Source organism: Erpetoichthys calabaricus, chromosome 1, assembly GCF_900747795.2.
Source record: "Erpetoichthys calabaricus chromosome 1, fErpCal1.3, whole genome shotgun sequence".
In the NCBI taxonomy this organism is placed as follows: Eukaryota; Metazoa; Chordata; class Cladistia; order Polypteriformes; family Polypteridae; genus Erpetoichthys; species Erpetoichthys calabaricus.
In genome coordinates, this window is record NC_041394.2 from 271864010 (window position 1) to 272429811 (window position 565802).

At 37.7% G+C, this 565802-nt stretch overlaps 4 protein-coding genes, 1 long non-coding RNA gene and 1 pseudogene across 7 annotated transcripts; 4 read left to right on the forward strand and 2 right to left on the reverse strand.

Annotated features, from left to right (window-relative positions):
- The first annotated feature begins 80306 nt into the window (after positions 1–80306).
- On the forward strand, positions 80307–343207 carry grm3 (glutamate receptor, metabotropic 3). Its single transcript, XM_028815001.2, has 6 exons — positions 80307–81048; positions 202694–203291; positions 207880–208735; positions 330006–331069; positions 335526–335700; positions 342667–343207. The coding sequence occupies exons 2-6, from the start codon at positions 202830–202832 to the stop codon at positions 342741–342743; spliced, it is 2634 nt and encodes an 877-aa protein (XP_028670834.1). The 5' UTR covers positions 80307–81048; positions 202694–202829; the 3' UTR covers positions 342744–343207.
- Positions 343208–344320: 1113 nt separating this feature from the next.
- Positions 344321–439609, reverse strand: elapor2b (endosome-lysosome associated apoptosis and autophagy regulator family member 2b). The gene is made up of 22 exons (XM_028815018.2): positions 439271–439609; positions 396815–396935; positions 394022–394211; positions 391586–391733; positions 387059–387145; positions 382894–382999; positions 382373–382525; positions 382048–382136; positions 381285–381465; positions 380291–380419; positions 379253–379343; positions 374756–374858; positions 371088–371225; positions 367246–367509; positions 365014–365187; positions 359197–359386; positions 358141–358237; positions 357855–357956; positions 353649–353775; positions 352841–353019; positions 350000–350162; positions 344321–346340 (listed from the first exon to the last, which is right to left on the reverse strand). Exons 1-22 carry the CDS (start codon positions 439403–439405, stop codon positions 346281–346283), a joined length of 3027 nt encoding a protein of 1008 aa, XP_028670851.1. The 5' UTR covers positions 439406–439609; the 3' UTR covers positions 344321–346280.
- Positions 434498–435015, forward strand: LOC127529240 (40S ribosomal protein S2-like; annotated as a pseudogene).
- A 38761-nt stretch (positions 439610–478370) lies between the features above and the next one.
- dmtf1 (cyclin D binding myb-like transcription factor 1) lies at positions 478371–537976 on the forward strand. 3 transcript variants are annotated; one of them, XM_028815027.2, is made up of 17 exons: positions 478371–478473; positions 485867–485982; positions 487599–487709; positions 492364–492458; positions 494521–494629; positions 499475–499551; positions 501885–502042; positions 504932–504964; positions 506287–506396; positions 508533–508761; positions 509614–509765; positions 516895–517104; positions 521584–521669; positions 522172–522330; positions 524520–524879; positions 531878–532025; positions 532268–537976. In XM_028815027.2, the coding sequence occupies exons 2-17, from the start codon at positions 485874–485876 to the stop codon at positions 532375–532377; spliced, it is 2256 nt and encodes a 751-aa protein (XP_028670860.1). In that variant the 5' UTR covers positions 478371–478473; positions 485867–485873; the 3' UTR covers positions 532378–537976. The 3 variants fall into 3 exon arrangements, with proteins under 3 accessions (XP_028670860.1, XP_028670868.1, XP_051778445.1); XM_028815035.2 differs by lacking the exon at positions 524520–524879; XM_051922485.1 differs by lacking the exons at positions 478371–478473; positions 485867–485982; positions 487599–487709; positions 492364–492458 and adding an exon at positions 492629–493042.
- Positions 493033–494228, forward strand: LOC127526604 (uncharacterized). Its single transcript, XR_007934083.1, has 2 exons — positions 493033–493202; positions 494039–494228. It is a non-coding gene; the product is annotated as an uncharacterized LOC127526604 (long non-coding RNA).
- A 1296-nt stretch (positions 537977–539272) lies between the features above and the next one.
- On the reverse strand, positions 539273–551919 carry LOC114659802 (transmembrane protein 243-like). The gene is made up of 4 exons (XM_028812505.2): positions 551509–551919; positions 548946–548996; positions 548670–548774; positions 539273–539407 (listed from the first exon to the last, which is right to left on the reverse strand). Exons 1-4 carry the CDS (start codon positions 551572–551574, stop codon positions 539285–539287), a joined length of 345 nt encoding a protein of 114 aa, XP_028668338.1. The 5' UTR covers positions 551575–551919; the 3' UTR covers positions 539273–539284.
- Between the last annotated feature and the right edge of the window lie 13883 nt (positions 551920–565802).

Sequence of the window (565802 nt, forward strand, 5' to 3'; positions counted from 1 at the left end):
TTAAATTATAAAGCTTACTTTTCTTCCAGGTCTCCTATTTGTAGGTTAATATTTTTCCTGTAAGGATCTGAAAGGTTTGTTCAAAATCAGACCCCTAGCCTAAATAAAGCTTAAGAGGCCAAAATATATAAAGCAAAGATTTTATTATAACAGAAATATAAACATACTAAAGAGTACAGGACAATTTGGAAATTAGGGTACAAAAATACTAGAAACATCTGAAACTTATTGTACTTAATGTAACTAAACAAAGGTTAAATTCTGCCTTTTTGGTGAGGTGGCTGAGCCACTTGCCTATCATCCTGTACTTCATTTTATCAGCTCCAGCTTGATCCTTCCGTTATTCTCCCTCTGACCTCTTTTCAGTCCATTCTGGCCAGTCATACTCCTGATACTACTACACCTCTCAGCTCTAGGTATGCTAGCTTGGAAACCAGAAAGGACTTTCAAGTCTAAGCCAGGTGATACTTTTGCTGTAACCCAGTAGAGTTCTTTCAAGGTCAGGAATGGCGTAAAGAACTCCTGAAATTTGGTAGGCAAAGTTGTAAATGTTGGGACACATTTATTTGTTGGTTTGCTTGTTTTGATGTTTGGTCCACTTGTGTTCATTAATACAAACTTGCCACTAGGATACATTATTCATCGCAATGACATCATAGGGAATACACAACTGACTCCTGGATATATAATAAATGTAGTTAATCTTACTCTCTGCCTCAATGACATCAGTGATGTATGTTAACTTCCTAAAGCTGAAACTAAACTAAAATTGCTTTTCTTATCTCCAGTTCATTCATGTATTAAATGATTTTTTATTTTATACTATAACTGCATTGTTTACTTTTTAAAGTTCCTTGTTATGTTGTGCTTTGGTGACTCTGAACTAAATTAAACAAGTATATTTCAATTATACCAACTAACATTCATATTGCAATTAAATATTGAGAACACGTATAAATCCATCAAAACTCAAAAATTACATTTTTAACAGTACTAAGGCAAAATCTGTAGGAGCAAATAAAGCATAGCAAGGCTCAATGAAACTTTGAAATTCAAAGGATAATTCTTTAACCAGATAAACATTCAAATTTCCTAGTAACAGGCAAAGTCTCGCTTAAGAATGCAAATAAATAGAAATGAAGCAATAAAGAAATATAAACAAATAATGATTAAAACGTTTATAATATGTTTGAGATACAAAACTAAATATTGCAGCTCCACAAATGTCCATATGGTGAAAACCCATGCAGAGTTCACATTGACACTTACGTACAGTTAGCACAGCCAGTGGTATGTCTATACAGAAATGACTATTGGCTTATCCATCACAATTTAGAAGTGAGAAGCCAATAGTCTTTGGGTAATGTTCCAAAATGTCACAAAGAGATGATATATGGAGCCATTATTACAATTCCTCCTGTAGGTAAGTCCTTGTTGTGGAGTGCCAACTCCAACTTATCCTATTTTGTGCCTTCCTTTTCCCATGATGGTGTATTTTATTCTCTTTTGCATTGTACAGTAGCTTCATTGTCTGTTTACCACAACCTTTTCCCTTCAATCATATCTTTTAGCAGTTTGCCATGCCTATATATGTGTTCTAGTCATCTCCATCTATTCTCTAGTCTCATTTGAATTGTTCTACTTAACGCCCTTTCCTCTCCTACGTTTCTTAGTAGTCACGCCTTCTGTCTAGCTCAGTCTTACCATTCTTCTCCAAAAGCACATCTCACATGATTTCAAACATTTATATCAGCTTTCCTTATCGACTAAGTCTCTGACCCATAAAATAAAACACTTCATGTTACAATCATTTGTTTTTTGTTCAATTTTCTGTTCAGTCTGCTGGTGAGGAAGACTTTTCTTTTGCTGAATGCACCTTTGGTTATTGAAATTCTTGACTTAACTTCTTTTGCTACATTACCCTCTTTTGTGATGTTTCTCTGTCTACAGTCATGGCCAAAGGTTTTGAGAATGACACAAGTATTGGTTTTCACAAAGTTTGCTGCTTCAGTGTTTTTAGATCTTTTTGTCAGATGTTTCTATGGTATACTAAAGTATTATTACAAGCATTTCATAACTTTCAAAGGCTTTTATTGAAAATTACATTACATTTATGCAAAGAGTCAATATGTGCAGTGTTGGTCCTTGTTTTTCAAGACCTCTGCAATTCGCCCTGGCATTCTGTCAATCAACTTCTGGGCCAAATCCTGACTAATGGCAGCCCATTCTTGTATAATCAATGCTTGGAGTTTGTCAGAATTTGTGGGTTTTTGTTTGTCCACCCACCTCTTAAGGATTGACCACAAGTTCTCAATGGGATTAAGGTCTGGTGAGTTTACTGCCCATGGACCCAACATTTCGATGTTTTGTTCCCTTAGCCACTTAGTTATCACTTTTGCCTTATGGCACTGTGCTCCATCATGCTGGAAAAGGCATCGTTCATCACCAAACTGTTCTTGGATGGTTGGGAGAAGTTGCTCTTAGAGGATGTTTTGGCACCATTCTTTATTCATGGCTTGGGATCGGGGCACCACCAGTTTACCATCGATGGTAAACGACTGGTACTTTTGCAATTCATTATGAACTATAATCCAGCCATCCACGTACCTAACCTGCTTATCCAGGGCAGGGTCATGGGGCAGCAGAATCCTATCTAGGTCATTTTTAAGAACAAGTCAGGAACAACTCCTGGATAGGGTGGCAGTTCATCTCTAGGACTTGACTGTAATCTTCACATTATGCTTAACTGAAATATAGAGATTCTGAATTTCTAAATGTGGCATGAATGTCTGGTAATGTTTTCCCAGCTTGCAACTTAGGCCATGGCTGTGCTCTAGCTGTAACTGTCAGATCTAAACTGAACATTAAAGGAATATCCATTGAATGTCCAGTGTACTTGAATTTGAAACTGGTAAAAAATTCAGGTTCCATCTTGTCATTGTCTTATTCTCTTCCAAAACACAATAGAACTATTTAAGTGATCTGACTGAATTATTAACTCAGTTAAACTCACTTTCCAAAACATTCATTCTTCTTAGAGATTTTAACTTCTGCATTGATATTTCTGCATGTAAACATAAGACTGAATTTCTGTCACTGCTTGACTTTTTGGACTTGGTGCAGCATGTTAATTTTTCTGCCCAACCTTATGGTCATATATTGTACCTAGTTTGAACATTTGATATATCTGTTGGCATCACTTCTCCCTACATCACTTTTCTTAACTTTTTTCAAAACACCTTTAAAAACATATTTTTTCTAGGTTTGATGTTTCCATTTCTGATCTTGGTGTGTTACTCCCCTTTGACATCTATATTACTAGGGTGTTGTACCGATATTGTAATCTTTTTAGTTAGCCAATAAAAGCTGTCATTTTGCTTGCCTTTCCTCTACATCTATATTAGAAAATGTTGTTGACTACTGTCACTTACCCCCCCCCCCCCCACTTTTCTTTGGCTAAAATAGATTGGCTTGTTTAAACACAAAAAGTCTCCTTCAAATGTTTTTGGATTGGGCTGTGACAGAGTTGTTAACTACAGTGCCTTCCCCTCTTTTGACGTAGAATGGGAAAAAAACATGGAGGAACATCACTGATGTCATTTCCAGCCCAATGAAGGAAGTTCTGTGTCTTCTAGCACTTTTACTATTTAAGCAGGCGCCAGACAGGAAAGTGTTGGATCGGGAAGAGGTGTGTGACAGTGGAGAATAAGGCACTGGTTATCAAATGGGTGATTCTCCAGCTCTGCTACTATGTTTTGGGCAAGAACACTGACTACAGACCATGTCACTAATTGCAGCAATTATAAGTAATACAAAGAATTATACAATCTGGGTGGACTTTGCCAGTCTTCATTCAGTCCCAGATGACATTTCCTGGCTTGTCCAGCAGTTTACTTTAGGTGGAAGTTACGTATATATCCTTAATTGAAAAATGAAAACCAATATTTTTTGACAGAGACACAGCTCCTTCGAATGTGTCCAACAACTAAATAGAAAATAAGCTCCATTTAAATTTTCATATTTGCAGATGATATGAGCTCATTACAAATATGTCGGAAAGCAACTGAGAGTTCCCTTTTTGCAACAACCATCAACTGAACTAAACTGAAAACTGAGAGAATTCTTTTATAAAAAAAAAAAACTCAAATAAAACAAAGTCACTCTCTCTCCCCTTCTCATCCAAAGTGAGAACCTGGATTTCTCCAGCTAGAAAAGCAGACACTTTCTCAAAACATGTAAAATGGCCATCACCCAAGCTCAAGGAATCAAAAGCTGCAATAATCTGCAAACAGCCTGTCTATACAAAACATTTTAAGGTACTGCATAGTCTTATAGCTTTTCTCAGAATACACTGCACTCCTGCTTAACATGACATGACTTTCATGTTTAAGGCTTCTTACCTGAAATCTGTCAGCTGAAAAGGTTAAAGATCCCATCATCATTACACACATCAAATCATGCACTTCGTGCAATAGTCCTGGCTGTCACAACAATCCTCAATGCAATTGTGTCTTCAGCCTCAGTGTTAAAAAAATCAGATCCTGATGGGGATGATCAAAACAATTTTGTTTCTGTCTATGCTTACTATCTAAAGTTTTTGAGTATATGTGGTTTATTCATAACTCACCAATTATTTAACTTCGGATAACCTGAATTATTTTACTCCAGCTTCAGGGTGTAGCACAGCTACAACGACTCTGCTTTGAGCAGTTAGTAATTTAATTATTGCAGCAGACTTTGGCCAAATCAGCATATTAATTCTATTAGACCTTAGTGGAGCACTAGATAATGTCATTTACAATATTTCTCTACCCAGGTATTTCTAGCATGGCTTTCCAGTGGTTTAAGGCAGGAGTTTGTTACTCTTTGAAGCAGCAGGTCCAGCTTGGTGCCAGTCACTCAAGTTTCTACCCTTTGCCTTCTGTGTTTACATGCTTCCCTTTAGAAAAATTATTTACAGTATAGTTCACCATTGATCTCTTGGTTCACAATTTTTTCTTCAAGGAATTCAATTCTGGATGGAGCACAACTGTTTAAAATTAAACTGCACCTAAACTCAAGTAAATTGTCACTAAATCTCAGCTTTAGAAAATTAACCACACTTCATTCAGTCTGAGTGTAATATAATTATACTATCAGGAATATTGACATGGTGTTTATATCCTCCCTTTCTTCTTCAACTCACATATAAAGTCCCATCTTCTTATATAATACGTGGCTGTCTGTTTGTCTGTCCAGGATTTTAAACTATCCATCCATCCATTATCCAACCTGCTATATCCTAACTACAGGCTCACGGGGGTCTGCTGGAGCCAATCCCAGCTAACACAGGGCGCAAGGCAGGAAACAAACCCCGGGCAGGGCACCAGCCCACCGCAGGACGCACACACACACACACCCACCAAGCACACACTATGGACAATTTAGAATCACCATTGCACCCAACCTGCATGTCTTTGGACTGTGGGAGGAAACCGGAGTACCCGGAGGAAACCCATGCAGACAAAAGGAGAACATGCAAACTCCACGCAGGGAGGACCTGGGAAGCGAACCCGGGTTTCCTAACTGCGAGGCAGCAGCGCTACCCACTGCGCCACTGTGCCGCCGATTTTAAACTATTGACCTGAAATTTGGTACACATATACTACGTGACATCTACTATTCACTTTCGGGGTGATGATTGACCTCCAAGGTTAATCCTCTTTTTCTTTTTATATTATTGTAGAATCAAGTCTCGGCAGCAGGGCAGCTGTGTAGCACTTGCATACGGGTGTCGTTCTCATCCCTACCACCTTCGCCGTCACTTCCCCTACCTCTTCATATCTTAAATCATTCTTGAGGCAGATTGAAGACTCAAGTGCCACCTTAAGTGGAAAATTAAGGAAAATGTACTAAGTAATTGCAACACAAACACTGACTTAATCAGTTTTAATGTGAAAAGATGCCGACGAAAGAAGAGAAGAAGCGGGCCGCTAGGGTGGAGAAAAGAAGAGCTGCTCAGGAAACAGCAAGTGCATCAACCTCTGAGCAAATGAATGCTAAACATACAGAGAAATAGTATGAAAACTGTGAATGCTCAAGTCAAGTGTATTCACTGCACGTTATCATGCAGAACGCCGTTACTGGTTAGAAAATAATTGTAATATGCCTGTGTTACAGAGGAAGCTCACGGCAGTCCACAATGAGTTATAATAGGCAAAGATGCATTTCTGATGACTGGGCCCAACTAACCCCATGTATTCCACAATATCATAAATAATGGTAAAATACCCAATGTAAAACAATTAAAGTATAATGACACACAGATTGAATCCTATTGATCCAAAGTCTTCCAATATGTTTAATGTCAGTATTTTTGATGCCAAAGCATGATACTGAGAAGAGAACCTGAGTAGAAAAGGTTCAGTAGCAGTTTGAATTCTTGTCAAGTTTTCATTTTTTTCTAAGCAAAGTTTCAACAGGAATGGCACAAATACAGCCTTTTACTATAATTGAAACTTTTAAATGCAATAACAATCTAGCACGGGTCTAATGTTTTCTTGACTTTCTGATGTTTTTAGGGCAATACTGAACCAATTATACCTAGAAGAAGTTACTCAGTAAAAACTGTGATACATGCAAAGCAGTCTAACACATTTTCTAATTTCACAGCCAACAGTGCATTTTCTGTCACATTAACCTTAATGAGGGCTTTGTTTTTCTTAACAGCTGATTAATTCTGGCTAAAATACACACTGACTAACACTGCACTTTCAACATGAGCTAAGCAATCACATGTTCTCATGGCTGCTCTAAGGACAAGACTTGTCTTAGCCTTCTTGTAATTAGATTTATCATTTATTTCATGTTTGGAGGTCCTTTATTATTCATTCCACAAGATGCTACAAAACATTCCACTGACCTTGAGTGTTTCACTTAATGATTTTATAATCTGAGTACAATCTTTGTATATCTGACATCTCTGGTGTTTGTGAAAACACTGTGTGAAAAACAAATACCACTGAAATAAATTGAGGTCATTTTTCTAGGAATATGACAACTACTTTTGTCCTGGAATAAAGTTACAAAACTTTTGTTTGTAAAATGTCTCTGTGTCTATGTGGTTTTGTTTTGGTGACAGATGGAGTCATGTGGCTCGCTCTATTTGGTAGAGGGGTGTTTTTAAATAGCAACAGAAGGTAATTTCTGCTGTCTTAAAGCCTGTAAGCGGAGTTAATCATTGGAGTACAAATTGCCTTTTAATTGAGTCACAGGTGTACATGCTGTAGATTTAATTAGGATCAGTTACTTTGTTGACTCTGCTACAAAGGAAGAGGCTCCTGAGCAGGAAATTGCCCCAGTAGTGACTGTAACCTCTTCCCTGTTCAGTGCAGAGTTCTCAGATCTTATAAATCACTTGAAAAATGATGCAATTTTTATTAAACCTAAATTAGTTAATACAATTATCATTCATATTTGTTTGCTCTTTCTCAGTACTGAACAGATGGAGTACAGTACTCCATCAGATACCTTCATCCAGTGTGAGGTGAGCTCACACAACTGTATACACTGCAGCCCTTACCATCAAGTGCAAAGGGTGCCACATGACTTAGACGTTTGATGTGGACCGTAACACCAATTGTGTAATATTAATGGAGCAGTTACACTCTTATTATTGTAATGTAGTAACATCATTCTGTATTGTGCTCAGTCCTAGTCTGTTTTCAATACCAGACAAGCACTATCTGTGCAGAATTTGCATGTTGTCCCATCTCTGTATAGAATTATTTCTGAGTCCTTCTACTTTCCAAATACGATTGTGTTACTGCAACACCCCATTTAGTGAGAACTTCAAACTGGGCGTCTTGTAGTTTGGGACCAACCAGTATAGACACAAAAAGGTTGAGTTTCAAAAATAAAAGTGGGTTTTTATTTACAAGTGCACATGTAACCGGTCTCCACTGCACGCGCCGTACTGCCGCGTCCTGGCCTTTGGATTCGGTTAACCCTTAAAGCTTCTGCGTTGTGATTTATATGCAACGTGCCGTACAAACCGCCATGAAAGGTGACAGTTCAAGCTCTGTGATTCCTCCTCCTCTCACAGTAACACAACAAATACTGGGCATCTAAATTGCAACAACATACATAATCATGCATAGCTCAATGTACAAATAAAAAAAAATAACATACCTGAAATATTAAACAGAGAACATAAAAAGTGACAGTTCAAGCTCTGTGATTCCTCCTATTAACAAAAGAAAACCACGTGGAAAGGCTGTTGAATGCTCACGTTAACACATAACCAAAATTAATAGAAAAGCATGCAAAACATTTTACAACAAAAATCATATTACTGTCATATACAAAAAAAATGAACTCAAACAATTTTAAATAATTTAATTAATTTTACCATACAGGAAATAACAGCGTGCTTACCTCCTCTCACAGTAACACAACGAATACTGGGAGAGACGCACACTGATGACGTAACATAACACAACAAACAGAGTAGGGAAATATAACAGGACCACAAAAGAAAACATACAACACAATGAATGTTATCAGGATTTGGTGAAGCTCCAAACAACTAAACTATTTATTTTATATACCTGTTACACACATCAACAAGTGTCAGGTGGGATTTTTACACAGTCCACACTGCAACTGACATATGAAACACAAAGGACAATATTCCCCAGAAAACATTGAAACTGTACAATATTTACAGCGAGTATGGCAAGTCCTAAAAGAAAAAATAAACAAGAACAATAAATGCATATATGCAAACATTGGCAGCCTTCCTCAATGAAAGTGAAGACAGGAAGATACTCCACAATAACACATCCCACCAAATAATATGATCTACAAAAATATTTACAAAGAAAAGAAAAAAAAGGACAAAAAGTGCACCATAAACCCAAATTATAAAAATACTTCCACCAAAAACTATACAAGGAGATATTTGCATTTAAAGAAAGAAAATATATACAAAAATAAAGCACAAGTCGCTATGATTGATTTACTTTTAAAACTGAGCTACACCAAACACCTCTACGACTCGCTGGGGAAGTGACAACTTGTGTAAGCAGGAGGTGCCTTTTATAATCTGCAACGCTTTGCTGACCAATCCTGGAGTTTCACCCTCTAACAAATTGCGGGTGACGCAGGCACTTTTATACAACACATCAATTCCTGCCCCTGCAACGCCTCTATTAAAATACAAGGGACCTTGGGGGGCTGGGTGCGAATGAACAAGCACACATAGGATCCATGGCTTAAACACTCTCCTTTTCTATACTGAGGATAAGATAATACCTCACTTTCTGAAACTATGATTAGGTCAACCGTAGCAATCCTTTGTACTTTCTTCTGTAAAATAAACTAAATGCTTCACAACTCTTTCTTACTCCAGCAGCAGGTGGCCATGAGCCACTAGCATAGGAAATCAACACCATGTGAAGCTATTTAAGCCCCCATAGGGACACAGACACCAAGCCGCAAGCTCCTCACCATGTCACCTCCACTGGAGCAGCACTAAAACACTAGCGAAAGTGCCTTCTCACCTTCACTTCTGGTGAACAAAAATGGTAAGTGCCTTTCTTTGCTGTTCTCCATTCCTTGACTATAACAATATTTAAAACGGTTATTTTTCCTTCCCTGGGTAATGCCCCTTGGCTAGGCCCTTGAGCATAGTTACATTAAATAGTATCCCAAAATTGTGATACAGGAGAACATTAGGACAGTAGAAAGCTGGTCCTAACCCAGAAAATAGTAAGTGAAATGACAAGGCACCAGGTCGGTAAGGCTGAATAATACGTAGAAGTTGCTTTAGTGTGTGGCAGAGGAAGTGGAATGTAACACAATGAGTCTCTTCTGGAAACACAGAAAAATGTGATTGGAGCTCTGATCTAATAAAATATGTAGGATATGCAGAATTGGTTGTTCACCTTACTGCCTAATGCTGCCTGGATAGGCCCAAGCCCCTGAAATCCTAAAATGGATTAACTCAGTTCAATTACAGTGGGATTAATAGAAGACACTATTGTAAACTGGGACAGTTGAATTAATACTCATTATGAGCTTAAGTGGCAACATGGACTTTGACATTCACACCAGGTTGTAACAGATATCCTTAAGCCTTGAGATGTATTCCCTTCTCGTATACAGGAATAGGAAATTAAAGCTGTAGCACATTTTATTTAAACTATCTTCAGCTGTTAGTTTATAAGCACCTGCAGAAAGGGTGATTTACACTGTAAAGTTAGTCACCTATCTTTAATTTATATAGTATAGCAGTTTGACTCATATTTTAAGATTGAGGCTTATGATTACCAGCAATGTAAAGCCAACTTTGCCACTTCAGAAAAATCTGTCTTTTATTCAGCAGGGTATGTGGTTGCTTCTTGGGTTCTGTGGGAATGGAGAAGCAGATACCAGAATCTGAGTCCATGTTGTAGAGGGGCAGTGATCCGTAATGGTGAAGTGCCAGGCCTATCAGTGCTGCGATCCTAAAATAACTGATTGGTGTTTGCTGACACTTCTGGGCCATTTGCTATACGGGTCAGAATTTAGCAGAGAGATTATAAGTGAGCTGAAGAGTTATGTAAGTTAAAAAATGTACGACTGACATCATTACTCATGCCCTAATGTACGGTTAGTCATTCAGACTGAAGGAATGATCTTTTAGCTTGAATGGATCTGTGTAAAGCAGCTGCTAAGTGTAAAAGTTTGCACTGGTGGCTCTTCACAACTTTAAAGTACAGCACTGAAAAGCAACTTTCACTATGAAAACAATTGCAAGGATTTGAAATATAATGGAAAATACGAATTTAAGCTAAAGATGGTCAAAGAATTTGTACAGAGAGAAAACAGCAAATCGTCTGTGTACAGATGCACATGATGAAAGGAAGCGACATAATTTCCTGAAGGATGCATTTGCTTTTTAGTCTTTTTTCATGCCCCTGATGCAAGTAATGGTATAGGTCTAGAAGAGGTCTAGCTCAGCTTGATACCACGATTATCATCGTTTCCTTTGATCTGTTAAATTCTGTTAAAGAAAAACACACATACAATACAAACAAAGGATACATGAAATGGTTGTGGAGTCCAGTGTCTTGAAATGAAAATATCCCAGAAAGAGATTTTACAGTTTTAATGAGTTGTGACTGCCCAGTCCAGACCTAAACAACCAGGCATTACAAGAAAAATACAGAATAAATAAAAAAGGTACAAAATGTCTAAATGGTTTAGTGGCTCAAACACTATTTTTGAACTACAGAATCTCATTTTTTTTTTGAAAACTCAGAAGTAATGAGGTCAAAAGAAAAATGTAAAGGGCATATATTTTAGATTGTATAAAATGTTTCTGTCAGAACACCCTTCTGAAAATAGCAATAAAAAATTATTATTAGAAATAGAAGACTGTTTTAAATCATGCTTCATCTCAGTTCTATTACTAATACTGTATATGTCTACTATAAATCTGAAGACATTAAGGTCTGCTGCAAATTAGATGAACAGAGAGCATCAATAATTAAAAGGACTTCTTGCAAATGAAGTTCTGGAGCTCCCCTGACAGGAACATTTTATGAGACCTTTGTAACAATAGAGAGGGCACTTTAAATTAGTTGTTATCAATGGTGTAGATTTGTGAGATAGTTGTATTTAAGCTGCCTATCTAGAGCAGAGAGATTCAGCATGTTTTCCTGCCTTTTGGATGTATTAAAATGAAATGTTAAATGGGATTAAGGCTTTATTGGTGAGCTCCTTTTATGTATTTTAGAGAAAGAGAGAGAAAGATGAGGATTTTCTTTTTTATTAATTTCAAGATCAATTCCTGTACATGCTTTATTTTGGGCATATATTGTACCTGCATAGTCACAACACTTTTTTCAGGCAGAAATAAAATGAAACAAAAATGTATCTATTTAGATTTCAATTCAGATGTTGCTTAACTGGGCCCTGTATTTATGCTATATTCATCTGCATATACATTTTCTAAACTACTGACATGACAGAGAATTTGAGGCTATCATGATAGCAGTAAGTTCAAGGTAGGAACCAGCAGCAATGCCAAGCCATTGTAGGTCACATCTGAACACTGTCTCACACACTTGCATATGTTAATGAACTGTGAGAAGAAATGACACCTCAGTTCAGAACTTGCAAAATTTCATATTGAAACTGCAGGAGGCCCAAAGTGAGCCAAGGTCCAAAGTGCTTTCAGATGGCAATGCTGCCCACTGTGCCATCCTGCTAGTCTGTATAGTGTATCTATAGTTCGATGAAGTAATCCATTTTCTTCTCCAGCTTTTCTCTTTGAAATTTGTGGATAACTCAACCCTGAATGGAATGCCATTACACTCATTCAACATGCCCATACTCATGAACAGTGGCCCAAATTACAGCAACTAATTAACCAAATGTATGCATTTGTTTGGCAAAATTAGTGGATCTAAGTGATCATGGAGCGAACATGTAAACTCCATGCAGATGGCAATCAGGTGCAGAAATGAATTCAGATTCATGGAGCTGTAATGTAGCAGCATTGACCACACATTGATCCAACAAGCTGGCTATGTATCTGTTAAAATGTAAAGTTTACAGATATTCAATAATAAGGCCAATCATCTCTGTTAAGTTGGTGTAACTTCCTTTACCAGTTTTTGAGCCCCCTTTTAATGTGAAATTTAATGTAAAAGTTTGAGAAATAGAAGTCATTTTGATGCAAAAAACAATTCATACAACTGTAATAACATTATCTCAATAGTTCAGTAATAATGTCGAAATGTTATAGAGTATGCAGAACACACCACATTCGTAGCGTGCAACTCAGTTACCGAGAGAAATGTGGGTGGAGTGAGACACACTTCCTCTTCCTCCCTCAGCAGCCCTCCTAGCCGGACCTGATCAAAGGAGATGCATTATGATGAAACTAACCCTGGCCCACCAAATGATCAGCCAAATCAGACAGCGTTACAAACAGGCAATCAGATGCAGCATTTATTTTTTAACCAATTCATTTAATTTGAGGTCAAAATCACATATTACAGCCCTTATATTCCTTAGTTCATTGGCCACATCTCTTATAGCATACACTATTGCATTTTGTGACTCCAGAACAACATCTGTCAAAACACAGCCAGATGGTCGCCCAACGGTTTTCAAAGCAGAGGTGTGTGTGTACAGCCAGAGCCCAAATATATGCTGGGCATAGCAGCACCATCATCACCTGGAGTCACGTGTTTGGCATGGGGGTCAGCTTTTGTAATATTGCCTGAAAAAAGAATAAACAGACGGTAGGCTATGACTCACCTTTTCATGTCAACTTTGATATCTGACCACTTCTTTTATTTCAGGCACTGTGTGATTTTCTGAACTTGATCTTTCGAGTGTCTCTGCTACACATTTGTTGCTTATACCACTACTTAAGCCAACAAATAGTAAATTTTTCCCTGCCTCAACTTTGAATTTCCTGAAATTATTTTTTCCACGTACTTTTTGCCATTGTCTTTTAACAAAATACTGAAAGGAAGGAGCTATTCATATTGTGAGGCTGTCTTAATTTTAATTTTTTTTCTGGATATTTATTCATAGAAAATCTAAAATTTTATAAGCCTATATTCCAAGTTAGACTGTACTAGAAATAACTGCAAAGTTCTGCAGAAATAGGTGTGGTCATTTTCACGTAATGCTCTAACAGACTAACAGAAATTCAATTTATATATATATATATATATATATATATATATATATATATATATATATATATATATATATATATACAGTGATCCCTCGCTACATCGCGCTTCGCCTTTCGCGGCTTCACTCCATCGCGGATTTTATATGTAAGCATATTTAAATATATATCGCGGATTTTTCGCTGCTTCGCGGGTTTCTGCGGACAATGGGTCTTTTAATTTCTGGTACATGCTTCCTCAGTTGGTTTGCCCAGTTGATTTCATACAAGGGACGCTATTGGCAGATGGCTGAGAAGCTACCCAACTTACTTTCTCTCTCTCTCTCTCTCTTGCGCTGACGTAGGGGGGTGTGAGCAGGGGGACTGTGTGCAGCTGCTTCCTGAAGGACATGCTGCACAGTGCTTCGCATACTTAAAAGCTCAAAGGGCACGTATTGATTTTTGACTTTGTTTTTCTGTGGCTCTCTCTCTGTCTCTTCCTGCTCCTGACAGAGGGGGTGTGAGCTGCCGCCTTCAACAGCTTTGTACCGGCGGTGCTTCGCATACTTAAAAGCCAAAAAGCCCTATTGATTTTTTTTTTTGACTGCTTGCTTTGCACTCCTTTGAAAAGGAAGATATGTTTGCATTCTTTTAATTGTGAGACAGAACTGTCATCTCTGTCTTGTCATGGAGCACAGTTTAAACTTTTGAAAAAGAGACAAATGTTTGTTTGCAGTGTTTGAATAACGTTCCTGTCTCTCTACAACCTCCTGTGTTTCTGCGCAAATCTGTGACCCAAGCATGACATTCTAAAAATAACCATATAAACATATGGTTTCTACTTCGCGGATTTTCCTATTTCGCGGGTGGCTCTGGAACGCAACCCCCGCGATGGAGGAGGGATTACTGTATATATATATATTAATTGCATTCGTAGTCTGTGTCACAATCTGATTGTATGGGTGGTTACCTACCAGGTAACGCTTGTGGTTGGTCAGCAAGTCGGCTAACATCTGCCACGGTGCCCTCCTTCAGTTGCGAGAAGCAGATCATAGAATGGTTGAAATAGTTTACTGTCAAATAATGCAAAGAGTACGCGACACGTGTTTCGCCCTAATTCTGGGCTCATCAGGCGTACACACTCATTGCACTTCCTTACGGGAATCGAACCTTGGACGTCAGCGCTAGAGGCGAAGCCCCTAACATTGCGCCACGGTGTGTGGTTCGTTTATTTGACAGTATGTAGATCAGGTTAATTAATATATATATATTGTCATTAAAACGACCAAAAGACATCGAGAAGGTTTGGGGCAGCCACCCATTTAATCGATTACAGCTGCAAAAAGTATCGAAAAACATCGACATGTTCATTCAACCGAGTCCAAAACAGAACTGCTCTCCAGGTAGCAAGATGGCAGCTTTAAAGGCCAGTAGCGGAAGTGATTTCATCCCGACCAGAACCAGAAGTGACGTCAGTGGCTGCCCCAGAGCCGGGTGGGATTTCCCTAGAATGGTCTGCAAAAGATCGAGAGGGAAAATTAGTGCACTCCGCCCCCCCCGGTCTGGCATGGAACTACCTGTATTTAAGCCCTTTAGCTGTCTCCTAAACACATGTGTGTGACAATATATATATATATATATATATAAAAGATTAAAATACTCCTTGCTTGTGAACGTACTTTTAAACTGATTAAATCTGTGCGTGCATTTTGAATTTAATTTTTAGACTATAACTAGGATCAGCATTATATAGGTGGGTTGTCCCATCCAACATTGCCTGCTACAGCTCTGTGATGACCGGTTTTGCCCTACAAAGCATCATGGGACACTGGGAAGAAAATATGTCTAAACCGACCATATGGCAAATTTCTGGGAAAATATTCAACAAACAAAGATAATGACAAGCACAGCATATTCACTGTGAAAAACATTTTGGTGAATTTCACCGATCAACACTGCTAAGGAAATAACAGCAGTCATAAGATCCTTATATATAATTTGATAGTATTCGTATGTATGGTGTTCGCGTCAATACCCCATATGTATGGTGTTCGTGTCAATACCTCGACTCAATACAAGTTAGAACCATGCAATGGGACTCTGTCTCTGTAGTTAGAACATAACATGGCAAACGCGGAAAGAGCAGCAGAATTTTGAAGAAGTTGTAAGCGATAGATAAGTTCTTGTAGGATGCCAGATGGAATAGCATTACAGTAATCTAAAAGTGAGGTGACTCGGGCATAATCAATACTTCAGTACTGTGTTGGGGAAGAACAGGATGAAGTCTAGAAATGTTTCGGAGATGGAAGAAGGCAGTCCGCAAAATGTTACTTATATGGGAGGAATTATTTAATAATAATAATAATCATTATTATTATTATTAGTAGTAGTAGTAGTATTTAATAATTGCCTTTATTAGTGTATAAATGGATATAAATAATTACATTTAAACGATTCGCCAAAATCTGTTGTATGTAAACGATACTGTTTTAAACGTTATTGTTTTTTCATCAGAAAACCCAGTTTCCACGTCTCCATATATTAGTTTAAATGGCACTTTTACCACTCGCAATAGGGTGGACGCGCTGACGTTTTGTGTCGACTGGGCAACACAGTGAATGCGGCGACTATCTATATATGTCTATGATTTGTTTGCTTTCTGACGTAGTGTAAATAAAGTAAATTCATCTCACTGTGGTGCGTATTCCGTATGTAATACCATGTAACACATTATAATTCTCCTGCTTTATGTGAATATACCTGTGCCACCGAAAAAAAGACCTCAAATTCCACGGTCTACTTCAGATGCCAGAGAAAAGTCTATTTCAAGGGCGTTTCAAACGCAACAGCAGACACAATCCAAAGTGGACGAACTTAAAATAAAATGTGAATCAGAAAACTGTTTGTTCTATTTCTATCTTCTGTTTAGTTCATTTGGGAAATTCACCAGTTATAGATTCCCGGGCAACGCCGACTACTCCTACTAGTAGATAAATAAAAGTCAGTGGAGGAACCACACCAGTTTTGTATAGTCACAGCACCATAAAGGTTGAGAAACACTGCTCTATGCCACAATGCATGTATTTGTCAGCTTCTTAGAAGTTATCTTAATCTCTAATTTTAGAAGTTTTAGTCACTTTAAAACCTGCTTAATCCAAGGAAAGGCCATGAGAACCACATTCTATCCTAGAAACACTTATCACAAGGAAGGATACAATCCTGGAGAGTTGCTTATCTGGAACTTTCAGTCAACCTAACCCCTGCATATTTTGGGATGTGGGAGGGAAACCAGAGTACACTGAACAAACCCCAAGAAGGCAGATGGAGAATATGCAAACACAACACTTATAACATCCATGCAATACATTTGAACCCAGAACATTATTTCTATAAAGAGGTTGCACTAACCATTGTGCTACTGTTCCACCATATTTACCAAATATAATGTCAGCTCTGATCAGGCTGTATCCTGATCCACCCAGTTCATTGCATTTGAATTAGCTTGGTTTTGGTGTTGTTTCACAGCTATGAATGTCCCCCGGTTACTCAGAAATATACTTTTCTGACTCTCAGTTGACTTTCAAAGATGCCTTGGTTTGTGTTTTTGTCTTTTTGAACGTTCTTTGAAAGATGTTGGTGTTGCTGGTTCACTTCATCTTTCACAAATCCAGTGTAGCTACTCTCCTGGTTTACATGTAAATCCCTCTAAAAAGGCATTTCACACAATTTATTCAAGATCTAACTGTAGTTTTTTTAAACATGGTGCTTTAAAGATAAAAATAAATTCTGTAACAATGCAACTATCACATTTCCTATACATGTTATACTATGACCTTTCTTCTGGAACTGAAATAAGGACCCAGTCTTCAGATTTCTGCTTGTTTATGCTAACATGTTGCAGACAAGTGGCCTGGCTTTGTAGAACAAAAATAAAAAGAAAATGGAGTTTACCACCCAGCCTCTTAATACAAAATCATGTTTAAGTTAATGTTACATAAAATAAAGATAAAAGTAAAGTTTTCATAATTGTATGAAAGTGAATTTGGATGATATTGCATTAAAAATAATGTGTCATAGCTGTTAGTTAACTTTTTCTATTAAAATGTAGTTGTTCTTCCATAGAAATTAATTGAAAAGTAAGACAAGAGAAATTGCAGATGTTTATGGCAAGACTTTAAACATCTCTAAGCATCAACAAACTGAATCCAGCAGACATTTACTAGGGTAACAGAAAATTGCAATCAAATACACCAGTGGTTAGTGCATTTAAAGCATAATTAGGAAGCACTTAATACTTCTTTAGACAGAATAGGGAACAGAGAAACTGCACTGCTACAGTGCTAAAGTAGGCTACCCTGCGATCTTTCGTGAAACAAATAGATGGCACGCTGTTCTTGAATCAATTAGCTACTGAAAAGCAGCTTTTCATTTGTGTTCTGAAACATGCCAGTTATCTCAGGCATGCTTTCTTCTGAGACACGCACCACTGTGTCACACAGAAAAAGGTGCAGGGGTAGTTTGTCACCTTTCAATCCATTTACTTGTTTGTGCAGGGCCACTTAGAAAATGTGATGATGCCTTAGTGTAAACAAAACAAACATAAGAAAAAAAAAAAACATTCTGAATGACGAGGGCTTTCTCATCATTTTGTGAAGGGGTGCAGACTTGCTTTGAAATCATATTTATTATAATCTGGACCTGCCACTCTTATCTTATCCTAATACTTGTATACCAGGCAATCCTTTGGAAACAACACTTTAATCACTTTGTATTTTAAGCCACAGATAAGCTCTTGAGGAAATGACCACATTACCTCGCATCACTGAACAACCACCAGTCCCTTTTAAATGAGGAACTTCACAGTTGAGCACACATTAATGTAAAGTTAAAGTATTATCTTGGAAAAAAAAATTACTCTGTGAAACAGTTGCTCTTTGCCTTAGTTCAGCAAATGGTTTAATTGTCTTCTAAGCCTGCTTGTCAGGTTTAGTAACCCGTTTTAGAGCACACTTGCAATAACAGTAATGAATTTCATAAAGCTCCCAGACGCAAAAGAAATATTAATTAGAATGACAATTACTGCATGAGGGTGACGCAGTGGTTAATGCCATTGCCTCACAACTCTAGGGTCCTCAATTCAAATTACAGGCATGTCACAGTCTTTGAGAAGTGTGAACATTTCTGCTTGGGTTTTCTTAAAGTACTTCAATTTCCTCCAACATCCTAAAAATATATGATTAGTGTGACTTGTGACTCTAAAATGACCAAGTTTGAGGGGGATGTGTGCTGAAAGTAATAAGTATATAAATAAAATATCATTACCTGAAATATATCAATGAAATTCTTGGGCAAGCAGCCCCAAAGGTAAATACAATAGCTAGATGGAGCAAGCATATTCTGAAGGCTATATCTGTTCATAAAGCTATCCACCCGTCCAGTGCAGGGTCATAGGCAGTTGGAGCATTCCCCTGCAGCAATCAGCTGAGTGCCACATGCCAGCCCTGGATATGATAACATTCCATGAGAGAACACAAACATCCAGTAACACGGAGGCAATTTAGAGCTGTCAGTCATTCTCACAGCTTGTCTTTGAAATGTTTGAAGAAAACAAATTCTCTGGAGGAAACCTACAAAAATACATGAAAGAACACTCCAGATCCATACTGAAGGCAGTCTCAGGATTGTACCTAGGGCCTTGCATTGACACCTAGTAATGTTGTTTTAAAATAATATGTATATACTGTGCAAATTGTAATTATTATGAGACAAGATATTTAAAAATAATTGCTTATTATAAGGATCTGCTAAACTGAAGCAATCTGAATTGAATAATAAATCCAAAAATACTGATTGCTTATAACCTACAAGTAATGCATGCCATTTGTTGAGCAAAATGCATTAAATTGGAGAAAGAAGAAAACACATTTATATGCCAACCATCAAATGGTTGAATCAGGAGATTTTCTTTGTCATAAATTCTTCTGTTTCCCTTTAACAAGAAAATTTTTAATATGCGTAATGAATATTTCATCTGGTATTGTTAAAACATCACTGAGATATTTTATTTATCTTTCATGTCTATTTTTATTTATAATTTTCATTACAGTTGTTTCATTGCTTCTGTATAAACACTGATTTCTCTGGCTTTGCCATCTTTATTTCCGTCTTATTCATAAGTAGCATTTGCCAGCAATTTGTTCAAGGAAGCCAAGTTATTTGCATTTGCAAAAAACAATCCAAATAAATCATGAGTTAGTTAGCCATATGAAGCGACTAAAAAGTTATCATATATAGGGTAGCTAATAGTTTCTAGCACATTCGTTAGCTGAACTCACAGACGCAGTGCTATGGTCACACTCATTTGCTACAGACACTGCTATTTACAGAATGTATGGGTGCCCATAATTAGTGGGTTACTTTCCATGTGCGCAATGCATATTGGCAGCTGGAAGCTAATTAGGACCAGATCAAGTACAGCTTTGTGAGACTCCTTTTAAAGGAATTTCAAGGATGAGAAAAGCAAATGCAGACTGTAAGCCAGTTGAGAAAATTGGCTGTTAGAAGCACCACAAGTGCCAGAGCAGGCCTGGTCCCATCTGGGGCCTCTTTAACTATGGCTAAGTATTACCAAGAAACTCCCAAATATTCAGGTTTAATTTATGAAACAAAAGAGTGTTTTAGAAAAATAAGAACGACTCTTTGAGAAAGCAGCCTTATAGATTCTGGACCATCTAAATTTTACACCAAGTGTCAGGGGTCTGCTCATCATAGGACCAGAGATTTTTTTGTGTATATGGTTCCTTGCAATTATTCCAGTCTTCTACCACCAATATATGGACAACAAAAACAGTGTACACTCTTACAGATACTGCTTGGTGGAAAAGTAAAACAAGCCTTTAGAAGCAAAGAAATATGAACAAAGGTAGTGTAAGAAATTTTAACAGATTACAGTTTTGAAATGGTTGATATTCATTTGCCCACTGCACAAATGGAGTTTTTGTGCATTCTGACATGCTAACTCTCAGATCACTGAATAATATCCACGCTGTGCTTTATGATCAGATAAAGCATTTCTTTAAATAATTTGCATTTTCTCTTAACTGAAATTATGTGACACTTACAATACCTTTCTTATCTCCTAATCTTTAAAATTCAGTGTACTCTCAATCCATCCCATCCAAGATTTGGTTTCTGTCTTGTGCCCAAAGCTGCAAGTAGATTTCATTAAAACAGTAGATTGCATTTTGAATAATACAGAATGCTAAATTCCGAGATAGATTTTTCAGGGCTCCAGGATTAATTTAAAAAAAAAAAATTTCTTCCTGTTTGAAAGCTCCCCTCAGATACACGCTATAATATTATGCCTGATGTTTGTCATTACTTTTAAAACTATTTTACATATTTTGGTCAGGGCTAGATTTGTGAGTTTTACTGAGTTTGGACCCAACAAATGTGCATGGATTAAATTACCATATTCCAGCCTTCAATTTTCTGTTTGTCCATCCATCCATCCATCCATTTTCCAACCCGCTATATTCCTAACTACAGGGTCACGGGGGTCTGCTGGAGCCAAGCCCAGCCAACACAGGGCACAAGGCAGGAACCAATCCTGGGCAGGGTGCCAACCCACCACAGCTTCTGTTTGTATAAATATTTATTCTGAATTTTTCATCTTAGAATATAGGACTTGAAAAGAGAGATCCTTTATCACCAATGCAATTTACTATTGCTATTGAACCCTTCACTATTTGCCCCCTTAAACCATAACAAATTCAAGGAATTGTAAAGGCAGGACTTGTTTCTCTATGCTAGAGATATGATACTGAATATTGCTAATCTATATTCATCAGTACCACATGTAATCAATCTATTTTAAAAAATCCTATAGAACTTCAGCGTTCAAAATGAACTTGAACAAAAGCATATTGTTCCCAGTAAGTAGCCCTGCATGTCACCCTGAACTGAATCAGTTTGTTAATTGTCTCAAAACAACAATATCAACAAATAACACCAGTTTTGAGAATGTTATGAAAGGTCAAACATCATATAAATAGATGGTCATCTCTTCATTTTACATTAAATGGGATAATTAATATTATTAAAATCAATATTCTTCTTAAATTTTATTTCAATGTATTCCTATCTATTAACAAATCCTTTTTAGAAGTTCATTTGGAAAACAAAAAATAAGACATAAAATCGACAATTTTGTAAAGACACAAAGTAGAAGGAGACTTGGCATTACCTAACATCCAGCTTTATTACTGGGTTATAAGTATATGTACTCTGGAACTATGGATTGAAAATGAAGTAAAGAAACTTTCTGTTTAGTTAGCCATTGAATCTGTTAAAATTATTTCACAAATTCCTCTTTACACCTGCTGTTACTAATTATCACCAATTAAAGAGCAATCTGATGGTTATCATGTAATCAAAGTACCGAGTAATTTAAGGCTGAACTGAAACTATTTTGCCAATGCACAATAAGCATTTATTTTAGCCTGCTTTACTTAACCTATAATGTTATTTAATTCATAGAAGGCACTTGATAATTGCAAGTTGACAGATTTCTATATTAACATTATGTTTTCTATGTTTCAGCAAGTATACCTTAAACGCAATTTTCTAGTAGCATATTTTCTTTGGCTATATGCAAGTTAAAAACTTTTTAAAAGAAACCCAATAATCTTCCATTATCACCTCTGGATTAAACTATACTCTAATGATGATAAAGGATGGGTAGATTTCACAGGTGTAGGACAAGAGCATGATTTTCACACATGATGCCTATTTCGGCACTACTGGCAATTATGTCAGGCTGTTTATCTTGATTTATTTTGAGTTTCACATTTCATATTGGTTTGTAAGTAGGCAGAAATATTGTGAGGGATTCCTGGTGCCTATGCAGCCTGAGTGTAGGGGGGCTGGCTGTGAAAACAAGGCCAAACCTTATTCTGATTTTTTTTCTTATTTCTTACCTTCTGTTTTAGCTTCACACTTGCATTTTTATAGCTAATTTAATCATTACCTCCTGGAACATTCAAGGTCTTAGTTTAAATATTTAAAGATTGCATCCTTGATTGCCTCTGGTGAAAAACAGAAAACACATTGCATTCTAACAAGCATTCATGATATTAGTCAAGGATGTGCCCAGTTCAGAAGTAAGTGCTACCTTGTAGGTGCCTCTTCCTCTGCAAGCTCACTTAAGTGAGGTGTGATGATTCTAAGACAAAGTAACGAGTAATTTAAAATACTTAGCTCAGTCTGATGATACTGATGACTCTTTTGCTATTTGCTCAGACACAAACAGGTGATAAGGAGATCCAGTTGTGCTTATTGTAGAAGGCCAGAACAGTATTATTTTTGTTTTAATTCAAAACTAATTAAATTGTATACATACATGTACATATACATATATATATATATATATATATATATATATATATATATATATACTGTATATATACATACTATATAAACAGTGGTCTACACTTACAGCAATTTTCTTTATTTACTAGGGAGCTTAGTAAAATAAATTTTGATGCAGATAAATATGCACCAACCATCACTAATGCTCGTGCATAATACATTCGAGTATATACTTTGTCCCAATAACCTAAGTCACAGATAAAGAGGTAAATTAGGAACTGCCTGTATAGCTGAATCATAGAATCTGCTTCTGGTAATTTTCAGAATCCTAAGTACACCTCACAGCTGTTCCTCCACAGGGAGAGCAGCAACTGGAAATGGGAAGCAATACTCTGAGCAGTTCCAAAACAAAGCACATGTTTCATAATTGTCCATTAATGGTGAATTTTTGAGCCATCATTATGCTTTTTCAGCTTCACATGGTACGTTTTCATTATCAAAAACTACAAGATATTTATACACAAGGTTGCCAAACTGTACATACTCATTGTTTAAACTTTAGTTTAAATCATTTGTGTTTGGTGATTTAAGCAAATTTGTTCAACTGACATTTTATTAATGAGTTTGACATGTTTTCCTCTAAAAGTAAGTAATAAAACATTTCACATTTTTGATGATTTTCCAGTAACAGATATGTTTTAGTGTAAGCACACCTCTTAGACACAGTGTTTTTCCACTTATAATTGAGAAAGTGTTCTTTTTTCATTCTAAAAATCAAATCATTATGTTTCCATAATAGAAAATCATGATTCATTAAAAACTATTACACATAGGACATAAAAACGTTACATTTGCATACACAATGGGAGGTTAAAAATCTGAAAGTACAAGTAAGGACGTAGGAGTCACATTGGAGTCCTTACTTTCTACATCTTGACAGTATATAGAAGCCTTTGAGAAGGCTAACGTGATGTTAGGTTACATGGTGTGATATATATAGTATAAGTCAAGAGGAAATTATACTTAAGGTATATAATGCACTTGTAAGGCCTGATCTGGAGTACTGTGTGCAGTTTTGGCCTCTATATTGCAAAAAGGAAGTAACAGCACCATAGAAAATCCAGAGAAGAGAGAGTAGGCTGATCTCAGGATTGTGAAGTATCAGTTATGAAGAAAGACTGAAGGAACTGCAAAGTTAAGTTTAAGAAAAAGGAGATTATGAAGTGAAGAAACTGAGGTTTTTAAAATAATGAAAAGAATTAGTACAATGTATCACAGATGCTACTTTAAAAGTTCTTTACCAAGAACACAATGCCACAGATAAAAACTTGTCAAGGGTAGATTTCACACAAATGTTAAAGAGTTTTCCTCTTGCAATAAACAAAAGACATATGGAATAATTTTCAAAATAGTGTGATAGACAGCTTTATTTTAGGAACTTCTTGTTATTTTGTAAAACAAATGTGTTAATACAATTGATGAGGTGTGTTGGGCTGAGTGGTCTGTTCTAGTCAAAATATTGTGTTCCAACTAAGGCATGTATTTCAGTAATGCTAAACACATCAGAATGGAATTAAAGGAAGACCCTTACCAATGAATTACTGAATAAAACAGAAATGCCACAGCTAGATAAACTATGCATTTAGTTTCTCTGAAATGCATATACAGTAATCCCTCGCTATATCGCGCTTCGCCTTTCGAGGCTTCACTCTATCGCGGATTTTATATATAAGCATATTTAAATATATATCGCGGATTTTTTGCTGGTTCGCGGATTTCTGCGGACAATGGGTCTTTTAATTTCTGGTACATGCTTCCTCAGTTGGTTTGCCCAGTTGATTTCATACAAGGGACGCTATTGGCAGATGGCTGAGAAGCTACCCAACTTACTTTTCTCTCTCTCTCTCTCTCTCTTGCGCTGGCATTCTCTGATCCTGACGTAGGGGGATTGAGCAGGGGGGCTGTTCGCACACCTAGACGATACGGACGCTCGTCTAAAAATGCTGAAAGATTATCTTCATGTTGCTCCCTTCTGTGCAGCTGCTTCGTGAAGCGACATGCTGCACGGTGCTTCGCATACTTAAAAGCTCGAAGGGCACGTATTGATTTTTGATTGTTTGTTTTTCTCTGTCTCTCTTCTCTCTCTCTCTCTCTCTCTTTCTCTGCTCCTGACGGAGGGGGTGTGAGCTGCCGCCTTCAACAGCTTTGTGCCACGGTACTTCGCATACCTAAAAGCCAAACAGCCCTATTGTTTTTTTTGCTTTTCTCTCTCTTTCTGACATTCTGTGCTCCTGACGCACACTCCTTTGAAGAGGAAGATATGTTTGCATTCTTTTAATTGTGAGATGTATTTGTCATCTCCGTCTTATCATGGAGCACAGTTTAAACTTTTGAAAAAGAGACAAATGTTTGTTTGCAGTGTTTGAATAACGTTCCTGTCTCTCTACAACCTCCTGTGTTTCTGTGCAAATCTGTGACCCAAGCATGACAATATAAAAATAACCATATAAACATATGGTTTCTACTTCGCGGATTTTCACCTTTCGCGGGGGGTTCTGGAATGCAACCCCCGCGATGGAGGAGGGATTACTGTAATTCCATACAAAGTGGGAAACCCACAGCTAAAGATGGCCAGATTTTGTAAAAAAAAAAGAGCTATATGTTAAATTAGATTAGTTAATGTTTAAACAAGCTAGTGAAATACCATTGAAAAAACAAAATTACAGTTGTCTATCACTGTTTTTCCAATCATAATAAAATCCTGCAACCTACAGACCAATCTCTCCACTGAACAACAACATCAATGATGAAAGACTCAGCAAAATGAACGTGAAAGTGCTTCTTTCTTTTATATTATTAATTCAGATTTAAAGTTGATACTGTGTCCATTAGGGGCTGCTCTGACCAGAGTGAAGAGAATTAATGCCACAACTGTAAAACTTAAAAGGTCTATGTATACAGTATATTCAAAATAGGCATTACCAGCCTGCAAGACTCTCCTAGATACTCCTGAGGCTATTGTAGAGTAATTTAAAGTCTTCTTTTCAAACAGAAGTCTTTACTTCTCCTTATGGAAGCAAATAAAACACTCATTATAGTGGTGTTCCTCAGTTTGCCACAGCCAGATAGAAATTGCTGGCTTCTGTTCTAGTACTTCCTTTTAAAAGTCCATAATGGGTCATGAGGCTGGAAGATGTAGGCAAAGATTATCTTCGTGTGGCTGTAACAAAGTGTGTGCTCTAACCAGATATCATCAGGATGTTTCTGGGCAAGGCAGCCTTGTGCTGTGTTCAGGACTACTCCTGAGAAAAAGAGTAGGCACACTTTGAGACATCTAGAGTTCCTTGTACTAGCCTTGGTTTCTGCCTGTGCCCCTGGCTCAGATGTTACAATGTGGAAGAGCAGATGTTGAGAACATCTTATCAAACGTTCATTGATTGTTTAGTAAAATATATACTTCTTAGTATTTAAGCTGGCAGATGTTTTGTTATTTTTGGGTGCTAAGTAAATTATATTTAGACCTAACATATGTATATAGATTAAATTATTCATTTCTGTCCCAGAAGCTTGCGGTTGTATTAACAATACTGTACTCATCACTTCCACATGTATTAAATCCTTGGGAGGAATGCTAAGGAGTGCTGAGCTCAGAATTAACTTGAATATTAGTGTGCTTTCTCCAGTGAACAGTCTTGTACACCAGACTAAACTAAATTAGTTTTTGCTGATCATCACAGAACAGTTAAAAAATCTAGGTATTATAGTTATATAAAAAATATTATTTTTAATGTAATGCAATGTGTAGAAGGTAATTTTTTAATCATATTAGCTGGGAAAATTAATATAGTTAAATATGAGTATCCTTCTAAGGTTCCTAGATCTTTCTCAGAATCTTTCTCTATATTTATTAAAAATCATTTTTATACACAGGTACAAAAAATCATTTTGGAAAGACCTAAACTAGAGGGATCATATCTTTGCCTAATTTCCAATTTTATAACTGAGTTGGTAATATATTCAATTTATGTCAGTGCAAGGAAACAAATACTAACAAACTTGGTTATCCAGGGAATGAAAATCCTATTCAGACTTTTCACTGTATGCACTGCTCTGTACCTCTTTAGTAACTAAATTGTGTCAATTTACCAGCAATGCTGTGGTGCTGCAACTACTTAGTCTTTAACTCATGGAAGTGTCTTGGTAACTGGACCTTTACAGAACATTACAGTTTCAATATATTTGTGTCCTTTGACCAATTATGCTTCATATACAGTCTTCCAATAGCACACTGCTTTTACTATGTTCAAGTCAGAAACTGTATTCAGATAAACAAGCCCAACCTTAAATGATCTTCAATTAATTTTGCATGGTGGAAAGTGTACTGTGTAGTAATGTTGAGATTATGGACAACATTTACTGATTTTACCAACCAATCCCAAAAAGTGTGCTTCTAGATTATGATATTGGTAGTTGTACTAGTAGCAGTAGCAGTAGTAGTAGTAGTAGTAGTGGTATTGTCACATGTACAGAATGCAACAAAATTCTTACTTTCATGTCTTACTGAGCACTCACCAATATCCAGCATCATATACTCATTTGGAAGAATCCTATTCCAGGGATATATACAGGGATGGATAAAAGTAGGTTTACAGTTGTGAGTATGCAAAACACAGAATTTACTCTGGTATTATTATTTAATGATTGTATATTTATTAAGTAAATAAGTGTAGCAATCATAACCTGCATGTCTTTTTCCATATGAGCAGCTATAAATCTATTTTTGCTGATGCCTATATAATACATATAGTATTATCTTTATCATTATTTAAGTATTGCTGTTTTTTTAATCCAGCCTATATACACAGCACTGAAGCTGCACTTTTCACATGTTATACGTGAAGGGGTCACATGGTCTGGTTGCTTGTTACTGCTCACATATGTGTGCTATTGTGTATTAAGTCTTCTTACATGACACCAATAGGGTGCTGTAAACAAATACAGAAATGATAAGCAACATTATACTCTCCTACTGCCTTTTAGACTGACTAGTCTGGCAGATGTTTGACCCCCAACAGAGGTATGGCCCAAAGATTTTGTTTTTAAGTATTTAGATAAAATTCATTAATGTTGTGTTAAACTAAACAAGATGCTCCAGTGTAAAGCTCTGTGATGTCTGATTATGTAGAAGGAACATTAATACTGATTTGATTGGATTGTTCTGCCTGAACTTTTTACAAACAGGATTAACAACACTGCAAATAAAACTGTATAATTTTAGGAAACAGCTGTTGCCTCCATCTATTTAAATTATTAGAAACATCTAACGGCAAAGTGATGTCTAATGTGTCCCAGCTTTACAGGTTCCTGCTGGACAGGTGGTATTATGGGATGGTGGAGTGTAAACAGGCAACAGAATGACTGAATTCTCCTGGTTTGTGTTTTGGTTTTGCTTTGTTAAATTATCCTTGATTGCAAACTGTTAGTATATGTATTTATATATGTGTATAAACAATTGATCATAACAACTTGTAGATGACAACTAGAATAGCCAGTTCACAAGCAGTATCTTGATTGAAATTGTAGTATGCATATCACAAAATGATTATAATGGCATTAAAGAAAATCTCTTGAGCTACCGTTCTTTAATTTGGGAATGAATGATATTGAGTTATGAAAAACATAACAAGGTCTGAACTCTCACTGTAAATCATTCAAAACTGAGTGCAAACCACCTGGAAAGGTTTTAAATTATAAAGGGAATAAGAAATGTTAATGATATATCAAATTAAAATAAGATTAATAATAATCAAATTATTAAAACATGTTAATAGGCAATAAAACTAAACTAAAGAAATGAACAAAGCACAAAAGAGAGCAGATGAAAACTACAACAAAGACAATGCAACCACACTTGAGGCATTCGTAGTAGAACTCTTAAATGGGTCCCAGGTGCTGCAGTAATTATAATTAATCTAATTGGGGCCTATAATTTAATTAGGGGGTTTTGCCCTACCTCCATCAAATATAATAGGCCAATTAACAAGAAACAGAGGGTACACAATTAAACTAACTAAAGAAGATAGTTAACAATAATGAACCAATTAACAGAAATAAAACTAAAAACAGCAAGCCAATAAACAGGAAACAAAGTGAGAAAATAAGAAAACTCCAGGGGCCTCATGAATAAAACCTTGTGTAGATTCCTTACTTAAGTTTTGCTTGAACTCACAAGGTAAAAAAGGCACAAAAAATTGGATTTATAAAAAACTGTATGTAACCAACCAGTCACACCAAGTTCCTTTATAAATTTCAAATCAACATAATACTATGCACTCACACACAGTCCCCATCACCTCTCTCCATTAACCATGTACAGCTTAAAAACACCTTATTTTTTATCTAATCACCATGTTGCTGAGTGACGTCTTTATTACAAATCATGGGAAAACACAGAAAACAAAACTTCAGTGACCCAAATTAAGAATTTACTTGGCTGCCTGTTCAGAAAGTGCACATTGAAGGATGGTACCAGTTTCTTCCGTTATGTATTACCTTCAAGTGTTGTGGAGATATCTTTTCTTGTGTCTTCTGGCTCTAATAGGAGATCTCTCATAAAAGGTATTATATAGATGGACGTATTGCTGAGGACCTATGAGGACCATAGCCCTATTGTTGAGGAGTTTGTGAAATGGTGTGATTGTTCCTTTCTACAGCTAAACATTTCTAAGACAAAGGATATGGTTAGTGATCTCAATTGCTCTCCTCCTTCCATGGTCTCAACCTTAATTAAAGAGGAGAGAGTGAAAATGGTAGAGCTCTACAAATATCTGGGGATAAGCATTGATAATATGCTAAACTTTGATCTTTACACAACAAATCTGTAAGAAGGGGCAGACACGGCTTTTCTTTCTTAGTAAACTCAATAGTTTGAAAGTGGGCAAAACCATAATGATACTTTATGTCCTTTATTGTTGAACAGATTTTCTTTTATTTGCTAGTTTTTGAAATCTCAGCATTAAGAATATACACCATTTTAACAACGTTGTGACAACTAGCAGTAAAGGTATTGGCCTATAGCAGGCCACTGTTACTGATCTGTATTACAAAGAGGCCTAAAAGAAGGCCAAGTTACTTCTGTCGGACAGTTGCCATCCTCTTTTTTCTTAATTTCAGTTTTTTGTAATTAGGCTGCAGATTTAGGTTTTCAAGGGTAAAGAACAACAGATGTAAGAACTCTTTTATTTTCAGAGGTATAAGCATTTCGAAATTCTGTTATTTGTAATGATGCTGCTACTTAAATGCTAAATTCTGATTTTGTGTACTGTTACGGGTAATAATTGTGCTAATCTTGAGTATGCATACTTATGACAACATTTGTCATTTGTTGTTGTGTCTTTGTTTATGTTCTTGTATCTATGTAACAATGCCTTAAGTTTTTGTACTATTGTACACATTTCCTTCTGGGATAATAAAGTCTACCTGAACCAAACCTATGATTTGTGCTCTACTATGAAGATTACTCTTCTCTTAGACATTATTTATAGGTACTGTCTAAACTCTGATTAGGAATTTCGTATGCTTTGGTGACTGCTGGATTAATTAGGTTATTAGGAAAAGCTGGGAGAGTAATTCATGACCACTCTTCTGTTATCTATGTAATTGGGAAATGAATTATGCTTCAGATACAATTCTACTAATGTGTACAGTACCTTTCTTCATTATTACTTTCTGTATAAGGATATCAGTGATTAACATTTAAAAAAATTGAGCTGTTGCCTGCAGATTAGAAAAACATTTTGGACCCTAAAATTCTTAAATGCTTATTCGCAAGTATATATCGTATACCAGTTGTGCTGTACGTTCTACGATATAACTGCAGTGGCATTGTTAGCTTATTTGGAGGAAACTGCCAATGACTCTTGATGATGACTAGCTTGTAAGCTGATTTAGGATTTCCTGGAGCTTGGAGTTGTGTGCTGAATTGGAGCCTACATCAGAGAGAGCAACACGTAAAAATCATGTGATTCCTATTCATTATGGAATTTAACAACACTAGGGTATTTGGTGACAGAAACTTTTCATCATGAAATGGCTGAATGATCAGGAATCTTGCAGTCATCCTTGAGCCATGTCATCTATATGATCTGTATCATATCGAAGAGCAGGGGGTGAAAGGGGGCAGGAGGAGACTGGGGCAAGGAGTGTTCCTATTGGTAATTCAATTGTGATTAAATACTGTTCTTGCAAGGTCAGAACGGATGTCCAACCCATACGCATCCTCTATCTATTGCAAAAGCAGAGAAGTGCTGCTACAGCCTACCTGATCTATAAAAGAGAAGATTAGAGAAGAATAATGCAATGATCTACTTCATTCAAACTTGGTGCTTTGATACAAACGTATATTCCATCAGCCCACCTAGTTACATTGGGAAATCTTCCAACATGTACTCAATAGGCAGAAGCTTTTATCCACAGTGAATTATATGAGGTAAAGTATAGCTGAGTAAACATCTGTTGAGCTGAAGTGCCTAAATGAGGTACCCAAATGAATAAAAGCAAGAAAGAAAAGGGCAACTAAGCTGGTAACTATAAGTGCTATAGAAAATAATAAAATCAATCAATAAAATGAAGTACAATAAAATGCAGAAAGTATTCCTATTGCCTTATTCCATCGTTGAACCCCAATTCAGAAATGCATTAATATGCATATACAGTAAGTATAGTTATTTGCAAAAGAAGAAAGTCATTCAGAAGAGTTACTTTAAATGGTAAGGAGCTCAGTAGAAGGGATGCAGTTGTGTGGTTTGTTCCACCTTGTAATTCTGTAGCATTCTTCTTTAATGGTAGTTACTTACTTCAGTCACAAGAAGATAACTATATGTTCAGACACCTCTTCAAAGTTAGACACAATTTTTAGATCGCTCTGCATACCATCTCTTTGCTGATATGTGCTGCATAAAGTTGAATGGAGTAAATAACAATGGACAATGCACAACATTTGTATTGCTGTCACCTGAAAGCCACAATGTATAACATGGCATACATAAGATGTTAGATGGTTGTTCAAATATATTATGGTTTCCAATGTAAAACAGTAACATTCATGCAGGTACTTTCGGGTATGGTTTGATCTTTCTCTGCCCTTTCTCTAGGCAGTATTTGGTCTTTCAGTAAGGGGCATGACATTTTCAACATTTTGTTAGCTTTCTTTGCTTCTTAAATAGTGCAGCTGGGATCATCATTTCTGACAAGACATTTTCAATATTTTGTTCTATGATTAAAATTCTCTGCTTATTAATTATTGCGGCCACAAAACATTAATCCATCATGTCCTGGATAATGGACTGTTGGGCAGAACACAGTTTGTGAGACTCAAGGACTGTGTCTCTGATACAGATGTGAGCAACACTGGAGAACCACAAGGAACAGTCCTGCCTCCTTTTCTCTTCATTCTGTACATCTCTAATTAAAAATATAACACCAGGTCATGTCACTTGCAGAGATTCTTAAATTATTCTGCACTTGATGGGGTGTATCGATAAAGGGGTTGAGACAGAATATACGAGTCAAGTGCAGAATTTTGTTTCTTGTTGCAAAAAGAATTGTCCACAACTTAACATTAGCAAAATCAAGTAACTTGTTACTGACTTTCACCACACCAACAGTCTCTATGTCCGAGCATTTCTCAGGTTTAGGGAATGGATAGAGATACAGACTCACTTAAGATGGAACAATGAGCCCCCAGAAATGGGCACCTTTTACTTTTATTACAATACTTATCATTTAAGCCATTATTCTTCCTCATCTGACTTCTAGCATTCCATTGCTCTAGTCCTGCCTCTAATTGATTCCACCAATAATTCTAATATAAGGGGGTGTCAAACCCCACTTTGTCTATCTTATCTGTTTTGTAAGGACTATTCTTGCTTGCTACTATAATTTACAGCCAAAGAGTTCACATTCTCTCTCTAAGCAAGGGCCCATCTTTCTCCAGCTCTCCTACACATCTAACCTTTGGCTTAATAAACGATTGGTGGTTTCTAGCTCCTACAGAATAATAAAAAATATGTAGGCATAAGACTTTTTAATCCTAACTCTTGCATCTTAATGCTTAGTAAAATATAGTGTCTACTTTTCTCATGTGCTTATAATACTTTTCCAATACATAGAGAATACAATTTTTAAGAATACAATTTTCTATAAAAGGGCAGAGCAGACCTTAGGAAGCTGTTTTCTTTTAATGTAGAAAATGACATCCTTCACATCTTCTACTACTCTGTGAAGACCACAGTGAATTTCTACACTGTGGTGTGCTGAGTTGGTAATATCAATTCAAAAGAGAGGAAGATAATAAAAAAGAATACATATTTCAATGGTATGTGGTTTGAAATTGTCTATTCTCAAAAGATTTATTGGCATACTGTTAATTTTTAAATAAAGCAAAACATTCATTTAAACACAAAACAGTCTGATTGTATTTCCAAATGTTTTTTTAAGTACATCTGTAAGAGCCAATTATAGTAAGTTATATTTACCCAAGTGTTTGCTTAATTTAAATAAAATATACTGTAACATTCACATAGTTATTCAGATATTGGTTTAATGTTCTACCTCCTGTAAGCTAACAGGTAATATACATTTTTCAGTCAGTCAGTTACTGACATTATCTCTTTGCTATAACTGTGGACTGTTAGATTAGCTTACAAATAGAATGGTATACAGTTTTCTGACCGTTGTATGAAGGTATGCCCTGAACAATGTCCTGTAAGTACAGGATAAATTGTAGCAAGATACAAAAGCATCTTATGCAAGAACTTTCCTTTACTTTGTAATATCAGTTTTTCTCTTTATTTTTGTGTAAAATGTTTTTGCTTTACATTTTATTAAAACGCTTAAAACAAAGATACTTGGGCACTGGAATTATTTATAAATGTGTCACACTACTGCCTGAATAGTTCTGTGAAGAAATTGCACCTGCAGAATTTTGGAAACTTTGGACAAACACAGATACAACATCTGTTCTGGAACATACTGTGTAGCTAATATGTGTTAACAATAATCCTTAAGGACTTCTGACTGTAACATGAACTGCAAAATACTATGTTATTTTGGGGACTCCCAAAAGCCTACTTATTACTCTCTTCTTAGGGTCAAAATTTTCTTCAAAGGTTCAGTGTAAGCAATCATCATTTTTGTCATTTCAGAGCAGCTGGATGACCCACAATAAATAAGTAAATGAGTTGTTTATGTCCTGTCAGTGTTAACGTGTACTTATTTTCTTTCTCATTTGCAGAGTGGCTGTTTGTATCTAGTTAGCTCAGTCAAACTGGCCTGCCCAGGCACAGACTGTCTTGTTTTTGTCCATTATGCATCTATTCATGTTTGTGCTTGGCATATACAAAGCATATAGTAGATTCAGGTTTTACCTCAGTATAAATCCTTCCTCTTGTGTTAGGGTCTGCACCGACCCATTTTAAATTTTAAATGCATACAAGAATCACATAAATTTGTTTATTGCATCAAGGCTTTTTGACTTTGTCAGGAACCTCTATTTCAACAAAATAAAGCAAAAAAAAATATTTTTACTAAATTATAAAATGCTCTGGTTGAAATTATGACCTTTGTGTTGTTAGGGTCGGTTTCGACCCAGTTATGATAATACGATGATAAAGCAATAATTAGAGCCAAAACTGAAATCCTAAGTGCACTGTCAGCTGACACACTGACCACCAGCTCCTCTCCTAATCATGTGAGCTTTCTCATTTTGCGTGGCTTTCCAGTATACCTGCACAAAAACAAAACAAACAAAGACGGGCATGTCAAGACATGTGAGGTGAATTCACTCATTTGAGTGGCCATTTGACTTGCAGAGTGCACATTTATAATTTGCAGCATGCAAAAATGAGAAGATTTACAGTGAGCCAAGTTCTGGATCATATTTTTGGTGAAAATGAAGGAGAGGACACAGAGCAGCATAGCGATTCAGATAAGCAGGTTTCTGAGGAGGAAGACAATGTGGAGTATCATCCAGAAGACACAGACACATCTGATGAGTTGGATGAGGAGGTCACTTGTGCTGAAGCTGCTCCTGCTGAAAGATTCAAGTCCAAAAATGGTAAGATCTTTTGGAGCTCAGTACCTCATGATGTACATGGCAGGGCAGCTTCTGCAAATGTCATCAAAATGACCCCTGGAATCACAAGGTTTGCTCTGACCAGAGTCAGTGACATCAAAACATGTTTTGAGCTATTTATGCCATTGTCACTAAAAAGAATCATCATTACTATGATGAACCTTGAAGGAAAAAAAGTCCATGGCGACATGTGGAAAGACATTGATGAGGAATACCTGGATGCTTTCATTGGTGTTTTTCTTCTTGCTGGAGTGTACAGATCCTGCAATGAGGCCACTGATAGTCTATGGGACGCATCAACAGGCAGAAATATTTTCCGGGCAACAATGTCACTTCAGACATTTCAAATGATATCAAGAGTCCTCAGATTTGACAACAGAGAGACCAGAGTGAGATCTGACAAGCTTGGTCCCATCAGACCAAAAAAAACAAGCGGAGACTGTTTCTTGAGGAGTTGGGAAATTCCCTTGTCAAGCCACACATTAGGCGAAGGGAACGGGTGCCCCGAGACCCAGACGCTGCAGCCTTTGTCAGACAGCTGCAGAGCTCACCCAGCATTCCATCCTCACCATCAGCAACACAGAGAGAATCTGCATCAGCATCCTCCTCAGCCAGCCCTGCCTCAACACCAACCGAAACAGCCCCAACCCCAGTCAGGCCGCCTGATTCGAAAAGAAAGAGGTGTCAGGTCTGCCCAAGCAGTAAGGACAGAAAGACAAATGTATTGTGTTTCAACTGCAAGAAATATCTCTGCAAAGAACACTCAAAAAGTGTCACTTTTTGCCACACATGCCTCTAAACACACACATACACAAGCATGTTCTTGTACACAGAGGTTTTTACTCTGATTTAGCTTTGTATTTGTTTTGGAACTTGTAATTGATTTCTATTTGTTTGATTTTCTTGATTGGTTTTTGTTTATTTGACCATGCAAATATATATTTTGTGTCATGACCTCTTCTGCTTTTCATTTTTTTCAGTTTATATTAAAGTTCTATTGCTGAAAAAAATATTTTTTTGCCTTTTCTTGATGTAAATATCTATGGGTCGAAATTGACCCGTAACACCATAGATGTCACTTTAGTTATTAATATTAAAATGAAAAAATAAATAAAACAAATTTATTTAATAGATGTGTTCTATACCTCTCAGTATTAGACAGGTAACACAAGAACCTTTTATTTATTAATATGATTCTCTTGAGGTTCATTTTACCATTTTTTTAAATTGAAATCAAGGGGTATACTGACAAAAAAAGGCCCAGAGGCCCACACCAAAAGTATTAAAACCAACATTTTCATGGATAAGGAAGCCTAACAAGGTAACCAAGAGATGTGAAACAAATTGGATGATAGCTTATTGTTTTTAGTGTATTTTATAGCTGATTTAATACACGGGTCAAAACCGGCCCATCAACATAAGAGATGATAACAGAAAGCTAACACAAGAGGAAGGTTAAATAACAGACTAATTGAAGCTTGTATTGCAACATACATATTGCTCAAAACACGAGAAACAAATACAAAGAAAAAAGACTCAACAGCTGAGGACGCCATGACATGTGTTATACTGGGGAAGGATTGAGGGAGAAACACAGGTACTAACACCGTTAAAATGGAGGAGAACATCTGAAAGACATCTAACACTAGTCCTGGTTTAGCACTGCAAACCCCCCATCTTCCAACGTGACCACTATATAAACCACCACATATCCAATTTTTGGGACCTGCTTCCAAAGAGAACACAAGTCACATGCACTGAATACTAAACAGGTCTGGGCTTTGTTTTATGTTGCTAGAATTTTGTGTTCTATGTTGGATTGCATAGCACCAATTTCCTTTTTCATTTCTATTTTTCAAGTAATGAATAATAATCGTGAATAAGAATCCAAAATAAACAGTAAAATAAGCTGGATAACTAAGTTAGTTTATATCTTGTAGTTTAATTAAATAAAATATTCAGATCCACCTGTAAATATTTATCATTGGCAGTGGTTCTCAAATTATAATACTTTAATAATGTTAATTCATAAATATAATTAAAAATGTCTTTTGAGAAAAGAAAAAACAGGAGTACAATAAGGAAACACAACCAATGGCTGCCTCAGGCACCTCAGAGGTTAAAAACAAGCCTTTTTAAAGTTGTTCAATTAATAGAATATTTTTAGAAAATGACCATATTAAAAAAAAAAAAACAAAAAAAAACAATTTGGATAACTTTTGACAGTTATGCACACTTAACTCAATTTACTGGTAAACAGTTTCAACATTATAGGAGTATATCTTACTGTTATTTTTATTTTTTTTTTTCTTCATCTTCCTGAGACATACGGTTCTCACTTATTTAAGTGTTCTGTCAGATTGCTATTCTTTATTTCTATTTTATATACTGTTTTTGCATATGGTAAATGTTGCCAGATCTCATTTTTTTTCTCTCAGCGGGGTAACAGGCATTTTTAGAACTGTTATCTTCCCACTCGAGAAAACTGCATAAAACAAGAATTCTGCCACAAAGAACATACATTACAACACTCCTGCACATATCAAGAAACAGGAAGCAAAAATGTAAAAAAAGATATGCAGTAAATAATAGGGAATCCAAATTACAAGCAATATCACATGTTTCAACCACATATAGAATTTTAGCAGAACAGAAGGCAAATCCATAAATTCATCTGTTTTCTGTAGCCATTTTGTGTGAGGAGTCCACAGCCAGTGTCCTGTCTGAAGAAGATGTAAAATAAACACAGGCACATAGAAGACTTGGGGTATCAATATGGAAAACCCCCTTTTAATAGGCAAAAACTGGAAAAGAAAAAAAAAAGGCAAGGTTATAGAAAACCTGAGGTCTGAAGGGATCAGGTTTCTCAAATGATTTAGATGGCCTTTCGGGAGGCTTGATGTAGAATTGATCTCAGACAAACTGAGCCATTAGGCCTGCCGATAAAAGCAAGGAAAAGTGACAATGCCCCAACTTTATCTGGAGGAGAATTACATGTATCCTGAAAGCCTTGAAGACACCCCTTAAGCGTTAATGTCTGAAAAGGGAGTGGTGGCAGGTCCATCCTAGGACACATACAACCCACATACTCATATTCATGCATATCTGAAAAGTTGCAAATCTTTGGACTGTAGAAAGAAGACTGGATTGCCTGGGGAAATACCCACACATACAAAGAGACAACATGGGCATTCATTTTATTAAATCTTTTACAAAATAATGCAGTCCTGTGTTGAAGGTTCATCAGAGTCAGTTGCATGCTTGGAAGTTGTAAAAAAATGGCTGAAAAGCTAAACATGTGTGCTTGATCATGGTCAGTTTGGGGAGGAAATGAGTGTAAACATATTCGTATTTGACAATGCCGAGGATTATTTTAATACAGATGCCAATAACAACAAGCATATGAAAAGAATTTCATCTCATCTCATCATCTGAATCCACTTCTCCTGGTTAAAGTCATGGTGGCAGCTAGCCAAGCAGGTCAGCCCAGACTTCCCTATTCCCAACTATAGATTTCAGCTCTTCCTAAGAAATTCCCAGGATTTCCTAAGCCATCCAAGAAATATAATCCCTCCGGTGTGTCCTGGTTCTATCACAGGGTCTCTGCCCAGTGGTACATACCCAGAGCAGTTCCAGGAGGAGAAATGACTTTACTCTGAGGTTCTCCCAAATTGCTAAGCTCCTCACCCTATCACAGAATGCCAGCCCAGTGACCATGAAAATAAACCTAATTTCTGCTGTTTATACTCGCAGTCTCATTCTTTTGGTCATTACCAACAGCTCAGGACCATAGGTGAGGACAGGAATGTAGATTAACCCATAAAAATAGACGTTTATCTTTAGACTCAGCTTTTATTTCACCACCATGGACTGGTACAGCACTCATATAATAGCTGATGCCGCTCCAATCTGTTTACTGATCTCTCATTACCTTCTTCCATCCCTCATGAACAGGATCCTGAGATACTTGAACTCTTCCAGTAAAGACAATTCCCCCACAGACCCTTAGACCTGAAGGTAATGATTCCTCATTCCTGCCACTTCAGACTCAGCAGTGAATCACTTGAATGTGCTCTGAAGATCACAGTTAGATGAGGCAAACGCACAACATTATATGATTAGCTTCCCTAAATGGACACCCCGACATCCTCTTCTACACCTTGATATCCAGTCTATGAAACACCTAAGCAAGACACAACCTTGACAGAGTCAAACACTCACAATAAAAATATCTGACTTAATGTTAAGTATTCAGACACAGATCTCATTACATTCACAAAAGGAACGAAGGCATGCACGAACGGTCCTGTTACCACAGATTTCTATAGCACGTCTCACAACGCATGCCAAGGGACATACTCATATGCTTTTCCCAAATCTAGAAAACATATGTAGACTGAGTTATCAATATAGCCACCCACCCTTTAGCAATAGTGCCAGGGAGAGCTGGTCTACTGTTCCATGGCCAGAAGTTGAACTCCTCATAAAACAGAAGTCTTAGCCAGACATTCTCCAGACACCCTAAGTGCACGTCTAGGCTTCCCCTGTCTATCTGGCATATCACTTCTAATCTAACTCACAGCCAAGTCGTAAATGGTTGACAGCTCCGCCCCACACTTCACTCGAGTGTTCAAAGCTTATGGCTTCAGGTCACATGACACAATTACAACATCAATCATAGATTTTCAGTCCAAGGTGCTCTGGTACCAAGGAACACTTATGAGCCTCTTAATATTCAAACACGGTGCTTGTTATGGACACCACTGTTCCAAAAATTCGCTATTTGAAAATAATGGTTCTCAGTGTGTTGTGATGAAAGCCTGGAGCCTTAAAAATGTCTCTGAAACCCTTTCCTAATTTGCACTGCATGTTTCAGGTGCTTTTTTCTCATTGAAACTGGTATATCCTTTGAAGGTAACATTGTGTTCTTCTAACGTAAAAACCATGTAGTGACTACCTCACTCTCGTGGTAAGGATAAATATATGGTGAAGTTTAGAATGAACAAGGCAGGCTGCAGTCAAGTGTGGATATGTTTAGTAAGCTAAGTCCAATTATCAATTCATTTTTGTTAGCTGTTTGAGTGAGTAACTAAGGGGGGGGGGGAATTCATTTTTATAGGGTGATAGAGGTATTGCTTACCTGTATTGCTTAAATATATCACATAGCAATTTACAGATGATTTTATATGTTTATTCCAGTTCCCTCTATCTAATATTACACATTGTCTAACGACCTGAAGCTGTTGATTGTGACAAATATGCAATTATCAGGAAGAGAGTAAATACTTTTTCAAAGTAGTGTATATACATTCATAGTCCTACTTAATTGAATTGCGGGGTGCCGGCAGCATTAGCCATAATACATGAAGTAACCATATCACAGGTGATAAATAAGAAAAATGAGAATGTTTTAGGACAAGGACCTACATCCATCCATCCATCCATCCATCCATCCATTGTCCAACCTGCTGAATCCGAACACAGGGTCATGGGGGTCTGCTGGAGCCAATCCCAGCCAACACAGGGCACAAGGCAGGAACCAATCCTGGGCAGGGTGCCAACCCACCGCAGGGACCTACATACAACCACAGGGAAATCTGGTCCAAAGTTGGCAGCAATATGATACTAAATATCTTTAAAATATCAAATAATAAAAATGCTCCGATATGAGATAACAAAATATCAAATAACATATGCACACTCAAATACATTTTCAAAATCATTGTACTGTACGTAGTATGCATGTAAGCTACTAAAAACAATGCTACCATTTCATAGCACCTTTGACCCATTTTGAATTTTTAGTCTGTACATAAACTTTCAAATTATTACTATGCTCTTACTATTTATCCTTACTAGTTGTCAAAATCCACTGAAACGAGTATCAGATAGTGTGTTGGCAACAAAATGTTTATTACAAAATAACTAACATATACCAAATGTGATCAAATGGTTGTGGTGCAATGTATAGAATTTCTACCATGATATGACAATAATAGGACATTGCTATGATAATAATAAAACAGGAACACTGGGCTTAACTAAAGGTAAAGCGACTGTGTCAGGGGTTGACGAAGTGCACTAATATCTTTTCTCCCTCCTCTGCAGACATCCAGAAGGAAAGACCAGCTAAAACCCAACCAGCTTCCACTTCTGTCTTCAGACCACGACTTCCTGCTGACCTCACTTCTGCCTGTACCCCGTTGCACCCTCCTCTTCCTTCCCACGACCTATAAAGCCGGCTACTTGACTCCCCCAGTCAGTCCCATTCTGGACTCAGTCTTTTGAGATTACTCTTCAGAGAATCACTTGATACCATCGACAATATATGGCGTGGAACCCCAAATCTTTTTCCTATTTTTGTGTTTTCTTTACACCACTGAACATAAGTCTTGCAGTGGTATAGTGTTTCTTTCCAAGCTGGTTCCTTTCCTTAAGCTTAATCTGTCTGGGAAATGATATAACTTCCTAAAACCATGTACTGGAAATGTGGGCTCAACAAATAGATAAACAAAGTGTTAGACATGTTCTTTTATCATATTGCTTTTGTTTACATGTATTTCAAGGTCTTTTATTGTGAGATTCAAACATATGCTGATACAATAAGGATGACAGGTACTGATAGTTATTTAAAGAATTGCTATTAAAAGAAGGCACAATGGCTTTCAAATCACACTGTTAGCAGATTGCAATTTGCAGTACAACAGACTTTCTTTGATTCTACTGAATCAAAGTTAAAGAAGTCATTACACTATGTAAGGTTAAATCAAATGAACCAGTTTAAGTTAAAGAAGCAAAATGGCCTCAGTATTAGTAAACAAATTAATGTTTGGTTAAACACACACACCTCAAACACACGCTAGGGTCAATTCAGTACCGCTAATCCACTTTTTGGACTGTGGGAGGAAACCCACAAAGTCATGGGGAGAACATTTACGTTTACTTAATTGATTGGCTTACAATTATGATACAATTAGTTATCATTAGTTATACAAATATGATACATTTCTTTTGGTTTTCCACTTGGAGCACAGGCAGATGAAATGACTTGCTCATGGTCACAAAATATCAGGGTTTGAAGTCCAAAGCCTTAATTACTACAGCACACTGGCTGCTAGAACAAGCAAACTCCACACAGGGAGGACCCAGGACACCAACTCTGGTGTCCTTACTGTGAGGCAGCAGCAGTACCATTGTGCCACTCATTATACGAGTCTCTACATTAAAAAAATAATAATGGTAGCAGTAGATTATAACAATGAAAGCGACTTGCACCTGCAACTTTAGGTTTTCCATTTGAAAATCATGCTGAGCTTTCCCCGGGTATAATAATAATAAGAAATACATTTAAGATGAGAAAATGCATGTTTTAACTATAACAAGCAAAATGGTCTTGTTGTAGGAGAATTAAACTGTAAAGTGCAAGGCTATCAGTTTATTCTTCCCAAAGCAAGTCACTTAAAACGTGAGAATAATTCAACTTTGCAACCTTGATTTTGAGATAAAAAAAACACAAAGAAATATTGAAATACAGGTGACTATCAATAATCTTCATAATTTAAGAACCTTCCTATAGTGGTAAAGCAGTAATAACCTGCACTATGCCAAACAGTCATTATTTCTTTTTTTAAATCTCAGAAATGATTTTTCCCTACACATCGTCATGAATTAATATATTTCATATGTTCATGATGAAAGGTTTCTTAAATGCCAGGGTATCAACATCATTTGATGCCAAATCAGCGCTCTGAGCCATCTTTACGAATACCAATGACATTCTTTGGTTATTCTATGGATAATCTGGCTCTGTTATTATTTGGATTGGAAATGTACATATACTATAAATGAATGTGTTTTTCTTTAATAAAAAATGAGAAGCAATACATCAGTATTTTTTGTTTAATGTTGCATGTCAAGCAAGACACAGATTTCAAATTTGTCTGCTGAATAATATAACAAGTAGATCTTCACTTACTCAGAAGTGAGAGCTGCAGCCAAGAGTTTGACAGATTGTTGATATGTGTTTATCAAGCATATTTAGAGCATTTGTTATATTGTACAATTTGTTTTTTTCAATATGTTCCATTGTATTTTTTTTTGTTTTATTTGTTTTCAATTTTAAGTTATTTTATGTGGTATAACACAGCAACATAGTAAGTGAGGATTTGCAGTTTTGTAGGCACATCAATATCCTTGTGAAAGAAATGTAACACAACAGTGATGCTGTGGTCTGACAGTAGTCAACAAGTAAGAGAAATGTTAGGTATATAGGTAACAGTTGTAAGGAAATCCACAAACAACTATAAAGAGTTGGGGTACCCACAGGCAAACCCTACATAAATGAAACAAAACACAATTTCTACACACACTGAAAAGAAAAGAAAAGAAACAACTTCACAGACTCAAGTCACAAGAATGATTGCTCAAAGATGGCGACACTTCTGTTAAATACAGGCCCGGCAGGAAGAGGTGGGTCCTGGTGGATGGACACTGGAAGTGACATCAGAGGTGGTAAGGTTGTCAGTCATCTGGGGCCCTATGTATAAACGGTGCATACACACAGAAATGCTGCGTACGAACGTTTCCACGCTCAAATCGCGATGTATAAAACCTAAACTTGGCATAAAGCCACGCACTTTTCCACGGTACCTCATGCCCTGGCGTACGCAATTTCTCCGCTCGGTTTTGCAGACTGGCGGCACCCAGCATCAAAGCAGTGCTACTGTTCCTGTGTGGTCACCCTTTCTTTCTTAGATCCACATTCCTGATGTGGCTTTATAAATACACTGAAACTAACTGCATATTGTTTATTAGTGTAACGCATCTGATTGTAATTAACCTGCAGCAATATAATGGTCCAGGGAATAGCTATAGTATTCCAAATACCATAACTGCTTTAGCATTGTTACTCTCAATGCATTTTCTTCCTCTTTCAGCTGCTCCCGTTAAGGGTTGCCACAGCAGATCATCTTTTTCCATATTACTCTCACTGCACCACTTGGAGTATTTATATCACTGTATCTGAGTGGGGAATCACAGCAGCAGCTGATCGTAAAGAGAATTATCGGTATACAGCATGAAGCAGATGCTGCCTGAGCCACGGCAAAACGTTTCAGAGACTTTCCTGTACGGACTTCGTGGTTTAGAAAAAGTTTCATCCCAAGAACTATAAACGCACTAAATCAGTTCATCAAGTGCTCCTTGTAGAACTGTTTGGACTTATAAGTACAATCACCTCACTGTAAACTTGGGATACAGTTATAATATTGCACAACCTGCGCCACTTTATAAAGCGCATACTTACATATGATGATGATATCATTTTTAAGATGAAATGCAGCAAAATATGTTGATTTTATTATACAGATAAAACTTTAACTTCATTTAAATAATCTGTATTGTTAATAATTAAACATGTGAGGACACGGTGCACGCAGCGCTAGCTAGTTCATGGATTGTTCCTGCATTGCATTGTATTCTTGCCCGTGCTGACGCGACACTGGAAGGATAGACAGATAGAATAATTAAACATGTACTACGAAGATATTTCAATGTTCCTTAAAAGTTCTGAAGAATCGGCGTTCTAAGCTTACAGATGGCTTCACGTCTATTACAGAGCTGATTGTGTGGCAATTGGGTATTTGGAGAAAGAAAAGTAAGGAAAGGAATTGAAGGTTAGTACGTTTGAAAGAGACAGTACTTCTGTAATAAATTATTTCATCGAAGGTCGCGCATGGCGCAGCAAGCCTCTTGCGTGAGACATGAACAATCACTGCACCACCGTGTTCCCATGTTTAATAATATGCTTTAACTCCTATCATCATGAAAAAGATATCACGTATGCATCTCAGTATTTTAATTATTCAGAGAGCTGTAATATCACGAATGTAATGGATTCTGTGTCCTATCGGAGAAAAAGAAAGCCCGTGTAAGAAGCAGGTAGTGATTCACACACAGAGCACATAGAAGATAAAATACAGAACAAAGCATTTAATGTGCTACTTTAGTTACAATGGGATCTGAGAAACTAGTAAATTAAATGATTTTAAGATGAAGTTTATGACGTTCTACTTTAATGGCAAAATAAACTACGTGATTAAAGTGGAAATTTCGAGATTAAAGTTGACATTTCATGCTTTTTTCCCACTGTGTGCCTATTTTTTTTGTCTGTACCCTAATAAGCTTTCATATGACACTCAGATGGTGGGCTACGACTTGCCTTTTCACGGAGACTTTGATATGTGATTTCTTTTTTATTTCGGGCACTTTGCGACTTTGTGAACTTGAGCTTTCGAGTTTCTCCGACACTCTGTCACTTGATCAACTTCATTTTGTTGATTATACCACTGTTTAAACCAACGAATAATACGTTTTTCCTTTGCCTCCATTTGGTATTCGCTGAAATTCTTATATTTTCCCCTGTGCTTTTCCCATTGTCTTTTCACAGAAGGCTGAGCTTAAGGGCTATTTATATTGATTTGCATATTCAAAGAGGCGTAATTCTGGGAGGAGTTGGGGCGGGACAGAAGGTGCGTGCACGTGCGTTACTTTTCATGCTGATTGGAATTTATGTAGCGGAAGAACGTGGAAGTTTGCGTACATACAGATTCCTGCATCTGGATTTTTCTGTGCGTACGCACATTCCCGCTTTTGTGCTTACGCCATGTTATAGTGTGAGTTCTACGCATGGCGTTATGCATGAGGCCCCCGGTCTGCAGAGTTAGGAAGAGAAGTGGCATTAGTATACAGCATCACCGTGAGGATTGGCCAGGAATTAACACCACCAGAGCATTTAAGCTGTCCCTAAAGTGCATATGTGTGACACTGGGAGGAGATAATACAGACAATGATAAATAGATAAATAGTTATTATTAAATGTTTAATGGACTAATTAGTTTTATTAACCCAAACAGTCTAATGTCAGTACAAACGTAATATAACATTGCACTGTTAAGGTAAATAACTTAATTAGTAACTGGTATGACCAATAAAATAGTTATATCACATGCTCCTGTTCAGGTGCGTTAGAACAATTTAAAAGAAAGTGCAATTAAAACTTGTTCTTTTATATGGCATTTTCTCTTAAAACTGCATAACCCAAGTCAGTAACATGGGTAACAAGAGCTTACCCAAGCAGCACTTACAAAATTCTTAGTCGTACAGATCACTACACCAAACTAGCATGGTTTTAGTAATGTGACAGAAAAAACACAAGCAAACACAGGCATAAAATTCGAAATAAATACAGACAACAAGCAGGATTCAAGCCCAAGACATTGGATCCAGGAAGCAGCAGTCTAACCCACAGATGCATCGATTAATATGTGATACATATAACACATTTCAAGTAGTAAACTGATAAGCGCAGATACTAAACTTTGTAATGGATGGCACACATGGGCTGGCATCCAGGCCAGGATTGAACAGGGACCCTTACCTGGCTGGTAGCCCAGTGCTGTGGAATGAACAGGGGACATGAGGACTGGTGAATATTTTCTCCACCAATATGCTAGATGGCAGGGTCCCTGGGTTAGGACTCCTACACAGACACCCACAGGGCATGCTGGAACCTGTAGTCCCATGAGGCAGACATTTTAGGCTCTGTTAGAGTCACCAGAGAGAGGTGCCAGGATTCACAATCCCTATTTTAGGGATTTCCATTTGACCTAGCAGTGCTTCCAGCAGGCTATGCCCTAGCACCAGAAGTGCTCCTGGGTCAAAGAAGGTGCTTGATCTCATACAAGCAAGTCAGAGTTGGAAGAGGAGCTGAACAACACTTGCCTGCAAGGAGTTAAAGAGAGAGAAGAGAAAGCGTATTTTGCTGTCCTGTGTTGTGCTATAAAAGAAGAAGCCTGTTAAAGGTAATTTGTTGAATTAAAAAATACATATTTAAACTTGGGATTGTGTGTGAGGTTGTATTCATGGGTTTAGAGGGTGCCCTACTGGTCACAACTTGTTGTTAACTAAAAGATCAAATAGTGAAATACAGTTTTATATTTTTGCCTACTTCTACTTTTTTAAATATCTCTGCTTTACATATTCATAAAGCTTTCTGAGATAATTGTGAAATATATTGTTTGTTTACTGAAAAAGGCATAATAATTACAGAAGCAGGATCAACTTGCTTTGATTAGAACTGGCAAAATTATTAACATCTCAGAGAACAACTTGCTGGGATAAGCACCTTTAGCCATGTTTGAAGATTTGACATTAACCTTTGGAAGCTTCAACAAACGCAACATGAAAAATATTTATTTTAAAGTATAATCACTTTTTAAAGTCTACTACAAAATGCACACACTTGAATTACATTAATGAATTTTCAGTTAGTTACCTTTTCTTTGTCTTTGCTCATACATTTTAAGTCATCATTAAAATACAGCACCCTAATACAGTATTCCTAAAATATCACAGAAAATATGAGTAAATATTAAAGTGATTTGTTTGCCACTGCCTGGACATTTCCTTATCTCCCAGAATTGTCAAAATCAAGCTCACTGTTTCACCTAATCTGAAGCTCAGAACTTGACAAAAGTGAAACATACAGAACTGATTTAAAATTGACAACTGCTACACCAGAACCACCATGCACTGCATTAATTCCATTGGGTAAAATGTGCATCTGTAAATCCAACAGGAGTAGTATAATAATATCAAAATGAATGTACAATTGGCAAATGTGTTTTATGATTGCCTTGTAAATGAGGCGTAACATGTTTTTCCCATTACAGCATTGACCTTAATAGTGTAAAAGGATGTTAGCTACCATACTAGTAACCTACATTTGGTGAGGTGTGAAGAAACAAAGCTGGAGGTACACTACTATGATTCATTGAGTTTAAGGACTAATAAGTTTTTAAAACTAATTCATGCTCATCATGTACTACATGCCAATAATTGACTTCCTAAATCAATTTTACTCATAATAAATAGTAGTGCTTGTAGCAAGCAGTTAAATTAATCAACACATTGCTGTAACGTGATTTAAATGATTTTACAGACAAATAGGCACTCATTTTTGCTCTAAATAATATTCATATATACTGTATATGTATATATATTCACGTTTGTCTGAAGATCTCTTTAAAAACACTCCTTTTCTCAAGTGCGTTCTTGTAAAATTTGCTTTTCAGACTCTGTCTTTATGTCGAGGCTGCTTTCTCACCCCCTGTCTGGTTTTATGCTTTCCGTCTTTGAAGGGAACTCTCTCAGCATGCACCTTTACTCCTCACTGTGCATCTTACGCTTGCATTTCCTCTTTCTTCACGTCACCAAAGCTAAACTGACCTATCACACCAAAGCCAAACTAACCAATTAGATTGCTTTTAGGGCCTGGTCACACAGACCTTTGTGATTTATTATACAGATGATGTAAAGTGAGAGGGAAATGTAAAACAAGTATTTTGTAAATCTTTAATTGGACTAATTTTCTATGTGAAATCTAAAATTGTAATTGATACCTTCTAAAAGGCAAGTCAAGCTAAATTAACTGCAGTCTTTACTCTAACTGTTTTGTTTAGTAATTCTATTGTGTGCCTGGTTGTGGTGACTAACAGTTGGGCTGTTAGCTGTGGGTACAAATAAAAGAACCATCTATTAGGTAGTGTGTGCCATTGTAGAGTACCGTTTATTAAAAACAATTAATCAATAAGTTTAAGTAGTTACAAAACTTTAATCAAATCTATTTAATCATTACCAGAACAGAAATAAACTTTGTTTTATATGGAATGAATTTTAATTTATATAAAGATTCAAGACATAAAGGTTCCGACAAGTATATAAAATTAGATTTATTTGATTTTCCTGTCAAAGGACATGTAGATATCAGGGTATACAGCACTGTTTTTAAAATTTTTATTATTCTTGTATTCCTCTCTATTTTTGAGTTTTGATAATGCCCCAGTTGTCTTCCAGGTGTCAAGATGGCTTGTCCATTATGTTGTCACTATGGTGATCATCATGCTCACTAATGTGAGCACTGGTGAGAGTCTGATGTTTCTGCAGCAGGTCTTCCCATCAAAGGGATTCGCCCACTCACAGAGATTATTAGCTGTAAGCAGTGAGATCTTTATTACACATTTTGTAAATTGTTTCAATCATGTTTGGGTCTGTAGGGGACATCTTGCATCCTAAACACAGAAACAACTGACCAGGCTCTGGTCCAAAAAGATTATTTAATTAAGGCACAGTACCTTTGTTACAGCTGGAAACACTTCAAAAATGAGGCCTTTACACATACACACTGCAGTAGTCCACAGCCAGTATTTCAAGGCCCTATTTTGTCCTTTAAGGAATGGCTTTCTTACTGCCATTTATCCTATGAAACCTGCATCAGAAAGTGTCCCCTTCACAGTAGAAAATGTTAAGCGGTGTTTGAAGCTGTTGTGCTGCTGGTGACCCTCAGAAACTTGTCTTCTGATTGGATTGTGTCGGTCTGCCAGATCTCTTCTGATCAGAGTTTCTTCCAGTTTCCAATTGCCTTTGGATTGTGCAGGACACCATAGTCACTGACACTTTGAATTTTTTGCAGTTTCTCTAAATGAAAGGTCTGCACATCTACGGATAATAATATTATGTCTCATTTCATTTGTTGATTGCTGTTTTCTTGCCATTATCACTGGTATTTACAAATTTCTGCAGTGTAATATTGTCCAAGTAGTACTTCAGAGGGTGTAGTAACATAGTCTGTTCCAACTCTGCTATAAAACAGAAGGTTTTTAAGTAATCAACAAAAGTTGGGACACCTGTGTAAAGTGTTTGCTTCAACTTGCAAGACTTAATTTACTTTAATTGCTGCAGAATATCTGTAGTTGTAACCTATTAGTTGTTCTCTGAAGAAGGCCCATTTGCAAAATTCTGAAATTTCCTTTCTTTAAGTTTTTGCTAACTTTAACTTTAAAGTTAAACTTCTGCCAGTTTATTATATTTTCACCATTTTAGGCCATTCATTGCATTTCAACTGATTACGTTTGTGGAAAAACTGAGATGTTCTAAAACTTTTGAATGGTATTTTAAACAAAGAAGCACAATTCTACTTCCACTTTTCTTCTCATCCTCTCGAGACAGTCTATGTCCTCCCCTACTCCTGGCTCCTTCTGAAGCAATATCTGGGTGTACTTCTGACACATCCACATCATGGCCAGTAAGCACTTTTGCGTCAGGGGTAATCTCAGTCCCCAGGACAGCGTTCCCCCAGCAGCCTCCTCCAGATAAACCTAAGGATCCCAGCGGCACTACACTGCAGAACTACAAATCCCACACAGCCCTGTGGTTGTCTAAATGGGAGCTACACTAGAAGGATGATGCCACCCAGCATACAGGGAGAACTCATGGCTTATGAAGGCAGTTTCACTCTGTCCTTCCATGACAGTGGACTTCTGACCAGGAAGGGAAACAACAACCATCCTAGCCAGGTTGCCAGTCCATCTGCACCATCCATCCAAGATCGCCTCCAACCATCCACCACATTTAAGATGCAAGTACATCCACATTGCCTATCACAGTGTATTATTTTTCCTTCATGTGTTTTTGTTTAGTGACTCTGTTCTTTTCTTTCTTTTTTCAGTATTGTAGTGTTATTTATGTGCTCTATAGTAGCTAGTTGGTGTAGACAGACATGTACTGTATTTCTGACTATATATGGGCAGGGTAATGAAGCAAACGTATCCAGGCAATTGCTTAGAGCTCATTTCCAAATTTTCAGACATCCCGATACTGGCTTATTAAGTCTGACCAAACCACTTTCAAGTTGTATCAGTTTTTCAGCTTACTGTTGTGCTAGTGACATCACAGATCAAAACCTTCAAGATCATGCCCTTGAGTAACTGGTCATGATGCGGTTTATTTTTAAGACTATTCAAATAAACTTCAATCTACAGAATAATTAACCAAATGAATGCTTCATAAACATAATCATGGGAAAGTTAGAAAGAAAAATAAAGAAAATTAATTGAAAGTGCAAAGTAGCAAAATTACAAAAGGCATAAAAGCATAACACACATATACAATAAGGTATTTGTTTGATGTCATTGTTACTGCTTGTTTTAATATGTTCTTCTTAGATGTTTGTATAAAAATACTTTCCATGTTATCCATCAATAACACCCTCTATGTGAAATAACACATACAGTATGTATAGTATTTACATAACCACACATAAGTACATAGAATAACATATATGTGATAAGTTTACTGTATGTTTAATGGATATTTTTCTTTTTAATTATCATCAACACCATAATCTCAGTCATATTTGCATTTTTCATTAAAACAGCATTAAGTATGATGATTTTGTAGTAAGCAATACAGTAGTTAAGTGTTCCTACTGAAGTGTTTTGCAATTACAGCAATCCATTATTGTTTAAAAATGTGTGAATTTGATGTAGAGATGAGGATTTTCTGAAACATTTTAAAAGTTTTTTTTAATTTATTCAAAGTAGTAGCCCTATTTTATTTTCATCAGTGTAATTAGATTTACTTTAAACCCTTCTTCCACAAGTGTGTACAAAGCATTTTCAACATAAACATTAATTTTAACAAAAATAATTGCTTTTGTAAAGTACTATGAAAAGCTAGTCCATTCACTCCTAATTTCAACTTCTTACTCACTTCTTGTGGTCCAGTATTTTCTGTCATATAAGTTGGAAATCTTCAATGGACAATTTCTAGGCAAAGACTTTCAAATGAATTTGAATGAGGATGTTGGTAAATGCACTCAAGCACACTCACATTGCACTAATTAAGCACATACAACTGCATTGCATCTTTGTAATTGATTCTGAATGTTTGTCTTTTTAGGTTTAGGCTTTATGCCTAGTGCATTTCGTTTTCTTGCAGTTTTGCTCATACTTTATTTCATCCATTTATGTAATTTTCTCCTCAGTTTTAAAAAGCCTCACATTCCATGCGTATAAGAAACTGTTCTATAACATGCATATCAGCAGAACTATTACTGATTAAGTGAACCATTGTGTTGAGTTGCTGTAAGATAATGCAGAGTTTTTGAGCTTTGTCCTCCTTTGTGTCTATAGGTCTGACTGTGTATTTAAAGAAAAGTTAATGGAAAAAATAATGTGTTATTTTTGGTATTTTAATATATTGTAATTCAAATCAGCTGTTACATATGAAAGCCATTACCGGTTGTTTATATTGCTAGTTAATGGTTACATCTTGGTTAATTGGTTACTAAAAAGTAAACAGTTATTGTTTAAGTGTCAGTTATTATATTGAAATTTCTTTCATTAATTATATGAACACTTTGGTTACCACAAAGTAACAAGCTATTGTCTTTTTGTTAAACTTTTATTAAATAACCAGCCTTTAACTGTGTTTTTTACAGTTTTTTTTTAACCTCATACCCATGGTCTATTATATTTGGTCTGTTTAAGATTATATTATTAGTCTATTGTATTTGAACTGTATCTTCACAAGATATTTCAGTTTTAACCTTCTTCAAGCTGCTGCTGTAGAGTCCATTTTGATCTAGGCATGCTCCTTCTCTTGGCATGTCAGAGGACCAGGAATTCTAGATTGCCTCACTTGCAGAGGCACAATCGAGGTTTGTGGAGAGAAAGAAAGCAATAATATTTCTAATTAATCCCTTATACCCTAATAACCGTTAGTAAAAACATAATACAGGTAAAATTCCATTACAACAAATATCTTTACAACGAAATTTTCATTACAACGAAGTATGTTTATGGTCCCGACAGCTTCCCCATATAACACGAGTCTATAGAAATCTCGTTACTACGAAATACATTCAGCAGATACTTTCATTACAACGAAGTGCACAAAAGACCTTGAAATGCCTGAATGAATCATCCACAGAGCAGTTAGTTCTGTGGCCGCAGCTCAGTTGTGCACAATGATTCCCAAACAGAAACACTGTAATTTTTATTTCTTTCTTCGAACCTTCCTCGTACTGTTTTTTTTTTTGCTATTTTTGTTTTCAGTGGTTTTCAGTGATACCTTTTTCTTATTGCTCATCAACATTTGAAAAACATCCATTGGAATTTAACTCACTGTCACCCTCCTATAGAAATGGCAGACACGAAAAAACGATAACAGTTCATATTAGGAAAAAAAACTTTCATTTTTTGCAGCTCTTGATTGTGGCAAAAAGAAAAAAGAAGTTGTCAGTGAATTTGGAATTTCACCATCGACACTGTCAACTTTCTTGAAAGACAGAGCAAAAAAAGAAGAAAAATCTTGGGTTGCAAACGTATGTGTACTACTGCATTTGAAGATGTCGAAAAAGCAGTTTCTATGTGGTTCAGTGATGCTTGTTCAAAAAACATTCCTATTAATGCAGCACTCGATCAAGAAATTGTGAGGTATGTAAACTCTCTTGGGACCTCCCACAGCTAGACAGCAAGCTGAAGAGCCTCCTGAAGTGCGATCTCCGCGTCTGTACGGGGCAATAGCAGGTTCACAGATATGCTGGGTCTCTCCACCAAAGTAAACAGAAAAGATCTCGATGGGTGATGCAAGGTTGGGAGCACATAAATTGTAAATGCAGATAACAGGATTACTTGATCACTGACTCTGCCTGACTGCTGTGTCTGTGTATAGCAGAGTGGCAGATCCCGCTACAATAAATAACTGTGCCGTTCCTGTTTCAAGCTGAATAAAGCTGGTTTTGCTAAAGTACTGATACTCAGCCTCGTGTTTTGGGGTGCAAGATGGGGACTTATAGTGCGACCCCGATCTTTTATGATTTGCTTCTGTGGCGCTTCAATGCAGTGCTGTGAGCCTCCTATTGCCCTGCCCCAGCAATGGACAAACAATCTTCCATAGACGCTGCAATTGCGCTTCAGGACGCACTTCAGCGTGTCGTTCCCGTTAGGTGGGGGGGGTCTCAAAAGAGTTCAGAAACCTCACAATATGAAGAAAAAAAAAGGATGATTTGGCTTCTGATTGATAACTCTGCTACCCATAACATGCTTCCACATTTAGATAATGTTCGCGTTGAATTCCTCCCACCCAATTGCACGGCAGCGCTTCAGCCATTGGGTTTGGGCATCATTCGCACCCTGAAAGTGTATCATCACAAGGAAATGCTGAGAAAAATTCTCGTCAGCATAACTTATAGGCAGGAGGAGATTAAAATTAATGCGAAAGAAGCTAATGAAATGATTGCAAACGCCTGGACGCAAGTTAAAGAAAGCACTATAACAACAATCTTATTACAACAAAATTTTCGTTACAACGAAATATTTTTTAGGTCAGTGGGAGTTCGTTGTAACAGAATTTTACCTGTAATATGCTTCATAGCTATATGACTTGCCAATCATATGAAATATATGTCAAAGCTATCATATGTACAATGTACTACCTTAACCTAAAACTACAAAATGTCAACAAAAGTTCAGAAGAAATATTTCCATGACACTAATAGTGAACTTTGTGAGCTGGAATGTCAAGGGTCTCAATCATGAATTAAAGAGTACTCTCGCACTTAACAAGTTTAAATGACAAGATAGTATTTTTACAGGAGACTCACTTATTAAGCCAGGACCAGTTTTAGTTGCAAAGAGAGAAGGCTGCCCAAATTTTTCACTCTAGTTTTCTTTATTTCCTCATAGATATTAATTTTTTGCCCATTATCAAATCTTGTAAGTACGATGCTATCGTTATCTCTTATCATGCCCCTCTGATCATGGAACTTAAATTACAGCTTCCTACACACCCATCTTGTAGCTGCCATCTTAACGCCCTGAACTTGAGATAAAGAGGCTGATTTTAAATTAGAAATGTTCTTATTGTTAAAAAAAATATTGAACAAATTTAAAAGTTACTCAATAAATTGCAATACCATTGGAATTAACTGTTGTTTTCATTATTATAAAACCTTATATTTCTTTACTGTGCAAAGCCATTTTGCTGTTTTCAGATATTTTAAAAATATTTTCAAAGATTATTCTTCCTGGTATGCCTGTTCTGATTAAATGTCTGCTATTTCCAGTATGTCTTGCCTTGCCTATCTTGAGCACTAAAACTCAAGAAATTATATTTGATACAGAAGGCATTCATTCATTTAGAGATTAGTTACTTTTCTAAACAGCAACATAAGGAGATAGGAAAAATATATGTTTGACCATAATAATAAAATTAAGAAGTTTAGTACAACATATTCCTTTGAATTAACATCTGGCTTGAATATTTTTTTATCTTGTTTTAGAATTTTGTTATACGTCATCCACAATGTATTAGATATGTGACGCATACTGGGTAACTCAGCAAGTAAAGCAATATGATAGAAAACTATATTACACAATATTTCAATTTAGAGATCTATCAATTGATTTTCAAACCTGATTATTCAGTTCTGGGATATGATGACCAGAGCACATCTCTATAAGGTAAGAACCAGCTTTGCTTGATGAAGCATTTGTAAACATTTGTTTACAACATTGTTTCTCATCTATATAAGTAGTAAACTCACGTCAACAATTAGACATATATCAACGAAAGACCTGTGTGTGTATGGAGCAGTCCACTCTGCTCACGCTCAACCACAGCCACTAGATGACGCAAGCATGCATTTTTAATTTTATCGGTGCTTGCTATGAAAGACCTGTGTGCAGCAAATGCCACTGCCCAACAACAACATCATGATAACGACACAGATGGAGAGACACCACGTCGTAATGAAGCAATCACCACGGCTCAACAACGTGCAAGTGAAACACCTCAGTAATGGAGGGCAAGGCTTGTCTATTGTCTATCTGGAGGTATTTTCTCAAAACAAAGATTAATAGGACTTGTAAGCCATTGATACGGCTAAGATATGGTATGGCCAGTGGGGCAGCAAGCACAAGGTGGGTTCACGTCCTCTGTACTCAGTAATTCTTAACAATTAGCTGACACCTCTCCAAGTTCACGAATATATCGTAAAACTGCTAGGGAGTCTTTGGGTTGTTTTTTGTCCCAAAGACCACACACAGCTGGTTTAACATGTTATTACAATTTTATATCAAACACAACTTAGTTGGCATAGTCACATTTTTCCATCTTTCCATGATGTCCATTTTTATCTAGAAAACTATTTCTTTTTTGAGTTTGTGAACATTTCTTTGCGTCTGGTGCCACAAACCTATTTTGGGATGCTTGGAGAGATCCATTGATGCTGCATTGCTCCTGGCATATCTTTGCTCACAGTTCTGCCTTGTGGACAGTAGGCTAGAGCTCTTTTCAGCATTGTTTAACGTTTTGTGCTGCAGTTTAAAGATGTTGTAAAATAAAGTGTCAAACAAGGTGAGTAAAGATGTGAGGACTCCAAAATGACCATAAAGTTGTCTAGGACCTTTACTGGCCAGCCCAGAGGAGGCTCACTTCCAAGTTGCAAGTCCCCAGAATGTTTCCTATAGATTGTAGCCTGAAAGGCCTTACAATGGGAAATTCTTAAAGTTCAAATTATAAAAAAATTAGACTTAAAATTTAGAAAATTCTCCCAAGGAAGAGAGAAAAAACATTAAAATAGCTTGTAAAAAGAATCCAGATGAAGAATCTTTTTAAATGAAATATTTATTACAGAAACAAAAAAATAAAATAAAATACTCAAAGGAGCCCTTGATGGCAATCTGAAGCAAACAAGCCCCAAAATGCAAATCCCAATGCAAATCTAGTAAACAGAGCAAATAAATCACAAAAAACAGGACATCCAAAGAAATAACAATACTCGCCAAAAGACTCCCAACAACTTTCAACTTCCACTGCTAAGAATCTCTCATTGACATAATAGTCCAAGAGAAATCTCAGCAGCAGTGACATGAGGGTAGTCCTGCCTCCTTTGCTTCAACTCACAAAGTACATGGAATGATGGCATATTTAAAGTATCAGAACACATAATTAATAATAATATAATAAATTCTATATAATCATAACAGAAATGACATTAAAAACATGAAAAATAATAATTCAAAAATAGCAGAAACAACAGATAAAGATATATAAAAGCCAGGGGAAAAAATGGAGGCAACAGCACAACAAAAGTGTGTGTAAACTTGTGAATGTTTCTGTTTTAAAGTTGTCGTCATCACCATATTATTAAATACTTTTATACAAATAATTTATCACTTTTCTATTTGAACAAAAATTGGAAATGCATGATTATTCATTTGCATTTCATCTTCCAGTGTATCAATATTTGTTGTTGATATAAAGATATCTTTTTGTACTCTCCTTAAGAATTGTTCTCTATGACAATGGTTTACAAATATTTGGTAGTCTTTGTTTTTTCGTTGCTCATAGCTGCGTTCCACACAAAAATATTCAGGTAACAAAACTGTGTCAGAGCTTCTGCTTACCCAAGGCATGCAAGTACATACACTTTGTGATTGATTTTGAAGAAACCCCTCTAGAAATATGATCATTCTGTATTACTTCTTCTAAGTTTATATTTGTTAAGCACTTGTGCCGGAATCTTAAAACAGCGGAACAAAAAGAAAAAAATCACACAGTTACTAAAGTAGGGCAGTTAAATTAATTAAACTGAAAACATTTAAGAATAGCCTGTTGACTATTATAAATAATGAAACTTCATTCACTGTCATTCTGAGTGAGTCTACTGCATGATTATAGCACTGAATGTCTGTTTATTTCCTATTAAACTAATGTGAAAATCAAACTCTAGAATACTATTAACTTCATATCATTTCTGCATTTTAGTCATAAAAACCAAGCTCTTTTTATTTATAACATTCTAAAACACAACCTGCTCAATTTAAGGTTGTGAGGAGATAAACCAGTCATTGCTGGACGACAGACAGAAATCAACCGCAGCAGGGGTACCAATCCATCACAGAGCTGTATTCATTTATCGCAAAGTAAGACACAGTTTGTATTTCATAGCACCAACAAAGGCTATAGCTTTTTCTTCAAAGCTGCACTTTGTCTTTGTGTAATTCTCTGTGCTTAAAATCCAAAATATATGTATTTTTGTATTCAGTTTTGTTCATTCCAGTTTGAAACTTGGAATTATTAATATCTTTGCTGAATCTTTTTCAGTTCCCAAGTGAACTGAAAACTAGCATAACTCCTCTGATCAAACAGTTATCCTGTTCCTTTAAGTGACTTTAAGCAGAGGATTTGGTTACTGAACTGTAGACGATATGCTTCAGTTATGTTGCTTTCTGCCTTGCCATACCTCAAACCAGACAAGCAGTAATTGCTGCAGCAACGTAACATCATTTACTTTTCTAATGTAATGCTCTTCAAAAAGGGACAGCCATTTGCCAGATACTGCCAATGTTATAACTGACTGCATTTAACACGCTTCTGTAGTTGTGCTGCATAATAATGGAAGTTTTGAGCATTTAGCCTTTAAAAAATATATGTTTAGGAGAAGTAAAGTAAATGTGAAGAGGTCTCTCTTTTGGGTGGTTGGCACAATTGTGTGACTTTTTTTTGTGGTGTTCATACATATTTCATTTAGAATGGTGACAGAGTTGTTCTGTGTTGTTAATTTTTTTCATTAACAGCAATGATTCTGTCAGTTATTTACAGAGCACTTATCCCTTTCTACATAACCCTAATGAAAATAGCGTCTTTATGCTCCAACTTCATCGTGAGCCCAAAAACTTCACTACTATCTCTTTTTTCATTCTATTGAATTTTTCTGGTGCTGTAAAATACAAAAAACTAGCATTCGAAAGTTCATAATCACCCTGCAATTTTAATGTTTAAGATAATAGAAATGTATACCTTTTTTATCAAGTATCATTAAATTGATTTAAAAAATACCTAAGACATTACAATGTTGCAAATGGCTGTTACTAGAGAAAGATTTTTTATTTTTTATTCAGATATGACTGTAAAGTCCCATATTCAGTAGCCATTCCTTCAGTGTCTTAATGTCGGAGGGGAACATTTTGGTTTCAGAAGTGGAACATTTTTGTACACTGGGTGGTTTTCTTGTTTCTTTTAGGAAAAGAAACATGAAAGTATTAAAGGTAAAAGCCAGTAGATGAAGGGGCAATAGGCACACTTAGTTGGGACTGGGGTGATAAGTGAAAAGGCAAAGTAATTGTGTTACAGGTTTTTGTTGCTGGCTGTCTACAGGATGCATATATTTACCTGCTTTGATTCTGTTGTTTAAACAAAGAAAATATGTTTACACTACTGCTGATCAAAGCAAATCATTATGTACCATTGTTTTAGTCTAAGCAGGTATTGAAGCAGATATATACTTCTGGTCAGTGGGTGGTGCAGTGACGGACAGTTCTCTGAGAACACTGTCAAGACCACTCGAACAGAGCAAAGGGGCTCACAGGCAGACAAAAGTATGTGCCTGGCAAGACACAAGGAACACAGACGGCAGTGAGAAAGGGAAGACTCATGAAGGGACCAAGCGAAGCTGGTGGATGGATAGCAAAGCATGCCTAGCTTGCTGCAGCAACACAAGGAGCCCAGAAGTGAAAAAGAGAACGCTCACTCCACAAGGAATAGGCGCCAACTGGAATTTGACAGTTCAGCAAAACTTCTGTTGGGAAACATTTGGTACAGAGAGCACAGACTGGACTTCACACCATTAAAGGGTGTATTCCCCACTGTTCTGCTTTTAATGGCCTTTTATAGTGTGCACTGTGTATATTTTTTTAAAAAAAGGTTTTCATTCCTGATATTTTTAAATTCTTGTCTACCTTTTTTCTTGGTGTATTTTATATTGTCTGGTGTAATACATGTTACTATTGATTTTCCTGAAATTGCTGCCGTGTCTTTCATTGTGTGTTTACTCACCTCCCTAAAGAAACCTGTGTGCTATTATGTGTAAATCTCAAGAGTTCCCAGTCTCTTAATGAAAATGGGAGGCATAGTCAGATATTTTAACTGTGTCTAAGTTAGATTATCTATAAATATGACTAGGCATCTGTCACATTAATGGTAAGCATTATTTAGCTCATTTTTAGTTAATCATGTGTAAATGTTTCTTGGTTATTAGAGAATCTTTTATTATTTTGTTACTACAACTCAAACCTCTATTTCAGTTTCATAAAGCAACTGAATTGTCTTTCCTTAGGCTGCAAGGTACTGCAGTTCTAAGATCAAAAATGGTCAGAATGAAACCGCTTTCTAAAGAAAAATAAAAATTTATTTTTGCTTTGCCAAATGAGGGTTATTCCATGGAAAGAGGGCAATCTGGATCTTACCAGGATAGAAAAGAAGGGGAAGGCCCAGATGCACAACTGCATAAGAGGATAAGTACATCAAAGCTGTACTATGAGAAACAAATGACTTGCAAATCCTCAGTTGGCTGCTTCCTTAAATACATGACAAATATCAGTGTCATCTCCAACAGTGGTTAAAAAAAGGTTAAAAGGCATAAAAGAACAAGATATTGGAGGGTGGATTTCTGGGTGATCCCACATTTTTGCTGATTTTAATATTTTTTTTTATTTGCCAGTTTCAGATTTGGAATTTGTACTGGCAGCAAAAAAATCATATTTTTTTTCTGGGCAATATACACTCAAATCATATTTTCATATTGTAAGGTTTCTAAACTCTTTTGGGACTCCCCCAACGGGATGACACACTGAAGAGCGTCCCGAAGTGCAATCATCGCGTCTGTGAAACACAGCCTATCAGTTGCCGGGGCAACCACATGCTCCCAACACTGTATCAGCCCACCGCAAAAGCAAATCCCAGCTGATTGCGGTCGCGCTATAAGTGCCTCCCATCGATGGGTGATGCAGGAACATTATAAATGCGGGGAACAGGATTACATGGCCACTAACCTGGCCACGACCCTGCCTGATTGCTGTGTCTGTGTATAAGAGAGTAGTAGATCCCGCTACAAAAAATAACTGTGCTGTTCCTGTTTCAAGCTGAATAAAAGCTTGTTTTGCTACTGAGACTCAGCCTTGTGTTTTGGGGTACAAGAAAGGGACACACACTAACAATATGTAAAGCAGACAAAGTGGTTTGAGGGCAGATGCATACTCAGATCATTTTTTTTCCTAAACAGTGTCTTATATACAGTCAGGGTCCACTTGCATTGGTCCTTCTGACTTCATCAGGGTACGATCTCAAATGTGTGCTAGTGTCAAGTGAAGAAAACTGTAGGATGCTTACACTACATGGTATTTTCTCTTTTCTCCATGTGTGCGCTAATTACTTCAAGTTGTGTGAAAAACATTGTAACGCCATTCCTTTTGGTTTTATATGTTAGGTAAACATATTATTTGTCACATGAAGTTAATGGCAAATTGAGAAAAAGGTTTCATTGAAGTAATGTGGTCACTAAAGGAGAGGAAAGCACATTTTGCAGAGATCTTTTGTATACTTAATAAATGCATTATCCCAGTATCTTATTAGGATATTTTTTGCAAAAGTCATTAAGGTCTTTTCTTGTACCATATTAGTTAGTGAAATGTTCTAGGTCAGGGGTCTCAAACTCAAATTGACTTTGGGCCAGTGCTGGTATTGTCATGTCATACAGGGGCCACATGAATGTTCAAGTACAACAAGAGATAGTAATATTCCATCCATCCATCCATCCATTTTCCAACCCGCTGAATCCGAACACAGGGTCACGGGGGTCTGCTGGAGCCAATCCCAGCCAACACAGGGCACAAGGCAGGAAACAATCCTGGGCAGGGTGCCAACCCACCGCAGGAAAGTAAATATTCTTTAAATCTATTTTTATTTCCATTACTAACATATTATTTCAAAAAGCAAACTGTACCTTAAATGCATTACTTTTAAATGTGCAATTCTTTTTTCATTAAATTAACTTAAATAAATTAACAAAACTTTGCATTAACCTAACACATGCAATACCTGAATACATTTGAACTTATATTCTATTTCTGTCCAGAAACCTGGCAGCGTTTCTGCTCATACAGCCTTGCCACATTTGCCCTAACAGAGTTTACAGTTGAAACTCTGAGTATAGCTTCAGGATTAACGGTAGTAAACCTACACATGTACTTGCATTTATTAAAGTTCATAGTTGAGAAAAGTTTCTCACACAGATATGTGCTTCCAAAAAGGCACATTGCCTGATTGAACACTTTGGACAGCTCTGGAAAGGATGCAGGTAATTCTGTCAGAAACTGTCCAGTCAAGTCTGCTTTTCCCTGTGCCTCTCTGAACTTAGATTTTAGCTCACTGTTGCACTGCAAGTCAATAGGTTCCATTTGGATCAAACTTGGAACACTCTCCACATCAGCTGAAAAGGGTCCGTAAACAGCTGGAAGGTGTTGCGGTGTGACCTAAAGTCAGCAAAACGGTGATGAAGTTCCTGCAGTAGATTTTCAATGGCAGATGTATATGTATCACTCCTGAATGCCGTACCAGCCTCCAAGAGAGATCTACATGTTGGGAAATGAGTGAGAGTTTTGGCAGAAAGCTGTGTTTTCCATAATTTCAATTTTGTGGTGAAGGCTTTCACACTTTCATAAGCTGCTGTGATGAGCTGATCAGGGCCCTGGAGCTTCAAGTTAAGTATGTTCAGCTCCTGTGTAATTTTCACTAAGAAAGCAAGGTCCATGATCCATTGTGGATCTTTCAACTCAGGAACATCCATTCTGCCATGAAATGTTTCACCTCTGTTCTCAACACAAAAAATCTCTTCAGGATATTTCCTCTGCTGAGCCAGCGTACCTCAGTAAAGTGAAATACATCACCATAAGCTGACTCAGTTTCTTCTAAAAAGGCTCTGAACTGGCAATGCTGTAAACTCCTTGACCTGATGTAATTAATACATTTCAGAACAACAGTAAAACTACTGCTGGATCAGCTTTTTACTCTTCTAATTTTTTTTGAACCAACACTACCAGTCCATTTTGTTTGCCTGTCATGGACGGGGCTCCATCTGTGGTGATGCCTACCAGTTTGTTCCATGGCAAACCAGCATGCTCAGTTGCATCACACAGAAGCTGATATATATCATTGCCTGTGGTACGGCCATGCATCGGATATAAACTTAGCAATTCTTCACTCACATCAAAGTTGGAATTAGCACCCCTATTGAAAATTGCTAGTTGAGCAGTGTCGGGTTCGTCAGTGATTTTGTCAAGCACCATGGAGTATGGAGTAAAAACTTTAGCTTTCTCACGTAACTGATCATAAATTTCATTTGATAACTCACTTATTTGCTCTGGCATGGTGTTTGCTGATAAGGAGATATTTTTGAACAAGCCCGTCTTTTCTGGGCAATATTTCAGCGACTTTTAACATACAGTATAGTCCTTAAGAAACTGCCTTTCAGTGAATGGCTTTCCTGCCTTAGCAATTAACTCTCTTACCACATACTGTAATTTGTTTCCACCTCAACATCAGCATTTTTCTCTGCTTTGCAAAAATGACTTTGCTGTAATTTCCAGCCTTTGTGTAGCTGTGTAGCTAGTTTTTCCTTCTCTTCTCCCTGATACTTATCAACCTGTACTCCATGTTTAGTCGAGTAGAGAGTTGGACTTCCAGGGACTCCCAATAACACGAGCCAATGTCATTTTGAATATTTATATATTATATAGTTTTTTTGGGTGATGCTATGTTGTTTATAGTTGCTATGCTTTTTGCTGGTCATATGATGCAGATGTCACATGACATTAAGTGTCATCATGCTTCACCTATATAAGATGGCAACACCAAACAGTATTGGATCTCTTATTAAAACCCTCAACCTCTTTTAATTAGTGTTATTGGAAGTTATAAGGTATTTGTGTGAAAATTTTAGTTTTAGAATCTTTGCAACAATTATTTTGACCTTCTTGATGTATTGGTACAAGGTTCTGACAACTATTTTGCCTTAGAATTATGTTACAATTTTTTCCTACAAACATTAATTCAACTTGTAGCTTCTTCTGGCTAAATCACATCATTGAGCACCTGTTGTCACCTGGGTATTGTTATACTGACCTGAAGCAGGGCTAAGAGAAGAGTAAAGGATTAGGAAATGATTGAGTCAAAATTGTGAATCTACAATTTTGTTTTATTCAGATTAAGCAGAAAGTTAGCAGCAAGCTAAATTTTCTTCTGAAACACTGATTAGAAATTCCCAGGTATAGAAAGATGCGGGAAGGTGAGATATTACAAGTGGTAAAATTCTCACACCAAAGCAGAAAATTGCTGATGAGAGTGATTGCTGAATGAAAACGGGTTTATGCTGGTGCTCTGTCACCATGTACCAGAGGAAAGGCATTTTTCAATTGGTAAGTGGAAAAGGTGCACACACAATGGCTAGCAACATTTTATTGACTGAACATAAAAAGTCAAATATTTGATACGATTATACAATAATGTCCTTGCTACTAAAAAGTACACTGTACTGGACTCATTACTGTACACAGTCAGACAGCCCACAAAAATGATCAAAAGGCTAATAGATTGCTGGGTTTTTCAGCATAATGCGCTATGTGAAGTCCAAGGCCCATATTTAGGATAGAGGTCTCAAAATTACTTCTAAGAATTGCAACAAAAGTTACACTAGGATAAAAAAATGTTCTTCCTCAAAGTAGGACATGAGAAGTATTTATGAAGTGTCCTAGTCCCAGTTCCAACTAAGATAAGGGATTCATGTCTGAGAATGAATGATGTCATGATTTTATGGCACCGCTTGCTGTAAATTGCCACTCGTGATGATTTTTTGTAATTTTCTGATACCAACGCTAAGGCTTAATCACAATGATAATAATAATGATATTCAAAGTAGTAAGAGAAGAAGAAGAATTAAAACATAATAAGGTTGGATACTGCCCTAATCTGCTTGTAATTGATGCCACTTGATCGCAACAAAATCAAGAATAATACAGTAACTAGCACTGAGATGGAACATCTGAGACAAACACACTAAATGAGAGAAAAGCCCAATAACTGGTATGTATATTTAACAATGAATGCTCTGCAAATGTTCTTTTGGAAGAATCCCTTCCCACTTATGGCCTAGGGAAGTGCCTCATAAAGTAACCATCACTGAACCTAGCTGGGGTTATTAACCATGGCCACTCTTCCAGGTCCGTCTATCTTCCAGAATCTCGTGCCATGTCCATGATATCCATGGTCTCCCCTTATCGTCTGCAGGGCTCTATTTATCCATTGCCCTGAAAATCTCCGCCTTTTTCCTTGAACATTCCTGAGTTTTTAGAGTATAACATGAATATTCTAGGGGTTTGTGGAATGCAGCATTCAGCATATCTATATGAAATTTTGCTATCAATCACCCATTCAGTACTGCTTATATTCAGAGTAATATGCTGGCTACTACAGTACTGTTTGTACCCATAACCACCTGTGTGCTCATACTGCAATATCTCCTGCAATTCACATTTGCATGCTCATCCACACCTGGAGCAATAATCTTTATGAGCATACCGATTTGCATGAATGAAGCTTGCTTTAATATTAACTCATGGGCTGTCATGAGGCAATGTATAATCTGCATGTTTCCTGATGAGTTGTAAGGGCGGTCAAAGTTTGGTGCAAAATTCGAGAAATGGTTGGTTGTGACATACACAAATTATTGCTGTTGCAAAGCTGCATTTTTCCTATGGCCAAAACATTATCAACACTTTCATTTTGGCTGAAAGCACATGGTTTCTCTTTGTACATCGATCAATCACATAACGAATAAGATTTGTTATGAATATTGTTCCATCACTGTCAAATCAATATCTTTTAACAAGTTCATTGTTGTCTAGTATTTCCAAAACATTCCACATTTTCCTCACAAGCTGTCCTGAATCCTAGTGAATTTAGGAGAAGTTTCCTAAATTAGGAAAATTAATAAAATGCTTTTACTCCTACTCATAAGACTAGGACCAAATTTATGTCATTCTGAGAATTATAAGCCAGTAAGGACTGTTTTCCTACTCTGAGATGCTTGAAAAATATGGGCACGAGTCATTGGGGTGTTATGCATAAGCTGCGTACTTGTTAGACCACCCAGAGATTTCAGTACTCATTTATATATTAAGGACAAATAGAAGAAAAAAGAAAAGAAAAAATGAGATGCAGTTCATTACATAAGTATGTTGTTGAAAATACCACCTTTCAGCTTTCTGTCTAACATTATTTTGGACTTGTACTGTATGAACTCAAATAGACAAGTAGTGTTTTGTTGAACAGTTCTTTTCACATCAAAACTTATATGTCTGTGATTTAAGAATGCACTTTTGTGTTCTTCTTCTGTCACCGTGCTTCTTTTCTAGAATAGTTTTCAGGATTGCACACAGTACTCTACAAGATATCTCATCACCATATCATACATTATGCTAAAGGTTTCCTTGACTAGCATGTAACAGTTTCAACCGTATAACCAGATTTTTCTGGCCCTTTTATTTGCTGCTGGCATTGCCTGGGGCTTGAGAAGGTTATTTCAATATAAACCTCTGAATTCATGTTGTTTTGAAAAGTATTTCATAATGTTAGTTGCATACAAATGTTCTTTAATCTATCTAAATGTTATGTAGGCCATTCATGATCAATGCATTATAAGACATGATAGACGTTCATACTATTAGAAAAGCAGTTGGGTTGGTGAATTTCTAATTTAGATTCAAACTCCTTAGCCAAACTGTACTTTTATTTTTTTCATTTTCATTTTACTTAACACAAGCTTTTAATAAATACTGTATTTCACTTTTCATATTCATTAGAGTGAATAATACAGAAGTGGACTTATGTCAGTTCCTTTCAATATTGTACTGCTGACAAAATAAGTCACTTGAGTTTGATTGCTTATGACCTTTAGCAATAAAAAAATGTTTCCTGTTAAGTCACATTTTTTCTTCCTGAGAAAAATATTTTCAGAGCCATTTGATCGCAAGGATCTCTAGATCTGATTGAATATGATATAACATTACATTTACAAAACCACTAAATCCAATTCAGGATTGTAGGTGAGTCTGATTCATATTTCATTTGGCACAATTTGTAATTATTAGGGTAATACAGGAATTTGTATCAGAAGTCCTAGTTGTTTGCAACACAATATTAATATTGCAATGTAGGGGAAAAATAGAATATCAAGGTAAATAATAACAGTTTTGTGAACAATTAAGAGATGGTTAGACTGTACATTGAATAGATGCATTAGCCAAATTATCCTAACATTGTCTAGTACTTTCATTATCTCCAGTCACATTTTATCCACTCCAGCAACCTTACCTCTACGGAGTGACTTTGGCAGTAGTGACTGGATCCCCCCACTAAACATGCCCACCACCAGGGCATGTTGAAGAGTTCCTCTTAGTGTTCCTTCCATCACTTGACAATTCCCCAGAAGATGTCAGCACTTGTCCATCCCTGCTTAACAGTTTGACAGAACAATGACAAGGCCATCCAATAGTCTTTCTCCATTTCCTCTGTAAACTCTTCCCATACTTGAGAGAAATTACATACATGGAAGAAGTTCTTTTGGAGGTAGGAACTCAACTCATCATGAATGGAAGCCTTGGGCAGATGTTCCCAAGAAACACTACCTGCTACCTGATTTCCTTGCCAGGTTAAGTTAGGTTAGGTAGACTTTATTATCCAAGAGAACATTTTTTTTTGCAGGAGAAAAATATAAAAAAACAAGACATTTTTACATAGATTCAATATACAAACAAAGAAACAACATTTGACAACCAGTATTATTGCATAAACACATACAGTGCATCCGGAAAGTATTCACAGCACATCACTTTTTCCACATTTTGTTATTTTACAGTCTTATTCCAAAATGGATTAAATTCATTTTTTTCCTCAGAATTCTACACACAACACCCCATAATGACAACGTGAAAAAAGTTTACTTAAGATTTTTGCAAATTTATTAAAAATAAAAACATTGAGAAAGCACATGTACATAACTATTCACAACCTTTGCCATGAAGGTCAAAATTGAGCTCAGGTGCATCCTGTTTCCCCTGATCATCCTTGAGATGTTTCTGCAGCTTAATTGGAGTCCACCTGTGGTAAATTCAGTTGATTGGACATGATTTGGAAAGGCACACACCTGTCTATATAAGGTCCCACAGTTGACAGTTCATGTCAGAGCACAAACCAAGCATGAAGTTAAAGGAATTGTCTGTAGACCTCCAAGACAGGATTGTCTCGAGGCACAAATCTGGGGAAGGTTACAGAAAAATTTCTGCTGCTTCGAAGGTCCCAATGAGCACAGTGGCCTCCATCATCTGTAAGTGGAAGAAGTTAGAAACCACCAGGACACTTCCTAGAGATGGCCGGCCATCTAAACTGAGCGATCGGGGGAGAAGGGCCTTAGTCAGGGAGGTGACCAAGAACCCGATGGTCACTCTGTCAGAGCTCCAGAGGTCCTCTGTGGAGAGAGGAGAACCTTCCAGAAGGACAGCCATCTCTGCAGCAATCCACCAATCAGGCCTGTATGGTAGAGTGGCCAGACAGAAGCCACTCCTTAGTAAAAGGCATATGGCAGCCCGCCTGGAGTTTGCCAAAAGGCACCTGAAGGACTCTCAGACCATGAGAAAGAAAATTCTCTGGTCTGATGAGACAAAGATTGAACTCTTTGGTGTGAATGCCAGGCGTCACATTTGGAGGAAACCAGGCACCGCTCATCACCAGGCCAATACTATCCCTACAGTGAAGCATGGTGGTGGCAGCATCATTCTGTGGGGATATTTTTCAGCGGCAGGGACTGGGAGACTAGTCAGGATAAAGGGAAAGATGACTGCAGCAATGTACAGAGACATCCTGGATGAAAACCTGCTCCAGAGTGCTCTTGACTTCAGACTGGGGCGACGGTTCATCTTTCAGCAGGACAACAACCTTAAGCACACAGCCAAGATATCAAAGGAGTGGCTTCAGGACAACTCTGTGAATGTCCTTGAGTGGCCCAGCCAGAGCCCAGACTTGAATCTGATTGAACATCTCCAGAGAGATCTTAAAATGGTTGTGCACCGACGCTTCCCATCCAACCTGATGGAGCTTGAGAGGTGCTGCAAAGAGGAATGGGCGAAACTGGTCAAGGATAGGTGTGCCAAGCTTGTGGCATCATCTTCAAAAAGACTTGAGGCTGTAATTGCTGTCAAAGGTGCATTGACACCTTTGACTAACACCTCAAAACATAACAAAATGTGGAAAAAGTGATGCGCTGTGAATACTTTCTGGATGCACTGTACTTAAGATTAGTACAAGAAAGAATAATTACTTTCAACAGTACACACAACAGTAATACAGAATGTAATATTTAGTAGCATCCCTACTAGCAACAGAATTTAAAATGCTTATAGCTTTAGGAATAAAAGAGTTCTTAAACCAGTTGCTCTTTACCTTTGGATGCCTAAATCTGCAGCCTGATGGCAACAGCTGGAATTCAGAAAAAAGAGGATGGCTAATGACTGACAGAATTGAGTTGGCTTTCTTTCTAACCTGTTTGCAATACATTTCAGTGATAGAGGTCTGCTATGAACCAATAATTTTCCTGCTGATTTTTATAATGTTGTTAAGATGGTTTAAATTCTTATTGGTAATGTTGCCAAACCAACAGATAAAAGAAAATGTAACAATGGATTCAATAAAGGACAAAAGTGTCATTATGGTTTTTGTGTTCGAACATTGTGTTTGTTACAGACAATCAATGACTAGCACAGAAATCCAATAACAACTCACTATTCTGGTTCAGATTTGGCAGGCTGTTCCTTCAAATTATGCCTCTTCAGTTATCTCTGTCATTCTCAACATGACAACGTGAGGAATGAAGACACCCAGCAAGACTACTGAACCAGTGGGCCACACCCTTTCAAGCACCTCGCCCACCTACATAAAGAGGCTAAATTCTTTGAACAGCTGTTTGGTGCATACACACAAACAACAGTCAAAGTTTTCAATGTTGCATGGAAGGCGGATAAAGCACCCTTGGAGTGGCAGACTGGTATGGTGGTCCCCATATTTAAGAAAAGTGACCAGTAGTTCCAGCTACATTATTCTCCACAGCCTCCCTGGTAAGTCAATTGCAAGAGTGCTGGAGGGAAGATAATTGAGCCAAAGATACAGAGGAACAATGTGGATTCTATTATTGGCCATGGAATAGTAAACGTGTAAACCATGGTAGAAGTTACTGGACGGTACATGGGAGCATGATAACCCAGTAATATCTAAAAACCCTAAAAATCTGAAAAAAGTATATGACTGTCTCCCATGGCATGTGTTGTGGGAGGTACTGCAGGAATATGGGCTAACGGGGCAGCTCTTGTGTGCTGCTCATTCCTTATATGAATGCGGAGATAGTTGTGCCCGAATACTTGGTGTTAAGTCAAATTCTTTCACTATGTGTGTCAGACTCCATCAAGGCTGTGTCACCACTCCTGTTTGTGGTTTTCATGGTCAGTATATCCAGGTGCATTCGTGGGATGCAAAAGTGTCCAGTTTGGGAGGCTAGGTAGCATTGTTGCTTTATGCAGACAATTTTGTCCTCTTGACCTTCGGCATGCACTTAAATGATCCATTGCCAAGTATGAAGCGGCTGGGATGAGGATCAGCACTCCCATGTCTGAGGTCGTGGTTCTGTCTAGGAAAAGAGTCGATTGCTCTCTTCAGGTGAGGGAGGGAACATCATGTTCAAGAGTGATGGCAAAAGGAATGTGAGATCGACAAGCAGATTGCAGTGGCAGCAGCTATTCTGCAGGCACTGTATCGATTTATGGCGGTGAAGCGAAAACTGAGTCTAAAGTCAAAGCTCTCAGTTCGCTAGTCAAGTGACATCCCTGTCTTCATTTGTGGTCAAGAGTTGTGGGTAATAACCAAAAGATTGAGATTGCGAATACAATCATCAGAAATTAGGTTTCTTTACAGGGTGGCTGAGCTGACACTCCATGATAGGGTGAGAAGCTCAGCAATTCTGGAGAGCCTCAGAATAGAGTTGCTGCTCCACTGGACTGAGTAGAGCCAGTTGAGGTGCTTTGAGCATGTTGTAAGAATGCCCTGGGGTGGCTCCCCCTTTAGGCTGCTCTGGGCACATCCAACTATGTCAAAACCCTGCAGTAAACCTAGGACATGCTGGAGGAATTATATCACTTGGCTGGCTTGGAAATTCCTGGGAATACCCTAGGAATAGCTGGAATCTGTAACTGTGGATAGGGAAGTTTGAGTTGATCTGCTTGGCCTGCTGCCACTGTGACCCTCACCAGGAAAACAGATACGAAGAATAGATGAGATGAGATATGCTATGTGTTCTGGAAAATTAGATCAGGAGATCATTGTCAAAACATCCATTGCAAAGTTCTTAAAGCTAAATTGCCTTGCAAAGGTAATGTGAAAAGCAGAGTGACACCCATTTTGTATTCATTTTTAGTTCTTCTTACTTATTTTTGTGCTCATTTAATATTTATGTTTTCCAGTAACATATCACAAGCCATAAACACTTACAAATTAGTAACAGTAACATATGTCTTGGGTTGGTTTGTGAGTGGAGTAATCAATCTCAATAAAAGACCCTTTAGAGACAAGCAATTTAACTCATAGATGAGTGCTTCACTGAGAAGTCAAAGGTTGCAGATACTGTAGGTTTCCTACTGTGGTTGAGTGTAAATCATTCCACTATTAAATACATTCATTGATGGGATAATTATGACCTAGTAAATTAACCAGATTTAATAATGTCAACCAAAAAAATCAATCTTAACAGAAACAGTGCACTTTGCACTACAAGAGACTGTAGGAGAGTGTAGTCTGGTGCTGATTATAAATGTCCTCTAAATTAAATTAATTGCTGGACTAGAGTCTATCATTGTTGTTTATAATGAAAATTTCATACTAATGAATTTGCTCTATGATTTCTATGATTTCAATATTTAATATCACAGTATATGAAGTTTATTTTTTCTGCGCTTTTCATGCTTCAGGTAAATGATGATGGTCTACCAGAATACATACCATGAATATTTTGCAATGGGTCTATTGTTGGTTTTGACACATTGACTCCAAAGTATGCTAAATTCAATCTTTAGACTAAAATAGGAGAAGGAGGGAACACTTTGAAGCAGTCAACGAAAACAGTTGCTACAGTTGTTAAAAGGCAATTTGAACAGCTCTAACAATAGTACCCCATTCAAAAAAATGAGCTTTCAGCTTTGATGTAAATGCTGCCTCTGTAATACTGGTAGAATACTGAATAAGGTTCACATTGCCTAGCCTTATCATGAGATGAGACAGGATAATCCATGGAACAGTAGGTAGTAGATTTATTGCAACTATTCCAGATGTCAATAAATTTCAAAACAGTGCTATTATGTGAACATTTTGGCAGCGGCAGGAGTAGAAAGTTATTAAACGATGATCTTTAACAGTGTAATTAATTAAAATGATAGCTATATTTTGAATGTTAACACCATATCTGATACTGTAATAAAATATAAAGCATGATTATGAGAAAATGCAGTATATGACCTTTTATAATTTGTAGAAATCTCACATAATTAATCAGGAATGGTAAATTTTTGTTGAAGATGTACAATATTAGAATGTTAAGAAACCTTTAACAAGAACAAGCCATCCAGCCCAATAATCTTGACAATCCAATTTACCTAATTTCCCCAAAATATAAAAGAATTGACTTTGAAAGTTCATGAGGTACCACTCTCTTCCAAACAACTTTGTAACTTATTCTTTGTGTCTGTAGCATATACCAATATATAAGAAGGGAAATTCCAACAAATGTCAAAATTATCAAGCAGTCTGCCTTTCCTTTGTTATTCAAAAGTTATACTCCAGAATAATCAAAACCAAATGAAGGAGACATGTAGAATAAAATCTGAAAAAGAACAGGCAGCATTCAGAACAAAAAGACAAATGCATGGTCATATATATATTATCCGGACTATAACTGAAAGAATTCTGAATAAGATTAAGGATCTTTCTAGCATTCTTGGATCTTTATGCTACCTTTGATATGTTGAAAAAAATGTGTGTGGTGAACCTTGAATGAGATTACTGCACCCAGTAAATTACAAAGAGTCACAGAAAATGTGCATAAAATTGTAAAAGGCAAGGTTAGAATACAAACACAAATAGAAAGATTTTAGTTAATGAGAGGAAAAAACAAAGGGACTCATTAACCAAACTTATTTTTATAATCTTCATAAACAAAATTATTAAACAATGAAAACAAAGACAACCAAATATCAGACTAGGAAACTGATATCAAAACCGGTGTATAAACAAAATCTAGCACAAATAGCACATACCAGTCAAAGCTTTCTGTATGTTAAAAGCAAGTTTCAATAATAAAACATAACTGTTTGTTAAGTGATCCTCCTTAATGGAGGATAGTAGGTTCTTCACCTTAAATTAAAATTATGGTGCAATTGCTATGAGGAATCAGAGGAATCAATACATACCTCCTATGTTTCAGAACAGGTCCTCCACCTGAAGCTAAGCATGGTCTGGCCTGGCTAGTACTTGGATGGGAGACCATCTAGGAAAAGCTTGGATTGCTGCTGATGAGGTGTTAGTCCACCAGGGAGCAATTACCCTGTGGTCTGTATGTGGTTCACAATGCCCCAGTGCAGTAATGGGGACACTGTGCTGTAAATATGGTACTATCCTTAGGATGAGACGTAAAACTGAGGGTACTGATTCTTTGTGGTCACAAAAGATCCCTGGACATGTTTCATAAAGAGTAGATTGTTTCCTGGCATCCTTGTTAAAACTTGCCCATCATGGGCTCATCTGTTCTGGCCCCCTAATCATCCCCTGTCTGTATGTGGCTATCTCTCTTACCCCTTCACGGCCTAATAGCTAATATGTGGTGAGCATGCTGGTGGTACACAATGGTGGTGGTTGAAGTGGTTCCCCTCTATCTATGTAAAGTGCTTCGAGTACAGAGAAAAGCACCATATAATTGTAATTAATTATTATTATTTTAACTATCATACTTAGTTTAATATAATTTTTTTTTTTCTTCAGATAGTTTATTAGACACCAATTCTGTAGAATGTTGTACTGATGTTTAGTTATTTATTAATTCACAGTGGTGCATCTAATTTAACCACCAGAAATATTTTGAAAAGAATGTACCTAACGAAGTTACTTCATTTTGTGAAAAGCACTCATGCCTTTATTTATCACATAAAGTATTATCCTACTATTATAGCCATGAAAAATGACTTTTAACTTGGTGTTGTGGGAAGGTTTTTGAATCAATAAATAATCAATAAATAGCTGCAGCACACCCACAAGAGAAAGAACATCTATTATAAATACCCAAGCAGTGTATTGCTCTGTGTTTTCTGTCCATTTTATGACGATTTATAATTTCCCTTATAAGGATGTATAGTAAGGCTCAAGTGAAATGGGGTTGTTACAAGTGAGAGTACAAGTATTCAAAGCCAGAAGAGCCACTCATAGTTAAAAGAAATCCTTCATCTTAATTGCTGAGAAGTCGCTTTTCACACTCCAGCAGCCTTTTGTTCAAATCTCAGAAGGTAAGCAACTCAGTTCAAGGTTTCTTGCCATGCAAAATGAGCCCCAATACAAATAAATCTGCTTGTGCACTCGCCGCGAGCCAGAAAAGATTCCTTCTCTTCATTAGTTTACCGTTTAAAATCATCAGGCTCTATTTTTCACATTAAGAACTGATACTGCGTTCCATTCAATTGAATTAATATTTTGGCTGGCTCAGACTTAACAGTTTGTAACTAAGTCAGTGCTCAGACTAGTATATTTATTGCCTTTACTTGTGGAATACTGTAAAAATTGCTTTAATGTATATGCTGCTTTCTGTATCCAAGGTTAGCCCTTGCCTAGTGGCTGACACTACTAAGGTGGGCTGTGGCCCCATGTCCCTGAAATGGTTAAGCGAGTAAGAAAATGAATAGATTGATAAATGGAAGGATGGCATATGTTTGAGTTCTCTAAAAAAGTACCTAATTGAAATTGTAATATTAGCTGATATGTCCACCCCATTCCCACAATATTTAAGGATTGCTGATTAGAATCAGAATACACTGTCATATTGTTTACTCACCGTTTAAAACTTTCAGCATTGCTACAACCTCTCTCTTATGTATTATGTGAATGGACAATCTGTGTTGTAGATCGTGGAGTGCAGCTGTACAACACCCACTGGTGTATTGAGACAGAAGTCTCTCCAAACATCAGTTCTAGAAATTAAACAAAACCTTATTCAGTATTAACCTCTTCTCAAATTTTCAAATACACTTGTTCAATATGTTATATAGTATAGTATAGCTATGATGGGATGGAAGCTCAATTTGAATTATCCTCACATGTGGCGCAGTGGTAGTGCTGCTGCTTTGCAGTAAGGAGATTGTGGGTTTGCTTCCCAGGTCCTCCCTGTGTGGAGAGCGCTTTGAGTAGTGATAAAAGCGCTATATAAATGTAAAGAATTATTATTAAGGTTTGCCAGTTCAAATCTTGTAAATGTCAGAAGTGACTCTACTCCTTTGGATCCTTGAGCAAGACCCTTAACCTGCAATTGCTCCATCTTGGGTATGACATTAATCTTCATCCAACCCTGCAAGCAGGTCCTCCAACTTAAAGGGAAAACGTGGGGGTTGGTGACAGGATTGGCACTCCAGCCACCATAAGCAACCTCATATTGTTCCACACTGTGCACTTGGGTTCCAATCCAGGTGGTTCGGTGTGTGGTGGGTGCGGCAGTGAGCTATCAGCACATGCTCTATGGCACAGTTCTTTTCAAATGCTTGGAAATAACAATCAGTGATTTAACTGAGGCCTGAATATAAACATCAAAATGTAGGAAGCTTGATTCTAAATAAAAGAATATTCGGGGTACACTTTAGCATTATTTATTTTTAAATGCTGCATTTAATTGATTAAGGATGAAATAAATTAATCAGTACAATAGAGTGCGGTTTTAATTTTTTAATTTTTTTTTTGTATATGAAAAAACCTAACAAAGCAACTTAGATTTATATTTAACAGTGCTTTCATTTCAGCATGCCTGTCACACATGTCATTGTACAGTAAAATATGTTAAATAATAAATTACAAGCAGGATTCACATATGTTGTCAAACACTGTATCCCACTGTTTAAGAAGCCTTCAGGCTGTAATACTAAAGCCTTAACAAAACCCTATTTTCAGTCTTAATTCTGCTGCTTTGAGTACAGTAAAATTGAATTTAGAAATGTAAAGAAAAAAATACAATTTAAACAGATGCATGCATGGCTTTCAGCAGACTTGTGACACGTGACAACTTGAACAGTCAACTTAAGCTAGAGGCCATTTTCAAAAGTGCACAATATTTTGATTGCTGGATGAACAGATAGGTTCTCAGTGTGAAGGGGAAGATGGAAATCAGCCCACAGTTGTCTCCTAAAACGGGGTGCCAGTAGGGGATTTCAGCTTCCAAAGTGTTGCCGCTATAGGGGAGCAGCGTGTTTTTTTTTCAAATGCAGTCACAGACTGAAGTCAATGGGAAAGTTTAGATCTCTTAGCTTTCCTCGGTATGTGGTAAGCTCAGTAAAGGGTACCAGAATACAAAAGAAATTGTTCCAAGTGTCACTGTCCCTGACAGGACTGAGCTAGCCTCTTTGGCTTGCTCACTAGCTGGAAAGCACAATGGGGCCATTATCCTGCCAGCCAACATTTCAAACTCTTTTGCTTAAAAACAGACGGAACTGTAAACACAGCATATATGAACACTCAGAAAAAGGAGAGGATGTGAACTCAACCAAAAAGACGCCTGTGGAAAGCAACATAACAAGAATAAAAAAGACAAATTGTTAGAAACAAAACAGTAAGAATATTTTCCCAGAAAAAAAAACAGCCACAAGATTAACAATAATGTTTCAGTGGAAATTATTTAATGACTGTTTCTTCTTTACATTTGTGACTCAGAAACAAACAAAAGGGCCTTTTTATTTCCCTAAAAACCAGCAATGAAAGCCATTGTTAAATGGTGTTTAAAAATCACATCAAGTGGAATGTTGGGTGACGTGAAGTATTCAAATAATGTATGTGTGGAAATTTTCTCTGTTTTCCTCTATATTTATTTAGGAAGTGTGCTTTTATTCCAACCATAGCTTGAAACACAAAATGGCACAAAAATTTGAAAATGGTGTTCCATGCAGGTATAAAGGGTCTACATGGAACTGTGGTTGTCCTCCAATTTTCTCAATCTCAACATAATAATGATAAAACTGAGGTCTCTGTATTTGCAGTACATCTGCTCTCACTAGACTAGACAGTTTTTCTTTGATAATTGATGGTTGTACAGTTTCTCCTTTTCCACAGGTTAAGATCTAAGGTGCTATCTTTGATAGCACTCTGTCTTTCAAAGCACACATCAATGGTATTACCTAGTCTGCATAGTTTCACCTTCATAATATAAACTGCTTTAGTCCATTTCTTACACCTAACCTGATACAAACAGACATGGACACAACTTCAGCACTGCACACAGGTTTTTATTCAGGTGTGGGAAAGTCTTCCCAATAGTTTTCCACCTACAATGCACAGTAAACTGTATGAGCACAGTAATAAAGCTGCTTTGTCTTTGCCTTGTCTTCACTGTCTTTTCTCTTCCCCGCTCTGCCTGTGATCCTCCTCCAGCAAGCTTTGTCCTCCATCTCTTGACTCTGGCTCCTGAAACAGTGGCAACAGACTTCTTTTATCCTGCTCCCAGGAGTAGATGGTGTGGTCTGGAAGCACTTCTGAGTGAGGCGGAAGCCTAACAAAGTAGGGCTCCGCAATCCCTACAGCACCCCCCCTGGCAGCACCCCTGCTGCAACCCAAAGGCACTACCATCTAGCGATCCAGGGGAGATAATATTCTGTGTATGCTGCCCCCCGCAGTCCTTCCTTTAAGTAGGCGTCCTGGCCAGGCAAGGGCTCTGATCATCTGCCACTATATTCTGTATATACAGTATATATACAAGTATATATATGTGCTCCAGCTGCCCCAACCCCAACACAGACAGGCAGAGACACAACACAACGTTTATTTACAAGTAGGAAGCACTCTCGTCTCACTTCCCACAGCAGTACAATACAAAGCAGCACCAAATTCTCCTCAATCGCAAGCCTCATCCCTCTCCCTCCCAATTCTGGCTCCCTGAGTGAAGTGAGGCGGCTCCTTTACAGCTGGTCCTGGGATTGTTGCAAGTGATTCATTAATCAAACCTGGAATCACTCCCACATGTGGTGGAAGTAGGGCTTTGCAGCTCCCCCTGGCAGTCCCCAAGGAAACCAACAGGGCTGTACCAAACTCCAGCTCCTAGCATGCCCTGTCGGAATCCGTGATGCCACAGCCGACCAGTAGGGCTGCCCTCTAACATCCTGGGGAAGGTAGTGCCATGCAGATGCTCTCTCTTCCGGTCACATATATATAAATGCAGAATACCAAAAGGATATAAGAATTTAGACCCTTTAAAAAGTTTTGCTGTGACTCTGATGTACTGTATACTTACATGTATTATTTAAATTATTTCTGATCTTATGCATTCCAAATCAGTGTTGTGGAGGAATGGCATTCAGGCATAACCCACCTTGGAGTTGTGGCCTGTTCACTGCAGCATACACAAGTTCACACTCACTAATACAGATCTGATGAGGCCGTGCACACTACAGCTAGATAATTTCTGAGTCATGATTTGAACCCAAGACTCAGGATTATGAAATTTACTCTATTAAAAATATCACCCGAGATATAAATGGGGTGTATCCAAACCAGAAATAATTTCTGCAAATATAGGAAAATTTTCATATATAGAAAATCAGGAGGAGATGCTCATTATCACTGACAGAAACATTAATACACTTGCATTTGAAAAAGATGTAATAAAATAATCTAGCGCACATTTTTTAAAATAGGAAATAATTATTGACTTAATACGATAATTTAACTTTACCAAGCTGAAGACTTAATGGTATGGTCTGCGGTGATGGAGTGACAAATAATGATCAATGAGAAGTAAGTCGCAAAAAAAAGGGAAAGAAAAACTAATCATATATATATATATATATATATATATATATATAAAGTGTTACAGTGCAAAAAAACTACACAACATAGTATGGAAACAAAGGCAATAAAAGAAAGTTACATAAATCAGTAATGTAAACACTTCATTAAATAATGAAGTGAAAAGTCAAGCAAAATGACACCTTTTATTGGCTAACTAAAAAGATTACAATATGCAAGCTTTCGAGACAACTCAGGCCCCTTCTTCAGGCAAGATGTAATGTAAATAATTAATATATTTAAGTTCTATGTTACTACTACAATAGGCTTGTATTCATTTTACTGCTTTTATACTGACAAAGAGGTGTTTGAAAAGAGCAGGCTATCTAATGTAGTAGATGCTCAATATCTATTCACAATTTTTTTAGAACAATGTCATGTTGACATATAAAGATCCTAAGTGTGCTACTTTGAATTATGGTGGCAGAGTTGTTAACAATGCTGTCTCAAATATTTGTCTTATTCCTGAGCCTGTATGGTAGTTCTTCAAGTACTTTCTTTTTTCTTCCCACATTCTGGCAGCATGGGGATTAGGTTGACTGATGAATTTAAAGTGGTCCAGTATGAGGAGGCATGGGTGTCAGCTTAAATGAGTGGTACTGTGGGTAACATTAACATAAATTACTTATTCTATCTATCTATCTATCTATCTATCTATCTATCTATCTATCTATCTATCTATCTATCTATCTATCTATCTATCTATCTGATGCAAATTTCACAAATTTGAAAATTAATAAAATCTTAAGGTAATGTTACCAGTGTTATTGAAACTTGTTGACATGACACTGCATTGTCTTCCAGGAACATGTAAACAATTAGACATCGCGCTCCACAGGCAACGAGTGCAGATTTTTGTGATGTTTTTGATACATGTGTATTGATAAAACTAATGAAGAAAGTTTACCGCTTTGAAAGAACACATTCTGTTTTTTAAAAGTCCAGCGACGGATTCAAGATTGGATCCCGCTTTACGTCTGAATCTGTAGGAACTGGCTCCGACACCCTGTGACTCTAAATTGGAATCAAAATTAAGGGGGGATGACGGATAACTAGTTCGTTAAACATCCTTGTCTGTAACATGTGGTCACCAAAGAATATTGCTGTAAAATACGAAAAGGTATTTTTTTCCTTCTTGTCTTCAATACTTTTAATTATGGGAGGGGCGAAACCGAAGCGTCTTTCGCCAATGAGAAAGTAGATAAGCGGGTGAGACTGATCGTTGTTGCTATGGGAAACAGAAGCATCCTTTGGAAAGAGCAGTAGCCGCCGCGGCAGCAGCAGCAGTAGTAGTAGCAGCAGCAGCAGCCTTTGCCTGTCAGTATCGAGGTGGGGGGCTTTTCTACTTTCTTCTCCTTGCACATCGGAGCCCGAGAGAAGGGCTTGCGTGCGGACTCCATGGGACTTGCGGCAGGAGAACTGCTGCCAAACTAAGCAAATCCACACAATCGAAGGAGACCTGAGGGATAGAAAAACAAAAAGACAAAACTGCCCTCTGAGTAGAAAGCAAGCAGAGTCGAGTGAAGGCAGTATGTGTCTAACAACTAAACAGTTAGTTTAAATAATGAAGAAGCGGTGTAGAATGATATGAGGGGGCAAGGGCTGGAAACTGCGCTGCGCAACCAGGCGACCTGTGCACACAGTACAGAGGATTTCGAACAAGTTTCTCGACGCCGATGGCATAGCCCTTTATAATTTCATATTTTTATGTATCTGATTTTTATTTCTTATTTCGTTTTAAATTAACAGCATGTCATAAGGAGGCGTAATAAGCAACAGGAAAAAAAGTGTGGAAAGTTGAGAGACACTTGCATGTTGACTATACCGTTTTGAAGCTTGGGCGATAAAAGGACTTTACAGAGTGATAATGTACTTGCGTTTCTTCCGCAAGAAACATTAAAAAACGACAAGGTCAAAAAGTTGGCTTGACCACCTCATTTGCGGCTGTGCACCAACAAGTGTATCGGAAGAACCGGTTCTGGTAGGTTAACTGTTCTGAATATTTTTAGCGTTTTCAGAATGGTAGTTTTATAACCCAGTTTAATGTACCGTTATTGCTATCAGACTGTAGTCAGGAATCGGATGCACTTAAAATGTTGAAACGTATGCATACATTATGTAGGCTATTATATAGTGCCTTTCATAGCTATTATATAATGCATTTCCTATCTACTGTATCTGTTTATATATCTATGATGTTGTGCCCTTCATACTTCTATATTTGCTCCCTCTCTATACTTAGTAGCCTATGTTGAATAATGCAAGTGTTTTATACATGCATTACAGATTGATTTTGTTCTAAACTTTGCAGCACTTGACATTTTTAAAAACCTCTTTTTTAAAAAACCTATCAAAAAATATGAACACACATGATGAGAAAGATTTCTGGTGAAAATAGAGTTGAAATTTTAAATTGGAAAATGTCTTTTCCTGGGCGATCAAAGCTTTTACGAAAATGTCCCATGGGATTAAAGTAAAACCTTTCCAGGGCTGTGAATACAGAAAGTTTGAAGTTGGCGGATGCCTGGAGCTTGCCAGCAGGGAGAAAATCAGACAAGCAAATAGAATCGCATTGTGCCACTGTGGATCTGTAAAGGACGCTTTCAATGGCAAGGGCAGTTTGTGCTGTCTCTTTTTCTTTTGCCCAGCTGTTTCTATGCGTCGTAGTCTAACAAGTTCTTAACAAAAGAGGGCGATTATAGTGCTCTACTGGTATTACATCCTGATTGTAGGTAAACCGAAATAAATATAATATACGTTTTTATATATTTGGGTAATTTGTAGGGCGCTTGCCTGTTAGGAATTCCTTGTTGTCAGTGCTCAGACACACTTATTACATAGTGCTTGCTATTCTAAGTTTCTTTGTCTGTAATGTCACAAATAATTAGGCTAACACATGCTGATCATTAATCTAAAGGCTTCCAATGTATTTGCTTTCTAATTGGTTATAATATTGTTGCACACCATTATAAAAATAATATAATTTTCAGAGGTGTTTTGTCAGATACCATTTTTTATGTATCGAAGTGAGCACTGCAGATCTGGTGTGCACTGAATTTATTTCAAGCTGCTTTCACTGCATGAGCTGTTACGTAACACTGGGTTTTCATACGGGGAAGAACAATGCTTATTTATGTTCCCCTCTTTAACACTGAATAAAGTAGCGGAGAATTAAAATAATATTCAATCAATCATTCCAGACTTTAAGTCTGCATTTTAAGCAATGTTTCCATCGTGTACAATATAAGTTAACTGTTTTATGTTCTGATACATAGGAATGCACATTACAACTTTGTAAAGTAATGTATGCATCCAAAAGCAAATGCTATTAGGGGCTGTGTTATGCAATTTGCACCCTATTTAGTTCAGATATTTCTGAACTAATTTTATAATAAAGCAAATGTTTTGACTTACCTTAGGCTATAAAGGTAATTTAAAATGCAGACTAAATTCTTTTTGAAAATGCATGTGAAATGGTGACTTACAAAGAATAATCGAAACCTGTTGTGGATCATTGACTCTAATAATTGATCTTAAGTTATCCAGGTGAGCTGATAAAAATGAACAAAACTGAAAAATGCATTGTGGAAAATTTCCATGACAAATAAATGCAATGAAATGCAAAGTTCAACAGACTAGTTACAGTATTTACATATTTTTGAATAAATTGCCAATGAGAGTCTGCTATAGTTGGTATAGATTTCATTTTTGATATACAGTTTTTCACCACAGTCATATTCCTGAATGCCAATGTGGTCTCTACCAATAATACTAGCTTGCTCTGTGACCATGGGTCAATATTTTGAAAAGTTAGTTAGATATAGATTTTTTTATTGACCTTAAATATTTTATGCATTAAATCTTTTAGCAAATGCTAAATTTGTGCAGCTGATCAATGTTCATACACAGACCCACAAGTGTTGGGCAATCCTATTATGTACACAGTTGCTGCTTATTTTTCACCTTTTGTTTTCAGATGTTTTGTAGGACTGTTTTCCCAAATATATTGCTTACTGTATATACTTAAAAGTGTACCAAGGAGCTATCTCAAAATCGATATCAAGTAATGCAGTCCAGCATTTCAGAGGTCTGACATTCGTTGCAATATACCTCAAATATTGTATGTTTCCCAATATTTAAAGATATGTATAATACTGCCTATGCAGTTTAAGATATCTAAAGTGGATTGCAAAATATTTCAAAATCTTTTTATGAAAATGTCTGCATTTTATCAGCAGGATTTTCTGCATATTGTCAGATATCTCAGAATGTACTGTATATGAGATATCTTAATAGAAGACAGAAGTCATTTTGGAAATCTTTAGTTGTATTTTACAAATATCAAAATGACATGTTTTTTAAAAAATATATTAAAATGTGTTTCCAATATCTTGAAATCAAATTTTAAATAACTTTAAATACATGATACATTTTTAAGGTATCAGGATAAGAGTTTAAGATATTTAAAAATTTATTTCGATTTCTCAAACTTGAGGCAATGTGAAGGTATCTGAAATATATTAAAATGACAGGAAGTCTTATTGAAAATCTTAAGATATCAGACACTTCAAAATGCACACCATGTTATTTTAAAATATCTCAAAATGTATTTGAGATATCTGGAAATTAATGTAAGATATCTTAAAAAATCATTTTAAGATATTTTAAAATAGATATCAAAATATCTTCATTCATTTTCAGATATCTCAAGTTGCTAATTCAGTTTGCCATAAACGTCTAATATTGTCCCTAAATATCTTTAACATGCTCTAAGGGAAACATGCAGGAAGAAAGAACAGCCTTGAAATAATGGTTCAATTTATTGTATTCTGCTTAGGGTTCTTGGGACTACTAAAAATGCAAGGTTTCAAAAATAAATCATTTTTAAAGAGTGAACTTTAAATATCCTTGCAATGATCAATTTACCACACAGATTTTGGGTAAATATATTTAGATAAAAGACATTCAAAGGATATGAATAACCCAGGTATTCGTTAAAAGGGAATTTGTGTGTTGGAATGTAGACCTACATGCGTTTCTTTTCTGTTGTAAAAATTTCTTCTGGCTGGTGAGAATAGCTTCTTTGAAGATTTTGCACAATGAACTCCGTATTTTGGAGAGGTAGTAACAGGGTAGGAGGTAGAATTCTGGGCAATACAAACTCTTCTGTGGAAGAATTTGGCAAGATCCAATAGATTTAGCTTGAATGGTCTTAGGTTCACCATTATTTTGAACCTACTTGGAAAAAAATACACAATCTTGAGCCTCCTTTTGAAGTTTCAGGAAATATAATTCAATCATTGTATTATAAGAAATATATCAAATTGTAAAATGGCACTTGCCTATTACAGTAAGATGTGTGTTAAAGCTAGTTAAGGCAGATTTTAATGTGCTGTATGTTCAAAACCTAATAAGTGCTTGTGTTCTTTTCATATAATTCAGAAACATACACACTGATTTGCCTAAGAGGAAAAAGCAGGTATAAGGGAGTACAATGAAAGTTGGTAGTATAAAGTGAAATAAGCAGGACCTCTCTGAAGTTCATTTTAATCTGTAGTTTTTCATTTTTCAAAGTTTATGCACATACTTTGTCAGTTTAAAGGAGTTGTAAAAAAACTAAATTTTCAATAGCAGAAAATATGCTTAGCCATAAATCAGTTCAGGTCATTTGGTGAGCATGCACTGCTACAGCGCGTTGCAGCACTCACCACGTGATGAAACACCTCAGGATCCCAGTTGGCAACCCCCATGGCAAAACACCTGGTCCAGTTCCACCCTCTGGAAATGACCCTCTATCTGCCGCAGCTAGATGTTACGTGGACGTCCCTTTGGTCTGGTCCTGCCGCTCAGGGAGCTGGATCACCCTCAGGGAATCACCTTAACAATGCAGGTAACATGCCTCATTCGAGACTCCTTGAGCAACTGTTCATTCCACACAAAGTCAAACCAGAGGTACCCTAGGATTCTCTGAAGAGACACAGTACCAAAGGAGTCCAGTCTTCATCTCAGGTCACTGGATAGTGTCCATATAGCAACCATATAGCAAGACAAGAAGCACCAGGACTCTAAAGACTTGGACCTTCATCCTTTTGCAAAGATATTGGGAAAACCACACACCCCTTTCCAGGACCTGATGACCCTCCATGCTCTCCCAGTCAGTCTACTGCCTTCATAGAAATAGTCACCAGAGACATGAATGGTGCTGCCGGGGTAGGTAAACTTCTCAACACGGTCGGCATTCTCACCACAGACAGACACACTGCTGATGGCCGTACCCAAGAGGTTGTTAAAAGCATGGATCTTGGTTTTTATCTAGGACACTCACAAGCCCAGACACTCAGACTCCTCACTCAGTCTTCTGAGAGCCCCAATCAGAGCCTCCATTGACTCTGCGAAAATCACAGCATTATCAGCAAAGTCAAGATCAGTGAATCTCTCTTCACTAACAGATGCCCCATAACCGCTGGACCACATGAACCCTGCCCAAAACCAAGTCCATGGAAGCATCAAACAGAACAGGAGCAAGACCAAACCCCTGATGAACCCCAGAATCAACTGGGAAAAATTCAGAGGTTCTGCCTCCACTCTGCAAAGCACTCACAGTACCAGTGTACAGGTGGTCATGATATCCAGCGACTTCAGGGGGATCCCGCAAAGTCTCAGGATGTCCCACAGGGAAGTTCAATCAACTGAGTCGAACGCTTTATGAAAATCAACAAACTCTGCAAAGAAACTCTTCTGATATTCGTGTTTGCACTCAGAGAGAACCCTCTCTGCCAGGACGTGGTCGATGGTAGACTTCTTAGGCGTACAACCAGACTACCACAAATGATGCTTATAAATTACAGAAAATTATAATTTTACCTAATGAATGTACAGGCTTACATTATGATGTTCTTAGTATACAATAAGTTTATTTTCAAAATCTCTCTATTATAAAAAAAAAAACTTGCGATGAGACCAGACTTTTTCCCGGGAATGAGACGTGATCTTTTGAAGAGAGACAGAGAAACAGAGACACTTTCACTTCCAGCGAGATGGACGAGTCATGTCATACTTACAGCCTTCAGACGCAAGTCCCGTGATACGCATGCAGAGCAGGTTAGAGATAATGGAAGTAGGAAAATTCGAAAGTCTCAGAACGTGAGAGTCAAGGTCGCATTAGCGCAAACAAACTGAAAATATTACTCGGGGAAATAATGGAACAGTGAAAAGAGATTGAATATTCAGGTGCTGTACAGGCTTTTAAATGTTTGAAGCTCCACATGAAATGCAGATCACGCGGCACGCATCAGCAGCAAGCCAACAGATTCTTGAGCAAAGAGGAGGTGAACAAAACACCTGTTACTTATTTCCCAATGTATCACTTTTTAAGAGGGGTTTCGGAGGAGCAGCCATGTCTCCTTGGGGTATGCTCAGCCCCCCTCTTCACAATGGCAGCTACCGCTGGTGGGGATGGAAGGGATAGGCAAGCGAATTGCAGATCAAGCGTGAGGGCAGCAGCAGCATGGCAGCAGCTGCTCGAGCAAAGAGGATTTAAAAACAAAAATGTATTTGTTTCCCATTGTATCACCGTTTTAAACAAAAAAAGTATTTGTTTACCATTGTATCACCGTTTAAGAGGGCTTTCAAGGATGTGGCCGCTAGCGGGGGAAAGGGATTGGCGAGTGAAGCGAGCAGGGGGCAAAGCCCCCTAGTATAACAAAAAATTCTTAAATCTGCTCAGTGCAGCATTGTGTGCAAGGCAAGGACCAACCCTAGATCGGGAATCACAGGACCCACTCACACACATCCACACAAGACCAATTAGGATATAGTAGTGAGTCTAACACACTCATATTTGGAATGTGGATGGAAAACCATTATGGCCAAAAAGGGAAAACTTCATGCAGATAAGAGGAGAACATGCAAACTCAACACAGACAATGACTGGCTGTGAGGCTCAAACCCAGGACACTGGACCTACAAGACTGTAGCACTATCACTTTGCCACTGTGCTTGCTTACTAGATCAATGTACTGTTTCATTTAAGAGTGTATGATGATTTTAAGGTGTCTATTGTAAACTACATAGCTCACCATTTGTTGGAGAGCAAAATTAATCCTGTGTACAAATGTGCATAGATACTGCATAGGTTTAGAACTGCATGTAAAATATTTGGGATCTGAAATGACATTCTCTTCTTTTCACTGTTCTAAACTATTTATAACATACAGCTTTTTTTTTAATTTGGTGTGTCTTTCCTGTAGTTTTTGTTCTTAATTAAAATATCTCAGGGAGAAAGAATGCACCATACCGTTCCCTGACATATTAATCATACATATAATACATTAATTTACACTGTTAATTTTACAAAAAGAAACTCATAAGACACCAAAGGTGTGGATAGATCTCTTTACATCCTATATATAATATACTGTATATATACTGTAAGCCTGAAGAAGGAAATTCATCCTGGAACTCATTTTGGGTTTATGGGTTGCTATTGAATTCTAGTAATATTTTTTTCTTTTTCTTCTTTTGCACTGAGCAACTGCAAGGTTTTTAATGCTAACTGTTGTTTTTACAGGTTTGATAAACACATGGGTCTTGTGGTGGCACAATGATAACTATGCTGCCTTGCAACAAGGAGGCCAGGGGTTACATCCAGCATGGAATTTCCATGCTGTCTCCGTATCTGCGTGGGTTTCCTCCAGGTGCTCTGGTTTCCTGCTATAGTCAAAAGACATGCAGGTTACATGAACTGGTATTAAATTGGCCAGTGTGTATGTGTATGTGTGTGTGTGTTTGTGTGTTTACCCTGTGATGGACTGGTGCCCTGTCCAGGGGTTGTTCCTACCTTGTGCTCAATGTTTGCTGGGATAGGCTTCAGCTGCCCCACAACCCTGCTCAGGATAAGTGGACTTAGGAAATAGATGGATGATAAACACATGAAATGCACATATCCTTCCCATATGAGATGATATCATGAACTATCAAACCAATTGTTTATCACCAAAAATTAGGATTTGTATGCTCAAAGAATTTGAAACTGTGTACATAGCTGGAAGTTCAATTAATACATGATTCTAGTTCAAGATCAATTGTTTCATCATATGTAAACAGTACAGGGTTACTTGCCTGACTCATACAAAGTAGTGGCAGTAATACTACTAAGAACAGATGAAGAAAACCTAAAGCATTAAACAGAAGTACACATTAGGTTAACTCATGTAGTTGTCAGTACAAACATCTGTTGAGTAGCTTTAAACACTAACGTAGCTTTTAACAATATCGTTTTCCTTTATGTCTGTGTCCTGTTCCATTCATTTCTTGAGCCAACATAACCCACTCATTAGTGCTGTGTAATCCTGTGCCAAACAGTTGCCATGCTGAGGTGTGCAGCCAGTGAGGATGGACTCCAATGTGCATCTGTAGAAGTTGGTAGCATAGGAGGAAACATGCAGGGTCTTCTGTTTTGTCTAATGCAGTAATACAATTGACGAGTCTTCTTCATAAGGCTTTGATGTATTGTGCCCATTTGTGATATTGACTTCAAGATGTTAAGCCTTGTCACATTCCCACTAGTATCAATGTGAGTGTGATTTGCCTTCTAAATTCTGAAGTCTACAAGCAGCGCTTTGGTTTGATTGACATTAAGAAAGAGAAGTCTTGGATGGCACATCTGTGTCAGAAGGCAAATCTGATTTCTATAAGCTGGCTCATTATTGTTGGTAGGTAGTTCCGTGATGGTTGTGTCATCAAAAAATGTAATAATGTAGTTGAAACGTTGTCCAAGTAATTGTAGCTGAGCAAGGTGTAAAGGTGGTAGCTCAGCACACTACTCTATGGGGTGCCTGTGTTGAGGATCAATGTGGAGAAATGATGCTGGCAAACTGTACATGCTGGTGCTTCCAGTTAACACATTCAGTGTTTCGTTGCAGAAGGTGGCAGGAGTCCTCAGCTGAGGTGTTTAATGATCTGCTTTGATGATACAACAGTGTTAAATGCTAAACTGTAGTATAGTGACAGTATTGTGGCAGCACAGTTTTTATTATTTAAACAGTATACATTGTAAAAGATATGGTATTCTCTGTAGAACAATTGCGGAGATAAGCAAGCTTTCACATCAAGCATCATGATCTGACTCTTTACAAAACCTGTAATTACGCGATATACACGTTATTTGCTGATAATTATTGGGTAGGTAATATTTTCATGATAGGCTGTGTCCTTTGTGACCCTGTATAAGAATGAGTTTGTTTAGAAATAGAATAAATGAATAAATCCATTTTGAGTGCTATGGAACACAGTTACTGCACAATGGATACATTTTAGTTTTAAGCAAAATCTGTACATCCTTCAAAAACAAGATGATATATGATTCAACAATTAAATCTTTGCACTTCTAACATTTTGTTTGGCAGCTTTGAGTTAACTGTCCCTTATTGTTAAATCAGCTGTGTGATCAATAGCTGTGTAAATTATTTTGATAGTCTATTTACTGCCCTGGTTTTCAAGTAGGCTAAAATGTGTTCCTTTTCATTGTATTCACAACCAGAATGATTACTGGTAACCGTTTCACTGAAATTTTCTGAAATATACAAATTAATTTCTGGCAATTGTATTATGTACATTTTATTAGGTACAGCTATTCAACTGCTTGTTAATGGAAAAATCAAATTAGCCAATCACATGGCAGCAACTCAATACATTTAGGCATGTAGGCAATTTCAAGACAACAGGCTGAAGTTCAGACTGAGCATCAGATTGGGGAAGAAAGGTGATTTAAGTGACTTTGAATGTGGCATGGTTGTTGGTGCCAAATGTGCTGTTCTGAGTATTTCAGAAATTGCTAATCTACTGGGTTTGCAGTTAATGGTCCGAAAGTGAGAAAATAACCAGTGTAGTGTCAGTTCTCTGAGTGAAAATGCCTTGTTGATGCCAGAGGTCAGAGCAGAATGGCCAGACTGGTTTGAGCTAATAAAAAGGCAACAGTAACTGAAATAACCACTCTTTACAATTGAGGTATGCAGAAAAGCATCTCTGAACACACAACATGTTGAACCTTGAAGCAGATGGACTACAGCAGCAGGAGACCACACCGGGTGCCTCTCCTGTCAGCTAAGAACAGGCAACTCTGGCTACAATTTGCATGGGCTCTACAAAATTGGACAACAGAAGATTGGAAAAATGCTGCCTGGTCTGATGAGTCTCGACATTCAGATGGTAGGGTCAGAATTTGGTGTCTACAACAAGAAAGCATGGATCCATCCTACCTAGCATCAATGGTTCAGGCTGGTGGTGGTGGTGTAATGGTGTGGAAGATATTTTCTTGGCATACTTTGGGCCCCTTAGTAGTAACTGAGCATCTTTTAACTGCCACGGCCTACCTGAGTATTGCTGCCGACCATGTCCGTCACTTTATAGCTGCAGGGTACCCATCATCTGATGGCTACTTCCAGCAGTACACCACATCATGTCACAGAGTTCAAATCATCTCAAACTGGTTTCTTTAACATGATAATGAGTTCACTGTACTCGGCCTCCACAGTCACCAGATTTCAATCCAATAGAGCACCTTTGGGGTGTGGTGGAATGGAAGATTCACATCACAGATGTGCAGCTGACAGTTCTGCAGCTACTGCAATATGCTATCATATCAATATGGACCAATATCCCTGAGGAATTTTTCCAGCATCTTTCTGAATCTATGCCCTGAGGAATTACTGCAGTTCTGAAGGCAAAAGGAGGTCCAGCCTGGTACTAGCAAGGTGAACCTAATAAAGAGACCAGCAAGTATATATAAGGATTTGTGTGTGTGTATGAGGTTTGCCCTGGGACAGACTTAGTGATGAGCAAACCCCTTTGAATTCGTTTCACTGTGAGGCCAGCAAAATCATGGGAATGATTGAAGTCAATAGAGAAGGAGGAAGTGAACTTGGTTTCATTGGACTATAATGGTGCAATAGTGTTTTAAGTGTCCCTGAAGGCTATAACATTATCTTCCAACTCTGATGGACTGATTATTGTGGCCAGTGTGATCTGAGCTGTGTGGTGGCAGTGCTAATGATTGCCATCACCATGTCTCAGACAATACAAGACATTAAACACCCAGGCTGGTAACCACAACAAAAACAACAAATTGCCATAAACTAGTAATAAGTAAAAAAAAATTACCATTGTAACTCACAGAGTTCCAAACTTAGCGCACACAATAGCTGTGCAATGAACTGACTCTGGGTGCGGCTAGAACATCTTTTTTGTTTGCAAACTATCTTTGCAGATGCTTTGCACTTTTCTTCACTACTTATTGGTAGAAATGCCTTGTAATCAGTAAAAAATCTTTCACTATTATCATTATTTTGCAGGTTTGCATGTGTTTTCTTTCTCAAGGAAGGGGAGGGCGCCTTTATAATAAGTTTTGTGTCATAGCTCCAGCACATGGCTAAATTTGCAGCACATAAGGATCAGTGTTATGATCGGCTAACATACCCCTCAAATGAAAATACTGCTTTTTTTTATACGCAAATAGCATGGAAGGCTGGAGGATCGGGTTGTGACATCTGCTAATGCAGATTGCCAAAAAGCTAACAGTAAGCATATGTGCAAGTGTTTCGCATGGCTGCTACAGTTCTGTGATATCATGTTGGCCTTCAAAGGATCATGGGGCTCTAGGAAAAAAAATGTTTGTCTAAGCAGGCTGCTTGGTTAATTTTCTGGAAAATATTCCATGAACGAGGTCAATAGTGCATACAGCATATTTGCTATGAAAAACCCTTTGGTGAATTTCGCCAAAGAAAACTACAAGTATTAGTTCAGGTGATGAACAGATGTAATCCTAGGGTTTAATTTGTGAGAAATCCATTTGCTTCAGTGTACTATTCTACAAATAAGGCACTTAAACTAGTGCAGAAATGCCAAAAAATGCAAAGTTGTATGGGAAAGTTTTGCTCAGTGACCTTTTCAAGGTTTCATAAAATTTGATTCCATCAGAGTGACAGGTTATTACACATTTGTGCAATAATATACACCCTAATTATTGATGTCAGACATACGAGCATTAAGGCAGAGAACAATTAAATAACCAAAAATGAAAAGACATCAATAAAACAATGACAGTGAAAGACTTCTACACTTTGAAATCTCACTGATATGTAGTACCTCTTTGTCAATATATCATTGTTTAAGGCTGAATAACACATGTGAATCAAAGAAAAAAACATGAAATACTTCACTTGCACTTTTTGTCTTCTGAAGTAATTTTCTGTTTAGGAGAGATTCCTTAGAAAGAAATGCATACAAGTTATTCTTCATTCACTTACGTTTTTGACTATTTTCAGTAGTAATCCAACCATTTTCCTAATCTGCCTGTTTGATAGACTTGTATGGAGCTGAAGTATAATAATATAGCAGCACAAACTACAGGGCCAGGAACCCATGCTGGATGGAACTCCCATTCATCACGGTGCATGTTCACACAAACAGACTGGGCCATTTAAGGCTTTTCAATTACCTGGTCAATGGATATTTTCAGGTGAAGAAAGACTCCTAAACTTTGGTTTATTTTGTGCAAGCTGCACAGACAATTAAAACCAGATTTCATGAGAAAATGATACTAAGCACTGTGTCACAATGCAACTTCTTTTTCTTACTATGAAAAGTAAATAGCACATGTTTGCAGGATGCTGCTAGGCTTTCTTGATTTTTCTGTATTATTAAAGATGCAGCAATAGTGCTAGAACACTTCTAAATTATGCTGTTGTTTAAATTACAGCAATCTTTGTAAAATGTATGGAAATAAATTGAGTGAGTAAGGCATATGTTTGACCCTGGAAATGTCATTTAGAGTTTTGTGACAGCCATTGTCTCATTATGAAGAAGAAATTATGGAAGGAACATTTTGAAATTAATTGAGCGGGAAGCAGAATGACAGTGAGGAAAGCAATTAGATCAATAGAAATATACATCAGAATTTTGGAAAAGTGCATCAGAGCATTGCGCAAGCAAATAAGCTAGGCCTTTAGAGTTATACTGTATACAACAATTGTGGAAGTATTTATCTTAAATGAAATTTATTTAGACCAATTAACTATGTATTTGCATGAATAAAAAATATGCTATATTAAGTGAATAAATTACAGTTGAAGAGCAACAAATAACCATAACCATGGTAAAAAAACACAAAGGTAAATAATCATATAACGCTATATGCATGCAGTACATTACCTGTTTGATTGGCTTAGCTGGCTGCACTAACAGAGTGTCTCCTTTGCTCAGGAAGCCATGATCTTTATTATTTACTGCTAAGTGCTTTTCTTTGAGTGACATGTCTGAGCATTCCTGGAGATCCTCAACTGAGCATTGTATAGTATCTTTTGTCCAAAGCATCATGGTTGACAGCATAAATGGGCCTATTCCTTCCTTTTAGACTTTGCAGAGTCGTCAACCTGAAAGTCAAGCATATAATATTCCCCTAGGACTTCAGATTCCGGGAGACCTATCAGCTAGACTGACTGACCATTGTTATATAGATACGATAAGGCTGCTAAGGGTCATTATGAATCAGAACACCTCTAGATTGACAGAAGGTATCACATGAGGCTAAATTGAGAAAAGGAGGATAACTGGCCCTTTTAAATCTTATAACTGCTAGGGGGATTTTAGCTTCCCCCCAGCCCCTTAGGCAGAAGGACGCTGTCCCGAACTAGATAGACTTACAGAGTGTTTTGGCTACCATACTGAGAACAGTAAGCAAGTCAATGTTTTTTGATCCTGTCAAGCCTATGAAAAGCTCAGGGTTGCATTGCTTACAGGGGCTACTTGAAAGAAAGTGGTTCGTAGCCATTCTAGATCAGCTCTGACCATGCAAGTGATACTGAGCTTAGCCATAAGTTCTTTGAGCTTAGAGATTTGCTGGGCCAAAGGTTCATTGTGTGTGTATGTGTGAAAGAGAGAGAGAGAGGTGGAACATAAGAATGGGGATAATTTTGACAGTGAACAAGTTAGTGTACCACCTCACAGAAAAGAAAGACAACAGTATTGTCATTTTCCTTTGTTTATTGTATACTTCTGCACTTTACAAAAAACATGTAGCATATAAATACAGGCAAGTATGTGCATATAGCACTACCAGTCCCCCCGCAGCTCCACCCACGTAGTAGTGAAACAGGACAAAATTTAAAAATCAATTAAATTTTTTTTTTTAAAACATATTCATTTGTATTGAGATTCATTTATATTCATAGCTTTTGTATCCAAGGGCCTTTTAATATACAATATTTTTGGTTTTGCAATCAAGGGTGAGAATGTAGCTGTGATCTCTTTGCCAAAAATGTAAAAAGTTGGCAAGGTATCTCTGGCCAAATGGAAGGTAAGTACGCTCCAACGTCAAACATTGCCACTGTATTTGATTGTGTTCAGCTCTGATGGGAGAGCAATCCCCCACATGGGGAGAGGAGCACTTGGCCGTGATATCTCTGCCAATGAGCAGGTACCCTCTAAAACACACGTAGCTGTGTCTCTCTCTTAAAAATGTCAAACGTTATTCCTTAACAATCTCTAAATGATAATGTCTGCTGAACAAACAGGTATCACTAGCTAAGCGGAAACAAGGTATGCTCCAACATGTGGCAAGAAGTAGAGCGACTTGAACGAAGGCTGGCACGTGACTGAGGATGGCCCCGCCCAACTCCCTACTCCTGAGGTACCACCTCCCCCACGCCTCGGCCTGCAGCCTGTCTCTCAGATCGTGCAAAAAATCGCTGCCGCAACCAAACTATAATACTTAGCATGATGAGAGAAGTAGCAAAATCAACTGGAATGTTCAAGCAAATTATAGAAAAACAAAACAATCTAAATCCATCAAGTAGTTCTCTCGTGAAAAGCTGACAGACATACGGCCAGACAGACGTTGGATTTTTTATATATATAAAGATATTGTATATATGTGAAGTATGTGATGATAATTTATCTAAACATTTTACTGTATTGGCGATTCTAAAATTGGCCCTAGTGTGTGCTTGGTGTGTGGGTGTGTTTGTGTGTGTCCTGTGGTGGGTTGGCACCCTGCCCGGGATTGTTTCCTGCCTTGTGCCCTGTGTTGGCTGGGATTGGCTCCAGCAGACCCCCGTGACCCTGTGTTCGGATTCAGCGGGTTGGAAAATGGATGGATGGATTTTACTGTATTTAAGACATTTTGATGAGAGATTAGCTGCATTAGGATGAAGAAGAGCAAAGGAAATGTCTTTGTCGACCAGAGATGAGGTAGTTCCTCTGCAGGTTGTGTTATTTTGGCATGACGTGAAGGACTCAGTATTTACCAAACCAAGACTATGAAATGTTACATAGTTGCCAGCTGTTTTTATCCAATAGTTTTCAAGTCTCATTTTGCAAAGACGTCATCTTTCAGCAGCCCTTCACCTCTGATGAAAAATTGGTGAACGAGACTTTTATACCATTATGGTGAACACTAGTAAGCCACACAAACAGTCTTTTTCACAAAATAAATGTACTTCTACTGAAATGCCTGCACAGATAAATTTTATTGCAGCATTTCAAGTTAAAACTAAGAGGTGTTTTCCAAACACATGTTAGAAAAGGAATATTGAGGCTGCAATATCTACAAGCAGTTGTGAGCTGGTGTTGGTAAAGATAGGAATGTAGACATTAAAGGCTACTGTAGTATTTATGTGAGTCTTTAGAACAGCAGCACGTAGTACAAGCTGTGAAGTCAGTTATGTCATTAAAAATAAAGAAACATAAAAGAAGATGCAACATTAGTTCTGGTTTTGGCTCAACCCCATTGTGACCTGCAATCAATAAGTCATGACCTCAACAATGAACTGCAGTAGAAGCAGCAGGAGACACAAACTATAGAGGAGGTGTACAACTCTCAGAAGAAGATGGTTCTGAATGCTCGGTGTCATTTTTAGTGTCCGCAAAAGAATAAGGACACCAGTGCTAAAACACAAGATAGTGGGCTTGCTGATAATATGCCTGCTTTGACATTCTTTATACAATGTCTGTTCAAAAAATAAACCCTCAAACACTCAAACATCTTACTTGTTTAAGTACCTTGAGTTTCGCAGAGAAATAAAATGGAGTTTGTAATAACTACAATATATTAATGGCGTTATGTTTGTCTAGACAAATACTAGATGACACGCAACAATACAGTGTGGAGAGATTTAGCACTAGTGATATATAGTAAACACTAAGGGACCCTGTTGTAGCATTCCTAAACTCAAAGTCATGCCAACAGCAGCCAAAGTTTTAAAAGAAAGAGCTTTTATTAATACACTAGCTGACTAACCTGGAAAATTAACAAAGTGAGAAAGTGGAAAGGTGGAAAAGTAAAAACTAATGACATATCTAGTCTTTTTATGTATATAAATAGACATTGGACAAGTTATATGTATATCTATATATATAAAGGAGAGTTGGGATCCAATAGACTGTGTTTGTGTGTTTGTGGAGGGATGGAGAGTTAAGGCGGGTGTTGGAGTCACGTGATCATCTCCCCTCCCATTCACCTCATTTCATTAACTTCATTTCGCTCCGAGCTGAGCTCCGCAGCTAACGCGGTCTTGCCGTCCTTTCTCCTTTACTGATTTACTGCTTAGTAGACGCAGTATGTACTGAATAGTATTTTTTCCTTTAGTGTTTCTACTTAGTATTTCTTAGTGTTTAGTAGACACGGTGTGCCGGTGTTCCCGGCGGTGTTGCGGTTTAGTGTTACTTTCTACTTCATTTTTGTACTTTAGTGTTTAATAATAAATAATAATGATTCATTACATTTATATAGCGCTTTTCTCAAGACTCAAAGAGCTAAAATAGTGAGTGATACTTAGCTGATAGCAGTGTAGAAGCAGCACAGCACAACGGAGCCGGTAGGACAGGCAGGTGTGGTAGCGTAGGTGAGCGCCAATAGCAAGCAGCAGAAAACACGGCAGGAGGAGGAGGCAGGATTTGGATGTTCCAATACACAGCCATAAACAGTAACGCTTGGTAATTTCAGGCATGATCGCCCCGGAGCCATAAGCCATAAGCCAGGTTAGTATGAACATCAGATCAGTTCCCGGTCGTAGAGTACTGTAAGATGAAACGGGAGCAGATCAGCATAGCGAATATAATCACGGAGACAGATCATCCCGAGGTGCTAGATCGCCAGGTACAAAGAAATGTTTGTAGGTCTCGTCCCGTGATCCACAGACTCAGCTGTTCCCAGTAAAATGGACTCCATAAAATCTGTAAACATTAAGCCAAATCCATGCAATTCAAGTCAGCTGTATTCACAAACTATACGTACAATAAACAAAATAAAACAAGCGTAAGAAAGTGCAGAATTAAGGCAAATTTTGCGAAAAGTGTTGTTAACAGGGAGGAGCGGCAACAACAAGCGTGCGCCAGCATCCCCTCACCTGCTATAATAAAACAGTTATAATAAAGAAGTTTAGTAGACTTTTACTTTATCTCATTTAGTGTTCTTCCCGGCAGTGTTGACGTTTTTTAGTGTTAGTGTCTACTTAGTGTTTGTGTTTAGTGTTATGGAAGGAGTGATCTTACCACTGTCAGATTTTGCAATGAATGAGTTGGTAAATAATGATTATTTATCAACAGATCACATGAGCAAATTCAACGAAATTTTAGCTGCGCATACAATTTTCCAACCTCAAGAGGTTTTGCTAATGTGGACTCCTGACATACCTATAATGCCCATTCCACAAAATGCAAAACATATTCAAATATTACCTTCTGCTGCTACTGAATGAGTGACTCACTGGGTGTGTACCTATTATGATGGTGCTGTAATTCATGTCTATGACAGTTTAAACGCTGATAAAAAATTCAACCTCACCGAAGAGCAGCTTCGTTTCCTTCATGCTTTGTTTCCTTATAAACCTCCCATAGTTTATGAAGACGCACAGCAACAATTAAATCATACAGATTCTGGTGTATTCTCAATTGCATTTGCTGTGTGTATTTCTTTAGGTATTGACCCAAGTGATCAAGTTTTTACTATTTCTTCAATGCGAAATCACTTAGAAATAATTTTTGTTACTCGACAATTGCTTCCATTCCCTGTCGAAAGTAGCCGACGGGTGACACCAGTTACAAGTATTCAGTGCGTTCAAAGACCTGTACGAAGTGCGGCCACTAACACAGTCACTCATAAAAGGGGAGATGACTCGGTGCAGGAAATGGGTATTGAAACTACCTTGGAAGACATGCAATCAACGAGGCGATTAAACGGATCTTAAGAGAGGTCTTCTAGGTTGGTAAAAAAGCGCTTGGCTGCCAAAACCATATATATATATATATATATATATACACACACACACACACACACATATATACATACACATATACATCTATACTAATAAAAGGCAAAACCCTCACTGACTCACTCATCACTAACTCTCCAACTTCCCATGTAGGTAGAAGGCTGAAATTTGGCAGGCTCATTCCTTACAGTTTTCTTACAAAAGTTAAGCAGGTTTCATTTCAAAATGCTACATGTAATGGTCATAATGGTCGACAACGTCTGCCATGTTAAACTTTCTTATTTATGGCCCCATCTTCACGAAATTTGGTAGGCGGTTTCCCTGCGCTAACCGAAACCGATGTAAGTACTTATTTCGGTGGTATGACACCACTGTCGGCCGCCATATTGAACTTTACAACAGTCTTTGTTACTTAATGGGCCCATCTTCAAGAAATTTGGTACGCGGGTTCCCAACGCTAACTGAATCGTACTTACGTACATATATACGTCCATAGCCTGCAGCTCGGTCCACACTCTGAATCCTCCAGGCACTCCTGAGCATAATCTAATTTTGAAGGTTGGGGCACCAATAATGTTACTGAGAAACTTACAGCCACCGAAACTTTGTAATGGCACGAGACTTCAGGTCACATGCCTGCAAAAGAACCTAATTGAGGGAGCTATTTTTACTGGCGGTGGCTCAGGGGAGAGAGTTTTTATTCCTCGCATCCCCGTTATACCCTCTGATCTCCCATTTCAATTCAAACACCTCCAATTTCTAGTAAGGCTCTGCTTTACAATGACAAATAATAAGTCTCATGCAGGGACAGACCCTACAAAAGGTTGGCATTGATTTGAGGTAAGATTGCTTTTCACATGGCCAACTACATGTTGCATGCTCAAGAGTAAGCTCAGCGCACAGCTTGGTCATATTACAACTGGAGGGGTGAACTGACAACGTGGTATACAAAGAGATCCTTAACAAATAATTATTGGTACATTTTCCCTCAGTTTATTATTTAAAATTTTAAAGCAGTACTTCGCCGCTGCAAAGCGCGGGTATTTTGCTAGTTGTAAATAAAGCACAGGACAAATCAAAAAGAGTTGGGGATCCACCCCATATATTGTGCAACCAAAGTGTAATCTTGTTGACTGATGTGGAGTTCCAAAAACTGGGACTGACTGAAAGGGGAAACAGCAGGCTTTTATAGCAGAGGAAGAGGAAGGGCATGTTTGCAGGAAAGTGGTAGTGATGTCTCCAGCGGGGGCCAGAAGTGAGGTCAGATCAGGTGGAAGTGAATCAGATCAGGTGGAGGTGATTGCTTTAGATAGTCTTTTCCACAGAAGTTATGTAGGAAGACATACCAAAAAATCCTCCGAGAATGACTTCTCCCAACCATCCAAGAACAGTTTGATGACGAACAATGCCTTTTCCAGCATGATGGAGAACCGTGCCATAAGGCAAAAGTGATAACTAAGTGGCTTGTTGAACAAAACATTGAAATTTTGGGTCCATGTCCAGGAAACGCCCCAGAACTTAATCCCTTTGAGAACTTGTGGTCAATCCTCAAGAGGCAGGTGGGCAAACAAAAACCCACAAATTCTGACAAACTCCAAGCATTGATTATGCAAAAATGGGCTGCCATCAATCAGGATTTGGCCCAGAAGTTGATTGACAGCATGCCAGGGCGAACTGCAGAGGTCTTGAAAAAGAAAGGCCAATACTGCAAATATTGACTCTGTGCATAAACTTAATGTAATTGTCAATAAAAGCCTTTGAAACTTATGAAATGCTTGTAGTTATACTTCAGTACACCACAGAAACATCTGACAAAAAGATCTAAAAACACTGAAACTGCAAACTTTGTGAAAACTAATACTTGTGTTATTTTCAAAACTTTTGGTCATGACTGTACCGTGTATATATAAATATAAACTGTATATATATCTATATATAAAACAACATTTCAACGTGAAATATTTTCATATAACATTATCATGTGATGTTTTCATGTAAAACTTATTTTTTTTCAAAGCCGTACATCATACAATATACATCTATATATATATAGATAGATAGGGAGAATGCAACAATGACATTTTTATGTCAATACAACCATTTTGATGTGCATATGTGAAACAAAATACCTTATATACTTCCGCTGTGCTAAGAGCAGTAGAGGTTCAGTTGTGCGTTAGCTGTCAACAAATAAAGCCTATGCATTGGCACATGCTTACAAATTGTAAAACTGCATAAACATTCAAAAATCATAACTGGTGATCATGCAGGAGAAGTTGTATTCCTTCCCCGTATTAAGTTAGATACAGGTGATACTTCAGCAAGTAGATTACCATTTTTCTTGCATAGATGACAATTTCAAATAGTTTTAGCATTTGCTAAATCTCAGAGTTTTCACCATGTTGGATAGCGAGCTATCGAGGGTGGGTTGGGCCAGCATAGGTGGCCAGGGGGGCACACCCCCTTAATTATATATTACCAAACTTTTTTATTCTTAAGCTTGACGCATTTAATATATAACTGTTATTAAGAATTAGAGAGTGTCTTTGTATTTGATATTCTTGGCTTTTCTTTTTGGTACAAAGAACCCTAAATTTCCTCAAATAACTCTAGAAACAACATAGTCCCCCCTGGGGTCGCTTGAGACTATGACAAAAATTAGTAAGAGAAGTGCTTGATTAAAGAAAAATTTTAAAGAAAATGCTAAATATAATGGGCAGAAATTTAACCCAAGATTTTCTGTTCAAAATTTGTGATCCTATTTTTTTATGAGATTTAGTTCCTCAGTGGGGTTTTGGCAACTCAACTATTGTAGGATAATTTTTCATACTTACTCTAAACTTGACAGCCCATGAAAAGCCGTAAGAATTGGTAATGACTGTTATGTTATTTTTTTGGAAAACAGTGTAGGATTTAAAAAAAACACATAGTAAGATGAAACTGTCTACATTTTGTGCCCTGGCTTCTCTACCAACTCTGCTTGCCTGGCAATGGCCCTCTGTCGTACAGGTTATGGCTCATCAAACTTCAGGGTAAAAGTAGTTATGTACGATAGGGCTATTTATTTGACTCAAAGTTTATTTTATGTAGTTGCATATGTACTTTGTCTTTATAATTCTCAAATTTATGCTATTTTCTTAACTTTCTTGATCGATTATATTTCCCTCACAGCTGCTGGTTCTGGTGCTCTCAGACAAGAGGCCTAACCACTATGCCACCAAGGTTTTGTATTTAACAGTTTTAAAAATCATAATAATTTAGCAGTAATATATCATTGCACCTTTAAGGACATTCAAATTAGAAAGACAGAAAATGCATAAACATTCTACAATTAATGCATTAGAATAAAACTAAAACATTCCAATGAAAAAATTAAAGTAGACAGAGCTTTTTTTTAACACTTTTAACACCTTCCATACTAGTGTTGTGATGATGAGAAGAAACCATGAAAAGAACACATCAATAAGATAATAAGAATGATGACATAATGAAAAAAACACAAGCGAACAAGATGGATTTTAATCCAAAAGAACATCCATTTAATAAATAGTGACCAGAAGATTGAGTGCTTTGTAACTGAGAAGATTGTTGTAGTTAACTTAATGTCTTTGAAGCCAGCAGAGTTTATAAAGGATAGGTGTAATGTGGTCTTACGGCTTAGTAAGACTACATAAGAAACATTTGCAGCAGAGTTCCAGACACTTTATACTGTATTTAAGAGTTTAATAATAATATAAGACAAAAAAGCATTGTGATGATAAGGGCATGAAATCAGTAGAATTCAACTCTGCAGTAGCCTGAATAAGCTAGAATCAAGAAATGTTTGGTAGGTAGTAATTGAAATGTTCAGAGAACAACTTCTGTTAAAAGTAACAGCAATTGCAGGGTATTAACTTGATGGACTAAGGGAGCACAGCATCCTACAGGGAAGATATGGAGGCTGCCATTTTTTATTATCTTGGATTTTGAGGTCTTAGGAAGATTTTTAAATTTATTACAATTAAGCTTTAAGAGATGATATGTAATCCAGATCATGGAGACAGCTGACTGAAGAGGACAGAGAGGATGTTTCAAAGAGCCAAGGGATATAAACCTGTAAATCACTACAACAAAAATAGAAAAAAAATCAAATGTGTTAGTCAATTATGGCTGAAAACATAAATGAGCATTCTCATTCAGAGGTGTACCAATAATTGTGTGTGAAATATGGTGTCAAAAGACCAAGACCAAGAATTATTGAACACATTCATTTAATTTACAATTAATTTCAATTGTTAATTAAATTTTAATTAAATAAATTATCATTTTCATTTTGATTTTCCTGGTGGGGATTGCAGTAGTAAAACACTAAGCTGGGCTGACTAAGTTCCCGATCAGCAATAACAACTTCCAGCCATTCCTGGGGAATATCCAGACACTCAGTATAATCAAGAGATATAATCCTTCAGATATGTCCTGGGTCTTCTCCTAATGGGACATGCATTGTAAACATTCATAAATTAAATTAAATTTTTGACTTTCAGATGGACTGCATGGTAGCATAGTGGGTAGTACACCTGCCTTATGGCTAGAGGTTCCTGTTTTGAATCCTACATTTTGAGGTTTTCTGTATGGAGTTTGTACATTTTTCCCATTCCTACATGGATTTGTAATCTAGGTACCTAAGATTTCCTGCTATATTCTAAAAGATAAGAAGGCTTTGTTGAATGGCAATTTGAAACTGGCCTTTATATCAGTCTAAACATGGACTGGCACACTCTGCAGAACTCTCCAAACCCCTCACAACCTGAATTGGATTAAGTGTTTCTGAGAGTATTCTTTCACGTTAATTTGCTTATTTGATAAAATTATCAGCAAAAAGTGGGCCATTAGACATATTTATTTACCAAAGGTGCACGTTTGAGTGAAATACAGTAATCCCTCCTCCATCGCGGGGGTTGCGTTCCAGAGCCACCCGCGAAATAAGAAAATCCGCGAAGTAGAAACCATATGTTTATATGGTTATTTTTATATTGTCATGCTTGGGTCACAGATTTGCGCAGAAACACAGGAGGTTGTAGAGAGACAGGAACGTTATTCAAACACTGCAAACAAACATTTGTCTCTTTTTCAAAAGTTTAAACTGTGCTCCATGACAAGACAGAGATGACAGTTCCGTCTCACAATTAAAAGAATGCAAACATTTCTTCCTCTTCAAAGGAGTGCGAGTCAGGAGCAGAGCATGTCAGAGAGAGAGAGAGAGACAAAAGCAAACAAATCAATAGGGCTGTTTGGCTTTTAAGTATGCAAAGCACCGCCGGTACAAAGCTGTTGAAGGCGGCAGCTCACACCACCTCTGTCAGGAGCAGAGAGAGAGAGAGAGAGAGAGAGACAGATAAAAACAAACAGTGAAAAATCAATACGTGCCCTTCGAGCTTTTAAGTATGCGAAGCACCGTGCAGCATGTCGCTTCAGGAAGCAGCTTGCACAGAAGGTAGCAACATGAAGATAATCTTTCAGCATTTTTAGACGAGCGTCCGTATCGTCTAGGTTTGCGAACAGCCCCTCTGCTCAATCCCCCTACGTCAGGATCAGAGAAACTCAGCACAAGAGAGGGAGAAAAGTAAGTTGGGTAGCTTCTCAGCCATCTGCCAATAGCGTCCCTTGTATGAAATCAACTGGGCAAACCAACTGAGGAAGCATGTACAAGAAATTAAAAGATCCATTGTCCGCAGAAATCCGCGAACCAGCAAAAAATCTGCGATATATATTTAAATATGCTTACATATAAAATCCGCGATGGAGTGAAGCCGTGAAAGGCGAAGCACGATATAGCGAGGGATTACTGTATTTAAAGTGAAAATCAGATTGTAAAGTTTCAGAAAAATTTATTAGAATTTCAGTGACTCTGAAGTTGGGAAGCAGCAATGCTCTAAAGTTCTGGCAATGAAGGACATATTCTAAATACAGAAATATTGAGATTAATACTAAAAGTCTTCATCAGAGTGGTAACAATAGTTTTAACAAAAAACCTGAGTATACCTTTAGAAAAAGATGAATTATCATTAGTAATGAATGAAGGGAGAAGATTAACAACAGTGGGAATAGGGTCATTTGGGCAAGCTAATGAATAAGACTACATTTAATTTCAGATTCTAAAAAATGAAATTGACTGGAGGAAAAATCTCATAAACATGCTGTCCACTCATCTAAGGGGATTCAAAGATGCATCTTGGAACTCTGTATGATTGTATCAATTTTATTTTGGAAACATTTTAAGATAGAACAACAAAGTTTTGCAGAAATGATAAGAAGGAAGTTGTACGGAGATGGCAAAAGCATGTACAGGACAACACTTCTGGGTTCCCATGACCAGTACTAATGTAGATTAAGTAATGCATATATCTGGCAGAAAACAATTTTTAAAAACTTTAACGTAGTGGTCGACTAAGACATGCATAGTTATTCCAAACACATAGTGATTCCTTTCACAAGACGATGTTCTGCCATTTACCAGGATGCACTGTGATTAAACAAAACTGCTCAAGCTTAAAAATGAGCGTTGGCTGCGATCAGGCACAAACAGCTTGCTATGAGTAGAAGTAGTCACTACCTTAGAAACTAATTTTTACATAATATGAGAAGTAAAGTTAACATCAGGTAAAATATGTCTTATTAAATGTCACAAAATGATATGGCTTTACTTGCAAAATTTTTAAATATAAACATCAGAAATATGCTGTAAAACATTTATGGAAAAAAGTTGTGCCAAGAATTCATTTGCAAAGACTGCTGCAACCATGGGAAGAAGATGGGTGAGTTCATGATTAAGTAAAATCGATTTTTACTTTGAATGGGTTTCTATATACTTTTGGAAAGCATACGTTTTCCCATAACTTATTAATTCTGTCTTTTAGGACTATCAACAGACATAAAAAAAAAATAATTTGAGGTATCCACTCTGGCTATGACAAGCAGGTGATTGTGACCATTTTCGTTATGGAAATAATATCAAGGGAGTTATAAAGACTTAGGCGAGGTTTATTCTTCACACAACACGATGCGTACTCCACCGGACGCTACTGCTACGCAAGCGTTTTACTGTTCATACTTGCGCGCGCACTTTAAGTAAATCTGGAAGATTCCACGAGATGGCAGTGCAAGATATCATCATGGTGAGAAAACGTTCGGCTTTACTGTGTTGTAAATTGCCTGAAACACCCAATCCTGGGATGTGACCATTCTAGCTAGCATTGGGCACGAGGCAGACACAATCCCTGGACGGGGCATCAGCTCATTGCAAGGTGAATACAAGCACTCACATATACTAGCGTCATTTTAGCGTCACCATATCCCCAAATCTGCATATCTTTGGAAGGAAACCGGAGCACACTGTGGAAACCCAGCAGTAAAACATGTAAACTCCAGACAGGGAACACCAGCGACGTGACTCCCTGCAAGACAGCAGCACTACCCTTCCACCTCCATGTCACCCTGATTTGTTGTAATTATTAACAGTATTCATTATTTAAACGAAATTAACGATTTATCTGTAAAATGTAACATACATACTTTAATGCATTTCATCATGAAAGTGATATCAAGTATAAATCTAAAGATTCTAAATGTGAAGAGAGTTGGAATATCATATATTTAATGTGTTCTGTGTGGTGATCTATTGCTGCTTGCTACTGCTGTTAGGTCAGGAGGAAGCCCCAGAAGCACAATACGATTAACAACTGGGTCGGTTTTAAGATGACATTTACGACGGTCTACTTTAATGATAAAGTAATTTACGAGATTAAAGTGGACATTTAGAGATTAAAGCAGAAATGTTCACTTTAATCAGAAAATACACCTTTTCACTGTGTCCTTAATTTTTTTCTCTGTTGCTCAAATACAGCGTTGTACATTCTGTTGTTATTGTGAAGGTACAAAAAAAAAAAGACGGCACAGAAGATGGTATGTGAGACTTTTAAAATGTATCGTGTCATTACTTTGGGGAATATGCAACGATTGAATATCAAAGCACCACGAATGCAGTTGTATGTCGGCATTTTGCTTCACCACATCGAACCATTCATCAAACATCGAAGCAGGCACATCGATCCCATAGGATCCTCAAAGCGACTTTCACATTGCAACTTTTATCACACTGCGCCCCCCGACTTTTTGCTGGGACTGCAGCTCACGCACGTGTCTCATTAATTTCTGAGGACCTGCTCAGAGGACACATCAAATAAACACTGGGAACACAAGTATAAACGAGCCCTTACTGTATTAGTTTAGGACAAAAATTATTATTAACTGAACAGAGCATTATCAAAACTATGTTGGTGATACTAGTTACGTTAAAATGGAAAGAATCAAAAATCAGAAAAGCAAACTCAATTAAAAGTGTGTCTTTTACCATTAGTAGGGACGATAATGTATTTAGTGATGCCATTATAGTAAGACTAATTAAAAAAGACCAGTGGCATAAAGACAGTTAGGAGAGCTACCAAATATTCCATGTTAAAGTTATCAATCATAACTGTAATGGGGAGAGAGCTGTAAAACAGATAATAGAATCTGAGAGGGTCATTCTGAGAATGATACAGAAAAGAGAAATGAGCTAAATTAAAACATTTCACTTTATAATAATACCAGTAACGGCGCACTGCACGTTATCGTGCAGTGAATACACTTGAATGAGAGCGTTCTAGCTATTGTGTCTCTTTGTCGTCGCTGGATGGTGTTTTGTTCCCTCTCATTTGCCTTTGCAATTCTGGTACGTTTGACCACTGATTGCCGACGCCGATTAGCCTGATCCTCAGTGTCATTTGCTCTTGCAATTCTCTTTTGTTCAATGTCGGCCTGTCTTCATTGTATGGTCTGTTCTTTGCTCTAAGTCGAACGAGCAATTCTATTTTGCTCTGTGTCAGCATGTCGTAACCTTGCGATTAGCTGAGGCCTCGTCCAGGGATTGTTTCTTACTCGTGCCCAATGCTTGCTGGAATGGACACATCCCTGGATTTAATCAATAAATATTCTTTTCAGAGATATTGCGGTAAGGTGTAATCGGAATTTAATGGGTGTTCTAGGCAATTCACAACACAGAGAAGCCGAACATGTTCTCACCGTGATAATATCTCGCACAGTATAAACACTACAACGCTTGCGTAGCAGGAGCGTCCTCTGCAGCTTTTGTCGCGTCGCGTGAAGTATAAATCCGGCCAAAGGAGTGACATAACAAAGGAGTGAAACCTCAGATATAAATTTCAAAGGAGTGACAACCATCCAAACAACCATCCAAGTGGTAGGTGAGGCGACAACGATTTCTTTGGCGAACTAACTTTCAGTTGTGTGTGGTTTGTCACTCCATCGTTATGTCACTCCAATAAAATGTCACTCCTTTAATACGGTATTTATGTCACTCCTTTGTTATGTCACTCCTATGAAGTGTCACTCCTTCGATACAGACCCGAACAGTGTCTACGTATACAAAATGCTGACTTTCAAGGAGAAATATGTGCCAGAATGATGAACAGAGGGCTGAATAGGATTAGGTTATCTAAACACAAGGAAGGTATGCAAAAGCCTTTGAAATGCACCTGCTAATCACATTGGTTTTCTTACTCATGAGAATATTACACTTGCCCTTTCTTTACTACTTTTGATCAATATGTCTGCAACTCTACCTTCTCCTTTCCTTCCGCTTAAAGTAAGCAATAGTGGTCACAACTCTTCTTCCTTCAGCAGAGTCTCACCTCCTTGGCTGTGACATTATTAGCTATGCGACACTGACCAAACACTATCACTTACTGATTAGGAGAATATCAACACAACGATTGAACTGACCGCAAAAAGTATAAATGTGTTTTAGTTGCTTTGAGGTGTGGTCTGTGCACCAGCTTCACACGGTAAGTATAAACCAGGCTTGAATATCTGAATGTCCTGCATTTTTATAGTATGTAATTTACCAGTTTAGAGTACTTCTAAAATTACTTGTGTAATATTTGGCAAAAATTTTAGTAACAACAATGCGTGTTGTGATTGACCTTCAAGGCTTAAAATGTCAAAGTGTTGTTAAGCAAAGTATCACTACAGTTTCTTTAAAAATCCTGATGTCAAGTTGGTAATGCTTGACTGACCTATTCTGTACGCATTTATAGCCATAGTACTGTGAGAGTGGATTTTTGAATTCCATTTGACCTTAGTGAAATTTGAACTCATGACCCATCATTTGCAAGCCTAGCCCTCCGTCTAGATATAGATCTCAGTTCTCAGCAAAGCCATTAACACATGATGAACCATTGCCACCCAAAGAAAGAAAATTTAATTGACTGAAAAAGAGGAGGGTGATAAACTAGGGCAGTGTATGCCATAGCTTAGTACAGAATTACAGATTTCAGAAACCTTAGAAGCGCCAAGCTTCTCGTATACCTCTGTCCTTTGAACAGAAAAAGTATAATTTTTAAAACTGCTTTCAGTGTTTAATATTAACCAAATGTGTCATAAAATGTTAAAACTGCTGCTTTTGCTCTTAATATTTTCATTATACGTTTTGATCTTGTACTGTTGTTTTTTTGATATGTTACAATGTTGATGGTTTATCACACAGCGTATATCACACTGCCTATATCTATTTGCAATATATATTTTTATATATCATCTACTGCAATGTAATATCTGCAAAAAATTATTTACTGTATTTTCATTCATTTAGTCCCAGTATATGCTTTTTAAAGATCAGTGCAACAGTGCACAATGTGAACAATGCTATGTGAAACAAAATAATTGATCACTGAAAAACAGTGACAATGAAAATACAACATACTCATTGCAGTCAAAGCAAAATCAGAATCTGCGTACATGACTGGCAACTGGAGAAAATCCTTCAGGCCCACGTTAACCTCACTTAGATATATATCACCTGACAGTTACATTTAAATTAATTATGGCACAGAGTGCTGCACACAGAATATGAATATTTTTATATTTGAACCTGTATTGATGCTTAAAAGTTTTTTAATAAATGTTTGCATACAAAAATAGATTTTTAATATAGGATTACAAATATTCAATGAACAACATAAAATATAAAGCTAGAATCATAATATCATAATAAGTACTAAGACATCTTCATACAACGGATCGTATGAATGTGAAAATGTCAACTTTTAAAACATGTCTAAATGAGATTTTGGGAAAAATGACCTTTAACCAACCAAACTAGTTGGTGGACTTGTATGTCAGACTTCTTAGGCTGTTATAAATACAAAAAAATATTTCAGCTACAAATTCAACTAATGCAAATATCTATATAGCCAGTCAAAGAATAAATAAATAAATACATACATACATACACCCCGTGACCCTGTGTTCGGATTCAGCGGGTTGGAAAATGGATGGATGGATGGATAAATACATACATACATACATACATAAACTTAACAAGTGCTTTGCCATTTGAATTGCCGGATAGCAGAAGCCCAGAAGTGCTTCTTAGCACACCATGGTGGAATGAGTCTGTGGGTAAAAGTGCTCCAAGAGACTGCATCCAATTTTCCCATCATCCTCTTTTCCACAACAGCTTCCACTGTGTCCAGGGTTTGCCCTGTAATGGAGCAGGCTTTCCAGATAAGTTTGTTCAAGCATTGTGCTTCTATTGTGCTAAGGTTGCTTCCTCAGGACACTGCAGCATAGAACACCACACTGGCTAATATGGACTGATTAAACATTTCCAGCAGCTTGCTTCACATATCAAAATACCTGAGTCTCCTTAGCAAGTGCAGTCTGCTCTGGCCCTTCTTGTACAGAGCCACTGTGTTTTCAGACCAGTGCAGTTTGTTGTTTATGTGAACTCCCAGGTACTTGTAGGTACTTACAGGTACTTTCTTGTCTTCCCCCTGAATGGTGACTGGTCGCTGAGACTTCTTGGCATGTCAGAAGTCACCCACCAGCTCGTTTGTCTTGCTTATGCTGAGTTGCAGATTATGTTCCCTGCACCACAAGACGAAGTCCTCCACGGCTTCCCTCTGGTCTGACTCATCTCGATTATTAATGCAGTCTATGATGGACGAGTCATTTGAAAATATCTGTAGATGGCAAGCACTCGTATTGTGCTGGAAGTCTGTTGTATAGAGGGTAAACCAGAATTGAGACAGGACAGTCCCCTGAAGTGCTCCAGTATTACACACCACCATTTCTGACGCACAGTCCCTCAACCTCACAAACAGCTGTCTGTTTGTCAGGTATTCCATGATCTTTGAGGTTGTGGGAGCATCAAAATTTAAAGCTTTGAACTTTTTCCCCAGTTGATGAGACAGAATTGTGTTGAAAGCACCGGGAAAGTCAAAGAGCATTATCCTGACTGTGGTACCGGCTTTGTCCAAGTGGAAGTAGTCTCTGTGGAGCATGAAGATGACAGCATCCTCCACACCTATATGTGCCTGATAGGCAAACTGCAGAGGACCGAGATGTTCTGAAACCATTGATCATAGCTGTTTTATGACCAGCTTCTCAAAGGTCTTCATGATGTAGGAAGTAAGAGTTAAAATATCATGTTAACAAAAATTGACTAATAATCTTTGGGAAAGTTTTTTTGGAATTTCCCAATCTCCATTCACACATTAACACCTTATATGTAGTACTTTATTAAGTATCTCTGACATACCATTAATTTAAGGCTTTAGATATTAAAAGTGAAATGCACATCCAAGTTTATTTCAACAAACTGAAGTAATGAGCATATAAAAATGGTCAGTCATTTTTATGTATACCATGATAAATTAAAAATATTTGTAAATACACAATACCAGAGCAGAGAGCTAATTGCTAAACTGATTCTAAAGAGTTCACTATCTGTACATTACAAAACAGGTTACAGCCATAGGATAATGCACTAAAAATTAGAAACTCCAGTGTCAAGTCAATTGACATAAATTTTAAACACCAAATGCGTTCAGTACAATAAGCACATGCTGTGTTGTAGAGTCTGTTAGCTGTTCAGGAAAAAGAAAATATGTATGCAGAAAGAAAAGCTGTAACATTAAGTGAACATTTGAACTTGTATCCTTAAGCAATGTTTTTGATCACTCTTGGCTTCTGAAGAGATAATTGAATTTGGACAACACCAGTGTTGTGATGCCCCTCCTTTGTCACCGATTCTGTTCATAACTTTTATGGACAGAATTTCTAGGCACAGCCAGGGCGTTGAGGGGGTCCGGTTTGGTGGGCTCAGGATTGGGTCACTGCTTTTTGCAGATGATGTTGTCCTGTTTGCTTCATCAGGCCGTGATCTTCAGCTCTCTCTGGATCGGTTCGCAGCCGAGTGTGAAGCGGCTGGGATGAGAATCAGCACCTCCAAATCCGAGACCATGGTCCTCAGCCGGAAAAGGGTGGAGTGCCCTCTCAGGGTTGGTGGCGAGATCCTGCCCCAAGTGGAGGAGTTCAAGTATCTCGGGGTCTTGTTCACAAGTGAGGGAAGAATGGAGTGTGGGATCGACAGGCGGATCGGTGCGGCATCCGCAGTAATGCGGGCTCTGCATCGGTCTGTTGTGGTGAAAAAGGAGCTGAGCCGCAAGGCGAAGCTCTCAATTTACCAGTCGATCTATGTTCCTACCCTCACCTATGGTCATGAGCTATGGGTAGTGACCGAAAGAACGAGATCGCGAATACAAGCGGCTGAAATGAGTTTCCTCCGCAGGGTGTCTGGGCTTTCCCTTAAAGATAGGGTGAGAAGCTCAGTCATCCGGGAGGGGCTCAGAGTAGAGCCGCTGCTCCTCCGCATCGAGAGGAGTCAGATGAGGTGGCTCGGGCATCTGATCAGGATGCCTCCTGGACGCCTCCCTGGTGAGGTGTTCCGGGCACGTCTAACTGGGAGAAGGCCCCGGGGAAGACCCAGGACACGTTGGAGGGACTATGTCTCTCGACTGGCCTGGGAACGCCTTGGGATTCTCCCAGAAGAGCTAGAAGAAGTGGCCGGGGAGAGGGAAGTCTGGGCATCTCTGCTCAAGCTGCTGCCCCCGCGACCCGACCTCGGATAAGCGGGAGACAATGGATAGATGGATGGACAGTGTTGTGATGTGAAATTTTGCATACAACTTGATAAATATTTTGGATGTCTTTATTTGTAACTTAGGCAAAGCAATGTAATATTAGTGTTACATTAGTGAGAAGCATTCATGTTTACCCCCCCCCCCCTTTTAGGAATGGGTCTCTTTGAATTTTATGATGGGGTTGGGGGGGGAAGTGCCTCAAACCAGTTTGGCAAGTGTTTCTCTGCTAAAGTCTCTCTGTCAACCCCCACATAAAGCCTTGGCTGCCTAACTGCCAAGCTTTACCTTAACATCTGGTTTGGGGGAGCAGGTGTGAAGATGTTCTATTCCCCCATTGGTCTGAAGTATGGCTGTTTGGAACTGGCTTGTATCAGAAGCCTTTAAGTACCATGACATCCTATTGACTCTAGGGTATGGACAGAAAACCTATAAATTTACTCACTCCCTCACTCTCTCTCTCTTACCAAACTGATGAACGACCATCTCACACCATGAACTGAAAAGAACAACGCAATGAAGAGCACAGCTCGGCAGCCATATTGAGACAGGCATGCGGCCTGTTTTGAAGACAGCTGACCACAAATGATACCTTAACTAGAGCCATTTTAAGTAACTAATAAGTCTGTGTGCCGCCTGAAACTACACATCACCATTTATCACATTTTAAGGTTTCCAATATTCAAATGTACTTTGCATATTGTTATTATTTTATGAATATTATCAATAATACATTGTTTAAATTGTAACTTAACTCCTGCTTGTCTTTTACTACACCAATTTGCCTGAGGTTATAAATGTAGAAGGGAAGGTGGGGAGAAGTTATATACTACAGTACCTTATAAACAGTGGTAAGTCTGTGAGATTTGAGGCATTCTGACAAAGGCTACATATTAATAATACAATAGGGGAAAGTATAGCAATATAATACTCTACCAAGACAAAACAGCCTATAACATGCAACCCACAGTATGACGATCTTTTTAAACTAGAACATTCCACAAATAATGATGACAATCTGTCCTTATCCAAAAAGGAGAAATGTATGTGATGTACAGGTGCTGGTCATAAAATTAGAATATCATGACAAAGTTGATTTATTTCAGTAATTCCATTCAAAAAGTGAAACTTGTATATTAGATTCATTCATTACACACAGACTGATGTATTTCAAATGTTTATTTCTTTTAATGTTGATGATTATAACTGACAACTAATGAAAGTCCCAAATTCAGTATCTCGGAAAATTAGAATATCAATTAAGACCAATGCAAAAAAAAAGGATTTTTAGAAATGTTGGCCAACTGAAAGGTATGAATATGAAACGTATGAGCATGTACAGCACTCAGTATTTAGTTGGGGCTCCTTTGGCCTGGATTACTGCAGCAATGCGGCGTGGCATGGAGTCAATCAGTCTGTGGCACTGCTCAGGTGTTATGAGAGCCCATGTTGCTCTGATAGTGGCCTTCAGCTCTTCTGAATTGTTGGGTCTGGCGTATTGCATCTTCCTCTTCACAATACCCCATAGATTTTCTATGGGGTTAAGGTCAGGCGAGTTTGCTGGCCAATCAAGAACAGGGATACCATGGTCGTTAAACCAGGTACTGGTAGCTTTGGCACTGTGTGCAGGTGCCAGGTCCTGTTGGAAAATGAAATCTGCATCTCCATAAAGTTCGTCAGCAGCAGGAAGCATGAAGTGCTCTAAAAATTTCTGGTAGACAGCTGCGTTGACCTTGGACCTCAGAAAACACAATGGACCAACACCAGCAGATGACATGGCACCCCAAACCATCACTGACTGTGGAAACTTTACACTGGACCTCACGCAACGTGGATTCTTTGCCTCTCCTCTCTTCCTCCAGACTCTGGGACCTTGATTTCCAAAGGAAATGCAAAATTTACTTTCATCAGAGAACATAACTTTGGACCACTCAGGAGCAGTCCAAAGGCGAGACGCTTCTGACGCTGTCTCTTGTTCAAGAGTGGCTTGACACAAGGAATGCGACAGCTGAAACCCATGTCTTGCATACGTCTGTGCGTGGTGGTTCTTGAAGTACTGACTCCAGCTGCAGTCCACTCTGTGTGAATATCCCCCACATTTTTGAATGGGTTTTGTTTCACAATCCTCTCCAGGGTGCGGTTATCCCTATTGCTTGTACACTTTTTTCTACCACATCTTGTCCTTCCCTTCGCCTCTCTATTAATGTGCTTGGACACAGAGCTCTGTGAACAGCCAGCCTCTTTAGCAATGACCTTTTGTGTCTTGCCCTCCTTGTGCAAGGTGTCAATGGTCGTCTTTTGGACAACTGTCAAGTCAGCAGTCTTCCCAATGATTGTGTAACCTACAGAACTAGGCTTTTGCAGGTGTTTTGAGTTAATTAGCTGATTAGAGTGTGGCACCAGGTGTCTTCAATATTGAACCTTTTCACAATATTCTAATTTTCCGAGATACTGAATTTGGAACTTTCATTAGTTGTCAGTTATAATCATCAATATTAACCCTTTAACCGCCAACTCCCTAAATATTCCCCAAGCCAGGCGAAATCTGAACAATTTTCGTTTTTTTACTTTTTTACATTTTTTTTACATTTTTTACATTTATTCAAGCAGTATTGACCACTAAATGTTGTGCAAGTTGCCAGTGTATACACGAAATCTATAAATGTAACCTGAATTCTCAGCTAAGCAAAACATCTTGATACCAAACCGTGCCCTTTTCAATGGTAGATACTGTCGAAACTGTAAGCGGCCCTTCCACGACAATAAACTTTCATCAACTGCAACTGACGGTCCTGGCATGTAGGGCAACTGAAATGCTTCAAATAAATGATCAATCAAAGGACGTAGCTTGAACAAGTGGTCGCGGTTTGGATCTTTCTTATCTGGCTCGTTTCTGTTGTCATTCAAATGAAAGAATTTCAGCAGCAAAGAGAATCGGTTACGTGTCATGACAGCTGCAAAAATAGGTGTTGCATACATAGGATCTGTAGACCAGTACATCTCAATATCTGGTTTTCTGATTATTCCCATCAACATCAAAATCCCAATGAATTTTTTCATTTCGTTTTCATCAGTGTCAAACCAAGCACGAACACGGGAATGTGGAGGTAAATTGGGATTTTTCTCAATAAACTGTGCTGCATACAGATTTGTCTGATGAACAAAATGTCTGATCAAATCAGGTGACACAAACAGCTCATAAAACTGCTCAGCAGTGTAATTGTTTACATCAACAATAAAGCCACATGTTCCCTCAAACGAATGCAGAAAAGGTAGTTCACCACGGGCAGCAGCCCAGCTGAGATGCTGGGGATACACCCACTCAGCGCCGTCATCCGATGCGTCTTCATTCACAGTATCATGCAGCGCACGTTGCTGCTCATCACTGTCGCTAAAATCTTCTTCAGAACTGCTACAATCATGATCAGAACTGTCCAAAATCGCCTGCAAAGCCTCACTTGAAGTCAGTTTACGTTTCGCCATATGCACAGCTGTTACATGCGAATCACGTCACATGACCGGCCAAAACAACCACAGACTTGTCGAAATACAACGTAGTAATAATACCCACGCCAAACCGTCAGTTATACTACTTGCCAGGCATTCATATAACCACAGGCAAATGTGCCGGATAATTCCGGCAGTATGGCGTTAGCAATAAAACAACGGTGCCGGATATATCTGGCAGAGCGCGGTTAAGGGGTTAAAAGAAATAAACATTTGAAATACATCAGTCTGTGTGTAATGAATGAATCTAATATACAAGTTTCACTTTTTGAACGGAATTACTGAAATAAATCAACTTTGTCATGATATTCTAATTTTATGACCAGCACCTGTACATTGAGAGTATTAGTGTATAATAGGAAAATATATATTTGAGTTTTGCAGGACAGTTAATACAGTTGAGTTAGACATTCATGCCCATAGATATCTAAGGTGCAGTTTGAGTTGTGTAGTCTGTGTATTCCTTCCATTTTTTGGACGTTTGCTCTTTTTTCACCTAAAAGCTGTTCAAAACTTGAGGTGTTGCCATTTCAGTTTAAGCAGTTCATAACTAATCCCTGACCAACTATTGGTGTGGGGGCTTTCATTTTACTGAGATTTACTAGCCATCTGTGTGGGTAATGACTGATAAACTCAGCAGTGGACAGTGGAAATTTGTACACAAGTAAGGGCTTCAAAATTCTGACCAGAATGCCATGCTGAAGAATCAAAGCCTTAAATTTCCCCAGAAGCCTTGCCTTACCCACTGCTGTCAATCATGCCTCCAGCTTCTGGATTCTGGCCTTGATCTATGCATTGTCCTTCATCGTGCAGTTGAAGCATCTAGCCAAAACTCTTAATGTGTTTCTCTGTAATTAATGGAATCTGGGTGCCTTGCAGAGAAAGTGGAACTGATCAGTCATCTTTTTTCTCTACGGTACCAGAGACCTGGACTTTACTGGCTTAAAACCCATCTGAATCCATGTCGTTAGCCTCTCCAAGCCCAGGATAATCCATCTACATTATGATACCGATGTTTCCATTATTCTCATTTCATCCATAAAGGTTCAATTGGGGAATTGCTGAACTCTGGATTTGGTAAGAGAGTCTTTACACTCTACCTCAACTGACTTGACCAACATCTTCATGGCCAACGATTACAGGGTTGCTGAAATAGTGCATCTAGTGATGATCTCTTTCTCCATCCAGTACCACTCAGATTGAAATTGTTATAGTAATCCAAAATGAAGTCACTCATCTTACCCAGGACAATGAGCCAAGATCGTTGTCTGCACTCATTTTGTTTAACCCTACATCCATACATGAAATTAAAGTTAAGGTAAGGTATAGGTAATGCACAGACCTACATACAATGCCTATAGTGCACTGTTCTTCTGAACCATTGTCACTCTCCATTTCCAAAGTCAGAGTGCAAAAGAAAATTTGCTTCTATGAAAAATGGGGAAGGAATTGCAAATTTTTATTTTCTATTTCCTGTAATCCTCTGGTACAAAAGGGGTTTTACTACTTTATATATTCATGAATAACAGAGGAAAGAAATATTACTGGTATAATATTCTTATAATTTTTTTTCCTTTTATAGAAAAATAATGGCATCTCAGACCTGAGTTACCAGCTGGAGAAAGGCAACTGCTTGTATAACATTCTCACTCAATCAGTTTGTTATCACTTATTTGAACAGATGTTATCAGTCATAGTTTTTCTGCCATTATAAACACACAGTGAAACACTGCTCACAGAATGTATAAGTAATTTATGGTATAGTAAGAAATTATTAATATTTAATGATATACTTTGCAACATATGTATGTTTGTATTTAATTGAAGGTAATCTGGTAATCTGAAAAGAAAAATGCTCCTCTTCTGTGTTAATGTACTGTATATTTGGTATTAATGATTTTTATAGAGTATCAGTATCTTGAGAAATTAATTGATAAATGTACAATACCTGACTTGTAGGTTGAGGAGATTTTGTAGGGAGGCAGGATGCTTGCATTTAGATTTTATTTTTTAGATTACTTGTTTTTTTAGATTACTTGTTTCTATCAAATTTGATGAAAAAATTGCCTCTTTCAGATTTATACTGCAATAAATTGTAAGCAAATGTCATTTATGTAACCATGCTGTATTAAGGAATGCGCAGTAGAACAATGGTTAGCACTTTTTTCCCCAGTTCCAGGACAATGAGTCTGAATCCTCACTTGCTCTGCTTTTCTGTAGGTGTGCATGGGCTTTCACTAGGAACTGTGTGTCTTCATCCCATACCACTAGTGGTTTAAAATGAGTCTTGGGTGTACTCTGTGATAGACCAGTGCCCCATACAGGACTGGTTTCCATCTTGCCCCGATACTGTGTGTATAACTGGCTTTCAAATAACTCTAACCTGGATTAATGGGGTTCAGGAACTGAATGGGGTTCAGGAACTGAATAAACCAATCTCAAAGTGTTCAAGCAGCTTCCTCAAAAACCAAATGAAGGTAGAACCCTGCTACTAGTGGTGCTATGTCCATATGCTGTAGATAACATAAATGAAAAGTAACTGTACTAAGTGCTGGTGTCATTCTCAAAGGAATCATAACTGTTAGATGCCTGCTATATGTTGATTTTGCTTTTTCAGGCAAGTTTATGTTTTGACTACTGAATGCATTTTGAACAAATGAAAGTTTGAAATTCATGCAATATGTAATACACAAGAGGTTTGTGTATTAAGTTTACCAACCTTGAACGATGTTACTGTAAAAAATTAAAATGCATAGGTGCTATACAAATTGATGCAATCCTTTAAAAAATTTTTGTGGTGTCAACATTACTTACGCTATTATGCAGTTTCGTTACCTGTTTTTTCTCCTTCCTTTTGTTCCAAAGCATCTAAATCAGACTTTGCTTCTCATGTAACTATTTGAAAAAGAGAGTTTGGAAAGTGAACGACACCTAAACAAAGGTATTAACCATTATTTTGTTGAAAAGTTACTTAAAGCTTCCATAAATAAGTTTAGAGATATTAGTCATTGTGTAAATAATGTACACTACTGAATAGGCAGTTTTTTGCACAAAGATATATGGTAATTGTTGAATTGAAAAGAGGTAAAGGTTTGATGGTAAAGGTTAATTCTTTAAATAAATTGCAAATTTCAGATATCAACAATGAATTAACATGCTGGTTTTTTTCCTTGCTTAAACATTTTGAAGGAGATCTGTCGAACAATAACAGAAACACTGCATTTTAATGAAGAAAATAATAATTCTGTTTTTCTGCGCATACATAATCAGACACAAGTGTAGAGTAATTTTGTGAAACAATGGAAATACCAATTACCTCTTCTGTTTGCTTAGAATTGTAGTCAAAAGTCTCTGATATATTTTATATAACAAAATTTTGAATGCAGTCAAGCAGAAAAGATTTAAACAAAAAACTCTGACATCAAGCACACGATAAAATGGTCTGAAAATGCTTTTAATTCTCCTCTTGCCATCTGTTACAGCACCATTTTGAATAAAATTTGACCGACAACTAATACAGAGTAATAGACAAATTCCCAGTAGAGCCAACAAACTTGTCACTGGAGCACCCTGCTTGACGTTTTAGCTTTGCAGAGGTCATTATTTCTGTACCAACCCTATCTGGCACATGGCAGTAGATGTGGCATGCGTGTAGAGAGAAGTGTGGTCCTTGCATTATACTTTTTGATAAGGGAGGTTCCTATACATAGCATGTTCCTGTACATTTTACTGGAGTGGCCATTTTTTCTTTATATCTTTTAGTTCTTAAAGTAGAAAAGTGTCTATAAAAAGTATCAGTATGTTTTTCAACCTTTACAGTATTACATAAAATAAAAATCCCTGTAAAAAGTGATCGATCCTTTGTGGTTTATAGTAATTTTTTGTTTGAAATATGACAGCAAAAAATGTTGATACTTGCTTACAGGATGAATTTTAACAACTGCTTTGGGGTATTTTGAAGCATCACTAATCTCATTTTTTAAATCCTTTACTGTGAACTCCAAGTTCCAATTAAATAAGGTTGTGGGAGGCATTTTTAGTAAGTTAATGTTATTTTAAATTATGTAAGTATTTACCTAGATATTAAATAGTTGGCTTTATAGTACAATATAAAACACATAGTTAAATAGATACTGGAAGATTTTACTTTTACCTCTAGAAGCTAACAAGCAAATGGAATGTTCTAGCCTATTTTTTGTTATACTGAGGAAATACTTTACTCCATGCCTGGTCAACTGCAAACAGTTTCAAAATGAAACCTGTACCACATATCTGTAAGTTTATTAGAATATACCACAGGAAAGTAGCCTAATTTTAAGCACAGAACGTAGATGAAGTTTAACTTGAGAAAGCTAAGACTCTTAACAACATAGAAAAGAAAATGTTTTCCTTTTTTCTTCTTTTTTGTGCATGATTATTATTTTATGTACCGTTCTGTACGTGTGTATGCACATAATCCTACACAAGTCCAGAATTATACGTGGAATGAGGAAATCAAAGTCACCCATCCTGTTTGCTCAAATTCTGCTTCTCCCTGCACTGACTGATCAGAAATTTTTGCAGTGCTTCGCTTTGACAGTGTATCACATTGGCATTTATTGATGACTATCATATATAAATGCAAAGCAGCAAATTCATTTTCTTCCTCCTCATCAGCTTTGTGGAAGGATTCCACGTAGATGACAGTATTGGTCAGTTATCCCAGTCTCATCTGGGCAGCGCCTCTCATGCCAGCCTGCACGCATGCACACACACACACATACACACACACACACACGCACGCACACACACGCACACACACACACACACGCACGCACACACGTAAATAAATCAAAAGCAATATACTTTAAATCAAAAAAACGTAATAAGCCAGTATTAAAGCCAAAATAAAAAACAGACACTTGCAACTTGTTTACATTTTCTTGAATTTTAAATGAAGGTCCATAGGGGTTGCTATTAGAATCTGTACAATCAAGCATATTTGTTCCAGATTTGGAAATCACAGTTTTGTTATTCAGCATACACAACATTTCAAAAATGGGCAACCCACAGCATAAGTTTACTTTCTTTCAGATTATCACCTTCGACTTCTTAAGAATTTTCTTGAAGTTCTATTAATCCAAAAAAAATAAAAGCAAACAAACAAAATAAGCCTAAAATAAATCCCTTGTAATTATATGTACTAAAGCAGGGTAAAAAATGTGAACAAAATGCACAACAAGAAATAGATAGATAAAGAACTATTATTACTACAGTATTCAACTTCTTAAAAGTCCAAAATATGGCAAATAAATAGAACAAGGCAAAGACACAAATACAGTACATTTTAGCTATCAGTACAAAAGCTAGATAATCTATAAATTTGAAAAGAGAGCAGAACAAGAAATCGAAAAATTGGCAAAGGCCAAAATGGTGTCTTTCTAACTTTGCTCTGTTCCTGGTCTTAATCAAAGTCAAAGTCAAAGTGAACTTTATTGTCATCTCAACCATATACAAGTATACAGATAGACGAAATTGCGAAGCTCAGGGTCCACAGTGTAACAACATGACGTGTAATAAATAATTAAAAGTAGAATTAAAATTTAAAATTTAAAAATTTAAAAATTAAAAGTTAAAACACAAACAAGACAAGACATTGTGCAAAGATAGGACAAAGAAATAGCAGCAATATTGATGTGTAAGATATGTAATATAATAAATAATAAATAATAGATATAGATAATACAGAAATTATCAGTGTATGCTAATAGTTGTTTAAGACATGTGTAAACAATGACAGGACAGAATGTTTCACAGCAGAAGGATAAGAAGAGTGTCAAAATACTTAAAGGTCAGTATGAGATTTTCAGTTCTTTTCTACCTGCACACTAGTCTTTGCAGGAAAGTGGCTCGCATGTATAAAAGTTCTGTTTTTATTACTGGGTCTAAAGATACAGTATGTCAGAAGAATTCTATAGCTGATCATCAGTCAGGGGATCATTGGGGGATCATTGTCATCAGTAATGTTACCTTCATCGCACTGGAGAGTTTTGTTGCAGTACTTTAGATTGCTGTAACATTAGCCTCACCCTCAGATTTGGCTCAGCTAATATTCGCTTCCTCCTGCTAATGCTAAATCCTGAGAGTTGTGAAGCTTCATCTTTTATGAGAAAAATCTAGTGATTTCAGGCACAATTTGTAATAAGGCTGCTTTTCTACACTTTTGTTCTTTTTCTTTCAGTGTGTCTACTAATCCAGAGGCTCGTGACCTTTACAGAGGGCTACAAGCTCTAGATGTCAATAAGCTAATTGGGCTGCACAATAAGAAATCAAAATGTTTCCTTAAAAAGGCACTTAATGTTAGGCTTACATATAAAATATTTCCTTTGTAAGTAAATCAATATATGTTTAATATTTTTAAACCAAATCTTTATAAAAATTACCGATACCATTTCACAATTAGGATCAAAACAAAATCACAACATTTGTTTGCTTAATAAATAACCTGAATGACCCTCTAGAGTTTACTTGAATAGCTTGCTAGATTAAACAGTTACTTTTTCATGAATAACAAATTCTAATATTAATTACCTTTCCTATGCTGTCTAGAAGAGATGAATTCTTACCAATGGATAGCAGGTGAGTGACGGCATAACAGAGTTGTGATTGCAGAATATTGCCTGTGGGATGTGATTTCATTGGTCACATATCTGTTTTCTAATTAATAAACATTTGAACGAGTCAATAAAAGGTTATTGTACCTACCGAATAGACTCTAAAGACTTTAGACTGTCAAGGATTCTCTGTAAATTTGGATGGTGTTTGAAGAAAAACAGATCAAGAAGAAGAGTGCTTGCACTTTTAGTTTCTTTGGAGACATTTTCAGAGTATTTTTTAAACCAGAAACAATAGACACCCGAGCACCCAAGCAAAGAGCAAAGGGCATGAGACACCAACTTACAAACAGTTGAGTAACTGCAGTATATTCTATGTGAAGACACGTGGTCATACGCAATTTGAAATTGTTGGTACCCACAACTTGAAAACAACAACTTGAAATTTTTGTTTAATGTAAAGTACTCATGAGGCACTGTAAAATGAATAGATTTTACAGACACAAAGATTACAAGAGGATTATGGGGCTTCACATATAGTAAACTGTTAAATATCTGTGAAATATCAATTTGTGGAGAAGTAACCAAACCAAATGATTTGTGATTGCATGTCAATAACATTCTGAATCTTGTGTGGGTAACATGCTAACTGAGTCAGGCCACAGGATGAGAACCTCTGCACTAAACCAATGATTTTCAATGTGTGGTTCACAGATCACTAGTGATCTCCATTTGTGATTTAAGTGGTTCACTAGCTAAAAGTCATAAGGGCTAAGTGACTTTTTAATTGTTGAGATTTGTTAGCTCAGAAAACTTTGATAGCACATGAATGCAGTATAACTATACTGATTTAGTAGCACCAATGTTGGCTAGCAGCCTTGATTGTTAAAAATAAATGCCTAAGTACATACATACCTTTATGACTGAACAGGAAATAATAACTTTCATTTTTAAAATGTAATCTACTACCTGTTCCTTAGACTTGGTCCCAACTCGCTAAATTGTTGTTCTAGCAACACATATTCTTAGCATAAGCAATAGTTTTTGACTGGCTGGCACAAGTCCTAAAGTTAAAATTGCTGGTATACATAAGTAGAGAAAGGGTTTCACAATACAATGTTTAATTTTGAGGCTGAGCATAGAGCAAGTTTCTTCCTGGTTCCTTCTAGTTCTTTCCTAAAAATTAACAGACAAAGCATTTCAACAAAGCAGAAATAGCTACAAAATAGATTTTTGGCACATCCTATCTGGTAACTAGGTTTCTTGTAGAAGTGCAACCTATTTTTTTCAATACAGGTAACCCAAAACACTGCTTCTTCTAATATTTGAACCAAACCCCCAGTATTCCAAGTTGCTTCAGTTAAGTTAGCCATGCCACAAGTAAGAAGCGTATTTAAGAGAAATCAGGGTAGGCAACAGAAAGTAAAGAAAATCTCAGGACCAAGCAAAAATAACAAACCCAATCATGCAGGATACCCCTGCACCTCTCACAAATTCAGCATTACCATCACCACAACCAAACATAAGAAAGTAACACTAATTAACTAAAACACCATCACACCCATCCACTGTACTGTGAAAGCCTAAACAGTCACATATACACCAGCACACATTATCAATAAACCTCATAGCAGGCAAGAGCAACACATTTCTTCCCAGTATCTTTACACAGAATAAGCAAAGGACAATCAACATATCAACATCACCTAAGAATAAAACTTCCTCAACACTAACTAACATGTAAATCTGCATCAAATTCCTGAAATCTTACGTATCATCCAAAAACACAGCAGAATGACAAAAAAAATCTTAAGAGGTTAAGCATAACAATGAGTGTTAAAAGGAGAGAGAATGCTATCCCCTGAGAAAGATTTAGACTAAGCAGGACAGGAAAAACTTCTTAAACGCTATCCTCCTATCCTAATTCAATATTTTACAAGCAAAAATATGAAAAAATATAGTAATGAGATACTATAACTAAAAATTCTATTCATTTTATATATATATATATATATATATATATATATATATATATATATATATATACAGAGAGAGAGAGAGAGAGCGAGAGAGAAAGTCATTGTTTTGCACCCCAAAACACTAGGCTGAGTCTCAATACTTTAGCAAAACCAGCTTTATTCTACTTGAAACAAGAACAGCATGGTCACTTTTTGCAGCAGGATCTACCACCCTCCTATACACAAACACAGCAAACAGGCAGGGTTGGGGCCAGGTCAGTGGCCAAGTAACACTGTTACCTGCATTTATAATGTTCCTTGCATCACTCATTAGCAACAGGCACTTATAGAGCAAATGCGATTAGTTCAGATTTGTTTCCGCAGTGCTCTGCTGCGATTGCCTCTGTGATGGACAAGCAGCCCTTCACAGACGCGGCGATCGCACTTTGCTGTGTCGTCCCGTTTTATCCCAAAAGAATTTAGAAACCTCACAATATATATATATATATATATATATATATATATATATATATATAAACAGTTCATGAATATATATAGTATATATATATATATATATATATATATATATCTATTTGCAGCTGGAGATCCACAAAGGGAGAAAATTAATCACGTATCATAAAATAGTTTTTATTCCTGAGCTTTCAGCCCCTACCAGGGGCCTTCATCAGAGGATAATACTTAGACTTATAAAAATCAAAGGCAACATATAGCAAAAGTTACATGGGGGGGGGGGGGGGGGGGTGGCGAGGTGGGGGGGGCTAAGTTAGTGTTAATCGGGGGGGGGTTATTGGTTGTAAAGATTTTATTTATTATGAACATGTTCTTCTTAAGTTTGCATATGCTGGGTTTATGTCCAAATGTCTGTTAATGGCGTTCTCTGGCACTTTTGGTACTGGCCCTAAATCTTACTTGTACATTATCCCAGTTAAATGCATGTCCTGTTGATTTGGTATGCATGTAGATCGGTGATCGTGAGTCCTTTCTTCTGACAGCGTTGCGATGTTCACGTATTCGTGTTGCGATTCTTTTTGAAGTTTGTCCTATGTATACCACTGGGCAAGAACTGCATGGAATGCTATAAACTGCGTTTCGTGTTTCTGCTGTCGATTTCTTGTTTTTAGCATTAAAGAGGACCGTGCGCAGATTGTTCGTGGGTTTGTGTACTATTCTGATGCCTGACTTGGCCAGGATGTGTGCTGCACCTTCAGACACCTTGTGGTGATAAGGAAGTGAGTACCAGGTGGGGTGGGGGTTCTGGTTCAAGTTGATTGTTTGCTGAGTTTTTTGGCATCTTCTGTGTAAGCTTAGATTAATGAATGTTTTTGAGTATCCGATTGAAGTGAAAAGATGGAAGAGATAGCGTCTTTCATTCATTTTTGTCTCCTTCGTATTACAATGGGTGTGGACTCTTTTGAATAGAGTTTTAACACAGCTCTGTTTATGAGATATATGGGTGTTTGCTGGTGAAGTGCAATATCTTGTCTGCATAGCATTCCTTACGGTAAACACTTGTGGTCAGGGTGGCGTCATTATTTCTTTCAATGTAGATGTCCAGCAAGCTGATGTGTCGGTTCATTTCTTTTTCCATGGTGAATTGGATTGCAGGGAATATTGTGTTGATGTGGTTGTAGAACTCATTCAGCTGGTCATTTTTTTTTAGTATATATATCTATATATATAAAATCCCTGTGTGAGTCCAGGTGTCTGTGTGTGGGTGTCTTCTGATGAAGTGCGCATGCGCGGGGCACGGTGCGATATTACTGTCAGAGAAAGTTAGAGGCGTTTTACGGAAATACAAACCAGTATTACTGCGAGAGGAAATTAAAGGTACACAATACAGTGACGCATATTACAGCCACATACAAGCCAGTATTACTGTCAGAGGAGATTAAAGGCATATTACCGACGCGCACGCCTGTATTACCGCCAGAGAAAATTAAAGTTATATTACGGACGTACAAGCCAGCGGACGTACAAGACGGTATCCTTCAATAAGGGTGCGCACAAAAAGACGAGCCTCAAAAGGGGCGACCTCAATTGGGCGCAGTGAATAAAGGCGCGCTCAATTGAGGTCACCTTTTTGAAGCTCGCCTTTTTGTGCGCGCCCTTATTGAATACAGCCGTACAAGACAGTACCACTGTCACAGAAAATTAAAGACACGCAATACACGGCGGCAGCCCACGAAGAACGGTCAGCTCAGCAAGTAGACATCAACAAAAGAAAGGCTGAAAGAAAGAAAAATACGACCAACAAAAAGAATGAGGTCAAAGTCCCTTGCCATTTAATATAGACTGCTCCTACTAATGTGTATGCACTACTGTTCTAGCGCCCGTAGTAGCTAAATGACTAGTATATATATATATATATATATATATATATATATATATATATATATATATATATATATATATATATATAAATATTTATATATATATATATATATATATATATAGTCTGAAAGCCAACTGTAACACAGACAGACGCAAGAGGTACAAGATCAAAGCACACATGAGTTTTTATTTTCTTCTCCCTTGTGGGAAATGCCTTTCCCATTTCCCTCAGGCACAACACAGTCCAAATAGCACAAGCACACAATACACAAATTTCTTTTCCTTCTCCTTCTCCTCCACTCCTCCCGGCAAGCTTCGTCTTCCTCCTCCAGACTCTGGCTCTCAGAGTACTGGCTGTTAGCTCCTATTATAATGCACCTGGAAGTGCTCCAGGTACATGATGACCTATTTTCGGCAGCACTTCCGGGTGTGGCGGAAGAGCTGCTATGTAGGGCTCAGCAGCAGCTACAGCACCCTCTTGTGGAGCCCACGGATCCCAACAGCACCACACCAAACTCCCATGAAGCCCTGCAGGAGTCCTAGGCACTGCTGCAACCCAGAGGGGCTGCCATCTAGCACTCTGGATAGGCTGGCTCCCCCAGGTCCTCCCCGCATGGAGGCGTCCTAGCTGGGCAAGGGCCCCGGCCGTCTGCCACAATATATATATATGTGTGTGTGTGTGTAATGTGTGAGTGTGTGTGTGTATATACATGGAAGAAACTGCACCCTAGAAGAATTGCATGTTTTGACCTATCTATATATCTACTCATATATTTTCCCTTTTTGATATAAATATTTTATCTGAGGACTAATTTTTCAATATACCTTTATTTTCATCAAATAATTTCTTTAATTATAATTGTTTTTACCTCAATAATGATGAAGCATCTATGTATCTGAGTTATTGTATAGCCCAACTTTGACAGAATTTTTTACTCTTTAAATTCAAAAGATTTGCTCAATTAATCTTTATCCAGTTAGGCAGCTGACCAGCTGAAATTGGATACCCACAACAGTTACAGATTGCAATAAAATAATGCAGTTTAATATATATTACTACAATATGCAGTGTGATGAAGATAAAGAGAATAAAAGCTGGGTTAGATGAAGATAACAACGCTTACTGCATTATTTATTAGTCCTGGCTTTCAGTGTAGCTTACTCTGTCACATGCTGATTCTTATATCTCTAGCAATGAAATAAAGACTTTAGTATGATCATGATGCATAAGATTGAAGAAGAATACACAGACATTAATAATGTTAATAGAAGCCATCTGCAAATTTAGTAATGATTGTCAAGAAATACATGCATGCAATTACACAGGCAAAGACAAATAAACCATGTTTAGCATTTCATGTAAACACACAAATTTATAACATAACATTCTCAGACCTGCTTAATCTAATTTAGTGTTACTGGGGGTAGCAGGCATTCACCTTTCCCAGCATCACTGGACAAATGGGAGAATGCAGCCCTGGACCTCCAGTCCATCAGGTGGCCTACTCATGCACACATCCACCCTCACGCAGGAGCTAATTTAGAACTGTCAAGTAGTCTAACCTTTAGAATATGGGAGGGGAACTCCACACGGACGTGGGGCAAATGTGCAAGCATCACACGGACAAAATTCTGGACTATGAATTCAACTAAGAATGCTGGATATGTGAGATAGCAGCACTACCCACTGTACCACCATTCCACCAAAACATATTTGTTATCATTTAAAATGTTTAAAGAATTGCAGTATTAAAGAGCAAACTGTTAATACTACCAAAAGAGTAACTCGTGACAAATCCTTCCGATTTGCCTTTTCCTTTGTAGTTTTAATATTTAAAATATAAAAAGATATATTTAGTTAAAATTGTTTATAGTTGTTTCAAGACACAAGTCATTTATCATTATTTATTAGATTTCACTTGTGCGCTGAATCACTACAGTCAAAATGTGTTAGGTATAAAAGAGAGCATTTCTCATCTTTTATTGTGTTTTATCTCTCTCGCCTAATGACTTATTTTTCTTCTTTTTGGACAAGTTTATTGAACAGGAAAACCTGCAGTCTTAGTAAATTGACTGCAGTGGAGTGAGATTTCAGAAACGGTTATTAAGCAGGAAAGTACAAAGCAATGTTACTGTATATCATATATTTATTAACATGAATCACTCATCATGTAAAATAATCATTAAGCGAATCTGTAAATCAACTGTATTCTTCATCTTCAGGATGAGACAAGATTTCAAATCAGATATTCCTGAAAAGGCCATGGCTGCCCAAGCTGTGTAACAAAAAAAAAATTGTGCTTCCATTGCACCAACCTACAAAGCAAAACCAAAGATCTTTACCAGAATATCAATTGGCATCCCAGCCACCAGAGAGACTGTTTGAAATGAAAAAAAGCAACTGCAACACAAAGGTTGTCTGTCAAAATGCAAGGCCTATAAGTTATTGTAAATAAAAAGATGAAAGAAATACTGGGGCACTCCTGAATTTTGTTGCAGATATAGAGGGGAGCTTTAGAAGCATAATTCACAAAGGTTATTCTTTTACATTATATCTTGCTTGCCTTACAAAAGAAAGTGTTGTAATCTTATCATCTCTATAGGAATTTGTCAGCCCATTATGGTAAGAGAATGGTTCAATTATGAGTAGCTGTAATCACTGGATTATAGAAACAGAATTATTTTTTCCTTTCATCCATCCATTTTTAAATAAACTTCTGATATAAAAAGTGTGCAGGATACCTGGAGTTTATCATAGCAACATCAGACATGGGGCAAGGACACCAGTCCATTACAGTGTACTCTGAACTCTCACACAGACCCACACACAATGATACCAAGTCAGTTTACAAGTTTGGTTTAGTGGGATGTCACAGCAGCACCTGGAGAAACAAACAGGAACAACAGAATTCACGGTGGAAATAATCAATAAACATTTTTAGTCACATTACTGTGCATATACAGTATGTACTGTATACTATATACCATATACAAACATATATTTGTAGTTGGAGATCCACAAAGGTAGAGAATGAATCATGTATCATAAAGTAGTTTTTATTCCTGAGCTTTCAGCTCCTGCCAGGAGCCGTCATCAGAGGATAATGCTTAGACATACAAGAATCAAAGGCAATATATAGCAAAATTAGGTAGGGCATTGACTGGGGGAGTAGGTGAGTGTGTTTGTGGGGGGGTAATGAGGTGGGGTTAGGAGGGTGTTGGTCGCAAATTTTTATTTATTATGAGGATATTCTTTTTCTTAAGTTTGCATATGCTGGGTTCATGTCCAAATGTCTGTTAATGGCGTTTTCGTTTGATAGCCAAGATTCAGTCAGCTCTCTGGCACTTTTAGTACTGGCCTTAAATCTTACTTGTGCATTGTCCCAGTTGACTGTATGTCCGGTTGAATTTGTGTGCGTATAAATCAGTGATCGTGAGTCTTTCTGACGGCGTTTTGATGCTCCTGTATACGTGTTGCGATTCTTTTTGAAATTTGTCCTATGTATACCACTGGACAAGAACTGCATGGAATGCTATAAACTGCTTTTTCTGTCTCTGCTGCCAATTTCTTGTTTTTGGCATTAAAAAGGACAGTGTGCAGATTGTTCGTAGGTTTGTGTGCTATTCTGATGCCTGATTTGGACAGGATACATGCTGCACCTTCTGACACTCCGTGATGATAAGGAAGTGTGTGCCAGGTGGGATGGGGATCAAATTGGAGTCGACTGTTTGCTGGGTTCTCTGGCGTCTCCCATGTAGGCATTGTTTAATGAATGTCTTTGGGTAGCCGTTTGAAGTGAAAAGATGGAAAAGATAGTGTCTTTCGTTTGTTTTTGTCTCTTTCCTATTACAATGGGTGTGAATTATTCTGAATAAAGTCTTAATACAGCTCCATTTATGAGATGCTGGGTGATTACTGGAGAAGTGTAACATCTTGTCTGAATAGCATTCCTTACGGTAGACACTTGCAATCAGGGTGGAGTCGTTACTTCTTTCAATGGAGATGTTCAGGAAATTGATGTGTCAGTTTGTTTGTTTTTACATGGTGAATTGGATTGCAGGTAATATTGTGTTGATGTGGTTGTAGAAATCGTTCAGCTGGTCGTTTTTTAATATGACGAATGTGTCATCTACATAGCGTATCCAAATTTTGGGTGTGAACTGAGATAGAGCCATGTTTTGGAATCACTGCATTACCAGTTCTGCCAGAAGTTCTGATAATGGCGATCCCATTGGTATGCCTTCTTTATGAATGTAATATTTTCCATTGAAATAAAAGTGAGTTTTCTGGCAAAGTGATATTAGGTGCATTATGTTTTTAGTGGACAGCTTTGTTCCTGTCTTTATGGTGGGGTCGTTATTTATCTCATTAGTAGTGTTTCTGTGGCCAGATGGATTGGAATCATAGTGATATGGCATCAAACGAGACCATGACTTCATCCTCAGTGATTGATACATCTTTCAGGCCAACTCGGTGTTGTTCACAGAATATTCTGAGTCATAAGTTAAATGTTTGAGCACCTGAAAAAGTCTTTTTGATAAGTTGTAAGTTGGTCCTCGTATTAGGCTGACCACTGGTCTGAATTTCAGAGGTGTTTTATGTATTTTTGGGAGTCCATAAAATTCAGGGCAGTTAGCATTACTGGATTTAATTTTATAATAATTCTGTGCGTCTAAGCGGTTGTTATTCCGGAGTTTGATCAGAGTGGTGTTTATTCTGTTAAGCATGGTCTAATATATAGTTTCAGGGAACCACTGAGCCACAAACCTTGGAAACAGGTTCAAACAAAGGCTTTTATTATTAAAAGTAACTTCATGAAAGGATTCTCCCAGGTCACATAAGCACAAGTATAAACATTCTTCTTTCTTTCTACCTTCTGTCTCTTCTCTCTCCATTCACCTCCTTCCAGCGAGTGTTGTCATCTTTCCTCCTGACTCTAAATTATCAGACAGCTTCCTTTTATGTTGGACCCGGGAGTTCTTCTGGTACTAGGGCCCAAAGGAAGCACTTCGAAGTCAGGCGCAAGTCCTGAAAAGTAGGGATTGTGAAGCCTTGCAGTGCCCCCTGGTGGCTCCCATGGGACCCAGCAGGGATGACTCTGAAAACTACAATTCCCATCTAACAGATGGGGATAAAAATATACAAAATTAGAAACTTTCTCCAAATGCTCACTTTTTGTGCCCTCCCATCCAGGTAAGGGTTCTATACTCATCCCATAAACATAAGTTTAATGAACAGCACTCAACCTTTATTTAGCAATGGTGCTTTAATTTAAATTCACAGCAAAGCAGATAACTTCCTTGTTGCGTCAGTTTCAGCAACTCCAATGCTTGAGCTTAAAAGAACTTGTAGATGTCTTCCTCAACAGTACTTGTCTGGCGGACTTGAAGTAATGTATGTTGAGTGCTTTACACAACAAAGCATCTACTGAACCAAAACTTCCATCCTGAAAGTGTGTTTCTTTAGCATAGGAATACTATCTAAAAGAGTGTTTGACAGTCCGAGGGTTTGTTTCTTTAGTATAGAAGAACTGACTAATAGAATGTTTTCCCCTGTAGCATAGGTATTTGAAGCTGTGCTATGGTCACTATACAGTATATACTATATATATATATATATATATATATATATATATATATATATATATATATATGTGTGTGTGTGTGTTTGTGTGAGTGTGTAAATGTTAAGATAAAACAGAGAAGAGAAAAAAAGAGCTGGGGCAGCTTAAAGATAAACCCCATATATTTTTGACAAAACAAAATAGGCAAAAGTTAAGTGCAACATATTTTCAGACATTAGTAATCAGTTTGACTGACTCAAGATGGCATTTGAACCCCCTAAGAGGAAGCCGGACTAGTAGGGGCGGGTCCTAGGAACCATGACCAACAAGTAATGTCATTGTTGCTGCAGGTCATCTGATCTGCTAAGGAGAGAGGTAGAGAATCATTAGGCAACAGTGTCAATGCTCAACTTGCGGTGGAGTTACAATTAGATAACACCCTCAAGTTGTCTCCCAAGCACATGTGAGTGACTTTACTGTATAAACCACAGACACAATAACACAACACAAATTTGTAGGATAAAATAAAGGACCTTGCCAAATCATCTCTTCATCCAATTACACAAGCACAATGAAAACACACAATTAAAGAATGAATCTTTTACCTTTAGACCTCCATTGAGTGTTGCCTGCTGCTTCCTAATTCCCCAATGTAAGGCAGTTAACTCCTTTTAAATCGGACCTAGAAATTCTTCCGGTGCCATTCCATTTCTTCTGGGAAGCACTTCTGGGCCATAAAAAAAGTAGGGAGGTCCTTCTTACAGCACCCTCTAACAAAACCAAGGGACCCCGATAGGGCTGCACTTCCAGACTCCAACTCCCATGTACTACTACGGGTGTCTAAACTGGGATGTCTCGGAAGGACCATTGCCACAAGCTGTATGGGGAATGGAACCTGGCTTCCAGCTTCCGCTGGTCCATCCTTTAAAACCCTGTGGCTAGGCAAGAACTCATTACCCCATCCAGCAGGCACACCTGTCAATCCTTTATGACACTTATATATATAGTAATAGATAACAAGACAAAAGAGAAATAGCTGGGGTTACCCCATATATTATTAAGGCAAAAAGAATGTCCCTAACAACACGAGTCTCAAATTAGACAGGCTAAGATGGCAACGCTTCCTGTTAAGTAAAGGCAGGAAGACAGGGGTCCAGGTTCGCGGACACAAAAAGTGACATCAGAGGAGGTCAGGTTGTCAATCATCTTTAGAGGGATGAAGAGAAGAAGTATTAATATACAGTGCCATCTTGTGGATCGGCATTGAATTACCACCACCAGACCCTTTAAGCTGTCCCCAAGGTGCATGTGTGTGACTATATATATATATATATATATATATATATACTAGCAAAATACCCGCGCTTCGCAGCGAAGAAGTAGTGTGTTAAAGAGGTTATGAAAAAGAAAAGGAAACATTTTAAAAATAACGTAACATGATTGTCAATGTAATTGTGTTGTCATTGTTATGAGTGTTGCTGTCTTTTATATATATATAATATACACATACACACACACACACACATATAAACATATATATTCATATACATATATACATATATATACATATCTACATATACACATATACACATCCACATATATATACATATATATATATATACACATATCAACATATATATACACACATACATACATACATACACACACACACACATATATACACAGACACATATATATACATAAATATTTACATATCTACATATATACACATCTACATATATATACACATACAGTATATATACATATATATATATATATATATCTAGACATACATACATACATAGATTGACACATATATATATACATATCTACATATATATATATATGTAATTGTGTTGTCATTGTTATGAGTGTTGCTGTCATATAAATATATATATATATATATATATATATATATATATATATATATATATATATATATATATATATAGCAAAATACCTGCGCTTCGCAGCGGAGAAGTAGTGTGTTAAAGAGGTTATGTAACCATATATATACATAAACATATATACATATATATACATATCTACATATACACATATCTACATATACATATATATACATATACATATACACATATCTACATATACATATATATATACATATACAAATTTACATATCTACATATATATATATATATATAGATATAAATATAGACATACATATATACATACATACATTCATATATATATATATATATATATATATACTGTATATATACATATCTACTTATTGGCTCCTGTATTTAGGATATAGCGGGTTGGATAATGGATGGATGGACATCTGTATGCATAGCCCTATTTGCCCGTTTTCGTTTTTTTTTCTTTCTTCAGTAATATTTCAGTAAACCCGGAGCTTGTCAGTTCAAATCCTGGTACTGACACCACTGTGTGACCCTGAGGAAGTCACTTCTCCTGCCTGTGCTGCAAAAAACAAAAGTAACGTAAGAAATTGTACCTCAGATGTTTCAAGTTGCTGGAATAAAGGCATAAGTAAAATAGATAAATATGTATTATACACATAGGAACTATTCATTTATTTTCAGTTAAGTCATCTGCAGCAAACTTTTATAAATGAGGGTTTCTCCTTTTTAGATAGTGCAAACTGTTTCTTCTTAATTGATGTTTTCTCTTGGAGAGGTTTTTTCATTTCATTGAAAATTAAAGCAGCAGCTGCCAAAATATGTAGCTTTCTTATTAATTTTTCAACATTGTGTAAAATAAATTTATAAAGTAACATAAAAGGTTTAAATACTGGTTATCCTTTTACACTAAAATATTACTAAAGAGATACAAAAAAAGTAAAATGGATATGTTCTTTTTCTTTAAGGAGATTAAATGTTACTGAAGAAAGAAAAAAAAAAAAATAAAACAGCCAAATGGGGTTATGCATACGAACTTAAAAGGTTTAAATAAAACAGAAATATATATTTTATTTTTACTTGCTTAACTTGTGGAGGGTGTATCCTGTAGCAAAGCCCTAACTTTTTTCGTGAAAGCCCGTTTCAGTCAATAAGTCTTAAAAAAAGGTGTAAAGATATTGACAATAAGCTAAGCAAACCCAGGAAGACATGGAATCGTTTAAATCAAGTATCATTACATCTTCCTTTCTTAAAGAGAAGTAAGGCAGTACTTACAAGCTTACATATTTATATATAGACATACATACATATATATATATATATATCTATATCCGAAGCCGTGCAAGCACACTCTTGAGAATGCAACGTATAGTTGTACAGAAGAAAAGCAATCTTGCCTCAAATGAATGGCAACCTTTTGTAGGTCTATGAACTTAATTTAAACTTTAGGTTTACATGGTGCTTTCTTTCCGAAGTACCTGCACTCATGAATATGTCTGTATGTGTCAGTCGATCAAATCCACGCGCTTCGCACCGGCGAAGTACCGCTTTTAAATTTTTATTAAGAAGAAAAGAAAACCTTTTTAAATTGAGGGAAAATATACTAATAACAGTTTGTTAAGGATCTGTTTTTTTGTGAAGCTGCCTTCACTCGAGTGATCACTTCGAGCTGACTTGCTGGCCAACTATAAGCGTTACCTGGTAGGTAACCACCCATACAATCAGATTGTGAAGCAGACTACGAATGCCGTGAATGTAATTACCCCGATGTACATGTTGTCAATAAACGAACCACACGCCGTGGCGTAATTTTAGGGGCTTTGCCTGTAGCGCTGATGTCCGAGGTTCGATTCCCGTAAGGGAGTGAAGTGAGTGGCTGGTTACCTACCAGATAACACTTATGGTTGGCCAGCAAGTGAGGTAACATCAGCCACGGTGCCTTCAGTTGTGAGAAGCAGATCATAGAATGGTTGAAAATAGTTTACTGCCAAATAATGCAAAGAGTACGCGACACGTCTTTCCCCCTTATTCTTGGCTCATCAGGCGTACACACTCACTGCACTCGCTTACGGTAATCGAACCTCGGATGTCAGCGCTAGAGGGGCTTCGCAGCGGTGAAGTATTGCTTTTAAATTTTAATTAAGAAGAAAAGAAAACCTTTTTAAATTAAGTCTTAAAAAGAGGTGTAAAGATATTGACAATAAGCTACGCAAACCCACCAAGAAATGCAATCGTTTAAATCAAGGCGCGAGTCGAAAAACACCATCCCATAATATTAGTTAACGATTAACACATTTCTATATGTATTGTAAGCATACAATACAACTGATAATATGTTGCGCTTATTTATCTGGTGTACCGACATTTTTGCGCGTTTAACGTCTGAAATCTAACATGGTTTGTGCCCTTCAGAATGAAAACAGTTTGCATTTACCTTTTTAATAAAAGGCGAGCTTTTAAGCCTGAGAAATCACCCCGTAAATGCACACGTTTAATTGCACATGTGTTAATATGTATGCTTACACAGTATTAAAAGACACTCAAAAATTAACGTCATTTACCTTCGTTCCCGCGTTTGACTCGTGCTGTAAATCTCTTCCTTGTTTTTAGTTCACGTGATTACGTAGGAGGCGTGATGACGCGATACGTGACCCCGCCTCCTCCATTAGAGTATATGGACAAAAAACAGGTTCCAGTTATGACCATTACGCGTAGAATTTCGAAATGAAACCTGCCTAACTTTTGTAAGTAAGCTGTAAGGAATGAGCCTGCCAAATTTCAGCCTTCCACCTACACGGGAAGTTCGAGAATTAGTGATGAGTGAGTGAGTCAGTCAGTCAGTGAGGGCTTTGCCTTTTATTAATATGTATAGATATATAGATATATATATATATATATATATATATATATATATATATATATATATATATATATATATATATACACACACATCCTCACAGATACAACTCCCTATATAATGAAAGGTTTCACAAAATACCTTACACAAAGACTCCAAAAGTATCATAAATACTGTACATCACAACACAATTCTTTACTCTTTCTTCTCTTCTACACCATCCAGGCAAGCTTTATTCTCCTTCCACCCGACTTCAACTTGCCTGGATGAGGATGACCAGTCTCTTTTATATTGGACTTGGGAGTACTTCTGGTGCTATGGCATAGCTTGATGGAAGTACTTCCAGATCAATCAGAAGTCCCAAAAAGTAGTGATTATGAATCTCTCCAGCTTCCCCTGGTGCCCCCCAAGGAACCCAGTTACTTGCAGGCATTTGCATGTGAATCCTAATCAATGAAGGCTGCCACCTAGTGTATTCAGGGAGAAAATATTTATCAGTGCTCATTTCCCCTGGACCTTCAATTGTGTTGGCCTCCTACCTGGGCAAGGATCCTTGTTCAATCCTGGTTGGGATGCCAGTTTATGTGTGCCATCCAGTACTATATATATAAATATAATGTGGATGTGTGTGTGTTTTCAGTTAGCAAGAATGGGATGTCTTTAGAGTAACCCTTTCTAGTTACAGAATACAATCATATAGATATTCACACTCAAACGCCTGACAAGTTTAGAGCAACAGTTTACCAAGGAAGAAACCAGAATACCCAGACATAATCCAAGTAGACATGAGGACAGCATGCAGTTTCTACACAGACGGGAGCCAGGCTAAGGTTCTTGTTTCTAATGTATGGTTCACATGTTATGTACTTAGAATTTCTGGCAATTCTTGGGTTTTTTTGCCATTATGTATTGCAGACTTTTGAGCAGCTCTTCACTTGTTTGAAAATGAGCGAGGCAGTTTGAGATTTAGACCACTAGGTGTGCTTCATTGTGTGTCTCCTTTCAGTAATCATTATTTCTCTTGCTGTATTGTTCATATTAACACTGAATGCAATGCTTCAGTTTTTTTCATTATTGAACTGTAGAAACCCACCTAATGGTGTCCAAGAATACTAACCTCAGAGGCAAAAATAATAACATTGTAAAAGTCAATAGTGCATTCTGGGCCAATTAAACCATAAACCACTACAACCTAAATATGAATTTGAGTATTAGGATATGAAATGCAAAACAACACAAGCAACAGTTTTAGGCCAGTCAATGATAGATAGATAGATAGATAGATAGATAGATAGATAGATAGATAGATAGATAGATAGATAGATAGATAGATAGATAGATAGATAGATAGATAGATAGATAGATAGATAGATAGATAGATACTTTATTAATCCCCAAGGGGAAATTCACATACTCCAGCAGCAACATACTGATAAAAACAATATTAATTAAAGAACAATAAATAATAATACAGGAACTGCTGCATGTTGTCAGATATAGCTAAACTCCATGTCTTAATCTCTGCTGTGGAAATGGCTGTTAGAAAAAATAAACACCAGTACTCTTCTTTAAAAACTGAAAGTGTACATTTAAGTAATTCTCATAAATATTAATGTCATATAATGCCTCCTTTACACAAAAATAGCACTCAGCATTGTTCTCATACCCAACCACCCTAGAAAACTTGTCAGTAGGTCAGTTTTAGAACATTTAATAGCCTTTTCAAAGCATGTCATGTTAGTTGTAGTAATCAGTTTTTTAACTGACTTGCTTCACCCAAAATATATAAATGCCTTGCTCTCAACATTTACTCACCTGCTTCTTCTTTTTCTTTGAACACACTCCATTTGCCCCACTTTTTATTTTTATTATATATCCACCTTTCTGTTTGCTTTTCTCCTGAATTCCTTGTTGCAGACTTTCACGGCTATTTGTTCTTAGTAATTATGTAATATATTGATACATCTAAAACTACACATTCCTTATGAATAAACAGTAGGATCTAAAAAATGCATAAAGCCTAAGTGCTTAATTCTTCACATGGTAACACTTCAACATTGTTAGCATAATTAAGATAATGAGTTTCAGATGGAAAAATCCAGTGCTTACTCACTTAAGGTAAATTGACTAAATGAACATTGTGGTGTGTATTTACTATCTGCCATATGTTAATATGTATAGCTCACACAGATATAATACAGTTAAAAATGTATTTTTAAATGATTAACTGCTTTGCATTTACAGTCTTTGCATTTATTATAATGTAGGAAATACTTATCATTTTATTAAGGCAGATAAAAAGTATCTGTATGTCCACCCAGTTGCTATGTCTCTATCATTGCAAAAGATGGCACATCATAAACATTTTAGTAATAAAATGCAGTGCATTTGTCACAAACATTAACACTTCTTTTAACACTAGCTAATAGCTAAGCTCTCCCAATATCTCATCCAGATTCTTCTTAAAGGTTGTCAAAGTTTCTGCTTCAACTACGTATCTCATGAGTTTGTTCTGGATTCCCACAACTCTTTGCATACTGTAGTGCAGTTTTACATACACTTCCTCTTAATTTCCACTGATGTCCTGGGTTTTGATTCATACTTAAATGGAAAGAATGCTGTTCAGTCTTCTTTATCAATGACTCTGAGGATTTTAAATACCTGGATTAGGCCCCCACACAGTCTCCTCTGCTCGAGACTAAACAGGTTTCATTCTCTGAGTTTGTCAGAGTAGGACAAGCCCATAAGTCCAGGGATGCATTTGGTTGCTCCTCTCTGCACAGTTTCAAGTGCTGCTATGTCTTTTTTGCAGCATGGTGACCTGAACTGCACACACCACTCCAGATGTGGTTCTACTTGAGCATTACATAGTCTGAGCATAATGTCCCTTGATTTATATTTAACAGCTTTAATTACTGTATTTACGCGTGTACCACGCGCACATTTTTCCCGAAAATGAGCATTAGAAAATCAGGTGCGCGTCATACACGAGGAAATTTTTTTCTGTAATGTTTACTTCTTCTGCTTGGGCTCTCTCGCTCGCTCTCTCTCTTGCTTGCTCTCTCTCTCTCTCTGTCTCTCTCTCACACTCACACTCACGCACGCACACGCGCGACGGAAGAAAGAAAAACTTTCATCATGCAACAAAAACAGAAGGGCATTTCGCGGAAAATGTGCCCTAAACGCTTCCTATACAATCACAACACGGGGCAAAATGGTTTTCACGATTTTCTTTGTAAAAATTATGGTGCGCATCTTACACGAGGGCGCGTGGTACACGAGAAAAAACGGTATATAAAGGAAATACAAGGGCTCATTGTTATGGACATTGTGAGAATAATGAAAACTCAAAGACAAAGAATAGAGTAATGGACACAGAGATAACAAAATAAAAAAGAATCACCCAAAAATCTACAAATATCAAACAATCAATAATCTACAAAGATATTTTTTAACATTTGAAACCTAAAGCTTAAACTCAGGGGAAAGGGCACCACCATCAGCATCATGATATTTTGTGTTGCAAGTTTGGGGACCTGTGGCTAGCAAAGAGAGACCATTTCTAAGCAATAAATATGGTGATCCTGAGAAGAACATTTTACAATAATACAAGTGTGAGAATTACAATAAAAATAAGAAAAACAAACTGAGTAAGTATGAAAATGGAAGTGAAATTAATACTTGAGAGGAAAAACTTAGATTCCCAACAGTCACTGTAAATACACTTGAGGACACTGATTCAAGTGGAAAGCCAACATCAACTGTAAAGACAGTGCCAATGAAATCCTCTGACAACTCTCACAATAATCCTTTAGGAGTTTCACTGACCAAAGTATCCTCAAAGGCATTAACGGTCAGCTAACACTTGAATTCAAGCACATCTTTACCTTCTGGCTGTTCTTATCTGGTGTACATTCATTCTTTCAGAAAAAGATTAAAAATATTGCCCAAAAAGCATCAGGATTTAGTTATTGTCTGACTGGGAATAATTAGTAAAGGCTTATGTAAGAAACACTATTCCAAGTCTAAATTTACAGGATGACATAAATTCTTTGTACTTCCACATTGTCCCTGAAACTTTTGAAAAATAAGGAGTTTATTATTATTCTCTTTCTTGATTACAGTTTCGCCATCAACTCTGTCACGTCTGCCGGTCTTCAAAATTAACAGATCAGGGCCTTGTAAAGGTACACAGCAAAATATCATCCTACCGATTCTAAACACGGGACCTCATCCATACTGCTCTGTAAGCCCCATACTGTCAGCCCTCTTTAACTAAGAGGATACCGTGAAGTACATATATTCGCGCAAAAAAGCAAGATGAAATCTGAAAGTGAACACAGGGTCAAATTAACTAAACAGCCACGGTGTGACCATTAAGAGCTGTGTTTCTGGGAGACAAGTGCTTCTAGGGTTAGGGTTGTCTTTGCAAAACTGATGTAAAGAGACTGGTCATACAAAAAATATGACTTTTGTAATAGTTCAAGTAGGAGCACAGGAACTTTCATTCAGAATAGAAATTGCGAGCAATGTGCAGGCTGACTACCTGTGGATGAAGAATGGAATATCAGACACATGTCAGCCTGCAGAGCAACACACCAGTGCTTGACTCCAGGGGTTACTCTGTTATATACTGATTTTTCACAGGTCTTACTTCATTTTTTTTCTGTGAACCATGATAGAAATCAAACACAAGGTTCCTTTCACCTAAGTTACTACAGTATATATAGATCCTTAGTGGATAAAATGCAATTTCTAAAAAAAACTTTTTCTGCCCTGATTATTTTTCTTTTCTTTTTTGTTTACATTTTCATAATGTTAGTCTCCACTGCAACATCTAAGAAACAGAAGAGTGCCATTCCTGAACTGAAGCAGTGAGAAAGAGAAATAGAGAGAGAGAGAACACATCTGGTAAAAGTATGAATAAAGTACAAGCCTTCTTTAAAAGGTGCACAAGGGAAGGATTTTCATTTAACATCTTAGCTTACCAATGTTCTCTTCCACCTGCATCCAGAAATATGAAGACCCAGACCAGGACTGTTGAACATATTCTTCTTACTTCTGTTCCTGACTTTTCTGGTCACTAATTTTTTTAAACACCACCACCTCCCAAATAGAGTGAGTTCACACACAAACTTAGTGAGGATGGGCAGAGCATTGCTGCTCAGTACTCTTACTATCTTTTTTCTGCTTCATTTTCTTGCCACCTTGGTACTGCAACTCTTCATAATAACTCTTGCATGGTTTCTTGACAGTTAATAATGAAGCACTACACAGAGTTTGCTAGTGGTGACCAAATGGATTGATGCTCATTTTATTTCTCTTTTAGACAGTTTACTATTCTTATGGAAAGAATAGTAAACTGGAAATGGAAATGGAAAAATGCTGGTCTCTTTTGTCATTTGCATGCTATTGCTAAATAGGAGCAATTAAAAACCAAGAATACAGCTGTTTAAGACTAAAATAAGCAATAAGTGTTCAAAATCTTAACGAGCAAGATGACTCAAGTGAAACAGAAGTGTTACTTGAGCAATAAGTGCTTCTTATTAAGCAATTGGATTGGACCAAAAACTTGCAGCCACTGCGGCCCTCCAGGACCGTGATTGAGGACCCTTGTCATACAGTATGTGGATTTATTGTTGTATTCTTCATTGAGTGAGCAGTCCTAGTTTTAGTGCTGCAGATGCAAGGATTCATCCAGGGTTGTTAATTTGGATATAATAGCATCTTCACCCTAGGAACATAGCTAACCACACAATCCAGGCTCAATTATAGGTGTTTGTAACTTTACATTTAAGACAGGGCTCATGTTTATACAAAAGGGCATCAGTGCATGCTAAGGCTTAGCATCCCCAAAATAAATTGCAGCTCCTTAACCACAACATTCATTCCAAATGACCACTCCCTATGACATCTTTGGCAATAAGTATTAGGAGCCAAGCAGTGGAAATGGTCAGTAAGCATTTAGTGTGGCTGGGTATAGGAATGCTGTGTGTGTTTTGTGGTGAGCAGATGTGTCAGCAACTCAAATACATAGGGTAAGAAGTGTGTTTAGTCAGTGGGCCAACAAGGTTTAGTTATGTCATGCTTAATGAAGAGTCATGCAAGGCATCATATTGGTGCTGAAATTGATTTTTATCATTTTTGTCCTTCAAAAAGGAACTTTTTGTCAGTATTTAAGCATGATAGATAGATAGATAGAATTTTATTTGTCCTCGGGGTAAATTTGTCTTTTTACAGAAGCTCTTTAAATAAATAAATTCATAAATAGGTATCTAAGTAAAAAAAATAAATAAATAAACCACACATATTTTGGTCTAAACACACACCAGTATTATTATGAAGCAAGAAATTTAAAAAGAAACAAATGCTATGATGCACACTACATCTAGTGCATACACATTTCTGCTTCCCATCGAAAACTTCAGCTCCTTTTAAAGCAATCCATTGATATTCCTACATAAATAAACACTGAATGAGTTCCATCTGAATTTTTACAAATTGGTTTTACCAGTTTGCACATTTACACTAAAATTATTGATATTTATACTTAACAATTCCTTTCATAAGTATCCATACCAAAATAACCTACTGTGCCAAACAGTGGGAGTAGGGAACAAAATCTTACACACATAACACACTTTGAGGTATTTTTACAAAGTAATACCAGACACATAATGCAAGAAAGAATAATAATAGTAATATAAACTGAGTAACAATGAAATGATATTCTTATAAATTGTGTTATGCTGAAAGCAAAATAGTTATATGTAGCATGCCTTCAGTCCTTCTTTAGTGCATTTAATAAAAATGAATACTAGTAAGGGCACATAATTCACACTCCAATGACCTGTTAACTATCCATTTTCCTGGGGCCCATCACTATACTATAAATATGCTGAGCTTTTGGGTGCATTTGTGAGCAGTGTGTTCAAAAGCACACATCAAGACCCTATTCCAGTTTTTCCTTCCCTTCAGGCTTTACTCTTTCCTGCTCTCTGTTAATTCATTTTATTCTTTTTATTTTACATCTATATAAAAATAAAATTGTTGCCAAATGAAAAAGATACAAAGCAAATACTTAATACGAACAAGATATCTATTTGAACAATGTTTATTTTTTTTAACACCTAATCGATGCAATTGCATTTTTCCTCAAATTACAGGTTATCATGGTTCCCAAGACACCTCTGAAAAAAATGACTATCAATGCTTGGCTTCCTAACTTCTCAGTTGAACCTGCTTCTCTCTCCTCTCACTCACCTGAGTCCAGCAATGTAGTGATTAAGTAACCTGCACATGACCCTAACATACAGCAGGCTGACAACTTCCATTAGTCTTCTCTTTCTGAATCCCTGTTGCAAGTTTCACTGCAAGTTGTCACAATATTGTTAAAAAGAAACAAATTGAAAAATAATTAATTCTGTACAATTTTTCATTATTTAATACTGTAAATATTATTTCAGCAGTACTTATTTCAAAAATATCCAAATAATCTTATAGATAATATGAGGAAATACTTGGCTGACAAGATAATGCCAGAGGCGAAGACGGGGCCATAATTACACAGGGCTGAGCTATACCCAGCCAGGGGCATTAAGATCTGCATATGTGTGTCCCAGAAAAGCATTAGGCTGAAGCGACAGCATGCATGCATGAAAGTGAGAGAGAAACACAGTGTGTGTGGTGGTTGTGGAGCACTATAAAATAATGTTGTGGATTATATTTAAGGTCACCTGGCTCAAGCAGTTCATTTTGACCCTAACCTTAATATACTACTGTATTAGGAGATCCTGATAGTCATTAGACAAACTGAAAATTGGATTAACTCTGTTTGTTTAGATATTTCTGATTCAGGTTCATGTTCTCCAGGTCCAACCATAGTCAGTGGATTACCAAAATCAGCACCATCAGTATAGCCTGATGAGGACTGGGTAAACATGCGATGGGGTCTAGGAAGTCAATGTGCAGTCCAATGGCAATTAGGTCACTAATAAGATTACAAATTTATAATCATTGGTGATTGTGTGGAATGTTATCATTCTAAGCTATATAAATCCATTAGTGTGTTTTTTCTGTTAATTGTCTCTCATTAATTTATTCATTCATTTTTCACCACTTATTCAAAGCCAGGTCACAGGGGCAACGGTTTTAGCAGTGAGGTATACATGTCCTTTTCCTCAGACACACTTGCCAACTCATACTGTGGGATCCCAAGGCTTTCCCAGTCCATCTGGGAGATATAATCCTCCCAGCCTTTCCCATGGCCTCCTCCCAGCTGGTTGTGCCAGTTAAACTTAATAATAATAATAATAATTCTTAAAGGGATGTCCAGGAAGAATCCGTATCAGATGCCTGAACTCCCTCAATTGGCTCCTCTTCATGCAGATACTCCAAGCCTATCCCGGATGTCTGTGCTTCTCACCCTGTTTCTATGGGAGAGACCAGCCACCCTGCGGAAAAAGCTCATTTCGGCAGCAGCAACCTCATTCTTTCATTCATTACCCAAAGCTAATGACCATAGGTGAGGGTAGGGACATAGATCAACACGTAAATAGAGAGCTTTGCCTTCTGTATCAGCTCTTTCTTCACCAATACAGATAGGTACAATGCCTGTGTAACTGTGCTTGCTACCCCAATCCATCGGTTGATTTCACCATCCCTTTCTCCTCACTTGTGAACAAGATCCCAAGGTACTTAAACTCCTTCACTTGAGGCAGTAACTGACCACCCATTTGGAGAGGACAGCCCGAATTTTTCCTACTGAGGACCATAGACTCATATTTGGAGATGCTAATCCTCATCCCTGCCACTTCATACTCAGTCGCAAATTGTCTCAGTGCATGCTGGAGTTCAAAGCCCAATGAAGCCAACAGAACCACATCATCTGCAAAAAGCAATGACGTGATTCTAAGGCCACTGAACTGGACCCCCTCCTCTCTCCAGCTGTGCCTTGATATTCTGTCCTTGAACATCACAAACAGGACAGGAAACAAAGCACAACCCTGATGGAGTCTCACACCCACTGGAAACTGTGCTAATGTTTTTCCAAGTATGCGGACACAGCTTTCACTATTAGATGCCCCAGAACCCCATACTCTCCCAGCACCCCCTACAGAATCCCTCAAGGAACACTGTCATACACCTTCTCCAAGTCCAGAAAACACATGCAGACAGATTGGGCATAGGTATATACCCCCTGTAGAATCCACATGAGGGTAAAGAGCTCGTCCATCATTCCACAGCCTGGACAGAATCCACATTGCTCCTCCTGGATCTGAGGTTCGATGACTTGGTGGCGTCTCCTTCCTAGTACCCTGGCATAATGTTTTCCAGGGAGGCTCAGGAGTGTGATCCCCTGATAGTTGGAACACACCCTCTTGTGCCCCTTTTCAAAAACGGGACCACAACCCCAGTTCCCTCCAGAGGCACAGCATTTCAGCCATGACAGCCCAAAAATGTCCAGAGCCTTCAGCATTCATCCACCCCCGGGTCTATGCCACTGCGGGGTTACTTAACTACAGTGACCTCCCTCAGGGAAATGGGGATTGATCCCCCATTAGCTTCTGGATCTGTCTTCTCCTCAGAGGATGTGTTCAGGAGCTCCTCAAAGTGTTCCTTCCACCAACAGACAACATCCTCAGTCTGGGTCAGCATTTCTCACTTGCTGAGAACATTCTGGGTGAATTCATGCTTTCCCTTTCTGAGTCGCCTGATGGTTTACCAGAACCTATTTAAGCCTGATTGATGGTCTCTCCAAACTCCTCCCACATCTTGGTTTTTGCTTCCCTGACCACCAATATGGAAGCCCTTTTGGCCTGTCAGCTTATCAGCCACCTTATGTTCGACCATGGCAGACTAATTGTCTGTGAATTATTAATTATGTAGCTTTTTGAAAAACTTGTATTATTCTAGAGAGATGTTCACCATCCTAACTGTAGTGTGTTGTGATTAGTAGTTTTCATAAATTTTTAATGCTTTATCCTGAATAATTTCTGCCTAATTTTATGTGTCTTCTGAGTCTTTAAAACTGTTTTCTGGTTTAATGCAATTATGAGAAATGTATACATTATTTGTGTTTTGCCTCAAATCCCATTTTGTTTTTTCTTGGGTGATAACATTTTGAGGATTTTTGATTTTCCAGTTTTTACTCTCGTCTATCACTAATGTTGATCATTGAATTTCACCAAAACATTTTTTTAGTGAATATGCTATGTTTGCCGGTGATCTTGTTCGCATAAATTTTCCTTGTGGTCCTCTTACACAGACATTTTTTCCCAGTGCCCCATTATGCTTTACGAAGCCAGTGAGATATCACTGAGTTGTAGCAGCCATGCACAGAACATTCCTGTAAGATTATTGCCAAGCTGCTTTGGGCTTGTGTCATGACCCAATCTGTACTTCAGTCTAATTCTCATGGATAGCTACCATCCAAAACCATCCCTCTCCCCAATAAAGAAGATATACATGAACCTATGGAATAATAAAAACAAAGATTTATTACTGTTTACAAGGCATTTCTGTTTCTTCATGGAAGAAAAAAGTGCAAAGCATCTATACAGAGATTGAAAGGAAAAATGACTTCAAACAATGGAATAAGCCCATCTGATCTGCTTTGTTCCACAGCTAATGTGTGCCCCAAGATTAGAACTCTGTGTGTGCAAGTATATATATATATATATATATATAGTGGAATAAGCACTCTGTTGGTGCCGACCCAACACAGACTGACACCAGAGACACGTAAAATTTAACAAAAAGATTTAGTTTCTTCACCTGTGGGGCACGTCTTCCCCATGTCCCACAGGCACAACACAGTCCCCAAAACCACACAAAAGAAAAACAACACCACAAAACACTCTTCTTTCTCTTCCACTCCCCCAAGGCAGCTTTGTCTTTGTCCTTGTCCTTGTCCTCGTCCTCCTCCCAACTCTGGCACCCTGAGTAGTGGCTGCAGGCTCCTTTTGTAGTCCTCCCAGAAGTGCTCCAGGTTGTAATTGGCTTAATTAGGCTGCACTTCCGGGTGTGGCTGCATTCCAGCCCACAGAGGCTCGTTAAGCCATGCAGCGCCTATGGGTGGTGCCCACGGAGCCCAACAGGTCTGAGTCCTGAAGTCCCACGCCTGTGGCCCCGATGTAACCCAGGAGAGCTGCCACCACGCATTCCATGGGACATAGTGTGCATCCAATGGCTGCTCCCCTGGTCCCAGTGTCAAAGGGGTGTCCCGGCCGGGCATGGTTCCCGGCTGTCCGCCACAATATATATATAGGTTAAATCCTGTTACAGCGATTACCAAACAAATGTTTATTGAACATCATGTTAACAAAATTTTCTCATTTTAATGAAATGTAAATCTCAGTATGATTAATTTTTTTGACCAAAAATAGCCTCCAAAGATGCAAAATGCAATGCAAAAAGTACTTAATGCCACTCATACACTTTCCGTGCTGCCTCAGGAACCCTGCAATATAATAACAGAGTCTGAGAAGTGGGCTTTATGGCAATGTACTTGAGAAATGGAGTGTTGGTCAAGAGATGTTTAGACACAGTGGTAGAGGTTTGCTGAAGGGTAAGAGATAGTAAATATTTTTTAAATTATTTTATTACCTACTGTATATTTGACAAGAGCATGGTTAGTACTATTATAAATGTGGAAACAGACACCTTTAGAAAATGTTTTACATACCTTTTGTGCTCTCATAATCATACATGAGATATAATTATCACTCCACTATGTAAATGATTTGTAATCATTCCTTTATTACATTTCATTTATTCCTGCTCTTATCATTATAATTACAATTACAGATTAAAGTGAGAACACTGCGACATACAACTCTAATATCTACATTTATGAAATTTGTGATCATTTAAAACATTATAGAGAACACCATACTGTAGGTCAGTTGACACATGATTGTAATGTGTATCTAAAAGAAGCCTTATATATAGTAGCTATTCTAAAAACAAAACTGATCTTAGCATAAATAAGCTAACCTTGATTTAATAAAAGCAACCACACTTCTAAATTAAAATATTAAAAACCAGAGGAAGCAGGAAGTCTGTAATGCAATAACAGCAATTAACAAGTCAAATGGAGATAAAATTATTGACCAGAAAAATATAGCTGACACATTTAGAGAGTACTATAAGTCCTTAGTTTAAAGTCCTACTAAGTTTAAAGAAGATAAGACACCATTTTATTAGTTTCTTGATTTATTAAAGATACCACAGCTAAATACTCTTAGTACTATGGAACTGGATAAACCTGTGAAACTTTCAGAATTACTAGGTGCTATAAACTCACTTCAAACTGGGAAAGCAGCCGGCCCTGATTGCTACCCTGTGGAATTTTATAAAAAAAATTCTCAAATAAATTAGTTCCACTATTATTAGCAATGTATATAGAAGCGAAAGACAAAAAAATCTACCTAAAACTTTTCACCAAGCATTAATTACCGTCTTACCTAAGAAGAATAAGGATTTACTACAATGCGCATCATACAGACCAATCTCTCTTCTGAATAATGATGTAAAGATACTTTCCAAACTTCTAGCCAGAAGGATAGAGAAAGTGCTTCCTTCTGTAATATCACAAGACCAAACAGGATTTATTAAAGGCAGACACTTAACTTCTAACTTTCAATGTTTGTTTAATATAATATATTTACCCATTATATCTAACACCCCAGAGATGCTATTATCTTTAGATGCAGAAAACGCATTTGATATGGTTGAATGAGACTAACATATGTGCATGGATCAAACTAATTTATACTGTACTAGTCCAGAAACCTCAGTTCGTATTAATAGCAGTATTTTCAGTTAACTTCAAACTAGAACATGGTACTTGACGAGGATGCCCCTTATTACCTTTGCTTTTTGCAATCGCCATTGAACTGTTTGCTATACAATTTCGAAATGCATCAGAGATAAAGGGGATTTTCAGAGAAGGACTTGAACAGAAAATATCACTTGTATACACATGATATGGTACTATATACTGTATATCTGACCGACAAAATTCTGTGCTAGCAGACCTAAAAGCATTAGCAGATTTTCCAAAGATATCTGGACTTAAAATTAACTTAAATAAAAGCATTCTTTTTCCAGTGAATTCTCTAGCACGTAATATCGGACTGGACACCTTCCCATTTATCTTAGCAAATCAGCTTAAATATTTAGAGGTAAATATTACAACTGAATATAAAGCTCTTTTTCAACAAAATTTTGCTGTCTTCATGGAAAAAATTAAACTAGACGTAACTAGGTGGTCTACCCTCCACCTTATATTAGCAAATAGCATCAATATTGTTAAGATAACCATCCTTCCCAAGCTGTTCTTCCTATTTCAAAGAATCCACAAATTATAACTTAATTTATTTGGAATTCGAAAAAATTCTACACATCCAAGGGGCGACTCTACAACAACCTATAGCAGAATTACCCAACTTTCAACTTTATTACTGGATGGCAAATATAAAAGCTATAAAGACCTGGACATTGACACAAATTGATGAATATCCACAAGCCTGGTCTGCAATAGAAATAGAATTCCCTGCTCTGTGCCCCAGTTAATAGAAACTACCATCATTACACTAAAAATCCAATTACCCTTCATTCTCTCAGAATATGTACCCAATGTAGGAAGCACTTTAAGACAGAAAAGCTTTTATCTGTTGCATCTCTACATAACAACCACCTTTTTCCACCCTCTCAAACATATACACTATTCAATGTCTGGAAAATGTCTGGGATTAAAACACTTAGAGACTTGTGCAAAAATAATGTCTTTGCATCTTATGAACAATTACACTTCAAATACACCTTCTCATCAACACAATTCCTCTACTACTTTCAAACTAGAAACTTTGCTAATCAGAACCTGCCCAATTTTCTTTGCCTTTCACCTTGTTGTATTCCAGAAGAATTGTTGATCAGTCTGGAAGACTCAGATAGCATTCTCTACAATTTATAAAAATATTTTAAAGTCCCTTCCTTTCAATGTCCCCAGAGTTCATTAGAGAAAGGATTTGTCACTCAATATTTCAGAAAAGGAGTGCAAGGTAGCCATTCACAGAATACACTCGAGCTCCATATGTGCAAAGCATTCAATCATTCAACTTAAAACCTTTTATCATGTGCATTTATCTAGTTTAAAATTGTCCAAAATGCTTCCAGGGCAAGATTTAACCTTTGAACATTGCAATCAAGCTCTAGCCTCACTAGGCCACATGTTATGGGCCTGCACCAAATTAACAACATTTTGGACAAAAATCTTTGCATGCCTATCAGACAGCCTTGGTGTCACAATTACTCCTAATCCATTAATAGCTGTATTTGGTTTACTCCCAGACGGCCTTAAAGTCCAGAAGGATAAACAAACTAATTTCCTTTACTACACTACTAGCATGTAGGCTTATCTTGCTCAACTGGAAGAATCCCACAACACCACTCCTAAGTCGGTGGGTAACTGATGTTCTATACTACCTGAAATTGGAAAATATCTAATTTTCACTTAGCGGATCTGTTCAAAACTTTTTAAAAATATGGCAGGATTTAATCAATAACATCCTAGAATAAGCTTCCATTTCAGGGAAAAGGATAACTTTTTTTTCTAGCTCCTTTTATAGAGTAGTTGCAGTTTCTGGCACCTCTCCCTTTCTCTTGGGTGGGGGTTGAATTTTGCTTTGATTTGTTAATTTGTCTTGACTGTGTGGAATGTTACCTGTTTCTAATTAAAATCAATAGAAACATACTGTATATATATATATATATATATATATATATATATATATATATATATATATATATATATATATATATAAATACCAATTTTATCACAGGTCTTCTGGACTGCATGTTCTGACAGTGTTAAAATGCATGCAAAAGCACTTTTTTTGGTCTATAGTGAATACATTTCCAGATTAAAAGATAAAAACAGAAATAACCCTCATGTACTGCTTTGAATAGTTGCTAATTTGGCACATGGGAATCGTGGTCATTATTGCAGTATCAAACTATTTTCCTTTTCATTGACAGCACTGCTTTCTGGTCCTAGGTCCAGGATTCTCCTGTTTCCCCTCATATTGTAATAACTGCTAAACTAGGTTGAATGTCAACTGTGAAATAGCCAGAAGTACATAAGGGTGTACGAGTATGTATGTCCATGACCTAAGTAAGACAATACATAAAGGAACAACTCCTTACTTACTCCAGGCCATTTTACAGTTGCCTGTCAACCCAATATTCCTGTTATTACAACGTGAAAGCTTGGCCATGATTAATCATGCTGAATATTATTCTACCAGTCTGAAGATTTCTTAACGTTATTTTTTTCTCTTCTGCATTGTATTTGAAACAATAGGTACATTGACAAAAGAAATTTGGATATGGCTTATATGTTGAGATGGCAGCACAAGTCTTATACTATGCATTAATAGCAATGTGTACCAAAGTATATTAAAGTCAGAAAACAAAAATATGACTTACTTATTTTTTCCTACAACATAAATATTTAACAGAGATGAAACATTTGTATGTATTTCATCCTACTCTCTTTCAGATATTTGCTTTTTTCTTTTTATACAACTTACTTTATTTTTCTCAAGCATTTCTTTAATCTAACTCCTGTAGGAGTTCCTCAGTGTTAATTTTCATTTTGGTAAACTTGAATACACAACATTTCTAAACAAGAGCATATCACTGCTGATCTCTAACTTACCTTTGAGAGCAGTTTGTACATTTTTAACCCGATTAGCAGCTGAACTTTTCCTGCTTAGAGTTTTTCAGCAGTTGCTCTCAAGAGACACATTCATATTTGCTGAAATCACATAGCTAAAGGAAGCAAAAAATGTAAGATGTCTTTTATGCATCTTCATGTTAAAATGCAGTTACAGTAACATTATTTAGACAAAAAATTTCCTGCTTGACATAAACAGAACTAAAATAGAAAGACGCGTAAAATATAACAGGCCATTCTAATATGCATGGCACTTGCAGATATCATTCTCATGTTTTTTACATCAGGAGGGAAATATTCATCTGAGCAAGTAAATAAACTTTTCTTTTTTTTTATTTTATTATAGCACTATCCCAAGGTGCTTCAGAAATTCAGAAAGTCATACAATGAGTATTGAGGCAGTCAGAGGGGCAGAAAATACTGCTTAGTGACCTACTTCAAAGTCATCAATAAAATTAGTGAACTTAAATTTTTCCAGTAGTAATAGTAAATAGTAAATCCATAGAACTGTTGGATATTAGCAGGAGCAGCAAACAGGATCAAATCAGCACATCTTATTTATGGCCACTATATGCTTTACTTGACATTAGCCAAGGTGGTAGATCTATCTGAATCACACTTGTTTCTTTTGGCCCCAGAGAGTAGTGATGTGTTGCATATGTAAAACTTAACTGCACTCTGCACAATACTACAACTACAACTGTTTGTAGAAACCATACCCATCATTGACACTTGTATTAGATTTGTTAGAGTAAACTAGATCACTTTTTGTTGGTTGTCTTAGAACAGTTACAACAGTTATTACTACAAGAAAACTTCAAGTTTACTTTGAGCTCAATTTCAGAAGAGAAAGTAGGTGGTGGCTCTACCATCAGAGTGTTCTGGGTGTGGCAGCAAAGGTCTTTTCACCAATCAAAACTTTGAAACAATAGAACCAAAATGACATGCCAAAATGACCAAAGGGGACAACCTGCTTGATGAAATGAACAAGCATCCACATGGTGAATGCGAGAGTGGAAAGTACAACACAGCATTAAACTACTGGGTGTCTGTGCACTGCATCATTCAAAGTACGAACAACTGTTTGTTAAGGAGCTGAGTCTCCCAGTGGCCTGTGTGGGTCTTAATTTGGGCTTCAATGAAAGCATTAAGCAAGATTATTGCAGATCATCATTCCTCAGCTTTACTTTAACTAAAGAATATGATAATTTTTCTGTATAGAATCTATTTGGTTTTCAGAGCACCATTATATACACTTCTGTATATGACCAAAAGCATAGGGACACCAAATTATTAAGTTCAGGGGTTTCAATTACACCCATTATAAACAGGTGCATAAAATCAAGTGCATAACCATTCAATCTCCATTGACGAACATTGGCAGTAGAATAGGTCGTCCTGAAGAGTTTGTTGAATTTAAACATGGCACAGTCATAGAATGCCTCCTTTACCACAAATCAGTATGTGAAATTTCTGCTCAACTAGATCTACCCCAGTCAACTGTTAGTGCTATTCTTATGAAGTGTCTAGGAACAACAAGAGCTCAGCCAGGATGTTGTAAACCACACAATCTCACAGAGCTGGGCTGCCAAATGCTGAACTGTATAGTGCATAAAAATTGCCAGCTATAGTTGTGTAAAGCATGCCACCATTGCAATCTGGAGCAGTGGAAATGTGCTTTCTGGGGTGATTAATCATGCTTCATGATCTAGCAGTCTGATGGATAAATCTGGGTTTGGTGGGTGCCAGGAGAACACTATCTCCTGTACTGTAAACTTTAGTGGAGGACAGATAATGATCTGGGGCTGTTTTCAAGGATTTGGGCTAGGCCCATTGGTTCTAGTGAAAAAAATTCTTAATCCTACAGTGTAAAAAGACACTTTAAACAATTGTGTGTTTCCAATTTTATGACAACAGTTTTGGCAAGCTCTTTGTCTGTTCCAGCAAGACTGTGCCCCCGTGCCCAAGCCTGGTGAGTTTGGTGTGGAGGAACTGGATTGGCCTGAACAGAGTCCTGACCTCAACCCTATTTAACAATTCCCAGATGAACTGAAACACAGATTGCGAGCCAGGTCTTCTTGTCTAACAACAGTACCTGCCTTTACAAATGCTCTTTTGGCTGAATGGGCACAAATTCCCACAAACTTCTTCTTTCGGCTGCTCCCGTTAGGGGTTGCCACTGCGGTTCATCTTTTTCCATATCTTCGTGTCTTCTGCATCTTGCTCTGTGTCTTCTGCATCTTGCTCTGTCACAAATTCCCACAAACACAATCCAAAATCTTGTGGAAAGCACTGTCAGAAGAGTGGAGCCTGTTATAGACACAAGCTTGGTCAACTCCATATTAATGTCTATGGTTTTGAAATGAAATGTCAAACAAGCTCATATAGATGTGATGGTCTGGCATTCATAAATGTTTGGTCATATAGTGTATATTAAAGGTATGTTTTTATAAAGTTAAACAAAGTTGGACAGTACATGTCTAAGTGGAATTCAAACTGGCCTTTGTCATTAAATGAATGGCTCTATAGAGATCTAAAACAGAAGGTGACATGGCACTGCTTAATGTTCAGTGCTGTTGCTGAACTATTGAAAAGCCACTCTGTATGCTTTGCACTGTGCTTCAGTCAACATTAGTTAACATCAATTTATTAGCAACCCTGTGGTCCACAACTCACTCAAGATATAGTACCACTGTAGGCCATACTTCAAGGCAGAGATGCACATATCAGCAAAGTGCGTGTATAATAATAGCATTTCAGCCTTCTTTAATCTATACAGGTACAGCATTCATTATATTGATATTGTTTGGTAAGTGGACCTTAATTATTTCTACATAAATAATATGTATGTATACATTGTACTACTATATCTCAAATACAATCATCCAGCAACACATGATTTTTCAATATACGATCTGGAAACTATGACATAAATTTCCCTTACCTTCTTTTAGTATCTGTATCTAAACTACTACAAGATACCTGTTTTGATGATGATGGATGTATCCTGGACAGTATCCAAATGGTGGGTCATATGGTCTGTGGTGGGTTGGCACCCTGCCCGGGATTGGTTCCTGCCTTGTGCCCTGTGTTGGCTGGGATTGGCTCCAGCAGACCCCTGTGTTCGGATTCAGCGAGTTGGAAAATGGATAGCTGGATGGATGGATGGGTCATATGGTTCAGGAATTCTCTACACTTAGACTGTTTTGGGTTAGAGCAGTGCTTCCCAAACTCTGTCCTGGGGACCCACTGTGGCTGCAGGTTTTTGTTCCAACCAGCTTCTGTTCTTAATTGGACTCCTGGGCTAATTAAGTGAACTGTTATTTTCCAAGTTATGTGTTTTGGGAACAATAAAGAAATTAGCAAACGAAGTTTGGTAAAATATATATATATATTAAAATGAACCAAGCAGTTATATGGGAATAATGCATTTTTTTTCTTTTTAACAATATTTCACATCTTGATTTTCATTCTACTTTTTCAGGTGCTCTAATTGTTTAATTAATCCATTATTTACTAATTAGTGGGTCTGACTCTAAAGTAGTTGCAGCCTTTAATTATTCAGTGTTGTTTGCCTGGGTGTCTGCTCTGCTCGTTTTTAATTGTCATTAATAAGATACAGCAAAGGGGGAAAACTGCACAGAAAAAGGGCAAAATATAATGAAATCAACAAAAGAGAGTTAAGCATTTAAATCTATAGCAAAAGAAGAAATATTTCCAAATGTCTTATATAAATAAATAAATGTAAAAATCATGCTGCTGTGCTTTTCCGAATGTAGAATAAGAGAAAAAAATCCCAGCTAATTAAATGAGCGCAATGTTATTAGGTGTTGTCACTGATTATGAATCTGGTTGGAACAAAAACCTACAGCCACAGTGGGCTCCCAGGACTGAGTTTGGGAAGCACTTGGTTAATTGCAAATCATATAGATATCCTTTGGGCTATAATCAGCTATATTCAGACTAACACCAGATTATATTATGCTTTGAAAAAATCTGATTTGATTTGCAACACTAGATTGTTGGGAACACAGAGGCTCAATTTGTTTAATGAGAAGAATCATCTGCTAATAAAGAGGGTTAAGATGCCAGCTGTGAGATGTGGGGCATAATGATTTGAGCTCCATGATCAGAGGGGTGTGATCAGAGATTACAATAGCATTTAACTTGCAAGATTTAATCATAGGCAAGAAATTGTTATCTATAAAGAAATAATCAGTTTTTGAGTAACAGTGATGTACTGGTGAGTAGAAGGAATATGCTCTTGAGTTTGGGTTTAGAAACATCCAGGGATCTGATAAGTTGTGATCAGTTACAAACTGTGTAATTGTTTTTGCAATGTTAGATGTCATCGCCCCTGTGGAAGGAGACCTATCCAGCTCTGGATTTAAAACACAATTAAAGTAACCAGCCATTATAATTTTATGAGTATTCACATTAGGAATAGATGCAAATACATTTTGGATGAAGTCACTATCATCCACATTGGGTGCATGGATATTTATCAGAATTACTTTACAGTTAAATAAATTATCCATGACGATTTCATATTGCCCTTCAGAATCAGATACTACAAATTAAATTGATCTATGTATAAGAATTCCCACACCTCTAGTTTTCTTTGTATAGCTGGAATGGAATATTTGGCCAGTCCAATCTCTGTGCAACCAAAACTGATTCTTGCTTAATAAGTGGGTCTCCTGAAAAAATACTATTTTAGTGTTTAGACCTGTTTCTTTCTCTTTAATTTGTGAATTGAGACCTTTAACATTCCAGCTAACAAACTTAACTTAATTTCCAATTTTTCCGGGTGTTATTGAAATGAAGCCCATTGTTACATTGGGACTTACAATTATAAGAATTAAAAGGATAGATTACAGATAGCTTGCTGTCTTCCCAAAGCCCCCACTTTTGCCTCCCCACAAAATAAAGTGAGGCTAGACCACACTTCACAAAGTCCCAGTCCTATGACATTCCTAGAGACAGAGCATGTCCAAAACAAAACCCCAGCAGCGGTGTATAAGGATTAAAATAGAGATATCTATTGACAATACAGTCCAAGTACTATAAATATATAATCTTAAACAGTCCTGAAAGAGTAAACCCAGGGAATGATGTTAAACAGTAGCCATGGATAAGCAACAAGAAGAATCCTAACCACCTCCCTTAACTAAATGAGAAGTAATATCTTATATTGCCTTTTGACAAAAACATCTCTGCAAGGAACAGGGTAAGATTTTCTTTTATAGAATTCATTGAATTACTTTATTAATATTATTCTAAAAGGATCACATCAGGTCTCTGCTAAACCTTTTCAGCTATCTTAATGTTCTACAAATGGGGAAGTGCATTCAACTGGGGTATCATGCCAGGTAGCTCTCTAATTTTGGTAGGCTAACAACAACAACAACAGCAACATTTATTTATATAGCCCTTTTTCACAGAAAAAAGTAGCTCAAAGTGCTTTACATAATGAAGAAAAGAAAAATAAAAGACAAAATAAGAAATTATAATATGACAACATTAGTTAACATAGAAAAAGAGTAAGGTCCGATGGCCAGGGGGGACAGAAAAAACAAAAAAACCTCCAGACGGCTGGAGGAAAAAAAAAATCAGCAGGGGTTCCAGGCCACAAGACCGCCCAGTCCCCTCTGGGCTAAGGAAGCGGAGTATGCTGTCTGATGGAAAACACAGTGTTTTTATTACTGTAATGATGGTATCTTTGACAGATCTGTCTTAAATATGAAATAAGTACATTTAAAATCTGCTAATTTCCAATCCAGCATTGTAATAGGTGTAAAGCCTTTAGTACAGTAATTATTCTATTTCAATCACAGTTGTTTTATTGAATATGAGTACATAATTTCATCAGGAAGGCATGATGTTACAGTAGCACGAGCTCACAGAATCAGTCATTATTGGTTGAAATTGAACAGAAAACCTCATCTGTTCATAGTTGTTATATGAAAGGCTTAATCATTTTAACTTAATTTCTGTTTTGTTCTTTATTAACAGCAAAAGGAGTTCAAAAAACATTGTTACCTTTTTTTGTAACAAAGCAGCAAATATTTTTTATAACTTGAATGAATTTAAATTGTTATATTACTTATGTTAGTCAAACCTATATATTTCAAGACTTGCTTAACTGAACAAAAATCAGTAGAAATGCTATAGAAGCTAAAAAAGCAACTATTACCTCAAGTTTCAATCCTGGTTTAATTGTAGACAGTCTTTACATACTCTAGACATAGACCTTTGCTTTGTGTATTTTTAGAAATCTTGCTGCACTAAATGAAAATGATGGTTACTGTATAAAGCATTGAACTGGCACCTGGACCTTTCTTGAATTTAGATTGAGATGCAATCAGTTTCGGAAATGTGTTTCAACCCTTATTGTTTCAGTGGTGTCTCAAAGAGGATTGCATTTTGAATTATAACAGTTTGGTAAGCCAGCTGGGAAAATAAACCTGTCACATCGTCAATAATACAGACTTAAATTATGCTACTCCTTACTGTTTGTAACATAAGACATCACTCTTGAATCACTTTTAAATTTATAAAATTGAGTATGCAAAAAGGAAGTAAGGGGACTTTTTAAACAATTAACTCCATAACCGTAGGGTTCTGCTTTTGCCAGTGAAAGCATTAAGGACAAAGAACGGCACAATGTTTTGTATATCTTCTGTTTATATTTTAGTTTTTCCAATTTTGCAAAACATACTTCTCCATTCCTTGAACTACAGTATAGTACCATTTTTCTTCAAACCTGTTTGCACATCCACAGTTTTACATTTGCAATTGAAAATGGTTATGTATGTACTGTATGAGCATATCAGTGTAGCGATTAGTACAGCAGCATCTACTGGCGTGCTTTGAAAATGCAGCAAGTTTGTTGGTGATTTAAGCAGGTCCAGTGCCATAGGAGAAATAGTTTTACAATTACAGGTTAGAACATTTAGAGCATTAGAACAATCTAGACAAGAATAGGTCATTCAGCCCAACCTTGAGCATGGGAAAGGTGCTATATAAATAAAATGTATCATTAATTTTACTGTTATTAAGTTCACCAATCTTATCCACTTAATTCTTCTAAAATAACATTAAGTCTTAATTTGAAGGTGGTGTGTCTAGTCTAGTTTTGAAGTCCTGATGTACTACTTGGTAGCTTATTCCAAGTGTCTGTGGTTCTCTGTGTAAAGAAAAACTTCCTAATGTTTGTACAAAATTGACCCTTAACAAGTTTCCAACTGTGTCCCTGTGTTGCTCATGAACTCATTTAAAAATACACTGTACTGATTTCCTTCATAATTTTAAACACTTCAGTCATATCTTAGCTTAATCTTCTTTTGCTTCAACTGAACAGGCCTAACTCTTTTAATCTTTCGTCATAATTCATAGATATTAGGTTGTGTTATTGATGATATACATAATCATGGTGACAATAGTAACGTTTTAAAAAAAAAAAACAAACTTGCAAAAAACAAAGCAGAGACCAAAATTATATGAAACACATGCTGTAAGTTATATCTCTCTATTATATAAACAAATCCTGGGACGAGATGAGACTTTTTCAGAGAGATACTTTCAAGTCCCGCAAGACGAGACTTTGTGCAAGAAATTTAACCACACCCCAGGCCAGAATTAAATGACAAAGAGTAGATAACAAAGTAGAACATCGTAAAGAGGTTCAAAAACGTTGGTGCAATACACAGGTTAGAGATAATGAAAGTACTAAAATTCAAAAGTCTCAAAAAAATGATAGTAAAGATCGCATTGGCGCAAACAAATGGAAATTATTACTCGGTGAAATAACGGAACAGAGAAAAGAGGTTGAATATATTGTTCAGATTTAAACTTTAAGTCGGAGACTTGCAGATCGTCTAATTTGTGTTGCCATCAGGGAAAAGTAGTGTTTCTTCCCAATGAAGAGGCGTATCCACGAGAATTAAAAGATTTGTTGTTTGGTGAAAGTGAAATCCACATTCACAAGTAGCTGAGATGTGAAGTGGCTAGCGTGTAGTGCAGGATGGGGGGTTGGCAAGTGAAGCCCCCTAGTAGATTATAGAAAAATAATTCAAAATAAAATGCCTTTGGATTTTCGTGTTACATATATTAGATTCAGAAAGTATTCAGACTCCTTTGCCTTTTGTGATATTTCACTTATTTTTAAAATTTCTAAAATCCTCTTTTTGCTTTCTGTCTTTCTGTGGCATTAAGTGTTATTTGATGTAGGAAAAACCTTTTTTTATTCTTATTATTTTAGCAACAAGGCTGTAGCATAGCAAAATATAAAATATGTGAGGGGGTCTGAATACTTTTTAAATCCACTGCATGTGATTCTTTTTAAGTGTTTCAATATTATGCCCGTCTTTCAGAAATGTAGCATGACCACTAAGATAGAATTAACTGATCCTTATTGGAACTATTTTTCCCACATTAGGTGTTAGTAGGCAGTCTTTTTCACAAAAAATGTGAGAGATCCTCAGAGCTTAAAGAATCATCATGGAAGAATGTTTAAAGAGCTTAAGCTGGAATTTAAAAGGTCAGTAGTAGAATATTAGCAATTAGCTGTATAAAACGTTCTTACTGTAACTGCAAATAAGTGGATGCTAGGTGGCATTCTTGCCTAGCTTTTTCACAACAGACTGACATGCAGGACACTGGGTAAAAGCACCAAGAAGATATTTTTTAATTATTTTCTTCCTGCAAAGTGCCTCCAAAGCACCACAGCCATAATAATAAGCACAATAAACAAAATACTCTTTCTCCTCCACCTCTCAGCAAGCGTTGTCCACCTCCTCACGACTCAGGCTCCCTTACTGGGTCTCCAGCAGCCCTTTAAATAGTCCTTGACCCAGAAGTGTTTCTGTCCTTCTGCTCACGTGACTTGCTAGCACTTCCAGGTCAGATGGAGAATTGGCTTTTTCTTCAGCCTATGAATGAGGCATGGCTCCTCTGGTCCTCCCACAGCTCCTCCTGGCGGCACCCACAGTACTCAACAGGGCTGAGAAACTGCACTCCAAATTCCAGGATGCCCTGTGGAAATCCAGGGCACCGTTACACTCCAGGGGAGCTGCCATCTAGCATTTTGGGGGAGGCAGTGTCCTGGAAAAGCTGCCTTCCCCCATCCTTCCATCTCAGGGACGTCCTGGCCAGGATGAGCTGCAGGCTATCCGCCACCATCGTTTCAACTGTGTGCCATCTGCAACATCCAGTTTTAGACAAAGTTCTTATCTCTTTAATACATCTTATTTTTGATAAGTATATTTATGGTAAAGTTTTGCTTTATAAGGCAAATATAATGTATACATTGATCATTTAAAAAGGCTCCCATTATGTATATAACTATTTTTGGTCTCATGCTGTAAGTCAATAAATTAACAACAGCCAAAGAGCAGAATGAAACTACTTCGACCATAGCAAGTGAGCTATTTGCTAACATATATTTTGTAATATACAAATTATTCCAGAAAATAAATTAGCTTTTGCTGTGGTGTTTTAGAAGAGTTAAAAATTATGATTACCTAAATATTTTCTGTACATGTTTTTGATCTCTTTAACAACACAGTTGTATAGTGATGGATTGTGATCACTAAGATGTAACTAACTTAAATGCACCATATTAACATTTCAAGAGAAAAGTGTCAGACAAGAGAAAAATATGTAATGTATTAATGTAATACATGTTCATGTGGCAGAGTGTGGAACATGCTTGTTGATCCTGCTCATTGCCAATTGGCTTATTAAAACAACTGAAAAGGCACTGTTGAAAAGGTACTTTCTAAATTTTGTTATGCTGTCAATTAATGTGACAGACAGATGCAGCAAAGACAAGCCAAAACAAAAAGAGAAGACAATTAAAAAGAAAAAAATAACAGACGAGTGACACCATTTAGCACTGGCCCATGTTCCTACCTCTAAGACTGTGTTTAGATTCCAGTGTGTTCTTTATTTATGTGGAATTTGCACATTTTCCCATTACAGATAGATAGGTTTGAGCTACTGGACACCTGAATAAAGTTTCTATCAGTAAAAATTGTTTCAAATTATTAAAAAAAAAAAAGCAGAACAAAACATACATCCAATAAAACCAGTGAAAGGGTGGAAGTTAAAATCCCATAAATAAATCCATAAAAACTAGGTTAAAGACAATGGCTGGAAGCAGTCTTTTAAAACAAAGCCCAGTGCATTCTTCTGTTGACGACTCCCCTGCTTCTCCCACCCAGGCTATGCACCCTACCTGCAGCTGACCTTCTCTGCCTTCTGGCCTGATGGCTTCCCGATCCCTGGCTTTGTTCTGCTATCCCCAGACCAAGCCTTGGGTTCCCCCGTGACCAGGGTGCTCACGCTGGGGCATCCACCTCTCAAGCCTCCTGACTCCTGCTGTCATCTGTGGCGAGCCATCCTCCTTCCGGTCACTCCTGCTCCTCACTGAACGCTCAGCAGGAGCGACCACTACCGACTGCACCAGGTGCCGGTTAAACACCCCGCTAGAGCTCACTGCTCAGCTGTCTTCCGCTCTCTACAGCAAGCATGCCTTCGCTCACTCACGCACCGGCTTTCTCCTTCCTGCTGCCTTCTTCTCCCTTAACCTTTCATTTTGTTTACTTTTTCTTTTAACTTCCCCCCTCCACACTCGCGCTCCTACTATTTATAATGGGGACGTGGCGATTAGCAGCTCCAGGCATCAATTACAGATGAGGACGACTCTTCACCTGTGCACTTAAGCGAGGACCGCTCGCATCACAAAGCACCCGGGAACTGCTCTGGCCACACTACCACATCCCCTCTATATACCACAAGTATGCCGATTATCTATTTCAAACTGGGCTTTTCCAGCGAGAGCCATGGACCTGCTATAACACAGGGGGTTGTAATGGACGAATAAACTAAAAACTATTCATTATTCTTTATTGGATAATCAATCTTAAAAAAAGTACATGCATATTAGTGTTAATGCAACCTAAAGTCTACACTTTAAGGGTTCAAGACAAAGCAGCTCAGCTGATGGTAATGAATTTGGCATACTGTTTAGGTCTGGTTCAGCTTACAGTGAAGGCCTACATACCATGCCAGTGATTCAATGGAATCAACAGGGTGTGGATGGAGGTGTTGTAATCTGGGACAATCACAAAAGTGGTGCATCACTTCAAAATGGCTATATCTATTCTTTGATGTAAGTCTTAATGGGAAGATCAACACCACAAAAACCATGCATTACTTTAAAATGGCTGAGGGGATGTTCATTAAATTTTACATGTATATTATAGTTAACCCAAGTTAACATATAGAGCCTGTGGAGCATCAAACGTTTTATAAACAAGGGTTCACTAGAGGGAACAGTACAAATATAGGTAGTTTTGCCCAGGTTACATGCTAGCAATCCACCCAGTTTATTTATATAAAAATAAAAATATATTTTAGCAACCACACTAAAGATAGATAGATACTTTATTAATCCCAAGGGGAAATTCACATACTCCAGCAGCAGCATACTGATACAAAAAACAATATTAAATTAAAGATTGATAATAATGCAGGTAAAAACAGACAATAACTTTGTATAATGTTAACGTTTACCCCAGGGTGGAATTGAAGAGTCGCATAGTTTGGGGGAGGAATGATCTTCTCAGTCTGTCAGTGGAGCAGGACAGTGACAGCAGTCTGTCGCTGAAGCTGGTCTTCTGTCTGGAGATGACACTGTTTAGTGGATGCAGTGGATTCTCCATAATTGATAGGAGCCTGCTCAGCGCCCGTTGCTCTGCCACAGATGTCAAACTGTCCAGCTCCATGCCAACAATAGAGCCTGCCTTCCTCACCAGTTTGTCCAGGCGTGAGGCGTCTTTCTTCTTAATGCTGCCTAACCCTAACCCTAACCCTAAACCACAAAATACAAACAAGTAGCATTCATGGTTCCTATACAACAAAGAGTTATAGCAATTATGGAATCCAGTCATACACAAAAAGATGACAGATGAGGAATTGATGTTGATGAGTGGTAGTGTACATGACAGCTATCACAAAAGGATCAATGCATTAATGTTTGCTCTCTTACCTTAACACATTATTAAAATATACCAGGGCAATGCTGGGTACTTCAATATAATGTGTTTAAGCACACTTTCACTTAAAAGAACAATGTGCTATATAAAATTTAAAATAACGTCAAGTTATTTATAATTGTTATTATGCATTCCACAAGAAGGGGTGAAGGACATTTGTTCACATTATTGGCTGTTGATGGCAGTTTACATTATCTACACAAATATATTTTAAAAATTCATGGAGCTATCAGAGGCTTCTCACAGCAACAAGTAATGTCACCTCCTTTGATTGTTGAGTTGAGTATCTTGAGGATTATAACCTACTAAATTACATAGGCTAAAGAAATGTACATTATTCTAGTTACTGTTTATGACTTTCTGTAGTTTATGTGTCAAAATAATGAAATGGATTAGATACCACAAGTAACATTAAGAATATTAGTCTAAACATCCTGAATAGAGTGGAAATGCACTATCCCAGCTTGTACACACACTTCAAATAAGGCACGACTATACCCAGAATGTGCTAGAGCTCTATTATATATGCAGTTTACAGCATGTATGCATACAAAAATAGATTCATGCACATAAGGACTTAGAAACAAATCTTGTGCTGTAATTCAGGTCTCATAGCATTCTCACTAATGAGGTGTCACTTGAGCATATACATATTATTGAATTACTTGCTTTCTGTTCATTAGATGTGTTTATATATAAAAAGACAGTTGGAGGAGGGGTCTTTTATTCAGTGTATTAATATACTTGCCTTATATAGTCTAAACCTTTATTTCTGACTGACTTTAACCTAAGAGTCTTTTTTCTTGCAAGTGAATGTTATTAATTTGTTCACTTGACAGAACTGCAGCAAAGAGCAGGTAGCTGCTGATCAGTCTGATCATCAAGGTTCCCCAAGAAAACCACAGGGAACATACTAATGAAACAACAAGAATTCGCCTCTTGCATGCAGAGAGTAAGAGAAAGGGCTAGAGACCATTACTCACCATGCATGAAACCCTAGAGAAAATAAGTTTTAATCTTAAACCTTTTAGCTATAAGTACTAAATACAGATATCTGAGGAAAAAGGCCAGTGTGCTTTTGAAACGAAATGCAGAATTTTGCATTGGTGTGCAGTTGCAATTGTTATAAATTGATAAAACTGCTTATGGTAAAATAGCTTAATAGTATTCCATACCAAAGTCTGACACATAAAAAATTAAGTTACTACTCATTACATTAAAAATATTTCTTTATAGAATAAAATACAATAATGTCCATTATTCACTAACATTTTTATCCATCTTATTTTCTTCAGATCCTTGCATGTTATTAATCCCCTTGGGATTAATAAAGTATCCATCTATCTATCTATCTATCTATCTATCTATCTATCTATCTATCTATCTATCTATCTATCTATCTATCTATCTATCTATCTATCTATCTATCTGATGCAGGGATAGCTTCAGCTCCCGTGATTCTGAATTGGATTAAGCAGCTTTAAGAAGGTTATGTTATTTTCTGAGGCTGCCCGTATTGTGAGGTACACATAGTGAGCCTGAATCCCTGGTGAAATAGTAGGAATAAGCTACTGATAGGAGACTAGTACATGGGAGAGAATAATATTCACCATTCTCATGATGGAGATATGTTACAGTACTCATTTAATCTAAGAGAAGTTGGAGGAAACACCATGCAGACACATTTAAACTTCTTACAAACTTTGAATAATGAACTCTTTAGGGCAAATCCAACCTAGCATTGTGTAGCTGTTTCTCCAAGGATGCAGCGTTTCATGGGTGGTGAGACGGAGACTGATTAACTTAAAAGAATGTTCCACACAAATGCTATTTAAGATGGGTCCAGGAACATGACTGACCAACCAAATTAGACAATTAACAGCATGCATTGTAATGGGCTTTATGAATGGCATTCCATAATCCATATCTACGAGATGTTGGCTCATTCATGTTGCTACATTTGGAGTATGTCATTTCATCCACAATGACAAAGGTGCTCTGACATACTCTTAAACGATCTGCAACTACTCTAAAAAAGTTTTTCTTCAGCGCCTTCCAGGTGTTTCAAAACAGATTTTCATAGTTATTTTTCCCAGAATCCTCCAGCCTTCATATCAATATAACTAACATGCCACAATTTCCTGGACTGACCCTATCACTTCTTGAGCTCCACCATTGACCTATTTTAGCTCGCTGAGTTTCATATGACTGATAAAAATATACTGGAGGCATTCTTGCTATACTAGAGCACTGTTTAGATCTGGCAATAGCTGAGTTTCATGGGCATTAGTATTTAACTTCAAACATTATTTTTGTGAAACTAGTTTGTGTTTTTGTTTACAGGAGCACTTGATGTTTTACAGTGCTTTATTTATTGAGAAACCTTTATCATGGGGACTGGGTGAGAACTTCCAGATCTGGTCCAGCAGATATATTCCATGACTTCAGTTTCCACAGAATAAGAAGAATTTTCCTCATCACTGTGATTGGATGGGGCAGATTTCTGTTCTGCATGCCTCAATATGTGCTTCTCAGATGACTGGGCAGTCAGCAGTTATCTAACACAAAGCATTTTTACAAGCACACTCTTAACCAGGATAAGGTGAGTAACCCAGTGAAAACAGAAATCAGGGGTCTGTTCCAGAAATCAGGATTCATGTGAAATCTAGTTAATAAAGTAAGTTGGGATTTACGGAAATTGGGCTAATTCTGTTCCAGAAAGCATGGATTAAGCCAAATTTACATTTCTAGAACAGATTAAGCCAGAATTACATGATCCTTGAGGCCAAAGATACAGATAACTCACTAATCCTGCTTTTTGAAATAGGCTCAGGATTTACCAGTTCCAAAAAGAAAGATCTGATGATCAGTTACTGAGGCAACCAATGCTCTGAATCTAACCTGCAAAACAACAGGTTTAATACAGTGTAGCCTCCATAACTAAGAATTAGAACATTGAATCATAAGGTCAAAGTCAGTAAATGTCATGTCAGAAATGCTGATCCCAGCTGCACTATTTAGGAAGCAAAAAAAGACAAAATGTTGAAAATGTCATGCCCTTCCTGAGCGAACAGTTGGCATAAAACCACAACTCCTTCACCAGATTCTAACAAGAAAAAAGTAATTAGACTGCAATCAGACATGAATGTTACCATTTTATATCTGAGGCTTTATCTAAGCAACCTTCTAAAACATGACATGTGTCACACATCGTGGCTTTGAGCTGAGACTAGTGCAAATAATGGAAATTTCAAGGCTTTTTTTTGGTAAAGAAGAGCTATCTTCTCAGCATTGGAGAATGTGCACATAATGGCAAAGCTTTGAAGCTGTGTCTACTCACATACACACAGACTGTCTTTCTAAGACAGAAACAAATAACCACCAACAAAGAGGAATTCCACAGAAGGTAGGGCAATCAAATTTAAACAACTGTGCCATTTCTGAGCAATAATCTATAATAATAAAAGGCAAAGCCCTCACTGACTGACTGACTGACTCACTCACTCACTCACTCACTGACTGACTGACTCACTCATCACTAATTCTCCAACTTCCCGTGTAGGTGGAAGGCTGAAATTTGGCAGGCTCATTCCTTACAGCTTACTTACAAAAGTTAGGCAGGTTTCATTTCGAAATTCAAAGCGTAATGGTCATAACTGGAACATATTTTTTGTCCATACACTGTAATGGAGGAGGCGGAGTCACGTATCGCGTCATCACGCCTCCTACGTAATCACGTGAACTAAAAACAAGGAAGACATTTACAGCACGAGTCACACGCGGGAACGAAGGTAAATGACGTTAATTTTTGACTGTCTTTTAATACTGTGTAAGCATACATATTAACACATGTGCAATTAAACGTGTGCATTTACGGGGTGATTTCTCAGGCTTAAAAGCTCACCTTTTATCAAACGCGGGAAGAAAGGTAACTGACGTTGTTCACTGTCTTTTAATACTGTGTAACCATACATATTAACACATGTCCAATTAAACGTGTGCATTTACGGGGTGATTTCTCAGGCTTAAAAGCTCGCCTTTTACTAAAAAGGTAAATGCAAAACTATTTTCAATCAGTTTATTGAAACGCTCCCGTTAAGGATTGCAATAACATATTCGCAAGATAAAAGAACGAAGTAGGGGGAAATGGAGGAACAGCCGCAAAAAATTAATTAAACAATTGAGAACGGAGCGAGTTAAGCATACAAGCATGTTCATAAGGGAAACAAAGCACGGTGTAAAACGTAAGTTTAAATTAAGTTTATAGAAACGCTCCCGCTGCGGATTGCAATAACATATTCGCGAGATAAAAGTTTAATGAGAAGACACGAGGTATAAACGAACCACACGCCGTGGCGCAACGTTAGGGGCAACAGTTTCAACCATTCTATGATCTGCTTCTCGCAACTGAAAGACGGCACATGGCGGATGTTAGCCGACTTGCTGACCGCAACGTTAGGGGCTTCAACTCTGGCGCTGACGCCACATCTCAGTGCCAACACTTTGCAGACTGTACTTAAAAGACACGCCCTCCTCACTGGACAGTTAAAAACACCAATCAAACTAACGATGACATCAAGTATTACCCAATCAAAAGTACGAAAGGAGGCATCTTCATAAAATGCGTGTGGGATGATTTGCATGAGACGCTGCTTTAAAAAAAAAATGATAAAAAAAATACGGGATAAATCCCGTCCAGTATTGATTCAAAACGGGACGCGCAATTTCATTCTCAAACGCGGCACGATTCCGTATTTTAAAGGACGGGTGGCAACCCTACACTGCCAGGTAACCACCCATACAATCAGATTGTGATTCAGACTAGGAATGCAATGAATGTAATTACCCCGATCTACATACAAGGCGAAAGTCTTGCAACATTCAAAGATGATGGTTTGGGATAAGTACACCATACAACATAAAAGAGCTTATGAAGCCTTGAACCGAAAAAAGCAAGATCTCAGAGATCGTAAAAAAAAAAATAGGAGGTTATGTCGTTTTACTCGCTGTACATTTTACTCAAACATTACCAGTTATTCCACGAGGGAGACCAGCAGATGAACTCAACGCGTGTTTAAAATCCATGCTTCTCCCACGCTCGGTTATATGTCGCGTGTTCTCGGGTAGGTGCACCAAACAATGTATACATTTAAGCATGTAATGGGCAAACAAAAAATGAGGTATACCCGAAGGCACTGCAGTAGTACTTAATGTAACTTTACTTCTTAAATGTTAATGTTTTACTGTTTAATAATTTATACGCTTCTTATATGTTGTTCAAATTCTTTTATCAAAATACCACTGACAGCGCAATGCACGATAACATGGAGTGAATACACCATACGCATCCGCCCACGGCTGCCCTGCTCTGCGCAGATAGGAGTTGATTCTACAATAAAATAAAATAAACATAAAAAGAGTAAAACAATCATCACCCATAAAGCGTGTGTGTGTGTATATATGTGTATATATATATATGTTGATATGTGGATGTGTATATGTATATGTATATATATATATATATATATATATATATATATATATATATATATATATATATATATGTAGATATGTATATATATGTGTATATGTATATATATGTTTATATGTGTGTGTGTGTATTTTATATATATAAAACACAGCAACACTCATAACAATGACAACACAATTACATTGACAATCATGTTACCTTATTTTTAAAATTTTTCCTTTTTTTTTCATAACCTCTTTAACACACTACTTCTCCGCTGCGAAGCGCGGGTATTTTGCTAGTAATTAATATTAGATTTGCTGGTGGAACAAGCTGGTGTTCATGTTGCAACCATCTTCCTACCACCCTCTTGCCACCCCATGTAAAATTCTCTAGATCCGCCTCTTAATAGTAGAAGGTTAGTTTAGATAAGTCCGCTTCATATCATATGACCTAAAGCCTTACCTGTACAGCGGCATCAGGCAAGCCAGCTGTCAACCAAGAAAGTCCATACTGTAGTGACTGTCTTCCAGATGTGAAACTCTCCAAAAGTGGTAGGAGTGTTCAATAATAGCAGTTATCTTCTTCTTGCAATATGTCCAGTGCATCAGTGAATAGCTTTAACAGTGTGCAGTATTACCTCCAGAAACTGATACTCTCTTTCTAAGAAAGATTTTATCCCCTGTCAAGTGCAAATGGTGTTTAGGTCTATGATTAGGATTTCAGTGATGCGAGAAAGGGCGTCAGAGAGTGAGTTTGATCTTGTTGCTGTTGCAAATTAAGCTTTTTTTTGTCACATCCGTAACTTGCTGTAAGTGAAATGGCTGGCCTTTTTCCAAAGAGCTGAGCATTTTCCGATTACATTTCTTTAGATTGCTTTGGACTGATTTTTGGTTGTTAGTCATTTATCCTCATTACTTGATATCAAGTTACATGCATGTCATGGAGGGAATCAGTAGAGAGAGCTTGGGAAATATCTGTGAATATCAAACCTTTATTCACCTGGCTCCTCAACAGAATCTGATCCGCATCTACTGGGCAGGCTCAAATGTTTTAAAGGTTTTGAGAAAATCTGATCCATTATTTGTGACAATTGCAGTGACTTAATGTGACAGTCTGTAAGCTGAATGTACCTGCTCGATTGCATCTGTCGTGTCTTTTCTTAAATGTTGTACAAGTAATTGCAGTTTTTTTATGTCACCGACTCATTGGGTTTATCCAGTGGGCTGAAATCCCGATAAAACGTTTATTGTGACTTGTCTCACGGCTTCTCCATACACATGTTCCAAGCCCTCAAGTGTTTTGTAAGTTCAGACTCCATGTCAGCATAGCACTTAAGCTGCAGTTTGCAAATGTTTTTCAGTCAGATGGTGGTACTCATATCTTAGTCATTGGTATCAATGTTTTTTTTCCTACTGTAAATTATGGTTGCTGTATGATAAACAAATGCAATATTTCCTCGACTATGTATCTTGCAATAAGTCTCCTCATCTTTTACTGGGTTATATAGTGTGTGTTCAGACCAACATGTCTATCTATCTATCTATCTATCTATCTATCTATCTTAAAAAACTAAATCAAGTCTGACTTGCTCATTTGTGGTTGGGACAATCTCGTCACAGGGACTGGGGCCAGATTCTTTGAGACATTGCTTATCCAGTTTACAGTAGCGGAACATTGGTTCCAGCTTGGACACAGTTTATATAGTTTTATCTCTATGTGCAATTAATTAAAAATAGTAAAAACTATTAAACTTTCCTTCCTCTCAGCTATATTAAGTTTCCCTCATATTTGTTCTTGTATTGGTCTCATCTGCAGTTCTCATTGTACAAATCAGCTGTGGCAGATAACACATACGTGCCCAAGTGCAGACATGGATATTATTAATGACACAGGCTTAACAACACCATATCTGTAAGCATTTGAGTGGCTAAGTTTGGTATTATTATTGCTTTGATGATAGTAATGCTTTTATGTAGTGTAGTATTTGCTTAGGAACATGTGTAAGGCAAGTAAAGAAATTCTAGTTAAATCAGTTACTGTGATGCGATTACAAGAATTTAAACTGTAATGTGTTACACTACTTTGCTACTGTGAAATGTAATTAGACTGAAGCAACACGTTACTTTGTATTGCAATACCCCCAACTCTGGTTTTCAAATTGCAGCATGATTTCCTCCAGGCTTTCTTTGGCTTGCAAAGCAGAATCCCTTAAGATATGTAGCTCTCATGGTTAAGTTAAAGAGAGTTTGAGGATGACACATTGTTGTGCTTGTGCCAAATTTATCACTTAACGCTGGAGCTGTAAAAGTCAGGTTTAAACACACACTATAGAGAACTTTCTTCTACTTGCCATTAACTACTTTCTGGTACTCATTGACTTTCCACTTCCTGCTTTCATTCTTACAGAAGACTAGATATTTTTAAGTGCACTGTTTCATTCATATCAGCCATTGAAGGTTAAATCTTTTCACTGATCAATTCATCTAATTGTTACTCTCTTTTCCTATGACTGGGTCTTGGGCTCTGGCAGTATGGAACAGTATAGTATGTCAAAAAACCAAAACTTCAAAGTTTATGCCAGAATATTTTAATACACACAGTTAAACTCATGATATCTTCCTGAGCCAATTCAGAGTCACCTAGCAATCTAAAGTCACAGGAGATGTTCTTTATTAATCCTCTAAATCCCTCTTAATCTAAATTCAGAGTTAGTGTGATGTGGAACCTTTTCCACCACCATCACTGGTTTTCAGATTGTTAAGTAAAAGCCAAAAAGGGGAGACTACGTACTAATGTTATGTATGTGTATGAGTGCCCTCCATGTGGACTAGCATTGCATCTTATAATCAAAATAAAGTATGATTCCCTTGACTTTGAACTGAATTCCAAATGAAAAAGATGTATGTATATATTACATTTGGGGAATTATTAATTATGGATGCAAGGCACTACCAGTGCAGTGTATGTGTATGTATTATACATATGAACATGTAGCCCATATACTTTTAGGCTTCAAAAGTGGTGACTGCATAGAACTTGAGCAAAAGTGACCATTAAATAAAAGCAAACTAAAACTATACTCACGCACAATAACTAAAAACCTTTCAGAATTTTAACACCTTAAAATGCTAAGGTTTCAGATCTGAAAAACATGACAGTGCCTATTATAAAGATAACACCTAAAGGTTGAAAACAGTTCACAATAAAGTAGTACTGTAGAGAAAAAAAACTTAAAAGAATGACATTAGATCCGATTTTTACTTTTATTTGTAAATGCAGATTTATAATTTAATTCTTACTGAACACCATAATTATATTAAAATGGATAGTGGTTTGAGAACGGAGGTAGGCAGCATGAAAAGCACTGTATCTTTTAATATATTTAAGCATGGAAGTCTTATGGCTAATTCAATGCTGTCAACAGACAATTTGATCAATAGTTGACCATGTAGTTTATATCACAATTTACAATGAAGTAATGCACTTTATAGTTATTTAGTCAAAAACAGAGGAGAATTGCAATTTGCAGGTTAGAAAAAAGAGGTCAGGTCAAGGCCAAAGAAAACTGCATTATGTGACAATGAGACACTCTTGTTCACATGTTACAAATAAATGACAAAATATTAGATAATAAGAAAAACTAAGTCATACTTTCCATAGGAAGGTTATTAAAAATGTGCAGTTTATTTTCGATCTAGGTAATGCTTTGCAGTCTGCATGTGAGCTAGTCTTATCCTAATTCCTGAAGATACAAATGATCTTCTTTCACATTACTGTATTTTTATTCTGTATTGTTGGATTCCATTTTGTATCAAATTGTTAAAATAGTATTTATATTATAGAGGATAAACTGAGTCGCTAAGGTTATATATTTTACATTTTTAGTACAAAATTTGTGTATAACATTTGATCAACAAGATATCTCATCATGTTTACATTACACTTTTTTTTAGTACAACCTTTGTATGTTCAGGTCTCATCTTGTAGAACAAACTGAATGAATGAGGTTGGCGAGCATGATGGGCTGAATGGCTTGTTCTCATCACATTTGTTTGTTGCTCAACAACCATTTCATCAACCCCAAGGTACATCATCTGGTTTACGTTTCCAAAAACACAGATCAGTCCAGCAGTTAACACATAAATTATTCAGTATTCAAAAAAATATACATATTGAAATTTCTTAACTACAATCAAGGTATAATCAGAATATTTAAATTAATATTTAAATTAAATATTTAGGATACAACACACTCAATTAATTAGACATTCATTTGAGTAGGTGGGATGTCTGTCTTTTACCTTGAGAAAGTTATCAGAGCACCATTTCATGTCTTACTTAGAAAATACTCTTGGAATGAAATGTCAGATTAAAATAAAACCAATGCCGTATCATTAGCATATGAAAAAAATTGTATTAGTCGGAGATGGCACTTAATTGTCTTTAGAATAGAATATGGAGATTATGACGTGTAGGGTGCTTGTGTTAATAGTTTTAAAGAAGACACAGCACAGTCAAATCTCACTTGTAGGCTTTGATTGACAACAGTAGGTACTGTATTTTGAATTAAGCACAAAATTCAGCAACCTCTCAATCAGAATATGCAGCTGATTTGTACTGAATTCATTTTTAAATCCTGTAAATACAATCTTGAGTAGATAGATAGATAGATAGATATTTATTTGACCCCAGGGGGAATTTGTCTTTTTACAGAAGCTCTGTATAAATAAATAAATAAATAAATAAATATATACTGTATAATATACCCATACTGTGGTCTGAATACACACCAGAATGAATTAAAGGAAGAAAATATAAAAAAAAAGAAAAGAAACCTTGTGACAATCACAATGAAGCATCATGCTGGTGTATTGCTGTTGGTATAAAGGTCATGCTGGTGTATTGCTGTTGGTATAAAGGTCATGCTGGTGTATTGCTGTTCGTATAAAGGAGCCCCACCAGTGTTTCTTGACACACTTCTGTTGAGTAACTTGTTGGCTGAAAGTCTTCAGTGTTAGTGTGTGAGAAAGAAGATATTCAGCAATGTTCATAATGACATTCAGTTTTTTTTTTTAATCTCTCCTTTGCTATGATCTCCAAGGCCTCCAGAGTGCATCCCATAACTGATGTTTAGAAGTTTAGAGATGTTGTTTAGCAGCAAGACATTCTCCTTATGGATGATTAGATCCTACAGTATCTAGGGTTCATTTTTATTTAGGGTTAGTTTGGCAGAGACTGTAATTGAAATTGCAGTCTTGTGGTATGTAGTCTTTTGACTCTGCCACACCATGGTATTGTTTTCAATCACTTTTTAAAAAATGCTTTCACAACATTTTTTGTTAGATGTAAAAATTGCAGTGCACAGATCCAGAAACAAAAAAAGAAAAAACAATGCAGCAAAGACGAAACCCCCGTAAGTGTTTCGCTTCAGTACCTGTTGTTTGCACAAATCAGCCAGCACAAGCATTTCATTAAACATTGCATCAGATGCAACATCATCCCTTCACAATGCAACACCTTCACAATGTTTGTGTCTTTGCAATTTGGTGGAAATTCACCCATTGATTGTCTTGTTTCTTTTTATTTTTTGTTTGGTTTAGTGTTTTTGAAATCTCTTCATTTTTCTTCCCTTTGCAGGGTTTTCAAATGTGAGGAGTCTAATTATTTACTTTTATTGCAATTCTAAGTTTGTTTTATGGCGACGAAAAATATTTCATTTTGTGTTGCGATGACCTTTTGTTTTTCATGGATGCTGCCATTTTGACTTAGACTGGATATAGATGCCTATGGATCCTGTGATTTTAATGAAGGGTTTGTGGAGATTATTATTTTCAGTATCTTTCGTTCAGTACACTTAATTTAGCACAACAGCCTGCTCTTGATAAATTGCCACTGATCTTCATTTTCTCCATGTGTTGATTATTTGTCATGCTCAGGAATAAATATTTTTATTTCCTCAAAGTCACATGAGAATTTGCAGTTTTCTTCTGAGACCCCTGGGGACACTATTAATCTTAGCTTGATGTGTTAGTACTCACCTGTGTACTTCAGACCACACTAGAGAATGGTACACTCTTAATGGTTTGCAGTTTATTTGCACCTGCTTTTTTTTTTGTTCTTTATTTCGCCTTATAATTTCTTGTATTAGGAATTTGTTAGTTTTCGCATACCCACTGGTGTCAGAGCCCATTGTACAGCGCCCCTGGAGCAATTGAAGGTTAAGGACCTTGCTCAAGGGCCCAGCAGAGTAGGATCTCTTTTGGCAGTGACGGGGATTCGAACCGGCAACCTTCGGGATACCAGCACAGATCCTTAGCCTCAGAGCCATCACTCTGCCCCTTTGGTGTATCTGATGGAGTTGTAATCTGTGTAGATGATGGTAAATAATAAGGGTTATCCTGACTACATTCCTAAGTATTGTTTTTCTGTTTTTTTTCATTGACTGATATAATATTATAGTCTTATTTTTTAACTGAATTACCATTTGTATGGATAATATTGAAGTGAGGATCAAATGTCCTTAAGTTCACATATGTCCTTAACATTCACATGTTACAAGATACTCCAATTTTAAAGGAGTGTTTTCAATATACAGTAAAAAAAGCAAATAATAGCAGATGGTATTCAATGGTAAAAGAAGAGGTGTCATGAAATCACTATAACTACTGTAAACTAGTTAATACTGTTCTTTTAGGTGCACTAGTGCACACTCGAGTGTATCTTTGTATTTGTTTAAATCCTCCTTCAGTACGTCAATACATAAGCTTCTAGTAGTCTGAGATGAAATACGCCAAATGAACTTGCAACAAGGTGACAAAAACAGATGCTGGGAGGTTATTCTGCTGATTTTTCTTTATTTTCTTCTTCCATTGCATTCAGAACTATTCTGATTATATCTATGTTCAGTGCCTGTCAGTTTTTAACACTAGAATTACCAGAGCCTACGAAAAAACTTGTAGATCCGGCCCACCTTAAATCCATTTGCACCTCTCCCTCAGTGTCTTTTGTCCTGTAAATGTGCTGATTAAGACAAGCAGCAAGCAGACTGTGCACAAACTTCTCCCAGCTCATGCCTTGATTGATTATCTGGGAGTGAAGTGCTGAAGTTTTAGAGTGGAAATAATAGATCATTATTTGGAACACATGCATTTCATGTGTGTTCCGTTTCTATAATAATCTGTGATTCATCAAGGCATGAGCTAGGAGAAGTTTGTGTACGGTCTGCGGCGGTGGGGGATGGAATAGTAGGCTGCTTGTCTTAATCAGCACATTTACAGGACAAAAGACGCTGAGGGAGAGGTGCGAACGGATTTAAGGTGGGCCGGATATATGAGTTTTAAAAAACATACATGGGAAAATTTTCTGTAATTAATTGATGTTGCAGGAAGGCCAGCTTTTACAACATTTTGAACTGCTAGGAATTTATACTTTAGCAAAATGTGATTTAAAATCTTTAAAATACTAATAGCATTTAGAAAAACACACCAAAGTGATTCTTATAGAGGACAATGGCACTGCAAGTACAAATCAATACAAAATCTATAATAATAAAAGGCAAAGCCCTCACTGACTGATTCACTCACTCACTGACTGACTGACTCACTCATCACTAATTGTCCAACTTCCCGTGTAGGTGGAAGGCTGAAATTTGGCAGGCTCATTCCTTACAGCTTACTTACAAAAGTTAGGCAGGTTTCATTTCAAAATTATACGCGTAATGGTCATAACTGGAACCTCTTTTTTGTCCATATACTGTAATGGAAGGCAGCAAGATGGCCGTAGGAGACTGAGTTGCGTGTCGCGTCATCACGCCTCCCACGTAATCACGTGAACTGACTGTGAACTCAGTACGTAGAAAAGAAGGAGGAGCCCCAAAGAGCGCTGAAGAAAACACTCATTACACAATTGACAAGGCAGCGAAACAATAAGAAGCGAGTGAGTGACACATACAAGCATCTTCATAAGACACGAGGTATAAAAAAGCACGGTGTAAACCGTAAGTCTAAATTAACTTTATAGAAACGCTCCCGCTGCCGTTTGCAATACCATATTCGCGAGATACAAGTTTAATGAGAAGACACGAGGTATAAAAAAGCACGGTATAAACCTAACCTTAAATTAACTTTATAGAAACGCTCCCGCTGCCGTTTGCAATGCCATATTCGCGAGATACAAGTTTAATGAGAAGACACGAGGTATAAACGAGAGTTTGCATCACTTTGTAACAGAGTTAAAATTGCTGTAGCGAGAAACTTTTAACTGCCGGGTCTTAGCTAACATTAAATAAACCCGTGGACATCGCAACATCACACAAGAGAGCGGCTCACGTGAAGTGACTGAACGCAGCAGGAGTGATCACTTCCATGAATCAAACCTGTTCAAAAAACACATTACACAATTGATAAAGTAGGAAAAGAATATGAAACAAAGCACGGTATAAACCGTAACTTCAAATTAAGTTTATAGAAACGCTGCCGTTTGCAATACCATATTCGCCCCTGCGAAGCGCGGTGATTTTGCTATATATATTAAACTATTTCAACCATTGTATGATCTGCTTCTCGCAACTGAAAGAGGGCACCGTGGCAGAAGTTAGCCGACTTGCTCACCAACCACAAGCGTTACCTGGTAGGTAACCACCCATACAATCAGATTGTGAATCAGACTACGAATGCCTGCAATGTAATTACCCCGATCTACATGCTGTCAAATGAACGAACCACACGCCGTAGCACAACGTTAGGGGCTTCGCCTCTACGTCCGAGGATCGATTCCAGTAAGGGAGTGCAGTGACTGTGTACTCCTAATGAGCCCACAATTACGGCGAAACACGTGTCACATACTATGCATCTTCAAAGCACGGTGTAAACAGTAAGTTTAAATTGAGTTTATAGAAATGCTCCCGCTGCCGTTTGCAATACCATATTAGATGACTTTGTAACAGAGTTAAAATTGCTGGAGCGATAAATTTTTAACTGCCGGGTCATGTCGCGTGTTCTTGGGTAGGTACACCAAAAAATGTATACATTTATGCATTTAATGGGCAAACAAAAAATGTACTATACCCGAAAGCACTACAGTAGTACTCAATGTATCTTTACTTCTTAAATGTTAATGTTTTACTGTTTAACAATTTATACGCTTCTTATATGTTATTCAGATTCTTTTATCAAAATACCAGTAACAGCGCACTGCACGATAACGTGGAGTGAATATACTTGACATGACCATTCATAGTATTTATCCTCTTTCTCTGTACGTTTACCATTCGTTTGCTCAGAGGTTGATGCGCTTGCTGCTTAATGAGCAGCTCTTCACCCTAGCGTCCCGCTGCTTCTCTTCTTTCGTCGGCATCTTTTCCCGTTAAAACTGATTTTTTTTAAAACTTAGTATGTTTTCTTTAATTTTTCAGTTAAGCTGGCACTTAAGTCTTCAATCTGCCTCAAGAATGATTAGCGGAGGTGGTAGACAATGAAAACGTCAGCCGTACGCATCCGCCACGCACGCACTGGTGCGCGCAGCTGTGAGTTGACTCTACAATAAAATAAAATAAAGATTAAAAGAGCAATAACTTGCAGCACCGCTATTCAATTACACTTGCCTAACGCCTCTCCTAAGGGGAAATACTGTGGGATCTGGGCATCCGTCAAAGCAGCAATCACAAGCCCGATTAGAAAGCGGGAAGCTGTGATTTGTCCTCTCCCTCCCATGTAACAATCGCAGCCCGTGTTGCAACGCACTATGTATGTATATGTATATATGTGTATGTGTGTGTATATGTATTTGTATATATATATATATATATATATATATATATATTTGTTCATATGTGTGGGAAAGCGAATAGTAGACATGACGTAGTATATGTGTACCAAATTTCAAGTCAATAGGTGAAACGGTTTGCGAGCTACAGGTGATTTAAAATCCTGGACAGACAAACGAATAGCCACGGTAGCGTATTATAGAAGAACATTTTACTGTTTAATAATTTATATTTATATGCAATGTGCTTCTTATATATTACTTCATATTCTCATATGATAATGATGTTAATGTTGTTTATATTGATTTCTATGTTATTGTAAGTGCCCTTTATTTGTGGAAAAATAAATTTGGCAATTAAACTTATTTTATACATACATTTTATTTTTTTCTCTTGCACTCAGTGAGCGAATCCACTGGGTAATCAGCTATCTATATATATATATATATATATATATATATATATATATATATATATATATATAGATAGATATGTATGTATGTGTATATATATATATATAGATAGATATGTATGTATGTGTATATATATATATATATAGATAGATATGTATGTATGTGTATATATATATATAGATAGATATGTATGTATGTGTATATATATATAGATAGATATGTATGTATGTGTATATATATATATAGATAGATATGTATGTATGTGTATATATATATATATAGATAGATAGATAGATATGTATGTATGTGTATATATATATATAGATAGATAGATATGTATGTATGTGTATATATATATATGGTTGAAATAGTTTACTGTCAAATAAATGCAAAGAGTACACGACACGTGTTTCGCCCTCATTCTGGGCTCATCAGGTGTACACACTCCACTGCACTCCCTCTCGGGAATCGAACCTCGGACGTCAGCGTCAGATCTACATGCTGTCAAATAAACGAACCACACGCCATGGCGCAACGTTAGGGGCATTGCCTCTGACGCTGACGTCCGAGGTTCGATTCCCGAGAGGGAGTGCAGTGGAGTGTGTACACCTGATGAGCCCAGAATGAGGGCGAAACACGTGTCGTGTACTCTTTGCATTTATTTGACAGTAAACTATTTCAACCATTCTATGATCTGCTCCTCACAAACTGAGGGCACCGTGGCGGATGTTAGCAGATTGCTGGCCAACCACAAGTGTTACCTGGTAGGTAACCACCCATAAAATCAGATTGTGACACAGACTACGAATGCCGTGAATGTAATTACCCCGATCTACATGCTGTCAAATAAACGAACCACACGCCGTGGCGCAACGTTAGGGGCATCGCCTCTGACGCTGACGTCCGAGGTTCGATTCCCGAGAGGGAGTGCAGTGGAGTGTGTACACCTGATGAGCCCAGAATGAGGGCGAAACACGTGTCGTGTACTCTTTGCATTTATTTGACAGTAAACTATTTCAACCATTCTATGATCTGCTCCTCACAAACTGAGGGCACCGTGGCGGATGTTAGCAGATTGCTGGCCAACCACAAGTGTTACCTGGTAGGTAACCACCCATAAAATCAGATTGTGACACAGACTACGAATGCCGTGAATGTAATTACCCCGATCTACATGCTGTCAAATAAACGAACCACACGCCGTGGCGCAACGTTAGGGGCATCGCCTCTGACGCTGACGTCCGAGGTTCGATTCCCGAGAGGGAGTGCAGTGGAGTGTGTACACCTGATGAGCCCAGAATGAGGGCGAAACACGTGTCGTGTACTCTTTGCATTTATTTGACAGTAAACTATTTCAACCATTCTATGATCTGCTCCTCACAAACTGAGGGCACCGTGGCAGATGTTAGCAGATTGCTGGCCAACCACAAGTGTTACCTGGTAGGTAACCACCCATAAAATCAGATTGTGACACAGACTACGAATGCCGTGAATGTAATTACCCCGATCTACATGCTGTCAAATAAACGAACCACACGCCGTGGCGCAACGTTAAGGGGCATCGCCTCTGACGCTGACGTCGAGGTTCGATTCCCGAGAGGGAGTGCAGTGGAGTGTGTACACCTGATGAGCCCAGAATGAGGGCGAAACACGTGTCGTGTACTCTTTGCATTTATTTGACAGTAAACTATTTCAACCATTCTATGATCTGCTCCTCACAAACTGAGGGCACCGTGGCGGATGTTAGCAGATTGCTGGCCAACCACAAGTGTTACCTGGTAGGTAACCACCCATAAAATCAGATTGTGACACAGACTACGAATGCCGTGGATGTAATTACCCCGATCTACATGCTGTCAAATAAACGAACCACACGCCGTGGCGCAACGTTAGGGGCATCGCCTCTGACGCTGACGTCCGAGGTTCGATTCCCGAGAGGGAGTGCAGTGGAGTGTGTACACCTGATGAGCCCAGAATGAGGGCGAAACACGTGTCGTGTACTCTTTGCATTTATTTGACAGTAAACTATTTCAACCATTCTATGATCTGCTCCTCACAAACTGAGGGCACCGTGGCGGATGTTAGCAGATTGCTGGCCAACCACAAGTGTTACCTGGTAGGTAACCACCCATAAAATCAGATTGTGACACAGACTACGAATGCCGTGAATATATATATATAGATAGATAGATATGTATGTATGTGTATATATATATATATAGATAGATAGATATGTATGTATGTATGTGTATATATAGATAGATAGATAGATATGTATGTATGTATGTGTATATATAGATAGATAGATAGATAGATATGTATGTATGTATGTGTATATATAGATAGATAGATAGATATGTATGTATGTATGTGTATATATAGATAGATAGATAGATAGATAGATATGTATGTATGTATGTGTATATATGTGTATATATATGTAGATATACAAATATGTATATGTATATATGTGTCTGTATGTGTATATATATGTTGATATATGTATATATATATGTGGATGTGTATATGTATATATATATATGTATATATGTTTATGTATATATATGTTTACATAACCTCTTTAACACACTACTTCTCCGCTGCGAAGCGCGGGCATTTTGCTAGTTCTAAATATTTTTCTGAAGGAGAGACTGCACATGTCTCTCAGTTTGGGGGTATTCCACAAGGTGAGCTAAGAGGGAAAGTCTTAACTGACAAGTCACACTTATTCCAAGCATTTTCTCTTCTACCAAGGAGGATTTGGGTAAGTCATTCTGAATAGCCAAGTAACAGGCTAAAGATGTAACTTAATGGAGGGTTATAGCCTGAAACCCCCATTTAATGAGAAACAAAACCTCAGGAAAAGATTCTCACCATTTTCTGCATATGAAATATTGTTGCAGTCTTATTGGTACTACAATTTTAATAAATATGAAATCTCCATTACAAACTGGTAAAACATTAAACACTATAAGTGTTATATTTAAATAATGTCATTCATTGCTATTGTTTGTCAATGAAAGGGAAAAGAAAACAAATATATAAAATAGTAATAAAAGTAGTTGTATAAATTTGTGTTTCCTTGAGCTTAAATTCGTAATTATTGAGATTTCCATTCTAAGTCAGTTATCGTCTAACAATAAGTAGTACAGGAACATTCACAGTAATGTTGTGTAAACAATTCATAACCTTTTAGGATCAACCACAATGTGTTGCTTTACATGAAAATTTGTTTGAAGTCAGAGCTCATCTGATATGTAGAGCTTTTAGACCACCAGCATATTTTTAAAATACAGTATATGTCATGACAATATCTATAAGCATATTTGTGTAATTATAAAAAGTAAAATATTTGTAGAACATATTCATGTATATTAGTAGACTGCATTGCACAGCTCAATAACAATTGCAAACATCCTCATTATTATTTTTAAGAATCCATGTTCTCCTTTTCATTAGTAAGGTTGTACAGAGGCAGAATGTTTTATAATTGAGTTTCTTCCAGTAAAATAGAAACACTTATTATAAAACATGCAGTTATGGTTGGGTACCCATTCTGATGAACTGCATAGAGATTTTTTATGGTTAAATTCAGTAGATAAGAATTTGGTATGCTCTCTACAAACCAAATATGGCATAGCCATTTTTTGAAAATCCGATAGATAAAGGAGTATTTTGTATATTGGGCTTTTATACCATTAGTAAAAAAATATTTTTAAAGGACAACACAGACTACTTGCCATTTGCTGATGACTCTCTGTATGAAAATAGTTGAAGCTATACATTGGCATGTCAGGTTACAACAACAAATGCTTGTCCAGTGTGCAGTGCCAGCAATGCAGAGAATCTTGGAAAGGCATCTCTTTGATGTGAGATTCACAGAATATTCCTTGCGCTAAGGCAGTCTTGTAGCATTTGCTTGGTCTGCTAGTCATTGCCACATAGCCTCTTTTGCTTTCTTAATAACAGGCGCATGTCTTTTGTGTGTTATTACAAATTTGTACAATATTTATAACTCAAGTTCTACCACGTTTTCAACGACTAAAAAGACCACTAATCAGTGTTATGTTATTTTATAAAAAAATAATAATAATAAAAGATTTTCTCTATCTCATAATACACCATACATCCCATCAGCTTTACACTTAAAGTTATGGGAACTTAATCTGTAGCTGTTACACTGTCCTCTGTGTCTTTCTGAGCAATGATGGATATTTTCGACAATCCTTTCTCAGGGCTGTTTGAATATCACGAGTGTGCATATAATCATTGCCCTTCATGAGTTAACGAGAAACACTTTGCATTTGTGGAACTAATTGAGCTTTGATTGTAGAACAAGGATTATTCAAGCAATACGTCCTCTGCTGAGTCAACCAAGAATGATTAAAAATAACTGTACATGCTAGGTAAGATGCATAATCAAGCACTCCAAATTATCATAAATCAAATAGGCAAAGATGGCTATCTACATTATGTTTGTGTATTTGTCAATTTTACTGAAATGTGCCGATCGGCCTTAAAAATCACTACAACTATCACAACTGAGATGCACCAAAAATAAAAATTACCTTTTCTGGGATGTACACAATTCAAATGTTGACTCTTATTAGTCAAGGAATGCTGCAGTGATGGTAAGATTAAAGAAAGCAGCACATGGTGTTAGAAACACTAGCATTGGATAAGGTACGCATTACTAATGGATGAGCCTGCAAGGGCTTGCTTTGCTCACCTAATTAAGTGCCAGAAACCACTGGGCTGAAAAAAGAAGCAAAAAATAAACCACAAAACAATGTGCAAAATCAGCAAAGAGGAAATATCAATGCAATGATTTTCCTAACAAAGATAAGATAATGCCTTCTTTCAAAGGGAAAATGAAATCAAATGATACATTTGGCTACCCCCTTTGTGTGATTCCACAATGCAAAATCCAACAAATTGTTTCGAACAAAACATGATAAATAAATAAATACCAAATTCTATTAAAAACAGAGTTAAAAATACATTAAAGTGGCTGTAATGCTTTAACCAAAGTACAGTTTTATCAAGGGAGAAAATCCCCTCCTTCCATCATTTTGCAAAAAAAAGGAAACAAAGAGCTAAAGCCTCTGAAAAACTCAGAAATATGCTTCCTTCATGGTTCCACCTAAGGTGATTGTCAGTCCATATATTGCTCTTTGTAGGATGTCAAAATTAAATTATATGAAATTACATTTCATACTATTACATTACATTATAAATTATTATTTTCCTGTTTTTGTTATTTCATGAAACCCAGTTTACACTAGTATCTTAGCAAGAGAATAAATTCAGAGGCAAAAAAAATTACAAAAGTTCAATTTACAGTCATATTAACTGTAATTATTTCTGTATTATCATTAGTTGTGTAAGTAAACTTTTAATAGTGTTATGTGAAGATAATGTCTTTTTGTACAGAATTAATTTCTTGTTCTTGCATTTTATTAGCATATTAGCATGTTGGAGGGATAACACTGGAGCACACAGCGGTATCATTTTATTCTGGCTACTGGGATAACTCCTATGCTGTGGTCAGATTCAAATCCAAAAGCCTTCAGTATAGACTGGTCACAATGACAACAGCCATTTCTTACACAGTGCCTGTCAAATGCAATAAGTTTCCCCTGAAACCCTGGGTCCTGCCGTGCTTCAGGAGCTCTTCCAGCTGGTGTGCACCTAGCACTTCACTCTCTTGCATTGACAAGGATTTATACTCCCACTGCAGCAGCTTTCACAGTTTCAAAAGACAGATGAAGGAGATAGATGAGGTACATTTCATCAGCTTGACAGAACATATGGCAACAGAGTTGTGTTTAGCAAAATACTGTAAATTGTTTTCCTGTTTAGATTGACATTATATATATATATATTATATATATTATATTTTTTGCCTCAGGATGTCAGGAAAGCCTCTACATAGTCCTGTAAAGGACGGTATGTTAGATTTATATTGTTGGTCTTCCATATGCTCCTCTTATGTAGTAGGTTTTTAATATTGTGTTTAAAAAAATGGTACAATAGGATAGGAAAACAAATTCCAGAGAATTTCCTACTGTTCATTTGATTGATCAGCTATATATAAAATATAAGTTTAAGTCATTTTACTATTGGGTAGATGCATTTAAAAATGGATTTAATACATTTATAAACTGTAGAAACGTGCAAAGTAGGTGTATGTACATTTTTAAGAAAAATGAATTCTTTATGTTGAAAGAAAAAATGCAAACTATCAATTTACAATATAAAAAATAGCATTTTTTATTTTATTTATTGGGTAATTTTTATTCATAATGCCTGTTTCTCCTTTACAAGGGGACAGAAAGCCACAATCGATTATAACAGAACCTGATTTTTCCTCTTACACTGTTTACCCACTAGCACCAGAACTTATGTGCTTACTGTTTTGTTTCCATTACATTTTTTCCAAAGGTTCTTGACTCCATCTCTATGAAGTTTTGTGCTGTGGATAGTTCTTGCTTTGTATGTGGAACCCATGTTAAACTGATTGATTCTAGCTTCTGTCATACAATGCGTGACTAGACTGTACTGAAAGAATTATTGATGATCATTCCATTTTCAAATTCTTTTTTTTTTTTGCTTAGAACAGTATTATTTTAATTCCCTTCTGGCTCATTCTTAAATGCAGTTCCACTTAATTAGCACTGGTGTCCTCAAGAACAGGATTCACCATTTAGGTCGAAAGAGTTCTGCTTCATTTAGTTTATCAATGCCTTTGAGAATTTTAAATACCTGGATTAGGTGATCACCCAGTCTCCTCTGCTCGAGAAAAAAACAGTTTAATTCTCTGAGTCTGCCAGAGAAGGGCATGTCCTTAAGTCCTGGGATCTATTGAGGAATGTTTCAGACAAAATTAAATAAACAAATATATAAATATGCAAATAAAAGTACAGTGAAATGTGACGATAAATAAATAATAACAACATGAAATGTTAGGATAAATGATTAAATATGTCACATTTTTTTCTACATTTATTTATTTTAGTGATGCTCCATGTAATATAAAATAAGCCCTAAAATGGAAGCTGCCACTGTCTCTTATCACAGTTTAGTGGGTGAGCTCTAGCGAGTACTGTTTTTTGATTTCTGTAAATAAATGAAGAAATAACTAAATATATAGATAAAGAGATAAGCAAGAAAAATTGTATTTCGTGATACATTCAATTATTTATACTGATATTCATGTTGTTATTAGTTATTTATTTCACTTTTACAGTACTTTTATTTAACTGCGTGTTTGTTTATTCAATTTTGTGCAAACTGTTCCACCTTAGAGATGCCCCTTATCGTTTTCCTCTGTGCAGCTTCACATGCTGCTTTGTGTTTTTTTTAGGTGTTGACCTGGGGCCTCATGCATAAATGGTGCATACGCACAAAAATATTGCATACGCCGTTTCCATGCTCACATCGCAATGTATAAAAACTAAAGCCATGCACATTCTCACGGCAGCCCTCCCCAACCCCCTTGCATACACACTTTTCTGCTCGGTTGTGCCCACTGGTGGCACCCAACATTAAGCAGTGCTACTGTTTCTGTGTGGTCTCCCTTTTTTCAGATTTATCAAATACACCAAAATGAATTGCTTATCACTTGATTGTCATCATTCTGTAACAATACAATGGTGCACGGAATGAATGAACAGCACTGTATGTACATGTTTATTATACTTATGCTGTCATATTATATATTTTTAATTATTTTTTATTGTATTATTATTGTTGTTATTTTATCATTTTATAGGAAAATAAGTTTATGGAGAATTTCCATATTGAATCTAATTGTTCCATACAATGACAATAAAATAATTCAACAGAAGAGATTGTGTATTTACAGATGACGACGACTGGCTTATAAATCTATTTAGATTTCCAAGAGCTATCTTCTTGGAGCCCTGTGCTGTTAGAATACTAGGATTTATAGTTGATATCATTTTTAAGATGAAATGCTATTGAAGTATATATATTACATTTTACAGATAAATTGTTCACTTCATTCAACTAATTTATACTGTTAATAATTAAACATGTGAGGATGCGGTGGTGCAGTGGTAGCAATGAGCTGGCGTTCCATCCAGAGATTGCTCCTGCCTCATGCTTGATGCTTGCTGGGACTGTCGTGACATTTGTTTCTTCACTGAGTCCCTAATTTTCTTTCTTTTCTCTGTGCCCTAATATGCTTTTTTTTATTTCGGGCACTGTGTGACTTTTTGAACTTGAAATTTTGAGTGTCATTCCATCAAGTTCCTTTCGTTGTTCATACCACTGCCTAAGCCACCAAAAAGTATGCTTTCCCTGAAGTTTCTTTTTTCAGGTGTTTTTGCCATTGCTATTTATATTGATTTGCATATTCAAAGTGGACCTACAGTAAATGCTTTCCAGAGTGCGCTTCCTGTATGACAGTGTCTCCTATCTTGTATCTATAATTTATGTTCCTTTTGCCCACATGTAGCACTTTGCACTTTTCAAGTGTTTGCACAGTTCTCAAGATTGTCCAGGTCTCTAAATTATTTTTGCTGCATCCTCAGTATCTGCTGATCATCCAATTTTAGCATCTTTTGCAAATTTCACAAGTTTACTACATACACCTGAATTAATGTCATTAATACAAATTAGAAAAAGTATCAACCCATGGACAGGCACATGAAGGACTCCACTGATGAGCTTGCACCACAAGGAACATTCTCCTCTTATCTGTATTCTTTGTCTCCTGGTGGTTAACCAATGTGAGATATAGTTTTCTAGGTTAGCTGTGATGTCTACAGGGTCTAGTTTCAAAATTAATCTTCGGAGTGGGAAGTCTAAGTGAATTAAGTGTTATACTTCATTTTTGTAAACTATTCTAGAAGCCAGTTTCAAAAATCTAAAAGACTGGGTTTGCAGGATCTTCCTCTCGTTTTATTTTCATGCAAGTACTTTTGTAGTATTTTGTTAATATTGTTTCCATAATTTTAAATGTCTTAGAAGTAAGACTTAATTGATCTGTAATTACCAGGATCCATTTGGTCTCCCTTCTTGTAGACTGGAGTCATATTTGCAATTTTCCAGTCCCCTAACACTTCTTTCTAAAATTACTGCACAGAAACTGTATGCCTAATAAGGTTTAAAGATGACGTCTTTCTTTTCTTTCAATAGAACAAGTAAAATCCCATCAGGCCTGAAGGTTTTATTAGTCTTGGAGCACATCTATTTTCAAATCTGCACACCAAGGCCTTGATTTTACTTCTGCATGAGGCACTCCTTTTGGTTATTAGTTTACAAGTACGTCAGTGAAATTTTTATTTAGTTCATTTTCTATTCCCTTCTCATTTTCAGTGATTTCTTCTTTTGTGTCCCTGAGGTTTCTTAAATTTTTGCTTACTGTCTTTTTACTGGAGTAGTGTTCAAAAAAATTGCTTGCTGTTTATTTTTGCTTCACTAGCAATTTTCTTTTGTGTTTCTGTTTTGACCTTTAAATGCTGTTTTGGTCTCTGGTATTTATCTAAGTAACACTTATTTGTTTTTTAACTGTCTTCTATGGTAATCTTTTCAGTTTGTAATTTTTCACTGAACAAGGGCAGGAAAAGGTAAATAAATAGATAAAAGTAAAGCATAAAAAGCAGCAAAAAGTACTGTTAGCATCCTAATAATTTTCTCCATGTTTGTGGGCATCTGTCTAAGTTTCATTTAATCAGCATACAAGTAATGGCTTCTTTTGATGTTTTCTTTTAACCGGAAAAACATCAGATAATGAAGTGTTAATGGATAAAGCAGACTAAGCTTCTTGTTCAAAGACTTTGAGACTAACAGGAGAATTAATGGCAAGAATGACAAATGCAGCACAATGAAATAAATTGTTCCCTTCAAAAAACTTCTGCCCCTAAAATCATTGTTATATTAATTTTTGTTGTTGATACAACAGTTTCAAATTCTTTAGACTATTTTAATTTTTTCATAAAGAAAGAAGGCAAAAGTGTGATTTTAACAATACTATTTATCTACTGCATGATGAAATGCTAAGGTCTGTGTCCAGTCCCTCAGAGCAATCTGATTGGTCAGTTTGGCTCTGGTGACTGAAGAAAGGAAGTGTGAGTGTGAGACAAAGTGGAGGATTAAATGTGTATGAGGCACACCAAGAGAGTCGCCTTAAAAGACGGCAAGTATAAAACCAGATTGGAGGCGAGAAATGTGCCTTACAAATAAGGAAAGAGTATGAGACACAGGCTTTACAGGAATACGCTCAAGAGAGGGATTGCAGGTGAAGAGTCATTCATACGTGTGCAAATATGAAGAAAAGGCACTGAAGGTACATGTAGTTTAACAACTTTCTACCACTTATGCTCAGGTTGCATGCGGGCTCATCCTAACCCCTCTCAGATACCAAAGCAGCAAACCTTTCAATCTCATTAAATCCCTGTGTTATCAAAGTTTCTAGAGGCATGGCAGGACATTTCGAGGAAAGTTTTTTACCAGCAGAAAGTAAATTTGTGATATCATTACATTTTTAAATAATAGAAGACATGTCCTGCAGAAACTTAACTACAGGTAGGCATCATCAACGTTAAATATGAAGCACACAGCTCAATTTGCATTTACTTAATATAATATAATCCACTATTGTTACAGTGTTGTATGCACATTTTAGAGATTTAGTGAAAGGTGCACCTTTGCTATGAGATCGTGTAAAGATAAACACTTAAGCTTTATAAATCAGAAAATTAAATTCTTTGTTTTCTACTGAAGAATAGGTAGCCTGTAGTTAAATGAGCAACCCATCTGTCAAAACAAATGTGTAAAAGCTGCCTTACATGAGGAGGTGTTGGCTGTAAAAGCATAAAAAATATGAACTAATTCAAAACACTACAAAACCAAAAATACAGGGCAGTTCCAGCATTATTATAAAAACCACTACATATGAACAATAAATAAATAAAGCCAATGTCTTACTTGCAGTGTCTCAGCAAATCTGGTAGTGGTTATAACAGTCACAGGTGCGATTCTGTCCTGCTGTTTCTTCAGATTACATGCAGTGCTAGCGCTCAGCCCATCACTAGCTACTGTGAACACTGCAAAATGCTTTCAGTTATTTGTGTTGAGACTTCAATTTTTTGACTTTTCACTCACATTTGAAATCTACAATTATTCTGTCCCCGAACGCCGTATTAGCAAGGCTTCTCTCCCAAGACCCAATCTGTACGCAGTGTGTGTCGCCCCACTGGTTGTAGTGAACTTGGACAGATAGTTTACTCACCAAGAAGTCAAGGCTGAGAATCTATATACTTTAATGTAGATTTCTTGTCAGAAATAATACAAGTATTAGGACGTAAAACCATTGATAACTTGAAGGTAAAAGGACGATAATTTCCTTAACCTAAATACAATATGGTGGGAACTAAAGTAAAAACAAAAGCAGCGCCAATAGCAAAAAGGGAGGTAGGGACATACCAAATGTATTAATTAAATGGGGGTGGAGGTAGGAATGTACCAAACAGTTTAATAACAATATTAACACGGGCTGCTGTAGCAGCACACTCCCCGTCTGGTATCGTCAGATAGCACCATTAATCTTGAATATTAACATTACAAGAACAGCCACAATCAACAATAAACCTTAAATGAGTTCTCAGATTCAATAGTCACAAGTAAAACCTTTTGTAACTGAAGATGGCAGAGATTGGTGTGACCTCTGAAGGTTCACGGTACATCAGCCGTGGTGGGACTGAATTGGTCTTTCTGACGAAGTAACAGGACAACTTCGGTAACTGGTCTGAAGAAGGTCTTAACAGTCCCATCTATGGCAATCTTTACTTCAACCTTGCGGACCCTTCCGTCATCACTGGGCATGGTCTTTACAATAAGACCCATGGGCCAATTGATCCGATGAGCTTGGTGATCCTTCAGTAAGACCAAATCCCCTTCTTGAAGGTTAGGTATTTGTACTTGCCATCTTCTGCGGTCTTGTAAAAGGTTCAGATACTGTTTTCTCCATCTTTTCCAGAAGCAATTGGCAAGGTGTTGTACACGTCTCCACTGGCTTTTGTGAAGGTCGTGGCTGTCAAAGACTCCATGTGGAGTTGGAATAATCCCAATTTTCTGTGTCAAAAGGGCAGCTGGGGTTAGAATAACGGGAGACTCTGGATCTGAAGAAATTGGGCTTAAAGGTCTTGAATTAATTATTGCTGTCACTTCAGCAAGGAAAGTAGTTAACACTTCGTGAGTCAAGTGAGAAGGGTACACATCAATTAACATGGAATCCAGTATCCGTCTTGCCATTCCAATCATCCTTTCCCCTGCTCCACCCATATGTGAGGAATGTGGTGGATTAAACTTCCATTCACAACCCGGACTGCGCAAGTGGTTTGCGATACGCATGGAGTCAATCTGTAACTCCTTGCATGCACCAATAAAATTTGTTCCACAATCTGACCTTAAAACCTTCACTGGTCTTCGGAGAGCATTAACCAAGCTTGAGGCGTCCATTGATTCGATCACTTCAATATGTACAGCTCGTACACTTAAACAAGTGAACATCACTGCCCACCTTTTATTATTAGCTTGCCCACCACGGGTTTTTCGTGCTGCAACTGTCCATGGTCCAAAAACATCAAGCCCAACGTAGGTAAAGGGCGGTTCTGTGCTCAGCCTATCAACTGGTAGGTCAGCCATTTGTTGATGTTGTTGCCTACCCCTTAGTTTTTGACACTTGACACACCTGTTTATAATGGTGGTGATTTGTCTTTTTGCTCCAATGATCCATAATCCCGAGACTCTAATGGCACCTTCAGTGAGGTGTCTTCCTTGGTGGGAAACTTGCTCATGATGATGTTGAATAAGCAAGGTGGCTAGGTGGTGTTTATTTGGAATTATTAAGGGGTTCTGCTCTTTCCCAAGGAAGCTTGCTCTATTCAAACGACCGCCCACTCTCAGCATGCCAAGATCATCTACCATGGGATTCAGTCTAAAGAGGGGACTTCCTTTGAAGACCTGTTTTCCAGTCTTAAGACATTTCATCTCTTCTGGGAAGGTTTCCTCTTGTACGTGACGGATGATGTTTATTTCTGCTAGCTCAAGTTCTGATATACTTGGTGGCTCCTTACACATGTGCCATCCATGGCAGTTCTGTGGCTTGTTTGTTTTCTGGAAACACCGAGTGATGTGGGCTAAACAAGCCATTGTGTGAACAAGTTTTGTCCAAGAAGAGAATCGCTTGAAGCGGCATGATCCAAGGATTATGGCTGAGTGAGTCGTGGTTCGCAGAGAGATAACTTCGGGATGAATTTCAGGATCATTATCTGGATCTATGAGATGATAGGTACTGGAAGATATTGCAGGAGGCCTACATAGCAGAAACTCTGGTCCCGAGAACCAGGAAGACTTGGCAAGAAGAGCAGCTGGGACTGATCTTGTAGCAATGTCTGCAGGGTTCATGTCAGACGGAATATACTGCCATTGTTCTGGTTTGCTGGTCTTCCTTATACGCTCTACTCTGTTGGCAACATACACATAAAATCTCTTGGTGCGGTTATATATGTAACCCAGCACGACTTTACTGTCTGTATAAAATTTGATAACATCAGTTTTAGTGTCCATCTCATTCAATAGGAAGTCGGCCATTTCTACAGCTAATGTCGCACCACACAACTCAAGTCTGGGGATGGTATGTGCAGGTCTTGGAACCAGTTTGGCCCTTGCCAACAGAAACCCTACATGGGTTTGTCCTTCAGGATCAGTTGCCCTAAAGTAGGCTACTGTAGCTATGGCTTCTGTGGATGCATCTGAAAAGACATGGATTTCTCTATTTTGACATATTGTCAGTGAAGCAGAGAAATAACAACGTGGGATATGAAGCTGTTCTAAAGCCTTTAGGGATTCCTTCCACATCTCCCATTTTGGCCTTAGGTTCAATGGTAATGGTGCATCCCAGTCTCTCTCCCCATCAGTGAGCTGCCGGAGTATTGCCCTTCCTTGAATGGTCACAGGAGTCACAAAACCTAGGGGATCATACAGGCTGTTTACTACGGACAGGATTCCACGTCTGGTAAATGGCCTTTCGGTTTGTGAAACTTGGAAAGTAAAAGTGTCAGAAGTCACTTCCCAGTGTAGGCCAAGGCTTCGTTGGATAGGTGGTACATCCACTCTTAGGTCTAAGTCCTTCAAATCCTTTGCATGGTCATCAGGGTGGAAGGCCTTCATCACATTGTTGCTATTGGATGTTATCTTATGAAGCCTAAGATTGGCCTGAGATAAGAGCAGTTTGGTTCTCTTGACCAAATCGATGGCTTCTTCGGCTGTTGGCAAGGATTTAAGTCCATCATCTACATAGAAGTCTCTTTCTACAAACTCTCGGGCATCTGAGCCATATTCTTCCTCTCCTTCTCTAGCTGTTCTTCTAAGCCCATATGTTGCTATTGCCGGGGATGGGCTGTTTCCAAAAACATGGACTCTCATACGGTAGTCTATGACTTCATCACTGATGTCATTGTTACGGTGCCAGAGAAACCTGAGGTAGTTTCGATGATCTTTCTTAACGATGAAACAATGGAACATCTGTTGGATGTCAGCTGTCACCGCAATGGGTTCCTTCCTGAACCGTGTAAGCGTTCCGATAAGGTTGTTAGTTAGGTTTGGACCTGTTAAAAGTATGTTGTTGAGAGATATGCCTCTGTACTGTGCACTTGAATCAAAGACTACTCTAATTTGTCCTGACTTGTGAGGATGGTAAATGCCAAAGGATGGAAGATACCAGCATTCTTCACCTTCCTTCAATGGTGGAGCTGGTTCGGCATGATTGTTGTCCAGTATTTTCTGCATGAATGTTATGAAATGCTCTTTCATCTCTGGTCGGTTCTTCAGTGTTCTCTTAAGTGAAGCAAATCTTGACACCGCTTGCTCACGATTATTGGGAAGAATGGGCCTTGGATTGTGGAAGGGTAATGGAGCTACCCAACTGTTAGAACTATGTTTACAGAATTCCTGGTCCATAATTTTGATGAACTCCTTATCTTCAACAGAAGGAGCTACCTTATTGTCGTCGCTGGTGGTCTGGAAAACTGTATGACCAAGATCGTCTTCAGGCATCACCATACCAAGCTCTTGTATGTTATCAAATACCTGTGTGTGCAGATTAGGTCTCTCTTTCACGAAATAGTGGCATGGGCATTGTCTGAAGTAAGAGACACGCCCCCTTCCAATCACACTTGTCTTATAAGAATGGATGCTGCAAGGTCTGCGTGTTTTATTTATGCAGACATACATTTTAATGGCCTTCTCTGGTTGTTCCTTGTGGAACACCTTTACAAGACATATTTTCACACAGGATCTTCCACAAAGTCCTTCTCCACATACCTCGGTACATTTAGATGATACTGGCCTTGGCACTTCTTCAGAGCTCTCCCCGCCATGCCTGGAGAAGGGGATGGAGTACTCTTGGGAATCTGGATGGAGCGCAGTAACATGCTGGTCGCTGCCACACTCAGAGCATTGAATAGTGGCCTTACATTCTCTGGCAAAGTGCTCCATTGAAGCACAACACCTGTAGCAGATTTCATGCCTTCGAAGAAATTCCCTGCGCTCTTGCATGGGCTTCTCTCTGAAAGCACGACACTTCTTTAGAGGGTGCGGTTTTTTATGTATTGGGCAGTAATGGTTGGGATCGTCAATTTTCTCTTCTGTCACATCCTTGCTGGCAGTTGATGTGTTGTCTGAGATTCCAGTCTTACGAACGGAAATAGTGCTCCTTAGGTCCTTATGTCTAGCACTCAAGTTCTCATACCTTGCTGTTGTTGAGCTTGGCACGTGTGCTTCATTCATTGAGAAGCTTGGATCATTTTTGGCCTTGGCAATCTGTCTAACAAATTCTGAGAAAAAGGAGAAAGGTGGAAAGGAGACTTGATGCTGCTGCTTGTACTTGGAACCCACCAAAGTCCACTTCTCTTGAAGATGGTATGGCAGTTTTGCCACCAAGGGGTTAACACCATGAGCAGTATCTAAATAACTGAGACCGGGTAGATGTGGATCTGTTTTAGCAATTTCAAGTTCAAGAAGAAGGTCACTAAGTTCCAAAAGCTTGCGGTCATCCTTGTTGGACAATTTAGGAAAGTCCTGTAGTCTTTTGAATAAGGAAAGCTCAATGACTTCGGGGCTTCCATATGTTTGGTTTAGTCTCTCCCAGACAAGGGTGAGGCCTGTGGATGGATTGTTTATATGGACATTTTTAAGTCTTTTGGCATATTCTGTCGATTGCGGCCCAAGCCATCTCACCAGTAGATCTAGTTCTTCCATAGGTGAGATGTCTAAGTCGTGGATTGCTGTCTTAAATGTGGATCTCCAGCTCCTATAGTTTTCTGGGAGGTCATCGAACCTTGTGAGACCAGTATTGATGAGTTCTCGGCGGATCATGTACCTTGCAAAGTCCGACATTTCAGCTCTTTCTGATTTCATGCCCACAGGTATTCCTTGTGGATTACTGTAGCTGATGGCATCTGGATCGTGCTTAGGTACTAGTGGGGTAAATGAAGTTGCAGATGGATTCAGCTCAGGTTGTCCAAAGCCTGGGTGTCTTACGACATGACTCATTAAAGAAAACTGAGTCTCTGGAAGCATATAGCATTTCCTGGGAGGTTTAACGAAATTCTGATTATCTGCATCTGGGAAAGGTCTTGGCAGTGCATCAGTAGGTGGTATGAGTTTTGAATACTTGTGGGGATTCATGGTACTCACAATGGGGTGTGGATTAGAGTGGTCTTCCCTACTGGGTGGTGTGGCATCTTCTGGCAGGTTATGTGCTGGGGTATTGTATGTAAAGCTTTCTATTGTGGACTTAAAGGCATTGTCAGTATTCTGATCTAAGACAAACTGGTAAGTTCGTTTTACGGGATCTTCTGTGGTGGTCAGCCTGAGGGGATGGTTGACTTCGTCCTCTTCCTCTACGGCCTCTTCCAAAATACTCAATTTGGCCAAAGCTGCTGCCTCCTCTCGTTGCGTTTGGAGGACCTCTAACTGAGCCTCTGCCTCTGCTTGCATGCGGGCTGCTTCTGCCTTAAGGGCTGCTTCCTTTTTAATAAAGGCAGTCTGAATTTTAGCTGCCTCTGCTTCTGCACGGGCTAAAACCAGTTGGTTGCTTAAGTCTGATCTCTGGGAATTTGATTGTAGGGATCTAAATGATTTTCTAGAGTGCCTAGATGAGACAGAATAGCAGGATGCGGTATCATTAAACTGCCTTATCCTATTTTTTAACCTTGACTTGACTTCAAGAAATGTGATGTGCCTTTGCTGATCAAGGAGAGTAATGCTATTTAACTCCTGTAATGCTTCTTCCATGTTTATATTTAACAAAAAGGCAGAATACTTCTCAAAATGTCTTTTATAGTTCTCATAGGTATGTTTAAGTCTCGCAAACAAGTCCTTTAATTGCTCTGGACTGTCACTGGCATCATCAGCAATGGCAATGCAATGAATAGTTTTGCTCCATAAATCTAAAAGTCTGTTTGACATTTCTATCCTTTGACTTTCAAACCCTTCTCTGATTTTTAAAGATGGCTTAACTGTGCGTTTAGGTCGGGCAGACAGTTCACCTTCTATTCCAATATCATCTTCAGGTGGGAGTAATTCACCTTTTGGTTCCTGGGACTCCAATTCTAGTGAATGCGCTGATTCCTGCTGAGACATACTGCGATGAGGAGTGCTGGGCGGGGCGGGGCCGAGCCGAGTGCGAGCACGCAGGGGTCACGGAAAGTTCAGCAAAACAGCGGCGCAGCAGTGTCGGCGCGAAAGTTCCAGCTCCTTCGCTACGCAGTGAGTCAATAAACAATGATATTTATACAGAGCCCTTCAACTGCGTGAAAATTGAAAGTAAAACTACTAAGTAAACTGAACAAAGACAAAAATAGCAAGATAGTCTCCGTTTGAGCTGTCGTTGACTAGTAGCGTTTAAAGAGTTCAGCGTTTTAGGTATAACGAAGACAAGTACTTAAGGAACAGTTCTTTGCTAGTTCAATTCAATTCAATTCAATTCAATTTTATTTGTCATTTAGCAGAACATCCAAGATGTGCTGCAGAACGAAAATACGATGCACAAGACATTAATAAAAACACATAGTTAAAATCAGCCTACAATAAAATACTAAAATGCTTCATTTAAAAGACGAACGGCAGTAGGAAAAAAACTGTTTTTAAACCTGGTAGTTCTACATTTCAGGCTGCGGTACCTTCTGCTTGAGGGCATGAGGGAAAAGAGTTCAGAGGCAGGATAAGTAGGGTCTCTAGAAATCCGCACAGCTCTGGCCAGACAGCGTTGTTTTGCCAAATCTTGTACATTAGGCAACGGGGCTCCAATGATCCTCTCCGCAGCCCTCACCACTTTCCTCAGTGCTTTCCAGTTCGAAGCGCTGCAGCTCTCCTGCCACAGAGAGCTGCTGCTGGTTAGCACGCTCTCTATGGTCCCTCTGTAAAAAGTGGTGAGGACTGACTTACTGAGATGGGCCCTCTTTAGCCTCCGCAGAAAGATCAAGCGCTGGTGAGCTTTCTTGATGACGGAGGAGGTGTGCAGGGACCAGGTGAGGTTGTTCGTCACATTTACTCCCAGGAACTTAATAGACTGCACAATTTCCACAGCAGTGTTCTTAATGTAGACCGGGATGTGTATCAGCTGTTTCTTCCTGAAGTCGATCACCAGTTCTTTTGTTTTTTCGACATTCAGTATCAGATTGTTTTTATCACACCATTCCACAAATGACTTCACCTCCTCTCTGTAATCCCCTTCCCCGTCACCTCGAATGAGACCCACCACTGTTGTGTCGTCCGCATACTTAATAATTTGGTTTGTGCTGAACTTGGCACAACAATCGTGGGTCATGAGCGTGAAGAGGAGGGGACTTAGAACACACCCCTGTGGAGAACCTGTGCTCAAGGAGATGGTATCTGATTTATTCTTTCCTACCCGTACGTACTGTGGCCTATCCATTAGAAAGTCCAATATCCAGTTTTGCAGAGGTATGCCCAGTCCCAATGGGCCCAGTTTGTTGATCAAATTCTGAGGGATGATGGTATTAAAAGCCGAACTAAAATCAACAAACAACATGCGGACCATAGCGTCTCTATTCTCCAGATGTTCCAATGAAAAATGGAGTGCAATAGATATGGCATCCTCTGTGGCACGGTTGGAGCTAGTTGCCCCAAAGTAACGGAGTTAGGAATATATACAGCAGTCTTTGATTAGCCCCAGGCTTGACACGATCAGGCATTAGAAATCCGTCCTTTTACTATTCTGTCCCCGAACGCCGTATTAGCAAGGCTTCTCTCCCAAGACCCAATCTGTACGCAGTGTGCGTCGCCCCACTGGTTGTAGTGAACTTGGACAGATAGTTTACTCACCAAGAAGTCAAGGCTGAGAATCTATATACTTTAATGTAGATTTCTTGTCAGAAGTAATACAAGTATTAGGACGTAAAACCATTGATAACTTGAAGGTAAAAGGACGATAATTTCCTTAACCTAAATACAATATGGTGGGAACTAAAGTAGAGAAAATCCAAGCAAAATGACACCTTTTATTGGCTAACTAGAAAGATTACAATATGCAAGCTTTCGAGGCAACTCAGGCCCCTTCTTCAGGCAAGATGTAATGTGGGAACTAAAGTAAAAACAAAAGCAGCGCCAATAGCAAAAAGGGAGGTAGGGACATACCAAATGTATTAATTAAATGGGGGTGGAGGTAGGAATGTACCAAACAGTTTAATAACAATATTAACACGGGCTGCTGTAGCAGCACAACAATTGTTTGTATTGATTTCTACCTTGTGACCAATGCTGCCAGGGTGTGTTATAGTTTAACTTCAACTTTATTGTCATACGTACTCAGTACAATGAAAATCTTATTCTGTGAGTCCTCCAACAATAAACAAGAATACACAGCAACAGACAAGAATACACAACAATGATGAAAACTATATCACTTATGACCTTAAAGTGATTAAGTAAGCTTGATATTAGTGGATAATATTATTTATAACAGAAAATTCTGAAATGTATTTCTAGCCAATGGGCATTTTTACTGATTCTTTATATGACGAGGCAATACTGCATGCTTGCTCTGATGCCTATATAGATAGATAGATAGATAGATACTTTGTTAATCCCCAAGGGGAAATTCACATGCTTAAATAAAGAGTGATAAAAACACAGTGCAAGTTAAAAAGTGCAAGGTGGAGAGTGCGAGGCAGGTATAACAGTCAATAACATTGTATAATGTTAACATTTACCACCCCCCCACACCGGTGGAATTAAAGAGTCGCATAGTGTGGGGGAGGAACGATCGCCTCAGTCTGTCAGTGGAGCAGGATGGTGACAGCAGTCTGTCGCTGAAGCTGCTCGTCTGTGTGGAGATGATACTGTTCAGTGGATGCAGTGGATTCTCCATGATTGACAGGAGCCTGCTCAGTGCCTGACGCTCTGCCACAGATGTCAAACTGTCCAGCTCCATGCCTACAATAGAGCCTGCCTTCCTCACCAGTTTATCCAGGCATGAGGCATCCCTCTTCTTTATGCTGCCTCCCAGCACACCACCGCGTAGAAGAATTAAAAATTTCGTGGTCTAAACGCAAAATTTCTTTTAGTTTTTTAGACCCGTTTGTATGTCTGTCTGCTTTTCATGAGAGAACTACTTAATGGATTTAGATCAGCTTTTTTTCTATAATTTGCTTGAACATTCCATTGATTTTGCAACTTTCTCATCGCGCTAAGTAGTTTGCTTGAACATTCCGGTTGATTTAGCGATTTCACTCATTGCACTAAGAATCATAGTTCGCTTGCAGGAGCGATATATATTTGCGCTAATCCAATCTGAGACAGAGGCTGTGGGCCGAGGGGAGGGGGAAGAGTGACGTCAGGAGTAGAGAGCCGGGCGGGGCCGTCCTCACTGTCCTGTTTCACTAATACGCGGGCAAAGCCGTGGGAGATGAGTAGTAAGTAATAAAATTGATGATCTAAAAGGCAGAAATTTTGCTGGCCCAAGACACAATTGTACACAGGGATTTAACAGAGCAGTTTCCATTGACTGAAATAAACAGGTCACGCAGCTATAGCAGGACACAGGAATATTCAAAGTGGACAATCTGAAGTATGTGGCAGTCCTATTAATTATTGCTATAGAAGGTGTGACAGATAGGGGGCACTGTCATCCCCTTGAATCCTCAGACCAGACGCCAGACACCACATAAAAAGTCCAATAACTAAATTTATTGTAATAAATGTGCACAAAGCACCCTCCACTCCACAATACTCCAATAATAAATCAATACAATCAACAATAACAACAATCCTCCACTTCCAGTAGCTCAGTCACCTTTCCTTCCAACTCAGCTCACAGTCCTTTTATAGACCATGACCCGGAAGTGCTTCTGATCCCCCAGTCCATGTGATTCTTAGCACTTCCAGGTCAGATCAAAACTCTTTTCTTCAGCCCGGAAGTATATCATCTCTTCCATTCCCGTGATTGGGAAGTCCTTCCAGGCTATATGAAAAGTACAAGTTCCTGGGACTCCCTACAGCGTCCCCTGGCAGCCCCCACGGTATCCAGCAGAGCTGTGAAGAAAAACTCCAAGGTCCATGATGCCCTGCTGGAATTCGGGGCACCTCCATGTTGCCGGGAGGGCTCCATCTGGCGGTGTGGGGGTATTGGCTGCGATGAACTGCCGGCCATATACCACAAAGTCTAAAGGCAATTTTATTTTGTTCTAAATGAGGTATTCGCTCACCTGTACATCCATGTTAAGTGATGTGACAGTAAAATTACTTGACTTAGAATGACAACTGAAGTTCTAATGTGCTTAAGTTTTACAGTTCATTGAAATGCAGAGTATTTCACTGTGACACAGGGCAGTTGTGACACTATTTTGTACCTTTGGTGCGAACTGTTTGAATGATCAGTTATAAAACCACTAACATTTGAGCATCAGTCATTTGGAAAAAAACTTCTGGGGAACTAATTTGTTGCTGTGCAGTGTCACCAGTTTCTGTAGAAGCAGGATGACATTTTTGTAATATGCCTCTCAAAGGGCCACATATGTATTACGCAAGATTAAAAGTTTCCAGTATTCATGTATGGCATTTTAGATATTGTGTAATGTCATTTATTTGAATTGTAATCTCAATTGTTTTTTTATTTTTTAATAGGGGTTTCTTTAAAAGGATCTGCACTGACATTTCCATGCACGGAGGGAAGACCGTTTCCTTTGAATGCCAATGGATGACAAAACGTTGCCCCTCAACAACTGATGTCTTTCTTTGTCTGTAAAGAGATCCTCTGAAAATGATAACCACACTTCAAACATTAAGTTTAATTTTATTTCTAAAAGGGATTTTATTATCCTTATGCGACTTGAACTTTGTCAGAAAGGAAATCAAAATAGACGGGGACCTTGTTTTAGGTGGCCTGTTTCCTATACATGAGAAAGGAGCAGGAATGGATGAATGTGGAAGAATAAATGAAGATCGAGGGATACAACGCCTGGAAGCAATGCTTTTTGCAATTGAAGAAATCAACAAAGACACTTATTTACTCCCTGGAGTTGCTCTTGGTGTTCACATATTGGATACATGCTCTCGGGATACTTATGCTTTAGAGCAGTCGCTGGAATTTGTCAGGGCATCTCTAACTAAGGTTGATGAAACTGAGTACATCTGCCCTGATGGATCCTATGCCATCCAAGGCAACAATCCTTTAGTTATTGCTGGAGTAATTGGAGGATCATATAGTAGTGTTTCTATTCAGGTAAATATTTCTTTATAAACATTTAAAAATTGCATAATCTCAAAATATGATAATATAGAAAAATAGAACTGTAAGGAGATTTATCATTGTTCAAAGTATCTAATTCACTGAAATCATTGTCTCATTTGGTAGTTTTTCATGGACAGGTGGATATGCTCTTCAAAAGAGTAAAGAGCATTTAGATTCAGCCTTACACAGTGTTCCTCTAGGGCAACACATTTTAAATTCAGCCTTATTTCAGTGCACAAAAGCCAGTGACAATAAGGGTCATTTTTAAATTACTACATTCGCCTTTAGGTGAGGAGTGTGTGCTTCCACAGCAGTCAATGTACGTATCTGTAAAGTCCAAAGGACTGGAGTTGATTATCATGACTGCATGGCTTTTGTTTGGATTCATTGGTTATCCTCTTATGTCCCAAAGAAATTTATTTCAGAATGAGTTATCCAGTGTGAGTGAGTATTGGTGTGTAAGCAGGTATGCCCTGTTGTGGACTGGAGCCCAGACCTAGTTAGGTTTAGATTAGATTAGATTAGATTAGATTAGATTAGATTAGATAAAATAGCCTTTATTAATCCCCTAGGGAAATTCAGATTTATATGGCAGCAGAAACATGATAAACAAGGATACAGGTTCACAAGGGAAATAATACAGCCAATCAATCAATCGATAAATAAATAAATGTATATTGTGCAAATATTTCAAAATGAACTAAACAAATACACTGGGGAGGAAGCATTGAGTTGACTGATAGCAGTGGGCTGAAAAAACCCCAGAGGTGCTTCTTATTGCACCATGGTGGAATGACCCTGTGGTTAAAAGTGCTCCAAGAGAGCACCTCCTGGAGGGCATGAAGGGGACTTTTCATGATAGCATCCAAATTTTCAACCATCCTCTTTTCCTTTGTGCCTGGTGCTCCCAGAATAGACACCAGCTCTTCTAAACTAGAATAGGCAAGCATAGTAGTTGTAATTGATGGATTTTTTTTTTCATAAATGGATAAAAATTAGAACTGCTGCCATACAACTTAAGGAGCTTGGGTTAAATTCCCATGTCAGTCTTTGTCTGTGTGCAGTCATTTGTATGAACTGCTTGCGTCCACATATGCTCTTCATTTCAGAATACTGATCACTTGAGGAATCTGTTAAAGACATACCTTTTTTAAATTACAGATTCACAGTAGTAGCTTTGTATGATTAGACAGATTAAATAAATTATATATAACTGAATTGGGTAATTCATTCAGTTATTTTTATGTTAAAAAGATATGATAAGTAATAGGGTCTTCCGAGACCCTGGGATGGAAGAAGGATGGACAGATAAACATAATGGAGAGAACTGCTTCCACAATTGCCAGATTTAAGTGATGCACATCTCTTCTCATCTTGTTGCAGATAAAAGAAAGAATTGCTAAATCCTTGAGGATTTGTCCCAGGATAGACAAATTCTTAAGAGATGAACTTTTCCACTTTCTTTCTAATTTAAAACTTAGTTCTATGTTTGGAGCACCTTATCTTAAAAAAATATCATTTTTTGCATTTTGTTCAGTAACTTGTATTACCTATTAAATATATAAGATGTCCTTGTTAACACTGGCAATAGCTTTTGTGCATCTCTACCAGTACTGCACCCTACTTCAGAAGATCTGTAGATCATTACCTTTACCTGATAGGATATATTTTTGCAGTGTACACTGGAATACTAATGATTTCTGTCAGCCTTTGTAAAAGAGTTTTGATTTCTTGCATATATTAGTATAAAGCCTCTTACCTACCTCAGTGGACTTTGCAAAAAAAGCAATTTTTCTGTCTGCTTCTGTATATACATACAAGGTTTATTTTTTTTTAATCTTGAGTATGCAAGGCTTCATTTGCCAAGCTGAATCTAACCTTAAGCACCCAAGTTAGATAGCACTATTTTACATTATGACTATTTCTCTTCTGGCTTGGTACACACCGTTATTTAATTGCCCAATATTTCATAGTGCTAACTTTGATCATTTTCCAAAAGATATGCAATTTCAGTATAAATACATATAAATATGGTGTTGTCAAGTAAATTGCTATGTGTACTGTCACATCCAACACATAAAAAGTTTTGCATTTCAAAACACAATGTACATTTCAAATAACAGTTTCAAAATTCGGCAAAACCATCAGAAATTAAGCTGTAAAATAATACAATACAAAGAGCAGCCCCATGTTTTTGTAAAAATAAGGAACTTCATTTTTGGCTATAGATAAATACAGTTCGTTAATAATTGCAACTTCTGTACTGTGGAAGTGTGTTTTTCTGCCACTTGGAGCTTATTTATGATTACAATCATCTTACATAAACTTATGAATGTGTTTCAAACATCTGGATAAACTTTTTAACATGCAGTGGAGTGGCAATAGTTCTCTTAACTTTGTAGACTGCTCTGACCCCAATTACAGTTTTTCTTTTTTGCACCTTACATATATTTTCACACCACAGATGCCAACAAAAGTGTTACAACCAGGTGTACCTGTCTGGTTTTATTTTTCTAAACATATGCTTGGGCATAAACAGCAAAGAGGGAGCCACATCAGCATGCACATGCAAACAAACTTTAAAATTTAAGTTAATTCTGTACTCAGTAAGTAACAAACACAACATTTCAGATTCTTTTCATTTCAGGTACAGGCAATGAACATTTGGGTCTGAAAGAATATCTTAATTCGTTTTTCTTAGATTAACGTTTTTGAATTCTTGTAACAGAAAAAGACGAGTGGGATTTTAATGAAGAGAAAGGAATTATAATAAGATGTTTGTTTAAACTCCCAATAAATGCCTTGTCTCTCGCTCCCACTAATGATCATGTAATACAGCTTATTTAAACGTAGAGTCTGCTAGGGCAGTCAGAGCCCTTGTACTTGAGCTGCCATAAGTAGCTGGGGATCAGGTTCTGTTGTTTTGGAGTTGTCATAAGGCATGCACTTCTTGGTACACCATGTACCTCAGCAGCACCATATTTATTTTTTTTTGTGCGGGGTGGTCTGTCAGGATTTGGAGAAGCCTGAGTGTGTTTTGTTCTCATTAGATTTGGTTTTAATTGAATTCCTTTCTATGTTTTATTTCTGTATTTTGATGATATTGCAATGACTGTCATATTATATAAAGGATATGACAGACACTTTGTCAGAACTTTGCCACTGCAAGGGGAAGTCAATGTTGGAAAGAAACTAAAGAGTGAATTTAGTTTTGTGTGGTCCTTTTCAAGGACCTTTGTTTGGCAGGAAGAAAGCGAAATAAAAAGTTAATGTCCAGTCAGAAAATAACAAAACTATTACAGTAAAACCTAATTTTAGAGCTGCACTTGAGTACATGGGGAAAAATCAATACAGCAGATTATTGCAATATTGTGTTATCTCATATCTACACTGAGGGTGAGTGTCAAGATTTTTTTTTTCTAGGGTTTTGCAGTCTTATAAAGGTATAATAATTGATGCAGCAATGCTAAAATTTGGGTTTTCCTTCCTTGGGAATGCAGAAGCAATATATTTTATGGTAACTGCATAATAAAATGCATTCATTCGACTTTAAGCACATACGTTGCACCATAATCTTTAGTATTGCTGCAGAGATTTGGTTGTCAGATGCTCTTTTATGTCAAGTACTTGGCTTAATTTTAGTTTTCACAATGTAACTGCAAGGAATAAGCTTAATTTAAAACAATTTCAATTCGTGAGCAGCGTCATTTTAAAATAAAGTACTCTGGTAAACTACAAACCACAGCTGTCTCTCTAACGTAGGCTTAGCTTGAAAGCTGATTTACACTGAAACTTAGAAGTCACAAACTCCTGCAGATGCCATGGCCAATTTCACCTTGTGTGAGCTGTAAAGAAGCTAATGAAGGCTGTTGTCCTCTAAAAAAGTTAAGTAAAAGAATGATTTTTTTTCCCTTGTGGTTAATTACAATTTTTATCTGTATTTGAGGATTGAGAAGTGTTTAACCAATTATACTTCTGTATGAAAGCTTAATAATTTATTGTGAAAACAGTACATTAATCCACAGGTATCTTCATAGCCCCAGTATTTTTAATAACACATTTATATATATATTTTTTAACTTCAATCCTCAATTATTGGTTTACATTATTTAAAAAAAGTGAAGTAGATGAGCCACGGAAGCATTTGAGGGTGGCCATTGAAGTTAGAGGGCCTCTGTTAAATAATGAGGAAGCCAAAGAGTTAAACTATATTTCACAATATATTAGAATACCTCCACTACTAATGATAAAATGGCAGCTGAATAATGCCATAAGAAAATTAAAATGAGGATCAATCAACACATAATCATACAATACAACCACCAAATGACAGTATTAAAGAGTCTTACTTCATTTGTTGTATAGGTTATTAGCTGTGTGAAATTTTCTAGGTGAGTAGGCCTTAGTTGTAGTGCCGTTGGCTGATCATGGTAATTGGATGACTGAATCGTTAAATATGTTACATATAAAACAGGAATGCAATATCAAAAGGAAAGTACTGTAATTTACATTTGATAAAATAAAAAAAAAGCTAAACTAATTTTAAAAATGTAAAATGTTATCTTGTTTCTTCCTGCAGGTTGCAAATTTACTAAGGTTATTTCAGATTCCTCAAATAAGTTATGCTTCCACTAGTGCAAAGCTCAGCGATAAATCCAGATATGACTACTTTGCAAGAACAGTGCCACCTGATTTTTATCAGGCGAAAGCAATGGCCGAGATTTTAAGATTCTTTAACTGGACATATGTCTCCACAGTGGCCTCTGAAGGAGATTATGGTGAAACCGGAATTGAAGCTTTTGAGCAAGAGGCCAGACTCCGAAACATCTGTATTGCAACATCTGAAAAAGTTGGAAGTTCAAATGTTAAAAAGTCCTCAGATGCAGTCATCAGGGAACTGCTTCAAAAACCAAATGCAAAGGTGGTGGTACTCTTCATGCGCAGTGATGACACAAGGGAATTACTGGCAGCTGCCAACCGACTCAACGCCTCCTTTACCTGGATAGCTAGTGATGGATGGGGAGCTCAGGAAAGTGTTGTAAAAGGGAATGAAAATGTGGCAAATGGAGCAATAACGCTGGAACTTGCAGCACATCCTGTTAAAGAGTTTGATAGATATTTCCAGAGTCTGCACCCCAGTAGTAACAGACGTAACCCATGGTTCAAGGATTTCTGGGAGCAGAAATTCCAGTGCGTCTTGCAAAATGGACATTCTCAGGTGAAAGTTTGTGACAAACATCTGTCAATTGACAGCTCCAATTATGAACAAGAGTCTAAAATTATGTTTGTCATCAATGCTGTGTATGCGATGGCTCACGCCTTACACAAGATGCAGAGAACTTTGTGCTCTAACACTACAAAGTTGTGCGATGCTGTTAAACCACTTGATGGGAAAAGATTATACAAGGATTTTTTACTGAAAGTAAATTTTAGTGGTAAGTTACTTCTCATTTTTCACTGCTTACGTTTAATTGGTCTTAAATGTATAACTAAGAAACCTAGAAAATGACTATAAAGCAGATCCTCACAGAAGGAATCATATTTTAAAGCTACATGAGCAGAAATGCTGTAAGAAATTTCTCAAGCTAAGATGCAGATAATTGTTGGCTTGCAGGATATAATTTCATTTCTTTTGTTTAAGACCTATTATGTGGATTACCTCTTACAAAGATATTGAACAATATCATGAAGGGTACAGTTATCGAGAATTAAGGTCACGAACAAAGAAAAGCAATGAAAAACCTTTAAGGTTTTAAGAAAGATAAAATATACGAATTACGACATGATGTGTTTAGCAAAAGTCAAAAATGTTGAGTCTTGTTATTTTAAAATATGCAGTTATTAAATATATTGTTCCCACATATTTGTATTAGTGTTCAGATAGATTTATGAGAGTGCACCCTCCCAGCTTTGTCCATAAAGATCATTGCAATTTGAAATTGTTGGGATCAGACATTATTGTACTTTGTTCAGTTTATATAAACATGTGCATATTGTATGCTGCTGTTATTTTGATAACAAATTTAAGAAATTCAACTAGAAATTCAGCATTACAATGTATGTGTGGTAGGATTAAAGGTACTTCGGAGGTTGTATTAATTAAAATAAGACCTTTAGGGACTTTTATTCATTCTGTAGTATTGTTAAATCCCAGCAGTAATAGTGATGTAAAAATGAGAGAGCAGCCTATCCTCTTATTTAAAGTGCCAGAAATGGTGAACCAGCTGGAAGCAGAGATCTCTATGTGGTAACCCCCTCTGTAGTTCCTTCCTAACACATTCAATACTGTCTATCCTTAGGCTACAGAAGATTCATTATCCAAAAGAAAATTTCGTGGAATGGTTATTAATAAAAAACTTTATTTGCTTGTATCAATCTGTACAATCCAAAGGGCCGTTATAACATCTGCAGGATGGCCTAAATATACACGATTATAATTATTTCAGTTATAATAAGATGGGCCACATGGGTATCCACCTAGGACAGTTTATTTTATACCATTTGGATTTATCTCTAGAGCGATGGCTAAATAAATGATGATGTCAGCAGGTTTACAATTAAAATGTAAGCTTTTGGGAGAGAAATCTGCTGCACCTGTGAAAATGCACGTATATATGAGCAATAGCAGATGTAATTATGAATTCTAAAAAAACACATACTCTTTTTGCAAAGTGTTAAAACATATTAATAGCATAGTCATGTGATATACATTTTTTGAAAAATAGAAAATTATTTTTACTTTCATTTTTAAATGCTGTGTAGTCTGTCACAAACATACATCATGCATTGGGTGTCTCAAATGAAGGAAAACCCTACTCCCCATGAATGTTTACAACTTTGGCAGCCGGTGCCTTCTGGAGGCTAAGGATTTGACCTTGAATACACAAGTTTGCAAATTGAAATCCCCAGACTTGGTTCCCTGAGTGAGTCTGATTAATTAACATAGCACTTTTGTTGTATTCCCAGCCAATTATGGATACCTTCGTGCAGCCTCATTAAAATTCATACCCACAGTCAAACCTATGTCTGAAGGCTGAGCTGCTAATGATTTCATATTTAACTATTTTGTTTTTCTGTTTTTCATATTAGTCATTTCGGAAAGAACAGAATAAAGAATGTTCCTTTTTAACAAAATTATTAAAAACATATAGTTTGCTGCAGTAAAAGTCTAGAAAAATCTGATAAAGAACAGTTAAGTTAAATATTGAAAACATTTGCTGAAAATACTATATCCATAATTGTGTTCCCTTGAGGAACATGTTTTGCATCTAAACACCAAGCACTTTTTTACTGCAGTATTATAAGATACCTCCTGTTTGAACTAAAGATGAGGTGTTCTCCTATAACACAAGCATGATCTCTGAAATCTCCTCTGCTCTTACAATGTGACTCACAATTAAATCTGCTCGGAGTCTTGGCAATCCCTTAAAATGAATCTGACACTCATCAAGGTTACCTGTGCATCTAGATGTCTGAGAAGTGCAATCTTTACATCGTAGATCTTGGTAAAATAAGGTTATGAGGTTTGGTATGAGGGTTCATTCTATATTCTCCTTCCTCATTTTCTGCTCATGTGTATTGTTCACCTCATCAGAAAGTTCTGAAAGTGCAGTGTTGGTTTATGAATCCTGTGGCATGATAAGGGATGTTGCAAGGCTGGGGTATCCTAACTGGCGATGTTGATCTGACAATTTGTAAGGTAGGCCTTGATGGTGTATTTGAACCACATTCTCTGCCATTCATGATGACTCTGAAACCAGGTAAGCTACTGTGGGAGCAGAGCATTTTTCATTTTGATGCAGTGGCCCATCAAGTGAAGCGGGATCATGGACGAGGATACTAGAATTTGTGTGGCAGTCCTAATCATTCTTTAATTTAATATTATTTATTGTATCAGTATGCTGCTGCTGAAGAATGTGAATTTCCCATTGGGATTAATAAAGTATCTATCTATCTATCTATCTATCTATCTATCTATCTATCTATCTATCTATCTATCTATCTATCTATCTATCTATCTATCTATCTATCTATCTATCTATCTATCTATCTATCTATCTATCTATCTATCTATCTAACAGTTGATAAATTGAATCTTCTGCTTATGGTTCATTCCATGTCAAATCAAGCTTATTTTCCAGAAACACCACACACTTCACGCAGTTATGAAAAAAATACCAGGAGACACCCTGTAGAATTATTTTGATGTAAGATCAATACTTTCCAAGATAAGCCAATTTTTGACACAGCTTTATTTTTTCATCAATTTCACAAGACCATATCTCAAGAAATAAACCACCTAGCAGGCTCAGTACTTTTATATATAAAATATTTAACAAAATCAAAATGTATGGTCCAGATTACACCACAAAAATATTTTGCGTCTTTGGCTTTGTCATGTTTAGGCTTTCAGAAAGCATATTTGAACTGATACAGCCTGCTGATTTTTTTTCCATGTTTAGATACCTACAAGGCTTTTCAAAAGGTTATAAACAAACATGAAACTACATCAGGGTTTGACCAGCAGACCTCTCAAATATGAAAAAAAAAATTTTGCATCTAATTTTTAGACCAGCTTAGTGCACTCTGAGAATGTCCAGACATTTTTTAAATGATTTTTCCTGTATTCCACATTGTCCCTTCTTTCTCAAAAAACAAGTCTTACTTTTCTTAAGTGAATCTTTCATTTTTATTTTCCATTCTAAACATGGGTTAAATTTACCATTTGTCAGTAATGATAATCATCAAGTTCTTCATCGCTAATTTGAGTATAGGATTAATAGAAAAAGTAAATCACCAAAGGCACATTAAGCACAACACATGGGCAAGAAATTCTTGCTTTATCATTAAATACAACAATATTAGTTATAATGAAATGTTAACATCTTGATATTGCAGCATCAGGAATGTGACCCATTTGATTTCTGTTTTCAGTCGAAGTGCAGAGTGTAGGTGTTGTGATGCGAAATTTTGTGTATAAGCTGATAAATATTTTGCATGTCTTTATTTGTAAGCTTAGACAAAGCAATATGATATTAGTGTTACATTATTGATAATAATAGCAATGGTTTGATGGTTTAAGAACCCCTTTAGGACTGAGTCTCTTTGTAATTTTATGACAGTTGAGGGAAGTGTCTCAAACCAGTTTGGCAAGTGTTTCTCTACTAAAGTCTCTCTCTCAACCCCCGCAGGAAAGCCAGGCTGCCTAACTGCCAAGCTTTACCTTAACATATGGTTTTGGGGGCAGGTGTGATGATGTTCTATCTCCCCATTAGTTTGAAGTATGGCTGTTTGAAACTGGCTTGTATAAGAAGCCTTTAAGTACTATGATGTCCTATTGGCTCTAGGGGTTGGACAGAAAACCTATAAATTTACTCACTCTCTCTTACCAAACTGATGAATGACCATCTCACACCATGAACTGAAAAGGACAACACAATGAAGAGCGCAGCTCGGCAGCCATATTGAGACAGGCATGAGGCCTGTTCTGAAGATAGCTGACCACAAATGATGCCTTAACTAGAGACATTTTAAGTAACTAACAAGTTTGTGTGCCGCCTGAAACTACACATCACCATTTATCAGGTTGTATGGTTGCCAATATTCAAATGTACTTTGTATGTTGTTATTATTTATGAATATTATCAATAATACATTGTTTAAATGGTAACTTAACTCCTGTTTGTCTTTTACTACACCAAACTGCCAGAGGTTATAAATGTAGAAGGGAAGGTGGGGAGAAGTTATATACTACAGTTCCTTATAAACAGTGGTAAGTCTGAGTGATTTGAGGCATTCTGACAAAGGCTACATATTAATAATACAAAGGGGAAGTAGAGCAATATAATACTCTACCAAGACAAAACATTAGGGCATGTTTGTCTTTGAGATCAAGATGGTACAGCCTTCACTGATCGTTGTAGATGCAATAAGCAGTGCAAAAAACACACTGTAATGGCACACTGTATTTTTTTTCCAGTCTAGAACGTCAGACCTAAACTCTTAAGGGTGGTATGTTAAGTTAACAAACCTTTCATGAAAATAGTTTTCAGTTTTTGTACCACAATGAGAGCACTCAAAGATCACAAGGAAAATAAAATGGAAGTAAAACATGAGTAGGGTCAGTGGTAGAGCACAAACCTATTTAACCTTTGTTCAGATGATGAAGGGATCTCTTTCTGTCTTTTTGCAAAGAAGATCTGAATGGCATCTGATCATAGAGCAGCCTCCAGATAGAAATAAATTTGACAAGACATTTGGATCTAGGCAAAATCTTACAGTTGGTTTCTTGATTTATGGAGTCAAAAGCATACTTTACATTGCTGCTCTTAGGAATTTGCTTGTATCATGCCGGTAGGGCACTGACATGTACTATAGCCACACTGATATAAAGGAAAGATTTCCTTTGGCAAATGGAAGCAGATAGTTTAGGAGCACACAGGCAAGGTACCTGCATGATAGAGAGCAGAACAATACCACAGTAGGTGTCACACTCTGATTTGCCACACTTCATGAATATTTTTGCCATTTCTGACGTTCCAGATCTCATTAGTTTGCATGCACCCAGCTTCAAAATCACCTCAGCCGCAGGTGTTGTTGTCCTTCATTTATTAGTTTAATTGGCTTGATGGATCTCTTGAAAGGTAGGTGGCTTGTCCAGAGAGATTTGCTGGATCCTGAGGAATCACTATGCTATACTGTAGATTCAAAAGTTAGCCATTGTTCAAAGGGCTTCTTCTGGCATTGCAAAATGAAAGTATCAACTTTCAGGAGGGTTCTACCTTGGGACCAGCAAAGGAAAAGTTGGAACCAAGTGAGCCTTAGTCTGTACAGAGGCTTCATCATTTGGAAGAAACTGTTTATAGTATATCATGGTAGCTGGTAGAACTTTACATTTCCTTAGAATTCTCCTAATACAATTTATTCTTAGACTTCCTCTGTGTTTCAAATTTAATTTCTGTTGAGATATGCTATAATTTTCCCATGTGCTGAATTTTTGATCTGGATTTCTATTTCATTCACCTCATACCAGTCCTGGCAAAAACATGGCGTATGGACAAAAGTGGAAGAAAAAATTCAGATTTCATAAAACCGTGCATAAGCCAACTTTCACAGATTTCCGCTCCATAAATCCCAGTTAGCATGAAATGTAATGCACGTGCAGTCCAGAATTACGTCTCTTTCAATATGCTAATGTATTGATATATATAGGGGATATAAATAGCCCCTTACATTTAGTGTTTTGTGAAAAGACAATGACAAAAGCATAGAGGGAAAAAAAAACTTCAGCGAATGCAAAGTGGAGGTCCTACTCAGTGAAGTGGAGACAAGGAAGAACAAACTTTTTGGTGGCTTAGGCAGTGGTATGAGCAACAAAAGGAAATTGATGGAGTGGCACAGTGTGGCAGATGCACTCAAAAATTCAAGTTCAGAAAGTTGCACAGTGCCCAAAATAAAAAAGAAGTGGTCAAATGTCAAAGTTATGTTGAAAAGGTGAATCGTAGCCTACCATCAGAGTGTCAGTCGGAAGCATATTAGGGCACAGGGAAAAGAAAAAAAATGAGGCACACAGTGAAGAAAAAGAAATGGTCTAAATGTAGACCTTAATCTCCTAATTTTCACTTTAATCTTATAGTTTATTTTGTCATTAAAGTAGAATGTTGTAAACCTCATCTTAAAATGAATGTTTCATTTACTAGAGTTTCTTAAATCCCATTGTAACTAAAGTAGCACATTAAATGCTTTGTATTCTGTGTGTTCCCCAACCCAGTCATTAATCAGTACATGCTTCTTAAACTGTCTTTCTTTTTAGTAGACCGGAGCGCACAGGCAGAGATCACCACACAGGATACAATACATTCATGATATTACAGCTCTCTGAACATTTCAGAATAGTAAGATGTATACTTGATATCATTTTCATGATGAAATGCATTAAAGCAAGTACAGTATTTAACACGTGAGGGCATGATGGCACAGTGGTAGCAATGAGCTAGGTGCCCTGCCCACGGATTGTTCTTGCCTCCCGTAAGATAATCGCTGGGACACATGCAACCCTGAATGGAATAATTTAATGCAGCGGTACGGTCTCCGTCAAACCTACCAACCCCAAATTCCTGTCCTTTCGTTTTCTTTCTCCACGTAACTAATCACCACACAATGAGCTCTGTAATAAATGTAAAACAAACTGTAAGCTTAGAATGCAGATTCTTCAAAACTTTCACAGAACATTGAAAAATCTTCATTATACATGTTAATTTCTTCATCCACCCAGGGTTGTGTCAGTCCCAGGAAGCATCAAATGCAAGTCAGGGAAACAATCTCTGGGTGGGGTGCCAGCTCATCGCTACCACTGCGCCACCACATGTTTAATTATTAACAGTATACATTATTTAAATGAATTTAACAATTTATCTGTAATGATGTAATATGCATAGTTTAATGGATTTCATCATAAAATATCAAGTATACTCCCTAGTATTCTAACAGCACATAGTTCCAAGAGGACAGCTCTTGGAAATCTAAATCGACTTAGAAGCCAGTCATCATCACCTGTAAATACGCACTCTACTCTATTGAATAGAACTGAAATCATTTATTGTCATTGTATGGTACAATGATTCAATCTGAAAATCCTCCATAAACGTATTTTCCTCTAAAATGATAAAATAACAATAATAACAATATAATAAAAAATAATGTAAAATATGCAAGATGAAAGCATAAGTACAATAAACATGTACATACAGTGTGCTATAAATATCCTCCAGGGCTGGAAACTGTATCCCGATAACCCTCTGAGCTCTCAACACATACATACAATGGGTTTAAATGCTCTGAGTGGTGTACTGAGAGTAACAACGCTAAATCAGCTATAGAATTTGGAATAGTTTGTTCATACCATGCTCCATTATATTATTACAAAATGATTACAATCAAGTGAATTCAATTTGTAAATGATATGCAATTAATTTTGGTGCATTTGATAAATCCCTTGTCACTGGGAGACCTCACAGAAACAGTTGCACAGCTTTGACACTGGGTGTCGCCGTTTTGCAAAACTGAGCAGAAAAGTATGTATGCAAAGGGTTGGGCTGCTGTGAGAATGTGCTTGGCTTTATGCAAATTTTAGTATTTATACATCGCAATGTGAGTGTTGAAATGGGCATATGCAACATTTTTTTGCATATACACCATTTATAAGTGAGGTGGTTGAGAAACACTGACATTAGTGCAAGTGAGGATCAGGTCTTCAGGTTGAGCAGAGAGGCATTTCTGAAGATTGACCTTCTTTGTGGTGTTTTGGAGTGCTCTGATGTTGAGTTTCTTCATTCTTTGGATGTCTTTAGAGTTTGCAGACATGACAACTGTGCAAAGTAGGCAATGGTCAAGCAAAAAATTCCACACCTAGTCTGTATGATGTGAACATCCTTCAAGTGAAAGGCATAGGTGATTACATAGTACAGTGGATGGCAGTGTTTGGATTAGAGATGGATCCATGATGTCTTGCTTTTGTTCTTCTGGAGGAACAGGATGCTAACAATGACAAAGTTGTTTTCTGTGAGTTTGTTTAGAAAAAGCATAAGTTTGGAGTTGGCCTTCCACATACCTCCCCATCCAATTACACTGCACCATACTTGCACATACATTTACACTGACATCCCCAGTAAGATCTCCTTGTTTTTCTGGGGTCAGTGGTACACTCAGATCTGAGTAAAACTTCCACTGGTGGTCAAACAGGAAGCTGGTTTTGGTGGATAACTGGCGATTTCTCATCTGGGTGTGGATAGTCATGAGACCCTTGTTAATTCTGTATTAGAAGTAAAATAAGTTCTCTCATTATGTTGCAAACTGCATAGACTAGCTAGTTTTGGTTGGTAGACCCTTCCAAAAGAAATCATATCTGCCTCCACTTTAAGCAGGTTTTTGCACATGACCTGGGGTCTCATATATAAGTGGTGCAAACACACAAAAATGTTGCGTATGTCCATTTCCACACTCACATGGAGATGTATTAAAACTAAACTTAGTGTAATGCTATACATAATTTTACAGCAGACTCAGACCATGCGTACACATATTTCTGCTCAGTTTCGTAACGGATGCCACAGAGCATCAAGGCAGTGCTACTATTTCTGTGTGGTTTCCATTTCTTTTTTAGATTTGCATCTATGATGTGGGCTTTATCAAATACGGCAAAATTAATTGCATATTGTTTACAAATTTAAGGTACTTGATTGTAATCAATCTGTAACAATTTAATAGTTCACAGTATGGCCAAACTATTCCATCTACCATGGCTGCTGTAGAATTGTTAGGAGACATTGCAAATGGAAGAATTAGAAGATCATACTGATTTCTTGTTCCATGATGATGACTGGCTCTTACGTCGATTCAGTTTTCCAAAAGCTATCCTCATGGAGCTTTGTGCTGAACTGGGGCCAGCTTTACAAAGGCAGAATTTGAGGAATTGTGCTCTACCTGCTCCTTTACAAGCTCTGTCCACTCTTGGGTTTTTAGCAACAGGAGATAGTTCAATGTGAACTGGCTGACCGATCGTGTATTTATAAGTCATCACTGAGTCGCACCATGCCAGCTGTATGGTATGGTATAATCTGTTTTTCATCCAGATATATAAGGTTTCCTTACAGTATGGTTGAAACAATCAAAGTGCAATTTGCAGTAATGTCCGGTTTTCCAAATGTAATCAAAGAGATCGACTGCACACACATTGCTATAAAGGTGCCTTCAGAGAATGAATTTGCTTATGTAAATAGAAAGCATTTCCACTCTATTAATGTTCAAATTACCTGTGATGTGAAAATGTGTCTCAATAATGTTGTGGCAAGATCTCTCGGCTCAACTCATGATTCATTCATTCTGAGAAAAAGTAGTGTTGGGAACAAACTTGAAACTGATGTTGTATTTGATGACTGGCTTCTCAGAAAGATAAGTCAAAATTTTAAGTTATCTGTATGATGTAACCATATAACATGATTACTTTGGTGTCAGCGGGTACCCACTGAAAACATGGCTTCTCACCCTGCTTGCCAACCTACTGACTGAACAAGAGCAATGTTATTAATGACCTCCATTCTCAGGCTCTGGTGGTTGTAAAATGCTGGTTATAAATGTCTTGCCAATAATTGCAGCAGCTTGCATCTCAAACAGTGTGAGCCCTAGAATTCTGCTACCCCCTCCAATGGTGTTGACACTCAGATGGTGGACTGTAACTTGCCTTTTCACTTTGACTTTGATATCTGACCACTTCTTTTTTATTTCAGGCACTGTGTGACTTTCTGAACTTGAATTTTTGAGTGCATCTGCCACGCTATGGCAATGCATCATTTTCCTTTTGTTGCTTATACCACTGCTTAAGCCACCAAATAGTACCTTTTTTCTTGCCTCCATTTCACTGTGCAGGACAGCCATTGCACATTAACTGAAATTTTTCTATTTAGATGTGCTTTTGTCATTGTCTTCTTAAAACATTAGAAAAACTTTTCAGGGAACTCAATGAGAGAAGAGAATCTGATGCATATCAGAAAGTGCTTTTTATTGCTTTCAATTTTTGCTTTAACCAGACTAATTGTATTTATTATGTTACTGCCCAAATGTCCTACAGGGTTTAGTTCTTTTGAAATTTAACAAGTCTTTTTTATGTGCAAGGGTTAGTATTTTTCATAATCTTGCTTGTTAATATTTTGGTGCTAATTTTGAAACATTTAGAAACACATGGGTTCTGTTGTATCTGTTGTAACACTTGATGGCGCTATACCAGCACTTAACCCGACACACAGACACTGACAACACGTTATTAAAACACCAACAAGCTGTTTAATTTCTTTTCTTCAAGTAAATAGTGCCCAAAGCACCTCCACCACAATAAACAAATAAACACAATAATATTCAAATCTCTCCTCCACACCTCCCATCAAGCTCTGTCCTCTACCACCCAACTCCGGCTCGCTTGCTAGGTCTCCACCAGTCTTTTATATAGTCCTCGACCTGGAAGTGATTCTGGGTCAGATAGAGAATTGTATTTTTTTTTCAGCCAGGAAGTACTTCTGTGCTTCCGTCCCTGTGACTTTGAAGTACTTCCACGCTATGTAAACAGTAGGGACTCCCCAGTCTCCCTGCAGCGTCTCCTGGCGGCACCCATGGTACCCAGCAGGGCTATGTTGCAGAGCTCCAAAGCCCATAGTGCTCTGTGGGCATCCAGGGCACCGCTGCTGTCCAGGGAAGCTGCCATCTATCATCCTGGGGGAGGAAGTGTCCTTGATAAGCTGCCTTCCCCCATCCTTCCGTTACTGGGACGTCCCAGCTAAGATAAACTGCCGGCTGTCCCTTACACTGTTCATTATTAACCTTTACTGTGTGGTATAATAAAAGGCACACAACTCTACAGAAGAAGGGAGAATAAGTAGAAACTTGAAAGACATGAGAAATGCCTTTCTGCCTTTCTTAATGAAGTAAATCACATACTGTATTACTGTGTGGAGTCACAGATTAAAAATTGTACAGGAATAAAAATTTCTGACCACTATATTACCCAAGGACCATATTTAAAACTCCCATTTCCAGGCAACCTCATGTAATTCATTTTGATGTGTTTAACACTGCTGATGATAAAGTAAAGGTTCTTCAATAATAATTCTTATGACTAATACAAAGAATTTTGATAATGTAGTTTGTTTCACACTCTTACTTAGGAAACACAAATGTAAGAGCATAGGACAGAAATGAAGACTGAGTTGTAATTTGGAGGTTCCAAAAAAACCTGGTTAAAACTGAAACTAAAGCAATATAGGAAAAGACCACAATCCAACACTAAATAAAATAACAGATGCAAAAGCAAGTCATATGAGGGGGATATGAGAAGTGCATGTACAAAGATGAATAGCTTTATTATAACATGTCAGTAGTCTCATGTACACAAATATAGTTAGAAATCCAAAAGTCCAAATTATATGTCATGAGAAATACCACTTTAAAAATGGTAAAAAAATACATGGATCAGACTGACACATAAATGGAAGATGGCTTCAAATTCACAATTTATAAAATATAGTTCTGTAAATTGATGATTTAAGGCAGTTACAACCATCACAATCTTGTTAAATGTTTGTTTATACTAGCCTGAAGGGAGTGTAGGCTTAGCTGTTCATCAGCTTCCTACACATTTGACCACTAATCCTACATAGTTCATTTAAGCAGCAGTGTTTTCTAGGATGTTTGTTCAATTTACTCCATTGTTTACATTGATAATCAACACCCACATTGCCAGGTCCTTGCTTAACCATCCAGTGTGCTTTCTAAAGTAACCTAACACATAAAACACATACAAACATAACAGTGACTGTATTCAAGCTGAACATGTAAACAGCCTTTTTTTTTTTATTTTTTTACTTTTGTTAAATAATTATATAAGTGAAGGCATTGGCCAGGAGCCATTCTTCCACAGTTTTCCCCACTTCAGACACCCATCCTTGTTCTTTTAATTTGCTTTGTCTCTTTCTATTGTTTTGCTTTTTCTCAATATATTATACCTTTTAAAATAAAGCCAAATATCAGAACAGATGACTGGTTTCATTTTGTTTCACTTCTCTCTAGCCATAAATGGCTAACACGGTACAGCACTGATCTGATGAATGAACACCAGAAAATAAATAGGGTTGCATATAAAAGGAGGCAATTAGGCTTAGTGGTAGAGGTATTTACAGTAGAATATTAGATTGCTTGTTAAATGGTGGCCAGGCATGCATGTCAGCATGACTCCTAAATTTATACTCAGTCTAAGTGAAGACAAAAGCAACAAGACAATTATTTTCTAGCACCTAAATGATGTATGTTAGTTTTTGTACTCTTTAGCAATTAGAGAATCTCCATGCTAGTTGCAAAAGACTAGTGATGACTGAATAAAGCAATGTTTGTTTTGTGCAGTTTCACAAAATGTATGGGCAGGTTCACAATTGCAAAACTCACCAAGTGTTCTTTTGACTGAGTTTTAAAGTTTTTTTTCGGGAATACTGGTCCCTAAAGCCAAGTTCACATTTCTTTGCTTATCTGTGTTTTTCCAGTACCACACCAGTAAAATCAATTCTGTGTATTCCTTTTGTTCATACCACTGTAGAGGACTGCAGTATATCTTTTATATATATGACATGCTGCATATTTTCCACCAAAAGTACAGTATGACACACTACTGTGTACATTACTACATTTTCTCCACAGGAAAACTCAGTAGGCGGAAAGTCACTGAACAACCATCTTATCATAGCTGAAAATATACACGCTTCTCACTAGAGATTGTGGCAAGCGGCTGAGGGTGGCATCCAGCTGGGATGCCCAGAAGGACCGGAGGAGGGATTACGCCCCCTCCAGACCATGAGGGTGCGACCGCCCTGGTGTCTTTGGGGACCATGGGAACTGAACTTGGAAACTCGACCCTTTAGGGGCCCGTGGTCACCGCCAGGGGGTGCCCCGATGCCTGGAGAGCCCTGGTGCTCAGCACTTCCGCCACACTTTGAAGAGCTGGGGGGAAGACGACCAGGGACACCCAGAGTGCTTCCGGGTGTGCGGCCGGTACTTCCGCCACACTGGGGAGTGCCGGCGGAGGTTAATCGGGAGGCACCTGGAGCACATCCGGGTGATTATAAAAGGGGCCGCCTCCCTCCATTCGTTGGCTTGAGTCGGGAGTGGAGAAGGACAGAGCTCGGGAGGAGAGGAAAGGAAAGGAGGCGGCCTGAAGAGAGAGGCATCATTGTGCATAGAGGCCTGGACTTTAGGGAAGGTATTGGGGTTGTGTGTGCTTCACTGTAAATAGTATTTGTAAATAAAGCATGTGTGGTGACTTAAACGATGTCTACCTGTCTGTGTCCGGGCCAGTGTCCACAAGATGTTTATTTTTTTTATTAAATTACATATAGACACATACAGAATTATTGGATGAAAATGCTTCCAGACAGGAACTAAATATCTTTCTTCTTGTGTGAATGGTACACATCTACCTCAAAGTGAAACACTTTCGTTAAACAAATTTTGTAAATTTTTTTGCAAAGCGAAATATTGAGTTTCGCTATCAATTCAGACCTGTTTGTCAAATATTTTATATGAAGTTATGATGAAAGTTTAAATAATACACCTAAAACTTATTTATAGCATCAGATATTCATTGGCAATTACAAATGGATTCTGAATGTTGTTTTTCCTTTGGATTACACAGTCCATTATCAGGCAGACTTAAGTGATTTTTTTTGTCTAGAAACACTCCTTCTGTGGATGATCCAGGGATTCACTGGGATATTATATAGGGCTACAGTGGAGACTTTTCAATCTTCTTTACATCTCACATTAACCTACGTAAATTTAAAAAGATCATCTGAAGTTGAGTCTTGAAAACTTGTGCCTATTTAATGTGTTCATTCTGGAAATAGGGAATCCTTTCAGTTTCTCCACCCTGGTTTTCCACTCAGTCTTCAATTACCCTTGCCTTAAATTAAAAAGAATTGTATGCCAGTTTGAATCTGAAGACCTGTGAACATCACCTAGGAGCCATAATGGCATATGCTATACAAATTTGGTGCAAATCAAAAAGTCAGTTAAGCCCTACACCCAAATGGCAGATCTACCCATCTGTGTTTGTTATTTAGGCCTTACTGATTGTCTTTGTGCCAAGCATTCTGTCTGCCTGTATGAGGCTTGTCATCTGCACATTGGGTAGTCTCTTCTTCCTCTTCTTAATCCTTGTCTCTGCAAATGTATTCTGAACTAAGGGTCTATGGGGTCACCTCACCCAACCATTATCTTTTCTCTCTTGTAAGCTCCTTCCCCCAAGAAAGTCTCCTTCAGCTTTTTGCCCCCTAAGCCATCCTATAAACCTTTTCACCAATTATGCCCAAGATTTCGTCTTTACATCATCTCTAAGGCCCTATGATATTCATGATGCACGGAATTTTGAGACTGATGGCATTACAAAACTTCCCAATATATTAAACTTTTGAGTAATCTGTAGTTCTATCATCCAAATACTGTTTTCTAGATTGTTGTTTTTCAAGTGAACACAATTCTTTGTAGAAATCCAGTCATGCCTCTGTCTGATTGTAAATTTGTTTCTGTATATTTTCTCATTAAAGGCAAGTGAGTTAGGTAGCTGCATGAGACAGGAGGAAATGTCAAAGCAATTAGTATCAACTACGTCCAAAAAACTAAGAAACATAAACTTAACTGCAAAATTGAGAGCACAACAATATCCCGGTAACTTTTACGAATCTGCACAACTTTTCTGCAAGTTTTGCCAGGATACCATAGACTGGACTTGAAAAGAAACTTGCAATAACCATGTCAATTCTCAAGAACCCATCTCAAGAACAAGGAGAAATTAAGATCAATGGGTGTTTCCCTTTGGGTAACAGTCGAGGAAATAAAATTGTCAGATGCAAGACACTAGTTTGTAGAGGATTTTGTGGCTGTGTGCGGAGTCACACTCAATGCTCGAAAAAATGACAAAGATGCATCCTTTCTTTATTAAGCATGAGAGCAGTCAAACTCATTTTCCTTGTGTCTTTGAACAAAATATGGACAACGTTCCTCGAAAGATTTGTGGCAAGAAAATTTATGTTGTAGTTGATGAAACCACTGATAGCCAATACCACAACGTTCTCCACATAGCGATAGGTGAGTAAACATTTAGCTGTATGGTAATTCTTTTATGTATGCAGTTCTAATTGTACGGGATGTATTTTACTGTGAGTCATTGAACCGATTAAATTATATTTTGCCGGTATTAACAGTCTTCCCTGTAGAAAAATGTTATTAATGAAAGGCATTGGTTGTTAACAGATTCCCTTTTGAAAGTTAACAATGTTTCTGGATTTAATAAACATTTTGCCTTATGATGACTCTTCCGTTATATACTCAGCACCTACAAACCTGGGAGGAAGAGCAGGCTTCTCCTCAGATAGATAGATAGATAGATAGATAGATAGATAGATAGATACTTTATTAATCCCAAGGGGAAATTCACAATGAGCCCTTAAAAAGCAGGTCTCTTTTTTTCTTTTTTTTTCTGTTTAATTATCGGATTTAGCATCTTCCAAATCAGTTAGCTTTTGCTTTATAATTAATTACTTTAAAATATGCAGTAGGCGAAGCTACAGACATAAAGCTTTTTAAGCTACAGATGCAATAATATACATGTTCAATCTGGAAACATTTAAACTTTAAGAATCATTAACTAATGATAACTAATGATGAACTAATTTACATAATTACAATTACAGTTACTGAAGACTAATACTTTCTGGCAGATGTTATGTTTATGGAGAGCTGCAACATTTCCATCTTTTCAGAGGTAGTACTTCAGTCCCTTCACAACAACCAACTGAATCTTAATGGCATTTTAGCAGTGGTTACAGACAATGCATCATACTGTCTGAAATATTTCAGTTTTAAAAGGGGTAATGCCCAACAGTGAGCATTCAACCTGCTTGTGTCATGTCATCAGTTTGGTGGGAGAGACCTGGCAGCACTATAAATACTTCAGTGAGGCTGCATCACTAGTGGTGTGGGTGAAGCCTACCAGGAACAGGAGATGGACAACCTTTTTGTGTTTGAAAGAGATTCTACTAACAAAGGCCCCAGAGGCAGGAAACACCACTGGTTCGAATCAGTATGGTACCACGCTGAACATTTTCATCTCTATAAAGTGTTCTTTCCGGCTGAGAACGCATCAACTCAGGCTGTAACAAATATAACAGAGCTGATTGAAACTGAGGAAAAACTGGAGACCCTAGAAGTGAAGTTAGCCTTCATCTCAGAGGGATGCATCAAACTAGTCACAGCTCATACAGTTCTGGAGGGCACTCACTCTCCTACTGTAGTTTCAGCATACAGAATTGAGAGAAGTGCTTGACCACCTGCATGATGCATTGCACCTGTCCTTTGCCAAGATTTGAATTGGAATGTCCATCCTGCGAAAGAGATAAACAAGCTTTTCAGAGTGTTCAATCCCAGGCAGGCCCTGTCTATGGAAGAACATATTGAAGGATGCACAATACTGAAACTTCAAATGAACCCATCAGCAGAGCTACATGAAGAGTGAACAGCATGTTTACACTGTGCTTCAAATGAGGGCCTCTCTTCTTCTGTGGAGCTGGCTGATTACTGGAAGGGTGCAAGACAGTGTTTTTCAAGGGTGACAGAGACAGCATTAGCCTACATAGACTTCCCAGTCAGGTCAGTTGAGTGTGAAAAGAGCTTTGGTAAATACAGTCATCCCTCACCTATCGCGGGGGTTACGTTCCAGAGCCCCCCACGATAGGTGAAAATCCGCAAAGTAGCGACCTTATATTTATTTTATTATTTATATATATTATAAGGCTTTATAAACCCTTCCCAGCACACAGGAACTTAACTGCGTGCTCTGATTGGGTAGCTTCTCAGCCATCCGCCAATAGCGTCCCTTGTATGAAATCAACTGGGCAAACCAACTGAGGAAGCATGTACCAGAAGTAAAAAGACCCATTGTCTGCAGAAACCCGTGAAGCAGTGAAAAATCCGCGTTATACACTGTATATTTAGATATGCTTACATATAAAATCTGCGATAGAGTGAAGTCGCGAAAGTCGAAGCGCGATATAGCGAGGGATTACTGTATAAGACTCTCCTCACAGACAAGAGAGAGTCACTCAATGAGTTAAACACCAAGCACCTCACAATCATGTACTTCAATGGGAATGTATGTCAGAGATGGAAATAAACCAAATTAGCTCCAAATTAAAACAAGCTGTACTGATTAAGGGCATTAGAATACAATGACTGTTAGTTTGATGAATTTAGATGTTTAAATGTACAAATTACATTTTTAGTTTATATATGTACAGTATGTATTTATATACATATACTAAAATTTTATAAAATATAAAATCTTATATATAAACGTCTACACGTAGAAATGCGTGTGTCTGTCTGGAAGTTAGAGTTGGATTCAGGGTAAGGGCTCCACCTTCTAGGAACAGAAACTCGACATAAGCACGGCCAGCATGTTGGCAAAATGAAACCTCCAAAGAAATAGTCAATCGCTTAGCTGCTAATATAGGAGAGAGGCGAGCACATCAGCAAAATGGTATCCCTTTTATTTTTCCTCCCGCCGCTAATGCACAAGCGAGGCGAGCACATCGGCAAAATGAAACCTCCTTGGAGAGAGATGCCCAGATTAGTTCCTTTCAATTACCTGACATCTCTACATTTCAATATGTTTTCTGACGATTTCAATAATTTCTAGGACTCCAGGCTTTTTACATACATGTATATATTTTTTCAATCATGCCTTGAACTTTAACTTATTTATTACATTATGCCCTGAAGTTCTAGCCATTATGTTTATGTACAATAAGGTACAGTTGTGCTAGTTTGCAGTTTCATTAAAAGGAATGTAAAGTGCTATTTCACTATTGCTTGTTTTATTGTAGTGGTTGCTACTTTCTTACAGTAAAATCACTAAACCCAAATTGGGGAAAAATAAAATGGTGAAAACCAAAAATCAGGAAAAAAAAAAGGATTTTGTGAAAAAATAAAATGGATTTCATAGGGCCCTACATCACTTCATGGGGAAATTGTCTTCACTTTAAATATGTACATAGACATTATATCAACCTTTGTAAACTGCACCTAAACTCACCCTGATCCTCTGTGCCATCTCTGCCCCATCGGTGTCCCCAAACCAGTCTTTCATTTCTCACTCATGTTCCCTGAGATTTCTGTTATGGTCTCAGTTTAGGAATTCACTAGCTGCCTGTTGTGTACCTGGGAATTTCAGGTTAAAGAGACACCATTCCATCTCAGAGAACCATAAAAGTTCTAAGCTACAAGCACTGTACTTCTGTGTGTGTGACCTCAGGATGGCTCTCACCAAGTCCAATGCTTCTATACGTGTCTGCTACTATTGCTTCCCCCACAGAACAAATGTGGTTCACAGCACCATTTGTCTCTCTTCAGGAATTTGCTTTGTGTTGTCAGGGCAAGGTGCTGCTTGCTAGTCATGAACCTGAGGGCCTTGGTATACAAGGACACTGTTCCATCTCTGTGAGCAATAAAGATATAGAATCTCCCGTGTTGATGCAACAGCTTCTAGGCAGCAGTGGCACGCTTCTGTATATAAAATAAGACCAGTTCTCACCCAGCCACTGGCCTGGACCATTACAGTTACAACACTCCTTTTGCTAAAATGATATACCTAAACCCCTTGCCACCTCTTTGCATCAAAATGGGTTAATCATATTGGATAGTAAATTCCTCCATGTATTTGAGACAGATGTGGGTGGTTGATGGGTGCTTTTTAAGTGGTTATGAATTATAGTTACTGTATATCAAAAAGAATCACCAAAATGTATCTTAAAAATGGCAAGAAGATAACATAGCCATTGACAGTTGCCGACACCCACTAACATATTCTGAAATTAGTACTCTCTCTCATTTTTACCTTAAATTTCCATCAGTGATATCAAGTGTATAGGATGGTATGGTGGTGCAGTGGTTAGTGCTTCTGATTCATGGTTTCAGCATCCTGAGTTTAGATTTAGTGCCTGGTCATTGATCAGGAGAAGTCTCTATATCCTACACAGGCCTGTTTGAGGTTTCCTTGTGGTTTGCTTATCACCACCTCAAAATGCGTAGTGTAGGTTAATTGAAAGCTTTTGATGAATTGGCACCAAGTTCAGGGTGGGTACACGTAGTTTGCTGCAGCCTCTTATGATCCCAAAGTGGATTAAATAGATTTCAAACATGTTCTGTAATGTTGCATTATCACTAAATACAGATTGCAGTATTTACCTGAAGGAAAACTGTTGGATGCATTTCTAGATAATCTTCATCATGACCAGCCAGCAAGGAAACGGTATATGACCTTTCCAGGCCTGGTTGCAATTCTGAAAATGGGGTTCAATTACAAAGACTTTTTAGTTAAATCAACAAAGGTTTGAGTTGCTCATCTGTTGTTGTGAATTAGGAAACCTATTTTCTATATGTAAAAAATTATTGTGCCTTAAATTACTTTTTTTGGTTTTGAGAATTTTTTATTTTGAAAGCTTAATTTTGGAGCTTTAATTTCACATGAGTTTAATCTTTATTTCTTTGTTCATGAAAGTTTAATTTTTTTGTTTTGAATTTTAACTACATCACAGCACCACTTTGGAAGTCACTACAGGCACATAATGGTTGCTATGAGATCTTGGGCCTCATGTTTAACACTGTTTGTAGAATTCACACTAAAACGTGGCATACAGACAAAACTTTAAATGTGTATACGCACAAAAAAATTCAAAATACATAAAACATTGCGTAAGCAAAGTTCCATGCACTTTCCCTTTATAATTCCCAATCCCCATGCCAACTCCTCCCCGAATTTCACATATTTGAATATGTAAATCAATATAAAAAGCCCCTTCCATTCTGTGTTTTGTTAAAAGACAATGGAAAAAAGAAGAATTTCAGCAAATGCGAAGTGGAGGCAAGGAAAAAAATACTATTTCTTGGCTTAAGCAGTGGTATAAACAACAAAAGGAAGTTGATTGAGTGATACACAGTGGCGGACACACTCGAAAGTTCAGAAAGTCGCACAGTGCCCAAAATAAAAAAGAAGTGGTCAGATATCAGAGTCAACATGAAAAGACGAGTCACATCCCCCATGCCGAGGACACGACTCCAGGCAATGATGGTGCTGCTGTGCACAGCACATTTTCGGGTGCTGGCTGCACACACACCTCTATCTCGGAAACCACTGGGCAACCATCTGGCTGTGTGCTGACAAATGCTGTTCTAGAGTCACAAAATGTAGTAGTGGATGCTGTAAGAGATGAGACCAATGACTAAGCATTATAAGGGCTGTACTATGTGATATTGACCACAAATTAAATGAATTGCTTAAAAAAATAAATGTTGCATCTGATACCTGTTTTACATTCTGCTAATTACATTAAAATGAAGTTATAATGCTGTCTGATTTGGCTGATAATTTGGTGGGTCAGGGTCAGGTTCATCTTACCACATCTCTTCAGGAGCGGGCAACCCCCGATTGTGCCACATTATGCAGCACACTACATGCTTGCACAATGCAACACACTTTCTGTGGACTATAGATAGATAGATAGATAGATAGATACTTTATTAATCCCAATGGGAAATTCACATAGAGCAGCACATTAATACAATGGAAAATTTATGTTTGTATAAGCAAATTCAGCCGTCTTTGTAGTGTAGTGTCGATGTCGAGAACCACAACGGATTGATTCTCTGCTATTTACATGGCTCCTTGAGGTGACTCGCTGTTCTATAAAAGGACTGCTTGCCTTTTGCCGCACTAGTTGGAAAAAGCACCTGCAACTGTTTGGAGTTGCTATTTTTATAGGCTCTCCTGCTATAGATGATGTAATGCCAGCTCATTCTTTTGGCAATTCATCCCTAGCTGATGTAAGTTGACCAGCGCCATTGCAATAGCAATGTGTGTATAGTGGACTGCTCTGATTACATTTGGCAAACCGGGCGTTGCTGAGAATTACGTTTTGATGATTCCTAGTTCAACCGCAGCGTAAGGAAATCTAATATATCTGGTTGACAAGAGGATAATACCATCCAATACAGTTGGCATGGCGCAACTCACTGATGATTGTGAAATACTCGATTGGTCAGCAAGTTCACAATGAAAAGCTCCTGTGACTAAAAACCCAATGGTGGACAGAACTTGCAAAGGAGCAGGTAGAGCACAATTCCTCAAAGTTTGCCCTTATAAAGTTCAGCACACAATTAAAAGAGGATGGCTCTTAGAAATTGAAATTGACTTAGAAGCCAGTCGTCATCATCATCTCTAAATATGCGCTCTCTTCTAATTCTTCCATTTGCAATGTCTTCTAACAACACTAATGCAGCTATGGTAATTGGAATAGTTTAGTCATATCATGCACCATTATATTGTTGCAGAATGATTACAATCAAGTGAATTAAATTTGTAAACGATATGCATTTAATTAATTTTGGTGTATTTGATAAAGCTATCTTCATGGTTGAAAATATGATAAAGAAAGGTAAACGACATAGAAACAGTAGCGCTGCTTTGACGCTGGGTGCTGCCAGTTTGCAAAACTGAGCAGAAAAGTGCTCATGCAAGGTCTGAGGCTGCCGTGAAAATGTACGTGACTTTATGGCAAGTTTAGTTTCCATACATCTCATAGTGAGTGTGGAAACTGGTGTATACAACATTTTCGTATGTTTGCACCGTTTATACATGAGGCCTTTTGTCTTGTTGCTATGGCCCGCCATTCTGATACAAGTGCAAGCTACAATATGCTAAAATGCAAATTGATAAGTCTCAATGCTTCTCATTGAGAGCTGCAGGAATTGCTTGTTTGCAGTGATTGCCTCTAAAGATTATACAAAAAATATTAGGTTAAGGGTCCCATCATTTTTGTGCATGCCATTTTCATTTGTGTTATTATCTATATATATAATTCACTAAGCCGCTGCCAGCGCAAGCAAGACACCCATGGAAGCATGCAGGACGGAGCCACTCCCACCAACTCTTAGACCATTGGATATGACGACAACTCGCAGAGCCATGCCCACCAACTCGGATGCAGCAACTCACAAAACACGGCGTCATTGGATACGACGACAACTCACCAAGCCACGCTCACCAACTCGGATGTAGCAACTCACAACACAGGGCGTCATTCACGTTTGTCTCTGCTACACTCCACATGCACCTCTGAGCCACGTTGACTTTTCATTATTCTTTTCGGTTATGACGCACGACCGCGTCCACCATCGCAAACTGTTTTACATGCCATGGTCTTAGAGTTGGTGGGTGGGTCTCCGTGAGTTGCTCTTGCGAGCGGGCACATGACCAGGCGGTGTGTATGCTTCGAGAACGAGGGTGGACGCGGCAGGACCATCTAAGAAGAGGCATGTTTGTCGCGGATGTGAATTGCTGTATGCAACGTGTAAAACAGTTTGCGAGGGGTATCCCATGGTCTTAGAATTGGTGGGCGGGTCTCTGTCAGTTGCTCTTGCGAGTGGGCACATGACCAGACAGTGTGTATGCTTTGAGTGCAAGGGTGGACGCGACAGGACCATCTAAGAAAAATCATGTTTGTCGCGGATGTGAATCGCTGAATGAGCGTGCAACGGCGGTCCTCCAATTGTCAGTCACAGACAATTGTATGTTGCCCTCTCCAGAGTTCCATCTTTTCATTCACCTACAGTTGTATCCTCAAACCCACCCTATTTGGACAACTGTGTCTTTCAGGAAGTGTTCACTCATTAATACATAATTATGCGGCATACTCGGACGCAACAACTCACCAATCACCGCGTCAGTCGGGTTCGTCTCTGTTACGGTCCACATGGACCTCAGAGCCACGTTGACTTTTCATTATTCCTTTCAGTAACGACGCACGACCGCGTCCTCCATCGCAAACTGTTTTACACGCTGCATACAGTGATTCGATTCCGCGACAAACATGCTTCTTCTTAGGTGGTCCTGCAGGAACACGGAAGACGTTTGTCTACAAAATCTATATATATAATACACTAAGCTGACAGAACAGGCAAGACAACCATGGGATACGCACGATATAGCCACGCCCGCCAACTCACAGAGACCCATCCACCAACGCTAAGACGATGGGATATGCCGACAACTCACAGAGCCACGCCCACCAACTCTAAGACCATAGGACGCCTGCCCACCCGCCCGCCTGCCTGACTGTTACCTATGTGCAAAACCATCGCAGCTTTTAACTCACAAACTGCAACAACTCACCAAACGTGTAAAACCATTGCATCTTTTAACTAACAAACTGCAACAACTCACCAAACAAGGACACCCTGTCTCTCAAGGCATTCACACTGCCGGAAGACAACCATGGGATACGCAAAAAATAGCCATGTCAGTCAACACACAAAGCCCAGCCCACCAACTCACGCCCACCAACTCGAGCATGCGTCCATCCACGCTCTCAAGGCATTCACAGTGCCTGCTCATGTGCCCGGACGCAACAACTCACCAACTCGCTTTCATCTCTGCTAAAGTACACATGCACCACTGAGCCATGTTGACTTTTCATTATTCTTTTTGGTTTCAGCTGCATTTCTATATATAATCCACCAAGTCGTCCGACCATGGGATACAAACGACAGAGCACCGCCCAACAACTTGAACCGATACAGAGACACGCCCACCAACTCTAAGAGCATGGGACGAGAATGCCTTCCCGCCCACCCGCCTGACTGTTACCAGCATTCACCGCAATGTACTGGAGTGTAAAACCATCACAATTGCTAACTCACAAACTGCTACAATTCACCGAACATCGCATCGGATCGCTTTCTATATCTAAGAAGATATATAGATACTCATTATTCCCCGGCACACGTTCACCCACGCTCTCAAGGCATTCACAGTGCCTGCCCATGTGCCCGGATGCAACAACACACCACACACAAATTTTGCTTAATTTGACTCAACACGGGAAACCTCACCCGGCCTGGACATGGAGAGGATTTATAGATTGATAGCTCTTTCTCGATTCACTGGGTGGTGGTGCATGGCTGTTCTTAGTTGGTGGAGCGATTTGTCTGGTTAATTCCAAAAACGAATGAGACTCCCTACTGCTAAACAGTTACGCGATCGCCAACCGGTCGGCGTCCAACTTCTTAGAGGGACAAGTGGCTTTCAGCCACGTGAAATTGAGCATTAACAGGTCTGTGATGCCCTTGGATGTCCGGTACTGCACGCGCGCTACACTGAATGGATCAATGTGTGTCTACCCGGCACCGTCAGGCATGGGTAAGCCGTTGAACCCCATTCGTGATGGAGACTGGGGCTTGCAATTGTTCCCCACGAACAAGGAATTCCCAGTAAGTGCGGGTCGGGTGACTTGGTGGATTATATATAGAAAAGCAGCCGGAACCGCAAAGAATAATGAAAAGACAACGTGGCTCAAAGGTGCATGTGGACTGTAGCAGAGACAAAAGTGTTGGGGGCGGGCACATGAGCAGGCAGTGCGTACAGTTAAGCACTTTGGAGTAAAAATTATTTCTTCAACTTATGCCACATCCCATCAATTATAGATTCTGGCAATGAACAGTCAAAGTTGGCCAGGTTGAGGTGTAACTTGTTGGGAAAGAGCAGTTGGGGTGTGTTTCTATAAACAGGAACAGGCTCAGGTGTACATGAGTCCATCCTTTTGGTTGACCACTGGTGAAAAGTTCTATCCATCAATATTCCTCATCCTTGATTTATAGTGCTTTGTTTAGAATTTCAGTGTCCAGTTTGCACTCACAACAGAGATGTTCCTGGCTGTTACAATGTCTGGTATTGATCATTGTATTGGATAAGGTTGCAGAGGCAGTCTAAAGGTAGGCACTGTCAGGCAAACTGAGACTTTTAAGCCAACAATAACAGTGTCTGGCAGCATCTCGCTAAACCAGGACATCAATTCCAGCCTACAAAATCAATAATTCCAGTCTGTTCAACAACTACTCCTGCATTCCTCTCCTGGCAATGATTACTTTTAAACCCTCTGGCTGGAGGAACAGATTACAGTGCTCAAAAAAGTTTACTTTGTGTTTCCAATTTTATTAACAACTAGTAATGTTAAAGACAAGTAATAAAATACATTTTAAAATATTGGATATTTGATGTCTCTTGCCTTACAGATACCCTCAGCACTCATTCTACACCTTTCTTTGGTATCTTTGTGCATCTCAGCCTGTCTTGGCCTGTGCTTGCTCTCTCTTGATTGTGTTCCTGTAATGCCTGCTTCTAAGATTCATTGTAACCTTCTGTCCACTTTTTGACTACTACCCATATAAAAAGTAATCTAAAAAAGCTAAACAACTAATGGGGAGTATTGCTGAAAGTACAAACGTCAGTTGAAGAGGTTATTTTTGTGTTTTAATACTAAGACAGCAAGGTCAACAAGGAGGTGAAGTGTGTAAAAAAGGGAAGGGATAAATTAAATATACAGGAAACTTAATAACAGTTGTTGTCAATTCTTTTTTTAATTAAGTATAGATGTTAAAAACCTCCCAGTATCTTTGTGGAATATTAATAAAATGATGAATAATCTGAAGGTTAGAGATGGGGAGAGAGATGAGAGATGAGAGAAAGGTATTGCAAGTCATAAAATTCATGCAATCAAATAAATTGCTGGTGTAGGAAAACATTTCCTCAAGAGTGCTTTAAGGGAGTTACTCATTACATACAGTATATAGACTTGTAACATACTGTAGATATTTCAGTTGTTGCATACCTGGGAAATTCTTAATGACTTTAAGATGGCATACTGTGTTATTATATTAGAAATCAATCAGGGCAACCGTAGTAATTACAGGCCAGTTAGCTTAGCATGTTTTGTGGTAAAATTAATAGAAGCAACTGTTAAGACAAGATTTAGTACCATGTCAAGTACAGGTCTGCAAACAAAGACCAAGCATAGGTGTAGATGGGAGAGATCAAGTTTGTTTCACTAATACAGTATACAGTGAGGTAATAAAATAATTAACATCTATGGTATTTGGAATAGTTTGGCCATTCCATGGACCATTATATTGTTACAGGTTAATTGCAATCAGATGCATTAAACTAATAAACGATATGCAGTTAATTTCAGTGTATCTGTTAAAGCCATGTCAGGGTTGTTGATCTAAAAAAGAAAGGGAAACCACACAGGAACAGTAGCACTGCTTTGATGCTGGGTGCCGGCAGTTTGCAAAACCAAGTGGAGAACTTGCGTACGCCAGGGTTTGAGCTAGTGTGAAAATGTGCGTGGCTTTACGCCAAGTTTAGGTTTTATACATCGCAATTTGAGCGTGGAGACAGGAGTACCCAACATTTTTGTGCATACGCACAATTTATACATGAAGCCCCAGGTAAAATGGTAGAGAGAGTCTACTCATTATAGATGGACCTGGAAAGAATTCAGACCTTCCAAGACTTGACTTGCCCTTCCTGTGAAAAGCATGAAAAAATGATATCTCATTTTCCACAATGTATTGCAGTTGTCCACCTAAAATAGAACAACTCCATGACACTTTCACCTGCATCATGAAGCCACCCTTATCCAGGAATTATTTCATTCTTCCGCCATACAATTTGAATTGCTTCACATAGTGAAGTGTCCATTAAATAAATGAACTCCTTACGTGTTTAATTAAATGGTACTGAAAATTGTAACGGACAAGATCCGACAATCGTTAACAATTTCTTGACTAAAAGATTAAATGATTATTGAAGGCACTCTAATATTTACAAATACAACAAACAAATCAGGCTCAAAAAAAACTGCAACACTTTTCTGTTAAGAAATCATAGAAACTCTTATCCACACTGAGAAAGGTAAGCATGATCATTTCATAAGGAATCAACGGTTAAAATGGAATAAATGTTTTATAAGATAAATTTAGAATACTAGTAAATTCTCTGTCCTTTTAATAAAATGATAAATTCTCCTTGACCGATGCTAACTGCTTCAACACCATGTTGCTCAGTATTATATTGCATTATCCATCTACTGATTAGTCATACTGCTTAATACAGTTTAGGATTTTTGGAGATGAAACCCACCTTATCAGCATGCCAGTTCATCACTCACAAACACTTGCACACTTATTTACTTGGCCCCAGTTACCTAATGTGGAAGAAAAATAAGCCACAATATTAATTAACAACGGTAGGTCATTTAGTAATACTTGCAGCAAGGGAACAGAAGCATTTCCTAATGCAACAGTTCAAAGAACATCAGAAAGAAAACAGTTCTTATACTTAGACCTTTGGGAGTGCTGCATGAGCGGTTTGCATGTCTCAGAAGGACAAAACAGCTAAATACTGATGCCTTAAACAATGGAGACCCGTCAAGTGCTTATCAGCAGCACCGTAAGACAGGATGGCATTTTTCATGTTTTTCACTGGAAGAAATCCTTAACAAATAGACATAAAAAGTTCACAGTTAACACAAAACTAATTATATTATCATAAGAAATTTTTTAAAATTTCAAATGCCACATCATTAGGATGTGGAAAGAACATTCGTGCAAACACAGAGAGAAGTTATTAACTGTTGTGGGGTATGGCCGGCCATTCATCCCGGCCAATACCCCCAGGCCGCCAGGTGGAGCGTGGAAGTGCCTTGAATGCCAGCAGGGAATTATGGACAGTGGACTTTTAATTCACAGCCCTGCTGGATACCATGGGGGCCACCAGAGGACGCTGCAGGGAGGAGTAAGGAATATTTTCCCTACACCCCGGAAGTATGTCCCAGTCACATGGACTGAAGAAATGACGTGCTTGTGGGATGAAAAAGAAGAGTGTTTGATCTGACCCGAAAGTGATAGAAAGTCACATGGACTGAGGGACAGAAACACTTCCGGGTCATGGACTATAAAAGAATTATGGGAAACTCCACAAGACGAGCTGAGCTGGGTGGAAGGGTGGCAACACATCTGGGAGAGTGGAGGATTGATTGTTTATTGATTATAGTTATTGTTTATGAGTATTGTGGAGAGGAGGGTGCTTTGTGCACGTATTTGTCATAATAAAATAATTACTGGACTTTTATCTGGTGTCTGGCGTGGTGTCCGAGGGTTCAAGGGAGCGAGAGCGCCCCTATCTGTCACATTGTGCACAGATAATACTCAGGAGTTTGAACCTAGAACTCTGTTTGTTTTATTATAACACAAAATGCAAATCCACTTCAGAGCCAATGGGTTGTGAGGGCTACACTCTATCTCACCAGCCTGGCTATTATTATAACTACCACTGTGTACTTTTAGCCAGTAAGTCACTCAGCAGAAGTATGTCAAGAAACACTACCTTTATACCAACAGCAATATATCTGCATAAAGCCACACTGTGACTGTGACAGCCAAGTCAGAACATTTCTTTCTTTGTATATTTTCTTCCTTTGTAGTCATTCTAGTGTGTGTTCAGATCAATTTAATTGTAATTAATTTAATTTAATTACTTATCTACCCGTTTGTGTTTTTTTTCATTCTATCTATCTATCTATCTATCTATCTATCTATCTATCTATCTATCTATCTATCTATCTATCTATCTATCTATCTATCTATCTGACTTTACTTACTCGATGTACTGTGCTGTGTATGATATGTGTGTTCATTTAAAAATGTTGCTGTGAATATCAGCATCTAAAGACATATGTATGGATTACAGCTCCTTTCTCTTTGGGATTTAAATGCAGCTTCTTCGCCTGCACAGGAGCAATCATGTGTATGAGTAGATGTTCACTGCAAAGCCAGTAGGCAACGGACTTTTAAGTTGAAGTTTAATCTGCTGTAGAAAGACGTGATGACATTGGGTAAACTTGGAGGAGTAGAGTAGTATAAAAGTTAATCCATGTGAGCTACTGGCACATAGTGATAAATTCTCAATCAGAAGAGAAGATATGAGAGACTTACAAAATGTTAATCCACTGTAAGTATATGTATATGAGTTTAAAGATAGTAGAAAGATACTGATCAGATGACCTCAAGAGGCCTAGCAGCTGGTAAAAATATTAAAGTGTATGACAGATAATTGGTGCTAAAAATTCTGAAAGCAGAGGGCACTTGTTCAAATAGCACCATTCCAATACATTTGGAATTCAAACTTTTGTCGTCAGTGTTTAAGGTTAAGGAGCATTAATATACAGAAAGAAGATTATTTCAAAAGACAGCTGCCAGTCACTCTATTTATGCCATAGACTCTGTTACTGGTAATCATTTTTCCAATTTCTGTTTTTTACTCACAACAATTTAATATTTTGTTATATATATTCATGTTCATAACTATATGTTATTTTTGGGAATGTTGCTTTTTACGTCTGTAATTTTTTGTATATGTATTGGTCAGTTCCTAATAAGTCACAAGGCACTACTGATTTCCTTCTGTGCACAGTAATATTTGAACTAACAGCTCAAGCGTTAGAGACTTGCTAACAACTTGTTACTTGGGGGGAAAATTATACAATGCTAATTGTATTTTGCAGCTTTGAATGGATTTCTTATAAAAAGTATTCCCTAAAAACTGATTAATTAAGACTTTGCAGTGTCAGATTTGTTAGACATTTGGGTCCATAAAATGAAGCATTCCAAAAAGACTACATCCGTTTCTGCAACATTTTCAGATCAAAATCATAGAATGTTAGAAAATAAATAATTTTCTGCAATGGAGAATTTGCCCACACAGTTTCCAGGAAGATAATGCGAAAAACATCAATACCTTGACAAGAGACTCAAGTTTGAAAAAAGAGACAAGATTATCATCGATAAATGTAAACTCAGGGCAAGAGTTGCAAACTGCATCAGGGTCAGCTTCAGAATAACATAAGAGTAGCGTTTGACGAACAAGAGTATATTACGCGGTCCTTCATGTTCATCTGGTTGGGTTATAGCTAATGTTTCCCGTTGTCTCAGATTCCTCCAATATCCTCACATTTAGAATGATCTAAACTTTAAGTTCTATGCAGTTTTCTAATTCCAACAACTTGTTTTAGAGGATCTTTCTCAAATAGACACATTATGTTAGTTAGAATATTATTGTCCAAAGTGTTTCCAGGGCAAGATCCAACCTGCGAATGTTTCAATTGAGTTCCTGTCTCAATGGGCCACATGTTTTGGGCCTGCACCAAACAAACATCATTCTGGACACAAAATCTTTAAATGCCTTTCAGACAGCCTTGGTGTCACAATCAATCCTAACCTACTAACAGCTGTGTTTGGTGTTCTTCCAGATGGGCTTAAAGTGGAGAAGGACAAATAAACTGTAATTATCTTTACTTCACTATTGGCACGTAGACTTATCTTGCTCAAATGGAAGAATCCTAACTCACCTCTTTTAAGTCAGTGGGTAACTGATGTTATGTACTATCTGAAATTGGAAAAAATCTAATTCTCATTTAGTGGATCTGTTCAAAACTTTTTTAAAACCTGGCAAGATCTAATCAATAACATTTCTCCCCCCTTTTTTTCTACTCTTAAAGGTTTACTCTGGCTTTTGGCCTTGCTCTCTTTCTAATGGGTAAGGGTTGATTTGAACTTAGTTTTGTCAAGTTTGACTTGCTTATATAGAATGTTACTTGCTTCTAATAAATTCAATAAAATGTTATAAAAAATAGAATATTATTTTCAGATATGGTGGCGCAGTGGTAGCGCTGCTGCCTTGCAGTTAGGAGACCTGGGTTCACTTCCCAGGTCCTCTCTGCGTGGAGTTTGCATGTTCTCCCCGTGTCTGCGTGGGTTTCCTCCGGGCACTCCGGTTTCCTCCCACAGTCCAAAGACATGCAGGTTAGGTGGATCCTAAATTGTCCCTAGTGTGTGCTTGGTGTGTGTGTGTGTGCCCTGTGGTGGGCTGGCGCCCTGCCCTGGGTTTGTTTCCTGCCTTGTGTTGGCTGGGATTGGCTCCAGCAGACCCCTGTGACCCTGTAGTTAGGATATAGCGGGTTGGATAATGGATGGAATTATACAACCCTAAATTGGATATGAAGGAGGCTTATTGGTCTATAACAGTGTGCCCAAACCAAGGCTGAAGGGTCAAAATTGGCTAGCTAGGACATTTTGAAAAATTATGCATGTTATTTATTTAATGTATATTATGAACATAAATAATAATCCTTACTGTATCTGTAAACTCCACTAGGAGGTCAATATTTGTGGTTTTATCTCCTGTGACTGTTTGCCTGACAGCAAACGCAGGATATAATGTACAAGATTCCCAATCACAGTGTAACCCGCAAAACCACCACCCTTTCATCCTGCCCCATATCAAGTTGTGTCCCGTAACTGGGGCGACTATCAAAATGTGTGCCTCATAGTGCCAGTCACATGCCTCACGGATTCAATAAAACCTTTGCTACAGGCCACATTATTTCAATAAAAAAAAATTTGTTATTTGTTTTTTAGTTTACTTTTGTGTTTAATGTGAATTTCAATTTAGTTTGGCCTTTGATTATGGTGTTTAAGTGATGGCTTTGATTTAGGAAACCTGACTTAGGTCATATATGCACTAAAACATTTAAAACAGCAATCACAACAAGCAAATGGCAGCTTGTTTTCTTTCTTAACAGCAGTATTTTAAAATAACTGCCATTACTGCTATAGTGGTGATGATACACTGAAGCTGGGGGCTGAGTGAGAGAAAGCTCAGCTGACATCACCAGGATGGCAGTCCCTGTGCACCCGAGGATAAGAAGTCTCTTATTCCTCACGGCATAGAAAGCAGAGCTGCTTCTGACTGCCTTTGTAATCCAGAAGTCACAGGTGTAGGAAGAGGGATTTTTACTTTATTAATTATTAGTTTTGCCTTCAGCAATGCCAGTAATTAATTAAACAATCTGGTAAGGGTTCCATTTTATTTACCTTACCTTTTTCTGTAGAAGCGGGTCCCCAGCCATTAGACTTGTATGACGATATACTTGTTTTAAGAAAGAGAATAATACAATTTATTGAGAAGCACAAGGATTATAGAAATATAATAACTACATATTTATTGACATGCAAGGCAGGATGCAAGACAGACAAGAAAGTCTAACATATAACACAGAAGGGGGTGGCTGTTTATGGCTATTTAGAATGCTAATTTATCTTTATAAAGATAACCAGTTTTACAATACCAAGTCTTTAAAGAGGATGTTCTTATGTTGTATGGAGTTGTTGCTGTTGTTGCTCCAGGTTAATGTGATGAGAGCACTCTTTCTCTTTGCCACATGGCCCCCTGCCTGTGCTTTGATGCCACCTTCCTCGGTTTGCCGTAAGGCTCTTTAATGTGCCTTCTGCATCTTTCTAGCATGAGAATTTAGATGGTAGAAGTAATGGCTGCTTCTCAGTCTTCTCAGAGTGGGCTCAGTCACTGGTACAGAGCTTTGCACGGCAGAGGAGTGGATCTCAGCTTTCAGATCCTCAAAGAGAATAGGATTGTCAGCTTTCAGGTCCCCAAAGAGGGAGCGGCTCATCAGCTTTTTTGTTTTCAGAGAAACAATAAGAGAAAAGATGAATGCAGCTGTTTTTGAAGGAAGCTGTAACCTCTGGTGACTAGATCAAGGTCAGGTCAGTTACAGAACCAGTGTTTACTTATAGGTGCATTATTTTGTCCATCACATCCAGAAATGCTTAAATTTATAATTATTAGCCTAAGATGAATGTCTGTTTGGTGCCTTCATGTCTCAAAGTGCTTCTGCAAAGGTTTCAGCTCAACTCTGATTTACATCTTGGTTATAAGATGAAGTACAGGGCTGACCAAGTGTGGTACGAGCTGCTAAACCATTCATTTAGAAATTGTGGGAGGGGAAGTGCACCTGAATTTCTGCATCCCTGTTAAATCTGTTATTTTAACAGACCTTTCAGAATGGTCATGCCAACTTTATGCTACACAGGTTAGTGGCGGATCACTGAAAGTTACCACGGTGCAAATGTGCAACCTGGGATGTATCATTATGTGATTCCATGGCAAAATAAGTGCCATATGCCTAATTTTCTTTGTGTCATTTTAATAGTGTAACAGACACCATATAGGTACTGGCAAACCAGCCAGGTTAAACAGGGATCCTTATCAGATCGGGAGGCCACTGCATTAGAAGGACCGGGTTAGATGAGGATTGCTGATTATTCTTTTCCCCATTATGAGAGGTGGCAGACTTTAGGAGTCCTACATGGATACACGCAGGATATGCTGGGACCGGTAGTCCTGTCGGACAGCCCTGTTGGGTTCAGTGGAGGCCACCAGTTGAAGATGAAAGGATTTCCAAACCCCTACTTTTTGGGACTTCCGATTCACCCTGCAGTACTTCCATCAGGCTATACCCTGCAGTACTTCCATCAGGCTATGCCCTGGCACTGGAAGTACTCCGGGGTCCAAAATAAAAGGAGCCACTCGACCTCAACCAGGAATCAGACTCTGGTGGAGGAGGACAAAGCTTGCCTGAAGAAGTGGAAGGAGAGGAAATGAAAGACAAATTTTGTTATACAGTTAAAATTCTGTTACAACAAATATCTTTACAACAAAATTTTCATTACAACTAAGTATTTTTATGGTCCAGACAGTTTCCCCATATGACACGAGTCTATAGAAATCTCGTTACTACGAAGTAGATTCAGCAGATACTTTCATTACAACGAAGTGCCCAGAAGACCTTGAATTGCCTGAATGAATCATCTACAGAGCAGTTAGTTGTGCACAACGATCCCCAAACAGAAAATATGTAGATTTTTTTTTCTTTCTTTGAACTTTCCTCATACTGTTTTTTGCTGTTTTTCTTTTCGGTGGTTTTCAGTGATACCTTTTGCTTATTGCTTATCAACATTTGAAAAACATCCATTGGAATTTAACATTGTCACCCTCCTATAGAAATGGTGGACATGAAAGAAACGATAACAGTTTATATTAAAAAAAACTTAAAATTTTTACAGCTCTTGATTGCGGCAAAAAGAAAAAAGACGTTGCCAGTGAATTCGGAATCTCGCCATTGACACTGTCAGCTTTCTTGAAAGACCGAGCCAAAAAAAAATGAAGAAAAATCTTGGGATGCAAATGTATGCGAACTGCTGCATTTGAAGACGTCATAAAAGCAGATTTTATGTGGTTCAGTGATGCTCGTTCAAGAAACATTTCTATTAATGCGGCACTCATTCAAGAAAATGTGAGGTTTCTAAATTTTCTTGGGACCTCCCACAACTGGACAACACACCGAAGAGCGTCCCGAAGTGCGATCACTGCGTCTGTGGAAGACAGTTTATCCATTGCCGGGGCAACAGCAGACTCACAGCTCTGCTGCAGTTCGCCACCGAAGCAAACAGAAAAGATCTTGATGGGTGATGCAAGGAACATTGTAAATGCAGGGAACAGGATTACTTGGCCACTATCCTGGCCATGACCCTGCCTGACTGCTGTGTCTGTGTATAGGAGAGTGGTAGATCCTGCTATAATAAATAACTCTGCTGTTCCTGTTTCAAGCTGAATACAGTTGGTTTTACTAAAGTACTGAGACTAAGCCTCGTGTTTTTGGATGTAAGACAGGGACTTATAGCGTGATCCCGATCTTTTAGGGATTTGCTTCTGTGGCACTGCACTGCACCGCTGTGAGCCTGCTGTTGCCCTGCCCTAGCAACGAACAAACAATCTTCCACAGACACAGCAATTGCGCTTCGGGTCACACATCGGTGTGTTGCCCCATTAGGTGGGAATTGGGGGGGGGGGGTCCCAAAACAGTTCAGAAACCTCACAATATGAAGAAGAAGAAAAGGATGATTCGGCTTCTGATTGATAAATGTGCTGTCCACAACATGCTTTGCGTTGAATTCCTCACACCCAATTGCACAGCAGTGCTTCAGCCATTAGATTTGGGCATCATTCGTAACCTGAAAGTGTATTATCGCAAGGAAATGCTGAGAAAAATTCTCATCAGTATAACTTGTAGACAGAAGAAGATTAAAATTAATGCGAAAGAAGCTATTGAAATGATTGCAGATGCCTGGACGCAAGTTAAAGAAAGCACTATAGCAACAAATATAGAATCTCATTACAACGAAATTTTCATTACAACAAAATATTTTTTAGGTCCCTAGAAGTTTGTTGTAACGGAATTTTACCCTGCATTTGGTTTATGCCACTTTGGAAGCCTTTGTACAAGGTACTTTGTATGAATAAACAATTTTATTATACTGAGACTTGTGTCTGTGAAGTTGTATGTTGGGTTTGGTGTGCTACAGGACCCCCTGTTGATCACAATAAGTTTAAATTAGTTAAATTCATTTTAAAAGCATTTTCAACATCAGTAACTGCCAGCACACAGTTTGAAGCTGATCTGCCTACACAACAGAAGCATGTTTCACCATCTGCAACTTCATTGAAAGCCATGTTGGTACAATACTTAAAATAAAAAATGTAGCTTGAAAGCAATATTTGAAATTAATTCCAAAACTGGAAAAAACATAAAGACTGAAATTATCTTAGCCCAGCATTGTAATTCTCAATTGCCAACTCCCATGCAGAGCACTCAGATTTCATTTGGGACACTAAGTATCATTTTTAAATGAACAGACCCCCAATTTTTTGTGATGTTTGCGCTATGTTACAGCAAGCTCACTCCTCAGTGCCCTACATCCCGTATGTTAATGTTTGTGTTTTATGGTACTATAGTAGTCCAAACAACTAAACTAATAGGTTTAAACAGATCTGTCTATTGTGTACCAGTGCGGCTTGCCACACTGAAGATATATTACAGAAGATAGCAGAGCCACAAAACTTGAACTGAAAGCTGACACATTTTTTTTCTTCATACATTTCACATAAACAGGTACACTACTTAGGCATAAGGCATTTGCCCATTTATCCCCTTATAATTTCATAAAACATTAACTATCTATGCTAATAATTATGTACAACAATTGAATAGTCGGACAGACTGGACTTTTGCAATTGGCAATATCCACCCCCTCATCCTGCCATCAGACTTCCTTGAGAATGACATTTTGATCCATTGAATGAGAAACCCACCCACCTCTTTATTTTCTAATATCCTCTTTGTTTCCCTTTTTAAAAAATTGAGTTACATTATTGGTCACTAAATACTTCTGCAATTACCAAAATGTGCTTACTGAAAAATTATTAAAAATGACTGACGTGTTTTGGAGCTAACAATAAAAGTCCCTCAGACTCAGGAGATTTGCTAGTCTTCATTACACCCAGTGCTTGAAATACATTTATTGTTTCATTATGTAATATCTTTTAATTTGGATGTTGTTTTTCACTCTTGTCTAAGACATTCTATGTATACCTTCTTATTTTAATAATTATTTAATTAATTTGCTGCTTGCTGCTCATTTTTTGATGCACATCTCTGAGGATTTGTAAGGCATTTTCACACCTTGTTCATGTGGACAAGTTTTTCAAACTCTGGTGCGGTTTCCCTGAAAGTCAGGTTTACTTATGCAGATATGAACATGCCAAACGCACTCTCGTGTGCGACAAAACAAGGGTGCTGAGACCCTTTGGAAAGGGTGGTCTTGGTGCAGTACCAAGCAAACCATGGACTGGTTCGCATGAGGTTTGAATGTGATACAGTATGGGAGTGATTTAACTACATGAAATACTGTGCATTATGCGTGACTTTTTGTGTGCATTAGTAGTCATGTTGAGCATCTGCTGGCTGATCTTATTTGTAGCATAATGAGTCGAGGATTAATACGCAGCATAAAAAACATGAAAAGGTATGAAAAAAATATACACACAGGTACAAATATAACACAATTTGTATAGAACAACTTGCACAATTACTCGCTTAATAAGAGCTGTGCCTGATTTATTCTCAGTGCCTCTCATGTGCGATCAGATAGCAGTTATGATGTGTGTATCAAAAAAAAAAAAGATTGTTGTAAATTTACTTGTGTTTGAGTCAATCAGAACACATACAGAGGTGGCAAGAAATGAACAGCAGTGCCCTGTGAGACCGTCCGAATCTTACACCATGAATACTCCATGCATGCAGATGGGACGTCCTCTCAATGCACACAATAAGATCGACATGTTAGGCAGTGTTAATAATCACTCCCAAATAACATTAATAATAAATATGTACAAGAGTTAAGACAACAGACGTGATTTGAAACAAACTAAAGTGCACAAAACACCAACACTGCAATTCTTACTCCTCTTCTCTCCATCTCCACCACTCCTCTCTGGCAAGCTTCGTCCACTACCACCCGACACTGGCTTCCAGAATAGTTTCTGCTGGTCCCTTATATAGGTCACCTGGAAGTGCTCCAGGTGCTTGTTGACCTACTTCCGGCAGCACTTCCGGGTGTGGTGGAAGAAGCACCCACATGGGCTCAGGAATAGTTGCAGCACACCCTGGTGGCACCCCCGGATCCCGACAGGGCTGTAACAAACTCCAATTCCCATGAAACCCTGCGAGAGTCCGAGGTACCACTGCCATCCAGGGGGGCTGTCATCTAACGTTCTGGGTGATGCTTTGTCCACACTTGGTCCCCCGGTCCTTCCAAGGCAGAGGCATCCCAGCCGGGCAAAAGCCTCAGCCATCCATGACAACTGACATAAAACTGAAGCATATCTCTGTTTGCCATCAGCAGATTTTGTTTTCTGTTTTACACTTGGCTATTTGCCCTTCAGCACAAAAACTTAATAAAACATAATTTTCAAGTAGTCTTACTGTTAATAATTATGGAAACTGCAGTGGTGCGCAAATACCTGCCATGATTTTTTTTCCCAAGAAAAATGTTTTTCTGCCCAATGAAAGAAGTTTACAACTCACCCAATGGATGTTTATTGATATCTTTAGTTGCTTGAATGTTTACAGTGTGAAATGCAACCAAACTAACTGGAAATTGAAACAAAGGGAATGAAACATCCCATAATTTGGAACAATGCAAATGGATTGTGAGCATGAAAATGCCTAACCCTTTAAATTCTCATTTACTGTTTGTTTACTGGAGCAGAATCCGAAACATTATTTGAAGTTTGTCATAGTTTGCTTGATATTTCCTTTTTCATTTTGTCTTTTTAGATTTATGAGTGCTTTTTCTGATCTTTAGTTGTAGATTATGGAATTCCACTAAGGCCTGAATTTTTCTGTCCTTTTTTTAGGCATTTGATGAAATCATTTTACTTATCCATTAGGCCATTTCTTTAAAATGTAATTTAATTTTTAAATATATATATATATATTTACACAACTCCAAGAATTTCTCTGAATTAGCACTATCTGTTATTGTTCTGCCAGTGATGGAGAGCTAGAAGTTTAGAAAGGAGTAGAACTAATAGAGTAAATGTGTACTGGCTCTTAATAGTCAAAAGGCAAGCCAAGGTCAAAGACAGTGATCGAAAAATACTAACATCAAAACCAAATAAAAATTAAAGATTCAAAGTCATGGACAAGACCAAAGAGTTGATAACCAGAACAGAAACCAGAGCTTTTTTTAAGATTTGCAAAAGTAGATTTTCTATCAGCAAACCTGGATAACATGGAACTGCCCAGATTACCTTTATACTGTTGCTTGTTGAGTGCTATCTAAGGGAATTCTGGGAGATCATCATAGAAATGGTTGATGCAAAACTGCTTCAAAATGGCGGTGCCTATTTCAAAACAAAATGGAGTCATGGAAAGATCCAAATAAATTTACAACTTTTAAACTCTTAAGATAATTAAGAAATGAAATCTCAGGCTTTCAAACCACCCAAACATATAGACCATCAGAAACAAGCAAAAAAAATAGTAAACATAACCAATCATAACAATTAATAACAATTATTTAGTTTTGCAGTTAGAATCTTTTTGGGTTCCTGAGGACCTTAAAGGATTAAGTTGCCTTTGGTTTTTAAATGTGTATTATCTATGTTATCTGTTAAAGACAAGTAATTGAATCAATTTTAAAAGATTTGACATCTCTTGTGTTATGTGTACTGCCAGAATCCCTCCTGCACCTTTCTTCTGTATTCTCATGTGTCTTAACCTGTCATGCCTGGCGCATCCTGTCTTGATCACTTTCCTGCAAACCTTTCTTCTCAGACTCTGTCATCTCAAGTCATCTTGTTCACCTCCTGTCCGCTTTTTGACTACCACCAATTGTAGATGGGCCCTTATTACCTGCTGTGAAAACCTCATTCATATTCTAAGAATACATTCTGTGTTTGAAGTTGACTCTCATTGTTTCTCCTAAGTCTTTCCTTGGTATCTTTTTGTGTGTCAACCTCTCTTGCCCAGCACTTCCTGTCTTGATCATGTTTGACGTAGCAACCAAAGTGAAACTGACCAATCACACTAAGTCAAACTCACTAACTGTTGACGCATAGACTAAATGTCTGTACAACGGCAAGAAAATTATTAACAATGTACGCTTGGAATAAGGTGAAAATAAACACTGGATATACGCAAGGTAATATACTGATGGAGGAAAAATAACTCAACACTCTCTGAAACTTCTCGATCAGGGAACACACCGGTCTTGCAGTTACCCATTATTATAAACACACACATTTACACGCACATGCGCATCAGAATCACATGAGTATTAAACAAGGGAACATATCTTGCAATTGAGAGCATTTCACAGTCATATGTTAACACCAATCAGACCATAGTCAAACTGACTAATCAGGTTACTGACACACACACAGACAGTAGCATTTTATTATGTAGTAGTCGTGTGTGTGTGTGTCAGTTTTATACACAAGGAAGTCATGATAGTAAGGAATTTCATTATGAGGTGTTCTGAAATGTAGGCTTTCAGGAATGATAGGGAATCTCATATGATGCTCTGGCAACCTTGAGCATGTATTGTAAAAATATTGTGAAAAAATGTTGGCTAGATTCACTTTTCATTGTCCATGCGGGAGCAACTCATGACACAACAACAAAACAGATATATAGAAATAAATGAAAAGGGTAAAGACACAACTGACAAGATGGTCTTTTGAATTCTTCGTGTGCAATAGAGGAATGAAGAGGTTAGGATGTAATTAAATCTGAAATGTTGTAAAAAGAAACGTATCGGGCATTGCTGTGTGTTTTGGAACTAATTCAGCCTGGGCATTGGTTTATATAAAGTACAAATCCTAACTTGATATTCTGTAATAATAGCAAAATGTAGAATTGTACCATTACATAATAAGGAAATTGGGCCAAACCTTGGTGATCAGAGGCTAGGGGGTTTATCTCTGTTTCTATAGAAATGTGTTGAATGTTCATTTATTCTTAGTCCTTTATTTCCTGCTACTTAAACTGACATGTCTTACTTCAGTCGTTTTTTCTGTCCTGCTTGCTTAGCTTCCATGTTCATTTTAAAGTGATGTGCCAGTGCTACTGCCAAGGTCTGTTGCCTTAGATTGCATCAAACAGAAGTAAATGATATAACCCCAGCTGTGCCGCAACTGATTTGGTCTGCAAGGCAGCTGTAGCAAGAGCAGAGGTATTTCATGTACAGGTGCTCACGACATGAGCATCTGAGTGCTATGACAACCACCCAAGAACTACAGAGGGTTTGTTTTTAACTTGGTGCTTGAACATTTTTGATGTACAGTACAGTACATTTGACAGGTCCAATTTTGTCTGATGACTGAAGAGGTCTTTCTTTGAAGTGGAGGCTGCCCCCTTAGCACAAGCTCACTGACCTCATAAAACAAATTTAGATGGATTAAAACCTTGGATAATATCTTCTTCCCAAGGTTTCCTAGAGCAGTAAGCCTGTATCACACAATTATACTGTATACACTCACTGAGGATACAGAAAACATTTCCAGACATGGTAAATGGTCACTTTACTTTAACTTATAATATAACAGCTGTAGATGTGTTAATATATGGTCAGAGGGTAAGGATACAATCACCTGTGTTACAGTGTATGAGGGGGTGTCAAGCTAAAGTTAGAAAATGGGATTTACCAGAAAATGGAACGAACCTTAACAAAACTGATAATGTCATTCCTCAATGTAGTCTCCACACTTCTCAATGCATTTGTGCCACCTGCCTGGAAGTGTCTGGATTCCAGCAGAATAAAAAGGCTTTGATAGTGTGTGTAGTTGGTGGACCATTTTCTGCAAACATCAGGTGAATTCTTAAAATATGAGCTGTTTTCCTGTTCAGGGCTGCTGCCTTTTTTCCACTACTGAAGGAACAATACAGCATGAAATATAATTAATGTTGCTCATCATGCATTACAGAAGAATAGTTAGTTATATGTCATTCCCCATTTAGCATTCTGTTGGGTTTTACTTGATAGGAAAACACCTAGAACTAGTAAAAATAGAAAATTAACATGATCATTTTTGGGGAAACATTCTTATTATTATTATATTATTTAACTGGCCCTAGTGTATGTATGTGTCTGAGTGTGTTCACCCTGCAAAAGACTGCTGCAACGTCCACGGATGGTTCCTGCCTTATGCACGTTATTTGCTGAAATAGGCTCCTGCTTCCCTGCAACCCCGCTCATGATAAATGAGCTTGAAAATGGATGATGCACATTACATATAGTATATAAAAGTAATTTTCTCCAGTCCATCATGCTTACAAAATTGTTTTTAAAATTACACTTTTATTTTTTAAAAATTACTACCATATTTTTGCATATGATTTTCAGTTTATGTATAAGAGATTATCCATCCATCCATTATCCAACCCGCTATAGCCTAACTACAGGATCATGGGGGTCTGCTGGAACCAATCCCAGCCAACACAGGGCGCAAGGCAGGAAACAAACACTGGGCAGGGTGCCAGCCCACTGTAGTATAAGAGATTATTTTGATTCTAATATACATCCATCCATCCATTTTCCAACCCGCTGAATCCGAACACAGGGTCACGGGGGTCTGCTGGAGCCAATCCCAGCCAACACAGGGCACAAGGCAGGAACCAATCCTGGGCAGGGTGCCAGCCCACTGTAGTATAAGAGATTATTTTGATTCTAATATACAATTTTATTATAATAATTCTTTACATATACAGTATATAGCACATTTCTCACCACTCAGAGAGCTTCAGTGTGTGGGGAGCGGTTTCAGCCACCACCAGTGTGTAGCATCCACATGAATACTACGATGGCAGCCATTTTAGCGCCAGTACACTCAGCACACATTAGCTTTTAGGTGATGAAGAGGTGAGAGAGAAAGATAGCCAGTTAGAGACAGGGGATGATTAGGGGTCCAGAATGATTAGGCCATGGTGGGCAATTTAGCCAGGACATCGGGCTACACCCAGTTCTTTACGAAGGATGCCCAGGGATCTTTAATAAACACAGTCACAACCTCAGTTTTACGTCTCATCTGAAAGACTGCGCCATTTTTACAGCACAGTGTCCCCATCACTGCACTGCGGCATTGGGATCCACACACAGACCACATGGTTAGCTCCTCCTGCTGGCCACACCAACACCTCATCCAGCAGCAATCCAAACTTTTTCCTAGATGGTCTCCCATGAAAGTACAGGCTGGCCCCAAACATGCTTAGCTTCAGGTGGATGACCTCTTCTGAGTTGCATGTGGCATGGCTGTTAAATATATAACATTATTTATTCACTTATATTTGAAAAATTGCAACATGTAGAATTCAGGCATTATTCTTTGTTAATTGACCTAAATATGTGTCTACCAAATTCTACATATGTATATAAGAATATTTTATTGACTTTGATGCTTGAATTTCATTTTATTTAACGATAACCTAGATAAAAACTATTATTTAATGAAAGTAAGTTTATAGATTATTCATGTTGAGGATTTGGAGCTTGATATATCTTGTTATTAATATTTGAGGGCAGGTACTCTTTTTTCCTGACTTTTCCTTTTTTAATATAAGTCCAGTAGTGGGCATTGCAGCACCCCAAACACTAGACACAATTGTACCGACAAAAGTCCTGGGTTCAGATAAAAGGTTTATTAACACAAATACCTTACAAAAGGCCTTGAAAGTGACATAAAGACTTATTTTTCTCCTTTTCTCCTTTCCCTCTCCCTCCACTCCTCCAGGAGAGCTTTGCCCATCTTCCACCTGATTCCAATTCACCTCGATGAGATTGAGTGGTTTCTTCTGTCTTAGACCCAGAAGTTCTTCCAGTGCTAGGGCATAGCCCTTTGCAACTACTTCCAAGTCAAAAGGAAGTCCCAAAAAGTAGGGATGATGGATCCTTGCAGCATACCCTAGCAGCACGCATGGAACCCAACCAGGCTGCTTTATGGGACTACAGCTCCCAGTATGCTTTTTGGGTGTCCACACATGGAGGCTGCCACATAGCATTTCGCAGAGCATGTAGCCCAGTCAGGTTGTTTCTGTTTGTCCTTCTACCACACTGATCTCCCAGCCAGGTATTGTTCTTTGGTTCAACCCTGCCAGGATGCCTGTATACCCTCTGCTGCACTGGCATCTTTTGCCTGTGTGCTTGCCGAGGCAGGACAATCTTTGCCTTCTTTCTTGGGCCTTTGAAGGGCTGTCCTCCCGTCCAGGTAAGGTACCTTGAGCCATCCCAGCTGATTCACCTGCCTATCTGTGTCACCAAAGACAAAGGTCATATATGTTTCAAGCACCTTATATATTTTATTACATATAGGACAAAGATTAGACCTAAATGTGAAACTTGTTTATAACTTTTGTGTGTCAGGAACTAAACTATTCCGATGTAATTACTATGTGATAAGGATTTTTAATTTACTTATAGTGAAACAATTACAATTAAAATATTAGCACCTGAATACTTAGTTACAAAGATATTTTTATTGTCAAACTGTATAAAGACTGTTTCTTAATTTTAGATTTCTAATAAAATGTTTCTCTTTTGTTGCAGTCTTTCAAAAGCCGTACAAAGTGTAGAACTAATTTACATTTAAATATGACATTAATTTAAGCATTTTCAATTATTATTTAAGTCCCTTGAAGTATATGAAACAATATAAACTGTTTTTAAATATAAAAAACTATCTTTCGTCACTGCAGTTTTAAACAAGACTGGTCAGGTAACACTAGAAGCCTCCCATTCCCTCCAAGATGTGGACAAAATCTTTTTAATAACAGTGAAACAAGATTTGCTTTTAATGCACTGGTAAATATATAGCAGGGTTGTTGTTATCTGGCAAAGGCAGTGGAGTACAGCAGTAGATTTTCCCAAAAGTAACATGATTAATAAAGAGATCTTTCCCAAAACACTGGGAATGCCCACATTATGGAAAAGATTTAAGATTGGTACCCAGGGAAAACAATGCATAATTAGGAATGTTATTAAAATCCACAGAGAAGTGTCTCCTGAGAGACAGATAAGACTTATGAATAAAATTTAAATATATTAATTAGATGCCAATAATTTTACTGGCCAGAGTGTGTTTCTTCTTAGATGTTACAGTATAAGCTTCACTAAAGAGAACAAACTAGACCTATTGTTTAAGAACTGTATTTCCAGCCAAACAATGCTACTAAATATAATGGGGATGAGTAGTACCAGCATGGTAGTACAGAGGGTAGTGTTCTGCATACAAAACACTTTTAGCACATTACAGTATATTGACACCAGAGGTTCTCTCTCTCTTTGAAATTTTAATGTTCTCTCTCGACACAGATTCTCACAATCTAAACATATGCTGTTAGGTTGACTGGTAAATAAACTTGGCAGAGAAATAACCTTTGCTTTGCTGACATACAGATTGTGGACTTTGCGGTCTTCTCTTTGTATTATTAGGGTTTGTTTGCTGCAGTGTGCAGTGTATATGGGTTTTCTTTGTAAAAGTTATGGTCTTCTTTGCTAAATGCCAGTACAGATAAGATTAGGAAGGCAAGATGGTGTCATATTTGGTATTGGTATAGGAAAAAGGTGACACAAGCTTATGTGTCATAGGGGAGCTACTTTAGGGCAGATAAAACCTGTATCACCAGAACAAGTTACATCTCAGAAGCAGAGCAGTAATGTAGTAGCATGACATATACGCAGATTAGTTGAGATCCTTTTAAATCAAGGAATGGGCTGACCTAACAGATGCCAAGTATGGCAGATTTTGTAAAGTATTGCAATAATACGGAAAAGTTATTAAAAACACAGAAGTATGACGATATACTACAATATTGCTTTAAAATTACCAACCAGTAGGGAATAAGTAGACATAGAATCAGTAATAGACTAAAATCTATTTGCCTTGTTATAAATATCAAAAATCAAATTAATTTGAACTGTGTATCCCTACACATGAATACAATAGTATAATCTTTTTAAAGAACCTGGCTGAATCCTAGAGATGTTAATAAGTATAATGCAACTGGACAATCAAGATCAAAAATTCCAGTTACCGTATATACTCGTGGATAAGTTCTCCCGCAGATAAGTCGGGACTTGATTTTAACGTATAATTTCTGGTATTTTATAATGTTGGTCGTATAAGTCGAATGCACAAAACTCACGCTATTGGTCCAAGAGATTATGATATGCTAACACCCACCTGAGAGAGTAACCACGGAGCACATGGCCTTTTTTTCTATGTGGGTAATGCACTGTAACGCTGTAATACGCGTGCTCCTAACCTCTCTCTCGCTCTATTGTGCCTACATGACCACACAGTAATACCCAAACTATTCCAAAGCAACATTTGCACTGTTTTGTGTTTTTTGTATCTCTCACCCTTATACACCTTTATTATAAGAGCATCCCTTATCTACGATGGACCGTTCGATCAGAAGAAAATATGAAGCTGGTTTTAAATTAAATGTTGTTGAAGTAGTGAAAGAAATTGGTAACTACGCTGCTGCAACAAACTTCAATGCGCCTGAGAAACTGGTGCAAGATTGGAGGAGGCTAAAAGATGTAAAACAAAGAAAAAATGTAAGCGTTGCATTTTTGAAGGGGTCGGGGTATGATTTTTCGAGTTTCAAGATCCAACTTATACATGAGTATATACAGTATATAAAAGAAAATGTAGATATACTGTAAGACTGCTTCAAAGAGAGGTGAGCTACACCCTACCAAAGCTATTTGAGTTTGAATGGGAAGTTATTAAGATGACACTGGGAGTGTACTACAGTTTTCTCAGTGCTGGTAACAGTGTTAGAAACAATTTTTATATAAACAAGTTTAGCTGTGGATGTTATAATAATAGAAAACCTTAATTTCCCTAATATAAATTGAGAAAATTCAGTAAAGGGCTACGCAGTTGAACAAGAGTTCATAGATGTGATTAATGATTGTTACGTAACTCAAATGAGAGAAGTATCCTGTCAGGGAAATTTCAAGGAAAATCTGAGTAGATGTGTTGGTTATGCTCAGGGTTCTACGGTTTTCCTCCAAAATCACTGAAGATGTGCAGATGAGATTAACTGGCAGTTCCGCTGTGAGTGTTGGTGTATGAATGCATCCTGAGAAGGACTAGCACACTGTAAAGGGTCTCTTCATGGACTGTTGTTCTCGATAGCCCTGAATTGGTTTAAGAGGGTTTGACAGTGTTTATTATTTTTCAGCAGTGTGGTTAATTGGTTTACTAATTTATAGCCCAATGCAAGGCCCCCATGCTTTTTAAGCAGTTTTAGTATTATAACTACATCCTGTAGGTCTTATTCTGTAATTAGAAAATAATTGTTTGAATCATATACAGAGAGTGAGAGACTTAAAACTTTTGTTAGATTTTAAATATGATTTTCCTTGGCCTTAGCAGGGTTTTACTTATGGTCACAATAGCTCCAAAAACTAAAACAAAAAGAATGTTTTTTTCACAATTGTAGACGTTAGAAGCCTCCAAAGAGTTACAGGAAATATTAAGGAAACAGTAAATAATGTTGATGTGAGAGAAAGTTGTACTACTGGTGTTAAACAGGCTAAAATAAATCACCATTACTGGAAAACATTCATATACAAGTTAAAAGAGAAGTTCCTGGTTCCATATATATCTTTAACACATTTTATGGAAATAAATACATACTAGGTAATGTCATAAAGATAAAATTGAGCAAATAGTATTCTATTGCGTAAAACATGCAACCAAGCTACATTTTAATCAAAATGCTTAACCTGTGTCATGGGAAAACTAACGGAAGCACTTAGATGAAGAACCACATTCAGTACAGAGATATTAGCAATAACTCATAGTGAATATATCGTGTTTCACAAATATTGTAGAATTTTATGAGAATATTTATCTTGATTTTCTAAAGGTTTTTGAAAAACTACACTTGTAAGAGAATATTAATCATATTAAATTGGTAGACTTTAGGGCACATTATGAAGAAATAGTGAAAAAAATCTGCTTAAACACAGAAAACTGGATATGGTGTGAAGAAGCTCTCTTAAAACCTAGTGATGTTTAAAAAGGCAGCATTTAATCAGTAGTTGCTCTTTTTAATTAATTTAAATGATCTGATTAAAATGTTATTAACTAATTAAATGAACAGAAGGTACTAAACCAAGTAGATTAGCAGATACCATAGAATCATGAAAATCATTTGAGGTTGGCCTCGACTGAACTCAGACTTGGGCAAATATATTAGAAAATAACTTAATTTAACTTTCCATCTGCTAGTTTTGGTGAGGGTCACAGTGGTAACAAACCAACCGAGCATACAAGAATATTCTTAACAATAGTCCCCAACTCTTCCTAGGGAATTTCTCAAGTTCCTCCAAGGCAGCAGAGAGAGAAAACCCCTCTAGCATTCTTTGAGACTGTCCTGGATTTTGTCACTGTGGGCTGTTCCTGATAATCCCAACAGTGTTGGTTCAAACACTGAACCTCACTACTCTGGCCAATGACCCTGCTCAGGAATTACACTTCAGTTGCTTGAACCTGCAAATGTGCCTTATACTTTTGGTCACTACCTGAGTATCCAGAGGTTCTAGATTTCCCATACTGTCTGGTTTCAGTGTCCAGTTCCAGTGTTAAAATCTCCACTGAGTGTGTTCCTGTGACCAAGTCCCCAGAAAGTAGATTTGATTTTCTGAGAATGTGTTTCCTGAGATCCATTTTCTAGGGGAGTGGATTTTCCCAGGTATCCTTTGTATGTTTTACTAGATGTACACTAATTTTAACCTCCCAAAGGGAGCATACCTAAGTATTAGACCACAGGACAAGGTGTGCCAGTCCCTGTCCATTATGGAGGCCAATCCTTACTTGTTTATTTGTTTTCTTTTATATTTTAGGATATGTCTGGAAGCACAACCTTGATTGACATATTATTTCAGGATTTGCTGGGACTTTGCCCAAGTCACTCCCTTTTTTTTCATGATCAAATTTTTATTGGACTTCAATAAGAGAAAACAGAAGTCATCAAAAAGGCAGCCATGAAAGCAGGCGCCAACAAACCCCTCATAGCACTATTTTCCAACCTGTAAGAAAGGGTCCATTAAAGATTATAAGTAATTGATTCCTGTATAGACAAGGAACTGGAGAAGCACAACTGGCACAGCTGTTATGATTTTGTTATGGTTTTAGTTTTCTGTGTTTTTTAAGTGTTTTTCTATATGTTTTCTTTAGTGCTGACTTATGTTTTAGATGTCAAGGTATTTAACCATTAAATATTTTATTTGAAGTGTTTTTCGTTATGTTAAAAACAAATTACTTTTTCAGCAGTGTTATTTTGATTTTAGTATCGTATATACTCGTGGATAAGTTCTCCTGCAGATAAGTCTGAACTTGATTTTACTGTATAATTTCTGGTATTTTATAATGTCGGTCATATAAGTCGAATGCAGAAAACTCACGCTATTGGTCCAAGAGATTATGATATGCTAACGCCCACCTGAGAGAGTAACCGCGGAGCACACTGCCTTTTTTTTTATGTGGGTGCGGCAATGCACTGTATGAGTATGTGCTCCTAACCTCTGTCTCTCTCTCTCTCTATTGTGCCTACATGACCACACGGTAATACCCAAACTATTCTGAAGCAACGTTTGCACTGATTTATGTTTTTTGTATCTCACACCCTCATACACCTTTATCATAAGAGCATCCCTTATCGACGATGGAGCGTTTGATTAGAAGAAAATTTGAAACTATTTTTAAATTAAATGTCGGTGAAGTGGCAAAAGAAACTGGTAACTTTGCTGCTGCAACAAAATTTGATGTGTCTGAGAAACTGATGCAAGATTGGAAGAGGCAAGAAGATGTAAAAAAAAAATGTAAGTGTTGCAGTTTTGAATGGGCGTATAAGTCGGGGTCTGATTTTATGATCGATTTTTCGGGTTTCAAGACCCAACTTATATGTGAGTATATACGGTATGTGTGCAGGCCTTTTGTGTTTTTTTTTTGTTGTCTTTGTTGCAAGGAAGATGCTAGGCAAGGTCATCCCAGTCGATTGTGATGCATGACATCACAGGGTCGTAGGTATAAACATCAGCATTGGATACTTGCTTTTTGTCCAAGTTTGTCGCTATTGTAACTTCTCTTTGTACTTAATCTTCTTGTTTTTTTGGCGTACAGCTTTACTTACTGTTCCTTGAGTTGGATTTTTTGAATACACTCGGGCAAGACAAAAGATGGGCTTGATTATTTTAATTTTAAACCTGGTTCGTTTCATTTCTCGGACATTGTGTTTTCTTCCTGCACACTCTGGTTAGGTGTCACAGTGACAGCAAACTCAAAGCAGAGAAAGGAAACAGAAAAGGGACAAAATTAAAAATAAAACTAGGAACAAGATATAGGTCACCTACCAAACTCAACACAGCTTGCCACTTCTTTATACTGGAGCCAGATGATTTGTTGATTTGTATTACCAAACTTTCCAATAATACTAGATTAAAAAAAGACCTCGAGAAATGCACTGGGCAGAGACTAGAGAACAGTCCCAAAATATTTGAAGAAAAGCATCAGGAAAATTTTAAGGACACTGTTGAGTGATGCAATAAGCTACTAAATGCACAGAATAGTTAATAAAGGGTAAGGTACAGGCAATATACCAATTTAAACAGAACATGATAATAATTTGGGTTTTAAGAGAATTGCAGAGATATTTTTATGTATAACTTTCCTTGAGATGGTACAAAAAGAAAGCAGGTCAGACTTAAAATAAAGGTATGGGTCAAGCAGTTGCCGTACATTGACTTGCACGCAATTCTTCTATTAGCTAAAAGTTTGGAGATAACAAATAACGAAGGTTATGAGTCGGGGGCATTAGAAAGGATATTTGGATGCCAATTTCTTTCAGAACTGATCTAAGCTGAAAATAGAAAAAGAAGGAAGAAGAAGAAACAGAAAATTTAGAACTGGTTAACTGAATCATTTTAACTAGTCCCTTCTTTACTTGTAATGTATCCTTGGCACCTGCAATCAGGGTCTCCTGCTGAGCGACATTAATCAGGAGGCAATAGTGTGATGGGGTGCGCAAGTGAAATAAAAAATGGGGATCACTTAAAACTCTGCTTTTTCATTTTGTGCGTTTACATGTGCTACAATAATAACCCAGTTATTCACAGAAACCTGATTTCTAAAATGCTATGTAAACCCTTATTCCAATTAGAGAAATTGGGTTATTGGCCTCTGAGAAACCTAATTAACAGAGGTAGATTTGTGACCATGAAAATTTGTAACTGGATTATTACTGTTAAGGATTATGTAGTCTGCGCATGTCTATTGAACTCTGTCAGTTTGCACATGTGTTTGCTTCACAGATGCTTTCAGCAGCCACAGGAAGAGGTGTCTACAAAATACATTTCCACAGACAAATGTTCGGGCTGTTCTTCTCCTTGCTGAAATAAACTGTCTCAATTTTTCAGAAATCGGTAAATTTGTGTTGATGATCTGAACATACGCTGTTAAATTTAGGAACACAGTCTCAAAAGCAATAGGGTAACACATTAAAAGTAATGTTTGATTATTTGTTAAGGTAATGTGTAACCTAATGCAGTACATGTCTTGTTGAAGTAAAAATACCTGCATTATTATTTTCCTGGCATCATTGGGTGTAAGGCAAGAAGAACATGTAGTAGGTCCTTTACAGGGCTCAATTGCACAGTCAAGAAGAAAACAGTATGCTGCGTGCAGTCACGTAACAGAAATAAAGCATCAATTGACTAAACATACTTATTTAATACAAGGAAATTATCACATGCTTTATGCTTATTTTCTGATTCACATGATGACGTTTAGCTCCTTTTTTTTTTTTTTGCACAGGTTAATAACATTGGAGCATTTTGACAAAAAAGAACTGAAGAAGATTACCTGTGTGTGTAAAAAGCCAAGGTTTCTATTTTCCTTGACAAATTATGTGTGTGCATGTAAACACATTGATTCCGGTTAAGATTCTCAGCAAATGACTCTAGTCAAGTTCCTTTTGTATTTTGGTGATTTTTGAGATTTTTGATAGTTTGCCTGTTTTTTTATTTTGTTTTTTTTTTAATAATGGAAAACCTTTACCTGTTCCTTCTTGCCTGTTTGTTCATGACTGCCTGCCTGTTTTATGGATATTATTTGTATCAAACTCTTAAATAACGATTGATGTTCTATTTTCCTTATGACTCTTGTCACAAAAGCATGATAAGACATGAAAAGGTTTGGGGCAGCCACTCGTATATTATATCCTGGCTGCAAAGAGGTAAATTTTCAAGAGTTCTTTACTCATGCGAGTCCAAAACAGAACTGAATTGCTGCCTTATGATGGTGGCTTTTAAGGACAAGTGGAGGAAGTGATGTCATCAGGGCCGGGCCGGAAGTGACATCATCGGTGGCCCTGGAAGTGACGTCATCGGTGGCACCAGAATGGGGTGAGATTCCCTGAGAATGGTCTGTAAGGGATTGAGAGAGACAATTAATGGACCTTGCCGCCCCGTGGTCAGGCATGGAATTACTGTTATTCAGGCCCTTTAGTTATCTCCTAATCACACGTGTGTGACACTCTTTTGAAGTTTGTTTGTCCTGATCTACACACCAATCTAGGTGTGTGCTGCCTGCCACGAGGCTCACCATAAATTACAAGGGCTGGTGCTTTGAGGATATACTGCAGATATTCTCTTCTTTGAGAACGTGACAGGCATAATTGTGTCTAGTAAAACTAAGGAAACATAACTCTTGATGTGAACACAGGAGTGGCTCCAAAACCCTGGACTGTTCCACCTCCATCCAAGTGATACTTTGTCATAGAGTCATATATGTTTTCCAGCTCCTGTGGGATATGGCCAGCCATTCATCCCGGCCAATACCCCCAGGCCGCCGGATGGAGTCCTCCCTGTAGCATGGAGGTGCCTTGAATACAATACAATACAATACAATTTATTTTTGTATAGCCCAAAATCACACAAGAAGTGCCGTAATGGGCTTTAACAGGCCCTGCCTCTTGACAGCCCCCCAGCCTTGACTCTCTAAGAAGTCAGGGAAAAACTCCCAAAAAAACCTTGTAGAGAAAAATGGGAGAAACCTTGGGAAAGACAGTTCAAAGAGAGACCCCTTTTCCAGGTAGGTTGGGCGTGCAATGGGTGTCAAAAAGAAGGGGGTCAATATAATACAATACAATACACAGAACAGAGCAAATCCTCAATAGAGTATAAAAATAAAAATTTTAGAAGTATGGAGCAGAATTTAACAGTAAATGATATCACATAAGAAGATTTGGATATATTTAGAGTCCTGGAGACCTCATCCATCAAGCTGCCTCCCCCATTTGGCCATTCCATGGCTGAAATAGCGCTGGGCCAGCCAATCCGATGAAAGGACCCCTCCTTCCTGTGATTCCTCCATTAGGGATGACTTTACCTTGGGCAGGCAAAACAATTTGATAGGTGGGCTATGGCACCAAGTGCCACATTTGAGTACCGAGAAGAGAAACAGAATAGGTGAGGGTTAGTAACAAATTATAACTATCATGTTACTTATGTTTTAGTGCTAATGACTAACAACAGAGATGCAGTCTGTACAGTTAATCAGCAGCTCTAGTCAGGATATGCTAAACTGAAGTAGTGAGTCTTCAGCCGGGATTTAAAAGCTGAGACTGAAGGGGCATCTCTTATAGTAGCAGGCAGACCATTCCACATGCCAGCAGGGAATTATGGACAATGGAGTTTCTATTCACAACCCTGCTGGATACCGTGGGGGCCACCAGAGGATGCTACAGGGAGGCTCAAGGACTTATATATTCCCTATAACCCGGAAGTACGTCTTAGTCACAGCAACAGAGGAAATGACGTACTTCCAGGATGAAGAAGAGGAGTTTTCACCTGACCCGGAAGTGCTGAATAATCACATGGACTGAGGGATCAGAAGCACTTCCGGGTCATGAACTATAAAAAGGACTGTGGGAGATCCCAGGGTTGAGCTAAGTCGGGAGGAAGGGTGGCAATGCGTCTGGAAGTGGAGGATTGATTATTAGTATTGTATATTGTTTGATTTATGAGTATTGTGGAGTGGAGGGTGCTTGGTGCACTTGATTATTATAATAAAGTCAAGAATTGAACTTTTATCTGGTGTCTGGCATCTGATCCGAGGGTTCAAGGGAGCGATAGAGCCCCCTACCTGTCACACTCCACAAAGAGAGTATTAAAAAACTCTTGTGACTCTTTACATATAAGTACAAGGAGGACAATGAGTTGGTGTAAGTTTCCACAGCAAGCACGGAATCTGAACTGTTCTTTCTTAATCTGGGTTTCCCTGAGCTCTGGTATTGGCTTCTCCTGTGAGCCTGAAGAGTGTGATAACCCATTTATTGGAACAAACCATTTAGCTCCCTATTTAAAAATGGGGACCACCATCACCCATGTTTATCAGGGCATAGTTCTCTTATTTCAAGCAAGAGATGTCTTTTGTGGGAAGTGAAATCTAATGTAAATATATTTAAACTATTGAAGACCTTGAATAAAAATATTAGATACAATTGCATAATGATTTTCTGAAACTAGAAAGTACATCTTAGGAGAACAATGTGGGAATTGTATTGGATATACTGATTGCTAGAAAAGATACAGAAGTGACTAAGAAAGCTGATAGGACATTATACATTGTATCTGTCAGGAGACGTTGGGCCACATCAGAGTTTATGTGACGTTTTAGTATCTGTTATGAGAAGGGCACCTTAACAGTGGTGGAAGAAGTCTAGAGAAGTGGTAATTGACTGTTTCCAAAAATGAAAGAAATTAATGTATACATCTTAATCAAAGGGCAGCATGGTGGTGCAGTGGTAGCGCTGCTGCCTCGCAGTTAGGAGACCCGGGTTCGCTTCCCGGGTCCTCCCTGCGTGGAGTTTGCATGTTCTCCCCGTGTCTGCGTGGGTTTGCTCCGGTTTCCTCCCACAGTCCAAAGACATGCAGGTTAGGTGGATTGGCGATTCTAAATTGGCCCTAGTGTGTGCTTGGTGTGTGGGTGTGTTTGTGTGTGTCCTGCGGTGGGTTGGCACCCTGCCCAGGATTGGTTCCTGCCTTGTGCCCTGTTTTGGCTGGGATTGGCTCCAGCAGACGCCCGTGACCCTGTAGTTAGGATTCAGCGGGTTAGAAAATGGATGGATGGATCTTAATCAAAAACACATTAAGGGATGATGTTAATATGAAGGATGTATAGTAAGTAAAGTATATGCCAGATGATTCTTCAAAATGGAGTTGTTCAACAAGACGAAAAGAGTACAGTTGAAAGCTGGTTAAGGTTAAAAAGTATTTCTTCACTCAATATAAAGAAGAAGTTACCAGTTAGGGTTTACATAACTGAGACCTTAGAGACTTTCAAATACTGACTTTTTTAGAAACTTCAAGTTAATCAGGCCCTGCGGTGGGCTGCAGTCCTGCCTGGGGTTTGTTTCCTGCCTTGCGCTGTATGTTGGCTGGGATTGGCTCCAGCAGACCCCTGTGACCCTGTAGTTAGGATATAGTGGGTTGGATAATGGATGGATGGAAGTTAATCAGCATAAATGTTAGGCTTAGGTTCTTTGGCCTGATATCAGCTTAGGAGGTGCTTCCCACATTCGTCAACAGCCATACCACATTCACTTCAGAAGAGGTCATCCACCTGGGATGGGAGACCAACCAGGAAAAATTTGGGTTGCTGGTGGAAGAGATGTTGGTGAGGCCAGCAAGGGGCACTTACCCTGTGGTCTGTATGTAGATCCCAATGCCCCAGTTCAGTGACTGGGATACTGTGCTGGAAAAATGGTGCCATCCTTTGGATAAGACATAAAACCGAGGTCCTGACTTTCTGTGGTCATAAAAGATCCATGGGCATCTTTCATAAAGAGTAGAGTGTTTCCTGACATCCTGGCTAAATTGTACACCACAGCCTTGTCTATTCCGTCCCCCTAATCACCCCCTGCCATAATTAACTATCTCACTCTTTCACCACCTAATAGCTAATGTGTAGTGAGCCTACTGAAACAATAATGGCTGTCATTGCATCATCCAGGTGGGTGCTTCACATTGCTGGTGGTTGAAGTGGTTCATTTCTGTCTATGTAAAGAGCTTTGAGTAGTGAGAAAACCTCTTTATAAATGTAATTAATTATTATTATTTACTAGCTGTATAAGCCTGTGCTGTAAAAAGCCTGGGCTCCTAGAAACCATGGATTCTGGCACTTCAATCAATCAATCACATCGGTTGTATATTAGCAGTTAAGCAGTCAAGGTTCTCTTTTCTCTGTGGTTTCATTTTGCTGACGTGCTTGCCTCCATTGTCTAGCAACGGCTACGTGACTTTCTCTCTCCTCGGATGTTTCATTTTGCCGATGTGCTCACCTCGCTTGTGTATTAGCAATTTTCTCGGCGGTTTCACTTTGGCGACAGACTCGCTTTCTTTGAGCTTTGTGCTGCTGACTCGCACTTCAGGGCTGAACAGACAGACAGACACACACATTTCCACGCATAGACGTTTATATACAAGATTATATACTATACTATGCTGGATGAACAAAGTTCTAGAGATGGATAGATGGATAAAATAGATTTTGTGCTCCAGGTAACTCTGTAAAACATGTGTCAGGTAGATCATTTTGCTTAGTCTGCAGTATATGGACAATTGATGCCGACTGAAGTGTAGATTGACTATTGAGTATACAGTGGAACCTCGGTTTGCGAGTAACTTGGTTTACGAGTGTTTTGCAAGACGAGCTAAAATTTTTAATAAATTTTGAATTGATAAACAAGTGAGGTCTTGCAATACAAGTAGTATGTATATGCTTTGTCTGCTGAGTGTCATGTGATCACAACTGAGCTGATGTTTCTTCTCTCTCTCTCTCTCGCTGCGGGATTGTGGGCAATCGTCTCCTATTCTCTATCTGAGTCGACGTGCCTCATTCATATAGTCAACATCCGTACGAGCTTGTACTGTTTACTACAGTATTATGACTGTGTGTGTGTGCTCGCGCGCACGCGTGTGTGCTGTGACGTGCAAGTCCCCATCTGGCACCCCAAAACACGAAGCTGAGTCTCAGTACTTTAGCACTACCAGCTTTATTCAGCTTGAAACAGCAACAGCGCGGTTATTTATTGTAGCGGGATCTGCCACTCTCCTATACACAACGACACAGCAGTCAGGCAGGGCCCTGCACATTTATAATGTTCATTGTTCCTTGTATCACCCATCGACAGCAGGCACTTATAGCATGTCCGCGATCTTTTCGGATTCGCTTTTATGGCGAACTGCTACAGCGCTGGGAGACTGCGATTGCTTTGGGACGCTCTTCCGCGTGTCGTCCCGTTGGGTGGAATCCCACAAGAGTTTAGAAACTCACTCACACCAGCCATGATTCTGTTCAAAGGTAAAGTGCAGGTGAATTTGTTTTATGTATTTTTACTTTATATTTTGTATTAATCATTTTTATATGAATAGTTTTGGGTTGTGGAACGAATCATCTGAGTTTCCATTATTTCTTATGGGGAAATTCACTTTGATATACGAGTGCTTTGGACTGCGAGCATGTTTCCGGAACAAATTATGCTTGCAAACCAAGGTTCAACTGTACTGGGGAAAGAATAAAGCACAGTCTCAAAAAGGTCTTGTATTGCAAATCTTTTATCTTAACATGATTTATTCACTAATCACCATATTATAATCATATAATATATTACAGGACTAAAATGTTATGTGAGGTTGTTTCCAGAATAAATTTTCACTTCTTCCTGCCTGACTTCAGATTAAATAAAACCTTGCCTGAGGATAAAACTTTATAGCAGTCCATGTTAGCCGAGGTCCAGGGGTTTGACATTACCTTAGCAGTGACAGATCACTGCACAGTCCAGTAGCCATTCTTTAATATGACATCCTGACAACAGCATTTCATATTCAGTAGGAAATGTTTCTGCTGCAGACACCAATGTCAACACAAATGATGGCAGCACCGATTAAGAGAATGGTTCAAATCCTGCAGCTGCTTACTGAATATCTGGTTAAATTTCTTTGAGTTTTATTCTAATGAATTACATCACTTGCAATACCAGACACAATGCAAAGTGCCCAAAATAATACAGATTGATTTGATGAGAATAAAATCATTATTCATATTTTTGTCAAGTTTGCAAGAAAAGGTATCTTATGTATTATAATATGCACAATTTAAATATAGATCTTGGAATGATTCAATACTGAAGGAAAAAAATGACATCATATTATGTCTTTTGCGTGATAATATTCATGCTAAAATAATTCTTTGATACATTATTCCTGAAAGTAAACATCATACACCCCCCACCTTTCATGCACCCTTTAAATTATTAACATAGTATCTATGCTTTTATTAAAGTCAGCCGTATAATGCTGCTAATAGAAATTTAATGAGGTGCAAAGTCATGGTATGTTCCTCATCTTATGAAAATGGCAACATTCAAATACCTTTATTTAAAGTATCCAGAAATCAAATGAAATACAATAATATAGGATGGTGCATTTTAAAGGGGCCCTTACCCATGTAATACATTATCAGTTGCAGTGCTTATACTGATATAACCATCAATAAAAAAGAAAAAGGGATGAAGTGAATATTCCATTCTACTCCATTAAAAACAATGCTTCCTAGGAAATTTTTTTTTTTTTTTCTTAAATTATTCTGATGTTTGAAGTAGCTAGAATCAACCATTTAAAGGAGTTAATGAAATTGCCCTACTTTAACATTATGGCCTTACAAGGGTAAATTGTGCCATTCTCGCTGACAACACTTTCACAAAGCCTTCACTTGCTGCGACAAGTGCTTTGTAGTCTTTTTCCATGCAGTCCAAAGAGGTCATTGCTAAACATGTTTTTTACCCACCACAGAGCCAGTTTCTCTCTCTCTCTTCATTATAGTTTGGGGAGTGAATTTACTCGGCCCAATTGAGGTCAAATACCGCATTTATCTACGAATGAGATAAAAAAAGACCTAGTGTCTGTGTACAGTTCCCCAGCTTGCAACACACTCAAGATTCCAGATAAAAAAAATAAATCTGTTTCTCCAAGAAACAGTTGGTGGTTTGCTTTATTAACTTAAATGATTTACTTTATTGCTTTGTTGCCATTTAATAACATTCTGCAAAGGTACAGGTTAGATTCACATTTTTTCACTGTATACAGATTATTTCAACCTGCAAAATGCTTGTATTCACTGTATCTTACATGAATTGTTATTCTGTACATTAAATGGTTCAGGTGTTTGATCTTTGAATCATTCTGTTTTCTTCCCACATTTCTGAAGTGTGGGAGGAATCTGAGTACCCAGAGAAAACCCAGGCACATACTGTAGATAATAAATGAGCAGGAGATAAAGCCAGTCCCTGAAGCTGTAAAGAGGCAGATTAAAATACCCCACAATGGTGTCCCTGTGGTATGTTTTAATATACAATTAAAATTCTATATAGATTTAAAAAAAAATTACATTTGTAATTATTCAAATGTGATAAAAAAAAGTAACAAGAATCAATGTTGTGTTTATCTAAAATGAATAGGGACAACATAACTAAATATGTTTTTCATTTTAATCTCACATTTTTCTTTTCTTATAGTTTAGTTTTGAAAGTGTCTTTCCATTCATTAATTTAACACATTTATTCCAAATCAGAGACCATAGAGAGCAGCATCAGGCATAAAGCAGGAGTCACCTTTGGATAGGGAGCATAACAGAAGGCACATTCTCACACACTTCACAGCTTCAGGAGCCAGGGTTTGCATCCTATTGTATCCGATTCCTGTTTTATTCATCCGTTGGCACCTAACTGGCTGGGTGTGATGAGACTGTGTGCAAGTGTTTGGGTCTGTCCAGCATTGCAATGTTGGTGGGCTAGCTTGAGCCTTATTCTTTCTTGTAACATTTTAATGAAACAAAACCAGTTTGGAACATGGAAGAATGAACACTGTGGCCACCGCGGGTGCTCCATCCACCCAAATACCCGACACACTCTGGACACAAGTTGCCAGTAAATAAGAAGATTCTTTTATTTTGTTGGAAACTCTTCCAGCAAGCGTTTCCAATAACACAAACACAGTACAATAAGCACAGCAAACAGCAATCCTTTATCTTCTTCTCTCTGTTTCTCTCTCTTTTTCTGCCTCCTCTTTGACTCCTCCCAGCAAGCGTTATCTCATTCCTCCTGCCCCCGGCTCCCGGAGTTGTGTCAGGCAGCTTCTTTTAAGTAATCCCTGGAAGTATTTCTGGTGTCCCAAAGGCTTGGCCCAGGAGCATTCCCAGTTAAGGTGGGAGCCCCACAATTAGGCCTTGTTAATGCCTGCAATGCCCCTTGACCCCTTTGTGGCAGCCACAGAACCCAACATGGCTGAGCCAAAGAACTCCATTTCCCATGATGCCCTGAGGAAATCTGGGGCACTGCTGCAACGCAGGGAGGCTGTCACCTATCATTCCAGGGAGACAATGTCCTGTGCATGCTGTTTTTCTGCAGTGGGTGAGTTCTGCCAGGCCAGGGTCCCTGCTGTCCTTCACAATATAAAACTAAGATCCTAAAAACAGGACAAAAAGGAATGTGCAGATGTCAAGCTTTAAAAACCTGTAGAAAGCAACTGGCTGATGGTTTTGAATATTTCACTGAGAGAATTAACAGTTTCCACCTGCTTCAAAAAGACAGTAGCAATCCCTGTGCCAAATGTTTAGTGGTCAGTAGCAGTCATTCCTGAATTGCTGAATGCTTTATGAGACAGTTGGTTGGGGCACATTAAACAGAATATTTGATGGGAGTTAACTACTAAATGGCAGCTTGTGAGACTACAGAATTGTTTGGCAGAGAGGGCCATCAACAATGCCGGGGGGGATTGGAGGAACCCCTGTAAACTGTCCAGTGTCCCTCTTTTCACCCTGTGCGCAATTTTTATTATGTGCAATTTCAATTAATGACATTTACAGGCATACTTAGAAGACTCGTCCATTGTAGGCTACGTCAACAATGGAGATGTGAAGGAGTTGAAAAGTTGGAGGAGGATTTTGGTAGGTGGTGCTGGAGGAACTATGAACTAGCCCTGACAGTGGTTCATATTATTTGTTGGCTACCAATGAATTATTCATGAAAGCCTTCTATTTTAACTCTGTTTCAGTCTTTTTTTTTTCTTTTAAAAACAACTTCAGCTTTATTTTTGGAAAAAAAACAAAATTTAGATACCTTGCTGTTAAAACTAGCAGGTAATATATGCTGAAGACAGCACAAAACTAACAATCCCCTAATAAAAATGTATCATGGTATTTTACTAAGTTATTTACATTGTTATTGCATTGCCTTTGTGATTTAAAAAAGTTAGTTCGAATTTTTTGCAGAAAATCTTTTTAATTACCTTAAAATTAGTTCATACAGTTGTCATGTCAATGCAGTAGTTGTGTTAGTGAGTGACCCTTGAGTAGCCTTATGGCCTGAGGGTAAAATCTGTCACTGAATTTAGTGGTGTAAGCACTAATGGTCCTGAAGTATTTGGCCGAAGATAGAAGGGAGAAGGGTGATAATGCAGCATGGCTGAGATATTTAATGCTACTCTTTGCCTCTCTAAGGCAGCGTGCAAGCTGCATTCTAACAATATTATAACCTGACCTCACCACACTCTGCAGTACTTTGAGGTCTCGAACTGAGCAGATGCTGCACCAGGATGTTATGCAGCCAGTGTGGATAGACTGTACACTTAAGTTAGCATAGACCAAGCGCTCAAATGTTTGATGTTAATGTGTTGGAGAGCCTTCTTAGTAATAGTTGAGATGTGGTGTGCTGCTGTTAAGTCAGCAGTAATGGTAATTCCAAGAAATTTAAAAATGATGACACTCTGTGCTCCATAGCTGCTTACTGAAATCTGTGACCATCTCCTTGGTTTTTCTGCATTAATGGGCTGACTCTTGGCCCCATGCAACTGTGTCAGAAAGCAAATCTCTTTTCTGTCTTACCATTTTTGGTGATCAAGCCTTTGATGGTGGTGTCATCAGGTGATGAAAAGATGGCATTGGAGATGTCTCTGGCCTCAAAGTCAATGTGGAGGAAGTCATGCTTCCAGTCTGCAGATGCTGAGGTCTGCCAGTTAGAAAATCCAATTCTTGCTTCAAAGAATGGTGTTAAGTTCCGGATCTATTTTGTACATTATATTTACATGTATTAAGTATACAGACATACTTTAGGCCAACAGTTCTCAAGTTTATTCCTGGGCCCACCGTTTTTGCTCTAACCAGCTTTACAATCAGTCAGTCATTTTTAACTTTAATTGGCCTTGTTCTTTATTTAACAGATCTTTTATTTCTTCACTTTTTCTATATTCAGAAATAGTGTGAGATTTACATTTATTAAGAAAGTTGGAAATATTGGTATTTTTGCAAACGCTTTAAATGCTTAACTCTCTTTTTTCATTTTCCTATTAATTAACCATTAACAAGAAGTTTTCTTCCTTACTTTTATGCTAATAAAGGATGACAATCAACAATTACTGAGGTAGACTCCAGAGCAAATGACATCCATTTTCCAACCTGCTGAATCCGAACACAGGGTCATGGGGGTCTGCTGGAGCCAATCCCAGCCAACACAGGACACAAGGCAGGAACCAATCCCGGGCAGGGTGCCAACCCACCGCAGGACACACACAAACACACCCACACACCAAGCTCACACTAGGGCCAATTTAGAATCGCCAGTCCACCTAACCTGCATGTCTTTGGACTGTGGGAGGAAACCGGAGCGCCCGGAGGAAACCCACGCAGACACGGGGAGAACATGCAAACTCCATGCAGGGAGGACCCAGGAAGTGAACCCGGGTCTCCTAACTGCAAGGCAGCAGCGCTACCACTGCACCACCGTGCCGCCCGAGCAAATGACATAGAATCCCAAAATGCTGCAGCTACTTCGGTGTCATACCCGCTTGCATGCTCATTAGGAAATGATGGCTTCATTAACCAGAACATGTGGAAAAGTGCAATGAAAATCATGATGATAGCTGGTGAATATTTTAAAAGGATACACAGGTACAAAACACATTCCTACAAAAATTTAGCAAACCCAATTTTGTAAGTTCTGTATTGATGCCAACATGCAAAAACTGAAAAATAACATAAAGTGGAAGTCCAGTTAAGAGCAGAAGTTGGTTGGGTGGATCCCAGGATTGAACTGGAGAACCGCTAGCATTGGCTATGAAATAGCTAAACCTGCATTTCCACCGCCATCTAGTGAATAGAGGGTTAGTAACACCTGTTGTGCCATATTTCGGGCAGTAACTGAACATTTTTAGTACCAGGCCAATACATGTTCATGTTATGGTTTGGTTTTGTTCTTACTTTTGGAAGTGTTATGCTCTCAGAAATGTTCTTTTCTTTAATTGGCCTTAATTAAGCTTTGGATTATGAGGATTTTAAATATTTGTTTTGTTTTTTTTTGCATTATATATTTTATGTTATTTGGACGCTATTTTGTGAACCCATGAAGACATGACTTTCCAGTTGCTGGAGATCCATCATTAATTACTGTCAGGTTTTCTGAGATTTTTATGTATGAACAATGAAACTTATGAATGTGAAAACAAAGGAATGGTAAACTGAATGAAATGGAAGAAAGCAGTATTCACTCTCAGCACAAGTGAGCTCATTTGTTGAATTTGGATTGCTGTATTTGTGGTCTCTTCTATTTTTGTTTTCATTGTGGTTTTTCTGGGAACTCTAACTTTCTCTTAGGCTTAAAAAATGTGTTGGGTTGATTGCTGAACCCAGACTACCCTGGTGTGGGTGTGTGTACCGCTACCCCGGGAGACTAGGAAAGCCCAGTGCAGCCACAAGATCAGAACACCACTATTGCAATAGCAGTAATACTTCAAATTCTTAACAGAAATCTTTCGGGGTTCTGTGACCAACACTTGTTCTATTTAACCCACTCACCACAAATCCCAGACCAGCACTCAAGGAAAAGCAGTAAGGAAATGAAAAAGTATATATATATATATATAGACAAGACAAATATTTTGGACACTGCCCCTCAAACAACCAATACATTGCTAGCGCAAATTCAGAAGGTAATAAATTATGATGTGAGATGCCACCCAAAAATCACACAGTGTGGTTTTACTGTCCTTAAAGTTAGAAGAGGACAATGAAAAGCAAAAAGGAATACACAACCAGATGACGCCGATATTGATAACATTCTGACATACACAAGCTGGTTGCATCAGAATAAATACAAATGGTAATTTTCATCTTTTGAGACGTATCTCTCTTTTATCCCAATGTCAAAAATCCATCTTCCAGCATGTGGCTCCCATTGCCGATTTTCTGTGCTAACATGTTGTCCCCCTCTCTCCTCCTCCTTTTTCTGGTTTAAATCATCTTTAGGTAATCAGTCCTGTCTGCGTTGTATCTCCTCCTTAAAGGTGCAGACCCCCATTATGGGGCAAACCAACAGCAACCCATTTTTTCTGGAATACATTAAGGAGAGTCAAACTAACAAAAGGGCCAAAAGTACATGTGGCACCCGCTACATTGTGTATGCACACAAAAATTACATTATGACAGCTTGGCATCCCATAGCTTACAAACAGCTTTGAGAACTCTCTGCTCGGCATCAGTGATACTGTAAAAATTTCCATGTGCATAATAATCTTCCATGATAAACCAATACTAGGAGCTTAAATTCATTATAATTGTGGTATGTTCTGTGGAATGCTTTGGCACAGGGTAACTTTTAGACATCCTGTTAAATAAAAAGGACACCAGATAGAGAAAAAGAGAAAAAATAACAAAGAGCAGCCTTCATTAAAAATTTTCATGCAGTTTCTTTTTCTATGTATTTTAGAATTACAGTCCAGGCCCCTGCAAGATAATGAAAGGATTTTAGATGAAAAGATAGAGGACAGTGTGTTGTGAGTTATAAAAAATGGCTGGTGTTCATATCCTAGGTTTTTGACTTATAATTACAAAGTTAAAACTTGTCTCCACTCTGTGAGGCAGTAATGCTGCATTCAGTGATATTGATTTGTTCATAGCTTTCCATGATGTTTCATAAGCATGCTCAGTACCCTTAAACATATTTATGTACAGAAATTTATATTTACACCTAAGTTATCTGGAAATTTTATAGAGGTAACAAGGTAAGAATTAATATACAGCAGTAACCAGAAAAACTGCAGGATGTGTAGCCCATTCTTAAAAGGTAAGTAAACTCAGGGATGCCAGAGTTAGAAGACACAAAACAGCAAAATAGTAATTAAGATAACAAAACTCTATGACTCTGTTTCTGTCTACACTGATTCACCTCCCAAGTGTTCCTATTTTGTTTTCTTTCTAATCTTCTTACCAAATAAGCTCTTGACTATCCCTTTTAGACTTCATTTCACACTTCCTGGACCGGTCACCCAAAGGGGCTTTTAAGTGCCAGGCAGAAGATACTTCTGGGGAAGATCCTGAGACCATTTCAAGGTCAATGGTAATGTTGAGAACTCTCCCTACTGGTCTCAGGTAACCCTGCAATCCAGTACCCTCATGTTTCATTCTCATCATCCACCCACTGTCCAGAACTGAACCTTAAGAGGAATAACCTTCAGGGCTCTGCTCACAGAATTGAGGCTTAACTCCCCATGTTGGTGGTGGCCTATTGTAACTGGTAATTGATATGATTCTGGCACCACAAAATAGCAAAATGGGTGAGGCTTTCAAAAACAAAGAACCTTATTGGCCTGCCCCCAATTTAGGCTTTCTAGGGTAGAAAGAGCTTCAATCAAGCAGCAGGTCTCGGCCTACCAAGGCCTAAAATGAAATTCAAGACACAGCTCAAAAATAGTCTAGGAAGATCAAAAAAAAAGATAGAAACCATAAAAACCTCCGGCTCGAGAAGGACAAGGCCACCAAAAGATTTTTTATGAATAATACATTTAGTAGATGAAAAAGAAAAACAAAAATAAGGCAAAGGCAGAAAAAAAGCTAAAAATGGATTTGCCTGAAAAAGACAATGCAGAGCAAAGTAATCCAGGAGCAAAAAAGAAACAAAAAACAAAACAGAATAATAGCAAACATTCAGTAACAGAAAAGCAGTACTTATAAATTGCAATCAATAAGGAACAGACACAAACTCAATGACCACCTGAATATAAAGGCTGAGGGTTGACCCACAGCAGTGACATAAAGGTGGCCTCACTTCTTTGGTATTGAGACAACAATACAAAATATATCTAAAAAAAGAACAATATTAATAAAAGTTATATATTAATGTATGACAAGTATTTTAAAATAAATGAAAAAGACACAGAAAAAGCATGTGAACATTAGTGTTGATCTGCAAAATTTGGCAAAGCATGAATATGCCGTGTTTGTCAGTGACCTTATTCACTGAATATTTCCCTGCAAATTCACTGTGTGGCAGGCTTAGACAAACTTTTTTTCTAAGTGTGCCATGATGCTTTACAAGGCCAGCACAACATCACAAAGCCCCATGAGTATGTAACACTGATCCTAGCAGTAGGATAAGAATTATTATCAGAGAACTTGTGAATACATTTACACACAAAATGCACAAGCAGAGGAAAACTGGAAATGTGTTAGTGTATTGAATCTTAAAGGTAATAACTTTTTGTATGGACTTGTATGTGACCTGTGTGTAATGCATGAACTTGCCCCTTTAATACCCACATCATTAATGTTGTGCTTATTTTGTAGCAGTGGAAGTGAACCGGCAAAAGCATCAGGGAGAAGAAAGACAAACTATACTTTTCAGTTTTGGAGATGAATACCAGCTATGAAATTGGTGGAGGATATAAACTTAGTGAATTCATGCTTCATGTCTGCCACTGTCTGCAGGTAATCTGCAGGAGATTTAATTCTGTTAATTTGATCTCTGGGAGACGTGGTAGTACAGTGGTTAGCACTGCATCCTCATAGGTCAGGCCACATTTTTGGCCAGAATAATTAGTCCAGCATAGTTGTCAGACATTTTCCTAGCCATCAGGAACACTTAATAGACAGTTGCACCATAAAAACTAGTTCAGTTTATTCTTCCCAGTTGTCTTCCAAGAAGTTTGCTGAGTTTCTCAAATAAACTTGAGACGAAGCAGATTCAGAACGGTTCAGTCATCACTAGTAAGCATAAGCCAGGAGAAAAAAAAAAAAAAAAACCTTCTAAAACATAGCAGCAATGTTATAATTGTCACATGGCTTGACTCCTGTTCTGCATTATGGTAGCATCCTTGCATTATGCATTATGGTCCATGCTGGGTGACAATGTACAGTATTTAAGATTTGCTCAGGATATTATACGAGACAAATGCTTATTATATTTTGTTTAAATATAACTCATAAAAAGAACAATGCACCGTAATACTACAGTGTAAAATAAGCAATGGTGTCTTGCAGTTCACCCCAACAAGTTCTTGTTTTGTAAAGACACACAACATTTTAAAATTAGTCAAAATTACCATATCTTCCCTCTTTCCTCTATTCATCTTATCATGAAAGTTGAAATGTCTAACACTCCTAACTATTAAGGCAAAGGAAAAAAAGAAAACTGCTGTCATTTTGAATCTCCCTGCCACCATCATCATCACCATTCACCACAATGGGCTCCTGCACCTTTAGTTTCTTTCCTTTACTGTTCCTCAGTCTTAGAGCTTGAAGATCTGCTTCTTTAAAAGCAACACACAAAATGACATTGATGAAATGATAAGACTCCAGTTTTCATTGTGCTTCGGATTACTTTAAGATTGTGGAGCTGGCCACCTGTCCTAAGTTTTCTTTATGTCCCTTGATCATTGAATGCTACAATACTGTCCTCTATACAAAAATTAAGATTTGAAAGAAAAGTCCATTTGCAGTCATCAAACTTCCTCTAACAGGGAAACACGGTAATTGCAAATACAAGCATGAAGAAGTCACTTTGCATCACTCTAAGCACAGAGACATCACTCAGAAGCTCAGGTGAAAGTATTTGATTAGTTTTGTAAAGTGCTGATTAAGTATTTTCACAAGAAGGGGCATGGTGGTGAAAAGCTGCATTTCAGGATATGGACTTTGGCTCAATTTGGTGACTTCTTTGTGGAATTCACATTCTATCCTAAAGTCTGTGTGGGTTTCCTGGAGCATGAAATGGAACAAACATGGAAATTTCACAGACAAGTGGAGACTTTTCAGTCCATCACAATTATTTAGCTAGACAATAGGTAAGATATTTTAAATATCTCAGATATATTTACAGCTCTCAGTGTGTCCTCCTCAGCTTCTTTCTTGGTTGCTTGTTCCAGATTACCAAAACTCTTTCTGTTCCTTAATTTCCAGTGATGTTCATGCCTACATAAACTGCCATTTAATAGGAGCATAAACCTTCTTAAAAACACTGAGAAATTTCCATAACTGAATTAGGTATCTGCATGTTGTCATTCGTCCATTTATTTTATATTTTAATTTTGTTTGTTTTTGGAACATTTTTACTTTGCACCAGTTATTTTAAGTATTTTCATTTCTTCATTTATCTTTTGCAGATGTCTCCTCATTCCAACATTTTGCAGATTCAATGTCACTGATTTCTGCATTTGGGTGTTTTGAAAAACTCTTTCAAAGTAACCCATAGTGTGTTTGAAGTTGATCAAAGAATCAATCACTTCTGTTTCCCTTACTCTGTCCTTTGCTGTCAGAATTGACGTGATCTACAAAGACTTTGCCCTTCTTAGGCTTGAGACAATCTAGATGAGTAAGGAATCTATTGCATGGTCACCATTTCGATTTCCTCTTCTGTGCTTCTGGTGGAGCTTTTCCATTCAGTGTCTGGAATGCTGAAATCCAATGAATCAGATGTCTGACAATCGAAGCTCCTTCTTGCAATATTTTATATGTCAATGTGGCCGTCTGTTGTGTGAAATCATGCAGTCAGTCATGGGTGGCATTGTGTTCAGCATCACTGCTTTGTACATCCTGCATTCTCTATTTGAATCCTGTTAGTGTGGAGCTTGCATGTCTTCTCAATGCCTCTTTCATTCCAAAAGGTAGGCACCATGGGTTGGTTCCTGCTTTGTGTCTGATGCTGTCAGGATTGGTTTCAGCCCACCCCTTCATCCTAAAGCAGGTTTGAGAATGCTCTGTGATTCAGTGCCAGATGGGATGCTCTCTCTGCCTTTCTGTTCAGTCCTTTATTTTTTAAACACTCCTCTCTTCCCCATTATTGACTCTGCAGTACAGTAACATTCTCCCGGAATCTGGAAGGGTGGGGTTCAAAAGAGTATGATGCATTCCAAAATGTATTCTTTCCTTTTTTCCAAAAAAGTAGCTTCAAAAATTCAAAAATATATATTTTTTGTCTTGTTTAAGGCTGGACATTGTATTGAAAGAGTTAATCATGCTATTTAGCCTATATGCAGCAAGATTTCCCTCTCAGCATTTTTGTCCTATTAAACTGAAAATTATTGAGTATAATTCAGAGTTAAAGAGCTTAATATAATTTGGTCCCTGCATTTGAATTTCCATACACGCTTTCTCTTTCTTTAATCATTAATATTTTAGCCTTAACCACTTCATTTTTCTCTTTCATGTTCCTATGAATACACATTTGCTACATGCAGTAAGTGAGAGGCACAGCACACAAAAGAGATCTGGAACAATTAATTTGCAAAGACCTTATAAAATATCATACATTAACTTGTGAAGTACAAGGTTGTATCAATAATCTGAAACTAAATATTTTAAATTGAAAATAGAGTAATTTTTTTATTGGTAAACAGTGTTTACTATGGAAATATAGTTAGCATTGCTAGGTTCAAATCCTGCGTCTGGTCAATATTTGCATGGAGTTTGCACGTTCTCTATATATCTCGTGGGTTTTTCTCCAGTGTCTCCAAATAGATGTGCAGGTTAGCTTAACTGGTCAGTCCCCATCAGGGCCTGATTCTGGTTTTGAACCCTGTGCTGCCAATATAGACACTGCTTTCTCTAACTCTGAATTCAATTACCGTATATACTCATGTATAAGTCAGGTCTTGAAACCCGAAAAATCGATCATAAAATCAGACCCTGACTTATGCACCCACTCAAAAATATAACACTTACAATTTTTTTTTTGGCATCTTCTTGCCTCCTCCAATCTCGCATCAGTTTCTGTGGCGCATCAAAGTTTGCTGCAGCAGTGCGACTTTTAATTTAAAATCAGCTTCATGTGGTCATGTAGGCACAATAGAGAGAGGCAGAGGTTAGGAGCACAAATTGATACAGCGCATTGCCGCACCCACATAGAAAAAAAAGGCAGTGTACTCTGTGGTTACTCTCTCAGGTGGGCGTTAGCATATCATAATCTCTTGGACCAATAGCATGAGTTTTCCGCATTCAACTTACACGACCAACATTATAAAATACCAGAAATTATATGTTAAAATCAACTCCCGACTTATACACGGGAGAACTTATCCGTGAATATATATGGTAAGCGTTTTTAAGAGTGTTATATTATTTTTGCTATGGTGTGAGATTATGTTGTCAAGTGAGTTCATTCAAATAAAATATTGTGGGCAGCTTTGCAAATATGGTGCCATTAAACAATTGTCCACTTGTATGTACTGAACAACCACTACACACATGAACCTATGACCTCAGTGTCATGCAGTAGTGGGTCTGGTGGTGGGTTTGAACCAGCAGCTTTGTGACTGAAGGTCTTCTGATATAGACACTAGGTCAGGGGTGTCCAACTCCGGTCCTGGATGGCTGCAGTGGCTGCAGGTTTTCATTCTAACCATTATTCATTAATTAGTGAGCTGTTTTTGCTGCTGATTAACTTGTTTTAATTGACGTGACTCAGACCCCTTAGTTGTTTCTTTTTCTTTAATGAGCAGCCAAACAATAATGATACACAATACAAGCCGCCACATGACCAGCTAACCTGAAAATAAAGAAAGGTGAAGGTCTCAGTCATGTTTGCCTGCTCAGGTCACCAAAACATCTTGACGGTGATCTTAGAAAAAACAGAAAATCAACAGTCTGCTGTGACAGAATGAGAGTAGCAGCAAGTCATGATATTCAATGACGGCTTTAATTAACAGCAAGAATTGGCTGCTCATTAAGAAACTAGTTGGAGTGAAATTGGGTGGAGTTTGAAGTTCCAATTTAGCTGGTCATCTGTTGGCTTGTTTCACATCTTATTTCTGTTTGGCTGCCATTTAATTAAGAAATTAATCAATTTAGAGGACTAAATCCTTAAAAACAGGGCTATTATAATGAAGTGAAAAGGAGTTAATTAGCAGTGAAAACTGCTCGCTGATTAGGAAAAGGGTTAGAATGAAACCTGCAGCCACTGCGGCCCACCAGGACCAGAGATGGACACCCCTGCACTAGGTTATTTTACCGGAGTGCTCTGTGATTGACGGCAGACAGTAAAATTTGTTAAAATGGTATCAAAAATGCCTCTTTGTAAGTTGTTACTTCAGTTGTTTTGCCATGCGTGGTATATGTTACCAATAAATTCTTCAATGGGAGCTCAACGACAAAGAAACATGGAAAATGATTTAGTAAAAATAATAATAGTAATAATTATAATTAATGATTCATTACTTTACGCCCAAGAACTCTGTACAGACATTCTAAAGACACATCATTAAAATAAACGTACCAATCAACTTTTACGCCATACGTGGTTCCTTGCTCTTAAACATTTACTCAGGTAGTTTTTTTCCGAGGGTCAGGGAAATAGTTTGAACAGGTAAGGCTTTGTTGTGGAACTCAAATTGAACCTCTGTCATATGAGTGATTAAAACTGTGTGAATGAATTAGTTTAAGTTCTGTGAAAAAAAAAATCCCTTGCACCCTTTAAATTGGGGAAGGATCTCATATTTCAAAAGGGAAACAACTGCTATTGGTAATACTGCACACTTTTTTGATTTTATGCACTTTGAAATGTGCCTGAGTCAAATGAGAGAAAAATGTTTATTTTTTTATTTCAAAAAGTGGAAAAAAAGTATTGCTACTACCTCAGATTCTGTTCAGTTACAGCTTTTTGCTTTGTGTTTTTTTAATACATTTTGATGTGCCTGTGTCAGACCAAAGTTAAAAGGGAAACAATGACTAAACATTACTTGTTTTTCAATAAATTAGTTTGTGTTGATTTAAAATTTGTCATTACCTGCTGCTTTCCGGCCACTGTAAATGGCCGGCCCAGCTAAATTTCTTGGTTTGAAAAATTACAATGAAAATTAATAAAATAAATTAGAAAATCTGAAATTGTAATTGAATAGCCTTGTTGTAGTGTGTATACTGTATGTTGCTTGTTATAATAATATTTATTTACAAAAAAACAAATTCCCCCTGGGGACAAATAAAGTTCCATCTATCTATCTATCTATCTATCTATCTATCTATCTATCTATCTATCTATCTATCTATCTATCTATCTATCTATCTATCTATCTATCTATCTATCTGTCATTAACATCCATAAATTAGCTTTTCCATGAACAGTTGCACTCAAGGACTGAGATGTGTAGTCTGTAATAAAGTTTCCACCATTAAACTCTCAATCATTCCTTTCATTCATCTCTTTATCTATGGATTTAAAAAGTAATTTGGAAATTTTCACACAGAGCCTTCCAAGCTAGCCATGCAAGTTAGTACTCAGACTGCAGTCTTTCACACTCTGAATAAACCCTTGGCACTGATAGAAGCACTGGGCTCAGCAGCTCTTAATTGACTAAAATGGTTAATCATGCCTAATTTTAGATAGGCACAATTTAATAAATTGAGCAAATAATTGGATTTTTTCAAACAGCTGACACTTGTAAATGCAGAATGTGATCAGTGGCTGACAAGATGTTTAAGAAATGCATTATCTTACATGCTGTAAAACGCATATGAACAAAGAATGCTTTGCTCCATCATTTTCAACAGAGAAAAGAGTGATGACACCATATATGGTAGCAGTATATGTGATAAAATGCAATTAGATTTTCCCTGGTATACAAGCACCCTGTGTTCCCACGCTGCTGTGTACTCCAGTAAAAAGTTAAAAGGATTTTAAAGGGATGCTCTCACTGATATTTTAGTGGCTTGTACAAGGTAGTGTGATGCAGGAGAAAAGTGCCATTGTTATAGAAACAATGAGATGCTGGAAACAAAGCAAAATGTCCTATTCTTTCACAATACCATTCCTCATCCGACAAGCACGAACAGAAGCAGTGGGAGCTAGCCTGCTCTTAGCATGCATTAAACCACCTCATTTCAAAATGAGAGCAAGGAAATAAAACCAACATTTAGAAAATGTCCAGATTTTGTTGTTAAAGTGTGGTTTGAAGCATTTAAAATGTACTTTTTTTTTTTTGGAGTGAATGGTAATGGCTTCCACAAAATACAACTCAAGGTACCTATGGTGCCTTGATCAAATGAAATCTGCAGAGAGACTGTGAATAAACTTGTAGTGCACAGCAGCTGTGTTCCATCTCCTCTTCATTTTTTGACACTTTCATAATGATTTCAACCTTAACAGCATTTACAGAGAAGCCCATTTAAATGCATTTTACAGTGACAAAATACAGCAGTTTATGGATGACTAAATTGGACATTATAACAATTTTAACAATTCAGATATTCTCATTTGAACATTTTTGCAAAGATCAGTTTTCACTTTGACATTAAAGAATCTTTTTCTGTTGATGAATGACAAAAAAAGCCAAATTAGATATGCTGTGATTCAATGTTGTACAACAATAAAATGTGAAAACCTCTAAGGGAGTGAATACTTTTTATGGGCATTAAAGTCATGCCAGCTGGGCTCTAGCCTCACACTAAGCAGAATTTACAAAAATACTCCAAAATGTTTTCAGGCTTAAATTCTAAACCTGAAGTTTAATTGTAGGCTGCTTCTCTTAGTTGCATCTCACCACATGAGTAAGCACTTGCGTCCTACTTTGATTCCTTCATTGTGAAATTTGCATGTGTTCCCTTTGTTTAGCTGAGTTTATACATATTAAGAAATGCATGTCTACTAGATTTTCTTATTAATGGCTCATGCAAAGGAAAATTTTAGAACATTTATAACAATCAATATTTATGTAAGTATGTTTGCCAGATAAATGAAGTATTTTTACAAGTACTTATCAATTGCTGAGCCAGTTTAATCCAACTATGAGGACATAGGGAGCCTATCATAACAGTAATGGGTGCAAGGGAGGATGTAACCCGGAACACATCCAGATCCTGTCACATCAGGCCAGTTTAGAGTTAACACTCCTCTTGGTGTTGGGGAGGAAGACCAAAGCACCCAGAGTAAAATCCACATAAACATAGGAAGAATGTACAAACTCTCAATCATTTTTTGAACTCAGTCTGCTGGAAATATGAGGCAGCAATGCTTGCCACTCTGCAACACCATCAAGTCAAGACACTTCATTGTCATATGTACATAGTACAATTAAATTCTTACTTGTATGTCTTTTCAGAACAGTAACACAAATACAAAAAAGCTTATTATATTATATTAGCTGTGTAAGCCCATGCTGTAAAAAGTCCGGGGTCCTAGAAACTATTGAAATCATCTGAAAAAAAATTGAAATGTAGAGATGTCAGGTAATTGAAAGCAACTACTCTGGGCATCTCACTCCTAGGAGGATTCGTTTTGCCGACGTGCTTGCATCACTTGAGTATTAGCGGCGGGAGGAAAAGTAAAAAGGATACTGTTTTGCCAATGTTAGCAGCTAAGCGACTTTGTCTTTCTTCTGAGGTTTCGTTTCTGCTGACCTGCTGGCCTCGCTTGCGTTATTAGCGGCTAAGCGAGTTTTCTGTTTCCTCGAAGGAGGAGCCCTTACCCCGACTCCACTTCTCACTTCCGGGCCGGACAGACACACACACTTCCACATGTAGATGTTTATATATTATATTATATTATATTATATTATATTATATTATATTATATTATATTATATTATATTATATTATATTATATTATTAAAAGCTAATAATAATTCTGGATGCAGTGCTTGAGATTTTGAAATGTTATGTTTTGTGTTATAAAGGCTTAAAATCTGAATACATTTGAGATTTTTTAATTGTTTCCGTTAGAAGGGAACTAGTGTCCATTTTTCATTGTTCTGAATTCATTAACGTTTGCTTGTCAGATAATTAAGGAATCACCTTATAATGGACTAATGCACCTGCAAGGGATTCTGCCCGGTCTGTGCTGGGATAGATGTCAACTTCTTTGCAACTATGCTCTTGATAAGCATGTTTAGAAAATGGATGAGTGGATGGATGGAAGGATGGAAAAATAATGAATGAAAAAATAAACTATTATTTAGGTAAAAAGGTGACAAAAGTTGTGTCATCAAAAGCCACTTGCTTCAAAGTTCTACGGCTTTGACATCAGTTCATTGCCAGGTCAGAATACATGTGTAAGAGGGTATTTTTGTGATTCTAAATGCTTTGGTATGAGTGGCTGGACCTTGTGGTAGATTAACCTCATGTCCAGGACTGGCTCCTGTCTGGATCTCCATAATGCTACTTGTAATCCTGTAATGATAAAAAAACAGTATCAGAAAATAGTTAATGGATGAGAAATTAATCTAAGCTCTAATGTTTGTATGTGTACCCAGTCCCTCAAAGCAACCTGATTGGTTACTTTGGCTTTGGTCTGTTTGATCAGCTTCACAGGGGTTGCTCAGTCAGATGCAATCGGTAAAGGAATAGGAGGAATCCTGAGAGTCACCTTCAAAGATAGGAAGTATTTACAAGAAAAAAAATGTTGTTTTCACAGTGGGTAACAGTGGCAGTGAAAAAGTAGACTGCCATGAAATGGCAGAGTCTGAAAAGCAGGCTTTACATGAACACAATCAAGAAAGGAAGGGCATGAGCTTTAGACACACAAGGTTACCAAAGAAACATATAGAATGAAGGCTGAGGGTGCACGTAAGGCAAGAGATATGAAGTATTTTTTTTTTTTAATATTTTTATTTTATTAATTTTCATTGTAATCATTCCATACAAACAGATCAATTTATAACCCAACAAATTTGAAGACAAATCAAACCCCACCCCTGAGAAGGAGAGCTTAGCTAAAGGAAAATTGCTTTAAGCTTTTTAATAAGGCAACATTAGACAAAAGAAGGGGAGAAGTAAATATCTATATAAATAAGAGATGGAGAAGGGAGTTAAATGCAATAATAGTTAATTCTCTTATTCTAAAATAATATTGATTAAATCCTGCCAAGTTTTGAAAAAATTTTGTACAGATCCTCTAACTGAAAATTTGATTTTTTCCAATTTCAAATAATATAAAACATCAGTTTCCCACTGACTTATAAGAGGAGAATTAGGATTCTTCCAATTTAACAAAATAGATATGAAGTATTTTTAAATATATTCTATTACCTGTCTTTGAAAGGTAACAAAGCTATCATATTATAAAGTGAATACATGTATATGCAAGGACATTTGCATTATTACTGGGTGTCAAACAATGTTATTTAGGTAGAAGTTTGCTTATTTACATTGAGGTTATGTCCTTCAAACATAAAAATGTTCATTTGTTTGGATAAAGAACTATATGTTGTAATTCACTGGGTATATTTGTATAATTTATTGTAGAAGGATTCTCACTGAGCAGCCAGATTCTCTTATTCCTGGTCGATGTCACAATGTACAGTAATTCCCAAAGAATTTATGAATGCATGTCAATTATTGCTAGTGGCCATTGGCTGCAGACATTAGTAACGGTTTTGACATTTCACAGCACACATTGAATAAACAGTTATGCTTTGTAATGCTGAGAAGTGAACAATTGTGTATTACCTGTGAGAGCCATCCCGGACACAGACAGACAGTCACCGTTCTTAAGTCCACCACACATGGTTTATTTACAATATTTACAAATTAAAGTCCCGTACAGCACACACGGCTCCAGCATCAAACACCCTTTTCTTGGGCCTCTCGGTCCTCTTCGGGCCGCCTTCTCTTCCCACTCCAAAGTCTTGTCCTCTTCCTCCCCACTCTCGCTCTTCGACTGTTGGAAGGCAGCCCCATTTATGCTCACCCAGATATGCTCCAGGGTGACCCTGGAATTCCTTCTGCCAGCACGTCCTGTTGTGGCGGAAGTGCTGGCTTCCAGGGCTCTAGGATCGACTGGGCGCTCCCCTGGCGGTGGCCACGGGCCCCTATAGGGTTGAGCTTCCCAGCTTGGTTCCTGTGACCCCCATAGCAACCAGGGCTGCTGTTCTCTCGTGGCTCGGGAGAGGTATAATCCCTCTCCCGGTCCTTCCAGGCATCCCGGCTGGGTATGGTGCCCAGCTGCCCACCACATACCGTTAGATGTGTATGATACCATTACTGATGGCAATACACCTCTCATACAGTATGCTTTTAGCAATGTGCAAGCAGCAACAAGTTAGGCAGCATTAGTCGTTTTGTAGTCAGCAATACTGTGCAGTTCCAAATCCGCTATATGTTTTTGTAACTGTTTTCATTTTTCATCCCTGGCTTAAATGTTCCTTTTTTGTTTAAACTTTCTGTGAACTTTTATGAATTATTTTCTAAATACTATTGAGTTTGTTTTTGTTTTCTGCTGTATGTATTGTGTGCTAGTGAGTATTTCCTTTTTAAATTATTTGCATCTATGTATAAGGAAATTTTGTTGTGTCGTTTTTTGAATGTATGTTCCCTGTATTCTTTTCATAGAGCCCAGGGAGGCGGGGCCACCTGACATTGCTGCAGGGGACTGCTCCCTGGGGTGTTTAAAAAGAAGCTGCAGACGAAATGGCAGCTTTGGCACTACATTTTTTGTCCTGTTATTTTGATCTTTGATTTGTGCTTTTGTTATTGGATGCCAAGCTTTTTGACTCCAGCATTCATTGTAAGGTGCTGTCTTTTGATTTCCCACAGGAATTCATTATGATTAAACTTACCTTTTAGGCAAACCACTTCTTTCCCCTTTTCCTGCCTTTGGCTTATTTTGCCACATTGTTACAATTCTGAATAGACTATTAGATAAATATTTTAAAAACTTTGTTTGTATTTGGACCAGACATTGTGCCAGTTTTCCTTTACTCCTTTAGTGGACATTTTTAACTTTCAAAGGTTTTGCCTTATGTTGTGCCTGTGCAGGCCATAACTCTGCATTTTGAGTATGGGATAAGGCCACCTCTGGTGCAGGGTTTTAATATTTTAGACTGGCAAGATCATAACACTTTTTTGTTTCATCCTTTCTTTTATTTGTGCATATGGTGTTGTTTGCTCTCTATGAGCTAGTTTATGCTTGAGCATAACACTAAACACTCCTTCCATCCTGAGACACATTTGAAGCTGTAATTGCTGTTTGATAAAAGCAGAGTAGCTGCTTAAGGATACAATTAATTGAATGGCATTCTCTCATATCATATTTTTTTTTAAATCCCACATACTACTTTATTGTATGTTTCATTTTTTTGATTCTTTTTTTAACTATATAGTTGCATCTTAGGAGCAACTCCCAATTTAATTCTGTGAAGAATGTGCTGTACGTAAAAGAATAGTTCTATCATTAACAGATGACAACAGTTTCCAAAATGGTGACATCAGACTAAACCACACAAAATAGCCTTTAAGACTGAATGACACAATCAAATTTGTTTGGGGATTTTACAGGCCTGGGAGATGTCCTCCAGTTGAGAATGGCTGTATATCTAAAGGGTGTAGCTTGACTGCCATCCTTCTGGGGGTGGGTATTATTTTGCTGCCACTGAGAGCTCTTCCTCTATATTCTGGCTTGCCTAGAAGGAAGGAATAAGAATGGCAGTACATATTTTTAAAAATATATTCAGAGCACCTTTAGTAGAGAGTCATACAAATATGGCTGTCTGTTTACCTAGAAAGCAGCATGAGCTTCCTTAATCTGTCAATGAGCCTCCAAAGAACCCAGAAGGCAGTGTGAGAAAAGCTGTGAGACCTTGGCCAGCTTCTTCATGGCTTCACAGATGCTGTGTACAAATATTATGACAAATTATGTTGTGCAAGTATAATTAGTATTGCAAATGAGTTCCCAATCCCTCCAGTAATTAAAAGAGTGTTTTTTTTAATCAACTGGTAATTTCTACCACTTATAACTAGTTGCTATAATAAAGTACCTTAAGGAAGTATTGGTATCGCTTTTAATGAGTGCATCAAAAATAAAATACACATTCAAATGCAAAAATCACGGTTATCTGTCTTGAACAAATGCAGCATTTGGGGGGGGGGGGGGGTGTTGGGGGTTAGGGTGATTCTAAGGGTCTCGGACTGACAGGGGCCCACAATATTATTGCAACGTATAATTGGACATTTATTGAAATTATATTTAAAAGAATAATTTACTTGCAATTTTCAAACTAATGGTATTTGCTAAAAGTGGCAATCCAGGCAGTCTCTATGTTGTATTTTCTCTGCCCTTTTTACCACTTGAATCACAGAGCAGTAATCCAACACTTGCTAGCTAACATTAGATGTATTTTTATTTTGCTTATATATTGAAATGTCAAAGCCAGATTTTAATTTCCAGCAAAGAAAGACAAGAAGAGCTTGAAAAAGAGAAGAGAGGGGCAACAGTTAGTCACTTAATTTTTCTTATTATATTAGTCCATTCTCGATATGAGGTGCAAGCAAATCAATTTACAGGGTTGTTGCACCGACTGCATTTTTTAAGCCAAATGCATTCTATGCTTCTTGTAATTTTCATCCAAATTTTGCTCTCTGTTGTTTGTTAACTTAATACTTTCCTGGCAAACTCTCAGACTCATTTTACAGAAATTAATTTGCTTTGAAAACATCTTCTAAATAAAACTTATAAGGAGTACTAAACATTTGCAGGTCATTACAATGCCACATTTAATATATTCAGTTGCCTGTGTTTGTGTATCGTTTCATTCAATTCAGTCACTGTGTCTCAGTTTATGTAAAAGAAATTGTCTGCGATGCCCGGGTTGCCCTCAGCCTTGGCATCTTCTCCTTCAATGTGGACATTGATAGTCATGAATGGGATGGCTAAAGCCATTAGTACACAAAACAACAGTTGGTGCAAATTAGTGCAGTGTACGGATTTAAATTAGTGAATTGTACAGATTTATTTAAACATCTAGTGTCCATTAAATAAATAAAGTGTGTTGCAGTTCTTCGCCCCCTGCTCGTTTTGCTTGCCAACCCCTTCCCCCCTTCCCGCCAGTGTTTTTTTAACCTCCTCTTTGCTCGATCAGCTGCTGGATTGCTGCTTCTGCTGTGGTGCGTGATCTGCACTTTGCTCGCCAACCTTTCTCTCCCCCCCCCACCCCAACCACACTACGCACCATTGTGAAAAGGGGGGCTGAACGCACCCAACGGTGACATGGTCACTCCTTCAAAACCCCTCTTAAACAGTGATATAATGGGAAACAAATAACAGTGGTTCTTTTACCTCCTCTTTGCTCAATCAACTGCTGGCTTGCTGCTGCTGCTGTGCCGTGTGATCTGCATTTCGTGCGGTGCTGCGATCATTTAAAAGCCTGCACAGCACCTTCTTGTACCCCAGACATCCTCAGACAGTATGCAATCTCTTTTCACTGTTCTGTTATTTCACTGAGTAATATTTTCCGTTTGTTTGCGCTAATGCAATCTTTACTCTCATTTTTTTGAGACTTTCGAATTTTCCTACTTCCATTATCTCTAACCTGCTCTGCATGTGTATCACGGGACTTGTTTCCAAAGGTTGTAAGTATGACATGACTTGTCCGTCTCGCGAAATGTGAAAGTATCTCTCTGTCTCTATTTGTTCAAAAAATCTCTCTTCCAAAGATCATGTCTCATCACAAGATTTTTTTTATAATAGAGAGATAAGTAATCCACAATATAAACAACTTCTTTTCATTGTGGGAGTAAAATCAGTTAATACATCAGTTAAAAAATAAGTAAAAACCAGAATAAAATCAATGGAATTAATGGTGTGTTTCCCTATGTTCTTCCATCCTCAGTGGCTCCATTTTATCTGTGGTTTCATATACATATTACAGGCAGTAATGCACATACAAACATATTTTTTTTATCACATCAATTATTAAACACAGAGAAAAGCATTTTCAAGTGCCCTTTACATTTGAAGGCTGAAGTATCCACACAACATTTCATAAGCGCTAAATGCTTTGCACACACACCACAAATAAAACAGTAAAAATATTAATAATAATTTAGCAAAGTGCAGTGCCAGCACACGTGGCTTGCAAGGATTTAATGGTTGACTGTCCTAACAATTTGTTGCTCACCCAGTCATCATTTCTAGGGTGGGTATGTGATTGCACAGCTATTGCACATATTGTGTCCCTTACCCTGATGAAACTGCAATATACTGTCCTTTCATAGGGCCTAAAGTCTCTAGTGACACCCCTGATTAAGTGATGTGTAAAGAATTTCAGTAAGACCCCTTTATTCAATGATCTGAATCACTGTGTATAGTGTTTACATAGTGTGTATATATAGAAAAAGTATAGTGTACAGTATGTACAGTAAATTCTATTAACAGGATCTCTATAGATCCCCTTTTTGTGGTTTGGTTTAATTGGGCTGCATGGTTGGTCTGCTTTCTTATTAGAGAATAAAGAATAAAGTGATGGCTTTGGAATTTGGCAAAGCTATACATTTAAATTTAAACGAAATAAATATATAGTCCAAATGCTTATTAATATTTTGTGTTTATTCTTTTTCTAATTTGCTGGCAATTTGTACATCACAAGTTTGAGTAACATGGCTCCACTACAAGACTATTGCATACATTTTTGAAATTGTTCTTTCCCGTTTTAAAAACTGTTTAGACAGAGTCCATAATAAGCTGTTTTGTCATAGAAGGGTCCAATGGTGATCTTTGCTTTAGGACTTTATATGTTGAGCTACATATCTCAAACCTTTGACTTCTGCTCTACTAAATTATATTTACCAGCCTGTAATGGAGATGCAGCTGAAATCTGCTGCTATACCTGTGGTTGCCCTCTGGAAGAACTGCATCTAATGTTAAAATACTTCCTCTCTTCTCTTATCTCAGGACTTAGGACAGTTCAGAAAGACTTTAAAGCGAACAAGACAAGTGGGTTCAGAGGTTTATTCACTGAATATAGAACAACATTTTCTAAACTATAGTTCTTAATGTGCCAAAAGCAGAAGCAAAGTAAATAGATATGACAATTCATAACAGTACAACCTGGATGGATAACAGCTCTTCATTCTAGAAATCTGGGCTACTTGACTAAGTATTTTCTACATTTTGTTATTTGTTTTCCATAATTAAAAAATAGATAGATAGATAGATAGATAGATAGATAGATAGATAGATAGATAGATAGATAGATAGATAGATAGATAGATAGATAGATAGAACGAATGAACAACGGTAAAGAAATAAAAATGCCTAGTAATATAAATTCTAAGCAAACATCTAAATATAGAAGGAGTAACACATTAAAAATAGCTTGCCTTAATGCTAGAAGTATCAAAAATAAGGCAATTGAGTTAGAGCTGTATCTAGTGAGCATAATTATGATATTATAGTAATAACAAAAAACTGGCTGAATAACAAGGCTGGGGATGAGTATAACATAGAGGGATACACATTTTTAGGAATGTTAAAACAGAACAGAAAAGGAGGTGGAGTTGCTGTTTATGTCAAACAGAATTTAAATGTAAGTCCTCTTCAGTTGGATGATGAGCCCCATCTTAGTGAGGACATGTGGCTTCACTTGGAAAGCATTAGGGAAAGAGGCCTTATTTTAGGAGTGTGTTATAGACCACCCAATGCAGATAGAGTAATTTCAACACACATGTTTTTGGTAGGGCGGCACAGTGGCGCAGTGGTAGCGCTGCTGCCTTGCAGTTAGGAGACCCGGGTTCGCTTCCCGGGTCCTCCCTGCGTGGAGTTTGCATGTTCTCCCCGTGTCTGTGTGGGTTTCCTCCGGGCGCTCCGGTTTCCTCCCACAGTCCAAAGACATGCAGGTTAGGTGGATTGATGATTCTGAATTGGCCCTAGTGTGTGCTTGGTGTATGGGTGTGTTTGTGTGTGTCCTGTGGTGGGTTGGCACCCTGCCCAGGATTGGTTCCCTGCCTTGTGCCCTGTGTTGGCTGGGATTGGCTCCAGCAGACCCCCGTGACCCTGTGTTCGGATTCAGCGGGTTGGAAAATGGATAGATGTTTTTGGTAATATTAAAAAGGCAAGATTACAGGATGATATTATAGTCATGGTGGGCTTTAATTATCTGAATATTAACTGGGATGACCTCGCAAATTGAGGAGCACAAAAGGAGAAGTTTTTAAAAGTAATCAGTGACTGTTTTTTAACACAGTATGTTAAAGCACCAACATGGGGTAAAGCCTGTATGGATTTAATGTTTTGTAATAATCAAGATAGAATTGAGGGGGGTGGAGGTGATTGAACCACTAGGGTTAAGTGACTGTAATATAATACAGTTCTCAGAGGTTTGTAAGAGTGCGGATGCAAAGACTAAATTGTTAAGTTGAACTTTGGTAGGGCAAGTTTGGAGCAGATGCGGCAAAGTCTAAGGAGGATAGACTGGGAAAAGCTTTTAAATGTGGAGACAGTCAAGAAGCAGTAGAACAGTTTTAAAAATGCTTTACATGAAATGCTGGACAGGTACATACCTAGATTTGGAATTAATAGGAAATTTTAAAAAAACTCCACAGTGGGTTAATAAAGAGTTAAAAAAGAAGCTGCAAAAGAAAAAACAGCAGTATAAAGCATATAAGTCTAATATCTTTAAAGTGAGTCGTAGGGTGTATGAGAACATGAAGGCAACCATTAAGAAGGATATCAGGGAGGCTAATAGACAATTGGAGAGGAATATAGCAGGTAAGGCAAAAGATGACACAAAGAGATTCTTTCAGTATTTTAGTAGGAAAAGAACAATCAAGGAGGAGATGAAGTGCATCAGAAATAGTAAAGGGGAATTAAAAGATACAGACAATGAACTAGCAAACACTCTAAACTTGCATTTTTCTGAGGTCTTCACAAGTGAGGAAGTTGATAACCTCCCAGTGGTAAATGAGACTACTAAGGAGGTACTGAAGGATTTGGAAATTGTAGAAGGAGAAGTACTGCTCAAATTAAATAAGCTGAAATCAAATAAATCACCAGGACCAGATAATATACCTATATAGTATATATATAAACCATTGACTCATATTTTTAGAAAGTTACTGTGCACTGGGGAGATTCTGAAAGACTGGCAAATGGCAAATATTATCACGTTATATAAAACAGGTGACTGGGCAGATCCAAGAAACTATAGGCCAATAAGCGTAACTTGCGTCACAGGAAAATAAAATGGAAGGAATTATTTAGGATAAGATTGAGCAGCACATGGCAAGTACAGGAGTTTTTCTGAACAGTCAGCATGGGTTCAAAAGATGGAGGTCATGTTTTACTAATATGCTGGAATTCTATGAGGAGGCAACAAAAGGATATGACAAAAGCAGAGCATATGATATTATTTATCTTGACTTTCAGAAAGCATTTGATAAGGTACCACATGAGAGGTTGGGCATCAAACGAAAAGAAGTGGGAGTTCAGGGTGATGTTTGTAGATGGTTACAGAATTTGCTCAGACACAGAAAGCAGAGGGTATGGTGCGAGGAACCTCTTCAGAATTGGCTGATGTTAAGAGTGGTCTTCCACAGGGGTCAGTGCTAGGGCCGCTGCTATTTTTAATATATATAAATGATTTAGATAGGAATATAAGTAACAAGATGGTTAAGTTTGCAGATGATATCAAGATAGGTGGATTGGCAGATAATTTGGAAACCGTTGGACAGCATATAGGCTTGGGCAGATATGTGGCAGATGGAATTGAATGTCTGTAAATGTAAAGTATTACACATAGGAAATAAAAATGTTATATTTGAATACACAATGGGCGGTCTGAAAATTGAGAGTACACCTTATGAGAAGGATTTAGGAGTCATAGTGGACTCTAAGCTATCAACTTCCTGACAGTGTTCAGAAGCCATTAAGAAGTCAAACTGAATGTTAGGTGACATAGCACGATGTGTGGAGTACAAATCCAAGGAGGTTATGCTCAAGCTTTATAATGCACTGGTGAGGCCTCATCTGGAGTACTGTGTGCAGTTTTGGTTTCCATTCTACAAAAAGAACATAGCAGCACTAGAAAAGGTCCAGAGAAAAGCGACTAGGCTCATTTCACGGCTAAAGGGGATGTATTATGAAGAACGATTAAAAAAGCTGAGCCTTTTCAGTTTAAACAAAAGAAGATTAAGAGGTGACATGATTTTAAAATTATGAAGGGAATTAATACAGTATATTGAGACAGTTATTTTAAAATGAGTTCATCAAGAACACAGGGACACAGCTGGAAACTTGTTAAAGATAAATTTCGCACAAACATTAGGAAGTTTTTCTTTACACAGCGAAACCAGAGACACTTGGAATAAGCTACCAAGTAGTGTGGTAGACAGTAGGAATTTAGGAACATTCAAAACTTGACTTGATGTTTTTTTTAAAAGAATTAAATGGGTAGGACTGGCAAGCTTTGTTGGGCTGAATGATTAGATTGTTCTAATGTTCTAAGGTTCAAACTTTATTTGTCCTTAGGGGGAAATTTGGCTTTTTACAGAAACTCAATAGTAAAATACTAAATAATCCATCTTACTAAAAGGATTGATATCTATGTGTCTGTTTGTGTATCATCTGTTGCTATGTCTCTGTCATTCTAATAGATGGCACATCATAAACATTTGTAATAATGCATTTTTTATTACATACATTTAAAATACCTTCCACTGATGGTGCACTGCTAACGTTATCTCCGAGGTCTACGTCAGCTAGAATTATTACACCATGACAAACATCAAACCCCTTTCAAATATACACTAGAATGACTAAAAAGGAAGCAAACTAAAAACTGAAAAGAAGAAAAGCTAAAACCAAAAAAAAACTTTTCACTTGGCAGTTACAGTAACAGTGAGGTATATATATATATATATATATATATATATATATATGAGTGAGTATATATATTTTTGCATAAATCTAACAATAAAAAACAGAGAGAAAATAAGTAGGAATAATTTGGTGTCTGGATAAGTTTACATAAATATGTCTTATATTTACCCTCATGCAAATTCAAACAAGTGCTCACGTCCTATAACTTCAATGCACCACTGCCTAAGATACTTGTCTCAGGGTCTTAAATAGCAAGAGGGTGGTCTCAGATGGCACCGTCCATTGGGGTGCCACTCACAGAAAACACGAAATAGACACACAGTTAAAGTGACAGTACACAATTATAGGAGATAGGTGGATGGATGAATAGATAAAACTTTATTTGTGTGAACAAAAATAACATGAACAATAATAATTCAGATTTATCAAAAGTATGAAAACATACAACAAATACTAGCCAGGGAAAAGATCCTGGCTGTAATATAATACTGAGCTGGAAAAAAAGGCCACAGGGCTACTTTTTCTTCAAAAAGTATGACAAAAGTGTATTTTGTAACATGGATGTTTTTCTGTGATAAGTGCAATCCACATATTATATATTTCCATAAAAGAGGATTAAATCAGTACAGTACAAGTTATTACTATATTAAAATACATGACACAAATTACCATATTGTTATGCTCTTGCAGTGCTGAAAATACTATAGCCTTATTTTTTCTATTTAATTTTGTATTGTACTACCTTATGTGCCATTCTGTCATGAAAATGGACTTTTTGCTTTTTCTCCAATAACAGAGATCCCCGTTCAGAGTTATTTGCTACTTTTTAGTTTTATTATTAAGACTCTTTTGGTGAACTAAACTTAGGTCACTCAACTTTCTAAACATGCAAATCATGCACTTTTGTTCTCTAAGTGTCAGCTAAAGAATTAATAAAAATGTAAAAACAAAATTGCAGGTTAAAATTTCATGATTTACTGAGTTGATTCAAAAGAGAATAGAAGTAATTTAAGTGTTTGTAGCTGCAACACTTTTTTGGTGCAATGCAGTGATAGCATTTGAGCTATTGGAATGTTGCTTGCAATATATTTTTAGGCAGCCAGGTAGAACTGTGGAGTGTGTGTATGTGTGTGCATATGTGTGTGTGTTTGGAAATACTTCAATATGCGCATTGATATTTAAATCAGCACTCAAAATCAATTGAATGGTTGTGTGCATTCTTACCTGGGGAAAAATCATTTCCAATTACTTTTCTTTGCATAGCCAGTGATATAGTACATGGGGGCTAATTAAATTCCCACCGTTTTCTACCAAGGGAAACTTATGGCTCTATAACCTGAATCTGAATACATGGTTGATGTATGTCAGTTTCTAAAAGATCTATTACAGAAAAGGCATTTGCTTTCAGGTCTCTTACAAGAATCAATTACTTTTCTTAACCCCTTTAATGGCACAACATCAACCTACTAGCAGTGCTTCTGGTCCTCATGTGTATATTGTACAGTACTTTATCGATCTAGTGGGATTTGGGGGTGGAGGTGGCATTAATTGTTTATTTTATTTAATGTCTTGGAGTTCTCACTGAAAGTATCATATTAAAACAATATATTGCATATACAAAATAGCAAAATCAAGACGGTGAAATGTGCCGTGGGGCATATCAGAGAACTAGAGGTAAGCCACAGGGACGAAGTATGAAACATTGTAAAGGAGTACAGTAAGTAAGAGAAAAAAGTGGAAAGAAGCTGATGTTTGAAATGGGTGATCAAGGGGATTGAGTAGGTGCTACAAACAAACAAATTAGAAAATGGAAGGAGGATTACACTGAGTATGGCTTTACCAAAACAATTATTGATGGAATAGACAGACCGCAGTGCATGCTTTGCAATGCAATATTTTCCAATTCCAACTTGAAGCCATCAAAGCTCGGTGAACATTTCCCAAGGGGGTGCAAAATCAGCCTTGTCCATCACAGGGGGTGTGAGGGTAAAATAAATCGGGAAGCGCTAATCTAAATATAGAAGGAATAACACTTTAAAAATAGCTTGCCTTAATGCTAGAAGTATCAAAAATAAGGCAATTTAGTTGTAGCTGTATCTAGCGAGCATAATTATGATATTATAGTAATAACAGAAACCTGGCTAAATAACCAAATGCTAAAAAGAGCATTTTAGGATAGGAGACTTCAGAAGATCTCAGCTGTTTCTTAACACCTTATATTGTGACATTGTCATAAGAGATTGAAGTTTTGTTATTAAGTAGAAGGGTCATACGAGTAATTGATTTGTGTGATATTACAACAGCCACACTTGGCCCTTACCACAAGTCAAAGCAAATGAATGCTAGACCACCCCAGCTTTCAAATGACTAAGGGTTTTATTGTATAGTAAAAGGCAGGGGTAGCAAATGAGGGAGAAATATACAGAATTGAAACAAGAAACGCCTATCTGCTCCACAGGTGTCATCTTTCTGCACACATCTCTATATATATATAAAATGCAAAGCCTGTTTGTCTGTATGACTGTCTGCTTTTCACGAGAGAAGTACTTAATGGGTTTAGATCAGGTTTTTTTGTATAATTTGCTTGAACATTCCGGTTGATTTTGCGACTTCTCTCATCGCGCTAAGTATCATAGTTCGATTGCAAGAGCAATTTATTTGTTCTAATCCAAGACAGAGGCTGCAGTCCGAGGGAAGGGGGAAGTATGACATCAGAAGTGGGGAGTTGGGTGGGGTCCTCTTCACTCTTGCGCCAGCCTCCGTTCAAGACGGTCTACCATTGACCACGTTTTGGAGCATACCTTGCCTCCGCTTAGCTAGCAATACCTGTTTTTACTGATTTTTAAAGTTTGTCCTGTTTCACAACTACACCGGCAGTGCCGCAGTGGACAGCTATTACTGTATATATCTTCAAAGAGGTGATGGAAGGAAAAAAAACTCAGACATTGCAGGAAAAAATTAGCTCTTAGCTTGAGTTTTAATGCAGATTTAACTTCTTTAAACAAACACCTCTTAAGGCTCAACACATCACCGGAAGTATTTCTGTCTCTGGCATAACAGGATTATGGGAAAGTTTCTAGTCTATGGCTGAAATCTTATTTCTTCTGCTGTAGCTTAGTAGCTTGGTTCGGAGAAAAGGCCCAAAGGCTTGACAGCTTAATGATTTTAACAAGAAAATACTCAAAAATCTTTTCCTATAGAGTTTTATCATTAAAAGAATTATCATTTGTTGAAAGGGCTGGAGGGCGGCACGGTAGTGCAGTGATAGTGCTGCTGCCTCGCAGTTGGGAGACCCGGGTTCACCTCCTGGGTCCTCCCTGCGTGGAGTTTGCATGTTCTCCCCGTGTCTGCATGGGTTTCCTCCGGGTACTCCAGTTTCCTCCCACAGTCCAAAGACAAGCAGGTTAGGTGCATTGGCTATCCTAAATTGTCTGTAGTGTGTGCTTGGTGTGTGTGTGTGGGTGTGGGTGTGGGTGTCAGGGCCGGATTTTCCTATAGGCTAACTAGGCTCCAGCCTAGGGCCTCAAGATCAAGAGGGGCCTACATTCAAATTGTTGGCAAAATTTTATTATCTCTCATGTAATTTACAAACTTAAAAATGGAAGGTGAAAGGGCCTCATAAGTGGAATAGCCTAGGGCCTCTTTTCATATAAATCCGGCCCTGGTGGGTGTGTGTGCCCTGCGGTGGGCTGGTGCCCTGCCCGTGGTTTGTTTCCTGCCTTGCGCCCTGTGTTGGCTGGGTTTGGCTCCAGCAGACCCCCGTGACCCTGTAATTAGGATATAGCGGGTTGGATGATGGATGGAGGAAAGGGCTGGATGACGGATGCCTTTTTTGGCAAACATATACACCTAAAATTTGCACTAGGCAAGAGTGTTGTATAATTGTAAAAGAGTTTTTTACATTTTGTGGTGGTATGTGTTGTATTTAATGAATCTTAATATACATATGACTGGGAGTTGATTCCTACAGTACAATCTAATGGGACTTTTGGGCATCTTGACTTGCCAACAATGATTGCTGTGAATTCTTTAGATCCATCATCCTCTCCTTATTTATTTCTTTTCCAGGAGTTGGCATTATAGTTGGTTGTTTTCAGGATGTGAATGCCAAAACCAACCAGTCTCTTCTGAGTTGCAGAACTTTTCATCATCTATCATACTCAGAACGTTTTGTCAAAATGGCTATATTTCAGTTTTTGAAGTATTTAAATATTCTCCATCAGTTTTTTTTTTCATAATTTCATGCAAAATCACAAAAGCCACTTGTCACTTACCTTGAAGTCGATTTTATTATAATACACTAGCTTCTTTGCTGCAGATTTCGACTCTGCCCCTCATATCTTAATACTGCTGTTACATGGACCAATTCGAACAACACCTGTTAGTGAATTCTTGAGCCATTTTCATATGTTTTCCTAGCTTATTTCCTAGCTGCTTTATTTCCTTAACTTCTTGTTGACTGGCCTTCCGGATTTTATCATAGTAACTGAAGCATACTCATTTTAAGAAACAGTTATACCATGTATTGATGAAACAGCTAATAGAAATACAATAATTGCTTTTATATCAACATAAAGATGAAATGCAAAACTGACAAGACATAAATTATCACAAACTTCTTTTTACTCATTAATGGGTTCTCTGGGTTTTCTTGTTTGTATAAGCTTTTTGTTAGTTTTTCACTTTTGGAATTTTACCATGATGTCACTTCAGTTTGCACTTGCTCAGATCCACAACTGAGAGTTAAACGTTTAGATGACAGCGCAAGACTTTTGTTTCCAACTGTATCCAAAATTGATGAAAACTAGAAGTTTAACCAGATACAGTCAGCCATGGGTTCATTATGTCATAAGATGAATGTCTACCTAGAGTTGTAATTTATGTTGACAAAAATAATAATTTTTCAATACCAAACCTTTTTAGGATAATATACAATGTTATGTTGAGCTGCTCATGATTGCCCCAGGTTTCGAGTAAAGAACTTTCCTTGCAGTGGCGTGCACTTCTTGTTCTTGCTGCATGATTCTTTGTCCATATCTAAGCTGTTATCTTCATTCTTAATGTTAGGCTGTTTCCCATGTCGTGTAAAGCTGCATAGAGTTAGGCTTAGGGTTAGGGTTATTGGTGCTGAAATTATCTTCTCAGTCTTCCAAGATTGGGCTCAATCAGTGGCACTGCTTATTAACTTGGAAAAATGGATTTCAAAGGTAGTGAACCCCCCCCACCGACACACACACCCACATGCCCACACTGTGTGTTCAGGAAGATTTCAGAGTATCCAACTCAAACATTGCTGTTGAAAGAAGCTTTCTGGCTTTAGAGTCTAGCTGTCCTACCTGCTGCCAAGAGAACAGGTTAGCCTCTTTCTCAAAAAAGAAGGAAGACATGTATGCACCTAATGTTAGAGAAGTTGTAGCCTCTAGTGATTGAATCAAGGTTTCTTCTAGCTACAGATTCAGTAGCTACTTATGGGTATGTTATTTTGTCCATTAAGGTAAAAAGGGTCAGCATGAATTTACAAATCTAGGATTAATTGTTCATTTAGGTGCCACTTTGTCTGCAGTGGTTCATCCTTGAGTAACGCTTCTGGGTATCAAATGAAACTTAGAAAGTGATTGGATCAGATGATGGCTATCCATATAGTTGCAGAACAGCTCAGCCAACTACTAGGAATTCTTCTGGAAAGCAGGTGGGGATATGCAGATAACTTTCTGTATCTCCGCTATTTCTTAGCAGAGAACAGGCTTTGTATGTCACTGAAAGCCTGGAAAAACAGAGGCAATTCCAACATTTGTACTCCAGCCCTATGAAGGACTGGTATCACATCCAATATTGTCTGTTGTCTTGCACCTGAAGCTGCTGGAATAAACAATTACTGCCAAAGACCTTGTAAAGGAAAATAGGGTTTCAAAAAGGAAACACATGTGTTAAGGATGCAAGGCTCAATAGAAAGAAAACTCCTGTAGACAGATGGAAACTCTACAAAAGCAATGACTAACGTAAACTAATTTCCATAAAGAGTTAGACAGCCTTGCCCACCAGTGTGCCATCATGCTGCTTTCAATCGATTACATAAATATTCCTCTCAGCAAAATGACAATTACATGTCTTGTCCTTTAAGATTTAGTTTCCTAATATTTATCCATATCTGTTGTTTTGTATAGATGGCATGAGTTCCTGAAACCAGCTACTAAATTTGACAATAATTTAATTGTAAATTTTTTGTGCCTAAGAGCAACCAACCCCTTATAATCAAAACCTGGGAATCAGTAGGTAGAGAATGAGTGTAATAAGCTGGGTGACAAAAATGTACACCAATAGTGCTCATGGTCTTATTTTTCCATCCAGAGGCTACCTTCCCAACACACAGAGGTTCACACTCCTGTGAAACCCACCTCTGAATACTGATGAGGTCACAGATTTGTATAACGACTGTGCTGCTATGCTTTAAAAATGAGGGACCAACACCTAAGCCCTAATATATTTTCCACTCCACCACCCCAATTTTGATATACTCACACCAAGGAATGTCTAAATAAACAGACTAAATAACAAACACCAAAATGTATATAGCTATTTACAAACACACCAACAACAAACAACAGTAAATGTGCAAGACGTGCATTCACAGTCCTGAAAGCCCTATGATTCCCCAAGTGAAATAAACAGTTTATCTGGTATAAAAGATGTAATAGATAGTTTTCCCTTTGTAAACTGCTTGCTGATAAAAGGATTAACATCACAGCCCTTCCACCTGCATACAGAAGTTGTGAAATAATTTCTGAGGTGCCTCCATCCATTAAGAGCACACCAGGCAGGCATGGCACAAATGCTCACCATTGTCCTTTGAAACTGAAGTCATCTCAGCAGTATATTGCAGTTTGCAGAAAGATTCCTGTAGCATCCTGAACTTAGTACGTTGATTGAAATTCAAAAAATTCCCACCATATCCTCCACTTCCGGCTTTTATATTTACAGTGCATACAAATAAACACAAACTACAATTCTCATAAGCCTCACTACATCCTTGTAAAGTCTGTTTAAATACACAGACCTCAAATTTATAATCCAGGCATCTCTGTACATTCACTATTTTCAGTTGTATACACCTAAAATTAAACAGGACATACTAAAAAAAGGACAGCTCCATACGTGGGAACTCTACAACACCCTACTCGTGAAAAAACTTCAGACAAGAAATTGAAACCTGTAACTAGAATAGTAAAAATGACACGACACATGGGGCCTGATAGCTAAGCACAAAAAACATGAAGATAGTCCTAATTAAAAAACACTCACTCCCTGCCATCTTCATTAATTTCAGCAGGAACTACAGAAAGGTGTAGTCAAGGCCATTGGTTTGCATTTCTGTGCCACACCTATGGATGACAGTGTGTGTGATTCACGGTCAATAGTCTTTGTGTGGAGTGTGTACTTTTCCCCTATGATTTTTTTCTCTGGTTATTCTTAAACACATGCATGTTAGATTAAACAGTGACTCTACATTGAATAAGTGTGTGTCCAGTCTAGTGTTAGTTCCATGTTAGATGCTAAGGTAAAAAAAGCCCCAGTCCTTGTGAGCCTAACTTGGCTATGAAAGTGAAGACAATGAGTAAATCTTTATACTGCTTTTGCTGAATCTTCAATTGTGCCCTATAATGTGGCATCCGTGGCATTTTCACATCCTGTGTTTTAGAGGAACTGATATCTCTGTGGGTAATGGTCCACTTCCAGGTGGTTGGCCTTTCTTTGAAAAGTTTGTTTTTCTTCTCTGTGTTCACCTGACTAGAATATTTCTTTCCCATACTACTAAAGAAAATGTGCCATGTCGCCTAGCTTCACTGTGGGTGTGTGTTTTATATGTTAGTACCCTTTATTTAACAGGTATCCTGTTCAAAGGTGGTTTCCATCATTTACTCATTGATGCTTAGAATAAGCCATGCTAACAGGCAGAAAAAAATGAATTGATTAATCTGGATTATAGACTCTTATGAGAGATCATCCTTATACTGTATATCCAGGTAATCAGTGTGCCAGATGTGCCCTGCTCCCAGTCAAACAAAAAATTCTGGTTTTCATCATCATTTGTTTATACATGTCAGCTCGACTAACACTCTACACAATGGCAAGTGCACTTTTAGAGCCCCTGATCCCCTAACCACACCAACACTCTCTATGTTTCCGTCTGAGTCAGGATAATTGCCCTGTACAGCTTCACAACATTAATGGGATATCAGCTGTGTGGGCACCAATGGCCACCACATGGATTCCTTATTCCCTCATCACATTTTTAGTAGGTTTTCATCCTGGAAACTACTGCACGCCCTAGGCCATGCCTTTCATTTTCGGGTTTTCTTTATCCTTGACAAATTGAAATAGATTCTTATTTGCCAATTTGTCCTTCAAATAGAGGTTTTTCTTTTTTCTCAGTACAGATGTGCCAAAAGTTATCTGTCAGTGTTCATGTTTCCACAAGCAAAAAACACTCAGAAACGGTTCCCAGTTCTGTCCAGAATTGGCCAACAACCTCAGGGTGACTTCCATCATTCTGTGCTGTTCTATACAGTCATATGAAAAAGTCTGGGAACCCATTCTTAATTCTTTGGATTTTTGTTTCTCATTGGCTGAGCTTTCAAAGTAGCAACTTCCTTTTAATATATGACATGCCTTATGGAAACAGTAGTATTTCAGCAGTGACATTAAGTTTATTGGATTAACAGATAATCTGCAATATGCATCATAACAAAATTAGACAGGTGCATAAATTTGGGCACCCGAACAGAGATATTACATCAATACTTAGCTGAGCCTCCTTTTGCAAATATAACAGCCTCTATACGCCTCCTATAGCCTTTGATGAGTGTCTGGATTCTGGATGGAGGTATTTTTGACCATTCTTGCATACAAAATCTCTCCAGTTCAGTTAAATTTGATGGCTGCCGAGCATGGACAGCCTGCTTCAAATCATCCCATAGATTTTCGATGATATTCAAGTCAGGGGACTGTGATGGCCATTCCAGAACATTGTACTTCTCCCTCTGCATGAATGCCTTTATAGATTTCGAACTGTGTTTTGGGTCATTGTCTTGTTGGAATATCCAACCCCTGAGTAACTTCAACTTTGTGACTGATGCTTGAACATTATCCTGAAGAATTTGTTGATATTGAGTTGAATTCATTCAACCCTCGACTTTAACAAGGGCCCAGTCCCTGAACTAGCCACACAGCCAAACAAGATGATGGGACCTCCACCAAATTTGACAGTAGGTAGCAGGTGTTTTTCTTGGAATGCGGTGTTCTTCTTCTGCCATGCAAAGCGCTTTTTGTTATGACCAAATAACTCAATTTTTGTCTCATCAGTCCAAAGCATTTTGTTCCAAAATTAATCTGGCTTGTCTAAATGAGCATTTGCATACAACAAGGGACTCTGTTTGTGGCGAGTGCAGAAAGGGCTTCTTTCTCATCACCCTGCCATACAGATGTTCTTTGTGCAAATTGTGCTGAATTGTAGAACGATGTACAGATACACCATCTACAGCAAGATGTTCTTGCAGGTCTTTGGAGGTGATCTGTGGGCTGTCTGTAACCATTCTTACAATCCTGTGCATATGCCGCTCCTGTATTTTTCTTGGCCTGCCAGACCTGGTTTAACAGCAACTGTGCCTGTGGCCTTCCATTTCCTGATTACATTCCTTACAGTTGAAACTGACAGTTTAAACCTCTGAGATAGCTTTTTGTAGCCTTCCCCTAAACCATGATACTGAACAATCTTTGTTTTCAGATCTTTTGAGAGTTGCTTTGAGGATCCCATACTGTCACTCTTCATAGGAGAGTCAAAGGGAAGCACAACTTGCAATTGACCACCTTAAATACCTTTTCTCATGATTGGACACACCTGTCTATGAAGTTCAAGGCTTAATGAGCTAATCCAACCAATATGGTGTTTCAAGTAATCAGTATTGAGCAGTTACATGCATTCAAATCAGCAAAATTACAAGGGGACCCAAATTTTTGCACAGCCAGTTTTTCATATTTTATTTAATTGCATACAACTAAATACTGCTTCACTTAAAGTCTTTGTTCAGAAAACACCCCAGTACTCAGATGTTCCTAGGAAATGAAAGACATACCACTGTTATCTTTTTTGTTGAAAGTACAGTAAATTATTATGCATGCTGAGAGGGGTTCCCAAACTTTTTCATATGACTGTAATTCATTCGAAGGCACTGTTGTTCCAGAGTATCTTGGGCAATCTGTATTTCATTGATTGGTATTTCCATATTTTTAGCATAAGAAGTTGCAAATTAGATTTACAGTAATTAGCAGTTTTAAACAATAATGTTTTTAAAGGCTTTAAACACAATGTTGAACATCTTTGGGGAGAAGGAATGCCTGGCAACCATGTGTCAGGGCTAAAAAGTACTGCATATAAACTTGAAAATAGCACAGAGAGTAAAACACATAGAAGCAAAAAAATAAATAAAATGCTAGTCGCAAATGTGATCATTCATTAGTGCCAATAGGGATTATTTTCAAAGGAACAAAAAAAAACAGTGAATTATTGTCACCAATCAGACAGATAATATGTCACCATTATCACAAGTATTTCATTTCCATTTCAACTCCACCCAGTTGTTGGACATTAAAAGCCATTCATCACTGTCTGTTAGGTTTTCTGATGCTCCTGGAAGCAGAGAGATCAAACTCCTTAAAGAGACGATTGTCTTGTGTAAGTCATTATTTCAGGGATGTAATAATGCCAAAGAGCATCCCCGATGAGGCAGCAAAACTCCCTGCTATCTTTCATGAAGAGCTGAGGAGGAGGTAAATACAATGATCATTTTAAAATCAAATATTACATTTCCTTAACAATAGAACTTTTGCTGACTTTTTTTAATAGGTTCATTATGGTTCACTAAATAACTCTGATTCTGTATAAAACATGTTTGTAGTGAGCACCTTTCCAAGATGCTTTAAAAGTATAGAAGTAAACAACACTTGGAACATGGGCAGAGGAAGGGACTTGTCCAAGATGTGGATTCAATCAGCATCCTTGGAGTATAACGTCAAGTGTCTTATCTACTCGGCCACATTTACTCTGACTGTAACTTGGCCTCAAATAACAACTCCATGACAATCTATGCAAACAAACTTCAAGTAATGGCCTCTGGAAGAGTTGCTATAGCTTTCCTGAAATTGCCTGTCTTTCTCATATTCAGCAATAACTAATAAAATGAATTATCACACCATAATATTGTTTAAAAGTGAATTTGCCTTCCACATGGTGCGGTTGCAGTTTTGTTTTGTTATGAAATTTTACTGTTATTTTAATAATGTGTGACAGATAGAGGGCGCTGTCGTCCTCTTGAACCCTCTGACTAGACTCTAGACACCAGGTAAAAGTCCAAATATTATTTTTATTTGAACAATCACATGCACAAAGCACCCTCCACTCCACAATACTCATAAATCACCAATAATCACCAATAATCAATCAATACAATCCTCCACACTCCCAGACACGTTGCCTACCTTCCACCCAGCTCAGCTCGACGTCTGGGATTTCCTATAGTCCTTGACACGGAAGTGTTTCGCCCTCTCTGTCTACGTGACCTGGAACACTTCCGGGTCAGATAAAAACTCTTCTTCTTCACCCCGGAAGCACGTCATTCTTCCTGTCGCTATGACTACGACGTACTTCCGGGTTATAGGGCCCGGGGTTTGTTTCCTGCCTTGCGCCCTGTGATGGCTGGGATTGGCTCCAGCAGACCCCCGTGACCATGTAGTTAGGATATAGTGGGTTGGATAATGGATGGATGGACAACATTTTAACAAAAAGTATGACCAAAAAGTACTCAATACAGAGACTGCTTATGTGTGTGATTGATGCTTTAAATTATATTTTCCTTTTATATTATATGTGTGTGTGTGTGTATGTATGTATAGATATAGGTATACAAAGATAATTGTAACAATCCAGGCATGTATAGGAGCCAGGACTGGGACAAAGCCTGCCTGACATCTCACATTGTGCCATTGCAGGTTAACAACTGTCCTGTTCACAGAGTGTGGGTAGGAGGACATCTTCCTTTAACTCATCAAAATGCAATGGCTTCTTTGTTATCTGAAGGTCCTAGTTTCAGGATTAGTGGGCAATTGCATCACCACATAGCAAACTCTGCAGGAGAGATACTAATAACGTAACTTAATATTTTCAAATCTGCTTAATCCATTTGAGAGTCATAGGGGGGCAGAGTCTATCCCAACAGCACTAATTATAAGGCAAGGAACAGCGCTTAACAGAGTGCCAGTGTATCACATGGCTCATTCACAAAAACACCCATCTTCATTCACACAGTCCCAGTTTGGAACCACCAAATAAATTAATTAATTAATCTTCTTTGAATATGTAAAGGGACCAGAATTCCTGGAGAAAAGCCCACAGAGACATGGGGACAATATGCAATCTCCAAACACATAATGAGGAAGATGGATCCTTTAGGTGACAGGGCTACACATTGCACACTTTTGCCACTTAGTTGCATTTAATGTATAATTCCAGGTAAATCTATTATTTATTGACAATTTCACATTTATTTTGAAAATTCACTTTCCCTGTTGAAAAAATATAACATACCATTGATGGATAAATAAATACAGTATCTACCTTTACCAATGCAAAACACTGTGTTTGTAATTTCTGAAGTGATAATTACTTTTAACAAGCCATGTTAACAAAACACATGTTTTAGTTCTAATAAATGTTTTTCAATTAATTCTGAGTGCCATAATTCTGATTTCACTTTGTGCAGTGACATTGAAAGATGGCCTAAGATAATGGTGCAAAAAGCATTTTCTCTCATCTTGGTGTTACATCCCTTGACGATTTTTGTGTTAAATTGGTACGTGCATTCATAGGGCTGCTTGCCTGCGGAATTCAGGGAGAGGTGCATCAATGAATAGGGATGCTTTGATGTCAAAAGAATGAATGGAAGTAAGAGAAAAAAGCATGGATAGCAGGGCAGGGGTAGGAGAAGTGAAGAGGAACTAGTGAAACAAATCCTAAGCACTTGTTTCCTCCTAATTTGTTATTTCAATTGTTTTCTCCGTGATTTTGACAACAGAAAGTCGATAAGGCTCCAATTTGCTGCCATATGGAAGAAAATGTTTAGAAACTGTTCTGATTTAATACAATATAATAATACTATTGTTTGCCTTAAAAGTGATGGTATTTCAAGGTGGTTTGAAATGTAACACTCCCAGAAAAGTGAGGAGATGAACCGAGAATGGGGAGTTAATGAGCGAAGAGAACAGAGATTCCTTTTTCAGTAAACATACCCATTCCTTTGTGATCTTTTCTGCACGGTGTGTCTATACCATATGTTGTATGCACCTGACTTGCCAATCATCCAAGAATCTTCCCAAATAAGCACTACATCTAAATAATACGAGTACTGTAAATGTAAATGACTAGCCATTTTTAGCGATGTTGTCAATCATTATATTTTCTTGTGTCCTGTATATCTGAGTTTTTAGTGCCAGACTAAGTGATTACTGACTATCTCCAAATAAAATATCCAATACAGTAGTGATGGTAATGATAATCTATACATTTGTTTTATGAATCCAAACAAAATCTATCATAACTGTTGTGGAAAATATTTAGTTAATGAAAAAGTCTTGAGTCATCACTATAAGGGAAATTCAAGAGCGCCCTTTATTTACACCAACTGGTGGATGTTCACTTTGTGAGCAGCAAGGCTCTCCATAGCAAGTCTGGCTAGTCTGAAGTACATTTAAAGATAAAACCATGATGAAATCACGAACAAAGCGCCAGTCGTGTGCCATACTTCGTCAGACCTCATTTATTTTTGTGTTCATCAGATCATCTGAAATCTACAGTGTCTCTGGTTTCTAAGAAATACAAAGACAATATACTGTACTACAGTATATTATTAGTATTTTACAATTAAACCATTTAGGTGCGCAAATGAACAATATATAGACACTTAGAGATCTTAAGAGAACAGCTCCTGTTATCATTTAGGTTCATTTACATATAGTAGCTAATAAACACTTCATTCCCACCAATGAGCACTCAGACAAATTGAACATTCTAGCAGCACCCTTCTGCCACTAAATTACATGCAAAGGTCCCAAAATAGCTAGTCATTAAAAGTCTTGTCTAAATATTTGGTTTACAGAATTGGACGTCTTTTATGTAAACTGCTGCCATAGAAAAAGCACAAAATAAAATGTTATATATGATCTAATATCTTTATATATATGTGCTGGTACAAATGAAGTCGGGATGGCCTAGTTTAACAGGCAGGCAGTTTGAAGCACTTTTTTTCCCCCTTACAATGACCAACTGGACATGAAGTGGGGACCAATTCAAGTCCATCATAATGCACACACAAGCTAATTCATACCTGTCTAATTTAGAGTTCGGCATATGGGAGGAAAGTCGAGTAACTGCAGAGACACCCTCATGATCACCGGGGGCATGTTTAAACTCCACGCAGACTGTGGCTCAACTGGGAAACAAGCCCAAGTCCCTGGGGCTGTGAGGCAGCAGCACTAAACGCTGTGCCTGCTTGGTCATTATCGTAATCTGCCAGCTCATGTACCTATCTGAAGCTCTAATTTATACACTGTACATGTTTCAAGATCGTATTGGGTTTAACTTGCATTGGCAATGACAAAGGCGTTCTGAGATTTTTGGGGTTAGGAAGAGAGAAATGTTGAATTAAGGTAGTAATACTCACCTATCATGGTGACATGTTGCACGTTGATTGATGAATTCATAATTAAATGTATTTATTAAGTGTATACTCATCTACTACGGTGGGCCTTGCACGCACATTTTTCACTCACTGATACATTCTTGATAAGTTATTTGACAATAAAAAGGGACTTGACTTGCTTAGCACAGGCAAGTAAGAATTTCTCTGTACTCTATACACATGACACTATGGAGAATACACAATGAAAAATGAAAATTGCAGTAGTTTGTTTTTATAGTGGTCATGTAGACTCTTCCATAAGTCTAAAATTAGACACCTTAAATGAATTGATTGAAAAAATAGATGGATTCAATATATAGTCTTATGAATTAAAAAAAAATCAAAATGATGAAGACACAGAAAAAATGTATTTAAATTATGTGAGAAGTTGAGACAAGAAAATAGGGGGTGTTGGTTTTCAAAGTTTTACAGGCTGTCCACATAATTTTCTAGATGATTTTGAGAATGTGAAAAGAATCGTGTGTTCATAATGTGAGATAGGCACACAATCTCTGTAAGTCATAGTCTATTGATATTGTAGTTTATAGATAAGGCCACAGAAATACAAGGCAGACTTAGAGCAGGATTATACTTCACGTTCAGAAAGCATACAGTAGGTCCACTCATCATGGCTGCCACGCATTCCCAGTGTTCATTTGACGCATCCTCTGAGCACGTCCTCAAAAATTAATGTGACGTGTGCACGAGTTGCAGTACCAGCAAAAGTTGGGGAGCACAGTGTGATCAAATCGGAACGTGACATCAGAGTCTCTGTTTACTATCTACTTGTGACAGAAGCCGATTCAACAGGATCGATGTGTGTGTTGTTGAATGGTTTGCTGTGGTGAAGCAAAATGCCGACATATAAATGCATTCATGGTGCTTTTATATTTAAGCGTCGCATATTTCCCAACATAATTACATGATACATACCATATTCTCTGCCATCTTTTTTTTTTTTTTTTTATTTTGCACCACAGAAAAAAAAATTAAGGATACAGTGAAAAGTTCTATTTTGTGATTAAAGTGGAAATTTCGGCTTTAATCTCGAAATGTCTACTTTAATCTTGTAGTTTATTTTGTCATTAAAGTAGACAGTTGTAAACGTCATCTTAAACCGACCCAGTTGTTAATCGGTACCTGCTTCTGGGGCTTCCTCCTGCATTCACAGCAGCAGCAAGCAGCAATTGTCACACAGAACACACTAAATTTATGATATTCCAGCTCTCTGTACATTTATAATCCTTAGATTTATACTTGATATCACTTTCATGATGAAATGCATTAAAGTATGTATATTATATTTTATACATAAGTCTTTAACTTTGTTTAAATAATGAATACTCTTAATAATTACACATGTGGTGGTGACACGGTTGCAGAGTGGTAGCACTGCTGCCTCACAGAGAGTCACGTTGCTGGTGTTCCCTGCCTGGAGTTTGCATGTTTTTCCTGGTGGGTTTCCTAAGTGTGCTCCAGTTTCCTTTCCAAGGACATGCAGGTTTTGGGGATTTGGTGATGCTAAAATGACGCTAGTGTATGTGTGTGCTTGTATTCACCTTGAGATGAGCTGATGCCCCGTCCAGAGATTGTATCTCTCTCGTGCCCGATGCATGCTGGAGTTGGTGCATCCCTGGATTGAAGAATGTAATCATTAAACATCCTTTTCAGAGATTTTGTGGCTAGGTGTCCTCGGAATTTAATGGGTGTTTCAGGCAATACACAACACAGGGAAGCCAAACGTTGTTTTCTCTCCATGATGATATTTCGCACTACCACCTGGGGGAATCTTCCAGATTTACATAAAGTACATGTGCAAGTGTAAACATTGCAAACATTACAGGTATAAACCTGGCCTTATCTAGGTAAGGAGTGAAAGACTGCAGTGGTTAATGTATATTAGAAATCTTTTTTTCAATTGATTTTATTAAAAGCAAGTCAAGTCAAGCTTAACAAAAGTAAATTTAACCCCCACCCAACAGAAAGTGACGAAGGCCAACAGCCAGAGTAAAACTTGGAGAGTAGTAAAGAGGAAAGAAAATCCTTTTCCCCAGTATAAAAGCTTATTCTAAAATGTTATTGATTAGATCCTGCCAGGTTTTAAAAAGTTTTGAACAGATTCCCTAAGTGTGAATTTCATGTATATAACATCAGTTACCCACTGACTTACGTAAAAGAGGTGGGCTAAGATTCTTCCAGTTGAGCAGCATAAGTCTATGTGCCAGTAGTAAAGTAAAGGCAATCACAGTTTGTTTGTCCTTCTCCACTTTAAGCCCAACTGGAAGTACACCAAACACAGCTGTTAATGGGTTAGGAGGGATTGTGACACCAAGGCTGTCTGAAAGGCATTTAAAGATTTTGGTCCAGAATGATGTTGGTTTGGTGCAGGCTCAAAACATGTTGCTCAGTGAGGCTGGAGCTCGATTGCAAAGTTCACACGTTGGATCCTGCCTTGAAAATATTTTTGACAATTTTATAAGAGATCGATGAACTCGATAAAATATTTTAAGTTGAATAATTGTATGCTTTGCCGCATATAGAGCTACAGAGTATTCTGTGTATGACTGCCTTCTTTTTCCATATGTACTTATAAATCTAAAAAGGAATGATGCTCTTTTTGTATGGAGATATTTAGTTTAACAAATATTTAAGAATAGAGCAAATGGTGTTGACACATAATGGTTTAGCTGGTTTCTCCTTCTATTCATTCATCCATCACTAACCCAGTTAACCCAGTTTGAGGTCACCTATACCACCTATACCAGAAATAATCCAGGGTGCATTGCTACTCACATTGATGTACAAATCCACACTCACTCATCTAAGAGTGCCCAAGTAAAACTAATGCACATGATTTAGGAGTTTTGAAGAAAAACTGAAGCACCTGGAGAAAAACATCACACAGTTGTAAGAAGAACTTGTAGACCCCTGCTGAAGCTAGCAGTCAACATATGAAGCAGCTGCACTAACCATTGCACCACCATGCAGCTCTGAAACTAGTTAATATGGAAACATACCAAAGTGCAGAAGTTATCTTTGAATGCGACCAGCAGGCAGTATTGTGAGGCATAATACAGCTTTGGAAAATTTGGTGACCCAATGGATGCTTGTAGATATTTCACTAAAGTGGGCTAAGTGTGGAACTTATAGGACAGCACTGTAGATTTGTATGAACAATAATAATTAATAATTCATTACATTTACACACCAATTTCCTAACCTGTTTAAAGCATTTTACATAGACAGTGAGGATCCACTTTAACCACCATCAATGTGGAGATATGCTGGGTATATTGGGAAAAGGATGCTAAGGATAGAGCTGCCAGGCAAGAGGAAAAGAGGAAGGCCTAAGAGAAGGTTTATGGATGTGGTGAGAGACAACATGCAGGTGATGAGTGTAACAGAACAAGATGTAGAAGACCGGAAGATATGGAAAAAGATGATTTGCTGTGGGAATCCCTAACTGGAGCAGCCAAAAGAAGGTGAAGAAGAATGTGGAGCATCCACTTGCATGATGCGATGGCAGCCCTTCTTTCCCCTTGTATTCTCACCACACATTAGCTACTAGATGGCAAAGGGGTGAGAGAGATAGTCACCCAATAAGTGGCTACTATCACGACTGGATATGAAACAACATGAAGGATTAAAGCCATTACAACATACTGTAGGACTTCTGGTATTTCAAAATAATCTTGCAGGCATCCAAAAAGCACAGTTCAGTCCTGAAGAAGTATGAAGTTTTAACGGCTGTTGTGGAATCAGTATCTAAAGAAGTGGGAATCTTGTTAATAATAAGGTGAAGAAACTGAGTTGTAACAACATGGTACAGGGATTCTTGGTTGAAAATAAAAAGAAACATAAGGTCAGCAATACAGACAGGTCAAGAGGAACATAACAATAAGGATGGCATCACATTGCAAACCTCAGATTCACTTTGGGTTGGGGAGCATGTCAAAAATTGGGGGTGACTGATTACACAGTCCCCTTATGTCTTTTTGTCACAGTTTCTAATCTCATGTTTAGCCTCAAACATACCACAATGTGCCTTCATCTTGTCACCTGATCAATGGAAGCACACCATAATAAGCTGTAATCTCAGTCCATCCATCTTGATACAAGAAACATGAAACATCAAAATGGGCATCCCCTCCATTTCCAAAATGTTGTCACTGTTTATGAGCCTTGTGTGCCTTGTACAGTACTTCTGGTTAAGCATGCAATGGTTGTTACATCTGGCAGCTATAACAGCCCATATTGTGACTCTGTAGGTTGTAGTGGATCCAGTTTGAGTCTGTAGTAGTGAGTTGAAACGGCTGCCACACTAAACAACTGCTGGAAATATTATGTAAGTGATAGCTGCAAATGACCATTACTGGAAAAAGGTTGGTAGTGCCATGCCAGCTTTAGTAAATAACAGACAGAAGAGACAGACTAATCATCTTTGTTATCTACTTCCCCATCCAAAAAGCTACAATTAATAATTGCTAGCATTTGTTTTTTCTATGGAAATGTGTGGCAGGCAGCTGGCGTCCAAGCCCAGCTGGGACGCCCCTGCACACTATATTCAGGGGGAGCAGCCCTGAACAGTGCAATACCTCCCCCTGGACGCTAGATGGCCGCCCCCTAGGGTGGAGCAGTGCCTCGGTTTCCCACAGGGCTCCCTGGGAATTGGAGTCGGGTGCAGCCCTGTTGGGTCCCACAGGCACCGCCAGGGGGTGCTGTGTTTGGGACTCCTGAGCCCGTGTGGGCAGTAGATTCATCACACCCGGAAGTGCAGCCGGAACTCGGTGATGAAGCACCTGGAGCACTTCCGAGTAAACTATAAAAGGAGCCAGCGACCACCACTCAGCGACCAGAGTCAGGTGGGAGGAGGACAAAGCTTGGTGAGGAGTGGTGATGGAAGAAAAGAGTGTGGTATGCTGGTGCTATACTGTTATTGGGACTGTGTTGTGGCTAGAGGGATTACGGGGAAGATGTGCCCTCCAGCTGAAGAAAAATAAAACTTTATTTATTTTTATACGTGCCTCCGGGTGAATCTGTGTCGGGTCAGGCACAATATAGTGCCTTTACTTACAAAGGCTAGTCAAACCTTTAATGCAACACCATCTCTGTGCAAGTCACTGTTGTGGTCGCACACAGAACAAAGGGCTGGATTAAGGCTGACAAGAAATCCATCCAGGGTTTAGTAGCGGCAAGAAGGCCTCACTACGTCAGTGCCGATATCATTCATTAATTCCTTTCTCATATTTCCTTTTCTGTGATACACTACAGACATCTGAAAGTTGGATATTTTGTAACTTGTAACCACTGATAGTGAAGTCCTTCAGAAGTTTTCACATCAACCACCATACATTGATTTATGGTTTTCGCCATTTTGTACAGCGTTATTTCTGTACATCCATTGAGATACGGGGCATCTTTGACGCACTACCAGCTAAATTATTCACAACTGTGATTTTTCAGTAACCTGTCTCAACAAAGCTTCCCAGTAATGTAGTTTCATCATCAGTCTTCTGTCTCATCCGTCAGTTTATCTATTCCAAGTTAGCCATTTGCAGATCTTCCATAATCTGAGAGGATTATTTGTTTTTTACTTTTTTTAAAGATTTTTATTAACTTTATAGACTTTTTTATTCTTTCAATGTACTGAAGCCTTTACTTGTGACAAAGTGGTGAATAATATCCCAAATATTCAGTGCTCTTTATATTATTTAAAGCAATTCAGACTTTTATTACTGCAGAATATGACCATTGTCTGTCGAATCACATTAATAGGGCATTGGCTAGCTGTATTGTAGCATATACTGCTCCAGTTGATTTCTAGTGGTTGAGGTCTGAAACTCCTGCTGTGCTTAGCGAGGTGCTCTTAACTTTACAGTGGGAAAGAGCTTGTGTTAACAAAAAAAAAATGTGGTTTGTGTTTACGGCATGGGTATTCGGCATTAAGGGCTTCACTGTAAGGGTGGTAAAGCGTGCGCCAGCCGAGAATGCTGCTGCATTCTAATGAAATCTTTATGTGTGCTGGGATTACACTGAAAAATGCACATACACACATAGGCCACTTTTAAATTGAAGATCTGGACAAGTAATGTGTGAACTGAGATATTTTTATGTAGGTTAGAAAACATAGAAAAAAATGACAAAACATAATCTATCTATCTATCTATCTATCTATCTATCTATCTATCTATCTATCTATCTATCTATCTATCTATCTATCTATCTATCTATCTATCTATCTATAAATAATACACTGATTTTTATAATCATCTATCTATCTATCTATCTATCTATCTATCTATCTATCTATCTATCTATCTATCTATCTATCTATCATAAAGTTATTGCCTCTCTTGTTCTGTAATAAAAGTATTATCAATTATGTATCCTAGCAACATACTGAAAAATTCTCTAAGGCTGGCAGAAGTATGAGCTGCTCTTTCTGGAATATAAATTTAAATTACAAAAGGATTATAATTTGAATGCTAATGTTAAAAATAAGATGGAACACTCCAGCTCTATATTTTGCCTATCATGATAATTATTGAAGCATTCCTCTGCACGAAGGATACCCTTGTAGGCACCATCTATGGTAGAAAGTTATTATGAATAGTGAAATGTCCCTAAACAACACATTGCCTTTAAACTACAGCTAACTTGACTTTGCCACTCTTCAGTAACACAGTTTTACCATAGGCATTTACATCAACAGCTGTAAATAGAGTGTACTGCTATTTTGTGGACAACTCCTCATCCACATATGAGTCTACAGCAGATGCAGACATCTGACCTTGTAGAAGTTCAAAGCAGCATTACGCTATTTCATGAAAATCACAGTTAGCCAAGCAAGAGCTGCACATAAGAAGATACGTGGAGCAGATTAAGGTAGAGTGATAGTATAGGAGAGTCACCTCTACCTTTTTCTCATGCCACCATAGTGGGCAATTCATTGGAAGCGGTGTGTTTTGCTTTTTCTCATGCTACAGTATGTAAGACGGAGCAATTGTATAAGAGGAAAATGTCCTATTCTCTCTCGTGTCTAAGTGCGCCATGTTAAGTGAGATGGAGTAAGCATATAGAAGGACCGAGTCTCAGTTCTTCTCACACCACTGCATGCAGCAACGAGCATGTTACTCTTCTTGTGCCGTGCCAATTTAAGTTTTTTACACTCTTCTTTAAGTTCTGCCCCAGTCCATGTAAAGTTGAATTTGTGGAAGTTTGAGGTAGGGAAGTATGAGAATATGTGATTCAATGCTTTCTATGTTGAACTGGTACCTGTTCCATAGCTGGACCCTACTTTGTACCCCATTTTATGGCCCCCTGTGACCCTCTGCTTGGATCAAATAAAAAGTGGCTGAGTGTTTTTGTACTATAAAGGAGAGCAAAGTATCTTGAAAAACAAGATGCCGTTAATTTGGAGGTTTGCACTTAGGAGCCAGTGAATCAATGATTCAGTATTTGTATTGTTTTAATATATTCTATTAATTTTAATGAATGCATTGCAATGATATTTTAACATACTGTATTCATTTTAAGGATTGTATTGCAATGTTAATATCTGCTTGACTGGTTATGAAATTTGAGAGGAACCTGCAAAAGGTTCCTGGAGCAGAAGTTGCAGAATAACAACATAAAGGAAGTGTGGGATGGGATGAAGATCATCACTGGCTGCAGCTCGAAGTGGGGTGCCACCATCGAGAGAGACGTGAAGAGAGCAAACCAAATGAACAACTTCTTCAACAGGTTTGACCACCCTAACCCACTCTCACTCTCACCTCGGAGTACTACACCCTCCACACATCCTTCTGCTGATACAGTAATCCCTCACTTATCGCGGGAGATAGGTTCCAAGGCCGACCGCGATAACTGAATTTCCGCGAAGTAGGGACACTATATTTATTTAATTATTTAACGTGTATTTGGACGTTTTTAAACCCTCCCTGTATTGTTTACAACCCACCATTTACTCTATTAAAAACAGGGACAACTGCTAAGCAATATGAAATCGGTAGATAAGTTTACACTTACTGCATAGCGAAGTACACGTAGCAGCTTGTAGGCGGTCATGACGTCGTCCACCTTGTTGCAAAGATTCCTAAAGCAGATTCCATCCAGACTACTGCCTTATCACGTCCACTTGCAACTCGTTTTGCACCCTGGTTAAAGGACACTGCGGCCGTAGATCTTATATGCTTTTCCTCCTTTTTAAATAAAAAGAATCGATGTCCTGCAGCGGTGTAGCTGTTCCCTTCCTTCAACATATCCAAATCTTTTACCTTTTCTGCAATCATTTGCATCTTCTGTTGGTGCTTGGACACGTCCCCTGAAGCATTAGCACATTAATGATGAATGAGTGAGATGAGACTTCCTGGTTAATGCAACACTCCGTCGCTGAGCCAATCAGCAGCACACAGGAACTTAACTGCGTGCTCTGATTGGTAGCTTCTCAGCCATCCGCCAATAGCATCTCTTGTATGAAATCAACTGGGCAAACCAACTGAGGAAGCAAGTAAAAAGACCCATTGTCTGCAGAAACCCACGAAGCAGCGAAAAATCCGCGTTATGTATTTAGATATGCTTACATATAAAATCCGCGAAGTCGTGAATCCGCGAAAAGTGAACCGCGAAGTAGCGAGGGATTACTGTACCAGCATAGGAGAGACATCCCCACCCATAATTACAACAGCGCAGGTCAGCAGAGAGCTGAGGAGACTTCGTGCCAGCAAAGCAGCAGGTCCAGATGGAGTATCGCCACGACTGCTGAAGGTCTGTGCATCGGAGCTGGGGGGTCCTCTACAGCGCATCTTCAACCTGAGCCTGGAACAGGGGAGAGTCCCGAGGCTTTGGAAAACATCTTGCATCACCCCAGTCCCAAAGGTATCACATCCTAGTGAGCTGAATGACTTCTGGCCTGTTGCTCTGACATCACATGTGAAGGCGACCATGGAGAGGCTGCTGCTTCACCACCTTAGGCCACAGGTTCAACACGCCCTTGACCCTCTGCAGTTTGCATATCAGGAGAAGGTGGGAGCGGAGGATGCCATCATCTATATGCTACACTGATCCCTCTTCCACTTAGACAGAGGCAGTGGTGCTGTAAGAATTATGTTTCTAGACTTCTCCAGACTTCTAGACAATCCAACCTCTGCTCCTTAGGGACAAGCTGACAGAGATGGGAGTTGATTCATACCTGGTGGCATGGATCGTGGACTATCTTAAAGACAGACCTCAGTATGTGCATCTTGGGAACTGCACGTCTGACATTGTGGTCAGCAACACAGGAGCGCCACAGGGGACTGTACTTTCTCCGGTCCTGTTCAGCCTATATACATCGGACTTCCAATACAACTCGGAGTCCTGCCACGTGCAAAAGTTCGCTGATGACACTGCTATCGTGGGCTGCATCAGGAGTGGGCTGGAGGAGGAGTATAGGGACCTAATCAATGACTTTGTTAAATGGTGCGACTCAAACCACCTACAACTGAACACCAGCAAAACCAAGGAGCTGGTGGTGGATTTTAGGAGGCCCAGACCCCTCATGGACCCCATGATCATCAAAGGTGACTGTGTGCAGATGGTGCAGACCTATAAATACCTGGGAGTGCAGCTGGATGATAAATTAGACTGGACTGCCAATACTGATGCTCTGTGTAAGAAAGGACAGAGCCGGTTATACTTCCTTAGAAGGCTGGCGTCCTTCAACATCTGCAATAAACGTTAACATTATACAAAGTTATTGTCTGTTTTTTTTTACGTGCATTATTATCAATCTTTAATTTAATATTGTTTATTGTATCAGTATGCTGCTGCTGGAGAATGTGAATTTCCCATTGGGATTAATAAAGTATCTATCTATCTATCTATCTATCTATCTATCTATCTATCTATCTATCTATCTATCTATCTATCTATCTATCTATCTATCTATCTATCTATCTATCTATCTATCTATCTATCTATCTATCTATCTATCTATCTATCTAAAAGTGCTCAGTTTAGATGCAGTTTAGGTGGATTGGCCATGCTAAAATTGGTCGTAGTGTGTGTGAAGGCATGTGTGTGTGCGTGTGTGTGTGTGTGTTCACCCTGTGATAGACAGGTGAATTGTCCAGAAATTGTTCCTACCCTTGCACCCTGTGCTTGCTGGGATAGGCTCGAGCCCTAACCTATTGACCCTTCCCTGTGTAAGTGAACTTAGAAAATGGTATGGTTTGGTAATTGTCAGAAAAGAAAATGGCTGCCATAAATTCACAACAATGCCCATACAAATAAACTGGTGAGCATTTGATTAGTAGGTCAGTCTTATAACTGATACATTCAAATTTAACCAATTTAGTGGGAGCAGGAGATAAATGAAGGCAATTAAGAGGTATAGCTGATGTGGGCCTGAAAATCAGAGTGCTGATAATCATGTTATGCAATTTATGCCCTCGAAAAGTATGCCATGGGACATGACTTTAAGTTAAAACCCTCCACCATAAGGTGATTGAGGTAACACTTTTTATGGCATGTGATATTCAGTATTCGTCCCCAAAGTCCTTTGATATGATCTAATTAGCCATTCCTCTTCAAACACCATCAGTTGCCTGTTAGTCTCTGCTTTACTCTGGCAAGGCTTTCAAAGCACATTGACTTAATGCTCAAGATGCTTACCCGAGGTCAGCTTTGTGTGGCATGCTTGGGGTTGAGCAACAACTGGGAAATCTGTATTTACGCACATAACATAATAAAAAAATGTGTTTATCAGGAAGTGTTGTACTATAATGCCTTACCTGATCACTCTATGTGTTCTAAAAAATCTGGTTACAATACTTTACTTTGAATATCTAAATAAAAAAATGTACAAACACACACACATATTATATATGTGGGTCAGGGTCAGTCGTTCTTCTTGAGCATTTTTTCTTGGCTATGGAGGCGGAAGGAGGGCACAATGTTAGCGCCAGCGCCCCATCTCATACCGGGGTGGAACTTCTTACCATACCAGAGCCAGGAAGGTGGTCCCCAGATGCACATGCATAACTATATACAGTATATCTACTATATAATAAAACACTAAGGTCCGTGCAGCCAGCCCCAAATAGCAATCTGATCGCTCAGTTTGGCTTTGGTGATGTGACAAAAGAGGAAGTGCCAATATGAGATGCACGGGGAGCAGTAGCGGTGTACAAGCCAAACTGAGAGAGTTGCTTTCAAAGATGGCAAGTATAAAAGCGGACAGGATGTGAGAAAGATGCCTTGAAAATAATGAGAATCTGAGAAGCGGGCTTTACAGGAATGCACTTGAGAGAGGGAGCACCAGTGAAGTGATGTTCACACAGGCAAGTACAAAGGAAGGGTGCTGACACCATGTCTAGTGTAATATACTGTATGTACATACATATTGACTCTGCAAGGAGGAAGTTAAAGATTGGTCTGCCACACCTCATATAATTGTAGCAACTTGCAACAACTATACAACTGAAAATAACAGCAAAAATAAAGAAAAGCAATGCTCACTATTGCAGGGGCTCTTTACAGTGAGGCTACTGAAGGCTGCTGAGTTTGATTCCTTCAGTTGCTGGGTACAGACTGACTACCTACTTCTGGTGGGAGACACAATTTTATGTCTGCAGGGTTTCATGGTCACTCTGGAATTATTAGAAAGATTAGAATGCGTGCTACCACATAACCCATCACTGTTTCATTTAGCGATTCAAGGTTCCCGGTCCAGTCTGCTCCCCTTCTTGCACTTGTGTGACTATATGTATGAATGTATGTACGTACCTGAGGGCAAAGGTAAAACTTTGAGTTGTGTGTAGATAAGACCACCTCAGACTTTATTGCTAAATTTCAATCCCAAAATGTAAAAACAGAAGGCACTATAGAATTTCTTTAAAAAGCATTTGTAATTCAGTTATCAAATACTATTTACAAAAGGCTGTTATATATGCACCGCATAGCTACTTGAGCTGGTTTTTATGTATATATATATATAATATCAGTGCCATCTTTAGCGAGCAGAGTTATAAAGTGCTTCACACAGGAAATAGAAGGACTCGGCCAATGTACTGAATATACACAGAGGAGAAGTGAATACATTCACTTCAATAAAGCCACAAAGTGTAAAACAATAAATCAAAAACTGCATTCTTAAAGAGAGTTTACCAATGTGTGCTACAGCATAACTTTCTTCTTCAAAGAAGATTAATAACTAATAACTTTAGTGAAATTTTTAAAATATTTTTATATTTCAAGAAATTGTATCCAGTACTGTAAATATCTAAAACTATAAAAGGAATTTCTGGAGTGCCTCCCTTAATTCAGAAATACAACATTGCCACCTAGTGGTCAATTCTAAAACTGCAGTAAAAATAACCATCCATGTTTCTATATAAAGTAAAATCCATAGCTGTATAGAGGTGTATGCCATAGTTGCTGAGCTTGAACACAATCACTTCATCACACAGTGTGCATGCTGTAGTCATGGTGGTCCAGTTCGAGTCATTGATCAAACTAACACACTCATCTTTGGAAGGTAGGAAGATAATTGGAATACTCAAAGAAATGTCTTCTCGTTGCTTTAACAATACCTTGCTAATCACTGTCTTTTGGGGAAGTCAGTAGATTGAAAAATTATTGGCATGTTAAATTCATGAGTATAATAATGTGCAGTTTTAACCACCCTGTACTTTCTATTCATTTATTGTATGACATTTGGAAGACCAGAACTTTTCCCATGTATTTTACTGAAATTTATTCACATTTGAATATGTGAAAATAGTGATTCACAGCAGGCCTTCACATTAATGTCAAGAGTGTAGATTAACATTTCACCGATGCAGAACAAATCTGTATTTCATATGCTTTAAGCAGCAGCCACTGAAGTTGTGGCATTTAAACATATTTGCATTAGTTGGTTTAAAAAATATACAGTTAAACAGATAGATAGATAGATAGATAGATAGATAGATAGATAGATAGATAGATAGATAGATAGATAGATAGATAGATAGATAGATAGATAGATAGATAGATAGATAGATAGATAGATAGATACTTTATTAATCCCAAGGGGAACTACAAATACTTGTATATCTTCTTTTTTTTTGGGGGGGGGGGGGGGGACCAGAGGGGAGATTAAATAGCAGAACAAAATGTAAGACTTTGTCCTCACCACAACACCACAAACCTATTATATTGCCCTGTAACGGCTTGAGGACATGAAGATATATTCATAGGATTTCCATCCATCCATCCATTGTCAAACCCGCTGAATCCGAACACAGGGTCACGGGGGTCTGCCGGTGCCAATCCCAGCCAACACAGGGCACAAGGCAGGAACCAATCCCGGGCTGGGTGCCAACACACCGCAGGACACACACAAACACACCCACACACCACGCACACACTAGGGCCAATTTAGAATCGCCAATCCACCTAACCAGCATGTCTTTGGACTGTGGGAGGAAACCCACGCAGACACAGGGAGAACATGCAAACTCCACGCAGGGAGGACCCGGGAAGCGAACCCACTGAGAGGCAGCAGCGCTACCCACTGTGCCACCGTGCTGCCCTTCATAGGATTTCTCCTATTTAAATTAATGTCTGGTGTGATCCAACTAGTGTTGCTACCCATGAATTCTTCAAGCTATGTACTGCACAAGTGAAAGAAGGAATTTAAATTCTCAGTTTTGTCATTGATGTCATTTTCACCATGCACAGCGCATGGCAAAAACGTAGCTGAGCGCCAGCAGCACGCAGGGATGTGCCTTTGTGTTATTTTCACTGAGATGATGCATCACTTATACACCTACCTGAGCTGACCTGACATAACCAACCCTAACCTAACCTAACCTAACTTCAAGCAACCTAATCTGACATTAGCATAATACATACATCACATGAATGAATAAAATTATTGAAGTACAGTAAACATAATACATGAATAACAATGTTAATACTGTAAAATGGCCACTTGCAATTCAATTCAATTTCATTTATTGTATCTTTGTGGAAGCTCCATAGTTAAAGCACAGCGACATTAGTCGGGACATTGTTAACCGAGTCATGATCGTAGTGAGCTTTCCTATGGATAAAATACAGTAATGTGCACAGTGGTGTGTTTTGGTGTGTGTTCAGTTGGAAAATACACTGCATGTCACATTTTTAAAAAATGCACTTCACCTCCAAAGTGATGTGAACAAGAATTCTAAATAGAACTGATTTAACTGGTTTTGCAGGTGTTTACTGGCATTAAGCAGCTGCAGACAAAAAAACAACTAATTCTAATTGATATCAAGCACATGGAGGTGGAAGTTAAACCAGCTCCTATGTCAAGGAGATTGATTGGCAGAGTCCACTTGTGACACAGACTTCATCAGTTTTATTGACCTTTGAAGTCATCATCCATTACTGAACCTGTTTAATCCAGTTCAGAGAAGTAGGAAAGGCCAAGGCAGGAGCCTATTCTGGACACCTTCATTGATTTACACATGACTATCCAAGAGTTACAAGTTAATCTTAGTCTTTGGAAGGCAGAGGGAAGACATACACACACTCAAGTAGAAGGAGCAGACTTCACACGCAAGCAGTGACTGGGCTGTAACTCAACGTCAGGATTCTGGAACTGGTAGACAGCAGTGCTCATCTCTTTCTCACTTTGTCTCCACTGACCAACCTCAGTTATTTCAGTACGAGGTTGAGGGACACCAAAGGTTATCCTTGTGGAAGGGGGTAACCAGCCCTAGATGGACCTCCAGGCCAGCACAGGATTTCAAGTTATTCTAGCATATTGCAAAGAGAAATATTGAAGGTCAACTTCAACTTCACAGGTAATTCTTTAGGTGCTGATTCACAGTTTACCATACACAGCACACAGAGATTATTATGAAAACAGAAACTTTCTTGTCTAAAAGAAACCCTCTGCTGATTTTGAATGCAGTCTTAGATGTGGTCTTGAACTGACATTTCACTCTCAGAGATCCCCAGGAACTAAAACATTGCTTGCTGTGTCAGGCCATCCAAGAGCTACTGGAGGCCTTTCGTTTATCAAGTGATATTTCCAACAGACTCCTGAGAAGGATGTGCACATGTAGCTGGGAGTTGTGGGACTTTCATTGGCCTTTCAACACTGAATCCGCTAATGTTGTTTTTGTGCTGTCAGTGTAGTGTGCTTAAGTGCCGTGTATGTTAGCTAAAACTGAACCACTAGACAATCAGAGGTGATTTTCAGCAATACAGCCTTGACTGCAAGTCACATAAGGCACAGGCTCCTGGTATGCCAAGGTTAGGCAACTGAAGCAGCACAGCTTTTAGGAGCTGATGGAGCTACAGAATAGACTGCAGAATTCACACTGAGCACACCGCTGATTTAAGGTAATGTAGTTCTGGAGTGTAGGAGGCTTTTTTTTTGCACCTGAGAGTTAAATTGAATAAATCTATATGGCTTTTACTGGAAATAAGTAGGGTTGGAAAATGAATGAAAGACTGTCAAGAATTGGCTTCGTTCTGTGGTGTTACAACTTCACCTCATGTCTTTGTGGGTTTTCTCTGGGTACTTCAGATTCCTTTTGTTTTCCAACATGAAGAGGTTAAGGTTAATTGGCAACTCCAAACTGTCTTGGTGTAGGTGAGTCTTTAACAGAGTGCCATTGCTCTCATAGTCAGTATTTGCATTATAACTGGTCTCATTCAAGAAAGTAATAGCTTGATAGTTGAAATCTGTACATCAACATTCACACAATGTATTGATCTGCTTCCATTTTGTTTATTGTCCAGAAATGCTACTGCATAAGGTTACAAAAGACAATGCTTTAAATTCGTACCACTAGCTAAAAAAAACAAACAGAAAGAAAAGTCTTATATTTCTTTTGCATTTTTCTTGAAATAAAATACTGCAAATGAAGATGTTTTGTGCTCTTCACCCCCACCACAGCCCAATTCCCTCTTGAAATGAAACCTAAGACCACCCACTGCCAGGCCAACCTCAGACTGAACAAGCTATGCTAAAGAAAATCTCCCACAGTTTTTGCAGTTGGCATTCCTGTTATCTTCAGGGGTGATGTCACCATAACAGATATCGTCATCAAGCATTGTCCAAGTAGTTAATTCACTCTTTGTGGTACTGATGCAATGCCCATAATTTATTTCAGGAGACATAGCTTACCTTAAAATGAGTCCTATGGCCATGAGTGACCATCGATGAATGCATTAATGAGCCCTGGGTTTCAGAGGTGCAGAGTAAAGGTTTTATGACCACCAATGTTCCCTCTAACTTTTTGCACTGATGAGTGGATGTGAATAACAAATGAGCTGGCACTTAACTATTTACAATCGATTTCTTCAATTCTATTTGAATTTCTAGTGGTGTGAAGCACCACTACATGAGTTTGGGATTCTTTCATGAAGTAGCAAGCGCCGTGAAGCAACAACACACAACCGACAAGCACTTAGTCCCCTGTGGAGTATCGAGAGCCATTGGTGCATTACCAAAGGGTGATGCTGAGCAGGATGGGGAGTTAGCAGTGCGATAACAGCTGCATGGTGGCTCAGAAGTGCTGCACAGTATTCTGAAAACAGGCACACGGCTTAGAGATAACAGCTTAGAAGGAACATAGATAATTACATCTCAAAAAGTGAGTGCTCATGCAGAATTTATGTGGTGAAGAACACCAGGAAAGGAAAGACACAAAAAAGCAACTGCTGAAAGACGAATCAAGAGTCAGACTGGGGTCAGAACACCAAAAGATCAAACTGAAACAAATGTGAAAACAAAGAATAAAAGTCAGCGAAACCATAAGAGAAAGGTCCTCAATCTATTCATTCTTTTCAGATCACATTCACATAATTTTATTTGTTTTCTTTTTGATGGAAATATTTTGGAATAATTATTATTGTGCAGTCAAAAGATGGAATCACAAGGAAGCACAGTGAGCTCACACTAGATGGAGGAAAACACTGGCTGAAATTCTTCTCTCCTCAACTGGCATAAGCTAGCTAGCTAGCTAGCTAGCTAGCTAGCTAGCTAGATAGATAGATAGATAGATAGATAGATAGATAGATAGATAGATAGATAGATAGATAGATAGATAGATAGATAGATAGATAGATAGATAGATAGATACTTTATTAATCCCAAGGGGAAATTCGCATACTCCAGCAGCAGCATACTGATACAAAAAACAATATTAAATTAAAGATTGATAACAATGCAGGTAAAAACAGACAATACTTTGTATAATGTTATCTCAGTTATAATCTGCCAGAAAAAGATACATGGCAATTTAACAGTCAGATACAGTCAAACATGGGCTGTAGAGGAATAGGGTGGCAGTGGGAATGGTTTGTGATTGCACCACGATTCAGTCCTGGGTTATTTCAAGATCCTGTTTCTGTATCTCTAGATATGAAGGCTAATTTCTTGAATGATATAATATAATATAATAATATAACATAATATAATCCATCCATCCATTTTCCAACCCATCCATCCATCCATTTTCCAACCCGCTGAATCCAAACACAGGGTCACGGGGGTCTGCTGGAGCCAATCCCAGCCAACACAGGGCACAAGGCAGGGAACCAATCCTGGGCAGGGTGCCAACCCACCGCAGGACACACACAAACACACCCACACACCAAGCACACACTAGGGCCAATTTAGAATCACCATTCCTGTATGACAGTATGTACAGTGTATGTCTTTGGACTGTGGGAGGAAACCGGAGCGCCCGGAGGAAACCCACGCAGACACGGGGAGAACATGCAAACTCCACGCAGGGAGGACCCGGGAAGCGAACCCGGGTCTCCTAACTGCGAGGCAGCAGCGCTACCACTGCGCCACCGTGCCGCCCATATAATATAATATAATATAATATCCATCCATCCATTTTCCAACCCGCTGAATCCGAACACAGGGTCACGGGGGTCTGCAGGAGCCAATCCCAGCCAACACAGGGCACAAGGCAGGAAACAATCCTGGGCAGGGTGGCAACCCACCACAGATATAATATAATATAATATAATATAATATAATATAATATAATATAATATAATACAATACAGAATCACAGACTGCTAGAGACTACTCCAGCAGCACTGGGTACAAGGCCCTGCATGGAGGTCCAATTCATTGCAGAGCCCACTTATGCACACATCTATAGGGCCAGTTTAAACCCTCTGTGTAACAGGAGAACCTGAGTGTCCAGAAGAAAACTGCGACAAACATGGGCAGATAGATAGATAGATAGATAGATAGATAGATAGATAGATAGATAGATAGATAGATAGATAGATAGATAGATAGATAGATAGATAGATAGATAGATAGATAGATAGATAGATAGATAGATTCAAAAAGCCACTGCATTGTAGATAGACAGATAGATAGATACTTTATTCATCCCTTCTGGGAAATTCATGTGTCCAGTAACTCAAACACATCATTAAAAATTGTTAAAAAGCTGTCCAAAAAGAGAAGAAAATGAATGCAGCAAGCACAAACAGCAGAGGATATTTTACTTTAGTCTGCTTAAGAACTACTGGTGTAAACATTTTTATTTGCATAAAGTTCTATTCAAAAGTATGGTATCAAAGGAGGAGTAGACTTTCTAATCATGAAGAGAGAAAATTTACTTGAGTAGCCCAGATCATCTTTACACAGCAATCCAAAGAACATATGCTATGAAAATTCCTGTCAATCAATGATCCTCAAACAGATTTGGTGCAAGAAGAATTAAAAACCTTCATGACGATATACAAAATTGGTGAACAATTATGCAATAATGACTTCCAGCTGTAACATCATTAATTTGGAGCAGTTCACAGTTTGGTGGTGTTTTTTCTTTATTTTTTTGTTAGCCTATTGAATATTGTTTGAGGTATTGCAATAAAATTCATAAAACACTATATATAGACAACACTAAGTAGCTAAAATTCTGAGATTATTTTGTTAATTTACCCTTAACTGCATTGAACAAATTTCACAATGGATGGATAGATTTTTTTTATTATTTTCCTTCTTGCTAGTGTCCTGTCTTCCTATGACACTGAACATGTCTTACTAACCTGCAGGCTATGTGCACATCCACAACACTTGAGTAAACACCTCTGCTCAGGATTTTCTGCTAATGTGCTCATGATAAATTATCCCTGTCAGGTCCATGGCACAGCAGAGTATATCTGGCACTTATTCTGACCATTATAATGGAAGGTCAGAGAAAAGTAGCTGTGATATTCCCTTTCTGCAACAGAATGTGGACATGGAAGGATGCTACTCCAGCAATTACTCTGGACGGGCTGATAGGCTGGAAGTATAGGACAGTGGGTGACTGCCGGCTATGAGCAGAGTATCCCCCTGTACACTGAGCACCTGGCAGGCTCCAGTATGCACACCCACAGGGCAGCATTGGAGTTGTAGTCCCATGGGGATGCCGTGTTGGATTCTGTGTTAAAAGAAAGCCCTCCACTTGGTCCAGGGAGTCAGAGTTTGGAGAGGGGCTGGGTAACACTTGCCTGGGAAGAGTGAAAGAGAAAAGATTTGGACTGAATTGGCTTACAGTCTGAAAATAAAAATAACCTTTGGTTGAAGCCTAGATTGTCTTTGTGTAGTTGTGTCTGGGGTTAGTAACTCAGTGGCAACCCTACTACTGACCACCACAGTTTAACATACAAAGCTATGCCAAAAATATAAATATTTCTAAATTTCTTAGGAATCTAAATCTCTCATACTTTACTCTCCTAAATGCAGCAAAAGAGAAGAAAAAAGACAGGCTAATTAAAGAATGAGGCCAATTTGATATAAATGCAGCTCATTAATTGGGAAACAAAAAACTGCAACCATGGTCTGCCCATAGTAGTGAGGTTGAAGACCACTGCCACCAAGTTTGATTCAACTAATACTTCTTGTTTCTGAGGACTGTTGGCCATCGGACATTTGGAAGCAGAGAGACAGCGCCACTGAAAAGACGATCATTTATCAGTCCTGTTCATTTTGTTACAAACGCCTGGTACATTAAGGGGAATACTGCACATTTAATAATTTCTTGTGCTGATCATTACTACTGTCTGTGATATAAAACTATCTATCTATCTATCTATCTAAAAAGGTTAGCAACAGGTCAGGTAAAAGCTAATGGATGTGTATAAATTACGATTCCTGATAACCATTGCTTTTTTCAGTTATTAAGTATTGTGTAAGCTTCAGTCTTGAAAAGGCAAATTTTAATCTTAAATGTCATGTAATGCCTGGTTTCCATTTTTTCATTATTAAACATTAAATGACTTTGTTACCCTTACAGTATCTTCTGTGATTTGATACCATTTGTACTGTGCATAAAATTACATTTCTTCCAGGATTTTTATGGGATTTTTTTTCAGTATATTAACTTCAGGGGATCACAGCTTCTTTAATATATGCGTAGATGATTATTTATATTTTAATGTGTTTAATATCTCTCCTTTGGGTTATTAGTACACAATTGTGATTTAAAACATCAGGAATATTATAATTGTAATATTATGCTGCAAGTCTTTAGGTGACATTAACAGTAAAGATTATCCCCACACTTCTCTCATCATTAGTGTGATTTATTCATCCTTGTGCAGCTGTCAAAGGAGAAATATACTCTTGATTGGGTTTCTCGATTAAAATTTTAAATGGTGCATAAAATAATTTTCAAAAGGGTAACAGCGATGAGATCACAAAAGAGATCAAACGTGATGGATCAAGCTAAGTAAAAATGGGAGACTGAAATTGTGAGGTGGTTTGAAATAATAACATCAGGTCAGCCATATCTAGAATGGTGAGCTCTCCACAAACTTCTACCAAATTCTTGCTTAACAGATAATCAGGCTTCCAGGTTTTTTATTTTGTTCTCTACCCACTCCCGAGCTAGAGGGGTACAACTCCTAAATGGCTAGCTCCTCTCCCCAAGTTCAGAAAAAAATAACAAAAACATTATTATATGGCTGATATAAAATCACAACCCTGTTGTTTTAATATTTTTCTCTTTAGCAACATCATTTTAATGTATTTTCTATTTAGTATTTTAAAGGTGAGTCTCATCTCACTTTAGATGTATATTGCTGTATGTGGTTACAGATATATCAACATTATTCTGTTAATGGTTATGTTATGTTTGTGTTATAAAAAACAGAAACACTATTAAGAACGTCAAAATGCATTACAGTAGCTTCAAGAATTGTTGCTAATTACCATTCATTTTATTTTACAGCTCCCTACTGGCCTCCTGATGCAGACAATATCATAAAATTTGATAGTTTTGGAGACGGAATTGGCCGGTACAATGTGTTTAACTTCCAGAAAACATCTGGCAAATACTCTTATGTTAAGGTTGGCCAGTGGGCTGAAACCTTGTCCCTCAACACAGAGCTGATCCACTGGCCTCTCTACTCAGTCCCCACCTCGCAGTGCAGCGATCCCTGTGCAAGAAATGAAATGAAAAACATGCAGGCGGGAGACTACTGCTGCTGGATTTGTATCCCCTGCGAACCTTACGAATACCTGGCCGACGAATTTACCTGTATGGGCTGCAATCCAGGACAGTGGCCCACTGAAGACCTGACAGGTTGCTATGACTTGCCTGAAGATTACATTATGTGGGAAGATGCCTGGGCTATCGGTCCAATCACCATTGCTTGTGTTGGCTTCATTTGCACCTTTATGGTTACAGCAGTTTTCATTAAACATAACAACACACCGCTGGTTAAAGCTTCTGGCCGTGAACTTTGTTACATTTTATTGTTTGGTGTATTTATGTCCTACTGCATGACTTTTTTCTTCATAGCAAAGCCTTCTCCAGCTATTTGTACCTTGCGTCGCCTTGGCCTTGGGACATCTTTTGCTGTCTGCTATTCTGCTCTCCTCACCAAAACTAACCGTATTGCTAGAATTTTCAATGGTGTCAAGGAAGGGACCCAGAGGCCCAAATTTATTAGCCCAAGCTCGCAGGTGTTTATCTGCATGAGTCTGATATCTGTGCAGATAGTTATTGTGTCAATATGGCTTATACTGGAAGTACCTGGCACGAGACGGTTCACTCTGCCTGAAAAGAGAGAAACCGTGATACTGAAATGTAACGTCAGAGACTCTAGCATGTTAATCTCTTTGTCATATGATGTTGTGCTAGTAATTCTGTGTACTGTGTATGCTTTTAAAACTAGGAAGTGTCCAGAAAACTTTAACGAGGCAAAATTCATTGGCTTTACAATGTACACCACCTGCATCATTTGGCTGGCCTTCCTGCCAATATTTTATGTGACGTCTAGTGATTATAGGGTAAGTAGTGCATTTCTTTTGCTTCAATATTTGTGTTTTTTCTCTTAGGGATATAGAGAGTAATTCTATAGCTTCACAGTTCCAGAGCCATCGAATCAGATTCATGACCAGAAAAAAAAACCTTGCTAAGAGCCTTCACATTTTCCTTGTGTCTGTGCTGTGGATGCTTTGGTCTTTTGTCCGCATCCCTGTCACGTTAACTGGAAAGTCTAAAATGAACCTGTATAACTGAGCATGGATTTGTGAGTCAGTGGGCTTTGTGATAGAATGGAGACCTGTCCTGGATTGATCCCTTCCTTGAGCCCAATATTCATGAGAATCCATGACCCTGGTTTGGAAAAAGTGGAGTTAGAAAATGAATAAAGTTTGCTGGTGTGGTGCAGTGGACCAGTGATTGGCACTGCTGCCTTACAAATACAGAGACCTGGGCTCAGTTTCTGCATCATTACAGATGTCTGATTGTATCTTGAAAATTAACCTGCTAAGTATAGATTCTAAACTTTGTAGTCAAGTGCAGATGTGGGCAAGATTAATCCCTAATACATTCAAATCTGGCTCCTGCCTTGCACTGGTAGAGGGACTGGATTCCACTAACCTATAACGTTAAAAAATGCGCTTTTTTGGGCACAATGGTACAGTGGTAGAATAGGAAGGGAACTGAAATAAAAAAACAGAAGAGGGAAGGTTTATCTTATAGTGATATTAAGATTGAATAATGCCCCATTTCTATAAAAGGCAGAATTGTTTGATAGATCAGGTTTTATTCTTAATTTATTGTTGTGGATGCTGGATGACATGATTGACATTGACTGATGTAAATGTTGCATGCTGCTTCGCACGAGGACTGACTAAAGCTGGACAGTTTGCTTTGTTACACCTGGGCATAGACTGACACTGGAAGCCTCATCCAAAGAAGAAATCATTTGAGCTTTTATAAATTCCGGAGGGGATTAATTCAAAGTAACTACTTGTTCAAAGATATTATTGTGGACACTGGGCCATATGAGCAACATTGACAGATGTAAACACTGCTATGTTACACCCAGGCAAGGACAGACACCAGGCAGTTTTGTATCTTCTGCCCAGCGTCAGATGAACGGTGGACATTTTGTCATTTTATATATAGAGATATTTTATTATGCTCAGAAATAATGTGTGTCAGTTAGTTAATATGTCTGGTTTATTGTGTAAATTGTCTTCTTATACCTTTAGTGCCAGGGAGTAAACTCTCTGTTAAAGTTAAATATGTAAAGCGAATAAATAAGTTTACTACATTTTATGAGATACTTTAAACTAAGAATATTTCATGTATTTATAATGTTTATAATTATTATCCCCAAAAATGAGGAGCCATGGCCTCAGCGGCAAAGCCAGGGATAAAAGGGACCTTGTGTATAACAGCGTGCGTAGAATTCACACTAAAACATGGTGTACAGACAAAAGCGTAAATGTGCATATGCACAAAAAAATCCAGATGCATAAATCTGTGCGTACGCCAACTTCCATGTTCTTCCGTTCCAAAAATCTCGGTCAGCGTGAAAAGTAATGCTCGTGAACGCGCTTGTCGCTCCACCCCAGAATTACGCCTCTTTGAATATGCAAATCAATATAAATAGCCCCTTATGTTTTGAATTCTGTGAAAAGACAATGGCAAAAGCACAGGGAAAAAGAAGAATTTCAGCGAATACCAAGTAGAGGCAAGGAAAAAACTTACTATTTGTTGGTTTAAGCAGTGATATAAACAACAAAAGGAAGTTGATCAAGTGACAGAGAGGTGGAGAAACTCGAAAGTTCAAGTTCAGAAAGTCACACAGTGTCCAAAATAAATAAGAAGTGGTCAGATATCAAAGTCGCTTTAAAAATGCAAGTCGTAGCCCACTGTCTGAGTGTCATACGGAAGCGTATTAGGCTACAGAGAAAGGACACAGAATACATTACATTCATGATGTTACAGCTCTCTGAACAATTTACATACTAAGATGTATACTTGATATAATTTTTATGATGATAGAAATTAAAGCATGTATAAAACATTGAGGCACGTTGGCACAGTGGTAGCAATGAGCTGGTGCCCCTTCCAGAGATTGTTCCTGCCTCCCGCAAGATGCTTGCTGCCCCGTGCACAACCCTCAATAAAATGATTTAATACAACAGTACTGTCTCTTTCAAACGTACTAACCCGATTCCTGTCCTTCCTTTTCTTTGTCCAAGTAACCAATCGCCACACAATCAGCTATTTAATAAATGTCAAGCCATCTGTAAGCGTAAAAAGCCAATTCTTCAAAACTTTTAAGAAACATTGAAATATCTTTGTAGCACCATTGAGTCCTCGCATATTTAACAATACACATTATTTAAATGAAGTTTAAAATGTATCTGCATAATGTAATATATATACTTTAATGCATTTCATCTTTAATATGACATCAAGAGCTCCACGAAGATAGCACCTGGAAATCTAAATCGACTTAGAAGCCAGTCGTCATCATCATCTGTAAATATGCGCTCTCAATTGGATTGAATTCCTTTATTGTTATTGTATGGTACAATGAGATTCAATATGCAAGTCCTCCATGAACTTATTTTCCTATAAAATGGTAAAATAACAATAATAATAATAATAATAATAGGATAAAAAACAGTGAAAAATATACAATATGAAAGCATAAATAATAATAATAATAATAATTCATTACATTTATATAGCGCTTTTCTCAGTACTCAAAGCACTAAATGGCTGATGTTGTGCAATATTACAACTGTAATGCAACTTTACAGTGGGGTGATTGTACTTATAAGTACAAACAGTTCTACCGGGAGCACTTGATGGACTGATTGAGTGCATTTATAGCTCACGGTTTCTGAATCATGAGGTCCGTACAGAAAAGGCTCTGAAGTGTTTGCCAAATGGGAGAAGTTCAAATAGACTGTGCGCATGGCTGAGGCAGCATGTGCTAGAAGCTCTATCCCGATATTTCTCCCAACTCTTGACACAATCTGTGGTAGAGCTTTCCGATCAGCTGCTGTAGAGCTATGATTCCACACTCAGATACAGTGGGTTAAAACACTCTGAGTGGTGCACTGAGAGTAACAATGTTAAAGCAGCTATAGTATTTGGAACAGTATGGCCATTCTGTGCACCATTATATGGTTACAGGTTGATTACAATCAGATGCCTTAAACTAATAAACAATATACGGTTAATTTCAGTGTATCTATAAAGCCGCGTCAGGGATGTGGATCTAAAAAGAAACGGTAACCACACAGGAACAGTAGGACTGCTTTGACGCTGGGTGCTGCCAGTTTGCAAAACCGAGCGGAGAACTTGCATACGCCAGAGATTGAGCTGCCATGGAAATGTGAGTGGCTTTACACCAAGTTAAGTTTTTATACATCACGATGTGAGTGTAGAAACGGGCTTAGGGAACATTTTTGTGCATATGCACCATTTATAAATGAGGCCCCAGAACATATGCAGCACCTTTAATATTGCCAGTTTAAAAGAGGAGACATAGAGTACTTACATTCTGAATGCTGCTCAAAGGGCAATCTGAGAAACAAAGTTTAACTCGTTTCTGTCTTATTTACTCTCACACTTTAGGGTCAGTAAAGTTAATAGCAGGTTCCACCAAGTGTGTGTTCACACCACCCATAAGCCTTCGCAAATGGGTTGTATTGTGTCAGCTTGTATCCACTGCAGTTACCACGTAATTTTCAAATTACCATTACTTTTTGATTTAACCTCATATTTGCAATTATTTGAAATGCAGTAAACCCAGCTCTTCACACTTTTGCATAGCACAATTCAACACACCAAAAAAATTGAAGAAATGTAAAAGTATTAAATTACAGAATCCAATGGGTTATGAAAAAGAAGATGAAAACACAGCATGGCACACCATCACACTAAATGCCACTATGTGACCCATTTTTCTGTATACGAGTTAAAACAAAAAAAAACGTGGAACATTTGATTCCGTGTGATTGATCTAGCACTGAGAACCCCACATGTGTTGTCTAAGGCAAAGAACGATATGGTAGGACAAAGAGGAAGTTTCAAAAGAACTAATGTGAAATGTTGCAATAAAAATGGCATTAACTCTTGATCAGTGATGTGGGTTGGTGGACTCACTTGTTAGCAGAAAAGATGCTATAAAGTCATATTGGAGAGGGCCACTCTAAAAGTGAGATTAGATTTTGTGGGGTACTGGATAAAAGAACCAAGAGCTACACTGTGATTACTGGAGATGCTTTAAAAGAGTGAATGAATAATCACAATATTGTTTATAATTTAAGAATGTGTTTTCATCTTAAAACTATGTGCTGACTTTGTTAATGAAAAGCAATCATCTGCATATAGGTACTGCCTAATATTCTTGCATGTATAAAATATGCAACACTTGACTTTTAAGTACTTGTAGGTTTTAACTTGGAACACCATTTGTTATTTTCACAGGTCCAAATTACTACCATGTGTATTTCTGTCAGCCTCAGTGGGTTTGTAGTGCTGGGCTGTATGTTTGCCCCAAAGGTGCACATCATCATGTTTCAGCCTCAGAAGAATGTAGCAAGTCACAGACTGCATATGAACCGATTCAGCGTCAGTGGGACAGGGACCACATATTCACATTGTAAGTAGCATGCGTTCAAATTCTGATTTACATGACTACTCCAATGTACAGCTTTATTGATATCACAAATGTTTAATTATAGATTTGTGTGCGGATATTGTAATTTGACTGTTCTCTGTGAAACCCTTTTGTCTTTTTTAACAGCCTCTAGCACAGTTGTGTTCCGCCAAAGAATGTGGAGAGCCTCTAAGCTTTCATGGTGGTCACTTACTTAAGAGACAGTTAAATATTGATACTACAAAAACCAGAATATGTGCCCAGCTACAAGATTTGGAAGTTAAATGTTTTCTTCTAAACTTCACAAATGGGTGGTGTGGAGATGTGTTCAAAATTTGTCCTTACTTTAGGGAGTTTGAAATTGTTGCCAAAAATAAACAAAAAAAAGAGCTTTCTTATGACACATAAAAAAAAAGCGTTTAATTTTCCATTACACACTTGTGAGATGCTGGAGCATATTCCCCATAGCATCAAGTGCAAGAAAGGAACCAGACCAAGACAGGATCCAGTCCCTCTCCGGACACATGTAATTCAACTCAGGCCAACTACGCAAACTCTCATGTGTCCGAGATATGGGAGGATATTTGAATACGCAGAGAAGTGTCACACAGGGAAGGACAGAATGTGCACTCCACACACACAATGATCAAGCCAAGCATCAAGCAGAGGATCTTGGAGCTGTGTGGTAGTTAGTTCAGACCTCTGCACTACAATGCTTCACAACACCCTATAATAATAATTTTTAATTGTCTACTTTACATTATTGCTGCTATGCTAGGCAACACCTAACACATTCAAAAGTCTCACAACACAGTGCCTATAAAAATGTATTTAATATACAATGTTTAAGAACAAAATGTGAAAACTTCCAAAAGGGATGAATATATTTTTTGTATACAGTAAAATCCTGATTATCCGAGGTAATGTGGACTTAATGCTACCTTGGACAGCTGAAAAATTGGATAAAGCAAATGGCCTATGTAGTGATGTTGCTGCACAGAGGAGGTGGGGGCTGATAGAGAGAGCAATCAGCTGATTGTCACCAGGGAAGTGCAACGCTTTGGCCATTGGCCAGAGATGAGCTCTGCACAGCTGTTGGAGCACTCCATTAATCTCACACTGCAAAGCACTCGCCTCTGAGTCAGAGACTGTGGGTTCACAGCTCACCACAGTGCAAATCTTCGAACTGAGGTGGTGTGAGTCCACAGAAATTCAGTTGGCAATAAGGGTGGAATTTGCATTGTGGACGGGTGCAGTACAGTGGCAACACAATGCAGAGAAGGTGGGGGACCTGACATAAGTCAAGTAATCCAAGTGACAGAAAACCGCAATCCAATTGGCTGTCCAGTGGAGCTACTGAATCATGGAGCTGCTGAGGTCTCATCAGTTGATGTCACCATGGAAAATGCACCACTCACAGTGGTCAGTGACAGGTTCTGCGTGTGACAGCTCACGTCACAAAGTGCTTACCTCTCAGCCGGAGAATGTGTGTTTGTAGTCCCCACCTGCAGTTCATGACAGTGGCTTTAAATGTATAAACACAAAAATCCTAAGTGAATGAAACAATACAGCATGTGTACAGGTCAAGTTGGCATCACACTGACAGTAGTCGAGGGAAGGGTGAGTAGGTCACACCCACATTCCCAAAGTTACCATCTCCTTGACCGCTCGCTCTGTATAGTCGAGGTTAAAACTACAGTATTCACATGCTTGGTACAGTATACATGGTAAAGCTTTTATGAATTATAAGAAAAGCAATATATTAGACTTATAGGTTCACCTCAGATAATGCATAACCTTTATAAATCGGGGTACAGATAATCTGGGTTCTTGTGCATTAGTGTTCTACTCGTGTGAGATGGTGGTGTTGCATTGTCAGTGCAATTTTTACTACATTATATACAACATGTTATACACTTAAGGAGAGGTGTTGAACAAACAATGAACATAATAAGAAAGTAAAATAATTTTGTTTGTGTGGCTCAGAGCATAACGCTTCTACTTCACTGATCTATGGACTTGCATACACTCAGAAATGTACTTATGCCATTTCTTGCACAAAAGTCAGGATTAATAAAACATAAACTTTGAGTGAAAAATTGGCATAAGATTACAGAAAAATTTGACGAACTGTAAGTCCTACACAGAAACCTTCGGTGTTGGCATTTTAGGAATTGTAGGAGGCATGACAATGAATTGAGAAAGAATATCTCATGTCATTACACATTGCAGTGGCACGTTAGTCAAATTCTGATGTTTTTGAACTGATAATATCACAGTCATTGACAGGTTTTCTAAATACAGATGCCTTCATTATTGGTAATAACGATTAATGCATACACGTAATGTTAGTTACCTTAGTGTGCAGCCAATCTGTTTTAATACAGAAGGTGTGTGCTGTGCAACATGACTGGCAGTAGCAGCGTTACTAACAAGCCAACCATCAAACACAGCATGACCCTGGAATCTGCTTCCCACTCTACTATTTGATAAGAAAATCGTGGGTTGAGCATTGCATATTAGTTGTATATTAAGTGAATGAAAGTGATTTATGTTTAGAAAGGCAAAGTCATTCTGTGACGTGTGCATTCAATTGGGCTGATCACATTAGATAATTCAATAATCACTACAAATTACCTTTTCATTTTACCTTCTGAGTAGCTTCTTAATCATACCATCACATTATCAATGCACCCATCGCCAAATACCCTAACAGTGGTTAAACCCTAAAACAAAACAAGTGATGTTCACTGCAATGTAACCTTCAATTTAGCACAAAACCACAAGAGGACAGCTCAAGGAAGACTAAATTAGCTTATAAGACAGTTGTCATCATGATCCAAGAAATCATTGTGATCCCAGAAAGAATGAACGTTGCACTTGCCAATTATATCATACAACACACAACACGACTTTCTTTCAGGAGAGAGTGTTTGTCCTTTCAGAGCCTGGCTTCTTATACCATTCACCAACTTGTAAACACCACAAGAGAGGAGGCACTCCGGCACATAGACGGAGACAGAAAAGACCGTTGGTTCATTTAAAGGTAGATGACGGGGTTTGGATTCGTAAGGTGGCAAACTGCTGTACAGCCCCACTAAAGTTTGCCACATTGTGATGGCTTGAGTAGTGCTGAAACATGAACTGCCTCTGCCCCCTGATATAGGCACACCGATGACCCTGTCCCTCAGGACATCAATGCAATGGCAATTCTAGGATCATATATGTCAAATGTAAACAGATTTGTAAGTAAAGTATTGCACTCTGACATTCACTTTGCAAAGTGATCTCAATTTTTCAGTTCAATAAGTTTCTCAGCACTTGTGTCAATTCACACTGTGTTTCCTTTTGGGTCTGCTGCATTATGGCACAATACTATCTCTCTCTCTCTCTCTCTCTCTCTCTCTCCACTCAGTTGCTCTTATCTTCATCGTCATCAATCGGCTACATGTTTCATTTGACTGCTGGCAGATTTAATCCAGTCAACAATAAGTTTCCTCCACATCTCCTGATCCAGTGCCGCTTTTCCAATCTCATGGGGTTAGAGACATACATCTTTATTGATGGTGTCGGCAATATGCTGCCAGAAAAACGTTGTTTGTTGCCCGATTTTGGGAATTCCGAATTGTTCCAATGGTTGGTAGAGGATGAAGCTTCTGATGGGTCTCAATGTACATATGTCATTCCCATATGCGCTGCCTCTTGGCAATGGTTTTTGAGATTGGTCCTTGATTCATGTGCTTGTAAAAATCTGCGCTTATAGTATGGTTGATTCTAAATTCTGAACATGATTCTATAGCAGCTCATTATGTATTTGTCCAAGATTGTTTTGATTTAATTGTTGAGTGTCCATGTTTCACCGCCATATAGAATGATGCTCAGACACTAAGTGTGGAAAATCTGGATCTTGAATGAAGCTGAAAGGTGCTTAGCTTGCCTGATGCATTTGAGCAGCTGCTCCTACTCCTTTCATCGGTGACTCCTGCAGAGAGGCCAGAAATAAGAATATTTATGCGGGTCACCACTTCAGTCAGTAATATCTCAAGTTCACATTCATTGAACTTTCATTTTTCCCTGGTTTGTCATAAAGATGCCAACTCAGGAGCACGGCCAAATTTATGTGATGATTAATTTAAAAAGCCATTTTTTAAGCCATACATGATCACTGGGGGAAGGCAATACAGAATAGATAAAAAGCTTGTGCATGTACACATGGCTTTAAATTGATTTGAGATTTTTAAAGGAGTTTGGTGTGGCACATGCTGTACGTGTGGTTTTAAGAATACAATTTTTTTTTGTTTGTACACAATCTTTGACTTTCAAGTGTAAGCAAAATTTTAGTTGGAATCTATGCAAGGATTTATACATGATGCCCCACACACTTTCACCATGTCCTGTGGTTTCCTTGCACATATCAAAACATTCATGTTAGACTAACTGTTGATACTAACCCAACACAAGTGGCCCAACATGAAAAAAATTCAAATGTCCCATTTGGTTTCTTTTTTTGTACTTTATAGCGTTAAGCTGGAGCATATATAGCAGCATAATGCAGACGTTCCTCATCTCTGTCACTGTGGTTAATGGATTATCTTTTGGCTAATTCCTCCTGCAAATGACCATGAGTAAATGTGTTGCGTCTATATTTACTTTGTACAGGCTGCCTATACACTTTTATATGAAATTTAAAGCTCATGTTGTCCTGCTTAGACTAAGAACAAAATGCCTAGAAATTGTACAAAACTGTGTACTGCAGGAGTCTTCACGTTCAACAACCATGGTGCCTGTGGGTTTTTGCTCTAACCTAGTTGCAGAAATTAGAAGCCATTAGAAGCTGGTGTTTGTTCTCCATCCAGGTGGCTCATTGTGTAGTCACAGCAGATGCAGACACACAGCAGGCTTTTGTTATTCTCAGGTAGAAAAAAAGACCTTCTCACTGGTTTACATCTTTTATCGATTAGGCAACAATATGCTGATCCTGGGAGTGTGGATTCATTCCTCCTTGTTAACCTTATTCTAACTAAAGCTTTGAAACACCCAGTAAATTAATATATAAACATGCAAGTTATAAAAATACAGCATCTGAACGGATTTTGCATTGAACTCCTTCTTGAATGATAAATTAAAAAAAAAAATTGTTAATCCTTAACCAAGTCAACCACTTCCAATCCATACTATCCCTCATGTGGGTGCACCTCTGTTGTCAAAATGGCAATTTCAAAAATTAAAAACAAACCTAAATGCCAATGTGTCCTAAATGGAACTGTTAATTCACATTCACTCTAGCCTTTGTACTCATCAGCAAGTGGTCAACTTAATAATACTGTGGGTTAAAAAGAGAAATACTTGAAATAATATACAGAGTCAAAACCGTTTAAGAACTTGGGGATCTCAATAAGTGATGTTTTAAGGACATTTATACATACAGGAATGGGTCAAGAGTCCTTCATATTAAACACAATAATAAAAAGGTTTGTGCTGCTAATGCTGTAGCAATTTCTGCAAAGAAAATATAGCATTCCTCATTTAAAATCATGTTTGGAAACCACTATATCATTATGACAAATTTTGGATAAAATAAATCATAGCATTATTTATTTATACAAGTTTTTATTCCTGTTAATACAAGATTGCTTTTCTTCCTCCCTCTAGGTTGAATGGTGTATTTACTTATAACATTTCCAATCCTTTTTCCTATAATCTCTAACTAATTTAGCATTTCTTTCATATTTCTTTTTCCTACTGACCTCTACAGAGGTGACCACCTCAAAATATAAATTCAGTATATATGCTATTTGCTTACTTCTATATTTAAACTATTGCTCTCCTTAAAACACTTTACATCTTCTTCTGCTGTTCCTGACACTTTATCCACTAGTGGTATTCTATATTATCACCTGCTATTTGACATTTCCAGTTTCCATTTTAACAGTTTTCCTTGCATATGTCCCTAAGCCCCAGAAAACTGTCAGTTATTTTTTCTTATAAGCATCATAGTGATGTCTTTCTTCTAACACCCACCCCATCTTCATTTCCCATTAGCCTTTTATTGCTGTTAATTTTGAAGCCCGATTGACATGCATTCTGTCTCCAACCTTGTTTTTAATTATTTTTTTATATTTTACAGTACTTGTAATGTTAGATTTTACTTCAGCTATTTCTATTATCCTTCTCCTCCTCTTAATGTTACTAATACTGTAAATATGCAGTTTTGATATTTATTCATTCTTCTTTTTTCTATCTAGTTGTAATTTGTTTTTCTTCCTTTGTAACTTTTTCTTGCAAAGCACTTTGAGTGGCACCCTTTGTATGAAAATGTGCTATAGAAATAAATGTTGTTGTTGTTAAACCTGCCCTCTCCTAAGCCTTCTCCAGTACACTGATTAGTATAAGGAGCCCTCAACTAACTTGTGAATGCGTCACCTATGCGTGGTCAGCCCTTTTTTAGTGGAACAGTGCAGGCAAATACTGTAAACTATTTAACAATTGGCTGTGACTAAATTAAAAATGCAGTTATATTGTCAGATGACATTTGTACACATGCTTACAATCCACCAAAATGTATTAAAATATGCTGAATTGTTTATGATCATAAGTTAACATTGCTACCTTTTTAGAAAATATGGAAGTACCTTTTTGATGTTATTTACATTACTAAGTCTATCAAAGGGTTTACAATATGATGCTTTACATATGATGCTTTACCTGGTGGTGTTAGAACATGGCGGTGTCAAATTAAATCTGGAACAAAAAACAATTGAAAACAGGTGATTTCAAAAATATAAAAATACATCAAAAACAAAAGGTTGCTTTTAGAAGGTTTGTTCTGTTTTTGGAATAAAATTACATTTCGCCAATTTTACTGCTGTTTAAAAAAAGTCATGGTAAAGTTTAATGTAAACTTTAATAATTACACAACAGAAAGCAGGCAAAAACTTTCTAACTTCTTTTTTTTTCTATGCCTTTCAGCATCAGTGAGTGCTCACTACGTTCCAACTGTATGTAATGGAAGAGAAATAATTGACTCAACCACCTCGTCTCTGTGACCTACATTGAATAGCCTGATCCTAGTTTCAAGCTGTTAGACTGTTAGAAAAATTGCACATATTGTGCATTTGCAGTGAATTTGATTCTGTATGTAGAAAATTGTGTATTAAATTATTTCTAAGGGCTGTAAATATAAAAACTGACAGTGTTGTAGAAAACTTTCTAGAATGTTTTTAGCATTTCATGTTTTTGATAGTTTTATTAAAACTCTGTAAATAACCATGACCTGCACTGATGAATATTGTGAATTTTACTTAGCAGTAAAGGAATGACCTATTGCATTTGCAATATTAGACAAATTTCTTTGACATGAACTACTTTTGTAGGTCTCATTGTTGCATAATTATTAAAAAATGTAAATAAAATGTGTTACAACTTATATAAACTGACAGATTTAAGCAAGATTTTATAAATAAAACCTGTATAAAGACCACAATAGTTCTCCTGAACATTATTAAGCAAAATAAGTATACAGTAGGTAAAATACACCTTGCATGGAAAATTTTATTTTTTAAATTGGGAAAACTAATTATCAAGTATTCAAGAATTAAAAAAATAACTTGCATACATTAACATTATTAACAATATCCTGTGAGGTATAAAGTATGAATATTAAAAATAGTATACTACTTTTCTTGACAAAAGATTAAAAAAAAAAACAAACGACCTATACAATCTACAGAATATCATGAATAATTGTACTGTAACAAATCAAGAAAACAAAAAAATGTTGGTGAAATACATAAATACTTCCAAAATAGTTTATTAGATATATACCAACAACCAAAAACAATTCTTTGACAATGAACATATATAACCCAGCATTTAATGTACACCACAACATATACAAACAACATAAATTACATACAAAGTGATTCACAAATCATTTTTTTGATTTTACAGTAATAATTTTAAAAAACATATACACTTTGCATATATATATATATATATATATATATATATATATATATATATACACACATACAGTGTATATACGACGTTTAATGGCTGTGTGTATCTCAAAAAAATAAGAGTAAATTCCATACTGCAAAATAAAGGGTTAGAAAGACTCATCAGATACGCCATACACTTGTTGATGGCTCAAACATTCGTTTTTATTTTCTGCATGGAATTAACCTATTCATTTTATTATTTCATTTATATAACCATTATATACACACACACATACATCACATATATAATTTATGTGCATGTATGCATCTATATAATATTCACACATTCTACATATACTGCTCGTACACTGCATATATCATATGGTGCAGTGGCTTTAGTACCAAAAAATATAAACCCCCAAGACATAAACAGCACTACCAAGAAAAATTTTAAAAAGGGCAACTTTTTATTTTCATAGCTGTACTAAGTTAATTAAAAAGGGAATTGGCTTTTCATCCTTTAATAATGTTAAAGAATCTTATTCCAGTTGCATACGTATGCTACAAATAACAAAAATATTAAACTGCATGTAAACAGTGTCTAAGGTTATAAGGAATTGGGTTCTGCCAAAGAAAGGCATACATGACTTCAAAATGTGAAAATATTAAATAACGCAAATAAATGATGACCAATAAACTTTATTTACATAAATCAATTCTCCAGAAAAATGGGTGGGAGACTTATCTTAACAATTTACCAACTATTTTATACAAATAAAAACACAATTTATTGATGTATAAACACTTAAAACAAATTATTTAACAACTTGTACAAAAAATACACTTAAAAATAATAAAAAATATACATATTATATGTTTCTGAATGAGAGGTAATTTGCCTTTTATGCTTACCATCTTTTTCAAAGAAGGGAATATGCTGAATGTAACAAAAGGTTTTCCAATAAAGCACACAACACAGTTTACAAAGTAAAAATATTATGCAATACAGACAAGTAAAAGCATTAATCAAAAATAATTTTAAACATACACTTCTGAAAATTGGAATAAAATCAAGAAAAATGGAATAATATATACTCTGATACACTGCAGCATATAAACATTGATGTTTCTTTTCATTTTGGCCAATATCTATATATTGAAACAAAGTGCAAGAAATAATTTAAAGAAGTACTGTCAGCAATAATCAACTTTGAGTTCTTCAGGTACATCAGTTTTAAGTTGGGATGCACTTTTTTCAAGCTTATGCATTGTACCAGATCGTGTTCTTATTAAAAAATGGCCAGGATATTCTACTTTCCAATTCTCCTTTTAATGCATGGCCCATTCTTATGAAACACACTTCCATACATTGGCAAACTGGCAAGCTTTTGCTTTGTGTATCTTACCAAGTACATGGCACCTATTTCATATTCTTGAATTTATTTTGCATAGCAGTATTATGTTCCTTGAATAATGATTACATAATCAAATCTTCGTTGATGTGTTGCTATTTCCTTTCAGAGGTCTATGCACTTTGGTGTGGGCACTTAAGTTTTTTTTTTTTGTTTTTTTGAAAAACAAACATTTCTTTTTATTTTTAAATATTAAGGTCTTTAACAAACCTTATTAAAATTATATCATCTATAAATAAATTGACTTTTACTTTTTGAATGTATTCAAATGAAAATCCAAAAGATAGTATACATTTGTAAGGAAACACATTGCTGTATTCCCAGGACTATTCAGAAAAATTATATAAATGTGACCGTATTTAGTACAGTTTGCCAAAAAGACTAAATATTCTGATTTGTACAAGACAAAGCAAAGTCCTAAAATTCCAAGCTGCTTTAAGAAGGATATATATATATATATATATATATATATATATATATATATATATATATATATATATATATATATACACACACAGACACCCTTTCTGGAAATGTATGTTTCACTAATGATTTTAAAGAAAAAGATACGATTTACCCCAAGGTTAAGCAAAATAGACAAACAACAAATATAAATAAACTTTCTTAGGTTATAGGATTCTTATTTTACAGGTTACTGATTTAAAATGAAAAATAATCTTTTTCTGTACGTTGATTTCCAATCAAAATGATAATAATTCATGTCACCCATTTTAGTTTATGGAGTTAATGTATTATGAAATATGTCAACTGTAAATAAATTTCCATTTATTCCAATACCTTTCTATCATTTTAACATGAGCATCACAAACAGCCAATGCTAAAATTGGATCTTCCCTTTCCACTCATAACTGGTAGTTTAATCTTTATATACCCCTCATTCTTTTCAAAACTTGCATGTATAGAAACGCTGAAATCAATGTTCAAAATTGTTCAAGAACCAAAATGTAAAATATATTAAAATGTTCCTTTCTCTGGCAAATTCAAGTTCTAGGTCTCTTCCTGAGTTGAACTTATCACCAGCCTGGCAATTACATTTCCAAAAATCCCTTTGGCAAGGAATGAATTCCCGGTAATAAGGCAACCAATTGTTTGTAATCTTTTGTAACTGCATTGCTGACTTCCACATCACCCAGGATGGGGCACAAGGTGGTTTTGCACAGGTTTTCCTTTTAGAATTAGTATATGATACATGTAAAACATCTTCTATTTTTCATATATTGTGGGCTCTGGATGACTTCAGTTGAACAGATTCAAAAATGTCTCCATTTCCCTTAAAAAAAAATCCCACAGTTAACAGGGTAAATACAGTATAGTAATATTACTAACAAATATTTATTAATGTTTTAAATAATGCTGCAGTTCCAAAATGATCAAATTACATCCGTTTCTTCTTGCCTATGGTTGATTCATAATAGTGTGTACCAATAGTTATTCATTTCCAGAATCAGAATTACTTACTGTATGTGCCAGTACTTAAATTCCTAGTTGAATGCCTATGTATTAACATGCTCCCACATTCAGTATGTGATGGCAGTCCAGCGGTTATCAAACATTTGAATAAGAAAAGACAGGTGTAAAGATGCACCTCTTTCGTAATGCTCACTCCTCAACAGCCCAATAGCACACTTTATGATCTGACAAATCTCATGTCACTGCCTGTCCCACAAAGTCTGTTTAAAATTATGAATAATATGCTTGAAAAAATCTGATGTCTCCTGCTTCAATGTATACTGCACTATAGATTTGTTATTAAATAGCCACTTAATGCATATTTTAAGGTGAGTATAGGTGCCTTTAAAGTTAAAATAAAAAAATTATGAGCTTATACTGGATTGTTACTGTCAGGTTAATTCCACTCCACTATTGGGGACTCAACAACATAGCCACATAAACGCCAACTCACAGCCATTTCAGAGCAGATATTCAATAATTATCCTGACAGTGTACACTATAGGAAGAAAGCTGCTGGAAAAGAAGGAAAAAAGAATACAACACACAAAAACAATCCTACTAGGAAGTGAACAACATACCCTGATCTGAACTTTTAGTAGTTAAGATGAGGTGGTTTTAAAAGTAAATTATCATTAAATATGAACAATCAAAAGTCAACACATTTTTATTGTATATATATTATATTCTATTTCAGTTTACTATTAGAATTACCAGTGTGAGAAAAGGAATATACTGAAAAGATTATTTCTTTCTAGAAAATAATTGCATTTAATTATTTAGCAGATATGAGTAAACTATTCAAAATAAGCTCTTTTGTCAGCTATTATGTAAATCACATTGTAAAGTCTTGAATATACACCTCCTGGCCAGTATAAATGTATTACATTTTAGAAACCATTTATACTATACACATTACATAGAAGCCTCCAATATAACACTACAAGCAAGAAAGATCTTCCTACATGTCTGAGGATGTTTAGTGAACTGAGAGGGCTATTCTACTCTTAGGATGTCTTCCTGCTTCACTGATTCTTTGCAATAAGTCATTTACAACAGTGGCTCAAGCCTGCAGTTCCTCTCCTATGGTTGCATACACAGAGGTTTTGTACTTAATAGTTTTAAGCTCTTCATGCTGTCACTATAATGCTTGATTCGCCAAATGACCTCTATTTCACTGCTATGCTAAAATTCAAGTCCCTACTCTCTGTTTCAGATGCCCCTTTTTCTGTCGTACATCTTGACTTGGCTATCGTAGTTCTGTCCCTCTCGTAATTCAAACACAATATTCTTACCACATCAGCCCTCAAGCTGGCTTACCTACACAGGTTTCTTTTAAAATGTCAAAAACTTTACACTTATCTTCCCTGTCTTTCTCATAAAAAACCTGAGAGACATTTGAGAACATCTGATGCCAGCCAAAGGCCCTGCTGCTCATCTTTTGGCAGATGTTCATTTGACTTAATGGCTCCTAATCTTGACCATATCTTCTTAAATCTATTTTTGATGTTTACTGTCAACATTAAAATCACTGCTGTCTTAATATTGCAATCAACTTACCTGGATTATCAAACAATGTGCATTGTTCGATTCATTCTTTTTATTTTTGACAACTTCCTAAAACATCTGCAGGCTAGAATATTTATTGTGTACTGTATAATGTTTAAATTTTATTATTGTCATGTTTCTTTTACCTTTGTAATTTTAGAATATTGTAATTTTATTTGCTTTGCACAGAAACAAAAATGAATACTTACAATAAAAATAAAGAAAAATCAATAATACTCTGCACACAGGCAAGATGGTCAGTCTGTTCATTCAGCATGTCATCTATCAGATGAGAGAACTTTCCAAAATCGTAAAATGCATTGTAAACTGTACTGATTCATTCAGTTATTTATTTAAACAAAAAAAAAAAAATGGTAAAACTGTAAACTATCATCATTTCTGGAATGCAGCTAAGTCACTTGTAACAGACCTATAAAATATTGGTGTCTAAACTGATGCATCCTTATCCTACAAGCAATATCAGTCTGGAATTTTAAATGATAGATGTACGTCATGTTGGCTACTTTGTTACATAAAACACACAAGTGCATTTGTATAAATACTTTTTCATAAATTCAAGCACACCCCAGAACTAAAGTGCAAGGTTTATTCTGACAGATGAAGGGAAACTAATGTTTTTACTTCTCATCAGAGAAGAGTTTACAGAAACCTGATATAGGAGTTAAGATTCCTCAAAAGACCATCTCACACATTCAGTAAAATTTCCCAGCAAATTCCTTTGTCAAGAGGATTTATATCAAATTAGAATCCACACATCTCTGAATTCCTGATCCTGTAATTACCAGATCAAAACCTAGTATAATTCCTGGGGATTTCCAGCAACTGCAAAGTGTACTATATAAACAAAGACAGACAAAACCGCCTGGTTAAGCACACAAAAAGTAAGGAGACCTACAAGTATGATATGCTGACAGTGATTAAAATGAACTAATTATGACAGACACGGGAAATAAATCACGTATGTCTACAAATGTAATCATTTTGCAGAAATGAGTGCTACTCCCACATCTAATAATAGCATGAATATATAAGTGAGTGGTAAACATAATTCTAACATGCACTTGGCATCTTACACTACTTGACCGGATTGGGGTAGTTTTAGCTTTTAAAATGGTGCATTGCAAACTTAAAATATTTCTGAATCAATGGAGAATTTCCTAAAATCACTGTAATAAAGTTATGTTTTATTTGTGTACTACTACCTCTCTTGTGTTGTGCACACAAGGTTAACAATCTGTAGTGACAGCAAACAGGCACAAGGTTTACAGGGAATATAACTCAAAGGTAGGAGGTCTATGGAAATTTCTTTCAGCTAAAAAGTAAAACATACACTAAGGAAACCTAGTGTGTAAATTGCAAAAGAAGATGGTGTAATCTGCACAGTCAGGTTACGTTTCTGAAGAATATGACATATTCAGAAATGGAAATGCAGTGTGAAACTGAAAAATAAGCTATTTAATAACTACAGTAAATACTGGAAGCAACTATACAAAGAATGAATAGCATCCATCAATATGTAAACTGCATTTTATGAAAAACACCCAATACATTTGATGAAAGACATTGGTAACAGCTCACAGATGATATCCGCCATAAACATTAAAAGTTAAATTGAGTTATTTTACTGTGCTACTAAAAGCCACATGCATTGAAATTAATTTGTATGTTACATTGTTACAAGTGAATGAAGTCTCTCGGCAGTATGGGGCAAAAAAACAACAAACATCTCATGGAGGACACATTCATGAACACCTACACTCATGTCTACCAGGCCAATTAATTAACTGAAGCTGACATGCAGGATTCATTTTGAAATTAACTTAACAGAGTGTATTAAATGTATCATTAATAAGTTAAAATGGTTTCATTGACTACTCTCATGTTAAGAAAAGTTTAAAATTCAATACTTACTTTTGTTGCAATAGATTTTAGTTTTCCTAGCAAGGAGGATTTATTTGAATATACTACATCTTCATCATTGTCTTCACCCTCCATTATGGCACAGCTATCTGCTGCTGGTAATTCACATTCTTTATTAGAGGTCATAACCAGTCTTGAATATTTGTACTCAAGCCTTTAAAAATTAAAGTGATATATGGCAATTATTTTCTGGAATTTAGAGCACATATTATACAAGAAAATGAAATACTTGTAGAGTTAAAATTACTTAAAAAGTGTTTAAGTTTTACTTAGACAAAATATTTTATTTATCTATATTATAAAAATTTTAGTATGCATATATTTACAAAGGAAAAACACAGCAATTAATAATAAAATTTCTAGCAACTCCATTTGAAATCCCAAGACCAGGATTGACAAATCCTACAGTACATTCAAATCACGATTGATAAAATCACGATAGATAAAATTTTGGGTCCATGGGCCAGGAAGCTCCCCAGAATTTAATCCCATTTAGAATTTGTGGTCAATCCTCAAGAGGCGGTTGGACAAACAAAAACCCACAAATTCTGACAAACTCGAAGCATTGATTATACAAGAATGGGCTGCCATCAGTCAGGATTTGGACCAGAAGTTGATTGACAGAATGCCAGGGCAAATTGCACAGGTCTTGAAAAAGAAGGGCCAATACTGCAAGTATTGACTCTTTGCATAAACTTAATGTAATTGTCAATAAACACCTTTGAAACTTATGAAATGCTTGTAATTATACTTCAGCATACCACAGAAACATTTACAGAGATTTAAAAGTAGAGTTCACAAGACAGTTTTTATTCAATAAATCCATCTACTGTTTTACTTTACACAGTTGTAGCAAACCAGAATTTATTCCAGCAGCTTTGAATGCAAAGCAGGAGACATCTCAGGACAGGACACCAAATTTTATGTTGGTAAATAACCGAATATACACATCTTTGGAAATGTGAAGAAAAAGACTGAGTACCAAAAGAAATTCCACTCAAGTATGGGGAGAATTTGTAAACTCCAAATGGATAGAGACTGGATCGTCCATCAAATCTGGGTCCCTGAAGCAATGATGTGGCAGTGCTAGCCATCAAACACCCAGAATTTAATATTAGGTAGGAAAAAAGAAACTGTAAATAAAATTGCCATACCTTTGTGGAGGAACCTATGTGCCCTACATCTCTCTGGGTTGTTTTGGGGAGGCTTGAGCTTCTACAAAGATTTCACTTAGCGCACTGGGGTCAGGCTGATTGAAATTAAAGTGGCGTAGACTAAATTATGGGAGGTTATTCTACATTTTTGCAACCAAAAAAACGAAAAGTGAAGATGCCATGAGGATTAATGGCTGATTAAGACTGACAAAACGTATGACCAAAAAGCATTGAGAGGAAACTGAAAGACTGAAGTAGGGAACTGAACTCCCTACTTATTTCTACGCACAGCATTGACTCTTCAACCAAACATCCTGATTAGAGGTGTCTGTTCACTCCGTTACTCTGGACTTTATCGCAAAGGATATCCAAGGTAGGGAAGGTATAATTGCAAACTCCTGCCTAGTGCTGTAAATCTGTAGCTTTTTACCAGTTCACTGCAAGGCCATGTCAGTGCAACTTTAAGACATAGACAAATTTGCTTTGAGTGTGGTTTGCATCTTGAAGTTCTCACGTTATTGCACTAGGCATCATTTATACATACGCACATTAATGGTTCCAGCAGATTTTGTCTAGAGCAGTGGTTAAAATTTTACACAAATGGTGTCACAAGTCTACTGTACTGCAAAGTGCATGCACTCACGACATTGTTGAGCACATGTAGGAAACTTTGATGTTTAATGAAAAAATAAAAAGGTAAAGGTTAAAGTGCCACGCAAAGTGTGAAATAATAAACAGAAAAAAAAACAAAAGTGAATTACTTATCTTTGATATAACCAAGCCAACATTCTTGCTTGTAAAAGAAGAGATAAAAGCAAAAAACAAAATACAACACACATTTGGAACCAAATTTTCCATTTGATGCGGATTCCTGATGCTTACTGGTATTAGGGTAAAAGAAGCACTACAAATAAAGCTGTATTTGGCCTTTACTCTGAAGCTGACTGCCTACAAGAAAAGCATTCTCCACTTTCAACTGTGACTCTGAAATTAAGTTTCTATATGTAAAATAATGACTGGTCACAAAATCTGAAGGGACTAAACATAATAACTTCACACAAAATTAAAATATAATAAGTTACTAATACTGCTGAAGCTTTTTCTTCTGATGTAAATTCTTATTATGGTAAACTAAATGTGATTCTCTCAATAATTGATTATGAACAAACAGAATGATGAGAAGTTAAGAGAAGTAAGGGTTAACCCAGGCACTGTAAAACTCTGTGACAGCCAATTTAATATACTGTACAATAAAATAACAGGGTAGCCTGTTGGTATTGTATAACTAGCTGAATTAAACCTTAAAATTAATAGGGAATAATCAGCAGCATCAAATCAACTCAAAGTGAAATGCCACTTCATCACAGGTCATAGGTCCTTCATATTGTACTCTAACTTCCATAGAGAAAATCAACCAAATCTCGGCATTAGGAAGGAAGAATCGGTATCTAAAGAACACATTCAACGAGCAAAGGCAAAAAGTGCTCAGTAAGGGATCTAAATCTGGGACAATGGAGTAGTGCAGCAGTAGTGCTAGCCACTGTGGGTTTATCTTAATGAAATGTCCTTTAAAAAGTCTGAAGATGTACTTAAATGTATTTCATATTTCAATTTTCAATACTTAACAGTTCTGTTTACATTTTAATTCCCAGTGATAATATTTGTAGCAAGTACCTACTTTTTGTTTTTCTTCCAGAAATAGCATGTTAAAGATATTAGAAGAACAGCCATGAATGCAGCCAATCCAGCACCAGCTTTTAACCAGAAGTCAATAGCCTCACATTGGGATCTCTTTTTATCAGGAAGGTGTACACCATTTTTGCAAAGCTTGGGTTCACTCCACACAAATAAGGTTTCCTTAAAGGGTTAATAAAAGATGCATTGTCAATTATAGTACCAATAGAAAAATTTTTTTTAAAATCACCCTTTTTATGTGAAACTGATACAGTCAGTACATATAAATCTTTTATTGTAATGTTTCCCTTCTGAACCACTGCACTTTTTTCTGCCACAGATAACTTAATTGACTTTACTAAGTTTTAGGTAATTTGTCTACATCTGCTAGCTAATCATTCCACAACCATTTTCAAGACAGTGCTAATAACCTACAAAACTCAGAATTTCAACATCTCAGAACAGCTGTCGCAGTTGCTTCTTTGAAATATTTCTACTTTTACAGATGTGACCCGTAAATTTACACTTATTTGCTTGCCTATTGTAATTACTAGCCTGTAAAAGAATATTACACCCATTAATAATACACAAAATACAGAACCTAAAAATTATGGCAGTGAAAGGTGTTACATTAGTTTACCTTAAATTTAATGAAAAATCTGGTTTAGTGTCATGGTATCTGAAGCAACCTACTGACACAGAAGAAAAAATTGGCTAATATTTTATGCGTGAAGTGTAAAAAGAAAATTTGGAAAATAAAGAATACCTATCTTTGTTATTTTTTTGTAAAAAAAAAAAAAAAAAGTCTTTACCTGAATTCCACCTTTGCAGGCACCTTCTATTTCATGGTAGTCTGACTCTGTACAGAGAGGACAGGCTTCAGCGCTTTCCCATAAAAAATAGAAGTTGCAACCATCACAGGTTCCTGCTGGGCACAAACTGGAAAAAACAAAAACAATGTTTTGATTAAAGTCTGTGAAAATTTACGTACACAGTAGCTAGCTGGATATCAAAACGCTTTTACTTACAATTTTCTGTGTGTGTACATAAATGCATTTATCTATTTATTTAAAGAGCTTCTGTAAAATGCCAAATTTCCCACTTGGGACACATAAAATCCAATCTATCTGTCTATAATTGTTCAGTAAAAATGTCTATTCAATAATGACATCATAAATTTTTTTATTGAATATTCAGTCCGTAGGCAACAACAAAGTTAAACTAATAATTCAAGTGTCAGTGTGGTCTAAGTATTCAATAAGCTTTGTAATCTGTGTATGAAATATTATTAATGTACCATTACATATACAGTGCCACTGCCTACAAAAAGTATTCACCCTCTTGCAGTTTTCATATTTCACTGTAATACAACATGGAATCACAGATTTAAATTTGGCCTTTATGACACTGATCAACAGAAAGACTCTTTAATTTCAATGTGAAAACATATCTCTTCAAAGTGGTCTAAATTAATAACAAATACAAAACACAAAATAACTGCATTAAGTATTCACCCCTGTTGATATGACAAATGTATGAATCATCACTGGTGCAGCCAATAGGTCTAGAAGTCACGTGATTAATTAATTGGAGATCAGTTGTTTGTAGTCAAGGTGTTTTAATTGATTATAGTAGAAATGCACATGTATATGTATAACCTACACAATAAAGACAAAAGAACACTCTAAGCAACTCTGTTAAAGTGCTTAAAGCAAAAGTTAGGGGAGTAATACAAGAAAATATGTAAATCACAGAATACCCCTTGGAGTAAAATCAATCATTAAAAAATTGAAAGAGTGTGGCACAGACTGCCTAGAACAGTCCATCCACAAAAACTGAGCAATCATGGAAGAAAAAGACATGAGAGGGAAGCCACCAAGAAACCCATGATAACTCTGAAGGAGTTACAAGCTACAGTGACTCAGATGGGAGAGAATGAGCAAAACAACAGCTGTTGTCTGGGTGTGTCACCTGTCATAGGGAACACCCCTGTTTGAACAAAAGGAAGAAAAAAAAAATCCCCAGACATCTTGGCCAGAGTTTGCCAGAAGGCAGATGGGAGACTATGAAGTCACCTGGAAGAAAATTCTATGGTCTGGCAATAATTAAGCTTTTTGGTCATCAGATTCTAACTGTGAAGCACGGGAATGGCAGCATCATGCAGTGGGAATGCAGCATATCATGCAGTAGGGATGCTTCTCTGCAGCAGGGCCTTGAAGGCTTACACGGGTACAGGATAAAATGAATGCAACAAAATACTAGAGAATCCAAGAGAGAGTTAAAAGCAAAAAACCAAAGCTACATAGGAAAACAACAATGTTAATGTCCTGGAGTGGCCACATTAAACACTGAACCACAATCCAACCTGACAGAGCAGTTTTACAAAGAAAAATGGAGAAACTGCAGTGTCCAGTTGTGCAAAACAGATAAAGACCTGGCCACGCATACTCAAGACTGGAATTGCTGCCAAAGTTGCATCTGTTAAATACTAACTTACTACTTATGCAATTAATTATTTTGTGTTTTATATCTATAATTAATTTGGAGCACATTGCAAAGAACTCTTTTCATGTTGACATTAAAGAGTTCTTCTCTGATGATCAGTGTTAAAAATTAAATGTTGTACAGTATAACAATAAAAAAACGTCCAAGGGGAGGCAAATACTTTTTATAGGAACTGCATAGTCTTTTTATTTACCACAGATAGATAGAGGGATAGATATTCACACAAATTAATGTTTAAATGGATTAATATGACATTTTTGCTTATAAATCTACACTAATAACCCATAATGGCAGCAATTACAGCTTTGACTCTTCCTTGGTAAGTCTTTACAAGCTTCTCACACCTGGCTTTGACCAGGTTATTCCATTCTTCCTGAGAGATCATCTAAAGCCCCGCTAGATTGGATGGGAAATTTCTGTAAACTGCCATCTTCGGCAGATGTTCTAAGGGGTTTAAGTTTAGGTTTTGACTGGGCAATGCAAGGGCACTCAGAGACTTGTCTCAAAGCCACACAACAGTTGTCTTGCCAATATGTTTTGGGATATTGTCATGCAAAAAGGTAAACCATTGCCAAAGTCCAGCAGTCAAGTCCAGTCCGGAGCAGGTTTTTTTTCAAGGACCACTCTGTATTGGGCTTCATTCACCATTTCCTGAATTCTGGCCAGACTCCTTGTTCCTGCCACTGAAAACACCCTCCATAACACGATGCTGCCATCACAATGCTGCATATTGGGGATGGTATTAGGTTAGTGAGTTTTTGTCAGAATTATAACTTGGGAGTTCTGCCCAAATGAACTGAAAAAAATCAAATCTTTTGTCTCATCAGACAAGAGAATTATTTTACACTCTCAAGTCCTTTAAATGCCACTTGGTAAACTCCAAGCAGGCTGTCATATGCCTTTTACTTAAGAGTGGCTTCCATCTACTCACTTTACTATAAATGCCTAATTGACGGAGTGCTGCAGAGATGGTCATCCTTCTGACATATACCTTTATCCTGACCTATGCTTCACCACAATTTTAGTACAAAGGTCTATAGAAAGTTCTTTGGACTTCATGGTTTGTTTTTTGTCTTGACATACAGTGTGAAGTGTGGGACTTTATATGTACAAGTGTGTGTGCCTTTTTGAACTGTGTCCAATCAATTCAATTTACCACAGGTAACATCCCAATCAAGTTTCAGACACATCAAGGATTATTAAAGCAAACAGGATGGACACGGCCATAAGTGCCACAGCAAAATCTGTGAATATTCATATGAATGAGTTTTGGTTTTGATTTTTAATAAATTTGTAAACCTTTCTAAAAACAAATTTTCACGTTGTCATTATGGTTTATGGAGTGTAGATTAATAAGCAAAAACACCAAATGTATCCATTAAAAACCAAATCTAAAACACAAAGTGTGCAGAAAGGAAGGGGTCTGTATACACTGCACATGCCTGTGTGTGTTATTTCTATCTATCATATGGGTACGATGCTAGCTTTTCCTTTTTTAGGTATTCTTGCCATGTGTTTGCCATTATGCTTCATCAGACTGTGAGAAAGTACAGTATTTCTTGGGCTATACCAGGAGAAACATTAAGAACATTTTTTGTTTCTTGAGATTTGTAGTAGTGAGGTCATTAGGTATGGGGACAGTGGCAAAGCTTCAGGTTAGACACAAATTGGGTTTACCAAAAAAAAATTATCTTCAAGTTGCAAAAAGTATTCTCACACACTGGCATTTGAGAACCCAGAACTACTGAATCCTGGAAACACTGGAACACTGCAGGTGCTAATCTGCTTAACCCTGGTACTTGTGAATTTCAGTACACTGTACCCTTCTATCCTTCCAAATTCTTCCATCATTTGGAGAAAGCAGCTAGTAGTGTACTGAAGGCACTTTAGCAACCTGCCACGTGCACCTGTGTCAACTTTTATCAAGGAACTCCTACAATCCTGATAAATGGGTTTGTGCTGTGTACTTTTTAAAATTAGTATAAAATTATTATTTTGGCTATGATGGGTTTTTGTTGTTGTTGTAGTTATTTTGTTACCATTTTGACACTGAAACAACAATGCAAGTGGAACGACCATTCCACAGTGCATTTTCCAGCATTGAACCTAGTTCATTGGTAGAGCAGATTCTCCTGCTGTGCAGAGTGACCTAGAATTTTTACATTCAACTTTGATGAAAGCGCAGTAGCCAGATAAATCACAGTTCTTTGCACATGCATCTCAGTATCTGATCAATAAGAGATGAAAACTGCATTGAAATGGTATGTTTTATCAGGAAATAAAAAGATGATCTGATGGTTGATAAACCACTCTTAATGATCTCCGAGTAATGCACTTTATAATATAAAAAAGACTGCTGTATTATGTAGCTGTTAGTTATGTACATGTACAGTCTAGAAAATGGAAAAAAATAATGTTAATGTTAATCTGAAAGTATTTCACCCAATTATTAAAATATAAATAGTTCAACTTAATTGGAGAAGACTGAATAAGACTGAAGCGATTTTGAATACCTTGGTACAGAAAGCTGCCCTCTCCCAGTTTTCTCAGGGTTGCATCTCAGTGATATTACAGAATTGCGTCCATTTTCACAAGAAGAGGTTGGCTGGGGTGCTCTAGGGATGAAGAAATTCTTTAGAATAGAATCAGAAAAGTTTGTCTAACAGGTAACATAAATGTAGTACTGTATGCAAGTCAAAAATTCAATGCCTTAGTAAAACCTTCTATAGTAATACAAAATATTTATAACAAAATTATTTAAAAAGTAGTAGGTGTTATTTTAAATCCAAATATACTCACCTATAAAAAAAATTAATATCAGGGATTTTCTTGGAATTTTCTGGGAAGATATCTGATTTTACAGTAATGTCATTAAGAGTATTTTCAGTAGTTGCCCCTACAATAAAAAAAAAAAAAAACAAATACCTACAATTAATTATATTTAGTTAGATGCAACAGTGTCATATGAGAAGTCACACCACACAAGGATAATGTATAGAGCATCACTTACTGGAAACAATATACCACAATTTTGAAAGTAGGCTTTTAATAATGCAGAATTTTCACATATTCACAAATCTGTAGCAGTAGAAATATAGTATTGTCATGTGTACAGACATGTCAGATAAAAATGCAACATGTCACCACTCTCCCATACCATGGTAAACAAATATGATTCAGAGTGATTTATGAAAAATATCACATTACTTAACTGCTCAAACATCATTATTGTATATGGTACCTAAAGCACTAAATGTATACACTAGTGTGATCAGTGCAATCCACATAGTATGCGTACTTACAATAAACACATTTTTCCAAGTTAAGTGGCTCTTTATTCTTTTTCAGCAACAGCTTCTCTACTAATGAGGAAAATTCAAACTTTGAAAACAACAAATGCAAGGAAGTATTGGGGTATATGTTAATAAACATACAGGTAAAGTATATTTCTTCATGATTGACAAGGACTGCATATTAATCATTTGATATTCATTCTTCCATCAGTTTTATTGTAGTACAATAGTATCACCCCAGTGTTTTCCTTCAAAAGTATCTTTCTTCTGTTCTCACTTACCATTGCTCAGATTTTATCGGGGAATTCAGAAAGTGTATAAATAAGATTATTAGTACAACAATTTTGTGCTTTTACTAAAGTTATTTACAACTTCCTAATTATTAGATAATTTGTAATGCACTGTGATAATAAGTCTTCATAATATTATTATCAAACATGGGTTTGTCTATATTCTTATATGCGGCAAAATCTGTCTATTCAAAACAATGCAGGCTAGACTCCACAGTATAAAACACGAGAAGGTAAAATGTAAGATAACCCCAGATGAAATTTCTACTTACCCATAAAGGAATCAGCAAGACTGATGGACTGTGATGACAGTGCAGTCTTGAAACCTCGTCCATCTGATGGAATAATGGTTGACTGACAAATAAAAGTTTGCACAAAATTTGTATAGTCATTTGCTTCATTCTGAGAATCCTTGGATGAAATATCTGTAACATTGTCTGTGCAAATTGCCATCCTTTTCCCCTGAATCAAAATAAACAAATTTTAAAATGATATTTCTCTGAGTTGTGAACCATCATTTAAAATTATGTTTAGGTAATATCATTATTTGCCTTAAATAAAAATATAACCCAGTTAGCACAAATGGACAAATGGCTAAGTTGATTCCATTTTATGTTATTAAAAAAAAAAAAAAAAGTTTTCCATAGCTACTTCTAACAAAAGTAAACATTTTAATAGCACTACTCACTCAAACTATTTATTGCAATTAATTTTAATGAGTCCATAAAAAAAAAAAAAAAAACTGGTAGTGCTAATTTTTTTTTAACAATATCCGTCTTTCAATATAGAAATTCAGATTTTACTCATTTAACTAAATGGCTTTTCCATTTATATATATATATATATATATATATATATATATATATATATATATATATATCAGTCCCCAAAGTCCTGGCCACAACACACAATGCCTTCTCTTCAGGCTGCCTCCTTGCCTCCTCCAGAGACCTCGTCCTCCTTCATTCCCGACTCAAGTCAACGTATGAAGGGAGGCAGGCGGCCCCTTTTATACACACCCGGATGTGCTCCAGGTGCTTCCCAGCAATCTTCCACCGGCACTCCCCAGTGTGGCGGAAGTGCCGGCTGCGTACCCAGAAGCACTCCGGGTGTCCCTGCTTCTCTTCCCCCCAGCACTTCTGCCACACCCGGGCTCCCAAGGCATCGGGGCGGCCCCTGGCAGTGACCACTGGCCCCTACAGGGTCGAACTTCAAAGCTGTGTACCCGTGGTTCCCATAGCAACCAGGGTGGTCGCCCCCACGTGATCTGAGATGGGGGTAAGCCCTCTTTCGGCCCACCTGGGCGTCCCGGCTGGGTCGCCCCTCCAGTCACCTGCGACAATATATATATATATATAATATAATGTATCACAGTGGAACCTCGATTTGTGAGTAACTTGGTTTACGAGTGATTTGCAAGACGAGCTAAAATTTTAATAAATTTTGACTTGATAAACGAGCGAGGTCTTGCAATACGAATAGTATGTATACACTTTGTCTGCTGAGCGTCATGTGATCACAACTGAGCTGATGGTTCTACTCTCTCTCTCTCGCTGCGGGATTGTGGGCAATCGTCTCCTATTCTCCGGAGTCGGCGTGCCTCACTCATATAGTCAACATCCGTACGAGCATATACTGTTTACTACAGCATTGTGACTGTGTGTGTGTGTGCTGTGACATGCGAGTCCCCGTCTTGCACCCCAAAACACGAAACTGAGTCTCAGTACTTTAGCAACACCAGCTTTATAAAGCTTGAAACAGCAACAGCGCGGTTATTTATTGTAGCGGGAGCAGTCACAGCAGTCAGGCAGGGTCGTGGCCAAGTAGTACTGTGCTCTGCACATTTATAATGTTCCTTGTATCACCCATCGACAGCAGGCGTTTATAGCATGTCCGCGATCTTTTCGGATTCGCTTTTACGGCTACAGCGCTGGGAGACTGCGATTGCTTTGGGAAACTCTTCCACGTGTCGTCCCATTGGGTGGAATCCCACAAGAGTTTAGAAACTCACTCACACCAGCCATGATTCTCTTCAAAGATAAAGTGCAGGTTAATTTGTTTTATGTATTTTTACTTTACATTTTGTATTAACCACTTTTATATGAATAGTTTTGGGTTGTGGAACGAATCATCTGAGTTTCCATTATTTCTTATGGGGAAATTCACTTTGATATACGAGTGATTTGGACTGCGAGCACGTTTCCGGAACAAATTATGCTCGCAAACCGAGGTTCCACTGTGTATATATATTATATATTATATACACAGTATAATATATATATTATATACACAGCAGGTTTCCACTAAGAGAGGGCATTTCAATATATCAGTATTTAGGGGTAACCACTAACCCCCATAAAAGAAAAACAAAATACCCCAAAATATCAAAAACTGCTCGACTGATCTGACTGAACTTTATTGACGTTATAGAAAAAAGAAAATTAGCCGACGCATTTTTACTTGTTGATATTTGTCAATAATAATGCTGTAGTGAGTATGCTATTTTAAGGCATCCTGTTTTTTTTCCGCTTAACACAGACAAGTGTGACTGCCAGCTGAATGTGTCCAGCACAACAGCAAAACACGACAATGGCATGGACAGATGAGTGAATAAGCCGAGGTGTTGCGACAAGGGAAAAGAGACCAGATGCTGCATGGCATGAACTCTGAAGTGGAAGAAGGAAGGTTCACTGATAATCAAGCCATTAGGTGACCCAGTAGGGGCTAGTTGAGTCCTATGCATGAACATTCCACCAAGGGGAACCCCATTCAATTTATTATACAATGCATTGCATGTGAAGATCCCACTCCATGATCAAGACATCGCCATCAAAGCTCCCATGTATGGGCGCAATATTCACCTTCACCTAGGACACTGGTTCTCAACTTTCAGTCCTCAGAACCCCTTGTGGTTTCAGGATTTTGTTCCAATCAGTTTCTCAATCACTCTGTCATTATCATCTTTAACTGATTTCATTGTTTAATTAGTTGACCTGTGTTTTTCCTTTGATTTTGTATTTAGAAAGTTGCAGATTATTTACTAATATGCACTGAAGTGGTTAACAACGAAGCTGCTGCTCCTTTCAATGTCATTTGTGCTGATGCCTGCTCTGCTCAACATTAATTGTCTGTGTTCAGACAGAATTAAAAAAGGAAAATGAACAGAAAAAGTAAATAAATTGATAAAACAAAGTAAACATTTAAAGTTACAGAAAATATACAGATATGGTTTAATATTCTTTCAATGTAAATCAGAAACTACTGCACTTTTCTGAATGCAAAATAAAAAGAAAAAATGGGTGATCTAATTAAACAATGAGATCAATTATAATAATTATGATAAACTGATTGAGAAACTGGTTGGAACAAAAACCTGCAGCCAGGACTGAGGACTGACCATTCAAAACCATTGTGCCTTGCATACCAAAAATACTAACATGTACACTGACTGTATATACAGCTCAGAATACTATTTTTTTTCTATAAGGTGTTGTTTGGGACTTAATTTCTTAACAGTACATACACCAGATTCAGAAAAGCATACATTATATACAGTGATCCCTCGCTATATCGCGCTTCGCCTTTCGCAGCTTCACTCTATCGCGGATTTTATATGTAAGCATATTTAAATATATATCGCGGATTTTTTGCTGGTTCACGGATTTCTGCGGACAATGGGTCTTTTAATTTCTGGTACATGCTTCCTCAGTTGGTTTGCCCAGTTGATTTCATACAAGGGACGCTATTGGCAGATGGCTGAGAAGCTACCCAGCTTACTTTTCTCTCTCTTGCGCTGACTTTTTCTGATCCTGACGTAGGGGGATTGAGCAGGGGGGCTGTTCGCACACCTAGACGATACGGACGCTCGTCTAAAAATGCTGAAAGATTATCTTCACGTTGGCTACCTTCTGTGCAGCTGCTTCGTGAAGTGACATGCTGCACGGTGCTTCGCATACTTAAAAGCACGAAGGGCACGTATTGATTTTTTTATCTGTCTCTCTCTCTCTCTGCTCCTGACGGAGGGGGGTGTGAGCTGCCGCCTTCAACAGCTTTGTGCCGCGGTGCTTCGCATACTTAAAAGCCAAACAGACCTATTGATTTGTTTGCTCCTTTGAAGAGGAAGATATGTTTGCATTCTTTTAATTGTGAGACTGAACTGTCATCTCTGTCTTGTCATGGAGCACAGTTTAAACTTTTGAAAAAGAGACAAATGTTTGTTTGCAGTGTTTGAATAACGTTCCTGTCTCTCTACAACCTCCTGTGTTTCTGCGCAAATCTGTGACCCAAGCATGACAATATAAAAATAACCATATAAACATATGGTTTCTACTTCGCGGATTTTCTTATTTCGCGGGTGGCTCTGGAACGCAACCCCCGCGATGGAGGAGGGATTACTGTAATGAATATTTTGTTTCATACAGAATATACTGAAATGCTTACATTGTGTACTGAAATGTATATATTATCTGCTCTGTTAATAAATATTCAAAGAATTCAATGTTTTCTTCCTCTGGTAATCAACATATGTTGATATTTTCTCTCATACACTACATAGAAGCATTTACTGCCTTGATTATAGCAGACCTGTAACATCTAAAAAAAAAAAAATCAGGATAGTTGTGAATTTGTGCTATGCTGTAAACATCCTGCCAACCAGCTTTACTCTAACTCACCCTGTGGAGTGATGTTGTACTGAAAAATGACAAATGACACATATTATTTTCCTCATAACACAGAAAAATCTACCTATTAGAATTTTACAGATACTGTAGGTTCCATTAAACACACGTTTTTAGTCAAATGCTATTTTTACATATTAATCCAATTCCTGTGTGCCTGGCTCAAGGAGGCGTGGAGGGGTGCATTTCAGTATGCTGTGTATAACTTTTAGTTCACAAACATTTCAAACAATTAATTCATTGCATGGGCCACCTAAATTTGCAGTCTGTAAACGTTGTTGCTGTTTTAAATAGGTTAATGTAAAGCATGATTCAGTGTTGCAACTTTATTTGTCTGGCTATGGCTTTGGCAAAAAAATAATATAAAAATGAAGCTTGAGCATGCAACAGACAAAAAACACAAAAAATAATGCTTGAGTAATTGAGGTAAACAAATACAAATTGGTAACATATAATACAATAATCCATCCATCCATTATCCAACCCACTATATCCTAACTACAGGGTCACGGGGGTCTGCTGGAGCAAATCCCTGTCAGCACAGGGTGAAAGGCAGGAAACAAACCCCGGGCAGGGCGCCAGCCCACTGCAGGACACACGCACATACACCTACACACCAAGCACACACTAGGGACAATTTAGCATCGGCAATGCACCTAACCCGCATGTCTTTGGACTGTGGGAGGAAACCGGTGCACCTGGAGGAGACCCAACAAAAAAATTCTTAATAAAAGAATTTTGGATGTTAAAAACTTTGGTAATATGTCAGTTTTTGTGATTTTTCTTTTTATATTGTAATTGTTTTATATCTTGGACCAAACCCCCTTTTAAAGTGATATTTAGATTATTCTTAGTACTTGCTGTTAACGTGCGGCTTTTTTTAGTGGATTTGTATTACCTCACTTACTATGTGATTTATATGTCCTGGATTTCATTTATTTCGTGATAATAACTACATGGGTACAAACTTTTGTTTCGAGTTTATCTTGTACATAAGATTTATTATATCCTTATGTTACAGTGATGACATTTGATCAGTTCTAAACTGAATTTAAATTTAATTTCCTACACTACTGAATATGTGCCATGAATCCTTAGCTCAAGCTCAACTACACTTATCTTCGGGTTGTATGTATATCATCCATGAATGACTTTTGTATTTTTTAAAATGTATTTATATTTATTTTCTTTTGCAGATGTTTACTCATACCTTTGTTATAATAAAATTAAAAAAGAATCAATTCACAACATTACGATGAAATATTGAAGGGGAAGAAACTGCACTTTAGATTTTTGTTTCAATTGAGTGTTTTGAAGAATATATATAACCTATATTTTAATGTTCATTAATACTTAAACATACATAATATATGGTTAACTAATTAAAAAGTGCAACTCTTCGGGACTTACCTCAGGTTCACATAAGCTTAGGTTAAAGAAATGGTAGTACTTTGTTCCTCTAGATGTAAAACTTGGTCCATTCATTATAGATCCTACTTGGCTCAGAAGATTAAAATCATAAGTCAAACTATGATTGTCAGAATGATATCTGAAAGTGCAGTCATTGAAGCAAGCAGAGTGATCCTGCCAAAAAAAAAAAAAAAAAAGGGCTCGAGTAAATTTATATATATATTTTTTTTAAATACAGTTAATTATTTAGTAGCTTAATAATAAAACTATACAAAATTTAAGATAGACTATAAGTAGCAAGAGCAGTATATTTAAATTTTAAAAACTTCCGGTGAAGTAGCGTAAGAACACTAAAACACAATACAAAAATACTGTACAGAAGGTTATTTATATACGTAAATACAGCATTCATATCCATTGAAATCAGACATTTTTTTTCAAAATAGCAACCATTAATCTGAACACAGCTTATCAGCTTATATGTAATTAACTTTTTCAAAATAACATTAACCATATTCAACTTTCACACTTCTAAGTACTTTCTTCCTAGTATTTGTCTTATTCAGTGTAAAGAAATGCCTACCATTTTTATCCAAAGCCAAACTCCATCAATGTCCCTAAGATCTTGCTGAAAAATGTATTTTGAAGCCAAAAGCTGGCATCTGCCTTCATTATTCAAAGCAATTGCTATCATGTGTTAAGTGTGACTTGCTTGAACTGAAAATACTTGCATTTACCAGATGCATAATAACCTTGACTTGTATTTTACAAAGTATAGTATATATAATTTACAGTATTTATGTTTGCTTCTGAAGCACTTCTGTAGTGTCTCTAGAGAATGACTAGTTCACCAGTCCAAGTTCACCTAAAATATATTTTCTAGATCTAAACCTTCCGATTGTGCAATTCTAACCAATTAATTTACTTCCCATAAAAATAACTTAAGCTTTACATCTTTTTACACTAAATTTCACTTTCCAAACACCTACCACAAATTTATTTTTATTCATTAAAATCTTTATTAATCTTGCAGGATCTAAGGTATCTGCATATCCACTTTGTTTAAAACATTTAAATGTAAATCTAATATTTAAAAGAGTGGTTGCTTCAGGGCTTCACATCATAGTGCACTGTTTAAAACGATTCTATAACTATTTGCACATTACACCATGAAATGTATGTCTCCTGCAGCTTACTGATGAGAATGTCATTGGATAACTTGTCAAAGGTTATTTGAAATTCATATTATACTATATTCTACACTGTTATGAAATGTTGTGTGTTCCTTTATATTAGAAATATTAGTTAGACTACTAACAAAGACCTGTGCAAATATGAACTGATTTTATCTTACCACATTAGCACTATAGAGCTCTCTTTAATAAACACTTGCCTTAATAAACTTTGTCCTACATCCCTAAATAAAAGTCTAGGAACAATACAGTCTGGTTTCAGGGACTGATTTGATTTTAATTACTTCAAAAATAAACATACTCACTAGTTCCCTTATATCTGGTTCTAGGAAAAACACCAAAACAAAATTGTTTACAAGGGTGTTACAGAGGGAGTGGTAACAAATTGACAAAATAATGAAACACACATTGCTCTTACCTATTACAGGTAATGTTAGAAAGGAGATTTGCAACTGATTAACCCAAAACAACAAACAAAATATAGTTCTGTCAGTTCCAGCTCCTATTTTTCCTCTTCCCTATTAACCTATATGCACTCAAGGGTAATCTGAAAACAGATGTCTATTGTGACCTTAAAAAAAAGAGCCAGACACCTTTAAAGTAAATTTAAACAGAAACTGTATTCTCTTTAAGATGTGTAATATTTTTCCCTCATTTAATGCATAAATCTTCTCATTTTAACAGCTCTCTTTAGGCTATGATAGTATTTAATGACTACCACTTGGATATTTTTTTTTTCCCAATCAAGGATGTTCACATTTAAGGTGTATAAACCTTTTGTTACCTTTAGCATAAAAGAGTAAGCACTCATGTTTACACAGTATGTATGGGAAAAATAACTTTCATTACAGGTCTAATTTTACAACACACTATACTTACTGTACTAAGTTTGATTTTAGTAAATAGCTCAGTATTGGAATCTTGACCAGTCATGCTGTCATAATATTACTACTATATGCAATAGAACTATACATAAATCAAAATGTAAAGGCTGTTATGATGACATATCTCTACATATTATAGATCTGAAGGATTCTACCTTATTGCTTCGGCTGCCAGGTCCACAAGCGATACACGATTCCTTGCCAAAAATCTGATGGGGTGATAAGTATGTGTTTGGTGGACATTCTTTACATTGATTATTATCTTTGTCAATATAATGTCCTGGTGGACAAGGTACACATGATGACCCAGACTGCTCTGATATCAGGGCACAGGCATGGCATGAAGAAGCAACACCATCCACAGCATTTGTCACAGTGATAGAATATATTTTTGCCAGATCGTTAACAAATTTTCTGGTCTGTAACATTAAGAAAAAAGGAAAGTATTGATTCAAGAAAAAAAATCCCTAATTTAACAATAGTACTAGTGTTAATTATCTAATTTATCATAGTTCAAGATTTATATGAAAACAAAGATCACAAATAATCACAATATTAACAAGAAAAAACTGTTAGGCCCTAGTTGAAAAGAAATATATAAATAAATAAGCCCCCCCCCCCCCCCCCCCCCCCCAAACCCCACACCAAGTGAAAACAAATTAAATCCAATTAAAAACTTAGCATTATCAATGAGGTATGTCAAAGATATAAACTTAAAAGGTCTACAGTAGTAATTACGTTTTAATGGAGTTGTGGAAATTATAACACTACTAACCTTTGCAAAACAACCAAGAGTATGTATAAAACACTTAGTATAATTAATTGAATGCTATTTTGTTTTTGTTTTGCTTTTTGTAAATTCTTGCATTAAAAAAATAATTCCAAATATAAATGAAATAATGAAACAGAAAGTAGCATTTATTAATTAATTACTGGCTAAAACATTTCTGTATACATTTTCATTATTTCTACCATAACCATACAGCTTAAAAAAGCTAGTATTAAGTGCTTCTTTTATTCTATTTTATTTTTACTGAAAGAAATATATACTGTATCAAAATACCTCATGTTTTAGTTAAATAAAATAATTTCATATTAAAAATTTTAGTTCTAAAATACCATGTACTGATGTATCTGCCTGATGTATGTATCTAAGAGACACACATATAATATATAATATTATATATATATATATATATATATATATATATATAAAAACTGCTCCAAAAAATTAAAGGAACATTTTGAAAACACATCAGATCTCAATGGGAAAAAAATGTTATGGACTGGGTTATGTGTTAGGAACGAAAAGATGCCACATTGTTTGATAAAAATAAAAATTATCAAACTACAGAGGGCTGAATTCAAAGACACCCTGAAAATCAAAGTGAAAAAATGATGCGGCAGGCTAGTTCATTTTGCTGAAATTTCATTGAGGCAACTCAAAATCGTTCTCAGTAGTTTGTATGGCCCCCACATGCTTGTATGCATGCCTGACAATGTTGGGGCATGCTCCTAATGAGACGACGGATGGTGTCCTGAGGGATCTCCTCCCAGATCTGGACCAGGGCATCACTGAGATCTTGGACAGTCTGAGGTACAATCTGGCAGAGTCGAATGGACTGAAACATAATGTTCCAGAGGTGTTCTATTGGACTTAGGTCAGACGAGCATGGGGGCCAGTCAATGGTATCAATTCCTTCATCCTCCAGGACCTGCCTGCATACTCTTGCCACATGAGGCCGGGCATTGTCGTGCACCAGGAGTAACCCTGGACCCAATGCACCAGCATAGGGTCTGACAATGGGTCCAAGGATTTCATCCCAATACCTAATGACAATCAAGGTTGTCTATCCTGTAGAGGTTTGTGCGTCCCTCCATGGATATGCCTCCCCAGACCATCACTGACCCACCACCAAACCGTTCATGCTGAACGATGTTACAGGCAGCATAACATTCTCCACGGCTTCTCCAGACCCTTTCACATCTGTCACATGTGCTCAGGGTGAACCTGCTCTCACCTGTGAAAAGCACAAGGCTCCAGTGGTGGACCTGCCAATCGAGATCCATGGTGCCGTGTAGGGAGTACAGGGCCCACTAGAGGACATTGGGGCCTCAAGCCACCCTCATGAAGTCTGTTTCTGATTGTTTGTTCAGAGACATTCACACCAGTGGCCTGCTGGAGGTCTTTTTGTAGTGCTCATCCTGTTCCTCCTTGCCCAAAACAGCAGATACCGGTCTTGCTTATGGGTTAAGGACCTTCTATGGCCATGTCCAGCTCTCCAAGAGTAACTGCCTGCCTTCTGGAATCTCCTCCATACCCTTGAGACAAGTATTGATGTGCCATCCTGGAGAAGTTGGAGTACATGTGTAACCTCTGTAGGGTCCAGGTATCGCCTTGTGCTACCAATAGTGACACTAACCGTAGCCAAATGCAAAAGTAGTGAAAAAACAGTCAGAAAAGATGAGGAGGGAAAAATGTCAGTGGCTTCCACATGTTAAACCATTCCTGTTTTGGGAGTCGTCTCATCGTTACCCTTCTAGTACACCTGTTTTTAATTTCATTGATACCAAAGCAGCTGAAACTGATTAAAAAAACCCCTCTGCTACTTAAATGACCAGATCAATATCCCAGAAGTTTCATTGACTTGATGCTATACTCGGATTAAAAAGTGTTCTTTTAATTTTTTTGAGCAGTATACACAAAATACACTCACTCACCTCTATCTGGTGACTATAGATCTGTTCAACTGCTTGTTAATACAAATATCTAATCATCTAATCACATGGCAGAGACTCATTTTGATATACCTATTTTTAGAGATAAACAGCACAATAGAAAAACTAAATACCCCAAAATCTCAAAAATGCCTTGACAAATTTAACTGAAATTTGGTGAATTAGAGAAAAAAGAAAATTAGTCAACACATTATTTTTTTATTTATTGGAAATAATAATTAAGAGTAGGCTATTCTTAGGGACAGCATACTTTTTCTGCTGAGAATCCATGAAGGAAGGGAAGGAACTGCGCAGAGAACTGGGACTGCCACTTTATGGAAGTGAGGACTTCTACCGGAAGAGAAGGGAAAGGATGAAAGTTCCAAGAAGGTCAAAGCAGACATGTTTAGTAAGTTGCCTCCTTGGGTACACACACTACTCCCTATTCTGTCAACTTCTTCTTATTCCTTGTGATCTGGTATAAAATATATACAAATTAAAAGGGACATTGTTCCCCATGGATTGTTGATCGCACTTATGTATAATACATATACTGCAAACAAATGGATGAAAAACAATGGGCCCTTTGTGGAGAAACACATGCAATATTGCAAAGAACTAGGTTGTCCACTTGGAAGTCAGACCCCATTGTACAGCTACGCTCCTGTTTGCAAAGCAGAAACAGTGAAGGGCCATACAGCATACCTGTTCATTTCAAGTCCTGGGTACAACACAAGCCAGGAGAGACAGCATGCTTTGAATTGAAATCGTGGCTCTTTACCAACACATGACAAGAAGAGGTGAGTTTTCAAGTCAAAAAAGATACTGTATGTGAATTAGGCAACACGAGTAACATCTCTACAGATGGTTTTCAAAGCATTTATCAGTCCCATTCATAAGAAATCTCTCTTATGTACTTTCTCCAAGAAAATATTAAATTAAAATGTAAGTAACATATTAAAAAAATAATTTTTGGGTGGAGTGTTTCATTAAGACTCCCTGAAATAGACAGATCATTTACACTACATAGAAGTACATTTGGGTAATGACCTACACTGGGATCCTTAAGTGGTGATAAACCAAGTTTAAACTTTTGAAGCACTTTAAAAATTAAATACATAAAAATACAAGAACACTAGAAAATCCTCAAAAATATAAAAGGAGACTGAAAAAAAGATGCTCCCTAAAAATAAAATGGTTATGACTGATTTAATATGTTAGTGGGTAAAATGCTGCTTTTCTAAAGAAAATATATTACCATTAGTTATACATTACTTACATCCTGTGCCTGATTTGTTCGCTGAAATGCCCATGTATAAGAAACAGATGCATTTTTTGTCACAATGTGAGAATAAGACTGTTTTTCTTTAGATCCCTCCCAAGATTCCACAACATTGGTGCTCTTTCTGTTTACATCCTAAAACACAAAAAGAAGTCAGAACTGTGTTATCATCTTTCTATTTTCTTGACCCACTTCTTTACTTGTTATGGTCTATAAACTTTAGTTTAAAAAGTAGTCTATTACAATCCCATTGTAACAAAATAATTCTTCATGGTACCAAACTATTTATCTACCTACCGATCAAAATACTAGTGATTAATAATGGCTGAATCACATGCCTTTTGTTATAACCTATATACAGTATATACTGAAAATGAATCGAATGAGAGTAACAGAAAATCTCATTTACACTGCAGTTGCTTGTTTAATGTTGGGCCAATTCTTGCATTCACTCAATTAGTTGCCTTGTCTCCCTGTTTATTAGTTCGTAGAAGTAAACAGAAGTTATAGTATGCAAGTTACAGCAATTGGAAATGAATGTCAGCTGAAACGAATACTTCCACTGGAACACTGTTCATGGGCCTGGACTTAAGATAGTGATTGGGCATAGGACAATGACATAATGTAAGCATTAGCATATCTTTCTGGTCAAAACTAGAAGATCGAGAAGAGGAACCATTCTGGACTTATATAGCTGTACTGTTTGCAAGTCTAGCGACCAGAGAAGCAGTATGAAGGAAGTAATTTGTGTCGGGCTTATTTTCTGGTGAGTAAGAAAATGGCCATGATTGTTAGCAGCAATTTATATGAACAGCACAATTGTTGATGGTCAGGTCAAATAACACTTTCACCAAAGTCAAAACCCAAAAACACACCTGAGGTCCTGATTGCATAAATCTAGGATACTAATCTGCCACAACTTAAACAAAGACGCATGGAGTACCTGCCTTAACCTGGCTTGAAATCTACATTTCTGCTTCATTATACTGTACTTAACTGGGCTTTGACATAGTAAAAACAAAAAAAAAAGGTTGCCTGACCTCTCATATGTTACAAGGTTCCTATATATTGCAACAGAACTACATACAAACCAAAATTTACAGGCTGCTACTAGGACTTATACTGTATATACTCCCTATACAACAACATACATGTCCATGAATACAAAATAAGTATTACATTTCTGTAAGAATACAGAAAGAAGAATGCATGCCGATTAACAGCACTGTTCCCCAACCACTACCAGTTTGTAGAATATCTTTGCTGGTCCAAAAAACTCACTGAACTCCCAGTTCTTGTTTTTTAGCTAATGTGAACACTTTTTAGATAATATTTTGAATGAAAAATGTAATCATGTTATAACCATAATACTGTACATCTGGATGCTTAAAACTCTAAGGGGTATATCCCCATATCTCTCCCGCTACCTGGTTTAATGTTAGTAAATCTTGATTCAAGAATCTGGAGGAAGGACAACAGCTTTGATCTGATGTTAGCAAATCTTGACCGTCAAAACTCCCAGAAGGAACCCCAATCTGTGATCTATTGTAAGTAAATCTGGACGATATAATCTCCACTCTATTAAGAAATCAGACTTAAAATTGACAGCACAGACACTCATGTATTACCACTTTAGGCACTGGTTGGACAAATGATATAAATTAAATTATATTTTCCACCTCCTTGGTCTGCAAAGACTTTGTCAGTCTTCTGTCGATCCACAAGTCTAAAAATGTTGAAAACCGCTGATTTAGATAGCTCCAGTGCAAGAGGACAAGCATGGTGAAAAACAAAGAAGAAATACTGTCCACAGCATTTGTCACAGTGGCAGAATAAATTTTTAACAAGTCTAACTACAGCAAAGATATACACGTTTTAAGTACTACATAGGTCATGATGGACTTCTGTTTTAGCTGCACTGGTTGGAAATCTAATGTCAAGTGAAGCCAAGAGAAAGTAGTAATGTGTTTCAGCATTAGCTTCAAATGCAAAGCAAAACACCATAACTTGAGATCATAAAGATCTTTAAGAGGCTGGTCCTGGACTATACGAGTCCGCTTGTATGAGACCACCTCAACCCATTGCAATTTGAGTATCGGATAAAGATCGGAGTGCAGGATGCAATTATTCCTTTGTCCCACAAAGCTCATTCTCACATCTACAAAGCTGGCAGCAGTGTGAGGATTAGGTTTTTTGATTTCTCCAGTGCCTTCAATACCATACACCCATTTCAGTTAAGGGGTATGCTCAGAGATATGTAGATGGGTGAGCTTATAATGTCCCGGATAATGGACTATATGTTAAGCAGAGTGCAGTTTGTGAGATTCAAAGACTTTGTTTCTGATATAGATGTCAGCAACACTGTAGCATCACAAGTAACAGTCCTGTCTTCTTTCATCTTCACTGTCTACACCCATCCATCCATCCATCCATTTTCCAACCCGCTGAATCCGAACACAGGGTCACGGGGGTCTGCTGGAGCCAATCCCAGCCAACACAGGGCACAAGGCACTGTCTACACCTCAGACAATAAATGTAACATCAGGTCATGTCACTTGCAGAAACTCTTAGATGACTCCACACTTATGGGATGTATTAATAAGGAAGATGAGACATAGTATAGGTGTCAAATGGAAAACTTTGTTACTTGGTGCAGAACAAAATTGTTGGCAACTTAGCATCAGCAAAACCAAGAAACTGGTAATTGACTTTTACTGCACCAAAACTGTATGCACAGTCACTATTCAGGGAGTGGTTGTAGAAGTGATAGACTTCAACAATCTCTTAGGGGTCAATATCAATGATAGGTTAAATTGATCTCGTAACATAGTAAAGCTATATAACAAAGGGCAGAGCATGTTCCTTTTTCCTAGAAGACTATGTTCCTTTAATGTGTGTAATGACATTCTTCACATCTTCTACAACTCTGTGATGGGCAGTGCGATTTTCTATGCTGTAACATGCAGGGCTGGTAACATCACTTCAACAGAGGCAGGCACAGTCATAGGACATACTCTGAACCCCCAGGAGGTAATAATGAACTACAGAATGAAGACAAAATTTATTGCCATTATGAACAATTCTGAACATACAAATTATTTCAGCCAACATATTATTCAGCAGAAGTGTGTCAAGAAATGCTACTGGGGCTCCTTTATACTAACAGCTATATGCCTGCATAATGCCTCACTCTGACTGTGACTGCCAAGTCAGCAGTTTCTCTTTTTTAATTTTCATCCTTTTTAGTCATTCTAGAGTGTGTATATATATATATATATATGTACAGTTTATATATGTAGACTATATATGCAGTCACTGAGAACACTGTCAAAGGAGCTGAACAGGAGCAGGAAAAGCTGGCAGATCACCAAACAATGGTGATCTATTTAATAGAGTGGGTGATGACAATAAGAAAAAGAATGGGTGACATGTGGAAGTAAGAAAGAAAATAAAAAAAACAAACAAACAATGGAGGTCACTATTGAAATGTATGAAGAAACATTCTATAGTCATCGCATATACTTTTTCCATTCTGGTGTGCTTCTGTTTTACATCTGTGCATATGTGTATCATATGTGTATACATTTATATATAAGTAAATTACTAAAGTAGAATAATAATGTATAGTTTAAAGCACTTCCATAGAACTGTTCATATATACTTACCATCATAAAGTAAAGTTCACAGTCAGTGGAACATATAGTTTCAAAAACAAATGTGACTCTTCCAATTTCATTCCCTGTAGCCCCCGTTTGTGATGTAGGAGGTCTAAAACACAAGATAATGGCTATACAATTAAAAAATAACGGCTTATAAGCTTAAATTGTACATTTTCTGCACATACTTTATTGCATCCAAAAGTCAGAAAGACAGACAATCAGTTTTATTTCAAATGCCTTAACATGCAAGTCTCATATCTCACGGTAATAAAAATCTTTATACAGTAAGTGCTTGTTTCTCAAATGCAAACAGCCTTGCCCTGGCTGGGGTGCTTTTGTCTTTCAGATGGTTCTAATGTAGCATATCCACTGCTCTCCATAAAAGCAGCTCAGAAAAATTCAGTTTTGAATTTTAAGAAATCTGAGAAGATTGAATCAGAGTCAAGTTTTGATTGAAGACTTCAAAACTGTTTTTGCAATTACAAAAATAAAGTTTGCTCCAAAAGATCTGTTTATTAATTTCTTATTTGCAACTCAGATATCAGGACAGGACAATATATTCTAGCCATAACAGCAAGTCCTGCCATTTGTGAAAACAAAGCTGTAATACTGGATGAGTACACAGCACTCACAACTATAAGTGCAAATGAAAGATGAGAAAATGAATATGTATACTACATTTAACTTGATGTTGCAAGGTTTTACGTTATACACTGCTTGGAAATATAGGCAAGATATACATTTGTGAGATGTAAAGTTTCATCCAAGGATGTAAGGATGGTATATAAATGCTGTATAATACTTGCAAAAACATAATATAGAGATATATTGTTTATATATTCACAATTGACTATGTACCATAAGGATATGAATGGAACATGAGGTTATGCTGGCAATAGAAATATTTCAGTGACTCCATATGTGTTACCAACTCACAACATGGTTGTGCAGTATACTGGTATTGAAAAAGTACTGAAATTCCCAATGCTTAAAATGGTATAGGATCAGCATTTCATTAATTTCCGTATCAGAAGTAAATGGTAATTTTCAAGCAGCTTGTAGTAAAGTTATTTATTAGTGCAATAACAACTCCTGTAACCCTCTACATGCTTTTCAACAAAACATATGTATTGCATCTAGCTGGATTCAACATGGGGTAAGAACCACCCCCTCCATCATGCTACTGTGGTGCCCGGCCGGGACGCCTAGGAGGAGTGGAGGAGGGCTTGTGCCTCCTCCAGGACACGAGGGGGCGTCCTCCCTGGTAGCTTTGGGTACCACGGGTACGGAGCTTGGAAGCTCAGCCCTGTAGGGGCCCGTGGTCACCGCCAGGGGGCGCCCCAATGCCTTGGGAGTGTTGGCCCTCAGTACTTCCGCCACACCGGGAAGTGCTGGGGGGAAGAAACTTGAGAGCACCCGGTGGACTTCCGGCAACACCTTGGGAGCTTCCGCCACACAGGGGTGTGGCTACGGAGGCCCTAATGATGCACCTGGAGCCCATCCAGGGCACATAAAAGGGGCCGCCTCCCTCCAGTCGAGGCGAGAGTCGGGAGGAACAAGACAAAGCATATTGGAGAGGAGTGGAGGCGGACCAGGAAGAGAAAGGCATTGTGTTGTGGCCAGGACTTTGAAGGGGTGATTGGTGCTTTGGCACTGGATTGTGCACTATAACTGTAAATATTAATGTATAATAAACGCGTGTTGGGTGACATGAACGTGTCTGCCTGTCTGTGTCCGAGCCAATCTCCACAATGGCGCCCGAACAGGGACCCTCTGTCTGTTCCAAGACGGGGACCCCAAAATAAATATTTTGTGGATGGCTCGGCGCAGCAGGTGCGCCCACACACGCGCCGCAGGAGCGGCGCATGCACAACCCCGCGGGAGCGATTCATCTCACGGCCCGCCACCGGTCCTTTAAATGGCCATGTTCTCCTGGTGCGGGGAGAAATCCAGGGACGTTGCCGGAGTGCAGCGGGCTCCAGCAGGCACACTCTCGCCGACGACGGCCGGTTCGGCAGCGCGGTGAGGACGGCGAGACAGGAAGGCGAGTCCCAGGAGGTGAGTACCCTGCCCAATGGCGATAGGCCCCGTGGGGGCAAGTTTACCTTTTGTGCTGCAGGCAGGGACTACCTGGGACTGCGTCAGACGCAACGGGATGCCGTGCCTCAGTCTGTCGACGGCGCCGAGGCGGCAGTAGGCGATGCCACGAGAGAGGAGTCGCTGCAGCTCGATAAGCAGCAGCAGCCGCTGCTGGGATCCAGGAAGGCACGTCGCCGCATCAGGAGACAAGGAAACAGAGCCAAAATGGCCGCGGACCGGAAGCCGCTCCCAGAGACTGGTCCGGGATTGGGCGGTGTGTCTGACGTGTCCGCCAATGATTGGATAGAGGCGGGCACACAGAATGTCAATCTGACCCGACGGGGCCGGTGGGAAGGCCCCTCAGAGAGCAGCCGGCGGATATGCCTGACAGAAAGGTAAGGCAACTGCCGACTGACTCTCTGTGCTTGCCAGCGGCTCTGTGCGAGCTGGAGGAATGCCTTCAGCCCGCAGAGTCGCTTTTACAGGTGATGTGCGTCCTCCGTAGAGGATTGAAGGAGCTGGAGGTGAAAGCGGCCGCGTCCGTGATGACGCTGCGACAGTGGGCGGATCGGCGCGGCGCTGGAGGCTTCAGCCGGAGGGACGCGGCGGAGACGGTAAGTGGAACCGCCCCCGTACAAAGAAAGGGAGATCCTGCTGATGGGGACTGTGAATACAGTGATCAGGACCATGTCGGTAGGTCTCCGACAGCGGATGCCGCAGTGCAGGCTGCTCGCTTGGTGAGGGGAGTAACAGCAAGAGAGCAGGGCGGACAGGGGCTGACAAGTGCCCTGGGTCCTAGTGCCGACGCCCCGAGCCCGCGGCAGTCTCCCGTCGCTCTGCATGGACGCAGACGGGAGCGAGGCTGCACATTTGTCATGCGCAGACTCAAACCGTCAAGGCGTCCAAGAGGGAAAGGAGGGATCGAGGGCAGTGTGCCGATTCCTCCAACAGGAAAGGATGTGCTGCTGGGTGCGCACGTCCAGTTAAGGGCCACTCCCCTGAGCCAGTGGAAGGGAGAGAAAAGCAGGCGGTCCCGTCAGCCAGAGGGACACGCAACCCGCGGAAAAGGTTCCGAACAGGCAAGTTCCGGGGTCCTTGTAAAAGGGGGGAGCGCTGCCAGTGCGTGGCACAGAGGGACGCCCGGGAAGGGTGTCCAGGCAGCGGCTCTGCCCCTGTGTTTCTGTGTGTTGCAGGATTGGGCCCGGGACAAGCAGTAGGACCTGCTTCATGGGAAGCTGACCCTCATCAGATGGACCGTCTGGCCGGACGACATTTCGCTGGCGATGGGGCAGCCTTTCAAGCAGCGGAGGCTGCGAAGGAACAAGCGGCACTAAACAGTGGGGCGAGGAGATCTCGGAAGGGGTGCCGAAGAAGAGAGTTCCAGGGTGCCGGATTGGACCCTGGACAAAGAGTAGGACCCACTTCGGGGTCGAGCCGCCCTAATGGGGTGTGTCGCTTGGACCAACGGGTCTTCGCTGGCGATGGGGCAATGTGGTGCCCGGCGGGCATCCATGCCCGGCCGGGACGCCTAGGAGGAGTGGAGGAGGGCTTGTGCCTCCTCCAGGACACGAGGGGGCGTCCTCCCTGGTGGCTTTGGGTACCACGGGTACGGAGCTTGGAAGCTCAGCCCTGTTGGGGCCCGTGGTCACCGCCAGGGGGCGCCCCAATGCCTTGGGAGTGTTGGCCCTCAGTACTTCCGCCACACCGGGAAGTGCTGGGGGGAAGAAACTTGAGAGCACCCGGTGGACTTCCGGCAACACCTTGGGAGCTTCCGCCACACAGGGGTGTGGCTACGGAGGCCCTAATGATGCACCTGGAGCCCATCCGGGGCACATAAAAGGGGCCGCCTCCCTCCAGTCGAGGCGAGAGTCGGGAGGAACAAGACAAAGCATATTGGAGAGGAGTGGAGGCGGACCAGGAAGAGAAAGGCATTGTGTTGTGGCCAGGACTTTGAAGGGGTGATTGGTGCTTTGGCACTGGATTGTGCACTATAACTGTAAATATTAATGTATAATAAACGCGTGTTGGGTGACATGAACGTGTCTGCCTGTCTGTGTCCGAGCCAATCTCCACACTACAAACATATATATATGTAAATATATAAATTAGTGACTCTAGACCACCTTGAGGTGGGTGATGGTGGATGGGGTGGGAATTTATGTGTTATTTGTTTAAGTACTGAGGTCTGAAAGTCAAAATCTGAGTCCCAATGTAAACACTAATACATACAGTAATTATCTCCAAACATGAAAAAAATATAAAAAAGCAAAAAAATAAAATAATAAACACACAAATGCATTATTACATCTTCTATCAAAGGAAGACAAATACATATTGATAAAAAATATCCAAAATTTTATTGCTTATACTGCAGATGCTTCAGTCTACAAAATATAAATAAATAAGTAAATAAATAAATCTTACCTAAATCCTGGAACATGGAGATTTAAGATAAGGTAATCATTGTCTGATCCCCCAGATCCACTATGAATAAAATCTCCAGCTACTTCCCACCCTGTAACAAACAGAAGGAAAAAAAAACACTTTTAAAATTTGCATTTTAAGCCTATTTACAAACAACCAATTCAATAATTTGAATGGAGAATTGGCAACAATGGGCAACAATTAGGAGTTATATAAACCAGGGGTCACCAACTCCGGTCCTGGAGGACCACCGTGGCTGCAGGTATTCATTCTAACCCTTTTCTTAATGAGTGACCTGTTTTTGCTGCTAATTCACTTCTTTTGAACTAATTTTAATTGACTTGTTCTTGAAGACTCGGACCCCTTAATTGTTTCTTTTTCCGTAATTAGCAGCCAAACAATAATGAGATACAACTGGTGTCCATCATGCAATATCTGAAAATAAAGAAAGATGAAGGTCTCAGGAATGTCGATCTGCTCAGGTCTCCAAAACATTTTAACAGGGCTCTTAGAAAGAGAAAATCAACAATTTCAGAAATGTCTGCTAATGCACCACGAGAGCAGCAACAAGCCACAGAATTAAAGAACTGGTTTAATTAACGACAAGAATCAGCACCTCATTAAGCAGCTGGATGGAGTGAAATTGGTTGGAGTTGGAGGCCCTGACATAGTTGGTCTCCCGTTGGCTTCCTCAGTTTACATTTCATTTTTGTTTGGATGCCATTTAAGGAAAGAAATTAAGCAATTCAGAGGAATGATGAAAAAATTAAGGGGAACAAATCTTAAAAAAAGCAATTCAATTAAAATGAATACACAAGAAGTTAATTAGCAGCACAAACAGAGCACTTATTAAAAAAAAAAGGGTTAGAATGAAACCTGCAGTCATGGTGGTCCTCCAGGACTGGACTTGGCGACCCCTGATATAAACTATAGCAGTAGTATAGTAGTATAGTACTTGAAACATTTCAGTCACAGTGTAAAGTAGTTGTTTAAGCACAATAACACTAACATACAGAAAATGTAAAAAAGGATATTTACCATTCATGCCATCACATTTTGAGTTGGCAACATTGAAGCAGGAAGTTTTCATATTTCTAGGCAAAACATTCCACCATTTATATTCATATCCCAAAAGTGGTTCTGTTCCAGCAGGACATTTCTGACAGTCTTGAAAGAAAAAAATATTTAAGCACAAATAATTAGGAAATCACAATCATGTATTATTACACATTACAAGTATGTATTTTAGATATTTTTATTACTTTATTTCTGTAAAGTGCATGTTGAACTGTAATTGACAACATTCAATGACACAGATTTCTCCCTGTGGGAATAAGGAGTGCCTGTTTTTTAAAAGAGAATTCAGTCTGGTAAATTTCATGCACTTTCAACATAGTCTTTTTGAAAATCATAATTACAAAATTCAACAGTGCATTAGGAAAACTAAAGACTCCCCTTTAGAGATCACTTCATCATACCACTCTGACTTGTTAAGTTTAAATTGTAGACTATTAACTGCCATACTACTGTGCCCTCCAATCACCACTACACCAAATTCCAACAGCATTTTGAATGTCGGCTCCGATAAAAAAAAATAGGAGGCAGTGAATTTTATTTCACTTCAGTTATTAATTCAAAATCAATTACTTTACTGAAATTTGAATTTTTTTTTTTAATAATCTTTATATGGATTACATATAAACTGTTAAAGAGAAAGAACTAATATACTGTTTAATTATATATATATATATATATAATTTTTTTTTTTAATAAAGTAAGAGGCATTGTCCTTTTAGGGCAAGGACTTATGTTTTCAAAACTGTTGCAGGACCCTTGTCTAAATTGCCAGATTTACTGCATCATGAATGCATGGACAGACTTAACAATTTTTAGTGATTTAAATCAAAATATTGCCCAGCTGAAAACAAATTCAGCATTCATATTGACAAAATGTTTGTTTGACAATTGACAGAGTTATATAATTCTGAATGTTGAGTGAATAAATTAATTTGAATAGTGGAAAAACCAATACCTGTTAATCCGTTTGAAAAAGTACCAGGAGGGCACGGAAAACAGTTTGCTGTGTCATTGCTGAAGAAACCAGGATTACAGGGAGGACAGGGTAATTTCTCCCCAGAAGGAGGCAGCGTTGCTGCGTTTTCTGCTTCATGTAAGCAGATTTTAGGTTCTATCCATTTGTACATAATCTGAGTCTAAAATGAATAGTACACAAAATGAATAAATATAATAAAATTTTGATAAATAAAACCACATTCATATTCCTTTCTAAATATGCATTCCAATTAGTCAACAATGACCTGGAGACTAAAATGCCAAGAAAGGATGGCTGAAATAAAATCCATTTAAAACATTGACACAGTCTTAGTTCTTTTTTCTGAAATTATTCAATAACACATCACCATCTAACAAACTGGCATATCCTGTAATGGCTTCATTCTGCCTTTTTCAATGTGTTAGTTGTGCACCCTGAAAAATACATGGGTGGTGTAAGCATAGAATAGTACCTAAGGAATAACCAAAAACTACTTTTATTGAGGTCTACAGAGAGTATACAGCAATAAGTCAAAAAATGAGTACACAATATGCTGTTTAGAATCTCTAACAATACAAAAGAATTCTTTTTTTGCTAATGACACTCACACAAAACACTAAACATAAAACACAAAAGAAATGTACACTGCAGTATGTACTGAGAGAATTATGTAAAGTAAAATCTGCAATAAGCAAATTGTTTAAATAATTAATAACAGCTGAGTAGTGTATTTAACACTCACTTTTCCTTCTTGATCACAAGGTGTGTGAATCTGAAAATAGTCGCTTACTGAACATACTGGTCTTTTTTTGCATCCAGCTGATCCTTCCTCTAAAGGGGACAAAGCAAAAAAAAAATGGTCTCATAAAAGATGTGGGAAAAATTAATGAACAGTCCCAAAAAACAGAAATTCTTAAGAACTTTATTGCATTAAAATAATTGATTCTGATGATAACATCCTATTTTAATTTAATCTGATTGATAAAATAAATCTTTTTCAAAAGAGGTAAAAACTTAAATTTACTCAATAATAGGCCTCTCTGGCTTTAATTAAATATTATACAAACCTGAATATTCATCAGCTACATTACATTTTGTACATGAGCTTGCACCTTTTCCTGAAAATGTGTTCATAGGACACAAATTACAAGATGTAGAACCAGGTTTTTCACTGTAGGTTCCAGGTTTACATGGAAAGCACTCTGATGTGTAAGCAACTCCTAAAAATATTAACACAATAAAATAATGTAAACATTAAAACAAATCAGTTTACTAGGGTATTTTTTTTTTTTTTTTAAATAGTTTGATTCACCCAAAAACAGGATCAGCCTCTGGGCTTACTATGACTCATTCCTAATCTGAACCTGAACAATGGCCATAGTGCTTACAGAAAAAAAACCATAAAATTGTATTATTAATGTATTTAGTTGTTCACTTTTTATATTGGTAAACACCTCCCATTGCATTTGAGATATCATTCTTATGAGCTAATTCTTACAACTCCTGCAAAGAAGTAATATCTAAAATGTAAATAACCTTGTGTAACAATTTTGAAACAGAAGTAAATAAAAATTTAAAAATCTCCTACCTTGAATTTCTATATTCTTAAGGAGAACTGGCTTTACTATTTTCGTTCCAAGCAGTATTCCAGTAGTCCTCCAGTACAAAATATTAGTACCTGACTTCAAATTCACCTGCATTAAGATAGTTTTATTATATAATTGATGTAAAAATGTGCTTATGCAGACAGTATATCTGGTCTAAACAAAATTTTAAAATATATCAAACAATATGAGTGTTTATTTTGTACTACCACAACAGTTTGTAGTTCATTCATGAAACACAGAAGGACACTATAGAATTTGTGGTTTATGCTCACTTGTACAGACATACCAATAAAATGAAATTTTGATACCTTAAATATACAATGAATCTCTATCTATATAGACTTAAATCTCTGATATTATAGTGGCAACAGGAGGGCATTTTAAGCAACTTACTTAACCTGGTAGCTCAAACAATTTGGATAATTCTTCAAAGCAAGGAAGTAGAAGATCATCAAAATTCTGCAAGGGTAAAAAACCCTCAGAATTATACAGAAGGTTTTGTTAAAGTACCGTTACAAGGAACTCAAGCACCGAACATGCACTTCACTGGAATCACAGTATGTGATTGCACCTTGTAGAAGTCTCAAAGGGTGCGTGGTTCTAAAAGCATGGCTCTTGCTACATTATAATAGCTATTGCTTGATTCCATTATTTTTCAGCAATGTCATTCTGCTGGAATAGATAGATAGATAGATAGATAGATAGATAGATAGATAGATAGATAGATAGATAGATAGATAGATAGATAGATAGATAGATAGATAGATAGATAGATAGATAGATAGATAGATAGATAGATAGATAGATAGATAGATAGATAGATAGATAGATAGATAGATAGATAGATAGATAGATAGATAGATAGATAGATAGATAGATAGATAGATAGATAGATAGATAGATAGATAGATAGATAGATAGATAGATAGATAGATAGATAGATAGATAGATAGATAGATAGATAGATAGATAGATAGATAGATAGATAGATAGATAGATAGATAGATAGATAGATAGATAGATAGATAGATAGATAGATAGATAGATAGATAGATAGATAGATAGATAGATAGATAGATAGATAGATAGATAGATAGATAGATAGATAGATAGATAGATAGATAGATAGATAGATAGATAGATAGATAGATAGATAGATAGATAGATAGATAGATAGATAGATAGATACTTTATTAATCCCAATGGGAAATTCACATTCTTCAGCAGCAGCATACTGATACAATAAATAATATTAAAGAATGATAATAATGCAGGTGAAAAACAGACAATAACTATGTATAATGTTAAATGTTAACGTTTACCCCCCCGGATGGAATTAATCAGTCACATAGTTTGGGGGAGGAACGATCTCCTCAATCTGTCAGTGGAGCAGGACAGTGACAGCAGTCTGTCGCTGAAGCTGCTCTTCTGTCTGGAGATGATACTATTAAGTGGATGCAGTGGATTCTCCATAATTGATAGGAGCCTGCTGAGCGCCCTTCGCTCTGCCACAGATGTTAAACTGTCCAGCTCCATGCCAACAATAGAGCTTGCCTTCCTCACCAGTTTGTCCAGACGTGAGGCGTCTTTCCTCTTAATGCTGCCTCCCCAGCACACCACTGCGTAGAAGAGGGTGCTCGCCACAACTGTTTGATAGAACATCTGAAGCATCTTATTGCAGATGTTGAAGGACGCCAGCCTTCTAAGGTAGTATAACCGGCTCTGTCCTTTCTTGCACAGCGCATCAGTATTGGCAGTCCAGTCTAATTTATCATCCAAGTGCACTCCCAGATATTTATAGGTCTGCACCATCTGCACACAGTCACCTTTGATGATCACTGGGTCTATGAGGGGTCTGGGCCTCCTAAAATCCACCACCAGCTCTTTGGCTTTGCTGGTGTTCAGGTGTAGGTGGTTTGAGTCGCACCATTTAACAAAGTCATTGATTAGGTCCCTATACTCCTCCTCCAGCCCATTCCTGATGCAGCCTACGATAGCAGTGTCATCAGCGAACTTTTGCACATGGCAGGACTCCGAGTTGTATTGGAAGTCCGATGTATATAGGCTGAACAGGACCGGAGAAAGTACAGTCCCCTGTGGCGCTCCTGTGTTGCTGACCACAATGTCAGATGTGCAGTTCTTGATTATATCAAGTATGCTAAAGTCATTTTCATTTTATTTGTTCTATTTTGGTTATTTCATGTCTTTGCTATAGTTTGAATATAAATCTCATACTCATACTCTCAAATCATGAGCAACTTTCCTATTTTGATGGAGGGGAGAATTAAAAAAATAATGTTCTGGACCAAAATTTTTAAATGCCTATCAAAAAACTTTGGTGCTACAATCACTAATAATCCATTAACAGCTGTGTTTGGTGTACTCCAAGATGTGCTTAAACTGGAGAAGGAAAAATAAATTGTAATTGCCTTTACTTTACTATTGGAACATAGACTTATCTTGCTCAACTGGAAGAATCCTAGCCCATCTCTTTTAAACCAGTGAGTAACAGATGTTATATACTATTTGAAATTAGAAAAAAATAAAATTCTCACAAAGAAGATCTGTTCAAAACTTTTTAAAAATCTGGCAGGATCTAATCAATAACATTTTAGAATAATCATTTATATTGGGGAAAAGCATTCTCTTCCCTCTTTTATACTCTTAAAAGTTTTACTCTGGCTGTTGGCCTTCCTTGGGTGGGGGTTGATTTTGACTTGTTTGTATGGAATGTTATGTGCTTTTAATAAATTTTAAAAAAAGCAAATTGTAGCTTACTACGGTACATAAAAACATTTTTATGTTAATTTTAAGTTTTATAAATCCCACTTTTAGGATTAATTGTTAATCAAGATCAAGATCATTGTTCCGGGTACTGGTCACAAACAGTTCTTGAAAATGGAAACCCGTTATGCCATTGGGTAAAATGTCCACAGGAAGAGGATGTACAGTAAATCTGGATGGGCTATAAACCATATTAAAACCTTTGACAGTTTTTGAATCTAACATAAGAAAATTCATTTACACATTTAAAAAAAAAGGTCACACCACAGTGCTTCAAGGTAGATGTGGACATTCTAGAATATTAGGCAATGAGGAACAACACATCCAATCGTCTAACAATCTATAAAGCTTTACTTGTGTCCATGTTCATATCGTCATAATGCAAAACAATTTCCATAGCACTTGTTTTCATGGAGCACTGCCAAGTGAAATTTTGCTCTCATAAAGAACATTTATGCTCAAATTAAGTTGGTAAAGGGCTGTGTGATGATCCTGGGATATAAATAGAAAAACAGGAGGCAAGGTGATTTTTTTTTTCCAACCACAGCAAAAAAAATACCATAATAAAGGATGCAAAGGTTTAAGGCTGCTTTTCTACCCTCATTTGTTAGCACAGAGGAGATTATAAATTCAGTTATAACACAATATTCTAGAGCTAAAAGTTAAATTCTCATCCATAAATCTGCCCACCATCACAATAATGACCATAAAGATTTTAGTAAATATAGCACAGACTTGAAAAGAGAAAGATGTTGTGTGTTTTGCAATGGGCAGTTTTAATACTAGATGCGCTGCAAAGTCCAGATGTTCATGAAAGACGGCCCACAAATGTAAAGTTGCTGAATAAGTTTTGCAAGAATTAAACGGATAATTGCACTCTAAGGAGATGAGAGGGACTGAACAGCCACTACAGGAAACATATAGTTTGACTGATGAATTGTACAGTTTATTAAATTAAGCTAAATGAAATGACAGTTCAATTAATTTATTTTTTAATTAATTAATTTATTATTAAGTTTATGTTAAATATTTTTTACTTAAGTAATGAAACGGGATAATGTTTGTAATCATATCAAGAATCAGAAAATTGTATTATTCTGGTCACGTGTTTAAAGAAGTTAAACATTTCAAACTGAACAAAGAACTAAGAAAAGATCAAAGAACTAAATGCAAAGGTAGGGCAGAAAAATACCTACCCCAGCTACTTAATTTGTAATATTAGTCAAGCTCAATGATAGTGCTGAAGAGCAAGAATTTAAACTGAAGAGCTCCCTAAATATCTTAAACAATGCCGTATTTATTTGTAGATGACTGACAAACTAAATCATAGGTTTAGTACACAAGGTACAAATATAAACTTACAGTGTGAGTTCCCCATTCACCATTATCAGTTAGTTTCACAAATTTTTGATCAGATGTGTCCATTTCCTGGCATTGATCATTCTGAATCTGTGGCAAATAAAAAATTATAAATTATCAATCAGCAATTAAAATCAGCTGTTTTGCTCAAATAATATGCTTTCCTTGGGTTTCTATTGGTCCTTGCCTGTCCAATAAGTGACAACTTTGATGCAGTCAAAGGAAAACAGAAACAAAAGGAAATCATATGCTACTTTGATATAAGCTTACTTTTTGTCACATGCTTTACATAGTTGAAAGAGTATAAAAGACAACTAAGAAAATAGAAAGTAACAAAACAAATGGATTTAAACCAAAGCATTTTTGAGATCTACTGAGTAAGTGAAAGATAAAAATAAAAAAAATAAAAATACTAATAAAAACAAAATATTCATTCAAATTTGACTTTGGGAAAATAAGTATTTTTCAAAATGTTTCAGCAATTATTTGTTTCCCAGCCATTTCCATGAGTTAAACCACAATCTGTGGTTTGGAACGCTGTTCCTATTGAACATGCTACTAGCATACAAGTTATTAATAAAGTCAACAACATGAATAAACATTTATCATTTTGTACCAAAGAGGATGTTACATTATCTGAAATTCATATCCATGTAGGCTCTCATTATGGGAACTATGCTTTAACTGGCTTACAAGTATACAAATAGACAAAGATGCTCAAAAATGGTTAGACATAAGAATACATATACTGGGAAGTAAATCATTTAAGACGTCTTTTAGAAAATTAAATTGCAAAAACACCTTGAAAAATCCTCTAGAACAGGTGAAACTTTCTTCCAAGATTTAATTATTTTCAGATTGTAACCAAAATATTATTTCAAAGAGAAACATATTTTAAAAAATATTTGTTAAGCAGTGATTAAACAGTGATTCTACTATAAGACTGGCTCACTTTACCAAGTGTGAGTCTTTTCAGACACAGGCATGTCATTATCTTTTTACTAGCATCCAACAATGCCAAGATTACTGCAATATTTACTTTGAAGGCTTAAAATTGCAAATTGTTTATTCTGAGGCACTAATTTATATTCTTGTGTATTGTGTAAAATCCACTGTGTTGGTATACTGTATAAAAAGGTGCTATATGACTGGAAGACAATTACAACAAGGGAACCTGCATACCAATGATGCATTTTTAAATTGTGTGTCCTAAAAAAGGCACAATATGACTATGCTACCACCTTAGGGTTTGGGGGGTTGCATTCTGATATAAATTCTTGAGTTAATGTGTACTAACAAAACAAATATTATGTAAAATTAAGTTTTATTAGGAAAGCAAACAGGCAGCTTGAAATACTGCAAAAAAGAGGAAAGGTATTAGTAATTAGCAATGCGAGCAAGAAAATTCAATTAAAAAGCAAAGCATTGAAACAGCACTTTTGTGAAGTTTACATGTACTAAAAAGCCAATATCCTCCCAAAAGTAATTAAGACTACTAAGTAGGTACATGTTGATTTGGAAATTGTAGAGGGAGGAGTACTGCTTAGATTAAATCGACTGAAATCTAGCAAAATCATGGCCAGATAATATTTATCATCAAATGCTTAAGTAGTCAGTGAGCACATAAAAAACTTTGACACATTTTTCTCATAAATATCTGCCCAATGGGGAAAGACTGGAGGCTAGCAAATATCACATTGTATAAAACGGATGACGAGGATGATCCAAATAACAATAACCCAGTAAGCTTAAAGTGCTTCACAGACATCAAACAGCACATGTAAGAAAAGTAGTATTAGCATATACTCAGCCTGGGTTAAGATGGAGAAGATTGTCTTTCACCAATACGCTGGTATTCGAAGATGAAGCAAAAAAAGCATATGACCACAAAAGGTGCATATGATATTTATCTGCATTTTTAGAAGATTTTGGATAATGTACCATATGTGAGGTTATTCATTAAGCTAAAAGAAGGGGGAATTCAAGGCACAGTGTGTAGACAAGTACAAAATTGGCTTAAACACCTGAAAAAGACTTAAGGTGAGAGGAGCTTTTTCAGAATTAGGTAATGTTAAAACTCAGGATCAGTGCTGGTGCCGCTTATCTTTTAATATACATAAACAATCTAGATAAGAATATAAACAACAAGCTGGTGTTGTTTGCAGGTGATACCAAACTAGGCAGATGGGCATATAATGTATAATCAGTTAAACTGCTGAAGAGGGCCTTGGGCAGCATACAATACTGGGCAGATTTGTACCACATGAAATTTAATGTAAGTGAATGTAATACAATGCATAAAGAAAGTAGACATGTTACATTTGAATACACAAGTGTAGGTTTGAAACTTTAAAATATATCATATTAAAAACACCATAGAAGGAATTAGCAATCATAGTGGATTCATCTTTATCTACATCAAGACATCGTACAGAAGCAATTAAAAAGGCTACCAGAATGTTAGGTTGTATAGCATGATTTTGTAGAAACAAGTCAAGAAAGGATATGCTAAAGTTACATAACACAAAAAGGCAGGCCCCACCTGGGGTACTATGTACAGTTTTGGTCAACATATTACAAAAAGGATGTAGCCTTACCATAGAGGACAGTGAGGTATGTGCTATGAGGAGAAATTGATGGGGATTAACCTTTTCAGCATATGTATGCTGAGAAACAGGGTGACATGGTTATAGTGCTTAAAATCATGAATGGAATTAGTACAGTGGATCCCAGGGTGTTACTTTAAAATAAATCTTTCAACAAGAACACGGTTGAAAATATATTATGGGCAAATGTCACACAAATGTTTGAAAGTTTTTCTTCACACAAAGAACCCTAGGTATATGTAATAAACTACAGTTAAGTGTGATAAGACAGAAAGATTTGACACTTTTAGATCCAAACTTCGTGTTATTTTGGATAATCTATTTGAAAAAGAGCTTGTTGGGCTGAATGACCTTTTCTCCTCACTACTGTTCTAATATTTCCTGCAGGAACTTAAAGGCTAAAGCCTTAAACTCAGGAACATTGGGGAATCTCAGTACTTCTGGTATGAGCAGATAGAGTTAGTTGCTTGTATAAAATACAATAGAAGATGAAAGGTACCTTGTAAAAGACTTATTTTCCCAATATACTGAGTGCTGAACATGTTAAATTTTTAAACTATAACTAAATATTTTAGACATGTTCTACTGAATGCAATGTTGTTCAGATTAACACATAAATGAGTAACTGGCATAAATGCATCTATTTTGCCAGCTCTAAATCTCTACTTTGCTGCACTTAAATGTATGGAATCACACCACAGGGTTTTTGTACAGTACGTGGCAACAGAAACCCAAGAATATTTGTTTCTTTCTATTAGAAATCTAGCACTTGGCAAAAAACAGGTTTTTCAACTTTTTATATATTATTTATGTATCCTACAGGTGAATTTACCGGGCTGGCTAGCTATGACAGCAGAAGGTTAAGAAGTAGCTTTCCCTAGCTTTTATAACACTGCACATATAAAATTGATACACATTAAGCACACCAACAAATTGTAAAAAGAGCTCTTTGGAACACACTTATTGCTTCAAAAACCAGTGGCAGTCTAGAAATGTAATAATATGATCTAAAATACTATGAACATACAACCTTATAGGACATGCACATATAATGAATCCAAAATGAATTTGGTACTGGCAATAAAAGCAACATGAAATCTTTGGAACCAAATTAAGAATGAAAGTAGGGAGTCCACATGAATATAGTAAAAAAAAAAAAAAAAATGCAAACTTCAGAGAAAGTCAGGGATATAGTTTCATTATTTGTTTCAAATAACTCTGTAGCTTGCTGGCCCAAACCATTCCGTGGCTCATACACACCATAATTTCAACTATTCTTATATTGCACCAAGAAACTTTATTCATTCTATTCCTATTTTACATCACTTAAAAATTAAGTGATACATTACGTTTTCCATTGGACAACTATGCATATATTTCTCTGAAGTGAAGTGAAAGCAAAAAAATAAAAAATAACTTGAGTATACACCCAAAAATTCAACAACATACACAACTTTTTTACAAAAAAAGCACTACTTTTTATTTTTTGACTGATTTGAGTTCTTTATTTAATTTATTTCTTAGGTTTTGAATATTCAAGGAGAGACCCTCATAACATTAAAATTAAAAAATATATAGCTTTAAATTTTAGATATCAAACATATCACTACCTACATGCGTTTGCTTTGATTGCTGAGATACAGACTACTGAAACATTCATACATATTAAATCAATTAAAATTTCTGACTTATTTTGTATGCATTTTGTAAGTAAGTATTTTGCAATTTTTAATAAATATGATAAACTTTAAAAAAGTATTCTATTTGTAGCACAGAATACAATGGACGTTTTAGTTATCATACAGTGAACAATTTGAAAACCTTAACAAAGGAAATCTATTTTTTAGATTTTTCTACACCTCATCGGTTTTGATTAAAAATGTATATTAGATATTATACAGTAAAAAATTAAAAGAGAACTTACAAAAAATTCAAAAAAGATGTTATTGTCCACATATTGATACTCAAAAGTGACCGAACCTTGCTTTTTAAGATGCACAGCATAGATCAAGGAAACAGTGCAATCATCTCTATTGGATTCCAAGTAGTTCCCCTGGGGAACCCATGTAGAACTGTAAAGAACAAAAAAAATGAATAAATGCATATTATCTCATTTAAATATTGTTTTACATCAACATATATGCTCACCCAGCCCACTGTCACTCTCCCAAAGCAGTCTTAAGGTTAAGTAAAATGTAAAAAAATACTTTAAATGTTCATTTTTGACACATGAGGCATCTATACCCATACTTACCCCTCATCCAATTACAAAACAAAACTGTAATTGACCAGAGAAAAAAATCCTTTGAATATCAAAATAAAAACTACTTTACTGAGTTTTTTTATTCTAAAAAATACAGTAACAAGTTAATTTCTGTCAATTTATAAGAATTTCTAATAGCTCTATTCCATCTGTTGTTTGACTAATTGCCATTTGTTTGTTTGGTAAGGCTGTGCTCTGCATCCTAGGAACAGGGACTAAAAGGGTTTTTGGCTTTTGATTCCTTATGTACTATGCTATCACTGTCATTATTGTATCAGTTATTCTCTACTGTTTTTAAGTTCTGTGTATTATTTATTTGTATGCACTACTATCTTATATAAATCATAATATTTGTTACTACCGTATACTGAACAGGTTGCCTCATAGCCAAAACTTCATTTTAATGAAAAATGGTTACTAATTTTCGGTTAAAAAAAAATTAATCGATTAAAAGGTAAGGTTGATTGAACAAATAGATACTGTATATATACTGTTCAAAAAATTAAAGGAACACTTTTTAATCAGAGTATAGCATTTTAAGTCAATGAAACTTCTGGGATATTGATCTGGTCAGTTAAGTGGTGTTAATGAAATTAGCAACAGGTGCACTAGAGGGGCAACAATGAGACAACCCCCAAAAAAGGAATGACATTTTTCCTTCCTCATCTTTTCTGACCGTTTTTTCACTAGTTTTGCATTTGGCTACAGTCAGTGTCACTACTGGTAGCATGAGGCGATATATGGACCCTACAGAGGTTGCACAGGTAGTCCAATTTCTCCAGGATGGCACATCAATATGTGCCATTGGCAGAAGGTCTGCTGTGTCTCCCAGCACAGTCTCAAGGGCATGGGGAGATTCCAGGAGACAGGCAGGTACTCTAGGAGAGCTGGACATGGCCATAGAAGGTCCTTAACCCATTAGCAGGACAGTTATCTGCTCCTTTGGGCAAGGAGGAACAGGATGAACACTGCCAGACAAAATGACCTCCAGCGGGCCACTGGTGTGAATGTCTCTGACCAAACAATCAGAAACAGACTACATGAAGGTGGCCTGAGGGCCCTGTGCACATTGCATAGGCATTGGCATTTGCCATAGAATACCAGAATTGGCAGGTCCACCACTGGCGCCCTGTGCTTTTCACAGATGAGAGCATATTCACCCTGAGCACATGTGACAGATGTGAAAGGGTCTGGAGAAACCGTGGAGAATGTTATGCTCCCTGTAACATCATTCAGCGTGATCGGTTTGGTGGTGGGTCAGTGATGGTCTGGGGAGGCATACCCATGGAGGGATGCACAGATCTCTACATGCTAGACAACAGCACCTTGACTGCCAATGGGTATCAGGATGAAATCAATTGGACCCATTGTCAGACCCTATGTTAGTGCAGTGGGTCCTGGGATCCTCCTGGTGCACGACAATGCCCAGCCTCATGAGGGGAGAGTATGCAAGCAGTTCCTGGAGGATGAAGGAATTGATACCATTGACTGGCCCCCATGCTCGCCTGACCTAAATCCAATAGAACACTTCTGGGACATTATGTTTCAGTCCATTCAACGTTGCCATGTTACATCTCAGACTGTCCAGGAGCTCAGTGATGCCCTGGTCCAGATCTGGGAGGATATCCACTCCAGGACACCAATCGTCATCTCATTAGGAGCTTGCCCCGATGTTGTCAGGCATGCATACATGCACTTAGGGGCCATACAAACTACTGAGTATGATTTTGAGTTGCTGCAATGAAATTTCGGCAAAATTGACTAGCCTGACACATCTTTTTTCCACTTTGATTTCTGGGGTGTCTTTGTATTCAGCCCTCTGTAGGTTGATAATTTTCATTTTCATCAAACGATATGGCATCCTTTTGTTCCTAACACATTACCCAGTCCATATCCGTATAGATATCTAGCATGATTTTTTCCCATTGAGATCTGATGTGTTTTCAAAGTGTTCCTTTCATTTTTTTGATCAGTTTATATGGCATATTGTCTTCAGCAAGATGGTACCAAAACAATTTACTCCAAGATCAGTCTTTGATTTAGAAAGACTGCAGATGCAAAAATAAATAAATACACTTAGCCGTAAAAACCACTAACCTATTGCAACTGACAGTTTCTCCAGTTCCAGGTCCATTATCCATGTATGTAGCAACATTAGTGAATCCAGGGGGCAGATCATCCCATTCATCAAAGCGAACACCACTACCCAAAGAATATGTCCCAGCAGCACATTCTGTGCATTCCTGAGAAGACATTTCCAGAAACTGACCTGCTTCACATGAAAATGCTAAAAATAAAACAAAACCAAGAAAAATAATGTTAAAATTCTGTATAACAAATCAATTTTAATACATCTATCATTGTAAGGCATCTATAGTTTATAATATGAGAAAGGTAGCAAGAACAATGCTTCAGGTAGTCAGGTCAGTTTAAGTTGGGGAGCATACATTAGTACAGTGTGTTGCTGCACCCACCACATGACAAAACAGCTTGGGATCCTAGTTGGCGACCCCCTAGTCAGACATGTGGCCCTGTCCCACTCCACAGAAATGGCCATCTATCTGCCTCAGCCAGGTGTTACATGGGCGTCCCCTTAGCCTGTCCAACCGCTCTGGTCCTCAACAATGGAATCCTGTGAGCAGGATCACCCGTGGGGAATCGTGCCACATGGCCATAGTGCCATAACTGATGCTCCCTTGCAATGCAGGTAATGTGCCTCATTTGGGATTCCGTGAGCAACCACTTGTTCAACACAAAGTTGAACCAGGAGTATCCAAGAATTCTCCAAAGAGACACTGTACCAAGTCTTCATATCTGGTCACTGGATAGCGTCCATGTCTCGCAACCATATAGCAAAACAGGAAGCACCAGGATTCTTAAGATTTGGACATTTGTCCTTCCGTGAAGATATCAGGAGCACCACACACCCCTTACCAGTGACCTCATGACCCCCCCCCCCCCATATGCTCTCCCAATTATGAAAAGTCACCAGAGACATGAATGTCGCTGCTGATGTAAGTAAACCTCTCGAAAAACTTGACAATCTCTCTGCAAACAGACACACTGACAATGGCTGTTCCCAAGAGGTCATTAAAGACCCGGATCTTGCTTTATATTCGGTTCACTCACAAGCCCAGACACTCAGACTCCTCTCTCAGTCTCTCTAGAGCCCCGATCAGAGCCTCCATCAACTCCGCAAAGATCACAGCATCATTGGCAAAGTCAAGATCAGTGAATCTTTCTTCACCAACAGATGTCCCACAGCCGCTGGACCCAATGACCCGGCCCAACACCCAGTCAATGCAAGCACTGAACAGAGTAGTAGCAAGAACACAACCATGACAATGCCCAGAATCAACTTGAAAAAACACAGGGGTTCTACCTCCACTCTGCACAGCATTCATAGTACCAGTGTGCAGGCCGACCATGAAATGCAGCAACTTTGTAGGGATCCCACAAAGTCTCAGGATGTCCCACAAGGCAACTCGATCAACTGAGTTAAACACTTTATGAAAATCAACAATGGCTGCAAAGAAACTCTGGCAATATTCACATTTCTGCTCTATGAGAACCCTTATTGCCAGGATGTGGTCGATGGTAGACTTCTTAGATATAAAACTAGACTGCTCCAGTCACTGGTAGGTGAGCAAGAGATCATGGATCCTACTGAGGATGACCCTAGCAAGGACTGTACCCGGCACCGAGAACAGTGTTATCCTGCTGTAGTCAGTATTATACAGTATATTAGCAGATTCATAAAGGTTTAGAAAAGAACACTGATTTTAACGCAGTTGTGGTAAGAGCTGGCATTACATATTCTCTGGCATGGCTACTATTTATAGCTGAACAATATTTTTGAAAGGGATATGTTCACCATGGTAGTTTTAGTTTATACACAAAAGCATTATACAATATATGCAGATACTTCTGCAGCAGTCTTGATCAAAGTTCTGTAGTACTTTTTGATATTTTCCAATCTTTGCAAACAATAGCAATAATGTACATGTTGCCTCTGTAGCTTTATCTTCTTTAGTCACAGAAGCAATACAATCTGTAATCCTCTTATTCTATAAAAATGTATTGTATTTTTGCTAAAAAAATAAATAAAATTCAACAAGGCTAGGTTTGGAATAAAAAGCAGATTTTAAAGTTTGAAGGATTTCATTGGTTCATTGTTCCAAATTTCATAACATAGATAAATATTACTTAAAATCTTCATTTTACTGATCTATAAAAAAAATCCATGAATAAATAGGTCACATTGTATTTTCTTTTCACTTTATTACTGCAGTTTTGAACACTCTGATAATGAATAATATTGTGCATATTAGTACTTATTTTTACAACTTTGGAAACCTTCTTTCACTTTCTTCCCTGGAGTTAAAGGCACAAGGGCTCTGTTGCCAATGTGGTTCACAAATTGCCTCTCTTGCATTTTCACTAAAATTCTTCATCTTGTTCACATCCTTAACAGTTGCAAGCATTTCTGGATTTGTGCTTGAAAGTCTCGGATTTCAGGAGGTGATTCATAAAAAACAGCTGGCCTTAAAAATATATTATGTTACATAAACTTCTAAAGCTGGAGCCACAAGGATTGCACAAATGGTCAGCGACTTTGATTATCTAGCTTCAAAATACAATAACAACAGTGTGAACAATTATCTGTGGAAGTTGTGATGTGTTTACATCATATTCACAAACCACCCTTTAGATTAGAGTTATGTATAAAGAACAAAGTACACAATTCTTATATGAAATTGCTTTTCTAAATTCAGTTCAGTTTATTTAGATTAAACTGAACAGCTTACTAGGTTGAAAAACAGTAGTAGACACATTTTAGCATTCCTGAATTTGCAGGAAACTAGTACAGTAGTGTGACTTCTTACTTACTGCATTCTGTGCCCCTTACAGGATCAGGCAGCCCTGAGCAAGATCCTTCTCTATTTGGAACTGCAACTCTCCAACGAGACCCAGTACTGTCACATTCTGTATATTCAAAATAATAATCACCCTGCAAAATAATAACAGTTAAAATAAACATTGTTAAAAAGTTCATATGCACTGCAAAATAAAACAGTTAAAATAAACATTGTTAAAAAGTTCATATGCACTGCAAAAACAGTAAACTATTTCAACCATTCTATGATCTGCTCCTCACAAACTGAGGGCACCGTGGCGGATTTTAGCAGATTGCTGGCCAACCACAAGCGTTACCTGGTAGGTAACCACCCATACAATCAGATTGTGACACAGACTACGAATGCCGTGAATTATGAAAACTAGTTTGCAAAACAGACTTATTTATTCCAGTATTAAAATAAGCACACTGTAGAATAAAAAAGTTGTACAATGTCTACTGCACACTGCGGGGAACACAGGTTCATTTTAAATCACCGCATGTGTGAAAAGGGTGGCGGAATGCATACTTTGTGTTTGGTTAAATTTGAAGTACTGTACTGTGAAGGTATATAGTGGCTTAGTGCTACATCTTTTCTTTATTTGGTGAAAAAACATAACGTTTAAAATTTGAAATTGACAAATTGCCAAGAATAATAATAATTCTTTATGCTTATATATACTCATGTTTTACTGCTAACATTAATATTAATGAGGTACCCCAAATGAAATAGGGCTGTCATCTCATGAGATATTAATAGAAGTACGAGTGCAGCAGCTGGCATCTTCTGCTGCTTTATGGGATACATAAGTAACTTTTAGTAATTAAAGATGAAGGATTGCAATACTGACAAAAATGAGCAAACTAGTACATCTTTATTCCTGCAGGTAAACACTGCTCTTCCTAGCCCATCAAAAGTTAACAGCACATTCATTTGAACCTGGAGATTGGGCTGTAGTAAAGGGGTGCAAACAAAGAAATTGTCTGACTTATAGGAGAAACAAGATATACCAGATACGTCTAAATGCCAGCACAGCACTAAAACGTGTAGGGAGACCAATCTGGCATTTGTTTAAATAGCTGTGGGTGGCAATGCACAACAAATTATTAATATTTTGGCTTCTTGGGCCAAAGTAATATAGAAAATAGCCAAACAACTGGGCACATCAGAGACTGAGCGTCTTATGAAAAACACTGACTGCAAAAGTGTCGTTCATGAAATGGCAAACCCAGATATAAACCAAAGGCAGTAAGAAGCTCGGGTATAACCGTTGTAAATCAAATATATCCCTGAAAAGGGCTAGTGTCTTACATTAATGACATAAGTGATGACATGGTTGTCTGTATAAGTACTCTGTCTCTAGTCACTGCTGCACGCTTGTCAATGGCAAAATAAACTAGAAACGTTTTGTTTTTGAAGTAAATACTTGCATTGCCCATGTCAATTCCAGGCTAAGGTATGACCTTAGATGTCAAACCATTCTTCTTTAACAACATCACAAATATATTTCTAGATGGCAGCAGGACTTGCTCAAAAAGAGCAGTTGGTATTTTTATTATGATTGTCTTTACATCAAGAAAATTAAAAGTATTTCATTTAATATAGCTCAGACTAAGGCTTATGATAAACCAAGTGACTTTTGTGATGATGATGATGATGATGATGATGATGATGATAAAAACAAAAGGATGGAACTGCAAGGTAAAATGTACTTGAAACCTACTTGTACTAATTAGGATTACTGTAATGTACTTAATTGTTTTTAATAAAGTGTCCAAAGAAAGGAACAAATATGCTGCAGTATTTTCAAAATGTATCAAGTAGAGTTTAAATTAGAAAACAAGTATTTAAGCATATCATACCAGTATACAATAGAATCACTTTACTCATTTGTAACTTTGAGCTCACTTTAAAATACTTTTAATTGCGTAGAATGTGCCTACGTTTCATTCTCAGAACATCAAATGCTGGCGTACTAAATTTACCTAACTGCAGCAAAAAGAAATAACTTTTCATTATTTTGTTTCTTCTAATGTTTTTACCATTAAAGAAAAGTTCAGCATACACAATAGGATTACAATGTACAGGAAAGTCTGGGCCACTTATTTGGCATAGCTTGGAAAAAAATTACTAAGCATTGCTTTCTGATATATATATGTGTGTATATACAGTACATATATATATTATTTATATTATATATACATACATACATATATATATACATATATACATACATATATACATATCTCGCAACTGAAATGAGGGCACCGTGGCGGATGTTAGCAATACAATCAGATTGTGACACAGACTATGAATGCAATGAATGTAATTACTCCGATCTACATGCTGTCAAATGAATGAACCACACGCCGTGGCGCAACGTTAGAGGCTTCGCCTCTGGCGCTGATGTCCGAGATTCAATTCCCCGAGAGGGGGGTGCAGTGAGTGTGTACGCCTGATGAGCCCAGAATTAGGGCGAAACACGTGTCTCGTACTCTTTGCATTATTTGACAGTAAACTATTTCAACACATATACATATACACATATACATATTACATACTACATAATACATGATAAACCAAGTGACTTTTGTGATGATGATGATGATGATAAAAACAAAAGGATGGAACTGCAAGGTAAAATGTACTTGAAACCTACTTGTACTAATTAGGATTACTGTAATGTACTTAATTGTTTTTAATAAAGTGTCCAAAGAAAGGAACAAATGCATACTACATAATATATATATATATATATATATATATATATATATATATATATATATATATATATATATATATATATATATATATACATACATACATACACATACACACATATATATATACATATACATACAGATACTGGTCATAAAATTAGAATATCATGACAAGGTTGATTTATTTCAGTAATTCCATTCAAAAAGTGAAACATGTATATTAGATTCATTCATTACATACAGATTGATGTATTTCAAATGTTTATTTCTTTTAATGTTGATGATTATAACTGACAACTAATGAAAGTCCCAAATTCAGTATCTTGGAAAATTAGAATATCAATTAAGACCAATGCAAAAAAAGGATTTTTAGAAATGTTGGCCAACTAAAAGGTATGAACATGAAAAGTATGAGCTTGTTCAGCACTCAATATTTAGTTGGGGCTCCTTTGGCCTGGATTACTGCAGCAGTGTGGCATGGCATGTAGTCGATCAGTCTGTGGCACTGCTCAGGTGTTATGAGAGCCCTTGTTGCTCTGATAGTGGCCTTCAGCTCTTCTGAATTGTTGGGTCTGGCGTATTGCATCTTCCTCTTCACAATACCCCATAGATTTTCTATGGGGTTAAGGTCAGGCTAGTTTGCTGGCCAATCAAGAACAGGGATACCATGGTCCTTAAACCAGGTACTGGTAGCTTTGGCACTGTGTGCAGGTGCCAGGTCCTGTTGGAAAATGAAATCTGCATCTCCATAAAGTTCGTCAGCAGCAGGAAGCATGAAGTGCTCTAAAACTTCCTGGTAGACGGCTGCGTTGACCTTGGACCTCAGAAAACACAATGGACCAACACCAGCAGATGACATGGCACCCCAAACCATCACTGACTGTGGAAACTTTACACTGGACCTCACGCAACGTGGATTCTGTGCCTCTCCTCTCTTCCTCCAGACTCTGGGACCTTGATTTCCAAAGGAAATGCAAAATTTACTTTCATCAGAAAGCAGCAGTCCAGTCCTTTTTGTCTTTAGCCCAGGCGAGATGCTTCTGACGCTGTCTCTTGTTCAAGAGTGGCTTGTCACAAGGAATGCGACAGCTGAAACCCATGTCTTGCATACGTCTGTGCGTGGTGGTTCTTGAACCACTGACTCCAGCTGCAGTCCACTCTTTGTGAATCTCCCCCACATTTTTGAATGGGTTTTTGTTTCACAATCCTCTCCAGGATGCGGTTATCCCTATTGCTTGTACACTTTTTTCTACCACATCTTGTCCTTCCCTTCGCCTCTCTATTAATGTGCTTGGACACAGAGCTCTGTGAACAGCCAGCCTCTTTAGCAATGACCTTTTGTGTCTTGCCCTCCTTGTGCAAGGTGTCAATGGTCGTCTTTTGGACAACTGTCAAGTCAGCAGTCTTCCCCATGATTGTGTAGCCTACAGAACTAGACTTAGAGACCATTTAAAGGCTTTTGCAGGTGTTTTGAGTTAATTAGCTGATTAGAGTGTGGCACCAGGTGTCTTCAATATCGAACCTTTTCACAATATTCTAATTTTCCGAGATATTGAATTTGGAACTTTCATTAGTTGTCAGTTATAATCATCAACATTAAATGAAATAAACATTTGAAATACATCAGTCTGTGTAATGAATGAATCTAATATACAAATTTCACTTTTTGAATGGAATTACTGAAATAAATCAACTTGGTCATGATATTCTAATAAGTACTGTGAAAAAGTTTTAGGCAGGTGTGAAAAAATGCTGTAAACAAAGAATGCTTTCAAAAATGGAAGTGTTATTCATTTATTTTCATCAATCAACAAAATGCAGTGAATGAACAAAAGAGAACTCTAAATCAAATCAATATTTGGTGTGACCACCCTTTGCCTTCAAAACAGCATCAATTCTTCCAGGTACACTTGCACACAGTTTTTGAAGGAACTCGGCTGGTAGGTTGTTCCAAACATCTTGGAGAACTAACCACAGATCTTCTGTGGATGTAGGCTTCCTCACATCCTTCTGTCTCTTCATGTAATCCCAGACACACTCGATGATGTTGAGATCAGGGCTCTGTGGGGGCCATACCATCACTTTCAGGACGACTTCTTCTTCTTTACGCTGAAGATAGTTCTTAATTACTTTCACTATACGTTTGGGGACGTTGTCCTGCTGCAGAATAAATTTGGGGCCAATCATATGCCTCCCTGATGGTATTGTATGATGGATAAGTATCTGCCTGTATTTCTCAGCATTGAGAACACCATTAATCCTGACCAAATCTCCAACTCCATTTGCAGAAATGCAGCCCCAAACGTTCAAGGAACCTCCACCATGCTTCACTGTTGCCTGCACACACTCATTATTGTACCGCTCTCCAGCCCTTCGACGAACAAACTGCCTTCTGCTACAGCCAAATATTTCAAATTTTGACTCATCAGTCCAGAGCACCTGCTGCCATTTTTCTGCACCCCAGTTCCTATGTTTTCGTGCATACTTGAGTCGCTTGGTCTTGTTTCCATGTCGGAGGTATGGCTTTTTGGCTGCAACTCTTCCATGAAGACCACTTCTGGCTAGACTTCTCCGGACAGTAGATGGGTGTACCTGGGTCCCACTGGTTTCTGCCAGTTCTGAGCTGATGTTACTGCTGGACATCTTCCAGTTTCTAAGGGTAATAAGCTTGATGTGTCTTTCATCTGCTGCACTGTTTCCTTGGCTGACCACTGCGTCTACGATCCTCAACGTTGCCCGTTTCTTTGTTCTTCTTCAAAAGAGCTTGAACAGCACATCTTGAAACCCCAGTCTGCTTTGAAATCTAGTGATGGACCGCTCGATACTCAGGTTTCGACACTGTGTCGAGCTTTCGAAGCACTGGAGCTCGAAAGGCCGCTTCGAGGCTTGTTTGAAATGTGTCTGTCACGTGATTTTGAGGCGCGCTAGCGTAATGATGATATCTGCGCAGTCAGCAGTCAATTTGGTCTCTCACTAGTCTGCTGAAGTGCTTTGGCTCAAAGCATAAAAGCAGTTGTTCCTGCTACAGCGATAAGGTGCGCTAACCCGAGTTCAAATCCTAATTGGGGCTCGCATATGTTGAAATAAGGATTTTGTATAAAACAGTTAAGTAGTACTTGTCTGAAAGTTAACAAATATATTTTGGAGACATTTTGAACGATTTACATGGGGCACCTTTTTCCTTGGTGTGGAATCGTGTCCACCTAGAATCTGTAACAAATTAATGAGCATATTTTGCATAAGGTAGCACATATTATAACAATCCAGAATCTATTCTACCCCATGTCGATCATATCAGAGAGGCTAAGAAACGCTTCACTAAAGCCAACGTGGTCATTACACCAGTATATGCGCAAGACACTCTCATTAAACATTTTTATTATTCAGTGATTCCCAGATCTGTAGCTGATTTGTATTATTGATTTCCAAAAAGCAATGTGAGTAAAAGCGTGCACTACATAACTAATCACAACTGTCTTTAAAACAGAATCAGCGCCATCAACAGTGTCTTCTGCAATTTTAGGAAAGCCTCGGGATGTCTGCGTTAATGAGACAAAAAAGTTGTAAAGAAACTTTGCGAATTCATCCAGAGGTGAACATAAAGATCACTCAAGTACTGACAAGAAGGAGCAGCTGGATAAGCACATCTAGAGCCAAACTTTCGAAAAAACCACCTGACATTGTCAACAACATCTTTTCCTTCTGAATGCATCCTTTCAAAGGCTGCTCTGGGAGAGGGGGGGTGTTAAATAAGTATCTTCCAAACTGCAGCACAACAGAGTAAATCATTGATGTAAATAGAATTATTGAAAGAGTAAGCTTTTGTCGTTTCTGTATTCTTAAACCATCTTCCAGTTACACAAATCCCCCGCAGTCACGGTCACATTTAACGTTCCCTGCTCCTTACCTGTCTTGTTACCCAAAGCATCAACACTCAGTTTCATTCAAGGCTTTACCGTCCTTCCTTTCATAGACATAAAATAAGACACACATTTCCTCTACATACGTGTCAAATAATAATAGTAAACTGTCAAGAACGAGAAAAAGCACAAAATGGGAATATTTATGATAAGAGCCTCGGCATCAGGGTGAGAATGTGCCTTGTCACCCATTACGTGAGCTCGTCTGCCACCCCTCAGTTGCACTGGCACACGTTACACTCGGGGGCAAATGCAATGGAGAATACCGACAGTGTACACCTTCAGAAGTGGAATAAATGGACTGTATAAGTAGAACATTTCAGATAAACTATGAATTTTGTTAATCATAAACAATGCAACATAACTATTATACGTGTTGTTACTTTTTATCTATTCTCACCAAACATTACATATCTACATGGGAAATGAACATGGGTAATATGTTTATAATCACTCTCACTAAAATACACTGTTAAAATATATTAATGAGCAAATTGAGACACATTGGCCTTTAGGAAATATCAAAAAGCGTGTGTGCTGTCATTTAGGACAGAATGCATTGTTAACTTGACGCACTCTCGACTGACGCGATGTTGCGAAAAAAAAGAAACCGCACAGTCCATGCAAACTCATATCCTCCTTGGTTTTTGACCTTATGATTAATTGTCAATATCAAATCAATAAAGTCATTTTAAGAAGATGACAAGTCTGCTATAGTCCGTTCAATTAGCGCTCCTTTTAAAATGTTTGCTTATACAGAATATAAAACAGAATCTCAATGATACGGGACTCACGAATAGTAACGAATAATATGCGACACTGAGAAATTATAATTCCTAATAACGGGAACAAGTAAAAACTACGACTTCCTAAAACGGACACTGTAAATGTAGGCATTTCAATAAATAATTTAGGAGACTTGTGTGTGAATTTCAATACCAATTTAGGAACTACGTAGGCTACCTGTTGTACTATAAACGGTACCTCAAGCAGCACTTAACAGTAAATAGTCTAACAGAACAATGACTGACTGAAACGCTGCGCCGCTACAATAAAGGTTCACACTGTCATTCTGCATGTTTAGAAGGCGCTGATTGGCTGAAACCGTTTATAGCGTATTGTCTCAAATTGGTAGTGCCGTATAGCGATCAGAAACGAAAAGACACATTTAGGCATGCTGCACAGTAGTTTGTTTATCTACAATACAAATTCAGATTGCCAAAGATAAAAGGTACGTGCCTACGTAACATATGAATGAAAGAAAGACAGTGGGTAAAATGAATGACAATGTAACAGCATGTTCCGGAAATTATTATTGTTACGCTGTAGCCGGCAAGTGCTGCGCATCTCACAGTTGTACCGTGGCTTGCTCACATGTCAGTGAAGTGATCCCTATTTATGCTTTAAAGAGCCTGGATACCTATGTGTCCCCCTTTTATAACCATTGCTCCGTGTATATTGCCTTACTCTTTGGATTGCCACAAAGCAACCTGCGAGATTGGAGAAAGGTTGAGAAGAGATCGTGAGAGGAAACGACAGCGTCGTGGAAACGAGACGGACTGTGAACGGAGAGAAGCAGAAATGCTCCTACACCACCACATAATTACTATTCAGACAGTGATTCCGAGTAGGCCGTTCCTATCGAATCAATGTCCAAGGGTTTTCTTTTGTAATTTTGTTTCCCTTATAAAAAAATCATAATGCTGTGCGATGAAGGGCCCAGTTCACGACAGGCAGCCGCGTTTAAACAGGGAGCCCTTCACATACAACTTTAACACGCGCAACGTAGTTGGGCACACATGGCAAGTATATATATATATATATATATATATATATATATATATATATATATATATATATATATATATATATATATAAGTTGATATATGACAATATATCTTTGACACTATGTATCAGACAAAGGAAATCACAGCAATCCACAAGAACAATAATTACTTCTCAGCAACTATCTGAATTGTAGTTTAACTACAGTATAGTAACTGAAGTGTGTAATGTCAATACGAATTACAAAATATAACTAGAGAGTCAAGTGTCAGATAGACTCTCAAAATATAGAGGTCAATGCCTTTGAGTGTGCTGAGGCTTCACAAAGATTTAGTAACCAGTGACCATGTCTGTTCGAGGCTTCGAAGCCCTATCATGATCCAATCTCAGTACTATGCATGTCTGAGGCTTTGGAGCCCCGTCATGAGCTCAGTACTGCGCATGTCTGAGGCTTCGGAGCCCCGTCATGAGCTCAGTACTACGCATGTCTGAGGCTTCGGAGCCCCGTCATGAGCTCAGTACTACGCATGTCTGAGGCTTCGGAGCCCCGTTCGAAGCCCGTCATGACGCAATCTCAGTACTACGCATGTCTGAGGCTTCGGAGCCCCGTCATGAGATCAATACTACGCATGTCTGAGGCTTCGGAGCCCCGTCATGAGATCAATACTACGCATGTCTGAGGCTTCGGAGCCCCGTCATGAGCTCAGTACTACGCATGTCTGAGGCTTCGAGCCCCGTCATGATCTCAGTACTACGCATGTCTGAGGCTTCGAAGCCCCATTCGAAGCTCGTCATGATGCAATCTCAGCACTACGCATGACTGAGGCTTCGCATACCTGTCATGATCTCAGTACTACGCATGTCTGAGGCTTCAGAGCCCAGTCATGATGCAATCTCAGTACGCATGTCTGCTCAGTGCTTCTAACCAAGCTTGAAGATTCCAGTGTGCATGTCTGATTAGTGCTTCAAATCATTATTCATCGAGCTCCCGTTTGAAGTACATACGGCATCAACAGAGTTCAAAAACTCGACAGAATTCCCATTGAAATGAATGTTTGTGGATGATCCAGGGGCGGCACGGTGGCGCAGTGGGTAGCACTGCTGCCTCGCAGTTGGGAGACCTGGGGACCTGGGTTTGCTTCCCAGGTCCTCCCTGCGTGGAGTCTGCATGTTCTCCCCGTGTCTGCGTGGGTTTCCTCCGGGCGCTCCGGTTTCCTCCCACAGTCCAAAGACATGCAGGTTAGGTGGATTGGCGATTCTAAATTGGCCCTAGTGTGTGCTTGGTGTGTGGGTGTGTTTGTGTGTGTCCTGCGGTGGGTTGGCACCCTGCCCAGGATTGGTTCCTGCCTTGTGCCTTGTGTTGGCTGGGATTGGCTCCAGCAGACCCCCGTGACCCTGTGTTCAGATTCAGTGGGTTGGAAAATGGATGGATGGATGATCCATACATGTTAAATGATTGTGCCCGATAATACTTTGTGGCAAAAAATAAAATTATAAATTATACATCATACAAATGCGACAGACTGCTGTCACTGTCCTGCTCCACAGACAGATTGAGGAGATCGTTCCTCCCCCAAACTATGCGACTCTTTAATTCCACCAGGGGGGGTAAACGTTAATATTTAACTTTATACATAGTTATTGTCTGTTTTTTTCACCTGTATTATTATCATTCTTTAATTTAATATTATTTATTGTATCAGTATGCTGCTGCTGAAGAATGTGAATTTCCCATTGGGATTAATAAAGTATCTATCTATCTATCTATCTATCTATCTATCTATCTATCTATCTTGTAGAATGCATAATGCTGCAAAGAAAAGCTTTAGTAATACGAGTGACGACACATCTCTCACTATAATACTCTCATAAATATCCATTCTTCACCTCATGCAACGTTTTCATGCAACACTGAACGTATGTCATATAGTATACATCTATATATCATTGTTTTTGTCTTCATTACATACATACATACAAAACATGCATTATATACATCCACCCTGCTGAAAACATTAGTGGTGCAGCGGTAGCGTTGCTGCTCCATAATAAGGCTTGCGTGGGTTCGGGTCCCACGTCCACCCGTTGTGAATTGTGACCCAAAAGAGTCTGTTTTTCTTTTTTTTTCCATTTAACAGTAAATTCCACCGTGGACGGAGAGCGAGCAAGGCGAGAACACTAGTAAAGATATGTCAAATGGAAATGGGCATCTTGTTTTATGTCTATAACAAAAAAAAATATTTGAGTGATGATTTCAACTGTTATTGTAGTTGTTGATGGCAGGTTTAGCGGTTTAAATTTTTAAATATTAAATTAATAAGGTGGAATGTGTTCTTACTTTGAGTGTTGGGGGTGGGAGGGGGAGCTACAAGGTAAATGTGTTAGTAACTGGGATTGCGCCTCTATAACTGGAAGATTGCTTAGGAATGATACAGACTGGACAACTATATGTTTTAGGAAATGTTTTATTATTGCACTGTGCTGTGACTAAGACAACTTTTTACTGATCGACTGTCCGGACCTTGAAGATGTGTTCACGAGGGAGGGATGCTGCTGTTAAAAGCAAATGCTTTTTCAGCAGCAGGTCCAGATGTGTTTATCCCGCTGCTTTTTGTTGTTGCCTCAGCACTCAAGAGGATCTTTAATGCCGACCTTGATACATGCAATGCTCACTTGATCCATGCACTGCTCACCTTGGAGTGTCCCCTTTGTGTTTGTGTGTCGGTGACTGATCTGTGCCATGTCTCTCAGCCTCTCTGATGTGCTCCGGATTGACACCTTTGAATGTTTGGTGCAGCAGAGCAAATTCAACCAGATCTACCACAGTGGGTTTGTTATCACCTTATTCAATGGAGGGGTTCATGGACGTCAAATGGCTATGAATAGAAGATGAATTAATGTAAATACGTAAGCTGCCTTACGCAATTAGTCATCGCATTTTGATGGCGATTCTAAGTGGGGATGATTTCCGAACAGATCTCTTATGCGATCCTTCCACAGTATCTCTCAAAATTATTTAGTTCAAATTGGTTATAAAGATTTCACTCGAGATTATTTTTTAATTATTATTAATTATGATGAGTCTTTAATTCGGATCGAACATGGGCTAGCACTACGCTCAGAATTTGAAAAGCAACCACCTTAGTTAATTGAGCCACTGACGGCGTCTTTTCTTCGTAGCGAACTTGTTACTTTTGAGCTCCAAAAAATATTGTAAAGTATTAATAAATTAAATATTTTAATGCTTGATCGAATAATAACATCTGTGATTTAAGGATTTCACCTTTTCTTTCTCGAATGTGCTTACCTATATCATGGCAATGTACAGAGATAAACCTTTATTTTCTGTCTACTCCGTTTTAATTAAGTAAGACCAAAGAAAACATTTAAGGCTATTAAATGTGATCTCAAGAAAAGATGAGGGTTAATTATAATACTAATAACAGGAGCGATTATAATGATACAGTGCAAAAGTAAATACTAATTGAAGGAGCTGGGAATCCATGAGTGAGGTGTCTTATTTTAACTCTTGCTATCGTATAGTGCATTCTGCCTGTCGGCGTTAGTTATATTTATATTTTTTAGACATCAGACACTAGAACCTGCTGACGAACCCTTCTCTTCGTTGTCAGTCTGTAGCTGTGAAAAAATAAAAGCAATAAGAGTTGTAACAAACGTCATTGAAGTGGATCACACGTTTGTGTAACGTTAATGAAAATGGCCAGGAGGTGTCCCTAGAGAGGTGAGTGTCAAATGCTTCGAAGCTTCGATACGATTTCCGACACAATTGCTTAAAACGTGTTGATGCTTCATGAGGCTTCACTCCGCCCATCACTATTGAAATCTTTGTCTGGGAGAGACCTTGCTGATGCAGTATAAATACCTTGTGTCTTGTTGCGGTGCTCAATCTTGCCATGACATGAAACTGTCTTCCACAACCTCACCTTGGTAGCAGAGTTTGGCTGTTCCTCACCCAGTTTTAAGCCTCCTACACAGCTGTTTCTGTTTCAGTTAATGACTGTGTTTCAACCTACGTGTGACATTGATGATCATTAGCACCTGTTTGGTATAATTGGTTGATCATACACCTGACTATATTCCTACAAAATCCCTGACTTTGTGCAAGTGTACCTATAAGAATTGGTGCTGGTTTGAAGGCAAAAGGTAGTAACACCAAATATTGATTTGATTTAGATTTTCTTTTGTTCGCTCACTTTGCATTTTGTAAATTGATAACAATAAACAATCATCTATACTAATAAAAGGCAAAGCCCTCACTGACTCACTCACTCACTCACTGACTGACTGACTCACTCATCACTAATTCTCCAACTTCCCGTGTAGGTGGAAGGCTGAAATTTGGCAGGCTCATTCCTTACAGCTTACTTACAAAAGTTAGGCAGTTTTCATTTCAAAATTATACGCGTAATGGTCATAACTGGAACCTCTTTTTTGTCCATATACTGTAATGGTAGGCAGCAAGATGGCCGTAGGAGACTGAGTTGCGTGTCGCGTCATCACGCCTCCCACGTAATCACGTGAACTGACTGTGAACTCAGTACGTAGAAAAGAAGGAGGAGCCCCAAAGAGCGCAGAAGAAAACATTCATTACACAATTGACAAGGCAGCGAAACAATAAGAAGCGAGTGAGTGACGCATACAAGCATCTTCATAAGACACGAGGTATAAAAAAGCACGGTGTAAACCGTAACCTTAACTTTATAGAAACGCTCCCGCTGCCGTTTGCAATGCCATATTCGCGAGATACAAGTTTAATGAGAAGACACGAGGTATAAACGACAGTTTGCATCACTTTGTAACAGAGTTAAAATTGCTGTAGCGAGAAACTTTTAACTGCCGGGTCTTAGCTAACATGAAATAAACCCGTGGACATCGCAACATCACACAAGAGAGTGGCTCAAGTGAAGTGACTGAACGCAGCACGAGTGATCACTTCCATTAATCAAACCTGTTCAAAAAACACATTACACAATTGATAAGGTAGGAAAAGAATATGAAACAAGGCACGGTATAAACCGTAACTTTAAGTTTATAGAAACGCTGCCGTTTGCAATACCATATTCGCCCCTGCGAAGCGCGGTGATTTTGCTATATATATTAAACTATTTCAACCATTGTATGATCTGCTTCTCGCAACTGAAAGAGGGCACCGTGGCAGAAGTTAGCCGACTTGCTCACCAACCACAAGCGTTACCTGGTAGGTAACCACCCATACAATCACATTGTGAATCAGACTACGAATGCCTGCAATGTAATTACCCCGATCTACATGCTGTGAAATGAACGAACCTCACGCCGTGGCACAACGTTAGGGGCTTCGCCTCTACGTCCGAGGATCGATTCCCGTAAGGGAGTGCAGTGACTGTGTACTCCTGATGAGCCCACAATTACGGCGAAACACGTGTCGCATACTATGCATCTTCAAAGCACGGTGTAAACAGTAAGTTTAAATTGAGTTTATAGAAACGCTCCCGCTGCCGTTTGCAATACCATATTAGATGACTTTGTAACAGAGTTAAAATTGCTGGAGCGATAAATTTTTAACTGCCGGGTCATGTCGCGTGTTCTTGGGTAGGTACACCAAAAAATTTATACATTTATGCATGTAATGGGCAAACAAAAAATGTACTATACCCGAAAGCACTACAGTAGTACTCAATGTATCTTTAATTCTTAAATGTTAATGTTTTACTGTTTAATAATTTATACGATTCTTATATGTTATTCAGATTCTTTTATCAAAATACCAGTAACAGCGCACTGCACGATAACGTGGAGTGAATACACTTGACATGACCATTCATAGTATTTATCCTCTTTCTCTGTACGTTTACCATTCCTTTGCTCAGAGGTTGATGCGCTTGCTGCTTAATGAGCAGCTCTTGACCCTAGCGTCCCGCTGCTTCTCTTCTTTCGTCGGCATCTTATCCCGTTAAAACTGATTTATTTTAAAACTTAGTATGTTTTCTTTAATTTTTCACTTAAGCTGGCACTTAAGTCTTCAATCTGCCTCAAAAATGATTACCGAAGGTGGTAGACAATGAAAACGTCAGCCGTACGCATCCGCCACGCACGCACTGGTGCGCGCAGCTGTGAGTTGATTCTACAATTAAATAAAATAAACATAAAAAGAGTAATAACTTGCACCACCGCTATTCAATTACACTTGCCTAACGCCTCTCCTAAGGGGAAATACTGTGGGATCTGGGTATCCGTCAAAGCAGCAATCACAAGCCCGATTACAAAGTAGGAAGCTGTGATTTGTCGTCTCCCTCCCATGTAACAATCACAGCCCGTGTTGCAACGCACTATGTATGTATATGTATATATGTGTATGTGTGTGTATATGTATGTGTGTATATATATATGTGTTCATATGTGTGGGAAAGCGAATAGTAGACGTGACGTAGTATCTGTGTACCAAATTTCAAGTCAATAGGTGAAACGGTTTGCGAGCTACAGCTCATTTAAAATCCTGGACAGACAAACTAATAGCCACGGTACTGTTTTATAGAAGAACATTTTAATGTTTTATAATTTATATTTATATGCAATGTGCTTCTTATATATTACTTCATATTCTCAAATGATAATGATGTTAATGTTGTTTATATTGATTTCTATGTTATTGTAAGTGCTCTTTATTTGTGGAAAAATAAATTTGGCAATTAAACTTATTTTATACATACATTTTATTTTTTTCTCTTGCAGTCAGTGAGCGAATCCACTGGCTAATCAGCTATATATATATATATATATATATATTTGTATGTGTATATATATATGTGTGTATATATATATATATATATATTATATATATATATATATATATATATATATAGACAGATAGATAGATAGATATATGTGTATGTATGTAGATATACAAATATGTATATATATGTATATATGTTTATATATATGTAGATATACAAATATGTATATGTATATATATGTATATATGTGTATATATATATGTAGATATACAAATATGTATATGTATATATATGTATATGTGTCTGCATGTGTGTGTATATATATATATATATATATATATATATATATATATATATATATATATATGTGTATGTGTATATATATGTTGATATATGTATATATATGTGGATGTGTATATGTATATATTTATGTATATACACTATGTTTATGTATATATATGTTTACATAACCTCTTTAACACACTACTTCTCCGCTGCGAAGCGCGGGTATTTTGCTAGTTATTTATATTTCTGAAAGCATTCTTTGTTTACAGCATTTTTTCACACCTGCCTAAAACTTTTGCACAGTACTGTATATATACAGTTAGGTCCATAAATATTTGGACAGAGACAACTTTTTTGTAATTTTGGTTTTGTACATTACCACAATGAATTTTAAATGAAACAACTCAGATGCAGTTGAAGTGTAGACTTTCAGCTTTAATTCAGTGGGGTGAACAAAATGATTGCATAAAAATGTGAGGCAACTAAAGCATTTTTTAACACAATCCCTTCATTTCAGGGGCTCAAAAGTAATTGGACAAATGAAATAACTGGAAATAAAATGTTCATTTCTAATACAGTACTTGGTTGAAAACCCTTTGCTGGCAATGACAGCCTGAAGTCTTGAATTCATGGACATCACCAGATGCTGGGTTTCCTCCTTTTTAATGCTCTGCCAGGCCTTTACTGCAGCGGCTTTCAGTTGCTGTTTGTTTGTGGGCCTTTCTGTCTGAAATTTAGTCTTCAACAAGTGAAATGCATGCTCAATTGGGTTAAGATCAGGTGACTGACTTGGCCATTCAAGAATTTTTCACTTCTTTGCTTTAATAAACTCCTGGGTTGCTTTGGCTGTATGTTTTGGGTCATTGTCCATCTGTATCATGAAATGCCGCCCAATCAATTTGACTGCATTTAGCTGGATTTGAGCAGACAGTATGTCTCTGAACACCTCAGAATTCATTTGGCTGCTTCTTTCCTGTGTCACATCATCAATAAACACCAGTGTCCCAGTGCCACTGGCAGTCATGCACGCCCAAGCCATCACACTGCCTCCACCGTGTTTTACAGATGATGTGGTATGCTTTGGATAATGAGCTGTTCCACATCTTCTCCATACTTTTTTCTTGCCATCATTCTGGTAGAGGTTGATCTTGGTATCATCTGTCCAAAGAATGTTTTTCCAGAACAGTGCTGGCTTTTTTAGATGTTCTTTAGCAATGTCCAATCTAGCCTTTCTATTCTTGCTTGCACCTTGCAGTGCACCCCTCTGTATTTACTTTCATGCAGTCTTCTCTTTATGGTAGACTTGGATATCGATACGCCTACCCCCTGGAGAGTGTTGTTCACTTGGTTGGCTGTTGTGAAGGGGTTTCTCTTCACCATGGAAATGATTCTGCGATCATCCACCACTGTTGTCTTCCGTAGACGTCCAGGTCTTTTTGCGTTGCTGAGTTCACCAGTGCTTGCTTTCTTTCTCAGGATGTACCAAACTGTAGATTTTGCCACTCGTAATATTGTAGCAATTTCTCGGATGTTTTTTTTCTGTTTTCGCAGCTTAAGGATGGCTTCTTTCACCTGCATGGAGAGCTCTTTTGACCACATGTCTGTTCACAGCAAAATCTTCCAGATGCAAGCACCACACGTCAAATCAACTCCAGGCCTTTTATCTGCTTAATTGATAATGACATAATGACGGACCTGCCCACACCTGCCCATGAAATAGCCTTTGAGTCAATTGTCCAATTATTTTTGAGCCCCTGAAATGAATGGATTGTGTTAAAAATGCTTTAGTTGCCTCACATTTTCATGCAATTGTTTTGTTCACCCCACTGAATTAAAGCTGAAGGTCTGCACTTCAACTGCATCTGAGTTGCTTCATTTAAAATTCATTGTGGTGATGTACAGAACCAAAATTAGAAAAAAGTTGTCTCTGTCCAAATATTTATGGACCCAACTGTATATACATAAACACAACACTGTAAACCTGGTGAACACACTTGGATACGTTACAAATTCAAAAGAATCACATTACACTTTTTACAAGCAACCAGACAAGCTAAACAGGTACAACAAGATTTCAAGATACTGTGGGAGTGCTTGCCTGGAGGCATAAATACATGTGCGTCTCAACCGTATTCCTCTAGAAACTTTGAACCTGCTAGAATTAACAGTTCCTTCAGCACAAAGTAATGTAACTCATAAAACGTAATTACGTTTACAATACAGGTGACTGGTGGGATTATATCTCTCATGTGGTTTTGAAATGCCTGGGAATATTCCAAAAAGCACTAGAATCTGTACCTGGGAACACAGAAATCTAGGCTTGCCTGCTTGGACTGCTGCCACCCCAATCTTTACCAGGAAAAGCGGGTTGAGACTGTAACTGCAAAGTTTAAATGTAAACAATAACATGCAAGTCAACAAATAAAACCAGTAAAGAAAAAGCAGAAAATTATAAAAAAAAAAATGTTTTAGGATATTTGAGACACATAGCAAGTAAGGAAAAAAAAATCTTGTCCTGCAGCTTTACCTACCTCATTTTAAAAGGGGGTTTTCAGTCATTCATGTACAGTATATGTTAATGAAACTGGTTTATTTTACCATCGACCCACTAATTTCATAACCTTTTTTTCCTGATGTGGGTTGCAGGTTGCCAGTGGCAAAAGGCACATGTCAGATACCAGATTTAGATTTTTTTTTTTCACTTGATTTACATTGCTATATTGAAAAATTATTCACTAATTAAACTTTTTTCAAGTACACATAAAATAGCACAAAGAAACTATTTTAAATGATTATTGCATAACGAAACATACAGATTGTTTAAGTTCTCTAATTTCCTCTAATAATGTTCTTAAATTTTCCAGTTATAGGAAATATGTATAGTTTTCAAATACATATTGCCTGAGGAAGGAGCCTGAGATGCCTCGAAAGCTTGCATATTGCAATCTTTTTAGTTACCTAATAAAAGGTGTCATTTTGCTTGACTTCTCACTGCAATCCAACAAATATTAAATGTTCTAAATAGGTTTAACTTTAATAAACATCCACAGGTATAAATTACGGGATGAACAGCTATCATTTTAAGGGTCATTTGCTTAAAAAGGTTCCTAAGTTCATTATCCATTTTTATATAGTTTTGTCTCTCTTTGTTTATTCCATTACCAATTCTACACTGTACCATCTACCATCTAAGTAAAAAAATATTGATAAATGTAATTTAGGAGAAACATAAAATAGTGATCCATTATTTTTGCCATTAGAACAAAATTTAAATTACTTGTGGACAGTCAAATGAACATACAGTTTCAGAATTTGCAGTTGTAACTAAATATATTGCTCTATACAAAGAGTTCTAGCTCCTGGTGATCTCCTTACCTAGAAAAAGAATGCTTATTCATAAAATGGATTGATTTGTGTTTTGTGAAATCATAAAACTGTGTGTTTTATTTGTTCAATGTGTATAAAATAATTAGATAAGCAGCAGCATTTGCCAAGTAACACTGTTACCAGCTGTAATTCTGTCTCTGTACATTTTACTGGAAACATTTACTTTTGATTTTAAATTTCCCAAATTATTTGTATTTGCTCTAAAAATATAAAGGCATCAATTCCTAAAAACACAAGCAGTTGTTACTGCTAGTTCCTGTGTACAATTGTATTTTGTGTGATTAACAACTCTAACAATTATTGTAACAAAAAATATTACAGATTATCAGTGTAAAAATAAATGTCCGAGGGTGTCCCAAGACAGGTGCAGAACCCCATTATTATAGTTTATATTATATGTGAAACAAGTCATAAAAACAAAAGTCCTTAAATGTGTCAAATTTATTTTCAGGTGGACGTGCACTCCTGCTGTAGACCCAATTTGAAACTAAATTGTCATTTTTTGTAATTAAAAATATGACATGATTACAATACTAACAAGCACATAATGAATTAATAAAATATGAGTACAAGTTCTGCATAAACATAAAGCTGATTCATGAGAATCAATGCAGATTATTTAAAAAATTGCAATTTTCTGAAATTTCAAGATTGCTCTCTGTTTAAATGTTCATACCATATATACTCACGTATAAGTCGGGTCTTAAAACCTGAAAAATCAATCGTAAAATCACATCCCGACTTATATGCCCATTCAAAATTGTAAAAAAATAAATTAAATAATAATTTAAGTGTCACATCTTCTTGCCTCCTCCAATCTCGCATCAGTTTCTCAGATGCATCGGATTTTGTTGCAGAAGCGCTGTTACCAATTTCTTTCTCTACTTCAACGACATTTAATTAAAAACCAGCTTCACATTTTCTTCTGATCGAGTACTCCATCGTAGATAGGGGATGCTCTTACAATAAAGATGTATGAGGGTGTGAGATACAAAAACACAAATCAGTGCAAACGTTGCTTTGGAATAGTTTGGGTATTACTACGAGTATATATGGAAATTTAAATTTCTGCTAGTTCTTTTTAATGGGGATTACAGATAAACTACTCAATCTCTCTTGAGACATGGTTGTTTTTGGTTGAAAACATAAAACAACGTGATCCAAAAAATTTAGAGTGACTATTAAACATCACAGTTCATCACAAATCAGTACAATAAATGTGAGAATGTGAGAGATTTACCATTGAACTGGATAACTGTTTCTGCATGGGTCTGTGCAAAAATCAAATAAAATGAAAATGTGGAATTTAATCTTATAAGTTACAGATCAGTACAAATATAAGACAAATATCAGTGAATGTCCTTTAAAATATTATATATGTTTAGGTCTTCAAGAATGCAGAAATTACATTTACCTGCCAAAAACTTCCAAGAGATGTTCAGTTTACATGTGTGAGCATGTACTGTACGTAAAAGATACAAAGAATAACTAATTTGTTTCTGTTAAACTTTACTCTGAAATCTGATTATATATATATATATATATATATATATATATATATATATATATATATATATATTTTAACCTATTGCTTGTTAATGGCCAATAGTTCCCTCTATCTTTTTTTGCTTGAGGCATCTTGTCACAGTGATTAACACTGCTGCCTCATAGCTCAGATAACATTTTTGGTCACAATAATCTATCCAGCATAAATGGCAGAAGCATCCCTGGCCCTCTGAGATACTTGAGACCATTGCACCATTATAATCTACTCAAAACAAGTTTGGTCCCTCCTTTCCCACGGACCTCAGTACATTTTGTGGAGTTTGACAAATTTTTCAAAACATTTCTGTGATTTCCATAAAATCACAGCAAAGCAAACTCTGTAGTATTAGCTCATCACCGGTGAACACAAAGGTGGAACAAAAGTTGAAGGGGCTCCATGAATAGATGTTTCTCAGATATGTAATTAGGCTAATAATATCTGCTTTATATTGCTAATTTCAAAATTACAACTGATTAATGAAACTGCCATTTCATATCCCAAGAACATACGCATGTTTTCAAACCATGGAACGGTTTCAGATGACCATAACTCAACTGATGTGTAGTCTTAAACTGATCTCATTCAGTGTTCTTTTGATGGCATTGCTTCTTGTAGTACAAAAATCTTAAACCATACACTTTGGTCTTTTCAGTTCTCTGTATTTATTCTTGCAATGGATGTTCATAATGAACATTCCTCCAAAATATACATTTTTCTGGCAACAATGGCCAGAAACTCATGGCAGTAACCTATTTCTTTTCGTATGTTTCATATTTCTCCTTTCTGGTACTACTTAGTGCTGTGCGATAATTCGAGATTTTAAAATATACTGGGGTATAAACAGAGCAGGATATGGACTGAGGCAGTATTGTTTATATCAAGTTCAAATAAAGTTGTTTTTTTTTTTTTTTTAAATCTTGCAGAAAGCCTTTTTTCTTCTCCCTCACTGCCTTCTCCAGGTTACACTATTGTGCTGTGCTAGCTTTCCACATCTAACTATGCAAACACGGGCAACGTTACATACGCGGGTCTGAAATCCTAACCATGCCATGTATGTGCACTCCCCTCTAAGCTCTGTACCCTGCCACCCTGAGCTCCATCTCCGACCTATCCTGCAACCCACAGCGAGGCCTACTTGCTCACATGCACTCAAACAACTGTATTGCAACAAGAAGGGACATGACACACAAGTTATGACTGAAGATGACTTAAGTAAAGGAAAAATGGATCATTTATTCAAAATGATAATGGAGCCAGACCTGGAGGTGGGGCTCGATGGCGAGTGCCTGGTGGCCGGGCTTGCACCCATGGGGCTCGGCCGGGCATAGCCCGAAGAGGCAATGTGGGTCCCCCTTCCCATGGGCTCACCACATATGGGAGGGGCCAAGGAAGTCGGGTGCAGTATGAGTTGGGTGGTGGCCGAAAGCAGGGATCTTGGCGGTCCGATCCTCGACTACAGAAGCTGGCTCTTGGGACGTGGAATGTCACCTCTCTGAAAGGGAAGGAACCTGAGCTTGTGCGCGAGGTTGAGAGGTTCCGGCTAGATATAGTCGGGCTGACCTCGACGCACAGCTTGGGCTCTGGAACCAATGTCCTTGAGAAGGGCTGGACTCTGTACCACTCTGAAGCTGCCCCTGGTGAGAGGCGGCGAGCGGGTGTGGGCATACTTGCCCCCTGACTTGGAGCCTGTACATTGGGGTTTACCCAGGTGGATGAGAGGGTAGCCTCCCTCTGCCTTCTAGTGGTCCTAACTGTTGTTTGTGCGTATGCACCGAACAGCAGTTCAGAGTACCCACCCTTTTTGGAGTCCCTGGAGGGGGTGCTAGAGGGCATACCTTCTGGGGACTCCCTCGTACTGCTGGGAGACTTCAATGCTCACGTGGGCAATGACAGTGAGACCTGGAAGGGATTGATTATGAGGAATGGCCCCCCCGATCTGAACCCGAGTGGTGTTTTGTTATAGGACTTCTGTGCTCGTCACGGATTGTCCATAACAAACACCATGTTCAAGCATAGGGGTGTTCATATGTGCACTTGGCACCAGGACACCCTAGGCCTCAGTTCGATGATCGACTCCGAATGGGCCATGTTCTGTGCCTCTATTGTTGAGGCGGCTGACCAGGGACTCGGAGGTGGGCTCCCCCATCTCTGGGACTGAGGTCACCGAGGTGGTCAAAAAACTCCTTGGTGGCAGGGCCCCGGGGGGTGGATGAGATACGCCCGGAGTTCCTCAAGGCTCTGGATGTTGTAGGGCTGTCTTGGTTGACACGTCTCTGCAACATCGCATGGACATCAGGGACAGTGCCTCTGGATTGGCAGACCGGGGTGGTGGTCCCCCTCTTTAGGAAGGGGGACCGGAGGGTGTGTCCCAACTACAGAGGGATCACACTCCTCAGCCTCCCTGGAAAAGTCTATTTGAGGGTTCTGGAGAGGAGGGTCCGTCGGATAGTCAAACCTCGGATTCAGGAGGAACAGTGTGGTTTTCGTCCTGGTCGCGGAACAGTGGACCAGCTCTACACCCTTAGCAGAGTCCTGCAGGGTGTATGGGAGTTCACCCAACCAGTCTACATGTGTTTTGTGGACTTGGAAAAGGCGTTCGATCGTGTCCCTTGGGGAATCCTGTGGGGGGTGCTCCGGGAGTATGGGGTACCGGACCCTCTGGCAAGGGCTGTTCGGTCTCTGTACAACCGGTGTCAGAGCTTGGTCTGCATTGCCGGCAGTAAGTCGAACCCGTTTCCAGTAAGAGTTGGACTCCGCCAGGGCTGCCCTTTGTCACCGATTCTGTTCATAACTTTTATGGACAGAATTTCTAGGCATAGACAGGGTGTTGAGGGAGTCTGGTTTGGTGGACTCAGGATTGGGTCACTGCTTTTTGCAGATGATGTTGTCCTGTTTGCTTCATCAAGCCGTGATCTTCAGCTCTCTCTGGATCGGTTCACAGCTGAGTGTGAAGCGGCTGGGATGGGAATCAGCACCTCCAAATCCGAGACCATGGTCCTCAGCTGGAAAAGGGTGGAGTACCCTCTCAGGGTTGGGAGCGAGATCCTGCCTCAAGTGGAGGAGTTCAAGTATCTCGGGGTCTTGTTCACGAGTGAGGGAAAAATGGAGCGTGAGATCGACAGGCGGATCAGTGCGGCGCCCGCAGTGATGTGGGCTCTGCATCGGTCTGTCGTGGTGGAAAAGGAGCTGAGCCGTAAGGCAAAGTTCTTAATTTACCAGTCGATCTATGTTCCTACCCTCACCTATGGTCATGAGCTATGGGTAGTGACAGAAAGAACGAGATTGCGAATACAAGCGGCTGAAATGAGTTTCCTCCGCAGGGTGTCTGCGCTCTCCCTTAAAGATAGGGTGAGAAGCTCAGTCATCCGGGAGGGGCTCAGAGTAGAGCCACTGCTCCTCCACATCGAGAGGAGTCAGATGAGGTGGCTCGGGCATCTGATCAGGATGCCTCCTGGACGCCTCCCTGGTGAAGTGTTCCGGACATGTCCAACTGGGAGGAGGCCCCGGGGAAGATCCAGGACACGCTAGAGGGACTATGTCTCCCGGCTGGCCTGGGAACGCCTCGGGATTCTCCCGGAAGAGCTAGAAGAAGTGGCCGGGGAGAGGGAAGTCTGGGTATCTCTGCTCAAGCTGCTGCCCCCGCGACCCGACCTCAGATAAGCGGAAGAGGATGGATGGATGGATGGATTATTCAAAAGAACTGTTGGCAGCTTCTCCTAAAGCTTGGAAAAAGGCTGAATTTCAGATGCAGCCTGGTCTGCCTGCTCACCAGTTCATTACAGAGACGTCAACATGATGGGGATCAAGGCAGAAAATGATCAAGAGGGTTCCAAAGCAGGAGGGAACACTTTCAAAAAATCTGTCCTCAGAGAAAAAAAAAAACAGGCCTCTTGTCCTGACCTGGCAAGATCTGGAGGGCTTGAAGTGGTCAGGAAAGCTCTGAAACCTCTTCAGGAATTCACAGATGCATTATCTGGGGAGGACTCTGCTACCCTTTTATACGTTAAGCCAGTGCTCCAACTTTCCAACTCTACCATCCTGGCACAAGATGAAGGAGACAGTCAGCTTGGCAAATCTATGAAATCTGGTACTGTGGGTTTCTTGAATGAAAAGTATGCTGACCCATCATTTAGCGATCTGCTGCACTTGGAAACATTGGTTGATCCGCGTTATATTACAGTTGACAGGATTGAGACATTGAAGCTCAGAGCTGTATTGGAAATTGAATCACTGGCCTCTGAGAAAAGCTGCTGCAGCACAAGTGACTCAGCTGTGATCAACACTGTGTCTAAGCCTACAGACTAGCCAACAGGGGAACCACTTAAAAAGAAAAAATCCTTTGTAAGCTTTTTCATGCAGACCATAACCACCACCTACCCACAGCATCAAAGAAGCAAAAAATCTGAATGTTCTGTCATTTGTTGATTATTTCAAGCTTTACTTTGATAAATACATTCTTGTGACATCTTGTATGGCTTTAGATTACAACTGAAAATTCTACTCACTATATATACACACACACATATATATATATATATATACATATATATATTACATATATACATATTATATATATATTACATATATACATATTATATATATATTACATATATATATATATATATATATATTACATATATATATATATATATATATATATATATATATATATATTACATATATATATATATATATATATTACATATATATATATATATATATATATATATTACATATATATATATATATATATATATATTACATATATATATATATATATATATATTACATATATATATATATATATATATATATTACATATATATATATATATATATATATATATATATATATATTACATATATATATATATATATATATTACATATATATATATATATATATATTACATATATATATATATATATATATATATTACATATATATATATATATATATATTACATATATATATATATATATATATATATATATATATTACATATATATATATATATATATATTACATATATATATATATATATATATATTACATATATATATATATATATTACATATATATATATATATATTACATATATATATATATATATATTACATATTATATATATATATATATATATATATAAAATTCTACTCACTATATATACACATATATACACATACACACACACACACATATCAGTGGGGCAAAAAAGTATTTAGTCAGCCACCAATTGTGCAAGTTCTCCAACTTAAAAAGATGAGAGAGGCCTGTAATTTTCATCATAGGTATACCTCAACTATGAGAGACAAAATGAGAAAAAAAATCCAGAAAATCACATTGTCTGATTTTTAAAGAATTTATTTGCACATTATGGTGGAAAATAAGTATTTGGTCACCTACACACAAGCAAGATTTCTTGCTCTCACAGACCTGTAACTTCTTCTGTAAGAGGCTCCTCTGTCCTCCACTCGTTACCTGTATTAATGGCACCTATTTGAACTCGTTATCAATATAAAAGACACCTGTCCACAACCTCAAACAGTCACACTCCAAACTCCACTATGGCCAAGACCAAAGAGCTGTCAAAGGACACCAAAAACAAAAAATACATACTGTAAAGCATGGGGGTTGAAACCTCATGCTTTGGGGCTGTTTTTCTGCAAACAACAACAACAACAACAATATTTATTTATATAGCACATTTTCATACAAAACGTAGCTCAAAGTGCTTTACATAATGAAAAGAAAAATAAAAGACAAAATACAAAATTAAAATAAGACAACATCAGTTAACATAGAAAGGAGTAAGGTCCAAAGGGACCAGGACGACTGATCCGTGTAAAGGAAAGAATGAATGGGGCCATGTATCGTCAGATTTTGAGTGAAAACCTCCTTCCATCAGCAAGGGCATTGAAGATGAAATGTGGCTGGGTCTTTCAGCATGACAATGATCCCAAACACACCGTCTGGGTAACGAAGGAGTGGCTTCGTAAGAAGCATTTCAAGGTCCTGGAGTGGCCTAGCCAGTCTTCAGATCTCAACCCCATAGAAAATGTTTGGAGGGAGTTGAAAGTCCGTGTTGCCCAGCGACAGCCCCAAAACATCACTGCTCTACAGGAGATCTGCATGGAGGAATGGGCCAAAATACCAGCAACAGTGTGTGAAAACCTTGTGAAGACTTACAGAAAACGTTTGACCTCTGTCATTGTCAACAAAGGGTATACAGTATAACAAAGTATTGAGATGAACTTTTGTTATTGACCAAATACTTTTTTTCCACCATAATTTGCAAATAAATTCTTCAAAAATCAGACAATGTGATTTTCTGGATTTTTATTTTCTCATTTTGTCTCTCATAGTTGAGGTATACCTATGATGAAAATTACAGGCCTCTCTCATCTTTTTAAGTAGGAGAACTTGCACAATTGGTGACTGACTAAATATTTTTTTGCCCCACTGTATGTATGTATATATATATATATATATATATATATATATATATATATATATATATATATATATATATATATATATATACACACACACACACACACACACACACACACACAGTGCATCCGGAAAGTATTCACAGCGCATCACTTTTTCCACATTTTGTTATGTTACAGCCTTATTCCAAAATGGATTAAATTCATTTTTTTCCTCAGAATTCTACACACAACACCACATAATGACAACGTGAAAGAAGTTTACTTGAGGTTTTTGCAAATTTATTAAAAATAAAAAAACTGAGAAATCACATGTACATAAGTATTCACAGCCTTTGCCGTGAAGCTCGAAATTGAGCTCAGGTGCATCCTGTTTCCCCTGATCATCCTTGAGATGTTTCTGCAGCTTAATTGGAGTCCACCTGTGGTAAATTCAGTTGACTGGACATGATTTGGAAAGGCACACACCAGTCTATATATGGTCCCACAGTTGACAGCTCATGTCAGAGCACAAACCAAGCATGAAGTCAAAGGAATTGTCTGTAGACCTCAGAGACAGGATTGTCTCCAGGCACATATCTGGGGAAGGTTACAGAAAAATGTCTGCTGCTTTTGATGCTTTGTGCAATGAGCACAGTGGCCTCCATCATCCGTAAGTGGAAGAAGTTCGAAACCACCAGGACTCTTCCTAGAGCTGGCCGGCCATCTAAACTGAGCGATCGGGGGAGAAGGGCCTTAGTCAGGGAGGTGACCAAGAACCCGATGGTCACTCTATCAGAGCTCCAGAGGTCCTCTGTGGAGAGAGGAGAACCTTCCAGAAGGATAACCATCTCTGCAGCAATCCACCAATCAGACTTGTATGGTAGAGTGGCCAGATGGAAGCCACTCTTTAGTAAAAGGCACATGGCAGCCCACCTGGAGTTTGCCAAAAGGCACCTGAAGGACTCTCAGACCATGAGAAAGAAAATTCTCTGGTCTGATGAGACAAAGATTGAACTCTTTGGTGTGAATGCCAGGCGTCACGTTTGGAGGAAACCAGGCACCATCCCTACAGTGAAGCATGGTGGTGCCAGCATCATGCTGTGGGGATGTTTTTCAGCGGCAGGAACTGGGAGACTAGTCAGGATAAAGGGAAAGATGACTGCAGCAATGTACAGAGACATCCTGGATGAAAACTGGCTCCAGAGCGCTCTTGACCTCAGACTGGGGCGACAGTTCATCTTTCAGCAGGACAACAACCTTAAGCACACAGCCAAGATATCAAAGGAGTGGCTTCAGGACAACTATGTGAATGTCCTTGAGTGGCCCAGCCAGAGCCCAGACTTGAATCTGATTGAACATCTCTGGAGAGATCTTAAAATGGCTGTGCACCGACGCTTCCCATCCAACCTGATGGAGCTTGAGAGGTGCTGCAAAGAGAAATGGGCAAAACTGGCCAAGGATAGGTGTGCCAAGCATGTGGCATCATATTCAACAAGACTTTTTTTTTTTTTGTTCTTTATTTTATTTCGCCTTATACAATTTCTTGTATTAGGAATTTGGTAGTTTTCGCATACCCCTTGGGGTCAGAGCGCAGGGTCAGCCATTGTACAGCGCCCCTGGCGCAATTACAGGTTAAGGGCCTTGCTCAAGGGCCCAGCAGAGCAGTGGCCTTTTTGGCAGTGACGGGGATTCGAACCGGCAACCTTCGGGATACCAGCGCAGCTCCTTAGTAATTGCTGCCAAAGGTGCATCGACAAAGTATTGAGCAAAGGCTGTGAATATTTATGTACATGTGATTTCTCAGTTTTTATTTTTAATAAATTTGCAAAAATCTCAAGTAAACTTTTTTCATGTTGTCATTATGAGGTGTTGTGTGCAGAATTCTGAGGAAAAAAATGAATTTAATCCATTTTGGAATAAGGCTGTAACATAACAAAAGGTGGAAAAAGTGATGCGCTGTGAATACTTTCTGGATGCACTGTATGTATTGCTAGTATTCACCCTGCGATGTGCTGGCGCCCTGTTCAGGATTTGCTCCTGCCTTGCACACAATGCTTACTGGGATGGGTGCAACCCTGAATTGATAGCATAATTAAACATGTATAACAAAGTTCTGAACACTCTGTGGTCTAAGTTTATAACTAGTTTTAATTTCACAAAGATGTTTATCGTGTGGTGATTGGTTATGTGGAGAAAGAAAAAGGAAGTATTGGAACTGGGAGTTTGCTACGTCAGACGGAGACAGCACGTAAGCAATAAAGAAAGCCTGCTCAGAAGAACATCCATTGAATTCTGTGTTCGTGTCTCTGAACACCAGATCATGAACCCAATATTTACACAATATTTAAGTTAAACCTTTGCGATACCCATTCATACATCCAGTTTTCTGGAGCCTCGTCACACCTGCCATAAAGTTCTCTACACTGAACGTACACCTGGGGACCCCTTACTGCGAGGGAGCAGCACTACCGTCCATGTTTAATACCTGCTTTAATGCATTTCATCATGAAAATTTATCTTAGCATTCTACATTTTCAGAGAGCAGGAATATCAGGAAGTGAATGTATTCTGTGTGGCGATCACTGCATGCGCATCCTCTTAGTGCAAGAAGAAGTCAGTTTAAGAAGCGCATAGCAATTAACAACTGAGTCGGGGAACACTTAACACAATGCATTTAATGTGCTACATTAACTTATGATGGGGTTTGAGAAAATCTAGTAAAATAAACATTGATTTTAGGATGAAGTCTAGTTTATGACATTCTACTTTAATGACAAAGTAAACTATGAGAATGAAGTGGAAATGTCAACTTTAATCTCGACATAAGCATCAAGAATAAAGTCAACATGTCGACTTTATTCTCGCCATATAGTTTTTCTTTTCTTCACCGTGGCCCTAATACGCTTCCGTAGGGCTATACCACAAATAGCACTGTAAATGCAAGTTGCAGGTTTATTATTTACAGTATGTATATAGCTTAGATTGAAGCAAGGTCCATATTAATGCAGTTTGCCTTAATGATGGTTCAGTTGGTAAAGATGTCATCACCAAGTTGCACTTCTTGTATTTTATTTTAATCTGGAGAATACTGTGTAATGCACCTGGGCTTAAAGTCTTGGAAGTAATTATATTATTACTGGAAGTTGCACTATTATTTATTTTATTGTTATTATTTATTAGTTTAAATATCATGCAGTTTAATGATGGTAATGTTGTTTAAAAAGTCACTTTAATGTGTCAGTGGACAGAGATTGTTAACATTAACAAAGTGTAGTTGGTTTACAAAAAATATATACTATTTATTCCTTTTCTAAGACATGTTCAGTGCAATACAACTTTTGACAAGCACCTCTGGATATTTTACCAAGTCTAAATGCCTCTTTGGATGGTTGAAAATATGTTGTCAAAATTTTAGTTTAAGTTGTTTGCAAACTTTGCACAATAAAAAGGCTCTACATTTTGACTGCATCTGTCATGCAATGTGCTTCCTTCTCTTCATTAGTGCCACCCCCTTGAAAATGATCACTTTACGGGACCATGCAAACCTGTATTAATACTTGTGTGCACATTTAAATGTTTTTTTGTACAATGTACAATTCTCATGACAGTGGAATAGGTTATTCTTAGCCAGTAATTGCAGTGGAAAATTGTGGTTAACATCCACTCATGCATGGGGAAAGAATTCCGTCCAATACCGTGAAACTGGTATAATTTTGAAAAATACTGTGATATAGAATTTTGGTCATACCGCCCAACACTAGTGGAACCTATGAATGAAGACCCTTCCAGTTCCGGCCCTGAGTCTGAGCTTATGGAAGAGGACTCTTCTGCTTCCGCCCAGAATGACCTCAGTTCCCTTTCTGGCCTTTAAAGCTGCCATATTTACCGTAACTCATTAGTTATGTTTTGGACTCTGTTCTGAGCACATCAGTGTGAACAATTTATCCTTTTGCAGCCAGGAAATATTATACGGGAGGGTGCCCCAAACCTTTTTATGACTCTTGCGTCTGTTTTTTGTGACAACACATATCTATATATTAGGGCTGGGAATCGATTTAAAAAAAAAAAAAAAAAGGAACTAATTGCATCTTTGTATGTAATTAATGTAACTTAAACAAGACTTTCATTTGTAATTCACACGTACTTTAAAATACACTAATGGCACAGCACTGATTGCATTTTTTAAATCATGAACTATAATTTCTGATTGCTCAACCAAACACAACAATGGTAAGTGTAAACTTAGCAACATTGGCCTAAGTATGACTGCAGTTACAAGAGATGATGATTCAAGCATCTCTGAAACAGCTGTAATTTTCATCCACTACATTTCTGTAGTTTACAAACAATAGTGGTATAAACAACAATATCAATAAGGAGGATCAGAGGAGGCTAGACTGACTCATTCAAGCTAACTGAAAGGACTCAAATACTCAAGAGTGTTTTTTTATAACAGCGATATTAAGAAAGTCGTCTCTGGAAAAAAAACATTGCGTTGGACCTTGAAGGTGACAGGCCACATGAACTGAAAACTTCTCCATGTTCTACCGTTGTCAGCCAAGAGCAGGAAGATAAGTCTACAGAGGGAACATGGTTACTAAAATTGGATGACTGAACATTGTAAATATGTTAGATTATTAATAATTAAAAATGTTGCATTTTTTCTAAAGATCAACATTCCTGGAAATCTAAAATTAAAACTTGCTTCTAAGTTTATTACGCAGTTAAGCACACTACTTACTTCTTTGTTACTTTTATTTAACACTTTGTAATCTGTAGCAGCTGATTAATAAAAACATCTCAATGACATTAACTGTGGCGTTTTGGCTACACTGGCCTATAACAACTGAAACTATAGTTTGTTCATACAGGTCATACTTAATATGACATAAGAGTTTAAGGAGAAAAAAGAAAAAGATACAACAGTAACCATCACAGCAAAATTATGATTGGGTATGCCAGGCCAAGTTAAATATAACTATAGTATTAATTTCATTTGCTAAAATAAAACAATGCAATAATAATTCCTCATTTATATGTATATTGCAAATGGAAAGCCACTTTACACATTTCTAAATAAAATATGTCAATATTGGCTCAAGGCAGGCACACCCTTTTCCACACATTCGTATTTCATCATAATGGCATGCATTGTGTTAGTCACGGTTTAGTAATAACTGCTTAATCAAGATAATACAGCCTGTCATTTGCAGCACTGGGTGTAAGATAGGAAACAGCTCAGGACTGGGACCCTGTCTGTTCTACTGCAGGTCCCACTCATGCATATTATATTTTATATATATACACACATAAACACACACACACACATACATACACAGCACACTCAAATTTTAAATTAACAGTTTCCCTTATTATTCAAAGCTTTGCCAGAAGGAACAAAGGCAGGGTCAATATGAACACCTCAGTCTGGATGAAAAGGAAATATCTACAGGTATTATAATGAAGAAAAAACCTTTTAAGAAAAAGTTCAGTTATATAATCTTGTTTAATATTCCAGATAGTGGCTCAATTCCAACAATTTGGGTTTATATATTTGAAGTTTATACTTTTTTAAATATATATTTTAAATATATTTTCTTAATTTGTGATAAACAGGCAAACAAAGGTAGAAATACTAAACTGAATCAAAATCATTCCATAAACACTGTATATACTGTAGTTGGTGAGTTTGTAAATGTGAATTATTTGTGTACTAGCTTAAAATGTTGCATTATTTATTGAGAGTGATACCTGAAATGGCAAGTATTAACATTCTTTGCATAATCCTAATACTTCAGCATCTTATGTCTTTTACTTCTAACCGATGAAAAAAGTGAGAACAAAACTCAAAGGATTTCTTTGAATGAAGAACAGCTGACATAAAGTGTGACTCTCAAGAATCATAACTCTATTTTTCTATGAAGCTAAAACTACTCTGCACAGTGTTTTGCCTTTTACTGTGCATCAACCATTAGTTCATCCATCCATTATCCAACCCGCTATATCCTAACTACAGGGTCACAGGGGCCTGCTGGAGCCAATGCCAGCCAAAACAGGGCACAAGGCAGGAAACAAACCCCAGGCAGGACGCCAGCCCACCGCAGACTATTAGTTCAGTCTCCAGCAAAAGTAAATGCTTTGTGGAATTTTGCAATCCCTTTGTTCTCAGGGACTTGTGTGCTCTAAATTGCCAAAATGCAGAAAACCGATGCTATACTAGTTCAGTACACATACTACATATTCTTTTGTGTTGCTCGCTTCTCCAAATGGGGCTTCAGATATTACCTTTTTGTGGGATTAATTTTTTACTGCATTCAATAGACACATTTAGCTGACATAGCAAACAGCTACAACTGCATTTAAAATAAAAGACCAGAAAGAAGATACCTGGTGAGGGGGGTTGAGGGGGTGGGGAGGGGGTTGGCCAGTGCTAAAACATATGAAAAAAGAGCCAGGAGCATTTACAGGCATTAAGCTTTTGTGGTAAAAGGCATGGATGTTAAACAAAATTAAATTGGGTATATTGGGGATTAAGATTTTCAGAGGAAAAGAAGATATTTCTCAAAATAGTATTCCAGGATAAAAGATAGAAAATTAAAATTTCCAGACTGAACATAACAGCCTGTACTGCAGGCAGGTATACACAGGCTTCAGACAACTTTCTTGAGGATATTAAAAAGTAAAATATAAACCATACATTTTACATTCACAAATCAAATGTATTAACAATAATCATATATTCAGTGTACTGCATTACATGCAACAGATGTAATAATAAACAGGTTTTTTTGCTTTTTTTAAGTTCCATATATTCAAACCTTCGGAATGGTGAATGTAATTCAAAAAACACTGTTTACATAGCAAGTTTACAAGCAATGCATAGTGTTTTATTCAATAAAAGAATTAAATATTCAAGTACTACATGTCAAAACAAAACCATGTTTGAACTTTTACCAAGAGTGCAACAGAGTGCAGCATGCCCAGACTGGCAGACTCGCTAACAAACTTACAAATACAACAATCAATAAGCACTTTGTTTCTTCCTCCAAAAAACATGGTGTAAGAAAAACACATAATTACAGATATATTGTCAGTTGGCAAGTTAATTTTTTTTTATTTTTAAGCTTCATTTTCAAGGATGATTTCGGCTCTTGTATGATACACGGCAGGCTCAATTCCAAAAAAAATATATTGTAAAATATGAAATTGAGGACAAGAGATCATAAACACTGGAAGGACCATGGCTGACACCAACTTTTTTTTAAATCTTTAATTATTTCATCAGTGTGCAGTGGCCTTTACTTCCTTGACCACTCCTAATTAGCTGAACCTCAAATGTCCATGTTGTTGCAACTCTGAAATTCTGTTCAGAAAATGAGACAGGTCACATATTTTTTTTTTTTTTTTTTGAAGCTCAAAAGACCGTTTTATTACTACAACAAGCAACATTGATACTCAGATGTGAATCACTGTCTTTCTCCCCTAGCTTGCACTTAACTGCATTTGTCATTTTTACTTCAGAAAATCCACTCCATTAATGAACACAGTTTTCCAGATGTGAATTGCTGTCTGTCTTCAGTGCACAAATATAAAATAATCAACAAAAAAGTCACAATTAAAATTATTTACATTGTTTCACTACATGTGAAACAGAAAAAACAAATTTGAAAACTATTGGCACTCCAGTTTTGTCATTAGGCAAAAAATTGACTATAAACTCACTTAGCACAGCAATGTTTTCCACACACTGTGGAATTCATAGTTCACTGCCAGCATGAATTTGACAAAGTGAAAGGAGAACATGTGAAGTGGCACATAGTGGCAGAATGGTTGAGCCGCGAATAAAGAGTGCAGCAATGAACATCACCTCACTCGCAAAGTTTTCATTGATGCTTCACACCCAACAATGAATGCATGCACATAAAACTGATGTTGGCTATGCAATAAATTAGATACTTGGCACACTGATGAATTGCATAATGTGTTACAAGTAAAGGCAGACATACCTGCTCATAAGCAGCTGTTCCTGATGAAATGTACTTTCATGCAGTGAAAGTCAAATAAACCTGACAAATCTGGAATCAAATTTTGAATAGCTGCTGATGCAAGTAATACTGCATATTCTAGTTACTATTTCATATTTAGAGAAAGATCACAATCAAAAGCTAGGGAAAGACAGTGTGACCAAATCAACACGCAACTTGAGTGTTACTTTTTTACACCCGTCTTTTAAAATACAGGGGTAGTCAAAATTATGTTAACATTTGAATGGTGGAAACAATTTATTCACAAAACATACTTCATATGTGCAATTTCCCATTGGGATTAATAAAGTATCTATCTATTTATCTATCTATCTAAGATAATTTACAGGAATGTCTCAGCCTTTTCGCTATCATTTTCAACACATGTACCATATGTGGCACATAAATTGTCCACAAAAATTGTATACAAGTATATACATAGCAGTGCCATTGATAAACATAATTTTGACTTGCTCTGTATATAATGCTATCTACAACCTCTTTTTTCCAGTTAAAATTTTTTGATGAATTAAGGCAAAAATATAGAGTATACCAAGAATTTAATTCATGCATTTTATTTTTAGTAGGATTGAATATTTTGATGTGTTAGTCATTGGCTGTTCTATATCGTTTCAGGGAATTCGAAATAAGGTTGCAAGAATAATTTCAAGAACTACAAAGTATGACAACAAAACTACTGTTCTTAGGTCTGTACCTTGACTCCAGATAAACTTTGGATCCCCCTTCTTACATTTAAGGATTTAAATAGTCAAGGCCACACTAAACTATCTGAACTTATAATTTTTAATAAACTGGAGCATGCATTAAACATCTGCTTGTGTAATGATACAGGCCTATTGAAAATTTCAAGGATTAACAAAATAATAAAGAGGGCCCAAAACCTATGATCTACCCACTTATATGAGAAATGGTGTCTGCATTAAATCCAGGCTGAAGACATACTACTTTAGCCCGATTAAAGCTGCTGATTTAGCTGTGTGTATTTCATCACTCTTTGTTAGTCATTTGTATAAAAATGGAAGTATTAAAATTAACTATGAACTGTTACTAACCCTCCTCTATTCTGTTTCTCTTCTTGGCATTTTGCTGTGGCTCTTGGTGCCACTGCTATACTGCTTTTCAGGTGAAAAGACACCCGAGTCTTAGAATCAAAAGAAGGAAGGATTATGTTCTCATACTAGATGGCCCAGCACAGAGTTATATTAGTGAATGTCCAGGAGTAGGAGGCCAGCCAGCCAGTTGGTTTAGGTCTCCAAGAATGTGACTGTGTCTGACTTTGTCTTTTACATTGTAACTAATTGTGGACATCCAGAACAGTGCATCTTCTACAGGAATGCTGCTGACTGGAGCTTTCCTAGCCTCCGTTGTCAAATGCCCATAGTTCAACAATAATGTAAATGTTATTGTAAGGTTTCTTTTATGTTTATCAGTTTGGAATGGACTTGCTTTAATGCATGCTTTTATGTATATGCATTATTCAATTAGTAAAGTTTAATTGCATTTTCCTGGTGAAATTATTACTTTGTTCTGAGCCTACACTTGGTAAAAGTGCTATAAAAAATAAATTTAATACAAGAGAGACCAAGAAGCTCTATAAACTATAAAAAGCCTAGAATGTTTCAAAGCAAAGTAGACAAGCAAGTTATATTCCTCTGATTTATGACAGTATAGTGAGAACTGAATTCTACTTTTTATCCAAACATTCAATCATTTTCAAAAACACTTAATTTGATTCAGAGTCAAAGTAGGGCACAGCCTGTCCCAGCAACATTGGGCACTAGGAAAGAATTAGCCATGAACAATACATCACAGTCATTCATAAAAGGCAAATTTAAAGAAACCTGCTAATCAAACCTTCACACTTTTGGGATGTTAGAGGAGAGTTAACAATTATACAACCATATCATCCTTGCTAAACACAGTACATATTATATAAAAAAGATAGATAGATACTTTATTAATCCCAAGGGGAAATTCACATTCTCCAGCAGCAGCATACTGATACAAAAAAAACAATATAAAGAGTAATAAAAATGTAGGTAAAAACAGACAATAACTTTGAATAATGTTAACGTTTACCCCCCCGGGTGGAATTGAAGAGTCGCATAGTTTGGGGGAGGAACGATCTCCTCAGTCTGTCAGTGGAGCAGGACAGTGACAGCAGTCTGTTGCTGAAGCTGCTCCTCTGTCTGGAGATGACACTGTTTAGTGGATTCTCCATAACTGATAGGAGCCTGCTGAGCGCCCGTCGCTCTGCCACGGATGTCAAACTGTCTAGCTCCATGCCTACAACAGAGCCTGCATTCCTCACCAGTTTGTCCAGGCGTGAGGCATCCTTCTTCTTTATGCTGCCTCCCCAACACACCACTGCGTAGAACAGGGCACTCGCCACAACCATCTCATAGAACATCTGCAGCATCTTAATGCAGATGTTGAAGGACGCCAGTCTTCTAAGGAAGTATAGCCGGCTCTGTCCTTTCTTGCACAGAGAATCAGAATTGGCAGTCCAGTCCAATTTATCATCCAGGTGCACTCCCAGGTATTTATAGGTCTGTACCCTCTGCACACAGTCACCTCTGATGATCACGGGGTCCAGGAGGGACCTGGGCCTCCTAAAAATCCACCACCAGCTCCTTGGTTTTGCTGGTGTTCAGGTGTAGGTGGTTTGAGTCGCACCATTTAACAAAGTCCTTGATGAGGTTCCTATACTCCTCCTCCTGCCCACTCCTGATGCAGCCCACAATAGCAGTGTCGTCAGCGAACTTTTGCACGTGGCAGGACTCCGAGTTATATTGGAAGTCCGGATAGGCTGAACACTTCCTCCTTCTTTTCGAAAATATCAGCAAATGGCGGACAACGCCGGTGGTAGAGGAGGCTTCCGTGGAGGCTTTGGTTCTGGAGGCTGTGGTCGTGCTCGGGGTCGCGGTAGGGGACGAGGCAGAGGCCCATGGTGGCAAGTCTGATGACAAGGAGTGGGTACCAGTGACCAAGCTTGGCCGTCTTGTCAAGAACATGATGATAAAGTCCCTAGAGGAAATTTATCTCTACTCTCTCCCCATCAAGGAGTCCAAGATTATTGACTTCTTTCTTGGCTCATCGCTGAAGGATGAGGTTCTTAAGATCATGCCTGTCCAAAAGCAGACCAGAGCCGGGCAGAGAACCAGGTTTAAGGCCTTTGTTGCTATTTTTTTTTATAATTCTTATAGCCCTCTGTCTTAAAATAAAAAAAAAATAAAAAAAAAAGAAACTTATTCTCCTAAATGGAAAACATAATGTCTTGTAATTTTTCACAATGCTTACCACCCACACAAAGAATCACATTACCAGGAGCAAGATCTTGGAGACAATTTTGTGAATTTCCCCTTGGGATTAATAAAGTATCTATCTATCTATCTATCTATCTGAACAGGACCGGAGAAAGTACAGTCCCCTGCGGCGCTCCTGTGTTGCTGACCACAATGTCCGACCTGCAGTTCTTAAAAAACTTAATATAAATACTGTTCTGGTAATTTGGTGCACTGTTCCTCAGTGTTTAACAAAATTTCTCAGTGCTCTAAACAAAATGTCTTTGTTCTACAGATCAAATGAAAATATGCCAGAGCTTTAACAAATAAGCTGAAGGAGAAGTGTGTGTGCTTATGAGCAAAATGCATTTAAATTTAAAGCTCTTTCAAAAATGCAATGACTATGTTAGCTCCTTGAACTGCTACAATAATGCTTAGCAGGTAGCAAAAGCAAACTTGGTAACTGATTTCTCAACAGCTTCTGCTACACAGACCATTTTGTAAGGTTGAGTTTTTTTTTTTTTTTTTTTTTTTTCTTTTCTTGGCATGGCGTATGTTTAAAAGCAAACCCTTGAGCACATTTCGTTCATAAACGAAAAGTCCCTAACACAAAATGCTATTTTATATATAAAAAAAGCATAAGCATACCACCAATCTACTTGCACATCTGGCTAAAGGTGACTTATAGTATTAATTCTATAAAGCTCTCTCTTCCTACTGGGTATCTATGATTCTTTCAAAGAAAAATAAATAAATAAACTTAAGGAACAAGAGATGTAAATTAATTTTGGAAACTCATTCTGCTAGCTTAAATCTATAAAGAAAGGGAATAAGACATCCCCAAGGTACATTAATGAGTATGAGTTCTACTGCTGGTTATCCAATAACACAAAAAGCAATAACAAATCAAGGTCCTTTTCTCTAGCCTTTATCTGAAATATTGGCAACAGTGTAGTGCAGTAGTGTTACCTTACTGTTCCATAAATCCGAGTTAGATTTTCACACATTATATATTATTCCTATGTCCCTTTTGGTAGATCTATAGGCAAGTGTGCATACCTATATGAATGCATTTTGTAATAGAACGTTCCTCACTTAGAGTCACTTGCTACCTTCAAATGCTATCAGGAAAGGCTAATGATTTGAAGAGCAATGAACTGGAAAAGACAGGATCAGAAAATGTATAGTTGAATAGAAATTGGACAAGTGAATGAGTGTCCTACACAAGAGTTTTAGTTTGAAACGTCATTGTACCATGTACATGTGACAATAAACTTGACAATCTCGTTAACAACTGTTTCCTGTCTTAGGCTTTGGCAGCCAGGAGTTTTTTAAATATTGGCATTACTTTTCCAAAGAGAAACTACTTAAGTTAAATATATAAAGCCACAAGTCCAGATAGCCATTCAGCAGAATTCTGCTGAAAAGTAGAAATAGAATAGAAAACACAATCCAGGCACTAAATATGGTCTTTTCTGAAAGGAATGCATGCCTTTTTTGTGTGTCTACAGACCTGTTTTACTCTGAGCAACAATGCAAAGATCCTGGCAAATGCTTTAGCTAAAAGAATTGAGAAAGTGCTCCCCTCTTTGTTAAAAGTAGGTATCTATGATCAAATGTTTGGCAGCAGCTTAGTAGGATATATACCAAAGCAGTATCAGAGCTTCCTGAGACACTATAATTCTTGAATACAGAAAAGCTTTTGATAGAGATGAACGAGTATATCTCATTATTACGCAAACAAAAGGCAGACACAATACAGGTGTTTGGATCAAATTCCAACCCAAATTTTATATTCAAGATCAGAAGCATCTTTTTGTATGAAGAAAATATAAATTCTGACTATTTTATAAAGGAAGGAGAAAGATGACAAGGCTGTCCATTATCATCAACAATATTTGCAAGTTCTATTGAAATCCTGCTTTTCTCCAGAAATAATTAGCTATAAATGGGATCATAAGAGAAGCATTTGGTAATGGGTTTATAAATCTGTACCTTACAGTACCTTGTCAATTTGTTTTACATTTTTTGATATTGTGTTGAATATAAAAACATTGAAAGCAATAACATGTACTGTATATACAGCAATCACTAGTACCAAAGTTCCTAAGCTTTATAGAAATTTAGTTATGGCAGTAAAGAAACAGATAAGCCATTCAATAGTCCCTATACATTCCATGATCTCTAACTAAGCTTCTGAAAAGTTTTAGCAAGCACAGAGGTCCTTCTTGATTTTACAATTCACATTCATTCAGATAAAATTGCCATTAGGTGATTTGTGAGCTATAATTTACTGGAAGAAGGTTTTGGTGTGCTTCCAACCTCAAAGATACAATAATCAAAATATGTGTATGATATAATTCATCAAATGCTCTCTTCAAAAGTGTTCTACAGGTATTAAACTTCAAAACATTTACATATTCTGAGATTATTCTAAAAACATTTCTTTCTAACCTAGAGTTTGCTATTTCAACATTTAAACTTCTCATAATACAATATACACAATAAAACACAAACAAAAAACTTTCTTTATAGGGAACACTTTTTTTACAATCATGTATATACATTACATATTGGTGTGAGTAACTGTAGAATTGAACTCACTTCAGTTTATTTTTGTATAGTGATCTTCACTGAGTGCAGGTACAGAGCACTATGATAAGTTCTCAGGTAAAATGGAAGTATAAATTTTACAAATAACTAAATACATTATTAGTCCACATAAAGACAAAGAACACATATAATAAATTGATTTTCTCAAGATTTTATAGGGAATTCTGACAGCGACCTCAGGTTTAAATTAATACATTCATTGTACGACCCTTTTTCTAGCTCCATTTGTGAAAATCAAAAAATCTATATTATTATTTTCTCCACTGATAATGGTCTTCTGTTAAAATCTTTGTGAAAAGCTATCCGCATTAAACTAAAAGGCCCACTAATTATTTCTGTTTAATGCAACAAGTAAATGACCAAAACTGGAAAAGAAAAAAATTAAGGTGTCAAGAGATTAGTTCATTTTGCCTCTAAATTTGTGACAGATGCTTTCTTGCATGTACTGCAAAAAGATCCAAATTAGCAAAATACTACTAAAGAAGGTACATACAAAAACAAAACAAACAAAAAAACTCAAACCAAATAACTATAATTTGAAATTAGGAAAGAGCATTGAACAGTACTCATTACAATAAACAGGATTTTCACAGCTGTGAAAAAGTGTTGAATATGTAAACTGACGTCAAAAAATCTTAACCTACTGATTTTTTGTTTGTTTTCCCGTTAAAAAATATTTTTCTAATTTACTTGTTAGGTACTCTGATCTTAGCACAGGATAAACGAAACCGCAAATCAATGTATGGCCTCTCCATCCATTAGGACGTGAACACCAAGGAGTTACATTAACCATTATGCCAAGCAGTCTCTTTAAAGTATGTCAGAACAATGCAGCGCCAACATTCCTCCCCCACATTATGCTTTCCTGTTTTGAACATCAAGCGCTGAAAGTCATGCCAGGCCAGCCAAATAATACACACCAGCGTCTTGTCTACTTTCCTGTTACTTGAAATGTAGTCCGTCAGTTTGGTGAGCTATTTAGGGGGCGTAAAGCAGCAAGGAAAAAAATAGTAGGTTTCCTCTTTAAAGTTATACATCGTGTCCTTTCAGAAGTGACAGGCATAACATACAGGACATTACTGTGATGTTAAAATACCGAAAATAATCAATCAGTGGACGGTGCTGGGTAACAGGATTTTTTTTTTTTTTTGCTTCCTGGTGCGTGCAGATCCTGTTTCTAATGATAAGAGCCGGGTGGGGGTTGCCATGCCAAATCCTTTTGTGAGGTCTTAAGGCTCATGGATACAGTGTCATCTAATAATATTGACATGGACGGGCTGACTGTGTGACAGCGTACGGGATTCCCTCTGGGAAATTGAGCAGGCTTTAGGGCTTGGCCGGTCGACTCTTTGTGCTGATGAGGCACCTGCAAACAAACTCCTACAGTACGAATCTTTGGGCGTAGTAGATATGCCAGTCATACAACGGACAAACTTTAGTACTGTGACTGCTGTGGCGAACCCTTTAAAGTGGCCACACAACTAGAGTTTTTTTGTTTGAGTAAAGGGTGGACTAAAGTGTCTCTCCCGAATTGTTACCTGTAAGTATCTTAAGACCAATCTCAAACTGCTCTCATCGGTCGCGGCAAAACAGCGCCTATAGTGGTTCGAGATTTGTTGCGCATCCCAGCACTTGTACCTGTACAACTGAAGAAGACACGCGAGAAATCATAATTCAGAAAACAACATTATCTTACCTCTTGACACTGAGGAAGATCCGTGGCTACAACGACGGCTGTCCGAAGGAGTAAAAGCAAGCTGATTACCACACGGCAAAGCCGGAATGAAGGAGGCACGCAGCAGAGGGCTTGTATCACCCTATATGTCTTCATTCCTTTCGCTTTCACAGGGTACAACGCAAAGGGAATTGCGGTGACTCTCTAGGTATGTTTGGCAGGTAAACTACAGTTTAAAATGAGCAATCCCAGCGGTTCCAGGTACTGCTAGTTCACGCTCCCTTTCTCCGGCCTGAGCTCGTCTGTCTGTCCCTCGGCCGATTGACAGGCTCTGGCAATGACGTCACGGGCACGCGCACATTCGCCGCTGGAGATGGGAGCAGGTGCATGACTGTAGATGAGGAGGGATGGACATACATAAGGAAGAGAGGAATGGTCGTTACGAAATAAGTGGGTTATATAAAAGCTTAACATATATCATCAGGACAGGGCTGAACAAGTGTATGATCTTTGTCGAATCCCTCTTGAACACCCCGGTCTTTCTTTCTCAGTTCTTATAATGTAACGAACCATGTTAAAGGTAATACGATACGCGTTATTCATTTGTAACAATAGCTCAGAATATTGATGGATGCATTGTAATTTTCTTGGTCTTGCAGAAAGCACAAATCTCGGAATGTAATCTGTTCTCATTCTTTCGTCAGTTCTTATAATGTGATCAACCATATTAAAGATAATGCGATGTGCGTTATTTGTAAAAGTAGCTCAGAATATTGATAGATGCGTTGTATGTTCCCGGTCTCGGTGTTAGGTTATTAAATGAACAGTTAAATTATGAATATTAATAATTAATGAAAGTGGATTTCAGGAAAGCAAAAAAACTAAAAACCAGTGAGTTACGATGACGCTGTCCATGCAGAACCCCAAATTCCCAGCTGTCGCAAAATTAAATTAAATCTGGAAGGGGAAACAATTACCTGGCTTTATGTGTTCCTTACAAATACAAATACTCTTATTTCAGTATTGTTATAGGTACTATACTGTATGTATTGATCGATAGTTCATCATACTGATAAATGCCATTCTCTGTTCTGACAGACATAATATTATTAGCATTATTTATTTCAAGTACTGTACAATTCTGTTACAATCCAAGAGAATATGAACATTTTAGTAAGAACAGGCTTATCAATTCTTGTTTGCTAAACAGTTCCAGAACTCTTAAATACCCCGTTTGGAAACTTTTTCATGTATCTGCAGTTTTTTGCTAGAAATAGTTTGTAACATTTGTGTCTGATATTTACTTTTCATGTTCTTGTTGTAAAGTAGACATTATTTTACATAAATCCCTTCCTGATTTTAACACTTCTTTTATGTTACTTTTAATTTGTGTTTGCTTAAGATGAAAAGATTGAAAGATCAAACCACAGTGCAATCAAGGAAAAGCAAAAAAAAAGTCAAAATGCTCCAAAACACAGTTAAGCTTGGTCAAGTGACATCAGATGTTGTAAGTGAATTTGACATTACTATAAAATAAGAAGGGGTAATAAAACAATTTAAAACTGAGATGTTGAGGTAAAATGCACATTATGACAGATTATGTTTAAGCAGGGGCGGCACGGTGGCGCAGTGGGTAGCGCTGCTGCCTCGCAGTTGGGAGACCTGGGGACCCGGGTTCGCTTCCCGGGCCCTCCCTGCGTGGAGTTTGCATGTTCTCCCCGTGTCTGCGTGGGTTTCCTCTGGGCGCTCCGGTTTCCTCCCACAGTCCAAAGACATGCAGGTTAGGTGGATTGGCGATTCCAAATTGGCCCTAGTGTGTGCTTGGTGTGTGGGTGTGTTTGTGTGTGTCCTGCGGTGGGTTGGCACCCTGCCCAGGATTGGTTCCTGCCTTGTGCCCTGTGTTGGCTGGGATTGGCTCCAGCAGACCCCCGTGACCCTGTGTTCGGATTCAGCGGGTTGGAAAATGGATGGATGGATGGATGTTTAAGCAGTACAATGCAATTGAAAGTCCTGATCAGGATCTGGTCAGATCTCTGTGCAGTTTTTACATCCTTCTTAAAAGAAAAACTGATCTGGTTTAAAACTGATGTGAAAGTGTGTCTCCTTTGCCATGATTTTCACCAGCTCTAGGTAATTACAAAAGCAAACCAACTGAAAAATAACAACTATCTAATCTGCCTGGCAGTCAGTTTTTTACAAGACTTAATGTAGGCTAAATTCTTATGATCAGTGTAGATCACACTTCTTTTGAGCCAAAGTCTTTCCTGGTCTCTGACATCTTTCTTGTTCATGACCACTGCTCTTTCCTGTGTTCTGGCTTCCAATAAATGTGTAGCACTTGGGTCCATTTGGCTGTTTCTTTTACTATGTGTTTGTTTTGCAAAACAAAACAAAAAATAAAACAAAAATAACTGAAAATCTGTTTACTTGGTTCTATTTATTCTCAAGTTTTTGTACTGTAGCCTTTTTCACAGTCCTCAAGACTGCTTTTTAGTGCTTTTCCTGCAAACAATCATACCGCGATCATAACAGCAACATAATCACAAATATGATATCAATTTAATGTCTGAAGGCTCCATCATTAATATAAAGTAGGGTAATTTCTGATGCTTCTTACTTTTTAAAGGCTAAAATAATATATCATAACTTCCACTCCTTTATATTTCATTTGTTTTTTCAGCACATTTGCAAAATGGTTTTCATAGCTATTTTCTCACTTTGCTGTACAGTAACTCTGTCTTAATAATTTGCTTTAAACAAAAATGTTTCCCCACCTGTTATGTATTACCTTATTCAACATTAGTGATTTCTTAATCCTTAATTGTCTAATTTGTGTGTTCTCTTTTTTTCTAAAGAAAATGTACAATTTTGGCCTTATTAGTACTTCATAAATAATCTTTATGCTTGTCTTATTTATGTATGATACACAAGCAAATCTGGCCAAATACCATACAGTTTGAGGCTCTTATTGGCTACATGTAACATCAAAAATTTGCCTGTTAATCTTCCCTACAGATGTAGCATTTTTTTTGTATTTCCTTTTACACACTGTACATATATCTATTTTGAATTCTTTTTTACATTCCTTTTACATTTCCTAAACTGTGTATTTTACTTTAAATATTTCATGTCTGTTAACACCTATTAGGGCAATACACATCACGTGTACTTCTAAGGGCTTTCAAAATACCAACATTGATATCACTGTTGTTGCTTCAGGGTTTGTCAATTTTCTACGCAAGTAGTTTGACCTAGTGCCTAATGCATTGGACTGAAAACCCACCACTAATTCACTATGTGATACTGAGCGAGTCATTTAACATGTTAGTCACCCAGCAGTAGACAAATATAAGTACTTATAAAGAATAGCATATGGGTGAATTTATTAATTTATGAATACGAAATTTTGTCTAAATAAATAAATGCATTTGAATGTTACATTTCCTTCTTGATGCAACTTTTTTGTTTCCTCTTGTTGAAGCAAAAACATAGCAGTGCCATTCCTCCATGGCAACATCTCAGTAATTGCTATCTTGGCTCACAGCATATTTTATTATTTGTTTTTCAGCATCCTTTTGATTTTGACAGCCTCTTTTTCTGTATGGGCAAAGGGCATAATTTAATTAGCTTTTGTAAATGTAAATCATGCTAGGAAATATCGGATATTGTTTCCTGCTGTTAAATAATACCAAATTTATCATTTCATAAGTGCCTGATTTTTTTGTATTTGCTTTATTATTTATTTCTCACAGCCCTGACATAAACATAGGGATTCAGAAACTGGATTGTTAGGTTATTATTATTTATGGCAATTTTCACATATTAAAATAAGTTTTGAATCCTTTTTAAAATTTTTGGCGTAGTTATTTTTACACACACTAGATAAATTTGAAAGAAAATTAATTGAATTCAAAACTGAAGTCTTAAAATGCCTTGATACTTTAACAATTCAATCACAACCATTTTTCTGACAAAAAATAAAAAAGAACCCAAAGGATAATATAAGAAAACCAAAATTAAAAGAAAAGCTAATTTAACAAATTTAAAGTCCTTCTTTAACACATGGGAAAAAAATGAGCATCAGTTGCCCTCTTCCTTAATGTCAGTTGAGGTGGAAGCAAGCCTGAATAAAGCATTTCCTACACATTTTTTGCTCTAAATTACTATTTTCAAATTTATATTTAGAAGGCTAGAAACATGCCCTTTTATTGTCCAGAAGATAGAAAGTTGTTTTTAAATGTTTTTTATAGAAATATGTAAGGTTGGTTTGAATCATCTGTTGCCTTGACCAGGTTACAGGTAAGCAGAGAGTAAAATAATACACAGTAGTGTAGTGATGCACTCACAGGAAATTAATCTCTAAAACAAAGGTCTCTAAAACAAAGGGATTAGGCACCTAAATGCTTTCAGAACCTCCTTCTTCTTTATCTTTTTTTTTCCTACTTTTACATGGAGTCGATGTTTTTCACCAGCCTTCTCCATACAGCTGTGTCCTGCACCTCCTCCCAGTCAAACCTTTTCCTTAACTCTATATCTGCCTATATGAGCTTTTTCCACTTTCTCTTCCCCTGTACTTACATTACCATCATTCTTTTGCTCAAATATTTATTGTCTTTCCTCATCAAATGTTCATACCATTTCAATCTACTTTCCTGAACATTCTTATATCTCTCCTACTTTTGTTGTACCTCTTATTGTCTCATTTCTTATTCTGTCCTTTTTTGCAACTCCATACATCCATCTGTAATTTCTTATTTCTGCCACATTCAGCTTCTGCACTCCCTTTGCTCCCCATGTCTCAGCTGCATATGTGATTACTGGTCTTACCATTGTCTTAAAAACCTTATGTTTCACTCTTGCCTTGATTCTTTGATCACACCGAATTCCTTATGCCTTCTTTCAATTGTTCTGTCCACACTGTATAAATTTTCTCTGCATCCAGTTCTCCATCTTGGCTTACCATTGATTTTAGTTATGTAAACTTAAAATAACTCTTCCTGCAGCCTGACCTCTGAATCCTAATCATAATTAAACCTCAAATATTCTTTTTCCCATTTATTGTATTTCCTCTATCTTCCAAAGCCCTTCTGCATTTTTCTGTCTTCCTCTCCACTTCCTCCTTTCTGGTGCTACAAAACAAAACATCATCAGCAAAAAGTATGAAATGAGGTTGGATCTGTCTTTTATGCCATGTGTCAACACATCCATATCTAGACCAAAAAAGCAACATCTTAAAGAAGATCCCTGCTACAAACCTGCTCTACCTGGAATTATGTCTGTTACCTGACCCCGCTTTTTACACAGGTCCTTAGTCTTCACGTACTTCTCTGGGACAGCTTTCTCCCTTATGAACCTCCAGTCCTCTTCATGTGGCAGCCTTCTCCAAATCATTAAACAGCATTTCCACGCCTTTCTGTTTTTTTGGGTTTTTTTTGGTGTTTCTTTTTGAACTGTCTCAGTGCAAAAATTGCATCAGTTGTTCCTCTGCCTAGCATAAAAATAATAATAAATAATAATTCTTTGAATTTATATAGCGCTTTTCTCACTACTCAAAGCGCTTAGCAATTGTAGGTTAAGGGCCTTGCTCAAGGGCCCAACAGAGCAGAGTCCCTTTTTGGCATTTTACGGGATTCGAACCGGCAACCTTCCAGTTGGTTTAGGGATCTGCACTGGCAATTGGAAGGTTGCCGGTTCGAATCCGTAAAATGCCAAAAAGGGATTCTGCTCTGTTGGGCCCTTGAGCAAGGCCCTTAACCTACAATTGCTAAGCGCTTTGAGTAGTGAGAAAAGCGCTATATATACTGCTAACTAAACTGCTCCTCCTTTGTCACATTCCTATGCCTTCTTTCTTTAACCCTTTCCCAGATTTTCATTGTGTGTAACAAGTTTTATCCAACTACTAGTCATTTAGCCCGTTACAATAACTGGCGCTAGAACAGTAGTGCATAAACATTAGTAGGAACAGTCTATATTAAATGGCAAGGGACTTTGACCTCATTCTTTTTGTTGGTCGTATTTTTCTTTCTTTCAGCCTTTCTTTTATTGATGTTTACTTGCTGAGCTGACCGTTCTTCATGGGCTGCCGCCGTGTATTGTGTGTCTTTAATTTTCTGTGAAAGTAATACTGTCTTGTACGGCTCTATTCAATAAGGGCGCGTAGATAATTTAGTTCAAATGGCTCTGGAATATGTGAAGAGCAACAGGTGCAGATCTTTATTTACGCGCGCCTTTATTCGCTGCGCCCAATTGAGGTCGTCCTTTTGAGGCTCGCCTTTTTGTGCGCGCCCTTATTGAAGGATTCCGTCTTGTACGTCCGTAATATACGTCCGTACGTCCGTAATATACCTTTAATTTTCTCTGGCGGTAATACAGGTGTGTGCGTCGGTAATATGCCTTTAATCTCCTCTGACAGTAATACTGGCTTGTATGGCTGTAATATGCGTCACTGTATTGTGTACCTTTAATTTCCTCTCGCAGTAATACTGGTTTGTATTTCCGTAAAACGCCTCTACCTTTCTCTGACAATAATATTGCGCATAGCACCGTGCCCCGCGCATGCGCACTTCACCAGAAGACACCCACACACGGACACCTGGACGCACATAGGGATTTCCTGTCTAAACTCTTCCAGACTTCCACTGGTGTTTCGTCCTGTTGCCTTTCCATTAGTCATTCTTTCAGTCCCTCCATTATTCTCATTCTTGGTACTAACCCTTCATTTGAGTTTCCATCCCCAATTACTAGCCTTGGATTTTTGTCATTCAACAGACTTTCAGACTACAGCTTCCATTTATGCTTGATGCTATCATGAACATTCAAGACCACAACTTGCTCATCTTTCTCTTTATCTGAACAATCCTTCCCTGCTTTGCTCCTAGCCATTTCCAATCTAAAAATCTTTCTCCCTTATGTCACCAATTTGTCATACACCTCCTCCAAAGCTTATGCCCTGGCTTTTGACAGTGCCTTCTATGTCTCCTTGTTTGTCTGCCTATACATGTCTTTATTTTACTCCCTTCCTGATTGATACCATTTCTTCTTTTACTCTTTCTTAGCTTTTATCACATCCTGTACCTCCATGTTCAATCCACTATATCTCTTTGTACCCAAGATTGTCTACTTCCTGTTGTCCTACCCAACACCTCTTAGTACACCTTTCTATTCTTCTTCCATTGTTCCTCCACAATGTCATTTGAAACTTTCCCTCTAAACCTGTTCCTAAGCCCTTCCACTTTTAATCTCCACCACTTTATTCTTGTTGCTTCTTGCTCTGGTTTCATTCTCTTGCTGATTCTAATCTTCCAGTCTATCACCACCACTTTATGCTGTGCTGTCACACTTTCCTAATTTATGACCTTGTAATTCTTTATTTACATTGGAAAGTCTATTTGGCCTTCTCTTCTTTAACTACTGTAAGTCACTAGCTGATTTAGGTTCTTGTCAAAAGAACTTGTTAACTAATCTAGCCGTCAAGACAACCAAGAGAAAAGGTTACTGTCAGGAATTGCATCCGACTGTAAAACTTTAACTAAGACCATTAATGAATAAATCAGCATACCTTTTTTCTGGAATACAGATGCTATCTTAATTTTTTAATTAATTTGTACGTGATATTTTCTTATTTGTAGTGGCTGGATGCACCCTCACATCCTCTAAATGTTTGCATAATTTTGAGTTTCTGGAAGCCCATGTCAGTGGCACATTTTTTGCTCCATAATTATAAAACAACATTGCTGTTATTGAAAAGTTGTGTTTAATTTCATGGCTTGTTAGTGCTGTTCCTTAATTCTGTCTTAAAACATTTCAGACATTGCAGATTAGATCTTCTCTGTGCTTTACAATTTTCTCAGTTCTTTCCAAACATTCTACTTAAACTAACACTCTGTAACAAATCCACAAAGTTGTAAATGTGGTTACCTTACCTGGTTAGCTGTTTTTTGCTCTTTTTTTGCAACTTATTTTACATTTTCATTTGGTTACAATATATTTAGGTATTTGACTTGTAGCATTTAACGAAATAAGTAAATTAAACACAGCCAAAAAAAAATGTTCCAATGGATTAAAAATTGTCTGGAATGTAAACCTGCTACTAACCTGTACCCTGCTAGCAATGAGTTTGAGAATCTTCTTTAAAGGAGAAAAAAGAGAACTTCTTTTTGGAATGTCTGCATATTGAAGGCCATTTTTTCTTGTAAATGTTGGATGCCACTGGATGATAAGTACCTGTTTTACCCATAATCATGGAAGGGAGCCCATGGTTCTCTGTCTGTTAGGTGAGGGAAAATAGTGTCTCTTTCCTTTAAGGTACTGAGGAACTTAAGGGGCGAAAGGTATGGGTGTGGAGCCTTGATCTGACATGCCAACCAGCTGCCTATATCAGAATCATCACTATCAGGGTGATCTCGACTACAACCATAGAGCTTCAGAAAGAGTATTTTAAAGGTTACTTCATGAAAGTTATAGCTAAAGTGATAAGAATAATGACAAATGTAAAATATGAGGTTTGGTGGTCTGTGGAAAATGATTTAGCCATCAATACCTACTAAAAGTCAGAGGAAAATATTTGAACATACCAAGAACATTTATTCAGGTAGGACTGTACAGCAGTGACAGCAGTGTTTTGTTTCTTATTTCCTCCCCCACATATGTGTTTGTGCAGCATGCAGTAAGATAAAGAGATTAGAATGAAACTCTGCACTGGTAAATTGTGTTCAGTTGTTCCATGAATCGGTCGGTGCTTTGTGATGTTATTGTCATGTATTTTTTATGCAGGTGCATTGTATTCAATTACATCTTTTACAGGAATGAGAGTCTCATAGAGTATTGATTTAATTCATCACATGAGAACCAGATAAACATGACATTCTGGTTGAGCATGAAGTATGTGAAACAAAATACCATACAAGTACAATTCCATAGAAACTTTCCGAAAGATTTAGCAAATTAAGAACTCTTGTAAAATTGGTAGACTCAAATATATAATTTTTTAAAATGAGATTTTGCAATTTAGTGCACACTAAAATTTTAAAAACAACTTTGATAAAAGTATTGGACAGGTTAAGAGAACAAGACTTATTCCTATTAAAATGTACTTATTAATTATAACTAGACAAATAATACTTTTAAAGAAATGTTTCTTTACATTTTTTCTGCCTTTTACCCACCAGAGAATTAGTATTTAATAAATTGAATTTGTATTTGTCGTGCAAGTGCAAGTGAACAGAGATTTGCTTCGTACTCTTTTTGTTAGAACATTACAGAATTAGAACAACTATGAATAGAACAGGCAATTCAGCCCACAATCTAGTCAGTTCTGTTCAGCTAGATATCAAGTTGAGATTTGAAAGTCCTTAAAGTCCTACACTCCACCACACTACTTGGTAATTTATTTTATGCATCTATGGTTCTCTGCGTAAAGGAAATTCGAAACTGTGTAAATGTTCGTGTTGCAGAATTATTTTAAAGTAACAGCTGAGATCTACTGTAGTAATTCCTTTAATAATTTTAAATACTTCAGTCATGTCACCTCTTAATTTCTGTTTGGTTAAACTGAAAAGGTTCAACTCCTTTACTATTTCCTCATATTTCATAAAATCAACCTAGTTGCTCTTCTCTGGATCTCATATAGTGCTGCTACATTTTTTTTTGCAATATAGAGACTAAAACTATACACAGTACTCCAGGTGAGGCCTCAATAGTGCTTTATATAACTTAAGGATAACCTCCCATAACATGTACCACACACATTGTGATATATAACCCAACATTATCATCACATTTGTACACTATTAATGTAAATAGTGATGAGTCCACTGTGACTCCTAGGTCCTCATTAATAGGTGTACATTCATGTATCACACCCCCCATTGTGTACATTATTTATCAAATCTAACATTTTTACTTCCTCCATATATTATTTTACATTTACTTACATTAACCTACACCTGCCACAAATCTGCCCAAGCCTGTATTCTATCCAAGTTTCTTTGTAACAATTTAACTGATTCTTTATTTGACCTTCCACCTAGCTTGGTGCTATCTGCCAGCTTAACCAGCTTGTTATGTATATTCCCATGCAGATCATTTATAATTATTAAAAATAGCAGCAGTCCAGGCACCAAGCCCTGAGGGTCACCACTTTTAACATAATTTAATTCTAATACAGTGTAATTCTTTGTTTTCTGTGTTTGAGCCACCTACACACTATGCCCAGAATTCATGCTTCTTTTAGTTTGATACCTAACCTCTCATTTGGGTGTTTATCAAATGTCTTCTGAAAATCAAAATAAATAATACCATGTGATCTGATCATATACCTTTGTTGCTTCTTCAAACAATTCCATCATATTAGTAAAGCATGACCTCTCACATGTCAACCCAAGTTGACAGTTCACTAACACTCCAGTTACTGCCATGTGATGCTCAGTCTTTCCCTTAATAATTCATCCTATTAATTTACCTGTCATACATGTTATGCTTACTGGCCTATAGTCACTTGGAGCTATGTCATGTTGGTTTGAACAATTTCCAATCCCTCAAAAATATTCACAACCTTTAAAAGTTTGCAAATGTTAATGCATTACAAATAATACTTGCACATTCTGTATTTTTATTGCAGTTTTTCATGCCTAATATTTGGCAAAAGACATGACTTATTAACAGTCAACCTACCCTGCACATATTTAGTATTTGGAAGGAAACTGAAATATCTCACATAGACATGACGTAACATCTCCATTTGACAATGATGATGTTAGGATTCAGATCCAGGTACCTGAACCCAGGAGGGGTCTCCATGTGGTTTCTGGCTATGATTTAATGCTATCATACAGTGTGTAATTATTTTTACTCCTTGATGCAAATACGTTGATATATTTGTTGACACATCTATTGTAGCAATTTAGTAGGATACAGAGTGCCTTTAATAGCACACATCATTACAGAACCTGAGGGGAAGACACCCAAATGTGTTTACAGGTTAAATACTTCATATGTTGTATTTTAAATAAATGTAACTTCACAATTATATGATATAATTCATTATAAGAACAATATAACAGTAGCAGTCTAATTCATAAAGAATTAAAGATCAACACAGTACATTGCCAGCAACATAACATCTTAATGTACTATATTCAATGAGGCAAATAACTGCAAATCTGTAATAAGAACAAAAGTAGCACTTGGGCCACTAGTACAGTAAAACATAATAAGTCAACTATTACCTCAACTGCTTTGCAGAAATTATGATTACTGATGTTGCAGTGTTTAGCGCTATTGCCTTACAGTGCCAGAACTGAAGGTTTATACCCCAGGCCTGGTTACCATCTGTGTAGAGTTTACCTAAATTCCCCCAAGATAGTACCTTGGGACCACAACTTTCAAAGTGAATAAGCCATTGAAACCGAACTACTAACACAGTGATAAGACACTAACTCACATTCACCAGATGACAAAATCAGGATAATCACAAGATTCTTGAACCAATGTAAAGATTCTTGAATCTGACATTCAGCTTTGCCTTCTTTTGTCATTTATCTCTTTATGTTTACATTTAAAAATTGTCTTGTCTTACAGCTCAGAAATGGTTTTCTTATAGTGTCTGCAAAAAGCCCACACCTGACTGTTGTCTTTTTGGAGTTTGCATGCTATGCCTGTGTCTGAATGGGTTGTCTTCTGGGCACTCCAGTTTTCGTCCCACATTTCCATAGATCTACTGGTTAGGTTAATTGGTGATTCTAAACTGGCCTTTGTGGTCGAAATTTAACATCTTATTAAAGTAAGAAACATCCTATAACAGGACAATTCAGTAATCAGGCTGGAGAAAAGCTGTTCATTGCATCTTTTAATTACTCCGCAGCAAAATACCTTGGAGGGAGCATTCGTCAAAAGCAGTCCGTTACAGCATGATCAGAATGGTCAGAGAAACAAAGAATAGAGGTTCATTTTATAAACTTGAATTTAAATACAGTGTCAATCAATGCATACATTTTACTCTGGTTGGTTCATTGGTTTACACCCAAATGATTTATATAAAATAAAAGTCTGTTATATTATATTCTGGTTCTTCTTATACCTTTCAGTTGCGCCACCACCCTTGAAATTTCTGTGCATATAACAATTGTCCATTCTTGTTGCTTATAGTACACCTGCTGATTTCTTAGTCATCCTTCAGTACATTTTGTATATTCCGTCAGCCTTTCTTCTGGTACATTCTTTATTTACTTGACCATCTCAGTATTTTTCCTAAACCAAATCTTATATTTAAGTGTACATTTTGTTGTTCACTTGATCTTTATTTTGTTGCCGACATTTATTAACCCTTTATACTATTTCTTAAAGATGAATGCTATGTTACCCTAAAATTATTCTACCACATTCCCCCCTTTGAGACTTCATAAAGTTTCACTAAAACTGAATATGTTCACTATGTATACTGAATATGTCCCCCTTTAGAGGCTGAAAGGAAGTAAAAGATTCCTGACTAGCTACATTTGGGGAATAACAGAAATCACTGCAAATCCTTAATACCTAAAGATAGATCACATAAATCAATAATAGCTAATAAAATCAATAAGAGTGAACATAGAAAATCAAGTCAAACAATAACATGTATCAAAGTCTATTTTCCTCAAGCGTATACTGGCATTACATGTTTTCCCCTATAAATCTCAGATTTGTGTCCCATAACCTCATAACTTTCAAATACAATGATAAAACATTGTCAACAACTGTTTGATTTCATTCTTATCCAACAAACATTAGCTATCTTGGTTCACAGAAGTGTACCTAGTCCTATATTTTTCATCAATGTTATTGTTGGTGGTGATACAGACAGCCCAAGTATTTACTTTAAAAACATCCAAAGTCGTTAGTTTATGGTTCCAATGATGTGTACAACAATAACCAGAACCAGAGATAGAATCCTTATACAAACAACCATGCTCACATCCTTGTGCTGTCATTCACAAAGTTGCCCCAATTTCCATTCTGCTGTGGCCTTGAATTAGACGATCACCTTTGCTGCATAAAAACAGCTATCTTGCTAAAAGTAGGTGTCAATCCTCCCTTCAGAAGATGTTAGCACTATTCTCATTAATGCAAGTCATTGGCTCATGTCAAGATCACATCTTATTGATGTTTAAGTCTTCTATCACTAGCTGGGATCCTTAATTTGTATCTGGGCTTTCCAATTCCACAAACTGCTCACTCACCACTCCATGTATAAGTCACTCCATCTCTGTTGTGCCATATTATTATTTTGTTTTGCTATCTTTTATATTACTTAGGCCCAAGAAGCCATAATAGTATTAATTATTTGTCCTGTATTGCCACCAACTATTTCTGTCTGTATGGCCCTAAATACCCCAGTTCCAAAAATCACCGTTACCACTATCCTTCAAACTTCATTTACCTTATACTATGTTCTACAAACTTTAAAGGGTTGTACTATACCCTGCATCTAATTTAGCACATTTAAACTTTAAAACCCAATATAAAATCTGTTCTAATGTTGCAACTAATCCTAATGCAAAATTCCAAATATATTAATATTCATATTTGTTCCATCTTTCTGTATCAATTACTATTACACAATAAAATTCACATCCTTCATGAAAAAAAAATAATATAAACTTTTATCTTCACTTTATATCAATAGATTTAGACATTTTCTCCTGAGTGTCTCTATACCTAAAACACTTGACTATCCCTCAAGTTTACTGCCATTCTTTATAGTTAACAAATTTCTCTTTATGTTAAACTCTAGTGCTAGGATATTGTACCGTGTTAGCCATTTGCCTGAAGAAGGGGCCTGAGTTGCCTCGAAAGCTTGCATATTGTAATCTTTTTAGTTAGCCAATAAAAGGTGTCATTTTGCTCGACTTTTCAGTACATGTTAAACTCTATTATTCATTAAATTATTAAAACCAATAACCAAAAAAGTTTAAATTGGACTGACTTTTAACTGGTAATGCTGGTAAGTGCTAATAATCACGTGTTAACATTTGATTTACAGTCCAAAGTACAAACAAACATTGTTTCTTAAAACTTTTTTAAGTATCAATAGACTCAGATGTACTAGAAACATCTATCTAAAAATATTTACTTTCTACTCTAAGTGCTGACCATGTTATGCTAATCACATTTTGTAAACATGTTCAGTTATACTACCACAAATGCTATACAGGTTAAACAATTTAAATAATAATTGCAGCATTTCCATTAATAAAATAGTTACAAATATTCAATAAAGACATATTGCTTATGAAAAGGAGTTTACTTGCTTTGCTGTGCTTGCAGATAATTAGCCTTTCCTTCTATACTATCCATTACTCCATGGTTCATATCTTCCTTAAAAGATATTGCTGCAGAAAAAGAGAGATTAAGTTGTGGTTCCAACTCCTAGGGCAAGCAGAATTCAAGTACTTGGTCAGCAACTGTCATAAAATTGAAAATGAGTGGACAAATTTTTAGGCATATCAGACACAGTTAAAAGTGGGCTCTGACAAAGAACATAGAACCCTGCACAATAAAAGTGTGAATCAGATCTTGGGGTCCAATACCCCAAAGCAAAGGATATCAATTTCCTGGAACTCTTCATCTAATGAATGAGGCTCTGGTCTGCATGCGATGCAGGCTGCCCTCTATGATTCTGGACCCATGATTATCTTTTGATGTCAATGATCACCATCACAGTTGACTTGTTAGCAGCAGGAACTCGTGATCCTTTGGACTGGAATTTGAATACGTTGTCCAGCAGTCAATTGATCGATGGCCTGGTCCACGGCTTGATCCCCTCTCTGGTATGGCTTGCTTCTCCTTGGGAGTCGGATGATTCATTTGTCTGCAGATCTTTAGCACAGCTCAGATTCCAGGTTCAAATTCAAGTGCTGTCATAAAAAATGTGCTAGGAAAAACAGGTTTTGGCACATAACCTTTGCTGTTATACAAATAACTTTGCAAACTAAATATTAATCTTTCCCCCCTTAGAGGGAATGTGGAGCAGAAGGGTATCAGTCAGCATAAACCCTGAAACTTGGCAAGAACCGAATGTTCTAGTTCTCCTATAGAGAACATAAATATGTCCAGGAGTGGCAAACCAAACAAAAGGAAAGAAAAAGAGTGGTGTGGAGGTTATTAGTTAAAGAGTTGTGTTCTGTGGAGGTTCCTGTAGAAAATTTTAAAGTATTTCCTTTCTTATTCCAGTCTTGAACTGGAGCCTAGACAGGCATTCTCGATTCCCTTTTCATTATGAATGTAATATAATACCAGTGTCCTCCAGAGAACATCTCTCGGCCAGCATAGCAAGCAGAAGTCAAAGAAGAAATCCACAGTCTGGACTGGTAAATTCATAATTATTTCTATAAATAAGATAAAAATAAACTAAAACAGTTAAGCTCCACATTCCCTTTCCCAATTGCTCTAATTATAGAATATTGTTCAATTATGTGCAGTCTTGAGATTTCACTTCATCTAAGGCTAACAGGTTATTTTCAAAAGTTACAATTATCTTAAAAAACATCTTTTATTACCTCTCAACTTTCAATTTTAAAGCTGAACAGTTTCTATATTCATATCCCAGCTATTTTTCTTTAACCTAATATTTTACTAATTAAATTGACACATACATTTCTACCTACAGCTTCAGAGTTTAGCAAGTGTCCGGAATGTTTCATTTGAGCATCAAATTATAGAAAATAAAGCTAAACCCTATTATCAGCTATGTAGTCGATCAAACATTAATATTCTAATTCACATTTAAGATATTCAAATTATTTGTGAACAAGGAGTGATGGGAAAAGAAATCAACATCTCATACTGTATCAAATGCCTTATAATAAAATAATCTAAAGTCTTATTTTATTTAAAAATACTCTATTGATAGTTAGTGCATCACACCATTACATACAGTACTTTAAAGAAAATATTCTGATATATAAAATTTAACTATGCTTGATAATATTGATTTCTTTTACCCATAACCTCCTGTTAAGGCTAGTTCTTTATGGATACATTTTCATTGATATAATCCTGAAAATGCTTCTTACAGCTTCTCCAGAGTGTTGACCTGTAGAAAACGCACAGTCTACTCTATTTGCTAGTTAACCCCCCCTTTTGTACAGCATATCTTAGTGCAGAACACTATCTAGACTGGAAGTCACTGCTCATCACCAGCTTTCTTGCTATCCTAGAGAATGTTTTTTTTTTTATTTAAAAATTACTAAAATAACTTTCTTCCATTTGAGTAAGGCCAGTACTCAATGGAAAAAGGCATACACATTTATACTAAATCTGGAAACATTTCATTGGACCTAATCACATTCACTTTTTACATTTAAATTTAAAACATATGTATGTGCACCTTTATCAATTGCCTCGCCATTTAAAGCAACACCACATATTTTCACACATTGGCAGTATGTTTGGTTAAAGACAAACTCACTTAAATTCCTTCAAATATACTTCACTCACAGAGATCTCTTTCACATTGCACAACATACTCCAACTTACTTAAACTGTCTTTAACACATTATACTTATTTACTCAAGTTTTATCATTATTATTATTTAGTATCTAGTATTTAAAGCATTGACACACTCTTTTTCTCTTTGTTGCTTACATTTATTTAGCTCCATGCAGAGAATATGCAATTTTGAACCTTCATTTCCTGTTAGTGGGCAACAGTGCCAACCACTGCGCCACCGTATCAACCCTACTTCAATCACCTAACAGCTCATGGAAAGCATTTAAAACAATGTCCATAACAAATATGCACCTTCACATTTAGAACCTTTTCAATACATCAGCTGACACAAATGCACGCACACACACGCGCACGCATAACAGCAGCATTTTATCCTTGAAAGAAATTGTCTCCTTTATATTTTATAATTATCAAAGAACATTTTTCCCTAAGACTTGATCAGGGTCTGAAGGAAAGATGTTTCATACATATACATTTTTTATATGCAAAATGGAGACGTTTTCGTTTTATCAAACATTACACATTTTCAAAACTTGCATTTTTTTTTATTAATTTTATTGTAATCATTCTGTACAAATACAACAATTTTTACAAAAAATAGGATTGAAAACAAATCAAACCCCACCACTGAGAAGGAGAGCATGGCCAAAGGAGTAATACTTAAGGCTTGTAAACATGCCTAAATTGTTGAGTTTAATAGGGCAAAAAAGATAAATGGAGAAGGAAAAGAAATGCGGAAATAATTATTTCTTCTTATTCTAAAATATTATTGATTAGATCCTGCCAGGTTTTGAAAAAATTCTGTACAGATCCTCTAACTGAGAATTTTATTTTTTCCAATTTCAAATAATATAAAACATCGGTTTCCCACTGACTTATTAGTGGAGAGTTAGGATTCTTCCAATTGAACAAAATCAGTCTGCGTGCCAAAAGTGTAGTGAATGCAATCACAGTTTGCTTGTCCTTCTCCACTTCAAATCCATCTGGAAGAACACCAAACACAGTTATTATTGGGTTAGGAGGGATTGTGACACTAAGGCTGTCTGAAAGGCATTTAAAAATTTTGGTCCAAAATGATGTTAATTTGGTGTATGCCCAAAACATGTGACCCAGTGAGGCAGGAGCTTGGTTGCAGTGTTCGCAGGTTGGATCTTGCCCTGGACACATTTTGGACAGTTTTAAGCGAGACAGATGAGCTCGATATATAATTTTGAGTTGAATAACTATGCTTTGCACATATGGAGCTCGAGTGAATTCTCTGCATTGCTACCTTACACTCCTTTTCTGATATATTAAGTAAGAGATCTTTTTCCCATTGTCCTCTTGCATCTTTGAAAGGAAGGGACTCTAATAAAATTTTATATATTGCAGAAATGGTGTCTAAATCCTCGAAATTGAGCAGAATTTTTTCCAGCATGGTGGAGGGTACAAGATGAGGAAAATTGGGCAGGTTCTGTTTAACAAAGTTTCTAATTTGAAGATAGTGAAAGAAATGTGTAGCAGGGAGGTTAGATTTGGAATGTAATTGTTCAAAGGATGCAAAGATATTGTCTATATAAAGATCTCTGAGCAATTTAATCCCAAATCTTTTCCAGATATTAAAAACTAGATATGTTTGTGAGGGTTGAAAGAGGTGGTTCTCCTGCAGATCCAAATTAACTCAGAGCTCTGGAAATGTATTACATAGTTCTAAATTTGTGTGCACAATATATTTTTAGCAGACTCTCTGAACACACATTTTAATACCAATATATTTTAGACAAAGAAGTCCAATTCACACGTCCTCTACATTTCACTTACTTTCTAGCCGCACTCTTTGCATGCGCAACTTCACAGCGCATTCAGATCTGACTATTTTAAAAGTATTTATTAACCAATCACCCTCATTACAATATGTTAATAGGATCTTCCTTCTCACCCTACTTCATCATGAGTCCACTTGCTCTCACGTTCGAAACACTTGCTGTTGCCGTCAAAAACCCCACTCAAAGAAAGACACATTCCCCTGTACAAAATCTTCCTTCCTAAACCTTCTTTCAGCCACTGACCATTACTCTGTTTCCTAAATTTAAGACCTGTCTTCTGTTCAACGTATTTATTATCAGTCTTTGACTTTCCAGCCCTACAACCCCAATTTACACATGCAATCTCTCAGTCACAATAATTACACCATTTATTTTCTTTCAGTTCGCTGCGCACTAAGACGTCTTATTTACTTACACACTCTGCCTGGCACAAAAAAAAAAACAAAAACATGTACTCATTTATTTTCACAGACAAACTCTACATAAACCTTCCATATTCCTTGTTCTTACTACACTTTCCACATACTGTGTAGCGTAAATTGATTACACTTAATTATACCTTATTCTACCTTTAGCCCTATCTTCCTGTGGAACTCTGCCTCCCACTGGTTGAAACCTTATTACCTCAGGGAGGACTTTAACCTCCTTTCTTTTTTACTGAGGCATGGAACGCTGTCCTCCTTGTTATGTGCCTAGGACTTGAACCCTGGACTTTTCTATCAATTTAACAGTATTACTGTCTACTGAGACCTTTTGCCAAACCCAGAGAGAGATCTGGGCAACTCCCCCAGACAATAGTGGGCCTCTTTCTCCGGATGGCAACCCAAAATAATCCGCCAAGCAACAAGGAGTGATCTCAGCACTATTCTTTAATGCTCTCTCTAGTCGGCAAACGGCTCTTAACCTAACTATACTAACTATCCTAACTCTAAGAAAAAACACTCCTAATCTAACGGCATGACATCTAATCCAGCCCCTTATCCCCAAAAGAATGAATGAACATACCTTCTCCTACCACTTCAGGTCCGACAGATGCATCCTCCGGAGGGAGTCCTATGCAGATGGGAACAAGTCTGCTCCAATTTCGCATTATACGCTTCGCATCTTTTGAGATTCTGCTGGGAGTTCCCTCCAGGGTATGGAACGCCCCACGTTGAGTGCCAAAAACTGTGGTCGAATTTTAACATCTTGTTAAAGAAAGAAACATCCTCTAACAGGACAATTCAGTAATCAGGCTGGAGAAAAGCTGTTCATTGTATCTTTTAATTACTCCTCGGCAAAATACCTTGGAGGGAGCATTCTTCAAAAGCAGTCCATTAGAGCATCATCAGAATGGTCAGAGAAACAAAGAATAGAGGTTCATTTTATAAACTGTTGAATTTACACGCAGTGTCAATCAATGCATACATTTTACTCTGGTTGGTTCATTGGTTTACGCCCAAATGATTTATATAAAATAAAAATCTGTTATATTATATTCTGGTTCTTCTTATACCTTTGAGTTGCACCACCACCCTTGAAATTTCTGTGCATATAACAATTGTCCATTCTTGTTGCTTATAGTACATCTGCCAGGCCCAGCCTTAGGCATAGGTGAAGTAGGCGACCGCCTAGGGCCCCGGCGTCCGGGGGGCCCCGGATCGACGGCGGCCAGGCCCCCGGCCCTCCCCTCCCCTCGCAATGCATTCCAAAAGTTTCAAATATCCCAAAAAATAAAAAAGGACAAAAAAACTAAAAAAAGAAAAAATACAAAAAAACTAAGCTGGGCTTAGCTACATACCGCCACGTGGTGCCCAGTGGAAACAGTTCAAACTGGCTAAATTGTAGCAGCTAACTACTCCGGGTGAAAAAGGGACGCAGGGTGATGACCTCGTAACGTTACAAGAAAACGTCTCCTTGGTCTAATTTTCACGCATTTCGCAGAGCTTCCAGGGGGGCTCCGCCCCTCTCAGGGGGCCCCTGGATCCCCCTTTCGCCTAGGGCCCCATAATACCTAAGACGGGGCCTGCATCTGCTGATTTCTTGGTCATTCTTCAGTACATTTTGCATATTACATCAGCCTTTCTTCTTGTACATTCTTTATTTACTTGACCATCTCAGTATTTTTCCTAAACCAAATCTTATATTTAAGTGTACATTTTGTTGTTCACTTGATCTTTATCTCGTTTCCGACATTTATTAACCCTTTATGCTATTTCTTAAAGATGAATGCTATGTTACCCTAAAATTATTTTTCCACACCTTTTATGAGGGTGTGTGAGTGCAGGACTCACAAAATTTCAAAATCCCTGGTAGCCATTCGGGCAGGCACTCTTCAGTTTTTGGTAGCCCAAAATAAATTTAAGTAGCCCGAATAAAAAAGAGATTATTTTTAATGTATAATATTGTAAAGGAAACAAAACATCAATCAAAAAATTGTTAAAACACAAATTACAACAACTGTATAAAAATTACAATCATCAACTCAAATATTTGATTCTAATTGAACAGAAATTTCTATGAACTTGTAAGAACTGTGTAGAACATGAATCAGTCTGTGTCAGATTCTGAATCTGAAATTTCCACTGAAGTCACGGATGAGAAAATGCCACTCGACATTGAGGGCATAGCATCTCCTTCATCAGCTTTCTCTTCCTGTGCATCGGCCTCCATTTCACTGCTCTTTGTTCTTGTCGGGGTTTTATGATCCAGGTGTCTTGAACCTTTTCCAGAAAACATCCAGAAACGAATTGACTTGTCAGGGCAAAAAGATTCAACTGTTTCCCCATTAATGGAGAGTTGCATGCAGTCATTCAGTGTTTCAGGGTGTAGAGAGGTATGATGTGTTGTCTTCACTCGGTTCATGCAAGAAAATCCTCTCTCACAGATGGCTGTTGATGGACTAAGTGTCAGCATTAATTTCACCAGCAACAAGATATGAGAGAGGTGTTCTGGATTCTCAGAGAGGAGATCTCTGTACAAGCAATCATCTACCTTGCTACCCCAGAGTTCTGCAAGCCACATTTTTAGATCCATCCATTCTTGTGGAATTTTCTCTTTCTCTTCCTCATCTAGCAAACTGGCAAAATGTGTGACAAGATAATCCACCTCTTCATCCCCATAATTTGCCAGCTGTTCTCTGGGGTAGGGAAGAGTGGAAGGGTCAAAAACCTTGAAACAAGAGAGAGGCTTTTCACGCAGATTTTTAAATCTGTTGTCCATGTACTTGACTGTGTTGTCAATAATCTGAATCTCTGCACCAAAGGTGTCTTTGTCTGTGCCCTCACCTCTTCTAGCAGGTTGCTGAATTTTGTGAGCTGAGTTCCACAGTAGCAAATGCTACCATCCTCGTTCGCTGTGAACTTTGTGTCCAAGGTTTTCTGGTATTCTCCTGGTTTTGTTTTTAGGCTGAGTAAGCGTGATGTGGTGCTCTCAACTAACTGATTTGTTTGTGTGATGTTTAGGTTATCATGCTGAAAATCAGTACAGCACTTGGATAAGATGGTACTGTAGTCCAACATGAAATGCAAGAAGCGAACAAATTTCTCAGTCTTCATCTCCTGCACCACCCCCTTAGCCTTGGCTGCATCCTCGGACTTGACATCACTTCCTCCTGCCATGTTCTCCATATGAACAACAGTGGGAGTGTAATTTTTTTCCACAGCCTTCAGACATCTCAGCCGGCTTGGAAGCCACCGTGTGCTCTTCAGGCCACTGAAATGTGCCAGTTTCTCATTTAGCAGTTCACTTATTTCTGTCAGTTCTCTTCGCTTCTTTGGGGAATAGTAGTACATCTTAAAGATGGTTTTCAGTGTATCTTCAGATTTCACCAGGTACTCACAGCCTTTCACACTATCCAGCACGGCTAGCTCTAATTTGTGTGCCACACAGTGGATTGTTATGATGTGGGGTATCCTCTGTTTCAGTCTCCCAGCTACTCCTGTTTTCTCACCCATCATCACTGCAGCACCATCAAAATTTGCACACACTACTTTCTTTTTCCATGTGTCTTCTCTGATACCCATGGTGTTCACTGCTTCATCAATAGCCTCTAAAATACCTGCAGCATTTGCACTCTTGACTGGCTGACATTTGATCGTGTATGTGGATATGTCACCATTATCTCTCACATACCTGACATGAACCAACTCCTGTTCTATTATACCAGCGTCTGTACTGCCATCTGCAAGAATGGATAAGAACCTGCTTTCTTGAATTTCCTTTTCGATCTGGTCTCTTGAAGTTTGTGCTATTGCTCCAATAAACTCTCTGCAAGCATGGTCATTGAGGTAAGTGGAACCAAGATCTAGGCCATTTGCTTTTTGATGTTTGCAAAGACTGCTAAATGTTGCCAATGGTAGTTCACTCTTTGCAACATAGTACGCTGTTCTAAACAGCTTTTTCAGGACTTCTTGTTGTGCTTGGTTTATTTTTAGTATGTTTTTTGCAATTGGTGTTTGTTCTGGGAAAGATGCTGCAGACTGAGCACCAATGCATTTCTTGTGATGCAGAGATTTCTCATGGGTTTTGATGGGGTCTTTCCTAAAATTACTGGTCCCAGTAACAAAGGCGCTTGTCGAGTCAGAAATCAAGGGAAACTCACGCCACACCTTGCAGAACATTATGTTATTTAGCTTGTCATATTTCAGCCACCGAAATTCTTTTGTCCATGAAACCAAAAAGCTGCGCTTTCTTTTTGTCTCATAGTCTGATTTGTCATAATTTTTCCGCTTTGTGGTAGGCTTTTCTTTGGCTGTCCCTTCTTCACCCTGACCTGTCTTATTTGGCTCAGCAGAACTAAAATACCTGCGTAAATCCATCTATTTTTACACACGCACACAAATAACTGTCAGCGATTTTTTAAATTCTCTGCGCAATCAACCTCTATCCCGTGTTTAAGCTTGCTGTGGGAGATTTCACTTGTCACGTTTGAATAGATAGATAGATAGATACTTTATTAATCCCAAGGGGAATTTCACAATAGTATAGAATAGTAAGCTAATGAGTGATAAAACGATGTCAGAGGAATTGGTGCGCAATTAATCCGTCACTGACCAATCAGTACTGCCGATCTCTATACACAGTTCGCGCGATCGCAAAGTGAAAGTGAAAGTAAAAAACAAGCGCGAATTCAAACCCGATTTCAATATTTCACATATTGACAGTGGCTCATCGATGCCCAAAAATGACATAATTACCCAGCAACATTTGCGAAAGAATGCAAAAGCATTGACATATATTTTTCCTTCCTATGATAGCCCGACGGGCAGGGCTGAGATAGATTTTGGTAGCCCGACTGGAAGACACAATATCCCCGGGACGTCGGGCTAGCGATTTTGCGAGCCCTGGCAGTGTGCATGTATGCCCTATGACACACTGGCATTCCATCCAGGGTTGTTTCCCACTCATTGCCCAGTTCTACTGAGATAGGCTCCAGCCCCCCACAACTTGGAACTGGATTAAGTGAAAAAGGTGAATCTTTGTGTAAGTATATTAATATAGCAAAATCATGTATGCATCTGCATAACCATATAAGTCATACATTACAAAGTCGGTTTGATTATTTCTTATATTTACTGCAAATGCCTGTAATACTACCCCAAAATGCTTAAAGAAGAAGAAGACAACGCATTTATATAGCGATTTTCAAGACACTAAAAGGTGCTTTACACAGAGAGTAGTGAGCCACTTCATCCACCACCAATGTGCAGCATCCACCTGGATGATGTGATGGCAGTCATTTTGCACCAGTATGCTCACCACACATTAGTTATTAAGTGGTGAAGGGACAGGGGATGATTAATGGGCCAGAACAACCAGACCACGATGGGCAATTTAGCCAGCATGTCATGAAACATTCTTACTCTTTACAAAAGATGCCCAGGGTTCTTTTATGACCACAGAGAGTCAGGGCTTCGGTTGATTTCAGATTCCTCTTGATCCTCAGCTAACTTTGGCACAAGCATTCAGGGGTTTCACGACTCGCTTCGCTCGCCAACACCCAGGTGGGTGCTACGCACCAGCCATTTTGCGGCTCTGCTGCTCACGTAAGGGGAAGTGGATGTACAATTTAAACAGATTGTTATTTTCATGTGAATTATTACATATGCATAATAGAAGTAACTATTTTACATTTCAGCAAGTAATTAACCATAGTAAAAAATAGTAAAACGTAATAAATTTAAAGAAAACTATGTTTCATGTTGCTTTAGAGGTATTTGTTGCGTTATACGTTTTCATTCTGTTTGGCTTTGAAATTAACATGCAAATACTTTTTAAACTTAAACTTTTACTGTAAAACTTAAGTAAAAACGATATTTGGAATTAAGTTTTTGTCAATATCACATTAAATTTTGATTCCGTGTTTGGACTTACATTGTAACAAGGCAATGTATAACTAACTGCCTGTAAGTGAATATCGTTTATTTCTCTTTAATAAATAAACTTTTTCGAATGTTTGTCCCTATGATTTTGTTAATTGTCATAGCAAAAGCTATTCTAACAGGAAACTGTAAACATTTTAATACAAATGGCATATCAAGATCTCCTTTGTTGTCTAATGTTATCCGTGGAAGATGTACTACATTACCTTTCTTGTCGCCTGTTAAACTTTTACATGTCAGAATTGTTCAATCAATTTTGAATACAACTAATCTTGTCCTATTGCATAGCCCCATCACTCATTATAAAATTATGCAATAACATTATGATACATTCTTCTTTCAACAGTAATTCAGCCGGTGGAAGACGGACAGTATTAATGGTTGTAGATATTCTACGGGATACAGTGATCCCTCCTCGAAAGGTGAAAATCCGTGAAGTAAAAACCATATGTTTATATGGTTATTTTTTATATTGTCACGCTTGGGTCACAGATTTGCACAGAAACACAGGAGGTTGTAGAGACAGGAACTTTATTCAAACACTGCAAACAAACATTTGTCTGTTTTCGAAAAGTTTAAATGTGCTTCATGACAAGACAGAGATGACAGTTCCTTCTCACAATTAAAAGAATGCAAACATATCTTCCTCTTCAAAGGAGTGCGTGTCAGGAGCAGAAAATGTCAGAGAGATAGAGAGAGAGAGAAAAGCAAACAATCAAAAATCAATAGGTGCTGTTTGGGCTTTTAAGTATGCGAAGCACCGTATGAGAAGCATTATCACATGACAAAGCAGCCACAAGTAAGACCAGCAAGGAAGGGGAGCAATGTGAAGGAATTCTTTCAGCGTTGTTTTGAGGAGCGCCCGTATCCTCTATGGGTGCGAACCAGCCCCCCCCCCGCTCACAATATATTTGAGGAAGTTTTATCTAATACGTAATACGTGCTCTGATTGGGTAGCTTCTCAGCCATCCGCCAATAGCGTCCCTTGTATGAAATCAACTGGGCAAACCAAACTGAGGAAGCATGTACCAGAAAATTAAAAGACCCATTGTCCACTGAAACCCACGAACCAGTGAAAAATCCACGATATATATTTAAATATCCATCCATCCATCCATTTTCCAACCCGCTGAATCCGAACACAGGGTCACGGGGGTCTGCTGGAGCCAATCCCAGCCAGCACAGGGCACAAGGCAGGGAACCAATCCCGGGCAGGGTGCCAAACCACCGCAGGGACTCACACAAACACACCCACACACCAAGCACACACTAGGGCCAACTTAGAATCACCAATCCACCTAACCTGCATGTCTTTGGACTGTGGGGAGGAAACCTGAGCGCCCGGAGGAAACCCACGCAGACACGGGGAGAACATGCAAACTCCACGCAGGGTGGACCCGGGAAGCGAACCCAGGTCTCCTAACTGCGTAGGCAGCAGCGCTACCACTGCGCCACCGTGCAGCCCTATTAAATATGCTTACATATAAAATCTGCGATAGAGTGAAGCCATGAAAGTCGAAGTGCAATATAGTGAGGGATTACTGTATTGTAAGAAGATATTTTCATCTTCCACACCATCACCACCAACTGTTTCAGCATAGTTTATTAATACGCAATAAACCAATTTGCCATGTAACCGATCGACAACTTTCATGTTAATTTATTTGACTTCATTGTTTCTTGGTGCTAGGATTGCCCATGTACTCATTTCTTCTGTTGATAACCCTTTGGATGAAATTCTTCAATAAAATTTGGACATAATAAGTCTTGCTTTATTGGGAATTTAAAGTAAGGAACCGATCCTGTGAGTGCAGGAACTGTGTCTGGACAAAAGCATCACATGAATGAGAGATGAGAGGACCGTGAATGTGAGCCGTAACAGGAAATGGTTGAGTAGAGGGCGTGACTTGAAAAAATCTCTTGGCATTAGTCTTGTCTTGTGAGACTTGAAAAAAATTTCTTGGTAATAGTCTCATCTCGTCTCAAGATTTTCTTTTTTAATAGAATGTCTAAGGAGCATACCATGCAAACTACTAGGCCTGCACTGATTATTCTTTATTCATACAAAGCTTTTATTGATATGAATATGCAAAAAGCATCTTTAGCATTTAGCTTATAGCATGGCAAATCTTTACATAACCACATTTATTTAATGTAAAGGTAGGATGATCTAAACCCGACCTATTCAAATGGCTGCCTGCAGGCCTACATACCGCCCAGAAGCAACCTCGGAGTGGTCCAGGCTGTGGTTTCACCAGAAAGTAGAAAAAAATTCAAGGAAAATACATTTTGCGAGCCTTCAGAAATTTCTACATAAATTCATACAGCAGTACAGACCATGAAATGCAACACTCCGCGTAGACTAGCAATATTTAACCCACAAACGCAACACGTTTTTGTATATCTAGAAATGATGGTACATGCCTGCTTGTCATACTGGTGCCTCAACCGCGACAGCTGTTCGTGGCATTGAGTACATATTAAATGATTCTATAATCACTTATGTGCTGAGTCTTAGATGTGGTCCAGTTTTATCAAGTGAGTGCAAAAGCAGGTTTTCACAAATGAATTTAATTGTTTACTCCAATGAGAACTTCTCTTCAAATGATGGTTGGCCCTCCACTCGCATACTTTGATCATGCGGATTCATGGCTGTTATAAGAACAACATCAGCCATTGACACTCAATAGCAAAGACCAAATTAGAATGACTGTATTTAATAAAAACCATGCAATAAGTTTGGGAATTTTCTTTAAAACTGAAATTAAGCACTGATTACTTTGTGGGACTACATGACTCTTTTGATAGAACGAAGAGCTTGTTATTAATCTGTGGTTGATATTCTTTGATTTCCGAAATTCTGTATTTGTAAATTTAAACTAGCAAGCCCAATATTATGTTGTATGGTAAACCTGCACAGCTGGTGCAATAGGAGCACTGCTGCTTTACAATAAGGAGATCATGGGTTCACGTACCAGGTTCTCCCTGAATGGAGTTTGCAAAGTGCTTTTAGTAGTCAGTAAAGTGTTCTATAAATATAAAGAATGTATTATTATACTAGCCAATTGGGTCCAATTTCAAATTTAAACATGTTTTCCTCACCAATTAAACAAAATGTAGCTCTAGGACTCTCGCCTTCTATATACCTTCACAGTACCCTCAAACTTTATCCAAACACAATGATACATGTACCGTCACCTTTTTGTTTACAAAAAAAGGCACTGCTAATCACATGTGGTAATTTAAAACAAACTTATGTTCCCTCAGTGTACAGTAGGCATTGTATTCATGTGTGTTAGTTACTGTTATCTTATGGGTTTGCGCACTGATAGCTTTGATAGTTCTTTTTTATTCTGTTAAGTGAACTTTGTGATGTGCCAGGGGTCATATATGACCAAAATATTTATTTTATTTCAAAAAAGAAACAAATGCCATTGCTTAATACTGTGCACTGTTTTGTTTTTTATGCACTTTGAGGTGTGCCTAGGTCAGATATGACCAAAATGTTTTTTTTTTTTCCAAAAGCAGAAAAAAGTATTGCTACTACTCCTAAGATTCTGTTCAGTTATAGCCTTTTTATTGTTTTTTATGCACTTTTTGACTTGCCTGTGTCATATGTGACCAAATTAAAAATTGAAACAATGAGGTAAACATTATTTGTTTTTCAAATACATTAATTTGTGTTGGTTTAAAATGTTTATTACCTGCTGCTTACTCACCACTGAAAATGTCCCGGACCCAGCTAAAGTTCTTGGTTTGAAAACCTGGCCCAACTGAATTTGTAATTATAGCCCTGATCTAAACCTTAATAATAGGATATATTCATGGTGCTGAGTCTCAAGGTCAGAGGCTGTTTACTGTAGAGGTGTCTGCATACTTTAAACCAGATAGACAAAACCCAGTATAAAGTGCCTTTGGATTTTTGGTAATTTTATGGCACTCAATTCCAAGGATAAGTTCAACACAACTGTATCTCATAAAAACAATATTTGCTTATTTAACACAGTTAGAGAAAAACTTGAGCATAAGAGTCCAAGATGCTGAAGTGTTATAAAAAGATTTCCTCCAACATCATGTCGAAAAACACATTCAGGTTTGCATGATTAGCAATTTAAAACTGCTTGCATGACAGGTGCCTCACAGCACAACAGCTTCAAGTACAGCATAACAGTGGTCAGAAAAGCAAATCTCAGTTTCTACTGTGAAGAGGAGACTTTGTGCTGCACGGTTGATGAGGGCGAGGTGGCAGTAAGTATTCCTTAAAGGACAAACTAAGAAAGTGGGGTTTGCCTGGGCCATGAAATACTGGCCGTGGACTACAGCGGACTGGAAGAAAGTCTTATGAACCAAAATTTGAAATCTTCAGTTCATCACACAGGGTGTTTGTACACTGTCGAATCAGTGAAAGGATGGTTCCTCAGTAGGTGACACCAACTGGTGACCCTCAGAAACATGTCATCTGATTGGGTTGTGACTTTTGGTCTACCAAATCAGTTCCTATCAGAGTTTCTTCCAGTTTCCAATTGCCTTTGGACTGTGTAGGACACCATACTCATTAACGCTTTCATTTTTTTTTGGAATTTCTTTAAATGAAAGGCCTAGTGTAATGATGCTAAATCTCATTTAATTTGTTAATTGACATTTAATTGCCTCAACTGGGCACACGTTTAACTGAGGCATGGTACAAGTAAAATTCAGGGCAAATACTTAACAGTGCCAGAGAGCTGACTGAATCATGGCTCTCAAATTAAAACGCCATTAACAGACATTTGGACATGAACCCAGCATATCTTCTTCTTTCAGCTGCTCCCGTTAGGGGTTGCCACAACAGATCATCTTTTTCCATATCATCCTGTCCTCTGCATCTTCCTCCGTTACACCCACCACCTTCATGTCCTCTCTCACATCCATAAACCTCCTCTTAGGCCTTCACCTGGCAGCTCCATCCTTAACATCCTTCTCTCAATATACCCAGCATCTCTCATCTACGCATGTCCAAACCAACTCAATCTTGCCTCTCCGACTTTGTCTCCCAAACATCCAACCTGAGCTGAGCCTCTAATGTACTCATTTCTAATCCTGTCCATCCTCGTCACACCCAGTGCAAAAATTTAACATCTTTAACTCTGCCCCCTCCACCTCTGTTTCTGTTTTTTGGTCAGTGCCACTGTCTCCAACCCATATTACATAGTTGGTCTCACTACCGTCTTCTAGACCTTCCCTTTCACTCTTGCTGGTACCTATCGGTCACAAGTCACTCCTAACACTCTTCTCCACCCTCTCTACCCTGATGGCAGTCACTTATTCACCTCTCTTCCACACTTCCCGTTACTCTGCACTGTTGATCCCAGGTATTTAAACTTACCAACCTTCACCAACTCTACTCCCCGCATCCTCACCATTCATCAGACCTTCCTGTCATTCACACACATGTATTATTTTCTTGTTCCTACTGACCTTCATTCCTCTCCTCTCTAGAGCACATTTCCACCTCTCTAGGGTCTCCTCGACCTGCTCCCTACTCTTGCTGTAGGTCACAATCCATCCATCCATCCATCCTCTTCCGCTTATTCCGAGATCGGGTCGCGGGGGGCAGCAGCTTGAGCAGAGATGCCCAGACTTCCATTTCCCCGGCCACTTCTTCTAGCTCTTCCGGGAGAATCCCAAGGCGTTCCCCAGGCCAGCCGAGAGACATAGTCCCTCCAGCGTGTCCTGGGTCTTCCCCGGGGCCTCCTCCCGGTTAGACGTGCCCAGAACACCTCACCAGGGAGGCGTCCAGGAGGCATCCTGATCAGATGCCCCGAACCACCTCATCTGACTCCTCTCGATGCGGAGGAGCAGCGGCTCTACTCTGAGTCCCTCCCGGATGACTGAGCTTCTCACCCTATGTTTAAGGGAAAGCCCAGACACCCTACGGAGGAAACTCATTTCAGCTGCTTGTATTCGCGATATCATTCTTTTGGTCACTACCCACAGCTCATGACCATAGGTGAGGGTAGGAACATAGGTTGACCGGTAAATTGAGAGCTTTGCCTTGCTGCTCAGCTCCTTTTTCACCCACAACAAACCGATGCAGAGCCCGCATCACTGTGGATGCTGCACCGATCCGCCTGTTGATCTCATGCTCCTTTCTTCCCTCACTCGTGAACAAGATCCCGAGATACTTGAACTGCTCCACTTGGGGCAGAATCTCGCTCCCCAACCCTGAGAGGGCATTCCACCCTTTTTTGGCTGAGGACCATGGTCGTGGATTTGGAGGTGCTGATTCCCATCCCAGCCGCTTCACACTCAGCTGCGAACCGATCCAGAGAGAGCTGAAGATCACGGGCCTGATGAAGCCAAACAGGACAACATCATCTGCAAAAAAGTAGTGACCCAATCCTGAGTCCACCAAACCGGACCACCCTGGCTGTGCCTAGAAATTCTGTCCATAAAAGTTATGAACAGAATCGGTGACAAAGGGCAGCCCTGGCGGAGTCCAACTCTCACTGGAAATGGGTTCGACTTACTGCCGGACATGCGGACTGTAGATCACAATGTCATCCACAAACATCATAGTCCACAAGGACTCCTGTCCAATCTCTTCTGTCAACCTGTCCATCACCATTGCAAATAAGAAATGGATCAGAGCCGATCCCTGATGTAATCCCACCTCTACCTTAAATGCATCTGTCACTCCTACCGCAGACCTCACCAATGTCATACTTCCCTCGCACATATCCTGTTCCCCTCTTACATACTTCTCTGCCACTCCAGACTTCCTCATACAATACCACAACTCCTCTCTAGGCACTCTGTCATATGCTTTCTCCAAGTCCACAAAGACACAATGCAGCTCCTTCTGTCCTTTGTTATACTTCTCCATCAGCACCCTCAAAGCAAACATTGCATCTGTAGTTTCTCCTTCCCAGCATGAAACAATACTGCTGCTTTGTAATCATCACCTTTTTTCTTAACCTAGTTTCCACTACTGTTTCCTATAACTTCATGCTATGGCTCATCAATCTTATCCTTCTGTAGTTACTACAGCTCTGCACAGCCCCCTTATTCTTAAAAATCAGCACCAGTACAGTTCTCCACTCCTTAGGCATGCTCTCACTTTCCAAGATTCCGATTAAACAATCTGGTTAAAAATTCCACTGTCATCTCTCATAAACACCTCCATGGTTCACAGGTATGTCATCTGGACCAAAAGCCGTCCCATTTTTCATCCTCTTCATAGCTGTCCGTACTTCCTCCTTGCTAATCCACTGCACTTCCTGATTCACTATCACCTATATATATTATAAAAGAATTATTATAAAATATTATAAAAGAAAATCTTGAGACAAGACTATTGCCAAGAAATTTTTTCAAGTCCTGCTCTCCTCTCAACCATTTTCAACCACCCCCCATGGTCCTCTCACTTCTCATTTGTGTGAATGCTTTTGTCAGACACAGTTCCTGTGCTCTCAGCTTTTATAAATTTTTACATTTTCCTCACTTTAAGTTTCCAATAAAAGAATACTTATGTCCAAATCTTATTGAAGGATTTCATTCCAAAAGGTTATCAATAGAAGAAATGAGTACATGGGCAATCCTAGCACCGGAGAAATGATGAAGACAAATGAATTAACATGAAATTGTCAGTCAGTTACACGGCAAATTGGTTAAATGCGTATCAATAGACTATGCTGACAAACAATTCTGATAATGTAAAATTTTAACAGGCAACAAGAAAGGTAATGTAGTACATCTTCCACGGATAACATTAGATACCAAAGGAGATCTTGATATGCCATTAGTATTAAAACGTTTACAGTTTCCTGTTAGAATAGCTTTTGCTATGACAATTAACAAATCACAGGGACAAACATTCGAAAAAGTCAGATTATTTATTAGAGAGAAAGAAATGATATTTACTCATGGGAAGTTATATGTTGTCACTATGTAATCCAAACACAGAATCAAAATTCAATGCGATACAGACGAAAAGTTAATTCAAAAAATTGTTTTTACTGAAGTTTTACAGTAAAAGTGTAAGTTTAAAAAGTATTTGCGTGTTAATTTCAAAGCCAAAACAGAATGAAAATGTATAATGCAACGAATACCTCTAACGCAACATGAAACATAATTTTCTTTCAATTTATTACATTGTACTATTTTTACTATGGTTAATTACTTGCTGTATAGTTCAATTATGAATATGTAACAATTCCCAGGAAAATAACAATCTGTTTAAAATTGTACATTCGCTTCCCCACACGCATTTGGCAAAGCGAGCAGGGGCAGAGCCGCCTAGTACTGTATATATATATATATATATATATATATATATATATATATATATATATATATATATATATATTGTGGCACCAACAGGGGGTTTGCAGCCACCCTACCCGACACAGAGAGATGCAGGAGGCCCAAGTTTAAAACACACACAACTTTTCTTTTCCTTGCAGGAAATGTCTTCCTTGTCTCCATAAGTCAAACACAGTCCAGCAGAATCACAACACAATACTCTCTTTTCCTTCTTCTTCTCCTTTTTCCTCCTCCACTCCTCCAGGCAAAGCTTCGTCCCTTGACCTACCGACTCTGGCTCCATAAATGGAGTGAGGCAGCCCCTTTTATATTGCACCCAGAAGTGATCCAGGTTCACTTCCATTAGCTTCCAGCAGCACTCCCGGGTGTGGTGGAAATGCTGCTGTTGAGGGCCCCGCAATTCTTCAAGCGCCTCCTCCCGGTGGCCAGTGGCCCCAGCAGGTTTGAGCTTCCAAGCTCCAATCCCATGGCCCTGATGCAAACCAGGGGGGCTGCCCTCTTCTGTTTCCGGGGGAAGTATTGTCTCTCCGGTCCTTCCATCTTCAACACACACACACACACACACACACACACACACACACACACACACACACAACACACACACACACACACGTACACACACACACACACACACACACACACACATATATAAAATATATATATATCCACACACATAACTGAATTTCCTCTTAGGGATTCATAAATTATATATAACCTAATCTAATATACTGCAAATATACACGTGCAGTTAGTTCTTTTCCCACAATAACCAGAGTAGGGTGCTCTTAATTAAATAAATCCCTGAAAAATGTCATGGCTTGCACCATTTTTCACAGGGAACATTGTCCAAACATACCATGAACTTCAGCAAAACAATGACAAAAACTACCAGTTACTTACAATTTAATTCAAGTATAGCTATGACAGACATCAGCATTCCACATTTTATGTACTGTATTACAGCTGGCTGAATGATCCCACAAAGCAGATTGAATTACAGACATTTGATATTTTGTTTTATGGAAATTTTGGTGAATATGCCTGCCTGAGAAGACTGAAAGGACAGGTTGTGCATAGTTTCCTAACCTGTCTCAGCACCCTTGTCCACTATTATGTTTTTTTGGCTGTTTAAGGCATGATGGAGATTGATGAAAACCTTGAAGAAACGGAAGAGTCTAGATTAAAATACCTTTACAGAAATAGAAAGTGGCAGAAGATAAACATCCGATTCTAGTGAAGTTGTGTCAATGTAATGTTGTACCTAACGATTTCTAATTTGAATCACAGTGATTTGAAAACCACCAACCACCACAGGGTAGCTATGAAAACGAAGTTTTTCAAGACAATCCTATCATCCTTAATTTTTTACTGCTGTAGGGAACCACAATCATACTATTTCAAGCTGTTGATGCAGTCAGTATTGGGGCAATGAACTGTTCCTGGGAGTGAAGGCAAAAGTATTTTGAACGTTTGGAATATAGCACTTGTCTTCATTCCATTGAAAATGAGGCAAGAATCTGTAAAGGCAATGTTTGACGCTAGGAAGAAGTACTTTCATATCCTCATTGTTTGATCAGCATCATATTGCTTAAATGCATAGAGACATAAGGAGTACACCAAAAGAATTTTTACACTTGGGCAAAAGGAATAACTGTTGTTCCACCCCATCACATTAGTAGCTTTGTTTAACCACGTTTTACATGTATGTCTTTTACATAACTAGGTCACAACAAATGAATAACCAAATAAATCTTGTATTGCAGAAAATAGCACTATTCTTTTCTATTCTGAAGCCTGTCATCTTGCAAAGGCTGGGTTAAAAACAGTAGTTTAACATATTGCGCATGTGTGTCTGCTTTACATGTAGTCATGCAGTGTGGTGTCATATTAAGTTGACTCTTCTGTTCCTGAGCATAAAACACACCTTAGGGTTAGCCATTAAGATTAAGAGATACTAATAAAAAGGTTAAACTGTGTGCAAGTGAAGAGTAGCTAGTTGTTCCACACCAATATCTACAAAAGTTATAACAAACACATACTGTATACTCTACATCTAATGGCAGCCTATTAGTTAAACATCAGTTCCGCTAGTCTTCCAAATTACAGTATATGATTGCCAGTGGTGTTAATCATGGATGAGGTTTCATTCCTACAGATTTTGCCAGACCAAGAACCTCTTGGAAAGACAGTCACCTTAAGCTTTGTATAATTATAAGCTGTACTCTTGCTTGCTTTAATGGGAACGCTTAGTCAACTATAATTAGGGTTTGACCCAACCTTGGAAATTAATTCTGGTTCAAACAGCAGAAAATAAATCTTCCCATAAACATTAGGTACATATCTCTAACTCTCTCTTGGGCCTGGACAATCCTTTTAATTCCTCTGAAGTCCCTAAGTAATCACTAGCTCAAAGATCATCTCCTAAGCCTCCATCTAAGAGGAAGAGTAAATGGAAAAAGAAGACAACCCCTTATTTCATGATGTTTAGTGCCTAAACTCTTGTGCCAGAAAGAGTCATGCTTTTGCCTGTTACGTTGTAGAGGACACAGAAAAGAGTCAGCTTACTATTAACAGTAACCTGAGGAAGACTAAAGCACACTAAACCATTGACACTCAAAGGACAGCATGGCAAAGAAAAATATGTGCACTCCACCACACATTCTCATCTGAACCTAGGGAAAAGAGCCTGAGTTCACAGAACTGAACATCTCCTTGAAAGGTTGGTATCATTAAAACTACTTTATCTGTGCCAGTACAAACGAGAACTCTATATAGCTAGTAAGCACCCAGCAACAGTATTGCTTTCTTGTTTTTATGTATATGCAATAAAACCCTCAGGAATATCTGCTTAAAGTAAACTTTAACATGCTTTTGACAGCTCAACAGCTACGTTAAAGGTGCTTTCATCAGTGCAGCTGGCACATACAAAGCAGGAACCAAACAAGCCATGAAACTTCACTGGTGGTTCTAGGAACTTTTGGAAAAAATTAGTATACTGTAAATAAAACAAAAACCAAGATTGTCACTAAATGCTGTGTGTAGCCATGGTTCCTGGTTTTAGCGGAAATGGAGCTTTACTTATGCTTGACTGGTTCAGTGAATGCATATTATTGAATGGTTTATTTGCTATGAATCTTGGGGTGTGGCTAAATGAGACCTTGGTTATTTCAGTTTTTGACTTATTTTATTGTTATTTACAATTTTTACAATTATCCTAGCAAAGCCATCTATTGCTGTTATTTTATGGCCATTGCAATATTATGAATATGTTTGCTAGGGCCACAGAATTTTGTTTTTAGTCAAGTGGACTGTTTCTGCTTATGTGATATCAAAGTCATGTTATGTATTATGTCATTATGCCCTGTCTGCATAACATGGAGGAACACTGCAGTAAGCATTCTATCAAGAATTTGTATTTTGGGAGCCTGTTTTAGTTTTTTCTTTTTCAAAACATTTTTTCAATTGTTGCCATATATACTCTATATTTATATTCTGTTCGTTTGAAACGTTCAGTTCCTCTTTCATTCTTGGTACAAATGTGTACTTAATTCAAATTAAACTAGATGTTTAATGATTTAGTGACATTGACACTACTTTGCTTTGACATAGTCATCACCATTTATGTGCTACTATTGCTGTGATGTGACAGCGCGTTGCTAGGAGTGCTTATTAAAAATCGTGCCAGGTGACATCAGTGATGCAGCAGTATGGTGCTGGTTTCACATAGAAAGTAACCATCCAAGATTCTGGATGTTTATTGGTTTTTAGTGAAATTAAGGCAGACAAAATGTTGAATGTTTTCTTGAACTAGGGATTTTTATTTCATTATAGTTTAGACAAAGTATTCTTTTACCTTCACAAAATTTGACCTTAACTGATACTTTTTTCAATGTTACTTACCCCATGTGGTTTGTAGAGATAATTGAAAAAAAATTGTAATAACATGTTTTCATGCAGAACAGAGCTAACAAACTTTATGCTGTAATGTAGGCAGGCAGTGACCAATGCTGGACATAAGATAACAATATCAAAATGTCCATGAAAAAATCTCACATTACTAGTGTTGCATAATCCACCTCAACTCATCCAATCGTATACTGAAAACATGCAAAATACATGTTGTAGGACAAAGTGGGCATTGCCATTTTGCTTGTAATGGCACAAAAGGCCTGTTAAAGCAGCAGATTTAATAGGGATGCACAAATCCAGCAATACCCCCCCCCCCAACCTGCATTCCTACATAAATGGCTGAATTGCAGGTCACACCAATATTATCCTGTACTTCATCTGATAATAAAAATGTAAATCAGAGTTGACACCTTTGTAGAGTCTGCTTCAGACAAAGTCATTCATCTTAGGCTTGTGACCACAAAATAAACCTGTGATGGACAAAATAACGCTCCTATGAGCAGACACTGTTTCTGTAACTGAACTTGATCCCATCACCAGAGGTTGTACTATCCTTCAAAACTAGCTAAATTCATCTCTTCTTCCTCTTTTTGGGGGGAGCTAAAGGGTAACAATCTCTTCTCCCTGAGGAGCGAAAAAGAAAACAGGTTACACCATCCTCCAATGTGGGAAGAGTCCTCCATTTGAAGCCCAAGCAGCAACAAACAACTCCACACAACATCAGACATCATTTGTAAAGACTTGATATCATAAAAGAGTTTATCTGTGTCAGGATAAATTAGAACTCTAAATAACCAGTAAACAGCCAACCTCTTCTGTGTAACATCATTGTCTGTCTTGTGTCCTGTCTTCTATGTCAATATATATGCAGTTATTTCTGTAATCCTTGTATTTATTAATAAAGTGGATTTTTCCTTTTCTTAAAACAAGTGTGCTTCAGTTACCTTAATACAAGCCTAATGGCCAGAGACTCCCTCCCACAGCGAAAAGTAAGGAAAATAAAGTGGGAGTCTTATCAAATTATTTAATGGATTACCAGCACTGCCAAAGGCAAAACTGATAATTAATGAACAAAGTTAAAATTATCTTATTTCCATACAATGTATTATTGCTAAAATATTAAGTGAATTCTTCCTTCTTTCTGAATTGAAGACATGACTTTTGGGAAATGTACCAGGGGAAGAAGCAGGTCTTGAATTCAAAAGTGTGAGCCCATGTGAAAGAGCTCCTGGGTTGAGGGCTACTTTTTTTATGGAAGGAATCAGTTTAACAATGTTTTAGCAAAAAATGCATGCATTTTGCATGTTTAAAGTATACATATGGATAACCTGGGGTAGATTATGCAACACCAGTAATGTGAGATTTCTTCATGGACCTTTTGAAACTGTTTGCTGTTGTCCTGCGTTGGTCACCGTCCACTTCCATTAACGTGTAAACTTTGTTGGTTCTGTTGTGCATGAAGACATGATCATTAAAAATTTTTCTCAGTCAACAAACCACATGGGGTAACATTTAAGAGTACTGTATTATAATTTTTGGCTGGAATATTCTTTTAACCTGCCCTTAGACCTCAACTACTTCCACCTCCTGGTCCTGTTTGCATGTTTTTTTTTCTGCTGTCTGCTCTGCTACACTGTACACATTCAGGATTTTGGATCCATTTCTTTTTACTGTTTTTCCCTCTTTCTTCTGGCCATTATTCCCCTCAATACGTCTATGACATGTGTCTTTATTACTTAAGAAGTGTTAAGTAGTTGTTTACAAAACTAAATGTTTTCCAAAAATGTCCAAATTTTGTCGACAGTACAGGGAGTCATCAGCTGCTGTATTCTAATCCAAATGAAAAATACTTAATTTGGAGTTCTTCCAACCTCTAGGTTTTCTTGTAATTTATACCATGTAGCAAAAGTTCTGGCTGTTCCCTAATAATCTGCAAAGTGCTTTTTGTTTCATTTCTTTTAATATATGAAAAAATATATAACTGTTTTGTTAGACGTACTGTATTATCTTATAACATTTCTCATAACTTTTCAATGCATCATTTCTAATCGTCTTTTTTCAGCTTAGCAATATTTATTTAGAAGATGTCAATGCGATCACATTTTTACCTGTTGCAACAATTCACATATACTGTAGACGTAAGTAAAACATACATAAACGCCAAATCAACTTGCCGAAGCTCAACAGCGGACACTCCTTTCTAGTCAAACTGAGCTCGCAGAGGGCGGAAGTGAACGAAAATCGAGTTTCGTTCACTTCCTGTCAGTGACGGTCGACGCTAAGGCGCTGTGTTCCTCCATCCTGGTATTTAGCTTCTCCATCCTGGTCTCTCCGAAGTGCCCGGACCCAAAACAGGAAGTAAGTAGCCAAATCCAGCCTAAATTTCTGCAAGTCCGATGGGGGAACTGTAGAGCATGATTTGCGTCGTGCAGGAGAAATAATTTATTGGACTGCATTTTTAAAATAACCTCCTGCGATGTTAATGCTTGCCACGTAAACAAAGACACTTAAGTGTTGTGCAGCGAACATGGCGTCCGTATAGTTTTATTAGGTTTGTTGTAACAAGTATATATTGCTGATTATGACTGCACTGCTAGCTGAGTTTTTCAACATCTGTCAAAGTAATATTTGTACTGTTATCAAAACTTCATTCTTAGTGGTTCCAATAAAAGGTTAATTTTCCCCACTGTTGTTATGCATTGTAAGTGATTACTGTGTGAAATTATTTGAGTTGCATAGCTTTTTAAAAAGTATCGCAGGGGGGTTTTTGTGCATGGCGTTTAATGTGTGAATCGCCTTTATTCGGATGAAAAACTGTTGTGATTAGTGCCAGTATACGTATTATGTATCCAATAATCAATAAAGTCACAGATTTTTTTAGTTTAAAATAGAGTTTTAAAATATTTTGACGGTATCAAACTGCAACCAGGCTTGCATGTGTGAACTGGAAACTTCTTTAATTAATTACTAATATTAACTGGTTATAAGAAGAAAAAGTTAAGAGCTAAACTGAATATTTGTAATGGAAAAAAAAGATTGTTTAGGGCAACGGATTCCCAAATTTAGTCCTGGTCAACCGTTGTGGATTCAGGCTTTTATTCCAACAAGTTTCACAAATCATTGTGTCACTCTTATTTGTCATTATTAAATAGCTAGATTTTATTTTCGCATTCTGCATTCCTAAAAGTGTTCTAGTATGATATTTGCATGTAAAAGAAATTCAGAAATGTTTTCTTTGTCGTAGTTTTAAGCACTTAACTTTCATTTACCATTATGTTTTCAATCACCTTGTTTCGGCGGCGTAACAGGCATAGGTGCAGATGACATGGTATACTGTATTAAAGGTGCTACTTCCATATCACAGTCTATTGTGTGCTAATAGTGGAAAAAAAGCGCTATATAAATGTAAAGATTATTATTGATTAGTAAATAGCTTAACTGTGTGGTCCTTAAGTTTAGTCCTGCGGACCACCTTAGCGGCAGAGGTTCATCCCAACCACCACCCACTTTAAAATGAATTCCTGCCTTTATTAGATAAGATAGGTTTCATCCTTTTTGTGTGTCAGTTCAGAAGTGGCAAAATGGGTTTGTGGCATTTTTAGAAGAATGAGCAAGCATTTGTGTGTGTGAGACAATTATTATTCTTTTTCTTGCTTTTTAAGATTCTGCTCTTTTTTCATGTTCTGGTTATTTAAGTCTTTTCTTATTAATTAGCTCACAAGTAAATTTTATACTGAAATTGTTGCTTCCCTTTAGCATTCAATGTCATTTGCCCCTATGTCTGCACTGCTCCTCAATAATTGTATGTGTCTGGATTCAATTAAGGCGAATTAAAAAGAATAGTGACAGGATTTAAAGATACGTCAAAAATGCAAATTTCCTAATTTTGTTTAAATGTAAGTAACCTAGCATATATTTCTAAATTCAAGATATGAAAAGAAAAAACTAATTAAACAATTAGATCATTTAGAAGCAAGACTGAACCATTTATTTGTAATACTAGTTGGAATGAAAACCAGTGGCTGCAATGATACCCCCATGACTGGTCTTAGGAACCCCTAGTTTAGAGTTAAATATTTTGGCATCTGTAGCTGAGTATATAGCCATTTCAGTTTCTATGAGAGGACAAACCCGGGCATTTTGGTACAAAATGTGAAACATTTCTTTCTGTGTTGGGTATAAAAGTTATTCTCATTGCATAGAATACCATATGCCCTATCCATGTCCTTGTTGCTCACTGGAACCTGTTTTCAGATATACAATTTACTGTGCTTTTCACATCTGTAATGCATTTTAGTACGTCTTTGGAATATGGGATGAAATTGGAGTACTGGGAGAAAATCCGTGTTTATTAATTCAAGTTTTACTTTCCCAAGTGTTATCTGTTGTGTTATATGAGATCAGAGTATCTTTGTTTAATTTTTCTTAGCAATTTTTTTCATTTTGAAAATTAAAATTTCAAATTGATGGTTGAATCTCATAGTATATAGTGTCTTTTTAGCACATTTCTTACAGCTACAAGGGCATTCAGATCCCCTGTTTGGGCTTGACACATTCTTTCTGCATCCAAGTGTTGTTTTCAAGATTCCCTTCTATATTATAAAGACACTAGCTGTGTTACCTGGCTACGAGAAATTTTCCAAATCAGTGGGCCTCAGTTATAGTGCCACTGGTTAGTTGGATGTATCAGAAGTACTATATATCCAATTAAGTACTTTTCTGTATACAATATTTGTATTTTCTGAGGGGTTAATGTTGTTAGTTCACTAGAGCAACTTGCTTCCGAACATGTTACATACAGTTCTTACTGGTGTCGGTGTGAAAGAGATTGCAGCAGAACTCAACATTAAAGCAGTATTTAGTTACGTTGGAAAGTTGATTCATTCAAAGTTAAAAAATGTAAAAAATCTCAACTCTCCCATTAGCATTACAGGCATAAAATCAGTAATCCCTCAGTATACAGTGGATTTGAATAAATGTCTGCTGACAAAAAAAAAGTTACTAATTACTTAGTTATTTGCTCAAAAGCACCATCCTACGCTGTTCTTATTGTGTTCTGAGAAACAGCATCTCCATGAGCTATATAAAAAAAAATTGTGCTTCATTGTGTTCAGTTGCAGCTAGGCTGCAGCATTTTTTTTCTTTTTGTTTCCTTTCTCCTGATCATTGATTGGTATTATGAACTTAATGACAATATGCAGGTGGACAAAAGTGTTGCACTGTTTTTAAAAAAAGAAAAAGTGTAATCAGGTTATTGCTTACTGTCAGATGTGCCATACCCTCAGTCTGCAGAAGCAATCAACGGCACTCTGCAGAATTTTTTCCAGTTCCTAAATGTGCTCATTTCATGAAGTCTGAAACATCCCCCATGCACTCTTCAAATGCTGTTCGTTGGTTTCTCAGGGAACATAAGTAGGTAAAACAGCACCAAGGCCATAAAGGTAAAGAAACACTGCTCTAAGATAAACATTAAAATTAAAGAGTCAATGAAATTGTTAACCCAAAGTGGTCATTGGGGGGGGTGGGGGGGGAGCTGCAGTTGCTACCTTTGGTAACATGGCACTTTAATCAATGCTGTTGTTTAAACTCCGTAAGCACTTACAAAATCATCTGGAGCAGTCTGAATCATCTGATGGGAATTATGGTTCCTACATCAGCATTTGCACAAGGTTGCAAATATGGGGGAGGGGTTGGGGGGGGTGGGGTTATATATATTAAATACCTTTCTTAGTAGATCAATTGTGCGAAATTTAATATGCTCACAGTTACATTGCTTGGCAAGCACTTGCTAATCACGTCTTCTTTGAGCTTCACCAAACTTAGCTCGTTTCACTTTGCTTCTGTCAACGGCCTTCATTTGCATAAACTGGCACCCCCAACCACTTTCTCCGTACAATCTCTGTCAGAGCAGTGGCAAAATGGGGGATAAGATGCATTAGACATGCACATTTGCTAGTGTCAATGTCAATCTGTCAAAGCATATTTGAGATTTTGGGGCATTTAATTTTTCTATTATGAGTTGGGGTTCTATCCCTAAATTTTGATATGTTAAAATGATCTTTGTTAATGGATATGTACTGCCCTTTTTAGCTAAATGTGAAAGTTTTGTTAATGAGTGATTGAGTGAGTCATGTTTGCATATACATACATACAGTATATGTATATACATATATGTGTGTGTGTGTGTATAAAATATAATACATATAAATAAATAAATAATTATAGGTTAAGAACAAAATAAGTCTATAATTAACATATAGTATTTGCGGTCTGTGTCACCATAAAGACTCAAAGAAAAATTAAATTAACCTTTGTTTCCCTTTTAGTATAGAAATAGTGATTAGCACATTAATATAAATGTTACAGTCTGATTTCTTTATATTTTGCATTTTTAAGAGAAAACTGAATTACAAAATCTAGGCTCTGGGTCCCTGTGACACTGAAATAGATTAAGTGGGTTTGAAAATGATACAGTTGTTGTGACGGCCATTTATTTAATCAGCATTAGAGTTTGAGAATTGCTTTTGCAGTAGATAAAATAAGTGACGTGTTGCATATGTAGATTTATTTATTTATTTATTTTTTACTTTGCACCAAACAAATTGCTGTCTCAGATATCACAGATTCAGAACCACTTAAACATGTTTCTGATATGTGACTGGTGTTTAAAACCATTTCCAGCCAATAAAAGCTTTTGCAATGTTTGAAGAAATGATACTGCGTTAAATACAGTTGAATGAGAAAAGTTTGAACTTTGCTATACCCTAAACCGCATATACATTTACTAATCGTTGTGGCTATACATGCACAATGTTGCTGCATCAGACTTCTTTCTTGTGTGTATATACTGTATGCAGTAAGGCATATTTCATGTGCTGGTGCTTTTAGCTCCCTCACTCTAGTATTTAAATAAAGGTCTTTTTCCTGGAATGGAGCTAAACAAGATTCAACCCAAAGCAACATTCTACGCTTCACATTTATACACATAAACAAATATTTTATCACTCTAATATAAAAGTGCATATTTTATAACATTGTCTTTCTTTGCTGAAGGAATACTCCAACAAAAATTATATTTTTTAGGTTACTTACTTTGCAGTGATGGCTGAGATTTTTTTAAAATCTCCTGTTTTCATGCAGAATTGAAATAAATAAGATAATGATATAATACAAGCCAATGGTTAAGCAATGCTGCAGAATGGCAAACAATTTGAAAAAGTCCATGGGATAATGGAAAAAAGGTATCACGTTAATTCTTTCACATAATCACATCTCATTGTCCAATTGTATGCTCAAAACGTGCGAAACACTTGCCTTTTTGAATTAAAGAGACATCTCTCCCCCTTATTCTTAGTCAAGAGTCCTGTCTTCAGTTTAAAAAGGTAATCCAAGGGTATCAATCTCCATTCTACATAAAATTATAATATTACATTTTTTTAGGCTTATCACTACAAACTACATGGGGTAATTAACATATAAAAATATTTCTGGATTGAGTACTTCTTTAAACTCTATTGTTTATTCAGTTTTTTTTTCTTTGGATACAGCTCAGTGGAAACACCTTTTCTCCCTTAAAAATGATGCAAACTGCATGGAAATAAACTGTAAGAGCACATTTTGGAGAAATAAACATATTTATAAAAATTGTCCAAATTGAAATGTAAGTTGTTTAAGGTAGTTCTTAACAAATGTTGTCTCCCAGCATGTACATATGGGAGGAAGTGAAGAAAAATGTCATTTTCATTAAGGATCGATTCCCAACCCCCCACCTTTTTATTCTGTCACACAATAAGGAAGAACCAGGAAATTTCAAGGATTGCAGAGCATGCTGTTGTATGATTTCTTTTTGAGTGCACAGTTTTATACAGTATCTTGCAAGAAGAAACATTTTAGTCTGAATCACAAGCATTTACACTTTTAACCTATCTATACTATTAATAACCTATTTAATATTTATATATATGACATGGGAAATTCCACCATTAATGACTCCAGTAATTTGCTGAGTTTAGTTAATTCATGCATACTAGCATGACTCAAATTTACTGGATCAATAGGTAGTCATACAGGAAAGACTTCTCTCAGGAAAGGAGGTGGGCATCATAAAACTAAACTACCAACAGTTTTTTTTTACTTTTATGATAAAATTAACTAACAAGAAACAATGCTGAAATGCTGCATTTTTTATATATATTTAATTATTTTGCAATCAGAGAGTTCTGTTCAAAAATTGAAAAACAAGAGGCTAATACAAAGCTGCATTACAGTATATAAGGATGACTGGTTCATGCATTGTTACTCTAGGAGCTTGCACTGTTCTATGAGTTGTATGCTATATGTTTCACTTCACACAATCTTGCTGTTACTTCATGCATTGCTGTATTAGGTACACTAATTTTTATCAGGGCCTTCCAAGGATACTTTTGGGAATGTCTGACCATGCAGAAACAAAAATTAAAATTCATTGATCTAAACTTTTTAAGTCCCCATCTACAGCCACTATAGAAACAACAAGTGACTATTTTGAGCAAACAAAATTGAACCCACTTAGTACAGCATTTGTAATTTATGCGAATAGGTAGTTAAGCCCAACATACGTAGTCCTTTTATGTTGATGATATTTTGAAAACACTACTTAAACTCCACATATCAGTGCTCTTAAATTCTTATTCTCAACTACACTACTTGGTAACTTCAGTGTGGCAAAAGTCCTTTCTAGATATGTCATCTCCATAGCCATAATTTATAAATATACCCTAAACAGCTTGCCATATAACCTAGGATTTTTTTAAAATCCTTTGATTGTTTCTTTGTACTATTTTTTTTTTTTTTTTTTTTTGTAACACCACATAATTTAGTATCATCTGCAAATTTAGCAAGTTTGGTCCTTTTGTTCCTTCATTTTCCTTTTTTTTTTAACCAAAGATATCTATCCATCGATCCAATCCTGAAACCTCTTAATTAAATTTAGGATCATGGTGCCTCATAGCTGATCCTTAGAGCTGTAAGCACAAGTCCATTCTGTTAGTTTAACTTGATATACTGTATGTTGTCACAGTAAATTCATACAGTACCTTCACTTTTGTGTATAGCCTTTCATTCTTGATTTCACATGGCAAAAGTCAACTTTTGTTACTGAAAGAGCTTCATGTACTACATAACAAGCCCAATTTAAAAGCCAAAGTGACCTAGTCATTTTACATATATGCAGTTTGAAAAATAGAAACACACAACACCTACAAGATTTCCTCGACTTCCTTCTTTTCTGACATCCAAGAGTAAGAACTTTTTAAATTAAAATGCAAATTATAAGGAAAAATGCAGGGCCAGAAAAACTCCAACTGATTGAATACAGTGTTTACAAATGTCTACAGCATCTGTCTGAACCACTGAATTGTTCCATGGTGTTTCAAAGAATTCATCCTCATTCCTTTGCCTAAGTCTACTAAGAACTTCAGCCTCAATAATTTTAGACAAGGGGCATTTTTATCTGTACCTATAAAAGCTTTCAGTCACCCGTCTTACTTTTATTTGTGTTTGTTTGTGCTTTGTATTTTTTTGGGATGAGGCTGGTATTTCAGAATATCCAATTAGTTCCAAGCTTGGGCGAATCGGATACTATGCAGAATTAGTATGGCACTTACCTGCACTGCTCAATTCTGATGTTAAAACCATTTATGTTAAACACTTCAAAAATGCAGTAAAGCAATCTACCTAAAATAATTGTATACATTTTCTTTTATATTGTAAGGTTGATTATGAACACAATTGAAGAGGATTCTGGCACTGTTACTTTGGAAGCTGTTAACTCTGTTACATTAACTCAGGACTCCGACGGAACCATTATTCTTCATTGTCCACAAGCTGGTAATAATCATCTCGTTTGAATCAACCATTTATTTGAGCTTATAGTTTTTATTAAATTGTATTATGTACATGTACAGTATAGCGTGTGAAATTGTGTACGTTACTGTAATCTGTTCTTGACATTTCTGAAACGTACAGTATAAATAGATTTTCATTAGATCTTTATTTAGAACTAATAACTGTAAATTTGACTACAGTGTTAGTAAAACTAACACTTCGAAGCTTCTTTTTAGCCAGGAAGACTTGATGAAGCTAGTACAATTTCATTATATATGAATTTCATATGTACAGTTTACTAGCTGACCCATTTGTCAAAATATGTGTGTATGTCCTAAATTCAAACATTTTAAAGGTAAATTTGTAAGTCTCTGTTCATCATGTGGTTAAACATTGTGCTTAACTGTAAATACTCTATACCTTAATATATATTTTGCTGTACCAGATTTTGTTGCCAGCTGATTACAATATTTTTATGTTTTTTTTCTAGATAAACAGTACATATTAACCTGAATACTATGTAGAGATGGCTAAATTGTATTGGTTACTCTTATAATCAAAATTTAAAAATTTTGCAGCAATCAGGGTTTTTTTTTTACGTAATTAACCATGGATAATGAATAAATCATTGTGTACTTCTAATTCTGAGGTTATGAATAAACAGTTTGCTCATGTATAAAATATTTGCATAAAGATATAAATTTTAGCTTAAGCAAAAATGTTTGAGGGATACATTTCTCAGTGTTTGATCAACTCCTGCTGGTTCTAGAAAGATAAAACTAGCATTCAGAAATTAAATGTACCATGCATATTTATGAAAATTGCCATGGGGGACAAAACATTGTCTGTTATTGAAACTTTCACACAGATCAGACCAAACAGTAGTTGTTAAAAGACCTTCCATTTGGGGCTATGGAAATGTTGACTTTCAAACTAATTCAGCTATTGAAAGTGTATGAAATATTATTTAATCTTGTGTATTTTCCAGTGTAACTTGCAAGATCAGGGTACATGATTACTTATTTATTTGCAAGTAGCAGGTTAAGTGGAATTCCTAGTGGAATTTAAAGTAATGGCTTTCATTTCTTCAGCTTGACTCATATGTGGTTGTTTAGTGTTTTTTCAATCTGATATAATCGTTTCTCATTATAGGACTTTAAAACCTGTTTCTCTTAAATTGTAAACTTCATACCCTACTCCACAGCATTAATTTGGCCCTGATAAAGCCCAAACAATTAGAATTCAGATATTGGCATAAATAAATAATGTATTCCAGACTAACACATAAAATAATAGAGCTTTCCCAATACTGGTTTATGAAAACATAACTTGTATGTGTTCAGGGGAATGATTCCACTAATACTGAAGTAGAATTCATTACACAATGCATCTAGGTTTCCATCTATATGTAAAATTTAACATTGTAACCCCAAAATCAATGAATCAAGTACAGTACATCTGATTGTACTCTGTATTGCTTTATAGATGATTGGTTTCATCTGTTAATTTGTAGTTTGTACATTTAGCAGCATGTTTTCTTTTTGTAAATGACTGTAGTATTATGTGAAGTTTCTAAAGTATTTATATTTGTTCTAATTAAATTATTGATTATTGTGCAGATGGCATAGATCAGGGATCAGATGAAAGTTTAGAGCCTTCACCTAAGAGATTGTGTTTATCAACTGAAGAGGATGGGTCTACGGCAAGGATTTCTGTCGTTACAGTGCCTAGTAAGAGTTTACATCCTTTGAAGTCTTTTCAAAAGTACTGTTCTTGATTCCTTATGCACATTTTGATTTAATGTATTTTATTATATTTAAAATTAATTTAAACTTTGAAATAAGTGGCTAATACAGTATATTACTAGATCTTCTGAGTAGTTCCAAAATAGGAAATAATCAACATCCAGTACCTTTAATTTCTATCGAGCAAAACACAATGCTTATTAACAGTAACACATGACAAGCACATGGAAATAAAAGCATCCAATATATGGAATATTAAGAAATATAACAGTGCCTTAGATTGTCTTACACAAGGACAACAGTTACGCACTGGAAATGTACTGCCTAAAGCACTTCAATTACAATAGGAACTTTGTTTATTTTGGTAAAGTGTTACAAAAAAGATTTCTCTCATAGTACTAGACCTTGATGAGCTTCAGCCACACTTTTTTTAATTATATATTTAGAATTCGTTATTTTTATCTATATTAATCCATGATGTATCATTATGGCAATGTATTGTTTATCCTATCTGCCTGTATATCTCTCTCTATCTCTTTGTGGAATAATTTATGTGTTTATATAGTACAGTATATCTTTGCTGCATAAGGTTTCCTTCTATGAATAATTTTGTATACCTAAACTTGCAATGAATGTTAAATAAACAAACACATCTTGTCAGTTAACTAACTGGTACATGCTGTGCAATCATGCCATGTGGGCTGTTTTGCTTTTTGAAGAAAACCAGAATCCTTTAAAAGGCACAATACATATTATAAATTGAACTCAACTGGTTTTACAATGTAATATGTATTCTGTTTTAGCACAGTTTGGGGAATGTCCCATAAGGTACTGTGCATGCTTCTGTTTTTGTTGGATTCTGGTGCTTTAAAGGGAGACTTCACACTAATTACAGGTCAGACTAATTACAGTACAGACTCTTAGCAATTCAGTATGATTACACTATTTAAATAAGTATTTGCATTTTTGATTATTTACTAGATATATGACAGAAAACAAATGAATAAATTGAATTAGGGCTTGGTGAGTTACTGAATATTTACCAATGTAGACATTAAGCTTTCTTCACTGACCTAATTTTGCTCATGTTTCCATGTTCTGTGAAAGCTTTCAACACTGTGTGCTTTCATGACCTGACCCCTTAAAAAGCTACAGCAGCTAGTCATGATTTCCAGCCTTTGTTCCTCAAGGAACATTCTGCTTATGTGGATCTTGAATCAAGTGTGAGTGAGACCAGTGTGACCAAATGTAACAGAAACACATTATTTTGACTCTTGAAACACAGCCATGTAAAATTGTTAAGCACATGATATTAAATGTTAAAACATTGGTATCAGTTTTTGAAAACTTGACATCAGATTTAAAAAAACTTGATGTCAAATTCCAAATTTCAATTTCAAAATTAAAAACATGGATAATGAACTCTACATATCTGCTGTACTTTTCATTGCTACTTGATATGATTTTTTTAAGTGATGGCATCTGATGTCAATATCAAACTTTAAAACACTATCAAACTTCTAAATACTGATAAGAAGTTTTAAAATGATGTTATTCATTTATGTGTGCATGTAGAAACAAAATTTGCTGCTATATTATTCACAAACTCAAACATTAAAATATCACATTTGTCTTTGTTATTTTGAGCTTGCTATAACATTTACAGTGAAACATTTTAGATACAATTAAATAGTATGTTCTTCATTTTAAGATGAAATAAGAAGTAAATTATAATCCTTGTAATGAATACACATGTTTAGTACCCTTTTTGAAATGGTGGTGGGCACCCTTAGCCCAGAGAAGGCACTCTGAGTCTCCAGATAGGCAGCAGAATCAAACGTTATTGTGCAATACACATATAGACTCGATTCAGGTGAATTGAGCACCCAGCAATGGGACCATCTTATTTTTATTACAGTTCTTATGAAGAGTTTACCTCACTTAGTTCATTTGTCACCCTGGTCCTGCCTCTAATTAGCTACACTTATATTTCCCAGCCTAATGAGTATAGCACTCTGTTCTATCCATCATGCACACTTGATAGGCCCTCTCCCCATCTTGTACCCATCCAGTACCTGCCACCATTATTTCCAGTCCTTGGCTCACGTTCACTTCATATAAGGGGGTTGTTGCTTGCCAACCCCTCTCTGCATACCTGAGCTTGACATATGAAATATTGGTGGCTTCTAGCTTGCTAACAAAAAAAAATATATACAGGCACAGGCCTTTTTGTGATTTAACCCCTACTATACTAACATACACTAAGGTATAATGCTTATTTTCATATATGCTCTTGATTCTCTTTGAATATATGCAAATTATCAACTTTAAGAATATACTTTTCTATACCCTAAGATCAGTATGGCGGGGAATTTCGCGTTTAACCTATAAAAGAATAGTTCAAGTGATTGTCCCTCTTGAAAACTTCAAATATTAATTAATTATTTCAAAGTTAAAAATACTGAAATCAAATTTCTAATTGTTTATATCAAAATTTAAAATGTTGGTTTAAAAAATTGAAAAATCTGGCCTCAATGTACAAAAAGCTATTATCAAATTTGACAGTGATTTACAGAATTTAGAATTTTGAACTCCAAAAAGTTTGAGTAAATAGTGGAATGCTAAGCCTGCAAAAAAAAAAAAAAAGAGAGATAGAGAGGGAATGGCGACTAAGGTGAACTCATCCTAAAGTGGTTCCTCAAAAGAGCTATCTGTAACACTCAGTATGCAAAATACAGTATATGCCAGTGTATACCACATAATGAAGGACAAGGTCCCCAAAACTACAGTGGAACACAGTGGTTTCAAAAGACTCATTTAAACCCTGTACAGAAGAGGCATTGCGCCACCGCACTAAAAAAGAACACCATTAAGGATTTAATTTATTTATGTGTTTAGAGTATTAATTTTGAAAGATCAAAAGGAGTGTGAAATCAATCCATCCATCCATCCATTTTCCAACCCACTGAATCCGAACACAGGGTCATGGGGGTCTGCTGGAGCCAATCCCAGCCCACAAGGCAGGAACCAATCCCGGGCAGGGTGCCAACCCACCACAGGACACACACAAACACACCCACACACCAAGCACACACTAGGGCCAATTTAGAATCGCCAATCCACCTAACCTGCATGTCTTTGGACTGTGGGAGGAAACCGGAGCGCCCGGAGGAAACCCACGCAGACACGGGGAGAACATGCAAACTCCACGCAGGGAGGACCCGGGAAGCGAACCCGGGTCCCCCAGGTCTCCCAACTGCGAGGCAGCAGCGCTAACCCACTGCGCCACCGTGCCGCCCTGTAAGCAAATCAGGTAATTTTAACTTATAAAATAATTGAAGACATTTTGACATCTAAGGTAGTTCATATTAAAACTATGTAAAATGTATGATATTTAGTTTATACATTTTCAAAATAAATATTCAGATTTCTATGTTTTTAATAAATGTACAGTATACCGACATGTTCAAAGTAATATACAAAGTTCATGTTTCTGAAAATGTATTGTTTGTGTTTCTATTAATCATGTTCTTAAATTATTTGCAAGACATCAAACGGCAGTGCATATTCAGTCATACAGTATCATATATGATGGATATAAAGGTCTACACACCCTTAATACAATTACATATTTTTATGTAAAGGGTGGGATCAAGAAAAAATGTGTTGGATGTTGTAATAGCTATTTTTAGTGAATAATTTTTAGGAATATAATTAACAAAAAACTGTGTTAAGTGTACAGGATTTAATACTTGGTGAAATCATGTAGCATTCTCTGTTAACTTTGAGATGCATGGTGAAGTACAAAGAAATAAATGCTATGAGGAGAATACAAAAGAAAAGTAAAATAATAGTATGTACAATTAGATGGATAATAATATGTGATTAATTGCAAAACACTGATGTTGCCTTGTAAACAGATCTAGGAAAAATTTCAGGGAGTATAAAGCTATAGAGCTAAATATGTATTTAAAATCAGTTGCCTATTAATACCTTGGAATTGTGAGAAAACCACTGTAAGTAGATCTCTTGTGTCTGGCAGCTTGATACAAATTTAAAATAATAATAATAATAATGGATTCTTTGGCCTAAAATGAGCAGTTTTGTAAATTGATAATAAGATTCTGACAATAATTCAGTTCATGACTCCTTGCAGACATACAGTAGTCAAGCCTGTTGAGCAATAATGTCATCATATTAATAAAAAAAAAAATTGCTAAAATTTTCCAAGCAAAAAGTCTTACAAGTCCTATATATGGCAATTCAGGACATTTAATGTATTATGTATTCTGGCCTCTCTTTTGAACCTTAATAAATTTGTGTGTTTATATCTTCACTCTTGGGAGGCTTCTTTCCTGGCACCAAGAATGTTCGTGTTTGCCTATTACACAATCCAATTTCCCAGACAGTTAGTACATTTGCTTCATTTCTTATTAAAAGCTGCAGTGCAGGGGCCACTTCATGCTAAATATTTTTCTTCTCGATGTTTTCTAATATTTTTTATAACCTTTGAAAATGTTTCAGATTAATTTTATGTACTGTGATCATTTAAAATGAAAAGATATTTTGTACATATAAAATTTTGCTGACCAGTATTGAAAAAATAAAATGGACTTTTTTTCCTTTGAAAATACTTTAGTTTCAGAAAATGATGATAGTTTTGAGGTGACTATGACTGCGACTACTGAGATGACCGAAAATGAACTAAGTGAAGGTAGTGTGGCACAGATACAGGTACAAAAGAAGTTTGTCTTTTATGTTTGTATTCATTGATATTAAACTTTTTGGACCAGTTAATACTTTAACTTTAAAATTGGCTTAATTTGAGTTTTTGATTTGGTAAAAAATGTAAATGTTGACTAGTTGATTATTTTTATTACTAAGTTGTGTAAATGATATATTTAATATTTATAGTTTGTTTTGAATATATCAGTCTGCCATCCATTTTCTTAATTTTCTAAAAATGCTGATTGAAGATTGCTAGGAGAGGGAAATTACTTACAGTGAACGTATCTTTATTGTTAAACTAAAGTCATTTACTTACAAACTAACTTTTTACTTTTAAAGAGCAACTTAGATTTATTTTTACATAACCTTAGAGTCAAAGACTGAGTCAGCAACTCATCATCACCTGGGTAAATATAACTTTTCTGGTGGCAGGCTATCCCTAGCATATGTTCCCTTCACTCAAAGCACTTCTTGAATTCTTCTTCTTAACTGTTAAAAGATTAAAAAGCTGTGATCTTGTGACTGCTTGATTGCAACAGAAAAATCAGGGGACTTCACTTTCACAGCCTGTACCCAAAAATAAAGATCAGGTATGCTTTTTCCCCCAGCACTCCATGTGAAGTTTCTGATCTCCTTGAGCTACATTACAGTGTGTGATTGGTGTAGCACCCCTTAAAACTCAGCAGTTGTTACCCTTCCTACAGCATTCCTTTATTTTTAATATTTCTGAGTTGATAGTTTATTGTTGTAGTATTTTTTATGCATACAGTAATCCCTCACTTATCGCGGGAGATAGGTTCCAAGGCCGACTGCGATAACTGAATTTCCGCGAAGTAGGGACACTATATTTATTTAATTATTTAACGTGTATTTGGACGTTTTTAAACCCTCCCTGTATTGTTTACAACCCACCATTTACTCTATTAAAAACAGGAACAACTGCTAAGCAATATGAAATCGGTAGATAAGTTTACACTTACTGTATAGCGAAGTACACGTAGCAGCTTTTAGGCGGTCATGACGTCGTCGACCTTGTTGCAAAGATTCCTAAAGCAGATTCCATCCAGACTACTGCCTTATCACGTCCACTTGCAACTCGTTTTGCACCCTGGTTAAAGGACACTGCGGCTGTAGATCTTATATGCTTTTCCTCCTTTTTAAATAAAGAGAATCGATGTCCTGCAGCGGTGTAGCTGCTCCCTTCCTTCAACATATCCAAAACGTTTACCTTTTCTGCAATCATTTGCATCTTCTGTTGGTGCTTGGACACGGCCCCTGAAGCATTAGCACGTTAATGATGAATGAGTGAGATGAGACTTCCTGGTTAATGCAACACTCGTCGCTGAGCCAATCAGCAGCACACAGGAACTTAACTGCGTGCTTTGATTGGGTAGCTTCTCAGCAATCCGCCAATAGCATCTCTTGTGTGAAATCAACTGGGCAAACCAAGTGAGGAAGCAAGTAAACAGACCCCATTGTCCGCAGAAACCCGGCGAAGCAGCGAAAAATCCGCGTTATGTATTTAGAGATGCTTACATATAAAATCCGCGAAGTCGTGAATCCGCGAAAAGTGAACCGCGAAGTAGCGAGGGATTACTGTATTTATATATTTTATCCACTTTAACACTGATACTGCAGGACAGTCTCCAGGACCAGAAAAATGAACTATACAGACTGTTGCATCATATTGGTACACATTATTAGTGCACCATGGCTGATGTTTTCCTCCATCATACTGACAGTGACAACAACAAGTAAAGAAAAAAAAAAGAAAAATGACACCGTGACTGATGCCCCTTTCATATCTGGTTCCCATCTTGCACTAATGCTGCCAGTATATGTTATGGCTTCGATGACCATGATGATGATGCATGGATAATTATGACACCAAGATGCAAATATTTAAAGTTTATTTTTAGATTAAATGTAGGAAACTCATAAGTGCTTATGATGATAATTGTGTTTATAATTAAAGACCCATTTTGATACAGCATAAATTTTTCCACTGCTATTTTTGCCTCTCTATACAAATCACAACCAATCGCTTTGTGTTACTTTTTTTTTTAAGATACTGCAAAGTGATGGATCAGTACCTTCTCAAAACAGAGATGATGTGTCTCCAGTAAGTCAAGCTTGGTTCACTACCAAAGAAGATAAAGACACTCTAGCAAGCAAAGGTATTACCAAATTCATTTTAAATTATTGTTCATTCCTCCATCATTTTAATAGATTAATAAAGGGTTAACTTCAGGGTTAAAGGAAGTGGCACCTATTTGGTGTCTATTTGGCCAGTGTTGAGATGCTAGGAACATGAAAGAAACCAGTGTAATTCATTTTATTTTGCTTTCTTAGTGTTATACATTATTTTTTAAAAATATCTTTGGTTATTACGGTGACATCATCATATTACTATTTTGTATGTTATGTTGTTATGGATGCCACCATTTTTGGAGGCTATTTTTGTGGGTGCCATCATCTTGTTAATTATATTGTTTGTTGCCAGTCACATGCTCCTTGAATTTCTCTGTAGGTGACTTCATATTTCCAATACAAAAAATATCTAAACATTGGGAAAATTTTCAACATTTTAAAAATGTTTAGGAGATAATCACATGAGAAAAATATCTATAGCACATAAAAAAAACAAAAATGATTCTGGTTTGTCTAGTTTTGTTTTTCAACAATGATTCTGGTTAGCATTTTGGTTTTGACAGAAAGATTATTGGGACTTTGTGTACCAATATTATCGACAAATTTGACAATTGGGTATCTTTTCTCTTTAAGGAAATTAAAGAAAACTAGCCAACGCTTGCCGTAGCATACGGCGGTGTAAGAATAGAAATGGAAACCGGTGAGAGAGGAATTTAGAAATCAAGAAGAAATAAATACTTCTTCTTTAAAGACGTAGTGTTCTTGTAGAATTTCCGGCCAAGAAGGATTACATGTGAAAGTGATAAATAAATCAGGCTTTCCGAATTTACGTACTATGGCCATGGCATCCTGATATTTTTGTTGCATGTATCTTGGACTTCCTGGAAATGTGGACGGTAATATGATCATTTTGCCTACACGTACGTTGTTATTTTCAGCGTTTGCTTGCAGTGCGTCTGATAGTCCTTTGTATTGTTTCGCACGCAGATCTTGTTGATGTAATCTGAGATAGTTGAGACGCGCGCCCTCTGTTTTAACATACATATCTACGACGTACTGTTGGAATAGTTTGCTGCTGGAGTGCAAAATATTAAATGTATTCCTCATTGCTAATCTGTATGCGTAAAATTGGCATTGAGTAAGCCTTATTTGCTTGACAGTTCTTTTATCGGGAACATGTTGTAAATCTTTGTGCCAGCCAATGTCTCCATAAGGGAATAAAAGTGGGTAAACCATAGGCTCGCAATTCATATTGAGCGTGGAAATCTGTGTACAGGAGTTGCCTATGAGAGAGATGCAAATGTCCCTTTCAGCAGGCGGTTCGCCATCTTCTCCGACGAAAATCGCTGCAACATCGGTGTGACATGTCAGGGCATTGTATCATCGTAAACCCTGCCTAGGGTTTTCCTTGAAAACCATTCGTACAGATGCTGTTGGATTGAACTGAGCGATTTCATGCATGTGCTTGTATGATTTAGCGAAGGGGTTGATGGTTCTAAGCATGGAATCTTGTTGGAGAAGTAAATTTTCGCTGCATGCAGAGTTTGCTTTATTTTGTAAGCGTACTTCAGTAGCTTGCGCTGTGTCAGAAACATACAACTGTCCATATCCTGGAGAGGTAGAAGTGTTAGCATATAGTGGAGAGATTTGGTGATACATTTGCCCATGTATTTTAAAACGGTATGGTCCGTGGCCAGGAGGTTGAGTTATCTGTGCACCCATGGAAGCAAATGCTAGAGAAGAGTTGTATTCTCGAATGTGTTCACTATAATTTTTAGCTTCTGATGTTTGCTGTGTAAGAAGCTGTTGTAAAGATACAGGTGGCTCCTGCAAAGGTGGTAAAGCTACTTTACCGTTGTGGCAGCATCGAGTACTTGTTGGATGTATTACACTCAGCAGGCCAGTATAGTGCATGACAGTGTTTGCACTGCTGGCCTGGAGTCCCAATGTTGTACTCTTGGACGGGAAGACAGGAATTAGGTGAAGAAGTACCTGTGGTAACGGGAAGAGGATTGTGTGTATGTCTGCTGAGACTGTGTTGGTTTGGAAATGTTGCTTTGCAGATGTCGCATTGCAAGAGTTGTGAATGAGTTTTGTTGTGTTTAGTCAGACAATCCTGTGTAGTGAACTTCTTATTGCATTTCTGGCACTCATATAGTTGTTGGGAAGAATACCTTTTCTTGTGTTTAGCAAGTGAGGTTCGCGTTTGAAAAGTTTTGTTGCAGGAATCGCACTGGAAGAATGTGTTTCTGGAGTGGGAGTCAGGTAATTTTTCAGCGGAGTGAATTTTTGTGCGTTTGTGAAGGTAGTTCTGCGTTGTGAAACGTTTTTTGCAAGTGTGAGACTGAAACAATTTGTCATTGCTGTGAATTTTCTTGTGTTTGGCAAGGCTGGGTTTTGTTTTGAAAGGTTTACTACAAATGTCGCAGAGGAAGGTTGTAGCAGTAGACGAAACTGTAGTGTTTTGTGGAAGAGAAGAATGACTGAGGACTGATGTGTTGGTGTTATCAGACATTATATGCTGCTGTGGAGACATGATCGGAATCGGTAGGAGGGCTTCATAGTGGCCATTTTCCAGTTCTCCTGTGTACAGAAGATAAATGAAGAGAGTATTTCCAGAATTGTAAATGCAAGGCGGCATGTTGGGGTCGTGTTTGAAGTAAATGACAATAGTAGCATGGAGAATCTCGGAAAGAGCTTGAATCTCAGTTACACCACCATAAACTCCAGATGTTGCCATGTATTGCTAGTACTCCTGACTAGTTGTGATAACTCGACTTGCGTTGGAAAGAACAATAGGAAGAATGTCTCCAAATCTGTCCCAATGTGATGCAACAAAATCTACTGCCCTATGTCGTAGTGAGAGTGCATTGCCTTCGTCAACCGTTTGTGTCAAGAAATAACCCACTGATAGGAACAGGCAGTTGCCGGATCCCGGAATAGAGATGACGTTGTACAAAAACCCATCGACAGAGAAGATACTGTCGTTCATTTTATAACAAAGGCTTAGGAAACAACCATCACAGTATAACGAAAATAGCAAGGTGTATGGGAGGCCGCAGGCAGCGTAAGGAAGGGTTTGGAAGAGAACAAATAGGAATCGAGAAATGCCATGTCGGCTGCGTATGGGCGGGACCGGTTTTGAAGAGGAGCCGCAGGCAGCGTGGGAAAGGGTTTGGAAGAAGACGAAAAGGAATCGAGAAATGCCGTGTCGGCTGCGTGTGGGCAAGACCGGTTTTGAAGTGGAAGCAGGACGAACCAGAAGAGTAATATATATGAGATATCTGATGCTTACTTTTAATGAAAAGAAATTGGTGTTTAATTGGATTTTTCCAAGAGCATATTTTGGGAACAAGAATCTTCTTTTTAATTGATCATATATGTGCAGACCCAACACCGATTACACCTTGAACATAGAATGATCCACACTGCATCAGAGTGAAAAGTCCTTTCTGTGTGGAGTTCACACTGTCTTCGTTTATTCATGTTTTTTCCTGCTTCTAAAAGTGTGCATGTTACATTAACTGACAGCTTTAAATTGATCATGCATGAGTGTATGTCGCTGTGCCATGCAATATACTGATGTTCCTCCTAAGGATAGTTCCTGGCCTATGCCCAGTGCTGTCACAATAGACTGCAGTTCACTGTGACCTTATTATTTGAGAAATCACCTTCAGAAAATGGATTGATCACTAGACATTGTTTTTGTTTAGACTGGTAATCTTGTATGTTTTCTTTTAGTTTTGTAAAATTTTTGTGTCAGTGCTTTTTATTATTTACTTCACATCGTTGTATTCCAAAAGCTCATTTAAGATTAGTCCAGCAATATGGTTCATTTCATATGATGTTTAGGGTTTTATTGTATGTTAAATCATTAATTTACTTATTTTTGCCATGCATGTTTTTCCAGTTAATGTGTAAGGAAGATGCCATGGTGACGCATATAAAAAAGTAATCAGTTTTTAATACTTAAAATAACAAAATGTTATCACTCTGGACACATTTTTAGCCGACATAACATTTGGAGTGATGATGAATCTTGCATCAAGATTTTAGTCATCTTATTCTAGGAGGGAGTACAGTTGTGGAAATTTGATTAATATTAATCTCTTCAGGCATACTGTATATTTTTGCTTTTTGTCTACTGTATTGTCATGAGTTCTTAAGGTAGTTGTATAGTGTCAAGTAGGTTTTAGAAATGTACCCAATAATGATTACATTGAAGAAGTCAAGTTTTGACTTGCAACTTCTTTTTAATAGCCATTGTCCAGGAGTGAATTAAATTATATCTATATGTGAATGGGCACATTATTTTTATTGTATAAATCTGACATACTGTATTTCTATATGAAATAAAACAAAATTGCTTCCATGCAAATAGTTTAGTCTTTAGTGTTCCTTACCAGTGTAAAGTCATTTATTGACAAATCCATTGTGATGTATAAATCTGAAAACCAGTACACCTTCACTTAATCATGAAACTTACAGCATCTGCAGGTTCATTACAATCATAATCTGCCACCAGAGAAATAGTTTAAAGGGATGTCTGATTATGTATAAAAGACAAGCAGGTATTGTCATCAGGAGCAAAAAAAAAATTCTCCTAATTAGAAATAGTAGAATGTGATAGATAAGATACAAGCTTAACTAAATATAACGAACATGTCTTCCTAATAAAAGAGGAAAATTGCATATAGCTTATTAGTAACAATGTAAACACTGAGCAAGGCATGAATTTCCTAATGGATTACCAGAACTAGGTTTATTTCAAGAACCTCATGATGATTGTGATTGAAGTAATATGTTTGGTTTGGAATATGAAAAATTGTACTAATTCTAGACAATTGTTTTTTTATTTCCTCTCCTTTTAGGTCATAAGTGGAAGCAAGGAATGTGGTCTAAAGAAGAAATAGATATCCTTATGAGCAATATTGATCGTTATTTAAAAGTATGTGTTAAAGTCTTTACATTTAATAAAATGTTTTTAAAAGTGTCATTTATACACCTTACATTGAGAAAGAATCTATGTACCCAAAAAATATAATGTTTAGACATGTGTGGACTAGGGTTGTGCAATATGTACCAAAAAACCAAATTCTTAAACGGCACTGTACCAGCATTTAGATATTTTCGGTACCAAAATTAAACATCAGTTTTCTACTTTGACTGCCATCCCACACACCCCTTTGACGCATGGTATAGCTGACAATGAAATGTGTGCTAGCTTTGATAGAATTGATGCTTCATTCTTTACTTGGACGCTGTCAAAGATAAGACAAAAGAAAAACAGTTGGGGCTACACCGCGACCCCTTATCTTATAAATGAATGGTTTTCAGCAAAATAATGCCCCTTAGGATGCAAGTCTCAGAGTAAACTGGCAAAGATGATGACACTTGCTGTTAAGTACAGGCCAGGCAGGAATAGACGGGTCCAAGGGGACAGACATCAGTGGTGGTCGGGCTGTCAATCATCTCGTCTGTAGAGGGAGAAAGAGATTAGTCATTAGCATACACCTCCACCTTGTGGATCTGTTGAATTACCACCACCGAGCCTTTAAGCTGTCCCCAAGGCACACATGTGTGACAATGCGATCAAGACTTCATGCAGGACCCTCTTTCTCCCTCTTTTGCTTTGACACACACTGTGAAGTTGCGCACCTTGGAATGCCCGCAATTGTGTGGTGCACTAGGTATACTGGAGTAAGACAGACAGGTTTTGGAGTTCTCTGTTATTTGCTTTAGGACCATTTTGGTACTGGTACTGTGGTCCAACACTTCTGTGGACTTGACATGGTGATTATTTATCTCCAAAAGTGCAATAATGTATTCAAATAGATTTCTCTATTCTCAATTCAAGAATGTCTAAATTCAAGATCAATGGACATATTGCTGTTTTGTATAGTGAAAAAGAATATATTTGTTGACATAATTTAATTCAGATTAACCTTTACAGTGTCTTCATTTGCTGACCCAATGCTATGCCTTATGGGTCTTTTTTGACCTTATTCTCACATCCTCCCTTGATTACTTACCTTAACCTATAATAATAATTATCCTAACTTTTAGAACAGATGGGATTTTGGTTGTTTTTTATGGGTTGTGAACAAACAAGTTACCTTAATTGCAACAGAAAATCCTTTAAAATCAATGGTAGCTCAAAACTAATCCAAAGGACATGGCAATTTCCAAAGTGTGTAGCAGCTGTACAAAAATATGACATTTAAAAAGAAATGTTTTGCTTTATTTAAGGTTAGGTCACTTGACTAAAATCCTTCACATTTCTGAGCTAAAAAGGTTACATTTAGGATGTCTTTGTGGGTTGTGAACAAGCAATCCACCCTAAATGAAGAATAGAATTCTCTATAGTCTGGGTCAAAATTGAAATGTGTACCAGTTGTGCCAAAATGTGACATATGGAAACTTTTTTGCTTTTACTAAAAGCCTTCAAATTTTTTAGCTAAAAACATTATTTTCAGGAATTTTTGAAGATGTTGAACAAGCAAACTATTGTAAATGGTGGTTCAAAAATTACCCAAAACATATGGCAGGGTAGAATTTTTTTTAGAAGATGTATAAATGATGAGATGTTTAATTTTATTTAACCTGAACAGGTTAAGTTTAGGATGCTTTTACTAATTTAAAACACAAAACCTGGGTTGGATTTGACCTTTAGATATTGTAAGGGTTAATATCTCTGACATGTTTTTGCTGTTGTTAATGGGCTATATCTACCTTTTGAAAGCCCATGTTCTCCAGATCTGCATCTGGCTGCACCTGGTATCCCTGCACTATTGAATTTCAATTTCCAGTTAAAGACCCAAACACCCTTACTGAATCTCACTGCCTGTCCCAACGTATCCTATATGTCACCACCCCTCTTCATTTGCCACGTATTGATCAGGGGAGGTTTTTGAAAATTTTGCCAGTACCCAGTGATCTTTCTATTACACTATACCCAGAGTATTACTTCAGGGCTCCAATTAAACAAATAAACAGTGCCACCCTGTGGTTGTTCCCATTTAGCTGGCTGTTGTAGAATTAACAGATGTCTGGTTTTATTTTGAATATGACATGTTTGTTAATATACACAGTTGCTGTAATTTGGTAAATAGTAAGTGGGCGATTTAAAATAATGTATGTGTGCAGCATATCAAATCTGCTGGTATATTTGAAATGAATATTCCAGTTTATTCATTTATCCATTCCTTTCTTCAAACCTGTTTAATCCCTTTCATCATTGTATATGAAGATTTTTTTCTTCTTGTGTTTATTTATTTTTAGAAACGTGGGATTCAAGACCCAACAGAAATTATTTTTGAAATGTCCAAGGATGAACGAAAGGATTTCTATCGAAGTATTGCATGGGGGCTCAACAGGCCACTGTTTGCTGTTTATAGAAGAGTGCTCCGTATGTATGATAACAGGAACCATGTTGGAAAGTAAGAGAAATTACTGTCATGAATTAGGCAAATTGGGTAAAGATGCAATATTTAAATGATAACATTTAATAGTTGTATATATGTATAGTTTTATATATAATTCTTTACATTTTATATAGCGCTTTTCTCACTAGTTAAAGTGCTCTCCACACAGGGAGGACCATGGAAGCAGCACTACCACTGCACCACTGTGAGGTGGAGGTGGAGGAGCAGCAGCTTTACGTTGAGCACCTCCCGAATGTCAGCTACTCTCTCAGCCTCTAAGGTTAAGTCCAGACACCCTTTGAAAGAAACTCATTTCTGCTGCTTGTGTCCACAATCTAGTTGTTTCAGTCACTGCTGACAGCTTGTGACCATAGGTGAGGGTAGGAGCATAGATCAAACAGTAAATCAAGAGCTTCACCTTCTGGCTTGGCTCCATCTTCACCTTGACTGACCTGTACAAAGTCAGCATTAGACGCTGCTGCATTCCACCTGTTGTTCTCTCACTTCCTTCTTCCCTCACTTGTAAACAAGATCCTGAGATACTTGAACTCTTCCACTTGAGGTAGCACCTCATCCACAGTCTGGAGAGGGTGCTCACCCTTTTTTGACTAAGAACAATAATCTTGTACTTGGATGTGCTGATCCTCATCCACTTTACACTTCTTCCACTGCAAGACTGTATTCCCCAGGTGAGGTTAGCAGCACTCCATTCCTACTACAGTATAAACCAAGTGGGCAAAGAACGGAGTTGACAGAGTCACCTGACAGTTTGCCAGAATTGCTTTGAGGCCAACAAAAAGTCATTTTGGCAACTCATTTTCCACCAGAGAAGAGATTTGAGAGGATCTAAACTATACTATTTTTTTTTTCAATGTTCATTTGAAACATATTTTGGTATTGTTATAACTTTAACATATACAGTGGAACCTCGGTTCACGAACGTCTCAGTACACGTACAACTCGGTTTATGACCAAAAAGTTCGCCAAACTTTTGCCTCGGTTCACGACAACACACTCGGTATACGAACAAGCCAGGTTCCCTTTCGGGTTGTTCATGTTCAGTCTCTCCCTATGCAGCAAGCAAGAGAGAGAGCGCGACACACACACACACACACACACACACACACACACACACACACAGAGGCAGCGCGAGAGACAGAGGCACACACACAGGCAGCATGAGACAGAGAGCCGTGCACACATACATACATACACACACACACACACATACACACACACACACACACGAGAGAGGCGCACGCACACACACAGGAGCGCTCTAGAGAGACTCACTGCGAGCTACGAAGCTGATCGCACCCCCAGAGAATACAGACATCCCTGGGAAAACCCCTAAGAAACATGGACAGACTACCTTCACATTCCTCCTTTCCCTTCTGGCCGGCTCTGTCGCGTAATATGCCTCTCGCGCGGTGCTCCGCCTTCTTAAAAAGCCTGCACAGGCTTTTTTCAGTTTGTTGAATTGGTTGCTTGCTACTCCTTCTTTCTCTCTCAGACAATCTCTGCTCCTGGCGGAGCTGTCATCTCTGACTTGTCATGGAGCACGTTTAAACTGTTGAAAAGAGACAAATGTTTGTTTGCAGTGCTTTGAATAAAGTTCCTTTTTTTCTACAACCTCCTGTGTCTCTGTGCAAATCTGTGACCCAAGCGTGACAACACACACAGGCGCTCCAGGCTCGCAAAAGAAAGACGCACGCACACACACACAGGCAGGGGAGAGAGAGGCGCGCGTACACACAGGAGCGAGCTAGAGAGACACACACAGGCACTCCAGGCTCGCAAAAGAGAGACACGGACACACACACAGGCGGGGGAGAGAGCGAGAGAGAGAGAGGGCAAGCGAGGGACGCATAAGGTAGAGAAGGCTTGTTTTTGTTTTCAGTTCTATTTACAGTGATCGGTTCGTAGCCTGCATTGTTGCAATGTTACTTTTCTTGGTGGTTTATTAAATTACAGATTTTTCAAATGTTCATTTTTTCCCCTGTGCTTAAAACTCATTAAAAAAAGTGTTTTTAGCCAGAGGTTCCTAGCACTATAGCGCGAACTATTGCAGTGTTAGTTTTCTCTGTTGTTCAAGGTTTTCTCAGTGTTATTCAATGTTTTTACATTTAGTTTACCATTACGCTGTGCATTCTATGGTATAATTAACTATATTTGTGCTTACAAACTAAAAAATATATATATTTACATACAGTTCGTACAGTCTGGAATGGATTAATTGTTTTTACATACAATCCTATGGGAGAAATTGCTTCGGTTCACGACCAACTCGGTTTACGACCAGAGTTTTGGAACGAATTATGGTCGTGAACCGAGGTTCCACTGTAACTATATTGTACTGCAGCATTTCTTAAAAATGTTAATCTAAACAAATGTAGTGAATTCAATATCAGTCCCCTTTAGTAGGTTAATCAACTCACTCAAAATCTGTGCAAATTTTTACATTTCTATCTTTAATATTTAGCCTTCATTATAACTGCAGATGTCAATTAACTTGTTCATAAATTGTCTTTATTAAATTAAACAACACCTATTTTTTCCCATCCAAATGTATTTGGCATTTTTCCTTTGGTGCTCTAGAGAAACGAAATTTTCAAAAAAAATCAAAAGTGTAGAATTAATACTATAGTTTTGAAAGAAATAACAAATACCACGCATACTAAAAATATGCAAAATTATAAAATTGGAGCCTGCACTTAATTTGTCTAGTTTGCAGTGTTTTGACTGTGTCTTTTTTAATATCTTGGCCTAAGTGTATAATAAACTTAGCAACTGTATATACTGAAAGTCTTATGGGCAATAGGTGATTTTTTGCAGCAATTTTAGATCATTTTTATTTAATGCAAAGGATTAAGTTACTAAATGTTGTTTTTTTTTAATGCACAGGTATACGCCAGAGGAAATTGATAAGCTTAAAGAGTAAGTAGTTCATCATTATGTAATATTGTTTAATGTAGTAGTGTCCAACAATTCATGAACTATAAAAAAGAAAATTATTATTTTAAAAAAATACTTTTTATTATTGCATGTAATTGGAGCACATGTGATAAAAACACAAATCGGTTAATCAAAATGACAGAGATATGTATCCGGCCGGAACAGATAACTAAGAAGAAGGAAGTTTGGTCAAATACAGGATGAAATAGCCCTGGTATTTTGGAATTTCAGTGAGTGAAGGAAATATTGGTTTAAATATAAGAGATGAAGATTTCAATTCTTTCAGTGTACAGTAGAAATATATAAGGACTAAGGACTAGATTAGCAAGAAAGAAAGTTACACAAAGCATACTATATTTGTGAAATGTACTGGTTTGTTTAATGGCTTTCTAATAGTGACAATTACTTCCAGACACAGTTAATATATTTATTGTGAAAATTATTTTGTGTTTTGTTATATTATTTAATTAATGCTTGGTAGAAATGACCATGTCATTCAGTAACTTAATAATTACATAATGGAAAAAATAATTTAATGGATATTCTTTATATGTACTCAAAAGCTAATACAATCCCTTCATCACACTTTTTTCACGAAGAAAATGTAAAAACAAAATGTTATTAAGCTGCAGGGTGCCTATACACCTTTTCTTGTATATTTAGTGATCACAGTTGTAGTTTCAAACACTAATGTGTAGATAGTACTATTTAATTTGGCCACTTTAATTCACCAGATCCAGTTAGTTAAAATTTTAATGAATAACATTGTAGGGATTAGCCACAAACCCGCAACAAACAATAAAGTTTCAATAAATGGAATGGATCATTGCTTACAACACATTTTGTTCTTGTCTTTTAGCAGATCTCATTTTGTATAACTTATTAAATACCTAGTTTTTCAAAATTCTTTTTTTTTCCTCTCTGTATTTATACACCAAGTAATACATAAGTTACAAATGAAAAATAATGTTTCTTAAGTGCATTTATGAAGCTGTGCCTTTTTAGTGGAAAATTAAACAAGTCTATCAGAAACTACTATTCTGTAAGTGAATAATACATAATATATGCTATAATGATTATTAGGCCAGTGAGTAAAGTGTTGCTTTTCTGAATTTTTAATAGTCATTACAATTATTGTTTGATTTAGAGCATTTTGTTTGAATTTAGTCTGCAATGATGGTGTTGTATATATTAAATGGGGAGGGATGAAGGAAATGCAAAACTGCAGTTTTCAATCAGGACTTTGCACAGACTGAATTGTTCAAGTGTGACTTGAAGAATAACTCTTAATATATTTCGTTTAGACTAAGAGAGAAGCATGGAAATGATTGGGCTACCATTGGAGCAGCACTGGGAAGAAGTGCCTCTTCTGTAAAGGATCGTTGTAGACTAATGAAAGATACCTGCAATACAGGTAAGTATTTTAGATAAAATTCAGTATTAAAGAACTGAATGATAAATAATCAGTTGTAACTAGGAAAATCATGTACATTTATACATTACATACTATGTTTTAAGCTTAGCCTTTATTGTGGTGTGTAAAGGATAATGCGCTATTACAATCATATTGACTGCCATATAAGCATGCATGACAACAGGAACCATGTTGGAAAGTAAGGCAAACTGAGTTAATAAAAAATTGTTTCAATTAATTAATTGGGTGACAATGCATTATTTAAATGATGACATCTAATAGTTATCAAAAAGTATCCATCCAACCATATTATTACACTTACGTAGATTCAAGCCATGGGGTCAGTAATCTAAGCAAAGATTCCCAAACATCGCTTCTTTCTGCTACCTCCATCAACTCCTCTAGGGGGATACCAAGGCATTTTCAGGCCAGCTTAGAAATACTATATAATCTCTCCAGTGTGTCCTTAGTCTGCCACAAGGTCTCCTCCCAGTTGGACATGCCTGAAACACCTCCTCACGGAGGCATCCTAATCAGATGCTCAAACCATCTCAACTGACTCCTTTCAATGTGGAAGAGCAGCAGCTCCACATTAAGCTCCTCCTGAATGACTGCGCTCCTCACTATATCTCTAAGGCTGAGCCTGGATACCCTTCAAAGGAAGCTTGCTTCTGCTGCTTGTATCTGCAGTCTAGTTCTTTCAGTCATTACCCAAAGCTTGTGACCATAGGGGAGGAAAGGGATGCAGATTTACCAGTAGGTTGAGAGATTTGCCTTTCAGCTGAGCTTTCTCTTCACTACGACTGACCTATGCAAAATCCACATGACTGAAGAAACTGCTTCAATCCACCTGTCCGTCTCCCACTCTCTCATTCCATCACTCTTGAACAAGATCTTGAGATGTTTAAACTTTTCTGCTTGAGGCAGTACCTTATTTCCAACCTGGAGAGAGCACTCTACCCTTTTCCAGCTGAGAACCATGACCTCAGACTTGGAGGTGTTGATCCTGGTCAGAGTGCCTATTGGTTGGGCCTTTACCCATGGGATACAACCCAAATGAGCAACATGGGGCCACCCTCCAGTGGGCCCAACACCTGCAGGAGGAGTCATAAGGGTCCAGGTCATTGTGGTTAAGGTGACAGTCACAGGCAGGTGCCTTGGCGAACTGATCGTCAGCTGCCAAAACATTTGTAAACTGTAGATATTATTCACAGTTAATTTTATCTAATTTAGAGTCATTAGTCAACCCATTTGTCTTTACTATATTGTAGGGCATCTGAATAATGTAAACAACAAAAAAAACACACACAGTTACTGCCATTTTGCTATCAACACCATGCTTTCATTAATTATCAAACTTACTTTGTCCAGGGGCATATGTTCACACCAATATACTCACTCGCACATTTGCAGTTCACCGTTGCCAGATAACTATCTTTTTACATGTTTGTGAGGTGGGAGTAGAATATTTCCTGAAAACAAGATTTTCACTTTGTCAGAATAAAAATTATCAAAGCTGAATTATAATTGCAAAATTTGTTTTATGGTAGCCCTTTTTGATTTCACCAATGCTTTGCCTCACAGAAAAGGAGAAATACTTTTCCACATAAATTACCAGCATATAAAAAAGAATGTATTTATTCACCCCAATCCATATTTCATTAAGTGTTTCAGGTATGCAAGTTATAATATCTAAGAAAGCAAGACAGATGATTCTGTATAAGGTTATTATTACTAAGATTATAACTTGTATTATTAAATAAGAAATTAAAAAGTATCTGTTGTAAACATAGTATTACATACTGCAAATAAATTATAACTAAAAATGGATTGTTTTTAAGTATGTGACACACAGTAACAGTGATATATACTGATGCCTCACAGTTCTTCTACACTCCTGGGCTCAAATCTTGGCTTTGGTTTCGTCTGTGTTGTTTTTTTTTCCCTTATCCCAAAATTGTTTGTTAGGTTAATTTAGGCAATTAAGTGTATGTGTGTGCATCAATGTGCCATATATTAAGTTTTATAATAATTTATACATTTGAATGATTCTAATAATCATTATGAAAAAATAATTTTATTGTATGGATAAATTTTTTACTGTCAAGATTTATTGTGATGATTAATATATCCCAGGGAAGTGGACAGAGGAAGAAGAACGGAAGCTGGCAGAGGTTGTGCATGAGCTGACAGGCACTGAGCCAGGTCATACTGTCACTCAGGGTGTTTCTTGGGCTGCAGTAGCAGAGATGGTAGGGACCCGCTCTGAGAAACAATGTAGGTCAAAGTGGCTTAACTACCTCAACTGGAAACAGAGTGGTGGAACAGAGTGGACTAAAGAAGATGACATCAATCTTATTAAAAGGTAATTTCTATGTAACATAAAGGGCTTATTTTGCTTTAACATATCATGTTTAGTGTTTGAACTTTATTATGAAAAATATTTTTAGTTCAAGTATACCTCTTTTAAAATACTACTAGAAGAGAGTTTTCTAGAAAACATAACATAGATTATCTTTATTTGGTAAAAGCACAAGAACAAGAGATAAGTGGTACCCTCATCAGAAATAGGTTGTGTTTACCCAAGAATGCTAGAGAATAGGCAGTGGAGCAGGTATTAGGTTCTTCTGGCCTTCTGAGAGAGTGGCAAAGAAAAAGAAAAAGAAAGAGGAGTGCCTAGGAGGACAGACAGGAGGTTATTACTGCGGCCAATAGAAGGCAACACACAGTCCCTGACTGGGATCAGTACAACTGTACCCATTTTGGATACCCTGAGGGGGACCTGCCACTGCTAGCTCTAGACTGATGCCCTTGGTTTCAGAGAATGGTTCCCTTCCCTGACTGCAGAACTGACCATGCGAGAGTAGAGATTATATTGAAGATGCATGTCAAACTATAGTGCTTTATGGGATGGTTCAAATGGGCAAGTGGGTGAGTTACCTTTGTGAATACACAGGGGTGTTCTGGACTGTAGTTAAGCCCAAGGGAAGTTAGGGGTTACATTTTTTTTTTTTTTTTTTTTTTGTTGACCTAATTGGATTATCAATTATTTAAGTTATTTATTTTGACATTGGATATCATGCTTTAAGTTAACTTTGTAATATGGTTAATTACCGAAAGCAGGAGTCTTTGATTGCACACAGCATTATATTTTTAATTATATCTTGAGGTTATAACATAAAATGGCTATCATAGTGCATTCATATTTCTATTGCAGGATTGCAGAACTAGGGGTGGGTGACGAGAATGACATCAATTGGGATATTATGGCTGGAGGTTGGAGCAGTGTTCGTTCTCCTCAGTGGCTACGAAGTAAATGGTGGACCATCAAAAGACAAGTTTCAAACCATAAGGACCTTCCTTTTCCCGGTAATGATTACTTTCATTATTTGAATATCTGCTACTATACTTGAATTGCTGCTTGTATTTAGTTAGTAATTATGAATATTGTACTGTATGCGTTCATATCACTTTATGATGATAAGGCACCTTGTCTCAAATTCTCCTAAAACCCTGTCTCCAAAATGTTAGGACACAGTGTAAAATTTAAATAAAAACAGAAGGCAATGATTTGCAAGTCATTTAAGCCCCTATTTAATTGAAAGTAGAACAAAGAAAACATATAAAATGTAGAAACTGAGAAATTTTGTTTTATGAAAAATATATGCTCAATTTTAATTTGATGCCAGCAACATGTTTCAAAAAAATGTTGTGACAGGGCAATAAAACACTGGAAAAGTTGTGTAATGCTAAAAAACGCCTTGTGGAATATCTCACAACTAATTAGGTTAATTGGCAACAGGTCAGTAACATGATTGGGTATAAAAAGAGCATCCCAGAGAGACTGAGTTTCTAAGAAGTAAAGATGCAAAGAGGTTCACCACTCTGTGAAAGACTGCAGAGACAAATGTGCAGCAATTTAAGAATAATATTCCTCAATATAAAATTGCGAAGAATTTGAGGGTTTAATCATCTACGTTACATAATATCATTAAAAGGTTCCGAAAATCCAGAGAAATCTCTTTACACAAGGTACAAGGCCTAAAGCCAATACAGGTAGTCGTCAACTTACAACTTCTGCATCTTATAACCATTCGACTTACGACTGCTACCGCATCTCACAGACAAAGGACGGTTTTCACTACACCAGCTCTGTATGCCATGACTCATTCATTTCGATCTCTGTTTATTACCTGCAGTGGTTTCGACTACGTTCAGTTACATTTGCCTTACAATTACAGGGGAGAAAAGGCAATTGATCTCGACACAAAAATGAAGGTGATCAAATAGTATGAGGGAAGAAAGAAAACAAATGTGATCGCATGTGACTTTAAGTTATCCCATTATAACCAGGCACATGCTGTAGAAATGTGCTCTGGCTTTGAATCTAGTTAAATTCCAAAGCTTCTGCGTTGTGACTCATGATGTGCCATTTCGTGCAAACCGCCACAAAGGGGTAATGAAACCACACTGAACTCTTTTATCTGTTAATGTTTATTATTAACAGTCTGACAGTTAAAACAGAAAAAATGTGAGTGCCCAAACTCTGCTGGTACAATTCCTCTTGTTACAGTTAACACAATAAACACTGGGAGAGGCTCAAACTGATGACATGACATAACATAACACAGACAAAGAAAGGATTTGTGAAGTTGTTAAAGTTTTGGCACCCATGCCAGCAACAGTAATAATGAAACAAAATAATAAAATAAAAAAATAATTTACAAAAAATAAATGATTGAAAATCTACACATTGTGCTAGGAATGATGATAAAAAAGGAAATAAAATAGTATGACTTAAGGGACTTACTATACAGTACTATACATAAGGTCAGGTTTGAATACATATATCGGTCCGTCTTACATCCAGATCAAGTATCGACTGGTCCATCGGAACTGAACGTGGTCATAAATCAACGACTACCTTTATTGGATGACTGTGATTTCTGGGTCCTCAAGAGGTACTGCATTAAAACAGACACAATTCTGCAGTACAAATCATTGCATGGGTATAAGAACACTTCAGAAAACCATTGTTTTAATAGAGTTCATCTCTGCATCTTCAAATGAAAGTTAAAACTTTACCATGAAAAGGACTGAGACAAAGTGGAGAACTGCCCTGATGTCTGACGAATCAAAAAAAAATTTTTTTTTTTCCAAAATCAAAAACGCTACAACCTCTGGTCTAAAGAGAAGATGGACCATCTGGCTTGTTATCTGTACCCAGTTCAAAAGCCAGCATCCATAAGTGGGGTGCATTAGTATACATGGCATGAGTAGCTGGCAAATAAGGGAAGGCACCATTAATGCTGAATGATATGTACAGGATATGGAGCAATGTACGCTGCCATCCAGGTGAGGTCTTTTTTTAGGGATGGTCTTGCTTATTTCAACAAGACAATGCCAAACCACATTCCATGCATTTTACAATAGCATACCTCTGTAGTAGAAGTGTCCGGGTGCTAAACTGGCCTGCTGCAGTTCAGACCTGTCACAATTTGAAATAATTTGGTGAATTATGAAACAAAAAATATGACAAAGGAAACCCTGAAGTGTTAAACAGCTCAAATCCTATATCAGGCACGAATGGGACAACGTTTCACTTTCAAAACATAAGCAACTGGTCTCCTCAGTTCCCAAATGTTTACAGAATGTTGTTAAAAAAGGAACTGATGCAACAGTGGTAATCATGCCCTGACCCAACTTTTTTATAACGCATTGATGGCATCAAATTCAAAATGAAAATATGTTTTTCAAAAAACAATGACATTTCTCAGTTTCAACATTTGACATGTTGTCTTTGTATTGTTTTCAATAAAAGATATGGTTTACTTGATTTGCAAATCATTGCATTTGGTTTTTATTTACATTTTACACAGTATCCAAACATTTTCGGAAACAGAGTTGTTACCAACATTTTTTCCATGTACTTGTTACCTTAATCCAAATTATTAATAATTAACTATCTTTTGGACAAGTGTAAATCTAATAGCTAAATTTTTCAGGACATGTTGAATGTGATAAGAAATTAATTCAACATGCAGAGTCAACCTGCTTTGTTATGTATGTGTGAACTGCATGTGTACAAAGTGGTGGAGCTGAAGAGAATAAGTGACAATTATGTTTCTTGTGAGAAAATTGAAGGATCAAGCTGTTATGTTTTTGAAAAAGGAGTTTGTGGATATGATAAAAATATGTAAAGCCCAGCTGGAGTGATATTGGAATTGTTGAAGGCATTTGAAGGAGCTGAATGATTGACAGAATTGTGCAACATGATTTTGTGTGAATGAGGATTTGTGAAGACCAGAAAAGCAGTGTCCTTATTATACAAAGCAAAGGATGATTTACTGGAGTGAAGTACAGATGCATACCAAAAAAGATGAGGTTTGGAGGTGGTGTTCGATTAAACAAAAATAAAAATGGCTTCACCCCCAAAGGATTCCTAGGACAGCGAAGAGTGAAGGAAAAATTATCTAGGGGTCAACCATCAAATCTAGGTTCAACTAGAAAATGACTGTTATACTAATGCTGATGATGTATTGGTTATATAAATATACATTATATAAATAAACTATGTTTTTTTTTTTTTTTTCTGTCTCAGCAAGTCCTTAATGGGGTGGCAGTACTTTTCAGAATACACGTTCAAACAAACATCCTCTCTTACTCATGCCATGCCAATATTGAACACAAATTTAAACTAACACTTCTGTCTTCAAGATATAGGGAGAAAAATTGTGTAAATGCCAAATACAGACCTGAGGAGGATGTGTAAACTCATGCTGATGATGAGTGTTGCAGTATTTAAACTTAGTTTTCTGCATCTTTGAGGCAGCAGTGCTAATCACTACATCATTATGTGGTTCAAATATTTTTAATCATATATTTATTTATGTTCTTGTGGAGAATTGTTAGCCATACATTTGCTATATACACTAGGATATATGACTAATCCATGTAATATGAGCTTAGAAGCAAATACGCAGTGAACCTACAATATGTGGCATCTTTGAGACAAACATGCACCTTACTACAAAATAGTGAAAACTCATTTTATTGGATTTAGGAGGAAAAAGCAATGTGGTGTAAAGTGGCAGGGGCTTTCAGTTTTAAATAATCATGGTCTCGGTTTAGTGCTGGCCTGCAAAATGTAATATGTGTGCAGTTATGAAAGTTTTTTTGAGTATAGGCATGTGTCAGTAAATAATAACAAAAAAAAATACATAGCGTTAGCATTAGGCGGTGTCAGAGTGCATCTGCAAATAGGAAAAAAGGTTAAAGGTTATTTCCATGCTGAAAAGGAAAGAAAATTAAAGACTGTATAGCTTTCATCAGGTTTGTTTTAAAAGTTTTATTTCTCTCTTGAATGGTACAGTTAATATAAAAATGTAATACACTAGGCAATTTTACTTTCTTAACTCTGGTCAGTTCTCAGGGTTCAGTGCTGCACCTGTTACTTTTAAAAATAAACACTACAATCACTCATCAATATTTTCAGCACATGACTATATTCCTTCTTCTTTTTCTTCTCTGTTACACTAATCACCTGCATGTCCTCTCTGACCATATCCATAAACCTTCTCTTAGGCCTTCCTCTTTTCCTCTTACCTGGCCACTCAATCCTTAGCATCCTTTTCCCAATATGCCCTACATCTCACCTCTGCACATGTCCAAACCAACGCAATCTCGCCTCTCTGACTTTGTCTCCCAACCATCCAACTTGAGCTGACCCTCTAATATACTAATTTCTAATCCTGTCCATCTTCGTCACACCCAATGCAAATCTTAACATCTTTATCTCTGCCACCTCCAACTCTGTCTCCTGTGCTGTAGACCTTCCCTTTCATTCTTACCGATACCTGTCTGTCACAAATCACTCCTGACACTGTTCTCCACCCATTCCACCCTGCCTGCACTCTCTTTTTCATCTCTCTTCCACAATCCCCATTACTCTGTACTGTTGTTCCCAAGTATTTAAACTCCTCCACCTTCGCCAACTCTACTCCCTGCATCCTCACCACTCCACTGACCTCCCTATTATTTATACACATGTATTCTGTCTTGTTGCTACTGATCTTCATTTCTATCCTCTCTAGAGCATATTTCCACCTCTCCAGGGTTTCCTTAACCTGTTCCGTACTCGCTACAGATCACAATGTCATCAACAAACATCATAGTCCATGAGGACTCCTGTCTAATCTTGTCTGTCAACCTGTCCATCACCATTGTAAATAAGAAAGGGCTCAAGCCTGATCCCTGATGTAATCCCAGCTCCACGTTGAATGCATCTGTCACTTCTACTACAGACCTCATCACTGTGAAATTCCCTAGTACATATCCTGTACAACTCTTACATATCACTCCCGACTTCCTCATACAATACCACAACTCCTCTCGAGGTATCCTATCATATGCTTTCTCCAGGTCCACAAAGACGTAATGCAACTCCTTCTGGCCTTCTCTATACTTCTCCATCAACACCCTCAGAGCAAACAACGCATATGTGGTGCTCTTTCCTGTCATGAAACCATACTGCTGCTCACTAATCATCACCTCCCTTCTTAACCTAGCTTCCACTACTCTTTCCCATAACTTTATGCTGTGGCTCATCAATTTTATCCCATTGTTGTTGCTACAGCTCTGCACATCCCCATTATTCTTAAAAATCTGTAGCAGTAAAATTCTTCTCCACTTCTCAGGTATCCTGTCACTTTCCAAGGTTCCATTAAACAATCTGGTTAAAAACTCCACTGCCATCTCTCCTAAACATCTCTGTGTGCTTCCACAGGTTTGTCATCTGGACCAATGGCCTTTCTATTCTTCATATTCTTCATAGCTGTTCTTACTTCCTCCTTGCTAATCCGTTGCACTTCCTGATTCACTATCATTATCGTGTCCAACCTCTCATACAACTCATCAGCCTTTTCTTTACCTTCGCCACCTCTCACTTCAACTTATGTGTTATCTCCTTGTACTCTTATCTATTTTCTGCATCTCTCAGACTATTTCACTTCTTCTTCGCCAACCTCTTCCTTTGTTTGCCCTCCTTCCCAATTCCACCACCAGGTTTCCTTTTCCTCCTTCCTCTGTCCAGATGTCACGCTAAGCATCCTTCTTTCAGTCACCCTTACTACTTCTGCTGTAGTTGCCCAGCTGTCTGGTAACTCTTCACTGCCACCCAGTGCCTGTCTTGCCTCCTCCCTGAACTCAACCTTGCAGTCTTCCTTTTTCAATTTCCACCATTTGATCCTTGACTCTGCCCTCAATCTCCTCCTCTTTATGATCTCCAACATCAACCTACAGACTACTATGCTGCCTAACTACACTTTCCCCTGCCACCACTTTGTAGTCTTCAGTCTCCTTCAGATTGACCCTCCTGCATAGGATATAAAACTACCTGTGCGCATCTTCCTTCACTCTTGTATGTCACCCTATGCCCCCCCCCCCCCTCTTAAAATACATATTCACCACAGCCATGTCTGTCCTTTTCACAAAATCCACTATGATCTGACTTACATCATTCCTCTCCTGATGCCATACCTACCAATCACCTCTTCATCCCCTCTGTTCCCTTCACCAACATGTCTATTGAAATCCGCTCCAATCACCACTCTCTGTCCTTTGGGTACAATGTCCATCACTTCATCCAACTCACTCCAGAAATCTTCTTTCTCTTTCATTGCACACACAACTTCCAGGGCATATCTACTAACAACATTCATCATCACACCTTAAATTTCCAGCTTCATAATCATCACTCTTGACATACTGTCCCTTAAGAATAACCACTACTCCATTTCTCTTCCTATTCATACCACGATAGAACAATTTGAATCCACCTCCGATCCACCTGGCCTTACTCCCCTTCCATTTAGTCTTTTGTATGCACAATATATCAACCTTCTTTCTGTCCATCACATCGGCTACCTCTCTCCCCTTACCAGTCATACTATCAAAATTTAAAGTTCCTATCCTTGGGTTCTACTCTCTTTACCTTCCTCCTCTTCCCCTGCCTCCAGACATGTCTCCCCCTCTTCTCCTTCTTCAGCCAACAGTAGCCCAATTTCAGCCAGCACCCTGTTGGCTAACAGTACTGGTGGCAGCCATTGTTAACCCGGGCCTCATCTTATCCGGTATGTAAATCTGTACTGTTGTCTGCATATTGATCTGGCAAAATTTTACACTGGATGCCTTTCATGATGTAACCCTCCCCATTTATCCGGGCTTGGGACCAGCATGAAAAAACACACTGGTTTGTGCATCCCCTGTGGCTGGGTTAAATGACTGTATTCCTGATTTCTTCTTATTTACATGTTTTCGGGTGAATTAACAAATCTGAAAATAAACAATCTACGTCATTCATGATTACTATATTTCTATAGTGTTTGCATAAAAAAACAGTCCTTAAACTAAGTATGCATCTCTTTTAAGGATGTTTTTCTAATGAATTGTCTAATAAAGAATAACTCGATTTAATACAAAGTTCTTCTTTATTCAATAGTGCTCCTTAAAGGTCTTCAAGATGTAGCTGAAAACCAACAGCCTGATATCAAATTTGGTCTGTGCCCAAGAACAGGTGGAACTTCTCCTCCAGCAGTTCAACAAGTTCAGATAAGAGTGGCTCGTCTGGAAGAAAGCAACAGTGTTTCTCCAAGTTCCATGACAGCTCTTCAAATTCCTGTACAAATTCCTGTCCAAATCACACATGTCTGTAAGTCAACTGTCTTAAATGATCACAAAAAATGTTATGAGGCACTCTTGATAAAATCACAAATTAATACAAAGTTAAATATCAATTAAATAAAACAAGATAGGTGCAAAAAAACAGTATTTTATTTTTCAGAATGATTTAAGTATATTTACTGTGCTGTATTTAATACATATCTTTGTATGCAGAATTATTTTGTTTTTCTTTCTCGAGCAGTTATTTCCAAATTTCATTAAATAACTCTGGAGACTTAAAATAATAATAATAGTGAGGGAGGTACTAGAGTAAAGAAAATACTTCAATCACTGTAATGTAATGGGTGGGTATTGAAACAGATTTCGTGGTTGGAAGGTAAGTGTGCTAACCATTATTTTACTATCACAATCGGCATGCTTCTGGTTTTTTCTAGCATTTTGAAATCGTAGCTCGGTTTCCCAGCTTTGCCTAGGTAGTACTGTTTCCAAACTTTTGCTGTAAATTTTAAGTTTGGGGAAAAAATTATTGTGTTTAAACTAAATATGATCCATGATGCCAATTTGTTATGAGATTTGAATCAGCTCTGCAGTTACAACCAATTGCTCCCACCTTGAGCCACCCCTTCCATCCCTTCAGAGCAAGGCCAACATTTTTAAGTCTGTATAAGCCCAATTTTGCACCAATACCTTAACCCTTTTGCAAGACACCCTAAGTAAGTAAAGTGTAACTTTAAGCTAAGCTCCAGTAATAACTAGGCATACACGATGTGGCATGAATAAAGTCAAGGGTAACGTAAGCAACTCTTTGTTTCATGATGAATGGAAATGTAAAGGATAGTCCTTGAGCTCGCATCATCTTCTTCTTACATACTTTACCTGTGTGGTGTTTTTTTTTTTTGTTTTTTTGTTTTTTTTTATAACTTTTTAAGTATTTCTTTGTCTGGCTGTGATAAAGCATTAAATAAACAGGTTTGGTTATATTATATATAACCATAGTAAATATTAACATTATTTACAAAAGAAATGGCTCCATTTTCCAGTGCTGTTAAGCTCAAACAATACTTTGACTTGTCATTAAAAAGCAATACAAGTAAGAAAGGTAAAAACTGTAACCAAATATCTTTTGTTTTCTGTACTACAACAACTGCTTTCTTGTAACAGAGACTTTTAGCAAAATACTTGGACTGTTAGAGGCCAGGACTTCATTTTACAACACATATTAACATTAGTTATGCATTCAATTCCATCTTAATTGAATTGAATTGAATTTTCTCCCTTCACATAGTTAGAACATTTAGACTCGTGGTCTAAATACCATACCTTGTAACGTGATCTGGGACTTTTTGTCTGGTAGACAATTCTAAGTCTTGTTTTGAACATAAATACTCCTCAGTATGGTGTGCTTGACCCTTTGCTCGTTTTTTCCCTTTTATTTCAGCTGTTTTACCATGTATGACACAAAACTGGCATGTTTTCTCATAATGCAACAAAATTGGTTATAATTATTATTATATAATAATGAGGCCATTTAAGGAGGAGGTTAAACTTCTTTCTGAAAGAGGTTAATAGTTTACATCACTGAGGAACTCTCTGTTCTCCTCAACATGGTAGAATGTCTCTGAAAGATGATCCAAGATCTGATCAGCCTTCAGGATTGACAAGAGAAGAGAATTTGCAGATGTGGAGTATATCATAATGGTGAATCAAATAGTGATACAGTACATGAGATAGAAGCAAGTATAAAGATTAGTTATGAGTCGGCTGAATCCATTCTTCTCCAATAATTAAACGCAAGCCTGGTCTGTGCGTGTTAGGTACTCAGAATATTGACTGCTGAAATTAGGCCTCATGGCATCCAATGTTCCAAAGAGAATTTCAGGATAATGATTTTATACTGTGAGAAATTCAAGAAACTCTTCAAAACTGGAGAGGAAACATTGATATATCAATATGAACCCAGAGTGTGTGTTTGTAATTTGAAATTTGAAAAGGCTATGTATTAAAATAAAAGATTATTTTGCAAGCGGGGATAGACATTGCAGTACTTAATCTCCAGTTTTATTATGAATTATGAATATATTGTATGTACTCTGAGAATAAGAAAGGAAGAATGAAGATGTACTTGCTGGGTTAGCCATGGAATGGAAATCCTGTGCTTTGCTCCTGCCATTTAATGAGCAATGTCGTGGTTCAAGACTATAGCAGACCCTTGAGGCCTAGATGTTACTGTTAATTGCTTCTGTGCATGATTATAAGTTATTCCAGCCTTTCTTAAAATAGAAAGTATTACATTGGAAGTAATTAGATACTCAGACCTTTAGAGTCTTATAAATTGACAATATGTTTTCTTCGGTTGAGCAATTTTAGTTAACAAAAGCCTGACCAAGCTTCCTAAACATTTATCAAATATCTATAGTTGAAACTATGTTGTCTAGTAATGATGAAAATAATAGGCAGCATTTTTTAATTCTACCAACATATTTCAAAGATTGTAACCCTAGATGATCTAAGGCAATTCTGGGTTTTGAATCTTCCAATTAAAATCTCATAACACATTGAACTCAACCATCGATAGATAGATAGATAATAAGATACACTCTTCAATAGTTTGTGAAAGCATAATGTCATTTAATTAAAAGTTGTGCATTGCACATGAGTATGGTGACAAGCATTATCTAAAATGTATCTGTGGAAAAATCCAAATTATCATTAAACAGGTAAGCAATAGATCCCTCTTCTGGCTAAGCAAACTTTCATTCAGTAAGTAAAGTCACGTTTCCACAGAGGGAATCATTCAGCTTCTGTTTCTTACAATCCAAATTAAAAGCACCCTTTGCTCCATACAGTCTACATTGGTGGATCTCAACCTGGGGGTTTACAGCCCATTGGGGCAGCTGCATGATATCTGAAAATAGTTTAGTAAGAATGGGAAAGAACTGCTTTTAATCCCCCAACAAGAAAAGAACAAGGAAGGTAAAAAGGAGGTGATATGCCTCACTGCCATGAAGAACTTTAGTGTTTTAGCACAATGGCAAAGATCTGAGAGTCTAATGTTAACAGCACTAGCAGCAAATATGATTTTATTAATAAATGTAAGTTTAAAAACAAACAACTTTTTCAAGACTGCAAAAGTACAAGAATGTAAATATCAAGGCTGGAAGTTCTCGCAAATTCTCATGGTACACTGGGGCACCTTGGAAGAATAAAGTTTATGAACCACTGGCCTACATGATGCAGATGAGTAACAAAAAAAAAAATACTCAGAAGTTTGAGGCTTTGGATATTAAATAGTGTGGCACCAAAGCCTAAATGACAAACTCAAGGCCAAGTTGTTGTCTCCTGAGTTACCCACACACCACACATGAAAGCTCAAGGGGAGAATGAAGCAGGTAATCGTGTCCAAAACCATTTTAGAATAGATACCCTAGCTGCTCAACAATGTAAGCGAACAGAATCATCATAAACCTCTGCGCACCATATGCTGTATTTTACAGTGTAAAAAGTATGCTTTCGATGAATATGACCCACCTCATGAAACACAATATTTATATACTATCTACATGCAGTAATAGATATCTTTATTCCTTTGTGTGTGCTATTTGTTTTATTTGAAGAAAATAACATTGTATACATTCAAGTCAAACTTATGCAACAAATGACTTCATAGTCAAACAAAAACAAAAGAAAAAAAATCACAAAGTTAAAAAAGAAAGCAGGAACAAAAAAAATACAAAACCTAATAAAACATAATTTAGCCCCTACCCAAATTGTGGTTTATTAAATATGTATTGTGTTTGTCCTGCGGTGGGTTGGCACCCTGCCCGGGATTGGTTCCTGCCTTGCGCCCTGTGTTGGCTGGGATTGGCTCCAGCAGACCCCCATGACCCTGTGTTCGGGTTCAGCGGGTTGGAGACTGGGTGGATGGATGCTCACAGAATCATATGCCTAAACACTATAGGTGTTCATATTATGAGCAAAATTTTCTAAATTTAATTTAATTCAGACACTAAGACTAAATATATGGAACAATTTCTACATCTGCTGTGACAGATCATTATCATAAATGATAACTATATATTGGGTTTCTTATCACACGTATTTTATCTAAAACATGATGGAAGTTTTGTTTTGAGTATCAGTTAATTAAATTCATTTATTTGGTGACTCTAGGAATATTTTAGATTTGATCTGTGTAAAATTAATTTCTAAATAACCGTAAAAAAACAATTTTGAATATCATATGGCATCCCCCAGCTCAGTGTCTTTCTGTGTTTTATTTTGGCAGTCTGGTGTAACTTTTCTTTGTCTGTGTATAAATTTTATTAATACTGCAGGTTTTCTTTCAATTTAACCTCATCTTTAAAATAGTTTTTTATTTTAACATGCAAGTAGTGTGTAACAGTCCTGGTGACAAAATCCGAAGCTTAGAATATGCAGAATTGTAAAAAATGTTTAATTTCCTCCAAAACAGAATAATATAAGCTTTTTTTTTCCCTCCAACAACTAGCTTCGTCAGATTCAAATCCAGGTGGTAATGATGCAGAAACAATAACATTAAATTCTGGAACCTTACAGGCATTTGAAATCCTTCCCGTAAGTATTTTTTTTATTTCAGTGTTTTTTTGTTTTTTTTTGTGTAGAAAACATATATATGTAGGGCATACCATTTCATAATATTTACTTAGCAGAGACATGGATTAGGTTTCAACTGTTGTAGTGTAATAGATATTTATAGTTCTAACTTTTTTTATTATATTTTATTATTTTTCATATAAAACTTTTTTAAATTTATCAATATCCTTACTTTACAATAGTGCATTAATAAACTTTTCTAGATTAAAGCCTTTGAAGGCAATAAATGTAATAAATACCAGTTATAATAATTATAACTATGATAATCCTATAATAAATAGCAGATACCAGTGATTATAATTCTAACTATGATAATACTACTGTACAATAAATAGTGGCATTTTTATAGTTGCTGATATGCTCACATTTTGTAGTCCTTATTAAATATTTTTTGTTTATTTAAATAAATTACATTTGTGTAAAATAAGTTTGTTTTAAAATAATATCTAAAATATTTTTTTAGTCATTTCACCTGCAACCTACTGGAACACCTGGCACTTATTTTATTCAAACTGGTTCAAATCAAGCGTTGCCCCTTACACTTTCAGGCAGTTCAACAGTTACACTTACTGCAGCTGCATCACCTTCCTCTCCTGAACAAATCATTGTACATGCTCTCTCGGTAAGTATTTATGTAATAATATACAGTATGCAATATGCATACTTTTTTTTTTCTTTTTTTGTGATTCATTTCTTTTGTAGCAGACAAAATTTTAACAGTATATAAATAAAACATATATGTATTTCAAGTCCAAACTGCTGAATCCAATCCCAAATTTGCAGTAAAGTATTTACAAAACTGAAATAAATTAATAACATGCTATTAACTTTTAAACAATTATTTTTTGTTGTGTATGTGTGTGTGTGTATATACAGAATGTATATATGTGTGTGTGTATATATATATATACAGGGAATATTCCATTACAACGAACTGCCAGGGACCTAATTATTTTGTTGTAATGAAAATTTCGTAGTTATGAGATTCTGCATATGTCACTATAGTGCTTTCTTTAACTTGCGTCTAGGCATTTGCAATCATTTCAGTAGCTTCTTTCGCGTTTATTTTAATCTTATCCTGTCTACAAGTTATGCTGTGAATGATGCCCAAATGCAATGGCTGAAGCACTGCTATGCAATTGGGTGGGAGGAATTCAACGCAAACATTATCTAATTGTGGAAGCATGTTGTGGGCAGCACAGTTATCAATCAGAAACCGAATCATCCTTTTCTTATTCTTCATATCGTAAGGTTTCTGAACTCTTTTGGGATCCCTCCACTCAACGGGAACAACATGCCGAAGTGCGTCCCGAAGCACGATTACCGCAAGATTGCTTGTCCGTTGCTGGGGCAGGGCAACAGCAGGCTCACAGCGGTGCAGTGAGGTGCCACAGAAGCAAATCCTAAAAGATCGGGATCACGCTATAAGTCCCTGTCTTGCACCCCAAAACACGAGGCTGTGTCTCAGTACTTTAGCCAAACCAGCTTTATTGAGCTTGAAACGGGAACAGCATGGTTATTTATTGTAGTGGGATCTGCCACTCTCCTATACACAGACGCAGCAGTCAGGCAAGGCTGTGGCCAAGTAATACTGTTCCCTGCATTTACAATGTACCTTGCATCACCCATCGAGATCTTTTTGTTTGCTTCGGTGAAGTGCTGCAGCAGAGCTGTGAGCCTGCTGTTGCCCCGGCAATGGATAAACAGTCTTCCAAAGACGTGGTGATCGCACTTCGGGATGCTCTTCGGTGTGCGTTCAGTTGGGGGAGGTCCCTCACATTTCCTTAAATGAGTGCCTCATTAATAGGAATGTTTCTTGAACGAGTATCACTGAACCACATAAAAACTGCTTTTTCGACGTCTTCAAATGCATCAGTTCGCATACGTTTGCAACCCGAGATTTTTCTTCTTTTTTTGCTTGGTCTTTCAAGAAAGTTGACAGTGTCAATAGTGAAATTCCAAATTCACCAGCAACGTCTTTTTTTCTTTTTGCCGGAATCAAGTGTTGCAAACAATTAAAGTTTTTTTTTTCCTAATATGAACTGTTATTGTTTTTTCGTGTCTGCCATTTCTATAGGAGGGTGACATTAAGTTAAATTCCAATGGATTTTTTCAAATGTTGACAGGCAATAAGCAAAAGGAATCACTGAAAACCACTGAAAACAAAAAAACAGTACGAGGAAAGTTCAAAGAAAGAAAAAAAAAGTTTACAATGTTTCTGTTTGGGGATCGTGACCACAGAACTAACTGCTCTGTGGATGATTCATTCAGGCATTTCAAGGTCACTACATTGTAATGAAAGTATCTGCTGAATGTATTTCATAGTAACGAGATTTCTATAGACTCGTGTCATATGGGAAAGCTGTCGGGGACCATAAAAATACTTCGTTGTAATGAAAATTTCGTTGTAAAGATATACGTTGTAGTGGAATTTTGCCTGTATAATATATGTATGTGAAAATGTGTGTGTGTGAGTGTGTATATATATATATATATAATAGTGTGCATGTATATACATGTATATATGTGTGAAAGTTACTATATAAATGAATTTACAGCATATAAATCAATATTAAACGTTAACACTTAAACAGCATAATTTTTCAATAAACATTGCATATAAAGAACATTTAGTGTAAAAATTAACTAAATGAATATTTCACATGCATTTTATCTTTATTAGTATATTGAATTTATGATCCACTCCTTTCAGATATTATTAATTATAAAACTCTTGATGAAGAGATGCAAAAATTAATATAAAGATCTTTTTATTTTCTAATGCCCCCTCCCTTCTCTCCACAATAATAGCCTGATCACTTGCTTACCTCAAGTGAAAATGTTACTGTCCAGATGCCTCATCCAAGTGTGATTATTCGAGCAGTTTCTTCAGATGATATAACATCCACTGTAAACCAGTCTGAACTAGCAGTTGAAGATACTGACTTGAATGAACCTCAGGAAACACTTCAAGTGGATTCTTTTAGCACTGATATTCATCAGGAGAAAACCAATGAAATCAAGGAAGGCCTTAATGCTGCAATTGGAATTGAAGAGCTTGGCAGCAGTAGATCAAACTATATTAACAATAACATTTCAGAAAGCAGTAATGTTGCAGAAAGCAGGGGCTTGGACCAGGAAGAAGACCAGACTGAAACTTACACAGCTGAGGTAATTCATTATTGATCCTGCTTAATACACTTCATGGTTGCAGAAAACCTGAGCATATTCCAAAAACATTGACCCCATGCATCAAGCTCAGGGTGAATTCAGAGTTGCAATTTAACTTAATATGCAAGTCCTTACGGCATTAGAGGGGAAATCAAATATCTGCAGAAAACCACACACAGACAAAGGGAATATGCTCAAATTACACACAGACGGTAACTAAGCCTGGATTCAAACCCAGGATTCTGTTGCTTCCCTGCTCTGTTTCTAACCAATGTCCCCTACCACCACAAAGTATAACAAATATATAAACTGTAAGTAACACACTCCTAAATAATGCTTTCTCCCTGTTATCTGCATAATTATCAACAAATTGCGCATTGTGAAATATCTTAACTTTACATAAGCATCTCTTTATCTTGTAAAGCATTGCATAGTCATCTGTGATAATTGCTAAAGTACGCAAAGGATATATCGGTAGCTCAAGGTAGCAGTCTGAGATTTTGTGAAAAACATTGGCTGTAAATGTCATGTTTAATACTTGTCAGACATTCAAATATTTGATAACTTTCTCTTTCAAATTGCCTGTTCTCATTCAAATACTCTTATACATGAACTTTGCAACAATTATAAATAAATATAAAATTATAAACCTCATATTAAGGACCTTGTATTTTGGATGGCTTACACCCTCCCTGGTAAATTAATTTTTATCTCAAGCCTATTGTTATTTAAAAAGAAACCAAAAAAAAACACATACCCCTTAACAACAACATTTATTTCTATGGTACTAGGGGGCTCCGCCCCCTGCTCGCTTCGCTCGCCAACCCCTGGCGTTGGGGCATGACAAAGAGTGAGATGTATGAATTAGATATAGAATAGTGTGCAGGTTTGGATGATGGCTATATAAATAAAAAATAGAGTGTTTGGCATAGAGTAATGTTTTATTGGAATATTTCTTTGTATACAACATTAGTAGTAAAGATGGTGTCTTGTCTTTGAATGAGTCTTCCTTGGCATGGATCATTTATAACTTTAACGTCAGATGAACGTCGAACACGTGAGAAGGCAACATAAAGTTGTCCATGTCCAAAAACGGGTTCAGAGAGGTAGATGCTAACCTTGTCCATGGCTTGTCCTTGTGATTTGTTGATGGTCATGGCAAATGCAGGTTTAATGGGGAACTGTCGGCGTTTCAATGTAAAAGGTAAATCCAGGTCAGAACTCGTAAGGTCAATTCTAGGAATGAGAACAGTATTGTTAGCATGTGATTCTGTAAGAACTGTTGCTTGAATAACACCATTTTTTAAGGGTAAGGTTGTGTTGTGGTCATCCGTCTGGGTTAATAGTGTTCAAATATTCTAAGGGGAAATTCAGATGTTCATTGTTGTCATCAGAGTCAACTTTGTCAGAGCTTAGAAAGAGCCGTGTCTCTCCAGGAAGTAATGAAATGACCTGGTTATTAATGTGATTAACATTAATATTTTTTGGACATAATATAGTGCGTTTTGTTAACCACATATGCGAAAGCAGTATGGGCCATTGCCTTTTGGTGGCCTGATATGTACTCCGGTAGATGCAAAAGCAAATGAACTATTGTAGGATCTAATGCAGTTCATAAAGTTTTTACTTTCAGGCACATCGTTAGTTAGAAGCTTCTGTAGATATTCAGGATATGAATGTAAAGGAGGCAGTCTAATTTGCCCCTTTTGACAACAACGTGTGAATTCATTATTTGTATTGCCAGTTGTTTCTTCTGGGAAGTTAAGTGAATGACAATGATTGCAAATGACATTCATTAATCCCAATGAATTTTCCTCAATAGTGGACTCATTATTGAAGGCGTTGTCTGGCGTTGATGTCCGCGACGGGCATGTTTTGCTTGTGGCGTTTGAGTGCCGCGTTGTTGCATGTCCATTATTTGTGACGCGCTATTTTGTAGTTTTAATTGATTCGCCTCCACTTTGCCAAAAGTCCGTTTCAGTCTACGTCGTGCATTGTTTGTATCGAGCCTTGTCCGTTTTTGTATGTCGGTCAGTTGAGCTTTCTGCTTTTGGAGTCTTGCTTGCTTGTTTTCTGGCAGGTCATATGCGCGTTGTACACGTCTTTGTTCATTTTTTCTGTCTATTCGCTCCCTTTTTTGAATGTCTGAGTCGCGAGCTCTTTCTTTTGAAATCGTGCTTGTTTCGATGCAGCACTTTGAGAAGCGCGCTGTATGCGTCTACGTTCATTGTGTCTGTCCATTTGGGCACGTCTCTGTAACGGGGTTACTTGAGCTTTGCGTTTTTTGATCCGAGACATTTTTTCTCCCGGAGTTTCCGAAGCGCGTTGTATGCGCCCCCGTGTATTTTGTTGTTTCATTCGTGTTCGTGTGTTTGGTCCCGTTATCCGATCCGAATCGTTTTGTACACGTGACCGTGTATTCATGACTTGTTTGTTCCTCAGCGTGCGAAATATGGTTAAGTAATAAGGAGGATCGCACTCACTGTTAATATGGAGCCTTTTCTGCAGTTGAACGGTTAATAGTGCTTTATTGTAAGGAGATCCACCTATGCTGCCTAGTGTGAAGGTGTTGAGATGGCGTATGTTTAATATGGACGTTTCCTTTAGATATGTGGCTTTGGGTGTCACTTCTTATTGATGTGGGGGGGGGGGGGGGGGGGGGGGGGGTGAGTGGCTGAGGATTGTTGTTGCGCGAGCGTCTTCTTTCTTTTTGTGTTCCAGGGGCTTGTTGAATCCCCCTCTTTGTGTGTCCCGTCCGTTGCTTGTATGGTGTGTGGGGTGGTTTTGTTTTCTTGTTTTTTTTGTGTTCCATGGGCTTGTTAAATCCCCCTCTTGGTGTGTGTCCCGTCCGGTGCCTGGGGGGGGGGGGGGGGAGTGGGTGCCTTGCTGTTGTGCGCGAGCGTCTTCTTTTTTTTTGTGTGCTAGTTTTGTGTGCAATGGGTTTCGTGCTTTGCCTGCGTTTGACTACTTTTTTCTGTGCCTTTTCCTTTTTTCTGTGCTCGCGCCGCCTCATTTCTTTGACTCCTTTTTCCTGTGCTCACTCCTTTTTTCTGTGGTCTTGTCCGCCTCTCGCGGCCCCTCATCCGCTTCTCGCGGGCCCTCATTTCTTGGGCCGCCTGCGCAGTACGTCTTTTTGCGGCTACGGCCCATGGCCGGATGTCCCTGCGTCCATCCGGTTTAGCATTCTCGGTTAGTAATATGGATATTTTCATACACAGGATGTAGCTCAAAGTGCTTTACAGAATGGAAAAGTAAAAGTTGCAAGAAAAGAAAAAACAAATTAAAATTACATAAGAATAATAATAATGAATAATTTTTTTTAAATCTATACACACATAAAATAAATATTCAATTAGTAAAAAGTTACAATTCTTATATATAGTATCATATTCTAAGTCTCTAAACAATACCATGGTAAGGTCAAATGACCCGGAGGACAGAAGAAAAAAACACATAAGCTGGAGAAAAAGGCAAAATCTGCAGTAGTCCCAAGGTCAAAAATACCGTCTAGCCCCCAGTGGGCATTCTGCCTAGCATAAGTCATTTCTTATTGGTTTTATGCTTCATCCTAGACAATTTGGTGCAGTGAGTCTCGTGGACAAGCCAGTGCACTCCACCTTCCTCCTTTAAGCATCACAGGTGGCTGCACAGTGCATTGATTAGGTGGTGGTGACGATGTAAAAGTAGAGATTAGTAATGATTGAAAATCTATGAAGAATATGATAATTCTGTGCATGAATAGTCAATTAGGAGTACAATTAAAATGTAAGTATAAAAAAGAATTTAAAAAAGTGATTTTTAGAAGTTTATTTGTAGTGTTCCATAGTGTTAGCCTCAAAACAAACATCAGAGGATAAAAGTTGGGAGGCATTACAGGAGGAAAGAAGTACTTAGTGTGATATGGACGCTGTATAGTGCCCAACCCGGCACAGACTGACAGAGAGGCACATGTAAAATCCAACAAGACTTTTATTTTTCTTCACCTGTGGGGCACGTCTTCCCCGTGAACTCCACAGGCAATGCACAGTCCCAAAAGCCCTTAACTCCAATGTCCACAACACTCCCGTTTGGCACCACCACTCCTCCTTGGCAACCTTGTCCTCTTCCTCCCGATTCTGGCTCCTGAGTGGTGGTTGCTGGCCCTTTTTATAGCCCACCTGGAATTGCTCCAGGTGCTTGATCACCTGTTTCTAATTGCACTTCCGGGCGGGGCTGTATAGTTGTCATGGCTGGCTCATTTACCCATGCAGCACCCCCTGGTGGCCACCCCAGATCCCAACAGGGCTGTGGAGAACTCCATCTCCCATGGAGCCCTGCGGGAAACTGAGGCACCATTGTCCACCAGGAAGGCTGCCACCAAGCGTCCCGGGGGAGGTACAGAGGAGCCCATAGTTGCTCCACCCGGAACATATGTAGAAGGGGTGTCCCTGCCAGGCATGGGACCTAGCCGCCCGCCACATTAGATTATAAAAATTTAGACAACAAATAATGTTATATAAGCAAAATCCTAAGACATAAGCAATCTGCAGCATGTAGAAGTTTGCATCACAGGTAAATTAATGGAAGCAACTATTTTGGAAAAGGTCAAGTAGCAAATGAATAGAACAGCAGCATTATTGAACAGTTAACAGGGACTCAGAATTGGGGGGAATGTGCTAGAATTGTATGAGGGTGAGGGGAACCTTTTCACAATTAAGTGATGGCAAAAGATGTGTCCTTTTACGCTAGGGCTTATGCTTTTTTTCTATAGATATAAACAATTTAGACAAAAATATAATCAATTAGCTGGTTAAGGTTGCAGGTAACACCAAACTAGGTATAAGGACATGTAATGCAGATAAAGTTTCATGTAAGTAAATCTAAAGTATTACATGTAGAAAATAAAAATGTTAGTTTTGAAATGACAGTGGGATGTCTGAAACTTGAAAGTTCCCCATATGAAAAGGACTTGGTAGTCATAGTGGACTTATCACTGTCAACAGCCTTAGAGTGTATAGAAGCAGTCAGAAAAGCTAATATTAACATTTGTAACAAAGGCGCTATATAGGCACCCGACCCGACACAGATGGACACCGAGACACGTATAAAACGTGCAATACTTTTATTTTTCTTCACCCGTGGGCGCACGTCTTCCCCGTGACCCACAGGCAGTACACAGTCCCAAAGCACTTCTACAACACAACACCAACAGTTTCTCCCTTTTTCCACCACTCCTCCTCAAGCTTCGTCTCCTTCCTCCCAACTCTCGCTCCTCGAGTGGTGGTGGTTGGCCCTTTTTATATCCCACCTGGAAGCGTTCCAGGTGCTTGACCACCTGATCCTAATTGCCCTTCCGGGTGGGGCTGAAAATATGTCCAACTGGGCTGCTGACTCCCTGCAGCTCCCCCTAGCGGCCATCCGAGCCCCCAACCAGACTGTGGAGGACTCCATCTCCCATGGAGCCATGCGCTTGGTTGGGGAGTCATCGTCCGCCAGGGAGGCTGCCACCAAGCGTCCCGGGGGAGGTATTGAACTGTCCATGGCTGCTTCCCCGGAACAGATACAGCAGGGGCATCCCTGCCGGGCACGGGACCCGGCTGTCCATTACACATTAGATACGTTAGGTTATACAGTATATCACAATGTGTGGAATACAAGTCAAACTTGGCTATGCCTATGTTATATAACACACTAGTAAGGTCAGATCTGGAGTACTGTGTTCAGTTTTGGTCTCCATATTTCAAAAAAGACATAACAGCACTAAAGAATGTCCAGAGAAGAGCAACTAGGCTGATTACGGGACTAAGAGATAAAAAGTACAAAGGAGAGATGAAGGAGCTAAAGTGTTTCAATTTAAGCAAATAGAGAGCAAGATGTGACATGATTGAAGTGTTTTAAATTATGGAAGGAATCAGTACAGTAGGTCCATGCTGTTAACTTTAAAATAAACAACAGGTACGCATAAAACACAGCTGGAAACTTTTTCAGGTAGATTTTGCACAAATATTGGAAAGTTTTTCTTCAAGAGGAGACACATGGAACCCATTGCTTGAAAGTGGGACTTTCAGGACCTTCAGATCTTGACTGGATGTTATTTTCGGTAATCGAGGTGAATAGGATGAATGAGGTGGTTGGGCTGAATGGCCTGTTCTTATCACAGTTGTTCTAATATTCTTAGCTTTTAATGCTTGTTTAACTTGAAATGTGCAAGTAGCTGTAAAGACATGGGGGGCATATCGTCATCATCATCAGAACAGGATTCTCTCTTTTACAACAGAAAAATGGGGAAGTTTCTTGGCTGTCATTGAGTTTTTTTTTTTTTAGCTGTGCATACAGTAGGTCACTTGGTTCTGCGAGGATTTCCGAAGACAAATATGGTTTTATAATTTTCAACAAGACAGGACCAGATGCAGGATATTGCAGCTTCCCCTTTTATTATATCAATCAATAATTGTTTTTAACATTTGCCTAATAAGTGATTCAACTCCATAAATACCCCTTTTCAGACTGTAATCAGTAATTATTTCAACTTCTTGGCCTCTAAATCTGAATGTTTTAACATTTCCAAAGACTTTATTTTGCAGGTCCTATATCTTATATCCTCAGTACCAGCTAAAATAAATGTATGTATGTGTGTGTGTGTGTAAAGGCAAGTATAAATATTGAAATATAGCAAACAATTGTATATATGTGTACACAACCATTTAAACCATAAATCACAGTGTTACACTAATCATTGATTAGCTGACATATTTATTGATCATCAAAAACTAAAAATTAAAATCTACTTTTTAAAAGGTGTGGTTGGATTTTTCTAATGGCATGGGTCATTGTAAACTTATATCAATGTAAAGTTATTCATTCAATACTGTTTATCAATTCAGAAAAAATGGTAAAGTAAAATATCAAAAGTTTTTATATGTGCCTAAGTGTTTCCTGCCCGATTTAAATTGTGAAGAGGTTGCCAACATAATAAGTAGATGTGCTTTTGTTTCCTGTCTTTATTTATCTTGCATTAGACATTGAGGTCATCGGCCATGGAAGAGTCAGATGGAGATCCCAGAGTTGGGGAAGGAACCGTACTAATTGTCTCATCACCCAGTGGATATATACAGACAACAGATGATCTTGATCATGATGCTGTTTTACCTCTGACAACACTAACAGGTATCACTGCAGAGCCATGAATTATAATGACTCTTTTAGACTTACAACTTAGTGTTATTACTTAAGTTAAAACATAAAAACTTTTGTTTATTATTTGGAATAAATTGTTTTAGAAAAAGCTAATTGTGTTACAAAAGTACATCAGTACAGTTGTAACTGGCAAGGTTTCCTTCTTTTCATAGTGAATTTTAACTGTATTATAGTAGTTGCAATTTGAAAAAACAATTGTTCTTCATTTTCAGATCCCATATTAGAACATCAGGGAGATGGTTCAGACATTATTAGTTCATCGCTGGACAGCCCTGATCCAGAAGATACAAAAGATATTGAACACTTAGTTGACTGCCATTGACTTTGGTCTTGTTCTCTCTACACTTGTTAAGTCTATGTGATATGATTTCTTTGTGACCAATTTAGCAACAGTATTAAAGGTTGGGGTTAATCACTGTTTACACTAAGTCATACTGTACAGCAAGCACATGCTTAATTCTTTGTCATTTCGCCACATATGTTTCTGACAAATGAATAATTCCAAAATTTTCTAATTATAGGTTATACTACTGTAAGCCAGACATTAGTTAATAAAATACCAACTGAGGACAAGACATGCACATTTATTTTATTTTTTTTTTTAAAAGTACACAGGTAAATTTGTTTACATATATAATATAAATCCAAAGATTGTCTAATGAGACTATTTTTTCTTAATGTTGTTACACAATCTTTAGAGAATTCATGTACACACTAAGCAAAGATGTGAAGATATATGCTCATTTACGTTTTTATTTATTTAAAAAATTCATGTTTATATTGCTTTAATATTTCTACCTAACAAGCACATCGTTGCCCTGATTACGTTTTTTTCAGTCAATTCTCTTATTATTTTATGAAAGGAATAGACACTATTTCTCACAGTGCTACATCAGTAGTGCCTATGATGTATCCAATAATATAGACCTTTGGAGCTGCTGTAAAACTATCCACAAGTGGGGGAGGATAAAGGATGTGATCTGACATTTTTAAACAGCCACACATTAAGCATTTCTTATAAAACCTATGATACTGAGTGCTGGGATCATGTTATGTTCTGCTTTCATTAATGTAAATATTTTTACTAGAACAGAATGAGTATGCACAATAAAGCAATAGCCAGGCAGTTCTGTCCATTGAAGGTCCTTATTACTTAAGCACTGTGACATGTACTTAAACATAATTTAGAGATTTTAGGTGAATTTACAAGTGCTCTAAATTGTTTCAGAATACTAAAAGTCTTGTTTTTTTTTAATTTAAAAGTTCCAAAGTTGTTTACATTGACATGATTAACTTCCTGCACTCATTTAAGTAATAGATGTTTTTATTTATTGTATTTTTTTTTGGTTGCAACTGACAAAATTAGTGCCTGTTTAGTATATGGTAATGACTGTCAGTTCACTTCAGAGAAAATTAATAATATTCATGTGCTAGAATTAAATTTTGCAGTATTGTTTTACTGAACCTTTTTTTTTTTTTTCTCCTTTCGTACTTTTTTTTTGAGTAAAAAAATACTTTACACTTAATGAAGCATGAGTAAGTTAAACCAATTACTTTTTAAAGCTTCTCATCATGATTTCTTTTTACAAAAACTGAGGGAGTGATAGCCAAAAGGGGAATTTATGCATTAGCAACTGCATGATTCTTTGTAATAGTCCTCCATTATAGAATCATCGCTAGCTACAATTTGGGGGAGAATGCAGTCAATACAATATCACAGTGTGTTCATAAATTCTAATATAATCATCTTCACCGGTCAATCCTGCACAAATCATTTATTACACGTTTGCTGTCAGTTGAAAGAACATGCCGATTGTGCTGTGCTGTATATCAAATAGTTATTTAAAATCATGTTCTTCATGAAGTATGCTTTACAGTACAGGATGTACTTATTACATGACAATCCAACTAGAGCAAATTGTGTTTCTCCACCCAGTGGTGAAATTTTAACAACCTAAATTGCAGACATTATGTCAAAAACCATCAAATAAGGTTACAAAATAGTGTACTTTAAAGTTGTAGCAAGTAACTAATGCTGCAGACAGACATTTATTGTTTATTTTATTTAACTGCTTTGTTAAAAATTTTCTGATGGTAACTTTTTGGAAAGTTGCTATTATGAAAGTGATTGATAAATAAAGCAAAGAGTCTATCCATGGTATTTACCTACTGCATGTATGAATCAGTTAGGGAGATCACAATGAATCTTGCCGTTAAGAAGAGTGTGTTGTTACACCATAACCTTAAAATTTATTATTTCAGAAATAATCAATAGGAAATGCTCTTTTAACTATCCCAGACATGAAAAACCCCTAGTATGTGTGTGTATGTATGTTTGTATGTATTATAATATATATTTTAATACCTACATACATACAGGGGTGAGTAAAAGCAGGTTTTCAGTAGTGGGTACGTGAGGTTGACAATTTGAGCACTTACGAGATTATAGCTAAGTGTAATGTGTCATTACGACATTCTTTTGACTTAATAAAGCTATTGAGTTAATAAAGCTGTTACATAATAATCATAATCTGCATGTCTTTTTCCATATGAACAACAGTAAACCTACTTTTGCACACCCCTGTATACATACATATATCGACTCAAGTATGCCAATATAAGTGGAGAGTAATTTTACTGTTTCAGCTTAATTACTATAATTGCCATTTTCATGGGGAACAACTAAAAAGAGAGCATTTGCAAATTGAATTATTTACTTAGTTGTCTAACGCCGAGCGGCACAGTGGTAATGCTGCTGCCTTGCACTAAGGAGTTCTGGGTTCACATCCCAGGTCCGGAGTTTGCGTGTTCTCCTCATGTTTCCTCCAGGTGCTTTGGTTCCTTCCACAGTCCAAAGACATGCACGTTAAGTGAATTAGTGGCGCTAAATTGGCCCTGGTGTGAGTTTGGTCACTCTGTGAAGGATTATGTCTGCTGGGATTGCCCACCCTTTTAGGATTAAGCAAGCTTAGAAAATGGTATGGTATGTCTACCATCTTAGCCATCACAGTCTATTTATTGCAAGGGTGGAACATCCTGGTTCTTTAGACTGACTGTGACTCTAAACTAATTTAAATTTAATTAGAAACCATGAATTTTTTTGTTTATTGCATATCACATTTAGATAACTGATTCGTGTCTGTGCTGTCATTCTGTTCTTTTTTTCAAAATATTCTATTAAAAGAAGTTACTTATTAATGTGCAATCAAGGTGAAAATGAGACCCATTAATTTCATAAGCAACTGAATTAAAATCAAGCAGAGGTTAATAAAATGGAGTCCTTTTGTACTGAAAAGTAACAGCAGCATTACACATCTTGCTGACTTTCAAAGAGAAGTAAAAGTCACATTGTTATTAATTTCTGAGCCAGTAGATGGAGAAGTAGAGCAAGACATTTTATTAAAGAGCTAAAATAGTAAGAACTGATTGGTACAAAAGCCTCCTGTATCAGCTACAGTTAACTAAGATTGTCCAGTCACGCTCAACCCTGCTCTGTTGTAAATTTGCAGCTTATCTCACTCTACTGTAGTTGTAATTTGTAGTTTTTAAGAAACATACATACATACAGATGGTTGTATATATTTTTAAATTAGCTTGTATTCACTTTGTTCAGCATTCCTGTGACATTTTCTCTATAGGTAGAGTCACCAAAATCCTTGTCTCCAGGCTGGGTGAAGAATTAGTTTCAGTTACTTTAACTAGGACAAGTATTCCATATATGATGATCAACATAATTGAAAACTTAACAAATATATATTATTTTATTGTAATATCTTTTCTACCAGATAGCATCCACTTTGATCTTGCTATTATGTGAAGGTATTTGGGAAATGGGCTTTATACTTTGTAGTAATCTCTCTTTGTACTTGAATACTAAGTGTAATGCATTGTGTTTTTACATGTGAGATAGATAGATACAGCTTGTTTATATACTAACAAATAACATTCAGATCACAGTCTTTGGCAGCAAAAAAGCAGGGTCGTCACGCATATTTTTATAGGAGTTTGTCAGAAAATATTTACTTTTTCCTCATTTGTCAATTTTTTTTTTTTTTTTTTTTTTACTTGAAGACATTCGTGTCAGTTAAATGGCATTATATGAGTTATCAGTGAATGACACACTGGTTAGCACTATTATCTCTTAGCTCCAAAATCCTCTCTTCAATAACTAACTGATTTGTTTTTTGTTTCCCCCACTTTGTCTGTGTAAGATTTCTCTGCATTTCTTAGTTTCCTCCCCTTCAAAAAATCACTGGTTAACTAGCAACTTTACAACTGACCAGGACGTAGAGGCCATGTAGTAGCCTCCTGTCTAATGTTAGTTTGTGCTGGATGAGGTGCCAGTTCTCCCACTACCACAACCCTGAACTGGAATAACTGATGGAAAGTGATTGGTTTTACTCAGGCAAATAGCTCCTTGCTTTTTGTAGCATGTTACTCTGCTACAGGATGGCACCACATAGTGGCATCATTCAGTGGAAACTGTGTGTTAAAAGTGTCGAGTGTAAACCCATATTTAGGATGTCACTTTTCATTTAAGCAGCTGTGTGTTAGACCGTTGCCGTAAGACATCTGTATTGTTGTACTGCTCTCCCTGGATTGTCCATTTTTTCACTTCCAAAATTTCTCTCTGCATTTCAAGCAATGAACAGGCCATCATGTCACATTTTCTTCTTGTAAATTGGCCAGATGTTTAAGTAATAGTAAGAAAAGGAGAAACACAGAAGAACTATATACAGTATAACTAGTGACGTTTGTATGGAAAACAAATGGCAATCTGAGTTCACTGTCTTTTTCAGTTCATTACATCTGAAAGAACATGAAATGTTTATTTGAACAAATCACATTTACTCTCTTAAAAAAAAAAAAAGATAAACATGCACCCGAAGATCATTTTAGTTTCACATGAGAAGTGTAAACGCTTAAAAACTAAAAGCATACCTGATCGATTGATTCAAGAAATGCTATTTCTCTCCCACCACCACCTGCAGAGACACCATTTGTATTGTAATGCAATAAATTCAGTAATGTAGGATAATACAGATATGGTGCCAATACCTGTCCCTTGTGGCCGATAAAAATGTGAGTCACTTTTTATTATGCTGATTTGGCCCCCAGTGCTACTTACTCCTAAAGGTCACTCTTTCATATCGACAAAATACGAGTGTGAGAGGGCTAGTACCGAGCCCGAGCCATTGTATGTTGGAGAAGAGTCTGATTTTTTTTATTTTTTTTTATTAAGTGTTGGTCTTCTACTATCTAACACACAATAACTGCTTCATTTTGTAAGCATTAGATTTTTTGAACTGAACGTTTAATAACAAATTACAAAAATCAAATGAAGATAGCAGGTGGGAAAAATGCTGAAGTATGTTTCAAAGAGAGAGGTCTTAAATATACTTGTTATTATTTGTCTCTAATGGAACGGAAACTCCTAAACATACTTTTGTTTTTCTTGATGTATTATCAATATTAGTTTGAGAAATGAAACGCATTTTAAAAGCACAGGATGTTAATTGTTTGTTGACCCAGATGTATTTTAAATGAAATGAGTGCTCTCAGGAGTTTTGTACAGAGATTAATGTTGTTTTAATTATATTTTCTTTCCACCTTTGTTCTTTTTTTAATGCTAGATACTACAATTGAAAGTAACTGTATGAAAATGCTGATTCTTGTGTTACATATGAACATATTTAATACATTTTCAGGGTATCAGATCTTGCACTCATCCTGTACCTTTTTTTACAGGAATTTGTTTTTTTTCCAGCTGCTTCCAAAATGTATATTTACAGCCTAAACATGTATTTAATTTATATAGTAAAATGTTTTAGGTCTACATTGTGTTTTATTTATTTATCAAGTAAAACTTTGCATACATTTTTGTTGATGTTTTTAATACTTAATAAACACTTTTTTTTGTATATGGTGTTCATGGCTGGTGTATGAGATTTTCTAAGTATTCCACCACATAGTGTTAAACATTAATTCAGATTTCTGTTATTTTCTCTAAATGTAGATGTAGATAGATGTTAAAAAATATGTACATTTTTATTCCTATTACAAAAATCTTTAAAAGTGAGGCACAGCTCAGGGGTCTGGGTTCAATGCAAAATTCTGGTAAGCTTTGTGGAATGGCCAATTTTACCATATGTTTTTGGGAGGTTCCAACCCAGTGTATTACATTAATATTGATGACTGTCCACTAATGAATAACATTAAAAGTTTATGTTTAATTCAGAAATAGTTATGTAACTTAACAGAGATTTTATATTCTACGTTAGCACCGTTTTACACTGTGTAACACTAATCAAATAGCAGGCTGGATTGTTTTAAATGACAGACACCTTTGCTCAGGGAGGCTTACAACACTGGTATAGAAATGCTTATTTTTCTTATATTAAATATCTTCATATGCATATTTCAAAATAAAGATAACATTTACATTTATAAAAACAATCTGTTTGCCATGAAAACAAATATATGTGGCTAAGTCTCAAGTATTCTAATCATTATTTATTCATAATCAAGTACTTCCAGACAGTCCTTTTTTTATTAAAGACAGCAATTGGTACCTTGTGGCTTAAACAAAATAGTCTTTTTATGGTTTAGAAAACCTGCAAAATACATTAATACTGTGAGAAAAGCCTTCTTCTAATTGCATTTTTTTAAAGGAATCAAAAAGTATTTTGTACATTTAAAAAAAAAACAAAAAAAAACATTGTGATAACAGGATAAAAGCAGTGTAAAGGATATGATTCTACTTGCATGCATGCTTAAAGTAGTTTTATATTAACATGCACTAGGGAAATGAAACAAACACACAAATTTAACATGGGTGAAAAATTCAAACTCCAAACAGGAAATTCATGACCTGAACAGAATATAAAAATAACATTTTCACATCATAAAACACATACATTTTTGATATTGTACATTTGACACAGTGGCCATTTAAATACATTTATTCAATTAATGTATACACAAATGTTGGAGTTCATATGAAATGCATTGTCTTTGCCATTAGTTCAACAGCAGACTTTTTTCTTGTGCATTACAATCCAAATATGAAATCTTAACTATTTTTGTAACATTTCTTTCTACATATCCAAACAGTTCTCTTCTGTGTAGTGTAATACTGCTTGTATTAGCTGGTTATATTATGTATTTTTGTGCATCTGTACAGCTGTTCATTCTCTTGTTCATTTTCTTTGCAGTAATTGAGCTTCCCATCATTTTCCCACCTCATGAATATATAAATTGGCACAAACACACAGATTTATAATTGAAATAAGAATGTAATAAATCAAAATCCGGAATTTTGGTTCCAAGTTTCCTTGACGATACCAAAATATCTATATAAAGGAAAGTAGAAAAAGTGAACAACCAGATTAGAATATTAACCAATGACAAGTTACTTCTTTTTTTTACTTATGCGACACCACAATTTTTACAGATATTTTTATGATGGAGCAGCAGACAAGAACTGTAATTGCAAGAATAGTAAAGGAAAAGACCTGTTAGAAATTGATACTTTTAATTACCATTAAATCGATTTAAAATATAGCCAAAGCATAACTAGTGTTTATAATTGCTATTAATGCTTGAAATGACTGATTTCTAAATTATTACTCAAATAGCGCTGCAAATCACCATTTTCAGCAGCAGTTCCTTCAGTGTCCTAAAGGTCAACTCCCTTAGTTTATCCTTAATTAGTCATGTCATGATTCTAGGATGCTGGCCTTAGAGGTAGTTTCAAATAAAACCGCCATATGTGAGACTGGCAGTGAATACTGTATACAGTAATCCCTCGCTATATCGCGCTTCGACTTTCGCGACTTCACTCTACCGCAGATTTTATATGTAAGCATATTTAAATATGTATCGCAGATTTTTTGCTGGTTTGCGGATTTCTGTGGACAATGGGTCTTTTAATTTCTGGTACATGCTTCCTCAGTTGGTTTGCCCAGTTGATTTCATACAAGGGACGCTATTGGCAGATGGCTGAGAAGCTACCCAACCAGAGCGCGTATTACGTATTAAATAAAACTCCTCAAATATATTGTGAGCACGGGGGCTGTTCGCACCCCTAGAGGATATGGCCGCTCCTCAAAAAATGCTGAAAGATTACCTTCACATTGCTCCCTTCCTTGCTGGGCTTACATGTGGCTGTTTTGTCAAGCGATATGCTTACTGCACGGTGCTTCACATACTTAAAAGATCAAACAGCACGTATTGATTTTTGATTGTTTGTTTTTTTCTCGCTCTCTCTCTCTCTTGCTCTGACATTCTCTGCTCCTGACGGAGGGGGTGTGAGCAGGGGGGCTGTTCACACACCTAGACGATACGGACACTCATCTAAAAATGCTGAAAGATTACCTTCACGTTGCTCCATTCTGTGCAGCTGCTTTATCAAGCGACATGCTTCCTGCACGGTGCTTCGCATACTTAAAAGCTCGAAGGGCACGTATTGATTTTTGATTGTTTGTTTTTCTCTGTCTCCCTCTCACTCTCTCTGACATTCTCTGCTCCTGATGGAGGGGGTGTGAGCAGGAGGGGCTGTTTGCACACTGGCCTAGAGGATACGGACGCTCCTGTAAAAAATGCTGAAAAATGCTTGCTCCCTTCCTTGCAGCTACTTTGTCCGGCGGTGCTTCGCATACTTAAAAGCCAAACAGCCCTATTGATATTTGTTTGCTTTTTTCTCTATCTCTCTGACATTCTCTGCTCCTGACGTGCACTCCTTTGAAGAGGAAGATATGTTTGCATTCTTTTAATTGTGAGACAAAACTGTCATCTCTGTCTTGACATGGAGCACAGTTTAAACTTTTGAAAAAGAGATAAATTTTTGTTTGCAGTGTTTGAATAAAGCTCCTGCCTCTCTACAACCTCCTGTGTTTCTGTTCAAATCTGTGACCCAAGCATGACAATATAAAAAAAACTATATAAACATATAGTTTCTACTTCGCGGATTTTCACCTTTCGCGGGGGGTTCTGGAACGCAACCCTCACGATCGAGGAGGGATTACTGTATGTGAAAGGTAATGTGCGTATAGTGTGATCAGTAGGCGGCATCGTAGTGCCCCAAATTCCAAACACAACACAGACTCAAGACTTCAGTGAAAACATAACGTTTATTATTAACAATTGCCTTACAAAAGGCATTTTTATCAGGATAGACCTCCACATTTATACTTTCATTTCTGCCTGGATGTGGCAGGGCGTCTCCTTTCATCTTGGACCAGGGAGGACATCTGGTGCCAGGGCCCAAAAAACCAAGGAGCACAACTCCCAGCATCGCCCCCCAGTGGCACCCAAGGACCCCAACAGGGCTGCTTTATGGCATGCACTGTGGGTGTCTCAGGGGTATACCTGACTCCAGAGTTGCTGCCACCTAGCAGTTTGGAGAAACATGTAGCTTAAATATATTTTCTCCCCTAGTTGGGTAATGAATCATGTCCTGTCGTGATCAGGACGTTAGTCCATGCCTGCTATTCATTTTCAGTATATATATGCCCCCTACTTGCTTCGCTCACCAGCCCTCGGGCAGGCGCTACGCGCTAGCCACTTCGCAGCTGTGCCGCTCGCGTATGGGGAAGAGGATGTAAAATTAACATGCAAATACTTTTTAAACTTACACTTTTACTGTAAAATTTCAGTAAAAACAATATTTGGAATTAACTTTTCTTCAATATCACATTAAATTTTGATTCCGTGTTGGGAGTTATATCATGACAACGCAACGTATAACTGCCCATGAGTGAATATCGTTTCTTTCTCTCTAATAAATAAACCAACTTTTTTGAATGTTTGTCCCAGTGATTTGTTAATTGTCATAGAAAAAGCTATTCTAACGGGAAACATTTTAATACGAATGGCATATCTAGATCACCTTTGGTGTCTAATGTTATCCACAGAAGATGTACTACATTACCTTTCTTGTCACCTGTTAAACTTTTACATGTCAGAATTGTTTGACCAATTTTGAATACAACTAATCTTGTCCTATTGCATAGCCCATCGCTCATACATAAATTACACAATAACATTACGATACATCCTTCTTTCAATAGTAATTCGGACGGTGGAAGACCGGACGGTGTTAACAGTTGTAGATCTTTTACCACCAACTGTTTCAGCATAGTCTATTGATATGCATTTAACCAATTTGCCGTGTAAATGATTGACAATTTTTGCATTAATTCGTTTGACTTCATTTCTCGGTGCTAGGATTGCCTGTGTACTCCTTTCTTCAGTTGATACCTTTGTGATGAAATTCTTCAATAAGATTTGGACATAATAAGCCTTCTTTTATTAGGAACTTAAAGTGAGGAAAATGTAAAAATTTATAAGAGCCGAGTGTGCAAGAACTGTGTTTGACAAAAGCAGTCACACGAAAGAGAGGTGGGTGGGACTTGAAAGAAACTCTCGGCAATAGTCTTGTCTCGCGGGACTTGAAAAATCTATTGGCAATAGTCTCATCTCAAGATTTTCTTTTATATTTTTATATATATATATATATATATATATATATGGTTGAAAATAGTTTACTGTCAAATAAATGCAAAGAGTACACGACATGTGTTTCGCCCTCATTCTGGGCTCATCAGGTGTACACACTCCACTGCACTCCCTCTCGGGATTCGAACCTCGAACGTCAGCGCCAGAGGCGATGCCCCTAACGTTGCGCCACGGCGTGTGGTTCGTTTATTTGACAGCATGTAGATCGGGGTAATTACATTCACGGCATTCGTAGTCTATGTCACAATCTGATTGTATGGGTGGCGGATGTTAGCAGATTGCTGGCCAACCACAAGCGTTACCTGGTAGGTAACCACCCATACAATCATATTGTGACACAGACTACGAATGCCGTGAATATATATATATAAAAATATAATATAGTGTGTGTGTGTGTGTGTGTATATATATACAGTAACTCTAGCCAATGCCCTAAGATAATGGGCTTTGGTTATACAGTAATCCCTCCTCCATCGCGGGGGTTGCGTTCCAGACCCCCTAGCGAAAGGTGAAAATCTGCGAAGTAGAAACCATATGTTTATATGGTTATTTTTATATTGTCATGCTTGGGTCACAGATTTGCACAGAAACACAGGAGGTTGTAGAGAGACAGGAACGTTATTCAAACGCTGCAAACAAAAATATATCTCTTTTTCAAAAGTTTAAACTGTGCTCCATGACAAGACAGAGATGACAGTTCCGTCTCACAATTAAAAGAATGCAAACATATCTTCCTCTTCAAAGGAGTGCGCGTCAGGAGCAGATCATGTCAGAGAGATAGAGAAAAGCAAACAAATCAATAGGGCTGTTTAGCTTTTAAGTATGCGAAGCACCGCCGGACAAAGCTGTTGAAGGCGGCAGCTCACACCCCCTCCGTCAGGAGCAGAGAGAGAGAGACAGAGAAAAACAAACAATCAAAAATCAATACGTGCCCTTCGAGCTTTTAAGTATGCGAAGCACCGTGCAGCATGTCGCTTCACGAAGCAGCTGCACAGAAGGTAGCAACGTGAAGATAATCTTTCAGCATTTTTAGACGAGCGTCCCTATCATCTAGGTGTGCGAACAGCGCCCCTGCTCAATCCCCCTACGTCAGGATCAGAGAAAGTCAGCGCAAGAGAGAGAGAGAGAAAAGTAAGTTGGGTAGCTTCTCAGCCATCTGCCAATAGCGTCCCTTGTATGAAATCAACTGGGCAAACCAACTGAGGAAGCATGTACCAGAAATTAAAAGACCCATTGTCCTCAGAAATCCGCGAACCAGCAAAAAATCCGCGATATATATTTAAATATGCTTACATATAAAATCCGCGATAGAGTGAAGCCGCGAAAGGCGAAGCGCGATATAGCGAGGGATTACTGTAGTGCCATCAGTTAACCAGATGTACAGATGTATCAGAAGTATTATGTAAACAACTGGTTTTTTTTGTTGTTTTTTTTTAACCAGTGACTAAAATTAGTTCACTTGAGTTGCTTATTGTTGTATATGCTGCATACAATTGGCCATGAGTGAAACATTTATCCTGCAAATGAATTTGTGTCTCTCCTATTGAGTAAAGACTTGGCGCTTGTTGATGGATATTGCAAAAAACAATTTTACAGGAAGCTGAATTCTTTTGAATTTAAGCAGGTAATTAGTTAAATAATGTGAATTTTGAGTATCTATTACTATTATTAGATTTTTTTTGTTTACCTTGTTCAGTCAAGCATTTATTTTAACTCATTACAAACAGGAATGAAACATGGAACATTTTTCATTCTGGACTTTTCTCTGCAGCTTAAAGTGGAAGAAAATAAACTGCCAGTAGTTTGTTTTGGAGGCTTCTTAAATGATCAGTTGGTTTGGATTAAAGTCTGCAGACATGAATGTATTAAGTAGGGGTTCTCCTTTAAACTTTGCAGATATAAATGTATATTAGAATTAGTTCTGGGACTTTGTGAGAAGTGCCAGTGCTCTGAGGGCCTAAAGGGATACATTTCGCGGTACTGTGTTTGGTTTCATCCCTGTAAATGTATTGTAGTGAGTGTAAAGGAAAGAAGACACGGCAGTCTCAAATGTGGACAACCAAGGGAAGAACTGTTAACCAAGGAATGAGGTGCAAAACTGGAGAGTAGTAGGGATTGTGTAGAAGAGAATGTGAACAGAAATATCATAAACTATATACAGTGTCCAGCCTCTCTCTCTTGAGGTCATGAGGACCTATTAACTGAGCTTCGCTAACTTTTAAACATTTGCTTTTAGCTAGGCAATACCTATGGTCACTCACAGCCACAGTGCTTGACATATAGTCAAGAGTTATAGCATGGTGGCTAACCACATCTGACTGAACTTCACTTATTCTTCCTACATCCACTTCACAGCTCACTTTCCACACAGTATTTTACCCAGTCTCTTTTTCTGTGCAGAACACAGATCTTGGATCTTGGGCAATTCCTTTTCATCTTCAAACTTTGCCCTTGCCATCACTCTGCTCCATCACTTTAAAATACTGCTTATGGTTTACAAAGCCTTAAATAATCTCGCTCCATCTTATATTTCGGAATGTCTTACACCTTACACTCCAAATCGTAACCTTAGATCCTCAAATGAGTGTCTACTTAGAATTCCAAGACCTAAACTTAAAAGAAGTGGTGAGGCGGCCTTCTGCTGTTATGCACCTAAAATCTGAAATAGCTTACCAATAGGAATTCGCCAGGCTAATACAGTAGAGCACTTTAAAACACTGCTGAAAACACATTACTTTAACATGGCTTTCTCATAGCTTCATCTTAGTTTAATCCTGATGCTCTGTATATTCAATTAATTATCATTATTATTCATGGTGGCTCCAAAATCTGTACAACCCCTACTTATTCTTCTGTTCTTTTTCCGGTTTTCTGTGGTGGCGATCTGTGCCACCACCACCTGATCAAAGCACCGTGATGTCCCTACATTGATGGATTAAAGGCCAGAAGTCCACATGACCGTCATCGTCAAATTCTTCCATGAGAACCCTGAATACAATGAGGAGTGATTGAGGTCATTTATGTTAGGTGGCTGGGTGGTCTCGTGACCTGGATCCCCTGCAGATTTTGTTTTTTTTTTCTCCAGCCGTCTGGAGTTTTTTTTTGTTTTTTCTGTCCTCCCTGGAACATCGGACCTTACTTTTATTCTATGTAATTTAGTGTTCCCTAATTTTAATTCTTATTTATTCTGTCTTTTTTTTCTTTCTTCATCATGTAAAGCACTTTGAGCTACATTGCTTGTGTGCTATATAAATACATGTTGCTGTTGTTCACAACACCTTTTCCAGAATTCTGCAAGCTTATTTAAGTACTTTTTCACAAACTGTAATTGAAGAGCTCAGTTCCAAAATCAGCTAAGTACAAAAGATAAAATTTTGGAGATAAATAGGAAAATCTGGGTCCGTAAGCAGATTTTGAAACTAAGTCCCTAAAACTAATGCGCTACACTGTTGCAATTAGCAGGTTTTGAAGCTCAAACATATTTTCGGCGCATGACCAACTGCATGAAAAGTCACAATCACGTGTTCACTAAATTTTACCAGGTGTAATTAGCAGATTTTGGAACTCACATCTTCAATTTGTCCATATTGTTTTTGTGGCTATCAAGTGGTTGGCATCCTGCAGTGTTGCTTTTGCATTTCTATTCATGAAGTCTTCTGTGTACAGTCATCACTGACACATCTACATCTGAAGACTGTTTCTGATCTGTCAGACAGGCAGAAGCTTTTTCTTTACCACAGTGAGGATTCTTCTGTGATTAGCAGAGGAGGTCTTCCTTGGCCTACCAGTAGTCTCTTTGCAGTTACTGAGCTCAGCAGCACATTCTTTCTCCTTAATGATATCCCTGACAATTGATTTAGGGAATCCTAAGGTTTTATTGATGTCTGAAATAGTTTTACTCTTGTTTTTCAGCCTCATAATGGCTTCTTTGACTTTCGTTGGCACAGCTCTTGTCCTCATTTTGAACAATGGCAACTATAGACTCCAAAGGTAGTCGGTAGGTAATAGCAAGTCTAGATATCTTATGCTGGCATTAATGAAGCATTGGAACAAACACCTGAGGAATCACAAACACCTGTGACGCCAATTGTCCCAAACATTATGGTGCACTGAAATGGGGGCAACGTATAAAAAGTGTTGTGATTTCTACAATGGTGAGACCAAAATGTATGTGAGTACCCTTAAATTAAAGTCTTCAATGTGCGCTTCAATCACATCTGAATTGTTTGATTTGTAATTTTTAAGTGTAGAGCAGAGGGGTAAATCAAGGAAAAATCTGTCTTTGTTCCAAACATTTTGAAGCAAAAAAATATATTCTATGATACATTTCGTTATTTATACTAACGTTTTATGTTGTTGTGATTGGATGTTTTGTCACTTTTTGTTGTACTTTTACTTTCTTGCATATTTATTCATTTTTTCTAACTGTTCAAAATATTTCTCCATAGCATAGGGACCTAATCCATGTCTTTAAAAAACACTTAAATTGATCCATCAGAGTATTTTTGATTGAGCACAAAATCTCATAGTTGAGGTCACCAGAATGTACTTAGGACAGAAGTCAGGAGGCACATATTTACACAAAGAAAGGCGGAAACTAAGAAGCACTTATTGACACGATGGCAAGCCAAATTTGGAGTAAACTACTGGGTCGTGTAGCTAAAACAGAAACTTTGATGAGGTATTGGGCCAACTCAGCTATTAGTGAAATAGTTGTGCTTAATGGACGAAGTTGTCTCCTTAGTCAGACTCCTTACATGCTCTTGTTCTTGTGTGCTCTGTAATAGATGTGCCTCTTATGAAGAGAATCATATCACTTTTATTGTGGGGAAACAGATCTAAATATCAAAGGTGTTGATAGAAAATTTGATGTGTGTTCAATATTTATAACATTTAATCTATTTTGAAACATAAGACGAGAATAAGAAGTGTGACAGCAGTCATTTTTAAAAGTTTCAATTATCAGTTGTTTCATCACATGGAGTAGAAAAGATGCATTTTATAAATTAAACCAAAATTGCCAAAGTCCTTATCTGTAGTAACCATAGATCAAAGTATTTAGCAAGTAAACCACATCAATGAAGATCCACAGCCTACACTGGAAAAGCACAGTAGAAGTTAGTGGCATTGCAGGCCTGAGACAGCTTACATCCTGAATGTGTTGCTCACCAAGTTCTGATAATGCTGACCAAGTCCCAGTATCTCATAAGCGTTTTTTTTTTTTCCCCCCAATATTATACATTTTCCAGTAGTGAGACCAGCTATGTTATATGGGTTGGAGACGGTGGCACTGACCAGAAAGCAGGAGACAGAGCTGGAGGTAGCAGAGTTAAAGATGATCGGATTTGCACTGGGTGTGATGAGGATGGATAGGATTAGAAATGAGTACATTAGAGGATCAGCTCAAGTTGGACGGTTGGGAGACAAAGTCAGACAGGCGAGATTGTGTTGGTTTGGATATGAGCAGAGGAGAGATGCTGGGTATATTGGGAGAAGGATGCTAAGGATAGAGCTGCCAGGGAAGAGGAAAAGAGGAAGGCCTAAGAGAAGGTTTATGGATGTGGTGAGAGAGGACATGCAGGTGATGGGTGTAACAGAGCAAGATGTAGAGGACAGAAAGATATGGAAGAAGATGATCCAATGTGGCAACCCCTAACGGGAGCAGCCGAAGGAAGAAGAAGAAGATACATTTTCCATAGCAGATAATATCCTTTCAGTTAAGCCAACAAAGCAAATACCCGAGAAATGCCATGTGACACCAGCAGAACATGGAGGTTTCATACAGTGGCCAGGGAAGGATTTGAAGCCAGCTCCTGGGAACAATTAGAACAGTGTTATCCACTGCAACGCCAGTGAATAACATCAGACATGCAAAGTTAAGAACTTCCCTGTACTCTGCACGTTATATGATAATACTACTGTTATTATGACGTCTACTACCACTGCTACAGTTGCTATTGGTTTCTACATGAAGTCACAATGTCAAAAGAAGGTGGCCTAAAGAAGGTCAATTACAAATCAGGAAAACAGCAAATCAGCATTTTTATCAATGTAATAGTGGGACTAAAATTTTTGCTGAATGAAATACATACTTACGAGTATAATCACTGAGATACAAATCATGATGATACAGATGGCAAAGAAAATATTCACAGGCCTTGGTGGTATTTGGGGGAAGACCATAGCACTAATAACTGTCACCTGCACAGACACACCAAAGAACACAAGAGTTGCAATAAAGGGAAACTCAGGGGCAGCAAAAATAATTGTATACTTCATGCTCTTTTACAGTACGCAGCTCAACAGGAAACAAAAAACATGTTCAAGCAGTGTTCTACTTTTCTATACAGTGTAATTTAACAGCATACTTACAATAACCATCAGCAGTGTAACACCAGCAAAAATCCAGTTAACGATTCGTTCCTAGAAGTCAGAAAATGAAATAAAGCAAACTGTAAATATTTTGTAACAGCTGATCTTACAGCCTGACTTTGAACTGTTAATTTCATATATAACACAAACAACAGGCAAGTTTGGCTAATGTTTGAAGTTTTTATCACAAAAACAGGAATTTCAAAGAATGAATAGGGCTCAAAATGACATGCTAATAAGGAAATAGTAGCAGTAATATATTACTGTCATGTGAACAGAATACAATATAATTCTTCATGGTAAAAGTCCATCACTCTATCTATCTTCTGCAACTTAGCCGGATCTGGGCTAAGGGGACAGAAGTCTAAGCAAAATAGCCCAGATGTCACCTTTCACCACCACCTTCTCTAACTCCTCTGGGGTAATACCAAGGCATTCCCAGGCCAGCTGAAGGATGTAATCTCTCCACCATAGCCTGGGTCTGCCCTGAGGAGTATTCCCAATTGGATATGCCCAAAACACCACCCGAGAGGGGCATCCTAATCAGATGCCTGAATCACCTCAACTGGCTGCTTTGGATGTACAGGATCAGTGGCTCTACTTTAAGCTCTTCATCGAAGGTCTACACTTCTCTCCTGAATCTAAGGTTTGGAATGAGGTACGTCGTCAAGCAAAAAAGAGTTTAAGTATTTATTATTATTATTATTATATTGTTCATGAATTGCAGAAGACAACAGGGAGATTGGAGCAGCATCCACAGTCAGTGTTGAGACACACGGACATTCAGGAGGAGCTTGAAGTGGAGCTGCTGCCCCTCCACACTGATTAGAATGCTTCCCTGTGGAGGTGTTCCAAGCATGTCCAACCAGGAGAAGATCTCAGGACAGACTCGGGGCACAATGGAGAGTTATATCTCCCAGGTGGCCTGGGAATGCCTCAGTATCCTCCCAGAGGAGCTGGTGGAGGTAGCAAGAAAAAGGGATGTCTGAGCTTCTTTGCTTAGACTGCTGCCCCCGTGACCTGGACAAGCAGCAGAACATGGATGGAGGAATGAATTGAAAATGAATACTGACTCATTGGGAAATAAGAACCACAAAACCCTTCTAACATAATGTCATGTTCCATTAGGATCAACAACTGTACTCTAAGAAATGAGTTGAAATGAAACCCGCCAACACTCCAGGGTGCTAGTTTGAAGCCCCCCTCTCTCATATCATTCTCACTTATTTTACCTGAACCTTCCGATTCTCTATAGAATCCATCACACATCTCTTTTACCATGTCAGAAATGAAAAGCTACAGACAAACCAATGTGCCTGTCACAATCCACATAGTGTCATCTTCTATGTCCTTGTTTCATGGATATAACCAGCCTAAAGATGAGCTATGCACATCTTAGAATTCAGAAAACTGCATGCTTGAGTGCTGCAATGAACCTCATTTTGAATTTGTTGCTGCTTTAAAAATAATGTTACTGGAATGGCCTCCAGCTGTGAACTGAACAAGTGGGTTAAAAAATGGATGGACAGATGGTAGTCATGTAAGAGAATGAATGCTATCTTGGGTGGCCTGTGAGCCGTTTATGACTTCTGGCAGACCTTATATGCCGTTGAGACTGTCCCAGCAAATATACTAACACTGGTCCAGTGTGGGCAAAACATATTGACCCTACAAGGGAAGCCATAAATGGCCCAATCAGGGCAACATTGGCCCCAAAATACTTGCTGGGTGTGGGCAAACAGACAGGGAGCCCAAATTTGGTTACAAACTTGAAAAAGCTCCATCTTTTCATTTTACAAACCTGCAATCCCAGCAAGTAATGGGCACAGCCATGAACAACCCCTGGACAGGGCACAATTCTATTGGTAAAGGGTCAAATTAGCACCACCAGTCCACCTAACCTGCATGATTTTGGATGGTGGGAGGAAGCAAACATGCAAATTCCTTGCAGGGAGGACACAAGATGCAACTGTGAGACTGTCTTACTTACTCAGCGACAACATTAAATGCTGGCAACTTTTGGGTAGAGGTTAAATTGGCCAGCATCATCCACTGGGCCAATGAGGGACTTCCTGAAATTGTACTGTCAGCCACTAGAGTTTGGGACACTAGGGGAACTTTGTTAAGGGACCCCTCTTAAGCAGCCTCCACATTGGGCCAATGTGGTATTTAATTGGGTTTTCCAAAGCCCACGCTGCCCATGGTGTGCCCACAGTTAGCCACTCTGTTGATGTTTGATTGGGTCCATCTTTCTAGGTAGTTTGCCATAGTGGCACTTTTCATAGTTCTTATTCAAAGATTATTGGGGATTGGGGGACACAAACAAGCAACAATCATGCTGGAAGTCAACCCCAGGGGTCTGTGTTCCTCCATTTCTAATATAAATTGCAAGCAACACCTACCTTCAGCTCAAATTAGGCCCTGTCTTCACCCAATTGGTACAACCGTAAGACAATTTTAGCTTTTGCATTTCTTCATTTCAGTCTTTGTGTGATTACTTTTAATTGTTTTCCAAATGTAAATGTTAGTATAACCGTATTTCAATATGACGTACAAAGCATACCTTGGGTGACATTTCCCCAAATAGAGGTCTGTGGGTTGCAGATGTTTTATCTGTACGTTCCACCATTGTAGGTTTATTCTTCCTCTGTCCTGGTTTCCCCAGCTATGGTCTGCCTGTGCGTGAATACCTGAAGAACATTTCTGAAGGCAACATTTGACTGGAGAGAAACCATTAGCATCTTTGTGGTGACCGTAAGATCTGATCTTCTTTTGAACAGATGTATCCTTTTGCATTAAACTGTTCCATTGTAACACTTTTCTAAGTGAGAAATTAGTTTCAGGTTTCTTTACAAATTTTGTAAAGACAGGATGCAAATCTCAAAATAAAAAATAGAAGGTTGCCAGCAATATATATATATATTTTTATTTAAAAGCAAACTTAATGTGTTGATAATCTCTGGTTTTATCTGCATAAGCGGTTCTGTAGGGAGGTAACAAAGAACTGGCTTTACTTAGAAAAAGTAGAGGTCGCCATCATTACAGGCTGCCAGGCATGAAGCACCCAGAGATAAAAGCAAAACAAAAAGCAGAATGCATACTCAGTGACCCGAGCTGTCACTGGTCAGATGACTCAGTCACCTTCACATATAACCTCCTAGCTAAGCTCCGCCCTCTGAGCCAAACCATAAGTGAAAGTAAACCAAGGGGAACACAGTGATGGCAACGGGCAGGGAAAACCATAACACTAGTCAGCACACACACATGTACTGCATCATGGTTTGAAGGTGTAGAGCCCTCAGAATTTAAGGTGTATATAACAGTTTCCTCCTCCTTCCCACCCTGTCTCCCCCCAGGTCAGCACACCCTTCTTCAAAAGCAATGCTGCCATGGGCACAGTTTTCCTGTGGAACTGGATTACTGTGAGTTAAAACATGCATCCATCTAGCCATCTTCTATGTTGCCTATCTAGTTCAGGGTAGTGACAGCCTGGAGCCTATCCAAGCTGTACTGGGTAAAAGGCAGGAACCTACTCTGGACAAGGTGGCAGTCTGTTGACATGCACACTGACACACTCTTCATTGGTCAATTTACAGCAGCAAAAGAACCAATCGTGCTTGACTTTGTGTTCTTGCATTATAAAAACAAGCTAGAGGGGCTCGAGTTCAGTCCTTGGTAACTCACTTGTTAAGATCCCAAACCTTTAATTGGTACTTTTAGTCTTGAAAGCAAGTCAAGTGATGCACCATACAGTGGCATGAAAAAACATTCTCCAAGACTGTGAGACAAGTGCAATACAGGTAAAGAACAATACTATACTATAAATAGGCAAATAAATAATAGTAATAATTTGAAATAGATACTAATAAATAAAAAAATAAAACCAACAGTAGTAACAACTGTAACTGATGTACTGCATATAAATGAACTACTAGGAGCAGACCTGTGGGCGGAGGGGCAGCAGCACAGAGTTCAGAGTCCGGACAACCAAGAAGTAGAAACTGTTTCAGAACCTGGCAGAACTGATTTGGATGCTAAAGTACCTTCTGCTAGATGAGAGTGGGATAAAATGGCTGTGTGAGGGGAGGGAGCAGTCCTTCACAATGCGGATACAACACTTTATAAAGATGTCTTTAATGGAGGACAGAGGGGTCCTGATGATCTTTTCTGCTATGTGTACTATCTGTTGTAGAAGCTTACGGTCAGAGGACCTTGCAGTTCCTGAACCAGACAGTGATGCAGCTGGTCAGAATGCTTGAGGGTGCCCCTGAAAAATGTGATGAGAACAGGGAGAAGTAGGCTTTCCTTCTTTAGCTGCCAAAGGAAGTTGAGACACGGTTCTATTCAATAAGGGCGCGCACAAAAAGGCGAGCTTCAAAAGGGCGACCTCAATTGGGCGCGGCGAATAAAGGCGAACTTCAAAAGGGCGACCTCAATTGGGCTCAGCGAATAAAGGCAAATGCAACAAAATTATTACAGAAAATTTATTAGATAAAGGCAATGATTGAACGTTAATTAATGCATGAACTTCTAACGAACTATTTCTAAAGCTCTCTATATTTCGTTGTTTTCTGCTCTTACTCATTGTTGTGTTACACTCGAAGCTGTAGATTATGTGCAATGCCACATAGATATTTTATTATTTATTATTATCTACTATTATTATCTATGTATTATTATCTAAATTATGTACGAACACCTTTATTCGCTGCGCCCAATTGAGATCGCCCTTTTGAAGCTCGCCTTTTTGTGCACGCCCTTATTGAAGGATACCTTGAGACACTGCTGTGCCCTCTTGGCTATGGGAGTGGGATTAGTTTGTAACAGTTGTCATGTGTGGGTGGTGTCATTGTCGGCTGTCCATTGTCCATTATTGCAGAAGGACAAAAAAATCTGCACAGGTATTAGGAATCAAGGTATAAGGAACACCTGACTCGGAGAGCTAATAGAATCTAATAGGGGAGGAGCTGACCATATAAAAAGGGTGACGGTGCAGTGACCAAGGAGGAAGCAAGGGAAAAAACAGTCAAGGAACAGCGCCAGAGTAATAGTGTAAAATTGTTGGGGGAAGTATGACCTCTACGGGAGAAATCACGTGAATCCGGGTTCATGCATGGATGACAAACAGTCCTAAAGGATTTTACCACTTCATGTTTTACTTGGGAGTGGGCCTAACAAGCATGTATAAGGAAGTTCCCCATATCAAGGAGCGGCTTGGCGTAACCCTTACAATATCAAACATTTCGTGACGCGAGAGTCCCTGTCTTGCACCCCAAAACACGAAGCTGAGTCTCAGTACTTTAGCAAAACCAACTTTATGCAGCTTGAAACAGGAACAGCACGGTTATTTATTGTAGCAGGATCTACCATTCTCATACAAACAGACACAGCAATCAGGCAGGGTCGTGGCCCAGTAATCATGTTCCCTGCATTTATAATATTCCTTGCATCACCCATCGACGACAGGCACTTATAGCGCAAATGCAATAAACTCGGATTTGCTTTTGCTGCGAGCTGCTACAGCGCTAGAAGCCTGCGGATCTTCCACAGACACGGCGATTGTGCTTCAGGACGCTCTTCGACGTGTCATCCCGTTGGGTGGAGTCCCAAAAGAGTTTACAAACCTTACAATTAAAAAAAAAAAAAGAAGTGTGATCCTATGGATGAACATTCAATGAACTTTTCCTTTCAGTTACTATAATTATCATTTGTATATTTCTGTTTTTCAGTGGAGTTGTCTTATTTTGTGATCCATCAGTGTGAGGGTTATGCTGCAGCACAGGTTTGGTATAATTACTATCTATCTATCTAATTAAACGAAGTTTACAATAATAATTTTATGACAGTTACCACTTTGTTATCAGTGGGTGTGTTCTGTACTTGTTGTGGAGTAAGTGTGAAGTAGTGTTAGTCACTCGTGCTCCGGATTACTTAGTTATTTTATTCTCTTTAGTTGCCGCTCCAGGGATCGACAGTGCATTTTATAATCGTGCCATTTTCGGGGCAAGGAAAGCTTCCAGAGGAGCAAGTAAGGTCAGCTGCCAGGTGCACACCAAGAGATTTGGTTATCTTCCACCACAAAGCCCCCAATGCGCAGTGGGGTGTGGACTGCTTGGGCTTTCCTGAAGTCAACCATTATCTCTTTCGTCTTGTGCTTGCATCAGTTTACCAATTGTCGTTTCTCCATTCTAACTCATCACCTTCGCTGATGAGACCCACCACGATTGTTTTCTCTGCAAACTTAATGATGGTGTCAGAGCTGCATGCAGCCATACAATTGTGAGTCAGCAAAGCGAGCTTAAAAAGTGGTCATTCCATCCAAATCAATGACCAGATCAAGGATGTTATTATGCAACCATTTTTCAGTAAACATAAAAATGAAACAGTCCCCCATCTCTCACTGGGTTATCCATAGACGTCTGTGGTCATTCTGATTGTTGCCGGTGAATGAACATTTGAACCAATGAAGTAAACTGTTGCATTCTCTCTTTTGGATTGCACGTCTTGTTTTCAAACCCAGGTGCCAATGAGACAGAAGCCGCCATCCACCTTGGTCTCATTTACACCAGAGCCAGTTCATCTTGCAGTATCATTCTATCTACACATTTTCTAAACCAGCTTATCCAAAGTAGCTTTGTGAGGGGCAACTGGAGTCTATCCCTGCAAGCATCAGGCACAAGGTGGGAACAACTCCTGGACAGGGTGCCAGTCCATTGCAGGGTGAACACAGGAACACGCTCACTTGGACCAATTTATCGATGCCAATTCATCTGTTTGAATGCAAGATTTGGAAAGAAATGGAAGAGAACAAAAGGAAGGACTAAGAATTATTAATCCTACCCGGTCTATAAATAATCTGGATGATATCCCGGATGTAGTGAGAAGTCAAGCAAAATGACACCTTTTATTGGCTAACTAGAAAGATTACAATATGCAAGCTTTCGAAGCAGCACATTTGCCTTCTTCTTGATTACATCTTGCCTGAAGAAGGGGCCTGAGTTGCCCCGAAAGCTTGCATATTGTAATCTTTTTAGTTAGCCAATAAAAGGTGTCATTTTGCTTGACTTCTCACTACATTCATAATGGCTAACACGGTACAACACCCTAGTACTACAGATGATATCCCAGGAAAAGAAAAATCTACAGTATAAGAATGATTTTTTGCAATTATTCAATTCAGTTGTAATAGAAACTTGTAGTCACTACAGCCCCCTTAGTTTAAACTGTTGCCATTGAAGAGCACAGAGCGGACTTGTGATTCATGGAGTCTTCTGTTCTATTCTTTTCCTTCAGGCAAGATATTTTTTTAACTCTTTGAGAGCTGAATATTTTTTCCAAAAAACTCAGAAATCAACATCAAACATCTGTTGCTGCATGCTGTGGCTGCCAGTTTGCCTAAAATGTGCGGCAGGCTTGCTGCCAAGCTGTCTTCACCTGGCTGGGACAGCAGCAGCGGTGACGGTCGCAGTTCATTACAATTTGGTTTCTACCTCTTATCATTGTTATGTCACAGTCCTCCCTGGCGAACACTGTCAGTACCACGATTAGCTGAAACTGGAACCTCACATTCGTTTTCAATCACTTGTATCAAAAACTGAGTCTGCCAAGTCACAGTCCAGTTCAGAGATAACAACAGACAAAACATCGTCCACAGAGTATTTTGCTTTACGCATTCGCTTTGATCTCTCGCCAGATGTCAGTGCCATTTCTGCCGTTGTGTGCAACTTGCTACTCACGAGAGCGAAGGGAATCTCGGTCAGACCAATGAATCGAACTTTCCTTCTAGCGACGAAAAGCCCACCTAAAACGTAACGGTTGGTTTTGTCACAGTTTACTGTTCATTAGCATCGTCAACTCCTCCTTTTGACAAAAGTCCACATCCGCCCTGAAAGAGTTAATTTATACAAAATGCTTAATTTTAAAAGGCAATTTCTGTGGTAAATACATACAGTCATATGAAAAAGTTTGTGAACCCCTCTTAATTCTTTGGATTTTTGTTTATCAGTGGCTGAGCTTTCAAAGTAGCAACTTCCTTTTAATATATGACATGCCTTATGGAATCAGTAGTATTTCAACAGAGAAATTAAGTTTATTGGATTAACAGAAAATATGCAATATGCATCATAACAAAATTAGACAGGTGCATAAATTTGGGCACCCCAACAGAGATATTACATCAATACTTAGTTGAGCCTCCTTTTGCCAATATAACAGCCTCTATACGCCTCCTATAGCCTTTGATGAGTGTCTGGATTCTGGATGGAGGTATTTTTGACCATTCTTACATACCAAATCTCTCCAGTTCACTTAAATTTGATGGCTGCCGAGCATGGACAGCCTGCTTCAAATCACCCCATAGATTTTCGATGATGTTCAAGTCAGGGGACTTGGTAGATTTCGAACTGTGTTTTGGGTCATTGTCTTGTTGGAATATCCAAACCCTGCGTAACTTTGTGACTGATGCTTGAACATTATCCTGAAGAATTTATTGATATTGGGTTGAATTCATCTGACCCTTGACTTTAACAAGGGCTCCAGTCCCTGAACTAGGCATACAGCCCCACAGCATGATGGGACCTCCACCAAATTTGACAGTAGGTAGCAGGTGTTTTTCTTGGAATGCGGTGTTCTTCTTCCGCCATGCAAAGCGCTTTTTGTTATGACCAAATAACTCAATTTTTGTCTCATCAGTCCAAAGCACTTTGTTCCAAAATGAATCTGGCTTGTCTAAATAAGCATTTGCATACAACAAGCGACTCTGTTTGTGGCGAGTGCAGAAAGGGCTTCGTTCTCATCACCCTTCCATACAGATGTTCTTTGTGCAAATTGCGGTGAATTGTAGAACGATGTACAGATACACCATCTGCAGCAAGATGTTCTTGCAGGTCTTTGGAGGTGATCTGTTGCTTGTCTGTAACCATTCTCACAATCCTGCGCATATGCCGCTCCTGTATTTTTCTTGGCCTGCCAGACCTGGTTTAACAGCAACTGTGCATGTGGTCTTCCATTTCCTGATTACATTCCTTACAGTTGAAACTGACAGTTTAAACCTCTGAGAGCTTTTTGTAGCCTTCCCCTAAACCACGATACTGAACAATCTTTGTTTACAGATCTTTTGAGAGTTGCTTTGAGGATCCTATGCTGTTATTCTTCAGAGGAGAGTCAAAGGGAAGCACAACTTGCAATTGACCACCTTAAATACCTTTTCTCATGATTGGACACACCAGTCTATGAAGTTCAAGGCTTAACAAGCTAATCTAACCAATTTGATGTTGCAAGTAATCAGCATTGAGCAGTTACATACATTCAAATCAGCAAAATTTCAGGGGGACCCAAATTTTTGCACAGCCAGTTTTTCACATTTGATTTGATTTCATACAACTAAATACTGCTTCACTTAAAATCTTTGTTCAGAAAACACCCCAGTACTCAGATGTTCCTAGGAAATGAAAGACATACCACTGTTATCTTTTTTGTTGAAAGTAAATTATTATACAGGCTGAGAGAGGTTCCCAGACTTTTTCATATGACTGTATATACCATGTTTATGAAGAAAGAACTTCGACTAGAAAAATACAGAACATATCCCTTAAGCCAAGAGACTAGAGAGGCCCGAGTTCAATTCTCAGTTTTGTCAATTTGGATGTAGCATCCCAGTGAAGGTCCAACCACACAGGTTCCTCAGGTCCCATTGTCAAAAGTAGTTCATGAAATTCTCGAGCAAAACGCGACTGATGGATGAAAAGGGTTAGAAACTCATTGCTAAAGTTAGAGCTCCATGGGAAAAACACTCAATGTCTGGGGTAGAAGTTTTCTTCCCATTCTAAGGTGTAAAATGTTCTTTGAAATCACAACAATCCTTCAGACCACAGGTGTTCAAATTTGGACATGGACAGCCGCCGTAGCTGCTGGGTTTTGCACCTCCAACTGCCTAATTAGAATAATATGCTTGTTGTTAAAATAACTTTTTAAAATAGTGTACTAGCTGTGCTACCTGTCTAAGACATGCTGAAATCTAAGTAATCAATATGGACCTTAGCAAAACCTTAGCAGTGCCCCATGCAATATGTATGCCATTTGGTATGGGAGTCATCATAGCGGTGTTAGTGTTTGGAATGTGCCATCTGTTGGAATGACAAATGCATTTTATGTGCAGTCTTATGAAAAGACAGAGACATAGCAACCAGACGGACACACAGACACTTATCCTTGAATTACAGTGTATCTTTATTCTGCCACATCAAGTCATTCTTATATTGTAGATTTTTATGATGTTTACAACGCTATGACCCAAAAGGTTGAGCACATTAGTAATTGTCAGCCCTTAATATTTAATGACAACAGATACCACAATGAGCACACACTCTGGTGTAAATGGCACCAAGTCACATGGTAAACTGCTGGCTCCTTTGTCATTTGTGTCTCTTTGTTATTTAAGAGCACACTAAAAAAACACAAGAATTTATTAGAAATAGCAAATGCTGTTGGTTAAGACTAAAAGAAGCAATTAGAGGTTTGGAATTTTAATAAGCAAATTAACCAAAATGAAGCATAAAATGGTATTTGGGCAACGGTTGTTTTGGCAAGAATAAACGGATTCCAACTAAGAAATTGGGTCAGCACTGCCAGGGTGTGACAAAGAATTACTTTCATGAGGATGAAAAAGTATATGAATCATAATTTTGTTCGTGGTCAATCAGTTGGAACTGACATAAAATATATTTCGGTGGAAGAGAACATTCAAAACAAAAAATTCCCAAGCAGCACACCTATGGATATTGAAGCCCTTAGGGAACCAAACTTGAGGATCAATGTCCCAGAACAACAACATGAGACACCAGGCAAGAAAGACCTGCAAGGAGCAAACCATTGTTACAAGGTTTTCCTAGGTGGTCTCCCATCCAAGTGCCTGCCGAGACAGAAAATGCTTAGCTTCAGGTGGATGGGCCTCATCAGTGGTGATGTCAAGACAGCTTCTAAAGAGCAGGTTAAATGACTCATGGGTTGGTGTAGGAACAATCAACTTGAATGGCAATAACACTAAGGAAGAAGCTGTTAATTTCAGGAAGAACCACCCAGCAAACAAGCACGCAGTGGCCCCCTCTGGGCAGGATATGAGCAGCGAGGGCTTAGAAAAACCCAATTAAATGTGGGGGGACTACTACAAGGGGCCACAGCAAACATGCATACTATGGCCCTCTATGGGCTGACAATAGACAGTGTAGGCTTGAGAAACCCCAATTAAATACCACATTCACTCAATTTTGGGGCTGCTACAAGGGTCCCCTACCAAAGTTCCCCTAGTGACCCAAAATGCTGGCAGTACAAATTCAGTAAGGCCTTTGTTGGTCTAATAAAGGTTTGTACCCCACAGTTTCCCACTTTGTTATGTTTTATGCAGTGAACTATCACAGTAAATTAATATTTCCAATGGGTTTTAGATTTTGATTGTAAAAGTACAAATACCAATTTGAATGACTTCAACAAATATTGTTTTTTTTAATTGCTAAAACTGGTAATATTTTTGTGTTTGGGGTTGTAACACTGCAAAAAAAAAAAAAACTGTACTAGTATCAAAAAATATAATTTTTAAAGCCACATTAGTATAGTGTTTTATTTTTCTTATCGATAAATAGAATGTATATTTTCATATGTACACATAATTTAATTCATAACAACAAACAAACACTAAAAAAAAGTTTCAAGGAAAAGGTGAGTAAGGTGGCGCAGTGTTAGCGCTGCTGCCTCACAGTAAGGAGACTGGCATTCATGTTCTGGGTCCTTGCTGAATGGAATTTGTGCGCTTTCCCTATAATAATAATAGGTATTTACATTTATATAGCGCTTTTCCCTATAATAATTCTTTACATTTATATAGTGCTTTTCTCATTACTCAAAGCATTTTACATAGTGAGTGGGGAGTCTCTTCATCCACCACCAATGTGCAGCATCCACCTGGATGATATAGCAAATGTCATTTTTGCACCAGTACACTCATCACACATTAGCTGTTAGGCGGTGAAGTGGTGAGAAAGATAATCAGTTAGAGACAAAGGATGATTAGGGGGCCAGAATGACTAGGCCATGGTGGGTAATTTAGCCTGGACATCGGGATACACCTTGCTCTTTACGAAGGATGCCCAGGGATCTTTAATGACCACAGAAAGTCAGGACCTTGGTTTTATGCCTCATTATTTACAGCACAGTGTCCCAGTCACTGCACTGGAGCATTGGCATCCACTTTCACACCAAAGGGTAAGCGCCCCCTGCTGGCCTCACCAATACCTCTTCCAACAGCAACCCAATCTTTTTCTGTGTGGCTGCCACCAAAGTACTGGCCAGGCCCAAACATGCTTTGCTTCAAGTGGATGGCCTGCTCTGAAGCGCAGGAGGTATGTCTCCGGAGGTACGGGCTGGTTAAGTGACTTGTTTAGGGTCCCAACATGAGTCAGGAACAGGGTGGTGTAAAGTCAAGTGCCCCGGCCGCAATATCACAATGCCTTTTTTATTGATTTGTCTTCTGCTCCTAGATTAAGACTGTTTCAGGCTTTTTCCATTTCACAGTCTGTGTTTATGTTTATTAATTGTTTTCATTATTTAAGCTATTAATAAAACTGTAATTACATAACTGCCAAATCATTTTACTAATGCACGACCAGAGTCCCAATGTCACCATTACTTTGAAAATGAGCAATCAACAAAGAGGCTAGTTTTCTTCTTAACGGATTAGTTTCCATACAAACATCCCCAGGATTCTCCTTCAAACAGAACACGTGAGACGTTATTAAAAGAATGGCCAATTGGTCACCTCCACATGCCAAAGTCTGGGTGGGACCACAGGATAACAGCAGTTAGTGTTCATCGGAGTCTCATGACAGCACTGTGCAAATCAGCCGTAACTCAGACCCCCATTTTGTTGAGTCTTGTGACAGGCACGCTGTTTCTGCTAGTAAGATCAAAAAGATAAAACTAAGATATTTCTGGGATAAAACAGTAGTGGGTAAAACATTTGACAGTGACACAAATGTTGTGTTTTTCAAAATTTGTGGCTTCAGTTTTTGTGGTGGCAGTTCACATTGTTTTTATATTAATGTAAAGAGTGACCAGATGCATATTAAGTCATTGCAAAGAGCTTTATTAGCATATAAAGTTAACTTTATCACAAAAACCCATTTTCACTTACTTTGGCCCTGGCACAAAATGATCAGCTGAAAGTGTCCATCACGCGCCAGGACCGTCTCCTCCTGCAGAGTCAGCTACAGAATTGTGTTGCAGCCAGAGCAGAGGTTGCTCAATATTGGCAGCGGGTGGGTGTGAATGCATCTGCATGTTCAGTGAGGCGAAGACTTTTGGACAACAGCCTTGCGTCAAGAAGGGCAGTAATGAAGCAAGCCCCTTCTCTCCAATAAAAACATCAAGGGCAGACTGAAATTCAGCATCAAGTACAAGGATTGGACAGCAGAAGACTGGTGCAAAGTTATTTTTTTCAGATGGAACCTCCTTCTGAGTGTTTGGGACATCTCACAAAACGATTGTTCCGAGAAAGAAAAGGCGAACGCTACCATGAGTCCTGTGTCGTGGTAACAGTGAAACATCCTGAGACAATCCATGTGTGGGGTTGCTTCTTATCCAAGGGAGTGGGCCTGCTCACAATTCTCCCCAAGAACACTGCCATAAATGAAGAATGGTATCAAAATGTCCTCCAATAGCAACGTCTCCCAACAATCCATGCACATCTGTTGATGATGTGTATTTTCCAGCATGATGGAGCACCATGTCACAAGGAGATCATAACATTGAAAGTTTGGACTCTTGGTCAGGAAACTCCCCAGATCTTAATCCCATTGAGAACTTGTTTTCAGTTCTCAAAAAGCGGATGGACAAACAGAAGCCCACAAATTGTGATCAACTCCAAGCACTACAAAGGCAAGAACGGATCACCATCAGTCAGGATTTGGCCCAGAAGCTGATATCTGGTGTGCCAGAGCGTATTGCAGAAGTTATGAAGAAGGGTCAACACTGTAAATATTGACTCTTTACATAAATGTAATGTATTTGCCAGTAGTACTAGGATGTTGTACCATGTTAGCCATTATGAATGTAGTGAGAAGTCAAGCATAATGACACCTTTTATTGGCTAACTAAAAAAGATTACAATATGCAAGCTTTTGAGGCAACTTGGGCCCCTTCTTCAGGCAAGATGTAATCATTACATCTTGCCTGAAGAAGAGGCCCAAGTTGCCTCGAAAGCTTGCATATTGTAATCTTTTTTAGTTAGCCAATAAAAGGTGTCATTTTACATGTATTTGCCAATAAAAGCCTTTGAAACTTATGAAATGTTTATAATTGTTCTTCAGTATACCATAGAAACATGTAAAAATAATCTGAAAATACTGAAGCAGCAAAGTTTGCAAAACAAAACATTTGTGTCAATGCCAAAACTTTTGGCCACTACTGACAGAGACGTGCTAGGAATGACTCCAGTGGTGAGGACAGAGGGGGCTCAATGTACACAGGAACTCACATTTGGCAGTGACGGGACCGGGGGATGTTCAAGGAAATGTAAAGCTTAAAGCCAAGTTTAGCTGCACCTGCATTGACTGGTTAGGTGATCTTTCTCTGGAAGATTTCCTGTTAAAACAATAATCATGCAGCAATTTTAATGTCTTTCTTGTTCAGAAAGCCACAGTAGTAGGCATCTCTGAGCATTTCAGGCCTTAAACCACCAAGTTCACACTTCACTTTTATCTAATATTTGTTTGTAATGAGGATTTCACACAAAATCCCAGACGTATTTTTGGATTTTATAAAATCAAGTGAGCCGTAGTAAAACATCAGAGCAGTTATTTCCCAGTATGGCCACCACCCAGGGTTCACATTTGTTTCCTATGATCTCTCCTCACAGTCCCAAGTCATACAGCTAGGAGGGATCTCATCCAGAGCTGGATCCAGAGGTAGGCTCAGATGTTTACTTCTGTGAGTTGAATCATTGCATAAAGATATTGGATGAATACAGCATATTAAATTAGCAAAATTATTTGCTGCTTCATCCAAATGAGAGCCCTTTTGGACCAAAGAATATGACAGGAGCAGTGTTGCAGGACCTACTGATGGAAACACCCAACATGAAGTTAGAATCACCAAATAACCTAACATGCCCATCTTGGCAGATGTGAAAGGAGGACCCAAGCAGATCTGGGAAGAAACTGGAAATTCCACACAGAGGTGAACCCATCGTATGATTTGAACGTACTATTCTAGACCTGTGAGAAAGAAGCACTAACCACTGTTCCATCTTCCTGTTCGTTTTGGTGGTGTGCATGTTTCACTTTTTTTCCCTTGCTAGATTAATTTAACGTGGCTCTGGAAAATAAAATGGAAGAAGACGGTGAAGCAAAGTCTCTCCATTTTAAGATACTCAGCTTGTATGTGCACTCTGAGTTCAGTGCTTTCCTACTTGTTTTAATTTCTAGACTGGCTTGAAGGTGAAAGCTTCATCTGTCTATATCAAATTATATTTTGGTGATTACCAGCTCACTCAAAAGTTGGGATAATTGTTTGTTATTCCTTTTATTCTCTTTTTCAATATAGGCCCCTTCTTCAGGGTTTCATTCTTCTCTTCATATATCCATTTTCTGAGCTTGCTTTATAAAGGGCAGAGTTGTGAAGGAAAGTTCTTAATCACCTGAAAACTGTATGAAGGCAGACCATGGCAGCTCTTCTAGGATCTTGATCCATACTGATGGTGAAAAGTGAAGTAGAACTGAAGGAGAAGATAATGAAAGTCTTCAAACAGGGCAAAAACCAGAGTGATGGTTAGAGGTATGGTGTGGAAGAGGTGTGTGTGAAAGAAACTTGATTCAATTCAGGTGATGTCAGGAGTCTGTGCATAAAAGATGTAGTGATGTGAAAGGTTGTGTGCAGGTAGTGAGTGTGACCTTTGTGTGTAGTTAAGGTGAGGGCAGTAGAATAAAGCAGTCCATTTAAATTTAGCTATCAGCAATGAAGCTGTTTTGGAGAAGGTCAGGAAGTTCTGCCACTTGCGTGACGTAATGAGTGCTGGCACAGTAGTGATACTGAGGCTGAGAGGCGCAGGGAAGAAATGTTTTGACTTCTAAAGGAGGCTGTCTGTCATTGAAGGGAAAGAGAAATGAGAGACAGATAATTATAAAAGTCACTGTATAGATAGATAGATCATGTATTTTTGCTGAGTAAGTGGAAAAGAATCCTCTGGAAGGGTACATTGTTAGAGAAAAACATTAAATTGTGAATTTGGGACTTGTCTCTGCAATTGTGTCTGGAGTTTGGGGCTCAGTGGCACCCCCTAGAGGTCACATCACTTAATTCTCTATCACTTCACCTACCTCTGGAAATCTTCTGACACCAAGTTAACTTGTCTACAAAAGGAACATCATTCACTATTATATTTTTGATAGTATATTTTACGTTCACACATTTCTTGGTATATCCTTGGAAGAGCACAGAAAACCTGCTTGATTGCCCTTATTCTGGTATTCCAAGAAACTCTGTTCCTGTCTAAACATCAAAAGTCTTAGTCTTTCATTTTGTAGATGGGATTTTAATTCATTATCTGCTAAAGTGGTAAAGACAAAAAATGTATCATAATTTCATCTTCACTTTTTGTATTTTGTGAATTTTACCTATTTTGCAAAGGCAGCATTACCCGGCTGTTGTATATGGTCCTATAAGTAATCAAATTAAACTTGCTTTTCATATTATATGTATGTAGTCATGGCATAACATTTATAACTAGTGCTATTATAAACGTGAAGTAAACAAAGTGAAACAAAGTTGTGCTTACAGCTCAGTGGAAAGGAGCTGCTTGATCACAGGACT

Bases quoted from the DNA above. Each gene is read 5' to 3' on its own strand.
- grm3 (XM_028815001.2), top strand. From the start codon at position 202,830: ATGATAACCACACTTCAAACATTAAGTTTAATTTTATTTCTAAAAGGG. The intron at 208,736-330,005 runs GTAAGTTACTTC...TTTATTTTACAG, and splicing joins ACTGAAAGTAAATTTTAGTG to CTCCCTACTGGCCTCCTGAT. The intron at 331,070-335,525 runs GTAAGTAGTGCA...TTATTTTCACAG, and splicing joins TGACGTCTAGTGATTATAGG to GTCCAAATTACTACCATGTG.
- elapor2b (XM_028815018.2), bottom strand. From the start codon at position 439,405: ATGAAGACATATAGGGTGATACAAGCCCTCTGCTGCGTGCCTCCTTCA. The intron at 379,344-380,290 runs GTAAATATCCTT...TGTTTGTTACAG, and splicing joins AAAATGTGATGGCATGAATG to GGTGGGAAGTAGCTGGAGAT. The intron at 357,957-358,140 runs GTGAGTATATTT...CTTCATCCCTAG, and splicing joins GATATTAATTTTTTTTATAG to AGCACCCCAGCCAACCTCTT.
- dmtf1 (XM_028815027.2), top strand. From the start codon at position 485,874: ATGAACACAATTGAAGAGGATTCTGGCACTGTTACTTTGGAAGCTGTT. The intron at 485,983-487,598 runs GTAATAATCATC...ATTATTGTGCAG, and splicing joins TCTTCATTGTCCACAAGCTG to ATGGCATAGATCAGGGATCA. The intron at 509,766-516,894 runs GTAATGATTACT...TTTATTCAATAG, and splicing joins TAAGGACCTTCCTTTTCCCG to TGCTCCTTAAAGGTCTTCAA.
- LOC114659802 (XM_028812505.2), bottom strand. From the start codon at position 551,574: ATGGTGGAACGTACAGATAAAACATCTGCAACCCACAGACCTCTATTT. The intron at 548,997-551,508 runs GTATGCTTTGTA...TCTGACTTCTAG, and splicing joins TTGGGGAAATGTCACCCAAG to GAACGAATCGTTAACTGGAT. The intron at 548,775-548,945 runs GTAAGTATGCTG...GTGTCTGTGCAG, and splicing joins TTACACTGCTGATGGTTATT to GTGACAGTTATTAGTGCTAT.